Genomic DNA, 550,579 nt, shown 5'->3' with positions numbered 1-550,579 from the left:
GTCCATTCAACAGCCAACAACATAATTATGTCCCATAAATAAAAAGAAACAAAACAAACAAAGCACGTGTCTACGCCCATTCAACATTGCAACCTAATAAATCTCCAAAGGACCAAAAACTTGACATATGTTCCTCTCTCTCAAACTGCATACGGCCCTCTTGCTACATCATGATTATTGAACCCTCATGCCATGTGGGATTTAAAAAGGTCATGTCATTCCCTTTTAAAAATACAGAAGTGATAGATATCACAATAATCAATCATGTATTTTGATTGATGTAAATCAGATTTTGTGAGTCCTTACACTGACATCAATCAGTGACCAAGATTGATTATTGGGATAACTGAGAATCCATTTACTAGGATCCCTAACATTTTTGTTAAAAATATTTCATGACAATTGGATAAATTCACTGTCACATATGACTATAGCAGATTTAACGAATATCACATGAAGGGCTTATTATTTCCTAAATAAGTAGTTGAAGGACTTAAAGTTCCCATTTTATTGTAGAAGGGTTTAAAATTCACCAAAAATGTAGTAGAGTGGCTTCTTATTGCTCTATTCTTTTTGACTTTTTCAATAGCATTGATCCCTCTAACCTTCTTGACGGCAGGGAATGTTTGCTGCCAAGTGGGGGCGGCTATGAGAGCAGCGCAACGATGAGGCCAGCAATGAATCATTATCACATTCATGCGATTGTCTCGCATTGCATTCAACATCACCCTACCCATAAAGTAGTAAATATAGCTCAGGAACAATGCTACTTTCACGTCGGACAAATAGCACGCCAATAAAAACTGCTAAACCTAACCAATCATCTTTAGAATCTGGACTCCAAATTCCAGTCATTGGACCTCTTAGGAAGCTAAAAGGCCCAAAGATATGTCTGCGTATGTTTGGTCATAAGACCCACTAAATCATCCCAGTCTGGACGGATGATAACCAAAAGAGGTCACACACTACGTCACTACCACTAGCAATATATTTCCAATCTCCCAATGGTTTCTCCCATCAGTAAAACAAGTCAACATATGTATACGTTCATTTGTTTTTGATGGGTTAGTGATCCAAAACATCCTTCAAATTTTAGGTTTGCAACACAAGGTCACAGAGTTTAGTATTTCGTTCCGTATAAATGACGAAAGAGCTGTCAGCCTGTCATTGAAAGGCTGCATACTACAAGATTAGGAAAATTACAGAGCTTGGATTGGACCTCGCATCTATCTAGTACAAAACAAAGCTTAAAAAGGATAATACACAAAATTTTGTCAGGGCACAAATAAAATTAGAGAGTCTAACTCACCTCCACTTCTCTTGCAACTCTTTCCTCTCAGACAAAATCCATGTCACAAAGATTGCAGCAATAAGTGCAACAATCGTAATGAGCAACAAGGCATAGCTAAAATCCTCTGTGAGTGAGTCATAGGTCCTCGAGGGTGCAAGCCGTGTAAAAAAGAGATCGACTCCATAAGCAAAGACGAGAGTTGTTGACTCCAACTTAGCAGGCACTGTTACTATGCCCCGGAGATTTTCCACCCTAAGGGAATGCGTTACGTAGGACTGCAAAAAAAAATGGCATGTCAATATAAACAATCAAGAAGCACTATAAAGGTGTAGACCCATAAGAAAACCCTTAATGCACGCTAAAGGCACAAGGCCAATAATCTAACTCCAAGACAGGATTTCCTCAAGACACCAATACATAGTGCTCTCGTCTGTAGATACGACAGCGTGCAAAATCCTGATATTGTAAACAGGCACATCATAAAGGGCCTGGAAAATCTCACAGAAAAAACACAGGAACAGATCTCAAATTCACAAGAAACCCAACGTCCTCATATTCACCCATGGCTTTCAAATTTTCAAATGAAATAGCTCACTGTCAACTCCTATAAACATTAACTAGATGGTACATTAAAATTACAACAAAAAACAGCTAAAAGAAAACCAGGCAGACAATTTTCCTTTGATAGGCAGCAGCAATATATAGAACCAGATAAAAGAAGTACAAGAGGGCATCCATAACTTCTATCACATTCGAAACTGACAAAAATTTGTCATCAAAACCCCTCAACCCCAGTAACGAAAGTTGTCTCAAGCAAGCAAGATCACTGAAGCATGTTTTATCACCGGTTTCTTACAGCCTCCATGTAACTGACTTCCTTTTCTTTCCTCTTTGCCTCTTTATCTTTGGGGAACAAGATCGGACGTAGAGTTGTACAATGTTGGTTCATGGTCCATCATTTAGGTCCACATATATTTTTAAAAAGTTGGGCTTTTCTTACCCTTAACAGAAACAATTCTTAAATGAGCAAGTCGACAATCACATTGATGTGCCATTTCTCACCCTTTTTTTGGCTTACTGCTCACAAGCTCATGGAGGTTCTGAAGCTAAATTTTGAATGCTTTATAGAATATAGCCATGCAAGCAATAATGTAATGCTTTTTCAAAATTTTTGATGCTTATTCAAAAGGTATAATGTAATGAGCAAAGATGGAACAGAAGCAGAGGATACACGGCATCTGACCTGAGGAATAATAGGCAATGAATCAGCCAGAGGAATCAGTCCTTCTTCTTTCTCTGCTTCAGTGGGGTTAATTGATCTGCGGGGGTCTAGGAAACGCTTATCAAGTGCCAGAACCTGAAGAAGGTTTAGTTGCAGTCAGCGTATGTGCATAAAGTACAAGGAGAGACACTACAGACATGCCACAAACATTAAAGTTTAACAAATACAAGAAGAAACCAACCTGATCTCCAACTGTACCAATAAGAAGCTGCTTCGATGTTATACCCTTGGCAGTTGATGTCACTGATATTTCTTTCACAGAATGGGTGAAAAAGTAAGATTGTGATTTAGTTATCACTTCCGGTCGAGAATATGAGGACATGGGCGATGTCAGATTATGCTTTCCAAGAACAAGCTTCCAGACATCTTTGTTATCCTACAGAAATTTAATTACAAAATTTAAATTCATTTGGAGCAACAACACAGACAAACATCACATAAAATATTCAAGTTTGTAGGTCTACTACCGCTCGAGATTGATCATAAATTTCAATAACTGACATCTCATATCTGTGTGCCCTAAGATTAAAATAGTGATAGACAATCCAGTTCTCCCTGAAGACCTACAGACAATATCAGCTCGTAAGGCAACATAGTCATTTCAAAAACCAATAGCAATATTACATTGAAAAACTTACCGCACGGACAGGACCATGTGAACCATAGTGGGTCATGCGATGCAATATGCGACCAGTTACAGTATCAATAATGTATACAACCAACCATGACTCCTCCGGAGTTGCTGATCCAACATCACCACTGGCCTTTGGTGAAACAGTTGCCACAAAAAGTACATTATTCGATAAGTATTTATATAAAACATCTTGGTTCCCAATAACTTTTGTTTGTGTATGAACCACCTGAATAACACAGGTCACAACACTACAGTTAATAAAAACAGTCATAAAGCGTTGTTAACTCCCAAAAACATGATCAATTTAGAAGAAGGCAGAGACAATCAATTCAAACATAAATCATCCACGTGATTATCCATTAAGTCCAGTGATCATATTGACATGACAATAAAAGTAGTTGGACTCCAAGTAGTTTTCGGCCCGACTATTTAGTGGTTGAGCTTATTTGTGGTGTTGCCTAACGTTGGTTTAGCAATAAAAGCTTATTATTATAACTGTAAAAATAACTGAATAATGTTTCACCGAAACATGATGCCTCTTGGCTTATAAATAAATATATACATTCATTTTTTTTTAGCAGGAAAATAATGTTTATGAATAATGTTTGCATAGAATTATTAAATTGCATTTGTTGTACAGATATAAAACTGTCAAGAAACCATTTATTGGCCTAAACAATACACATTCAGTATGACCTAGCCGTGCATAAATCACACAAAGGAACCAAACTTGCATCAGTTAATCGCATATCAGCACAATAAAGAAAAAAAAGGAGCAATGCACCGACATATACTGCTTAAAGCATAAGCACAAAATCTTCAAGGATTATGATTACCTCGTTCAATTTTCTTGTCACAGCTGCAATGATCTTTTCTGACTCTGAAGGGAATACAACAGACCATATGTCCCTTGAGTCAAAGCAGTAACCATTGTCTAATTCACCTATGCAATTGCTTTTCAATACATGCCCTTTAATAATCCCATTATTAGCCTCAACTGAATACCAGTATATATTTGAAAACTCGCGTTCAAATATACCAAGAGCCTCTTGAGTTTTTGGATACAGATGCACATGGTTGTCAACATCTACGAGTAGATGAAGACGTTGCTCAGTCGAATCTGTAATTGGTAGCGGTATGACTTGCGTAACAGAGTGCGCAAGACTCATATAACTAAGCTCGTTTCCTGTATAAGTATCAACAAAAGAAACTACACCAGGTGCTTCAGCGCTGGGTCCACACCTGCCAACAACAAGAACAGACGGATTCTCATCCAGTGCATGATGATGCGGAACCTGCCACTGATATAGATTAAGCCCAGTCGGATGTTCGCACGCTTGTGATTTATGTAGCGACTGCAGTAACAGAGACCACACAACCCGTCCATCTCCTGTGTGCAACGCATAAAGTTTACCAGCTTTAGTGAGAACTATGAGCAGCTTCCGGAAACCATTGTGGTCTCGGGTCATTTTGCTCTTCGCAGAACTTTTAAGCCTAATCTCTTGTATGGCAGCCACATCTTCAGGGCTTGCGAGCATCAAGCTTCCCTTTAACTTCAGGATGTGTCCCTTCCAAGCAGAAAAAAAGATGTGTCAACTAAAAGTCAATTGAAGAAATCAGTTAGATGGTGAATCTGTGTATCTCAATCATGCAATGGCAAACCATATAACCTACCATCATTAAAGGCCACTCATGACTTCCCAATAAAGGGACAAAACTAAAAGTTCATAACAATTAACAATGGAATTGTTTTTTGACATGTAATTTATATGCAAAGGGAACTGTTTTTTGACATGTCATTTATATGCAAATGTTTTCACATAAGTGTAAGCTTGTGGAGACAAAAAGTGTCATCATCTGGTCAAAATTTTCAAAGAAGTTTGCAAGCAACATTATGACAAAGCACCACATATCAATTCATCCTGAAATTCTAAGAAATTTTCAAGTAGAGCACCCAATACGTTTTCAAAGGAGAAAACTTGCATCAAGGCAAGAGACCAATAGGAAAAGGTTAACCTATGTAATCTCCTCCAAAAGTATCACAACCCTTCGCCTCAAACTTCCCAAGAAAGGGGTGTATGTCATATTAGATATGAGAGATGAAGAAAATTGAACATTGAAGGACAAAAGTTGAATATAAACCACAAATATAACATATACAATGATAGGTTTTGCAGGAGAACTGCCAAAACAGAAATGTTATAACAGATAGAATCACCAAAACATTCACTTTTTCCTTGGAAATGTAAAGATTCACTTTAATTCAATAGTAGATAATGAAACATCAAATTATTTTGTATACAAGAAATCAACATGCAACCAAATAAACATACCTCTATGACATATTTTCCTTTCAAACCTTAGTCAAACTGAAAATAAAATATCAAATGATAAACTCTTAATGGAAGAAGAACTGAAGAAATCGCAAATATAACCAAGTTCTTCATTTTGTCCCGATGACGAACTGGCTCAACTTTTTTTCCTCAAAGCAGTTAAATAATTCATACCTTGAGCCATTCAAATAGGTTGTGCTCCACTTTTGCCACTGACACACCTTCCTTTTGAACAGGAAGCTCGGATGCCGTTACATCTATTATTGAGGCAAGGCCGTCCTCCCTACTCCAGACAACTTCCCCTTGCTGTAATAACAACAGTGAATGATCTTCCATAACAACCAAGGCTCTAAATCCTTGAGATTTGTCCATTCTGATATAATTGTTTATGAAAACCTTATGAACAAGCCCTCTATGGTGGTCCAACTTAATGCTCTCCCTAAGCAAATCATTATTCCAGTCATGAACAACCTTTACTGTGAGCTGAATCTCATCACCTCCATGCTGAACCAGTGCAAATGCTTGCTGGCCCTTCGAGAATGAAAGAGTATCACTAACAGCTGCTGCATGATTAACTTTGTCCACCACATCCAACTTCCTTTCATCTGTCACCCTCATAAATATTGTAAGTCCATCACTTTTCACAACCACCATCCCAGGAAGTACAGATGGTAGTATCATCACCATCCCCAAGGAACCCTCCACGAGATTTGAGATGTACGTCTGTTGAAAGCTAATTTCTCCGTCCAGAAAGTGTATAGTTACCAAAATTTTCCTACTGGCATCCAATGTAGCGAGGATGCCACTTGAAACTACTGAAACTTCCCCAGCAAAACCGCCAGGAGAGACTGCACTTTCATGCTTCAACAGCTCTCCACTCTTCAAACTTATTTGGTATGCATTAAACTGAGAAGAACCAGTAAATCCTACCACATGGATTATATCATTGTCAAGATGCTGAATAACCTGCTGAACCTGTACACTGTAAGCAGGATGATCACACAATTTATCAACAGTCCACAACATTATAAAGCAGTAAAAAGGCGTCTTGACAATAGTTTGGAATGGACAAACCTTTCAGCTGCAAAATCTCTCTTCCAAAGCACCTCACCATCTATACTTGAAATGCCGTGGAGACATCCTTTGCTAAAAACGAGGATCAAATTGTCCTTCTCAACTTTCAAATTGGACTGCAAAAAGGGCTCTAGTTAACTACCAAATCTTTAGAGAATGCTGGAATGGACAATGTTTCAAAGGTTCTACAAAACTAAAACTGTAACAGCCAACAATTCTTTACGGGTGTAATTTAGGATTAACAAAAAAAGCCGCAAACCAGCACACCTCAAGGAATAAAATTTTGTGTGATATTACATGTTAAATCCAATGGTTTTGTAATATACCAACATGCATTTGGAAGATTTGATGAGAATAAATGATGGATGCTAAGTAAGAAAAATAACTGCAACAGGAGAAAATGACTTCAGACTCATACACTACAAAACTGTGAACTAGGTTTGAACATGAAGATAAGTGGTGAAGAACCATAAAATATTTGAAGGGTTACACTTGATTTGATAATATACATTACTTACAGGCACCACTAATAATGACTTTGACTGCTGATTGCCCGGTAGATAAGTTTCCCACACCATCTGCCCATCAGTAAGTTTCCATGCCCTCAAGATAGTTCCCTCTGAGGAGAGTGTAATGACATCTGAAAGAATTGCATGACACATTCAAACAATTTAGTACAAAATCCAAATGATCATGCTATTAACAAGACCAAATATGGATAAGGATATAATTACATTTTCCCAGGGCAATCTCAATTCCATTGACAGCGTCCTTTGGTTCAAGAACATGTCTCCAAACTGCATTAAACCAAACAAGAATCATAATTCCATATCCTAAGATAGACGTCAGCATAAAACTAGAATACTATACCATTCAATGAATAACAAATACTGCTGAAAGGTAAAACGAGAACCACCAATATATCGAAACAGATAATTACATTGCTAATCTATCACAAAAGGGAGTATGGCACTTACAAATCTCTCCGTGGCGTAGATCAAGTGAGGCGATAACATTCTCCTCGGTGGATACCACAACACGCTTCCTCCCAGTGTTCTGAGTATGAAATACAGCTTGCTTCGTTTTCCCTATGTACTGTTGATGCCTATAATGAATAAATCATGAACAATAAATAACCACCATAATTGAGTTATAAGTGAAACAGGTGTTACATCCTCGAATGCATAATCAAAACATAATAAAATTGAAACAGTTCGGCTCAAGATTAACAGATATGAAAAAGAACCCCGAGGAATTGAACAAAGACAACCAAGAAGCAGATAGGTAAAGGAATTCGAAGACGCAACTATACATAGTCAACTGCGTTTGGATTCTGAGATTGTAAATTGAGCGAGTATCAAAGAGAAATCGGACCCTCATCATAGTTCTGGAAGACATTTAGAATTGCTAGGTAGCTCGAGTTCTAACTACAATTTCTAGAGAGACGAACAGAAGGGGAAGTTGCGAGAAACTATAACGTACCAGTCCATGAGGCCAACTTGATCTTCGTAAAGCGAAAATATAGGCGTTATGAAAGCCAAAAAGAGTAGAAGAAGAATCGGAACCCTAATCGCCATGTCCATGGCGAATAGCGGGTTTTCTTTGTATCTCGCTCAGTGACAGAGCTGGCAGATCTGAGAAGACGAAGAAGACAGTGTTTGTGTTTACTGTTTATTAATAAAAAAGCCGGCTTTTCTCATAAGAAAAGTAGAAAACACAGTTCCGCTTGAATGATCTGGGCCTATGATGGGCTTCTCGGATTTGAATGATGATTTGGATGGGCTCCATAAACAAAGCCCATTTTTCAGAGCCCAAGCCAGTCATGTAAACAGTGAACTTGATTATTAATAAATAAATAAAATAACCCAGTCAACTTGATTAATAAATAAAAATAAAATAAATTATGCATTTGTAAAAATACATATAGAGAGTGGAGAAACAAAGTCTCAAATCAATTAATAATTCGTGCCAAATAAATGTTAATGTTTTTGGTATTTGTATATATATAAAGCAAGTTCAATAGCTTAAATGATACCGTAATTTTCCAAATCACACTCCCCTCTCTAATATTAATGCATTAACACTAGGGGTGACAAAACTCTATCCGGTTAGGATGATCGAATTTGTCCGACTCAGATTAAATTAAGTTTAAACATGTTATATGTTCGAACACATAAATCTTATCCAATTTACTTATTCGAACCTTAACCCGATTAGGTTATTGTCCGGTTTATTTGTCCGAATTTAAACCAATATGAGTTTGATTAATTAAGTTTGTCTAAAATCCAATCTGGGTTAAGATTCAAACACATAATATTTTGTAAGCACCCTTTATTAACACCCCAATAATCACTGTTAAGATCGACAGTTATTAAGGGTGAGACCTAGAGCGGTCCCAATGATATAGATAGAGTGAAATCTTTTATGTAAATATTGAAGTTGCAAAACTAGATAGAATTGAACAAGGGAAACTGTTAAATGTGGAACCAACATCCCACAAACGCTACATGTGCTGCTATTTTGTATGCTAAAGTATTACAGAAGACACTGGATCGGATCAGGTCCACACACATTAGGTTAAGGTACATTGGCAAAACTACTTCTCAAAAGTGAAAACTAATAGCAGTTAATCCTCGAGGCATTTGCTATTCATATTTTGGCATCATGCAGCTTTAGAAGAGTCATGAGTCACTTTGCAGTTGTGATTTCAAGCTCTTCCGGAGGAAATCGGATAACTTGGCACTTGCGGCACGCCCTCTTTCTAGACAGTGAAGATAGTTGTCCACTGAAGTTCAAAAGAAAAGTAGAAGTTAGTATCAGCTATGTCATAGCCTCATAATTAAGCACATTTGTTTCATCACCTAATCTACCAGAAAGCAGAAGATGGTAGTAGCATCATCTTTGTGTTCATGCAGTATATTTACTGCCTAGAACTCATTGTTTAACCTTTGGAAATAGAAAAGAAAAGAAAAGAAAGGTAGACAACCCCCTGCACAAGGCCCCCCCGCAATGGACAAGGTCGGGGACAGACAGGATGAACGCAGACCTTATCCCCACACAATATGTGAAGAGACTGTTTCAGGAATTGAAACGGTGACCTCTAGGTTGCATCCTTGCAACTCTACCACTGGGTCACATGTTCACCTAGTTTAACCTTTGAAAATTAAAAGAGAAAAAGCATGCTACATTTTCAGTGACTGTAAATATCTACAAGAGCACAGGATTAACTACATTACGAAATGAGAAATAGACAAGAATCAATGTAAGGAATACCTAGCATGACACCATGTGTAACAGAGGTGATGATCCCATGTTCCATTGGTTCACCATCCACAAGCGATGCTTCTTCTGTACAAACTGAGGTGGTTGAATTTGGGAAGACCAAATATGCCAATGACTTCATATTCTGTATTGAATGATTAAACATATTTAATGATGGTGTTAAATATAAAACTGAAGCACCTATGTACTATTTTTCTAGGATGGGAGATGATTCCACAAGCTATTTAGCTCCATTTACATTGCAACCAGGATATCTTTCATCACAATCGCATTAGCCGCCGGAGAAGAGATTCAAAATATACATGGAAACAATCATAACCTGCTCTTCTAGCTTGGTTGGATCCAGTATAAGATATCCACTTTCTGCCAAACAACAACATATAGCAACTGCAAAAACCAAGATGACATGGTCATGATTTATTAAAATTAAAATGCTGAAAATTACTAAACATTTCAATCACACATTAACTTCCTCATAATATTGTAGAAGATACTAAATGTTTTAATTACCGGCAAGATGCTTCATAGGAATTCCAGCATCTACAAGGGCAGCACATGCTGCATTTACTGCACAAGGTAGAAGCTACACAGCATTTGGTTAAGAAATTTCCTATTTTAAGAAATGAGAAAATATTTTAAAAAATCAAGAAAGAGAGAGAACATGGAGAAAGAAAAAAATACACATGTAAGCACACTATTACACATCCCTGGTATAATCCACATCGTTTCATATAACCAAGAAGGAAATAAGCTTTGGTGATGTCAATGCATGCTGAGAAGCAAATAGTAAACCTGCTTCAAATGCTAAGGCAAGGCAAAAAAATAACACTAACTCAATGATGGCTAAATGTGCAGCTGTAGAATCTCTGCCCGACCCAACTGTGTCTCATCGTAAATTGAAGGCGAGCACTAAGAGAAGTCTTATTGAGGGTGAAAAAGAAGCTCCATGAATCAGTGGAAACCATCAGTATTATATAACATGGAAATGCCAAATTATAAAGGATACAGCACCATCATCATGAACAACCTGCAACATGAAAAGGGGGGCTCATTGTTTCAATGGATGTAAGTGGTCTAAAGGTTTTCTGATCGAGAATCAACCTCAGATTCAGCAGCCAGATATAAAAGACTACACAGTAAGATAGTTCAGAAAACATATCACAAGTTTGACAATCAATGCATATCGATACACACAAGCAGACAATAGTAAACAGAGTCGATATGACCAACATTACTAGTAATAAACCACCCTACCCAAGCATATCTTTTTTTCATTGTAATTTTGGAAACCAAAGATCCTGATTGCCTGTATCAGGATTTTCACTGACTAAAATTTATGAGCTGGGAGTATTCTAATTGTACATAAAATACAGTCAATTGCACCAACAGAATCAATATATACTTGCTTTTAAACGAGTACTTTTGATGAGATGTGATTAATGTGTAACAACTAACATATCAACATTAAGAATGCCAATTAAGCATCTATCACCTCATTGGACTGCACAATGCTCATGCACGATGATCACAAGACTCAAACTACTAACCTATCCCTTAATTTATTTAAACTCTTAATTAATCCAAAAAAATGAAATCAAGTGAATCCATAAATTTTGATTATGAGGTACTCCAACAACATCATAATGATAATGAAAATTCACACGCATCAGATTGCTGTAGACTGGTAACAATATAAAATGCAATGAAAACCACATAGAGAGATGTGAATATATTATGTGCCAAGAATCTCAAGATATAATGAAGGGACAATTTAGGCAACATTGTATAGACTCCCTAAAGGTGAATATCTTACACATGTACCAGACCACCTCACCTGAACGACAATCGAAGTTGTAGTATTTGGATTAACAGTCAAAATGCAAATGCTCTGCAAAGTCTTCTTCATTATCATTTCATACTCCTTTTCCAATTTCCCTAAACAATTGGATTATCAATCAAAAAGGTAGTCACATTTCCATACAACTCCACTGGGAACCAAAACCAAAATTATCAATTGCCAATAAATCATGACTTCAACAACAACACTTGTTATCAATAAAAAGAAAAAGGGAAAAAGAAAAAAAAACCCACCAATCTGGCCTGATTGAGGCTTCCAAATGACTTCAATACAAGCTTTCTCGGGGTTTTCATTCTTCTTCGTCCCAGCTTTGGGCCCATACACAGCAGCTAGTACTTCGGTGTCTCCTTAAACCAATTCACAACAATACCCACATAAGCATGAACCAAAAATCCAAACAATTAAGTAAATAAATAAATAAAAATTTCACCTTGACGCCATCTAGCAGAGCCATGAGCGCGGTTGAGGATGTTACGAGAGCAATTGAGTGGTCTCAACTGGTTCGCTGTTCTTCCATCTTCTCTAACCATCTCCCCCATTATGTTCAATAATCGAACACTCCTATATCACAGAATTCAAGAGAGCCAATAGCGTTGTAAAAACTAAAACTCAGAAGAAAACTGAAGTAGCAAATAGTGGACAAAGAAAACAAGAGAAGAACAATAGCTTCAAGGGTTTTAGGTTTAGGATTCCCCCGTTTTTCCTCTTCCCGATCTGGGCCGGATTTTGGACCCAGTAAAAGAGAACCCATAAGCCCAAACCGACGAATATCGGTGGGCTACTGGGCTTGGGCTGGGCTACATAAGTTTTCAACTCTTGACAAATACGATTCTCTGATAACCGATAATTCCTTGGCATGAGACTCCAAACATCATAGGGAAATCAACCTCTCTTGTAGACAGGAAGTCAAGATCCTTATTTAGAACTATGATGTTGTTTGATGTTTTTTTTTTTGTTCAGTTTATGTAATCCGTCATAATCCGATAGAGTATGTTGTCATTCGATGGTTGTTCGGTGTAATACAATGTTGTCCAGAAATGTCTGATGATAACTATTATTTATATTTTTTTAGTTCTCATTTAATTTATCTTTATGATAACTTGAGTCTTTCTATAATCTCAAATTCTCTTCTCTTTTCTTTTTTTGATAAATGAATACAATCCGTCATCAATTTTTTCAAAAGAAATTCCATAAAAATGAGCTTGAAGAATCTAAGTGACTTTAGTAATGGACCCACCGCTTAGAAGCTAGAGCAAAGACCCAAAACTATTGTAATTTGAATTATAATTAATATATTATTTGTTTGTGATGTCTATTTTTTTTTTTTTAAACTGAGTTTAACGAGAATAAGATTCGAATTCAAGATTTAATGAATACGTGATCCCTTACATACAATATAATTACCGTTGAACTAATGGCCTACTTGTTTGTTTGTGATGTCTGCCAACCGACGGAAGGACGAATAAAAGAAGGTGGCATAAAAGCCACAAAAGGTCGCATCAGCGTTTTGCATGTGTTCCAAGTCAGGGATATTGGTCATTACCAGTAATTAATTAACATTCACGCTCAACTCATGCGCGTGCATTGACTGCACTAGAGACCTATAGACACACCGTATTATAATGGACACCTCTGTAGGATAGTTTTTAATACCGAATCATTTATCGAACCATCAAAAGTGAAGTTTCGAGATTTTTTAGATTTAACAAATCTAATAAAAATTGAACTGTTGATTTATAATACATAATAAATTAATAAATATTTAATTATATAATATATATTGTCAATATAAATAACTCAAAAATCAAAATAACGAAATAGTTTCACAAGTCAACCTTTGTAATTCATTGTCCAGAGTTCACACTTCACTGTTAAATAATAACAAACTAAATAAAAAAGAGCTTGACATTTGATATCAAAACTACAAAAATATGAAATTCCTAATCAACAAACATGAAAATATAAGGATTGAACCTCCGCTTGATTGTGATTTAGGGGTTGAATCTCGATTTGATCGCGGTTTAAGGATTGAACCTCTTTTTGATTGTGGGTTAATTTCATGTGTGCTAATTTGTTACAAAAATACCGACGTAGTCTTTGGTTCATGATTCTCATGATAAAACCGACGGTATGATTCGATATTAAAAACTATGGTATGTAGTAGTACGTTTAAGTCCCCATGGATATGAGGGAGCCCATATATGTTTTTGGATACATGACCCATTAAAAAGACCCACGTTTAAGCTAGCATCCCGACCACGCGCTGAAGTGCGAATATGCTAAACTAATTGGACTACGTTAAAAAACAGTTTGCGTTGAAAGTGGCATTTTTATGTAAATATCTTAATAGAGAGCAGCCATTGTTGTCCGAACGAAAGGGCTGTCATCACTCATCACGGAGCCATTGAAAAGCAAATGAAATAATTCACATTTTCCTACTACTTCTTGGAATCTTGGGGATACAAAAGACCATAATTGCCACCCGACACGACAGCCCAATGAATCGTAAATGACTCACGCGAATCCCCAAATTCATCCCAGGTAGAAATCTTTGCTTCCGCCTCCATACATCCAACGAATTCAAGATTTGAGGAAGAAAACTATTGTTTGGTTGCTGAGAAAGAGAAAGTTCAACTGTTCAAGATAGAGAAGGAGATCCAAATTGGGAATCTTATTTATTCTACAACTGCTGGCACACTTTGACCGACACTTTTTGTGTTAATCATTCGGGTTAGTTGCGCCATTGTTTCTTTTATTATCAGCTCTTTGATTCTCTTTTTAATTTGTTTTCTTTTGTCGGTTTGTTAATGATTCGCCGAAGATTAAGTAATCATGAATTGCATGTGGGTTTAGTGGGAGCGTTCTGGTTTGTTAAGTTTTTGAACGACCTGAGGGTGTTTGATTTTTGTTCTCTGTGAATGAAAGATTGGTTCTTGTTCTGTTTGTGGTGTGGTTGCTGATCAGTCGTCATGTTTATCTGATGATCAATTGGAATTTTGAAGAAATAAGTTGCTCCATGCATGGACTGAGGTGTTGGTTCTCATTGGAGAAAGATCGAGGTTTCTCCTTTTTATTTGAAGATCATGCATTTTTCAATTTTCTATTGAAGGGATTACTTTAAGATCAGGACCATGGATGTTGCTAAATACTAGTATTTGATTGTTCATCGTGTTGGTTTTGTGACATTATATCTTTTGTGTAATGCTTAAGTTGGTTTTGCATGTAAATTTTGCTGCTTAATTGTTGTTTTATTAGCAATTTAGAAGCTTTGGGCTCATTTCAAGGATTGGGAACTTGTGCAGGAATAATTGTAAGTCTGGATAATCGATAGAGTAGTTTTTGCAATGGGTCATGATTTTCGATCTGTTTGTAAGATGAAAGAGAGTAGATGGCCGTGGCTCGTGGGAGTAGTGTTTGTTACGATAATAGCAATCCAATGTTTTGAGCTCCCATATGGTAATGTTGTCTTATCACTTTTTTCTGCTAGCAAGTTTCCAGTAGCAGGGGAAACTATCGTCCGGGCTGATGGTCCGGTGTCTAATTTTGGGGTTACTGGGAGAGCTAATGATTCTCATATTGGAGGAGATGATGATTCTGAAACCTCTGAAAAGAATAATGTAGTTGTAAACAAAAATGAGTCTCCTGGAATAGATGAGGGTGCTGACCCTGAGGAGGAGGAGGAGTCTGAGAAATGGGTAGAACAAAATATACAGTCCGGCGCCACAATGGAAAATGTAGTAAAGGAAAATGAATGGAGATTTCCGAAGGAAAATGCCACTTTCATATCAAAAGATGCGATGAACAGCTCCGATACTGGTTCTGTATCCCACTTATCTCCGCAATATTCACCATCGAACGTGACATTTCCGGAAACTGTAGATACAACTGTCCGAACTACAGATACATTTGTCTTTTCCTATCCATCATCGACTTCTAAAGATGTGGCGCCAACCACATTGGGCAATACTCCCTCAGCGACTGAAGAATCAGGGAAACGGCAAAGTGATCTCACCCCATTGGATGCAAATTCCCACTTGAATGATCTTTCTGAGAAGAAGAAGACCCCGAAGATTCTAACCTCAGCTGTGGTTTCAATATCCGAGATGAAAGATTTGCTGCTTCAAAGTCGTGCTTCACATAATTCAATGGTTTGTGTAAAGCTTTAGCTTTTAGTCATGTTCATTCTCGATTTTGTATATGCAGTTGCTTAGATCTTTGACTTTCTAATTGTCTGCAGAGACCACGATGGCCTTCAAAAGTTGATGACGAGCTACGACATGCAAAATCTCTGATTGAGAATGCTCCCATTATTAAGAATGATCCAGTACTTTATGCCCCTCTTTTTTGGAATATTTCAATGTTTAAAAGGTGAGCTTATTATTGACCATACTCTGATGCAAATCTGTGCGTCTGGGTGTTCTCCATGTTTGTACTACTCTGGAAGGGGTGGTGAGAAAAATTATACTCCAGAGACAGTTGTTAACAGCAGTCTCAAAGCTGAACGTTTTCTTATGGTGGGAATTTGCAGGAGCTATGAAATAATGGAAAGCATGCTCAAAGTGTACGTTTACAAGGAAGGAGAGAGACCCATTATACATCTGCCAATACTCAAAGGGATATATGCTTCCGAAGGATGGTTCATGAAGCAAATGGAAGGTAACAAAAGATTTATTACAAAAAAGCCAGGAAAAGCCCACCTCTTCTACTTGCCTTTTAGTTCTCGAATGTTAGAGGAAACCTTATACGTGCCTAATTCACACAACCATAAGAACCTCATCAAATATTTGGAGAACTACGTGGACATGATTGCGGCAAAATATCGTTTCTGGAACAGAACAGAAGGGGCAGATCATTTTCTTGTTGCTTGCCATGACTGGGTACATCATAACTATTTCATAGAAAGCTCAATTTTTTATTTATCCCATGTGTCTTCCCCCTAACATTCTTCTATCTTGTCAGGCTCCAGCTGAAACAAGGCACTATATGAGGAACTGCATTAGAGCTCTCTGCAATTCCGATGTCAAAGAGGGTTTCACCTTCGGGAAAGATGTTTCTCTTCCTGAAACATTCATTCGAATGCCGAAGAACCCTCTTAGAGATCTTGGAGGAAAGCCTGCTTCGAAGAGGTCAATCCTTGCTTTCTTTGCAGGCAATATGCATGGTTATCTACGACCGATTCTGTTACAGCACTGGGAAAACAAAGACCCAGACATGAAAATATACGGTAAAATGCCTAAATCCAAGAACAATAGGAACTACATCCAGCACATGAAGAGCAGCAAGTACTGTATTTGCGCAAAGGGATTCGAAGTAAATAGTCCACGAGTAGTCGAGGCCATTTTCTACGAATGTGTTCCGGTGATCATATCTGATAACTTTGTACCTCCGTTCTTGGAAACATTGAACTGGGAATCATTTGCAGTATTTGTCTTGGAGAAGGATATTCCAAATTTGAAGAACATACTTGTTTCGATATCGGATGCGAGGTATCGAGTAATGCAGACAAGGGTGAAAAGGGTACAACAGCATTTTCTCTGGCATCCTAAGCCTGTGAAGTATGATCTCTTTCATATGATTCTGCACTCCATTTGGTTCAACAGAGTCTTCCAAATGAATCCCAGATGATAAAGCAGTAAATATCCTGTGAAGATTGTAATTATGGAGGTTTCAAGAACTGGATTGAACAGAGTGTACTTTCAATGACTTTCAAGATTGTAATTATCTGTACACTATAAGATTCATTCTTTTATTGGATTCATCGTTGCCGTAAAATAATGAAGTGGTGGAAAAGATTGTCGAAGTGGGCGACACATCCATATATAAATAATCCTCCAAAGCATTCTGTTTCTGGTATATCATGTGACGGATATTCCAAATTTCAATCCCTCTCTCTTTTTCCGAGAACTTGATTATGATTATTTTCTTCCCTATTTTCCGGGAACCAGAATTTTCTGTCAAATCTAAACTGGCCCACCAAGAGGAAAGTCTCGCTACAAAACAATTTTCTGCTGAGATTTTTCTTCCTGGAGTGAATCTCGTTTGTGCAATACTCTGATGCTGCGGAAGTGCGAATCTCGTTCGGTAGAAGTCATAAACTTGATGGGTATTCCAGAGTCGCCGTCTTCTTTACTTTCTTCAAGCAAATTTGTGCTTGTCGGTCAGCATTTTCTCTGCTTCTGCACCGTCATCAATGTAAGTCTTCTGTCCCTTCACGTTGATTCATTTGTTGATTGTTATGTCGTACGAGAGACAAAAAAACTTCAGAAAAATCATGTTTGGTGAGGGTGGATCTGATGCGAAGCGATTGTTGTTTAAGGAAAGTTTGTTGAATAATGAATGCTACGATGTTAAATCGCATCTTTGTATCCCTGCTTCGCTGTGAAATTTCTATGACAGCAAAACCTGTCTTTCTGGAAATTATTCAGGGCTTCATTGATGTCTAATCCACTGAATGATTCGGGGGTTTCTCTGATTTGGATCATAAATTCTTCAAATATACCACATGGATCAAGAATTTCGACTTCTGGGTTCCTCAGGAACCAGGAGGCTACTGTTAATAATAGGAACTATACTTGCCTTAGTTGTGGTAGTTCAGTATTTTGAATTCCCTTATGGCATAGATGTATCATCTCTCTTTTCCGTTGGCAATGTTCGTGGCTTCTCATCAAGTTCTGAAGAACTAGGTAACAAGACTATCGACAATGTTGTCGAGGCCTCGAACACAAAGAAAGAAGCTACTCAAGGAGGTCAACTGCAAGAAAGTAAGCTAGATTATGCATCAAAAAGCAATAAAAACTTGAATAGCTCCTTTGTGTACAATGTTAGCGCAGTCCCGCAAGAGGATATAGAAGCTGAGAAAAACAAAACCTTGGGCATTGCAGCTAAAGATGACAATTCTTCCATAGGCAGTTTTGGGGTAGATGTTACTTCGACATTAGGGGGAAATGGAAGCTTGAACATTGGTCTAACTGATGTCCCTCCGATTGCATCACCGGCAAGGGATTCATCATCTGACAAAGGATTTACATCAGACACTATTTTAGGGAGTGCCGTGATTCCAAGAAGCTCGGACACATTGTCTGTGGGCAAAGATGCAGCAGACAAGCTCAACATGGGTGAAAAGCCCGAGTTATTTCTAAGCAACTATTCAACGTCTGGCAAGGTCTCTTCGATGACGGGAGTTCCTCTTGGACAGGAAAATAAGCCTAAGACTCTAAAAGGGGCAGGGCCACCATCTATAGTGTTCCCCATTTCTGAAATGAACCATATGTTGTTGCAGAGTCACGCTTCGTCCAAGTCAGTGGTATGTGGAAATTCTAAATCCAGTCTATAAGAGTAGGATTAATGTCGATTCTGAAGTTTTTTTTTAAACTTCTTTTTTAATTCCTATTGCATTTGTAGACATCACAATGGCCTTCAAAAGTTGACAAGGAAATCCTATCCGCAAGATCGCAGATTGAGAACGCACCACACAAAAAGAAAAGTGATGGAATTTATGCACCTGTTTATAGGAATGCTACCATGTTTAAAAGGTATTAAGTCTTTTATTTTAGAATGCAAGTGCAGTAGAGGTATTAACAGTTGAAAAAACATTGCAGTGGAATTCAACTGAAAAATGAATTCTGTGTTGGAGTAGACTGATTTGCTTATGAGCTGGAATGATTATGGGTTTTTCAAAACTGGAAGAAATCTTGTAAAGTTAGACTGGTTTGTGTTGGTTTTATGACATTACTCTGAAACTAATGCAAGGGACCTTTGTGCCATCGCTTCCGTTAAAGTTTCAATTTTGGTAGTTTGAAGATTTGCCACATTTTAGCATTCTTCCATGTGAAATGCTGTCCATACGTGAGATCTTTTATGATGATAGCCTTCATCTTTTCATATCGCAGAAGTTATGAATTGATGGAGAAGATGCTCAAAGTTTACATTTATGGTGATGGAGAGAAACCCATCTTCCACGATCCAATACTCAAGGGAATATACGCTTCTGAGGGATGGTTCATGATGTTAATGGAGGCAAACAAAAGATTTGTTACTAAAGAAACTGAAAAGGCTCATCTGTTCTACTTTCCATTTAGCTCAAGGAAACTAGAGTTGACACTCTATAACCGTAAGTCATATCGTCGCGACAAGCTTATTGAGTATATGAAAGTCTATGTGGACATGATTGCTGCTAAATACCCTTTCTGGAATAGAACGGGTGGAGCAGATCACTTTCTTGCCGCTTGCCACGATTGGGTATGTTTTCCCTCCAAGTATCTCTAACTACCTTCCTTTTCCTACGTAATTATTGAAGTTGTTTTGTGAATCATATCTAATGAATCTCCACCATTGTCTCAGGCACCGGCTGAAACAAGGGGACAATTACTGAATTGCATCAGAGTTCTCTGCAACTCTGATATTGAAGTTGGCTTCCGCATAGGCCAGGACGTTTCTCTTCCTGAAACGTACGTACGATGGGCTCAGAATCCTCTCAATCATCTAGGAGGAAACCCTCCATCCCAGAGGCCTATACTTGCTTTCTTCGCAGGGAACTTACACGGCTATGTCAGGCCGATTCTGTTGGAGTACTGGAAGAACGACACCGACATGAAAATATTCGGTCCAATGCCTCATGTCAAGGGCAACACAAACTACATTGAGCACATGAAGACCAGTAAGTACTGCATATGTGCTAGAGGTTATGAAGTCAATAGTCCTAGAGTCGTGGAGGCTATATTCTATGATTGTGTTCCGGTTATAATATCGGACAACTACGTCCCTCCTCTTTTCGAGGTCTTGAACTGGGAATCCTTTGCGGTTTTTGTATTGGAGAAGGATATCCCGAATCTGAAGAACGTACTACTCTCTATATCAGAAGAGATGTACCTGGAGATGCATAAGAGAGTCAAAAAGGTACAAAAACACTTTCTATGGCATGTTGAGCCTGTCAAGTATGATTTGTTTCACATGATTCTTCATTCAGTATGGTATAACAGAGTTTTCCGGATATGAATTGAATACCGTATAATCAACAAAGAAGATTCATCACTTCCCCTTCACTTTTCTTCTTCTTCTTCTTCTTTTGATCTATGAACATTATATTGTAGAGATATGTACAGGCGCTATATGATTATATCATAGCAGTTACTAGTTAGTGTTTTGGCTGTTACTTCTCATATGTCGTGCACTTACAACTCAACTACTTCATTGGTTTACATTGCAAGCTTGTGTTTCTGCTTTTGGGTTTTTTTTTCCTTCTATTTAGGTGGTTCACATTGCCTGCCATTGAAGCAAATCTCTAAAGATAGTTGTTAAGCAAATTGATGTTATGCTAACATCATGAGATTCTCTTCCACTATTTACATGATGATTTTCTTGAATGAGGTATTTGATGAACGGAAAAGGAAATCTTTATTGGTTCTACCTCTTTTTTTTTTCTTTTATAAAGATAACAAAAATGATACCCTTCCCAGCAAATTTGGTCCCAGTCTTCCCAGTGCCGAGCTGGCAGGTTGACATGGAAAAAAAAAAATTACAGTAAAAATAGGCTTATACAAATGGACTAAGTTGTACGGCCCAACAAATTACAGTAAAACCTGACCTTTTTTTTTTTTTTTCCCCTCTTCATTTTATCGGGTAATCTTGTTATTTCTTTTTTGTAATTTTAAGAAAGAAACGTCATGTTAATGGCTTGCTACTTTCCTCCCAACTGTTTGAAACAAAGGATTATTCTGTCATTGGAATTCTGATCTGTTTGAAACAAATGATGCAATTGTTTTCATTTACAGAAAACTTCATGGATGTTTAGGTTACTCGACCTTCTCTTCTTAAACCTTGTTGTTTTCCAATTACTGCCTTAGTCATCCTAGTTCTTGCGCATTTTAATTATGCTATCCTGTTAAGAATACGAAATTGTCTCACATTGGCTAGGTGAAAGCTAAGTGTGTAGTTTATAAGTTTAAGTCCAAGTTCTCTCAAATATAGAGGATCATTTTAAGAACAAAATTGTTCGGTTATTAGTTCCAAAATGAACAATATCTCTACTAATAGATTGGGTCAAACTTCTCTCTCATCTCTCTCGTTCTACTTCTCACCCCTCTCAATTTCTTCAACTTATCACAATATATCGGAGCATCGTCTCGATCCAAAAATGAACTTCACCCATTTGGGGCACCTATTGTTGGGTCTTCGGATGTCCTTATGAATAGATCGACCACTCACTAGGTGATGGTACCACATTGATTCTAACCTGTATAATCCACTTGTTTGGACTTCAATAATCGAGCCCACAAGTACGAGGGGAGTGTTAGAATGCAAAAGGTATCACATCGGTTAGGTGAGAACTAACTACGTGATTATAAGTTTAAGTTTAACTCCTCTCAAACGTAAAGGGTCCTTTACGGATAAAACCATGCGGACCATATATAGACTCAAAGTGGACAATACCTCTACAAGTGAATTGAGTCAAATCTTTCTCTATCCATCTCCCTTGTTCTACTTCTCAGTACCCCTCTCAATTTCTTCAAATTATCACATATACCTCTAGAGTGGACATGGAGAAAGGAGCTGGTTCGTATATGAAGGCCTAAAGATCTGAAGCAGTAATGCTTACTATTTTTTTTTTTTTTATCAATGGGGTTGTTATAACCTAAGGGCAGATTAATATTTTAGAAACTGAACTTTTCTTAATGCTTGTAATAGTAGCAATAACAAAGATTCTCTTTGATTTTCTCTTTGAACCTGCCATATGGATGTTTGACTTTATTGATCTTCTTATGAGGGAGAGGCAAGCAAGTGTGCTTCCAAAACAGGTGAAGATCCGCAGTTATTTTTTTATTTTTTGTGAGGATTTGATCGAAATTTGAAGCATTAGAGTCTTACCTTCTTCATTAGGGGGAGCTTTAGCCTTAATAGTCCAGATGATTAAAGTAAGCAATAGGCAACGTGAAGAGCACGTGGTGAGAAAGTGGGGAGGTTGCCGTTGATCAACTTGCTTGCGCCCTCATTCTCTCCCTTTTTTTTTTTGAAAATTGCCTCGTTCACAGAGCTTTTGTCTTCATGAAAACATTGCAATTGTCAATTGCATGTGCCTCCCTCTCTCTCTATCTAAATCTTCTCAGCATCTGATCTGCTTTCCATGATCACAAGTGCATGCCGTTGATCTTTCATGCTATATATATATACACACACACACACACGACGAGAAAATGTTGTTTGGCTTGCACTGGTTACCATGTTAGGGAAAATGAGGATATATATATATATAGTTGATAGTTTATCATAGAACAGGTGCTGCCAAGTCTTCGTGATCAGCACAACTGGAGAGTGGAGACAGGTCCTTTACAAATGAACATGATTATGTCCTCCCATGCATGGAAGCCCATCTATATTTATAGTATTTATTCGACAATTAACCAATAAATAGTACATGTCTATGGATTAGTGTTGCCTAGGATCGTGCATATGCTTAGCTTATTGTTTACTATTATATATGTTATATATAACCAAATGAAATTTATTACATTTTGTTTTGTCATAGCTAGTCCTCAATTGGTGCAACTTGTGCAACAACTATAAGCAGATACTAGTATATAAGTCTATATAACAATGGATTTGGCCTTCTTTTCTTATCTAACATTCTCTTTGATATGACCAACTCCAACCCCACCACCCTCTCACTGAAGTTCATGTATATATATGTGTGTGTGTATACATATATAGATATTAAAAGGTTATTTCCACGATAGAATAAATAATCAGTCATATTCTAAAAGTACTGACGTAACTAAAGCTAGCCATGCACCTCCCCTCCATGACAGGGCCATGTGATTTCTTGATGACCTTCAAGTTATTAATAATAATAATTACTGCTGCCATTAGTTTTGTAAAATTAAAGACTTGTTCCTGTCTAATTAGCTGCACTTCTGTCACAAGCAATATTAGTTTAATTAGTTTAGGGATATGAGATTGCAATTCTCGAAGTATACATTTCTCATATAATGATTTGAGAGGTTTGTCATATCATACTATTATAATACTTTTTGCATTTTCTCTATTAGATTTATTCTCCACCATTGAATGAGAATTACAAACTTGGAGGTCAATGGTTTGTTGTCTAAAAACTACCACGTCGATAGATATTGGACTAATAGTCCAACATATAATGGTGTTCCACTCCCTTAACTTACAACAATAGGTTTCCAAGTAAACCTTAGAGGCCGGCTGGGCCGGGCCTCCCTTACCTAATCTAGGAGGGACTAATTCGTGAGAGCTCCAGAACGGACAAACTATTGTGTGTAGATGTGAGACCAATTTATAATATGTTGCATTTACATTCAAAGAAACCTTGTATGATCATGTAATCGATCAATAATTGAATATGAACTAATTGAAATTCAATCTCATGCAATAAGGAAAATTTTAATTAACAAAAATAGGGTTTCTAGTAGTTTTCGTCAGAAAATTGAAAAAAAAAAAACATTTCTACGAAATTCAATGAAAGAAGTTAGAAAAGAAAAAACGCACCCTAACAAAATAGTAGGAAGAAAAAAAAACTTTTTTTTATGGTCCCACTGAATAATCTCTGCTACTCTAGAAACCACTAGATCATCTGCCGGTAACCAGGCCCCACATGTTGGTGAATCAAGTAATCTTCATCGTTGGATACATCGTACATCATGTTCTGATGGTGATGGAGAAACTGATGCCGTTGATGCTGCTGGGTCCTCATCATCTCCTTTTGACGCCTTAGCTCAATCACCTTACGGTGCGAATTCGAGTGTTTGGTTAGCACAAAAGTCGGGCTCGCAGCGGGTCGGTACTCCGGCACAAGTCGGCCCGACTTGTACCTCACGCCACAAGCATTGCATAGAGTTTTCGGACCCATCGGCCCAGTACGCCACTGCGGCGTCTTATCCGTAGCACAGTGAAGGCATTTCCGTCCATCTCCGATACCACCGACTTCGCCAGAATCCTTCTTCTTCGGTGTTATCGCCTTTACGGTTTTGTTGCCGGAGGTTGGGTGCGGAGCTGGGAAGAGAAGTTCAGGCGACGACTCGGACGACGAGCTCGTCGGAGAGAGGACAAGGAGGCGGGACGCCCAATTACATGGGGCAGCCCGGGACCGCTTGCTACGGGCCTTGGCTGGTACCGACATTTCCGGATCGAATATCGCACCGCCGTTGTTAGAATCGCTACTCACGATTAGTTGTCCGTCAGGTTCGAGTTGGAATGGTCGGGTCGTGAATGCTTCATTGGGTCGGGTATCCATGCCTGATATGAGCTGAAGCTTTTGCTGGTCCTCGCTGGAGAATGACTCCTCCACGAAATTCGACAGCCATTCGAGCTCAGCTAAATCGTCGTACTGTCAATAATTGCGATAAGGAATTAATGGCAAAATCAATTTGAATTCTAAATAATGCAAGTTACTTTCTAGCATGTCTATCGTCACGCACAGAGTCTCTGACCTTTTTGTTTGGTAGCCAAGAAAATTATGTAAAGAAAGGAAAAGAAAATTCGGAATCCAGTTTCTGTTTTAATAACATTTTCTCCAAGAAATTGAAAAGAAATGATATCAGAAGCTCTACCGGCACGCAAAGGTCGCCAGAGAATTGACCGTTAAAGCTGGGCTCGCAGCCTGAAAACGAGGAGGAATTGCAGGAATCAACGACAGTGAGAGTGGAGGAGTCGGTTGAGTTGGTTGTGACGGTGTCAAAGGCAGAAGTGGTGGCTCCGTCTGGTGCAACGGGATCATCATGATCATTGGAAAAGTCCAAAAGGTCCTCCACAATGAAGTGCTCACCACCACCATTGCTAGTCTTAGAATCAAGAGAATGGTGCTTCTCGGGCGTGAATTGCGAGCAATAGCTTCCATGAAAGAATTCTGGAGTTTCCATTATTTACTTGGCAAAGAATTTTAGTGTGTTAAGGTAGAGAGTATAGTAAGGAGAGAGAGAGAGGGGGGGGGGGTGGGGGGGGAGAGTTGTGAGAGAAGGTAGTTTTTGTGGAGAGAAGTGAGAGAGAGATGGGGTTATTTGCGTTTGAAGTGGAGAGGGGGACAGCTAAAATGAAGGATTTTGACTAAAGTGAAAAATATTGGGAATAAAGAAAATTAAAAATAAAGAGGTTTTGATTGGGTTAAACCGTTGAAGGCAAATCTAATGTCAAGTTACTTTTGAGCCCTTTTTCTTTTGAAGCCCTACATTTGGTTCATAAAGAGGTTAGTTTAATCAAAGATTGTATTTTGCTTAGTTTTAATTGGTTGTGGATGGTCACAATTAGTGTATTGGCTAATTCTAAGTTTAGATATTAAAAAATAGTGTAACCCAATCAAGTGACATATAAGTAAAGATTCATCTCCTCTCACACAACATATGTGTTTTTAAGTCTAAAAACTAGTGGTGACAATAGAGGCGAATATCTTCTAATGTGTTTGAGTTAGGATATTTCTAATATGATATCAGAGCTATTTGGACGTGTCATCTATCTGTCCACTTGTTGGGTCTAACACCACAATTGCAGGGGAGTGTCAAGAATAATATCTCGCATCGATTTGGCATAACCCAATCGAATAACTTATATGTAACAAAAATACTCATAAAGATCCCAATAATAATCATCCCAGAAGCATCCCACCAGTGTGTTACATGTATTCATTGGGTGTGGTTTTCAATGGGTCCCTTGTTATGATGTCAACATACCCAATGAATGCATGTCACACACTGCTAAGATGCTTTTGGGATGATTATTACTGGGATCCCAAGCATTGTTGTATATGCGAAGGTCAGACTCCTCTCACACACGCAGTGCATTGATTAGGTAGAAGGTCTAAAAGGTAATCTCATATGAAAAATATTAACTGATTTTGAGTAATATTACGTTGATCAACCATGAAACTAATGAAAAATCCACAAGGGAGGGTAAAACGTGCTTAGTTCAGCCTCCCCCTTGTGAACCGATCAAAACAGTTGAAAGCTCCAAATCAGCTGTGCTTACATCTCTATCTAAACGACACCGTTTGATCAAGACACTAAACTCAATTATAAGTTAATGGCCCCACAAAATTCTTAAGGAGCTAAATCAAGCGCACGTGGAGTTGATGATGACGGTGGTGATCAAGTGATCATCCAGTTGTACAACAATTATCCTACACGCATACCGTACACAATCATTCCATATTGCTTAGAATAGCAGGTTTAGTAATAAAGCGGCCCGTGTAGTAATACTTTAAAGATAAATGGATAAATAGATAATTAAGAAAGTAATTAAGCAGAGATTAAAGATGAATAGGTGTCCAAATTCAACCCCAAAGGAATCGATCTAGCAGGATTGTCGCTGAGAGTTGTGCATTAGCGTTAAGTTTACAGCTGATTCTTCTGCTTTTCATTTCCTAGGGAGTCGCCCTTCGTACATATATATATTTTTTTCTCCCTATGATATTATCCATTTTTAAATTATGGTTTAAAATAGTACCCATTTTTCTGTTAATTCGTTTACCATACTCAAATCCATCACTTGTAAACATCACGGTAATGATAGGGATCACAACAACTGACATTTCAATTATCTCGGCTACTTGAGTTATATGCACAGGATTTCATGTGCATCATGTACGTGTGACATATGGAGCCCACAAATTCACTTGAATCCTGAACGTCCAACTCAGCAGTTGTGATGATTGAGATACCAAAGTGTTGGGATCTTTATCATTTTTGTTCATGTTATTACCTTGCCACGTCGGATTGTGAACGACTATGTTGTTGCGCACATTGGACATGGTGACTATTCCCTCGGTAATCACATTTGTTTGGATCAGAAGAGTAATTAGTGGTATCAATATACCACGTCATATGTTAATGTGGTGCACAATAATCAATTGGATGGTATTGTTAATTCACAAGCAGTTTGATGCATTTTTAATTTTTAAATTTGAATTGTAAACTACCCATCTCCATTTTTAACTACTCACGCATTGTCAACAATCACTCGTTAATTGGTAATATCATATTAGCTCTAGTACACCACATCAGTATTTTTATGAGGACCATTGAATAATATGGGGCAATTACGGCTTGGATAACATGTAAGGAGGGGGTTTTGCACTTACATATAAACTACTCGATAGCACTATGTCTAACTGATGTGGTATTATTGTGTCTTAACAAATTATGCTATATATGCGCACTTAAAGTGCACATCTAAACCACCCGGTAGCACTATGTCGACGGAACATATAGTTTCTATTAAAAAAAAGTGCAAACTTAAAAATATATGTTTTCACTATTGATTTGGAATATGTGGGATACAAAGTAATGGACTCATTTGTCATTTAACACATCTACTCCTCTATCTATATATATGTGTGTATGTATATATTACTCTCTTTTTTTGTTACTTTACCGTTTGAAATAAAAGAAAACGTTAAAAAAGATAAGGTATTAGGTACCGGGGTCCGGGGTCCGGGGTCGTTGCTTGCCTTGGAGGTTTTCATTTATTTTTCCCTTAAATCATGATTATTGAAGTATTTCTGTATTTGTAGCCTGTAGGGGTCAGTTTGCACGTGACGGAGTTGGAGAGTGGTGTCAGCGACCCATGTGAGTGCTTCGCTCGTGTCAAAAACCATAACTGGCGGTGGTCAAAATTGCCACGTGGCAAGAATCCACGGCGCCTTTGCCTTACTTTGGGTTGATGCTTCAACCAAACGACGGTTACGATGGTCTTCTTGATGGATCGCGGGGGTACCGATGCAATATTGCACCTGCCTTTAACCAGTTCATGTTTATAGTCGTCCGATCATTTAAAGTAGATCTGATGGCTGTGAACATGTTAATAGTTTAATTGATTTTTATTTATTTTGATACTTCTAAAAATCTATGTAAGCGCCCCTTGTTTCAAGAGAGGCGGACGGGTTAGTTACATTTCATTTGATGGTCAGAGGTGAGTTGGAAGCTAAGTAGTAGTAATTCTAAAGATTCGAAAGATTCTCCAAGAGAAAAGTAGAGATGTCTCCTAAATTACTTGTAATATGTGAAAATATCGACTTAATTTCATAGTCATTCGGGTCATAAGCCAAATGAAAGAGCGGCTGGAAGACCTAGGACGTAGAAGATCATAACATGAGTGATTCGACATTTTTGGATTCCTATGTATCAACTCATGCGGTACTTCATTATACCTTGTTACATATAAATTCAACGTGCATATGCATTAACAAAGATGTCATAAGTTTTCGGCTTTTTTTAACGTAGATTTTGAAAATCCATAGCTTATTGTTTTTGATATACTAGTCATGTCGGCTGTTGTCCTACGTAGTACCTTTCATTGTTGCGGAACAAATACTAACTGGACCAGGCCCAATGAATTGCTAAGCCCGTTAAGCCGAGCCCATCAGGGGAAAGGAAATCAGGAAACCGGATTTACATGCGTCATATGAGCAATGACGTATCCGAGTCTTCGGGCCTCTGGGCAAACTTCAAATAAGTGGTCTTCTTAAAAACAAAAATTAAATGTCATACATTATTTAAATATGAAATTTTATAATATGTTTTGATACACAAAATCATATCACTAATTATGTTGATATAATCAAAAATTTTCTATCAAATCATTTTTAATAGACAATTTAATTTACTCATTTAATATTTTTGATGACTACGTATTATATTACTAATAATGTAGTATTTTTTAAAAATATGGGGTCCTGAACGAACGCCCATCTCACCAATCCTCGGGAACGCCCTCATATGTGTCATTGTCTTGATGACTTATGGAATAAATATAAAGAGTTTTAGGCAATTTAGGGGAAGGAGACCAATAATTTATTCTATTATGTCCATTAGAATAAAGCCACTTGTAAGAACCAAACAAAGAACAACAAGCCAAGCCGTTCTTCAAGCATCAGATGCAGACAATAAAGTCTGCTCCATTCGTTTAGCCATGAAATTAAGACAGAAATCCAAATAAGAAGCCAAACCTTCCTCCTCCATCCCTTCAACCGGATCTGCAACAAAAGACATCTCAATCTTGCTCCCTTCTTCGACTGGCAGAACTTTCATGGTGGCCCTGTATAACTTGAACCCCATGTTATTCTCAGTTACCTCGTAACTTAGACACCGTTCGATCCGATCAATCATCACCAACTTCTCTTTCACCCATTTGACTTCCGATTCATTGCTGCCGTCTGATTTGGATGCGCAGTACCTGACAAGGTCAGGCTTTCCTATGACTCCCTCTACTTGTGTACAAGTATCAAGGTTCGGAAACCATTGGTGGATGTTGCAGAAATCCTCCAAGAAAGGCCATATTTGGTCTGCTGTTGGGCCTTTCAGCTCCACACCCACCTTTCCTTTCCACCTGGTACTCTGTGCCTGGTCTTCCATTAGAGAGAGAGAGAGGACTGGCTCTGGTGTAAAACCTAGGAGGTATTTATGGATTTGGCATTTTATATGGTAAGTTAGTGCAAAATTAAAGGTTGGTGAGTTAATTTCTTTGCTTTTATGGAATGATGCGTTTGCCAAGAGAGTGCAAAGTTGACTGATATGAATATGTGGTTCCAGTTGTCTCAATGATATGCACACAGTTCTCCGAGAGAAAAGAATTGTCCATTGTACCCTTCACCCAAAGTGCCGTCACGTAGGGCGGCAAAACTCTGTTTGATCTGGATAATAGAATTTTTTCGACCCGGATTAAACCATTTTTGGACATAAATTATATGTCCGAAATTTGAGTCCAAACACAAAATTTTTGTCAGGTTTAAAATCAGGTTCGGCTCCAAACACAAAAAATTTATTTGATTTACTTGTTCGGACCTAACCCGAATTAGGTTATTCTCCGACTTGGTAAATTAAGTACGTCAGTAATTCAATTCGGGTTAAGATTCGAATATGTAAAATTTTCATAAATACATGATGTTGTCAGACCCAAAACCGACTCGAAATCCATGATTTTTTGTCACCCCTATATTTAGATATCAAATTCGAAAGCAACGATAACCACAATTCACAAATGATGTTAATAATGGAATTGAAATTGAACAACAATTACAAGGACAACTAACAAAAAGATTCTCCCATAAAAAAACCATAAAAAGAAAAGATTCCAAACGCAACACTACATTTTTTTTGATAACCCATAATATATTAAACCAAAGAAGACAAAAAAAAACAATAGGGCATCTTATGAGATGGCCTAGAACAAGGTTGGATGCAATGGGACAGGACCCAAGAACCAAGACAGTAACTACATAAAAACTATCTAAAACAAAGCAGGCAGAGGGCATAGAAACTAAAGACAACAAGTGCAAGGCATGCAAACGCAACACTACATACGGCTGGTTTAAAAGTTTTTAGTAATTGCAATTGATTCCTCCATTTTTTGGATAATTGACTGCAGCGCCAATTTATACATGTTCACTAAGTCTTCAAATTCACACCCTTCCACTGGATCAACGGTGAACAAGAACTCAATCACACACCCAACTTCATCCCCTTGAACAATCTTGACCGTCGCAACGTACGAATTGAAACCGATATTGCTTTCAATTATCTCATAACTTAAGGTGCGTTCTACATCATCAACAGCTATCAATCTCTCCTTAGCCCAGCTAATTGGTCGCTCGTTGAGGCCGACGTCGTCGGATGACAAAGAAATCGAGAAACTGTCACAATATCGGATGCAACCAGGCTCACCGTTACTACCGTGGATGCCATAGCAGGATGCGAGCTTGGGGAAATATTTGTGCAGATTGAAGAAGTCCTTGTAAAGAGACCATATTTGATCGGCCGTTGCTTCCGTTGACTTGGAGGAAACCTTGCCTTCCCACTTGCTCTGCGAACTTCGCTCCATTTCAAGGTTGGCAATAATAATAAGTCCAATAGAATGGTTAAAGGATACATATATGCACCGCTAAGAGAAATTGCTTACGAAACCAACGTCTGCCGTTCACAGACAAGGATATATATATATATATATATATACAACGTCTGCCGTTCACAGACAAGGATATATCTATATATATATATCCTTGTCTGTGAACGGCAGACGTTGGTTTCGTACGCAATTTATATATATATATCCAAACATATGGAACAATCCGCTAAAGGATTACTATGTCCTTTCATGAAATATAATATATAATTTAATATAAGGAAATAACCTAAGTGATCAATCAATCGAAATCAAAGCAATAAAATTATACTACTTCACTGTAATTAACTTAATATCGTTATTGTAGATGACAATATCATATATTTACATCCCAAAGATCAAGGCCCATTGTTGTGACCAAGGGTCATTTGTTGTTGAAATCAAATTAATGGATCAAAATTACCCGGTTCAGGCCATTGCTAGGTGGCTATTCCTGTCGATCAACTGGTGAGATGTGTATTGCTCTGACCAAGCAATCCTTGTGAACGGTGGCGACCTCACACCCAGGCCTTATTAAAAAACATACACCAATTAAGATCGATTTTATTGAAGAAGTGTTGAAGATGAAAGATAATGATTTCAGAAGGAGTATACGAATAAGTATCAGCATCAACAATTCGAGAAAAAAATTGCCTGACACCGAAAAGAATGATCATGACGTAGAGATAAGTTTTTTATGCTTAATATACTGTAGCCTCCGATTATTTGTATAGTAAATGGCAGAATATATTTGACATGATTAATGCTGCCAAACTAATTAAGCTTAACAATTAATCAATAATGCTGGCTGGATCCATGGGAAGCAGATGGCCAAAAAAGATTCCACAAGATCACGTGGACACCCTCAATTTGTGGTCGTCTGTGAAATAATTGCTATTAGCATAGTTTAATTAATTAATTAATCAACCAACAATTTCTTAATTTAGAGTGGAGCCATATAAAAATAAGACTTGTGAATTTATATTCATGTCCTTAAGCTTAACTACACCCTACGGTTCATGTAATTTTGCTGCAACTGCTGCTTTCTATGAAAATTACCACCATCAGACTTGAAAATATTGCTACCTCAGCATGATTGTAAGAAGCTAAGCTTCACCCAAGCTCAAAAAGTCTCAGACAGATGTTCGTTTCAAAGCTGATAGAAAACAGCAGATCGTACTTGAGAGTTGAGATTAACATGTAGAATAGATACACTAATCGATCTTCAGGAATAACTGAGCCCACGCTGTTTTGTACAAGAAATACTATACAACGCAGGTACTTCAAAATTCGTAGAAAGGGTTGCTGTCTGAATCTGAGTGCTGGCTTGCTTTCCTGTGTTTCCAGGAACCAATATATCGTTATCTGATGAAGGGTTAAGTTGATGATAGCGACTGTGGTTAAGCTACCACTGTTTCTACAACCATTTCCTTCTGGTTTATGGGATGTGGGGATCGGAGTTGCAGAAATTTATCACCTCGCTTTGTATAAGTCTTTAATTGATCTTGATCCAGATTACTTTTACAGCTTTGTCCGGCCTTAGACGAACTGATAAATTTCCTATTGATCCTTAAATCTGTGAATATTTTTCTTCTGTCGGAGTAAAACATATTCATTAATATATGTCATCTGCTAATATGTCTGACGGTAAGACAAGCAGAACTTGCTTAGGATGCTTGAAATAACGTCTAGCCCATCATTGTTTTGAATCAAAAAGTCGAAGAATTATGCAGAATTTACGTCTTAAAAGCCATGTATGATATGTGTGTGTGTGTGTGCAATCTGCATGCAATATATATCTAGAAAGCTGAATCTTCTTATCACTGAAATGGTGAAATGTAGGGTTTTTGAATCGACCCAGTTTCAATGGCAAGTTTGTAACACTTTTTAGTATATGATATGACTCACATTTGACCTCCGATTGTTTTCAGGCGGAGTGGAGGACTTGGGCCTTTAAGCCCATGATCCTTAGTGGGCTTTCAATAACATTTTTGGGCTGACTAACCGTATGGTCCTTATGTTCAGTTGAAAGTCGGGTCCACTTTGTAGCAAAATTGAAGGGATAAGGGGCTCCAATGTTAGTTCTAATTCTCCCCCAAAAATATGTTAAATCATGAATTAAAATGTGTTGTTGAGTATTTTAGTATTCATAATATTAGGATATATAGTTGATTTTGAAAAAAAAAATTTTAAATCCTAGATTCTAAACCCTAAATTCTACACGCTAAAATCTAAATTCTAAACATTAAATGTCAACTCCTAAAGTTTAATATTGTATTCTTTTAAAAAAAATTCATGATTTTTGAGAGAGAATTGAAACCCTATCCCAAAATTAAAAGCCAAGATCGATGGAGGAATTAAAGGACGTATTGTTTGGAGAATAAATGCAAGCAAAAAATCGATCGATAACTGAATTATCGGTTTTTTTAAAAATATTTTTTTAAACAACCGATCGCTAATTGAAATAATCAATGATAAACAATTGATCGATCGGTTAAATTTATGTCAAAAATTTGACCGTTTTAACCCCATGATACGAGAGTTGTGGGAGAATGAGGGTGACTGAGGGATTAGATGGCCAGTGAAGAGGCAGGAATGCAATCATGATAACAACAAACAACAAAGTAATGAAAAAGAGCAGAAAGCAAAAAACGAAAAAGTGAATTAGGCAGCGAATTCCATCATATCTATAATTCTATATCAGTGGAATGTAGGGGTCCGCCATTATTGGAGATGCTATCAAGTGCAAAAAAAGGTTCTGTTTTTATGCTTATTATCATGACCTAGCTTGACTTTCTTTTTTTCTTTTAATTTTTCCTTTTAATTTTTTTTTGAGTCCATGTACATTGTACTACCTACTTATCCCATTCATTTCTTCCTAAAATATTTTTAAATAAATAAATAAATATGAAAGCAATTTCAAAGTAAAAATGATTATCAACACATGCACAAACACACACACACACTAACACTAGTATTGCTTATTAAGGTTTAAAGAGGTCTCACTTACTACTACTACTACACAGTACACACCCATTACACACGGATTGCTAAAGCTAGCATGCGTGAAACATAATGTCAACCTTTTTATTATGCTCCAAAAGAATACCCTTTGCCATAATCCGACTCAATTATTCTTGCAGCAAATTGACTCACCAAACAACAATTTTGTGATCACCCGTCACCATCTTTATATTATCATATAAACTATCAAGCCCAACTTGTTATTATCATTTACTTTTTTAAACCAATAACAACTTGGTAGACGTGCTCTTTGGATAGTCCATTAAACCCAAACTTGATCCAAACTAGGTATATACAAACGGTCACCCGACAATTTAGTTGGGACAAGACATAACAAAAACTATTTGGAAATAGCTACGTCAGTTTAGAATTGATCTCCTAATCTCTCGGGCGAGATTCTTTACATTCCAAGTTAACTAGCTAGGAGATTGCAAAGTGGATGGTGTTTGTATTAACCGTTGTGTGTGGATCTGACGGTCTATGTTTGACCCATATCGAATGTCCAAAAAGTACATTTACATGATGTCATTCTCGGTTACCAGGAATAAAATGTGCGTATTAAAATAGTCAGTATGTTTGAGAGAAATTTGACATACATAAAAAGAGCTAGAGTGTTGACCAATTGAAATGCTTAGGTATGATCTTTAGCTATCAATTGTGTTATACCGAGTGGTGTTTACTTGGTAGTGGATGGAGCATTTAATAGACTTGGCAGCCATAGAGTGATATATATATCTATATATATATATAGCTACTGATTACTATTCGCGCTTGTTTGCTACTTCTCCAAGTCAAATGCATTTCATTGTCTAAAGAACAACAGTCAACTCAATTATCCTGATAATAAAGTCAAATTATATAACTTGTCCCCTTTGATGGGTTCGGGAGGTTTTAGGAGTTTGGGGAGCGTTTGAATTGAAAACCTTGATTGGGAACCAAAGAGAGGGGGTTTTAGGAGGTCAACTGAGAATTCAGGGCCAGTCAATGAATTTAATAGTAATTGTAATTGTATTTATATTATATGACGATGTTTGATTTAACTTAAATTTTATTGTATTTTTAGTAAATCACATTACCAACACCTAACATATATTATAAAATTTATAATCACAATTCCCGTCAAAACTTGGTATTCTGATTACACGTAAAAGGATTCTTATTACATTGCACTACATTTAAACCAAATGAGACCTTGCTTTCTAGGAATTTTTGTCCGAAAATGAGGATTACTTGTAATTGGATTGGCAATGAAACCAAATCAGTTATGATAGGGATCCCAATAATTGTTATCCTAACTGTTGAGTTGTACGCACATGAGTTTATGTGCGTCATGTGGAATGTGTGGAGCTCACTTGAATCCTATTCATCTAACTCGGATAACCGAGATCGCAACTGGTGGGATCTTTTATCATTTTCAAAACCAAATTAAACCTAATGAGAGGCGGCATAATTAGAAGAGAGTGCATTTTGAAGAGACAAAGAGTCATGCGGTCTAGTATGTGACCACAAACACAAACCACACTCTGTAAATAGCGTGTGCGAGGCTCCTATTTCCATTTATGGCGAGGTTTGTTGTGAGGGAATCAATCTCCTTGTAATCTCCTCCTGTTCATGGCCCTCCTCGCAATATAATTGAACCATTTTCCTCTTCAAAAGTCAATGAAACCAAACCCAATACCCATCCTTGTCATCATATACACACACTCTGTTTCTTGCCTAGGAAACTTGGGAGACTTGTCTATTCTTTTCTTTCCATTGATTTTCCTTCATTTTCTTGGCCGAGAAAAGAAATGGAGAAACATCCCAAGTTGTTTTATCAGCTGAAATCAGAGGACAAAAAGCTTGAGCTCAGGCTTGGTCCTCCTGGAGATCACAACACCATCAAAACAACAACGAATGGAGCCAAAGCTGTGGTACTTGGGGAGAAAACAGAGAGAAACAGTGCTGCTTATATTCAGTATCCATTGATGACCCAGATGGGGTCTTTTATTGGACTGGATTCTGCAAAATTATGTGACTCTGCAGTGGTGGAGTTGCAGTGCTCAGATAACAAGGCAGTTGCAGTGTCTGCTACTCCTACTACTGCTTCTTCACTCCCTGCAAATGGAGAGACTGTGGCTAGTGGTTCTCATAAAAGGTAAATTACTCTCTTTCTTACTTTTTCTTGTGAGAGAAAATGGTAGATATGATGATCATGATTCAGTCACTTGCTCTGTTACATGAATTTAAGTTGAAAAAAAAGATGGGTTCTGCTAATCATGCTGCCATAAAGAAATTTTGTGTTGAAAAAAGTCCTCCATTGTTTTTTATGATGATGAAAGTGTTATTTCTCTGCTCAAAAAAAGCAGAACTGCAGCTGTTCCTATTGTGGGTTGGCCGCCGGTTCGCTCATTCAGGAAGAAACTCACAGACAACTACGCGTCGAAACTGGAGTCCGAATCACCAAAGAAAATTGCGGAGAATATAAATGGGAAAGACGGTGGAACTGAGAAACAACACTTGTTTGTGAAGATCAATATGGAAGGTGTTCCAATTGGAAGAAAAGTGGATCTGAAAGCCTACGATAGCTATGAGAAGCTCTCAGTTGCCATTGATAAACTCTTCAGAGGTCTCCTTGCAGGTTCTCAAAACTTGTGGGGAATTTTTATTGTAGTTAATCACCTTATTTTTTTCTTTCTTTCTGGTTGTTTATGATAAGTGTTTTGGTATCCTTTTCTTAGCTCAAGGAGATTTATCTGCTGCTGGAAATGAAATCGATGCGGATGAATCGAAAGGAATTGCAGGTTCAGGGAGTGGAAGAAATGGAGAGTACACTTTAGTTTATGAAGATTATGAAGGTGACAGGATACTTGTTGGGGATGTACCATGGCAGTAAGAGCTTTTCTTCTCTTCTAGTTAATTTGTTATCAATTTATACATCAAGATTGGAAATTTGAAACCTTAACACAGTTGTAAAGTTGCTTAGATCCAAGCCCAAATACACTACAGATCTTGTCAGCTCCGGGTCACGGGCCACCCGAACGGATTTGTTTTTCATGAACCGTCATTATTGGTTGTTAGATTCAGAAAATGTGTCACTCGTCTTATATACCACTCGGTTGGATTATGTCAATCTGATATGAGAGATAGTCTTGATACTTAACACAGTTGTAAAGTTATTTAGTTACACTAAGATATCACAATTTGAATTCATAATTTTACTTTGTTTGCAGAATGTTTGTGTCAACAGCGAAGAGACTTCGTGTGTTGAAGAGTTCAGAACTTTCCACTCTTCGAAGTGAGTATTTAGTAATTTTATTTTTACGGTTACATTTGGTTCTCAAGTATTTACAATATAAATTAAAATACACATGAATCTTTGGAAACCCTAACTAAATTTGTAACTTATGTGGAGAATGTGCTGTCTTCAGATAACAAGGGAGAGCAAGAAAAGACATCACTTTGATTATGCAGTGGAGAATGTAAGATCAATCAACTATGTAAGAAATTGTGACCTGTGATTGTACTAGTGCTTGTTTTGCTGGAGGGGAATTTGTTGGTTTGTCAGCCTTGCCATTTGAAGTAACTTTTTTTTTTTTGATGGATACATTTGAAGTAACTGATATACAAGTACCATGTTATGTATATATTTCAAATTAGTTGACTTTTATCAGTGTCTTGTCATTTTAAGGAGATGAAACTTTAGCTTATGTGTTGAAACAAATTTCAAAATTTTGGTTTGTATATTTAGGGTTTAGCTCTCGATTCGAGTGACATTTCACCCTTCAACATCACTCGGTTTGGACTTTCCCTTCGTTTCACCCAAGCTTTATCCTAGTCATGGTTAGATCATCCATGCTTGGATCTATAAATAATGATAATTGTCTATGAAGACTCGCCTTGCCTACAGCTTCGATGAGTTCCCTTAACCAGTTCACTGTCTAGGTCATTTCTACCTATCCATCTGTGTCGGTTTTGGGTATAGGTACCCTTTCGTTAAAGTCGTTTGAGTTTTTCCTGAGAGTATGGTGTAGATTACTTCAGTGTCATAGTGCCTGAATCTCGAACATAGATTCAAGGTATTTTCTCTATCCCTTCTTTACTCCGAGAAAAGAGGGACACTTTATGTTCTTGAACCAATAACCATCTTTCAATATTCAACGTTTCGGTATGTATAGCAAATATTGAGTTTTTGAAGTGATTTTCTTGGTTTTGCTTGATCATTTGTATTGTTGTGATTCAAGTGTATTAACATCAAGTGCAATATTTGGCATGATGCGATTCACCTTCATCTTCATATAAGCACACATTGGTGCTCTTGGCTCAAATGGTCCACATTTGTGATTGAATTTGAATAATTGCTTCCGTGTTTAAGGTGAAAATTAAAAAGACATAAAAAATGATCACTGGATTTAATATTATGAAAAATACTATTCACCCCCTCTTTTATTGCCATTAAATCCAACATATATTTGGAAATTTTCTATCTGTTTTTGAAGGGTCAGATACCACAAATATATTAAATAACCCTAATTGGAGGCCAAAAGAACGGGAGGCAAAAACAGGCACTTGCACAACCAAACTGGTGGAGTAGTCTAGCTAACTATAGGATGAGTCGATAATGGAAACAAAATGTGGGTCAGTTGTTGATTGATTATCGGTTAGTCGATAATGGGTCAATTGACCGATAATGATCGATAAAACCGACTCATTCCAACCTTAGTTGTTGATTGATTATCAATTGATCGATAATGGGTCGATTGATTGATAATGATCGATAAAGCCAACTCATTCCAACCCTACTTCGCAATTGCCGTTTAAAGAATAGTCAAAGGGACATGCACGAAAAAGTGAAATAATGAAAAATTCAGGGGCCATTTTGCAAAAACATTGAAATACATCTCGCCCATAAAGCATCTGCGAGCAAAACCCTAGTCTCGCTTTTGTTCTTCTTTCAAGTTTGCGCTCTCCTTCCAGGTGTGTCTCTTCTTCTCTGAATCTGTTTCATTGATTACCCAGAAATCGAGGGATGTGATCTTTTATCATTTGCGTTTCCCCTTCTTTCGTGGCTACCAAACAGAGCATGTATCGATCTGATCTATCTCTTGATTTGATGATTTTGATGTATTTTAGGATTCTATTTCTCTTGAGAATTCCAGCTTCTATTGTTCTCTACTGGTTTTTGATTTTGTGTCGTAATTTCGATCCATCAGCTATAGAATTAGAATCACATGCACTGGGGATTATTCTCTTTGATATATTGATGATCTATTTTTTTGCTTTTATTTTGTATTTTTTTTTTTGCAAAAAATATTGAATTGGATGAATGATTATGTTCTTTTTAAAACGCAGTGAAGTTGATTATTTTGTTGGTTAGTTATATATAATGAGAAATCAACATATTGCGACAATTTTAAAACTGTTGGGAAGTTATATTTGAGACTAAAATATACTTCGTTTGTTCTTGGCCTCTGATGCTGTTTTTGTTTGAAATAAGATGATAGTGGTTCTTTAATAATTAGATAAATTGTGGAAGTTCTGAATAAGGCACCAATTTCGCATGACTAATTATGAAACATGGAGGCATAGAGTGGGGGGTGTGGCCAGGATCAGCTGAAAATACCCAAGTCCAAATTTTTATATTGTTGTGAAATAGATGATATGCATCATTTTTCTCTCCGCTTTTCAGGTGTCTGCATGGTTCCATTGGTTGGTTCTGTCAAAGAATTTGGTTTATTTCCATAGTTAACGAGATCTCAAAGATTTGAACTTCATATATCAAGTGCTAGATTCTTGATTTTTGAAACATGGGGACCCCCGAAACATCTAGAGAACCTTGCCCCGACCGTATTCTGGATGATGTTGGTGGTGCATTTGGAATGGGTGCTGTTGGAGGTTCTGCTTTTCACTTTATTAAGGCTATCTACAATTCCCCTCAAGGTGCACGTTTGAGCGGGGGCACTCAAGCGGTGCGCATGAATGCACCTCGTATAGGTGGCAGTTTTGCTGTGTGGGGTGGGCTATTTTCCACATTCGATTGTACAATGGTGTATGTCCGGCAAAAAGAAGATCCATGGAACTCAATAATAGCTGGTGCTGCCACTGGAGGGTTTCTCTCAATGCGCCAGGGACTTGCTGCTTCTTCCCGGTCAGCAGTATTTGGTGGGGTCTTACTTGCTATGATTGAAGGAATTGGTATCATGGTGAACAAGCTTTTGAGTGCACCTCAGAATTTGCCAATGATGGAAGAGCCAGCACCCGATATGGCTGGTTTACCTGGATATCCAATGGGACAGTTTCAAGGTCAGGCTCCGGTTAATGTTGAGATTTCAGGACAGGATTCGTCTTCTTCTTCATCTTCCTCGTGGTTTGGAGGACTTTTTGGTGGTGGAAAGAAGCAGGAATCTGGTTCAAGTAGTGGAAGTAAAACAGAGGTATTGGAGAGCTTTGATTCAACAAGTCCTCCCCCAGTCCCGTCGTTCGAGTACAAGTGAAACAACGTAAGAGCCATTGTAAGCCAGAGATTAAGTTCTTTTCTTGGATAATGGTGCTCTTTTACTCATCTATTTTATTGAACTATTCATTATCCTCTACAGATTTGTAATCAGATCACTGTGAACTGTTCTTTCCCATATATCTTAGCTCTTTATTACAGACCCACAGTGGTTACTATTTAATAAGGAGCTTTAGGTTCAATGACTGTCTGTGCGCATTGCTTTTCCTTAATCTCCTATAGTGTATTCTTTCCCAATTTATATATTGTGTTTTTTGGCGATTGCCTTTCAACTTTGCATGGCAGTGTCTGTTCAGCCCTACTTTCACCAAGAAAATGTGAGAATCACTGTTCTCTTCTTGTAAAGACGTTTTGAGAAATGGAAAACAGGTTATGTCACCAAACACAATTGCCAGTGAAGGCCTTCGTGCATTCACTGCCTGTCGATAGACCATGTGTATAGTGTGTGTATGTGTCAGCAGTATATGATGAGTTTCAGATAGAAACAAGAGCTTTTCTTGCAGGAGGCTTTGGTGGAAACCTGTTCATTGGTGATGAATTTTGATAGTAAGAAAGGTTGAGAGCTCATTTTGATACAGACTCTCAAGTATGTATGTAATTCACTCCAGAGCTTTGAAATTGACAGTCAAACCTCTTAATCTGAGTCCATCAAATTTGATTCGAAAATGATTTATATCCATAACATTTTCGTCCGTAACCGGTCATAACAGTATTACGGTATCTAATTACATTGAATTTCATTATTATGTTATCTAATTATGTTGACTTTTGTTATTACGTTATCTAATTACATATTATGATTGAATTTGTTAGGGATACGTAGCGCTCCCGAACTCCCGAATTTGATTTATGGTCCATCGGTGTCTTTAGTCTTTCCTGTGGATCTGGGAGTATAGCTGATCATGGGCCGGCTCAGGATGGGCTTGAAAGGTTTTTCTGACTCCATGAGCTTGGGCCAGGCCACTGAAATTATCGGACCAAAGTCTGGTCCAAATGAAAATTTCTACGAAGAGCACATTTGAACTTAAATTTAACCCATTTCTGGCCCACGTGCAAAAAATAATTTTCCAAGCACATTTTTCACTAACCTGCATCTGCACAGCACAGCACAGCGCAGCGCAGCGCAAATCCTAACCATTCTTGTCTGAGTTTGTCAAACGGAGCTGCAGTGATCCGGACAATTGAAGAAACAAAAAAATTATGTGGGACCCGCCTTAAAGAAAAAGTAGACCAAATTTGCTCAAAGGGTCAAAGCAGTGGGCAATTATTATTTCCACGATAGTTTTAGGTGAGAATTGGTCGGGTTTGGTGAGTTGTTTTCCTCTATATGAGGAGACAAAGCATAAAGGGGTACTGCAGGCTTCTGTAGTGCCGGATGCTGAGCTGAGAGTCGTGACTCGTGAGGCACTGGACATAGAGTGGTGCACCGGAAAATGTGCCTGGTGTCTAACATGGCGTCAAGGTGGAGCTCATGTATGGGTTATGAAGCTCATGATGGAGATGTTGGCGGGAGGTGATGCAATTGTTACCGAGTAGAGTTCTCAATGATGGAATTATCACTTGAAGAAACTCGTGTTTGTAGCTAGACAATATTTTTCATAATGAAATTTTCTTGAGATTGTGTTAATTCCCCATTTCAAATTCTCTTTGATTTATTATTTTTTATTCCGGATCACATGAAAGACTCTATAACCCCTAGATCAATTATGACTTAGGTTGAGACCCTATACAAAAAGATAACACATGATGATATTCACACACGTTAAATTTGAGTAAGAACCCATATTATAAATTGTGATAAATGAAAACACTCATGGAACTTTAATTTATGACATCCCACTTGCGTTAAGAATTAACGCGATCAAATTCATCATTTCATCCAAATGAGGATCATGGAGTAATTTAACAACTCTTTATTTCAATCTAAAGCAACATGATCACATAAGATTTATAGACTTCCTGTGACCACACAAGTTTAACTTCATGCAGAACATTCGTTTCAGCACTCCACTGCAGGAGGAAAAAAAAAACAAAAGAAGTAGCTAAAACATCTTCGCAAAGAACAAGGCATGTATTATTCGGTGAAGCTGGTGTGATGCATAGGCCCGGCGAGCGTTCAAGTTGTTTTATAATGGGTATTTCTTTTGGCGCCCTCCAAGATGGTTTTGTCAGCAGTGATGAAGAAGGAAGCTACCGTCACTGTTCACCAGTAAATAAAGAGCGATGAGTCATAAAATTTAAAAAACTTAGGCACCTTAAGGCTCTGGGTAAACTGGAAGCAGATGAAGATACATTTTATTGCTCGAAAAATTTCATCTCTCTTCGAATCTAACATACAAAACTTATCTACGCGGAACAAATTAATCTCATCTCAAGACTGGTTACAATCTTGAAGATGTTACATGTAAGCTCATTAAGAGAACAAGAACCAAAAATGTTCAACAAAGAAAGAGTCACAAATGCAATCCCAAATGGTTTTCCTTTTATTTCAATGGAAAAGGCAGTCCTCTGTGGTCAACCGTGTATGTGTATCTACGAAAACTAATAGATTTTGTACATTATATGGAAGTAATAAGTTCAGTGAAACCTGTAATTTCTGATCTTACCACTGGATATGATCAACGCCTGACCAGTGTGATTGAGACTCGCCTTTGCCCAAGGAATGTAACGGACTGCAGCCAACTTAGATATGAAAAGAGAAAAATAAAATTAATAATTGAGTTTCTCCTAAGCATCTGAAGACAATAGCATGTCCAGAAGAGAAACACATTAAATAAATGGAATTGCACAAATTCAGCAGGCAAGAACATATCAAACTAATCAACAAGTATTCTCTCAGTCTCTCGGTTGACAAGAGAACCTACAAGTTTTTTTTTTGATCTCTATGGCCTTCAAAGTATGAGTAAATAATATGCAGAGTTGCAGACACACTTTTTAACATGTTAGTTTTATTTATCTACATCATAAGATCCATAGCAGGTAGCTCAGATGGTAAAATCCAATAGTTTGCAGAGGCTGCTGCATTGTTGATTTCAGGATCAGAAAACAATGAACAACAAGATGATGGATGTCAGGATCTCCATTGAAAAGCCTACGTAATCAACATGTTTGAACGACTATAGTGAAAAAGAAAGGTTCACCAGCTAATTCTTACATGACACCAACCACTCTGTCAGACGAGAGATTCGTGATTTGGAAAAATCATGAACAAAAGCATGAGGAGGGAGAGGGGAAGATAATCGTAAAACGAAATCTGATAAACAAATTCACTCGACATTTTAGCCCATTAACCCTCCTCACAGCATACTGTTAATGAAGATGTTCAATACCAATAACAACAAGACAATATCCACTCAATGAAATAAAGATTAGAGAACACAATTCACTCAACAAATGAAAAACGTAAATCCAGGAAACTCTTGGCAGAATTCTAGCATGTTAATCCTAATCCATATGACAAACTAAATATCACCATAAAATAAATTTGGTTTCTTCCAATACCATCATGTCAAAAAACCCTATCCCTTGTCATCTAAAATACACGAAATTACCAGTAAAAGTACGCCGGTTATTGTGTGAGGGAGAAAAAACATTAAAAAAATTAAAATATAAACGTATTTAAACAGGGATGGCATACCACGGGCACGGCAGTGGCAATAGCTGTGACGAAAGCCGCCTTGGAACCGGCAATAAGACCTTCTGCAGGTTTATACAAACACCATACACATAATCAACCAACCATCCGCACAAGAAACATGGCATTAAATTGAAAATTTAACACATCGATATCGAAGCTTCATATAGTTCATTGAAAATGCGAGAAATTTCATTCAATTTACGATCCAATGCATAAATTAAAAGAATCTCAGTCTTCGTATCAAAAATTTCCTTAATTTTCTCGGAAGCCAATCAGTGCGTGAAAGGCGAGTCGAATCTTTCGCTACAAGATTCTCAAACAAACAAAAACGGATTGTTAAAATATTTAGGCATGAGTGAGAGAGAGAGAGAGTTACCTTGTGTGCTATTTCTCGATCGCTCCAGCTTTGCATCTTCAAAATCCCTCATTTCTGTCGGAATTCCCATGGTGTCCTCTAAAATCGGCGAAATTCAGATCGCGAGAGCGGAAGGAGGAGAGTCGTGTCGTAATGAAAATTTTCCGGCTGTAAATCCAACCCTTCTTGGCCAAAAATGGATACATGATTTTCTCCATTTCAACCTAAAAACCTATTTTAGATTCTTTCTATTATCTGATATTGCGTGAGATTGCTGCAACTCCAACCCTTAGCCCAAAATAGATATATGATTTTCTCTATTTTAACCCAAAAATTATTTTAGATTATTTCTATTCTAACACCACTATATAACTATATAAGCATATACCCTATTTCAAGATCATATCAAATATTTTCTAATATTATTTCAAAATTATTTAATATAAAAAAATTCAAAAGATTCATCTACCTCTCAAACATTCATCTACCATTCAATTTTATCTACCTATCAATAAACTCATTCATCATACCGCATCCATTCATTTTCAATTCTTCTTCTCAACTTCACTTATTTATACTCTGTTTTTCTTTCGAATTTGAACATTCTATATGGCTCACCGTACTCATTTGATTAATCCATTCATTTTCAATAATTCTTCTCATTTTCACTTCGTTTTTCTTGCAAACTTGAGCATTTTATATGGCTCATCGTAATCGTTTAGTGAATATATGTTACCCGAGGAGGATGATGAATTCAATGATGATTTACCTTGCTCGCGATTGTTATAGTGGATGATGAAAAAGAGCATCTAGTGCCACATCAAGGTTCTATGATAGGTCATTCTATCATCTGTCATGCTCGAGTTGAAGGTCATGAAATATTTTCGCTTGACTATTTTGTTGAAACGCTCATAATCATCCCAGCTAATTTTGAATGAATTGTTCACTATTTCTCTGAATTTTAACTATCCTCAAAGGTTTTTGATCATATTTTATACAAAAAAGAGATGCTCTTAAACGTGCTTGATTTGCCCCCCGTTTAGAGTGGGCCCCATATTTTTCAAAACTACTACTACCAATATAATAATTTGCCCAAATGACCACATTTAAAAATTAGCCCAATAACATTACATCCAACCCATAAAAACATAGGTAAGTATGTCTTTTTGGCCCTTCTTTCAAAACAGAACAATGAGCAGCAAATTACTCCAAAATAAAGATAATCAGGACAAGTTGAGCAGCTCCTGAGAATTGTGAATGTCATATAATGATTTATATATAACAAATGAATCAAATAAAAAAAATGTCAACGAATCAATGTATTATTCTACATCGCACTGAAGCAAAGGGCCATCACATTTTCATAAGATGATCTTCTTGTATTTGAACTTAGGGAACTTGGAGCTAACAGAATTGCAGTTTCATGAGAGATCGTACAAGTATCCTGTTTGATTATAATTTCACAACGAAGATCTTACCATAAGATTCCCCAACTGATCAGTTAAAAAACCCGCAATTATGGCTTCCAAGATCAGAAATGGCCAACAGTTACTGAGGTAAATAAACCCTTATAGATGCGAGGGATCAGCATTTTGGATGATCCATGGATGTTCAAGAACCTTATGTAATGGAAGGCGTTGTGAAGAATCCTTGACGAGCATCTGTCATCATAAAAGAAAATTTCAGAATACTAAGAATAAAACCTGGAATCCTTGTATGAAAATTTCTCATAGCTGCGCCAGCGGGTTTAAGGACAAAGAGAGTGAAACCTGACTAATAAGGTCCTTTGCAGCAGAGGATACAATTGGTTTAGGGGGAAACTTCAAGTCCACTTTCACTATCCTGAAGATATACAGTAGGCAAGTATCATAAGCAAATTCAAAGAGCTCAGCTCCAAAATATATATAAATATATAATATAATCTACATGGAGAATTGATAAACTTTCTGGAATTGATGATGCACCTTCTATAAGTGTCTGAGTGTTCTTTGGCCTCAAAAGGAGGGACCCCATAGAGAAATTCATAACATAAAATGCCAAGGCTCCGGATATATACAGTAGCATCGTGCTCCACGCTTTCCACTGCAAAAGCATCATAAGAACATAAAGCAAAAACAGTTCTAATATCTTGAAATGCACCCTAACCCTAAAGTATCAGCAGCAATCAATTTGTAAAAGTTGTAAAAGATAAACTGAACAGATCATAAAAGTTATGACAAGAAATTGAAAAACTCTTTTAAGTTCAGAAGTTAATGTACCCATCTCAGGTGGGAGGTAATCCAGTGTGCCACACATTGTTCGTCTGCGGTTGAATGTGTGCACTGACCACCCAAAATCTGCAATCTTGAGTTCACCCTGATAAGAAAAACAAACTGACACAATAAGCAAACTACAAAGTCATATTGATCAACAAAAAACTATGTTTTTCCTGGATTTTGGTTGTCACCTGTGCCCCAATCAACAGGTTCTCTGGTTTGATGTCTCTGTGTATTACATGCTTCCCCATGAGAATAAATCAGCGCGCGAGCTAAAGATGCTACATACTGTTATAATTTGACAAATGAAAAATGATAATCATTTCCAGCTACCAAAAACTATGCTATATCATACTGATGTGCACCTATCAGAACATATATAAAGTACAATATATGTACGCAGACCTTTACCCCACATAATATGTGGAGAGACTGTCACCAGCAACGGGCGGGAACGGTAAACAACTCTCATGCACAACGCTTTCGAAGTAAGTATGATTTATGTACTATTACCAAGATTATAAAGGGTGGTACCAAGATTATAAAAAAAGGTAAAAAAGATAAACAATTCCCGCACACAAAGGCTCCCGCATAGACAGACAAGATGTTTGCCCCAGGCTATTACGAGGAAAATTGAACATGTGACCTCTAGGTTGCACCCCCTGCAACTCTACCACTGGACCACATGTCCGCTTGTCAAGATACTTTTGGAAAAATTCAAGAACTTGGCTAGTGCACAAACAATGAGAATTAGGAGCATAAAATCAGGTTTCGGAAACCAAAAACCAAAGGTACTAATGACTCGGAATAAGTGGTCATATAAATTCAAATGGAGGAGATATGAAAAATGTTGCACAGAAACAACTCACAGTAGCAGCACGCCTTTCACTGTAGTGTTTACACTTCTGTAGTTCCTTGTATAGCTCTCCCTTTGCTGCATACTCCAAGATCAAATATACCCGTTTCTACCAAAATTGCATGTAGAAGAGTAGAGTAAATCAGTTATATTATTCCACCAAGCAACATTTTTTTTAATGAAAAACACGTAGAAGGGGCATAAAAGTTTCATACCTGGTCATAAAAGTATCCATAGAGGTGTAGTATATTGGGGTGTCGTAGATGACTTTGTATTTCAACTTCCCTCCGTAGCTGATGTTCCACTTGTGATTGTTGCAACTGACTTTTAAAGAGCACCTTTAGAGCCACAATATGATTGCTCTGTTCAAGAAGAAAAAAAGACCAAATTTTTGGCTCATTCATTTCCATTTTTTCCGGGTTCTGACTCCTGAAGTAAAAGAGAAAAAAGTATGTTTCACCATTGTCCACTATAGATACATATATGAACAGATATCCCATTTAATCAGTTAAACACTAACAATCTATGATTATTCTTTGTTTCAATTTGAATCAAAATGATTCTATGATTATTGCTCCCGATTTGACGGCCCATTATATGTCCTTTCGATATCGGCGACAACAGCCAATACTTTGAACCACCTCACAGCTGAGTGTGCATAAAAAGACTAAATTCCTCTAATTCACCATGGGGACTGAAAAGATTCCAGAGTTTTATTTGATAGGGTTACACCCAAATCCTAAGCAATAGAAAACCAGAGAAAAGCTGGAATATATAAGATAATCCATAGACATATTCTTTTGTTCAAAATTAGTGCAAGCCAAAAAAAATATTTGAGCAGTACAAACGTACAAAGAATTCATGGTAAAAAAAAACGCAGAACTAACCCTCTTTTCTCTTGCCAGGTAGACATGACCAAATTTTCCTCGTCCAAGTGGCTTGCCAATGTCGAAGTCACTAAGCGTCCACCTCCTTTTCTGTATTGCCGAGGTCTCTGAAGAAGCCTGTTCAAGAAAAAAAACTCTACTTGGAACCCAAAAATTATGTTCACAGAACAACCAACCACAATCAAGAGACAAAATCAAAAAAAGAGAGCCAAATAGCCAATAAAACCAGCACAAGCTACAATTACAAACTACAATGGATACCCCGACTCCATATCCCCAAAGTTTCAAATCCGCCAACAGTGCAATCCCTAAAATTAAAAAAAGCCTAAAAATCCAAGCCAGCGATTGAATAACACAGACTACAGAGTTAGGGAAAGATAAACCAATAAAAGGAGCACACATAATCAAAATGTTGAAAGAGCTGGTAATTATTGTGCCATTCTGCATTCGTTGCCAAGAACCAAACAGAACAAAGGACAAAGAAAAAAGTCACCCCGTATATTTAAAAAATAATCCACACCTTATAAATAAGAAAAGACAACAGTTAGGGAAAAATCAAACGAAAACCCTCGATTTCAAGACCTAGTGCGCCAAGAACCTTAATAGCCACCGTTGAAACCTAAACAATTCACAGTTTCCCAATCCCTTTTACCTTCCCTTGCGTTTGGGTCTCTGCAGCAATCGCCATGGGAGACACGGTGGAGACGATTTGATTTTTGGAGAGAGGAGAGGGAAGGACAGAGGGGGAGAGAGAATCGGTAGAGACGAGGAGGGACAAGGAGAATAAAGCACTTCGCAACGGTCGAATTTGAACAGACCGCAACGTGGGTCAACGCCTCTCAAGCCGGTTCTTTCAAATTTGAGGACTTCTTGATCGGGCTCATGATAGTTCGGCCCACTATCAATCGAACTGGGGAGTGTGGCTACAAGAAATTTGTGGGCCGCCTAGATTCTAATCCATTACTCTGACGGAACTGGGCCGACAAAGGAAGCTTGGTTTGTCACTTGTTCTTCTACCTTTGTCAGCAACGTGTCATATTCAAGGCCCACCCAAATTTGCAGATTCCCATTTTTGCAATTTAATCCATTTTTCTCTATTATAACAAACCTTTTCCCTACTCTTTTTTTAGATAACTTTTTCCTTACTTCACATTTTTTTACCGAGATAATCACATTATACAAATTTGTAACATTCGATATGAGTTTAAACTCGAATAGGTAGCCCATACGTACAGAGGTTAATTTCTCTTTGTACATTCAATATGGACCTAAACTCGGGTCAACAGCTTATGCGCACAGAAATTTCTCACCTAATGACGGGATAAATTGAGACAAAACCCAACACATAACCACAAAAATACTATTCTTAGTGGAAATCGAATTCAAAATCTTCCGAGCGTAATCTCAAGCATTCCCTACTTTACGTTTTTACGTTACATACGAGAGGCTTTTGTATGATATATATATATATATGAATACAAAACAAGGAAATGAATACACAACTCTATATATACACTCGCTATCTCAGCTCACAGAACTCGAGAAGAAGAAGAAAATCTCAAATACTGCCACATACCACATCTCCCTGTTCTTCTATATACATGTCAACCTCATTGTTCTACATATATATTATGAGCCGAAGCACCAGTCTTTCCTTGCTCTCAATTCAATAATGTCTGAGCAATCAAGACAAGGGAGGCAGACCGTCTATGGTGAACCAGCACCAACTTCACATAAAGCCGTCAAGGTCTTGACGGCAGCCACCATAGGTGCTGGACTCTCACTCCTGTCTGGGTTAACCTTGACTGGGACAGTGATGAGCCTAATCGTGGTAACTCCACTTCTAGTCCTGTGCAGTCCAGTTCTAGTCCCAGTTTCAATTGCATTGTTCCTGGCCTTCGCTGGATTCGTATTTCCCGGTGGGTGAGGGGCGGCGGGGATTGCGGTGTTGGCGTGGTTATATAAGTATGTGAGTGGAAAACACCCTCCAGGAGCAGGCAAAAGAAAAGTTGGCAACTAAGGCTAGGGAGATGAAGGAGAAGGCTAAGGACTAAGGAGTATAGGACGGCAGGCTACTACTCAAGGATCTTGAACGTAGATAGTTGTGATCACTGGTTTTATGGGTTTGTTTGTACATGCATGGATTATGTTGTTGGGTTTTGTGGCTTAATCTGGTGGTTCTACTAGTTAATAAATCCTTAGGTAACTTGTTCTCCTCCTCAAATGGTAACAAACCTTAATTCCTGCTAATTAAAGGAAGATGTAACACTGACCATACTTTTCTTTTACAACATCTTGATCAATGACTCATAAAAGAGAGGCAAAAATATATATATATATATATTGGGAATGCGATGCAGTGTGTCCTTTATCCTCCTACAGGGCTACTGGACTGGAACGAATCAAAAGCACAAAAGGGGTATTTGCTACTGAGTGGTAGTGCTACTTTCCATGCAAAAGCTCATGGGCCTAGCAATCAGCCCACAGAGAGCGTCCACCCAATTAATGAATTGAAATTGCAGCCAAAGCCCATTTAAAGCAGATAAGGCCCATAAATCAAATAGGGAGTTAAGGTCAGCCGGAGCGCTCTCTATCGGAATAACAAAGGAGAGAGAACAATGGCAAGCAGAGGTTTGCTCCTCTTCAAGGCTCCGTTGCCGAAGCAACTCTGCTTCTCTCCGAAATTCCCTCTCCATTGCAATATACTCAACGGATTTCGTAGCTGCTCAACAACTACAACAACCGTGTCCTCTCTTCCACCACCAGACGTCGCTCGTTTGGCTGAAACTGCCCGTATCACTCTCACTCCTCAAGAGGTAATCAACACTTGTTGGCCATTTCATGGGGCTTTTTTTTTTTCTGGGTTTGATTTTATTTTCATTCGTTTCTTTCCAGGTAGAAGAATTTGCGCCCAAAATTCGGCAAATGGTAGATTGGTATGGATTTGTGCCCTTTTTGCCTCTCCCTTAATGAGCAATTGTTCATTTTCTTCCTGATTATGTAATTCCTGTTAACGATTTCCAACAACCATGTGACGATAATTCGTAAAGGTTTATGTTATCTGAACTACTATTAACTGATGTACTGCTCTTTAAACACTATCACAGCAGTTATAGAGTCAAATTAAGCAAAATAGTGTATTAGAGGGCCTCCTACTGTCGGTGGGCATCTTTTCCTTGAGCCCTTCACGCTTAATTGCAAAAAAAGCTATGGTTTTGATTTCATATTGGTTGCAAAGCAAGCTTTTGGTCCTTTTTTTGGTGACCCCAGCATAGAAAGTGGGCGTAAACCTCAAGCCGCTAGAACAGCCCGCACCACCGCTTTTAGTCCTCCTAACTCCTGCACCTTATTGAGTATGACCATCAAGTTATTATGTGTTTTGTGCTTATATATGACTTTCTTTTAATTCCTTATGGCAGGTTTGGACAACTCCAAGCAGTTGATCTTAGTAGTGTTGAGCCTGCCCTTAGAGCAGGTACTGCAAATTTCTTAATACATATTCTGAATGGATTGCTTCGTAGTTGGTTCAGAATATAATTCATAGTTCCATGTTCAAGCTTCTTGATTGTTAGGATTGATGCTAGGATTATGTTTCGTCAAAACCATATTGTAAGACATTCTCATCTCTATTTTTTGGGAATTCTCTGAGTCTCCTTTCTCCAAATGATGGAATGGTGTTATCAATGCTATATACTGAACAAAGGCATCCAAAAAAATGCATAAAAAACTCAAAGCTTGTCATTCGTCGAAAAATTGCTGAAGCATAGAGCAAACCGTTCATATTTATGATAGAGCCCTGCTTGATTGAATGAGCTTTTTACTATAAGATTTGTTTGCTAGAACCAAGGCTGTTTTTGAGTTGTGAAGCTAGATATTTAGTTTCCGTTTATTCTTGCTAATCTCTCTTTTACTTTTGCAGGTACAGAAGTCGACAGCTTTCGGGATGATATTCCAGAATCATTTGAGAATAGGTGAGTGAGTTTTCTAACATCATCCCTAGCATTACAGCACTAGTAGCTTGAAGGCTGGTGGGCCATGCCTTCAGTGAGTTATATTTCTTAAGGTTGCTTGTTTTCCCCCAACAGGAATGCCATGATAAATGCTGTTCCAAGCTATGAAGAGCCATATATCAAAGTTCCCAAAGTTCTGAACAAGGAGTAACACTAATTTAGGTAACTTGTTTAACCTCATGAAAGTGCAATCATTCCATATTTTTGGTTTTCTCACAGCACTTAGAAGGCCTCCTCCAGTTCTTTGATAACAGCTAGTTTAACATTTTCTATTACAAACTGTTTATAAATGGTATTTATATTGTAAACCCTGTGCATCTGCAGGTGTCCTTTGGGAGGATGGGGTTTGTATTCAACTTCTGCAATGTATCATCTAGGTGATTTAACTCTTATATTTTGCATTTTTTGCTTTATTAATGGAATCATGAAATGAGATCTTCCCCTATGTGACGATTCGTGTGAAGAATCAAGTATTGTCCTTTTACTAGATCATCCAGTTTGATCTGTGTTAATAAGCTGCATATCTCTCATTGAAAAATGAATAGTATTGCTCAACTTTTCTTGCGAGTCTGGTAAGACACAGTTCATAATATTGGATTAGATTATGTTTGTTGCTCATGCAAATAATATAAATGCATAGGAATCTTCTCAAACCCTCATAATATTGGCAACCCTTGATATGCTACTTTCGTATTTTTGGCTGCTTAGCTGAGCTTTTTCTTATTATCCAAAATAAGAATGAATAATAAGGATCTTGTTATGAAATTTCTTATTATCCCAAAGAAGCAATGAGTTTTTGAGTTTGTGGAAAGCAAGTAAATAAGTTAACTTTTCTCTCTCCCTCTTCTCTAAAACCACCTGCCGCCTCCTCTTTCAAATTTGGAGAGGAATCAGTGCTCTCTTCCACCGACTCCTCTCCCCTAGTGTTTTTTTAATGTTCAATAATATGCGTGGATAGTAGAATTCTCTCTTGCATTTCTGTTTGGGAGATAGTTTGTGACGCAACGCGAAATGATCAATGGAAATACAAGCCTAAATTCGCAAGATCAATCTTGGAATTCACCAAGGAAAACTAGTTGTAAACCAAAGAGTTTATTGACTTCAATAATAATCCAAATAACAACCGATCAGCAGCTTAAATAGTCATTAGGAAACCCTAATTAAGTAAAAAGACTATCCAAGACATTAACTAAAACAAAACAAACTAAAACGAAAAGTTGATCAAATTAATAAAACTTTGACCACCCGTCAGTCTATCTTAAACAGATAATTGAAGCATGAGAACAATCTCAACCGGGCAAGCCCCGCTTGGGACGCCATGGAGGATGAAAATTAGTCTTCGGAAACATGTTATAATAGCAAATCTGCCAACCGAGTCAAAAGTTATGACTGTTTCTTCTCTGCAGCTCTTTTTCTCTGCAGCTCTTTTGAGTTTTACCATCTCAATTTCTTCTTGATTCTCATCAAATCCTTCATCAAACGCGAACACCACTCGTTCTACGTCAGTTTGATTTCAAGATTGATGTATTAACGGTGTAATAGCAAGAACCGAACCTAAACTCACTCTCAATAACACAATATAGGTGAAGAAGGGAACAAAGAGAACTACCACCATGAAGTGATTCTTATTCAACAAAACATAGACAGTACATACTAGAGGCTACATAAACCCTTGACAATCGTGGAGAACATTCTCCACCACACAACAACATGACAATATAAGAAATACACCATACAAATAAGAACATTACAAACATATATGTAACTTGTGCAAGCATGCAGCAGCAATGCACTATCCATACTAACAATAGCAAGAGCCTTACAATCCCTAACAGAATTATATGCCACAATAAGTTTTAATGTTGGAAACTTCAGGTACAATTGAACTAGGATCAAAATGTTCAGCCAAGAATTTGAGGTATTCGAAATGATCAAAAGGTTTAAATTGTAAAGGGTGTTCTTCGTCCACCAGCTCTTCTGGAACCGTCACCATGTAGCCTTGTTTTGGGACTGAAAACAACCCTGTTGTGTACCTTGTTATATTTCCTCTCATCATTACACGATGAATCGCATTGAACAGATTCCCATTTGTCCATGCCTATACAAGATTCAGACAAATTATTCACGTCCATGAAACAATAGTAAGAAAGGATTCATTATGATGTGCAGATAAGGTGTTTGATGAATTGCCGCTTTGAACAATACATGTATATATGTGTGTGTGTTTGTGTGGGAGATAAGTGTAGTCAGTTAGCTTACATAGAGAGCATCCCCAACCATGTAAAAAAGAGAATTAGCAGAAGATAGTTTGACGTTGATCCAGTCTCCTTGCTTTGTCTGTATCTCTAGACCATCCAAGTCCTTTCCAAACAATAGGGAGGTCGTTGTTTTATCAGTGTGAGAAAGTAACCCAGGATGGGACTCATCATGACCGTTTTGAGATGGTAAATATCTATTCACTGTAAGCACATAGTCGGTCGAGTTCATATGTTCCTCCCAGTATTTCTCAATACACAAGCTTTCCAAGACCATCCTTCTAACAACGCCATCAAACTCTGCTACCTGTCTAGAGAAAGACTGTATAGTTTTGCTGCATATATATATGCCAAATATGATCAGAAAAATCAATCAATAGCTTTAGCTTGAATTCTTGGAAAGAAGAAGAAAGAACCAAAGATTGTGACTAACAAATTAACCTTATATTGGCATTCCCTTGAGGCCACAATTTGTTGGTGAAGTTTTCTTCCACTTGTTGCAAGACGTTGGCACAGTCAACCTCCATGGTTTCGAACACGTCGGGGTAATGACCACGATAGCCATGAAAGGGTTTTTCATAAACATTTAGCTTTTTAACATCCGTAGGGAGATCGAAAAGCTCTTCCACGACACCAAAATGGGCCTTTCGGAGCTCCGGTGGAAGTTCGTCGTACACAGCCTCAAAACAACCATATTCTCCCAGTGCTTCCCTTACTTGAACTTTCACTGAATCCCATTCAGGACTCCCTTGATTTAGTGCACCAGGTGTTGTGAAGTCTATGACTGGTAGCTTAAGGGGTGTTTGAGATCCCATTTCTCAGAAACTTGGATTTCGATCTTAAGTTTAATTAGCTTCTGAGGATATGTGGGATACATACATACATATATATATATATGAAGATTGATAGATACTTGCAATGTCAGCTGTAAACTCACGTGGTGCCGACGCAAAAGTCGGTTTATTAACGTGGAGGTGCCATATTCTTTGAGGATGGCAGTCAAACAAAGCCGGCTTCACATGTCGAGAATTAAGACAAATCATGTTAGCATGGGTTGACATGCATGTAAGAAACTAGCCTGCTTTCTCTTATAAATTATGCATACCTTGTAAGAGATAGCAGAGGCGAACGATGAGCTGTAAGAGTGAGCAAAGTAGCAGAGTGAGCCTCAAACTAATCAAAAAACACAGTCTTCCATAAGATTATCTAAACTTTTGATGCATAGGGAACCACTGTAGCATTATGTAAGATTAAAATAATATTTCACTCTCCTATGTCTGACATCATCTCTTTCATCCATCTCACATCCTCTCTCCTCTTTCTCATCCTTCATCTCTCTTCTGCGAATCATGCTACAATTGAGACCAATGGAGTGACCCTGGTCTTGCTGGAGGCGGCCTCGTCCTTCATCATCGTCTTTGCGGGAGGCGGGTATGCACTACACTGATAATGTAATTTTTTTTTTCCTTCCTGCACTTCTCTCTCTCTCACGTACTTTAATTCTGGAACTGGTTCGACTCCGAGACCACTCTCTTCCTCACTCAGAAAGGGTTCTCTGATTATGGAACTGGTTCGACTCCGAGAGCTGGTATCCTCTCTCAAGCACGTTGAACTTGAAGGTCGTTTTGGGATGAAGGATTTGGATCTGAGAAGAAGGATTTTTATTATTTTAGATAATATGATATTAAATTATTATTTTACTATGAAATCGGGATAATAATGTGATATACTTTATTTTATCTGATGATAATAAAGGGATTATTTTATCACAATATTATTTTATCAGATTTTTTAAAAATAAAATTAATTTTTATTAATATAATAATAAATGAAAGAGAAAGAAGTGTTATTTTAATGAAATAGATAATATGATAAATAATCTTATGCATGATTGATTGGATAGAGAATATGTAAAATAGAGAAAAATGACATTTTGTCTGTATTTTAGGGAAACTCATATAGATGCTATAACTTTATAACTTTACTAATAGAATAATGTCTGAAACCCCAAAATATGACGTCATTTGACTCTATGTGAAGTGTCGGATGTTAAATGAGTCATACATTGTTTATAATCAGTGATTATTTCACATGTCACGTAGATTTGAAGGTAAAATAAGGATCATATTTTGAGATTTTGTAGCATTACTGTTACTAATATATACGGAAATTTATGGACTCCACCCGGTAGATGGTTTAACCACCAAGTGGTTCTGAAGGAATCGAAGCTTTCATGATAGGTGGCCGCAATTCACGACACAAAGGATGCGGTCCTTCCTCGCATGGCCACCACTCCTCCTCCCCTTTCACATGATTATTTTGTGGACACTTACCCAGAAAACGGGAAAAAAAATAAGAATGAATACCTTGATAAGGATCTTGTTATGAAATTTCTTATTATCCCAAAGAAGCAATGAGCTTTTGAGTTTAATTTGTGGAAGGCAAATAAATAAGTTAATAACTTTTCTCTCTCCCTCCTCTCTAAAATCATCCTTTGCATCCTCTTTCTAGTTTGGAGAGGAGGAATCGGTGCTCTCTTCCACCAACATTGATCGAGTGACGGATTTATCTAGAGAATTTGGATCCATATTGTGGGGGTAAAAGGGTATTTTTCATCCTTAACTATTGGTCAGATTTCATTTTCGTCCCTTAACTTTTTTTTCTCCCCTTTTTGCCCCAACTATGGGAAAGTTTCCTGTTTGTCCTTCGAATAAATTCGGCGGCGGAAAAATCCTACATGACATCCTATTATTCGTCAAATCATATTTCTCCGACGTGCCATATAACTGCCACGTAGGCATTTTTCGACTCCAATCTCACTTGAATGACGAAAATGGTATTTTTCAATAGTTGATGAACGAAAATGGAGGAAAAAAAATTTAGGGACAAAATTGAAACTCGTCCCATAGTTAAGTAACGAAAAATATATTTTAATATTGTTTTTGTTTGCCAATGATTGAAACAATAAATACTAAGATGGTTAGCTTCGAGGGTAACCAAACCTCCTAAGAACAAACATGAAACCGGTTTTTTTACTTGTTGCCTTCTTTATTCAACTCAACGAACATATATACATTGGACACACCACACTCCATCATAACACGCTTATGACTACAACATTACAAGATAACTACTAAACTACCCCCACAAAGTTTAAACGTAATACAACTGCACATTTAAACTAGCACTAGAAGGCATAATACTATAACTGGAAGATAGGCTGAGTTGGTACATGGACTTGTAACTGCACCCTAACAGTACATACTAGAGGCTACATAAACCCTTGACAATCGTGGAGACTATTCTCCATCACACAGCAACAAAACAATATAAGAAATACACCACACAAATAAGAACATTACAAACATATAACTTGTGCATGCATGCATGCAGTAGCAATGCACTATCCGTACTAAGATCTAGCTAGAGCCTATGCCACAATAAGCTTTAATGTTGGAAACTTCGGGGACAGTTGAAACAGGATTATACTGTTGAGTTAAGAAGAAGTTGAGGTATTTGAAAAAATCAAAAGGTTTGAATTGCAAAGGGTGTTCTTCGTCCACCAGCTCTTTTGGAACCTTCAACATGTAGCCTGCTCTTGGGACTGTAAACAGCCCTGTCGAGTACCTTGTTATATTTCCTCTCATCATTACACGATGAGCCGCATCGTGCAGATGCCCATTTGCCCATGCCTACAAAAGATTATTCAGACAAATTCATGTCCATGTTTGAAACAATAGTAACAATTCAATAAGCTGTGCAGGTAAGGCGTTTGATGTATTGCCGCTGTGAACAATACGTGTATGTTTTTGTGTGGGGAGAAAGGTATAGTCAGGTAGCTTACATAGAGAGCTTCCCCAACCATGAAAAGAACAGAATTCGAAGATAGTTTGACACTGATCCAGTCTCCTTGTTTTGTCTGTATCTCTAGACCACCCACTTCATTTTCAAACAATATGGAGGTCAATGTTTTATCAGTGTGAGAAAGTACCCCAAGATGGGACTCATCACCATTTTTAGATGGTAAATATCTATTCACCCTAAGCACATAGTCGCTCGAGTTGATATGTTCCTCCCAGTATTTCTCAATTCCCAAGCTTTCCAACAGCATCCTTCTAACAACACCATCTAACTCTGCTACCTGTCTAGAGAAAGAGTGTATAGTTTTGCTGCCAAATATATATGAGAAAATAAATCAATACCCACCCTGTTAAATTATCATTTCATTGAATTCTTGCAAAGAAGAAGATTGTAAAGAAAACCTTAAATTGGGATTCCCTTGAGGCCACAATGTGTTGGTGAAGTTTTCAACTTCTTGGAAGACGTTGGCACGGTCAACCCCCATGGTTTCGTACACCGTGGGGTCGTGACCACGGTAGCCATGAAAGGGTTTTTCATAAACATTAAGCTTTTTAACATCGGTAGGGAGATTGAAAAGCTCTTCCACGACACCGAAATGGGACTTTCGGAGCTCCGGCGGAAGTCCGTCGTACACAGCCTCAAAGCAACCATACTCTTTCAGTGCTTCCCTTACTTGAACTTTCAGTGAATCCCACTCAGGACTGCCTTGTTTTAGTGCACCAGGTGTGGTGAAGTCGATGACTGGTAGCTTAAGAGGTGTTTGGGATCCCATTTCTCAGAAAAACTTGGATATTTCTTGAGTTTTATTAGCTTCTGAGGATGTGGGATTTATATAGAGGCTTTCAACAATGTTCAGAGATTCCATTCCCTTCATCTTCTATGGAAAGAGAGATGCTCTCCATTGTCCTGTACGTGGAAGTCTCTGTCGTTTGATGTAAGAGCTGACACCAAAGATGAATAAAAGAAAAGGAGTATTGCATGAAGAGAGGAGATGAGGGACCTGCAGTTCTTGAAGAGCTCAAGAAATTAGTTTGGGAAGGGGCTAATTGAACTTTTGGTAATTAAAATATATCTAAGATTTCATTTTGGTCACTGATAGATCAAATGTTCTAAGCGAGTAATCCAAAAATTTTAGTTGTTCCATATTTGTCACTCGGATAGATTTCGGATATTTAGGACAGTCAACTGTCCGACGTGTCATTTTGACTTTAAATAAACAAAGAAACAGTTTAATTTAACAATCAATGTAGAACAAATAAAAATTTTGGGTTACTCAATTGGAACGTTTGATTTTTCAGCGACTAAAATGAAATTTTATGTATCTTTTAGTGACCAAAAGTTCAATTAACCCGTTTAGGGAGGGACTTAACTTTAGAGATTCCATCACCTTTATCTTCTAAGGAGAGAGATGCTCTGCATTGTCCTATTATATTACATAATTTTGGGTTTATTTTTAATTAGCTGGTTGTTAGTAGATGTGACTTGTGTATTTATTATGATATAATTTTTGTTTTCTCTAGTTTAATTAATTAACATTTATCATTTAAATTAATGAAATCTCTGATATATATATATCTTAGATAATATATATTATCTTTTGTGATCTACTGGTTTTGTGATTATTTTTTTTTATGGTCTGTATCAATGAACCCATTCCATCATGATGTCTAACCTTCGAGCATCCTGAAAGAGAAGAGACCGAGCCCTGGCCCAAGAGAATTGGATCATGATTAGGATCAAGTCCATTTTTATTCCAAGTCCAACTTTGTTTTCATTGAGTTTGGATGAGATTGTATTCATTTACTTAAAAGGTAAGCGAATTTTTGAATTTGAGACTCTATAATATTCGAGCCATCATAAATATCGATTATTGGAGAACTAAATAAAAATACAAACAAAGCATCACCGGACACTCCCGAACAACACCATATTATACAGGATATGGCTAAACGACATCATACTCCATCGGACTATGTCGGGTTTATAGATTGAACAAAAAAAAAAATCAAACAAATAACACCATGGTTCTAGATCAAGAATCTTGGTTTTCCCTTCAATAAAAGAGGTCGATCTTCCTCAGATCTATGGGTGTCATCAATATAAACCAAATATATATTGTCAGAACACACCAAAAACGTTGATGATCGAAACTACGCGTAGCGTATCTTACGGAGATTGAATGCGAGACGGGGAAATTAATGTCTTCTTATCCCTTGGGATTTTTTTTATTGTACTGTCTTCACTGCACCACTTGTAATCATGTGACTATGCATTAATACTTTATTAACTAATTAAAGTAATTTAATTAATCAAACTAGTGCATGTGAAAGTTTTGAGATTGAAACAAACATGATTATATGGTCAAACTTCGGTTATTTATATATATTAATTTCGCAGCCACAATTTTTTTATGACGGTAAACTCATCGAATTTGTACAATAATCACATATTACGTATGTCAGATAAATTCATTTTGAAATTTATTTTATGAACTGATGTCTCGAAAAAGTTGAACTTACTACCACACTAACATCATCATTAATATTTAGATAAAATAATATATTTACATTTATATTTTGTACGTGAATATACGACCAAATTAGTTAGATAATTCTCTTATCCTATTTGAATTTATTTATTTACTTTTAAATTGTATATAGATGTTGATTTATCACTTTGAACATTTAATCTTTCAGTAACCAAAAACTAAATCTTGAGTAAATTTCACTGAAAGTTCAATTAACCTGTTTAAAAAGTAACTGACTTTAGAGATTCCGTCACCTTTGTCTTCTAGGGAAAAAAGATGTTCTCCATTGTCCTATTATATTACCTAATTTTGTGTTTATATTTAATTAGCTAGTTGTTAGTAGATGTGACTTGTGTACTTATATGATATAACAATTGTTCTCTATAGTTTAATTAATTGACATTTATCATTTAAATTAATGAAATCAGATAATAATATATATTATCTTTAGTGATCTACTGGTCTTGTGATTTTTTTTAATGATACCAATGAGCCCACTCTATCATGATGTCTAACCTACGAGCATTCTAAAAGAGAGAATTGAAGTAAAAATTTATCCCGTTGTCGGGTCAGATTAGAAACTACTGCATATTTTGTTGAAAAAATTACCCCAAATCGTTCGTAGCTGAAATATCACACGACAATAGAGAAAATTGAAATAAAAAAGTATAATAATCTCAATACAAGAAAATATGTGGAAAACTTCAAAATCGAAGAAAAATAATGGGTGTTGTATAACTAACATGTCTTATGTTGTCGTTCTCGCTCGGGAAAAAAAAGGTAAGGAAAATTGAACGAAATTAGGAAATATTGACTGTATTATGCAATGAATATGTTAACATGAATTGATATGGGCCCTGGCATGTGTTTAGTGAATTTAGTCTGCGTGGTAGTTGAAGAGCAGGCCCACAGTATCTAAATCTGGGCCTGCCATATCAAATTGGCTATCCCAGCGACAAGCCCGCCTTGTGAGAGACCAACTCCTTTAACTAATATGTCAATCTCTAGTTCAATCACCGTATTTTTATGGACCCCTACACTTATATTAATCAAATAACAAGATGAATTATTAAAATAACTGGGATCCCTAAACTTAGATCAATCAAGTGCCAAAATCTCAACCGATCAATCCATGGGGATTGCAGAATCTTCCATGTGACTCGGGATTTGCATATCCACCCAACTTGATCTATAAACTAGGCCCCAAAGACCCTCATGCCTTCATTTGAACAAAAAGTCTTAGATTCAATCCATAAAACCAACATAATGTATGAATTTGGCAGTGTGTTGCAATTTTGTTCAGTTGCAACACATCTCACAGCATCACAGTTTTTTGTGACACGCCAAACAACTTTTGCGTTCTAACTCACCTCACAGCTTTTTACCTCACAGAACCTCACCACACCTCACAGCACTCCCAAACGCTTAAAATATATGTTGAATTGTCCTACGTAATCAAATTAAGTCAATTATTTTATTTTAGATTAATGTACAATATAAACCTTAAGTGATTTTATATTAATATTAATATTATTAGTCATCTAATATAACCGTAATTTAGATACGCCAAACGCACCTCACGGCACCGCATCACAATTTTAAAAGTGATGCGCCAAACAGTTTTTTACGTTCCAACTTACCTCACAGCACCACAGTTTTATAACTTACAACACCACATCACACTTCACAGCACCTCACAGCATTCCAAAACAAGCTCAATGATTTCTTCTAACTTTAAAGATAACTTTCAAATCTCAACTGCCAAGATATCTTTACTCTTTAGTCATTGTTTGTTCCCACTTTTATGGTTATTCGTTGAATACGAGAGACACCATACGAGGTAAAAAGTAGAACAAAAGATTTTGGGCCGTGGTGGGCCTCAATCATGGATATTAAAGGTGAAGTGACACTAGTGGAATTGGACCAAACCAGGCCTTCGGTATTATTTTACGATGCATGGCTTTTTACCTTATAATCCTCATTACGGGGCCTGTAACAAAATCAAACTCGTTAATAATGGGCCGGATTATGATCTGTCTCACTATTGGGCTTGATTCAGAGGCCCAAACTAATTTATTAATAATAAAAATGGAGTCATTAGGCATATGTAAGGATTATTAGTAACTACTAAGTACTAAGCAAGTTTTGATGGGCATGATTTTGGGCCTAAAATTCATGTTTCAGTCCAATTCAAATACACAATAATTTATATTAAATTAAAAAGACAATCATTCTATTTTATTTTATTTTAATTACACAGAGGAATGGAATGGAGAAACTCGAACTAGAAACCTCTATGAGATATTACACAATCCGCTTAATTGGGTAAACACCCATGATTTCTCGTCATTTAAAAAATAACTTAAGAAATAATAATTTCAAACCCGTGTTCGGATTGAATTCTAAAAAGGTCATAAAGGAGCCCAGTGAAGAGATTTTCAAAAAATGAGTTGAACCAAAAGTACGAAGAAAAAAAACAATAAAAAGGAGAGCCCTAGAGAAAGTACGTAATTTCAACAATGGCATACAAGTTCAACAAATATTTGTTCTAAACTCGAGTTGTCAACTGTATCCACATAGAAAATTTTCACCTCACAAAATTTTGGTCACGAGGAATTCACCTAACTGTCCACTAAACAACTGATTGATAAATCTCGAATTACATAAAAGATCCCGCAACCCTTATGGATCAGTTGATACTTAGGTCGAGACCCAGTGAGTAAGAACCCATATCGCAAATTGCAAAGATGGAAACACCTATGAGACTTGAACTCACGATATTTTGCTTGCATTAAGAATTATCGTGGTCAAATTTATCACCATCTCAACTAACGATCCGTTGTTTTTGGTGAATCTTATCCTCATGTGAGTTGGGGCAACATATGACAGTTTGATGTGCAGAGGATAAAGGTACATTTGATGTTGGTCTTTTTGGCTCAAAAATCTTTTTGTCAAAGTCGTAAAGATCATTCATTATTTGGTTATTCTAGTTGTCAAAGCCTTTCACTTTAAGGAAACCCAACTTCACGGTTATGCATTATTTTATCTCAAACACTATCATAGTGCTTTTTTTTTTCTTTTTGAAACTGGGATTTGGAGAGGGGCTACTAATCTATTATTCAAACTCACGACCTAATAGATGAGTGATTTCTTACATGTAATGTAATTACCGTTTAACTAACGACTCACTTGCCTATCATAGTGCATCTGGACTATGAATATAGTACTGTTCACACTTGTGACTAAAAAATAAGTAAATGTATAACTATTACTTTACTTTTCATAATTTTTTAAAGAAAATTTTATGTTTCTTTTTCATTGAATCCATTAAATAGAAAGCAATTATGTTATAATTTGGAGTATTAGTAGAAAAATATGTTAGTTTTATTGTGATTTTAAGCTAAAGTGATTCATGAGGTAATAGATGTACCCCTTCTTATGGTGTCATGTGTGATATGGTAAAAGAATAAAAATACCCAGTCTTCATGCTAATAAGGAATTTCCCATTTTGACCCACAGGGTTTGTTTGATTCGTGGAATATAACTTTACATGAATAAGTGTTTTTTTAAAAATAATTCTTATGCTTGGTTGGTGGAATACTTGCAATCAAGAATTTTAAGAAAATCTGAATTTCTCCCAAAGGAGGAATTCTCATTTTCTGTCAAAAAGAGAGGAACACTCTTTAAAAGAATTGAGAATACTCAATTATTTTTAATTAAATATCTATAATACCCTTTGGAAAAACACATAATTTCGATCATATCCCACAATCATAATCGACAATATCCCATAATTGTAATTTTTACTTTAGTTAGCCAAGAAAACCAATAATACTAAGAAAATTGTATAATAGTGTGATCCAAACATTTGGAAGGAATGACAACTATTTCAGAACATTCTCCGTCCATTTTCATCTCTAAATGCGTGAACCAAACGATCACTCGAGAAATAAAATTGAAGAATCAAAATAAGTATCAATTACTGAAATGGGGAAATTGAGAGTGCCAGTTTGTGCTTTGTGGGTGCCATCTTTTTCCTCATTTTCTGTTAAAAAAGAGAGTCAAAAACAGTAAAGTCTTTTAAGGTAAAACCAGACAGGAGTGGACAAAGAGTGACAAAAATTAGTAACATAAACAGCTGGGCTTGTGCGTTGCATTTTCTATATTTGCAATCCAAATTGGGCACAATATAGTAAACCAAAGAAATTGATCAAATGGGTCTCATTATTTGTTAAATTTAGGCCGTCTGATCTACATACTTTTATTATCAAGCAACTCTTGTGATTGTTGACTGGGTCCTGAAACAATTGTTTATATATATATTTTTAAATTGACCAAAAAAGAAGCAGTCAAGAAAGCCATCAAGTCCTTTACTTAAGCAGGAGAGCCCACTGGTTTCTTGCTTATTAATAGAGAAGTGTTTGAGAGTGTGAGTTTTTTCTTGTATTGTCAAGGGCTTGTTTGGCAAAGCTAGATAGATAGATACATAATAGATATATACAAAGGTAGCCATGGGAAGGGCACCATGTTGTGACAAAGCTAATGTGAAGAGAGGACCATGGTCTCCTGATGAAGATGCAACCCTCAAACGCTATGTTGAGACTCATGGCACTGTTGGTAACTGGATTGCTCTGCCCCAAAGAGCTGGTAATTTCACATCTTCCATGGGTTATGTCTTGTTTGTTTGATTTGGATCTGAATTCCGAGAAAGAATATATAGTTTTTCTTGTTATCCAAACAGGGTTGTTACAGTTCCAGTCCCAGTTTTTGTGAGTTTCTCTGTGAATGTTCCTTCTTTCTGCAATTCAAGCGCAGAGGTTACTGTTTTCTGTGTTTTGTTAGTCAAAGTTTTCGGTGCCCTGTTTTTCTCTGTTTTGAATTTTCATGACTTGTAAACAAAAACTTTCTGTCATTTTCTTTTAGTCTGTCACATGTTCAACACTTGGTGGCTCAATTTTTTTTTTTCAATTGATGTTGCTTAAACTTTGGAATTGCTTTTGTCTTCTTGTTTTGTTGAAATTACCGGCTGAAAATTGACCGCACAAATTTATTCTTCATGGACCGTTGTTAATGGTTATTGGAACCATTCAAATGCGTCTTCATGTAAGAGGAGCTGAATTTTGTTTATAAACGAGATTTTTAGTCTTGACACTGTTTCGAAGTATTTGAAACAAAACCCACTTCAATTTCTAATCATCTCTGACAACCCATTTGTAATTTATGCTTTTCTTCACTAAAAAACTATTGAATTTGATGCATTATTTTCCTTTATGAACCTAGAGATGGGTTTTGCTTATAAACTATTCGGCTGGAGGATATGCTAGACTGATGCGGCGATGTGGAATTTTTAGTCTTGGCACTGTTTCGAAGTATTTGAAACAAAACCCACTTCAATTTCAAATCATTTTTGGCAACCCATTTGTGATTTGTGCTTTTCTTCACTAAAAACTTATGAATTTTATGCATTATTTTCCATTAACAGGCCTCAGAAGGTGTGGGAAGAGTTGCCGTCTACGGTGGCTGAATTATCTGAGGCCAGACATCAAACATGGAGGCTTCACTGAAGAGGAAGACAACATTATATACAACCTCTATAGTCAAATGGGTAGCAGGCAAGTTTTGTTTAATTGTCCTAATTATTTTTTGCAAAAATCATTATTTAATTAATCTTATAATTAAAAAAATTCAATGTTTTAATTGCATTGACTAGATGGTCCTTGATTGCTTCTCATTTACCTGGAAGAACAGACAATGATGTGAAGAATTACTGGAACACAAGATTGAAGAAGAAGCTACTTGGTTCATCAGGAAAATCAAACCCAGTTGAGAACATTAATCCTAGTACACACAATTCTCTGCCTTGTCTCCCAATCAATCCAGATAATCAGGCCTATAATCTTGCGTTTTCGGATCCGTCGACGCAATTAACCCAGAACCCTACAATGCTGTCAAGCTTAACCAACATTAATGGTTATGGACTCACTGAAAGTTATAGCCTAGACCCAGTTCTTCAGCATTCAAGCATGATAATGTCTGAATTTGGTTCAAAAACCAGCAGCCACAGTGCAGAGAATTCAAGCAACATTTCAGACTCATCAGCAGCAGCAGCAGCAGCTTGTCTTGCTTCATTGCCTGGTGATGCAGATGCTGGGATTCTGATGGATTTTGGGCTTGGCTTCACTTATGATTGCTTTGCTTATGATCATGATGACATTAAACCAAAGGATTAGTCAACCTTAAGTGTTATTAGCCAGTATTAATGACCAAGTTAGACCCAGAAATAGGAACAGATTAGGTGGTTAATTTGACTAGCTAGGCAGTGCTAATTAACATGTTTGTTTTCATCAAGTTTGGTTATTAATCCGTGTCTAATCCAAAGTAGATTAAATTTCTGGTTTTAGCATATCATGCTTATATTGTATGTTGTTTGTACTATATACATATATATACTTAGGCCTATGCTTATATGTATATATATGTGTATATATATATGCCAAATTGAAGTAGTTTTATCTGGTGAAGCGAACGTGAGGGATGTCATCAGCATGTCTGCTTGTTTTATGCTAAGTCAGGGATCATGAAAGTTGCATGGGGATGTGACTATGTTCCATCTCATTTTAACCATAAAAGATTCTCTCTTCCTCTCCCACACTCAGCATATATGTAATGCTTTTCTTTGAATAGTATGATAAAAGTATGTCATTTTCAAAACTATATGACTATTATGAATGTGTGCATATATAAAACAATTTTTTTTGATAATCGAGAACAATATATGAGTCTAAACTCAGGCTGTCATATCCAAGCACACAAATTTTTTTTACCTGACGACAATGTAAGTTAGGTCAAAGTCCAGCGTATGATCACAAGATTATTATTCTCTATGGAGTCTTGTACTGAACCATAGGTTTGACTATTTATTTTATGTGTTCTAACTAAATTAATTTCCATTGTCTACATTTTTGTTTCCCCCATTGTTTGCATATTAGGCTTTTGAGGGTCCCATCTTTAATAACAATTGGTCTCTTCTTAAATATTCTTATCACTTCTTGTGTGTCATTACTTGCAAAGTGAATATTCCTTTCTCATCTCCAACGTGCGTTTAAGACAATAAAAATAGCATAAAAATTTAGGGATCCCAATAAAAAACATCTCAGTTATCCCATTAATGAATATTATCCCTTGATTGATGTAAGTGTAGGGGCCCACAAAACTATGTGATTGAATCAGATAGTGACACATTTACTATTGTGATAACTGAGATGCTTTTTATTGAGATTCCTATCACTTCTAATAAAAATATCAATAATGTCACCATATATGTTGTTTACCTTAAATGAGTGGCTTACATACGTACACTCTTATTTAATAGTGAATTGCCTTAAAACTGCAGTCACGATTAATCCCACATTTATTCGATATCGCATACTGTATATTCAAATTCAAGATTCATGTTGTAAATTCCAGAGTTTAGAGAGACAGAGATGGGGTCAAACTATATGGATTTGGAAGGTTTTGAGGTTATTCTTACTTAATATCATTCTGGTCATGCATTGAGATTTAGCCCAATGTACCCTGTCATGAAGTGAAAAACTTATGTGCACGCGGGCTGGACTACCCAAATTTTGATTCATCTCGGATATCCAAAGGACAAACTTATATTTGTCATTCTCGATTTTTTTTTTTTAAAAAAAGACGAAATGTTAGCTATTATAGCACTCCACGATAAAACAACTTGTTATTCTAATTAGCCATGTAGAAAAACTTCAATTTTATCTAGTAATTTAGTGATAGTCAAATCAATATAATAAAGTTGGTACAATAATGTTACTATCATAGTTAGAAAATTATTTCTACTGCACATATAAATATATAATTGATCAATTCCAAGTTTTTTTTTCTATCACTTTGTGTGTAAATTAAGCGATGACCTTCATATATAAATCCTTACTACATAGTGCAACGGGGGACAACTTGATATCTAGTGTGTCCTTCATAATATAGATAGCTCTTAGTCAATCGATGAATAATCAACATTATTTTTTTTAATGAAGAGCATGTTAGAAAGTTCAATCCAGACACTATAAACCAATATTATTCGTTTTGGGTCGAAAAGAAGTACAACTTTGTTCTTCCTGAGCAGTCGTCATTGATTTTTAGGCATATAAAACGCGTTGGTTGTATGAGAACGACTGAATTTTTGCTTATATGTCACTCAGTTGTGTTATGTCAATCCGATGTGAGATAAAATTTTAACAGAGCACGCAAATGTTTGATTTTAAAATACTGTTGTAGTTGATGAATCACAGACTTTATATGGGTATGGTCCCCATTTTGATAATTTTCAATCTCATTAACATATATTACGATTATTATTATAGGCATGGTTCACACTACATCAATACTTGGTGGTGTGTTATTGTCCTTGACCCCTTCAATACTTATTAATTAGTACATACAATTAGTATATACTATATGGTAATGACGTATGTTGTTGTTATTTCTTCTTGTTCCAGGTCAATGGGTTCCATGAATTTCTTCAAACTCATGCAGATGGTGTGAATTGTGAAATGTAGACAATCATGTTGATGAACAAATTAAAGACAGAGAGAGTGACGAATTTTGAATTTACTTGGTCTTTATTTGGAGAAGCAAATCGAGAATCTAAATTTTGTTTGCATATTTAAACCATATACCAAAGTTGATGCAGCAATGAAAGAACAAAAAATATTTTATTATGATTGAGTAAATCGTATGGATTCAAAAAATCGTGTGTTCGATTTCCATTGAAATCAATACCCTTTATGACCCAATTTACTCTATCGTCACGTGGAAAAAGAAGTGTGCGGGTCTCACGGCGCGAGTTTAAACCCATATTGAATGTTCGGAGAGCAAACTTGTGTAATATCATTCTCGATTTTCAAAAAAAAAATGCGATAACTTCCAAATTGAACAAAATATTCCAAAACTTAAAAAATTCACCGGCACAACGATCCCTTCATTGAATAACATTCAAAAAAAGAAGAAAGAAAACCTCTTTATTCATGGCTCCAAACGAACCCTAAGAGAGCCCAAAACGGAAAGGCCGTTCCAGGCCCTTTATAGACCCATCTCGCGTCAGCCCATGATGGATGTCCCAGTTACAGGCCCAAACATTCCTGAAACAAATTGCCCGTACTCACAAGTCATACTAGGCAGATCAGCCCAATATAAAAAGTCGGGATTATAAATTATTAGGGGGAAAAAAAAAAAAAGGAGCAGCAGTAGCAGAAACAATTCTGCCATGGTAGCGGATGTTGTTACTCATCAATGTCTAAGCTTCGTTGTCTCTTTTGAATCTCTCACTTAAAAACAACCACGAAATAGCACTCCATCACCTACTCGTCCCGAGATCTGAACACGTGATTTTCACAGCGATACTAGAAGGTGCTTCATTCGGTTATCCATTTAATCGATTCGTTTGAGATCTAACAAGTCGACCGCTTAACTCATGTTGTTCTTTTTTTTGTTTGTCACTTTGATTTTGGCAGATCGAGCATGGATTTCATGAAGGTCATCGATCAAACCGTCCGTGAAATGTGAGCTTCCATTTCTGTGAAATGCATCTTCTGCAATCAATCAATCTCGGATATCCGAAGATTTTTTTTTCATTATTTTCTGTTTATGTGATTGCAGTAAGAGAGAGGTGAATCTTAAGGTTTTGAAGGTTCCTGAGATTGAACAGAAGGTAAATGATCTATCTGTACCTATATAAGCATGTATTAATGTGTGTGACTCTCATGTTTTCAGTGTTGTGATTTGATTTAAATTAGCATTGTTCTTTGGTTTAAGAAGTGTCACTATGTATGATTGTCATTTCACTAAGAATTGGATTGCGAAATGGCTTACTGAAATATTTATCTTACCAATGCTTGTAATTTTGTAAGCAATCGTGGTTTATGGAACTCTTAAATATTCCAATCTACCATTCAATGTTGCCATCCTGCAAAAGAACCTGGAATCTGGATGCATGGCTCAATTTGTTTTATGTATTTTTGTTTTTCTTCCTTGTAGTTCAGCGGCTTGTTCTAAAACGAGTAGCTTTAATAAATAATATATTCATGAACTAAGATGTTTTTCCGCTATTAATATAGGTATTGGATGCAACCGATGATGAACCTTGGGGTCCTCATGGCACTGCATTGGCTGAAATAGCTCAGGCCACAAAAAAATTGTAATGTGCACCTTTTGTTCTTTCTTCTGCGTTTTGCTTTTAAATCTTGTTGCTAGTAGTGATTTTTCTCAAGGAAGCTGTTTTGGCTATTCTTTAATATCTGATTCATTTCACTATATAGCACCGAATGCCAGATGGTCATGAGTGTTCTATGGACTAGACTGGTTGAGACTGGCAAGGGTTGGCGTTTTGTCTACAAGGTAAAGCTCTCTCAAACTTGGTGCCAAAGGATACAAATTATAATATTCCAAACTTTTTTGCCTCATTTCCCTTATTCATTGTCATGCCTTTAATATCTATAATTACTTCTGCATCAGGCATTGTCCGTTATTGAGTATCTAGTGTCGCATGGATCCGAAAGAGCAGTTGATGATATAATTGAACATACTATGCAGATCTCAGTGAGGGCTTTCTCTAACATTCTATGATACTTGTCTGTGCATATGTTAATAACTACCAATGTTGATTTTTTTCTAAATTTCAATCGTCCCTTTCTTTGTGCATTGGTGAAGTCACTGACAGGTTTTGAATATGTTGAGCCAAATGGAAAGGACGTAGGACTGAATGTGAGAAAGAAGGCAGAGAATATCGTGTCTCTTTTGAATAATAGAGAAAAAATACAAGAAACTAGAAATAAAGCTGCTGCAAACCGTGACAAGTATGTTTTTAACAATTTTATCATCAGATTAACTCCCGTTGTTGCAATTGATTGAACTGTGTGCTTGAACCTTTTCAGGTACTTTGGTCTTTCATCTACTGGAATAACATACAAGTCAGGGTCAGCATCTCTGGGTGGTGGCAACTTTCGGAGTGGTGATCAATATGGAGGCTTTGGTGGTTCTAGAGAAGGTGATAACTTTAGAAGTAGCTACAAAGACCAGGATCGATACGGAGAAGAAAAGACTGATGATGATTCTCTTGGAAAGTCATGTCGAGGCATTACGAGTGAGAGTCAGGGGAATGGATTAAAAAAAGGATCTACATATTATGGAAGGTTTGACGTTCTTCCTATTCTCGATTGGTTGCAAATTTAAATTTATATTTCCTACAACATTATGTAACTTAAGAATTTGAAGTACTTGCAGCCTTGGATTTTCCATATGTGTTATTTCCATTTATGCCCTTTTTGATGTTATCATTTTTCAAAGAGATGTTATCATTTAATTTCAAAAAATTATATTGTGCGTGTGTAGAAAATATGATTGCCCCGAAATGTTAATTAAAAGTGGTTATTTTGCAGCAAGGATCAAAATAACAAGTCATCTAGTGCATCAAAGTCATCGGCAAAGTTTTATGAGTCTGACAAGTACAGTTCAACTCATTCCCAAATCTCAAGTGTACTTTCGAATAATAATGACGACGATTTTGATGACTTTGATCCTCGAGGAACTACAAGTAGTAAGTATTCTGAAGTACGTCTCACAGTGTGCAGAGTTAAGTCTTAGATCTAGAATCTACATATCTGCCAATGTTGTTCTGTATATATTTTGCAGTACCATGTAACTGTATCAAACCAATGCCATTATATGTTGTCTGAGGCATCTTTGATAACTGCTGGCTTCTTGGTTTTTTTTATGACTGTATAGGTGTGCCAAAAATGTCTTTTGTGCTAAAAATTTTATATCTTGGCTTGTTCAAAAAAAATAATTCATGTCTTGGTTCAGTAATGCTTTTCATGTAGATAATTCTCTTAGAAATACCGTCATTTTTTTGTCACGGTGTTTTCTTCTTTAGCATGATCAAAGGTTTTTTCAGCAGAATGACTTCTAATAATACTAACTACCAAACTAGAGCTCATTTCTCTTGAATGAGATACTTGATAGGATGTACCGATGCACTTTGTATCCAATCATAATTTGTCTTATTCTGCAGAGCCGGCTGCAGGGAGCCAAGGGTGGATTTAGGGGGGGACTACACTAGGCTGTAGTCCCCCCCAAATGTTTGGTAATTATATATATATATATATACTTACACATATATACACGCACATATATATATATGGATACATGCATACATACATATACATATACATACATACTTACATAATTATACATAAATAAATAAAAATACAATTATATACATGTTCATACCTAAATATACACTAAGCCACCTAAATAAAAACACACTTTGTATCTACTCTCTTTCGTTGGTGCAAGTGTGTAACCGTGTTTCTTCATAAGTTCGTCTTAAGAATCTCAACTAACAGTAAGCCTACATGCCTAATCAACTAATTTCAGTAACTTGTACTGCCAATTAAATAGGTATAATGTAAATAGCCTAAAAAAAATTTCCGAACAGTCCCCCCTAACATAAATTCCTGGTTCCGCCCTTGCAGGGGGCTCTAACCAAGTGGATCTGTTTGGACAAAGTTTTGTTGGTGATCTCTTAGATGTGACGACATCTGTTCCCTCAGAAACATCTGCTGTGAAAAGCAATCCACCAGAGGTTGATCTGTTTGCCGATGCCACTTTTGTATCAGCATCTTCCGAAATTGAAAAGGGGCCAAGCTCTCAGTCTCAGGTCTGATACTTTCCAATCTCAGTTTCAAGCACTGCAATAAATATGGGATAATCTTATTTCTGTGTTCTGTTTGAGGTTGGATAATAGTCATAATACTGTTATGTAGTTTTACATTTTTCAGTGAGAATATAGGTTTTTTTGATGCCGTTCCAATGGTGTTTGTGTTTTGATTAATTCAACCCTTGGAGTGCCTTAATTGGGTCCTAGTAGCTTGAACTTGGAATTCTTTGTGGTGTGATTACCTATGTATTATTGTATGTGTTCTATTCACTCTTGCTCCACAATTCTCAATGTCTGTAACAGAAGCTAACGAATTGCTCTTTCCATTTTGAGAAGCCATCTAGTATGTTCTCATTGATGTGAAATGAAACCATGGAACTCTCAACTTATTGTTTGTGTTCCTCTCAATCTTCTTGGATAATGACATTGATTCCAAGATATAGAAAGTTAAATGAAAAGTATTATGAGCATAAAGCTTTTAACTAGGTAGCATAGGGGCACTTGACTAATCTGGGGAGTTAAGGTATATTCTTTCTACATAGGTTGCCAAAGTGCATACTTATAAACTAACAGATTCAGGCATAACCATTTTGCAGACTGATGTGGATTTATTCGCTTCCCAACCAGCCATCTCTTCTTCAGCTCCTCCAACTGTTGACTTTTTTGCCACTCCAGATCCAGTTGTGCAACCAGAAATGAAGACCCCAGAAGTGGATACCAAGTCTGACCCAACAAATACTAACATTGTTGATCCATTTGCTTCAGTTCCAATGAACAATTTTGATGAATCTAATCTTTTCGGGGAGTTCAGTTCACATTCTGATTCAGCTACTACAAACAATCCACAAAGTCCTGCTCCTGACAGCAGCCTGAACAGTGTGGGTGGAAAAGCTTTAGAAGACTCTAAGCCTACACCAAAGAAGGATTCTTTCCAAGTGAAATCTGGAGTATGGGCTGATTCACTAAGCCGTGGACTCATTGATCTTAATATAACCGCTCGTAAGTATATATTTTTCGATGTCCATTTCCTCCTGAAGTATCATCACTATTTAAATATGCATGCTATCTATGCCACTAACATATTAGTTTTATCTATTTTGCTGTAATCATGAGTCTATGTTATTAAGACTAGATTTGTTTTCGCAGAAAACATACAAATCCTAACCATCAACTGACTGGTACATATTGTTCGATTATCCCCACCCTTGCCCCCTCTTTTGCTTTGTTTAAATATTATGGGCATGATGGAGACATCTCGACATTCTGCTGTTGGAGCTTGTGTTTTCATTATTTTTTTGAAGCTTTCACTGCCAAAGTAGTTGAACATGACTTGTACTGGATGTGTTTACATATCTCAAAGAATAATCCTAGTTGTTTAGTTAAAATGAAGGCATATTCAAGTTGATTATAAGCATGACCTCAAACATGTTCCTCTATGTCGTGCACTTTGGAGCAACTTTTTGGGAGAATAGTGTACTGAGAACACCAGTTGTAGACTTCCTTTATTAGCAAATCTCTTTTGTGGATGGATTATAGATATGCCAATTTTGGTACAATAATCAAATGCTAACGTCTCTTCATCTCTTGATCTGCTCGTGTCCCCAAATTTTGTTTGTTTTGAGGTGTACTAATTACTTAAAAAATCTCTAATAGATGTGCTAACTAAACTTACCTGCAGCCAAGAAGGTATCACTGGCAGATGTCGGAATTGTGGGACTGGATGATGGATTAGATGGAAGGGAGAAGGGACCTCCAGCTTCCAATTACATGGCGAGAGCAATGGGTATGGGGTCTGGTATGGGAATGTCAAGTTTTGCATCTTCACAGGCTCCCGGGAGCAGCGGCAGGAATGACTTTTTCTCAAGTCTTGGCAGCCAACAATATCAATTTGGTAACTTCAAGAAGTAAATTGAACTTCGTTCCGCCTTTTTGCCTGCATGTAAATTCTCATTATATTCTTTTGCCAATTCGCTTTAAGTTATATCGATGCGTCGAGCTCGAGCATGGCTTGCGCAAAGTGGTAGTTGCATCAAACAGTATGGTGATTGGATAAATGTATTCATCATGAGCGGTGATAATCTGCGGGTCGTTTATTTTGTCCAATTGATTGGAAATTATTGCATTTTTAAAGTATTTTTCTGGGTTGTGAGCTTCCTGTTTGATATTGTTCTTAGTTGTCCCGGTGATAGATGATCGGCACGGCGTCATATAAACTACCAGGGACTTATTTACACTGTCTCTCGCTGATAAGGGGGCATGCGTTATTGTCCAATATGATTTTGTATTCTGCGACTGCTGATGATTCCAGTTGGGTGATATTGAGGGGGCTACTGGGTATTCTTGTTCTTGCAGGCACAACCACTAGCAGCTCCATCATTTATATGGGCCGGACTTACCATTGAATTCACATGGGTTATGTTGAAAGCCTCGCTATAAGGCCCAAATCCAAGACAATGTGGACTTGTTCATATGGGCTGGATTTGACGTTTTTGACACCCAAGATCATTGTTAGATCTTTCTGAATTTTGCCCAAACACAAAGGAAACTTTCAAGAGAATTATATTAAGATTTCATTTGAAAAAGCTTGTTACCATGACAAAATTTTGATATATTATGTCTTAGATATGTTCTTGCAGACTCTAGAATGGGTGCATTTTATTAGAGAAACCAGGTCCCTGATGGGTAGTCTTGGTTTCTCTCAATGTCAACATATTAATGGTTCAGGCAATGTTGGAGCTCATTTCATTACGCGAATGGCTAAGTTTGTTCGATGAAAGTTTATCTGGTTAGATGGTTGTTTCTCTTATTAGGAGGGAGCAAGTTCAGACCTTGTAGTTTTTCTTGAAGGGTAATGAAGTTTCCTTTTGTCTAAAAAAATATATGTATGAAAACTCTAAAACATGGAAATGTTTTCTTCCCAGCATGAACTCTCCCCTCACAACAGACCTAACCAGAGACCCAAATGAAATTCCAAAAACAAATGCCAACTAGAAAGCCCAACTCTATCCAGACACCCAACTCCCACACAAAATAAAAACTCCCCAGACCTCATGAAATTGCTCAGAGAGAGAGAGACAGTGTCATTGTCACATACCCAACCCCATCCAATATGAACCTTTTATAATGAAAAAAATAAAAAAAAGGAGCCACAAAGAATCAAAAGCCAAACGGATCCTTTTTCTTTGAAAGTATATTTTTATGAAGAGTTTGATCCGAAATCTTCATCATTTGATGTTGTTCTTTGTAAATCAATTATTTTATAAAATTAAAAAACGCAGAATTATGATTCGTTGTCATCGAAGAATCGCACTAGAAAATGGCTTCTATCCAAACGGGTCCCATAATCTCGCACTTTTTGCCTGGCCTTTACCCTTTTGTAGATTTTAAGGCGATTGTCTCATGAGGAATCCCTAATGTAAGTGACAACCATTTGGCTCCGGACACATCTTCCTTTATTTCCCTTCTCGAATCTCTCTCTATTGCATTCGCTATATTGTCACTCAATCCTCACACAATTGTGTTCGTTTGTGTTGTTTGTGGATTTGATCAACTTTGGTGAAAATCAGGCTGTTTTCCCTACTGGGTCTGCGAGATCTCGAGCTTTTGCAATTCGGTTCTGATTTTGAAGGCTTGGTTCGGCCTGGGATGTGATTAATCTCTCCCTCAACGGTAAAGAACTGGATTTTACTTTCTGGGTGTTTTACTTAAGAGTATTTGTTTGTTCCTAGTGAGGCGAAGCTGTTAGTCTTCAATGGAAGGAGCGATTTTAGTGGTTTCTCTTGTGGGTTTGTAATGGGATCTTTTGATTGCTTTCCAGCCGAAGTAAATTTTTGTAGTTGGAGATTGTGTTCGTGTTGAATTTTGGTTTAGAGAGCGAAAAAAGGAGATGAAGAGAGGTAAAGATGATGAGAAGATTATGGGGCCTATGTTCCCAAGACTTCACGTGAATGATAAAGATAAAGGAGGACCCAGAGCACCTCCAAGGAACAAGATGGCACTCTATGAGCAGCTCAGTATTCCTTCTCAGAGGTTCAATCCGAGCATCTTGCCTCTTAACCCAAGTAACACGAGCAACTCAGTTCCTCCTGGGTCTTCTAGCCAGGTAGATTTCTGTTACATTCTGTAAATGAGTTTTCTGCTTATGAATTTATTATTTGGTAATGTATTGGATCCTTCAGTACGTCTTTATGCATGACAATTATTTGCAGCAAATTTATGTTTGGACGATGCAAGGTTATTTTTTTTTGCCTCTGAGTGATTGTATATCTAATCTGTTGCTGGTGTGGTTTAGAAGCTTGGTTGATAGGGAGCTGATGTACTTGGTTTTTCATTGTAGATGAAAGTTTCTTTGAAGAGGAGATGTTGTTAAATTTCAAGTTAGATTTTGACAGTTTTGTAATACTTTTCTTGGTTATTACTTACCGTTGATGTTTTGAGCAAATATGAAGACCTTTCATCTTTCTAGGACTCTATTCAATTTGTTGTGTTTGAATAACTAGGCAGTGTGATAATTCAACAACATTTTGAAGAAAATGTTATTCTATGCAAAATCCGGAAACACACATTTTTTTGCCAAGCTTGTACTGTGATAAAGATACGAAGAGGAGATTAATTACGTGTCTTTTGAGATGTTGAGATTGGTTAAGCATCATAACATTTTTGTTGAAATTTTAACTACTGTTTTGGAGTCTCTGCTCTCCTCCCTTTTCATGCATATCACAACTGGTATACATACTTCATGCTCATAGTTGAATATGATTTTTGGGCTTTGAGGATGGGGGATTGCAAGCTTTTAACTGGATTATACACAATTTCATTGGTGTTGGAGCCACCACACAAAAGTCCCACATTGAAAAAATGTGAGAACCATATGTGCTTTATAAGCAAATGGATTAGAACCCAGCTCAAGAGTATAAGCTTTTGAGTAAGGTGGGCCTCCAATCCATTTGAGGAAGATGCCATGTATAAGGCCCATTACAATGGGCTTCCCAAAAGATCTAAAATGTTAACACACACTATGGTCAATGGTAATTGTCAGTTGTCCTTTTTTGTTTGAACATTCATGTGTGTAAGCGTCCGTATGTGCTTTGACATCAGCATGATTGCATGAGGGAGTAGCTCTTGTATAATCGTTGGATGATGGTCGTACAATCTAATTCTATAAATGGTCTGTTTCTCCAGGGTGGTGGCCAGGAAAGAAATTTGCCTTTCCCATTTCATGTCCACCCATCGATGCCAAAGAATATGGCCGATAAGTTTCGGCCTTACCAGATTGATGGAGGCAATTTGAAAACTCCGACATCCCAACTTGGGCAAAAAAAGAGGGCTGGTGATGAAGATGATTTTAGGGTCCCTGTATATGTTAATTCCGGGATGGATCAATGCAATAATGAAACTCAGAACAGCTCTGATAGGGAAAGACCCACTCCCTTCACAACAAGTCATTCAGTGAAATTCCAAAATGTTTGTGTTAAGGATCCAAAAAGAGTTAACGTAGCATGTCCAAGTTTGAGACAAGAGGTTAAAAACCACAGCGATCAGAACCCTGAAGTGTGTGTCTCAAGTAGGGATCATTCAGTAAAATCTGCCACAAATTTACCGATTAGAAAAAAGGCTGATGGAAATGTGTATAAAGCAAATTTATCTCCAAATCAAGAGTATCCAGACCACCGTTTGGCTAACTTCGGCAGATATGTTGCTAATGGAGATTGTTTACAAGGAGAGTCTAGAGCTGTATTGCAGCGGCATGACAGTGGACATAGTGATGAGGTTATTGAGAGTGCAAGATACTTGGAGCGTGCTGATGTTTCCCAACCAAGAAGCAGATTTCATTCGAGGGAGGAATCTGGAAGTCCTAGTGAATCTCATGGAGACAGAGCACGTGGACTGCCACAACCGAGAAACGAAGATAAAAGTGATGATGCCTCTGAAACATCTATGGTGGATTCTATGTCAGGCTTGGATATCTCTCCTGATGATGTTGTGGGAATAATTGGTCAGAAACACTTCTGGAAAGCAAGAAGAGCAATTGTCAAGTAAGTCTCTTTTCTCATTGATAGCTACTAGATACTATGTGTTAAGGAAGGCAGTATTATATGGCATTCCTTCAGGTTTTCCTTTTTGTTGGTCAAGGATTGGTAGCTGAACACATTTGGTGAACAATATGTATGCACAAGCTCTGATTTTTCCACCCTTGTTCTTATGAAGATATAATCATCAAATTAATAACACCAAGTTAATGATGCTGCTGTCAGCAGGAAAAAAAAGAAGAAAAAGGAGGCCAAACATTAAATGATATTTCTTTTGATATCAAAGTTCTTAGTAGGTCTTGATACTGGTTCTGGTTTTTATCCAGTTATAAATTCTGTTATATGATAGGATTGCCTTTTTCCTGCTTTCATTTTTAAATTGCTACTGAGTATGTAATTAATGTCCATTTAAAAAAATGTTGTAAATGATCACAGTTGTTTCATGTACTGTCAGTTTCTCTGATCCAATTTTTTGTTCACTTCTGGTCTTAGGCTAGAGATAGCGTGTAGATGATGATAGTGAGCGATTTTAGGAACAAGGATTTGGATTTTTATCTTATCGGTATGATGTGATGTGATCATAAGCATCTTTGAAAATATGGACATCTTCGATTGGAGAAATTAAGTGGCAAAGTGGTTGTGGGAAGATGCTACATTTGTTTCTTTTTGATTGCTTTTATTGTTATATAGAGTGATATAAATTTGCATTAGATTTTTGAATGTATATAAATACTAACGCTAGGACTGTGGAATGGTTGTCCTGACTTGTCCATTCTGTACGGGAGAGTTGTGAATATGGCTTCTGGGGGAGGGAGGATTTAATTTATGGAGTGCATGGATGCGTTTCAAGGTGGCATGTTTGCCAGTTCAAAGTTCATCATGGATCGTAGAGCTGTTGTTGGGTGAATTCCTAAAGCTAAAAGAATAACATTGAAAATTCACTATGGGGAATCATTGGTGACCAAGGTTTGGAAGAGATTTTTGTCTTGGATAAAGTGTCTTGGTATCTTAAGTTGGTGGATTTTGTATCTGGAGCTCTCCCAAGCTTAGCTTGTAACTTTGCCAATGTATAATGTGCATACATTCTATGTACTTTTTGTTCAAATTATGTGTGTGGCAATAACTGTGTGAAAAAGAATGATACATAAATTCTTACATGTTGTAACTTGTAACTGTAAAAATATAATATACCTTTTGCTTTCTGTTTGATTTACGGTAAGGAGGATGTCTGGTGAAAAATTACTCGTGGCTTTTACAGTTATCTATTTGTTCATATTATTAGTTGTTCAATTAGATGCTTTATTTACACAGATTGTGTATATTTGTATTCAATTATTCATGTTTATATTTTAGATTATAAAGTGTTTATAGCATGGTGGAGGGAGTCTATTGCATTAATCCTTCCATCAGACTTTATTTTGCGGAACATAGTGAGTTGATAAATTGTCATGGGAATTTTCAAAGCTTCAATATGTCCTTTAATCACTTTGTCTTTGAAAGTTTTTCTCTATACCACCAGATGTTATCTTCTTGTCTTGAGTATAATGAATCGTATTTGCAATGCATTTAAGGTAATATCTTGTGACTACTTCTCTCCTTGCATACGTGTTCTTTCTTGCATGCGCACATGTCTCTCTCTCTCTCTCTCTCTCAAATGCTGCAGGTTTTATGTGAAATCTCTCGTTTACGTATGTAAATCAAGTTGATTTATTCATTCTATATGCACTGAGGATATGTGAGGGAAGTAAATTTCAAGTTGACCCAAATGAACCACTTAACAGGAAGGTTCCGAGTCTAAATTGTAGTAATCTAAAATTATACTCTCTCTTACCTGATTGGTCTCCCTGTCTTCCCCTTTCCCATCGATGAAAAATTGATTATTGATAGAATCTTCATTTCACTCTGGATTTTTTTTTCTTGATCTTGCTGTTGTTATTCTCTACAGTCAACAAAGGGTGTTCGCTGTTCAAGTGTTTGAGTTGCATAGACTGATAAAGGTGAGGTGATAATGAACACTGTTAAATAGCTTTAGTGTACATACATATATATATAAACATATGTGTGTATATATGTGTGTGTGTCTATATATAGATATATATATATATATATAATAAATCTGGTTTGATTTTAAATGGCTGAACTCTTTCAGTTTTGAGCAGGTTCAACGATTAATCGCTGCATCACCAGATTTTTTATCCGATGGAACTTATCTTGTGAAACCTTCTATGAAGTCCTATCCTGCAGCAAAAGTTCCGATAGAGTATGTTGTTACACCATCACCACATGTTCAGAGCAAGGATGATATCGAGAAGCCAAACCATAACATGGAACGCTCTGCGGAAACCGCAGTTGTAGAGACATCCATCTCTCCTGGGAAAATTGGGAGTCAACCTTTGAATTTTGGTCCACCACAGGTACCTGTAGCCACCGATACCAAAATGGCTCCTTGGTGTTTCCATTCATCTCCTGGGCATCAATGGTTAGTTCCTGTGATGTCGCCTTCAGAAGGACTGATCTACAAACCATATCCTGCACCTGGATTCGTGGGAAATGCTTGTGGTGGATATGGTCCTTTTGGTCCTACTCCTTTACCTGGTAACTTTTTGAATCCCTCATATAGTATTCCGACCTCTAATCATAACCATCAAGGGTTTGGGGTTCTGCCAGGCGTCCCTACAGTTGGTCAGAATTTCTTCCCTCCATATGGTATGCCATTCATGAATACAGCCATCTCTAGCTCAGCTGTCGAACAAACGAACTGGTTTGTAGGACCTGGTTCACATGGTCAAACTAGTCACTTGTCTGAAACCCCAGCTAGTTTCAACACAGAACATCAGAACTCTTGCAGTGTGCCGACCCAGAAGAGTGGAGCACTTCCACAAGTTACAAAGTTCCAGGCATCTAGAGAGTCTGAGGTACAAGGAAGTACACCAAATAGTCCCATTGAAAAAGGAGATGGAACTGCTCAAAGAAATGGTGCTCTTCCTCTTTTCCCTATAGCAGGGGCCTCTCAGCCTCATGGCACAGACCAGCCAAGAAGAGTAATAAAAGTTACACCTCACAATCGTATATCTGCCTCTGAATCAGTAGCTCGAATTTTTCAGTCTATGCAAGAAGAGAGAAAACAACATGAATCCACTTAAAGTTTCGATCGATCACTGGTATGTAAACTTGAACTTACATGGGATGATGTGCTTGGTCTTCCTCTGTATTTTATTGTGGTGTGATATTTTTGTAACGTTTTTTCGTTCTTTCCTCTTGTCGACATAGTTTACTCATATACATAGATATGTCTCTGGAAGGTAACAGGAAGTCAGTGTGACATGAAATGCTGTCTATGTTATAGATAATGGGTGAACTTGTCACTGCAGCAGACCTTGGTTTATAAGTTGTATGGCACTTGTTTTTGCATCAACTTCTTCTTTTCCGTTCTTTTTTTGTGAAATCAAGATAAAAGAGTGTTGCTTACTATTGAGAACTCTGTACTAAACAAGGGTTTGATGGGAGCCGACGAATGAAGGATGTGTGCCCTAGGTGTAACCACTTGGGTGATATCTAGTGGTGAATCTCTCTAGGATTAAACCGTATGACTTGGGAGGTTCGGAGTTCAATTCTCACATGGAGCAATACCAATCATGGTCACACGTTGGGCTTTGGTTCAAGTTATTCTGTCGTTGGATGAGAAGTTTCTGTGCGTGCGGACGTGATGATCTGAGTTTAGATTCATATCGAATGTCTAAAGGACAAATTTCTATCTGACTAAGTGTTATTTTTGACAAATTGTCACTTGGAAAATTTAGCTTGGGAAAACTTGCACCGATCTCTGTTTCTTAAGGTAGTTTTTTGTTGTTTCTTGAATCCGGGTGCTTCCTTTCATCGACTTCGGTTTGTAATTTTCTAGACTACTATCATAGCGTTGGGTAAAACTTTGTTATCATGGAGTAACTGTTGGGGCTTTTATATTCTCTTCAAAGTAATTTGTAGCATAGAAGTGGGCCAGACTGGGTTTGAAACATGGACGGTAAACAAGGTCCATAGATCTGCAAACGGGCTTGCCCACTATATCACCGGATGGCCCGTGGGCTGGTTTGCAACATGGACAGTAAACAAGGTCCAAGAATCTACGAACCAGCTTGCTCACGTGATTACAAAATGGGCCGTGGACCGACGATCTCTTGCGGATTATTGAAGTGGGCCTGACTGGGCTTGCAACATGGACGGTGAACGAAGTCCATATATATCTACAAACAGTTGCATAAAACGCTTCCGTTTTTGGTATTTTTTCAGCCGATATACGTACCTTACCTTCTCCATTGCCAGACCAGAGAAGATCGAAGAGATATTATGGAGGGAATCGAAGGACAGAGTTCGGGGTCTGCTCGGTACACGTTGAAGCCGGCGCGCATAAACAACGAGGACATACTGTTCTGCGTAGATGTGGACGCAGAATCGATGGTGGAAATGAAAGCCACAGGTCCTAATGGGAGGCCGCTGACCAGATTGGACACGATCAGGCAAGCTATCCTTCTCTTCATCAACTCCAAGCTCTCCATCAATCCTGAACAACGCTTTGGTTTCGCTGCTCTCTCTAAATCCGCTTCTTTGGTAGCCACCACTCTCTCTTTACCGTTTCATACAGTGCTTTATTTTCTGTCATTACCTTTATTGATATTGAGAATTTGAGAATCGACGAATACATAGATTTTTTTAGACTTTAGTTGAATCCAAGGTTGATATCAGACGATCAGTCAATGATTAAACTTGTGGAAGCAAAATCTGTCACTCTGAATTGGAGGCTAAGCCGGAAATTGCATTTATGAATTGTGAGGGATTGCGGTTTTTGCCACCGTGCTTTTTCTGTTCTTGCTACGTCAAGCTAAGTTAAGAGATGTTAATTGAGCTTCTTTTGAACTTGAAAATGATAAATATGTATAGTGAGACAGGTAAAGGTGTGGGGAGGAGGAAATTCATCAGAAGAACTTTAAGACGAAGTGCATCAAGAAAATAATTGAATCATGGTTAATTTGGACTGAAACCATCTCATTGTGACAGATTGATCTGGGTTGTGGAATAAAGGAGAGAGTTCCCATGTAATAAGGACTACAGGGTGGTTTATTTGATTTCTTTCCCCCTTACTTTAGAGGACTTTACAATTAATAGGAAATGTTCTGATGTTTTTTTTTTATACAATGTAGCTTCGGAAAGAGTTTAGCAGCGAAGTTGAGTTTGCGATAACTGTGCTTCGGGGCCTCTCAGCTACTCATCTTCTGGTCAAGCAGATCTCACCCATCTATTCAAGATAGCAGCTCATGAAGCAAAGAAATCCCGTGCGCAGAACCGGATATTCAGGGTGGTAAGTACATTAGATGTACTCTTATTTACACCAACCATAGTTATTTTATTAAGTGTGCAAAGTGTATAACATGTATATAATTTTTCTGCGCTTCTTTACAAACTCTCAATTCACATTTTCATCAGAATGCTTTTTACACCATGTGGAGTTTTCCTATGAATTCTTTACATTCCATGTTCTTATATCATCTTATGGAGATTGTTCATTCACTGACTAGATCTGGGAACACTATCTTCTCTGCTTGTTAAATTCTGAGAATTGATGATTTGAGTGTTTCTTTCTCTTATTGTGATTACTTTATTCTGGATCTTTGACATGTGTTTCAATCTCTTATGATGATTCATTGGTGACTAAATTTTGGCTTGCATGAAATTGTTTATGGCAGTCTTTCCTCCTTTGAGATGCCACTGGATAATGACATTTGTTGCTTCTAGATTCTTATCTACTGCAGGTCATCTGTACGACCACAAAATCAATGGCCTGCAAACCAGAAGCTCTTCACTTTAGATGTGTTATACCTTCATGACAAGCCTGGACCTGACAACTGCCCCCAGAAAGTCTATGATGCACTTGTTGACACCCTCGAACTCGTCAGCGAGTATGAGGGCTATATTTTTGAAAGCGGGCAGGGGCTAGCACGTGCTCTATTCCGACACATATGTGTGTTTTTATCACACCCTCAGCAGCGCTGCCCACAAGACGATCTTGACATGCCCAAGTCTCTTGTAAAGAAGTCTCCTGCAGCTGATCCCACTGATGGTGAAGAGAGTGTTACCGTATCTAGCCAATGAATGAACAAAGCCACTTTGTAAGTTCACTCATCTTCTGATTTGGTTTTCATTTGCTTGCTGTTTTAATATGTATATCGACATCCGCTTTTCTTCAACCAGTTGTAAATCCATTAAATAGGAACTTCAGAATGGATCATGACATCAAATGCTTTCTCTGTTAAATATATTCACAAAACCGTAGGCATATATGGAATACAACGATACACTTGTATGGGATATTGGGATTCAAACTACTCATTCCATTAAGAACTGGATAAGTCTACATTATTAGGAGTTACTTGACTAATTGAATGTCAATGAACAGTCTGAAGCTTCTGATAGTTGATAACAAAGCTGTGATATAGTTTCATATGGAATTGTGATTGTTGTCATCAGCCTGTTCAGGCTAACTAAGCCAAAACATGTTCTCAGTTTGGATAATCTCAATCATAGAAAACTGAAATGTCTATGAATTCTCCTTGAATGGTGTGGGTGTGCGTGTCAACCCTACTGAATTATATTAGGATGCTGATTATATTAGGATCCATTATTGGTGTATAGTTAATTGTTCCTTGAGATACAAAGAGCAGTGCAGTTTTGGCAAAGATTATCCGATTCTGCCAATTGAAATGGTCAGCCAGAAGCATATTTTAAGCAAAGTCTAAAAGCATGTCCATTGCTGACTTCTACTAGATTGTTGATGCCGCAGTAGCTTTCCCTCTTCAAAGGTAGATATACCAAACTTCTATATGCATCCTAAGTTAAGAACTTAAAAAAGAAAAAAAATGGAAAATGGAAAAAATTTCAACCTACACAAAAAGCAAATCATGAAGTGATTCATGTCTCATCTCAGACCACAGGATCTTAAGCAGCAAAATGGCTTCTGCAAGAAAAATCTGCAAGGGTAGGGAAACAATATATAGAGTATGAGACATCAAGAATGGAAGTACGGCTCTAAATATTGGATAAGCATTGTCACCCCAGGCTTGTCCAACATCAAGTAAAATCCATATTCTCACCTTTCCTTGAGAGACCAATCAAGCCTTACTAGACCATATATAGCCGAGCAGAAGGGTGGCTTTTTTTTCTACATGCCATATTATTAAGGCAGGATTTGGAAAGCATGTTAAAAGGTAAGGTCAGGATATTCCTGAAGGTGCCAGTAGGGCTAACAACAACTAATTCACATTTGTTAATAGATATAAACAGTAACTAGGACTACCAATGAACAAGGCTTTAGAAACCCCTGCAAATTCAACACACTCTTTTCTGCTCAACATATAACCAAGTAATCTAGACTGCTTTCATCTCATTTGTTCATAAAACATTTCTAACTTATAGTTGCGAGATAAAAGCAGGTATCTTGTAAAACATCTTGGGATCCTTAGCAAACCCAATAGTCTTGAATGCATTGTTAATTAAATTCATGTATAAACGAACCATACTGACAGTATCTAAAATGCACAAACGCTATAGAAAACAAAAATAGCCATCTTCCTAATCCTACCTATTTACATCTGTCACATTTGGCAAAGAGTGAAGGACCCCTCCTCTTTCTTATTCCTCTTCTTATTTTGCCCTTCGCCTATGGTTTTTACTCTCAGATCCTTGATTTACAGAACTGACATTTCCATCTATGCTTTGTCCTAAATCAGTACCCCTGAACCAATATGTGAGTCCTTGTCCACAAACTCTCCTTCTTATACCATCAATCATCTCAACATCTTCCCCATCTTCCAAATCATCACCTTCATAAATGGCTTCCAATATGCTCTCTCCTTCAATTCCCCCATGGAAAACCTTCGTGACGAACAAACACGCATTGTTAATTTGAGGGTTACAAGAAAACATAGATAGAGAGAACGCCCGGGAGCAATCAAGGAAGAGAGAGGACGAACGCCGGAGTAGTGAGAACTGTGACACAGATACTGATTGAGAGCAATAAGAGGGAACGCCAGAGAACGTCGGGTACTCGCGAGTCGGCAACGAAAGAGCTATTCTTTTGCTACTTTTCATATTGGGCTTGCCCTAGCAGGCCTTGCGCTTTTAAATGAAATGTCTAGTTTTTGTAGTAGAAAGTAGAAACTCAGCTTCTGATTGGGCGGGCTTCTCAGGTCACCGAGAGCCCATAACTTGTGGATCGTAAAGCCAGAATACTGGCCCTAATACTTGTAATTTCAATTTGTACAAGATGGGCTTGGTCCAAGTCCACATTTCTCTCCCAAATCCGGCCCACTATATACTCTTTCTTATTTTTTTTTCTTTTATCTAACAATAGAATCACGCACATGTGACCCACCGAGTAGAAATACACGAATGGAAACCAACTAGGTTGGCACCCAGCATGGTGTCCCACTATATACTTCTTAGTATATAGTTTGACTGACATCTTGCATAATGTCAATCATTATAAAAATAATGAAAAACTAAATCCGATATTTTTACTTTATGTAGCCATATCTATAAATAACAATATCTCAAAAATAAAGGAAAAAAAAGTAAAACAGAGATTTAACCAAAATTAAATTGTTAATAATCATATCTCAAAAATAATGAAATAGAATATTATACTGAAAGGCTTCTAAATAAAATTCACCCCTCCACAATTCCTTATTTCACCTATACTCCAACAATAATAAGAAACAAAAAAAAAAAAGATAAGTGAATAAATATAGACCTAAATAGTTTAAACAATTAAACATAAAAATATAAACATGAGAAATTCTCCTATGAGTTCCTAAAATGAGTTCTTAAAATGATGTCCTATATCTTATATTTTGAAAGGTTTTATGAATCACAGGTATATATATTTTTTGTCCAAAACAAAAATTAAATACAACCAAAAAAGTGTATGAAATGTTTTTTGTTTTATATCTAACTATCCAGAATTATTATGTACTTTTCATGTCAAATTTGATTTTTGTTTGGAAAAAAAAAAATTATTGGATTCATAAGACAGACAAAATACAAATGTACTTTTTCAATTTTTTTAAAAAATTTGAACCTAAAATTAACACCTCATTTCAAGACCTCATAAGAGAAATCTATAAACCATTTCAATAAAGAAAAAGAACATATAAAATTCACCTAAATTATTATTAAACCCTAAATTCAAAACCCGAAATCAGAACTAGTCAAACCAGAATAGTGAGTGTCCTTTGAACACGTCGGTTGTATTAGTTGAGCGTTCAACACGTTTTTTTATTTCGCTGACTTCCGCCCGCCTAACTCAACGAAGAAAAGAATCTCAACATTAAAACCCTAAAAGGCCCCAAATCCCATTCATTTCTTTTCTCTCTGTTCGATCCCCAAACAACATATCTCTGCTGTTGTTGTTGTTTCTGGATTGTTCTTCAGATGGCCGCGATGAATGCGGCTTCGATCTCAGGCGTTAAGATTTCTGTTTCCGATCGTAAATTCTTCAGGTTAGGTTTGTCTCTTGGATTTATCGATCATACCGTTGAATTTTCCTATTTCGTTGATATGATCTTTTGTAGAATTGATTTGATTACTATTCGGATTAACAACGCTGTCCTGATTTGTTTGGCTGATTGTGGGATCGTACATATTCTGATTAGAATTGCTTGAATTTTATCTGGTTTCTTCATTTTTTTGGCGTGAACGGTTTGAACTGAGAACTTGACTGAAATTACTGACTGAGCATGTATTTTGTTCATAGTGTGATTCCATTTTCTCGAAACTAATTTCTCTGAACACTGAGATTTGTGGCAATTTGGCTGTTTCAGTAATTGGCATTAAAACACTGATACACCCGTTTACATATAAATTATATTTGTTGAGAATGTAGTAAGTAAAATAACTATCATATCATGAAAGTGAGTTTCAATTAAGTTTTTTTTTGCTGACAGGTCATGCCCTCAAGTCAGACCTGTATTGTCCGTTTCTTGCCGCTCACTCAAGGGATTACAAGAATCTCAGGCTTTCATGGTTCCAGTTTCCGAGTCAATTGATAAAAGTTCCGTCTTATGCCGTGGATTACCACACAAAGTTAACAAGAGAAATAATACTGCGCTAACATTTTCGTCTGTTGGAGTAGGCACATATGATTTAAGTTTTGTAGAATCTCAATCACATGTCACAGAGGAAAAGGTTGGGGTGTTGCTTCTGAATCTTGGAGGGCCAGAAACACTTAATGATGTTCAGCCATTTTTATTTAATTTATTTGCAGATCCGGTATGTGGATGTGAATTTTCTCTTTTGCTTTTATTTCTTACTTTGTTTTTATTCAGATATTTTAGTCTCAAAGATGTGTTTAGGTTAATGGCTATGATATTCTGATACAGGATATTATACGTCTGCCGAGGCTGTTTCGGTTTCTTCAGCAACCATTGGCACAATTAATTTCTGTACTCCGGGCTCCCAAAAGTAAGGAAGGGTATTCATCCATAGGAGGTGGCTCACCTTTGCGGAAAATAACAGACGAGCAGGTTTAATGCATGTCCATTGAAATACTTACCTTCATTGTCATGTGATGATTCTTTTTTCATTGCATTTGTTCTGCTGGTCTTGTAGTAGTAAAACTTATTGTCTTATTTATTCGTGCTTTCTTTTTCCTTAAGATTTCTTTTTCTAGAGTTAACAATTTCTTCTAGTTTACTTGTTAGTGTGGTCATAACAGTTTAAGTCAAATCTATTTCAGGCACGAGATATTAAGTTAGCTTTAGAAGCAAGAAATATGGCAGCAAATGTCTACGTAGGAATGCGTTATTGGCACCCATTCACTGAGGACGCAATTGAGCAGGTGAATTTTAACTTCTCCATTACACATTTGCACATTTTATAGTAAAATTTTCCTAGATTTTTTACTTGTAAACTTATTAAGAGTAACTTTTGAATTATCGGCAGATCAAGAAGGACAAGGTGACAAAACTTGTTGTGCTGCCGCTTTATCCACAGTATTCTATCTCGACAACTGGATCAAGCATCAGTGTTATCCAAAGTATCTTTAGGTGCTAATGTGAAATCTCAATTTTTTTTGAAGCTCTAGCATGTGTGTGACAATTCTTTTGACCTTTGTCAATCTATCTGAACCATCTTTCAGGGAAGATGCATATCTATCTGGGCTGCCTGTTTCTATCATAAAGTCCTGGTATCAACGAGATGGTTATATCAAGTCTATGGCTGATCTGATTGAAAAAGAGCTTGTGAAGTTCTCTAATCCAGAGGAGGTGATTTTAATCGGTGCTTGAACTTATTTATATAGATAGTGCTGTTCTTTTGATTTCTGTTCTGAGAACTACATCTCATCTAAGTATATATATTTACTAAAATTTCAGGTCATGATATTCTTTAGTGCCCATGGGGTACCAGCCTTTTATGTAAAAGATGCGGGCGATCCATACAAAGACCAGATGGAGGATTGCATTGTCTTAATCATGCGAGAGTTGAAAGCTAGAGGAATCAACAATGAGCATACTCTTGCTTACCAGGTGTTTATAATTCTAGATTCATATGTTTTAGCTTCTATATCTGCACCCTGTTCACATATGAGGAGCCTTTTTGACTGATGCCTATTAACCCAAATGATGTTTGCTTTCCTATTCCTCAACCGTAGGTTGGTCCTATTAATATGTTTGTCCCTCGTGTTCTTTACTGCTAATTCTGCACTCCCTTTTCTTTTGTTGGTAATCCTCTGGCCAGAGCCGTGTTGGTCCTGTGCAATGGCTGAAGCCTTACACTGATGAAGTACTCGTTGAGCTTGGTCAGAAAGGGGTGAAGAGTCTTCTAGCTGTACCAGTGAGGTATGACATCGATGGTCAAATAGCATTCTTTGTCAGATGTTGTTAATAGTTATGCTCTTACGTGTGATGCTTGAGATACCGTTTTGAATTATCTTTGTTTGTTTATCACAATCATCGTTTATTTTTTAGAGATTGTTTTTGTTGAATTTGCTGCTAAGATTTCAAACCTCTTAAATGAATTTGTATTTTCAAGTTTTAAGTTGTTTTTAATGGATTAATGTAGTGCCTTCACTCAAAAAAAAAAAAGAAAAAGAAAAAGAAAAAGAGAGAGGATTATTATAGTGCAATACCTTTTTGATCCAGTACTGTAAGATTCTATGATGAATTAGAATGAAATAACATGATGGGTACCAGTGGCTGTATATTTTGGAATAATGTAATGTAATAAAAAATGTTAGCTAGGGCGCTAAACCTCAAATTCTTGCTGAATGGAACTGAAGTACGATTTGATTTTGTGAAGTGCCTACCTTTACCCACCACTGTTTTCTAAGTTGCAATATTTGAAGAACAGAGTGGAAGAGGAGTGAGAATCGAAATGAAGTTAATTTTTCTCCTTAGTGATCCAGTTATGATCCTGTTATATCACACTTCTTTAAGCATCTTCTTGTATTTACTTCTTGTATTCTTCCTTTCATTTCAATCTTTAATTTCTGTATTATACAAAAGCATAGAAATTCATATTAATTGTGTTTCAAATCCAGCTTTGTGAGTGAGCACATAGAGACTCTAGAAGAGATTGACATGGAATACAAGGAGCTGGCTCTTGAATCCGGAATTGAGAATTGGGGTCGTGTGCCTGCTCTGGGGTGTACCTCTTCTTTCATAGCAGATCTTGGAGATGCTGTAATAGAATCCTTACCATCAGCGAGAGCCATGTCTACGTCAAGAAGCATCTCTGAGGAAGATGACCATGATTTTCTGAAATATTTTATCAAAGTATTCTTCGGTTCCATCTTAGCATTTCTTTTGCTCTTATTTCCAAAGGTGATGACAGCATTCAAGAGCCATATCTTGTGAACGCGACTATGGTTTGAGACTACTGCAGATATCATACCAGTTGTGCATGCAGCTAATAAAAGTTCGAATATAATAAAATTGTCCGAAAGTTTTGAATATCCCACAGTTTTGCTGAAACGGTTCATGAAATCTGTTCTATTTTCTTTTTTGCCCTGAACACTGTAAAAGAGAATGGGATGAGTATATATATATATATATATATAAAAATTTCCAGTGGATTGGATATTTAGTAGCAACCTTTTGACTTTTGAGACTTGGAAACAGTTGGAATTGGCGAAGCTGTGTAAGTGAAAAGCGAAGTAGATTTCATTGACTACAAAGAATTGCAAATTAACTTCACAACTACTTTACAAGCGAAATTTTTAATTCACTCACAAATAGATTCAAAAGCCATTGTAGATCATAGCCTCCAGAGACCACAATATACCTAAACCGTGATAAAAGAATCTCATGATCCATGGGTCCATAATTAAACGTGAGCTAAACAATACAATATAAACTGTCTATCAACATACTCAATAATACACTGCCACCGTCAAGTGTCGGTCCGCTACTGATCTCCAATAAGCAAGCAATTCTCACCACAGCAAATGATAATTAGCCAAAAAAAATGTAATCAGAAGCAGCAGTTAATAGATAAAAGTAACAAGAGCAATCCTTTTAAATAATAGTTTAAGGTTCTCAAAGTAAGTATATAACCAAAGATCCAAAACAGTGCCTACCACTAAACCTAGCTAGACGCCTAGACCTAGCAGCATTAATACAATACTCAAAAGTGCACAAATATGAAAAATAGTTGAAAGTAGAAACCTCAGCAAAACAAATTAACTTTGCGGCGAAGCTTTTGCAACTCCACTCTGCTGAACAGTCTGTGAAGCTGGAGCTGCATCATATGACACGCGATTGTTCCCGTTGGCATTTCCATCAGTAGAATAAGCTGGAGGCTGTGTGGAACCACTACCATAAGAAGTGCTATAAGATGTTGGCCCCTGCTGCCCATAAGCTTGCTGGCTAATAGGTGGGGCACCATAGCCAGGCTGAGCAACTGTGGCACCATAGCCAGGTCCGACTGCACGCTGTGTACCTGGTTCAGGTTGTCCATATCCAGAAGGCTGGGCATACCCAGACTGAGCAGTACCTGGCTGGCCATAGCCTCCAGCGGTGCTAGGTGATTGTTGGGCCTGCCCGTAAACTGAAGGGTTGGCTGGCTTTTGTGCTTGAGGAGCTCCATAGTTGGGACCATATCCAGTCTGAGCAGGAGGTTGATTGCCGTAGCCTGTCTGTGAAGTAGGGGGCATTCCATATCCTGGCTGACTAGCAACTTTAGGTGGATAACTCGCAGGATTTGGACTAGGCTGTTGACCTGCAATGTAACCTTGTGGGCCCGTTGCGGAGGACTGGGGAGGAGGAGCTTGAGTAGAATCTCCTTGAGCTCCATATGAGGAAGTATGACCCTCTTGACTAGGATTAGTTACATTGCCATGGCTGCCCGCAGAATTATAAGCTTGCTGCTGATCATATGGTGCAACCTGGGAATAACCAGATTGCGGAGGTGCCTGGGAATAACCAGATTGGGGAGGTGCTTGATAGCCACCATAGCCATCTTGAGGATAGCCTTGTCCATGTTGTGTGTAGCCATAAGCCGGTGGCTGATTATAATTGTAACCAGTATTATCTGCGGAAGCAGAACCACCAGGAGTCTGCTGTTGCTGGGAAGAAGGTGGTTGACTGTAATAATCATAACCACCTCCCTGCGTCGCCTGCTGACTTGGAGGAGCAGTTGACTGGTCCCAATTGGAAGGATATCCCCCAGAAGTAGGGGCAGGAGGATAGCCTGGATAATGCGATTGAGGAATATTATACTGTGCTGATGGGCCAGGATAAGCTCCAGGCTGCACATAACCATAACCAGGTTGTTGCATTGAAGGAGCACCAGGTGTACCCCAGCTGGTAGGTGGTCGCGCCTGATAACCTTGCTGAGAATATCCTCCAGCCATAGATGGATTTCTAGCACGATTCTGCATAAAGGTGTTCTCAAATAACCAACAGGAACATTTACACAAAGGCATTCTATATAAAGGGCACATATAACAACGCACAGCATTACATGTACATAGAGACCTATAGAGAACAAAAATATTGCAGGCGCAATAAAAACACATAAATACAGCATAAAAAATTACCAACTATAAGCAGTTATCCATTAGGGATTACTGGATTTTATACTGCATTAGGAAAAAGTGTGAATGCCTACATACCGTACTTGGTTGAGGAATTATTGAGTTACTCCAGCAGAAGCCCATCCTTCCCCTACTTGAAGCGAATGGGCACGAAAAAAGAAAATACTATACAAAATTTTACATAATGGCAAAAGACATATTTAAGAACCATCGCCATAAGGTGGCGATAGTTTAACAGCATGAATGCCAGATAAAAAGATCAAAACAATAGTAAAGGACGTCCCACAAAAAAAATCTGACCAGTACATATGGAATCTAAGCTTTCACCGTTTAACCAGGATGAAAAATTCCAGGTTCAGCTGTTTAGGACAAATAAAACAAAAATTTACCATTTTTACTCCAGCAGAGAGTGTGAAAGTACATCAAAAGAGGCTTTCATGTTGATGAGCATCACCAACATTGGAGAACACACTTTGACAATACCACAAAAACCCAACTTTTCAACAGGTATGACCAAGTCAACATACCCCAGAAAACATATCACTACCCAACATGCAGACAAAGTCACAAACCATAAGGTTAAACATCAGAAGGTCAAAGAGGACCAATAATTGGTTTCATAAAGGGCGCATATTTCAATAAAAGCTCTAAAAGCTACCAAATAAAATCTATAAGATCTTGAACGCAAATGAAGGCAAAAATATGACTATTCATGCCCCAATGCAGAGATTTGAGAATATGATATCATAGTCTTTACTGGTCCTTAAATGAAATAATTGAACAAGATGAGAACAAAAAAGACAAGTACTAAATGAACTCGCAACTTCGAATGAAGGGCCACTTATGAAATGCGCAAGAAAGCCCATATGGGACGCATAACAAGCTCTGTATTAGCAGTGAGTAATGACTAATGGAGTGAAATAAGGAAAATTTATCCATAATATGTAGGCTCGAAGCAAAATAAATTCAAAATTATTGTTGACAATTTGGTGGTAACGAAGCAAGAAAATGGAAAGCTGATGCACATTCTAATATAAAATTATAAATCCCCATGTAGCTGTATGTCTGTCAAAAGTGGAATATCAAAAGTGGACTCACATCCTCTTCCGATAACATCATTACTGAATATCAGAAAAGGGATGTAGAACCATACCAGGGCAAAGCTGAGGGAACACCAACATAAAGGAATCCATGTTGGTGCACCAATATTCCAACACATACTAACCCTACAATAGTTCCCAACAACAATATCAGTAATATCATGGGTAATGAGTAGGCACATATGGCCGAAGAACATTATATAATCCTAGGAATTGTTAAACTAAATACAACACTATGAATGATTGTTATTCTAATTCTAAATGCATGATAGTAATCAGAGAAGCCTATAGGTGGCTAAGATAACCAAAACAGGGCAAATTAACCACCTTCACAATAGGATAGTCAATTAAACAACACTGAACCTGAAACACAGCTCAATGAGAAATATAACATCTGTCAAAATATATACTCTCTCCAGAAAACTACTAAAAGGCACACATCCAAATCCTCAATTAATATAATGAATCCAGAATCCATCTAAACTAAATACATATATAAGAAACCGAAACCTAAGTAGTTGACAAATAAAACGGATTGTCCAAATTTAAACTCTAGTGGTCAATGACAATGTCATCTAATAACATATCCTGCAGCCTATTGACTAGTGCAAATAACTAGAAAATCAACTCCTATATCAATGCTAAAATCAGTAAAATATCCATTCACAAACCAGGTATTCCTCCCCAATGCAGAATCCAAGCTTTTCAGAGGTTACTTTCACAGTTGGTTTTTTTCAACCAGCGTAGCTGTACACACCAATTAGATCAGCAACATAGGAATTCTAGAAGAAACTAGCTGCAGATATACACATCTGAGTAGCTGATAAGTAAAAAAGATAGTGCAGGTCAATTTCGATGCTAACAATATCATCTACAACAAATCCAGAACAATATTTAGTAATGCAGATGCCTAGACAATTATCTCCTTTGTCATTTACCAAGACCAGTAAAATATCATTGCACAAACCAGGTATGTCTCTCAACTGCAGAAGTCAAGCTCCATTTTCAGAGTCAGCTTCAAAATAGAACTGCCAACCAGCGTAGCTGTACATACAACGAGAACAGAAGCATGGGACATCTGCGATTTTCTGGATCTTGCGAAGTCCAATGAAAGGGGAAAAAACTGATTCTGATATTCAATACAATTACTAGAAAACCAAGACCCAGCTTGAGTACATGAACTACCAAAAAAGGTCTTGACAGTAATAATGGAGTATGTAAAAAGTACAAAAAATCATCAGACCTTAAAGAGTTTTCATGACGCAAGTACAAAAGATAATATTAAACAAAAGGAGGAGTTTACAAGACCCATTTGCTTTACAACACCATATACATCAGTTGTTATCCTTTGCGAAACTAAAGATAATTTGACTGCCAAACCAAAAGATATTATGATATGATATTGGCATTTGAAATTGAGACAGGAAGTGAACACTGAATTCTAATCTGCCAAATCGCAACATTTTTGACAGATTATCATAGCATAACCAGGAACGGAACATGTAACAAAAGTGAAAACCAATAAACACCTCATCAAAAAGCCTAAAAACATGGGGAGGAAACACAATTACATCCCAATCTTCCAGCAGAGGAGCCAATTGTACATTTTTAATCACGACAGCCACACAAAATCCAAAAACAGGAGTACTCATAAGATAACAATTAAGGGAAACCACTATAAGGGAGTTTTACTAAAGGCTGCTGACAGATATCCAGTGCAATATTTCAAGAATGAAAAACAAATCGACAAACAAGAATTTGCAACATAAGAAGCATATCAAATGTCATCAATCAAGGTAGCACAGATACATCACACCAAATAAAAAAAATCCAACCATATCAAGCTAAAAAATCTAAACGCACAGATAATTCAAACAGAGAAGTATAATCTTGGAGAAGAGATGCATTTAGAAGAAACCTCATCTATCTTCTAAAGGTAAATAATACTAATGGAGCCAAGAAAAGGCTGGCAAAACTCTGCAACCCAACATCAATATGAAGCATACCTCACTGGTGACCTCATCAACCAACTGTTTAGCAGCCTCAATCTGTTCGTTAGTTCCCTCTATATGTAATGTCCTTTCAGTTGATGTATCACCTGGGGGTAGATGCAGAGGTATCACCTGGAGTATAAGAGAAACTATTATTGCGACGTGATGTTCATACCATCTTAGAATCATGAAATTTAACAAATCGAGAATCAACAGACATTAACTCAAAACCAAGTATCGTTTACATTAGAAGAGGAATGCAATCACTGAGATGCAGAAGTCGAAAATTAATGATAAATCGCAAGGTTAGAAGATTAAACAAACCTGAATCCGAGCTCCAGTCCTAGTTTGCATGCCCTTAATCGTATCACCTCCTTTACCAATTACCAGACCAACCTGTCTAGCGGTGCAAATCAGAACTGCACTATACCAAACCAGCAAAACAATGTCAATAGATACCAGAGCCAATGTTACCTTGTTATTTGGGACTTTCATTACAAAGTGCTCAGATCCAGATTGTCCTGAAGGCCTTCGAGATATTATTCCAGAACCTCCTGCATCAGCCTGCCAGGACAAAAAACTTAGCTGTTAATAAAAATTATAAAGTAGAAACGGAAGAGACCAATGTACACAACAAAAGAAAGAAACGAATCCCCTCCAATCATTGCCATAAAGACATGCATCCATGACAATCGACAATGTTAGATTGGTATTAAGAAAAACTACAGATAGACACAGGAATTACTCTGGTGAAAAAGACGCCCTTCCAATATAACAAAAAAATAATCACATCATTAATATTTAATACTTGCTCTTCGCATAAATCATACTGAAGCTTTCACAAACAAAATCAACACTGTTGCATAACGCGTCCCACACAACAGAAGAGCATGGCAAAAGAAGAGGCGCCAAACCATACTAAAACATGCAAAATTAAGGCAGGTTTTAGTTTTTAATTTTCAAATGGACATATATACCTCTGCAAGAACATCATTTATCAACTGCTCGGCCTTTGCAATTTGCTCAGGAGTACCCATGAGGTCGACAGTCCTAGAGAGTGAGTTGGGATCTGCATCCATGTCACGGGTCACTTGGATCTTTGCACCAGACTGGAGCTGAAGATATTTGATTGTATCTCCAGCTTTACCAATAACGACACCGACCCTGCCACTCGGTATATCAATCTTTTTACTTGTACCCTGGAAACCACCATATGATACAGGTATTGTCGAAGGCGCTGAGTTTGACATCAGAGGCTTCCCATCTGAATGTAGTAAAACCATCATAACAAGCTTAAGAGACAGCGGTCCGCAACAATGAAGCAATAAACAAAATAAAGTAAACCAAACGATATCATAAGCTTAGAACAAGTCAAGCAAACTAGCCTTTCCAAAAAAACAAACAGCTCAACAAACCTACAAACAAAACCCTAATAAAAAAGGACGAAAATAACATCAACAGCTCCCGCAGTCACTCGGAAGATGGCAAGCGTGTGGAAGTATGGAATTACAAAAGCATAGGTATCCAAGTACGGACACAAACCAGAGAAACCGGAGCTAAGACCCCTGTCACCGGAATCGAAGGCGCCAGCGCCGTTCTCGACCCTAGGACGCTTGACATCGGCTGCGGCACCAGCGGTGGCGTTGTTGAAAAGGCGAGCGGCGATCTCCTGCACCTTCTGCTTGGCCATCTGGATCTCATCAGCCGGGGGCGGCACACTGTTATACGCGGGAGGCGGCGCATGAATAGGAATGGGAGATGAAAAGCCAGTGGGCCTTCGTGGAGCAGAGGACAGCGTCGATTGGTCCTCGTACTTACGCTTGTTGGAGGCGGGGATATCGTCGCCTGAGGAGTATTGGGGTTCGTCCGCCATCTCGAGGAAGTGAGTGAGATATGTGGAGAGCAGAAAACCTAAATGGACGATTAGGCGATTAGCAGCGGAGACTAGCTGCTGGGGCGTGAGATGTTGGTCTATAATAATCTACTTTTAATACAAGTGAAAAGTCGGTGCTGCCCTTTTTCCTTTTAAATTAAATAAATAAATTCAAAGCTATTTCCCTTCTCAATCAAATATTACAATAAAAAATGCGAAAGATCCATTGCCGCCCAACCAACCTAATAACAGCAGACCAATAATCAACCATCAATCAATCCGAAAAATGTCGATTGTCAACCGACATCCGACCCATAAAAGTCGCGCCAATGATGATTTTCACATTTGATCAAAATCGATTGGTCAGGTCGATTACATTATCGACCGATAAACAATCAACCCGACCCAATCCCAACCTAGTTATATCCCTGCACAAGATCCAAGTAAATCCGTAGACTTTACATGTCTCACATGATGCATATAAAATTAAACTCAATGATAATAATAGGAATACCGACATAACTTAGATACCGACTACTGAGATCCCTATCGTATCTGAATTACAATGAAGATTAGTAATAATAATTGATGATACTTCATGGGAATCAAACTTTAAACTATAACGAAAGTTGAACACAATTTGCAGCGATTACAAGAACTTCTGGTCACAAAAGGACTAACTTATGAAAGCAGCATAATTATAGGGAACAAACTTTAACAATAAACAGTCTTCTCGTTTCACACAGCATTTTACAATGCAAAATATAGTATGCTGGTTTTATTATTTTCAGTTTCTCACGTTTGTGCTGCCAAAAATGCCCACAAGTAACATGTTCATTTGGTCCACCAATGGAGGAAATCTTTGCGCCTGTTGATCTTCTTCTGCAGCTGGAGAACTCCATAGAGCAAGGCCTCGGCAGTTGGCGGGCAACCGGGAACATAGATGTCCACAGGGACAATCCTATCGCAACCCCGGACGACAGAGTAAGAATAGTGGTAGTATCCACCACCGTTTGCACAGCTTCCCATAGAGATGACCCACCTAGGCTCAGGCATTTGGTCATAAACCCTGCAAGTGATTTTCAGCATAATTGTTACTACTATCCACCCCTCAGTACAGTTAAGAGTGAATTGGGGGGAAAATATGAATGAAAATTGGAAGAAAATCTTTCTGACTGCAAAACTCAGACAACATAACCAATGTATTATTCCAACAAACAAAAGCAATAAACAATAGCAAAACACTAACGTATATAAAATAGCAAACAGACAACATACCATCCTAGACAACTTGTATCTATCTCTCATGTCACTCTCCACACATACCAAACCTCGAAAAAGATTTGATAAAGCCTCTTTAAAAAAATCTCATTGTAGACTCTTATACCAATCTACAGAATAGAACTCAAACAGTGATTACTCTGCAACTCTGTTAGAATCTATTGGAAAAAAACTTGCAAGAAAAATAATGGTTGACATTTATACAATAAGCAATCAAAAACCTTTAATTTTGGAACCTATCAAAGCATGCAAGAGCAACCCAAATGACTTTTTTCTTCTTCATTTAGGGTTAAGTGAGAAAGCCCTTGATGTGGCAGTTGCACAAACTGGTGGATCTCCCAAGTCCTAATCAACTCCACCCAGAAAATGTTAAAAAGGGACACATTTCTTCTATTCTGTATGCACTTCAACCAATTCAAGAGTGAGCTAAGTACTACAGTCCAAATAGAGAGTAGAGGAAAGCCACATTCTTAACCACAGTCAACGCATAGTCAAGGCAACAGGTGGACAAGTAACATTGACAGGTCACAATCCTCAAGCTTGAAAAAGTCGTTAACAATTATACTAGAATAAGATATTTTTAAAACTGATGCTCAGCTTGTGCACAATTAAAGGTAAACTAGCTGAGCTCTACAACTCCAGAAAAAACCAACCTCTAACTGATCATGGTACGACTAAACCCTCCCCCAGTTTAAAAATGTAGAATTGGTTGGCCTCATATCAATACAACTCACAAGTAAGAATCGTCATTTCTTTTCATTATTTTCCTCTTTTTTGTGCATTAGTATATTAGAGAGAACAGAGATCCAAAGTTCACATATTTTGAAACCGAAAAAGCATGCTATGTACATAGGGAAAACAAGAAAAACTGCTCATGATTATGAGCAGGCAGTAATGTACTGAGCAACTGCCATTGTCAATATGAATCACAATCAACTGTTGCAGTAATTAAAGAAAGAAGCAAACACCAAAGCTATAAAATATATCCACTGCAACAATATCATATGCATCCTGTCTTCTAGCTGCCCCATGTCAAATCCCCTTGCCGTCCTTTAATCCCACCAGTCATTAATTTAGACATGGTGCTGCCACAACCAGATAACTACAATATCTACGATATGCTCCTACTTTAAAATTTCGAACTCACCGACATTCCAATGACTCCATTTAGATAGAAACATTAACAAAACCAGTAAAGGAAGACTGAAACACCTCATCCAGCAGAAATAATTATAGTTAATCATCATTGCCCAGAATATTCCCATCATTAATGATAATTTACGAATTTCGACTGTAATCGAAAGCACAAAGCCCCAAACAACTAGCACGATTACAACAAATCCTGATCGAAGAGGAAAAAAATTCTACAATAAATAAACAAGAGGTTAGGGTTCATACTTGCGAAGAGCAGGAGCCATCTTATTGGTGAGGGTTCCGGCGACAATCATACAGTCGGATTGGCGAGGACTAGGCCTGAAAATGACACCGAAACGGTCAAAATCGTAGCGCGCGGCGCCAGTGTGCATCATCTCGACAGCGCAGCAGGCGAGACCAAAGGTCATAGGCCAGATTGAACCGCGCCGAGCCCAGTTCATGAGATCGTCCACCTTCGAGATCACGTACTCGGCTGTCTTTGAAAGCCCTCCAACGGGGCCAGAGGCGGACGGAGGCAGCGGGCGAGCATATGTGGTTGGCGCAGATGAGGAGGAGGTGGGGGAGAGAGAAGGTGTTGTGGTGTGCAGAGAAAGAGAGCGGTTTGCGGAGAGGAGGAGAGGGAGGCGTGAGGCGGTGTTCCTGGTGATCAGAGCCATGCTCGCGCAAAGATGACCGAGACGGACGATCCGAAATATTTGACCAGAGACTCCGTTAATCTGTGAGGACGCCTTAATCGCGTGGAAACATAGAGGGAGTACGTGGACAGGCAGCGAGCCAGCGCCTCACCTGAAAAATGGCGTTTAAGGGAAAGCGACGTCGTATAGGAACCCTGGTGCTTTAAATGTTTATGAATGCCTACTAGGTAAAGTATGTGGCTATGTGCTATTCAATTACACATAATTTTTCATAAATCTAAACCCTAAACCTAATTCAGAAAGAACAAAAAAAAAAGGCCTCTTGGTCGCAATTAAAATTGCAAGTGAGGAGAATTTGTCACTTGTTCAATGTTAATCGCTAATTTTATTTTTTGAACGGAGAAGGGGGATTTGAACCCTGATCATCAGGATAATACACATCATCCTTATCACTTCAACTAATGATTCAGGTGTATCACTAAAGATTTTAAATCTCAAATCAATTCATTTTTACATGTTCTTGAATGTCTCACAACTCTTAGTAATTTGTCATCCACAGCTAAATTTCATGGCAATCAAAATAGTAGGGAAATTTTGCTGAAAAACTGCCACGTATCTAATCACTCACTATATTACAGGTAGAAAAGTTGGCATAAACAAGATGAGGAAAAGAAAAAAGGACAGCAAATAGTACTATAAGAGTGTTCTTAATACTAGTACATAGAACAAGACTCAACACTAGTTTATTGATTCCACCCGAATACCGTAAAGCTTTGTTCTCAGGTTCAAATGTCCCCAGGAGGACTTCATTACAATGCTGACACTGACACCAAGGATTTAAGGTTTATTAACGACTAAATTACCTTCACAAGAGATCGTAGCAATTGCATGACAAGTACAACATCCCAGAAAATAAAAGAGACCACAACATCCAATTCCGTGGCAAAGACCAAAACTAATGGGAAAACTTTCCAAGAGAAGAATGGTTATAAATTTGAATTATACACTGTTGAAGCCCTAGGTATCAATGAGAATTTATGCATCAAAACAGCTCACCTCAAAAATCCAGGTCTTAGACCCCCACTTGTCCCAGGAGTAGCAGCTCAGCAGCACAGATTATAAACTTTTTTTCCCAATTGTTGGGGAGCTAAGACGGCCTCTTCTTTGACCTAAACAAAATAATACAAGGGCCGAATCACGTCTTCGTTGATGAAAGAATATAAATCAGTTAGGCACTGCCTGCTTGGTAGCAAATGCTAAGGTCTTCCTTCATAATTTAACAAGAGTAACATCGAACCCTGGTGTTAAAATGTGCTAGAATTCTAATGGTTCGCTGGGATTCTGATAATTGGCACAACTTTCATGTCACTTGTCGAGGAAGAAAGGCTAAGAAACCTTCACTGGAGGTAATGATTCGAGCATTGCCAAGCAAAAACCGAATTCCTTCTAGCATCATCTTAAGAATAGTACATGTAAAGGCTGTTTGAGGCAGCACATGCGAGTGCATTTTCAGTTGGATGCCATGCTAGATGTAGAAGCTTCGTTGAGAAATCATAGGCATTTCCGTTTGAATCACCTCCAGAGTTATCCACACCTTTAATAGTTTAAAGGGAAAAGAAACAACAATTAAGGTAATTCAATACTGTAACAGCGCACACAAAATATTCACATTATATCAGTGTTATAAACAATAAAACTTAATTTACTAACACCGCTGACGCTATCTGGCAGTAATCAGATGGAGTTATTAGACTTTGGACACCAGATATAAAGTCATATTGGAGCAAACACAAACCTCGTCTGAAACCACAAGATAGATTGCCCAGAGATCTAGCAGGCCTTGATGGTGTTTGGACTTGCCTCCTGGGAAAGCACATGACACATTGTCATCGCATGAAAAGGTTTCTAGCTCAATCAACATAGCAGTATTCAGTTTGGCAAATGCAGACATATCCATCTTATGTCATTGAACACATACACACACAGTCTCTTCATGACATTTTCTCTGACATACCTCATGGGATTTTTACTGGCTTCCAATGTCGTTGCTTCTGTGCTTCCTTCAGAACAACCAAACACGCGGAACAGATTGCTGCAACCACAGTATTGTACCATAAGTAAGACTTAGGCACATTCTAATTCTGATAATATTAAAAACACGGAATAAAGTCTAGCAACCTGTAGGAACCAGTTGCCACTCGATGTCCATCTCCACTAAGACAACACTCAAACTTGTCAAAGATAGAATCATTTTCATACACGTCACAGAGCTGCAGAAGATCAATTTTATTTGCATTAGATACATAAGGAATCAGCTCCATTAAGCATAACTAATCTCAACAAGAGCCAGTTGGAAGAATACATTACCTTAGGTCTCAAGTATTCATGAACCTGGAAAGTTGCAACCGGGCCAGAATCCATATTTATGTCCCACAACTGTCAACCATACAGGAAAAAAATTTGAGAGAAGTGGAGAACAAAAGCACCAATGGAAAGGAACATCAAATAAACTCCCTAGGGCAAAATCAAATATACTCTATGAGATTGCATTATCTAGTTTTATCATCTAAACACATAATCACACCTACCCCATAAACTAGGCTACCACTTTCGTGGAAAAAAAATCATAAAGCACTCAGTATTTTCGTACCTAAAATGAAGCAACTAGAGAATAAAAATAAAATATAATTTTCCAGTCTCTTTTGACAGATCAAACAGAATATCAAAACCATGTGTTGAACACTCAACCTTGAGAGTCATGTAGTCACGACTAAGTATATGCCTTCCATCCTTAGCAAACTTTAAATCCGAAACTGACGCAATTATTTCTGTGAAAAAGGACCTTGTGCCAGGCATCTCCAGCTGCTCAAACCTAAGCCATCAAAAGGTTTAATAAATTGGTTGTCGGAGTATATCGCCAATAAAAGTAGAAAAGAAAGTAACATATGACAAAGCTAGTGAATGGCATGTGTATTGAACAAAAGGCCGAGCAGGCTGCCAAAAAGAAAAACCATAAATCACCTACAATTTGCTATGACTGTCACACAGAGCCGACTGTCGCATATCAATCAGACTGATTGAGCCCTTCGAACTACTATATGCTAACATGTTACAGTGAGTAGGGTGAAATTCTGCTGAAGTTATCACCTCTGCAAGTATGAATTTAACCATGTCAATAAAGGTACATTGTTAATGGATATACAGGATAGCCTGCTAAAAAATTAAACAAGTTGAAACTAGAACAACTATCACATTTCAATCAGTCAGCATTATGCAAAGGAGACCGACCCAAAAACAAAAAACACTAAGAGAGGGACAACCAATAAGGAATATAGGACTCCAAATAGCCGCGCTACAAAGATCAATTCAATCAAGAAAGAAAAGGAGCACATGCAAATGAGAAATGACATTATACCAAGCAAACAGAGAAGTCGGGTGTAATACTGCTTAATCATTTTAATTGCAATCCTCGCTAATTTATAATCCTTAAGCAACAGCTAAATTTGAGGCATAACTCTATTCTAGCATTATAAATTCCATTCAGAGAGCTAGACTCGCACCAGTCAGATCCTCCATGTTTGCAGGCTTCACGTCAACAATATTAAAACTCTGACTGCTAATATCCAAGTTCCAAAGATTTATTCGTAAATCGTCAGCTGATATAAAAGTCTCCCCGTCACTATAAAACAAATAAACAATGAAGAAAAAAATAACAAGCTATCAGTGAATGCAATGAATATGATAGCACAAAGTTAAATTCATCATTGTTAACTTCTTCTTTTTTTGAATGGAAAATGAAAATTTATTTAAAAAACACCCATAAGATGCCAGGAAAAATACAAGTTTTTCACCGTTAATGCAGTAAATATGATAACTAAAAAGTAAAACCCTTAGAGAAAAAAAGATTACTAAAATTACCAGGCTAAAGCCTAGAACAAATACATAGTAATACCACTCAAATTTCATTGAAAAGAAATTCACAAAATAAACTTCCAGTACGAATACAAACCCAACACAAATATAAGCAAACAAATTAAAAGGCAACTTGCAGCAGAAAAAGGAAGTTAAACAAGAAAGGAACGAAATATAATGGCCTTAATACATGTACCTGTTATTAGAAATGGAATTAATGTGGTAGTCATGGGCATGGGAATATATTCTTCGACACCTCGCCACAAGGCTCATCTCATGACTAGTCACCTAAATTTTAAAAAAATTGAGCGATTAATAAAGCAGGGAATAACTAACTATTTCAGTTATCAGCTAATGAATACTCCAAGAATGTATGAACAAGAGGTTGGGTACAACTACAACTACCGTTGGCGAACGCAAAGAAGGGATACCCCCAGATGGAAACTCAAAATCACAGCTTGAATGACCAACGGATTTCTCCGTGTACTTTCCATTCGCAATACAAGGTTTCAAGCTGGTGGATGTGCTTGACCCAACAATAGGAACATTTCCCACAGCTTTCACAGGGTCCACATTCATGTCACATACTTTCTTAACCTTCTTCTCTTGAACCTTTCCAGCATCAAAAGTCAATGCATTAGAAACACAGCATTTTTAGGGCCACTCCTAAATTTTAAATTAAATGTAATGAAATAAAACAAGTGGTTGTAGTATTTTAGACTTATATTATTCCTTGAATTAATCTTACCACCTGTACCAACCTTCACGCCACAGCACTATAAGAATCTAAAAAAGGCCATGTTTTTTAATTAGATCACATAATGACATAAACATCCTGAGAGTTGGCTAAATTCAACACTACAGGTGGCCTCTCAATTCTAATTTGATTGACTAGGTGGTTATGCCCACAACTATCTTCACCCTAGGGAAAATATTCAAAAATGCTTTCTGAACTTCACGTAAAACACTCCAAGCTAAAACAAAAGGTGCTTTCACTCCAAACTCTCCTCATATTTTTAGCATGAAGGGCAATCCCCCTTTACCCCACCCCTTCACTGCTGAGCATATGTCAAGGTCACTACAGTCTAGAACTTCCCGAATCTAATTTTACCAAAAAGGCGTTTCTTTGACTTGGCTCATTCAACTCTAATTGAATGCTTTCTTTCTAGACCCTTTGTAAGAACATTCTGGCAATGATTGAAAATCTATTCAATGAAAACTAACCTCAAGCATCAATATTGCTATAAAGGGATGCAAAAAGTATGTAGAAGTGACTGCTTAATGTAAAGAACATATAAATCATTCCATAGCAACCCAAACAGCGAAACCAAAGACAAACTCTTAAGGTATCAAAACATGTGTTGCTTTATTACCAAAAGCATGTCTCATGACCTTAAAGAAGAGCAATAACATCATCATAGACACCATAATTAAACATTTACTCTCATAAGGACACAAAATGTTTTCCACCAGAAAACAATCTTAACAAGCCATCATTTTGCCACCCAGTTGTCCTCCACTGGAGCCCTGAAAAAGTGACCACTGAAAGCAATTGCCTTCCATGGCAGTAAATAAAAATTTGGAACAAGCAACATTGCATTCTAGGAATAAAATGACCTGACCAAGAAAGTTAAATGCCACAAATATCATATAGAATGTTAAGATTAGTTACTTTGCCGTTCTACCCAACAAGTTAACTTGTTGGGTTGGGGCATTTCACATTATTTATATAGGGCTACTCTCACACAAGGCCCTCAATTGGGGCAACAACAAACACGCACAACAGCCCACACTTGGGGTAACAACAAATGGGGGTTTAAATTACGGAAACTAAGGTTTGAACCCAATACCTCCCGCTCCAATATCATTCGAAAAATTGTCAGAGACATATCATAACATGAGCATCCAACTAGAAACTGATTGCTAATTCATTAAAAAAAAAGGCTCAACTACACTGCCTATACCTTCCAAAATTTGATGGTTTTGTCGTTAGATGAAAGAAGAAATAGGGCGCCACTGGCTGTCTGACACCATCTAATTTTATTGATTTTCTCCTCAATTTCCAAGCTCTTAAGATAATCAAACTGCATTAGAGATAAAAGGAAAAGATAGTCACTTAAAAAAACCCAAATCCAAAATTTAAAATTTAAAATCAACCCAGTAAGCTCATAAATTTTTGTAAAAAGGAAAATGAATGAAGAAAAATTACTTCAGGCTCATGGCTTTGAAACTCTGTTTTATAGCGGAACTCTGGATGCCTACTAATCGAGTAGTCCATCATCTCGAGATCTCTTCGACTTCCACCATGCTGCGGATTGTAAGTTCACATAATCAAGTATCAACTTGTATTATAGCACTATGGTATACAAAAACACCTAAAAGAGAGTGCTGACTAAAACGTACGTACAACCAAATAGTGACATAACATACATCTCTTATATCTGTTCTTTCAAATAAAACAACCCGACCTCCGCGATCTCCAGTTGCAAGGTGATCCCCAGTTCTATCAAATTCAATAGCAGAAATAATATCAACTGCCAACAGAACAGCAGTACACATTGTAAGCTGGGGAAAATGTAAAAGCTTTAAATTAGCCTCAACAAGTGAGACAATTCTCATCACATCAGCATACTAGTAAATTAAAAGAGCCTTCGCCAGTGATATATATCCAAAATTAATTTGTTTATTCAGTTCCTAACTTCCACATGGGGAGGAGAAAGGGAATGCAAAAACTGCTCCTTCCTGAATTAGAAACCACCAGCACACAATGTCAAACTGAAATATCATACTATAAGCAAACTAGTTCTTAAATCCAGCTACTTAATCATAAACTAGTGAGGAAAAAAATTGACTCAGAAATGCGACTGTTAGACTGGCGCAAGTCTCAGCCTGAATCATTTGATAATTGCGCAACTCCATGTGTCTTATTCCATTGTCCAACGAGTTGAGCTTTCAGTAACTCAGACTCAAAATACTGGAGAGCTAATTAGCAAATGAATGGTACAACCATCTGAAGCAGTAAGATGACCTCTTGATCAGTAAGAGGCTGATCTTTACCTGATAGCCACACCTACATGTACATGTCATGTGTTCTCGGACTGAATAGCAATTTCAGCCTTCTTTCCTTGTTAAACGATAGTACGAACACTTTAGTATATTCATTGGCGTTGTTATGGTTTCAATTTAAAATCACACAACTACACAAGCTGATCTCATTTGCACTCCATCAGTATTAAATAAGTAGACAGTCCTTCGCCAATGTTCCTATTCAGACATGAGTGTGCCTAATGGTGGCAGATCCTTATAATTTGTTTGCATGAGGTGCAAAGTTCGGTTCCCCCCTCCCTCGAAGAATTAATAATCTAACCCCACAACTAATAAAAAAAAACCTCTCATGGCAACAATAATAAGCATCCGATTGCTGTTCAAACCATCCTCTTTAATAGAATAATTAATGATAGAATACATTGAGGCTCACTTAGCAGTAAAGCGAACTTAAACTCATTCGGGGGGGGGGGGGGGGGTTGTTTGAAAAACACATTGCAGACAATTCATGCAATAAACTTCTTATCCATAGTAAATATCCACATCCATAATCGTGTATGAAAATTCTGATGTGTCCAAACTTCAGTTCTTACACGCAAAGAAGAAAATAAAACATGTGGCCCAGTGGTATAGTTGTAGGGGTGCAACCGAAAGGTCACAATTATGTGGGGATAAGGTATATGTACATTTTGTCTATCTCCAACCTCGCCCACTGCGGGATGGGTGTTGTTTACTTTTTACATATAAACCCTGAGGTAACTTCTTCCAAAGAAAACAACAAATACCTCATATATACAGCACCACCGAAAATAAATTAATTTTCAGCAGCAACCCCCTCCAAAATTTATTTTTTTAAAAAAATAAAAATATGCAGTGCATTACCTTGCATCATGCTCTTAAATCCAAAAGGTGAACATCTATGAAACTCTCAAAAACAAAGGAATTTCTATGATTATGGCACTATATCTCATACCAATTCAATATTCGCCACAGCCGAACCTATACTTGCGAGTTGCGGCAACATTTAAAATAATTGCAACGATTTGGTAACTAGCAAAGCAAAAGACGGAATACTAAAATAAATAAAGAAAAATGATATGGAAAGGTCGAAGATCGCACCTTCCTGCACTTCCTCCCCGGCACTTCGTTCGCCAAAAACCTGAGAGAATTTCCACTCCAGAGGCTCCAGCCCTCCAGCCGTACTCGCCACAGCTCCTTCGCCACCGTTCATTCTCGACAAATCTTGTTTGACCGAATTCACAATGAAAGTAACACACCGATCGATTTCTGATAGTCAGTTTCACAACGATAACATCACGGATTCGGCACAATCTCCTTAGTAAATGCAATCTCTTCACTATCATCTGTTATAACTAGAAACACACATAACGAGATTCCTCTTACACGCAGTCATACACACTCTCTCAATACTTTTCTATTCCTCCGGAGAAACACAAATCAACGAGATTTAACACAAAACAGATGACAATCTCAGATTCAAACTCCGATTAGATTTTCACACTCTCCCAGTTGATTTTCCTCTCCTTTTCCGAGGGATTGGAAGAAAAAGAAAATTCCTTTTTATGTTAATTTATTGAAAGTGACATGAATGTATTTGATATCTTGGGCGACTTTAAAGATGAGCTTAGTATGTTTTTGGTGTAGATTACAATGATTCGAAGCTGCTTCAATCCAAGATGGATTAAAGAGAAACTACCAAAAGAGCAAGACGAGAGTAGTTGAAAAAAGTTCCCATACGTTGCAACTTGCAAGCCCTGTATATTTTATTTCCAAATTTTTTTTTCACTACTCAGTTTAACTTTTTTTTATTACTTCAACAGCTAAGTTGGATATAAACTCGGACCAACAGCAAACTAACTTACTATTTCTGACAGCCAAATTGGGTATAAACTCGGAACCTGGATATAAACTCGGACCAACAGCAAACTAACTTACTATTTCTGACAGCCAAATTGGGTATAAACTCGGAACCTCCCGACATATAAGTTAGAGTACAGCCTCGTACGAAAATTATTCCACTGGGATCAAACCCCACCCCATAGGAACTACGAGATCACCCAAGGGTCGCGGACCGACCATAGAACCCTGTTCAATAAGTGGAACGCATTAGCTGTCCGCTCTCAGGATGGGCAGTAAGGGTCGGAGAAGGGCACTCACTCATTCTTAAAAGCAGCATTCTTAAGACCAAAGAGTGGGGCGGAAAAGGGGAGCAAGTTCTCCGTTCCGGGTTCTCTCTACAGGCACACACTTTTAACCAAAGCCAATAACCAGCTGAGCTATTTAACGGGAAAAAGGGAAAAAAACAAAAAAAAACAAAATAGCATCCAAAATTAAGATTGTTTAGCTACATTGCTCATAAAGAAAAGTATGTTAAGCTACATCAAAATTTAACAACATTTTGGCGACTAAGAGATGGTAGCAATAATTGAACTTTCAAGAGGAAAGATTAGGCATGACTAGTACAACATCTAACAGGAATCATTCCGTGGCAAAGACCAAAAAAACCCAAAATCTTTTGAAGAGGAGAAAGAATGGTTAGAATATAAGATAACAATAATCATGATAAAGCTTTCACAAGACTTTAATTCTAACTCCAAATTGTACACATTTGAAACTCCAAGTATCAATGAGAATTGATGCATCAAAACAGCTCCCCTCCCAGATTCAGGCTTTAGACCCCCCGCAGCAGCACAGCATCACTATTTAGAAGCTTTAGTTTCCAATTGTTGGAAAGCAGCTAAGATGGCATTTTCTTTGACCTAAACAAAATGATACAAAGGCAGAATTGCATCTTCCATAATGAAAGAAAATAGTCAGTAAGGCACTGCCAGCCTGGTAGCAAATACTAAGGCCTTCCTTGATAATTCAACAAGAGCAACATCAAACCACAGTGTTAAATCGAGCTAGAATTTTAATGGGTGTCTGATAATTGGCACAACTTCCATGTCACTTACTGAGGAAGTAGGGCAATGAAACCTTCAATGGAGGCAATGATTTAAGCTTTTCCAAGGCAAAAAACTCTCAAATCATCTCATGCGTAATACATGTAAAGGCTGTTTGAGGCAGCACACGCAAGTGAGTTTTCAGTTGGATGCCATGCCAGATGTAGCAACTTTGTTGAGAAATCATAAGCATTTCCATTTGAATCGACTCCAGAGTTGTCCGCACCTTAAACAGTTAAAAAGGGGAAAAGAAAAAGGAAAATTGTGGTAATCCAATATCATCACAGTGTTCACAAACTAAAGGATCCCCTATTAAAAAAGGATCTAGTGAAATGATGAAATCAATAATAATAGTGGCTCACTTGGTAAAATTAGAAGACAAAAACGAGTGAAACCCAATTGGCATTTGTTTGCTTTTTTTCCTTTGACGCGGAAAATAACTTAAAATGTTTTGATATAGAAGACAAAAATGAGGCAAAAAAATGAGTTAAACCCAATTGGCTTATTTTTGCTTTTTTTTCTTTGAAGCGGAAAATAACTCCAAACATTTTGAGGTAGTGGGTCTGTTGTACCAATAGATAAGATCACCACCACTATTCATCCTATACCAATATTATAAACAATAAAACATAATTTAATAGCACCACTGACACTATCTGCCTCAACTGGATGGAATTATTAGACTTTGAACACCGATATAAAGTCATATTGGATCAAACACAAACCTCGCCTGAAACCACGAGATAGACTGCCCAGAGATCTAGCAGGCCTCGATGGTGTTTGGACTTGTCTCCTGTGAATGCATTACACATTGTCATCACATCAAAGGATTTCACGGTCAATCAACATAGCAATATTCAGTTTGATGCAAAACAACATGCAGACAGATCCTTATTTAATTATTGAACGCATACACCTTCAGTCTCTTCGTATACATTCTCCGACATACCTCGTGGGATTTTTGCTGGCTTCCAATGTTGTAGCTTCTGAGCTTCCTTTGGAACAACCAAACACACGGAACAGATTGCTGGAATCACAGAAAAAAGTATAATACCATAAGTAAGACTTAGGCAGCTTCTAAGGATGATAATAGTAGAAATAAGTGATATGCTCAAGCAAACCTGTAGGAGCCAGTTGCAACTCGAAGTCCATCTCCACTAAGACAACACTCAAACTTGTCAAAGATAGAATCATTTTCATACAAATCACAGAGCTGCAACACCAATAAATAATTTACATTAGACAAATAATGCATTAGTTCCATTAACCATTGCCTAATCTTAACAAAAGGCAGATGGACATTACCTTAGGTCTCAAGTATTCATGAACCTGGAAAGTTGTAACAGGGCCAGAATCCATATTTATGTCCCACAACTGTCAACCATACATGCAAAACATTTGAGGAAAGAGAAGCAGCAACAGAAATGAAACTGCCGAGGGAAATCATTATACTCTACCAGATTGTCTCATGACTCTCATCTGATTTTATCATCTAAACAAATTATCATCACCATCCCCATAAACTACGCCTATTGTTTCCATTGGAAATTGGGGCAAAAATCTCAAGAGATCAGGTTTTCCTATAAGTTAGACGTGGCCATCCAATCACCAAACCAGATTATCAGAAAATCATAAAACACTCAGCATTTTTGAACCTAAAATGGAGCAGCTGAAGAGTAAAATATCAAATATGATATCTCCAATTTATCTTTTGACAGATCAAACACAATATTAAACCGTAGGTGAATAGGTTAAACAGCCAACCTTGAGAGTCATGTAGTCACGACTAAGTATATGCCTTCCATCTTTCGAAAACTTTATATCCGAGATTGAGGCAATTATTTCGGTGAAAAAGGACCTTGTGCCAGACACCTCCGGCTGCTCGAACCTAAGCCATCAAAAGGTTTAATAAACTGTTTGTTAGGGGATCTCCAAATGAAGCACCAAAGAAAGTATCATATGACAAATATAGTGAATGATATATGTGTGTTGAACAAAAGGCCTAGTAAGATGACAAAAAGAAAAACCATAAATCACCTACAATTTGCTATGACTATCACATAGAGCCGATTGTCGCATATCAATCAGTCGAATTGAGCCTTTCGAACTACTATATGCTAACGTGTTGCAATGGGTAGGGTGAAATTCTGCCGAAGTTATCACCTCTGCAAATACGAACTTAACTGTGTCAATAAAGGTACAATGCTATGAATATATCCGGGATGAACCATTCAAAAGCTAAAACTTAGTTGAAATTAGAGTAACTAATACTAACTAATTTAAAATCGAAAAGCAACAGCTAAATTTGAGGCATAAAAAAGTCCATTTAGCATTATAAACTCCATTCAGATGGCTAGAGTCTCACCAGTCAGATCCTCCATGTTTGCAGGCTTCACATCAACAATATTAAAACTCTGATTGCTAATTTCCAAGTTCCAAAGATTTATTCGCAAATCATCAGCCGATATAAAAGTCTCTCCATCACTACAAAAGAGCAAAGAAAAAAATTATCAGTGAATAAAATGAATGTGATAGGACGACGTTATGTTTTTCATAGTCAGAACTCAATGGCAGTTTCATACACAGTTTACACAAAAGTAAAGACTACTAAAATTACCAGCATAGTGCCAAGAACAATACATGATAATACCACTCAAACCTCATCCAGAAGGAATTCACAGAAAGAATTCCAGCAAGAATACAAATCCACATAAATATAAACAAACAAATCAAAAGACATTGTAGCCAAAACAAAAGTAAAACAAGAAAGGCACAAGTCATAATGGTCTAAAAAATGTACCTGTTATTAGAAATGGAATTGATGTGATAGTCATGGGCATGGGCATATATTCTTCGACATCTCGCCACAAGGCTCATCTCATGACTAGTTACCTAAATGTAAAAAATGTGCCATCAGAAAAAGTAATAAATAACTATTTACTGATATACTATTATGAATAGTCCAATAAAATATGCGTAAGAGATTCGATACAACTACCGTAGGCAAACGCAAAGATGGGATACCCCCAGATGGAAACTCAAAATCAGCACTTGAATGACCAACGGGGTTCTCTGTGCATTCTCCATTTGCAATACATGGCTTCGAGAGGGTTGACCTACTCGAACCAGCAATAGGACCATTTCCTGCAGCTTTCACAGGGTCCACGTTCATGTCGCATATTTTCTTAACCTTCTTCTCTTGAACCTTTCCAACATCAAAAGCCAATGCATTAAAAAAATAACATTTTTCAGAACCATTTATTCCTAAAGAAAAAATCATTAAATAAATCATTCCACCCATACTAACCGGCAACCGCCAAGCCATGGCATTAGAAGACTCACTAAAAAGCCTTTTTTAATTAGATGACGTCAACATCCCAAGAGTTGGTTAAGTTTGCTACTAAGGAAGCCTCAAAATTCTAATTTGATTGAAAAGGGGGTATAACCATGGCCAGAACTATCTACACTATTGGAAAAATGTTTAACGATGCTTTCAAACTGTACTGTGAAAAAATTCAAGGTAAAGAAAAATGAACTTTTATTTCAAAACTCTCAACTTTTTAGCATAAGGAGCCATCAAACTTTACAGTTTACCCCACCCCTTCACTGCTTAGCATACGCTGAGGCCACTACACAAAGGCCATTTTTTTTTACTTGCGTCATTCAAATGTTCTTGGCCGCTTTCTTAAAAGATCCTCCATAAGAACATTCTTGCAATGATTGAAAATATATTCAATGAAAACTAATCTTGTGCATCAATATCAATATAAAACAATGCAAAAAGTTGGTAGAACTAGAAGTAACTGCGTAACATAAAGAATACATAAGTCATTCCAGAAGAACCAAAGCAGTATTTCCAAAGCAAGTTTTAAGTTATCAGAACATGTATTCCTTATATTTCTAAAAGCTTGTCTAGCAGCCACAAAGAACAGCAATATCATCGTTATGAGTCCAAGAACATAAAATGTTTTCAAATTTGAAAAAAAATGCTTCAATCTCAACAAGGCACCACATTGCCACCAGTCGTCCTCCACTGGAGCCTCAAAAAGTGAACCAATGAAAGCAATTGCTTTCTGTGGCACTTGATCAAATTTTGAACATGCAAAACATTGCATTATAGGGGAAAAAATGACTTGTTCAAGAAATTTAAATGCCACAATTATCATACAACATACATAAAATGTTCTATTCAACTAAATATATCATCTATAAAATGTTCCATTCAACTAAACATACCATACAAAAAATGTCCCATACATATGATAACACGAAGGTCCAACTACTGATTCATTAAAAAAATTTGAACTACACGGCCTCGTACCTTCCAAAATTTGATGGTTTTGTCATTAGTTGAAAGAAGAAATAGGGCGCCATTGGCTGACTGACACCATCTAATTTTATTTATTTTCTCCTCAATTTCCAAGCTCTTGAGATAATCAAACTGCAGTAGAGATAAAGAAGCGCATTTTTTCTCAGTGATAGAAGGAAAAGAAAGCCACTTATCAAGTCCAAATTCTTGAGTAGTGTCAGCTCAGGAGAATTCAAAAGGTGCATGAAGAAAAGTTACCTCAGGCTCATGGCTTTGAAACTCTGTCTTATAGCGGAACTCAGGATGCCTACTGTTTGAGTAATCCATCATCTCTAGATCTCTCCGATTTCCACCATGCTGCACATCGTAAGTTCATGTCATCAATTTGTGTTGCAACAGCACAGTTTGCAAAAACACATAAAAGAAAATGCTTACTAAAATGAACTACCAAACAATGACATAAAACATACATCTTTTGTATCAGCTCTTTCAAATAAAACCACCCGACCTCCGCGATCTCCAGTGGCAAGGTGATCCCCGGTTCTATCAAATTCGATGGCAGAAATAATATCAACTGCAGACAGCACAGCCAGAACACAAAGTGAGCTGGAGAAAAAATGTAAAAGCCTTAAATTAGCTCCAACAAGAGAGACAACTCTCATTATTTTTAATTGAATAAAGAGACAATTCTGATTACATCAGAAAAATAGTAAATCATACGACACTTGGCCAGTAATATGTATCCAAAATTAAATTATGTTGATTTAATTCATCTGTTCCTCTTGGAGAGAAGACAGAGGAATGCAGAAACTGCTCATTCCTGAATTAGAAACCAGCAGCACACAACATCAAACTGAAATAACATCCTACAAGCAGTACTTGGTGTAGTTTCGGGTCTGCACCTTCCTAGTCCTCTCAATAAAAGTTTACATTCAAAAAATACTTTAAGCAAACTAGCTCTCAAATCCTGGTACTTAATCACCAACTAGCGAGGAAAAATATTGACTAAGTGATGCAACTGCTACACTGGCACAAGTTTCAGCTTGAACCATTTGATAATTATGCTGGAGTAAAATCATTGCCCAGATAGTTGAGCTTTCCATAACTCAGTCTCAACAAACTGGGGCCCCAAAATAATGGGACAACTAGTTGATCCAGTGAGTTGAACTCCCGATCATTATGATATTGATCTTTACCTGATAGCGACACTTACATGTTCCTATTATGCCTTGTTGGAATGACCTTCTTTCCATGTTAAAATGTTAATATGCATATTTTAGTATGTCAGTGATGTTTTTTCATAGTTTCATAATAAAAAAATCATTCAACTACGCAAGCTGATACCATTCGCACTCGAGCAGTATTAAGTTGTGCAATACCATGTCATGGCATCAATAATAAGCCCTCCAGTAGAAAATTCACTATTGAAACCAACTTCTTTACTAGAATAATTATTATTAGACTATTCTATTCTCAATATCATGAACATCGTCCAATCAATATGAAAAATATCCAAACTCAGTTAGCAGCAAACTAACTTAAAAGTTAAAACACAGTCACGTGTAAACAAAAACATTTCAAACACACATGAAACCTCACATCCACAGTGAGTATCTAAATCCATAATCGTCTATGATGCATGTAAAATCCATCTCTTAGATGTATGAAACAATTATATGCTTTTTTCTATCACAATATAAGACCTTGGAGTAATGAAAGTACTCCAAAGAAAACTAACAAATACATCATATATACAGCCCCAATATTGGTAAACCATATTTCAGCCCAAATTGATCAAACACATACACTACATTGCCTCTACATCACGCTCCTAAATCCATGTGGAGAACATCTAAGATATTTCTTGCCAATTCAACCTGAGGCTTACGATCCACTCAGTACACAAACTTTAGTTGAAAAAATTTGCCACCACCGAACTTATACTTGCAGACACATTTAAAATAATTTAAACAATTTGATTACCGACAGAAACAACAATAAACATACTTACATCCCCTAATAAAAATACGAAAATAAACATCAAAAGCTCGAAGATCGCACCTTCCTGCACCTCCTCCCCTGCAGTCCGTTCGCCAAAAACCTGAGAGAATTTCCACTCCAGCGGCTGAGGTGCTTCAGCGGAACCAGCCACAGCTTCTTCTACACCGTTCATTTCCAGCAAATCTTGTTTGACCGAATTCACAATTGAAATCCGCCAGAACTAACACACAGATCGATCTAATACTCCAGATTCACAACGATACCATCACGGATTCTATGCAATCTCTTCACTATCATCCATTACATCAAGAAATACACATGTTGAACAAGAGCGAGATTCCTCTTACACGAACACGTAAACTCTCTCTCTCTCTACTTTCTATTTATCCACAAAAAACACGAATCAACGAGATTTGACACGAACAGACGATCACCGATATTCAGATTGAGACGCCGATGAGATTTTCACACTCTCTCAGTTAATTTTCTCTCTCTTTCTCTCTCTGTGATATGAGAAGGAGAGAGAAAAAGAAAATTTGGAAGATAATGACGAAGTACGAGATGCACAGTAGCGTTTTGGCAGATTATTAATTTATATTATTAGCTCTCTCACCAACGATAATAATATACTAATAATATTATTGCTCATTATTTATTTTAAGGGAAAAAGAAATGACGGATAATTCTCGAACTCGAGATTTTTATTAGATATCACACACACCTAAGTAGTGGTGGATCTGGAATTTGAACTCATTGGCGGAGCACAATTGAATAGCGGGGGTCTGGAATGAACTGTAAATCTATCTTGAGACTATCTATCGGAAATTTTTTTTTGATTGGATGCCTGATAATTTTTCATTGGGGGCCTGATATATTTTTTGTTATATTTTTTGCTATGATTTCACTGGGAGTCATGTACCCAATGAAATCATAGTAGATTCTAGGGATGGCAAAAAAAACCGATCCGAGCAGTATCCGTAGGGTATCCAATCTGTTTAAAACCCGAAAACCGATCCTATAGGTTTTGGAAACGGTTTTGGTTTTGGTTTTCAAACCCGTCATGGTTTAGGGTAGAGTTTGGTTTTTGATGCCGGGTTTAGGGTACCCGAACCGTTTAATAAAAAAAATCCATTATAGTAATAATATTATAAATCATGTATAAAGGTATATTATTAGGATACTAAATTATAACATGATAAATCATATTAAAACGTATATATTTATAGAAGCATACTAATAAAACTATAAATTAGACTAATTTGAATTATAAAATCATAATTAATATTAATCATACTCAATATTAATTTATATTAATATAATCATCAAAGAAAAAAATAAAAATATTAAAAGTTAAATGGTAAATGGGTACCTGATAGTAAACGGTTATGGAACGGTTCCGGGTTTGGAAATTTAAATGGTTTTTTAAATGGTTTTATAACGGTTTTGGTATAGAGTATCTTAAATGGAAACGGTTTTGGTATTTCCTAATTGGAAAGGTACCCCACCCGTTGTCATCCCTAGTAAATTCGTGTTTGTACATGAGTGTCTTTTGAGTTAGTCGTGGATCTCTTATTTATTTTTATTTTTTTTTGTAAAAATGAAGATGGAAAATAATTATTTTTTGTTGAAAGTGACGTGAATATCGGAATATATTCAATCCTTGCCATCTTGTCGACTTTAGGGATGAGGTTAGGATGTGTTTGGCGTAGATTACAATGATGCCGAAGCTGATTTAACAACCCATAAAAAGGTTTAAAGAAACTACCAAAAGAAAAGAGAGTTGTTAAAAAAGAAACCATTATGTTTTTTAGCGTAAATGTCACAAGCACTTTAAATTCTCTCTTTTTTTTTTAAAGAAAAATACTACTCCCTCCGTCCCATTTTTATTGTCCTGTATTCCTTTTTTACATGTCCCAAAATGAATTACCCATTTCAATTAATTAAAACTAATTTCATCCATTTTTCTCATCTTACCCTTATTTATCCTTAAATTGAAAAGCTAGAAGAGCTCAATAAATGAGGGTATAAATGTCAAATTGAAGGGGGAGTAACGCACTTTCTTAAACTGTGTGTAAAATTGAAGGGGACAATTAAAATGGGACGGAGGAAGTATTAACTAGTTTGATGGTAAAACCCTAAAAGGAAAATAGCATTTTTTTTTACAGGGATGGTTAGGTATTGGAAGCTACTTTATTACCATTAGATTTTTAACAACATTTTGGTTAACATGTCTCTCAACAAATTTGTCTCAAAAAAAAAGTTAGGTCAATATATGAGGAATTCTCTTATATGAATCAAAAAGTGTGGATCAAAATCCAATGATTGTAATAAATAACAACATAAGTGGGGGTCACACATTTACTATGAGACCCACCACATCTATGATTGAAAAACATGTCCACAAAATTGATCTACACTTTTGGTCCACATAAGAGAATTTCTGATAGTAGGGTATATCATGGAAACATATTTAAGGAAATTATTTAGAGGTGGCCGAGTTGGCAAAAAATAAATCATTATAATTATGGAAATGATAAAGATTCTAGCGATTGATATCCCGTCTATCATAGTTGTTGAGTTGCACACACATTATCTAAATGAATTCGCGGGTTCCACATATCTCATATGAAATTATGTGCGTATAACTTAGCAGTTGGGATAATTGGGATGTCAGTTGTTAGGATCCCAAGTTCAACTCTAAACACTTACACCCCACGACTTATCAAAATATTTTAAGAGATTAGGGTGATCCAAGTATATGATATTAATATGAGTCCAAATTCATGATTTCTCGTTATAGATTTTAAAGAACAAGGGTAACATATGAGGTGTTGTGCAAGTAAGTTTGAATATAAACTTACTTTAATTCCTATCTAAAAAATGGATAACTTTGCCTCTAAACTGTGTAAAAGCGAGCATTGATTTATGAAAAAGGAGATGTTGTATAAGTATCTACAAGATCTAAATATCAAGAGGCTCAACAAATAAGTTGAAATTCGTCCAAGAGTCGCTCTATCGACTGGAACACTTAGATGAGCACTCGTGTCAATCACGTACATCCCTCTCATTAGACCATATGTAACACTCATAGCTACAACTCGAACTTGGTTATTTCCTAATAATTGTTGTACTTCAGAAATCGCATTAGTTATGTGACCAGACATGTGGGGCATGGCATGTTTTTGGTATCCCATGTCCCCATGTTATACGTGCTATAGATGCCAATGGTGAAAAGCTGAGGATTATCTTGCACTTTGGTATAAGAAGGGGGAAGGAGACATATTTGAGGGCATACCAAGTACCAATTATGTATTTTGTTGATTATGTTGAGTAGACTTTATGGATGATGTTTATGTTTTGGATACTATTATCAGTTTGTTGATGTTGTGGATGAATAGTATTAGTTTGCTGATGTTGCAAATTTGGTTTGTCATTAGTTCCTTTTGAAATGCCATTACAAGGGCTAATTCAACCCATTTACTAAAAGTACAAGAGTTTAAATAACTCATTACTTTAAATATATGGGCTTCGTCGCCGCAAAAATAGTAAGTTTCAAACCATTATCAAAACATATAAGAAAGGTATTCTTAAATGCATGATAAATTTTAGACATATGTTCTAATTTCAATGGACAAAACACGTGGTCGTCGAAGTCAGCAAATAACAAATTATTCAAAAAATTCAGCTCAATTGGTTAAATGCCACATCAACATCGTTATAACATAAATTACAATGAGGGGTTCACTTTAGCACCTTCTTCAAATTATAGGGGTTTTAATGACTCGAAAAAAGAAAGAAAGTGAGAAGGCTCAATCGATCGATTTTGCAAAGTAGATGGGCTTTTTTGGGACTTAATCTTGTTGTTAATTCAATTATCATGAATATAGTAATATGAATTAGAAAATAAATTAAGGCGCAAATTCAAAACATGTCCTGTTACCAAAATGCCCCAAAATTCCCTCCCCATCTCCACATGCTAAATAGTAAATAACCGCGAATTCCTAGGGTTTTTGCTCTAATCTCAAAATAGTAATACTACTCCAAAACCCCAATTCAGATTTCAGTTAATCATCTCAAAATGAACCAAATCTCCTATTTTCGGCCCCTGCTCAGAGAATCCATCGATCGGTTTTTATCCGAACGTCGAAACGGCGAGAGGAATTTCTGCAATTTTACCTCGATTTTCTGTCGTTTACTGCAAAGCTTACCCGATCCACCGCTTGAAATTGTGTGGTTTTACTCGGCTTTGACATTTCATTCTTTGGAGTTTAGTGATCAAGAGTATTCTAAGCCAGTCTTGGTTGTTAAAGAATTGTTTCAGTTGATAGTTTCTTGTTCTGATTCGTGTAATGTGAATCAAAAGATGGCTACACTTGCTCCGGTCATGTGCGAGTTGTACCGTTTGGTTGTGTTTGACAAAAAGGAGCTGAGGGGAGAGATTGAGGATTTATTGGAGGGGATTGTCGGTTATATTAGCATTTGTTGTGGTACCCATTTTGAGGAAGAAGGTGAGCTGGAAAGTTTGAGCTCATGTTTTGAGGATTTGGTGCGCGTGTGGATGGTTAAGAGAGTTGGAGAAAACTGCGACACGGGGAAGGTTATGAGGGCATTTTTCCCGCTTTTAGGGGATGGGGTTCTTGGAAGGGTTTGTGAGGGATGTGAGGTGGGTTACCTGGCTGGAACTATTATGACTGAGGCGTTTTTGTTGAGATTGTGCTTGAAATTTGGATCGTTTACTTTGAGAACTGAGATTGAGGAAGAACTGCGCAACAATGTGGTTCAAATGATCAATGGTTTTCGGAATGTTTACTTCTTTGGTAAGAATTCATGCTTACTTGGATTTAGATTCCTTTTCTGGCTTTTGGCGTGCCGAAAAAGAATTTGGGTGTGTTAACATGCTATTTACCAGTCATAACATTGTTGTTTTGAAATTTTTAGATTACAGCAAGATCTATGCAAATCTGGAATGCTTCAGACTACATGATTACTGTCTAAGAAGCTATATTGTTTTACAATGAGCTCTAATGTCAAAATTGATTTTATGAACAATTCTTTAGTGTTGGGGCTGTACAGTTGATACTTGATGGCATGTCTAAGGGCCGACCCTAAACTTCTGTCTTGTTACTGTTGGTCACAAAAATTTTTTTGCCCAACAATTTGAGTAGTATTTCAAGTACTTTTTTCTGTTTACGTTAAGTGGTGTTAAGTTAAATAAATATGAATTCGCTAAGTTTAACAAGTATAATTTGTGCCTGATTATCTTATACCCTGCTTCTATGTTTCATTCAAGTTAAAAAATTAGTTACTTTATAGCTTTACTATAGCAAATTGACCCTTCTGTTTTTCTTCTTAAATTTATCAATTTGTGATGTTTGTACTTTGTGATTTATTGTTTTCAAAAATCAGATACCATTCTGAGAATGCTGTTGGAGCCGATGTTGCCTGTCACCTCCCTACTGGTTAGCGTCTTACATTTCCTATTGGTTTACTGTGTTTATTTCTTAGTACTGAAAGCAATATAAGGCTAGAAGCATTTTATTTCATGGATTTACACAATCATGCAGAATGCACACACACAAGCGCTCGCACATACACACGTCTTTGAATGTCGAAACTTGAAACAATAAATCACACAAACCTCCTGATTCTGTTGTCAAAGCCTTTGAAGCTTTGCATAACCAAGTTTTGTTTTCTTGGTTGGGAAATTTGCCAAGCATGGTACCAAACTCGCACCATTATTAATTGATATAACATTCTTAGTTCTTTATTTGGTTCACTTTGCTACTGCTAAGGACTGACTGCTCCCAACCCAAAGTAGGTGGGTAAGGCTTCCACTTTACTTTTTTTTTTTTTTTTTGTGTAATCTGTAACATATTAGTGGGCTGTAAACTTCATTAAATGTGGGAATTTAAATTGCAGCCTTTCATAGTCTTAGCTGTTTAATGGATAGTTATATTAATGGAATATGTAGTGCTTATCTCTTTGAAGAAACTCATCAAGCTTTATTGGTTGCCCAAATGTTGTTATGGTTTGTCTCAGAGCATTGAGGATGAGGTTTTTTTGAGAGAGGTCTTATATGATGCTGTGATAATGGCTGAGTATTCATTCCTCGACCTTCAAGGGGGAGTTGAACTACCTAGCAAACACTTGAAAAGTCTTGCTGTGACATGGTTGTTAGTTGCTGACAATGCCATACGATTTGCCAGGTATGAGAGAATGAGATGGTTGTTGTTGCTGTTCTGATTTTTATTGTTAGTCCATTAAATCTCATGACAGGATTGGCTGTAGGGAAATTGGTGACCAGACCAAGGTCATTTCCTATATGGATGCGTTCTGTGAATCTCGCTTATCCTCACAGTTAAGCAAGTGGATCATTGGTCAGACTGGTATTTGTGGCCAATCAAGCAAACCAACTATTGGCACTCCTATAGCTCTCATTAGTGAGTTACTTCGCTATCTCTGTCATTTTCCTTATTTCTTGGGGATTTAGCACTTCTTGCATTGGCTTGTCTGGTTATTCTCAGCACACCAATTATGACATGGAGAAGCTTCTGTTCTGTCATATCAATTTTTGAAGTGGAGACTGGACATTACTTGACTGCATGTCTGGTGCATGCTGGCAGTGCTTGCTGTACTGCAATATTTTGCTGTCATTACTAAGTTGGCAAATTTGGTAGGAGCTAATTGGAAGAAGTCATCCACCCTTCAATTTTTTGTTTTCCTTTATTTGATGTTTCAGGAATTTGATTTTTATTTTCCACCTCAAAATTTTGATTTTAAGTTGTGGTTCCAGGGTGGATACTAAATGTTGAAAAGCAAGGTATTAAGGTGTTCGATTGTGACACCTACAAGATTTATGCAGAATCCATAATTCGTAAATCAAGAAAAGGTTATGAGCTTCCAGCAATTAGGTCAGATGGTGAGAACTTGAGAGAAGATTACTTCTTGTACTCTGAAAATGAGAGTGAAGAGGATGATAAACTTGATGACGATACAAACATGGTTGATTCAATGGATGTTGCATTATCCACAGCTTCTGGCTTGATATCATCAGGAGCAATTGACGATACAAGAAAACGTAAAGAAGAGAGAATGAATGACAGTGGTAGAGAGGTTAAGTTCACCAGGTATGAAATTCAGGAGTACTCGGTGAGGTAGATTATCCAGCCTCAGGTGAAGACAATACACTGTATGAATAGGTTTTGATAGACTCCATAATGTGCAATTTTCTTTTGGGATAACAATCTCTACAACCACAGAACAGCAGAGGCACTTTTTGTACTGCAGCCTGATTTACAGCAGTTGAATGCTTATCCTTCTTCCCTTGATAGTTGATAGAAGCTTAACAGATGGGAAGTTTTAGTAATTAGCTTGGCATTTATAGAAGATGTACCATTGAAGCTTGGATGGACAATGTTAAGTACTCAATTCTATCCTGTATGCTTTCCATTACTAACTGAACTCTTGTTCTCTTCTCAATGCTATCCTATCCTCTTTTTCATTAGCCTTGAATTTACTTTGCTATTCAACCCAATAAGTTAACTTGTTGGGTTGGGGCATTTCACATCATTTGTATATATTCTATTACTCTCATTCAAGTGCGGGATGGACAACCGACAACCCAACACATGCACAACAAACGAGGCCAGCCCTCATTTGGGGCAACATCAAACATTTACAATTGCATGAGAAAATTTGTTTACAGCTAAATGGACGGCCAGTGATTTTTGGATGCTTGTGACTGAGATAGCGTTGTTTTTCTGTTCAACTCCCTACATTCATACTCAAGATGATTGAATGCTTGTTAGAACTTAGAAGCTAAAAGGTTTGGTGCATTTGGAGCATTTTACAGTTGTTGGCGTAAACTTTTTGCCTTTTTGGATGTGGTAGTAGATTTATCTTCCTTTCCTGCATATTTTTTGTGCCATGTTCTTCTACTTCGTGTGATTGGGCATCAAGAAGTTTAGTTTTCAGTTAATTGGGCCTATCCAGTCTTATTCCATAGTACTAGCAGGAGAGCCCAATGTTTTTTGTAATATAATGGGTTAATAAAACATGTCATACCGAAAGATGAGTCATTTTCTATTTTCATCGCTCAATGTTTAAATGCTTCAAGTCGGTTATCTAAAGTTGAAATTTGTTCTATTTTGATAACTTGAACATATTTTCAAGTGTAATCGTACGTGCAGGTATAACAGCCAGTACAATGTTCAACCAATTGAATCAATTGATTCAATCCGATTGCTTTTTAACAATGAAGTGAGGAGTCAAATTAATACTTGTTAGAGATATTGGTAGAATTTTAAAATTCAGTATGAACAAGAAGTGAATTTTTTTTTATAAAATATTAGTACAATTTATTATAATATTAATTTCTTTTGAATGGGACCAACTGACCCCACTTAACTATGCTTGGGTCCGCCCTTGAGAATAAAAGTCATCCATCCCATGTTATTGACAAGAACCTTGAAGAAAGAAATTAACCATCAATGTATATATGGACCCTCCAATACATTACATGATATTATGCTAAATCACCATCAATCACCTCATGATTAATATGGGTATAAAAATAACCAATCATGAATAGTTTGAACTTGCAAGGTAAGTAATCTATACATATAGATTACATGATAATTGAAACTCATGATGTATTAAGCTTGGTTGTTCTTTTCCCAGTCAAAGGTTCTCCGTTTGGACAACACAAGAAAGTAGAGATGTCCACGATCGGTTTCGGTTTATTTTTTGGCATAAATTTAACTAATCAATCGGTTGATTATTGACAGTTTGATCAATTTTTTCGATTGATCCTCACTAATATATATTTGACAATAACCGATCAATCGGCCGATTTGGCGGTTGGTTATATTTGGCTAAGGTTTTGTGAACAGCCCTACAAGAAAGTTTCATCAAAAGAAAATTTAAGGAAAATTACTATTGATGATGCATGCTTTTCACTTTAATTAAACCAATACTCGACAGTGATTATGACAGAAAAATATGATCAGGTGGTCCTTTTTTTTTTTGATAAAGATCAGGTGGTCCTTTCTTGTGTGTTTTGATGGATTGACAAGCCTCCTTTTATCATTTTATGTTTTGGCTGCAAATAGTAATTTCAATAGCGAAGGTCAAATATGGGTGGGAATGGAATGACCAAAATATCACTGGTAGGATCCCTAATCTTCCTGATGACGTTCAAAACTAACTTTCGTCTCACTATTGTATCAGGTGATCGGATTGACGTCGAAAAATATCTCTTCAGGTTCGTTGAGGCAACCTGCACAATAGAACTTGTGAGCTATTGGGGTCCCGAAGGTGTTCTCAGAAGACCTCTCCAACACTCAAATCAGTTATTATCAGTGGGAGAGTGCTCGATATTCTCTCTCTCAAGTAGTAATGAAGGGCGGGATTCAGAATTCAATATACTTTACATGGAGCTGGAGATCCTCTTTGATAAGAATTAGAAAGTTCTAACAATTGTAGGAGTAGATCTCTTTTGATTCTTAGGTGAATTTACAGAAGGGTGAATCTCATCATGATTTCTTTTCTAAGTCGAGTTGATCTCCTTCAAAACTCTGGGTTCTTCTGAGTGCTCTATCACCAGAGATTTTCGAGGTGGTATGCTTGACTTTAGATTGATGGACATTTTGATCTTGTCGAGATGCTCTCTTCTCGACTATTGTGCCTCATGTGGGCTCGTCAGACAGCTTTTTTATTGAATTGGCACCTCTCCGCTCTGTCTTTGTCGGAGGTCGAGGTCGCTTCTCGATTGTTGTGCTTGTCAGCATCTTGTTCCATTGAATCCTCCATCCTTAAATCCTTTGTCAAGATTATATTCATCGGCACAAGCATTCCAATTCACTTCAGAAACCTCTCCACGATCGATCATGAAACATTCTTGTTTCTCGACTCCTCATATTTTACTTCTCCAGCTCTCTATAGTTTATTTTGTGTCGAATAATTGGAATTTGGATACCCAATATTGTCTCTATTTATAGGTTGCAAATTAGCTACTACATTGCTTGTGTTTTCCAATTCATCGATCGATTGATCAAATTTCAATTATCCAATTGTTTTGATTTGAATTATAAGAAGGATGTCTTATATGTATCAAAAAGATGGATAATCAACCCTATTTCTTGATTCCCAAATAACGATATATATATACGTAAAAATATAAATAAAAAAATATGTCCGATTATGCCTATTCCTAATCTTAAACGGAATGTAACGATATAAGAACACATATGTAAACATAGTATCTATTTAGATACGCTGGAATGATAATGTATCTTAATGGAATTTTATTTTTTAACCAAGTAATCACGTAGCTGTATGAATACATAATTCTCATGCATATGTTTCATTCTTCTCAAACAAAACTATATATGTATGTATATTTGTTTTTGGTAAATGCCAAGGACAAGTACCAACTCAAATGGAAAGTGGTAAGACTGTATGTGTTGCATGCATGCATGCATGGACATGATATCTCAACTAAACAATTCTGTGAGTGAAAGCAGACTCGGCATATATATATATATGATCGAGGCACAATCTCTGGCGGCGTATATGTTCGTATCACTTTCAGATGTAGTATAACAACAACTTGTCTTGTGTGATATATATATATGCTACCAAATGCCAAATGGCATATGGCAGAAACTGACTACTCTAGCTATACGGTTCGTTACATTGCATTAATTGTGATATAACCAAAATTATCCTCCTCTCGAATGGTGACATGTGGTGGAAGGATATGATGCGTATCCGACTAGCTGCCGATCAAAGAACTCCAGGCAAGATAATCGAGAGGAGAGCATTGCGGCAAGATTGAGATACCGCCTCGTGCGGGATGAAAGAGTAGAAGTCACCTCGGAAATCCTTGGTGACCAAACACCAATGAAAACTGAGAATCATGCGACGATTCACCATCGCGGGAAAATCAATCCTCCTGAAAATTCTCTAACAAGCTCTCTCACTCATCACATATAAAAGAGGATCTCTAACTCTAGGTAACGTTTCTGAATTCTGCACTCTTGAATACTAATCTTGAGAGAGTGAGCTTCGAGTACTGAGTACTCCCAATTAATAGTATCATTGACTTGAGCGTCCCCTGAGGATTGACCTCAGGGAACGACATAGCTCACGTTTTCTCCTGTGCATGTCACCTCAGTGAAACTAAGAAGACACTTTCTTACGTTAGTCCTACCACTTGATACGTCACCAAGATCGATACCATGTTCAAAATCTAAGCCCAAACACATCCAGGATATTGTCAATTCTGAACCCCGTGCCAGCATAGATTTGTTCTTTGCGACTGTCGCTATTAGTTCTTAGACCCATAAAACACATCTTGTGTGTGAGAGATGCTAGGACTTCTTATATATCATTTTCACTTGAAAGATATTAGTCTTATATGACCAGACTTAACACATGAAAGAGAAAAATGGATAGGATTTCGAACATGAAGGCATAAATCAAAGAAAATTTGCAAAACAGATTTTACCAAAAAATTTGTTGAAGTTAGGCTAATAAGATAATATCAAAATATTGTTCAAAAACTTCCACCATGATATTCTACTTAATAGAATAAAATGGTGGATCCGAGGTAGATCCAGTGTTTAAAAACACTAGACTCAACCGATACACCATTTTGGTGCATCAAAAATTTTTAAGAAATTTTAAGAAAATTATATATGTGTAGTATTCAGCATGTCGAATCCAATTATATATTTTTTGTTCGAAACAAAAATTAAATTCAATATGAAAAAGACGTGTAAATTATAGACCGTTGGATATAAACTCAAAAAGTTAGATTTCTGATCGCCGTGAATTTGATTTTTGTGTGAAAAAAAATATACCGTCGGATTCGTCATGCTGAATATTACACATTGATGATTTTTTTTCAAAATTTTTTGGTGCACCCACCCCCAATCCAACAATGATATGATCAACTTATCTATAATTTTTTTGGGAATCATCTGTTCCCTCTAATACTCTCACGTGCCAAAAATCCACTTTAAAAAACACATTTTTGACTGACATGGTAACAGATAAAACAAAAATAGAAAAAAAAAGATTATTTATATGGTAAATTTTCAAATTTTTGGAAAAAACCAAAAAAAACCAGACAGCCTAAATCTGCGCACGTCGGTCAATATCCTCATAAAAAAGGGCAAAGAAGTAATTGGAGAAAAACTGTCGGCCTTACGAATCAAGGTTAAAGTTAACCAGAGTCTGAGGTTGGGTCCTGCTAGTACGGACGGCTGGCGAGGTGAGTTCTTCGTATAATCGAGCGTCGGTGACTCGTTTGAGTTAACCACGGTTACAAGTTTTTAGAGAGAGAAAATATTATTAAGCCATGGAAGGAAAGTCCATCGTATTCTTCCCGAATTAAGAGAGAGAGAGGAGAGAGAGGGAGGGAAATGGCAGATTCAAGCGACTCGGTGTCCATTGATATCGAAACGATCTCTCTTGGTGGGAAGGTAATGCATTATTTGTATTTGTGTATGAATGCTTGTATTAGTCGTTCAATACGTATCTGCCGCTGGCTGCTGAGAAAATGTGGGAAAGGAAAAGTAAACGATGATGCTGTATTTTGTAGTTTTGTGTTTTTTGGGGCAAGAAATAACTGATTGCCTTTGGCTCTTCCTAATTGATTCTGACTTTCGGATTTAAGCCTGAAAACTTGATTAAATTTTGTTTTTGTCCTAGTTTCGTTCTATTTTGTTTTCTTAATTTTTCAGTTGAAATGTAGATAGATTTTTTGATATTCTTGCGATAAGGTTTACAGTTTTATGGGTCAGTTACTGATATTTATCAACTTTTCATTGTTTGTTTATATGGATAATTTCTTTGAAGGTCATTTCAATTAGCCTTTTGGCTTCTGAGTTGTGTTGTGTGACCGATGGTATGGTCATGGGAGCTAGTTCTTCTCCTGCACTAATATTTTTAACATTTATAGCTTATGGAATGTGTTTTTTTGTTATTTTGATTGTCAAGGTTTTCAGGTTAGTTTTAGGAAATTCTGTTTATGTGAGGAATATTTGTGCAGTTTGATGATTACTGGGCATTTGATCCACATGGCTGCAAGGTCTTAGAACTTTTAGGAGCAGTTTCTTTCTTTTGTTTTCTTCGGCTCGAGGAGCTTCTATTGGAAAACTATGTCATTTACCTATTTATATTTCTCAAATTCAGCCAATTCTAATATTAATATCTTCTAAACATTAGCCTGCCAATATTTAGTATTGGTCTTTAAATGTGTAATTCTGTTGGTAATGGTCGGTAATAAGAACCATTTGCCATGGGAAGTCCGTGGAAGGCGTTGCTGCACATGCAAATTCATATCCTCACGAATATACTTACATGATTTTGGCCTTTACCACTTTTATTTTGAATTGACCATTGATGACGAAAATGCTCAATATGATTTTCAGAACTGTTTTTTAATGTAATGTGAATGAATTATTGATTATGTATGTAGGAGCATCTTATAGAAACTCGCCACGGTTCTATTTCTGTTGCTGTATATGGAGATCAGGACAAACCTGCTCTTGTTACTTATCCTGATTTAGCTCTAAATTGTGAGTAAACTGGAATTTGAGGTTCATTTCGGTCATTTTATACTCTTTTATTAAGTTTTCATACAATTTACTAAGCATTTCCATTTTAATAGTCCGAATTTTTAAATTTTTTGGATAAATGGTTACTCTTTTCTGTAGCTGAATGGAGAGTGGGTTGATCTCTTTAGGGAATTTTGTGGGGCAACCATATGGTTTTATGCTCCTTGAAATGCTAATCTTGTGCTATAAATTATTTTCCCCCTCTCGTACAAGATAGACATGATGCAATTGAAGCATTTTTGCTCTTTTCAAGGATCTTAGGTTGATTGAATCTTAAGTTTGTTTAGTTGAGTTATTAAGGAATGAAGATAAGTGGGCATTTTTGCACTTTATTTCTTTCTTTATGGATGAAATTAGGGGTTTTTATGCCTGCCATTGAATCCTTTTATTCTGGCAATAGAAGTATAAACTATCAACATCTAACTTGATTTGTTTTGGATGGTTTGAGCAGACATGTCATGCTTTCAAGGACTATTCTTATGTCCAGAAGCATGTTCCTTGCTCCTCCCCAATTTCTGCATATATCATATCAGTCCTCCTGGGCATGAGGTTTGTAACTTGATAGCTTGATTGCACAACTTTTTTCTTCTCTTTTCTTCCATTCATAAAGATTTTCTTTTCGCTTTAGACTCTCAGCGTGCTGCAGATGTATGTTTTTTGAATGTGCAATTTACATCATTTCTTATCCAGCACTTTCTTCAAGAAACATTGCAGTTAGGAGCTGCCTCTATCAGCACAGAGGACCCTGTGCTTTCTGCTGATGACTTGGCAGATCAGATTGTGGAGGTTCTCAACTTCTTTAGGTAATTTTATGTGTTACTATATGGTCTGTTTGAGGTGTCAGTCTCGACAGAATATTGGTGGACAAATCTACCACATATTTTAAAGTTTCAAAGCTGTCATTTTCTTGCATCTAACCAGCTAAAGTCCCCCTTCATTATTTATTGTCATAGTTATCTATTAATTTAGGAATTTCGGAAGTAATCTCATTTCTGTCGTTTCCTTTTTATTTTTTCCAGACTTGATGCAGTGATGTGTATGGGGGTGACAGCTGGCGCTTACATTCTTACACTCTTTGCTGTATGTTTTCTTCCTTGGTAGCTTGCAGATACTTTGTTGTGAATGCTTTAAAAATTCTGTCTTGGAGTCCTGAAAGTTACTGCTGGGTTTCTGTCTGCTACAGATGAAATACAGACAACGGGTTCTTGGTTTGATACTTGTTTCTCCTCTTTGCAAAGCTCCCTCTTGGACAGAATGGTTGTATAATAAGGTTTCCCTTCTGCTTCTTTTGTCATTTGTTATGGGCTTAGAAATATCAATCCTAATCAAGGACTCTTAATTTATTTGCAGGTGCTATTGAATTTAGTATACTACTATGGCATGTGTGGAGTCGTGAAGGAGTTACTGCTGAAGCGGTATTTTTGCAAGGTACTTTTCTGCTTCAAGTTGATCCCCTTGATTTGCTTATGTGTATGGGATCAGTTGGATAATTGGACTCTAAATGATGTGGTAGGAGGTTCGTGGTTGTTCTCAAGTACCCGAATCAGATATAGTTCAGGCCTGCAGAAGAGTTAATCTTTCCTATCTCTTATGAAACCCTATTATGTTTTACAGGAGCTTAATGATTGTTGGTCAGGAACTAAGCACTCTTTTACGTTTTAACTTGTATTTCTATTTTCAGTTGTTGGATGAAAGGCAGAGCTTGAACGTGTGGAGGTTTCTTGAAGCAATGAATGGGTAACGCCTCTTGCTGAGGAAGTTTTCATTTCCATGAGTTTGCTCTCAATATTGTGATTACTGGTTACCAATCTTACACTCTTTCTTGCTGTTGCATTTACTGGTTCTGGAACATGGTGAAATGCATACATCACATGCCTGTACATTTTGATCTGGTATTTAAACTCTCTCGTGGTCGAACAGGAGGCCAGACATCACTGAAGGATTGAGAATGCTACAATGTCGTTCTCTAATTTTTGTCGGGGACAGTTCTCCGTTTCACTCTGATGCGGTTCTCATGACTTCGAAACTAGACAGAAGATACAGTGCTTTAGTTGAGGTACGTAGCAGGGGCCTATCTCATTGTGTAATATTTGGCTTGCTTGAATGTATGGAAGATGCACTTCTTTAAGTTTATCAACCAGTGTTGGTACCCGCAGGTTCAGTCATGTGGGTCAATGGTAACTGAGGAACAGCCTCATGCCATGTTGATCCCGTTGGAGTACTTTCTCATGGGATATGGTATGTACAGGCCACCTAAGTGTAGTGTCAGCCCAAGAAGTCCCTTGAGTCCGATTTGCATCTCACCAGAGCTTTTATCACCAGAAAGCATGGGTTTGAAGTTGAAACCAATAAAGACGCGAATGTCGTGATGGGTTTTGTGAAGAGGCTGGAAGGATTTCTTTTTGTAAACTATCTACAATGTAAGTTTAAAATTTCTTTCATTTGTCTTAATAGACATTTGTAGATAATATGAAAAGAGGAAATATAGGTGAATTAGAAATGTTAGGAAGAAAGCAAATATTGTCATTCATTCTTTTGTAAACATAAGTCTTCGTTCCAATCACCAACTTCTCTCTGAAATTCTCATGGTAAGCTCTTTTACCATGGAATGATAATGATATCAATAGAAAGGTTAGTTTGTTGAACTTGTATTTTTTTTCAGATTGAAGAGGTCATCCGGAGAATTTTCGGGTGATCCTCTGTTCAATGGTTTCCTATGTATTTTTCCAAAAAATCCAACATTCCTACCAAATCCCTGTATTTTTTTTGGGTTAAATAAGTCCATCAACTTTGTATTTTTTTGGGCTAAACAAGTCCATTAACTTTGCATGTTGGGCTAAACAAAACATTCGTTCTGAATTCCGTTATAACGGCAATAACGTGTCCATTAGATATATGACGTATTTTCATATTAGTGGCGTGAATGACACATTACAAAATCCGTTCATCTTTTTTTCTGGTACAAGTTAGTTTTGGGGGATGGTATTATATTAGGTTCGTTCTTTTGAAGCCAAGATAAAATAGGATTGAAATTGAAGATGAAGGCACACTTGCAAAACATCATGTAGAGCTTCTGATTGATCTTTTAAAACCTTAATTCATGCTAATACAAGTAATAATTGCTAGTGTAACTAGCACCCCCTGACCACCCAATTCGGCAGTATATGTACACTTACAAGTTTAGAACCATATTGTGGATGACTGGATGCGTTTTCCTTTCCTATTAAGTGATAAAAGAAACAAATGGTCCAGGTTTTCCAATGCATTTCTTTCTCAGCTTCAATTCACATTGAATTGTTGAATCCAAGAGCCTTTCTTCTGCTCATCTCTGAATACATTTCCTCTATCATTGGTTTCCATAGACGAACACGAGCATTTATAAACCAATTCGATACCTGATCATAAAAACGTATAAACGAATTTGATATCCAGCCATCAAGACACTTTTCAATGCCACAGAGATTCATGCAATTGAAGGTGTAAGTGCAGTGACTACCTGGCTTCTTGTCAATCCACTCTTCACTGCTAGTAAATGCTTCTCTGCATCTTTCGGGTACCTGGACAATCAGTATAAGATGTCATCAACATACAACACTGAGAACAACAAAAAGTTCTGGAAAAATGCGTGTAAGATGTTCGTTTTGTTTGAGGGCTTACGGGTGAAGAAAGTTTTGAAACATCCATGCCCGTAAAACTGAGACAGATCTTTCAGGCAAGCCCCTCTGGGGTCTCCATATTTGATCATCTTTTCTCTTCAGCTGTTGGAGAGCCCATTGCTTTTGGAAGAAAGAAGTTTCAAAAGATACTCCCTTTTCTACCATGGATTCACTATCAAAATGCGCTCCCATTGCAAGGATTTGGTTGCTGATCCTCTCTCTTAGGCTTTTATATAGAGATGAGATTGTTTGAAGGGCAAAACGAGCGTGCACTTGTGGATCTAGTTCAGTCGCAGCATGGAATGCAGATACGACTGTATGGATCTCGTCCAAACACTGATTGTATCGATCGTCAACCTGAGTTCATAGAAATGTCGAAGCCAAAAAGAATGGAACAAAAATCAAACAGCATGATCAAGCTACATAGCTTCCAAACTCCAACAGCAAGAAGCACTAAATGGGACATACCACTTGTAGTATACTCAGCAATTGGTTTTTCTTTACTTCGACTGCCAGTCTTCGGGCAGCTGGCTCCATTTCAATCTCAAGCATGCTGTTTGCATCAGGATATTCGTCATAACCCATAAAGGGCTTCCCTCCCTCGAATGAGAAACTTGAAGAGAATGGCGCACTTTCCCCTCCCCTGATTCCACCAGTAGAGAATCTCTTGTGCCCCAGATTTTGTAGCGAATAGCTCGCAATTTGAGCAAGTATTTCCTGAATTACATCAAGATATCTTGATCCAGATCTCACTTGGGAGAACTGAGTGGTACGGTTGGAACTGAAACTTAGAGAGAGCTCCTTACCGCAGCAGGAAGTCTGTTCTGAGCCCAACCTTGTTCTTTCCAAGCAACCACGTGTCATTTCAGAACATCTTACCACCGAGCAATGATCTGTGATGCTAGTTCCACTGATGATTGAAGGCTGGGAAGTGGCAAGACTCAAAGAACGCTCATTATTATATTTACATGAGCCATAAGGATTATCTACATCCACATTTACACCATTTGAAGGTATCCAGCCAATTAGATCCATGTTGCCTATAGATGAATATGATTCAAAGCCCGGGCTTAACAGTGTCTTACCGGTAACCTCTGAGGTGTTAGGAAACTTGTCCTGACCTTCACCATAACAATAGTACACATGGGTGTCCAATGTAGGATTTGCAGTATCAGAGCAATCATAATTTCTTAGCGCTTGTGGAGGAAACGTTGGAGGTGAATAAATTGACAAGTTGTTCAGATCTTCTTGAACATCACTTCTTAAAGCCAAAAGGGTGGCAAGTGAAGAGCCAGAAATTGGTGTTCCGCTCATGAATTGCTGCTGGAAGCCGGTGTTATTGGTGGGATTCAAACTGCAAGGGGAAGCTTGTCCCACAATATTCCTTCCAAGCAATGCAGGTAATGCATCTGAGTCAAAAACACCAGCTCTTTCTGTCATTTGAATATTTGCATGGAGATCATTGACAGACCCAGATTGCAAATCTGAGATCACCGGATGTCCAGATAATGCCTGGCTCTGGTTGTTACGATCGAACGAGCCAAATTCCATCAGTGAATTGGGGGTTGTTTGTGATGGGACCCCGGATACCACAAACAAATTACTGCTGGCCATATCTATTGGAACATAGTGATTCTCCATCATTACTGGACCAACCGATCACATAGCAATTGACGTAAATAGCTTCAAAATCACTTAGATGTTGCTATTATGCATGAATCATCGACCCAGTTATGTTTCAGCAGAGATCAGAGAAGGAAGAATGTGCTAATTTGGATGCTGGTGCCAGTAGTATCTATATTCTGACCATTCTCCTTACACTTTTCAAATAAAATTAACCTGAAAATGAAAAATGGAAGTTCAAACATAGAACTCAAGAAAAAAAAAAGGATTCTCTCACCCTCTATCCCATTTGGTCCTTTGGAAAACCAAAAGCTAGTAGGAACAAACAATCAAAGCATCAGTTCTATCAAACTCCAATCCTATCAGCATTACAGCTAAAGTGACAAGCTTATAATGCCAGGAAATCAGCAGCATAGGAAGATGATACATAAAGATGAATGACAAACCTACAGTGTTAAAGGGAAGAGATAGGCCTGGAAATGACTGTATCTTTACATTCTATTTTTACTTGATCTTTTAAAGATAACAATGCCATAATTAGTAAATACACATCTGCCATAGTTGGTAAAAGGTTCCCTTTCAAGCTCTTAATCTTGAGGATTATCATCATTCCTACTTGATTGCCCTCTTTTTAGCTTTGTGAGTTGCTACTCTAGTTATACAGTAACATTCAAGGAATAATACTCACTACCCAGAAAAAGGAAGTAAGAGAGGTCTTCAATTTATATCGAAAGATGCATGAATCATAAGCCAAAACATTCAACAATTACAGCACAGAAGTTCAAAAGTATGTTTAGAACAAATGGTCTACCACAGTCAAGATAACAACATGAGCAACGACCAACCTTGCATTCATTTCAGTCACGAGCCATTGAGAATTTGAATTTTCTCACCCAAAATATTGCAGAAAGCAAAACAGTAGAATTAAGAATTTTTATGCAGGTTCATGGGATTTCTCAAATCAGAAAAGAGAAATGAGTCCGAGAACCTAAAGAGAGAGTGATCCTATGTGTAGGTTCAGACAAAGAGCACAAGACAAGCCACAGCAACCCAAAATTCACATGAAATCATTGGTTTATCTTTATCCACAAAAGAAAAGACTAGTCAAAACCCATTAAAAAACTGTGGTACACAACTTTGTTTCTGTGTAAAAAGAAAAACAAGGACTCGTGCATTAATCATTATGCTTACCTTTCTTAAACCACACCCCCCAAAAAGAAAAGCCCCATACAGATTGCAGGTTCATTTTCTTTGCATGATCAGAAAAGTGGGATTTTCCCAGAAGAATCCAACCAAAAAGAAACTGAAATTCAGAGTTTCAGAGGCCAATAATTTTCATCATCTCTTTCCCTACCCACAAGTTTTATAGCTCAAACCACGTATGGGTTTTGGAAATAAAGGACACCCATTTCAGAGAATCAATAAAATAAAGGTAAAACTTGCCAAAAGCTTCTGCAGAGAAATGGGGATGAACGAATTGGACCCATAAATTCAGATAGAGAGAGAAAAGTCACAAAACAGAGCAATAAAAACAAAGAGAAAGAGAGAGGGAAACACACACATAACTCTTTTGTTGCCAGTACCACTCATTTCTGTTACAGGCTTTTGAGGGCCCATCCCCATCTCTCTACTGTTCTCTCTCTGGTCTCCTTTGTCCTCCTTGCCAACCCTTATCTTCCGCTTATCTGCAATCATCACAATCAAAATATCTGGATTTTCTCTGTTGAAACTTCTGTTCATGGTAAGTCTTCTCAGCCTCACCATTTTTTCAGAAGGAAAGTCTTTTGCTTTTTTAGCCAATTTTAGTTATGATAAGAAAGATGAGTAAATGAAGCAAGAAAGTCCCGAACTTTCTCTTTAGAATCCAACAACTGAGAGTTTTAACGCAATTTCACTGTTAAAAGAGAGAGCAAAACAATGTTTAAGCAACTTTGTACTTTTGGTGTACATGTATATACAGAGAGAGAGAGAGAGAGAGAGAGAGCTGCTTATGCAAGCAAACCCAAAATGTGATCTTTTTGACGAATTTATTGAAATGGCAGTACTGTTTAGGCAAACCACAGGCCAGGAGTCTATAGAGTACGCAATTTGGTCAGGGGAGTATCAAGTGCATTAGTATAGAGGAACCATCTATTATGATGAAACAGTGTTGTCAAGCAGAGGTGTACAGGTCGGTTTCGATAATTTTTTATCATTTTTTAACATAAATTTAATTTACTATTTGATTGGTTTATTGATGGTTTCGTTGAATTTTTTTTGGTTTTTCGATCCATTGTACGATCGATCCTCACTGATTTACCTTTACCTTTGACACTAACTAATTAAACGGTCAATCAGACAATCGATTCGATTTGACACTTTTTTTTTCACAGGCATTTGATAAATGTTTTTTGATCTCATATATATCCATATGGATGTGGGGTTTACAAACTTAATAGCAGAATTTTTCAGCCTAACTCCATTCTCGGATGCAATATTTACATTTTTCGGGTGTCAAAAGATTTAAAAATAATTAAAAGTTGCATAACTTGTCAAATATATGCTGTAGCACAATGGCAAATTCGAAACCTGAATTCCATGTTCAAATCCCGTCAATGGATTTACTTTTTTTATTAATGGTAAGTTTTACTTACACCCCAAAACTTATTAAGCATATGATGAGAATTTCACATCGAAAGATGGTGGATTCCCATCTCGTATAACGGGTATTCATCAGCATATCATGACTTTGCTTTGACTTTGTCTTTTTTAAATCCTATGCTCTTTACATCTCATCCCCTCACCATCTCTTTCTTATTTCTCACAAGCACCCACTACCGACCTTGATGTCGTCGCTGTCCCAGCACCAATCCAGTAACCACTATCACTAAATTGAAGCTTAAGCCACCACAAACTAAACCTGACCAACCCTGATGAGTTTCGTCCATCGTAACTGCCGAAATCACATTCGAAAGTCTATGTCCACAGCGAGAAAAGTTGTCTGATTCGGACAATCTGACCACCGTTGGAGGAAATCGACACCACCTTTGGACTTCTTGTGGCAAGGTGCTTCCATTCCACCCATTTTCCGGTCAAGATGCTGTCAGAAATTGATGACCCGAGTTTGATCCCAAACAAGGCATTTTTGGATTATTTGGTTTAGCTCTATATGGACATATTTGTGGATGATATCAAGGCACTCCTGCAATCCTTTGGAATGGTGGTTTTTCGGTTTGCTCGCAAGGAAGTCTTATCAAATTTTAGGAGCTTATGCTTTGGTTTGGGGAATGTCCCGATTTCCTTGGTTTGGAGAATGACCCCCTATATACGATGATATGGCCGACGATGACAGATCTAATTATGGAGTGCATTTGTAAAATGCCTTCGATATTATGTATTTTTGATGTATTTAAAAAAGTTTAGAGTTTTCATGGATTACAAAATGAACAAGGAAATCGGGACATTCCCCAAACCAAAGCATAAGCTCCTAAAATTTGATACACTTCCTTGCGAGCAAACCGAAAAACCACCATTCCAAAGGATTGCAGGAGTGCCTTGATATCATCCACAAATATGTCCATACAGAGCTAAAACATAATCATCTGTGACAAGAGCATCAATAATAATAGTTTTTGAATCAGATTCCACAATTACTTGACCAAACCAGCAGAAGAGGCGACCCAAATGCCCTTAAGAATAGCTATTTGCGGGCCATAAGACCCACTTAGTGATTAAGAGAAAGCAGCTTGAACATAGCCTTCGTAGTCTCGAATAACAGCACCCACAGCAATAGACTGTGCAATGTAATTAGTTAAACTTTTTATTACTTAGTAGAATTATTCATGTTCAGCAAACTCATCAATGAAGTGCATTATTTCCATCTTTCAGATTTGTTAAGATTTAAATTATTAAAAATCATTCACATAACAAAACATCCGCTGTAGCACAATGGCAAATTCAAAGCATGAATTCTGGGTTCAAATCCCAGCGGCGGAAAATATTTTTCATTAATTTTTTCTTTATGGGCCACTGTTGATTTTTTTTGCTATGGCCCAATAATCAGAAGGCCTATCCGTGAAATGGGCTATAACTCATATTTAGTTGGGGCCCATATTACTTCCCCTTGAAACTCCTGTTCGACTTGGGTTGGGAAATTGGACCACATAGATCATGAACTTGATTTGGCCCGGTTTTATCAGGCCCAATCCATCATAGTCACATGAACGCTAAGGTTGCTCACATGTCTCCAAAAAAAAAGTTCTCGTCTTTTTGTTGAAGTCCTTTTCTTTTGATTCAAGTTGACATTGAAGCCACACATTAAAAGGTGGCGCTACACAACTGTACCCCCAAACTGGTTGCCCACTAAATTAGGGGTGTAAATAGTTGGTTAGGATCGATTTTTTGACATGAATTTAATCGACCAATTAATCTGTTATTGATCAGTTCTGAGTAATTTTTTTAAAAATAATTGACCAATAGATTGATTTGATGGTAATTAGCTTAGTTTCTATGATTTTTAAGACCACTATACTAAAATTACGTCATTTTTCGTTTCCTATTTCCAAGTGATTTCAAATTTCTTGCGTTTTCTAAAATGAACAACCAAGCATGGGGCTGTTTTCTGTTTACCAAAAAATAAAAAATATATGAAAAACAAACATACCACAGAGAGAACCCTTCCAATACAATATTTTATTGAATAATGTCCTATGTGAATGCATTGCAAATTCTTCAAGATGAATATTATTTACATCCCATTTTTTATTAAGTACGCCTCACTCTAGTGTGCTTTTAAAGGATTAATGGGATGTATTTAGTAAAAAACGGAGTGCAAATAATGTTAATCATTCTTTAACCAATGTTTTTGATTAACAAAATTATTGAACAAGTATGCAAAAGTTGCACTATTATATTATAATATCGTGTTCAAACATTAGTTGAAGAATTCATTATTTGATGTGTGCGTCATCAATATATTTATTAAATCCAAAACCCATAACATTTGATCAATAACAAGATCATACAATATTGTATCAAATTCAACCAATATTCACAAACCAACCAATCCCAACTCTCTAACCCACTAGAAAATACCCAAAAAAGAAATGAAATTTAAATCCATACCCACCATACCATTCATTAATATTCAATCATTTCCATGGAGAGAAGCCATTGCCACAACACCAAGCTTTTGAAGATTCAAGTTGACAACAGTGTCCACAAACATCTTAGTATCCTCCTTAGTATTCCCTTCTGGTATATCAACAACATAGGACTCCAAAACAATGGTGTAAACCATCCCATCCTCCTTGTTAAATTCATTAACAGAAGTCACAGACTTATAATTGTTAAGCCTGTGTTCACCCCCAACAACTCTAAAGCTCAATATGTGCTTCTCATCATCCAAAATCTCCAGCCTTTCCGTGCTCTTCGAGGCCGGTAGCCCGGAAACCACGGTCACCTCTCTTATGCTGCCTACACCACCATCACCAGCCCTCATGTTGCAAGACTTGATGAAGTGCTTGTATTTGTGTGGATTCTCAAAGCTCCTAACGAGAGGCCAGACGGCTTTGGCCGGGGCGTCTATTCGATGTGTGATTAGGGATGTGCATGTGTTTGGTGATGGTTGGAATTTGTGGTATGTGTGAATGAGAGGGTTGAGGCCCTTGTACTCTTCTGGGGTTAGGCCTTTTGGGGGTGGTTCCATGGCTTAGTTTTAGCATGAAAGAAAGAAAGAAAGGAGGACAAAATGAGTACACGAGGGGGGGTTGGTATTTATGTTGGTGGGGTAGGATTGTGTTGTGTTAAGGACAAACATGTCACTTGGTGTTTGACAAAGTGTTTGTGTGTGTGAAATGCTAATGTAAGAGAATTAGGAGTGGAAAATGATGTAGTCGAACTAATTCACCCTTGAAAACAAATTTAAAATGGGAGAATTGTCCACCACATATAAAGCACATTATTTGCTCTCACCTATCCGATGTGGGATATGGGAACGATCAGCGCACTGCATCAATTCTCACCCTCCCTAAAGAACACTTGTCCCACATGTTGCACCCAATCCCGTGGATCCACATGCACCCACACCGTTAGTATGAGCCTGGGCTTTGATACCAAATGATGCAGTGGGCATAACTCACTCCTGAAAACCGGTTTACAGGGGGAGGATTGGCCACCACATATAAAGCACATTTCTTGCTCCCACCTATCCGATGTGGGATATGGGAACGACCAACGCACTGCATTAGTGGACATCGAAAGAAAGACATTGGGCATAACCAATCGAGTAGGGGGTGTTACAAAATCGTAGAAATCGAATGGATTGTTATACCGATCGGTTGATCGGATTATCTTCTAAAAATAAAATAAAACCAATCGAAATAACTGAAAAAATCAACCATAACCAATCGTTTACACCCTTACAATCAAGTGGTATGTAAGTAAAAGTCTTGCACATCTCACACAATAAAACATTTTTTTAGGTTTAAGAACCAATGATAACAACTCACGAAAAGACAAATTTGCGTTGGTCCGTAGTTAAGAGAGTATTTTGATTTTTCAATACAAGGGAAAGGAGGTAAGTGTAAAAAAGAAGAGAAGGGAGGGACAGAAAGATAATTTGCCATGAATGAAAATGAAGGGGAGGAATTGTCACGATCGTTGAAAATGGAAAGCGGGAGATTCGAGGATCACGTGACTTGTCTAACAAACTGCTCGCGTGACTTTTTAACTTCCAACTCTGCTTTCTTTTCTTTTCTTTTCCTTTTCTTTGTAGGCCCCTACACCTTACCTCACCTTTGACTCTCTGTTTTTTTTCAAGACCAATTAACTCTACGGTGCATCTATTTATATACTTCTATATTACTAAGTTAAGATCCATAATTTATGATCAACATTATTTATATTCAATTTTTTATTAAATATATTCTATTTTAGTGTATTTTTAAAGGGTTAATAGGATATATTTAATAAAAAACGGAATACAAATAATGTTCATCAATCCTATAGACTTTTCAAATTTCTTGATTCCAATTAATTTTATTCTTTTGATGTGACACTTGATAGTTTTTTTGTCAAATTAATTACAAACTTCTATGGGTTAAAGTTTATAATAATTTTATTTAAAATTAATTTAAACTAATATTCTAATTTCGTTAATACTTTAGTTATTTTCATTAATAAATCCAATAATTTATAATTAATTATTTTAAATTAGTTCTCGTGATCAAAGTTAAAGAGTAATAATTTGTACCATTTTATTAATCTGAATCTAAATTTATAACATATTGAGATACATTCGATATTATACATATTCGATTATAAAATTCAACGTTCATAACTTATGGTCCATTGTGCTGCACATTCATATCTATATATGTCTCATTGCATCATAATAGATGGCATTGGTGGATCTGAGACCAAGGATACCTCCACAAAGTGATTTTGATTGACAAATCCAATACATAGCACACTTTGTTTTTGTGAAAGTTGTGGTGGGAAAGAGCGCAAAGGAAAGAACGTAATGCACTACGCACTGCTAATTAAGATCAAACCAATGTTGTAGTATGATGCAATCAAGTGTCTCATGTCAGACATAGTCATTCAGTGATTCAATGATGCAGACCTCTCTCTCTCAAAAAATGTCAGTGCTTCTTTTATATCAAACACCCTTTCATAACTTCCATATATAGATGCATACTCATCGATGTATGTATTCAACTCTGTAAGCAAATCATACCTTACACGACCCCATGCATTTTGGCCTTCTTCCATCTGTAATGAGCTAGCAATGGCTCAAAAACCACAATTCCCGTCAGCTATGATATTTATCACACAAGTTATAAATTGATGCAAATGAGATGGAAACTGGTCGATATATCTCAGTGAGTCAGGTGTAACTGGAAAATCCTCAGCTACTACATATTCAAATGCAAATGGATTTCGACGAGTTGAGGTGTCAGCCTTTTTCTTAGAGACTGGTCGGCCACATGTCTTATTATTCACCTTTGACTCTACAAGTGAAGTCACTAAAGGGTTAATAATTTCACGTAATTTTCGTAACAACCCAAGCTTACCAGATCGAGACTTTCGTTTGAATTGTTCAGTAAATAATTCCAACTCAACAATGCAACCAAGATCATCATGTTGCATTCCTGTATTCGACATGAAGTCCAACTTTCTCCAGTATGAATCGACAGAAGAAGGAGGAATTGGATGAGCTTGTAGTACGTAATTAGATATTTCATGTGCATAAGATAAACCGTGAGTTAGTCTAATTTGACAGCCATATGTTTGGACATCAAATCCGACGACTTTAGAACGTTACACTTCCTTCATAATATGGTTTAACCATGCAGATGAAACAAACTCCTTTAGTTCATTGAATACCAAAATATTGAAATCATGCTGCACAAAATTTACATTTTTCTCCAACGATGCTTTGATGGCAGTATATTGTCCCTCCAAAAGGTTATGAAAAAATAGCCATACTGATCCAAAATTACCCATCGAATTTCCCATATGCCTTTTCAACTTGGGAGGATTATTAGTCGTTACATACTTTTTTAAAATTGAAGAATATTGGTTTTAATATTAGTTGTTTAATTAAATAAATAAATCGGCTACCAAGCATGGAATATTCTCTTTTTGGAACCCTTTTTTTGGGAGAATCTTGTGCACTAAATTTGGATAGAGACGAGGGCAGATGATATATTTTTGGAAGGACTACGCATTTGTGTCAGAGAGATATGACCAAAGCGGGGGGACTACCAAAAATCTCATGTTAATCCCTGACAGACAACACAGAACAGGTTTCTTGGACTGGACTTGTCCTGTCTACAACAAACACTACAAAAAAAATATGACACTGCCATACCTTTTAAAAGATATAAGGGCAAATGCAATGGTGAAGTGGTATTGGGCCAACAAAGATGTTGTCTTTTGCTGATGTGGCTGTATTGTAAAATGTGTTTTGCTTATGTGGCTGTATTGGGATAAGTGTTTTGCTGATGTGGATGTATTGATATTTGATGTTTTGGTGTAGTTTTGTTGTGGATAATATGGAGGAATGGAATGTTGTTGGGTTGGGTGGAAAGATAAAGTGTGTGGGAAGAAAAAGTGTATAGAAATTTGTGTTTTGCTGATGTGGCTGTATTAGAATACGTGTTTGACTTGACTTTTTGTGTAATAGAGGTGGGACCGGGCCAACAAAAATGTTGGCCCAGCAACCTAAATCCCATTGCATTTGCCCTAATTGGACATATATAACATCCCTGTTTAAATTTATGCCTCCGTTTGAACAGAGACAACATTGGGCTTGTTTGGGAATACTGTGAGGTGTGGTGTGGTGCTGTGAGTTATAAAACTGTGGTGCTATGAGGTGAGTTGGAACGCAAAAAGCTGTTTGGCGCATCACTTTTAAAACTGTGGTGCGGTGCGGTGTGGTGCTGTGAGGTGCGTTTGGCGTATCTAAATTACGGTTATATTAGATGACTAATAATATTAATATAAAATCACTTAATGTTTATATTGTACATTAATCTAAAATAAAATAATTGACCTAATTTGATTACGTAGAACAATTCAACATACATTGTAAGCGTTTGGGAGTGCTGTGAGGTGTGGTGAGGTATTGTGAGGTAAAAAGCTGTGGTGCTGTGAGGTGAGTTGGAACGCAATCACAAAAAACTGTGGTGCTGTGAGGTGTGTTGCAACTTAACGCAATGCAAACGCACTGCCAAACACCCACGTTGTGTTTTTAGCGAAATCGCTATTCAGAATCGCGACACACCCTTTGTTTTAATTTTTTCACATCAATACCGCTGCTGTAAATCAAAATTTTTTTTTTAATAAAGGCAACCATGGGTGAGCGAAAGATCCCTTTTTTTCCCGAACTTTTTGGTGGTGTATATATTTAGTTTAATGTCGCTATTCACAAAAACGACATTATTATGTATGTCGTTTTTTTTTTGTTTGATCTACATAGTCGTTGTTGTAAACAACGGTATTAGTGTACAATTAGAAACAAAGGCGTGCCGCTGTTCAGAACAGCCGCTTTGCTAAAAACAAACATTACCACTATTTTGAATAATGTGATGGTGCTAAACTTTAAAAAAAAAAAAAAAGTGAACGTGGACGTTAGATGCCTAATAAAAAGATACAAGAGTGTCATGCAAAAAAAAAAAAAAAAATCCTCCCCTACGACAAACTACCGATACGATATTCTTAAACCATCCGCATCAGCTATTATTAACCTAATCTCTATATTTACCGTAAAGATTCGCTTTCTACATATTAACTGTTCCACCAACACTTTCGATGAGTGGATGCTCCTGAACCCCACATTTATAGAACCCAACGTCTAAATGAGTGTGTGATTTCATTTATTCATTGTCCAAAGGAGAAACCCATTTGTCAATTATACAAAGCCTGTATTGATATCAACAATTGGAACCAATAAAACTTCAATAATATATCGCATCTTTCCTACTATACATACAAACATACTTGTATAGCAACTGAAAAATAACTGTACAACGGGAAAATATAGGATTCCCCGAATTTCACTAATAAAGTATTGACAGAGCTTATCCCAATCGCGTTTAGGGAATACCTGGTTCACCGCAGAATGCTTCTGGTTCAAATGATCTTGCAGAGTTATCATCGTAAACGCCCGCAATTGCTCTGCCCGCCAACTTCAGAAGCTGAGTAAGAATTCGTTTGGCTTCCATCTATGTTGATGAGGAGAAGAACACAAGCAAACAGTAGTGCACCAAGACTTACTAGAGTGTACTCTAATCTGCTTAGCACAGGCTTCACCTGTTGGAGGAATATGAATCTTATTAAGGAGATTTGTACCGTCTAATAAGTACCGTCAGATTAATATGGGATCTAAAAATTTTTTTTGGGGTTTACTGGGAAGTAACATCAAGGATCTAACATCCAATAAAGCATGCATTATGACAGAAATCAAGCATTTCTTCATAACATAATTGCCATGCACAATCGAAAAACGTAGACCAAGGCAAAGGAAGTAGGGTGCTCAATTTGTTGGAGAATCAAAAAACCTATGCCCCTGCGAAGCATGTATTTGAATCTGCAGCTATGTAGAAGATACAAAGTACACCCCTTGGTGGCTTTACATCTAAATTTCGCTTTTACCTTTCAAAAAAAAAAGATGATTTACCAGAAGAAAGTAAAAAAAACACAAAATCAGATAACCTAAGGAAGCAAGTACAACTGTAGAAGCATCATAAAAACATTTTGGAGCAGGAATGGGAGCACAGATTTTCCCTGTTAATTGTTTTGCCAGGGGATAGACATCAGAGGACCTAGTAATCCTCTAGGACCTCTACTGTAAAAATAAATAACTAAATAATTCCTGTGCACAATGCTCTTGAAGTGGGCGGGGTCGGAGACAGATAGGATATTCGCAGATTTTACCTCTACAAAAAATGTGAATATACTGTTTACAGGAATTGATCATGTGACATCTAGATTGTATCACTGCAATATACGTAGACCTACTAATCCTCTCTAAATAGCGTGAAAACAATTTGTAAGGAATCACTCTGTTAGTTAACAGTAGGCATGTTCTTCACCATCTGATGACCAATTTAAAAACAAAATGCTCCTTGAGAGAGAATTTGCTTACCATATATGAACCGAGAAGCTGATCTCATGCCAAAACTTCAGCAGTCTTCACCCATACCTGTTCAGGAAATTCATTTCAGCCTCCAAAATGACAATTTATCTATACAGCGAAGTAGGCATAATTCTTGAATGCTAAATAGTTTCATTTTTCGTTGGCCAATGGTGGGTTAGCAATTCAATGCTATACGTTCTCGTATTCCCACCAACACCTGAACTTGACAACAAATTTTTATGTTTCTATTTTAGAAGCAGATGATTCAACAAGCTTGATGTATTCATTGGAGGAGATGGCAAAAAACTAAGCCATCTTAAAGAATATTGGGTTGATGAGTCTACGGTTGATTTGAATGCCCATTTCGCATAAACGAGTTTGAGATCGGCATGGACAAACCTTAAGCATTCATAGGTTCATGGTGATAATTTATTAGGATAACCACCAAATATACTAGGAAAAAAATCAAGAACTTAACCCCCATGTATACCAACTTTCTTTACTAAATAGCTATATCTCAAACCAAAATGCAGTCTACTGATACCGGTTGCTTCATCAGGATTGAGTATCGATACGAACTTGAGCATCCATTGTTGACAATCCTTCGACTACTAGCCAACTTACATTAGTACAACTAGGTTTAATCACCAAAAATAAAATAAGAGAGTAAGGAACCCAGAAAAACATTTATGCAAGGAACAAGGATGCATCTAGCTGACTGTTGGAGACTCTACTCTAACCGATTGAATAACAAAATTCAGCAAATACTCTTGAATCTCATCGAACTTTCTAATTTCCTCAACTGAGCAGTAAGAAATAAACAGTAGTCCAATTTAAACAAGAAGAAGAGTAAAAGAGAAAGGTACCTGGCGATCGTACCATCCTGTCTCTTCGTCTGCAACAAGAGAGGGATCGAACCCTCTGTATTTTTTCAGCAACCAAAATTTTTAAATGAAAATGAGACAATAAGCAGAGAAATTACATTCAACTGTGACACTGAGCAACCGATTCCCCACATAAGCCCAACCCAAATACATCCTCACAACCACAAGATTCACACTCGACGCGGCTTCCAATACTCGTTTCAACGGCTCCGACACTGAATCGGCCCCCACCGCGCCGAACCAAGTCACTGGTAGCCCGATAAAGATTGCGAAAGAAGCCCCATTAACGAACAACCGAGAGCAGTACTCAACCATGTCGCCTGAGGCCCACGAGAAGGGAAAGGAGGTGGAGAGTTGGTACTCGTTTATCGGCTGCTGGTCGACTGGATCAGGGCACTCGGTTTCTGGAGGACTGTTGCTATCATTTTTGGATGTTGCCAAGGGTGTTTTAGGACTTACACGGTAGAGGTGGTGATGGAAGAGTCTGGTCGTTGAGGAAGAGAAGAGGAGCGATGATGGTGGTGGTTTGGGTAAGAGGTGAAGCAGGACATTAGCCATGGTGTTCCTGTTCTGCGCTTGATCACCCTTTCCAAATGAGAGATTTTCTCACCTTGTCTCTACTGGGATGTTCAACTTGTTCGTGATAACTTTTAGCGCAAATTTATTCACAATGACCCTTAGCGCAAAGAGTGAATTCAAATATCATAATTATTTTCATTTTTTTAATTTACGAAATAAATCCTTACTCAGGCCCAACCGCAAATGTTAAAGATTTACCAATCAATTATCCGATAAACAGTTGAGTTGGGTGACAGAATTCTACGTTACGGGGAAAAAAATATATAAAGAGTTTGGAAACACAATTTTGTTCTTTTCTGCTTCTTACTTTCACTTTTCCTTGGTTTTGTTTCACAATTAACTGCAGAGATCAGTTGTTTACAATTCCAGAGTTGAGGATTTCTCACCCAACAAGGCCTCTACAGAGCAATAACTCAAGGATTATTCTTTCTTTTCTTTTTCTTTTCTTTTGACTTTCTTACATGTAAGGTTTCACAATTACCCTATTTCATACAAAGTAAAACAATTTTCCAATGGTACCCTCCACTGCAGTTGTGCAGTTGTTTGATAGGAGGATCTCCACTCTGTTCTGTTCTGAATAGGTTGTGCTGAATTCCCACTTCGAATGAACCAACACAGCCATATCTGCACAAAGGTGAAAAAACTTCCAGCTGCTCTGGCTCTTCGAGCCCAGAAACAACTATTTTAACTACTATTACAAACAGGGGTGCTCCACTTGATCTGCAGAGTTTTTCCCATCAACCAGTAGATTTAGAAGACGACGAAGACGAGACATGAGCTGAGTGAAGGAAGGCCGTAAATGTGGCTCCCTACAGGCAGAACAAGTTAGCAAGTTTAAACATAAACAAGAATAATCTGCAAGATCAACTTGGAGTAGCCCATTTAAACAGGTTTTACGCTACTTTTCATTTGAGTGGCTCCTTTTTCACCCCCAATTTTTTAGCATAAAGTTTACTAGTCTGCCCGATTATCTTTTCAGTTGAAATTGGAAACAAATGTCAGATGCAAATATATACCAGCCTACAACTTACGTTTGCCAGCATTCACGCATTATCTGTCCAATTACTGGATGGACATCATCTGGAATTTCGAGACGCCTGTTCTGGAATCCAACAGCTCCAACAACCTGCATTGGGTTCAATCCTTCCCAAGGGATTCGACACGTAGCCAACTCCCACAATATTACACCAAAGCTGTAGACATCACATCTGCAAGGAGCGGAGTGTTCACACTTGCAAATGAACACAAGCACAAATGTATATGCACAATCAAAGTACACTTACTTCTCATTTGCTGGTTCATTCCTTAGAACTTCTGGTGCCATCCATTCAGGCTGCAACCCAGAAGCAATTCTCAGTGTTTGTTTTTCAAATCAAAATGGTACTTATTTTTGCAGTGACAACAGATATAATGGAGTAAAGTTGTAAGACGAAAGCCATAAAAAAACTTTAACAAGCTTACAGTTCCAGCAGCAGACTTTGAGGACAAAAAGGTATGGTGCTTCATACGTGACAACCCAAAATCACAGACCTGCAGGAGAAATAGAGAGTTAAACCAACTGATTTCCATGGCATAATAATGATGATGATGATCATATCCACAATCAGGGATGAATCAAGTGCCTGAAGTGGTTTGACCAGACCTTTACAACCCAATTTTTATCAACAAGGAGATTGGGCGACTTCAAATCTCGATGGACAATTGTAGGATGGCTTGTGTGCAAGTAATTCATTCCCTTAGCCTGGAGGCAAAAAAAAAAAAAAACTGAGCATATTACTTGATAGGAAAAGAAAAAAAAATATAGAAAGAACTAAATGAAACAATTGATTAAAAGGAGAAATTAACAATTTCCGGTCTGTACCACATCAACAGCCATACGCAATCGTCTTCTTTCATCAAGTTGAGAATTTGAACGATGGAGCAACCTATATAAACTTCCCCTGCAAATTACAAATGAAGAAGCAAGACCAAACAAATGAAGTTACTAATTTAATAATTCACTCGTTATTCCACATTCAAGACAGTTAAGAGTTAAGACAGATATTGGAGCAATGTATTAAGGCTTTCATAATTGCAACACGGGGAAACCAAAATAAACTCCATAAGTTCATCAGTTAACACCTTGCAGTTAGGGCACCATGTTATGCATATTGGTGCAAACATGGTGCACATGGTAAATCAAAATGATGATTCACTCCCCAAGGTACAGCAGATTCATGAACATTAATACAAAATGTTGTAGACGTGTATGATCCATTTCTTATTTGAAAAATAAAAGCAAGGAAAAAAATTAGTTATAGTTCATTTACAATTTTACATATCATTAGCAAAATTAACCTGGGAAGAAATTCTGTCAGTATTGAAAAATGTGGTGGACGAGTAACTGCTCCCATGAACAGAACAACATTTGGATGCCTTAGCCTTAACATGATTTCAACCTGCATAAAGCAGCCAGCAGGGATCTAATTTAAGTATTTAACTATTAACAAAAAGCAAATTCAGTGGAATTGTATCTGCCATTAATAGTCAACATCTGATTTAGAAATTCATACAAGTCTTGCTGCTTTGAGAAATTAAATTCAAATTTAGAAAACACAGAAAAAAATACAAGTTTGAAGTGACTGTAGATAAGATTGATCAGAATTAGTATTACTTACTTCAAAAAGATAACTGTTACTTACTTCACATTTAAATTGATCCAGTGCATCACCAGAGAAATCTTGATCTAAAAATTTCTTCACAGCAACTTCCTGCAAGGCATAACCAGTCATACGAAACAGACAAAATAGCAACAATATATACACACACACATAATCATCATCACCATCATCGAATCTTTTGTCTCTAACAGCTTGGGGTTGCCTACATGAATTCATAAGAGAAATAAGTCTAAGTCGTTACTTCACAGTCCTATTTAGAGGTGTATTGTCCAATAATTCTATAAAGCCCATATACTTTCTTATTCGCTTACATCCATTTCTTTTTGGTTTCTATGCTTCTATTATATGTATATTCCAAATCCAAATGCCATCACTAAATTTGATTAGTAATTATTCCATCGGAATTTTTACCAACAACCACCTTTCACAATGCTATCCAAAGGCAGCATACAGCACTAATATATAAGTACCAAAGGCAGCATGTATAATATAGTAAACCCACCAAAGTTACCATAACAAACATCTAGAATTGAGGCACCAATCAATGTCAGCACAGGCAACTTATGATTCCACACCATCCAACCCCAAAAGCCAAAAACCCTTGTAAAAGACATTAAAGAAAGAAGGGTCCTCTTTGTCCACCAAAGAATACGCATTAGAAAGAAGAAGATGAACAAATGATTAATCTAACATGTTAAAAGGTTAACTTACAGTGCCATTCCAATCTGCACAGTAAACCTCGCCATATGAACCTGCATGATAAGAAGTCCAGTAAAATCTTCAACACACCATATTTAAGTAAGCATCAGATTCTACAACTACATAGATCTAGTTTTCAACAAATTAAATAATAATAGTAATAGTAATAATACATAACAAGCGAACACATGACCCAATAGTAGAGTTGTAGAGCTGCAACCTAGAGGTCACATGTTCAATTTCTGGAAACAATCTCGCCACATATTATGTGGGGTAAGGTCTCCATATTTCTTGTATGTCCCCAACCCCACCCACTGCAGGAGTCTTGTGCACGGGAGTTGTTTACCTAATAATAATTCACAAGTCTCAAATTTAACTAAAGAAAAAGGCTTCAAATGAGATGGCAAATTTTCACATCTCTTTAACCAAAAAGAGAGACCATGATATAATAACTTAGCAAACTGATGAACATATTGAGGTTTGTCGTCATGTTCAATAGAAAGTTCCAGAAACTACAGTTGTAATCAAATAAACAGCTTTTGCCTACATGATTGTACAGACCACCAGGCTTGTCTGGGTGGACTATCAACTAGACAAATTGAACATATAGATGATCAAAAGCAAAGGAGTTCTAGCAGCACCACCAACCCTCCAAGAGGTCAAGCTTGAGCATAGATCAAAACTTCGCTAATATTACAGAGCAATGACCATTAATTTCCTTTACAGAACAAAAACCTAGGAAAACTTCTTTCAATATCTCCTGATGAAGTGTAAGCAGAAATGTCCAGTAAGCAATTATTGAAATAACTACAATAACTACATTGAGCAAATGACTAGTTGATAAATTACCCAGAAATCTTGACCCACGTACCATCTTTTCCTTTCCATTTAAGCTGCTCAAAAGCCTAGCAATGTCCTATGACCTATTGCCTTCCAATGTCCCATGACTTATTGCCATCCAATAAGCAGGACGAGAAATCATGATATATGGTCTTCAATAATTTTTTTATGTGGTCTTCAATAATTGGCGCCTAAATGACTTTTACTTTATCTTTTTAATGTCCGTAGTAGCTCTCATCAACTAGTAGTTAGTACTGTTCAGATCTGAACTCTCAGTAGTAATTCATCACAACTCTTTACTAGAGACCAAGAGATTATTAGCATCAACGCACCCACCGCCAAAGTCCTTTTACGAAAATCGCAAATATGAGCATTGTTCTAAGTTTCTAACATAAATATTACGAATATATATTACCAGCTTCATCCTAATTCAACCTTGCCATAGAACAAGTACTATGCGTCAAATTTAAAACCAAGCCACAGCCATGCAAAAAGACTGCTACCAGTTCATATTCATGACCTAAATATTTACAAATTCTGCTAGATGCTGAAATGGAATTACATCACAAATGTTAACAGTATACCAGGCAGTCTATAATTAAGCAGAATCAGAGCCAGATAAAAAGTTTGCTAAAGTACGTCATATTTTTGCTACTAGCTGCTCCTTAAATACCAAGATCAAGAACCAGGAGTGGGTCCACTAACTACCGCAGAAAAAACAAACAATGAAATTTGCACCAAATCTAAGTTTCAGGGTGTTCCTTGGAATTTCAATGTGAAGTCATGAATTTGTCCGTCCTGGTCTACATATTTTACCAGAAAAAATAGTTGTTTCAAGACATTATCTCATGTATCACATAGAATCATAGATTAGGAATAAGCAGATGCACATATAAAAGTACAAGCAGCAGGCATTATTCAAAAAGTTTAAGAATGCAACACAGGAAGTGAGAAAATTCAAGTACTCAGATCTTAGCACCACAATTGATAATATAGTGCAAATTACCAAAAGTACATTCAACTTCTACAAAACTGAATAGATTCAGAATGAAGAAACCATACCAATGCCAATTCGTTCACCAATCTGCAGATCTTCCCATGGGATTTCCCATTCCGCAACCTCCCCCAGCATTGGGTTTACCCGCTCATAGTAGCAATCACGAGCAATATTCATACAATTGTTTGATGTTCCTATCAATTTTGAAGCAGATTCGTTGCCCAATTCCATATCATTGTAAGTCTCTCCCATCTTCACTTGACATTGCTGTTTATCTTCAATGGCTAAGACATCCTCAAATTGTCTTTGGCAAGAGTCAATTGCAGAAGATAGAAGAGACTCAAAATTTTGTTTCTCACATAAATCCCTAGAAATCATTCCATGTGGATTAACAGGACCTGCATTTACGCACATAGCATCAATCGGCCTTTCTTCACTAGTTTCTTTTCTAACAATAACAAATCCTTCGCTTGTAGTATCAGAAAGAAAAGACATATTAGACCCAAGTGCATGTGTTTCCAACTGGTTTCGTATCCCATCAAAACGATCTGATGACTGATGCTTATAATCTAATCCAGCATTGTTCAAATGTGTCACTTGAGTTGACGATGCAAGAAATTGATCATTGAATGATGATAGATTGGCAGGATTACATTGAACCCCATCATCTACATGTCCAGGCAATTTCTGTTCAATCAACTCCAGAGGACTAATACCCGAAAATAGATCTGGAGGAGGTGATGCACCACTTTCTAACAAGACAGCATGGAGCTTTTGTGCAAATTCAGGATTCTTTGCAGCACTGATGACATATTTGGAAACACTCTTTGCCTTCATCTTTTGAGCAGATGATGGTTTCCTAGAGCTGCCTGATGGGCTTTCAAATGATTTAGAGACTGATAAAAGAGGCTCACTCAAGTCGTGCTCAAGTCTCTCATTTGTGCTTTTTTCAACTTTCCTGTCATCCTCATTTGTCCTATCGTCAACCAATAATGCCTCCTCCAGGCTCGAGCTGCCAACACCAGAGACTCTATCAGGTGTAGGTAAGACTTCTAGATTTCCAGTTCCTTCTTCATGCGACAAACAAGACACTCCTGATCTATCTGTAGGACTCATAAAGCCTCTTGTGTCCAAGCCAATATTTGTGAGAATACTGCTGGGTACCTCAGCCGGAATTAGAGTACCGGGAGCACCCATTAGATCGATAATGTACTCACTGCCCCAATTAACAGAAGATTACATTAGTTTTGAAGGGTCTTGATAATGATGCAAACAATAAAGTCTAGAAGAAGGCTCGTCTTACTATTCACAAGGGAACCCAAATACCAGTACTGCAGTTTTTAATGGTCTAGAATGTACCCATAGTATGCAAAATGAAAATACAACTTACATTGCTACAAAAATAAAATTTCAGAGCTGATGTCATTATTGAACAATAGGTAAAGATCATCACCTTCCATTAGCAATTCTAATCAAATTGACAGCTCCATCATCAGTGCCAGTATAGTAGCTGCCCTTGACCAGCATACATGGAAGATTAATTTTATCAGCTAGCACCTAGCATCAGAGGTAGGCATAAATTATTGTCAGCCATTAGTGCTCATCCCTAGAAGTAAAAAACAGTAAAACATAAGACGAAAAAAAAGGTAACAGACAATGGAAAATATTTAACAATTTAAACAACCTAAAGCACTTCCAACATCAATATTGTCTATACATTCTAATGGGACACTTTTGACTTCTGAAAGCAAGGAAAGGGAGTGAGAAACCTTAAAAAGCAAGGCCCTGTGCCGTGAAAGTCCGATATCAAGACATCCAAGGGGAAGAATAATTGTATTCAGTGCATTCCGCAACTCATAACTTCTGATAGTCCACCTTCGCAACATTTCATCTGCATCACCAACTGGACCACCCATTCTGTCAACAACAATATTGGCAATTTTCTGAATTAAGTTACTTAAAGCTTGCCCGTGCTCAGAAACCCTGCTGTCCATGTACATGATATACACTTTCCTCTCAAGCTCTCGTAGTTCAGGGTCAAGTGAACGGTTCACTAAAACGACTTCATAATCAACATTATCTCTAACCGATATAGCTTGAAGATCCACCAATATAGGCATCTGGCCTTGCATAACAGGGTTTGAGGCAATGCCATATACGTCATAAAAGCCGTTCATCACTTTTTCATCATAATTTACCACGTTGTAGCTCTACAATGTATATACAAAAATTAGTTGTAAATCATCTTTCTGATCACGAAAAGAAACAATAAAGTCTTCATGTGACAAATAAAAAAGTAACAAAAAAAATTAAGTTCCATCTCCTAAATTTGGAAGAGCAGAGCTACGATTCTAAATATGGAACTGCATCAGTGAAGCAAATAAGTTTTATACCCAAAGAAACTGCACAGGTAATATACTGCTTCAATGTAAGATGTACATACATTTCTTTTTAAGTGACATATATAAAGGCAGAGATATTCCATGATTAATTATAGAGATGAGGTCCTTCAATCAACATAGAATTGTGTTATCTGAGCTCCTAGAACAACTCAAAATACTTTCAGCTACTGCACAAGTAACCCAACCACGACAAAGGGACTGAACTAAAGAAGATGGATATTGAACATTCAGCAGCTGCAAATACCCTAATTCATGAATTGAATCAAACTCGATAGGCGAGTATGTGACTATAGATGACAATACAAGCTGTATTTAGACAATATTTCAAAACTACTTAAGTAATGCATTAATTACACAACTGAGAATCCCGCATTGATCAATACCATATTTAGAGGGAAGAAAATTAACTTTACAGTCACGGAGCAAACCAATACACTGTCATTCCTTCCCACAACATGCTATTGATACCGTCAAGAATAATCCAATTAATCTAACTACAAGATTACTCTACTAGTCCCCTTATCAAATGCCAATTAAAATTTGATTCGCCCAATAAGAGGCAATAAAACGAAACAAGATCGGAAAAGTCAAAAACCTAACCAGTACACCACGATGCATTGAAACGACAAGACAAACGACACGGGCACCTACCCAATACCGAAGCGACATAAACTCCACGAGGGCATCAGTGCCGGCAACTGAGGCAGTGCAGCCGAGACTTATGCGCTTGGCGGCGTCGATCTGGACCGAGTCCGGATCCTTCCCCGCATCGGGATCCGATGCGCTGATTGCCAGAGCCAACTGCACCTGAAACTCCTCCTCAAGAAAATTGAAATCAAGTCCTCCATCCCTGCCTGCGGTCCGATCCCCACTCCCCGATTCAACGGCATCGATTGTCCCCACCGATGAAGGAGAATACGAAGTTGTCGGCGACGCTGATGTGGACGACAAAGCGGATGGATTAATCGGGTTCGTACTGCGTCGGGGCTCGCCCAGTCGCTGATGCTCGTTGAGTCCTCCACCGATGTGAAGTTTTCTGAGTAGATGTTTCATTTTCGACATCGATCATCAACAATTACCTTTACCTTTCTCCTCGACAAAGTTTTTCTTCAGGTCGCCTCGCTCTCGCTGGTACTACTGGCTTAACCTACGCCCACTAGTAACAAAGGCAGATTCGCTTAACCTGCGCACTCTTCTTCGTCAAGCTACCACCACCTGAGATGCTTAAATAACCGTTCGCCCATTCCCTCCAATGTACTCTCTCTCGCTGTTTTTTATGTACAATTTTACTGTACAGCGTATTTACAACTCATTTCATCATGACCGTCCAAATTAATTTACTTGTGTTGATTGGTTGATGGAAGGCATCCAACGGTTGTGATCTTGTTATTTTTATACCGAATTTTCTTTTTGAAATACCGTTGAATAATATGTTTTTCGTTGGAATCGAACCTTTAGTACAGATATATCTAAATCAGTCGATTACCAAGCGAACCACCTCTCGTTGATCATTATTAAAATGTTGGAGCTCAAATAATTTCAAGTGCATGGATTATCATCTTAATCTAAACAAAATTATTTATACTTAAGCGATGTTTTTATGGTGACGAAAATCTATACACAAAACTAAGAAATAGAAAATCATTTATCGAGAATAAATTATTTCATTTCGAACATTTAAGTTCAATTATTCGTATTAACACCTTATAATTTGTCAAAATATTTAAAAAGAGTAGGATGATCCAAATATCGGAGTTTAAATTCAAAAGAAAAGAGTTGACATTGAGATTAGTAGAAAAACTATTTACTCCTATTTCTTCAAGAGGTGGGTTGATTAATGGCATTGATAATTTCATATAAACGAGTCAGGAACCACCGTGTAATACGCGAGAAAAGTGTGGAGAAAAATACGAATTTTAAGTTTTAACAAATATAATATATAAAATTAATTTTTTCAATATATATATATAATTATTATAATCAAGATAGTGTTACTATATATATTTAAATTACCATACAAAATACGTATATTTATATTTTTTATTTTCGTCCCATATGCAACTGAGCTCCGTTTGGAGTAAATGATAAGTATCCGTATAAAATAAAATTATCCTTTAAATGATGTTTATAAGGTGTTTGCATGAAATTTAAGAAACTCACACGTGAGTGATCCCTCACTTTATTTAAAATGAGAGATCCATCTAACACCATTCATTATATGTAAGTATGGTCCCTACACGTGAATGGTGTTAGATGGATCCCGCACTTTAAATAAAGTGTGAGATCCCGCATCTGAGAAACCTTATATATATATTCATTAGGTATTCTTATGACATGAGAACCACGAATAACTTAGATGACACTTGTGTGTGTAATATTCATAGAGATTTAGAGTTCGAGCCAAAAACAAAAATCTCGTTGGGTAATGATTGGACATGATATGATTAAGTACTTAGAAATATCCATCCCCAAACATCTGTTTTAAGACTTTTATGGATCAAACCACAAACAATCTTTCTTATGGATATTCATTGGATTAAGACTTTTATGTTCCTGAATTTCATGGAATTAGGCTGTGTCTACGTTCAAAGTTGCATAGAGATGCCATCCAATACAAGGCAAACGAGAGGCTTGTGACCTTTTTTACTTGATAATATTAAATTCTAAATTGAATGAATTGGTCTTTTGATACCTTCCTCTCATTTTGGTCATGCCAGGACAGTTAGGTCGTGATTCAAATCTCATTCACTCCCACTTAAAATCAATTAATTGAAGTCAGGGTCAAAAGAATCATATAGAATAGCCTACCTAATTAGGTTGCAAACCAATCGGAATGGGACACTCAGCAGTGAATATTAATTATTATTTTTTGATAACCGAGAACGATATCATATAATATTGTCATTTGGATATCTAATATAGGCCTAAACTTAAGTCGTCAGGTCCGCACGCACAGAAGTTTCTCGTCCGATGACATGATAATTTGAATTAAAGTTTAACGTGTGACCATAATAGAGTGAATTTTCCCACAAGTGGCATCTGGACAAAGACTATGGGATTGTGACTTGTGAATGACATAAAAGTCTTTATTTAGTCCCACTAAATGTATAGGATAAGATTTGCTGCAAATAGCAAAAGAAGGTTATTCCTTAATATGACCATAGGACTAGGGCGTGGCCACATGTAGAGAGGCTTTTATTTCCTTTTATGATTCAATATTAACGAAAGTGTTGTTTTTTTTTTTTTGTGAAAAGATCAAGATTATCCAAAAAAACTCGTTTATGGCGATTAAGACTTGGAGCTGCCAATTTAATATACTATAAATTTATGAGACAAAGTATGCAATACATAATATGCATTCGAGGGTTTAGGAGGCAAGGATGGAACAATGATTAGGGATATCAAAAATACTTGTATCCGACAGGTACTCGCATGACTCGCCCCAAATTAGATGGGTACGCCTCGTTAGTTAATGGGTCTGGGACGGATACGGGTATTTTTATGGGTAAAATAATCCATGCATTGCTTTTAATTTATTCATTTTTACACTTCTTGAAATTCCAATTATAGTTGACAATTTTTTTACAATTAATGGAGTTCTCAAAATTATAGTTGACGGAGATGGGAATTCTCCCACTGACGAATATGGAGATGGGTTGAAAATTTAAATACCCAAAGGGTACTTTGGCGGAAACGAGTAAAGATTTGTCTAACGGATACAGGGACGGGCAAAGAGGTCCCCGTCCTGTTGACATCCCCTCTAACAGTGACAGGTTGTAGGGGGAGATTGCTAGATTGGCAATGAATTGTTATGGACAATTTGTCAACTGGTATTTGTCATCATTATGATTTTTCTTTTTCAATTTTTTATGAGGACTAACGAGTTTCTTTTGGCATATATGCTTCTACTGTTCTATAGGTGTTTCCCATATAATCACATGCCCCGCGAAACGTGGATATGCAACTAGTGACATAAATGATGCAAGGTTTGTGTGGAAGTTAGAAGAATGTCAATTTATGGTTGGCTTTTCTTATGATTCTGAAGTATGACCTTAGAAAGAATAAGAAACTAGAGAGAAAGTAAAAGAAGGGATGATTAACTGAGTTGCAATTAGCAACTCCTGTTATTAGAGAAACAGATCATGAGTAAGTTACATATGAATGAGGATAATTCATGTACAGAAAGAGATGGGAGAAGATGGTTTCCACTTTGTTGTCTGCAAAGTAATGTTCAGGGGGACGAACCAGAAGATTATGCAGTAGCAGCTGCCTGTTCTTCAACAACCTGTGATGCTGGGAGAAGGGTGCATACAAGGTTGCGGTCACCGTACACGTTGTCGATACGTCCTGAGATACGAGTTTGCTCAAGTTAATAACAGAAAACAATCCGGAATTTATATAGTTTCCTAAATTTTAGCAGTGAGGGAATGGCACGCGGATTGAAGCAGTGGGCAGTAACATGAACATCCATACCTGTAGTAGGCCAGAACTTCGCTGTCCGGAGCCAGGAAGCAGGGAAGGCAGCGTATTCCCGAGAATATGGTTTCGTCCATGAATCTGCCATAAGCAATGATGGTGGATGAGGAGCTCCCTGCAGTAGCATATTTCAGATCATCACATAAGAAGTTTATATGCCATTACAATGCCTTTGCCAAAATGCATGAATAAATTTCCATTCCGATGATCAGGCTAGGAACGTGTTCATGTTTTTGTTATTAATATAAGCGACAAAGAAATCAATCACACCTTCAGGACATTGTTGAGGATATCAGCTTTTCCTTTCTCGATTTCTGCAATTTCCTCTCTGATGGAAATGAGAGCATCACAGAACCTGTCTAACTCAGCCTGTGAAGGATATGGAGTTTGCTCAGAACCGAAACTGGGTTATGAAAGAAGAAAGGTTAAACGAGGTGAGGAGATTAATGTACCTTGCTTTCACTTTCAGTGGGTTCAATCATCAGTGTGCCTGGAACAGGCCATGACATTGTCGGTCCATGAAATCCATAGTCCATAAGCCGTTTGGCAACATCTTCAGGTTCTATCCCAGCGGTATTCTACAAGAATGTATTGCCTCACAGTTAGTCATAGAGGAAGCATCAGGTCAAGAAGGAGAAATGGTCAAATAAAAAGGTGAAATAATCAGAGTACCTTAAATCCTCTCAAGTCAACAATAAATTCATGGGCAACAGTTCCATTGACACCACGGAAAAGAATTGGGTAGTGGTTCTGAAAATCCAAATAACAGATATCTTGGACTTCAAGAGAGAACTCAAAATCCTATGACATATTATAAAGAAAAGGAAACGGGGACTTGGTACCAGATCCAACACGGTTTGTTTTGCTACAACAAACACTTTGTATTTTTTTCATAAAAATTGACATGAAATATCAGCACATAGCAACTGTCAAATTCATCATCATCATTCGAGTCTTTTATCTCATTGGGTCGGCTATATGAGTCAACGAGAAAATCCATTACGTTTATTCGTTTCCACATCATTTCTTGCTACTTCAAGCCATGTTTTTTTAGGACTTCCTCTTCGCTTTCTAGTCTATACTAAAAATATTCTTTTGATTATCCTCACCGCCGCACCACTATTTCTACATTGTACAGCCGGCCCATACCATCCTAAACGGTTTGCTGCTCACAACTTATCTTCAATTGATGCCACTTCTACCTACCAAATTGATTATTAGAAATCAAAAGGCAAGAGATGGTTAAGGCAAGAACCTCCAAACGCTTGGCCATGTAGTTTGCATTCAAGATAGCTATTTTTGAAGCATCAGTAAGTCCCTTGGACCCCATCATGGCTATGTAAGTGTAAGAGATTGGCAAGATAAGAGCAGAGCCCCAAGGTGCAGCAGAGATGGTACCAAGTGGGTCAGCCTTTTCGGGAGCTGGTATACCGCCAGTACGTACCTGCATTGCCATGGCAAAACAATTAATAACCAAGAGAGACCGATATTGCAGCAGGAGTACACGAAGGTTATTTAAAGACGGTCACTATAAGCCACGACAAGTAATATGCCTTTTTCCAACGGAAAATGAAATATTATTAATGACCAAGGTTACATAAGGTACAAAATCATCTCTATCATATTATTCTCTCTCTTAACATCCCCCGTCAACTAAAAAAGTAAAATGTGAAGCCATAAATACTGAATCTTGTAACTGGTTATTCTTGAGATTTTACATTTTCAATTGTCAGTTGTGAGTCAAATTGTCAGTATGATTCTAAAGAAGGCACCATGGAAGGGGGGATTGTCCACTAGCATTCACGGGTCCAAAATATAAACAAAAAAATAAATAAATTTGACCATTGAGCTTACATGGTGCTTATACCAAGCCACACTGTATATGCATCATCATCAAAATAATCCAAAACAGACACTGAATATGTGCTTATATGTGAAAAACATACCACAGGATGAGAAGGCAGATATGGAGCCAAGTGCTTCTTCACACCAATAGGACCCATGCCAGGACCGCCACCTCCATGAGGAATGCAAAATGTTTTATGGAGATTGAGATGGCAAACATCAGCTCCAATATAGCCTGGGCTTGTTAGACCCACCTGCAACCGCCAAAAGTTTCCTCAGAACTGAACTTGAAGAATTTAACTGAAACATGCAGCAGAATAATTCTTGTGCAGCCAACAACCACCAAAAAAATTGATGTATACCCAGACATGACTTATGTTAGAATACATTGATGACATCATCAAATGAGGAATACCTGCGGAGATAACCAACCTCCCTCCAGAACACCAAGACCAATAAACGAAGGAAAAGATCTATAACATTCAACGTATGCCCACAAACGGTTTGCCTAGGAAACTATAAAAGTAATGCAATTTGGCACATCATTACGTAATATAATGTGTGCTTAATGCTTACATACAACTCAAAGATGCAAAATTTTATTTGGTGGAAGGATGGCAAGACAAACCTGTGCATTCATGTTAGCTCCATCCATGTATACCTGACCTCCATTGTCATGAATAATCTTACATATCTCATCAATGCCTTCTTCATAGACTCCATGAGTGGAAGGATATGTGACCTGAAATTTAATTAAAAGCAGTTAAGCAATTGATATTGAATTAGAACTCAAAATCCGTGTCAGGGGTTATAAATTCAAGTCCAGGATGCAGTGTGCAGATACCATAAGAGCAGCTAGGTTGTCCTTATTTCCTTCGGCAGCTTTTCTTAACTCTTCGATATTGATGTTCCCCTTGGCATCAGTTCCAACGGCAACAATTTTCATTCCACACATAGCAGCGCTGGCAGGATTTGTTCCATGTGCTGAAACGGGTATAATGCACACATTACGGTGATGATCTCCTTTTGCCTGCAATGTTCATTCAGCAACTACATCAGCATCAACAAATGAGGAAAGAGCCAAAACTTGGGATCAGTGTTAAGGAGGCCCGTGTAGCAAGTTTTCCAACATGAACATGCTGACAAACATTGGAAGATTGCTGCAATTGTGATTCATTTTCATTCATTTACATATTGATACAGTCATAAAAAATTAGGAAGATTTCAAAAGAAAAACAAGTGAGATGAATTTGACGAAAACACAGCCGCTGGCTACTCTGCACTGGATGTCACAGTCATCAAATTTATCCACTAAGACTGCACCTCACTAAGGTTAACATCAGGCATCAGCTCAGCTTCTAATTAAAGTTTCAAGCAGAAAGAATTAAATGCTTCTTGCGTTACTGATACAGGAAATGAGTAAATATTAGGAAAAGGGTAGCATCATGGTACCTTATGATATGCGCGGATAACCATCAGTCCAGCATACTCGCCAGCAGCACCAGCGTTTGGTTGCAATGAGAAAGAGTCAAATCCAGTGATGGTGCAGAGAAGTTCACCCAAGTCGTTGAAAAGTTCCTAAGAAAACCAGGATACTGTATCTCAGAAAAATAGGGACATATACACACAAAAACACACCCAACAAACGAGATTAATTTTTACTACCTGGTAACCCAGAGCCTGGTCAGCAGGAGCAAAAGGGTGAATGTCAGTGAAGTTAGGCCACGTGACAGGCATCATTTCAACTGTCGCATTTAGTTTCATTGTACAGGATCCTAAAGGAATCATACTGTGACACAAAGAAAGATCCTTTGACTGTAACCTATGCATATATCTGAGCAACTCATGCTCTGTATGGTACCTGACCAAAATTAAAACAAAGAAAAAGGAGTCAAGAGTGGGTTCCGGGCACTAAACTGTGAGAAGTTTAATATTTCAGGCAAGATTCATACGAGTTGAAGATTGAATGGGTCAGATATGGGCTGTCCCTAGTTAAACCAGGAGGGATGAATGGTTGAACCTCTGGTGCAAGAGATGCAGCCGTGAATGGAACCTGTTAAATGGAACCAAAGTGCTCTTAGTTTGATGGAGACAATTACAATTAGCTGCGAACATCATAGTACTTATTTTTTGAGGACATGGAACCTGTCCAACATTAGGCCTCATTGGACTCACATTGCAGAGTATTAGACACAAACAACCTAATGTTTATTATACTCACAGGTTTTCCAGATGCAAAAACTTTGAGGAGTTTATTGACATCTTCCAAGGTTTTCGTTTCATCAAAGGAGACAGTGATCTGAAAAAAAAAAAGAATTCCATTAATCTAATGACATGGAGTTGTAGTAAAAGAATATTGCATTTGACATATAAAGCTTACAGTGTTTTCGTCTACAATTCGCAAATTGATCTGACTTTTGTAAGCAGCATCAGCAATCGCATGTGCATCAGTACAATTAACCTTCACAGTGTCAAAGAAGGGAAGGCCCTGAACTTCCACTGTCCCAAGCTTTCTAAGTCCAAGTGCAAAAGCTCCAGCAAGACCATGGACCCGTTGAGCAATGGTTTTAAGGCCTTCAGGTCCATGATAAACAGCATACATGGCAGCCATGTTTGCAAGTAATGCCTGATAAAAGGATCAAATATATATTTTTTCAACCCAAAGTACCCATTCTCTTCATACATTTAATAAGGAAAAGGCTCCAATAATTCCATGTTGATGACATGGGAATTGAATCCTTGTACCGTTTAACCTTCATTTAAGCAGTGCCAACAAGCAAAACAAAAACTTTAAAGCGGAGACTCTCACCTGAGCAGTGCAGATATTGCTAGTGGCCTTGTCTCTGCGGATATGTTGCTCCCTAGTTTGCATTGCCATGCGCAGGGCAGGCTTTCCTGAAGAATCGACACTAACTCCAATAATTCTACCGGGCATCATCCTCTTATACTCCTGAGAGGTAGCCAAGAACGCTGCATGAGGACCCCCATACCCCATTGGAACACCAAACCTCTGAGCCGAACCAACCACAATATCGGCCCCAAGTTCACCAGGAGGCTTCAATACTGTCAATGCCAACAAATCTGTAGCCATAACAACCTTTACCCCATGAGCATGAGCGTTCTTGATAAACTCCCCATAGTCCAAAAGTTCACCTTCAGTCCCTGGATACTGAACCAAAACCCCACAAACATCTCCAGATTTGTAATCAATGTCCTTAAGATCCGCAGTGACAACTTTAAGATCAAAACCATCAGCTCTAGTCTTACAAATATCTATGGTTTGTGGGTGGCAGTTGTTAGCAATAACAAAAGTTTTCTTCTTCCCCTTCTGGATATTATTACACATTGACATTGCCTCAGCAGCAGCAGTTCCCTCGTCGAGCAATGAAGCATTTGACATGGGCAACCCAGTAAGATCCGTAATTATGGTCTGGTAATTCAGCAGAGACTCAAGTCTCCCCTGAGATATCTCAGCCTGGTACGGTGTGTACTGAGTGTACCAAGCCGGATTCTCCATTATATTCCTCAAAATCACAGGTGGAACATGCGTATTATAATAACCCATCCCAATAAACGACTTAAAAACCTTGTTATTAGCTGCTAATCTTTTCATATGTTCAATCATTTGGCTCTCTGTTAATCCTTCATCAAACTTAGAGAAATTCATTGAATCAATACGAATAGATTTCGGAACCGTGGCATTAATAAGCGAATCAAGATTATCAAATCCACATAACTCAGCCATTTTTGTTTGCTCCTCTGGCGTCGCCGAGTTATGACGGCGAGGGAAAGTGTCACTGGGTCGCAATGCCTCAACAGATATGGATCTCACTTGAGACCCAAAACCAACATTACCCACACCATTACTCCATCTAGGACTTTTAACAAACGGCGTAACCGACGACACATACCTCGAAGGAGCGTAAAAAACAGGAGATGTGGACTTCAACACCGACGATGCTGATTCATTGGTGCAACGGTTCTGCTTCGACTCTGCCACCAGGCGCTTCAGGATCGGGCGGTTCGCGAACCGCCTTGCACGTTCCATGAATGAATGTTAAAACACCAACAAGAGAGTGTCTGATGCTTGTTTTTCTTCGTGTGAAATACTGGAAGCAATACGAAATGGGGGGGTTGTTGCAATAGCGATTATTATTTTCCCATGAAAGCAAGTGGTGGTAGTGGGTGGATGGGTGATGTCTTTATATATAGACAAATCTCTCAATATATATATATAAATCCATATTATGTGTGTGTGTATCGATTGTATTTGATAATTATTATACGTATGAAAAAGGAATTTATGGCTTCAAGATCTGATGTTGGTGGAACAGGATGACTGAGCACCTTGACAAATGCTCTGTTTGTTTCAGGAAATCAACTTCGTGGAAATAAAGTTTTTATTTTCCAATGGAAAACATTAATAAATTTTCTTATCCAAACATTAAAAATTAGTTTTTTTCCATGATAAATTTTTCTTGAGATATATTTTCCGTAACATGTTGTTTTTCCTCCAAGCAAAAGAAAAGACTGGTTTTTTGAGGATCTCAAAAATCTTCACTACATTACAGTTTAAAATCAATGTATGGTTTAGAAGGAAGGAAAACAGATTGAGTTTCAATGGATCACAATTTTTCTTCATTTTGATTGAAACCCATATCATTTCCATTATCAAAAAATCATTCTTTTTTTGTTTGTTATTCTTTGGTGGCAGAATCTGTGTCACACTGGTGTTATCTCCATGTTATCAACAGTTCTAGGGTTAGGACTTCAACTTTGAAGTAGCGGTATTTGAGATCGGTTTTTTCGATTTTTTACATAAATTTATTAAACTGACCAAGTGGTCGGTTTTGTCGATTTTTCGATTCAGTTCAATTTTTAGTAGTGAAATGTGTAAACTTTTTAAGAAAAAACTGGTCAATCAATTCGGTTTTGGTAGGTTTTGATTTTGACTGTTTTAATGAACAACCATACTTTCAGTGACCAAATTTTTAATGAAGCAAACTTATCAATGGTATTTTTAAAAAGAAAACTTTTTAATTAAGTGTGTTGTGACACACAATAACAAGGGAACAATCAATTTCAGTCGTTGATTTTTGTGGGTTTGCTGGTTTTTGGTGGGACCCGGTAGAGATTGGGTGGAGGGTATAATTGGAAAATTTTGTGGCTGACATTTTACGTCATAGCAGCCAGGGACTTGAAAGAAAGTTTGTTAAGCACGACCGTAGGATTGGAGAGGAGTTGAAGAGTTAACGGTCAAGATCTATCGAGTATTTTGCTATTGTTAGAAGGTGGACTAAAGTAGTAGTAATGTTTGGTGCAAGCCTAATTATTATAGTTAATACTATGAAAGCCATAACAAGGAATTTTGGAGTAGAAAAGGGTCTATGAAAGGCATGAATATAAATGGAGATTTTGTATATATGGCAACAATGGTTTTTTTTTATCGATAACGATGTCATACAAATTTGCCTTTTAGATATCTTCTATGAACCTAAACTTGGATTGTTAGACTTCCGCACAAAAGTTTTTCAACTAACGATGAGATAAATTGGGTCAAAATTCAGCACATGTTCACAATAATATTACTCTAAATGAGAATCGAACTCAAGACCTTTATTATTGGAATTGTTTTCCAATAATATAAATTGATTTTGTAATATAGCATTTCTTTATTAAAGAAAGTTTCTTTAAAAGGTAGCAAGTTTGATCCTAATAAAAATGAAATTTTAAAAAAATTAAAATGTTATTTTGACAAGTGATTAAAATACTCATTAGTATTTTAAACAAATTGGAGATTTGTACTCTCTCACACTCTAAAATTAATAAATATTAAAATTAATACATGTTCATTAAAAAAATGATTGAGACAAGGTAGGTCTCACCTAACACTAGAAAGGGACATAGATTTAGACAAATTGGTAAACCCCCACATGGTTTTAAGAAAAAGTTTAAAATAATTAAATGAGGAGGTTATGGAGTATCTCCCAATTAAATATGATATTGTATCAACTTATTCTCTAAAATTAAATGTGCAAACTGTGGCATAAATCCTCGTCTTTGGAAAATTTTCGGATCCCACCGCTTATAAAAGGATGGGACAGATTTCACCCTAACGAATATCGTTGATTTTAAATTTGATGACATGTTGTGATGTCATCAAACTTAAAAATCTATGGTCATAAGTGGGGTGGGAATCGGAAAGACCCCAGGTCATGGGGTGCCCAAACTCTAAATTATATATATTGGGCTGCCCAACCCAATTGGATGAGCAGCTTGGGCCGAAGTTCAAACCCATAAATGGGCCTTACAATGTAATCTTTTGGGCCTCATTTGATCCCACTCCAAGGCCCCAACCAATAAATGGGCCACTAAGCCCATGTAAGAAGACCTGAGCGCTATAATGATGATTGGTGAAGACTGAAGAGTGTTATAATTTTTTGTACCTCTAAAATAATAAAGAAGAAAAAAAAAAGCATTCGAAAGTGGAAAGTAACTAAAAATAAATTAATTATTTAGTTATTTTAATTGAAATCTAATACTATAAGTGGGGGGAAAAATGCCTACGCTCCAAGACTTGAGAAGAGAATAGTAAAAATGTAAAAAATAAAAATAGGGTTAGGGCTTTCATAATTGCAACTTTAGGTGGATGATATCACATTTGTTGGTTGTATTGGTAACCACTACTGCTTCTTCCCATTTTGAGGATTTTTGACCCACATATGTTGTAACTTGTCATGACCCTAACCCTTTTCAATTTCAGGAAAAGTAAACAAGTGTAGCTGCTGGGGCTACTTGGATATTTTTGTTCATTTGAGATTCAATTTGCTTTGTTGGTATGGTAATCGAGAATAACATTATATAAGTTTATCGGTCATCAAATTCGTAGACTCCATACGCACATAAAATTTCCACTTGAGGATATACATAGGGGAAGCCTCTTGTAGCTAACACCCTTAAAAAATTTTAAATCAATCTAAGTATGTATATATTAAATTACATAAAATATTTATCTGAATTTTCAATTTAGACCCCCAATCATAAAAAATCATGCTCATAATTGAAATAAAAAAAATGACAATTATTATTTATCTTATTTTATAAAATTTTATTTTTAATATTATTTTTCATACTTTCAAAGGTATAAATTAATAGATAATTTAAAAAAAATTTCGAAAGTGTCACCTTGAACCCGTTTAACTTTATTCACCTTGACATAAAATCTTTTGCCCGCCCTAGCGACCTTCACATATTATGTCGAATAAGTTGGCCAAAATTCAGTGCTAGCAACAGAAGATATTGTTCAAAATGAGAATAAAATTTACAACCTTTCCGCTTCATACAATTTGCTTTCTTGATAAGTAATGATTCCTTAAAAAAAACAACTATTCCTTAAGAACCCCAAATTGCACATATTGTGGGTGTTTGGCAGTGCGTTTGCACTGCGTTCAGTTGTAACACACCTCACAGCACCACAGTTTTTTGTGACACGCCAAACAGCTTTTACGTTCCAACTCACCTCACAGCACCACAGCTTTTTACCTCACAGCATCTCACCACACCTCACAGCACTCCCAAACGCTTACAATATATGTTGAATTGTCCTACGTAATCAAATTAGGTCAATTATTTTATTTTAGATTAATGTACAACATAAACATTAAGTGATTTTATATTAATATTATTAGTCATCTAATATAACCATAATTTAGATATGCCAAACGCACCTCATAGCACTACACCACACCGCACCACAGTTTTAAAAGTGATGCGCCAAACAGCTTTTTGCGTTCCAATTCACCTCACTGCACCACAGTTTTATAACTCACAGTACCACACCACACCTCACAGCATTCCCAAACACGCTCAATTGAGGCGACCGCGTTTCAGGCCGTGGTTTTCAAAGTCAAAGAAGACACATCACTCACCAATTTCAATTTTCAACTGGCAAGGAGTAGTTGGCTTTTATGATATGGTGTTAATAATAGTGGTCACATCTTATTAGGTTAATAGAGACAGAGTTCTGTTCTGTGTATTGAGGGACTATGATCGTCACATATGATCCCCAATTTAATGATCTAAACTTTTTAAAGAAGATGAATATAACATCTTTCCGGCTCTGTTTGGAAGAAAAGAAAAGAAATTGAGAGAAAATACTGGAAACTCTCACAGACTGACAAACAACAAGCCAGCTACCAATGCAAAGGACCTAATCCTCCTCTCTACTCTTCTTATAGGGACCCCACAAGATCCACTATTTTCAGGTCCAGTCTTCCATCTCCAGTGGGCCCCAACTCAGCACCCTTGTTAGCCACTCATCACTAGTCTCCACTCCATCACAGCCCTCCATTTTCCCCTCCACAGACCCCAAACCCATGTCCCCTTCCTTCCACCCCGCGGGTCCCACAAACTCAAACCCTGCCATTATCGACGCCGTGCCCGACAATGAGGCCCCGCAGCTCTCGCTTTTCCCATTGTCGACCACGAGTTGGGCAGACGATGAGGGAATCAGATGTTTCTCCGTCGTCGACGTGATCGTCACTGGCGGCGATTTGGAGTGCGAAATCTCTTTGTACAGCTCTTGCATTAATTTCTCGATCATCTCCTCTCTGATGGAGACCTCTCCTTCGTCGTCAGAATCCGTCAGAAAATCCGACAAGTAAACGGATATTTCGTCTCCGAAGACATTCGCCGGCGATTCAGAAGTTTCTTCCATCTCTAGACAGAGAATGAAGAGAGAGAGACGGGCAGGAGGTACTACTGTCAAGCTTTAAGAGTAACTCCTATTTAAAGGAGTGGAAAGTTTGGGAGGGAGTGACACGCTGGCAGTGGACATGTGCCACGTAGGATGTTCGGTACAGATTCCTTGACGTGGCGACTCTGATAACAAGATGAGTCCCACAGTACAACCAAGACTCTGTCCGTAGTCAATTACCGGAAGCGCACAATATTTCACGTGTACTGATTCTGTTCCACACCGTCAGATCTTTATGGGATTTGTCTCCAATCTCAATCCCACGGCTATTCGTGAAGGAGTATGTTGATGTACGGCTTGGTATGTATTTTGTGCATTCTCTCTTTAAACCAAAATAACATGTAACCATCTGTTTGATAGTTCATAGAAGCCCAACATATTTATTTCATTGATTTAATCAATAGAATAGTTTTATTTATATTCTTTTATCTCATAATTTATTGTCCAAAAATAATATATATTCTATTGTTTTTTAAAACACAGTTTATAATTCATTGTTTTAGTTCTGATTCATTTGTTTTTTCAGAAATTCTATTGAAAAAAAAATAGAATTAAGATTTACCCGATAAAATTCATCGATAATGGATATTGTTAGAGAGATTTTTATGCGTTGATTCTGAATATGTAATTTTTTAAAAAATTTAACATATATTTTGAAAGTTAAAACATTTTAAAATTTCATTTAAAATATTTGGATTTCAGGAGTTATACTGTATGGATTGTCTAGTACTGGTCCTCTTTAAAAAACACAAAATTATCTTGATTCTTGGGATTCTCGCATAAATGCATTGACGAAAATAGCCCCAATGTGGTGGTTTCGCTTTCACATGCAAAGTGGCCAAGTGGGCCACGTAGGACTAAATTGAAAAGGAAAACAATAGTTTTATGGATTGTAGTGTTTTTTATCCTATTTATTCCAAATGTTGGGATGAATGAATCTGAGAGCTCTACAATTCGTTTAAAATTATAAAATCTATAATTTGAATCCATTGGTTTGGAAGGTGTGTTAAGAGGTAGCAAAACCCCGTCCGGTTCAAATGATCGAATTTATCCGACCCGTATTAAACTATGTTTGGATATAAGTTATACGTCCGAAATTTGGATCCAAACGTAATATTTTTTGTCTGGTTTAAACACGGAAATCTTGTCCAAACCCTAACCCGGATTATATTATTGTTTGATTTACTTGTCCGATTTAAACCAATCCGAGTATGGTCAATTAAGTACGTTCGAAATCTAATCTCGATTAAGGTCCGGATGTGTAAATATTTCATAAACACATGTTGTTGTCCGATCCGAAATCGACCCGAAACTTATTTTTTGCCACCCCTATGTGTCACATCTTACCAAATTTTTGTTTTTCAATTTTTAGACTTGTAAGACTTTTTCTGCACCATTAAATATGAATTGTACACTATAGGGAATTGTGGAGCCCCCAAATTTTGGATGGACACATATTGATCACGTGGGGCCCATGGGATCCACGATTTCATATGTATTATGTGAGACCCATGATTTTATATGTATCGTGTACGTTCATCTCAACATTTAAGATATCCACGAGAACAACACTAAAAGTCTTAACATTTTCAAAAAGAAAAAAGACAAAACAACTTGGGGAGTACGGAGTAGGCAGTAGTGCTAAACAGACCCCAATGGTACAACAACTTGGGGAGTACGGAGTGAGGAAGTAGTACTAAACAGACCCCAATGGGGGTTACATATGGTAACTGCAGACACGTTAGGTAAGAAGTATAACATTATTTCTATCTGGAATAACATATTCCTGAAAATTGGTTTATTAGACTTGCTTGTAATCTACGTCCTGCTTTCTTAAAGTCGAGAACTTGTGAGAGTTTGAATTGGGTTTTCCATTCTGAGTGTACGTTCCTCATCAGATGGGAGCATGGTGGGGAAAACATGAGAGACCAAATAGGCAAAGATTTGTACTATACAACATGTTAGTTGGAAGGTGGTGGGAAAGAACACTGGTAGTAGGTACAATGGAATTGTCTCACATTTAGGGGTGATAAAACTCTGTCCGGTTCGGATGACCAAATTTTTCTGATCCGAATTAAACCAAGTTTTGACATAAGTTATATGTTTGAAATCTGAGTACAAACACAAAAGATTTGTCCAATTTAAAATAGGGTTAGGGTCCAAACACAGAAATCTTGTTTGATTTAGTTGTCCGGACCTTAACATGGATTAGATTATTGTCCAATTTGATTGTCCAAATAAAAACTAATACGGGTTTGGTCAATTAAGTACGTCCAAATTCTAATCCGGGTTAGGGTTCGGACATGTAAATATTTCCTAAATAGGTGTTGTTGTCTGACCTATAACCGACCCATAAGCGAATTTTTGCCACCCCTACTCACATTGTACAACACAATAAGGCCCCTTCAATTCCCTGAAATTTGTAGAAAAATTGGTCATGAATTGTTCGATTAGTCCACTTTGAGAGGCCATGTGAATATTACTATAATTATATATGGTTGAGTGCAAAACAAGGAGTTTAATGGGGATGACTTTGCAAGTATTGCTCTAATTGGAACATATGTTGGTGTGAATTTGAAATGGCAACATATATGGTGTAGATATTTGGTCACTCAAACATGCCGTTTTTTGCAATTAGGTCATTGACGGAAAAATTGAGTCACTCAATATTACTATAATTATATCACACTGCCCATTATCTAGCGAGTTAAATGATGGAGACTTGACGATGAACACTGACTTATCCAACAAGTGATGACCTTTGACCTTTTTTTTTAAAAAAAAATACCATTTAGAGGTTTGTTTATCGTTGGAATCGAACATTGAACACACATATGTCTAACCCAATCGATTGTCAACTGCCATCACTCATTGGTTAAAATGTGTGATGACCTTTCTCGTTAATAACCGTAGTGACAAAAAAATCATCAAGGCCTTCTTGACCGCGTGCATACCTTTTGAGCAACTCATTTAGTTACCACATTGGGCCCTAAATGCCCACTATCCACATATCAAAACATGCACTATTGACTAAGCCCACGGCAGGGACCGGGACCGGGACGTCAACTCAAGATTCACCCAAATCATTCACTATCATCGTTTTCATTTAGTTATCACATTGGGCCTTTAGGGCCCACTATCCACATATCAAAACATGCACTATTGACTAGGCCCACGGCCGGCACAGCAAATCAACTCAAGACTCATCCAAATCTTCACTAGCAGTATATACACGTAAGCACAGTTTTCATTCAGTTCATATGTTAGACTGTTAGAGAACAAATTCATAGCAAAGTTTGCAAAGCATCTCACCATTACAATACTGAACAGTAAGCAGCTATACTGATGCAGGGTAGTGTGATGAAAAGATCACTTACTTAGACCTGTTGATTCAACCTACGAATACCAGTCTACTTAAATATGTTAATTCGACAAACGAATACAACAAGCTTTAGTTATGCTAAGCAAAAGATGACAAGCTGGTTCAAGCCTATGGGTTCAGAGCACCAACCAACCACCACTCCGCAGCTTGAGAATGTAAGAAACTAAACTAAATGCAAAGACATCTCTTTTCCACTGAAATTGTGGTATTCACTGCTTCTAGCTAGCTCAACAAAATACAATTTTACCTTTACAGATATATCTATACCACCAATTTAAGATGAGAACGTACGGTAGGACTACAACATCTACTTCTCTTCTATTTACCTCCTCCTCCTGTTTCAAGGAGTCAAAAGAATCAAGTGATGAGGTTTTGCATGAAACGAAACACCAGGCGATCGATCATCTAAAATTCAAGACCAGATTGCAAGCAATGCCATCAATCCAGCTCCAATAAAGAGCATAAAATACGACACCAATTGGAGCCTAAAGTTGCAGCTCATTCTCTTACTGAGGAAATCAGTGGCAATTAGGTCGACCAGAGCCATGTAGACAAGAATTCCGGCTGACAGCGAATCTAATATGCCTTCAGTAACCAATGCTCCTGGACTATATGGGTTATAAAATGAAGCAATGGCAGTCCCCGCGGCGATTCCTGTAGGGGTCGTTATGGCAAAAAAGCATGCCATCAATATAGCCGATGAGTTTTTGAATTGAGCTTGAGCGATGCAGCCTCCAAGCGCAAATCCTTCGAAGAACTGATGGAATGATAGTGCTACAATTAAGGGTCTTATGGTGCAAGGGCTCTGAGAAACGCCAAGCGATAACCCGATGATGATTGAATGTGATACTATTCCCAGTTCCAAAATCTGCAAACAAATGCATATGATATTGTTAGTCCTCAATAACAATACAAGTAAAAAACTTCTCACATCTCATTTTGTCGAAATACTTAGAAGAGTTCAATATATAGGCTAGCTAAGGCCCGAAAAAAAGAAAACTAAAGACCTAAATCATGTAAAATGCATTACTGATATAGATGACTGACTTTTGATCGATCAAAGATGCATCAATAGTCCGATGATGTAGAAGTCATCAAGAAATGAAGAACAAGCGAACCCCAATAGAGGGAGACCATCAATTCTTCCTCTCCCCACATAAATTCTTGCTCATCCTAAGAGGAACCACTTAAACCACTAAGTAGGACCCACTTAGCAACAAATAATATTTGAGTCATTGTTGCAGTGAAAATGACAAAAATCTCAATAGTTTGGTATCTCAGTTGTTGAATTGGACGCACATAATTCAAGTTTATTTGTGGACTTCAGAGTCTCACATGATGCACATAAAATTCTATGCATATATAACTGTGATAGATATCATCTGTTGGAATCTCTATCATAACTAGGGGAGACAAAAAATCCATTATAGGTAGGTTTTGACACATGTTTACAAAATATTTACATCTCCGGACCCCAATCAGATTGGATTTCGGACGTACTTAATTGGTCATACCCAGATTGGTTTAAATTCGGACAATAATCTAATCCGAGTTAAGATCCAGACAAGTAAATCAGACAAGATTTCCGTATTTGGACCCGAACTCGATCTTACACCTGACAAAATTTTTGTGTTTCGACCCAAATTTCAGACGTATAATTTATGTCAAAACTTGATTTAATCAAAATCGGACAACTTCAATCATCCGGACTGAACAGAGTTTTACCACCCCTAATCATAACTGTTAATCATAATTCCAAAAGTACAAATCCGAAGCTCCAAGACCACAACAAAGGCCACTAATTAACAACATAAAAAAAATAGACGTCATTTTCTTGAATTTTTGGCCTGAGAAAAAAAATAAATATTCACCTGGGATACGACGACATGCCGCGCACCACTTTCTACGTCACCCTCACCAAACCCATGTGAATGCCCATGCCCGTGCCCCCGTCCGTGCTCATGACCCGAAACAGTCACGTGCCCGTCACAAGCATCCTTCCCTTGTGCATGTCTATGTCTATGGTGCGCCGCGTGTGCATGCATCCCTACAATGTGCATGCCACCCCCTTCTTCCTCTCCAAACACCTTTCCATTGGGCCCAGTCTTAACCTCAACGACAGGTACAATACCCGAATCAGGATCCGATACTGTATCAACCGACCCGACCCGCCCCTGCTCTTCCCTTCCTGGATTCAACCCCTGTTTCCTCTCATAATACTGTGTGCCCATAAAATCCACTAGAAGGGTAGCCAGAGATGCCATCATAGCGAAGAAACCCGGAAATGGGAACTTGGACCACGGGTATTCCGGCAGGCAGGCACTCGACAGTGCTTCGGTCCCACCGGCAAGCATGTGGACGAAGCCGGTGGCGAGAATTACGCCGGCAGCGAAGGCCTTCGCGGCAATGAAGAGGTTTCCGTCGGTTTTAAGGAATCGGCAATGCCGGCCGACTAGGGGGATTGAGATGCCGGAGACGCCGGCTATGAGTATAGAGACGATTGCGATGAGTTTGAGGGTGAGTGCGGCTGAGTCGTCGCGGCAGAATTCTAAGCCGCTCGACGTGCAGTTGTTATTGGTATTCATTGAATGTGAGAATGACTGTAGAAATTCACCTAAAAGACGACAAAATTACTCAGAAATACAATTCGTAATGAAATAAACCAAAAACAAGAACTGGGTTTTGCAATTCAATCTCCAAAACTACTCGACAATCAAGAAAGAGGATTTTAAAATTACCGGAGATATCCCGAGTTCTTGATCCCAAATGATCCAAATACAGCAACTCCCACAGATCCTGCGAAATAACCCAGATGAATAAATTCAATTTCAATCGACTATCATCTAAACAGAACCCGAATTAGATTAGAGAGATCTTCAAAGGACAAACAAACCTCGAAGAAAAACATGGGATGAGGATTAGGATTAAGTGTGGTGGGTTCCGAAACTTGCGAAGGGGTTTTAAGGAGTAGTCGAAGAGTGCCGTGGGACTATTACGAGGATGTTGGTGACCGAAGCCGATTGAAAACGAAGAAAGAGGAGGTGACAGTGAATTGAGAGAGAGTGTCGACATAGTTTGACGAAAACAAGGGAGAAGAAGTATGTGGTGCCTTCGGTTGGTACTTTTTTCAGTGTTTGTAAGAAAATCAGCGCGATTGTGTCGACATTTTTTTTTGGTATATATTCATTTTGTTTATTTATGTATGAACCTTTCTTTTCGTGTTATTAATTATGATGATTAACACGAAAAGAAGAATACAATTGTCAATCAGAATCACGAGTAGTTAATATGATATGACATTCATGTATGTGATATGTTATAGAGATTTTGAATTCGAATCTCTCCCATCCCTTTTTCTATGTTATTCATCAATGATTCATTAATATTTATGATACAGGAAAATATAATAATCAAATATTTACCATTTAAAATAATAAATAACAAGTGTCAAATATGTAAAGAGTGTTCATACTTACCATAACCACAATGTGATGATTTTAAGTGGGCATGAAAGACTTTTATTGACTTTTTTAATAGGCACCCTAAATATAAGAACTCCAATGGTGCAATTTTATTGTCCCAAATTTAATGGTACAAAATAATGAGCCAATGGAGTGTCATACTCCATATTTACTTGTTTGCCGGGCTCCAGAACATACTCATATCTACATCAAAATAAATATTGAGCTCTATCTCTATTACACCAAAAAACAAATTAGCAAATTTATATCATTGTACTAATATATTTTGTTGGCCTAACACATAAGTAAAATATCTAATCACATTAGCAAAACACATCCCCAATATATTTTGTTGACCCCAATAAATTTACACGATTGGAATTGCTCTGATGTGAACTCGCGTTGTATTCTCTAAATTTTCATGTTAGGTTATAGTATTGGGTGCTGCTATTGACACCCCCATTTTTGCTATTTAAACCCTCTATTGAAAAGACAACTCTAAGCACCTAAACCCAATAAGTTTTTTGCCAATCACTTTCACGTGTGGAACCCATCCTCTATCTCTCTGTCACATGAAATAAAAAATAATTTGACTTTTTAATTAAAAAATTTCACTCTCGACTTTCTCTCTCCGCAACTTCAGTCTCTTTACTACTACATTATAATTATTTCTACCTCTCCTTTGATATTTGTCAGAGAATAAAAGTACGACACAAGACTGATTTGAATAACTTAATTAATATATGTTATATTTTATTAATTTTGTTAAAAATTAATACATTTTAATGTATTCAATTCACGTCAATGGTTAATTGAATGGGTTCAAAATACTTGGGATTTGTTATTGTTACCAAAGGATAAGAGATTGGTGGACTCGGGAGAAGACACAAATTATTGTTACAATGTGATCGCGGTGGCACCTACAAAAGCAAGGAAACCTCCACAAAGACAACTAGCACAAAAAACGAGATTCTTGATTCAGAGTGAAAGGGATGAAATTGAAGACAGATGATGATTAGATGGTAAGGGTGGTATGTGGAACGCATAACCATCTCGCAGCATTGTATATGGAATGTCATTCATACTTTGGTAGGCTATCTACTGCAGAAAATGATATATTGGTAGATATGTCTAAGAATTTAGTGAAGCTACGAAACATCTTGTTCACATTAAAGAATAGGGATCCGAATAACGTATCCACCATCAAAACTATATACAATGCACGTCAGAAGTTTCGGACTACAAAAAAAGCTGGTAAATCTCAAATGGAACAACTCATGTCATTCCTACATCATTATGGGTACATTTTCTTTCATCGAAGCAATGCTCATACCGGCGAGCTTGAAGAATTATTGTTTGCACATCTAGGCTTGTTAAAACTATTGTGTTCTATATTTCCTCCTGAAATCACGTTGTTGTAATTTACATAGTTTGTTTGAGTATTTAAATGTTATTTGTCTGTATTTTAGTTGAATATTTGGCAAAGAAAGCCAGCCTATAAGTGAAACAAATGAAAATCAGTGAGTGCATCAAAATGTATATATGTATAAAAAATATTATTGAAGCATAAAAATTGTTTGCAGTAATAAAAATAAAAATTAAATTAAAGAATGAAATGAAAATAAAAATAAAAATTTATGTGTACATTGAAACATTTTTATGTTTGTGGTAATAAAAATAAAATAAAAATCTTAATTAAATGGAATTACATATATATGTATATATGTGTATATATATGTTGACAGTAACGAAAATAAAAAAAATAAAAATAAAATAGAATCTTTTAATGGTCATATTATGACACAAAATAATAATGTGACATGATTATATATTTGATTTGATGGGGTGAAAGAAGCAAATTAGATGGGTGAAAATAGCAATACTGTTGTGTAGTATTGATTTATTGGTATTGATATTGATTGATTGATGATTGATGTTGATTGATCGAAGTATTGAAATCGATTTATTAATTTTTTTTAAAATATTGATATTGATTGATAATAATATTACATCACGATACATTATAATAAATATATTATATATATATGTGGTACCCTCAGTAGGCCAATAGTGCCTTATTTTGTGGGCCAATAGGCCAATAGTACAGTTTAAGTTTGAACTTTTGGATTAACTGGATTTGGGCCAAGTTTAAGGCCCAATTCACCTAGCCCAGAATCATGGACCTTTTACTCTTTTAGTCTCTTACCCGCAAGCCCAAAATAAAGACCCCTAAGAAGAGGACCCGACCCATAATCTCAATTCCTCGGGTTTCGTAAAAGCAGAATGGATTCTACGAAAACCAACATGCTTGGAGTTTAAGCCATAAACGCCCACTCTAGAAAGCTTCAATGGCGGACAAACCCCAACCGGTGCGGCTACTGTACTGCGCCGTATGTTCTCTTCCCGCAGAATACTGTGAGTTTGGCCCTGATTTCGAAAAGTGCAAGCCTTGGCTCATCAAGAACGCCCCCGAAATCTACCCGAATCTACTTCAAGGTACTAGCTTTTTTTTTGGACCTAATTCTATGTGATCCTTAACCCCAAATCTTCCACATGATTTTGGGGTTTTACACAAAAAATTGGACTCGGATCGGGATTGACATTCAGCTGTAATAAGATCGATTTGGGGATTGGGGTTGTAGTTTTGCTGTGCTTGGAAGTTTTTCTATTTGTCCTGTGAATACAATAATATATGCTGTAATCTACATTGGGTGATTTATGATTCACACAGAGGCTAATGAAAAAGAGGCTGAAAAGGTTTCTGAACGGCTCCAATCAGTTGGAATCTCTGCAGGGGGTGCTGATGAAGCAGCTCAGCCTTCTCAGCCAGGTAAACTATATGTATACTTATGTTGAGACGAAAGTCTTTAAATTTATCAGTAAAAATGGCAATGTCTTAGAAAAGTTAAAATTTTCATATTTTTATATTTTCAGGGGAAACCTCATCATCTAAGAAAGAGGAAGTGAAGCGTCTTCCTGGTGGAAAAATAAAGAAAAAAGTAAGAGTTCTTCTGTTTGGTTCTTGTAATCTTAGCTGATTATCACTTGTAGCTAGGTTCAGATGAATGAGTTCACTCTATATAATCATCATTATCAAAGCATTTAGCCTTTGTCTTTGTGCCAAATATTTTTCATCTTGCTTGTTTAGAATCAGGATTATATTGAAAACGACATCAAATTGTTCCTTAATTTTTTACCCTTATACTGCGTTACTATGAAACTGCGACAGTTCCATGGTGAGGAGCATCCTTTGGTCCAATATGGATCCAAAAGGTTATAGGGCTGATTCTGGTTGGACTCTGGGAATCAACATTTTGGCTGACCTGGAATCACTTGGTGATTGTATATTTTAAGTCATATTTTGTATTTTCGAAATAATTAGGAACCATGCTTCATCTTTACTGTAAAGTTGAACAAGTGCGTAAAATGTGTCAAATTGGTAGTCTTTTTGAAGATTTTGATTTCTAGGATTACAATTCTGCAGCTGTGTTTATCATGGCTGATTGGTGTTTTTATATAGAAAAAGTAAACAACACCCGTGCACAAGGATACCACATTAGACAGGTCTGGGACAAGCAAGATGTACGTAGATCTTAACTCCACATAATATGTGGAGAGATTATTTCCTAGAATTGAACCTGTTATCTCTTGGTTGCACCCCTGCAACTCTACCACTAGACCACATGTTCGCTTGTCTCATTGGTGTTTTTATAAGATAAATTATTGAATATTTGATGAATGTGGCCTTAATCCATGGTTACCACCATAATGGTACCACACCATTAGACCTCAGAAGTTTGTTACTTAGTAAGGAGTGCATTGCTCTAGGACTATTTAAAATTCTGTAGAAGCTGTAGTGAGCTAGAAAATACTGGATCTTAGGAAATTTGTCATTGTATCCAAATGGCACTCTCTCGTGCTGAATTGAGTGGAGTTCAGTTTTGTGTTATTGATACAGCTAGTTCATGGAAAGTCACTTTTTCTTTCCATATAACCCCTTGAAGTGTGCTGTGTGGTGTTCAGATATTTTTTTTAGTGTGCTTAATGTAAATGAACATGCATTGGTGTATGTCCTCAGGAAAAGATCAATTGAGTTAGTGATGAGCTAAGGCAATTTAAGAAAGCAAAAAAGTTTTAAGTTTGCAGAGTACGGTATATTTTAGTGATTCTCATATCTGAATTGAAATAAGCTCGTCCTCTTCACATGGTACTCCACTGAGTAAAACTGTTCCTTCATGTCCTTTAATTTCTAAAATGAATTGATGTTACACCCTAGCTTCGGGAGCATATGCCTATATGCCTCTGTACCTCAAGTAAAATTTTGTTCCGTATATTTCATGCTTGCATAATTTTTCTCCCTCTTGGAACCGTAAATGGTTCGGCAGTGATTGACTTTCTGAAGTGATCATTGTCATATTTTGAGATCTATAATGCCATGGAAATGTGGTAATTGCACTGCCCAATGTTACTTCAACTGCCTTCACTATGCTCCCCTCTCTTTATGAAGTGTTCTGGGAGGATTTTGACATAGAAGGATTAATATGATCAAGCTAATTAGGATTCAGGGGTTATGATGTGAACATGAGGTGTTCGCAGACGTGCCAGAAGCTGCCAGCATTGTGGGCAATCTGGAATAGGTTTATGTTTATTGTTGGCTGAAATTATTGCTCATTGGCCTTCAGCCTTCTAAATCTCAAGAGCTTTTTGTTGTGTGTGTGTTTCAATGCTTGGTAGAAAATAATGATGTGATGATACTTATGTGGTTACATTCTTCTTTTGGATTTCTTTCACAGGAGAAACTAGAAGTTGTTATTGAAAAGGTCGTACGCAACAGGCGTAAATGCATTACTGTTGTGAAGGGCTTGGAATTATTCGGTGAGCTACACGCTGATATGATTGAGTTCTACTCCTATATTTTTGTAATTCTTAATGCTGTATGTAGCTATTGAAGTTTTAACATAATTTTACGGATGATATGTTGTTTAGGTATCAAACTTACCGATGCTTCAAAAAAGCTTGGGAAAAAGTTTGCTACTGGAGCATCAGTTGTTAAGGTGAATAATTTTTTTTATCATTACTTAAATGTATAGTTGAAATTTTCTATTCCTCTATATTGTTCTTCTTCTTCTTACAACTTTTGAATCACTGATTTCCTTTTAGGGGCCAACTGAGAAGGATCAAATTGATGTTCAAGGGGACATAGCCTATGATGTTGTGGAATTTATAACTGAGACCTGGCCTGAAGTAATTGAATCTTCCTCTTCCTTGGTTTTGTTATCATACGCATCAATGCTGCATTTTCTATATTCTTTGGTCTTCTCATTCATTGCCCAGAGGACAATAAAATTTGGAATGACTTCCGTTTAAGCAGTACAAGCAAGCATGTAGCAAAGTGGTAGAATTGTAGGGGTGCAACCTAGAGATCGCAAGTTCAATTCTTGGAACATCCTCTCCACATATTATGTGGGGTAAGGCTGCATACATGATGCATGTCCCCGACCCTGACCATAGCCATATGCACAAGGGTTATTTTTCCATTAATCAGTATACTTTTACTGTTGAAAGAATCCGATAGACCAGAAGTGGGATAAGGAACCAGGTTTTGGTTAGTTTTATGTGGTGTAAATTGTTGTGAAAAAGCCTTTGAATTATCTACACAAGTTTTTGTGTAAATATGTATCAGAATGAAAATTTTGGTTTCTTTCTTTAGAAAATTAATTACCATGTATGGACTTATCAAATTTCTTCCATTTTCTAAATTCTGAATTTTATCCGTTCAATTAAAAATTCCAGGTACCGGAAACTGCCATTTACTTCATTGAAGACAGGAAAAAGGTTCCAGCAGGGTGATGCCTTGTTTTCCGAATGGAATTGATGCTGGTGTGTAAACTTACTACGGGTTTTTGATGAACCAGTTCCGATTTGACAGAATGGAGCATCCAGTTCTGCTCTGCTTTTTGGCCGATAATCCATAAATCTGCTATGTCTTTGGGGCAAAGAAGGGTGCTGTAAATTTTATAACCTACTCTTTGAGCATCTTCCTTTGCCGTAACGCTCATTGTCTTTTACCATAATATAGAGAGACCCCGGCCTATAAACTTCTACACAACAGATGGTGATGTTACCATATTTTGGTTTGCCAAAGTTGGCAAATGTATGTTTCAAACAAATTACTCTGGCCTTGTAGTTTTAAGAAAGTTCAGCTCCCAAAATTTGCCACAAAAAACAAATTTGTGCTCTCATAACAAAGAATACGTTTTATTATATCCTTGCCTTGAATGACAAGTTATGAATCCATGATCATGCAATCTGCCAAAAAAATAACTTTTTCCAGAAAATATAGCCTGTTTATGTGGATGTCTCTCAGTTCTTGCATAATCTACAAAACCATCACAATCGGGAACGAACTGAGCCATCTTTTCTAGAGTAGAACAATGAATGCTCATCTGCTCCACCCGCTGGAGGAATATCTAACCTTAGGAAATCAAGTACAATCTCAGCCAACTGATCTTGATGTGAAGTGTATTCATGATCAGCCCCTTCCACAATATGTAATTTGTGATTGCTTATGATCCTGTCGAACTCGAAAGCATCTTCCATTGGAACAATTCTATCCATCGATCCATGAACTGTCAGGACCCTGTAATCAATGCCACATTGTGTCAAAACTTTGTGCCACAAAATATAACCAAAAGATTAAGCAACATCCAAGGCAAATATCTATCCACTTTTTCAAGCCAAAGGGGAACACCTGTACATCAGGGAATGGTGGTGCCTTTTAACAATCAGTAATTTCACCGGACAGAAACCTGTTAATTCAGCACATCACACCCAGTGAAGGATGTCCGAGGCAAGAACACACTTTATGACCTTGAGAATGATTAGTTCAATTCAGAAAACTCTTGGAAATCGAAGAAAATTTTGAGTCTTATCATGTTGCTGCTGGGTGGAAGTATATGCACTGTGTTAGCTAACCATGAGACTGCAAGGTGTGAAATCCTTGTCTCTCATTTTTTAAGCAAAAATCATATTTTCCAGGTTATTTGTTGCTATGCATAAGTCAGATGATAAACCTGAAGATAAGCGGGGACTTGTTTAAAGGTAAACAAAGTTTTGAGGGCCAGACCAAATTCTTCAAAATTCTGGAAATTATGAAGTTTTCAAATATTGCCAAGGATCTTAGCGACTTGACTTGTTCGAGTTTAATAGAAATGCCAATAATATCGTGAATAATCACACTCATTCTAAGAGAGATGAGAAATATATATAGACGTATAACATGTAAGTAAAAAAATGTATAACGATTGTTCAGCATCAGAGACATTGCAAATGAAATTAATTACGAACCTGCAGTCTTGACGAATCAATGCACAAGCTGCAGGAGTATCAGTAGTTAGACGATCAGTCAAACTTTCTTCAGTTACGCGATACTTAAACTTCCCTAAACAAAGGTAAAGAAAGGCACTTTCTTGGTCAATTTAAAATGAAAACAACCTTGTACTTGCTAAGTTTGTGAAAAGAAAGTAGTAATCATTCAATTCAATAAACTAACCGCAACAGAGATGAAGACAATATTACACAATCAATCATGTAACCATATGAAGCAGAACTTAATGACGTCCACGGACAGAAAACAAGACCAATCCTACATGATACCTTACCCTTTCTATTCTTAACATCAATGAATCCATCACGTTTGATTCTTTCTAAAAAATCTTTTCCGAGACGCCCTTCAATTCCTCTCTCCAGATTAAACCGACCAGATATATTGACTACTGTTCGGACATCATTATACTTGGAGGCATACAAGAGCACTGCATTCCCTCCTACAAGAAAACCGTCTCAGTAGCAGAGAACTTTGAAGCTAAAATCTCAGCAATCAATAATTTTAGCAGAAATTAAGAACCAGCCAAAATATGATAAGGGTCATGTTAAAATTAGATCACAATCTAGCCATGGCACCGGTCTCATAAAATAGACCCTGATCCCTACCTTCACACCCAGTCAGGTAAGAATTCATTTCCAATCCATGCCCGCACCTCAAAGAAACAAGTCCATATTAACTCATAAAATCAGTCCTACTTGTGTTATTCAAGAACCTTCCTTCCAGTATGGTTCCATATAGAACCTTCTTTCCCTCCCACACTTAACTCCCTCATATCTTTCTTATTTTGTTAGTTAAATGACTATGATAAGCAAGGACTATTTACAAACGGACCTTTACTGTGCCCAATAATTGCAGATATCACGTATCCATCCCCACGAAAATGTTGGATGATAGCACGTAAATCATCAGCTTCCCTTCGGTAGTTGCCATACTGAAATGAGCCTTCGCTTTCCCTGGAAGGCAGAGGCTAGACACTATCTTATCTATGAATCAAGGCAACTGATAAACTTAATGAGAAATTCCTACAATAAAACAGTAATTGCATTTGAGGGGAGTCAAAATTCAGTAAAAACTTCTGCCTTTATCGTGTTCATAAAGTTTGGTAAAGTTTTACACCAACCTACCATAACCTTCCTCCTTTATTTGGGCTTAGGACTGCCTGGATCACCAAGCGGAGTTACTTCTGCCTTAATAGATTCAGCAAACATTTATAATAAATTCCAACATAAGATAAACCTGTTTTAAATCATGCCCAATGGGCAGCCATAAGCAGAAATTCTCCTTCAGCCTTTTTATGAATACACTCGGATATAACAGCCATCCAAGGAAGGGGATCGCCACTTGCTTCAGTGTTGAATCCCATCTCCACGACCAAGAGAGATCATAGGTTCAAGTTCCCCCTTACCCCTATATGCTTGCCTATGGAAAAAAAGAAGAAGCTAGCATCCAAGGGGCAAAAGACACACACAGAAACACATATTACTCTTGAAAGAGTGCTTCTTACTCCAGCACTGGAAGATGCAAATGTTGATAAGATTACAGACAACAAATCTAGTGAGAACAATAAGTTTTAGGGACATTGATTTCCACAAATACGGTAATCATTTCTGTGATTCCTACGATACGTAGGAAGCAGCCCTTCTCAGTTTATTTGAATCAGACCTTTGGGAAAAATCTGTGAGAGAGGACGAGCGCGAATCTGTTTTTTCTCTAAATTAAAGGCATTCTAGTCCAGACACCACTTGTAGGCTTACTTATATTTGAATCTGTATGCTCACTGAGTTTATTGCCACAGAGTGATATGATTACTTGCAGTGAAGGCAAGCATCTAACACAAATTTAACACCATAAAGGAGGAAAATGTCATGGAAATGGTCCATGACATATTATCTATGTTTCCACACTCTTTAAGTCTTAATTATGTACAGCTTACCCATTTCCAGCAAAGTCGAAACGATAAGCACTGACCCCTTCTTTTGCCAAAACAGTGGCAAGAGTCACCATTGGGATGCGATCCTAGAGATCCAAAAAATGAAACTAATGTGACAACACCCAAGAAAAAGAATAAAAATCATGGACTAAGACATATAGAATGGACATTTATGAGAGCGGACTAACCACCTGAAAAAGTTATACACCTCAAATAAGTAGCATCGAGGATGAGTTATGCCCATAATAGCAGAAATAGTTTCACACTTGTACACATTATTCTCTAAAATAAAATCTGCCTTATAATATTCCCCAAACTAAGAGATTGCAACATCCAGAAATAGTTTCACACTTGTACACATTATTCTCTAAAATAAAATCTGCCTTATAATATTCCCCAAACTAAGAGATTGCAACATCAATGATTTACAATAATGTTTGAGGGTGTTTTGCATTCGCTAAGAGGGATCTGAAATTTGTGCTCACGCATAGATATTGATGAATTAGATACAACACTACCTGCACGACGCCAAATGCGAAATTGGTGCCAGAGAGAACAATGAACTTTTCCCGAGCCAAATGACTGAGTTCTATATGCTTATCACAAAAAGACTTTGCATATTAAGTAAGAACCCTATTTTTTTTTCTAGCAATAAAAATTTCTCCCTAGAAACATGCATGGAACGATTAATCATGAAGAAAGCTATAATCGTCCAATTCTTGTAAAAAAAAAATAAAATTCATCAGAGCATTCGATGATATAAACTACAAATTGCAGTGATCGATCACCTTGGAAGACTCCAATCCATGGCACACTATGACAAGCTCCTTAGAACCAGTTTCATGTAGAATTCCCACAAGATTCTCCCCATGGTCATTCCGTATAATCACTTTCCGCACCTGAATCACTGCAAATTAAACAAGCACCAATTTTCAAAGCTATTACAAAAATATAGCTCAGCATATTTTGATCGAATTTTCTTGGGAAATAAAATGAAATAAAGAAACTGGGTAGGAACACGAAATCAATTACCAGGTTGCAGAACTCGTTCTTCACGCGAGCGATTCAGAGAAGTCATCGTGATTTTGAGACGCGCCAAGAGGAGATACAACGGCAACGGACCTGTCAACGGGTAATAGAGACAAAGTCCCCTTCAATACTTATCCGGCAAATTGCATCAGGAAACATAAATAATGGGCTGAGCAAGCCCAACACCTTGGGCCGGAGGATTATGGCCAATAGCAATACGAAACCCTTCTTGATCTCTGAATGCAGACCTTCTTGCCCGAATTAGCCCATTCGGCCAATTTTTGGGCCCAACATAGGCCTCAAAACTGAAGAAGGTCATTTAAGCCCAACAAACGGGATCCAGACAAGTATGGTCTAATGGGCCTACATGTTCCTAATGGGCTTCCCCATTCAATAATCAACGTGTTTAGAGTCCTTCGGCCTCAATTTGGGTTTCGAGCTGACCATGGTAACAAAACATACATTACAATGGAAAAAGGAGGAGCAAACTTGACAGGTTGGACCAAGGAAAAAAACGAAAATTTTCCAGTTATTGTAAATCCACAACCCCATACACATCAACAATATTGTTCGTTTTGGATTGTTCGATTTTCGTGAATACATCGAACCTACACGGTTTTATTTCTCCTTAGGCCCAAACAAGTGGATTAAGCCCAACGTTGTAACATGAGCCTTGAATAGTGATTAAGGGTTGACTTGGTCCTTATAAACGAGTTGTTCCCACATCTTACCGATGTGAGACTTAACACCAATTCGCTAAAAATAACATCAATACCTTGCGAGAACCACGAGTAGCTCAGATAATACTCATGTGTGTGTGGTATCTCATAAAGGTCTCGAGTTCGAATCTCCGTCATTCCCCATCGCCTGTATCATCAACACCCTGCACGGTTCCACTGCTGTCATGTAATTCACGGAGAGTGTTTTTGGCCAATTTAGAACTCATTGTTTACTGGCAGCAGTTAATTACAATCCGTTTAGAAAGATAGGATAGGCTTCCTAGATCAACAAACTACAAGCAAATAGGAGTTAAACCTACCACTTAATCAAGAGGTGTCACCAACCTTATTCACGCTAGGACCCAACAGGAGCAATGCCTGTGGATTTGGCTGCAGCAGCTACTGTTGCACCAGCTTGATTAGCAGTTGAGGGAGGCACCGGGTTCAACTGTGAACCGCTCTGAGCTGAAACTACTACCTGTTGATGCTGTGGTTGCTGTGAGTTAATTTGGGCAAGTAGATCCTTGATCTGACTTCCACTGAGTGTTTCATGCTCTAGCAAAGCATTAGCAAGTGCATGAAGCTCCTTGCTATGCGTGGTAAGAATGGTTTTTGCATTATTGTATGCCCTGTCTAGCAAACGTTGCACCTCTTTCTCGATAAGTCGCCTAGTCTCGGAGCTCATGCTCCTTCCATCGTCATTATAGTCGTGGGTGACAAGCCCAATTTCACCACTCATGCCAAACTTGGTAACCATGGCTCTCGCAAGATTAGTGGCCTGCTGGAGATCAGAACGCGGACCTGACGTAACTTCATTCTCACCGAAGATGAGCTCTTCAGCAACCCAACCCCCCATGCAAACATCAAGCCGGGCAAGCATTTGCTTCCGAGACATACTTGTCTGGTCCTTGTCAGGCAGTTGAGCAACCATGCCGAGGGACATTCCTCTGGGAACTATTGTTGCTTTGTGAACTGGGAGCGCCCCATCAGTGTGGATAGCCACAAGAGCATGACCACCCTCATGGAAAGCTGTGAGCCTGCGCGACTGTTCTGAGATGACAGCAGACTTTCGTTCACTTCCCATTATGATCTTGTCCCTTGAGTACTCTAGATGAGCCATTGTTACTGCTTTAGCACCATCCATTGCAGCCTTCAGAGCGCCTATGTTAACTAGATTCGCAAGATCAGCACCTGAGAACCCAGGAGTAACTCTGGCAATGATCATCAAATCAACATTATCCGCCTTCAATACCTGTAATCGTAGCGATAAGAACATTCATGCCTGTAGACTAAGCACATTGACACAAGTAAAATAAATCACATTAAATTAAATCAGTGAGGCCAGTCTGGGATGACCCAAGACCCAACCAGCGCATATTGCCAGCTTAACGTTGAATTTTCAAAAGACACCAAAATCTATCCAGCAGGGAAGGAAGTCATACCTTTGACATATGGGATTCCAGAATCTGCCTCCGCCCTTCTACGTCAGGATTAGGAACAACAATGTGGCGGTCAAATCGTCCAGGTCTCACCAGTGCTCTGTCCAATGATTGTGGAAAATTTGTAGCAGCTACGACAATGATGCCATCATTCGGCTTAAATCCATCCAGTTCCACAAGTAACTGGTTCAACGTCAACTTCATGAACCGCTGGTCCATGGGATTACGTTTTCCTCCTATGGCATCTATCTCATCAATAAATATTATGCAAGGTGATTGCTTCTTTGCAGCAGAGAAAAGATGTCTCACCCGCCGGGCTCCAACTCCAACAAACATCTCCTCAAACTCACTGCCACTGCACGAGAAGAAAGGAACCCCGGCCTCTCCAGCGATAGCTCTGGCTAACATAGTCTTCCCAGTGCCAGGTGGGCCTACAAGCAAGACACCTTTTGGGAGCTTGCCACCCAGACAAGTGAACCGCTGTAGCAAGGAAAAACATAACAATCAATCCAAGAGAGGAAAAGTTTACTCAAAGTCTTGAATAAGGTGAAGAAAAGACAACATCAGGTCAAAGAAGAATAGATGACATCCAATTCGTTTGTTTCAATAGCAATAATAACCAATAAAATTTAATGTCAATGACCAATTATAAGAGCCAGACGGGTATGTGTACAGTTCAGGTACACTAATTTAGCAACAGACATCTGAATAAGTATGCAAAATAAAAGTTCACATCGCAAGGCTAACCTCATTAAAATATAAGTATCAAAACAGAAGTCATAAAGCATAAGTCAAGCAAAGGATAGTGCATACAGAATTGCGTTATTCAATCCTTTCAAGATTTCAAATAAATTTGCATATGGAATTTCACGATATGCTAAAATAGATCAAATTTAACAGAGTCAACTAAAAAAATTGCACTCAAATAATAACTCTGAGAAGCTGAATGTTTTTAATATCTATTTTGAGAACAGCATCCAACTTCCTACATTGACTATGCATGTGCATGTAGGTTTTGCACCAAACAATAGTCAAATATCTCAGAGATCATAATTTGTAACATAACACATGCATGCACACAGATAGATGCAATTACCTTAGGATCTCGGAGATAGTGGACAATTTCTTCCAACTCAGCCTTTGCTTCATCAACACCCTTAACATCACTAAATTTTGTATTGGATTTCATGCTAGGTTGCACATCTTCATTCAAACCAAGTCCTGAAAAGAGGAACCAACATCAACATACCAATGCATTTGAACTGCAAAACACACGAGCATATAAGTCTCGTGATACCTTTACCAATCCCTCTATCCTCAATAAGTGCTCCTATACCAGATATCAATAGAAATGTCACTGCTATAGAGCGAACTGTACGCCACAGCTGCTTTATAAAATGACTTCCATCTGAATTGGGGCATCAGCAGTTCCAAGAATCCCACCCTTCTCGGATTTCCCCACTATCCTAAAAGCGGGAAGGCCTCCTACACTTTCTTCATTGGTTGCAACGTTGGCAATACCTATGAAAATTAAACAAAAATCAACTCTAGTCAAATAAGCGCACGCATTGCTCTGTCATTTTTTCCTGGCCTAATATGCAGCATGACACAGCAATCCAATATGCACAAAGGGACTAGGAAGGAAATATAATACAGGACAGTCTAAGCCGAAAAAAAAAGCATTTTCAACAAGCATAAGATTGGCATGATGGCATCTCATGCACAACACATTTAGGCCTACAAGTAAAAGGAAAAGGCAAACACAATTGACGTGGACAAAAAATGTAACTTCACCCTGATAAGCACCATAAGAATTCTTATTTCAGAAGACCAATCATAAACAGTAGCACATATCTTATTATTAACTAAAAACCGATTTGGTAAAGGGCCTTTCTTTTAGTAACAAAAAATAATCTTTGTTAATTGGCTTTGAAAAAATAGACCAATGTTACCTGACCAGCATTACAAGAAAACAAAGAACAACTCACTACATAGTAGGCAACAATAATAACAGCTAAGAGAAACAAAATAATCACCTCCCTGTAAGGTCTTCAGCAACGCACTGTCGTCTAGCCTGTTCACCCTTACCAAGGCTTTGACATATTCAGAAAGTGCTGAAGGGTTTGAATGCAGTGATTTCTGTCTTAAAAATAGTCGTATCACCTCTTCTGGGTCATTTTCATGGTTAAGTTCTTTAAGATGGGCAACTTCGCTAGCTTTATCTGCATCATGCACCCTGCTACCTAAACTGCCAACATAGCTTGACTGGAACCTCCGCTGGGCATTTAGAAGCCCATTCCCTGCACAAAAGTAAAGAATGTATAATCACACCGCTAAACAAGAAGAAAATATTGCTGCACTACTAATACTTGTCGAGAAGAAAACAAATAACCACACACACACACAAAAGACAAATGCAAGAGGCAAAGAAAAACAAAGTGAAATGCAACCCCACAGTCGTCATAAAGAAACAGCATAAAATTCATACCTTGAAGTCCAAACTTGCCAACAGGAGAAAAAGAGTTGACAAGCAAACTTTTAAATTGCCTCGGCTCTGGTTGATGCCTTGAGACCTGGGGTAACATAATGTAAGGGCTTGAATTAGAAGAGTGTAAGCAGGGAAAACAAACTTTTTAACACAATAATTCCTTTAAGAATATATAAATAATTTTTTCCTAAAATAATAGGAGTTACAGAAATAACAAAATGTGAATTGCATAATCTCCAAACAACAACTACTAAGCCAGCTTCAAAACTCGTCTGCTATAAACATGTCCATGTGCTGCCTACGCGATAGTGTGGATAAAAAAAAGGGAACAAGCGTATGTATGAAAACTAAGGGAGCAAGCATATGTATGAAAACTTATCCTATTTATATTGGGTGCCAAAGGCAGAGAAGCAGGATGCGACTAGGCCCATGGATTTGTTCATGACTTTTCTTTTATTCACATGCACACTCACATACATGCACATAACTAGCGGATTCCCCAAATGGGGCTTCCCCCTAGCCTTTCCAATTTTTACCTTCACTTCTCCTCCTCCTCATTTCATTAACATTCAAACTTCCAAGAAAGTGGGGGAGATTCTTCCAAATGCAAGAAGAAGAAAAAAGAATAATGCAAAAATACCAGCTTGCCCATTAGAGCAGTGAACAGATTCAATAAAGCATAGTTGCAAAACACAGCTACAAGCAATCAAATACATTGCCCAAAACTCAGTCTTATGGACAACTATGATGCAGTACCTCCTCTATTTTGTAGATGAAGTAGGGGACTGAAATGGAGCCAAAATTCAGAAGTAAAATCAATAAATTTGATTTTGACAGACAAAATACCCAAAACCTCAATATAATATCTAATCAAGGTTTATTGTAAATCCCATGATTTGCAAATAATATAAAACCGATAAGACAAAATGTATCTATAGAAATTATGGAAACTAGACAGGGGACATTCAATAAACCCTCAAAATAAATATATTTTTGAAATATCCACGTCTTAGAAGTTAGAACCAAAAGTAGGATCGATATGAAGTTCAAATAGCATTTCAATTAAATTAGTAATTGTTCTAAAACGGGTGTTGCGAAGTGCTAATACCTTCCCCCACACTCTATCGACCCCTTACCCTTTCACTAGATTCCGAGACAAACAAAAGTCCAATCTCCATCTCCGATTCGACAATATATAAAAGAATGAATTCCACCATCAAATAACAAAACCATACTACTCCGATCAAGCTCATCATCAACTATGTTTTTATGGTCACCATTAGCAGGAGAGAACAAAATAGAACCATAAATATACGGAATGGAGCAGTAAAGATAATGAACCTCACCTGAATGATTAGGCGAATCCAACCATGGCTTGTCACGAGCACCCAGAAAAAAAAAAGAAAAAAAGTTGTGATCTTTCCAATCGTAAGTCACGGCAAAAACCTTCTCCCTTCCCCTTCTCTCAAATGTAGGCGACTGGAGTCGGAGAGAGGAATGTTGGATTGGGAAGAAAATTGAAGCGTAAAGGAGGGAGAAGGTTGGAGCGTTCGAGATCACACTAATGTCTCCGGAACCAGAGGCAGGCGAGTCGCGTCTGTGATCCTTCATGTGTCTTGTGCCCCCTACTCCACTCCTAACTTGCGCAAGGAGTACTGCAACAAAAGGTCAGTTTTGCCCTCAGTTCCCTCTATATTTATGTTACTGGTCGAACAACTTTCATTGTAGAATTTCAAGATTTGCTGTTTACAGAAACATTGCAGTTCAGAGAATCAGAGGTATAGGCTGTCTAGCAGAGGCACGGGAACCCATTCGGAAGGATTCAGGGGCCGTCCGGTCAAATCCAACGGTTCACATGAACCTCTTCTCTCACCATTCTCTCTTGAAACTTTATTCTCTATTTTACTTATACAAGTCAATTATAAACTCATATTAGGTCCTACTAAAATATACGAAACCAGTTGCATGATAGATTAACTGGTGAATCTCTCGACGTCAAATCATATGAACTCGGGAAGTGTTGAGTTCGATTTTTACGGGGAGTAATACATATGTGACAACGCGTTGAGTTTTGATTTAATTTACCTTCGTCAGGTGGAAGACTTCTGTTCGCTTGAGTGTCGAAAAAAGAGAGTATAGCATATTGTCATATATGATAAAAAAATATATAATATAAAATGGCACATGCTACGGCAACATGACACGTCACTCGGCATTGGGAATAGAATCGTATTATTGCCTTCAGTAAGCATTGTGGGAATAGAATCGTATTATTGCCTTCAGTAAGCATCGTGCTAGGGATAATTAGGTGATAGATGATAAGTCTCAGCCTCCCAGGTATATCCCAACAAATCCCAAGCTAAAGTCAAAGACGTTCAAACTCAGGAGATTAATATCAGGGAGATTTGATCCTACCATGACACTTCATGAAGATAATATCAAATGCATTTATCTCCTCACTATGTCAACCCCTTATATAAAGGAGGCTAAGGGTTGAGCCAAGGTACGCTTCATTGTTTTCTTATTCACTTTTCACTTTCATTTTGATTCTCTTTGAGGAGCATTGACTTGAGGGTTAGAGTGTCCCTGGGCGGGCCACGAAGAGCTGTCTTCTCCCTTATTCTACTGCTTAGTCAGCAGATGACATGTGGATCGTCTGGTTCTTTGCATCCACATTATACAATACAATTAAATGATTAATGATAATGTACCTAAATTTTTATTAATGAATTTTTAAGGTTTAAACATTTTAAAAATATAGTACTAATTTTAAAAAGGTCAAACATTGAAAAGGGCACGAATTTCTCTAAGGTTAAAACAAGCATCAAAACTTAACCTTATATTTAATATTCTATAACTAGTACAACCTTTTTACAAAAGCTTATGGTTGTCCTTTTTTTTTTTAACAAAATTATGAACAAAAAAGTTTTTGGTTTGCAAGAACTACAAAAAAGAATTTTTGCCTAGAAGAAGGAGAAGCTGGAAGTCTAATGAGAGTACGAGAGAGATCATAGGGATACGTTGCTCTTCTTGGAAAAGAGAAGTGCTATCATTTTCTTCATTTTGGAGGTATAAAATAATTTTTAAAAATAAGAAAAATGTAGTAAGATTTTTTAGAGTCAATCATCATGTATTTATTTTTATATAAAAAAAAATGTTACACACTTTACATGTCGTGAAACGAGTTTCACTCGATCCTCAAGAAAAAATATGTTGGATTCAGATCGAGAGCTTCTTCAACAAGCATACCATCTCCAAGTAGAAAAACAGAAAAGACAATGTTAAAAGTTACAAATAGATCTAACCAAGGAGAGTAGTGGCGGCTCAAGGGTGGGCCGACGCCCAAGACCCTCAAATCTCTAAGTCTCCAAATTTTTTTTAAAAAAATAATAGTAATGTAGCCTAAAAATACTAATATTAGTGCAACCCAAAATTTAGAGCCCATTTAGATGAGGCTTCACGGCAGGTATAGACTATTAGACTCAGGCACGCCATTGAAAGAAAGAAATAGGAATCGCGGTAATAATCAAAATTTGGGTCTCTGGTTTTTCAAAGAGGATAAGAACGGAATAGAAAAGGGGGAAAACGAAAATCCCCAGTAGAATACCTGTAGATATGGAGTCCTAGGATTATACGGTTTCATGTGGAAATAGTAATCAAGCCCAGCCCATACTAGACCCGCTCATAGCGAGCCGAGGCCTAATTCTATCTTTTAGCCTGTAAGTCATGGGCCGAGCTTAGACGCTTAGTGGAGCCCATTTCAATCCGTGTCTTTTATTGTCGCAAAATTACTATCCGTTTGGTAGAGCATTTGGATTGATTTTCAACCCTCACTTAAAAGCTATTAAAAAAAATTGTATAATAAGTTATGAGGTGTTAAGCCAAGAAAGAAAGACTAAAAGAGAGGGGAGGCTGAAGACTCGAAAATGCTAAGTATCCGAATGTTTTTGCCCAGTTATGCCAAATATTGAGATGAATGAACATGTCTCACATAGTAATTCATATGAAATCGTGTGCGTTCATATCATCATTTAGGATAGGTAGGATAACAGACTGGATCTGTAAGACTTATGGGGAAGAATACTGAGAGCAACCACAATGACTCCATTTTAAGGGGGTGCATGGATGCATTTTGTTGTGTCTTTTGACGGAGCATGGGAATAAAATGCCTCCAATGGTGGCAATTGTTGTCACAATTTTATTGTGAACAACATGGGGAAAGGTATATGGGACGCCTCCATGTTGGCTCCAACACATAAGCTCACTTACAACACACTCACAACTACACCCAAAATCAATATTAAACCTCACCTCTATTTACATTTTGTCGACCCAACCACATCAGTAAAATATCCGACCATATCAACAAAACACATTTTTTAATACATTTTATTGGTCCCAATAAAATTACACTATTGCAATTGCTATGAGAGAGAGGTGATAGGGATCCTGGTACTAATACAAATTAAAAGCTTCAACCTCCTCGGGATTGAAGCCAAATACAAGCCCTTTTGAAGTGTTAAAAAACAGCATCTCCTTTACTGATCCGGTACAAGTAGCACATCCAGATCTATGCAAACGGTACATGATTGAATGAATCCTTTTTCTTTTTTTATTCTTCTTTTCAAGCATGCATCAATCATGCCATAGCATATTAGCCTGATCACATTACTAGCTAGAAATCAGGTATCCTACCGCACACTCTCATGTCTCCACTCCCAAATCCAATTTAAACTAAGATGGTAAGTTTAGACCGCTTAAACGCAAGTTCCATAAGTGTTTTCATTACTGTAATTTGTGAGATACTCATTCTTTCTTAAACATGCTCAGTAGAAAGGGTGAGGTTTGGTCTGGTGCAATTCATACTATCTGATCATTTACTCATATATCTTACAAAACATATCACATTGTGGAACTTCCCTTTTGTCCCCTAAACATAATCCATGAAGATATAATGGAACATAAAGTGAAAGGAGGAGGAACTGTTTGTGTATATATATATATACACACAGACATGCATCCATTCACAGATTTAATTATTGAACCCAATCAGAGTGTGTTGAATATTTAATATAACTAAATGAGGACAATATTCAGAACCCGAGGAACAGTGAAGAGCATGCACTATTTAACTTTGCATCCATACAACTTAAGAATGTAAGAAATTAAAAACTGTCTCTCTCTCTCTCTACAAAAGGAGTGCTAGCTCCAAACTGAACAAATGAAGGGAAATGGATCAGGAAGAAAGAAAATGTTTTTTTTTTCCACAAGAAGCTAATTAATGCTAAGGTGTTTGGTTCTGATTCTGCTGTTGTTCACGTGTGGAGGAAGAGTTTATGTGATCGAGATTAACCATATTGAGAAACTCACTGTGAGAAAATGCTTTTAGACCCAAGAAATCTCTCGTCAAACTATCATCACTTCTGCTTAGTTGAGATTGATCTGCTGATTTTGAAGGAGTAGTAGTAGTATTACTTTCCTGAAAGTGGGTATTCTTTGGTCTTTTTGGATTCAACATTCCAATGAAAGCCTGACCAAAAGATGGCGACCCATCAAACCCAGATGACAAAGAAGTCATCATATCATGGAGAAACGAAGAAGAAGGGGCTGCAGTGTTTGCAGTTGCTAGTTCCATGAAACCAGAGGCAGCAGCTTTATTTGGGACAAACCCACTTTCACATGAGGACAAACCCAGACCACCAGTAGTAGTACCAGCGTTTGCTTCAGACATGTGAACTTGGTGGGGCCTATGGACTGCTGGCTCAGGTGATGGGGAGGGTTTGTTGCTGCTGCTCATGGTCACACCCATTTGAGCTGCTTTTTGCAGCAATGCAGTAGCAGACATGGGTGGGAAAGTAGTTGGTGTTTGAAAGTGAGAGAGGGGAGGATTAGGGTTTGCTTGGTGTCCAAATGGCTGGGGAATATCTAAAGTGTTTGATGAAAACAATGGTGAAGAAAGACTAGTCTGTGAGGGGCTTGGGGCAGCAGCAGCAGCTTCTCCAGCTAACCATGGTGGGATATTGTTATGATGACCTGGTTTTTGATTGAAAAGAAGGTTGTATTCTGCTTCTCTTTTGACTGGAAGTTCTTGGAGGACATGACCACCATGGGTGTTTAGTTGTTGCAAACTGATTAATTGGGACCCTGATGTGCCTGGTTGTTGTATTTGGGTTGTGATTTCTCTTGCACTCTCTTCTGCTAAAGCATCACAGAAGGCTCTGTGAGTGATGAAACTGTCCCTCCTGAAAACATATATAATATAATATAAATAAAAGCACAATAAAAACAAATCAAAATGCAACAACTTTTTGTATTTTCTCTCTTCCCCAACTAACAGTCTAACAGTAGACAGTGCATGCAAGTAATAATCCATTAAATTAATTAAGTGTTTAATCAAGACAGCTGGTTACATACCCAGATGAGGGTTTTGTCAAAAGAGATGAATATGAATCCAAAGAAAGAGTCTAATCCTATTGAATGTATGGATCTTCTCCTGTTCTAAGGCATTCTGTTAACAATTAAACTATTGAACATGAAATGAAATTGGCTGAGAATGAAAGAAATCTGAACTCAGAATTGGATTGAACTGTGAATCTTAGTTTCTTACCTTGAGAAAAGGGTGCCACAATCACATCTGTACTCTCTGGTGCCACAAATCTTGGAGTGAGCTTTCCAATCTGATTGAACAGCGTATTTCTTTGAGCACTTTTCACACTTCCACTTCTTCTCACCATGCTTTCTGCAAAAGTGTTTCTTGATCCCAGTGAGGTCTCCCAGAGCCCTTGAAGGGTCATGGTGCACACATGATGTTTCTGGGCACACATAAACTTTCTTGCTGATCACCTCTTTGTTTGATCTTTGCTTTAGCTTCCATGGCAAGTTGTGTCCTCTTCTATGAAGCTGAAGGTTCTGGTCTCTCTGAAACCCTTTGTTACAGATCTCACACACATATCTGTTTGTTGCCAAGAGACTCTTTGGAGATAAAGCTATCACTTCTGAATCTGGGTCTGGTTCAATCAAAACCCAGCTCAAGTTAATAAAAACAAAAACTTTGAATCAATTAAAGTGAGAAAATTAGAGTTGGGTTTGAATATTTGAGACCTGGGTTTCCTGGTAAACTTCTTTTCTTCTTTGCTGGTGGTGCCTCTGCATACCCAGAACCAATTTCAATTCTTGCACCAGAAGAAGCACTTACTTCACCAGATGCAGAAGTCAAATTGGACATACTCTCATCCATCATAAAACTTGGGGATGATGACACAAACTGCAAGATTCATTGATACCATACATATTAGCATCTTTCACAGGGATCTTAGTGGAGAAACCCTAATTTAGAAAAAAAAAGTAGTAAAAGTGGAAAAATGATAAGACTAATAATGAAGCTGATTCAGGGTTCTCAAGAATTTGACATAAAGATCCATACTTTTGTTCAATTTTATGATCAGTACCCTAGACGATAAGTGAGGTAAAGAGACAGAAGAACTAGAAACAAAAGAAAGAAGAAAGTAATAATACAAATTCTTAAGTGGGTTTTAGCACCCCCATGATATACCTTAAAGCCATCAATCATCCTTCATGGATCCCAAAGGCAAACTTTGCTTGTGATGAGTTCATACCAACAAAGAAGATCCAACAAAAGCTAGCTAGATACAAAAGTGGGGTTGTATATATGTATGTATACAATTTAGTAAAAAAAAAACCAAGTGAAAGAGAGAGGTGAACGAGAAATGATTCCTTTGAACACACAGCCTCACACCCTTTCAAAAAAAATCATAAACCAGGCTTTGTACTGACTTGCACTTTCTGTCTTTTCCTTTGTTTTTTTTCTCTCTAGTCCTAGAAAATTTTGTAAATTAAATTATTGATTTTGCTTCTTTTTCTCAAATAATGGAATATATATTGACCTTACTTGACATCAAAAGTAGATAAAAAGCAACCAAGTGAGAAAAAGAAAGATTAAAGGCTTTTTGAAGCACTAAAAACCGATCGATCAACATAGAGATTAGAGAGAGATGCCATAATAAGTTGATTAAAAAAGCAAAATCCCTTTTCTTTTTCTTTTTTTTTACTCTCTATGTGCACTTATTACACTGGAAGGAATGATTGGTTCATTGATTGAATTATTCCAGCAGACATCATGGGTTAATTAATTACTTTGAATTTTTAGTTCCATTTGGAGAGGAACCCTAAACTTTAATTTAAATTAAAAAGCCAAATCTGACATTTTTTTCTCTCTTTATAATTTAGATAGTGGAGTGTAATTAAAATGAAGAGAGGGTTGGTCCCCGGCCAACACTGCCTATATATATATATATATATATCTCATCATGCTTTGAATTATTCTCAAAAATCAAAAAGATATGTGGAGGCACAACAAAAAGGACAGCTTGGTATGAAAAGAATTTTATAGGTTGACTGTGTAGTAAGATTTAGGTTTATATATGGGGCTTATATCTATAGTGAATGACCCAGTGAAACCTCTACCGCTCGTGGACGGAGACTTTATGCCGAATCACGTAAATATCTTGTCTCTTTACTTATTTGCTTTGATTTCTCTGTTTTACTAGTGTTAGGTGTTTGATTTAATCAACCTATTTGGTACTTTGCTTGTGGGTATATGAGTTTTAGTACAACAATACAATCTTACACGTTGAACATCCGATATGGAGATAAACTCAGTTTATCATGCTCACGTATGTAGAAATTTCCTACTTGAAGATAGGGTTTGTTGGATCGAAGTTCAATGCGTGAGCACAAGAGTATTGCTTCCAATGAGAATCGAACTCGGGACTTTTTGAATCTACACGGTTCGACTCCAGACACCAGTGCATGGTGCAAGAAGATAAAAGGTGACTCACAGGCGTCAGTATCACAAAACTGTGCAAGCCAGCTCTTCATTGTAGCCTAAATTATGTGCCTCTCATGCCCCTTGTTTTCTGGCTTTTTCACGTGAATTCATATAACTCATTCTCTCCTTTTTCTCCATGAAAATGATAATGTTGACGTATATACTGAAATCTGTGTATATCTGCATAACAAAGTTGCTCTCCTGCCCCTCCATGTTTATCTACAAATATAAAAAATAATCTTTTTATCACGCTGTGTGGTCACAAGTTGAGCTTTGGCGCAACTTACTTTCTCGTCATGTGAGAAATTGTTATGCTTAAACAAACAATAATCCACACAATAGCACCAATTAGGTTGATCAATCAAGTACCCAAACACCAAATAAGCAAGTAAATCAAGTAAAAAGTTAAGAGACGAAATTTACGTGGTTCGACAGAAAATCTACTCCACTAACGGTAGAGATCGATTGTTTGCACCATGTTGGAGAAGAGAAATCAAAGTGGAGAATTCATCAATACAACAAAATCAAGCTTTTAGAGCTATCTCACACACACAAATAGTGTTTTCTCTCACAAAAGGTGGCTCTCAAAGTGTGCGTGCGAATAAGGGTAAAAACCCTTACAATTTCAAATTTATACAACTGGTCCCGACATCAAAATCCGATCGATCGAGCTAGGTCTCGATTGATCAGGATTTGCCATTGTTATTAAAAACTAAAAGGGGTGCGAACTGTCCGAATAGTTGCTATTGTTGTCCGGACGGCACCTGGGCCCATCCGAACAGCAACCCCAGAATTGCAAAAAAAAAACAGCTTCTTCCTACAAGAACAAGCCAATAAAAAACCACATAAACTTCTGTAGGAAGAAGCCAATAAAAAACCACATAAACTTCTCTAAGTGCGGATTTAACGAACATAATTTAAGCTCATATCATATATCCAAAACATAAACTTATGTGTGATATCGTTCTCGGTTAAAAAAAAACAAATGAAAACATCTCTACGTGTGTCCATGTCCTCAGGGCTGAGTGGGTTGATGTGTCTTCCTTCACTTCACTTCACTGTGTCTTGAGAAGGGAAGCAAAAGTATTATTATTTAGTTTGTCTGTATTAGGACTTAGCATGCTTAATTTATCATTACTTTCATTATATCAACATTATGATCCCCAGCTCATCATTCCTTCATTTAATTTTTTTTTTATTTGAAAGCAACATCATGCCTAGATTTTAGACTTCGAAAAATGTGTTCTTTCTCTACATAAAATTATTGTAAAGTGGGCCTAAATAATTATTGTGGCAATAACACCCACATATATATATACACCTATATAACCCCTTTGTGATTCACCCTTTATGTTTGCCTTTTGAATTGTGAATGAACTATAGATTCACCCCCATAATGTTACCCTACCCTTTTTTTAAATTTTGTAAAGTTTAGGAGCTATTTATAGATTCACCATAATCATGATCCTCCTTTTTGATCCAACATCTGTGTGTATAGGCATGTGTGTTGGTAGTTTTTTTTTTAAATATCGTTCAGAAATTGGAATCGAATATTGGGTACACATATGTTTAACTCGGTCGATTGTCAATCGAACCTTGTGTGTCAAGCAATTAACACTCAAAAAATACGCGTATCAAATAGTTAAACACTCACAAAATACATATATCGAAATAATAGAGAGCTTGATACTGATAAAAGGTTATTATATGAAGTAAAATTACTTTAATAAATATGATAATTTAAGATAGTTATTATAGCATGGGTATAGTATCTTCTTTACAATACATATATTGAAATTAAGTTATATTAAAATTAAATTTCAATTATGTTATTGTAACTATTTTTAAGAATTAAATTTTAGATATTATAATTATTAATCAAAAAAATAAGATAAATAAGGTTAACAAATTTTGATAGCTTACCAACCAATCAACTGGGCTATTTTTGATCATGGGCCAAGTCCGATGCACTTGAAGGTGTTCAAGACTTTGAGTTTGGGCTTATTGCCGGGTCTTTATTGGGTATTGGGCCCATTAAGTGATGTAGTGACAGAAAAAAAGTGGGCCTTGTTTTCTGTTCTGATTGGCTTCTTTGAATAACAGTGGACTTCCGCTACTTGGCATCAAGTATGAGTCGGTTCCGGATTGGTTTTGAGTCAGACAACATCACGTATTTATAAATTCTTAGCTTTTGTAGCGTGTGATGGGGTTGTATTCATGACACCATGGAGCTTGGATTCTTGCTTGGAATATAAATGTGAATGGTTCTCATTAGTTTAGACTGCCGTTGAAGTGCCTTCCAAGTGTTTGATAATTTGCTTGCGAGAAATTACTGGTATCGGAAATGATTCGAAACGGAAGCTGGGTTCCCCGCATCACAATAATAGAAGTGGAGCCATGGACGTGCAGAGCGATCTTTATTAGAGAATAATGGCGCTAACATAGACATGTATAGAATAAGACTGGCGGTTACCTAAATTTGTTACAGGTACCAGTGGATACAATTAGGGGTGCGAAAAATTGGTTCCGGGTCGGATAACAGTACGTGTTTATGAAATATTTACATGTTCGGACCCTAACTCGGATTGGATTTTGGACGTACTTAGTTGATCAAACCCAGATTGATTTAAGTAAATCAAACAATAACTTAATTCAGGTTAGGATATGGATAAATAAATCAGATTTCTTTTCTTTTTCTTTTTTCCTTGATACAAGTAATAAAATTCACAATTTGATTACCACTTCATTTGAGGGAATTATTTTTTTAGTCTTCTAATCCATGAATCAAAATATACAAAAGGAATAGTAAGACTGTAAGACAGAGAGATTACTTATTACATTTACACGTGGGAACCGAAGAACCGAAGAAGTCGCGCTTATCCGTACATCCTTCCCATTGAGTGAATTCCCCTTCCCCGATCTTCATATCGCCCAAAAAAAAGGCTAAACTTTCTTTTTGGGTTCGTTTGTTGATCAAACTCGCTGAATATTGAACTCTGCAATCCATTTTCGGTGATCGAATTTTGATCTTTGTTAATCGTAAGCCAACGCCCATTGTCAAGAATTTGTTTATTGCGAGAGGGTTCCATTTATCTACTCGTTTTCCAGGGAGTTTAGCCGTTAGCGGGAAAGATTGATTCTTTTTTTTTTCTGGGTTTCTTGGGAGATCAAAGAATGAGCAAAGATGTTGATGGCACAGAAAAGAACATAGCGAGATATGTTTGGTTGAGTAACTTCCACAGGGATCTGTTGGCTGGGGCGTTCATGGGAGGAGTGGTGCATACGATTGTGGCACCGATTGAGAGGGCCAAGCTGCTTTTGCAAACCCAGGAGAGCAACCTCTCTATTGTGGAAGGAAGGAGCCGTAAATTCAAGGGTATGATCGATTGTATTGTTCGCACGGTCAGAGAGGAAGGCATTCTTTCGCTCTGGAGAGGCAATGGCAGTAGCGTCCTTCGTTATTACCCCTCCGTCGCCCTCAATTTCTCCCTCAAGGTATTCATAACCGTTTTCTTGATTTCAATGCGCGTATCAGACTTGTTGATTTCTTTTGAGCTCTAGGTGCTTGATAAAATGCCCGTGTGATTTAATTTTTCTTATTATGCGATTTCTTCAACTCAATGCTTGTATTGGACTTGTTCGCATATTTGGTGCACTAGGTGCTTGATAGAAACTTTAGAGGGTAATGGTATTGGAGATTTCGTGTAAAAAGATTGAACGTGTGAAAGAAAGTTAGTGTATAATCGTTGGGTCTCAAGATAGAGGAGAGAACCCCATGGGTTGGAAGTATAGAGAAAAATTGACCTGTTTGTTAGATTGATTCATTCATGATACCTTCACAATGCAAGAGGGTTGATAGCGGTATTGTTGTAGAAATACCTGGTGTGGTATGGAACCTTCTATTGCTGATCTTCCTGAGGCTTTATGAGATAGCAGGTGGGAGAAATAGGCTTTGCTGGGAGAGATCATTTTCAAAAGAAAGGAGTTTTTCCCATGGAGTGTGTGATTAGTAGAGATGCAATGGGTGGAAATTGGACACCGTTTGATGGATTCTTTTATGCAATTTACGAGATAAGCCCAAACATCAATCTTGAACGTTTAAAGTGGAGAGGGGGTAAACTTAGCATTAAGAACAGTCACTTCTCTCTACTTTATGTAAATGCTTGCAATGAAAGCTTTTCCTGGCATAATCTTTTCTTCTTCTTCTTCTTGTTTTTTTTTTGTTGTTGTTTTTGTTTTGGGAAATTTTTTTAAGGTGGTACTGCAAAGAAATTACGATTATAAAGGTACTGCAAAATTAGAGAGAAAAGGAAAGGACTATTTTCTTATTGTCTTCTTAGAACGAATTTCCTGGAGCAACTAAAATTCGAAGCAATCTGTTGACCTTCTGTTTTGTTACAACTAATAGAGGTTGTGGACTAAAAAACAGTTTTGGCGAAGTTTAACTTTTGAATTTGGTAGCAATAGAAGACTTGATATACAGGTCTGAGCAAGCAAATGAAATGAGAGCAAAGTAGCAAACTGCCCCAGTTGTGCCCTATACATGATCAATAGGCCAGAGATTCAACCCCACTGCCCCCAAACACCAAAAGCATGCATACCGATAAAAAAAAGGATAACAAACTGTGTTAGTAGAGCAAGCTGGTAGAACATCTGGTTTTGTTACCATTTTGTCAACAAATTGCAAAAGAGGGAGTGAACTAGCACAAGAGCTGCACTGGAAGTCTGGAAAAGCTAACATCCTCATGATTTTATGATGCACTGGAGGAGATGACATTGGAAATTGTGACACCGTGATATCGAAATTCAAAAGCTCTATGGCTCTATGCATCTTTTCCTCGCCTATTTGTGTTGGTTATATGGCTTCTACCCCACAAGTACACATTTTGAAGGGCTTATTAATGTCTTCGTATTGGACCATCGCAGTTGTAGGTTTCTTTAGTGAAGGTCTATTGGACTTGGTTTTGTTTCCTTAGTTGCGTGCATAAAACCTCATATATGGTTTGCCTCCAGTATGGGGAAATAAAGTTAGTGATAAACCATAGATTTTATAGTAAATAAGAAATATTCATATTTGGTTTAGTTGAGTTATATACTTTAACAAGAGCAAGAATGTAGCCTAATCAATTTTTCTTTGCAGGATCTTTATAGGAGTGCTTTAAGGAGTGGCAACCCTCTAGACTGTCAATTTCTGTCTGGTGCATCTGCCAACTTCGTTGCCGGTGCTGCTTCTGGTTGTACGACATTGATTCTAATCTACCCACTCGATATTGCACATACCCGCCTTGCTGCTGATATTGGAAGAACTGAAGTTCGTCAGTTTCGAGGTATCAGCCATTTCCTTTCCACCATTCGCAAAAAAGATGGGATTCGAGGAATTTACAGAGGGCTTCCTGCCTCTCTGCATGGGATGGTTGTCCATCGCGGATTATATTTTGGAGGTTTTGATACTATTAAGGAGGTTATGTCGGAAGATTCTAAACCAGTACCTCTGTGGAAGCGTTGGATTGTAGCTCAGGCAGTCACAACATCTGCTGGGTTGTTGTCATATCCATTGGATACAGTTCGAAGGCGGATGATGATGCAATCAGGCTTGGAAAAACCAATGTATCAAAGTACACGAGACTGCTGGAAGAAAATTTATAGAACAGAGGGGGTGCCTTCATTTTATCGCGGGGCAGTTTCAAACATGTTTAGAAGTACCGGTGCTGCTGCAATACTGGTTTTGTATGATGAAGTCAAGAAATTCATGGACTGGGGTGGGTTGTAGGCATTCTTAGCACTAACCAATCTTGTGGTTTTCCAGCCTAGCAAAATAATTAGAATAGGATTGCTTCGGGTTCCATGGCTGAAGAATCCTGTAGAGCTCAAATGAGCTTGCATACACACACTACATAACACATACCTACTTTTAGGCTGGTACCATTTTATATCTTGATTTTTTGTCATTGGATATTGAACTGAAGGTGATGGACTGATGGTTACGGGCGGTTGTTAACAGGCTGCTGCCAATTCTGTCTTTGTATTTTACTCAAAACAGATGTTGAAGCCTGAAGCCAATGTGGTTTGGTAGTTGGTACAGATTCTTGTTGGAGTTGAAATAGGTTGTGCTTCTGATTGAATCCAAATGGTGGGGGCTTGCTTGAGATTTGAAGAGTCACCCATATTTTTCATTACTTGGAGAACGTTCTCCACATGTTAAGGATCTAGATATTTTTTTGTCATAGTTATTTCAAAAATTAAGATGGACGCACATGATCCATGTGAAATCGTATGTCTTACATGATTCATATGAAATCGTTTGCGTCTATCTCAATATTTGAGATATTTTGAATAAAAAACATCTGTAAGATCGTAAGACTGATGCGGAAAGAAATTTTGTTTGTGTTAGTTCACAAAGTGACGTGAGGTTGACTCCATGCTAGAGCCATGTGATGTGACACTAAGCAACTTTTTAATATGCAGACAACATCTAGTGAAGGTATCAACTGAAAATGGAGGTTGGACCCTTAAAGAAGGGCTTAAACCAATTTTAAACTTTGGCAGGTATAATTTGGACAACAGATTGTGTACATTACTTAACTATTACTGATGAGAAGTGAGAAGCTGATATGAAGAATATGCCTTTAGACTAATAAAAAGCCTACCACTATGGAGCTTTTCAGTGGGGGCTTTTGGGTTTACCTTTTAGTAGGGATGATAACACTCTGTCCGGTCTGAATGATCGAATTTATTCAATCTGCATTAAATCAAGTTCAAACATAAATTGTATGTTCAAAATCTGAGTCCAAACATAAAATTTTTGTCTAGTTTAATACTGAGTACGGATCTAAACACATAAATCTTGTCCATTTTAATTGTTCAGACCTTAACCCGAATTCAAGTCCAATTTACTTATCTGAATTTAAATAAATCCGAGTGTGATCAATTAAGTACGTCCGAAATCCAATTCAGATTAGGGTTTGGACACGTAAATATTTTGTAAGTACGTGATATTATCCGACCCAAAATCCATTTTTCGCGACTCCAGACTTTTAGCCCAAATTCCATCTCTTTCCTTAAAATAAGCACACAAAAAAAAGGGACTTGTTTAGTAAAAAAAATTGTGTTTCAACTTTCAAGAATCAGAATGGGAGATTCTGCTTAGATTCTAGATGGGATGAATTGATGAGAGGTGGAGGATCAAACACCATTGCATGTCTACTACGTATGGTTCTTCAAAAGCAAAAGTGAAACCCCCCCACTCTTTTTTTTTCCAAAAGCAAAAGATGATTGTGGTTGTGGTTGAGGCAGCCTTGATGGCCCAACCTTTTTTTTTCCAAGCCCAAAGGAGATGGGGCCATTATCATCTTAAGTGGGTTTGGCCTTTATTTTTCGCCTTTCCTTAGATGGGAAAAGATGTGTAAAGATGGTGTAATGAGTACGTTGGAAGCACTAATTAGATTGATAAGGATAGTATGTATCACCTTAGTGACAAAGGTTCGAATCTCCCTCCCTGTTTAAAAAAAAAAAGAAATACGGTTAGAGGCTTGGACCATCCAAGGCAGCAAGCATCCTTTGGGATAACTCTGGCGGAGTAAACTCCTGGGATCAATATACCTCACCTTCGGGAGTTTCTCTACACGAGAACAGGGCACTTCATTGGGAGTATTTTACAAAATTAATGTAGATGTGGTAGTGCACGCGCTGATGAAGAGTGAGTGAAGCAGTAAAAGTCCAGCACTGTATAGTGGTGGTCAGGTAGTTGGCAACCCTGAACGCATCAACGAATACTGTCTCATCGCATGGAGACAAATTTGGGCTTTGTCTTTTGCCTTCAACATTGTTTGATCATCAACTAACCACTTTACCACTTTGTGTGCCAGATTCTATGTTTTTTATAAACCACACCCATATATATATATATATATATATATATATATGAATTCTTAAAATGAGCTCACGAACCCAACAATATATTTTTTGATCGAAACATAAATCAAATTCAACATGAAAAGTATATGATAATTCTGGATCGTTGAATATAAAACAAAAAATATTTCATACACTTTTTAGGTTGTGTTTGATTTCTTTTTCAAAAAAAAAAAAATATATCGTTGGGTTCGTAAAACCAATCAAAATACAAATATTTTTTTTTTCAATTTTTTTAAAAATATTTTGAAACCTAAAAAATAAGATCTCATAAGAGAATTCCAATATATATCACCCTTCCTTGACATCATACAAATTTTCTGTTTAATATTCGATATTATAAAAAAAATTCACATCACGATAAGGTAAGTAGGGATAAAACCTAACGCATGGCTACCAAAATATTACTCCCTTATCTTTACTCTCAATCTTCTTGTCCAATCCTAACATTCTTTAAATGCCTAGAATTCTAATATCTCTTGGGCACCCGATACCATTTGTAATAACCCGACCCATCATTTGGGAAATGACAATAGAAAGTTAATACAGCCAGAAGTTGCAATAATAGATAGAATTTTGTAAGTACACGTGGCAGTGCAACTCAACCCCTAAACCCCACATCCCATAAGAAAAATCACATCAATTCAACTCAAGGGGTTCGATTGCTCAATAATTGGGTAATGGGTCCCACTGCACTGATGGTTCTTACTGGATTTACTCCACAAAATCCACAAACCCAATTTGACATTCTGACCTCAAAATAGGGGTGGTAAAAATTCAGTTTTGGATCGATTTTAAGTCGGATAAATCACTTATTTACGAAGTATTTATGAAATATTTACATGTATGAATCCTAATCCGGATTAAATTTTGAACAAATAAATCGGACAACAAACTAATTCGAGTTAGGATCCGAACTTGGATCCGAAATTAGTTTTAAACTGGATAAATTTTTTTTTTGTTTGAACCCACATTTCAATTCAGATATATGACCTACGTCCAAATTGGGTTTAAATCGGGTCAGAAAAATTCGTTTATCCGGACCGACCAGACATAATCTTGCCACTCCTACTTCTCTCTCACACACACACAGACAAAATATTACTTCGACAGAAGATTAAAATTAAGATTAAGATTAATATATTATATGCACACTTACGTACTATGCAGATTTTTCTTCTTCTGCTACACCGATTTAATTTCTTGCCTAAATTTTTATGCTTACAAGAAATAAAAACAACAAACCCAAATCATCTAGAACTTAAAAAAAATCAAATCTTAATAATACTAGCTGCCTTCATTTTGATTTTTAATTGTTCTTCTAATTGAATATTAATTAATTAGAGCAAATTCTTTCATACCCATTAAAAGCACCAACTTCAACAAGTTTGGGGACGAGGTGGCCACTAAGATGGAGTGCGAAGAGAGAATCAAGGCCGCCGATGCAGGTCCCACCAATGAAGACGGCGGGGGCGGAGGGACCATCCTCGCCATCGGCAGGTCTAGGGAGCGCAGCGATCTCATGGTCGTCGAGTTCAATAACGGTTGGGTGGACCCCAATAGAGGCGAGAAGATTCCTCATGACGTGGCACATGCAGCACGCGGGTCGAGCGAATATTATGACCGGGTGCTCCGAAATCAGGCGCTGGATTCGGGTCTCGGTCGGTTCGGCTACGTCGAAGGAGAGGCTGTCGGTTTGATGTTGGCCTTGCATCGTCGCCGGAGGAGTGTGGTGGAGAGAATAGGGGGATTTGATGTCAACGGAGGTGGAAGAGTTTGTGTGTGGAGGGGAGAAAGCCTTTTTTTATTTATAAATGAGAGGTGAGGAGGAGGGGGGTGGTGGAAAGGAGATGGAGGAGGGTGTGTGTTTGCTTACATCACAATGTACTGTCTTTGCATAGTTTCATTAGGATCAAAAAAGCTCATTGGGAATTATAGATTCCTACTTTGTATGCCCCACGCGCTCTTCTTAGTTTGTTATCCACCACTCTTTTCTTTTTTTAAAAAAATAATGATGGATCATTGACTTTCCTCATGTGACACAGGATTCAAATAAATTTATGGACTTACCATAATATACGTAAAAATCTACCTACAACTCAATAGCTGAGGATACTAACTCTTGAAATTCCTATCAGTAGTGAAATTGTTTGGTGGTTGAGGAATGAATTAGTTTGAATGACAGTATTTAGTAGTAATAAAGATCGACTTCGACATCGCCATCGTCACACTATAGATATTGAAACGTGACATCACCTAAGTTATTATTGCTAATACAAAAAAGTTAATGGGTGTCCTAAGGGTACTTATTAAGAATTGACTATGACATATCACATTATGCCTTCTCGCTTTTTGATTTTGCCCAATTCTACCAATGAAGAAGTACCACGTAATTGTCACTATGTTGTGATGTGACTGGAGGCGACCTTTGCGGCGGGTATGTGATTCATTTGGTAGAACGGTTGGATTGATTTTTAATATTAATGAAAAAATTATTGAAAAAAAGGTGGGTGCTGTGAGATATTTGGCAAACTAAAAGTTAACGCTAACAAAAAATTTGTTAAATAAAAGTATTATCTTAAATTATATAATATCATATTTTACGATTTTTATAATTAAATTTAATCTAATAAATATAATTTTAAGTATAATATTATAAATATTTTTATATCCATAATACTATATTAATAATTAGCTTATAAATATTAATAATTAGCTTATAATATTATACTAATATTAATTATCTTTAATATAATGAATATGATTATCTTAAAAGTGAATAATAATATATTTTCTATTGCCCCACGTTTTTTGAAAAAAAAAAGATCAAATGCTCTGAAAGAATCTCCAAATTATAGTTTTTTTTATGCTGAGCGGATCTGCAGATATTTGAAGCTCGTTTGGTGAAGCGGAGCCGCAAATGCTACGGTCCCACCAAACAAGTCTTATATGGGTGTATGTCACATGTTGTAATATGAGTAACGTTTGCAATTATATCAGGTCATCATGGCATGGGCTCCACTTGGTTAAAACCCTAAAAGCTTGATTGGGTCAGGTGTGTTGAGAATTAGCACTTTGTGTTTTGCCATAATAGCATGAGAAACCAACCCACTGTTTTTAGATTCCATTTATGCATAAATACATGGGTGGGGGTGGGGGTGGGGGAGGGGGTGGGGGTGGGTTAGGGTTAAGTCGACCTTTTTGTTTGATTTGCTAATTTTCAAGCATCATGTCATATTGACTCTAACAAAAATCCTTGAGACTTTCAAGTTTTCTAGCTATTTGTCAAGGAATATTAATTAGGCATGCTAATATTGCAATATATGGATCATTGGTTGAGATTGATGTTGAAATAATTATTAGCTCAAACACACTGAGTATATTTTTCGCTCTCGGACATAGACCCGTGATGATTTGTTCTTTGTGGATTGACACCATTGATATTTAGACCCATGAAAAATGTTTCTTCAATTGAAAGGAGTTAAACTTTGCCTTTTAAAACACTCAGTTGGGTTATGCCAAAACCGATATGAGATTTCAATCTTGACACTCTCCCGTATTTGTGGGTTGAGTTATGCTGGATGCAACAAGTGGACATGAAGAGATCTGTCCAACTGGACCGAAACATTGCTTCGATACCATGTTGAAATATCCAACCCAAACACGTTGAAGATAGATATTGTCCGCTCTAGGCCATAGTCCCGCATGAATTTGTTTTTCATGGGCCATCGTCATTAGAATTTAGGCCATGAAAATACTTTTTCAATGTGGGAAGAGTTGGGCTTTGTTTATAAACCACTCGAATAAATTATGACAGACCAATATGGAATTTCATTCTTGACAATTGAAGGAACTAGATTGTTATTGTTGCAAGCATTAGTATAAAGAAGTTGAGTTGGCTCGGAGGAATCTTTAAGCTATTGGGAGTTTAATTTCTCAATCAATCAAACATATAAATAGTGAAAATGCATTCTGGACTAAATAGAAAATGTAGTTTGATTTGATGCAGAGATGGCAGCACCTAGAATCTTTGAGGACATGGATGGTAAAGGCTCACCCTCACACATTTGTATTTGACTTTAAAAGACCACAAAATTTGATTGGACGTCGTGATGGTGATGGTGTGAAGATTCAAATATCCAATGGAAAGTGCGATGGACCAAATATGTTTCATTAGTATTATGAAAGTGGAATCTACACTTCCTACAACATCAGCCGCCATGCATTATATACAAAGTGAAAGTGAGAGAGAACTTTAATTGTTCAAGGCGAGGAAATCTCTGGCTTTGCCTTTTTATTGTTGTCTCAAGTTTTCTTTACGAAAAAGTTATTTGTCCCAGCGATTGAGATCATAGTGATCTTAGTTGCTGAGGTGTGTAGAGGAGATTAAAAGTGTACGAGTAAACTGGGATCCTAATTGCTGGGATGAGTAGCAGGGTTGGATTTTATCAACAGTATGATATCAATCAGGTTAGACGCGTACCCATACAGGCATCCAGCAAGTCCATATCTTCCCCAATCACCCCACAGGCCCAATCGTTACCCATGCATGGATCGGTTGTAACCAACAAACCCAATGGACTACTATCCATAAAATATGTTGGCTGATTAAGAAAGGTATTTGCCCTCTTTACCAATAAATCACAACTCCCACATCTAAACTAAACGATGTGAGATGTTGGTATCACAGTATGACAAGATTATTAAATGTACAGCAGTATTAACTGGCAGACACTCTCTTTTCTCTGTCGTCTCAAGATAAAAATGTTTCTTAATTACCAATATTATTCCCATCAGACATATGAAATATCGATTAACTCTATGACCAATATTAATATTATTACCATTAGATATATGCTTGAGTAAGACAAATATCAATTGGGATTTGTATGAGTGATCAATCGTAGGTTTCGATTCTAGGCCGTCGTCATTGGTACTTAGGCTATGAAATATGTTTTCAATGTGAGAAGAGCTAGACTTTATTTATAAACCATTCGGATAGGTTATGATTGACCGATGTGAGATTTAAGTCTTTGACAGAAACTAGATTGTTGTTGCAAGCATTATAAAGAACTTGAGTTGGTTTGGAGGAATCTTTAAACAAAGAGGCCGAAAAACTATTGGGAGTTTAATTTCTCAATTAATCAAACATATAAATAGTGAAAATGCATTTTGGGCTAAATGGAAAATGTAGTTTGATTGGATGATGAGATGGCAGCACCTAGAATCTTTAAAGACATGGATGGTAAACCCTCACCCTCACCCTCACCCTCACACTTGTATTTGACTTTAAAATACCACAAAATGAAAAGAGATCCTATTTGATTGGACGTGATGATGTGAAGATTCAAATATACAATGGAATGCGATGAACCAAAATATGTTTCATGAGTATTATGAAAGTGGAATCTACACTTCGTACAACATCTTCAGCCATGCATTATATACAAAGTGAGAGTGAGAGGTAACTTTAATTGTTCAAGGAGGAAATCTCTGGCTTTGCCTTTTATTGTCATCTCAATTTTTCTTTATCAACAGTGCTGATATCTACCTGGCCAGGCGCGCGCCCATATACGTACTCAACATGTCCATATCTTTCCCAATAACCCCACAAGCTCAATCATTACCCACGCATTTATAGATTGTAACCAAGAGTCCTAATAGACTACTATCCATCAAACCTATTAGCTAATTAAGAAAGACATTTGTCCTCTTTATCAATACATCACAAGTCCCACATCAAAGCAATGTGAGATGTTTGTATCACAGGATGGTCAGATTATTGAATGTACAGCAGTATTAATTGGCAGGCACTCTCTTTTCTCTGTCGTCTGAAGATAAAAGGTTTCTTGATTACCAATATTATTACCATTAGATATATGATGAAATATCGATTCACTCTTTGAATCAGATCGAGCTGCATATATGTATAAGAACTTGAAGTAAGTAAGAGGTCGGATGGTCCCCAGTTCGAATCTCAGTCTATCCATCAAAATAAATCCGGCTTTTATTGAAGACCATCAAGAGGAGAAGACATGTCGCACATTGTATGCCGCCAGCGACAAGGACCTTGTGTTGAGTTGGGACAGCAGTATGGGATAGAGAGCGAATTGGACATGCTGAAGGGAGATAGGAACTTGTTAATGTCAGAGATTGTGAAGCTGAAGCAGCAACAACAGAATTCAAGGGACCAAGTAGCAGCAATGGAAGAGAGGTTTTTCAGTTTTGTGAGTAATACTTATTAATATTATGCAACACAAGCCATGAGTAGGTCTAATTTGCAAACAAGCTTCCAATGAACTATTTTTACAAAATGAATAAACTCTCAAGAACTCTCAAATCTCAATGCGCTGTTTTGGTACAGCTTCAGAATTACACAAGCATTCAAGTAAATAAAATACTGATAAATAATGGAGGACAACAAGCTGTTGAACTTCTAAGGGAACATTTTTAAGTTTATCTATACTTAATAGTGAAGTTCCTTTTCTCTCAGTTGTTTCATTGACCTCTTGTCCAATCGAGTTGGCAAGTAGAGTGGCTTTGAGAAATTGACTGAAGAAGGATCAGAACCAGCACTGCTTTTTGAATCTCCATTAGAGAATGCTCCAGACCTCTTGAGAAACTGAAACTCATCCATTGATTGCCTCTGAATCCTGTTAGATAAGTAACTGCCTGCTCTCTGTTTTGCCTTGGTTGATTCAGTCAGGTTCATGTAGCTAGGCCTACTACTACTATTGCCACTCTCCTCTGTTCTATCTGATGCAAACACAGTGTTTCCTGAGATGGGTGTTGTAGAAGTACAAAATGACGATGAAGCTGAGCTCACATCATATCGAAATTCAGAACTCGGGCTTGAAGAAGACCGAGTGGCTTGCCCGATTGGCAGCTTAGCTGAAATCCTAGTGGTAACATTGTTCTTTCTTACTTTCACAGAATAAGGTTCAGATGATTTTGATTGAGCTCCTACACGGTCCACACAAGCCTTTGGAGGTGGAGTGGTCGCTGAGGGGTCTGTGGGAGATTGTCCCATCAACCTAGTCTCCCATGGCTTGGCCGCCATCCAGCGTTCTAACCAACTCCAACCCCATGTGTTCTTGTCCAAGTCTTGAGCCTTGAAGGAGGATACTGAGCCGTTCATTCGGGCATTTGAACTGGGGTTCAATCTCCATTGCTGAAAACACAAAGTAATAAATCACTTTGTCTTCAAGACAATAAATCAGTTAATAGAAATTAAAGTTTGACATCTTACTACCTTCTGAGCAAGAGAGTATGCCATTGCTCTTTCTCTCCTGAGTACTCCTTCTTGCCTCATTTGTATCTTTGCTTTAACGTCCTCCACTGTTCCCTTGCTATCACACCACCCTTCCTGAAATTTCACATTCCAATTCCCTAACTTAGCTGATGCTTCTCACAATGCAAATGAATTGATGTCAAAAGATGCAGAAATCATAATTTGTATACCTCTGCTTGTTTCAAGAGTTCAGCCTCAGAGCGACGCGCATTGAGCATTTCTTGCACTGCCTGCCCCTCAATGGACATTCGAACGCGACGAGCTCTTACTCTTGCCTGAACTCGGACAAGAGCCTGCATACATCTCAATGTCACTGCAGCTTGTTTCCTCACCTGTCGACCTCGTACTAGAGCCTGAAGCCTCACAATACCTTTCAAGGCCCTCAAAGCTCTTCTGGCCTGCAAATGGGAAAAAAAAAATGTTCACATAAAGGGGGAGAAACTGTATCCATAACAGATCCACTACTGACTAGTATACCACAATACAACTAATTTATTACATTAACACTAAAAGTCTAGATCTTGTGGTATTGAAAGAGAGACACTAATCCTTCCATCAGTTACTGTTCTTCAGATCCATCTACTAAAAAAACTTATTTGCTTTGCAGAGAAATCTTTCTAAGCAGTAATAGTGCCAGAAATGGAGATAAAATACCAAGAAGCCACGAAAAGCAGTTTGAATCCTGATGGCAGCCCATTCCTGCCTCACAGCCCTGAAATCCTTAGGTGGAGCTCGGACTACCGTGGCTACTGCAGCCGAAAAAGCATCAGCCCTTGGGGAAGAATCAGAGCACTCTGAGGCTGCTCTGTGATTCCCTTTGAAACCCTTCCAAGAAGATCCCAGGTCCCCTGATGAACTCCTCCATAGCTTCCATTTTTTGCTCTTACCCCTAATCCTATCCTGCAAAAAACAGAACATACAAAAAAGAATGCCCTTGACTCAAATGAAGAGGAGGGAAAAAGAAAAAGTGGGGTTTTGATGGAGAGGATCATTATGGCTTACACTGTCTTCCTTTTCAGATTTCTTGAGACCTAGAAGAGACGTCACCCATTTTCCTGAACCACTCATTAGTAACAAGTTTCTGCTTGATCTAAGAAAACAAATAACAATACAATCCTTCAAGAGGTAATGTCAATTGGGCACAGAGTTGAAGTCTGAAAGGACCTCAAAGAAGTGAAAGATCACAACTTGACAAAAGTTTCCTAGCAAAGAGTGAGAAAAATGAAGTGGGTATCTCTCAAACAAAGCAACCAACAAGAGGATTGAGAGAGAGAAGGTAAGAGATGGGTTTGTTTAGTGGTTTAGTGGGTTGGTACGCTGTTTGAAATTCAAAAACGAACCAACGGACAAAAACCCGCTCGATTCCCAGAACCAGGAGAGAACCTCTACATTGGGAACGCATTACGAAAAAGAAGCGACAACGGTTTAGTAAAAGACAAGACACCATGAAAAGGCACGAGCCCTTTAGTCCGAAGACCCCAGTACATTAAAAAACATACGAAAAGGACAAAATATCTAATCCCAGTCGGTCGCATTGAAGATCCTTGTGCTTTAAACAACCGGATCATTAACAACTGTATTTATCCTCTAAATCCGACTGTACATATTCCTCCGTGAAATTGATAAAGATCCCAACAATTAAAATTTTAGTTGCTGAGTTGAATAACTGTGATACTAATAACTGAGATTTCTATCATAACTGATTCCTTGGCGAGAATGACTACATCTTTTACCATGACAATTCCGTCAATTCGAATTAGAGGGCAATGAGATGAGCACATCTTTTGTTTAAAAATTGGGAAAGCAGTACTTTGGCTTTCAAAGTTTCAAAAATCAAGCATCTTTTGCTTGATGTCGAGTTTTTTTTAACTTTTGTAAGTTTGAATTTCTTTTGCATGACTATTGACTATATAGTGTGTTCCCAAGAAGGATATTCACATTGGTCGGATTTCAAATTACTACCGACTTCCATTAGTCGAACTGTTTTTTTTTATCAAAGACTTGACTTAAGTTTAAGTATCCAACACCTTCCAATTACTGTATCCAATTAATTAATTACAGAGGTGAATTTGTGAGTTCCAAGAAAACACAGCTCAAAATGCTCAAGTAAATCAACTCAAAGGACAAGACAATATATATATCTAACCAACTTAACTAATTCCTCAGGAAAAAAATTCTAACCAACTCTTCAAGTGGAACTGTGAGTGAGTAAAAGCCTTTAATCAACAATACTACAAATGAAACCAAACACACCATTTAACATTAATTATGAATCACCAATGGTCCTAAACAACATAATGTTGGACTCCGCACAACAAACTAGTCCTATGTTATTGTGGGTAGCCGAGAAATGAGAACGGAGAAGATGAGAAACAGCCAAAAAGGTGGTGTAATGGAAGTGTACATGGTGCATTGTTAAGCAGCGGCTTGTTGTCGTGGCGGAATGCGAAGCCAAATCTTCATCATGTCATATGCAGTGAAACCAATTGCCACAGAAGGTACAATCTGACATTTGAAATTGTCCAACATTGTTAGTAATTGATTGAAAATCAAACTGAAAGAGCAAGTACAGAACAAAAAGTGACCTTGTAGTCTAAATAAGCTTTAGTTGAGAAGATGATTATCAGTTGGGGTATTGATTTAAGCAATATAGCAGATATTTTTACCTTGATATAATTAATGCTCAGCCCGGCAAACAACTGCCTCCATCCTTGGTTACGAGCAATCATAGAAAGCCCGTCCCATGTATTCCGGTATCTGGCAACACCTCGAAATGAAGGTTGCAGATTCTCAACCTGTAAAATAAAATTCCACAGTCAAAACAAAATTACCATAGAAGTCCCAAATTGATGCCATAACCACATTGCACAATTGTGTTTAGAGATCCCTGATCAGGGTCAGAAGGATAATATTGGCTGCACCCTACTTGCATAATGTTGATATTTACAACAATTAGAGCAGGATTTTGAAAATTCAAGTGCTAGACACTTTAAATAGAACGAGTTAATAAAATTTTGTCGTCTCGTGTTTGAGGGTTTTTGCCTTGAATATTTGACAATGATTGTGGTGATCTAAGCCTTCATAAACAAGTTTGTTTGATAACTTGCTTCTCTTTCCCTCTCTCGAAATCCCCATTTTGTTCAGGCAACAACATCTAGTGCCTTTGGGCCATAAAGAGCCTTCGGTGCTTTAGAAAACAATTTGCAGCTTTGCGCTTTTAGAGCCTGATTACATTAATTGCTCCTCCTCTTAAAATGATGACATCTTTCATCTTCAACAAACACTTTGGGTAAACAGCATGCAAAAAAAGAGGGTTGGAGGTTGGGAAGAACACAAACATACCTATACCTCGGTACAGGGCACGCGCACCACCTTCCTTGTAGACATTTGCCAGTACATCTTTTATGCCATTATATGCAGGTCGTGTATATATACTTCTAACGCCACCGCTGAAACTTCTCTTTATGTCTGTAACCTATAGAATCATTGAAAAGAAATTAAAGAGGGAAGAGCAAATATAACATAAAGTTGACTTTTTGAAAAACGGAAGAAACAAAATCACAAAAAGCCGTCAAAAAATTGACTGTCAGCAGAATAACACAGCTGAATATCCCCATCTCAATACTGAACCATCAGATGACCACCAGGATCTGACTTTGGTTACTTGTTATCTCTTTACCAATTATCGGATTAATTATTGGAAGATAACTGCTGAATCAATTCCCAATCATCAGGTCTCAGAGATATATTGTATTTCTTACTATAGTTTACATATTTGCTACATTATGGTATGAGCAATGCAATCTGAAACAGTGAAATAGAGAAAGGACACCAATTATACAATTATTCTGTATATACTTGAACAGTCCCCATAACAATGATCATACTCAAACCATAAAAAAAACACCAGCAGAGTCTATTCCATCATTTTAATATAACTGTAATGATAAATAGACAAATCAACTCACAGTAAACTGGGACAAACCAGTTACAGAAAACAGTAATCATCGACTCACACGGGAAGATGTGTCGAGGAATTTACAATAATCATATAGGACTGAGCCATTATCGCTCATTAAAAATCATAAAATATGAAATTCTATAGCTAATAAGCTAACCCCTAATAAAAGTGGCAAGTACTTTGAGCTACATCAAATTAAAGGCAAACTTCAACAAGAGATATACAAATTATTTACCTGATAAGCAAGTTTTGTACGTGCCAAATCTAAGGGATATGTGAACAAAACGGCAGTTCCTCCAGATAATGAACCAGCTAACAGGTCTACTACAGGCCCGGAACCTAATCCAGAATAGTTATTCAAGATCAAAAGACGATATTGTTCATATGTCATGAAATGTAAGGCAGCATAAGGGACAATTCGAAGAACACTAGCTCCATTTCCCCTGGTGAAAACATAAAATGAATCATGATAATTTGCCTATGAGGAAGATATAATAGTATAAAGGTCAACATTTTGTGCACTTACTTATAAAATCCATGAACTCCCTCATGCTTTAGTATTTTCTTCAAGGATTGAAGCACCCCAAGGGACTTGAACCCTTCAGTTCTTGTCTATCAAATTGTGAGGAGAGAGAGCAAGTTAAGAAGTGCATCAATAGTGTAAAATCATATGATAAGCTTAGCAAAGTAGTCATGACAGACAATAGCTGAATGTTAGAAAAGGATTTAAAATTGATCCAGGAAAGGAACAGAAATCAAGGGCTAGGAAAACCATTATTTCAATAGACAACTACCGATGACTGACAGTCACATATACATACATCTTAATCATATTGTATGTAAAACTTTTGGAGCTCAAGAAAAGATTAGGCTGCTGAATAAATTTTCAAATAGTCTTAATTAATGATTCCAAAAACATTTCTAGCAAAAATAGATGCACAGACATCGACAAAATGCATACAGGCATGACAAGTGAAATGTCAACAAATGTACATCAAATACTCTTGGAATGCTTATGCAAAAAAACCTTGAAAAATGTTGAGGTGCTTCACCTGCAACAGTATTTTAGTCCGTTCAAGAGGTGCGACAGCAGTCTTAGCAAATGCTCCAGCAGCACCTCCAGCTATTAGCTCCCTAACGTAAACGGGCACATTATCAATGAATGATACCTCTCTGCCCCCAGAAGAACCATCAACAAGCCCAGCGACATTGGTCGACAATGTAGATCCTTGTGAAGAATCCATCTCAAATTCACATGCTCCAAACCAATTCTACAACCAATCTTTGAGAATTTAACAAATTTAATTAACCTCCCTGCAGCTTAAAGAACTCCTTATCCCATCTATCTCTGGGGATACAGAATGTAAAGACCTTCCTTTCAAAGGGTATATTCAATAGCCTGAGAACACCCACAAAATAATTGTGCAAGTTCGCAAGCTGATCTTCCTTCTCCAGAATAACCAGAGTCATCAACAGATTTAGAGGAACCGATGAGTAGCTCAAATTATGAAAGCCCCTCCAATTATAAGAAAGTTGTGCCGAGTCTATCTCCAACCTAAAGAATATTGCTTTAACCAAAATCAAGAACCCAGATCGGGAATACCAGAGAAAACAACAATCCGTTCAATCTAGAACCAAGTTCATCCAAAATCTTACGATCCCAACTGACATAAATCAGGGTTTCAATCCAGAAAAAGTAACTGACCCAATAATCAAAGTTCAAAACCCAATCCACTCAAACAATTCCCACACAAACAAACGACAGAAGCATCAATTACCAACCGAGCTTAAGAAAATATATGGGAGAAAACATACCAGAAACCAATTAAATTAAATGGGGAACATGAGAACACGCGTGACTCATGCACCAGTTCTCCTTCCTTCGCCAAGTGATTAAGTGAAGGAGAGAACGGGAAGGTCTCCTTGAGGTCTTCCCAAGAAGGCTTTGTATTTTCTTCTTGTCCTTGTGTTTCTCTGTGAGTCTGTGTGGCGTGCGTTTCTTCTTTGAAGACGCTTCGTAGTGTCAATTTAAAAGCCGTGGTATTTGGAGTCGTGATTGGTGGTGCGGTTTAAGAACTTACGTGTTTGTTTTTGACGTGACATCCTCGGAACATGGACTCTCCAATTTCGTTTCGTTTGTAATAAGTCGTGAGCGATGTGCGGGTTATTTTATTAATTTTTATAATTTTTTTTAAAATAATGTTGAACAATTTTCATTAACGTGTTTTATATTAATATTTTCTCACAAAATTTTAAATAAATTCCACACATTCCTTTGAAATTGAATATAACATATTGATATTAATTGGTATTGACACATTTTTCAAAAAAGGAGAAATAGAGAATTATTATAAATCCACATGACAACTAATTTTACAAATAGATTATCAAGTGTCAAATAAATAGGGTAATTAATTAGTGGTGAGGTTCACCTAATACAATCGTCCACCTTTTAACCTAAGTTAAGACTATGTTTTCTGACTTAGGTGTAGGGTCCGCACGTTTAGGCCCCACTTTTGCGCCTTAAAAAGGCACACTTGTTGTTTTAAACAATACGGGTGTACGTATGGGAGCATCTCCAATTACTTAGAGCCTCTACTTTATATATAGATATGTATAGATAGATAGATAGATGGGGATTGAGGGGGGAACTGGTGCGATAATGCACCAGTTATTAACCTATTCAGCTTCTCCACCGTTAGATTAAAAGATTTATAACTAATGGTTATAACTTGTTACATAAAAAATTCATTCTTATCTCAATTATCTTCAATTTCTCACTTCTCTCTCTTCGGTTTGTATTCTCTCTGCATCTTCAATTTCATGACTTATCTCTAACTTCTCTCTCTTCGGTTGTATTGTATTCTCTTTCTAACAACTAGATCTTGACCTTGTATGTAGAGAAGAAAGAATAATCAGCTTCTGAATCAGAAATTTCTTTGCTTATTTTACATAGATCTTGGCTAATAATACAAGGGGGTCTTCTTCAATTAAAGAAAGAACTCGTTGAGACGTGATTCCTTGTTAGGAAAACCTATTATTCCCTCTCTCTTTCTGGTTTTTGTTTGGTTAGGGGGTGCTGAGGAGAAATTGATAAAAGCTCTTCAACATCTATGTGTTTGATTTTGGAGAGAGAGTACAACCAGAAGATAGAAACCTAAAAATACTCAAAATCAAAAGCTTCAGTGCTCTATGTGTTTGATTTTGGAGAGAGAGAGTACAACCATAATAGAGAAACTGAGAAACCTAAAAATACTCAGGACCAGTGTCGTGTTTGATTTGGAGAGAGTGTGTACAAACAGGTGGTCTTACGGGGAACCGTCAGATCTAAAGAGAAACATCTGACGGTTCACAAAGTGAACCGATTCTCCCTTCAATCCGATAGATGGAGGCTAGTTGAATATTGAGCGAATTGGCCAGGTTGGTTTTTAATATGAATTAATTTTTAGAACCACTAAGATTTTTCCATGCATTTTTTTAATTTAGCCTAAGCCCATTTTGAAATCTTAAAGCTTATGGGCTTCTTGGACAAGGCCTATGAAAATTGGAATGGGCTAAGTTACATCACACATAGAAATGTTTTAATTGTTATCTTCTTCTCTTAAAATTGACTTTTTTTAGGAAAATTTCAGACCAACACCACTTGTAAAACTTTTGGACACTTAAGTTTAGTCTAAAAAATTTTATCCCTCTAAGATACCACTAGTGTGCTAATTACTTTCTTACCCTCGTCTTCTTCCTCCAATAACATCTACCCTTCTAGTCTTTTTCTTTCTCCTCTCTCCTTACTATTGTTCGTTGGTATCTAACCTAAACTGAAACTCACATCACCACGAACATACTCCGACCTTCCACCATCACCGATGGACATCCATTTGGTAAGAAAATGATTAGAAAGCCACAACCAGCACAAGAAAAAAGTCTCAAATCCGGTCAATTTCGGCGATGATTCACTACACCACATTACCATTGAACTCCCCTCATTGAGACGCACAATATCCAGCCAGATACGATCCAAAATGGTCACTCGATATGGCCCTTTTAAAATAGTAAAGTTGGTCGCTCAATGTTACTATTTCAAAACAGTAACATTGGTCAATAATAAAGTTGGTCCCCCAATGTTACTGTTTCGAAACAGTAATATTGGTCGGCTAATGTTACTACTTGGAAAAATTTTCAGATCTGACCGATTTCGATGGCGGTTTCCCATACCACCATCACCGTTGGACCCCCCTCATTGAAGTACACAATGCCCAGCCATATGCAGTCCAAAACGGCCACCTGATATGTCTGTTTTAAAATAGTAGCATTGATCAGTTAATGTTACTATTTTAAAACAGTAACATTGTCAACAAACGTTACTGTTTTGAAAAAACTTCAAATCCGATCGATTTCAACATTTGTTCGCCACACCACCACCACCGTTGGACTCCTCTCACAGAGAAGCACAATGCCCAACCATATTTAGACCAAAATGACCACCAGAAAAAGAGATGAGAGAGAGAAAAATGTAGTAATAAGAGAGATATAATACAATAGGAGAGAGAAAGACACAATGATGAGAGAGAAGTTGTAGTAAGATAAGAAAGAGATGTAGCATAGAGAAAAAGTAACAAAAGAGAAACCATATTAGTTTAAAATCTCTTTGGAAAATGGGCAAAAAAAAAGAAATAGATAAAATTTAAATGATTTAAATAATTATAAAAAAAATAAAAATGGAATTACAAGGAATAAAGTTTGTTGGAATGCACCTAAATGTCTAACAGTTTTGAAAGTCATTTTCCACCTTTTTTTGTTGTCAATTTCTTTACCTTCCACTCCATTGTTTGACCTATCAAGCAGCGTAGCCTAGGTAGGACGACAAATTGTTTATATTTAATTCAATAAATTTGGTTAAAACTTGAAAGTAAAATTTCAGGAGCCGACATAGGTCTACATTGATTGGAAAGGAAATGAAGCACGTGGGTTCTCATGATTCCTTCTATAAAATCCATTAATATCCCCCCATTCCATTCCTCAAATTGCTTCATTCATTCGTCAATATCAATCCAGATTGTCTCTTAATCATTCTTTCATTGATCTTTTTCGAGAATTTTGAGTTAGTAATGAAATTGTAGTGTTATTTAGTAAAAAAAAATTGATCCTTTGTTTTTGATTCTTTTTGGGTGTTTTGATTGGCCGTTCTTTTATTGTGACGTCCCGGGATTAAGCGAGAGTTTTATAGAGAGATACTGTGAATGGAAGAAGGCAACGCGATGATCAAGTTCAAGAGAGTGTGTGTGTTCTGTGGTAGCAACTCTGGCCACAGACAAATCTTTAGTGATGCTGCTCTTGAATTGGGCGATGAACTGGTGTGTGTGTGTTCTTACAATCTCTTTATCTATTATCTTGATTCAGATATGGGTCTTGTTTCTTTCACCAGGTCATGGTCAAAGCATGAACCTTTTTGATGTTTTTGTATTGAACTTGACGGGTTTTGAAGTGGGTGTCTTATGTTATACCAGCAGGGATTTGTTTTCTGTAATGCTAGGAACGGTTCTTGTTATGGGTTTTGATGTTGGCAGGAGATTTATGATTTTGTTTTCTCCTGGTAGAGTGTAGACTTTTCAAATGACTGTTTGACTATATTGTATTGGAATTGTTCTGTTTCTCCTGGTAGAGTTTTCAAATGACTGTTTGACTTATTGTATTGGGATTGTTCTGTTTGCAATTTTGAGTTTCAAGTGGTGTGATTTGAAATTAATTTTTTTTTTATCAGTGGCACATGTGGTACTTTATAAAATTGCAACCGCAATTGTTCTTTGTTGGCAAACTATTTTCTAAGGAGAGGGGGTGGGGATGGTAATGATCTCACTTTACAATGGTGTATAGTAATGATTTCATCTTGCAATGTGTTGTTTGTAGGTGAAGAGAAAGATAGATTTGGTTTATGGTGGTGGAAGCGTGGGATTGATGGGCTTGATGTCCCAGAAAGTGTATGATGGAGGTTGCCATGTTCTTGGGTATTTAAAAAACTCTCCTTAAAAGAAACATATATAGTTTTGAACTGTTCTTAAATTGTCATGATCTAAGTTTTTAATGGTTGCTGTAAATGCAGGGTCATTCCAAAGGCTCTCATGCCTCTTGAGGTATCTGGTCATAATCATACAACTACTATTCCCTGATGATTATGCCTTAAGCTATTACGCTTCATTTTACATGCTTACTTTTGAAAACATTAGGATTGGCAGATTTCTTGTTTGATTTCGACTATGTTCTGACGCCTTTTCTTCTTCTTTTTTTTCCCTCTTGTTAATAGCATGAAAATTGCTTGGTGTTGCTTCTGGATGTCATTTGGTTGTAAAAAGGGGTAAAGGATCGGTTGATGATTTTTAGATTGTTATTGGTGATTTTGATAGATTTCCGGTGAAACTGTTGGAGAAGTAAGAACTGTTTTAGATATGCATGAGCGTAAAGCTGCAATGGCCCGAGAAGCTGATGCCTTTATTGCTCTTCCTGGTAATTGCCCTGCAAAACCCTATCATTGATCAAGCTGTACATGCATACATCTATTCAAGACATATACAAATGACATATATAGGCGTACACATGCACACATACATATATGTGCATAAATATATTCAAGATGTATACAAATGACAAATATAGGTGTACAGATGCACACATACATAATACAGCATACAAAGCTGATTTAGATACGTGTGAACATTAAGTTGCAATGGGTCAAGAACCTGATGTCTTTAGTGCTGTCCATCCCCATCAAAGATTGAGTTTGTGTCAATGTATAATGTAAATGCAATACACACACTTACATAGAATGCAAGTTTATTATTCTTTTGGTATTGAAGCTGTTTAATACGGGCATGAAATGAACATTGATTTCTTTGTTTAGGAGGATATGGAACCATGGAAGAACTACTGGAGATGATAACTTGGTCCCAACTTGGAATTCATAAGAAACCGGTAATGAGTCCATCTTCTTCATGCTTGAAGAAAGATAAGCGAACTACTGATTATATTGTAACTAGATGTCACTCTGTACAGGTTGGTCTGCTAAACGTTGATGGCTACTATGATTGTCTGCTTGCTTTATTTGACAATGGTGTGAAAGAGGGTTTCATAAAGCCTGGAGCTCGTCATATCATTATTTCTGCTTCCACAGCCAAAGAACTTCTGGAAAAGATGGAGGTATTATTCAATCTTGGCTATTTGTCTTCTTGTCAAATAAGTTGAACCGAAGTCGATCCAGGGCAGGAAAATTAAAAAAAAAAAAAAGTTCATGATCTACTTTTACCAACGCCTACTATGATTCTTAAGACATAGTTTTACTCAATTAAAGGAAAAAAAATCCCCCCTGGTTTATCATGAAAGATAGCTTCTTGCAATCGTATAGACAGTTTTTAAAAAAAAAAAAAAAAAACATATAGACAGTTATGTGAGCTTGTTTGAGGCCATTGATTAGAGCACAAATATCTGAAGGAAAAGCTGATTCAAGGTTGGCAAGGTATCGCATATTATGGTGATGTTTCACATACATTTGTTTCTCATGTGGGTACAAAAATGGATGAAACTTCTTTTTTGTTGTTCTTTTTCTACACTAGTACACTGCAATATTAAATGGGAGCTAGCATCCATCCTGCTTATTTACATTCTTGGAAGTTTATTTTCTTTCTTTTCCAATTTTTGTATGGGAACTGGCTAGATTACAGTAAAAGGAACCTAGTGTATGGAAAAAATTAACTCCTAATTTCCCTTTGCAGCTGTTCGCTCCCTCCCATGAACACGTTGCTTCTCATGAAAGCTGGCAAATGGAGCAACTTGGTGATTATCCAAGGAAACAAAATTCACAGTGAAATGTTGGTGGTGTAGTCTATCTTATACATTTGACTGTGATGTGATTCATCATCACTTGAGCTGCGAACAATTTCTGAAATGTGGCCACAGTTGGTCATATCAATCTGTCAATGTCATTGAGTTCTATTAGAATTATGCATTCTGTTTCACAATGTTGGTCTATGCCATGATCAATTGAGCCACTGTTCTATGGTCTATATGATTGTCACCTAATCAAAACGAATATATACTTTGAAATGAACCATAGATGGTGAGCAGTTAGAGCTGAATCTTTTATTATCGGTGAATCTCCCCATGCAGTGGTTTAAGAGGACCACAAATGGGTGAGCTGGAACCTTTTTTTCAATTTTGACTCATGCTAAACACTCCTTGGTTCTGACTGCACCGCTGTCCCTCTGTGCGGAACATACTTGTTATTATATATTTAGGAATTGGATTAGCGATAGATAATTACTTCCTGGCAAGGAAGCAGTAGGTAGCAGATACTGCTTCTGGCATTAGAAGAAGCTCACACAAGATTTTATGTCTAGCCACCCCTGCCCCAAATTGCTGCTAGGTAACTCAGTTCTTTATTTTCAATTAATGGTTGGCAAGTTCTCATGACAAAACATGGGGACTACCATGGAGACTAATATTAGGCAGATTCAACCACTGAAAGAGAGGTTGCATGGAACATTCCTTGTTAAGTGTTGGTGCTCTCAGAAGTTGAAAGGTAGCAGGGGACTACTGTATCTAAGGAGCCCAACTCATGTGGTAGTGTTGGATGATTGAATTCATAGAGCTGTTGCTTGCTTAGTTGTAAGCTTGTCTTGTTTTGAAGGTGCCAGCTGAACTCGCATGGATTTCTCCAAGGATGACAAACTGAATCTTTTGTTTCTTTAACTATTTTTTGCAGTTAATTAATATTTCTAGTGTGCAGATGAATAGAATATTTTCAGTTGAAACTGATACCATGGATTTCTCCTTTCATTCTGCAATGTGGCCCCCCCTTACTGGCTACTGGGTTTGTGAAATCGAGAATTCAATGATGCCATGGAGATTCTTAATAATGGGTCTTTGTTTTATGTCATGGATCTTTTCAGTAGCAGTAGTTCATGTCCTACCCATGGCGGACCTTGTTGTCTTGTTATATCATGAACAAGAGCTGATGGGTGGGAATGGCTATTGCTTTTTGTGGGGATCATTTCTTTTGCTCCCTTGTCGATTCTTAATGGGTAACCGAAAAGCTACAAACTTTTGGTGGAAGTACCATATTCATTACCAGGATGATGAAGTTTCGGTGAAATTAAGCGGAGATCTGAATCGACTTATGGTGAATAATCAGCGGATAAATTATGATTAGGGATGAAATGTCACTCGAACCCAGAGCTAGTTGTTGATATGAGCAGGTACATTCTTTGCTGGATTTATTACCCATGGAAGGGTATGATAACTCATATCCCTTAATCTGAATGCTAATGTCAATCCAAGTCCTGCCATTAACGTCCATGGACATAAATTTGAAGTCTGGCAATACACTGGTGTAGTGAACTGTCATAATACATTCATCAATTATGTAGGTAATAGATTGCCTAACTTGGATCATGAACCTATTTGGTGGAAACTATATGGAAAAGAGGAGGTAGAAATCTAACAACTTAACCGGAACTCGTACAGCCATCACGCACAGGCAACCCAGAAAATGGCTAGGGCACATTAAGCACATACAGTCTCAACGATTAAACAATTCAGAAAAGCCACCATAATCTGTGCATTTGTACATTAACTAACTTGGTGCATGATGCTACCAACTTTTTGCTACTGCTGCCTTTCAAGCTTTCTCCTTTGCTGAAGTTATCAAACTATGCAATGTGGTTGTGGGTATAACGGCACTTGGGTTTGATTCCTTTCCAAACGTGGACCCAGATCGTCTGGCATTGAAATTCTTATCTACGCCACCGTGTATAAAATGCCTCAACCGCCATGGGAGGTACCGCACAAGCCGAGATGAGCTCACAAGTAAAATAACACCTATCAAAATCAATAACCTGCAAAAGGAAATTTAAAAGAAAAAACAAGAGAATCAAAGTTTTATAACAACATACATTGGGATCCCTAAGCACCTAATCCTTGCGTGGGAGCTTTAGATGTGGAATATTAACCCAATAATCTGTGGATCTCATAAGAAACCATGATGATAAATGCATCAGTTCATTTCAGAAAGCAGCTTTCTGCGCTATCAGTTTTCACCAAAAATATACAAGTTAACTAAATACCAGGCAACATCTCTTAACCAGATGATATAAAATTATTCTAATGCAGTGTTTTTTTTTTTTTTTAAATTTTAAAAGAATTCCCTAAGTATGGGTTAAGCAACTATCCATGGCACTTAATCAAACTATTAAGTTTTTAGAAACATGCTCTACACATGAGCTCAGCTTCAAGATGCTTTCTTCTAAAAGAGTGCCAAACAAAAAGAACATAGGTTGAGCCCCAACTTACCACCCAAGCAGAAGTGAAAGCCGAGCAGATGGCGCTGAAGGCAATCTTTCTCCCAGAGCGAGCATTCCAGCAAGAACACCAGTTACAATTGATGCCACAGCTGCACAAGTGGACACCACAATGGCTCTTCCATGCTTTAGACCCTGAGTCTGGTTTTGTAGAAATGCCAGCAATGATAGTATTACATCGTTTGATGAATAAAAGATGAATATAGTAGAAGGAAACATTGCCAAACTCAAATGTGTTAGTTTTAAAACTTTTGGTACTCTTGTTACTTTTGGTTAATCCCTGAGTCTGGTTGATAATAGTAGCTCAAAGTGGATTCCAAGCAAGGTGACAATGATGATCTTCAAGAACATGCTACACTTGTTACTTTGACACTTAAAAACATGAGGTCGAGTTTTCGCCAACAAGGGGAGTTTCATCCCAAAGACTAATTTCTACAGCGCAAGGAAACTCGGGACGAGTTCTCGCAGTGGAGGGAACTGACCGAAGGACAGAAATTTAATAATTCTGATTCAATGAGGACTTTCTATTTCAATTAGGATTTAGTGTCCTTTTTTATTTTTCAATAGAATTTTAATTTATATTACGAATAGGATTTAGTTGTTTTGCTTTTATATAAATAGGGGTGTAGTCTCCATTAGAGGCATAACTTCATAACTTGAAACTTGATTCAATAAAATTTTAGAGATTTTTTCCTCTTTTCCTGCGGATTCCAGTTCTCCTGGACTTAAACGTTGATTTAGCCTTATTTAACTTTTTCCCTGCATCAGTAACTATGGACATGTTACATAGCCAAAAATGCTCTCCTTGTCAAGGTTAAACTAGGTTAGATACAGGGAAACTATTGTCTTCAAATGAGAACGAGTCAGTATATACCTGATAATAAAAACCTGTACCACTACAGCATATACTGATTGAGATACATACAGGAACCAGCATCCTGGGGAAACCCTGTTCTAGAAAGACAAATCCCATCTTCGATATCACAGAAGCCATCCTGCAATTAGGTTATTAAATACCACAGTGCTTGATAATAGCACCAAGAAACCAAGATACTTCCAAGTTTGCCACACAAGCACAACCGTGCCATAATTGAAAGAAAGAAACAGCATCAATGCAACATGATATTCAACGTTTTTCAAAAATAAATCTCCCTCCAGCCATCAGAAGATAAGGAAGCTCTATACAACAACAAATATCTTCAGCAAAAGTAAAGAACAATACCCGAATAGAATCCCAGATTCCAAGCCATATATAATTTCTTCAACAACTTCATATTCCATCTGCATTATAAAATAGTCAATAGAGGAGGGGAGTAGGGCTTAGAAAGAGACGCTTACATTGCCGAAGTACCAATTATCTTACACAACATTAACATGGGGAAAGAGATATTACCAACTCCTGTTCTCTTCGCTGACTTCTACAGAAACGAAGCCATCCATTAAGAAGTACCTGTTGCAAATTAACTTATCAAGGCTTGCAAATACTAAATACTTAAAAAAACTTACATGAGAGTATTAGCAGGATTAACTTCAATACATCCTCCTACTGTGAAGAGACGTATAATATAGAAAGCACAAACAAAACTCCTACACTGGACTAGGACAAAAATAGTTCTTTAACAGAGATATTTTCAGTCAGCATTTCCTCAATATTTAATTTTGACATGTCCAACACTGGACTCAGACAAATGATCACGAATTAAAATTTTACATATCATGAAAACACTCAAACAGTTGGTGCACAGGATCAGGTACCTACAAACAAGAGGGCAACAATGAATGCCAGCCATGGTAACTGAAAAAGAGATATCAAAGAAGCTTCTTGCTCCTCACCTCCGGCACCAACTCCTTCAGATTCAAAGTAAAATGAAATGAGAAGACCAACAAATAGGCCAAATTAATGAGAATGCTATTTCATAGAGTAGCAACAAGTTATGGAGCATTAAACCTTCAAAACCAGCTTACTATTTTATTCCAGTTTTGTATTTGTGTACCTTATGGAAAAACTTGCAAATTGTAACGGACAGAGAATAAATAAAAGAACTAAAATCCAAATTACACAATATTCATAGCTTGTATCATTAGAAATAGAACTCCCTTATGAAAGATGCATAAAATGAATCATATTAAACAAGGAAAACAAATCATGCTTTACTTTGATTTGAGAAAAAACGGCCATCTGAAATATATAGACTTAACTACATATTAAGTTTCTCTCACAATAATGAAAAGAGATCAATGGAAATTCGAATTACCTAAGGTGCCAATACCAGCTAAAGTAATCCCCGTCCAATCAATAGCATTCATAACCTCCTTTAAATAAAAGTGGGAAAAGACGCAAAGAATGGCGAGCCCGCAACCAGAAACTGGTTGAATTACTGATACCTGAAAGAACATGATTGGGATTATTGACACCAAGAATAAGCAAAATAAAAAAACAAGCACACCTTTATGACCGTGTTGGCTTAATATGTATCCACATGTTAACGTCTAAGGCACAAATCCAAATTGTCTAGTGGTAAAGAAGGAGGACACCACGAAACATTTCGGGTATGCTCAGGAGAAAATTTTGTTTGTATGATATGACTAGACTTAGAAATGCCAGTCCATGTTTCCCCCTTTCTTGTAACATTTAGCATGTGACCCTTCTCTGTAACAAGTGACATTGTTTTTTATTAAAGCAATGGGGATATATAATTCGACGAACAACCAGAAACAAATGTTAATCAAAATGAATAAGATAGGAATGATGAAGCTGAGTTAACTTACAGGAGCTTGAGATAACGCCCTCAGCATCAACAAGGCTCCACATATATCCATCAGAAAACCAATCACCCATGCTTTGTTAAAAGCATATGCTCTTATAACCTACAAAGACACGCAAAGTCTCTAAAGTTAAGAACACTCAAAATTCTCCATTATCTTTTTTTCTCGAGTACCCAAATTCTCTATTATCAAAAAGAATCAATGCCACATCCGGTATCCTCGAAATGGAGCTGGTAATATTCAGAATCTAATGCACACATTCATAATTCCACATAATTGCAATTCTGGTGAACTGAGTAAATCATGGGATCCAAAAATGTAGACTCTTATTACTAAACATTCAATGTTGCTCATCAAGATAGACTTGGATTAGATGGCCAGTCTTCTAATCGGATATCTAACAAAAACAATTTTCTCGCGTCAAAAGCACTTCCAATTTGCACCTAAATGAAATTTCTACATCAAACCCAATCAAAGATTGCCGAACCACATTGGCCTGGCATTCAATTCGAGAAAGGAAAAAGGACAGGAAGGCCCGCGAACAGATCAATGAGAAAAACGAAGAGAACAATTGATGACGGCTTGAAAAAAAAAAAAAAACAGATGCGATAGGAGCAAAGAGGAGGAATAATAAAGATAGTGACTCGCCTTGAGTTTGAAAGAGAGAGGAGGAAGAATGATAGTCCCCTTCTTCTGAAGCACCTTCCCGATGTTATTACCGGCGGTGGCCGCCAACGTTAAACAGATCGATTCCCACATCCTCTCCTCCTGTCCTTGTCTGAACGGGTAAAATCAAGAAAGATGAACCGATTCGGAGAGAGAGATTATATATAGTTTTTTTTTTTCTTAATGGGGAAGCAATCTCTGTGTCGGGTTTTTAATAATGGAGGCATTTGTTTTGTTTCTTACGTTAACACAGGCACAGCTGTTAACTTGCAAGGACAATACAAGAGAGTCTGGTTTGGCAACCAAATGACTTAATAAACAAAATTCTTCTCACTTCACTAACACGTTTTCTGATCTAGCCATCATTGTGAGACATCCCATAAAGAACAAAGCATTACAGACCCGATATATCTACAGTGATCCGGTAAACTCAAAAAGGATGTTTGGATTGAGAATTCCAATATGGTGTCGGAGCAAATTATTAGTTCATTTGGACGTGACCTCTACTCTATTTATTGGGTTTAATGTAAGTTATAACCTAACCTACAAGTGCGAGAATTGTCAAGACTATAATCCTACATTTGTTTAACATGACCCAACCAAGTGATTTATAAATAAAATCCATTCCTTCCCACTTCAACAACGCGTTTTCTAAACCGAAGTATTGTTGTGAAACGATTCATGAAGGACAAAGCAATGCAGACCCGATTTATCCACGGATAAATCCAAAGACGATAATATTAATTAGTGTATTTGAACAGAGAATTTCAACGAGCTGGGATGGCTTGATCTCGTTTACTTGTTTTCCTTAATTAAGTATAACTGTTTAGGATATTATTCAGAATCTTCCTTTGTGATTATTTGTCTGTATTTCAAGTGACAATGACCCAATTATATGAAGAATTTCTTGAGAGAACAGTTGCAGAAAACCAGAAAAACATGCCAGAAAGAGAAAATTCCAGAAAACATGCAACACAAACTTTAAAGGGCATTTTTCCCAGAACATAGAAATCTTGTATTCTTAACAGAGATATGCTGAAACACCAGAAAACTCGCACCATAGCAATTGGTCAATAGTGGATGAAGTTGGGGGGTTTGGAATTGGACTGCGTTTATGAGATCCAACTCACAAAAGCACCAACAAATATCCATTTGCTTGCAGACCCCCCTCTTAACAGAATCAGGTTCTGTCACAATGCAAAAGAGCCAACACAAATCCATATATATTATATAGTTCATCATCTTCTTCGGCCGTAGCATTAGTACATTGTGGTTAGCAAATAAGTCTAGTATATACAGAAAACACCAACCTCTTCTGGCTCAATACCAATGGACATACAACCTCAAACATAAATTAAGCATGGAAAAATACCTGAGCAGTTGGATGGATGAGGATACTGTGTGAAGATTTATCAGCAAAAGATCCCACAGGAACAAAAAGGCTGACAAGTGACAAATCCAATAATCAAACACCATAGTTGATTTGTACAACTGCTACTGCTTCTTTTTCTCCTTCAAATTATGCTCCTATTCTATACAATAGTTAAAGGAACCATGCCTATGCGCATGCCCACATTACAAATGCATGCATGTAAACATATATGCACAAACACACACACGCCAAGCCTTGAGCTGCATCTTACTGATCACTACCACAACTTTTAATACACAGTAATCAAACACTATTCTCACAGCAATATAAAAAAGCAACTTATAAAACAAAATTAAGGGCTATATGCAGTGTTGCCATCACTCCTCCAACATGAAGTCTTTCAAGTATGTTAAGGAATTACAAAGATACTTGCAGAACATCATAACACAACTACATTAAAAAAATAGCAGTTTCACCTCCTCCCACCACAGCAAAAATGAGTCCATAATAAAAAAGTTCATGCACAAGGCTCTCAGAGTGGGCGGGGGTTGGGGATAGACCTTGCTCCTACATAATATGTGAAGAGACTAGCAATGTTTATGCATGCCAATGCTCAAAAGCAATTAAAACCAATTTAATCAAATAAGCAGTTCAACTTTAACAAAAAGAAATTTGAAATAGTGACGTGTGTTAAGTGATATATTGTGCCCCCACAACCCACACTAGAAGCCAGGGACAAATACGTGGAAAGAAAATGATTAAAGTTGTGTTCCTCTTAAGTAGTATATAAGTTCTCTCTACCACACACTTTTTACTGTGATGTAATACTCACGGGTAGTGTGTGTGTAGGTTGTTCTTGCATCTGCTTAGGTTGTAGTTCGACAAAAAAGTAAGGCAAAGAGGGAAAAGAATCTAGGAAATCACACAGGAATATGGGAGGTAGGGAGGAGAAAAATTCTGGCCACCAAAACTAAATCTAGAAAGAAGTTTACCTTTTCCTACAGTATTGTAAAACTGGTGTCATATCTAATAATCAATCTGCAATCTCTAAACCCAATGAGAAACCATTTATATGCAGCTATAAGTACCAACAATGAAAGCATACCATGGTGCTCCACAAAATCTTTTTACATTCTATTATCTTCCGATTAGATGTAAAAAAAGGAGTTAAAATTCAACAAACACTTTTTTACCATGATAAGCCATTATTAAGCAAGTCTCTCTTCAGCAAATGGCTTTGCCTCTGTCCTTCCCCTGCCTACTAATGGGTTGCCCTACCTCTGGATTTACAGGTCGTATCTTATTCTGAATATCAGAAAGGAATTCAATAGAGAATGCTGAAGAAATAACAATATCAACTCAATAGAGTATGCTAAAGAAATAACAATATCTACCTGTTGTATAATTGTCTAAAGAAATTTGAACTGGGATAAGAACCTATAATTCAATATTAAATAAAAAGCATTGCTATTTGCTAGCCCATAAAGGAAGGGGCTTCGAACAATAAAAGATTAACAATTCCAGTGCACAACGCTCCCATTGAGAAGGCGGGGTAGGGAAAAGGTATGTATGCAGCCTTACCACTAGCCACTAGGTCAAAGTTCACACAATACAAGGGAAATCCTTACTTGCATATACTGCTCAAGGATGGAATGAATCCGCACATGAGACTGAGGACATAAGAGAAGGAACAAATTCATGCTGTGGATTGGAAGATATTTAGATATCTGTACTAGTATATTCAGATACTATCAAACTAATAATTGAGGACAACCTCATGTAAGATCCAGCACAAACATCAAATCAGACAGCTAGATAATAGCAGCTTACACAACACTTGATCCTTTGAATAGACGACAGATAATCAAAGTCTTTAAATAGAGATTAGACAATAACAGAATTTGGAAGATAAAAAAAACAAACTAGGAAAGTTCTCACAATCAGGCAAACCCATAATACAAGTCTTAATCGCATAATGCTTAAGAGTATTTAGGAGAATTTGATTGATGAATCAAAATACAAAAAGTATATCTGAACACCAAATATATTATATGACGAGCATGATTCTATGTAACTTCCGTGTTTTTCTGTGTCACCAGGACCTTACATACACGCACAAAATACAAGAAAGAGCAGAAGACGGAGAAAAGAGAAGAAGACCCACCAAATCACCACCACCCATAAACGGTCCGGGTGTACTTTTCCTTAAGCCACCTGAAGCTCTTCCTGAAAGACCCTTTAACCTTGCCCTCCGCACTATACATTTTATAGCTTGCGACCCTCTTCTTCCTCTGAAACTCAGGGTCAGTGAAGCTCCAGTTGGAAGAAGATGACCCAGAAGTGCTTTTCCCTTTCTTCAACTTCAACTCCCTGTTGTTATATCCGAAGTTATTGCTGTTGTTGCCCATCTGAGTCTGCGCATAGGAGGCACTGTAGCTCCTAAAATCATACGAAATGGGTTGTCTTGGTGGTGGACCATAGTAACTCTCCATCTGCATCATCCCTCCATTACCATACGAGCTCGATCTTCTGTTATAATCTTTTTCCATGGATTTCTTGCAGAGAAGAAATGAGAGGGAGAAGACCTGAGTTTCTCCGTTGAATCACTCGAGCTTGACAGACCACAGAAACAGAGCTCGTCGACAATCAATTTTTTATTTTGATTTTATAATATCTGACCGTGAAATTGTAAGTGGGCTTTGACCAGGCTTGGTCTGGAATTAATAACTCATAGTCAGGCTCAAGCCCAGTGCATTTGGCCCAGTTTTACGACCAAGCCCAAATTTAACGAATAACTGAATAAATGTTAAACAAGGCTTGTACTAACCACCGCTATAGACTTAGGTAAGGGTGTCAAACGGTTGGTTCGGTCAGTTTTTTTTTTTTTTTCTCGATTTTTTGACAAAAATTCAACCGACCATTTGGTCGGTTATTGAAGGTTTGATTAGTTTTTTCTGGTTTTCGATTGGTCCTCACTAACATATATTTTATAATAACTGACCAATCGATCTGTTTGGCTGTCGGTTTGGTTTGCGTGTTTTTTTTTGACAGCCCTAGACTTTGGGATCGTAGAAAACAATAGGGTGTTTATGACTCCATTTAGTAGAGTTTATAAACTATCAAAATAAGTTAATTTATAAGTCGTAAAAAAAAACTACTTATACATGTGAAGTAAGTTGTCATGTGTTTGATGAAACTTATAGCTTACGTTAACTTTTAAATTGTCGAGAGACGAAAAATCCACAAATCCGTCCGATTGACAAAAACATGTGGTCTATTTTAAGAGCAAGACTCTGAAATATTTTATTCCATTACAAAGAGTCAATTTTGGCAGCCGCCAGAGAAAGAGAAGGTTTGCAGAGAGGAGAGAAGTGTAGAGAGAAGAGAGAAGAGAGAAGAGAGAAGAGAATGTAGAATTTTCTTATGTAGGTCAACAGGATTTGGTGGAGGGACTGCACCTAAAGATAATAATTTAATTTTCATGGGCCAGCTTGAAGTCTTCACAATTGGCTCGGAATGCCGCTCAACAAAATACATGGAGAGAATGTTCCCAAGAATCGAACAAGAGTGTTTTCAAGAATCGAACATGTGACACCTACGTTACTACAACTCTACCACGGTGTTTTTAAGAATGGAACACGACATCTAAGTAGCTACAAGTCTACAACTCTACCACTCGATCACATAATAAAATATTTGTTTCGACCCTTCATAACAGCCCCAAACATGCTTAAAAACAAATCAAAATGGTTTCGACCGAAGCTACAACAACTCTGCATTCTTTCTCAAAGACAATGGGATACAGAAAGAAACCCTACCAATAAAATTTAGCCATCCCCAAGTTAAAAGGGAAGTTCAATCCAATCCTAACAAGACCATACATAAATAACATGACAAACATGGCGTCCAGCAAAATCATTCACCTGGTTGTGAACCAAAAACACATCAAAGAAGATCAGCAACATTGGCTGGCAATTCCTCAACAACTACATTGTAGAATTTTTGGATGTCAAACAGCATTCTCTCGTCGTCCACGGTCACAAAATTGATGGCAACACCCTTCCTCCCAAATCGTCCACTACGTCCGATACGATGAAGATAGTTCTCTGGCTGTGTTGGAAGATCATAATTGATCACAAGAGAGACCTGCTGAACATCAATACCACGAGCCAACAGATCAGTAGTGATGAGCACGCGAGAAGAACCAGAACGGAATTCTCGCATGATGATGTCTCTTGTGTTTTGGTCCATATCACCGTGGGTGGCAGAGACTGTGTGATCACGACTGCGCATCTTGTCTGTTAGCCAATCCACCTTACGCCTGGTGTTCACAAAGATGACACTTTGGGTAATTGCCAAAGTTTCGTAGAGATCACAAAGGGTCTCAAGCTTCCATTCCTCTTTGTCGACATTGACATGAAACTGCTTGATACCCTCAAGGGTAAGCTCGTCACGTTTTACTAGAATCCTCACGGGTTTGTTCATGAACTTCCTCGTAATCTCAAGAGCTTCGGGTGGCATTGTTGCAGAGAAAACCCCAACCTGAATCTTCGAAGGTAACAACTGGAAAATATCATAGATCTGAAACAGAAGGAAGATGTTTATTACTATGGAAAAATCACCAAACCAAAAACATGAGCATCATTCAGAAGCATATCTGAAAAACAGTAGACAATAATTCTATTTCAAGGCCCAGCACACAACTCCTGCGAAATTATATGAATGCTCTTAAAGCCCAAAATCATCACAGAACAGCTAGGATATCAAAAGCATGACAATTCCATAAATTCTGAGATGAGTACCGCAATTTTTCCAGATAGATGCATTAAAAAGGAAAAGTAACATATTCTACCAATCAATAAGAAAAATAACAGAGACAAAACGTGAATTAGAAGTAGGGACCTGATCCTTGAAACCTCGTGAGAGCATTTCATCAGCTTCATCCAGCACAAACATCTTGATATGATCAGGACGGAGTGATTGTCTCCGCAACATGTCAAACACACGACCAGGGGTACCAACAACAACATGGACTCCACTTTGAAGGATGCGTTGATCTTCACGGACACTTGTCCCCCCTACACAAGCATGGACCTTGACTCCAAGATAGTCACCAAGTGCACGCATGACCTTCTCAATCTGTTGTGCTAGCTCCCGAGTGGGTGCAAGAACTAATGCCTGGCATTCAACTAAGCCATAATCTAGCTGCTGCAGAATTCCAGAACAGAAAGTTGCTGTCTTCCCAGTTCCGGATTGTGCTTGTTGGATTACATCAAGTCCCTTGCAGAATGGTACGATCCCTCTTTGTTGAATAGCTGAGGGCTTCTCAAAACCTAAATAAATTTACACTTTAATTTCAGCCCCTAATTCCACTATACACACCAGATAGCCTCCAAAATTAACCCATAAAGGCATCAGTTCAAATGTTAGATAGCATAAGACTTAAAATAACAAGTTAAGATAATAAAAAAGTTGAAATCCTTAATGACATAAAGTGTTTAAAGTAAATCTTGGAGGCCACCAAAAATGGATAACAGAGATCACAATCCAAATAAACAAGATCTTAAGATTTATCTTCTCATCAGGAACATCCCTTTTTCCTTCTCAATAGAGCAAGATGAGACCTTTCAAATGCAAAATAAAAATAAAAATCAGCAGTCTCACGACATGCTTCATCATGAAAGACCGCTTCAGAAGATTATGCATTTGTATTCTTAGTACACATTTATACTGAGAAGGGAAGAGAGATGAGGTATGAATAACCGATACAGCGACTAACCGTATGCATAAATGCCCCTCAGAAGGTTCTCCTGCAGCCCCATAGCATCAAAACTGTCATAAACTTCATCATATGATGTGAAGAACTCTTGTCCGTCAGATCCAAGCCTACTCTCATTCAAGCAAGACAGGTTTAATTGCCAATATGTAGGAAACATATTAGTAATATATGAAATAAAAGACTACTTGTGAAGAAGACAATCACCAACAAGGCAAAGAAAATAAATGTACAGAACTAATGTTCAAGTAGAAAAGAGAGGAGTGATCAGAGGTTTTATGTGACCGAAGGATTCCTTTAAAGTGGAAGGAAAAATTCTATAAGTCAGCTATATAACCAACAATGATGTATGATTCTGAGTGTTTTGAGCTATTAAGAGACAACATATAAAAAAAACAGTCATTTAGCAGAAATGCAAAGAATACTTCATTGGATGTGTGGCCACACGAGGAAAGATAAGATAAAAAAAAAAGATTATCGGGTAGAACTAGCACCAATTGAAGATAAGTTGCGAGCAACATAGAGATAGTGGTGTGGCGGTGAGAAGAATCAATAGAATTTGTAAAGGAGCGAGTACGATCGACAAGGAAGACATAAAAAAAAGATATGGCTTGAAGTAATAAGAAATTATATGGATTCAATATTATTCGATGAAAGTATAATCTTAAATAGAAATGAATGGCGAAAACGAATACACCTAGTGGATTCCCGTCGATTTTCTCATACTCTCATGTAACCTACCCCAAACCCTTGGGATAAAAGCTCAAATGATTATGATGATGCACTGATGGTCAAGTAGAGAACTTACAATTCATTCATTTTAGCATCAAATTGGCGAGCATCGAATTGCGATCCTTCAGGTGCAGCAGCCATGACTACAAGAATTAAAAGCTAATCAATTTCCAAGCACCTGAGATGGAATTGTAATTGTTCACTTCAAGAACAAATGTATTGCTAATAACCAAATGTTGGACATCAATTTTAGGTTTTCCATCTTGTAATGTTTCTTCTACTTCTTGTATATTTGGGCTGCACTCCCTTTGTGCCAGCTTAGAACAATTTCTTTTGCATTTAAAAAATTATTAAAAAACATGCAAAACTATAATATAACTTTTCAGCATCAAACAAATGCCAAATTGCATGCAGTACTTGTATATACTCATATATAACTATTTCCTAAAGCAAGATCCAAGCCTCCACAAACCGTCCATTTAACATGAGCAGTCACTTACCAAAAGCTTAACATTGTGTAAATAAACTATAAAAGGAAAAACGAGGATAAAGACAATTCATAGGATAGCAAGCTTTTGAAAAATTTGTAAAAACAACAGTTCCAACAAGTCTAAGAAAAGTTTCATGACTTAAGTAGTAAACCATAAGAAATCCATTTATTAAGCAAGCGCAAACTCCAATTTCAATACGGTTCCATCCAACAGAGCACTGGATGAGCATGCGTAAAGCGTAAGACTTCAATAGCAACCCCAACAAGCAATTAATGAGCACAAAAAATGGATCACCTTTGTTACAGTCCTAAATACTTCTAATGAATCACCAAAGCTTCAAAACCCTCATAGGCTATAATTCTTATTAATTACCGATATAAAACCTACTGTTTTGACCTAGAATAACCAACATATATCTACTAGTAACAATTTGAAAACAATTCATAGCAAGTTAAGATATCTACTTCACCATGCCAAACTCCAAACTACTTAAATGAGTCCTTACACATCAGACCTGTCACACAGTAACGAACAAGACCAGCATATACATTAATCCTAATGACAAATAGTGCCCCGGACACACACATGAACAACCAAAGCTTAAACTACTGAAAAATCCACCACCACATTAAAACATAGATCAATCATTAACCAATCATCGATCCGGTTACAAACGCAAAAGAATATGAATTTATCAAACACCGAAAGATCCTGAATATAAAAACATGAGATATGGGAGCTACTGATTTAAAAAATCATGATCATCATCGCAGAGAGTGTAATGAAGGAGCAAAGTTACCTGGTAGATGACGATGATACCTCGAAAAAGTTAAGATTTCGCGATTTGTAGGGCTGGGTTTGTTTCCCCAAACTCCTCAGATCTCTGTAGCGAAAGTATACGAGGAGTTTAAGGAACAGCTTCGAAAGTAGATTGAGATGCTGCGGAGGAGGTGAAAGAGGGAAGATGTCAGTCGATGCGAGGGTTTTTGTTCCAGGAGCTCTTTTTAATTTCCCAAATTTGCCCCTAACTGTTCTACAGTATTACTATTTTTGTCCTCCCTGCGACGTCGTTTTGGAAGACGACACGACAACCTAATGCCCTAAATATATACTAGGCCACAGCCCATCAGTCTTAGTAGGCGACGGCCCAATTCCAACAATAGCAGTATAGCACACATTTTCTGGGCCTTGTAATTGAGACTGCTCTGGAAAACTTAAAACGGGCCTTTTGTCAATGTGACCCAGGTAAGTTGGGCTGAGGAGCGGCCCTTGCCTCATGCCATTTTACTTCTTTAACCTATTTTGCACGGAAGTTTTCAGTTCTAATGAGATCCGGGGCTCCACAATTCATTTATAATAAAAAAAATTACAATTTTAATCCAATAGTTTAAGAGGTGTGTCACATCATTGCACATTTTTATTTTTTCATTTTAAAATTTATCTTAAAATTTTTTTTTAATATCATTAGATGTAAATGATTGACAGTCGAGAATTGTGGAACCTCAAATCCATTCTAATTAACTTCCATTTTTTTTTCTACTGTGATTAATATGTTTTTTTGAATACCTATGTCTTTTGGAAAAGAACCTATTTTGTAGGCGTGTTTGCGGTCGTTCTTTTTCGGTTTCTTTGACATATCATCTTAAACGACTTTCTAACTTATCGTTAATTAGTGTTACTCCAACCTTAGATCTAATAATTTCATTTCTTATCATACCTTATCTCGTGTGGCCACACATTTAACGAAACATTCGCATTTCTGATACATGTATTTTTTAGATATGTTATCTCTTTAATAGCCAACACTCAGAACCATATATTATCGCAGGTTGTATAGTCGGCCTATAAATTTTCTACATTATGCAAAAGAAATATAAACTTTTGAGTGGAAAGCAACATATATGTGTAGGACCTATTTTGTAAAAGAATCTATTTTGTAGGCGTGTTCGTGGTCGGTTTCAGTAGTTCTTTTTCGGTTTCTTTGACATAAATATAACCGATGAAACGGCCGGTTTTTTCGGTTCACTTTTTAGTGGAGAATATATGTAATTTTTATTATAAAAAATCGACTAGTCGGTTTGGTTTTCAGTCGATTTTCATTTTGGCAATTTTTTTAACAACCCTACTATTTTGAACTCTTTTTTTTTTGAATACCGCAAAGAAATATGATTATGGTTGTAATCGAATTTTTGACACATATATACCTAACCCAGCTGATTATCAATTGAACCAACTGTCGATTATTTTGGACTCTTTTACTTTTTCCTCTGAATATTAGTAATTTAGTAAAAAGAAAAAGGGGAACCATTTTTTAATCATCTTTGGTCAGACCACTTGGATTGGTCCATAAATCTGAGTGGAGAGTGGAGAGTGGAGAGGGAAGTGCCACACCTCCTCACTGAACCAATTAGACTAATGTTGGTAGGATGTGAAACATGTGGTTAAAGCAGATGGTTCTGATTCGACCAGAATTGATATCACATGCATGCATAATGCATATATTGCTTTAAATCAGTTGGCAAAGCAAGCATTGATACAAGACCAAAAGTGGTGGGTCTTTACTCTCTCATAAGAGATAGGGATCCCAGAAGATGAGATCCCAATTAATCATCAATTATGTCTTGATGTGCATTAGATTTTATGGGTCCCTACACTTACATCAATCAATGATCAAGATTGCTTATTGGGATGACTAAGATCTCATTTACTGGGATCTCTATTCCCTAACATTTTTTTACTCTCTACTCTTTCAATTTAAAACAATAAATTAACTGTAGTGCTAGGTAACTCATATAGTGATAGCCCATGGGAGTCAAGTCTCTTAAACGAAATTTTAAAACATTTTAACTCTCAAAATACATGTTAGATTTTAAAAAAAATTACATATTTAGAATCAACACATAAAACTCTTTCTAACAAGATTCAATGAAATTTCAAAAACAAGTGAATTTAAAACTAAAACAATGAATTCTAGACTATGCTTTAAAAAACAATGGAATTTATATTAAAACAATACATTTTGGACAATGAAATATGGGATAAAAGATGTTCCATTGATTAAATCAATGGAATAAACATGTTGAGCTCTCATGGACTATCAAACTGATGGGTTACATGGCATTTTCAATAAATTAATGATTATTTTCTATTATTACAATGACTTGACCTAGCGTAATGCCTACCTTAATAATTAGTCGCAATGTTAGTCATACTGAAATAATTATTTTTTATTAATTACAATAATTTGACTTAAGCATGCCTTAATAATTAGTTGCAATCCTGTTCATACTTATGTGATATATATAAATGAAGTTAGCCTACTTTAATAATTAGTCGCAATCCTGTTCATACTGAAATAATTATTTTTTATTACAATAACTTGACCTAGCCGGCATAAGTAATTAGTTGCAATCCTTTTCATACCGTGTGATTTATGTGAATGTATATAGTTTCTGAAGAATAAAGGGTTTCCCTTTTTTTTTTGGAAAAATTAATTAATGAGAATAAGATAATGCAATTGCAAAGCGAATTAACAAATAAGGGGTGTAAGAAATTACTCAAACCGAACAGTCGGTTATTTTCAAAAATATTTAGTGAGAACCAAATGGTTAACCGACCGAATAATCGAAATAATTGTCAATAATCGATTGATTGATTGGTTAAATTACTGTAAAAAAAAATGATCGACACCAACCGTTTACACCCATAGAACAAAGGTGAGAGCCCAACATACCCTATTATCTTATATATTTTTCAAGTTGAATTGATTTTTGTTTCGAATAAAAAATATATCATCGGATTCATTATTCAGAATAATTTTTTTTTTTTTTATCTCAAAACGCTACAAGATCTGTAAGCCACTCAACAAAGATATGCTGCCCTTTAATTGATCCAACAAGCTAAGCTTGCCCTGCAATGCCACCTGTAGAATTTTGGTACATAGCCGTTTTTTCAGTTGCCGAAAGTGGTGTGCATGAGCTATCTATCTAGATAGGATCAGAACATGGTAGACCATACCAGAGAGACAGAGAGAGAGATGGTTACATGACAGAAGATGCATGCTTATCATTATTGTCTTTGCATGTTCTTGTCCTTTTTCCTTTATTTGATCACTTTGGACCCAAATTAGTCTCTCTCCTGATTTGTTGGGGGGAATCAATCAACACATATTGTGTTAGGGTAGTGTGTGGGTGTGTATGTAAGCACTTCCCTCATCTCCCACTCTCCCTTAAAATAGAAAGTCTCTAGAACATATTAAACAATTGTCCACTTCCATAACAGGAAACCTCTATTCATTTCAACAAGCTTTGACACTTGACAACCCCCCACCCACCACTTATCATCATTACAAGTACAAGAGTGTCACATAGGTGTTAGGTACCTATAATTCAACTCTCTTAAGCATGATTAAGCTTGGCGTGCATGCATTTGTTCTTTTGAGTAGGGGTGGCAAAACGGTTCTGATTGAATTTGTTCAATTTGAATTAAATTAAATTTAGACATAAGTTATATGTCTAAGATTTGAGTCCAAATATAAAATGTTTATCCGATTTAAAATTAGGTCAGGGTTCAAACATAGAAATCTCGTCTGGTTTACTTGTTGAGACCCTAACCCGGATTAGGTTATTGTCTGATTTACTGTCCAGATTTAGACCAATATGGGTTTGATCAATTAAGTGCGTTCGAAATCCAAACAGGGTTAGGGTTAGGGTTAGGGTTAGGGTTCTAACATGTATATATTTTGTAAGCACGTGATCTTGTCCGACCTGGATTCGATTTTTTGCCACCCCACTTTTGAGATCATGTGATTAGTTAATTTAATGATGGGGAAATTAATTATTTACTAGTATTTTATTGGGATAGGAGGATCTAATTCTTAGTTACAACTCTCCTTCAAAATTATGTTAAATCATATTTTAAAATGTGTTATTGAATATTTTGGTGGTCATAATGTTAGAATATAGTAGATTTTGAGAAAAAAAATACAATCCTAAACCCTAAATTTTATTGGTAATCGATGAACCACCCAACCCAACATTCCCCCTCTGGATAGCTGAGTGGATGTAAATCTTAGGCCTCCAGAACAACCTGCCGTACACTGGCGACATGTAAGATTGAGTCGCAACCCATGCAAGTGAAAATTGAGCTTCTAACCCCTCTCAAAAATGGGTCTAAAGCCTATAAGACCAAAAAAACCACATGGAAATATTCCCTATTAGTGTGAAATCCCAACCTTAGCAACCAAAGCCCAAAGATATATCCAACTAAGCTATTGTTATGTGGTTTCCTATATCCCAAACCCTAAACTCTAATATACCATTTAAAAAACATTATTTAACATGGTTTTTGGTGGGGGATTGCAGCCAAAATTGTAACTAAGAATTTGTGCCACTTCCATCTCTATTTAATTATGGTATTTTAGAAAGTATGTTATTTGTTAAACAAATAGTATTTATACGACTCAAGCAATTTTTTATTAGAAGTAGTTTTCTTTCTTTCCTTTTAAGTATTTGTTTCCTCGTTACGAATCATTTAAGGTTTGATTCTATTTAAAAATTGTAAGCTCTAGATTGGAGAATTTTCTGTTTTCCCTACTTATTCAATTCTTGATAGATTAAAATTACTCAAACTAGTAGAAAATCACTATCGTATTTCGAATTTTTCGTTTGTTTAACCACGCTTTGTATCAATAAACGAAATAAATCGTTAAGTTTAAGTTTAGGGTACTTTACGCAAGTATCAAATCTAATCACGATCGATTATATAAACTTAATACGGGGAATGAAGAAAATGCATGACAACATCCAACAAGCATTGGTCCCCCCAACATAATATTGTCAATGATTCGATGCATAATTATTGTTTAATTAGTGTAAAGCATATGCTTTAAGCGCCGTATTTGATCTTTGTGTGTGTTTGTGGTTATGAGGCTCTGTTGATCACTCATTGGCACATCAATTTATAAACAATATTTTTGTTCTTTGAATTTCTTTTTTGCTTTAATAATTTTCTCTCTTTTTGACAAAGTTAATTTAGAGACCAAACCCATTAATCATAGTCTCTAAGGTATGAACTGTAATAACTTAAAGAATGGGTAGAGAAGAAATGTTGACTCAACAAATACTTGAGGTATTGTCCCACATGGGCCTTTTCATATTGAGCCAAAGGCCCATGTGATTTTATCCTTAAAAGAGTCTTCAAGTGTTACGAGGTTGGGCACATCTTATTGGTGCTGTTTGGGAGTGCTCTCAACTGCTGTGAAGTGTTGTGCGGTGTTGTGAGTTATAAAACTGTGGTGTTGTGAGGTGAGTTGGAACGCAAAAGCTGTTTGGCGCATCACTTTTAAAACTGTGGTGCGGTGCTGTGAGGTGCGTTTGACGTATCTGAATTATGGTTATATTAGATGACTAATAATATTAATATAAAATCACTTAACGTTTATATTGTACATTAATCTAAAATAAAATAATTGACCTAATTTGATTACGTGGAACAATTCAACATATATTTTAAGCGTTTGGGAGTGCAGTGAGATGCTGTGAGGTAAAAAGTTGTGGTGTTATGAGATGAGTTCTGCTGTAAAAGCGTTTGGCGTGTCACAAAAAACTTTGGTGCTGTGAGGTGAGGTGCAACTGAACGCAGTAAAAAGTATTGCCAAACATATACATTAAGTGAATGGAACTTCCACATCTAATCGATGTGTGATTCCTAACATGAACTAATTAAACTTGTCGGTATTGATATTGAAGATGAGTGGAATGATAACAAACAAATTAAATGGGACCAATGTTATTGGACTTTCTTACTCAAATGGACATATGATTTTTTTTCCTAATAATTTTTGTGATAAACCATATCATTTCATGTGTGGATTTCCACTAGAAAAAGGAATTTGACTTCAGGGACTTATATTAGCATTTAGCGATATTTGATTATCTATCTCACTGCCCTAGCCGCCTTGATTTTCCTCCTTTTTTTTGCTAATCGAAAACGACATTATATAAATTTACCTTTTCGATATCCGATATGGGCCTAAACTCGGGTTATCAGGCTAGCGCACATAGAAATTTCTCACCCGGAGTCTGTGTAAGATTGGCCAAAACCCAACGGGTGGCCACAAGGATATCGGTCTAACAACCTTAATTAATTTGCGAGGTAAATGAAAAGTGATTAACTTACAATGTAGCAACAATTATTATCATATCTCCCTCCTCATCAAAGTCATAATTGCTCATATACTTGGATTTAAATTTCTTAATGAACTTCATTTGAAATGCATTATATATGTGCATTATTTTTCAGTAATTAATATTCAATCATGCTTAGAACTACAATAATAGCATCCACCTTTTCTCTTCTTTCCTATATTTTTAAACATAGGATCCCACAATTAACCATATATGTTTTATCAATTAAAACAATTTATTGAGATCCAACATGTCCCATATGAAAATTGGTGTTATATCTCCAGAGAAAATGAAAATATTTGATAACCTTTTGGAGTAACACGTCAAGAAAATGACCAGAATCACCGAATATTTTCTCATATATCTTGACAAAGTGGTAACACTCCAATATCCCTAATTAAATTGTAATACATACATTTTAAGTATAAAACTAGGCATCCTCGCTAAGGGTGTGTTTGGATTGAGGAATTTGGGGGAAGGGAAGGGAAGGGAAGGGAAGGTAGACTATTTTGTCTTTATCAAACAATAGATTAAAAAAATGAAAGAGTTTGTTATTTATCTTGTTTGGATAACCATCATAAAAGAAAAAAATGAAAGTAAATTGATTTAATTTACTAATTTATCCATATTTTTATGTTAAAGAATTATATACAAGGTTAAAATATATTTTCAACTTATTCAACATTCTTCCCTCCAAATGACTCTATTTTGGGAGGAAATATTTTGACAAAGATCTAATGAAATGTTCCCCCAATCATCTTCAAATCCCTCCCTTTATTTTTTAAGTTATCCAAACAAGAGAATTGCGAGGAAGTTGCTCATTTTTCATTCTCTTCGATCTCTCCTCTAAATCTCTCAATCCAAACACATTGTAAAAGTTTATAATAGTGTGTTTGGATTGAGGGATTTGGGGGGAAGGAAATATTCCATCTAATTCTCTCTAAATCCCTCATTTTAATGAAATCTTTATCTCAATCCTCTTGAAATCTCACTCCTTAATTTTTTTTTAAACTATCCAAACAAATAAATTAGAAGGAAACTTCATTTCCCTTCTCTTCCCTTCCCCCAAATCCCTCAATCCAAACACACTATGAATCTATATCATAATAGATAATGGGGAGTTTTGATGGGCTTGCAAGTTGCAATATATATATATATATGATCACTTTCAGTTGGATTACTACTAACAAATTTTGTTCACTCAATTTGGTCAACTTTGAAACATAATAGTAAAATTTAACATTGACTCATGGTTGGGTCCAAATTAAGGCACTGCATTAAATATATATATTAGGGTATTAGGTTATCCTCTATCTCTCTCTATGTGAGCAAACTCCCAAAAGAGTCAAAACATATTTGATAAGATAAAGCTGATGATTGAGATAAAGATAGGGATGAATGATGCAGTTGGGGGGGGTGATAAAGGTAGAAGAAAGAGGATTGGTGGATAGATTTAGAATTACAAGACGCATTGGTAACAGTAACTGAATAAATGTGTGTGGGGATATATGGAAAAAGCTAATGTCTTCTTCTTTTTTTCTTTAAAATAATTTAGGGTTATTCCACAAGTGATGCCAGAGCCACACATCTCTCTCTTTCCCCTTCTATATAAACCCCCAACACTCCAATTCCCTTCACACAACAACCCAGCAGTACTTACAAAATGAAAAACCTAGCTAGATAGATAGCTATATGTATATGCCCAAATGTTCCATCTTATGGAACAGTATCCATATATATAGATTATCTAGGGCTTATATATATGTATATATACAGGAGGTGTTTCTAATTAAGACGGTTGAAGATTCAGGGTCGGGTTAATTGATTTTGTGTGGGTAAGCTAGGGAGGTGACAGAAGAGAGTGAGCACACATGGTACTTTCTGCCATGATCCATCATGCTTGAAGCTATGCGTGCTCACTCTCTGTCTGTCACCCCGCCATCTCTCTCCTCTCTCTCTCTCTCTCTCTCTCTGTCTCTCTCTCTATCTATCTATATATATATATATATATATATATATATATATATATATATATATATATATATATATATATATATATATATATATATATATGAAATATAGGCATCATGACTAGTTCACTAATTCATATAATTGTCTAGGTATATCAGTATATGTATTAGGTAATTGTATTTTAGGTCAAGCTATATATATATATTAATTCTGTATTTGTGTTCATAATCAATAATTCTGTTTAATTTTTCCTAACTTTCTGAATCTGGGTCTTGTTTATAAATTGTTATGATATATGTATGTGAATCGTTGAGCAGGCCAGTCATCAGAAAAACATAACTACAGCATAGAAGGACTAAATTTTTGGATAATGAGTTCATATATAGATCCTTGCATTCAAAAAAGTTTTAGGGTTTCATATATGATCATTCATTACTCAGTTCTTGAGGCCTATTTTGGTTACGCTTTTTGTGCGGATCTAAATTTACCCGACAAAGAATTTTGCTACCTTAAGACCGTTATAATTACGGTCGCCGTTCACTGAGACTTCGGTCGCGAGCTCCCTTGTCATCATGCCACCAACTTTCTTGACCTCTTCTTTACCCAATTCTGTCAATATGATTTGGAGGCTGCCTGGGGTTGGTTTATATGTATGTTGAATTTCAAAGCACAGCACAAGAATCATGAGCTTAATTTCCTAACGTTTGATTTTCTTATATGTCCATTTGAAACTGGAACTTCTGTATAGTTTACGTGTTATATATATCATCATCATTCAAGTTAATGTGGAGCAGAAGATTGTTTATGAATCAAGGGGATATATCGGTTGCTTCTATTTTCAGCAGATTTGCAAGTAGAAATTCTACAAAAAAAAATGGTTCACTCTTCATTTTGGGCTATCCATCTTATGTAGCAAAAATGGCCGGATAACTAATATTGTAATTTTATTTATAAAGACAATTGTTTTTTTTTTTTACCGAGAACAACTCAACCAGCGGTGAACTCAACGGCGTCAGTTATAGTGATCCCGCTACTGTTAAAAAATATGCTAGACGTGCTCAATTGGGTGAAATCTTTGAATTAGATCGTGCTACTTTGAAATCCGATGGTGTTTTTCGTAGTAGTCCAAGGGGTTGGTTTCCCGTGTGAATCAACAATGACCACTTTGCAAGGCTAAATACTCTTGGGTGATCGATAGCGAAGTAGTACTGTGAATTAAGGAAGAGTGAAAAGAACCCCCATCGGAAAGTGAAATAGAAGATGAAACCGTAAACTCCCAAGCAGTGGGAGGAGGAGTCAGGGGCTCGATCTGACCGCGTGCCTATTGAAGAATGAACCGGCGACTCATAGGCAATGGCTTGGTTTTCGTTCCCGTTGGACAACCTACTAAGCCCACATCCATATACATGATTTTTAATCTCCTTGTTTCAAAAATCTTCTTAATTTTGGTTGTTTTTCTCAAAACAAAAAAGAGGGTGTAAGTTTATGAATGGTAGAAACTGTTGGGATTGAATTGTCTGGTCATGAGAAAAGGCTGTGATTTGTTCTATTGGTATGTTTGGTCGTTGACTAGTGTTGGGGTGGATAATAAACGCATACTTCTTCCATCACCAGTCACTATTTCATTCAAACATCTCAACATCACTGAAGTGATAGTGGAAGAACATTTTTCCTATGGTCAGATTTGTTCCAAGAGGTTGATGCATGCATCTCCCACTACACTACTCACTATATAAGTAAGGATATACATTCATTCTAGTCCAAAGGACTGACTACTACTTCTCTCTCCTAGTATATATATATATATGCATCCATTTATATATGTATGCATATATTCTCCATTTGCGAAAGTGGTCGAGGGTTCTAGATAATGTGGCATATTCCTGAATCATATCATGGTATAAAAAAATATATATATACAAATTACTTGGTGTTTGATGACTCAAATTACTTGGTAGGGTTAAGGGGGAAAAAAAACCCTTCTAGAGAGAGGACATACTCAAATTTGATTGTTGTTGTCAGAGAAATCAAACTCTCTTGTTGACTAGTTATCAGCATTATCAAGGATGCCTTTGCACAAAACAGTTGGGGGGACAAAGAATGAAGAATCCACTGGAAAAAAAAAAATTACAATGTGTTGTAAGCTGCTGTTCCAAGATCTAATTGGGCATAAACTTCGAGTTCATAACACGTTTAAACTGGGCCGAATCCCATGTGGGTATGGGTTCGAAAATTGAACAAGCCCACGAAACCAGAATTTCGTCAAAAAATATCCTAACCGGTTGATTCGAATGCCTAATCTCGTGCGACATACGCCCCAAGTCATAACCAATTAAATTATCGACAAGTGGTTTTATTATGCATTTTGTTATTGGCTATATTTTCTCTTACTTGAAGTGGCAGTAGAAATGCAACATATTCTTCTTGGATAGTTCCATACTGGAAAACACAAGTGCAAAGAAAAGAAATACATAAGAATGACAAATGTGTCACCGATTCATCTTACATCACAGTGATTCTGCCAGTATTATTTCATTCTGCAAAAACCCCTTTTCTCGATAAATATAATCAAAACTAATGAATGGAAACCCAAGGATGTCTTTCACTCCCTGTGAAAATACATGATACTCAATGCTGTATTTCCAATACTCTCCGTAGATAGATCCTCTGGAAACCAAGGGCTGGCAATACTACTACTTCCAGATTGATCAGTTAGTCTCGCCGGCCACTTATCAACAAGCCTAAAACCAAATTGCGATGCAGCTGAAAGTAAGGATGGTTCATCAACTCGTCGCCAGACATGACAAAGAACTAATGCAGGATGCAGATCAACATTGCTTCTGTTTGTTGAAAGTAATTCCTTGGCGGTGGCAAACAAGGGGGAAATGGCTTCAGGAACGTAAGTCACATCGGTGCCTATGATGACATCAAAACCCTCACTATTGATTTCCTTGATTGCTTCTATATGTTCTTTGTTTCCCCAATCAAGTACCTTTGTATACAGTCTAGAAAGTAGAGGTGCTCTAAGATTAGAATTTATGTTTTGGCTCAAAAGCTCAAGGGCTTTCGTATCTCCATCAGTAGCAACCATGAGGTTAGCTGATTTAACAGCAGCCATAGAGCAAATACCCCCACAGCCACACCCCAACTCCAAAACCTTTTTCCCCGCAACGGTAACTGGATTTTCTGCAAGGATAGAAGTCATCAAACGGGCCGACTCCCACAGCATCAAGCCAGTTGATTTACAAGTGTGTTGGTGCTCCTTGGAAAGCACTTCAATCTTCAAGTTCAACCCTTTGAGGTTGACCTCGATGATCTGCATCTGCACAATGACCAAAAGAGAAATAGATGCATGGACATTTCGGAAGGCAGTAAAATCCACATATTTTCGTTCAACTAGTGAAAGCGTACGAGGAAACAAAAAGAAACTGAACAGAAATCTAAGTTCTACCTCGTTATTGGAAGGTGAAATACCAAACATTTCAGCCCCCACACCCTCAGACATGTCCACTTCATTGTTGTTCGTAGAATCCTTCAGATTGTTCTCCTTGACCTCGGACTTCTTAATGTGTTGACCAATAACGCCTACCATGACTTCACCTTCTGTACTTGAAAAAGAATTTAAACCATCTGAAAATTGGAACACAGCTTGGAGCCAACGCCTATAATCACAAAGCAACACAATTGCACCAAAGATTATGTTAAAAGAGAAGTACCATCCAACGTACCTAATGGAAAGATAAAATTAAAGATTTGGACGCAGGAATAATAGTTTAGTGCAACATTGAACATTTTACCGATTCATCACCAACTCACGTGCCCGGTTCTCAACTTGTTTGCAGCATAAACCAAATTCTTTAACATCAAACCCATTTTCTTTAAACAAACTTGTCAAGAAGTCATTTGAGAAATAGAATGCACGCTGAATAAGAAGAAGAGAGTGTATGACACAATATGAGTATGCGATATATGAATCTAATTGTAACATCAAGAAACAAACATATTCCGATACTTACAGTGCCATCACCCCTGACATAAAAGTTCTCACTGATCTTTTGATCCTTGCAAGAGAATCTTTCCTGTCAATCATAAAGCATATCAAGGCCAGAAATGGCAAGTTTGGGGGAAGGGAATGTTAAAAAGGACTAAGAATCTAGCAAGGGGTTTCTTAAGTTAAAAATTTTCTCTTCACTCTAGCTCAGAAATAGCTCCTAGAAACAAAAAGATACTTGAATAGAAAAACACAGTAGAACAAAACTACCTCGACAGTCAACATTCACCTTTCAATATTTTGAGGCATAAAAACTAATTTGAAACCCTGGACACTTCAACATGCTTAGAAGTGGAAGAATTTATAACCATGGTCCATAATGCATAATCTCCCAGAATGTCATCTAATTTATTTTGAAAGAATAAATTGTATTTAGAGAAGCCAAATGTCCGAAGTTTGATATGATATTGTAAATGTTTTGTTTAATCGGGAATTCTAGAATTGTTGAAGTTTTTCAGAGGGAAAATCAGAAGTCTTTCATCTTTGTTCTGATTTTATATTGCTTACCATTTACAATTATTAGCATTATCTTATTGATCCAGCAGCTTGCATTGAGGGGATCCCATGTCCTGCAAGGATTTGGAGAGTTTGCAGCCTATACATATATATAGCGTCTTTCAGCTTCTTATAACATTCTTTCTACAAGTATGCATGAAAATGTGCTAGTTATCATGTTACAGCATGTGCATACCCATATTAGACAACCAACATGAGATTTTGTCAAATGATAATATATCAACTGAAGAAGAAAATCAACTTCAAGACGGCATTACAACATAAAAGGTAAAAAAATGGTAACCAACACCCGTGCACAAGGCTCACGCAGTGGGCGGGATCGAGAACAAACAAGATGTATGCAAACTTTACCCCACATAATATGTGGAGAGGTGGTTTCCAGGAGTTGAACTTGTAACCTCTAGGTTGTATCCCTGCAACTCTACCACATGTTGGCCAATCATTACGACATAAAAGCTTCCAAAAAAATTATTTAAAAAAATTTTAAAGAAGAGAAAAAGGCATTGGTGATCAACCTGAGCAAGATCACCTGTAGCATAGTCACGGAACAGCACATAACCATTTGGCTGGAGAAACACAAAAAAAAGGGTTGGAATTAATTCTCACTAAAGAGTTAATCTTTATGTGATGTGAACAATTTTATTGCACTTAATACTTACCTTGAGGACTTTTTTAATGTTACGCAATGCTAGAAACATCTTCTCTGGTGACACTGCAGATAACACAAATATCTGCTTAACAGGTCAGTTAACTAAAAGCAACTATTACCTGTACATCTCAAAGATGCAACAAGGTGCTCAACTAGAAATCAGTTCAGCCAGCATTTATCATACAATAATTACTTTTAATGAATTTTTAAAAACTTATAAACAATAAATTTTGGCATATACCATGGTTACAACATCTATTGAAGACGGAGAAATATGCCTGCTCAAATCATCAATAGTCAGATCGCACACAAAAGCATTAACACGGTTATCAGTGTAGTCTTTATGTATCTGCAACAAGCAAAGGAAGACCATTACCCATACGATTACAGTGAAAGTATTAATATAGTTTAACCAAAACGCCCAGGAAAGTATTAATATAGTGTAGTCTTTATGTATCTGCAACAAGCAAAGGAAGACCATTACCCATACAATTACAGTGAAAGTATTAATATAGTTTAACCATTACCCATACGATTACAGTGAAAGTATTAATATTTTCAATAACATGTGTTCATAAAGGAAACGTGCTGCCCAGGAAACCAAGCCCCATTTTAGATCTACCTGGTAAATTGGTTACTATAAACATAATAAAAATAAAATAATAAGAAGCCGGATGCTGGAAAAAGGATAATTCTGATAAAACTGACGGATTCCTAGCTTCATGCACTGTCCCCAAAAGCTCCCAGGCAAAGCCATTTGATAAATGAAACACCGCCAGGGGGGGGGGGAGGCTTCTCCAGTATATGTGGAGTGCAGGAAGGGAAAACATAGGCAACCTTACCATGCATTGTGTGGAGGCTGCTTCTGTGGCTCAAACCTATAATGCCTAGCTTATGGTGAAGCAACTTTCACCTCTATGCCAAGATTCCCCTAACCAATACAAGCCAAAAGCTATATCAACAACTTCCAGGTCAAAGGTCAATTTTTCCCCCAATTTTCAGACAATTGAGCAACTCCCATCCAAGCATATGACATAGGGAGTGAGATCTATTGTGTTTAATGGCACAGAGAACACTGGGGGCAAATTAGACAATCTTAAATTATTTGGTATCTATACCCCATTTTTAGTTGCAGAGAAATCATTAATAAAAGAATTTTCAATATATAAATACATATAAGATTGATTAACTTTGTTTTTACTTTATACTTTCAAGTTATCAACTAACTCTAACTTCACAATACTACAGCACAATAAACAACACCTGCATTCTCAATTGATAAAAACCGATGCATGGGACAGAGTTACAAACAAGAAAAGCCAACCTTCACTAAGTCAACAGCACGAGGTGAGAAATCACATGCATGGACAAAAATATCTGGGTACGTAGCAATCAGAGGAAAGATGGCGTTTCCAGCACCACAGCCAACCTGTAAAAAATTTCAGTAATCAATGAATGTAGGTATAACAAATTAACAGTAGTAGAATCAACAACTACAGTTTTTCAGTGACTTGATCCTGTGATATATAGGTTGTTATGCAATAATGTGCTGATCGGCACCATCTCGGTGGGTTTTCAATAAAGTGATCTTTTATTCAAAAAAACTCGCAATTCTTTCAATGATAAAATGTTTATTATAATTTTTGAAAAAGATAATCTGAATTTAAAAAAATGGAAAAGGGATTCTAGCAAAGATAGTGATTGATACTCCCAGTTCCTACAATGGGGAATCCCACATTCTCAATAACTACTTATTATGCAGTAGTTTTTAAATAGCTTTATGGTGTGGAAGGAAAACATGCACTATTGATGCATCAAAAAAGACTTGCATCATATGGCTTAATTAATTCTCAAAAGTATTGTTACGTTGATGCATAAAAAGATCATGAGGATAGCATTTCAGGCTCAATGAAAGGAGGAATATAGCAACTTACCTCCAAAAGGACTTTTCCTTGTGCTCCCTAAAGATTTCAAAGTTAATGGAAAACCCATAGTAAACAAAGTCAGAGACAAAGCATTGATAATACCAAAAAAAAAATTACGCACAAGGCTCCTGCAGTGGGTGGGGTCAGGAACATGCAGGATATACACATACCTTAACTCTACATAATATGTAGAGAGATTGTTTCGATTTGCATTGATAATACAAAGCGAAAATATAGACAAAATCACAAAAACCAGTCTTTTATGAACTTACAGAGAAATATTGGCCCCATTCCTTGTCCAAGTAGTGCCGATCTTTGAAAAACTGAAGAAAGGAAACAGAAGAAATCCAGACTCATTGCCAATACTACTTAAGAACCAGGATCAGCTACTTTTGTGGAAAAAAACTATTAAAAAGAAAATTGGATAAGCAGTCACTCCCCCAAGCAAAGTATTGGGGCTAAATTATTTTAACCAACTAATAGAACCCAATACTAGGATCACATATAACAAGAGGGGAAAAAAAAAGTCTCGTTAAGGAGAACCATTGGAAGAACTTACTCTGTCTTCATGTTGCCTGTAGAATCTATCCCAATACTTCATAGCATCTCTTTCATACTTATCTGCCAGCATATACAGAGTCATATTTAACATTATCAATCTACATATGAACCGGCACATACCCGAGAATAAACTAGAAACGGAGTCACCTCTCCAGAAGGGGGAAACCCCAGCGGTCAAGGTAGGATATATTTGTATCTTCTGTGGTTGAGGATGCTGATCCGCGGAATCTCGTGCGTCGGAGGCCATGGCCTAAACTTACATAATAATTACCATTGAAATAGAAATTCATGGTGAATTTGGTGTTATCTCTTCAGATCTCATACATTCTACAACAGTAAGAAATTTAAACTACAAAGCGAGAAAAACTAAACCAAACTGTTCAACAATACACATTACACAGTCTTAAAATCCATGAATAAGGCCCAAAAAAAGACAAGCATATTCATAGCTTCTTCAATTGATGGTTGAAAGAGCTTAAGTGAGAAACCACATGTACCTGCGTATTCTGCACGATCGATCGAGCGAGCTTTTGAAGCTGGTTCCTGGAACGTTAGGAGTGAGGGTTTTTTCTCAGCTCCAAAACGCAGGGCGTCAAAAGCTTCGTCAGTCGTCACCCAGGGGGAATTGCAAGAAATGCACTTTTCAGCTTTGCCTCTCTATTTAGTCTTTATTTATAACTGACCCCTCCCTCATTCCTGACCCGTGGCCCGTGGGCCTTGAACATATCCATGTGGACCGATCCGTTAAAGGTATGAATTGCATTGCCTAGTGCCTACAAGGGGCTCGTTTGATTTAAATTTTTTATTTTTTATTTTATTTTTTCCACTGTTTAATTCAACCATTGTAATTTTAATCTTAAAATGATAAGTTTAAAAAATCAAAAAATTAATGTCATAATTTAGCACCACATCAACGTAGTTATAACGAATCCGGTAAGAGGGGTGGTTTATCTAGATTTGGGGGCTCCACAATTCCCTAGAATCTACAATTCATATCAAACAGTGAAGAAAAAGTCATACAAATTCTAAAAATGAAAAAACAAAAATGTGGTATGATGTGGCACATCTCTCAAGCCATTAGATTCTAATTGTAAACTCTACAATTTGAAACTAATTGCAGAGCCTCATAATCCGATTTATCTAGCCCAAAATACAAAGTAGATGAGCTTATTTTGTCCGAAAAATTATTCAGGACTTGTTTTATACTTTTTCAATACTTATCCTATAATTTTAAACTAAATGTAAATGAGGTTGTTGGATGGCATTATCATCTCATAATCTCAATAACATATTAGTAATTAGTGTTAATGTTAAAAGCCAGAGTTAGACCAGAAGGGTAGAGGTCCGAAAATGGGACAAGTTTACAGAATTATGATTCTACAAGCAAATATCGCAGAGGAATGGTTTAAACTGTCGACCTCGGGCGTCATACACCCTAAGTTTTGAAGAGATAACTAACTAGGTTATTGTCGAGTGATTGGATATACGCTACTTGATAATAGGATGACATGTAGCTATTAGAACCAAGAACATTATCATCTCATAATTGTAATAAATACATTAGTAAGTAATATTAAAACCCAGAGTCAGACCAGAAGGGAAGAGCTATGTACAACAGAAACGAAAAATAACTTCTGTAAGCACAACCAGAATAGGAGAGGAGGTAGCAAGCAACAAATAATCTACCTCTTAATTACAACATCTAACCAACCATTTCACCTAAAATATATACAGAACATGAAACAACAACATTACAACAAAACTTGAAGTGTGAAAACAAAGATCAGAGGCCTTGGAGGCATAGAAATAGTAGTAAGGATAAGGGGAGTCGCGCGGTCCTGCTGTGGGTGGCGCGTGACCTGAAGTAGGAGGGCTGTTAGAACTAGAAGGAGGTGTGGGAACAACATTAATCCTTGGAATATTTGGTGAAGGCACTGGTGGTGGTGGTGGTGGAGAGTGGCAGTCAGATTGAGGAGGGGATTGATAGATTGGCGTCAGCAGTGGCGGTGGCGGTGGCGATGAATGTGGTGGGGGCGGTGTATGTGATTTTACTGGTGAAGGAGGTGGGGAACAAATGACTGGACATGTATCACAATCACTAATACACAATAAACCTGTTTGATCTTCGGAGTTTACGCTGGCAACCATGACAATGCCCAATATTGCTACCTTCACAAACAAACCAAGCCATTTTTTTCTTGAAGATTGTGGATTATTGACATAATAACAAGCCATCTGGACCAGTTGCAGAGACTTCAAAAGGACCAGATTCAATAAACTCCATTTTTACATGTTCTGTGCTTTTTATATGGACAGCCTAAAATGAGGCCTGGAAATAGGCTCATTGTTTCATGCTTGTTCATGGCTCTACAAAAAGAAATGATTAAGAAATTTTCTTGGTGATCAAGTGTGGTATATTGCTGCAAAGTGGAAAATTTACTTCCAAACTAATTTGTGTTAAAGGGTTTGATTTTATTATTTACCAATTATTGAAGCCATATCCAAATACCAGTTTCCATTGAAAGCCAAGTTTTGCCCTTTTTTTTTTGCTTGATTTGAGGACTCATTGCAGGGACAATACTGTTATTGCATAAGGACCTTGAATAGTGTTCAGCAGTCTTACGGGTTAGAGTGTTTTTTATCCCAGTTATCCCACATGTTGACATGGAAGTACACGATTTCATATGGATTATGTGGGTATGTAATGTTGCAAAACAGATTCTTCACAGACAATCACATATTATAGAACAATATAGAGAATCAATCGAAAAGAGAAAAAGAGAAGAAGAACATAGGATTTACGAGGTTCGACAACATCCCTATGTTCTTGGGCTTTGCAACTATTTTCAATATAGGAAATTCCTTAGTACATTAGGCTAGGGTTTTCAACCCTTATATACTATCTACCTAGGTAATCGAAAAATACAAATTTATCCCCCATACAAAAATAACCAACCCACATCTGTATTGGTACGCAACGCTCCCCTCTCGCACAACTTCTCATTTCCTCATGGGTTTTTGGTACTAGATAATACTTCTAATATGAGCCATTATTTAACATGTAGAGTCCACGATTTCACATGAATCATGTTGGGACACAAAATACTGAGATTCTTAACAGTTTCGTATATTGTTTCTGAATTGGCTGCCACTTGTACTATACTTAATATTTAATAGGACCTAAGAACCATAAATGACAAAGCTAAACACTACATAATTGCTTTATTATCTCTTTGGGTTGTGGAGCATGCAAGTGTTGTATTCTTTAATTTTTTTGGGGTAAGGAACCCTAAGAAAACTTATTTGACAATCTAATCTCATTCCCACCTTTTCTTATACTTTTCTCTAAACATAATCCACCTTTGAAGGCACCTAGTCACTCATCATACTCTCCCCCTTTATGCTTTCTTCTTTGTTTTGATATGCTTTTCTTCCATAGAGTGATATTCTGAGTTAAGAATATGATGAGTGATTATTATAAGTCATCATATTCTTTGTTTCGATGTGAAAGGGTATGCGTTTTGTTTATAAACCACTCGACTCGGTTATGTCAGAATGATGTGGGATTATAGTGTCGACAGATTCTTTTACAAACACACACTCCGACTCCACTACCTTGATATTGATCAGTATATTGTACCAAACATTTCTTAACTAGAATGATTGGCATACAAAATATCCTGATTCCACTTGACAAGGGGGAATGTGGCAAGGGGCTGCCACTGCAAGAACTGCTTATTTGTCCATGACTGCGACTATGGCCACTATTGCCATCTCCAGAGCTTTTGGGTATTGCCATTACTGCTGAGTGATACTCGGGGCAGGCTCCAAGGAGTAGTACCATGTTTGGATGTCTGATGATGCTGAGGATCTCAACCAATGGAGGATCATAACCTGTGAAGCACGGACACGGCACTGCACGGATATGTCTACACGGCAATTCTCATAATTCTGAGGACACGACAAATAAATATCGAATGAATATATTTATATTTAATTCATATAAATATCCAACTACAAATCAAAATATTATAAGTCTAATAAATATATATCCAACTACAAATCAAAATACTATAAGTCTATGGTATCATAACAATCAAAAGATTCAAAACTCAAACTTACATAACACTACAATTAGATAGCTAATATACTGTAAAATTTGGCTAATATATATTACCCAAACTTTTGTGTTTTTTGTTTACTCGTTTGATATTGTCGGCGTGCTTAAAAGTTAGAATCTTCAATTTATCGATTTTCAATAGGTTTAGGCATTGTCAACTTCTTTTGAAGTGTTTTGAAGTGTCGGATGCACATGCACTGCATGTCCGACATAATTTTCAAATTAAAAAAAATAAAAATCACATGACAGTATGACACGTGTCGGACACTTGCATTGGCTATCAATGCAAGTGTCTGCGCTTTCCCAGATCATAACATGGACGATCCTATGTCTCGCAATGAGGACCTGTGTTGTGCATGACCCTCTTTTGGAGAAGGGAAAAGAGAAATTCAACCGTATGCAAGCCAAGCAAAAAAGACGGTGTAGGTTTTGGAGTGCTAGTGTCCGGACACCATTCCACAGAGTCTGGAGAGGTAGCGTTTGGACGGGCGTGAACAGATGGAGCTCTCATGTGCAATTGCTGGACCGATTTGAGGCTACGCCCTCATGGATTTTTTTCATGGATTTCTATCCAAAAAGTCGTATACCAATGGAGATATTGTCTACATTTGTAAACCCATAATCTATCCCATGTCTATCAATGTGGGACTTTGGTGTGTACCTAACAGACGGGAACGGGAATGGGCTGGCAGATTCTTGGTCTGTACTCCGCAAACTTTGACCGAGTGCATGCTTGTTCTTACCACGAGCTTTCCTTTGTGCTAAAAGTGCAATTCTACAGCTGCTTCTCACTACCTCCTGGTGTTAATTATGCTTCTAAAACTGTTCATTAATGACGACTCTTTTCTGTTCTATTAATTTGTATTCCCATGTTTCTTGTAAATTAGATTAAGATGGAAATAGTCCAAGTGTCTTGTACATAGGGTGGTAAAAAATGCATCTGGGTAGATTATATAGAATCTCTCAACTGGGATGGCAAAACTCTATCAGGTTTGAATGATCATATTTGTTTGATCCGGATTAAACCAACTTCAAATATGGGTCCAAACACATAAATCTTGTCCAGTTTAGTTGTCTAGACCCTAATCCGAGTAATTTATTGTCCAATTTACTTATATGAATTTAAATCAATCCAAGTGTAATCAATTAAGTATGTTCGAAATCCACTGTGAATTAAGGTCCGGATATGTAAATATTTCATAAACCCGTAATATTATCCGACCCAAAATCTTTTTTTTTCCCACCTTTATTCTCAACTCTCAAATAAATTGCATGATGAAAGAATAAAGAATGAAGCACGTTTTTTTTTGGGGGGCCGGCGAGGAAGTGGAGGGCATTTGATTACGTTGTGAAGAAGCTTAGAATACAAGGTTACGCTTCATGCCTGGTCAAAAGTAGTGTATAATGTTGACTTTGTAACCTAAGAAGTAGCGCCCATCCCGGAATTAATGCATAATAAATACTACGCCGCGAGTCCTCGTTTGGTTATATCTCTGGACTTGATATTAAAGTCGAGAATTCGAATCAGTTTGGAGTATTATTTTTTTGAAATTTTCTTTGTTTCATGGGTCTATCCAACTTCTGGGGAGAGATTAGGAGCCTCATTTCTCTCGCATGGGTTTCAACTTAGTCTTGCATGTCATCAATATAGTGCAAGCTTTTTTGGTAGTTCGAGTTTTATATCCACTTAATTGTTTAAAGGACATATTGTACTGGGTGGTTCCTCGATCACAAAAAAAAGTCTATTCCAATTGTTTCCATGGACTTTCTTGAATTTAGCACACAATTTCTTCCATCTAAATACCCTATTACCTAGTTTCAAAGGAATGGCAATTGAAATCTCATAGAGGGATTGCCAACTCTTTACTTTGGAATAGTTTTTTTTCTCCAAGTCTCTACTAATCAATCCAATGTGAAAAAGTGGGAGAATTCAAATCACATAGTTTCCTTTATGATGATGGCATGTTCCAAATTTTCAACAAAATCCATTTTTCCCCTTTCACCAAATTAATCAAAATCTTCCACAAATTTTGCTTACCAAAACTCACCAATTCATTTTGAGGACGTCCAAGTCAGCATCCTGGCCCACCCAAATGGGCCCTACTATCAGCCTTTTCTAAAGTCTAACCCATCAACAAGTCCAAAGGTTTCCTAAAATCCCGACCCAAGTCTAAATCAATAACTCCAAAAGTCACCGTCCACCAACCGCCACCCGCCCTTCCATCTCTATAATAAAAAAATATATATATATATAATAAATAAACAAGAAAATATCCTAACTCCAAAGCCGCGTTCACACGTGCCCAAACACGTTTTCTTCATTCTTTATTTAGAGGTTTCGAAAATTATTGTATGCATTGCCACTCAATTATGAGTCATAACAGTAATTAAATACCTAATCAAGTTCCATTGAAAATCCAACATTTTAAGCTGGGAGGTGCTCCAATTTTTAGGTATAATTTCTTCCCAATAATCATGCTAAGTCATAATTGTTTTTTTTAAATGATTTAGTAGTTACTATTTAGTGTTAGGATATATTGTTTAGGATTTAAGATTTAGAAAACAAATAAGTTTTGATTGGAATGGTGAAATTGATTACGATAGTTCCTTATAAATGCAAGAGATCACAAATTTGTTGCGTTATGTAGTTTCGACATTATTTCCTTACCGGCTTTATGAAATAAACTATTTTTTATGGGATTCAGCCTCATTCGCACTGCACGGGTTCCATCCCGGTCTTACCTCTATCCCTTTTAAATCTCATCCAATTGGTCCATCTCGTTGAATGTTTAGGGTATCCTAGAAATTAAAAATGTGAGGGTGCTGTAGAATATACGGCCGCGCACAATACGGCGTCGTCAATTGCTGTGTTCACACGACATTTTTTTGGTTCAGATATTTATTCAAACATCTAAACTCCGAAAACAGCAGTTTACTGCCATTTTCGTATCTCTATATGAAACTCTCTCATTCTGCGAGAGCGAGAATACTTGCTTGTAGATATATCTATGCTTTCGCTTCAGTCCCCAATTGACCAGATGAACGAATCAACGAACGATAGTCACAGTGACGATGACGACGATCGAGATGCGGTTGACAACGGGGAAGATGATTGTAGCTCCTTTGAAGAAGATGGAGATAAAGGGAAGACGAGGAAGAAGAAGAAGAAGAAGAAGGAGTTGAAAGGTATAATTACGACTTTGCTTTTGCTGGAAGAGCAAGAGAAGCATGATCGGGAAGAAACTAACAAGGAATCAGCGGAGTTGAGGCTCTCGTTTGATGCGAATCTCAAGAAGAGAAGTAAGAGTACGGTCGATTATTACTCTAATTTACAAAGTTATTATACAGGTATTGAAGAGAGAGATGGCGTGAAGCGAAGGAAGTCGCGAGGAGTCATGGCTGGTGGCATCGCCGTTGCTGCTGCCGCTGCGGAATTCGATGAGACTAATCTGGACAAACGTGCCGGACATGGAATTAAGAATCAGGAAAAACAAAGGCGGTTGTGGGTGAAGGAACGATTGAATTCGTGGTGGGATGAATGCAATAGTCCGGATTTCCCAGAGGAGGATTTCAAGGCGGCGTTTAGGATGAGCAAGTCCACTTTCTGTATGATTTGCGAGGAATTAAATTCTGTCATTGCCAAGGAGGATACTACTCTGCGTACTGCAATCCCGGTCAGGCAAAGAGTGGCTGTTTGCATATGGAGATTGGCTACAGGGGAGCCTCTTAGGCTTGTATCAACTAAATTTGGTTTAGGTATATCTACTTGCCATAAATTGGTTCTTGAAGTTTGTTCTGCTATTAGAAATGTTTTGATGCCCAAGTTCTTGCAATGGCCTAATGAGGACAACTTGAGGAAGATTAAAGAAGAGTTTGAATCAAATTCTGGGATCCCTAATGTTGTGGGATCTATGTATACTACACATATACCAATTATAGCTCCTAAGATCAGTGTTTCTTCTTATTTCAATAAGAGGCATACAGAGAGGAATCAAAAGACATCGTATTCGATCACGGTGCAAGGTGTTGTTGATCCTCAAGGAGTGTTTAGTGATGTATGTATTGGTTGGCCGGGTTCAATGCCTGATGATCAGGTGTTGGAGAAGTCTGCCTTGCATCAGAGAGCTAATGCAGGGTCATTGAAGGGTTTTTGGATTGTTGGGGGTTCAGGGTACCCTCTAATGGATTGGGTGTTGGTGCCTTATAATCACCAGCATTTGACATGGACTCAGCATGCATTCAATGAGAAGATTGGGGAGATTCAAAAGGTTGCCAAGGATGCATTTACCAGGTTGAAAAGGAGGTGGTGCTGCTTGCAAAAACGAACCGAGGTGAAACTGCAGGACTTGCCGGTGGTTCTTGGTGCATGCTGTGTATTGCACAACATTTGTGAAATGAGGAATGAGGAAATGAATCCGGAGTTGAAGTATGAGCTTGTTGATGATGAGATGGTGCCTGAGGTTCATTTGAGATCAGTAAACTCAATGAAGGCCAGGGATGCAATTGCCCATAATCTTTTGCACCATGGGCTTGCTGGTACTTCTTTTCTATAGTTGAAAGAGAGCACTTTATAGATTTCTTGTAAGATTATGATTCTTTTGCCTATGGCTTGTTGCATTCAGTTTGTAGGACCGTGTTACATGAATTCATCCTCATTTGTTCTAGGGGATTTGTAAAAGACTTGTTTTCCTCTTCTACAAATAGATGATTGTAGATTATAACTATACATAACTGGAGTTACCTAAAGTTTTCAGAGGAATGTTTGGAAGCTGGGTTTCTTACATCTACTTCGAAATAAAAGAGGAATGCAATTATAATTTGCAATATTGTATTGTAGCTTTCTTTTTACACCCAATAAACTATGAGTCTAACATCATATTCCTGTAGCATTTCAATTCTCACACTTACAAAATCTGTTGTACTCATCAGCAATCTCCATTAACTCAGTAGACTCATAACAATACATTGCGATGCAGTCCGGACACTTTTCATTATCAAGGAAATCTAATCCGGGGCTCATCATGATCAGATGGCAAACGAAACGGAAAATGTGCAAACTGGATCCTCAAGGAAGGGGAATTGGCTTTCTTATCATCAACCTTGTAACCTGTAGAAAGTCGAAATTCAATGTCCTAATCAACTTAGGGATTAGCTTAACAGGAATTTTTCGAGTTCTACATTTTCAAATAGATGAACCATAATAGATCATTATACTGATGGAAACTATTTATACATATAAATCACTTAAAAGGTGACATTAATAACCATTGGTTGCCAAATAGTGACAGATTAGTTACCTTGAAGAGCTTCCATGGCAGTTAGTGCATACTTGGAGTCGGTGAACTCTACAAAGCACAAAACCATTGCCCTATCTTCACTCTGCAATATATATTTCAGTAAACATAAGATTAGCATCAAAACATAAACAGGAGGATAGCAGCATTGTGTAGAAGAAAATTATGGATATAAAAGAAGTGGGAGGAAACAGTTGCACGTTAGTGGCAAGCGGACAAGGAAGCTTGTGAGATTCAAAAGGGTAAGTCAGAGAACATGTTCAGGGGTTGGGAACTCCAAATTGCTGGAGTATAATTCAGTTAGGTTGATGCAAAACTCTATATTGTCAATTAAAAGCGAGCATTAATTAGAAATGACGTCATATTTATTGCACAGCCATTCAAGTCAAATAAATACCTCAAATTTCTAGGATCAGTACAACTGCAAACATTTTCCTTTCTTTTCTGGGTTAACAAGCAGACAGCCAAGATTCATGAAAACAATATATATATATAAATGGGAGGCTAGGCCACGAGGCCAAGACTTACTTCCCATAGATATATCCTTGTTTGAATGTAACCAAACTATCTGCTTCTCAGAATGCAAACATGCCAGTTATTATGCAGCAATTAAAAATCCAATTGGAATTTCCTTTTTCTCATGTGATGACACATCAATAAAAGAACTTCAATCTAAGTGATGATGGTCGTTTTCTCCTAAATACAGCCGACTGCCTCCTAATACACCTCATATAAGAAGACTTACACGTCTGGCCTCCTTGTGGATGACTTTGATATCTTTATATCCAATGAATGGACGGAAAAGATCTTTAGCATAAGTCAAGGATCGAAAATGATGATGTCAGGACTAAGGAGCATTCCAAATTCTTTCGCCAACGAAAGAGTTTAGAAGGCAGAAAGATGAGGAAATCTGCCACTTCAATGTTAGACTAGTATCTAATGTAATTACACTTTGATCTACAAGTAGCTGCCAGATGCCTATAAACAATGCATTGTTCACCCTCAAAACTAAGTAAAAATCATGTAAGAAAAACAAATGTAATTAAAAGGATACGGCCTACTTCCCTCCTCGTACAGTCTGTTGGGAGCCCACCAACAAAAATAATGTTAGACTCTTTCGCAGAGAGATCATCAGCATTTTTCAAAGAACTGGGCCTATCAGTTACTGCATCAGGAATGTCTGCACTGATGCCTGGTGTAGGATTCCGTCTTTGGCTCAGCAAATTTGAATCTCCTGAAGGCGACGGGTAGCCTTTTGCACTAGCTATACCAGTAACTCCACTTATTACAGGTTCTGGATGGACTCCAATACCTGAAGCGTTCGAGCCATATGCACCAGGCCTTTCATTTAGTGCATCAGGAATGCTTGCACCGATGCCTGGTGCAAGATTATGTCTTTGACTCACCAAATTTGAATCTCCTAGAGGCAATGGGTAGCCTTTTGCAGTAGCTATTCCTGTAACTCCACTTATTACAGGTTCTGGATGGACTCCAATACCTGAAAAGTTCGCGCCATATGCACCAGATCTTTCATTTAATGCATCAGGAAAGCTTGCACCAATGCCTGGTGCAAGATTATGTCTTTGACTCACCAAATTTGAATCTCCTAGAGGCAATGGGTAGCCTTTTGCAGTAGCTATTCCTGTAACTCCACTTATTACAGGTTCTGGATGGACTCCAATACCTGAAAAGTTCGAGCCATATGCGCCAGATCTTTCATTTAATGCATCAGGAATGCTTGCACCAATGCCTGGTGCAAGATTCTGTCTTTGACTCACCAAATTTGAATCTCCTAGGAAGCCATTTGCATTAGCTACTCCTGTTAATCCATTCATACGAGCTTCAGGACGGGCTCCAATATCTGAAACATCATTCAAGCCATATGCCCCTGGCTGCAATGTCTGTATCTGCAAAGAATATATTCTTTAAAAAAAAAATTATTGAGATACATTTGCAATTCCAATTGGAAATGTGCTCACGCGGGAAGTTTTTTACATCTCTTTGCAAAAAATCTGAAGAAGCCCCCTGTAAATCATAAGCGCCTAAAGCATGATGAGATGTCGACGGGGGTGCTTCAGATGAAAAGTAACCTGGAAATCTAGGCCTTGAAACACTTCCTGCACAGCAACGGCACCATCCATCAAGAGATCTACGTTAATATCCAACATAAATGAGAAAGAAGAAAAAGGGACAACCAAAAGATGAACTAGCTTATGATCATTGGTACTACATCTGGATTTCCAGTCACTAGAGGGTTTTTCTTTTATATTAACGACATGTAAACAACAATAAGATTCATTGCTTGTCCTCATTTCTTACAATTAAATCCAGCAAAATGATTTGGGAACATATAAAAATAGCAGTCTTTCCTATTCTTGTGATTTCAATGTTTCAAGCAATGTTCTCAAGCAACCTGTCCCTCAGTGCAGTTGTAATCCACCACGATGCATACTTGGCCAGAGGCCTTATAAAGTCATTAAATTAGCTCGGAGGACAGAGTCTAAACCCTAAACTGACTTCAGTAAAAAAAACCTATCAAAACGCAATGGTTCATCACTGAATATAAAAGGAGAAGTGGCAGTCCACAAAAGGACAGCTGCTAATATTATCTTGTGCAATGCTAGAAGCCTATATTAATTATCAATCATTTCAAGACCCACCAGCTACAAACTTAACCATATTGAAATAATCAGAAAAACTTCCTTTTTAATCCCCAATATGGCTCCAATAAGGATCTTTTTGCAACTTAGTAATTCACATTCAGATGACCCCTTGTACTTTCCTGCCCAGAAGAGCAATTCTACAAAGAAACCCCCTGGGTAACCCAGCAAACACAGCGGAGGTTTCTTGTGTTAGTTAACCACAATAAGCCATAAGATTCAAGGGGCAGGAAACCTATACAGTCCCATGCAATTGCCAAAACATAACTAAAATTTCATATAATTAGCATTCTCCATACTGATAACAACATAATCACAGTTGCGCTTAGTGCCTATCATTATAATTCATAACTGAACTTACTGCACCGTTTGAAGCAAAATTTGAATTGTGAGATAACCCAACTAAGTTCATGAAGCGAAATTCCCTATAAACAGACAATGCAATCACAATCTCGTAAAATATGGATTAATTTCTTAGGTTTCCCACACTTTCTTAGCGGCCAAACAGAATAAAAGGAATCAGAATTTCCCGTCTAGCTCGTTTTGATCAAACATGTCGTGAATATAACGGAAAATTTAGGGTTAATAGAAAGAAGTAAGTACCTCCATCAGCGGTCGCACCGTATCTATAATAGAGATCGTCCATTATATTTCCGTTTGCTTTTCCCCAGTACTGACTAGAAATCAAACCTACGATATATGGAACTATGGATACCAGAGCATAAACCCATGGAACTACACTGACTCACTGAGTTTCGTTTTGGGCCCGGCTTGTCAATACGCAGCCCAATTCCATGTGGGCTTCTACATTATATGGTATTATGGCTTTTGCATTTTTCAAATGCGCATATGCCGAGAAATCGGCCGTCAAGTTTGCTTATAGGGAAATCGAACCAGCGCGTGATCACAGAGATATTGTTCCCAATAAAAATCGAACTCATAACATCTCAAGTCTATATATTTTAACACCAAAGAGATTCATCAGCTAAGCTATCACTTGATTGAAAATTAAGTTCTTGTTATGATTCTTATTGAAAATGGATCCAATTGAAAATTCTGACCTAATTCAACCAGCATGGTCTTTCTAAAATGAAAGCTTAACTCAAACTTTTGTTTGGGTATGCATTACTTTAATTTACTCACCAACTCATATGTACATTATAACATAAAAAATTCTAACACCTTTATTACAAGCCTACTCTCCTTCCATACTATATATTATTATACAAATTTGTTTTTGTCTTTTCATGACAGATCTCAAAAATACACACCAAATCTAACACAGTTGGTAATAGATTATAGATTAGTCCCTCTTGTTGTACTTAGTTATAATAACTCTTTTTTTAAATACCATTGAGAAATTTGCTTCTTATTGAAATCGAACGTTAAACACATATGCCTAATTTAATCGATTGCCAACCGAGTCACCTCTCGTTCATTTAGTTGTAATAACTTTTAATTCGCAGTGCAATGTGGCCCATCAATTCAGTCAAAACCAGTAGATCTATTGTCATTCCATTGTCCAATGCGCCGTCGAGCTAGGGGCTTGCCACGTCGGCGAGTGTAACGAGAGTGTGAAGGAGATGAGGTGTAGAGGATCATTTTGGTCTTGTTATGGTACAGCGCAAAGACAACTTAGTTGCTGCAGTAGTTGCCGGTTCACAGTTAGATTTGGCTGTAATTCTGTAAATATTCCTTATTTTAAAAGCATTTGTTTGCTTTTAGTACACAATAAAACTGCCTACAAAATCCAGTGTCTAAAAAGGTATCTATCCAGATAGATATTTTAGTTTCATAAGCTCTAGCTTTTTAATATTTTTGATCAGAAAATGTTCATTCAAAAAACTACATGTTGGGGTGGAGGAAATACTTGAAGATAGATACGTACATGAGTTTATTTTCTCCGTATGAGTTAAAGGATAAGGAGTTCTATAGATCCGACTGCTTTGATTCAATTGCCAAGAAGGAGATAGTTCAAATAGTAGTTACTACTGCAAGAGGTTATCATGTTTCGAAGAAAACAATACAATTGCACCCAACCTCCATAACCGCATCAAGCCTTCTAACACTATAATACATGTATCGTTCCAATATTTGGGACATTGACAAACTACTTGAATAAAATATCATATCTCCGTGGACTAGACAAGTTGTCAAACCACGTATATTCTTGTGTTTATCTTATTTTATACGTTTTTTCTACATTACTTTTCCTTCGATGTAAAACCTGCATCGACAGCTAGCGTCTGAGTCTCATCAACTATAAACTTTTGGACATATCACGAATATCGCTAAGAAAGTTACTTTTTCATTGAGTTATGAGACTTTTAGTCATGTATCTCGTGAATGCAACAAAGTTACTCACATTCTCGTTGGGAATTCCAAAATTTTGGGAGCTTTCTATGTTTTGTTGGAAGTTTTTCTTTCATGTGTCATCTCTGCTATTGCTGAGGATTCTGTAACTTGTTTGGATCAATGAAATTCTTCCTAGCTTTTTTTTATTTAAAAAAAAAAACTGAGGAACTCTTCTGACTAAATTCGATACCCATAAATGAAATCCCTAAATCTTCTAGTGAGAGTATGAGCGACTCGATTGCAATTCCCTTATACACGGTCTCTAAAAGGAGCCTCAAGCTCTTTGATAGAATAAAAAATGTGTCCAAAGGTGCAAAAAAAATTAATTGATAAAACATTATAATACAATACCCATCAGATTTAATTAATTGATCATTAATTTTTGTAAATAAAAAATTTTATATTATAATATTTCATCAGTTTTGGTTTTATCTTCAAAAACAAAAATGTTGTCGTTTAGCACTGAAAATAAGGACAGAATGTGTGCGAGTGCATGACAAGCCAGACCAACCCACACTCCAAAGCAACCAATCACACTCCAGAGAATGAATCTGTCCACATCATATTAAAGCGAGTGGACAACACGCACCAATCAAATAATACGTCGTCGTTCTTCCGTGCTGATTTCGTGTTGAAATGTCGTAATTGAATGTGGTGCAGACACTTTTTCTCGAGTGGTACGAGCGCGTGAGTCGCTATCGACAACAATCTTTAAACTTGAAGGAGTGTTGAAGATCTTCTACACTCAAGAACTTAAGATCTCGTTGCAACCGCAAACGAGACATGACCACGTGTATTGACAAGTGTCTCGTCTGAAATGAAGAAGCCACATGTCATGTCGGAAGACGTTAAGGTCGAAATCGTATGTATATAGAGTGTGTACAGAATTAGGGGAGGCAAAACTCTCTTTACATCGGATCACCGAATTTATCTGATCCCGGATTAAACCAAAATGATATATCTCCATAATTTTTTCATCCATAAACTTATAAAATCTAAGTGGAAGCTAAATAGGTATGTCACATAGATTAAAAAAAAACAATTAAAGTTTATTAAAGAAACCGTATAGGCATGTCACACGTTTATATAAGTTTATAGATGCTTATTTTATGGATGTGCAGTGCTTCCGTGGATTAAAACAAACTTAGACGTAAGTTATATATTCAACATTTGGATTCAAAAACAAATTTTTTATCCATTTTAAAACTGGGTTCAAGTTCAAGTGCAAATACATAAATCTTGTTCGAAACATAATTTGAATTAATATATTATCCGATTTATTTATTCGAAATTAAATTAATGTTTGAACCTTAATTCGAATTAATATATTATTCAATTTATTTATCCGAATTTAAATTAATTCGAATTTGATAATTTAAATACCTCCGATATCTAATCCGATTAAACTCACACATGTCAATATTTCATAAAACCGTACTCTCGTGAGATCCCAAACCCACCAGCAACCAATTTTTTGCCTGCCACCCCAGAAATAAGAGGTGGATTCTGCGATTTGGGGTAGGCGCTGGCCAGAGGGGTGGTGTTGCCATAAATGAGAACTCAAAGATTGAGGGAATTTTAACAAACACTTGGCAGAGAGTGAAGTTTTGAGCAGATAAGCTCTTATACATAGACGTATAGGTTCAAATTCGGAGGTGAAATCGTGTGTAAAGGATGATGGGGATAGAGGAAGAGGAGGAGGAGGTGTTGGGTTCGAGCTTGACTATGGAGAAAGTTGCAGCAGCGAAGAAGATCATAGAGAATCACTACAGAGCTCAGACGAAGAACATTCAAGAGCGCAAAGAGAGGTATATATCTCTTAAATAGTATTGGTGTAGTTTTGTCTTTTAGTGATTGATAAGGGATTGATGCGGTTTTGACGTTGTTGTTCCTTGCCTGCAAACTGCTCGATGAAATGTGGCGGAGACAAGATGAATTAGCGTTTTTTAGTATATTGCATTGTGCAAAATCTAGCCGAAAATTGTATTAACTAGTTGTAAGAGCTGCTATGCTTAGTTGGTTCATTAGTCTCTTAGGCTATGAGAATGGAAGCTTGTTTAGATGTGGTCAAGTTTGCGTATGAATTTTCCTGTTCATCTGTTGATACTGGTAACACTTCGTTTGGTTGTTGAGACTTGAGAGAATGAGGGTAAAGAGAATAAATTTTTTTGATGTTGTGAACTAGGGGAAATCAAGCTGACTTGAGTCAGGGGAGTTAAGTACAGCTTATTTTCATGCAATGCAGTGACAGCTTAGTCTCATGCAATGCAGTACTGATGCTTGGGAGTAGGACAATGAAATCCAATCTACGCATTTTTGTAGATCAGTGTTCCTTGCATCTTATCTTTCTTTTACGTATTAGATCCTCCTAGATCCAACTATCATCTAAGATGACTAATATGTCCATCGATGGAGAAGATCACTTAGCCTCTCTCTCTAAATTAATTAGAACATATGATTTTATTAAACATGCACTCCCAAATACACGGGACTATGCAATTCAGTATTGATTCAGAATGAGGGAGATGGGCTTACCAGAACATTTGAGCAATTAGTGTTTGAAGATAAATTTCAGACAATAGAGCTTGTTTGACGAATATTATGAATTTTCCTTTGGCTTGTGCATAACTTATCTCAAAGATGCATTTTTGGACTCATTGACACATTTTGCTTTTGTGGCAGACGATGGGTATTGGAGAGAAAATTAGCTTCTTCAGATGTGCCAAAGGAGGAGCAGATCAACCTGATCAAAGACTTAGAACACAATGAGACCCAGTTTATGCGACTGAAGAGGAACAAAATATGTGTCGATGATTTTGAGCTGTTGACCATTATTGGGAGGGGAGCCTTTGGAGAGGTTAGAGATGCATCACAGAATATTTCTGTTATTAATTGAAGAAATCACCATTCAATTGGAATCTCTTATCCACTGAATATCAACTCTTTTTTTCGCAAAATGTTTTCATGGTACTTTTAGTATATACTCGTCATTTATTAGAAATTTGCAGCATGCTTGTCTCATACTTTCCAGCATTGCAGGTTCGATTATGTCGAGAGAAGAAATCTGGCACTATTTATGCCATGAAGAAGTTGAAGAAATCTGAAATGGTTATGAGAGGACAGGTCGGATGTTACAATTTGTGTACTTTTAACCTCTGATGTTTTCTTGTTTGAGTTTTACCATTTTCTTGCCCCATAGACCTTATTACTACTCACCTGTCTATTGCACGAGATTATCATTACTTGTATAAATTATAACCTCAAATGTGTGGAGTGGCTTCTGTGTTTTCTCTTTCAAGGTCTGCCAATTGTTGGCAACAATTACCATATAATCCTCATGTTTCTATTATATGGTGGGAATGTGGGATGATGGTTACGTGTACTTCTTATCTTTCAAGTGGTCGTTTATGATACACATTCCTCAAAGAACTATATTGCCAACTTTAATTTTTGTAGACAATTGGTTTACCTTTAATTTGCTTAGCTTTATGGCCATTGATCTTGGTATTATGCCCCAATGTTAGACAACAGCATTACTTTCCATGAAAAATGACCAAGAGATCTCCCATCAACTATCTTCTGTGTAATTCCTCTTGTGCATCTTCTTGGTGCCTAATAAATTTCTTCTCCATTAATAAAAAAATCTTTTGTGTACAACTGGCTGAAAAATGGACTGCCATGGACGATATTGAGCCAAATTGTGAAAAGATCATATGAGGAGTAAGGAGTTGGTTTTTGGGTGAAGATACTAGTTTCTAGTATGCTGGCTTCAAGCTATATCACCAATTTCGAAGATTGAGGGCTAAGGAGATGGCTAACTATTATAAGCTACCAATCAAGTTTCTAATAAATATTCTTGTTTGGTAATATGGCTGGCTTCTTCAGACTGGGTGGAAACTGTTTTTCCTTTAGGGTTGCGGCCTTTGTTTAGTAAAAGTTGTATTCAATGAAGTTCAACTGGTTGTCCAATTGATAACAGGAACTGGTTTTCATATCAAGGTCTTTCTTTGGAGTGAAATAGTTTCTTGATAACTTGAAGAAGTTCATCTCCGATCCATATTACTTGCTTAAAACTACATTTTGTTATTAACATTTTTGTGGGATGTACATGGTTTGTAATATTCTAGCAAATCTTCTTTCTGCTTCACAGGTAGAACATGTTAGAGCTGAAAGAAACTTGCTAGCAGAAGTAGCAAGTCACTACATTGTGAAACTCTACTACTCATTTCAAGATGCTGAGTATTTGTATTTGATTATGGAATATTTACCTGGTGGGGATATGATGACTCTTCTGATGAGGGAGGATACCTTAACTGAAAATGTTGCTAAATTTTACATTGCCCAGAGCGTCCTTGCCATTGAGTCTATTCACAAACATAACTACATTCACAGGTCGGAACTTCAGTGTCTCCTTGTACAATCAAGCCAGTACTTTGAATATTAGTGTCATAGAATTTAAGATCAAAATCTTTGGCATCTTCACTCCCTTATTGTATTTTTTTCTTCACTTTCTTTCCAGGGACATTAAACCTGACAACCTTTTGCTGGACAAACATGGTCATATGAAGTTATCAGATTTTGGACTTTGTAAGCCTCTTGATTGTACTACTTTATCTACTATCCATGAAAATAAAACCATTGGCGATGAAAATAAGATGGAACCAATGGATATTGATGGATGCTTCCCTGATGCGGATAACAACAAAAGATGGAGAAGCCCTGCTGAGCAACTGCAGCATTGGCAGATGAATAGGAGGACATTGGTATGGACTTATGTTCTGGAGATACATTCCTCAAAGTGCATGTTATTTTATATGGTTTCATTTCAAGTCTTGAATAGATTTTCTTTTTTATTTGTTCCTCTGCAATTCTTGGGGCTTCATTTATATATAGACCAGGGGTATTGCAACTGCAGAAGTTGGAATAAATCCTTGATGTAAATTTGACTATAATAGAGTCTGCTTCTTGCATATGGGTATGGTTGAATGTTTCCCTTTATCTCATTTGTTCCGCTGTGGTGCTCAAATTAGGTTATGATGAAATTTGTGTAGTTTCATGATGCCAGGCTTCCCATGCATGAAGCATGTTAATTGTCCTTTGACTGAGCATATTAATTTTTCTACTTTACCACTTTCTATGGAAGGCATTCTCAACTGTTGGAACACCTGACTATATTGCTCCTGAAGTGTTGCTGAAGAAAGGATATGGCATGGAATGTGACTGGTTAGCATGCTATTCTCTCTCCATTATAGTATGGTAATCTGTTATCGAGTCTGGAGTCCTTGTTGGGATATGAATACGTCTCAATTTTTGTGAAGTAATTATCAAGCTCGTCATTTGCTTTCTGTACTGAGAATTCATTTGTATACGCTTTTCAGTAACTGGAGGATATAACTTTAGAATGCTGTATCCACAACCATTTGTCGTTTCTTCCATTGTTATATAAAACCTTGCCCAGTATATTTATGTGTTCTTATCCACTTTTCTTGATATTATATCTCAAAATGCTTCATTGTCTCTTATTGTGAAAATTTCCTCAGGTGGTCACTAGGAGCGATTATGTATGAAATGCTAGTTGGATACCCACCATTTTACTCTGATGAACCTATAACCACCTGCAGAAAGGCATTATTTCAGCATCCCTCAACTCCTATTAGTCTTGTGCTACCATTTCCCAGTTTTTTTTCTGCATGTAAAAAAATTGCTTTTGTTTGAGGTTCATGCTACTTTTTTGAAAAAAAATTCTTCTCTTCTCTTCCAGTTTTTGTTGGGAGAAATCTGTGAACAAAGTACAGAATCAAGTACTTCTCGTTGCCTAATCAATACATGCAGAATTTCTTCTTGATGGTTTCGTCATTTGCTGTCAGATTGTTCATTGGAGAAATCAATTAAAATTTCCAGAGGATGCAAGGTTGTCACCAGAGGCTAAAGACCTGATTTGTCGGTTGCTGTGTGATGTTGAGCATAGACTTGGTACCGGAGGGGCACATCAAATTAAAGTAAGAATTTGAAATGAATTGAGTCTTATTACTTCCTTTCTCTGTTGGTCTTCATTATAGTAACCAATATGCGGTTTCAGGCTCATCCTTGGTTCAGAGGCGTTGAATGGCATAAACTCTATGAGATGGAGGCGGCATTTAAACCAGAAGTGAACGGGGAGCTGGACACCCAGAACTTTATGAAATTTGATGAAGTACTGACTAAAATCTCTCCTCTTGAATGATGTTGTTGCTTGAACAGTTATTACCTTTCTGCTGCCTATACGCATTTTCTTCTAAAATTAATTCTTTTATGAAAGAATTTAAAATATGTTTCAAGTCTTAAAGCTTGACGAATTCATGAATTGTTCAGTAAACATCAAGCCAATGCAGGCAGTGATTTAGACTAAGAAGATGCAACAATCTGTTACGTGAATTTTGATTAGCAGTTGGTAAAACCAAAGTTAATATATATCCCGGGGTTTTGTTGAGTAACTGTCACTATTAGTTTTTTTTGAGTCTTTTCGTCACTTCTTAATTCTACAAAACTATTATATGTTACAAAACCTGTTTTCCATGTCATATTGGCAAGACAGATGCCTATCTTTCAAAGTCTAGGCCATTTTATATATTTTGGAGTAAGATCATGCTAGATGGACACTGATGTGATCAGTAAATGCTTAGAAACTGCGCATGCTTTTGTCTTGTCAATTGTTCTGCCTTCATATACTCTCTATTTATGGTATGGATCTTTGGATTTCATCAGTTGGATTCTCCAACACCAGCAAGAGCGGGCTCAGGAACTTCGAGGAAGGTTTGCTACTCTTCTCGCTGTTGATGTACTTTTGTTCTGTGTTTCTTGCTGTAAATTGGCATTTGGCATCATTATTCCCCTTGTAAGACACTCAATCATATGGAACAAACAAGCTAATATTTGACTTCCCTAATCTTTCTTTGGGAATAATTCTAGTTGCAACTTCATAATAGGTAATGTGTAACGTACATGTAACCGTTAATCATATGGAACAAAAATGCTCAAGGTGCTTTGGCTATCTTTTATATTGCCTTTTTCCTGAAGCACTCAAACCCACCCTACCCCAAAAATATACACACAAACGCGCTCTTACACACACACATGAACTATCAGCTTTTTCTTTGTATAGATTCTTTTGTTCGAATTTGGGCTGGAGAGAGCATAGATCCCTCCATCTCACAAACTCTATTTGCTGGAAAATATTTAGTGTAAGCCAATCTCTTTAAGGCTGGGAAGTCATTCACTATTTCTGTCTTATTTTTCTGGTTTCTCTTGCTAATTAGTGTTCCTGAAAATCCTCAGCTGTCTAAAAACTAATGTACATTGACTTTTATACAGATGCTATTAACTTCTAAAGATTTAAGTTTTGTTGGCTATACATACAAGAACTTCGATGCCCTCAAAGGATTGCGCCGGTCTTTGGGTACGTAGTTCTTTCCAGGCGATCAAAATTATTATTTTCCCTCTTAACATTGTGGCATTTCCTATTTGGTTTTGAGGGTGTGTTTGGCTTTATGACTTTAAAATGCAAGACTTTCCGTTTGCTTTTATGCTTGTTTGAGTATTCCAAACATGAGTAGAAGATGAAGCTTGGCATGGTGTATGGTTGATGGAATTTTGAGCTCAGGACAAGCTATTGCAAAGCAGGGTGTTATATATATTCTATATCACTTTGTAATAATATGTTTTATGCAGCATCAGCAGGCAATAATTTTTATGTGAGAAGACCAATGCTGGATGATATGATACCACTGTAGATGTTGTCTATTCATTCAATACATTTCTTGGCTCTAGATTTGAGGAAGGGTGCAAGCAGGACTTGTATAGGTTGCAGAGCCACATGTGAAGACAGTAATCCTTAATACTATTCATTTCATAGAGAACACAATTTGTTTAACAAACCAGAGAATGAAAACTTTTGACTGCTATTCGATGGCTCGTGAGTGGTTGGATTGCTATGGATTCCAACTTATTTCTTCTCCTCATGTTCCTAGTTCTCTTTATTTTGCGGGGGGGGATATGTAGTCTTGCTTCCTTGTGCTTCTCCTAACACTTGTTGTACTCAAAGATTTTTCTTATTATGGTTCTTGTACTTTTAATTGGACGAAGCTTGATTTGTGATTTCTGCAGGTGATTCAGGTTCAGGTCATCCTCCCAGACAAACAGCAGAGGAAACAGAGGTGCAGATGCTTGCATCATCTGGGGATCCCATGCTACCCTAACACAACAAAATGGCTGAACTGCAGGTGAAACTCTGCAAATGCCCGCTTAATATGGAATTGGGTGTTCCTCAGAAAATCTACTTGTAGTTTATGGAGCACCATATAACTGTGGACTTGTGTACAGTAGTAATTGAGTTAAAGCCCGGTTGCGCGTGACTGTTGGGATAAGTTAGACTTGCAGATGCTAAGCCAGAGACTCTTTGAAAAAAATATGGCCTGGCTGCCCAGGTTGGCTTTGGTATTTAATCATGCCTTCTCTAGTGGCAGTTTCTGGTCAAGTTTGGATTCATCAAACTACCAAGAAACCCCAAGTAGCCAGCCATCTATTGCTGCCCATCATGCATTTGTCAATACTGAAATTTAGCTGTGATTTTGAAGAACAATATTTTATTGAAAGGTATTGTTTCCCAAGTTTGATTCTTAATGCATTACCTTGTGGGTCACCGAACCCAGGCCAATGTAAGTTAAGAGAGTACATTGCCCTAGAAAGGAATCGTTTGTTTGCTTGCAGTGTCCTAGAATAGAAGTTGATTGTTGTTCTCACGGGCCTGCCAAACGATCCGTTTAAAAGCGTGTCGTGTTTTTGAACTCATGCAATGCCGTTAGGCGAGTTTCAAAACTATGCTGAAATGACGTGAGTTGCGATGATAAAAAGTGTTTGGCGTATCAATAAAAAATAATGTATGTGATGAGGCGAGGGTAAAATTTGATATTAATTAATCTCTGATGAATTTATTTTTGTCAATGACGTAACATCGAGATTATTTCATGGTAAATATTGTATATGTTTGGTAGTGTGTTTGCACTGTGTTCAGTTGTACCGCATCTCACAGCATCATAGTTTTTTGCGACACACCAAACGCTTTTACAGCAGAACTCATCTCATAGCATCACAGCTTTTTACCTCACAGCACCTCACCTCATCGCACCGCACCGCACTCCCAAACGCTTACAATATATGTTGAATTGTTTCACGTAATCAAATTAAGTCAATTATTTTATTTTAAATTAATGTACAATGTAAACGTTAAGTGATTTTATATTAATATTATTAGTCATCTAATATAACCGTAATTTAGATACGCCAAACGCATCTCACAACATCACACCATAGTTTTAAAAGTGATGAGTCAAACAGCTTTTACGTTCCAACTCACCTCACAGCACCACAGTTTTATAACTCATAACACCGCACAACAGTTGACAGTACTCTCAAACTGACCCATTAATTTACCGTGATGCGGTGATGATGTAACGTAACTCACGACTCGACCAAATACTTTTTTATCCAAATGCGCCGTGTTCAATTGTGTGCCTGTCGAATGCACTGAATGTTGTGTACTGCTGATGGTGCCCTATGTGGGGTGATTGAAGTGACATCATAAGAAAACAAAAACAAAAACAAGACAGAAAAATTCGGTCATGCTTAAATTGCAAACTTAAATCTTAATTCGTTAAACTAACTCTTTCTAACCTTAATTTAATGTCTAAGCATTGGACTACTACTACTAAAAATAAATAATTTAGAGCTCTTAGTCACATCAAATGAAAAAGAAATAACAAAAAATGAAAAAACTTTAAAACTAGTGTTATAAATCCACACAAACAATATTGTCCGCTTTGAATTGTCCGGTTCTCAAGGATACATCGAGCTCGCACGGCTTCATTCCTCCTTAACCTAGCTATGAATGGGTGAAGCTCATGGTTCAAAGTCCAACTCACTGAGCTAAGAAAATGCCTCGTTGGTATAACGAGGGATAAGGTATGAGTTTGGGAGTGTGTTGCAACTGTGTTTAGTTGCAACACACCTCACAGCACCACAGTTTTTTGTGACACGCCAAACAGCTTTTGCGTTCCAACTCACCTTACAGCACCACAACTTTTTACCTCACCGCACCTCACCACACTCCCAAACACTTACATTATATGTTGACTTGTCCTACGTAATCAAATTAGGTCAATTATTTTATTTTAGATTAATGTACAAGGTAAATCTTAAGTGATTTTATATTAATATTATTAGTCATCTAATATAACCGTAATTTAGATACGCCAAACGCACCTCACAGTACCACACCGCACCACACCACAGTTTTAAAAATTATGCGCCAAACAGCTTTTTGCGTTTCAACTCACCTCACAACACCACAGTTTTATAACTCACAGCACCGCACCACACCTCACCTCACAGCACCTCACAGCATTCCCAAACAAGCCCAAGATGTAAGACTCTTATATGAGTGTCATCTTATCTGAACTATTTGTTCTCAAAAGTATATTATTATTATAAATAGAATAATAAAATATACTTGATAATATTTAAAAATGAAAAAATAATAGTGATTTATTATTAGAGCTACATCACTCTTAAATATTACACCAATATTTAATATGATTATGCTAGAGAGATAAGGGTAAATTAGGGTTGGAGTATGGAAAGGAAGAGAGACACAGATCAGACAGATCAGTGGATGTGGATGTGTGGAGAATTAGGAGATGCATTAATTTTTTACACTTGTCAACTTTCTCTCACTTACTCACTTTACAATCTCTCTCTTGTCTTTTTTTATTTATTTATTATTTTAATTATTTTTTTTATTTGCCCATGTCCTTTTTCTTTCTTCTCCACTGTATTTCTTGCTTGCTTGCTCTTCCAACTCCACAAACACCCACAAACATAGCTATTCCCATTTTTTTTTAAGGGAAAGAATCAGCAGAGCAAGAGCTAGTGATAAAATTGAAAAGCTGACCCTGTTTTGTTTTTCAATTTGTAAGTAAACCCATGCAATCAATCTTCTTTCTTCTGTGTGTTTTTTTTTGTTTCCAGTGAGAGTGAGAGTAGGAAGAGAGAATTGACAATGTTTTGGTTGTGACTTGTTGTTCTACTTCCTTCTTTTCTTTATTATGCTTATTAATTGTGACAATTATTTGAGAGAGCGAGCAAGCTAACAGACGAGAGGCTGTGATTGGTTACCTCAGATCCAGGGAACTGTCACTGTAATTTGTGAAAAAGGGTTCCTGTGATTCCTTTGGGACTTTAGCTTTCTGGGTGTTCTTTCTCATGACCTATGTATTTATATTTCTTTCTTGCGTTAGATAAGGAGTTGGTTTCAAATATTCATATTTGATTTGTATATGAATTTGGAAAATTTCTTGTCTTATATTTTGTGGATTTGAAGTTATTTTCTGGCTCACTGTCGTTGATGGAAGTAAGTAGTTTCCTCAAAAGGGAAGTTTGGATTCATTGTTGTCATCAGATCTGACTGTTCATATCCCTTTCACAACCTTTTCAGTCACCCATGCCTTGCATCTCACGATTCTGCTTCCTCTTCTGGTAAGATTGAGTTGTTTCCAAGCATGGGAATTAGTGGCGTTCACATTCTAAGATCATTCTTTATAAGAGAAGGGGTTCAGATAAAGTAGATTTTGATGGAGGAGGTGCCTCCTGCGGTCGCCGTGCCATTTAGAGTATGTAATTTAGTCTGTGATAATCCATCCTTAGCTAACTGTATGGATATCACAAGACTTAAGCTGATGGCAAACACGAGTGGCTTGTTATCTGGTTCTGTAATTGAGGTTTCTTCCGCTGGGGATGATGAACATAGTATTTGTGATTTAGATGATGGAGTTACTGATACTGTTGAGACTGTGTCAGAAGAGGAGATGGAAGGGGGAGCCCCTTTGTTGGATATGATCTCTGAAAAAAAAAGCAATTGGGTTGTTGGTGCAGATGTTACAACTCGGGAAAGCGAGGACGATGATTCCTTATCGTTGGAGGCTGATCAGATTTTTGATAGCTCTTGTTCCCTTTCGGTGGCAAGTGACACTAGTAGCTTATGTGGAGAGGATTTCTTGACATTTGATGCTAGCTCTGAGGTTGGAACACCTAATTCCATTGAAATTGAAAAGAGAATTTGCAGTGTTGATATAATCACAAAGGCCACTAGTGTGGCTGCATCAAATTGTGAGGCAGATATTGTGAGAGATTCCCTTTCTGTGGGAGCCAGCCTCGGAGAAGATGTTGGAGATGGGCCTGACCCAAAGCCATCTGCAGTTGTTCTTCAATTGTCTCTGGAGAGACAGGCGAGTGGAACAGTTGTACGCAGTGTTTTTGAAGTCGAGTATGTACCACTTTGGGGATTTACATCCATATGTGGAAGAAGATCTGAGATGGAAGATGCAGTTGCAACTGTGCGTCGGTTTATGAAAATTCCTTTCCAAATGCTAATTGGTGATCGTATAATTGACGGCATGAGTAAGTTCTTGACTCAGCAGAATGCTCATTTCTTTGGAGTCTATGATGGTCATGGTGGTTCTCAGGTATTCTACTACTTGTTTATAGTTTCACCTGCTGTTATATTATCACCCACTTGTACTTCATATTTTCCTGGAGGTGAAATCCTTGCATGAATTTGGTTTGTTTTAAAATTTGCCCACTTTTCCTTTTTAAGGTTGCAAATTATTGTCGTGATCGTGTCCATTCTGCCTTGGCTGAGGAGATAGAGTTTGTTAAGCAATCCCTAAATGATGGGAGCATCAAGGTTGGTTGCCAAGAGCAATGGAGAAAAGCATTCACCAATTGCTTTGTTAAGGTAGATGCTGAAGTGGGAGGAAAAGCCAATAATGAACCTGTTGCCCCAGAGACTGTGGGGTCTACTGCTGTTGTTGCGATCATTTGTTCATCTCATATAATTGTAGCAAACTGTGGAGATTCAAGAGCAGTTCTATGTCGTGGGAAAGAACCAATGGCATTGTCAGTGGATCATAAAGTAACAGCACTCAAATCACATTCTTGCATTTTTTTTCAGCTGTTACTAGTGAGAAATTATTTTCACAGTTAAATTTTGTTCATATATTCTTCCAGCCGAATCGAGAAGATGAATATGCCAGAATTGAAGCCGCCGGAGGCAAGGTTATACAGTGGAATGGGCATCGTGTTTTTGGTGTTCTCGCCATGTCAAGATCTATTGGTATGTCTTCATAATAACTTTTCCTTTTGAATGCTTTCAAGTAGTATTTGTGGTATGAGTATTATATCCAAAATAGGCTACTCTATCCTGGGTAGTCTACTTCGGTATTTCTTTTCAACAATGTGGCTATCCTCTATACGTTGACATCTACCACCTTCTGTAACAACTTTCTGGCAATCCATAAATGTAAATGCGGATCTATATTCTTATGATTGTTGATCTGCTGTCGAATCTCTATTAATTATATATAATATAATCATATGACATGTAGCAACCTATTCTCTACTTGCACATACTGTAGTCAGTTGCTTGCTTCTATACTTGTTATGAGTTTGGCATTGACTAAATTCACGATACTTCTAGTATTGCTGATGTCCTACTGTAAATTAAAATATGCATGAGGTATAATGTTATACCATTATTCGTGCATGTCTAAGCCCCAAATAAATGTTTCAAAATGTAACATAGAAAAAAAAGATTGAATATAAAGCTTTAAACGCAAAAGAAAACTTGTTAATATAAAAAATTGAAGATACCAAAACCAACGAGTAATGCCACCTTCAACACCTAGTTCAGAAAATTAAATGTGGAGTGAGCAATTTTCCTTTTCTTCTTAAGCTGTTCTTTTTTCTTCTTCCTATTGTTTTAGTCATATTTATTATTTTGGATAGAGGATTTAAAAGGTTATAGTATGATCGTTGTAAATGAAATCCTCAATATACTTACTGATGATCTGGTAGTAAAAGCTTGTGCGATTACCATGTCAAGAGATCAGTTTCAATTCGCGGAGGTCACTGTTTCAGGCTGTAAATAGTATTAGCTACATTTAGTGTGCAATCTGTAGATAATGTCACGATGAGAAATACCTACCTACATTTAACTGTTGTGATACTAATGTGACTGGAGTCTCACATGGGTTGGATGTGAGAATGTTAAAGTGTTAACATACATGAATAGACCCTGAACCTAGTCGTGTTACTCATGTATTATATTGACCTTCACCTTGCCCCTGCAAGTGGGTGTGTAGGCGTGTGTGGTCGACATTCAACTCCCTGGCCCCTGGGTTAGGTCTCCCAAACAATAACAGCACCATATAAAAGAACAAACTCATAACACTCTCTCTAAATAGGAAGTCTCTGATTTCATCGCTTAAGTCAATTTTTTATTTGTCTTTTTTCGTTATTTAGCATGGTATCATTGCAGAACCTTGGCAAGAGTTTTTCCTTAGATTAATTTTTAGTATTTGTGAAAATCGATCTATTGTAAGTTGTTTCTCTGAAGATACTGACTTCATAGGAAACGAACTATTTCAATGATATTTTAGGATCAGGAAATTTGTTTTTGTTTGAGGTCTGAACTTCATAAATACTTATATTTTCCCAATGGAGCCTTTAAGGTTTCAAAATTTTCAAAAACTGCATATCTTTGTTTAATTTAGTGATCCTGATGTAGGATTCGTGTGCATTTGATTTGTGTAAAGCGTGGCATTAGGTTTATTCTGATGTTTTCTATCACATAATTGGTTTGTTTCAAACAATAATTACTATTCAGTGGACATGATCATACTTCTCGAACGGGCTGGGAGGATACCACTTTCCTTGATTACTCATGGTATCATCCTGGTTGTTTCTCATGGTCTCAGTGTGTAGGATTTTTTTTTTCCTTTCCGTTACTGGCCAGGATAAACATCATTTAAGTTGATATCATAGTTAAGATTAGGAAAATGAATCTGCTTCTGCTTTGCAGGTGATAGATATTTGAAACCGTCGATTATTCCAGACCCAGAAGTCACATTTATTGCTCGGGCAAAAGAGGACGAGTGTCTCATCCTAGCCAGTGATGGTTTGTGGGATGTGATGACAAATGAAGAGGCATGTGACCTGGCTCGCAAACGAATACTAGTCTGGCACAAAAAGAACGGAGTTACACTTTCCCACGAACGGGGCGAAGGAATTGATCCTGCAGCTCAAGCAGCAGCAGAGTATCTGTCAAACCGTGCTCTTCAGAAAGGAAGCAAGGACAACATCACTGTGATTGTGGTGGATCTGAAAGCTCAGAGAAAATTCAAGACCAAAACATGAGAAATTTCTTCCTCCTTCCTTCAGCTGTTGGATTTGTTGACTTCATGTGATCCATATTTGGTTATGCCCATCTATTTTTCACCTGGGTTTGTTGGGTAAATGAAAATAGTAGTGTCTGTATTTACCATAGAGGCTAGAGCACTGCAGGGATCATTCTAGTACTTTTTTCTATGTCCATTTCTCTTGTTCTTATAAGCCATACTGTGTTCTGGCTTTGTAAATCTTCCCTGTTTGTTTTAGGGATAGGAGATCCTGACAAGTTATACGCATTTGGCGTACCTTCGATCGAAAAGGCCCCATGGGGTAGATACGTTATACTATCATTTCATGAACTTCTGTTTTATGAGCTCTCACGTTGGGGACTATTTGCACCCCATAGTTAACTAAGCATACCTCAAAATCGTAACAAAATTTGTATCTAGTAATACCTCCGCTGACCCTACCACATATTAGTTCCCTCCTTCCCTTGTTTCTCCTTCTTCCCTTTGCTCTCCATCTTCCCTTACAACGACAGACCCATCACTCTCCAAGACGTCAACGACAACGACAAACCCATCACTCTCCAAGTCGACGTCGCATGGACCACCATGGAGTGCTACTAACACCTCCATCACAACGACAACCATGAAGAAGAGGCACTAGAGAAAAGAATGGGACCCCTTCTAAGCGAGTCAATCCCAGTAGAGGAAGATCCGTCCTAGGGAATGGAATTTCTTTCCTTTTACTAGTTAGCACCACTTTGCCTCTTTGACTCTGAGCAGAGAAGGAAGCTCCTGCAAAATTTATTTTATTATGCTTCTATTTCTAGGTCGCCCAAGCAAGTGAAGCAACCAAACTGTCTTGACAAGCCCAAACAAGTGAGTTCTCTCTCTTGTCTTTTACCTTTCCTCTCTCTAAAATACCCATTTGAGAATTTAGGGTTTAGATGAAAAAGATGGATTGTGTAATTTTATTTTATTTTCTTTAATCTTAGTCGTTGGATGCCGTTTGTGAGATCTAACGGTTGAAATTATGGGGTGCAGATTGTTAAATTTGAAAAAAAAATTGAAATTGGAGTATACTCATAAATGTTACGTTTTTTGGCTGAAGTTTATTTAGAATAGGGTATAATTAGTTAAGTAAGGGATAATTATTTATTGTTAGGGATGATTATTGATTTATGAGTACCTGATAGAACTGGGTTAGTACCTATTATGTATTGTTAGGGACGATTATTTCTTTAGCTATCATCATTTGTGTGGCGAAAGTCCATTACAATTGGTAATCACACTTACCATTATGCCACTTGCTTCGTCTATCCAAATTGATAATACCAAAATTACCCCACCAATAAAACTAGGACACGTGACAACTGAAGTGTCAGCTGGGCCCGAATGAAGGGAGAGCCGAAAGGTACACTTCGGCCATAACCAAAGTACCCACTTCGGTTCCTCTAAAAATTATATACTGAAATCAATGAATCTGACCCGGCTTCTATCACACTGAAGTGTTGCCTTAGTAATGTCCCTACATGACTGAAGTAGGTATATACCAAGTCATACAATGAAGGGTCCCAATAGGACACCAACCCTCAACAGAGTCCAATTCCCTTTGGGAGAGTGATACGGATGGAATATACCCTTTAAGAAACCCTCTGGAAAGCCAATGAGAGAGAGTCTTACTCTTACTACAACTCAAACACTTCAAGCTCATATAAATGGGGAACCTCTACCCTCTGGTAAAGATCATAACTCCTGCACTCAAATTTACTTACTGAGCAAGAGGCAGAGCTCCAAATAGCGAGCCATCCTCCCAAGTTTAGTACCGTACTGACTTGAGCATCGGAGAGGTCCCCCGAGCACACCCTTGGGGCCCTACCAAAGCTTACGTTTGCTTATTGTGCAGAAAGGAAGGCAACCGATCAGGAAGGAAGAACTTGGTCTGACTAACTGATTCGTCTAGTAGGGTCAGGCCTATTTTTGACGTCATCACAAATTATGTTATAATATTTCATAAATCTTATTATAAGTCATACACGACGCGCGTAACTCAAATATGTATCTAGTTTGAAGTAATACATAAACGTGGCAAAAAAAATCCATTGCACATGAAATGTGGTTACTTCCATAAATTAATCAATTAATATTAATTTATTGATTAATTAGTACTTCGCTTAATTAGTAATTTTCTTGATAATTACTATGCTAATGTTTTATCGATATAAATATTCACTATCAACAAAAAAAAAATAGTGTACAAATATTGGGTTGGGTTGGGTTGGGCTGGGCTGGGCTGGGCTTAGGCTTTGATAAATTTAGGCTATACTAGGGTGTAGTCTGCATTAGAGCAAACGTTCGGATTTTTCTTTTTTTCCGCGGCCTCCTCTCTTGTACTGTGCAGGAGCAGACTGGGCAGTCATGGTACGCACCAACAAAAGTGTATCGAAGCCATTAGCAGCCGCCGAGAAATCCAAGGACCAGCGGCGGATGAGCGGTGCCGAGAGGTCGGCTTACTTCGCAAGAAGAGAGGCGGCGAAAGTATTGAGGAGCGTTCTCCAAGGCGACGCTCGGCGTCGAGCCGTCGGCTCTATTAAATCGCTCGTGTACAGCCCTTCTGTGAGGAACAAGAAGGCCACGTTCGCTCTAGTCTGCCAAACACTTAAATGTAAGTATCGAATTCAGTCGCTATGTTAGCTGAACTTAGCTGAAATTGCTTTATGTGCTCTTGGTTTTCGGAGGTATATGTGCAAAGGAAGATTGCAATCTGAACATTAAAAGAAATTAAATGGCTGATTGAATTCATAAATTTCGTTTATATACAGATCTTCCAATTATCAGAGATTTATTGAATGCTGCCAGCACATTGAATAGCAAGTGGAAGGTAAAAGCATTTATTACATGCTTGGAATTTATGACATTGCATTGCAAGAAGCTTTTAGTTCTTATGCATTTCTTCATTTTTTTTGGCTGGTGAGACATCTTTTTTGATTAATTTTGGCCAGATTAAGCTATCTATCCACTATTGTATGTTATATACTTATATGTCGTACATATGTCTAATATTTCTTGATTGAAACTTTGAATTGATGTGTTGTTTGCTCTTGGTATTGCAGAGGCAGCAGGAATTAATGTACATAATTACGTATGACATTCTATTTGGAAAGGTATTTTCTTCACACGTTAGTGCTAATTACATTTCCAGGAATTTAGGATTGTCCCTCATTGTCAGCAAAATTGGATTTCGTGATCCATTGCATATTTGCACAAAAAGACAGTGTAGAAATGCCCTTGCTTTCTTACAGTATTATCAGCTCTTATTCTGGCAATCAGTGAAATATGGTTAACGGACAAATCGTGCAAAAACACCTTTCAGTGTCCAAATTTATAGGAGTGATATTCATATTCCCTGTGGGCATGGTAGTAGCAAAATTTTTGATAATGAAAAGTTGTTTTAGGTGAGTGCATGGTTCCATATCTTATTTGTGCTATTTTTTGAGTTCTTAAATATCTAGGATGAGTTTTTATTATTTTTGTTTTTAACTTGAATTCTAATTTGCAGGAGAGTCTACTAGTTGGTGATGCAGAAAAGTTTTTAATGTGTCGCAAAGATGCTCTAGAATCTGCTCTAGCTCGATATTTAGTGAAGAAGAAAGTGAAGCACATTGAAGAATTGATAGCTCTTAACCACACTCCTGGTGTGCTGGCATAGTTACCGCAAACTGTTTTCTCTTCTATACTTGTGTTGGCTCTTTTAGAGTAAGATTTATATGTCTGGTGTATAAAAAGCCTAATTGTTGGTTTGGGTATTTCTTCTGTAGATAATCCTAAACCTCGTTACGTTCGAGTAAATACTCTGAAGTTGGATGTTGATTCTGCCTTGGTTGAGTTGAGTAAACACTTCATGGTATTGCCTTCTCCAGTTCTCCTTATAACAGATATTACTTGATAGATTTTTAAAAAGTTTTAAAGCATCTGGAGTAATCTTTTCATAAACATAATGCAGAATGGAATCGATTGGAGTAAGCCTCTGAAATTGAGTTTAGCTGCCTTTGACTAGGGCATGTTTCGTCACTATCTTTGTAATGCAGTAAGGCAAAGTGAATTTTGAAAGAAAAGCGAAGGCATATTTCTTAAGTCTTTTTGCTCTTATTGTTTTGGAACTCTCACCAACTTATTTAGGCTTTAATCTTTTTATATATATTAATGTTCTTTGAGATTAATGGCCTTCAGAATATGCCTTTTCATTGTAACTGACATGATTCATTCTTGAGTTGATTCTTTTTTTGTGTACTTTTTTCTTTAACCATTTCCATTTTGTGATAAAGTAGGTTCAAAAGGATGGAATGGTTCCTCACTTGTTGGTCCTCCCACCCGGCAGTGATGTGCATGATCATCATCTTGTAAAAAATGGAAGTGTCATTTTGCAAGTAAGAGTAATCTGCACTTATTGGTGTTATGATAAGGCACTAATTTGATTGGGTGATTAGTTCCTAACCTGGCTTTATTCACTTAAAGTTTATTGAAATCCTGTACTTTTAACAGGGAAAGGCAAGTTCTATGGTGGCAGCAGCCCTTGATCCCAAACCTGAATGGGATGTGAGTTATACTTTCAAGTTCAAATTGGAAGAAAGTTCAGCAGTTTTTAGTTGTCCATCATTCATTACTAGTTGGTTTCTAAAGTTTTTGTTGGGGCTCTAATTCATGTTATGAAGAGAGAAGTTGATAACGAATATAAAATATTATTATATTTATATTATTGTTTTTTATGAACAAAAAATACAAATTAAGTATTCTATATGATTTGCATCGGTTGCTCGTGAAATATGGTGAACTAAAATGTCTTGGAGACTAGAGTTGTGCAAAAATGTATCTTCTTTATATTGAAGATAGTACATGGAACTATGGAAGTATATTACAATATTATACTAATTGCAGCAGTAGGGTTCTACCTTTTTACAATTCTTCCAGACCTAGCAGTTGATTTTTTCACTTCCACATTTTTCATGTTCGATTTTATTTTATTTTTGTTGTTTTTCTTAATTTAGGTTCTTGATGCATGTTCGGCTCCAGGAAACAAAACTGTTCACCTTGCCGCGCTTATGAGAGGCAAGGGAAGGATTATAGCATGTGAGATGAATAAGGAAAGGGTTAAACGTTTGGAAGACACAGTCAGACTCTCTGGTGCCACCAGTATCCATTTAATAATTCCGTGATTTTTTCGATGCTATCATCATTAATAATTTTCATAGTTATTACTAGCTCTTCTGGTTTTCCACTTGCTTGAGGTTGCTCTCTAATATGATTCAAAGGGTTTTCAGATTGTGATATTCTCTGCACTATATGCATTTGCTTTTATGCCTAGTGCTCACCGTCCATGAACCGATTTGTTTAGAGACTTGTGTCTCATCAGCCATATCTCTTAGCTTTTTCGCTTGTTTGAATTATGTTTGTTATGCATGTTTTTTCACCTTAACCTAGTTCACAGACATAGAAGTTTTGTGTGGAGATTTCTTGAGCTTAGACCCAAAAGATCCTTCTTTCTGTGAGGTAAATTATGTTGTGGATGTGTTATGTCTTTGTTGTAGGTGTTTAAGCTTCACCCTGCTCTACCCTATTTTCATTGGTCATGTCCAACTAATTTCACTTTCATGGTTGAAGTTGTCCTTTCATGTAGAAAGCTTTTGCTAGTCTATAAGAATAATGTATATCCATTCACAAGTCAATCTTGGAGTCCTGACCATTCACTTAGTTGAAATCTATTATTTTTCTGAAGGTTTTATTTGGTTTCTCTGAGCTCTTGGTGCTATCTGTTAAGTCTATGAAACTTGTCATTTCAGCATATTTATATAGATTGGATCCCGATAATGAAAATTTTCTCCATCAAATGATGATTTGTTTGGCTTTGTTGATATTAGCTCTATATGAATAAACTAGTTGGTAGCTCTCTTTGTAAATTTGTCAGATGGCTCTACATGAATATCCTAGTTTGTAGCTCTCTTTCTAAATTTGTCAGCTCATCAGTTCCCTTAGCTGCTAAAGGAATTTTATTTGAAACCTCCTACTTTCAGTCTCTCTCCTATAATTATTGATTGATTTTTGTTTTAATAAAAAATGAACTTGTTTTCTCAGGTCCGTGCAATTGTTGTGGACCCTTCTTGCTCTGGATCTGGCACCACAGCTGAAAGATTAGACTATCTTCTCCCGTCCCATGCTGCAGGTAATTTGGTCTCTTTTATATATTCTTCTATGATATCAATTTGTAACTTATAAGAATTTCCTTTTTCTCGTGGGAATGATCTATTATAGTAATTTTACATCCTACAGGAAATTCGTTTTCTTGTTGAAAACTTGAAATGAAAAGTTTTTTCTGGTATTTTGGAAAGTTGTTGAATAAATATGTTACATTTATATTTCTATACTTGCCGGTAGCTCTCAACTCAATTAGGGACTCATTGTCTGGTAATTTTGCAATTTCTAATTTCATTTGTTTTGCGTAAATAGATGAAAGTGAATTGAAAAAGAATCCTCGATCTTGATGAGTTACGTCATTGTTTGCTTGGCTCTACATATATTTGTGATAGTGTCTCCCTCGCACATCCACCGAGCAAAGAGTGGTTCCTATGGTAGAAACACAATACCTAAAGAAATTGTGTTGGTCATGCTCCATTTCTGTAGTTACTTGTGCTCTGAATAGTAGTGGGCCAGCTTAGAAGAGGTGGAACTGCATGAAGTAGGTTGGACCAGAAAGGGGTTGAGATGACAATGTATTTTTTTTTTCTTCATGATTGTGAATAAGGAAGGATTGTTGTCTCCTTGCTCTCTGAGCCATGACCATGTTCAAAATCTTTTCATTCCGTGCAGATCATGCCCGTGATTTTGCAGAAATTGAAAGACTCGACAAGCTCGCTGCATTTCAGAGAAAAGCTCTAGCACATGCATTATCTTGTATGTTCCATGTTTTCTTTTATTTAGAATCCTTTGCAGAGAAACGCTCTAGCACATGCATTATCAGGGGTTCCCTCCCTGGCTTAATTTTCCATACCACTCGATTTATGTCGTAGTTTAGTGCTTTGAATTGATTAGACATTATTTTCTACTGCAGTTCCAGCGGTTGAGAGAGTCGTCTATAGTACATGTTCCGTTCACCAGACTGAAAATGAAGATGTTATCAACTCAATTCTTCCTCTCGCCATCTCCAATGGTTTTCAGCTGGCCACTCCCTTTCCTCAATGGCATCGCCGTGGACTTCCCGTTTTCGAAGGCTGTAAGTGTTGTTATTAAAAAAATCATAGATTCTCTGCAGGCCCCTATGTACATACCTATTTCCCTGTTAAGTGACAAACATGAGAAGACGTTTGGCGCACCGTCTTAGTAGTTATTTATTTCTTCCATGACAGCTGAACATTTGCTACGGACAGACCCAGTTGAAGACAAAGAAGGTTTTTTCATTGCTTTATTCGTCAATAATAAGCGGTCGGAAGAGCATTCAGAAGCACAGAGAGGCGCCCTCAGACATTTTGAAGACAATCGCATAACATGTAGAATTAAGAACAAGAGCAGATATCTTCTCGGACTCTCTACTAGGCTATCTAACATGTGGTTTCGTACTTCCTGTGTACGGAAAATGATCTAACAATGGCTCCAATGAAGAATGAATTCGTTTCATGGGTACAAAAGAATTTTGATATTGAAATTCAAGATTGGGAGAGTTCCAAATTTGGAGTTTTCAACTTTCGACCCCATTCAAGCAGCACCTGCCCAGCGGATCCAGGACGCACTGGACTGAATAGGCACTTTTGAGGTATGATTTCTTTTGTTAAGACATTCAGCTAACCTCATAGTACAAGAAATGTTGGTCCTTGGCCCTTCTTGTTTGTCACTTTTTGGATAAACTTGTATTAAGAAACAAGTTGAAGAAAAATGAAAGTCACTGGTGAAACTAGGGAAAATTGCATCAATTGTAGATATAATAGATTCATTGATATTATATATCACTGCATGGCACGAATTATTTCATATCCAAACGTTACTCACATCACATTATCCCCAAATTTAAGCTATCTTAACTTCGATAGTCTTGGGCTTCTTAGGCTCTGGCGGCGGCAGTTTCTGAACAGTGACAGTCAACACACCGTCCTGACAAGCAGCAGAAATGGCACCGGTGTTGGCATTCTCAGGCAGCACAAACTTCCTCATAAATTTGCCTACCCGCCTCTCCATTCTCACGTACTTGGCCCCTTCTTTCTCCTCCTCGCGCTTCCTTTCACCACTAATCAGTAGCACATTGTCGTCCTCCACCTGCACCTTGATGTCACCGGATTTCAGCCCCGGCATGTCGACAACAAAGACGTAGGATTTCGGGTACTCCTTCACATCCGCCGGAGTAGCAGCCATGGCCTTGGCGTCACGGACATAAGTGCGGGACGGGATGTTGAAGGACTTCTCGGCGTCTTCGCTGATATCCATCATTTGGTGGAGATTGTTGAAGATTGGAGAATCAAAACCCATGATTCTGAAGTCCATCTTTCGCTTCACAGTCGTCGGAGAAATCTTCGACTTCAAAGTGTTTGATGATTTGCTTCTTTTACTTTTTGTTTTCGGTTAAGTAATGGCGGGTTATTTATAGGGTGGGGTCTGGGGCTCACGAAGGACTGAGGTTCGAAGTTTCTGGAGATAAAATGAAGGAATCTGGAGTTTCCAGGAGGTTCGATTGACTTCTTCTACACGAGTCCAGAACTTTTATGCCTTGTATTTAAACCACGTTGTGTCTCCATGACGAAGACCTCGCGGTGTCTACAAGTCCAATCACATTAAAATATTATCCGTTCTGGGTTGAAAGAAGCCCTTATGAATTTATTCCTCCATGCCCAACGTTCTTGTTTAGGTCTAGAAAACTAGTCTTAATGTGTTAAGACCGTTCTTTTTTCTTCTATACTGAATTCTGTCTGTCCGTCATTGGTCCAACTAATCACCCACAATCTTTGCTAAAGTTTCTTTTCATGAGAACACCAATGATAAAGATTTTTTCCCTTCAGATAAATTGGGTTGAATTCTAGATAGATTTGCAACGTCACAAACCTAATCACATTAAGATATTGTCCACTCTAGGTTGAAGCTCTCACGGATTTGTTTCTCTAGCCCCAACATCCTCGTTTAAGTGCATAAAATCGGTCTTAATGTGTTAAGTTATGGGTTTTTCTTATTTATTGCCGCTCCTCTCTTAATTTTTTGAATGTGAGATCTTATCACTCCACCTGCACTTTAATCTCGCTCCCCTTTGAACTGGCCCAACTCTCCTCTACAACACAACCAACACGACAATTCTAGATATGATTGAGCCTACGTAGTTGAACAATTGCAGCCCATCGGACTTTTGTATGTTGGTCAGGGCCCATATGAAAGTAGATATATATATATTTTCTATTTTAATGATTGAAAGAAAGCTACATCACTACATCAGCATAGTTGGAGCCTAGATTCAGGGGTAGACGTTTTGTATAGGGGTGATAACATTTTGTCCAATTCGGATTATTGAATTGGTTCAATCCAGATTAAACTAATTTTGAACATAAGCTATATGTTCGAAATTTAGGCCTAAACAAAAAAATTGTCCAATTTAAAATCGGGTCTAGATCCAATTCCAAACACATCAGTATACTTGTCCGGGTCCTAACCCGGATTGGTTTAATGTCCAATTTACTTTGTCTGGATTTAAACCAATAAGAGTTTGGTTAATTAGGTACATTTGAAATCTAATTCGGATTAACGTCCGAACATGTAAATATTTCATAGACTCGTGATGTTGTACCACCTAGAACTATTTTTTTTGACGCTCCTAGTTTTGTAGCATCTGTATGTATGGAAAATTTGAGATGTACTTAATTCATTGGTGGTTGTTTGGAGTTACACAAAATTTTGGCTAAAGGAAGACAATTGGATAAACTTTTCACATGTATAAATTGTCTTGGAATAGACATCAATATTTGCACAAATTTATGATCGCCTACTGCAAAACTATGTCAGGACCATCTTTGTGCTATCTCACAGCCTGTAGTTTGATTGATTGAAATGAAAATGTCTGCCACTTTTTTCTTTCTCTGCAATTCCTTGTCACACCTCAATTTTTTCCTTAAATTATAATATAACATTTGGGGTTAAAGATTTAAATTTAGGATTTAAACCAACCAAAAAAAATAAAATAAAACAAAAAACAAAAAAGGGTTAGGCTAGTAATGATTTGAGTTAGTCCCATAATGTCATTTGAGTTAGTACTGATATTAACTTTGGGTGTAGATTCTTTCCTCCGACGAGAGTCCCTATAATAGAAGTCACTGCAGTGACCATCACAAATATTCAGTATGTTTACCAATTCAAAATTTTGTGTGGATTCCACACTAGTAAACTAAAGATTCTTTCCTTTGACAAAAGCTCCAATAGTAGAGGTCATTGTAGTAACCATCACGTATGTTCGATCTGTTTACTAATGGAATTACAGTGACTCTGATGTTAACTTTGGGTATAGATTCTTCCCCCAAACGAGAGTCTCTATAGTAGAAGTCTCTATAGTAGTGACCATCACAGATATTCAATTTGTTTACCAATTCAAAAATTTATGTGGATTCCATACTAGTAAATATAGATTCTTTCGTTGGACAGAAGCTTCAATAGTAAAAGTCACTACAGTGACCATCACAGATATTTAGTATGTTTACCAATTCAAAATTTGGTGTGGACTCCACATTAATAAACATACCGAATATCTGTGATTAAAATTGTGGAAAAATTACTTTACTCCTATTGTAGGGCCCTTTTTTCCTAATATTTCTATTATTAGGTAATTAATAGGTGTGGAATTAACTGGCAATTCTAAAATAAGAGTGTGTTCAACTTTCTTTCTGAGTCCAACTTACTTAAAATTTAATTTTTAAAAATATTTTTAAGTGCTATTAATCTCCTTCGGTAGGGGCTGCTGGAAAAAAATTACAGCACCGTCTCATCCAACATTGGAAGCCACAAGTGGACAACTATACCAAGCCCCAACTCAGTATAAGCCAACGTGTCCATCGCCCACAGGGAGAGAGACTCTGAGAAGAAGATAACGAAAAATCAGAGGGCACACACAGATAGACACACACAGTCATCAGCAATTCTGGTTCAGCAGCCTTAAATCGGCAAGAATCCCGAAGAGTTCCCGAAAGGATGACCGAAACGTGTCCATCTCTCTCGATCCGCAAAACCCTCGCTAAAATCCATGGTCTTGTTTTTTTCTTTCCGTTAAAGCTCTCCCTCTCTCGTACTCTCTGAACCCCTCATTTGGTCTTGTTTGGCCTTGATTTCTTTAACTATAGCTGTTTGATTCCTGTTACACCCACTAACCGTCTTTTCTTTCTAGATTTTTCTTCATCGTCTTCTTCTTCTTCTTCAGATCCGTTTTGCAGCTCCGGGGTATTTTCTGATCTCAGACACAGGTGTTAAAGATGATTGACACCATCGACTCTTCAGGTTCAAAGAAATGCTCGACCCACTTCTGCTGACCCACTTCAGGTCCCAAATCTGGTTACGGAAGAGAACAAAAACGAACACCCATTAAACCTTTATCTGAATTGACCCACAAAAGCTTTCCTTTCTTAAGTTGTGCAATTTCCGATAGGAGTAGGTGAAATAGAGGATTTTTTTTCTTTTTGAGTTGGGTTGTTACCGAATTTGGTTGACGTAGAAACTACTTTTGATTGGTTTCAAGCCTTTATTTCAGTAGAACTCTATCTGGTTCAGTGTAGACAAGCTGGATAAGATGAGTTTGGGTGCGGCAGAGGATGATTCCGCATCGGAGATACACATTCCGGCGGATATAGACTGGCACATGCTTGATAAATCCAAGTTCTTCATCCTCGGGGCCGCTTTATTTTCCGGTGTATCGACGGTTCTTTACCCTGCTGTGGTCTTGAAGACTCGGCAACAGGTCTCACCTATACCGATTTCCTCCCTCAAAATGTCTTTCTCCGTTATGCGTCATGAAGGTGTGAGAGGTTTCTACAGAGGTTTTGGTACCTCTTTAATGGGTACAATCCCAGCTCGTGCACTTTACTTGGGAGCACTAGAGGTAACCAAGAGTGGCGTTGGTTCAGCAACTATTAGGTTTGGTTTTTCAGATACTACAGCTGTGGCTATAGCCAACGCTGCAGCTGGGTTGAGCTCAGCAATGGCTGCCCAGTTAGTTTGGACCCCAATTGATGTTGTGAGCCAAAGACTGATGGTTCAAGGTTGCTGTAAGAATTTGCTTCCCAATGTGAATTGCAGATATAGCAATGGCATCGACGCCTTTCGAAAAATTCTGTATTCAGATGGTCCTAGAGGATTGTATAGGGGATTTGGGATTTCAATGGTGGCTCATGCACCATGTAATGCGGTCTGGTGGACATCTTATTCAATGGCGAATCGGTTCATTTCAGAGGGTATTGGATGCTACACGACCAAGAGAGATGAGGTTGGGGTTCTTCCTGGGTGCGGGGTTAGGCCTATTTCAATGTCCATGTTGGGAGTGCAAGGAGTCAGTGCAGCCATAGCTAGTGGCATTTCTGCGTTAGTAACGATGCCTCTCGACACAATTAAGACTAGATTGCAGGTTTTGGATGGTGAAGAGAATGGGAGAAGAAAGCCATTGACAATTATGCAAACAGTGAGGAATTTGGTGAAGGAAGGTGGATTCAGTGCTTGTTACAGGGGATTGGGGCCAAGGTGGGCTTCAATGTCTTTTTCTGCAACAACAATGGTGACTACTTATGAGTTTTTGAAACTAATTTCTGCTAAGAACCAAGAATGTTTGACATCATGACCGACTCCAGTGAGTCTTGCCAGTGGCATAAGAATACAGAGGGAAGGGAACTACTACTTGTACCAAAGCCTGAAATCCTCTTAATGTAAATTCTCACACTTTTTATTTTCTCTGTGTTAATCATGGTGTGATGATCATATCAAAATCAATGTAAATTGCAGAAGAAAAGCAAGGAAGGTTTTTTTGCTCCTTTCCTGCCATGGTTATGCTCACAATCTGGAGTGGTTACACAAGTCTTAGGCACTTCCATCTATATTTATTTTTATTTTGTAGATATCATAGTTTATTTGATAAGATCCATCACTTCTTGTATGGTATGGATGCTGGGGGCCATGAAAGGTTAGTTGCATAATTAAGGTAGTATATCTTGTGTAATTTGGTAGTTTCAATAATTGAGAATCCATACTTGGAATTGCAGGTGATAATGACAGAGGTTTACTGTTTGAATCCATATGCAGGTAGGTTAGGTAAGGTGAGGTGGGGTGAGCCCATACATTTTGTTCATACTCTGGAAACTAAATTAATGCCTGAATAATTTGTTAATAGTACTTCAATTAGTCTTTTTGTGGGATCTTCTGTCTTTTAATTATTAGATTTTCTTTAGTGATCTAAACAATGTAATTGATAAGATTGAGATTGAATATGGAGCTTTGGTTGCATCATCATCTTCCTCTCTCTTGGACTTGTTGAATTATGGTAGATCTAAAAAATGAGAAACGGTATTCCCACCTTAAAAATTAGTATTCTCACCCTCAATTATTGAATTATAATATTTTAATATTAATTTACATATGATTTGATATTTCATTCTTTTGATCTGCGTCACCCCGTAGAGAAAACAACTTGTAGCATACATCAAATGTATTCGCTAATCTGCATTGATGTGATGTAATAGTTTACTTTAATTAATTGATGGCTGTGAGAAAATTAATTTTTAGAATGTGAATAAGTGTCAAATCACACTCAAATCGAAAGAATAAAATATCAAATCAAATGTAAATTAATATTAAAATAATAAAATTCAATAATTGGGAGATGAGAATATTGTTTCTCTTGAAAAATAGGTCACCCTCTTCAAGGAGAAGACTCGGGCGGGATCCTACACTCTATTTAAAGTGCAAGATCCATCTAACACCATTCACGTATGGGGGGCTGCACTTACATCAAATGAATGGTGTTAGATAGATCTCAGCATCTCGCACTTTAAATAAGTGTAAGAATCCCACACTTGAGAATTTTCCCCCTCTTCAATATGAGAGATTAATTGGTGACTTATGTACTTGACATTAACAAGACAAAACATAGCTGTTGGAGTCAACACCTTAAGAAAATTTCACTCAATTAACCTAGAATTTTACACTATGACAATCAACCACTACGCACATCGCCAACAATCTAGTTTTTCACGAAAAAACCAAACACAGAGAACTGAACTTGCATTAATTAGAGAAAAAAAATTCAACAAAGAATGATCAAATTATCTTACCAATCCACAGATGAGATAATCCAAAAAATATTAAGCTTTTGAAGACCTGTTTTGTTAGGACGGCATCAAACCAGGGGCTGGTATCCAAAACCAGTTGCCAATCCAGATTGATATGGACCATGCCAAGAAATAGTGAGCCTGTCAGGCCCTTAGTGCCCGTCTCCTTCAGCCAAAACTGGACAATTCTGTGCTGTGTCTAAGAGAATGCAAGGGCCACCACTAGGTTACCTGATACAACATCACCACATTAGGAGGAATTTGTAGGAATGTATTACAGTTGCAGTGCAGTTATATGTAGATTACACAGTTGCAAACAAAACCTAAAAATACATCCTTGATGACAGAAAAGATGAATTCAAACAGAATAATCACTCGCAGATTGCTGCATAAAAAGGGTAGGTTCAGGACTCGGTAAAAGCAGGGTAATCATGAAACAAAGATAAAAAGATGAAACCAATTAACCTTGGTATAATGGGAAGACCTCTCCGAATCATTGCTAGGATGGCCTTTCAATTGCAGGCACACTTGTAATTGGAGAAAAATATAACGGCAACTAAGTACGATCAGACAGACGAAGCAATAAAAGGACATTCTTTCATCTCCATGTACAGCTAAATCTGGAAGGCAAGCATGCTAAAAATTTACTTAGGAAATGAACCAAGATTCCATATATCATGAGTAAACTCAGCAAACATAAAATTAATACGTTTCCTACCAATGGCAGAGAGGCAATAATTCCAAACCTGATTATCCTAAATTTACGACCATAACACATTGGACTGACAAACTTCCAAAGAGGGTATCCTAAAACCCATGACGAAGAAGAAACCTGACCTACTACACAGTTAGCACTTGGCAGTCCATTATGTCACAATACACAGATCATTTAACTCCCAACCCCACAATCAATCCTGTGATCTCTTGTTGCTGCAAGACGGGCATTGAATAACTTCATCTGCTAACCGGAGGTAACCAATTGCTCATCGAGCACCTTTCTGTAACTTCCCACATCAACTGCACAGCATCTGCTATTCATCTCCTTGAAGATCTTTTCAGCCACAGCCTCCTTGCCTTTTGAGCATAAATGCCTGACCAAAACTGAAAAGCTCTCCAAACTAACAACATATTTCTCATCAATTGCTTCATTGAATAAATTCACTGCCTTGTCATCATCCTCATTCTTGCAATACCCCATGATTAAGCAACTGTACATGGTGGCATCTCTGCGATGACCAACCCGAAGCATGTCGCTGAGAAGATCTTCAACTTCTTGCATCCTACCTTTAGCCATACAAAGTCCACAAATGACTGTGCTGTATGACATGAAATTGGGTGAACACCCCATTCGTGGCATCTGTTTTAGAGTTGAAATAGCTCTATCTAGCTCTGCAGTTCCCACGAGGACCCTTAGCAAGGCATTGAAACTTGAAACACTCGGTTTGACTCCTCTAGACTTCATTTCTTTCAAAAGGGATATTGCTTCTTCTGGTTTCTTGATTTTGCAATACTCAATGACAATAACATCGTATGTTTTTGCCTCCGGCTTCATTCCCTTTTTAATCATCTCCTTGAAATGTTTAACAGCTTCTTCAGACCTTCCCAAAACGCACAGACCCTTTAATATACTAGAATTAGTAGCAACATTATCCTTCAATCCATTTAGTCTCATTTTGGTCATCATTTTCTTCGCTTCATCAACCTTACCTCTCAAACACATACTATAAATGACTGCATTGTATGTCAACACACTCGGCTTGCAACCGGAAGCCATCATTTCCTTCATATACTTCATTGCTTCATCGAACTCGTCTTTCTTACAGTAGCCATCAATCAGAGTTGTGTATGTCACCGTATTAGGCACACAATTCTCAGTCCCCTTCATTCTTGTAAAAATCATCCTGGCGTTGTCCATATCACCCTTCTTACAAAAACCACTAATCATAGTGTTATAAGTGACCGAATTTGGCTTGCAAGCCATTTCATCGAACATCTTCCGTGCATCTTCAATCATGCCCATTTTACAGAAACCCCTTAGCATCGTTGTATAGGTTGAAACATCTGGTCTAACCACACCCTCATATACCATCTGATCAAAACAATTCTTAGCTACACTAATTTGATTCGCTTTAACATAAACACCCAATACAGCATTATATGAAAACAAGCACCGCCCATTTTCAGCATTTTTGGCTTTGTGGAACCAGGAAACTGCGCTTTTAACATCACCCATGTCCCCATATGCTTTGATAAACTTGGAATACATTAAATCAGAGAGTTTCTGGGAATTCTGAAGGAGGGAAGAGGCAGGGGAGAAGAGGAAGTGAGAGAGTAGGAGGTCGGTGATGGCCACATAGCATGGATGAGTATGGGAATAGTTATTGGGGTTAGGGTTTGGATTTGAGGCCCAGTTGAAGAAGAATAGAGCATGATAAGGATTGGGTTGCTTCTTGATAACATTGATGACAAGCTCCGGCTCAAGGAAGGGTGAGAATTGGTTTAAAGGAGCTGAGTTGAGGTTTGTGGGGTTTAGGGTTTGCAGAAGAGAGGTTATGGAAGAAGCAAGTGCAGAAATTTCACGGTTCTGAGGATTACTGTGTATTACGCTTCTGGAGAGCATAGCCATTTAGCTTCCAGCCTCTGTAAAATCAGGAGCAACGCGCATTATATTCATTTCATGATCCGTTTTAAAATAATTTTGGAATATTCTCAAAAAAGAATCCTTTTTTTCTTTTTTGGCACAAGAAAGAATGCTTACTGAAATCGGTTCCGAGTTGAACAACATTACGTGTTTACGAAATATTTACATGTCCGGATCTTAACTCGGATTGGATTTCATACTTACTTAATTTACCAAACCCTAATTAGTTTAAATCCGAACAAGTATACCAAACAATAATTTTATAAGGTTAGGGTCTGAACAAGTAAATCGGACAAAAATTTTGTGTTTGGATCCAGATTTCGGACGTGTAACTTATGTTCAAACTTAATTTAATCTGAGTAGGAGAAATCCGATCATTCAAACCGGAGAGAATTTTGTCATTCCTATAATTCAAGACAAGGAATAAGGCACAATCTCCTGCTTAAGTCAAGGGCAATTTAGGAAGCAACGGGAGTCAATTATTGCCACGTCAGCAAATGACAAGCTGGCATCCGCATGAACGAACGCCCTTTATAAAGGCGTCCCTCTTCTGTTCTGCTTCTCTTCAAATCAAGGCGTGCCTCACGGCTCTCATTACTTTCTCTCTCTCTAGAACCGCATCAATTACTCTTATTTGTTTTGCCTTCTCTGCAAATTTTCACGGAAAATATGTATATGTGGGAGAAAACCGGAATGGGAGATCGGTTCAAGCGTGAGAAGAAAAACCCATCTTTCTCTTCATCTCTCCTTGACGAGATTTACCGTTCAATTGACGAAGGAGATGATAAGCGTGAAGAGTTCTACAGAGAAACGATGTCGAAGAAACAGAGCAAAACCAGTATCTCCAAATGCAACAGAGTCTCAATCGAAGAAGAGGAGATTTCGACTCTTCGTCGGGTTTGTTTGATCGAAAAATGGATGGAAAAGAAAGTGATCAATAAGGCCAACACTCAAAGAAGACAATATTTGTCTGAATTTGAGAAGAAATCGCGTCGTGACAGTGATTATGATCCAGATGTTTTGTTTTGCAGCTCCAATTCCCGCTCTTCAGATTCAAGCTCTGGTGGGTTGTCATCATCCGACACAGATTCTATCCATGGCACCAGATCAATGGCCTCCTCGGGTTTCTCAATTCCAAAGCCAAAGCCTGTACGGACAAGTGTGGCTGCTTCTCGACCAGAGAAAACAGAGAAGAAAACAGCCAAGGCTCTGTTTCATAAACAGAGTGAGTTTCATAAGCTTGACGATTACAGTTACAGTTCTTCTACAGAGCACACTCCGAAGCTATCAATGGCCTTGAAGATTTACAGCAATTTGAAGAAGTTAAAGCAGCCAATTTCTCCTGGTGGTAAACTCGGAAATTTCATCAGCTCTATTTTCACTACAGGGAACAGAAAGAAATCCAAGAATTCTTCTTCATCTTCAGTTCCAATTTCGCACACCATGAAAGCTGATAAAAAACTTTATTCAGGCCAAGAATCAACATGTTCCTCGGCATCGTCGTTTTCGAGGTCTTGTTTGAGTAAGAATTCACCATCTACAAGGGATAGATTACGAAATGGGGTTAAGAGGAATGTTACATTTTACCCAGTAAGTGTGATCGTAGACGAAGATTGTAGGCCTTGTGGGCAGAAACGAGTATACGCAGAGCAAGAGACTGGGAGTCTAATGTCTGTTTCAGTCCCTACTGGTTGGAAAATCAGGAAATCGCAGACGACGAAAGGTGAAGAAGAGATCAAAGTACATGTGATGGAGAAGAGCAGGAGAATAGAAGAGATTGCTAGAGAGTTCTTGAAAGACTATCATCATCAAAATCACAGGAAGAATGACTCAATTATGAGAGACATTCAAAGTAATCGCAACGTTGATGATGATGAAGATGATGATGCTGCGAGTTATTCGAGCTCGGATTTGTTCGAGCTTGATCATCTATCAACAATTGGGAAAGGAAGGTACATGGAAGAGTTGCCCGTCTATGAAACTACTCATGTTAATACTAATCGCGCCATCGCTAATGGCTTGAAAATGTAGTTTTTTCTTCACATGGTGATGGTATAGAATCATAGTTTCACTAGTTTTGTTCAGTTCTTTTTTAATCATGGAAGGGGATGGGGCTCGAACTCAGGGTTCGAGATTGCATACGACCCAACTCACCAATTGAGCTACTCGAGACTCGTTATTGTTCAGTTTTGATAATACAAATCCATAATTTTAACATGCTCATTGACACAGAAGGAAATCAGTCACATTGTTCATTCTTCAATGTTGGTGCTTTATGGGTTTTTGGTCTTCGGATTACTGACTGGTTCTGATCAAATCTGTCACATCCCATGTTTGTGAGTGCCCAAAATTCAAAAGAAACCGTGAAGAAAGTGAAAGATTAGATTTTTTTTTTTAAACTCGGGATGAGTTTGATCGTGATGGGAACTGGAGAGGCAGTACTGACAGAACACAGACAATGTTGTTTTGATAGAAAGAAAGAAAAAGAAAGCCATGGAAAGAAAAAGAGTCGATGGAAAATGAAAGATTCGAGATCAAAATCACAAGCAAAATGAGAGAGAGAGAGAGAGAGGAGGATGTGATGGTAAAGACAAAGGCCGATCTTCTTCCATGGGAATGGAGAAAGTGAAAGTCTCTAATTTGCTTTCCTTTCTTTGTTTCTCTTTGAGACTGACTGTGTATTTGGCATTTGCATTGGCGGCATCCTACTTGGCTTGTTATATTTGATTTGGTAGCCACATTCCTCTCCCAACAACCAAGACAAGCAAAGCATACACTATATATATATACCCATTTCCCAAGCAAGGTATATGAGCTGAATAGTTAGGAGAGATACTATCCTTTGTGAACATTTTGAGTTGGATTCATATCAGTCCATTTATGAAATTATCATATATTTGTTTGACATGCATAGTTTACAGGATACTACACAAGGTGGTGTTGTGATAAAATCACAAATACCCACAACAATATCACCAAATAGGTTGACAAATCAAATGCTCGAATACTAAATAAGCAAATAAATCAAGTAAGAAGTAAAGAGACACGAGATTTACATGGTTAGGCATAAAGCCTATTTTCACGGGCGGTAGAAATCATTTGCACTATGTTGAAGAAAAAAACCAAATGGAGAAATTCCATAATACAACAATATCAAACTCTCTCTCACTCACAAAGGTGTATTTCTCTCACTAGGAGTTGCTCTCAAAGTTGGAATACAAAGTTAAGATAAAAATCCTTGCAAAAACCTATTTAAAACAGCCGAGTCATACAGATCTGCGATAGGTGTTCAGACAGCTCGAGTAACTGTCCGGACGGATGCCTTTGGAAGTGTTTTTGGAACAACTTGTCCAGACAACTCTTCGTCCTGTCCGGACAGTTGCTGTAGACAAACACCACCACCACCAACATCAGAAAAAGACTAGAAAACTGTAGAATTGAGTCAAAAAAATTACAAATCTTCACCTTGACGAATTTCAAACAAGTAACTATCTTCACCTAAACCGACACGTAATCAATGGTAGTGAAGTTAGTCAATGGTGATGGGCTAATATATAGATGTGAATGATGATGATAGGGTGTATATATATATATATATAGCTTAATTAGAAGCAATGACGCTTGAACTATATTATTATAAGCACTTCATTCCAATTCCCAAATATGGGTTCACCCATGCTAGAGCTAGAGTACAAACAATATTCTTAAAACACCATGAACAATTATAAAAGTGAACTCTATGAAGGTTCATTGTAGTAGAGACCCCAATCATGGCCTATATATATATGTATTGAAAAACTATATATATAACTAGTACGTGACGAGCATGCCACTTAAAATAATCCCACTTTGTACATATTAGTCAAAATTAAACACCACCCATATGATTGAAAACTTAGAAACAAAGCCAAAACTAACTATATTTAATTTAGTTCATAGTGGGTGGTCGGTTCATTAACTATATATATATATGAATTGTGGACTTAAAATATATGTCTAAAATACGGATCTATGTTTTTCACCGTTTTGGAACATGTGACTCAAAGCAATATGCTGCATTTGTCATTTTACTTATTCACACACTTATAAAATGGTCCGCATAGGATATATATATATATATCTCGTTTAATAAAGTTTTCTGTGATACAATTAATTAACAAGATGTGGTTGGAATTAAGTATGTAAGTTAGGATGATTCTTCTGTTCATATGTGTAGAGATTCCGTACATGAAATTAGGTGGAAGAGTTGCTAGCAATGATGGGAGGAATAATTATGTTCTTAGGAGTGAGGTGATTTAGTTGAATAGACAACCTAAGTCTAAATGCCTAAACACAGCCAATATACCTATAACTTCAATCACAATCACAATATTCATCTCTCTCCCTGATTTATCTCTCATGTTTGTATGAATTTTACTTAAATATGGTTTGCAATCATGTTCTACTCCCCACATAAATGGTGAGATTTGATAGGTTGTGTGGAGCCTGATCATGGACCTCGAGGATTTTCGGACGAAATTTTTGGTTTCCAAGCGATCATGGAGGGACAGTTTCGATATTGTGACATATCCCTGTTATCCTAAGGGCTATCATTTTGGAAAAACAATAGTGAAAATAACGACGACTCTCTTAGACGTAACCTATATTAATTGGGTGAACCACGTTAACTACAGTGATGATTCGAAGAGAAAGGATGATATATATCTACAAGAATAGGAGGGTTCAACCAATTATTGAAGGGAACTACTACTACTATGATTTCACTCTCCAAGTAAAATTGGTTCTGGAATGAACAAACAAGTAGAAATTGGCTTATAACAAGTTTATTCTACTCTTACAAGAGGGCATAGCCGCATCAAGTACCTGTGTACCTGACAACCATTTAAAGAAAAATGTCTCAACTACATATACAATACAGATGGATGAAAAGAGAAAGAGACCGAAAGGCCAAGCACGAATAGTTAACAGATCGTAAGTCACATTACGCGGGTAATAGGCTGCTGAAGATGCGCTTTAAACTTGGACATGCTGCGCGTAATCTTCCCATGCTTATCGAGCATATCTGTCGGTAGCCAACAATGAAATTTATATAACGATCAGTATAACTGGCCAAGCAATTTATGAACACAAAATGCGAAATTCGAAAATAAAAAATACAAACCCAACGAGCTTTAACATATAGGGATTATACATCTGAGATACGAGGTTACAACTCATTTTAATACTTGGTAGACAACAAAGTACATGATCGAGAGAGAACTTTGCTAACCTTTGGACAAAAGCGGATGTCAAGAGTTTCCAGCATGCTACAGTGTATTATGGCAGCTTCAACCGCTTCTTCATTGATGTTACACGACTAGCCCAATACAAAATACAAGGAAATGACATTAGAAAGCTTGTTAACGGTATAATTATATTGACTCCTTCCAGGAACTAATTATTTTGTAACAAAAACTTGGGCATGTTTCTTATGTCACTTTTTTTCTTTTATTTCCGCTGGGAGCTGGTGTCGTTATAGATCCTCATAAAGTAAGTTAAAATGTTAAATGCCAAATTAGTGAAGAAGTGAACCTCCCAGTCCGCCTTGATATCACAAATGGTGTGAAACCTGCTACGGATATGAATATGAAATAAATCCCACGCTGACACTAAGCTTTATACTACACATCTAGACAAAACTTAAGCATCTAGCTATAGCAAATAGAAAGGATCTTCTAAAATGAAACACCCAATATATTTTGCCAGAAATCAGAATTAAAGAAAATCAGGATCAAGTATTGACAAAATACCTGAAGAAAGAGACTGGTCAATCTTGGACACTGAAGCTTCAGAATCTCCAAAGAGCAACAATTGCTGAATAACACAAAATTTAAGATTCAAACAGATAAGGAATAAAATTGAAAAAATAACCTCAACCAGAAAGAGGCATACCTCAAGTTAAGAAAGCACAAAGTAAAACAAGCGACATCCACTTCCTTCAAATTGGCGGATAGAGAAAGGTTTAGCGATGACAAATGGGAACAGCGTGCCTCGGGTGGAATGATAACTTTTCTAATATTTGGACAACCAACGCAGTTTAAGTTCTGAAGTAAACGGTTGGGCTGGTCAACTGAATCATGCATATCATCCTGAGAAAACAAGGAAGAAGGGATATATGCACCAGGCAGGGTGGAAAGTTGACCCCTGTTGCAGCCCCAGTCAAGATCATGCATATTCACACAGCCGTTCAAGCTCACATGAGTGAGATGTGTACAGCAAGCGAGAAGATCCTCTATGGCAGACTGACCGAGAGTCCCATAAGATAAATCTAACTCCTGCAGAGCTGGTAGAGCACCTTCGTTGTATAGAGGCTCCAACGACGAATTCAGTAGATACTTGCATGCTTGTAATTTTAATACCTTGACGAAGAGAGGGTACAATCATAGGGAAACCATATAAAGGCGGTCTTAAAATAAATAATTGGAACGATTTTGAAAAACTAAAGCATAGTACAATGCAGTAAGCATTTTGCAAAGACATTACAATAAAATTTGCAAAGCATCTGTGCACTTATAATGGAATTAGCTCTTTCATTTAAACAATCAATTCAACAGATGGAGAATCTTCTAGACCCTTACCATAATGTGTTTCCCGTTACAATTTCTTCTTAACTTAGCATTCAGGAAGAGAAGAATGCATATTTTTCATTTAAACAATCAATTCAACAGATGGAGAATCTTCTAGACCCTTACCATAATGTATCCCGTTACAATTTCTTCTTAACTTAGCATTAAGGAAGAGAATAAAGAACGCGTATTTTTCCCTCTCCTTTCTGCCTTTACACTTGAAGAACCACATTAAAAATGATGAATGAACCAGCCACAAACACCCATACTCTTAATGTACTCCATAAACTAATACTGATGTTTGTATCTCTCTTCATGAGATAGATTAGACATGTCCAACATAAGAAATCAATGTCATTCCTAAAAGAAATTTCAAGTTTCTAAACAAGATGACAGTATGACACTATCACATTAAAAACTTCTATATATTAATGCTTCTCTCCAACCAAAACAAGGCCACAACAAACATTTGAAAATCACGCTGATAAAATAGCCAGCAATACAAAAAATCACAAGGAAATTGAAAATTCTCAAGTGGCTTGTCAACTTATATGCACAAAGTGTTACGTATTAACAGCATGCTACTTTCCCACAGAAGAAGCATGGATACATCTGGGAGTTCAAAAAATACCTTGAGAAGCAAGCAAGACTCAAAAACTGGCTGCAGACTCATCAAAAATGTATATGACAAATCAAGCATGGTCAAATGCGGAAGCAAACACAGAGAGTAGAGTCCATCAGAACCAACAGAAGGGCACGACATCAGTATTAATGACTCAATCAGTCGGCATGATGCAGCTGTTGCAGACAAGCAGTCATCCTTGAGTTGGCTGCATATAAAATTAACAAAAAATGTCAAAAATTGGCAGCACAAAAAAGGAACAACAGTGAGAGAAGAGTCAGTAAAGAGATGCGTAAAAACAACAAACCTGCAAAAGGAAGCGTCCAGAGATGTTAAGAGAGGACAATCAATAGATGCTTCAGTTAGAACACCACATCCTTTCAACTCAAGTAACACCATATCCGGAGCTTGAATACGGAGTTCATTTAATTTCGGACATATTCCCAGATTGAGTGACCGAAGAGCAACCTAAAAATTGAGAAAAAGTAGGTGTAGTGTTCATATTTGCATCTCAATTGCAAGAAAAATGAAACTAATTCTACGTAACAAGGAATAAGCAACAATGATATCAATCTCACTGACAGGACAAAATGATGCTCTTTCAAGATGATCACATCCATCCAAACACACTTTCTCAAGACTTGGACAAGTGAGTTCAAGAGCAGTAATGCCACGGCAACCAACTAATGAAAGACTGACAAGAGAAGTGCTGCAGAATTCCACTGTCGTCAAGCTCTGGACACAGTAAGATCCTCAGTCAGTAGGAACTTACAAGGATATACCCAGTATTAGAATAAAAAACAAGAAGCAATAGTAGAAATAACACCTACAGTAAACTTACCAGTATCTGAAATTACTCACAAATCTACGCATAAAACAGATGCCCAGAAGCATGACATCACACAGAGTTTCAGAAATTTTGAAAGGGCAGACAATGATCCAAGTTGTGGTAGACTACATAATTTTAACAAACCACAACTACTGCATCAGTGAAAGCAGACCACATAATTGCTACTCAAGTACAAATTCTGAAGCGAAATCCATTTTCTTAGACCTTCCTAATCCTCTATTTCCTTTAACATGGAGTAAATGCAATTTGACAACACCAAAAACAACAAATTGGCAACTTTCAACCACTTTCTCACGCCTGATTTTTATGGTATTTCATGCCCTAAGGAATGTCCACACATTTGATGACACTTGATAAAGGGCAAAAAAAAAGTATCATCAAAATTGTTGGCATTAACATACACTGCCGTCGCGCATGATAAATCAGCAATTTGAGGTCAAAACAGAAGACATAGATTGTGTCTGTTCCAAAAGTGCCAAAGGGAAGCTAAAGAGAGCACTAACGTCATCCAGCCAAAATACCAGAATGTTCAATTATAAGTTTCACAATTTTTTTAAAAAATGAAACACAACCACTTCACAAACCTCACAATTATCAAGAACCAGGGACTTCAGCAAGGGGCATCCACCACCATCACTCAAAACATCACAGATAGAATTTGTCAAAGATTCACAACCTGTGAGGTCCACTTCTTGCAGACATTGGCATTGCAATGCCAGTGTTGTTAGGTTCTCTTGCTTCTGCAATGCCAATTTCTGCAAGCCCATAAAACTACCCTTTCAGTACTCATACTCCAATACAAAATCAAGGAAATGATAGCGGAGAGATAACTTAGTTAAAGACATACCTCTAGAGAATTTGAAGTAATATTGATACGATTAAGTGACTGACAGTTGGAAACCATTATGGATGACAGCATGGTGGTTCGTAAATTCAAATCGGCAAATCTACATGGAATCATATTAAACATTATTGGGAGGGAAACAAGACAAATATTTGACAGTATTCCCACCGAAAGGAAGGCTTTGAAATGCCTTTCGGGTTAGTAACCCCAGCCGCGGGGCGGGAGGGGAGAGAGATGGAGAAGAAAAGCATACTTGCGACAATATACTAATCTTATGTTTCGCAAGAGGGGAAGATCCAGTGATACTGAAGTCAATAAGCTGCAATTATCCAGCTCCAAAACCTGCAACGATCATATGATCAAATTTGCATGGATGAAATACATAAACTTATAAAGGACTGCGCTGCCACACAGGCTCCTGATAAAAAAAGGTAGCCAAGAGTTCAAACCTCCAGCATATAACTATGAGATATCGCAGCCATAGAAGCCGAAGTGATGCCTTCACAGCTATGGAGCTTAAGAACAGTTAGCATTGGCAGTCTTACAGACTTCAAAGAAAACAGTAGGGCCCATGTCAAGTTAGAGGATGAGAAAGACCAACTGACCAACCAAAGACATTTTGAAAAGAACAACAAAATGGCCAGAATCTACAACAACTGACCTCAAGCGATATGTTTGGGCAGTATGATGCATCAAGAACATGAAGATTTGTACAAGTAACAGCTATTTCACGTAGTGTTTCATCACTAACACTTGAACAATTTGACATGTCTAGCAACTCTAATAAAGGACAAGATATCGCAGCAGAGCGGATTGCTGCATCTGAAAGCTTATGGCAAGAGCCTATATCCAGCAGATGCAATAGAGGGCAATTCAGCATAGCTTGAGCCATGTTACTCCTTTTCAAAGACAAAGTTTCAAGTTGTGGGCACCTGCAAAAAATAATATTTTAGCATAGAAATCATTGTTTAAAGGTTCTGGAAAAAGGGGCAATATGACTTCACCTGATGCTTATTCGCATCACGCGGCACTTTGTTAGTTCAAGATGACGCAACCTATCATGGTTTATATGTATTTCCTGAATACCAGTTCCGGGAGTAGCATCAATAACATTCAAACTCTTCAACATATTACACTCAGCCAACGCTTGGAAAAAAGTCTCCCCAAGTTGTCCTCTTCCCAAAGTCAAAGCCTCAAGATTTCTGAGAACCACGAGGAGAGTATTAGTGGCAGTAAAGCATCTTTCTTACAGTAAATAATACTAAGGGAGGGAAGGCACAGGTACCTCAATGAAGAAACTGCTTGCATAGCAAGAATTTGATTTGTAGGCGTACCAAACATATTCACTTCAGTGGCATTAGGGTAGCGTCGACACATGTCCTCAACTGCAAACCATAAGAAAAGAAAGAAATTTAATATCTTATAAGTAATTTTAGGGGCAAACCATAAGAAAAGAAAGAAATTAAATATCTTATAAGTAATTTAGGGGGGGATGACCAAAATATTGAAATGATTCCACAGATCTCAGATAGTTAATCAAATTTTCTCATTGCTACTAGGTATTTATCTTGACAGAAGATGGCAATGGCTCAATCATTTGAGTATTTATGCAAGAAGGGTAAACCACTGACCATCACAATAATGCTTCAGAGTCAAATTAAGAGGCTTCCTAATCACCTAGGCCCTAGCAGCTACAAGTTGCCATGAGTGTTAGAATCTCTGTTTCATTAAAATTAAACTAAGATCTAAGACTCCAGAAGAGAGGTAAATGAGAGTAGAAACAATAAATTTAAATAGAAAAAGATAGCATTGCTCCGCATGAAGATTGTTCTCAAGTTAGCAAAAGACACATAAGAAAAATGGAGGGGGCTAGTTGCACTCCACATTTTCCCATTTACACCCCATTACTAGAAAAACCCATTAAAAATTCACCTAATTCTGAATACACCCATTTTCATGTTTTTTCAAGAAAAAACCAAAGACACCCCATGGCATATGACTATGGCAGTATGAATCAAGGGGACTGAGGAAAGTTTTTTTAGTATAATTTGCACTGCCATGACATGCTTTTGCACTCCCAACTCCACTTACACACTCACTATGGAGAAGAGTAGAGTTTCTCCATTGAAGCCATGGAAGAAAGGTCCGGCACGAGCCAAAGGTGCCCCTCAGAATGCCTTTTGCGAGTATCAAGGTGTTCGGCAAAGAACTTGGGGCAAATGGGTTGCTGAGATCAACGAGCCTAAGAAGAGAACCATCCTTGAATCTGACGGGTGAAAGATCTGCTCTTTATGCTATGGTTGGGTTCTTTTGTTACTGGGTTGCCGAGATCAGAGAGCCTAAGAAGCTGCCATGGCTTACAACGAAGCTGCCAGAAGGCAGAGCAGCATGAGGCGGAGTAGCCGGCGTTAACTGTGGATGTTCTCGTCGGTGATCCTTCGTCAACGGTAATAGAGACAAAACAGAGAGGGAGAAGAAAGAAAAGGAGGAAGGAATGAAACAGAGAGGGAGACGAAACAGACTAGAGTTTTTAGGGTGTTTTGAGACTAGAGTTTTTGGGGTGCCAATGGGAAAATGTGGAGTGCAACTAGCCCCCACCAAGAAAAATAAGGTTAACATCCATTCAGGCCCACTGAAGTTTTATTTTGTTGCACAGACACCCTCCACAAGAGATAAAAATAATACATAAAAGAGGGGTCTTTATGTAAGTGTAACAAGACCAAACATCAGGCAGTCTTGTTGCATGTTTCCTGAAAATAATAACATAAAAAACGATTGCAATAATTTTCAAGGAAAAGCAAAAAAATATAATATGTAAACATGTCAGTTGTTCACTCTGGTTAACCTTCTGAAGCCAATGGTAGTGCTCACCAACTAATCAACAGTACATGTGCATCATAGACGCAGCCACACAATTCTTAAAATTTTGAGATACTCTACTAAGCAATTAAATTATCAAAAGAACGACCAAAAAGTGCAGTTCACCATCCCAACGTTTTACTAAGGTACGCAATAATCCTTCATACTGACTTTTCATACACATGCCAAGTTATCTATTGTACAACAGCACATTGTTTTAAAGTTCTCACATATCCAATTTTAATTTTTACACGGCATTTCAAGTGAAATTAGTTATTCATTTGGTGATATGACATTAAATACAAAACCAATTGAAGCCGACAAATGTGCCACTGACAATAAGGGATGAGAGAGCAGGAAGCTGGAGATGAGCAAAGAATCAAATGAAGGTCATCTCCAAATGTCACAAACAATACCATCGATCTCACAAATATGATATTTCGAGGTTAAAACAACCAAAAAAAATATTAAATAGAGAGGAAGAGGACGCCCTTTGCAAGATTGTATAAAACAAAACTCACATTGTTCCATAGATATGTTTCGATTCTCAAAATTCAAGCATCTCCAAAAATCTTCATGAGCACTAGCAGCACGCCACTGCCTACAAACCATGGAAGCTCGACAAAGATTAACGTGGTCCAAGAAGGAGAGAACCTGCAAAGTAGAAAGAAAATGAGAATAGATACTAATAAAAGTAAGTCGTGATGAATAGCTCCATGAGCAACCATAACGGACGCATATACCATATGCAGAAGGTCATCTGTAAGATCCATAGGAACTTCTGAATCTTCTGATTTAGAAGTCTCGCTCTCACTTCCATCATCTCTACCACCACTAGAGCCAAAGGAGTTGCCATCAACACCGTTGTTCAGCATGAAATTGTGATAAACAATCTCATTCGTATAAGTAACAGATGATTTACCGCCGCCACTGTAGTCTCCATGTCCTGATGAAAAGGAATTTCGAGCATCCAAAGCTATTGGAGTCGCATAAAGCCAATCACTACAAAAAATAAAAATAAGTAACAGTCGTCATTATTAGGGTTAAGTAATCAAAATAATACAGCACAACCAAATTCCATGTCATATGCAACAAATTTTTCTCATCGTTTCACCATCGCAAGTATTACTTAACCAGACATAAGGCGTGAATCAGCATTTTTCAAGATTACTCTAAAAGGAAACCAAACATTTAACACTTATTACACAAGCAAAACTATTCTTGAGTTCGTGCTGGCATTATCCTGTAAGGTGAAAGATTTTGTATACTAAAGACGAAAAGAAGACACAGTCAACCAGTAACAATATTCCAATTACAATTCTACCAGCTCAAGGCATAAATGAATACCGTGGAATGAATGCACTGCAAAATATTATGGGTTTGGTTCTAGTTGTAATTTGCATATTTCTAAAGGAGGGTCAATTGTAAATTCCTCATAAAAAATGGAGAGAATTAGGCATTTCAGCCCTAATTTTATTCTACAAAAAAAATAACTAACGAATACACCTGAAATTCTTTTGAGCATAGACCCCCGTCATTTTAAGGTTATAACAATGATTCTAACCATTGTAAATCAGCCAAAAAAAACAACCAAGCAATGTCCAACACCACTGAAACTCAACTCTGCCAAAATTAAACAAATGCCATGTTTAGAGAGTAAGAACTCACTGAGACCCATAGTGAACTTTGGCCCGCTTATGCTGAGAATCGCCTGCAGCCACAGCCGCGGAGCTGCTACTACTTTCCCCCTCTGCCCGTCGCGAGCAGGGGAAGGCCGTCACAGCCTCGTCTAAATTCGCACCACCGTGCATATTCGAAAGCTTATCCACACAAGTGACACGCACACCTAGTGAAAGCCCTAAACTTGGCGGGTCCTCATCGCTGCCGTTGCGGGAAACGCTTGCCGGACTGCTTAACGCTGAAGGGTTTTCATTCTCCTCGTCATTTCTAATATTATCCTCGGCTATTCCGTCAATTCCAAAAATGCCCTCATTCTCCTCCATTACTGCCACTACCTTGTCTTCACAATCTGCTTCCAACACCTCCTCTTCTTCTTCCCTGAAGCATAGGAGGCACCAAATCTTCATACAATTCCAGACAAATATTAGACCTTTCCGTAATCTTTATCTCCCGATCTCCTGCATTTCCGGCCAAAACACACAAAAGCCTAATTATTGAGCTAAATTGACGACAATAACTCAACTCCTGCGAAACCCCAGAATCGTAACCACCGATCGGCTTCAGAATTCCGGTTTATTTCACACAAATAGAAGAATCGATCTGCATAGCCACGAATATACAGATATTTCACAGAAAAAACAGGGGTTTTTATAGAGAGATGGGGGGCAAGTGGAATATTTGAACGAAGCGGATCGGATCTTGTTATTGAGGATGTTTGTTGCAGCTTCCAAATGAAGATCGGCGCTAAATATTGATGGTCATAAATTCCTAGAAATTCCTTCTTATATGGAAAGAAAGAAAGAACTTTCTCATTTTTCCTTTTTACGGAAATAAATTTACGGATCCATCAAAAACCAACTCGACACGACAGCGTTTAAAGAGTTTTCTTTAGCATCAGTTCATGTTATCCGGATAAACAGACGGTGGAAATTATTTGCACCTCACTTTTTCTCATCTACACCCCTAAAAACACAACAAATTTAGTAGCAACACACCCCAACCCCAACCCCAACCTTTAGTCTGCAAACACCCCAACGCACCTTTCCCCTTCTCATTCCCTCCTTCCCCCTTCCCCTTTTATTCCCTTGAAGCCATTGTCTGATAATGGGGTTGTTGTCACGATCTGTTATCATGGCGCCTGAGTTGCTGCTTGAAGCAAAGCACCACACAAAGTGTTGTTGATATGTGGACTATTCGTTGTATATTTGCTGAGCTTTTGACTTTGAAGCCACTATTCCAAGGGGCAGAAGCAAAAGTCAGGCCATTATTTCTAGCTTGACGAGATATTGAAGGTATTAGGTCATCCTACTCGTGAGAAATGGCCAATGCTTGCTAATCTTCCACATTGGCAACAAGATGTACCGCGTATCCGGGAATGGGTATGCGTGGGTACCATCCACAATAGAAATCAAGACTTATGTGACCATCTAACTTGTCGGAGCCGCTATTTGGAGGTAGAGTTGGGTCTTGTCGGAGTTCCTTTCCCACTTTTATTCCCTCTCCCTCTTTGTCTTGCGTCTCTACAACAAAGAAAGGATTTGGGGTGTACTAAGATATAGGTGACAAATCAAATAATACTGAATAATTGGGGTGTACTCAGATTCAAGTGAATTTAATAGGGTTTGTTAGTGATGAGGTTTGAATGGGAAAAACGAGTTTTGATATTCAAAAGATTATTCTACCCCTTATTAAAAAGTAATCACAACAATTAAATTAATCTATTCTATTCTTATTTTTATGTGCAAAGAATTAGGTAATATGAAAATTGTACAATTAAAATTATAACACTCGTGCTCAATCTTTATTTCGTACCAAACACGGTAATATTCATCTCACACTCGCCTCACGCTCACGCTCACTCTCACACTCATTGGATTAGAAACAAAATGTCTCGTTAGTGTTTTTATGATCTGGACCCAAATGATAAAATATTGTTGTGTTTGATTGCTAAAATTCAACCACAATTGCCACAATGAGGGGGGACATGAATTTAGCGTTGGTTCGGTCGTATGTATGTGTGTATAACTCAAAATCTATTATTTGATTTGCAATTGATTGCGCAAAAAGATGTCCATTTTTCAGCAAAGTAAAATTGGTTCATGTGATGTCCTTGTCCCTCTTACACACTACATTTTCTGTTTTAAATTTGCTTTTGTGCGGAATTTTCTTTCAATTTGATATCCTCTTTATAGATAGATAGATACTCATGTTATTAAAGTTCAAACCAAGGATTTAATTAAAGTTGGTAGAGATAAAATCCATCCAATTTTAGTATTTGGAAAGAAAAAAAAAAAACAAATTATAACAACCGTAAATAATGTCACATCACATCGTTTAGGGTTTATTTAAAATTAAAATTGTACATATAATCGTGCACCAATACCAATTTCAGTTCATATTAATTTGAGTTATAGAAAAATCAATTGTTACTAGTTTCGAAGTTTGACTTATTATTTTGTACTTCACATTGCCCAACACTATATAAACTTGACCCAACAGAGATTTGTGGTCCCGCCTCAAGTCGGGTGCTATAATACATAATTAACTTTGTGTAAATGCCATTTTACATGAGTCCAATTTGAAGATTTACAGATGTAAATAACTTGCTAAAAACATATGAATGTAAGAAAAGGGGGAGGAACTTTAGTGTTGTATAAAGTAATTTTTTTACACATATATTTTCAAATTCAAAAAATTTAAAATAAATCCCTCCTATAAGTCAAATTATTTAAATTTATGAATGAATGAGTTTGCTATAATTGAATCATTCAGATTGAGTGACTTAAGTTCGAGTAATTCAAACACCCAAAAGTTTATGGGTAACAAAAAACGTCCCATTATATAAAAAAATTTCAAATTTTTATTGCACTAAATGCAACGCTGTTAAAAATCGAATCGATCGGTCAGTTTTCATAAAAAAATACATGTTTCTTTAAAGAATTGACCCAAAAAAACCGATTGATAACCAAAAAACCGAAAGAATCAATTGATTGATTAAATTTATGTAAAAAAATCAGAAAAAAACCCGTAACCGATCGTTTTCACGCTCAACTAACTAAATTATTTCAATTTTCAAAGATTGTACAGCAGTACCAATTCTTGTGATTTACACACTTTTTTCTTTCAAATGAGGGGAAACCATTTTGTCTCCTTAATTACAGTACTGCGATAATTAAGAATGATTATAGTCACGGTCACCGGATTCACTATCAGGTGACAGGTGGGGCCTCCCCATTCTTCCAATCTACTGTATTGGAAAGACATGGAGAGATCCTGTGAGACATCAATGGCTTTCCAACATTTAATTGTAAATGAGGATCAATGGCCGACAGTTGACCACGTTTTTCCTCCCACGCAAATTTCCAAATACTTGGGTGGACTTAAAAGGAAGGAATCATTGTGGGCCTATCGCACTTGATTTAGGGCTGCATCCACTGAACTTTCAGGCCCATTAGTAGCCCATATTTCTCCAAGTTACAAGCCCAGAGACCCAATATATCCACTGGAATAATCTCTGGCCCTGCTACAAGGATATAACTGTAATTGAATTGTGCACCCACGAACAGGGCTTGAACCCGAACCGAGTACCCGGTTGGTGGCATGTCAGCAATTATTGACCAGATCGTAGACAGACTAGTAAATGAACCCAACTGAAGCAGACATACTACTGACTCGATTCCCTCTGAAATCTGAATCATCTCCGATTCAACTGAAATCTCTGTGTCTGTACAGACCAGCAACAATGGCAATGCTAAAGGCTTCGTGGTTCCTTGTAGTTCCTCTCCTCTTTCTCTCTGCTTCTGCCATTTCTCCAAGTAAGGCTTCTCCATCTTTTCACTTCATTTATGCATTCATTTTACTCAAAGTAGAAGTTCAATCATTCCATTGCTTGGATATATGATCCATGTTTGTTAAAGAATGTGAAATGTTACAGATTTGTAAATAACTATCTGTAGTTAGTAGATGCTTGATCTGCTTTACCAAATGTACTTAGTTTGATTCCATTTTTGTTTGACTGAAGTAGGCGACCGCGATTGTATGACATGATGGAGACTAGATCTCGGGATGTAATTCAAATTCTTGTGTCTGTTGATCTCTTTGATGATCTTCTTGCTGTTGACAAATTAGTGATCTGATCTTCTGTATTTTGTTTCTGTTTTCATTTTCTTCTGATTGTTGATACGGTTGTAGTGCTCATGCTTTGTTCAATTACTTCTTACTCAAAATGAAAGAGAGGGAGTTGGAAATTTTTTAGACTTTGCTTAAGGGAAGGGAGAATCATTTTGATGCATTAATATTTCCTTTCCTTTTTGTGAGTACCTGTTGGAGCAATAAATGTTTTGACAACTAACCAATTAAGTTCCATTTCAAAAATAGGATCCCATTTCTATTTATCTGTGTACTGTTGGTTTTGTAAATTGGGCATTGGTCATTTTTTGATGGTATAATATTTTTGACAGAAAGATGAACTTCTCTCTCTCGCCTAGAGCTAAGATTTTAGAAATAATTCATTGTGAACTGGGAATTATTTGATTTTATGCTAAAGAAGAGAAAATTATATCATACTAATTGGGGAATTTCTGTATTGATGTTCTGGATAAAATAATAAAAGGAAGAAGGTTATGTTGATTTCTCTTACCTACTACTGCTTAAGACGAACAAATTTCTTTTTTAGAAGAAAGAAAGGGGGTATGTATGCCAATCAGGAAAACTGGACCACATCATAGACTAAGAAAATATTTGTCTAACGAGTAGATGGATGGCCACTTCCTACATTTTCTGCCCCTTCCCAACGGGTTGATAGTCAAGACAGGGCTATATGGTTTCAAATTAGTCCTTGAAAATTGGTATTATCAGGTTTGTAAGAATCAGTTTGGGTGTTCATGTCCAGCTGACCATTCCCTTTTATGATGCACGGACTATAGTTCATTCTGAATCACTTAGCTTTCAATAGGAACTCAAATGGGCTAGCTAAAAAGGGGTTTAAGCGGACAAGATTCACAGGAAGCTTTCGATATGCTTTTGAGTCATATAGGCTCACTTCACTCTTATGTCACTGATATGTTCAACAAGTCACCCTTCCTCCTCAGATTCCAGTTGAATCATGGTTATACTGTCTGCGGCACGACAAACTCGTACATGATTTGTATTTCCACTTAACAGTAAAATCGTGGCACAGGAAGGGAGTATCTTATGAATAGTGCATTTCCAGAGTGGGAGAGTAGCTAACATCAAGTTCTTATGATTTTGGGTCCTCGTTGAAGACAAATTGGTTGCTTTTCTGTTGTTCTTCCTGATCTTTGGAAGTAACAGATTCATTAAGGTTGGGTGATAATAATAATAATGAATTTTACAGACAGTGCTTATGTCATACTCTTTGGCTTCCTGCTGCTGGCTCTCTGGAACATATATATCGTCATAAAGAAACTGTTACCAGAATATCCATGATATAGGATGTCAGCAGAGCCAAAATGTTGATATTCTACATTTATTTTATCTTTTCTGACTTGAATCTTGCATTGCTTCCTCGGTGATTCCATTGTAATAGGATGAAGGTATGAAACACTATTTTATGTTCTTAAGCATGCTTCATGTGCATACTGCTTTCTTACTTTGTCTTGCTTGACCTCTAATGAACACCTCTCTCCCCCTTTATTACCTATTGAATAGAAGCTGTGGTAAAAGTAACCAATAACCCTGCGGATCAATTGGTGGCTGCTCTTAATGACAACAGAACTGCACACAAATCATCATCCCTCTATGACAACCCAGGCCTGGCCTGTCTAGCTTTGCAATACATAAAAGCATATCAAGGTGATTGCGGTGCGGTGGAGGCCAAGAAGCCATCTGAATCTGAATTTGCTGAAACTTTTGCCCCAAACTGTGGTATTCTAGCTTCAAGTCTCTCTCCAATCACTGGTCGTTTGCTCGGCTGCCAGTCCAAATATGTTACTCCAGCTAATGCATTCTCTGATATCTTGATGGAAAACAACAAGGGCTTAGAAATTCTTTACGATAAGAATCACACTGAAGTAGGAGCTGCGGCGAGTGGTTCTGATGGTGGGGGTCCCTATTTCTGGTGCGTGTTATTCAGCAACGGCAAGCGTAACAGTAGCTTTGCTTTTGAGGGAGGTGTGGCTAAGATTTCAAGGCCCGGGTGCTTTAGTGGTGCCAACGATGAGTGCAGTGGTGCTAGTAATTGGCCTCAGCCATTTAGTCTATGGTCACTTGCTGCTACAGCATTGATGGCAGGGGTATATGCCTTTGGTTTATGATCATGTCTTCTGTGAAATTAAACTGTTTTTTTTTCTTGTATCACATCAATTCATTTGGTCATTGGTTGTTGTAATCTGATATTAAAATTGTTTTTATGCCATTCGGTTCATAATTGAATGAGTCTGAGCGAGAGGTGAACTGAGTGCAAGGTGAGTGTGATGGGGTGTGACAATGAGGATGAGATAAGTATTATTTTTTTCAATAAGAAATAAAAAGTGAGTATGAATATAAGAATTTTAATAATACAATTTTTATATTATAATTTTTTTGTACTTTTTTAAAAAGATAATTGTATTTTTCTATTGTTTGAAGTTTAATATAAGGTATGTCATTAATTTGCATATTAAATTTATTCTCCATAAAGAAAACCGATGGTAGATTAAGTTTGAGATTTCACATTCTCAAAATATAACCAAACAACCGAATTTACGATTCTCGTTCTCATTTCATCCTCTAACTACCAATCAAATGACCGTTAGAATTATATATTATATACGGAGTTCACAACCCTCCCGTTTGGATTGGGGTTTGATGTATTTTCAGGAGTTGGATTAAAAAACTTTCTTAATAATTTTCAGTTGTGAACATTAAAATAAAATGTAATAATAATAATAAATTTCAAACGGCGGGCGCGAGACATTGCACAAAAGTAGCTGGGTGAAGCGGGAAAAATATAAAGAGCGGCTGAAGCGTGAGCCCGGTACGACGAGTGTCAATCAGGATATTTCGAAGCAGGCTCCAAAAACGTGAACTCTCCAAACAAACTTTCTTCGACTGAGAAAGAATTGCAAGAACAGATGGAAACCGAAGATGACGCAGAGAACGCGAAGGCAATCGAAGAGAGTTCGACGAGCCATCGTCCTCGCTTACGGAATGATTGGATGGATCTTGATCTGAATGTGCTAGCTGAGGAGGCACGGAACGAAATCCAGTTTCAAGATCATCCCGAGAAACAAACAGAAAATGGCCAGTTAGGTCATAACATGGCGAATGATGGCTTTTTAAATCTGGATGTGCTAGCTGAGGACGCTTTACATGACATCGCGCTTCAAGACCATACCCGATTCAGTGGAAGGTTTCCCGAGAAACAAACAGAAAAGGACCTAACGATGAGATACACTAGTGAAGAGAAGGGCAAGGCCAAAATTGACGATGATCAGGTCTTGATTGAGACTAATGATGGCAAAACGATTATTGTTCTTGATTCGGATGATGGAGAAGACGAGATTAAAAACGAAGACACGGATAACTTGAACCTAAATCTTGGCCTCGGTCAGAATGTTGACTTCATGGAGCTTGATCTCGTTAATGATGGCGTAAGGGAAAATACTGAACCTGCGGAAGTTGAGCCGCCGGATGGGTTGGCTTGGTGGAGGGCTTGGCAAAAGGAGTTGAGACTTAAGGCAGCACGGAGACTTGCACTTCCTAAAAAGCCTAAAAAGCAGATTGACGGCAAACCACGGGAAAAGATACTACCACCAACGAAAGTAGATGACGAAACAAGCGATTCTCCATTTTCCATGGCAATGGAGGCAATCGAGAAGCGGAATTCAGTCAGAAAACCACAGTTCAAATGGGTGCCTAATAATAATAAGGGGTCTTCTAATATCAAGAGAGGCAGTATTCCTTCTCTTTTGGAACTTAGTTTGAATGCTCTTGCTGAGAATTCTGAGGCAATTGTGTCACTGAAATTTATCCCAGATGCACTGAGGCACAAACTTAGTCAGCGAGTATGTGATTCCAGGAAAATGGATGCTCAGTTCTTTGAACTTCTTACAAGGGAATCCCCAACTGAAATACGTGTAAAGAATTGTTCGCAGATAACAGAAGAGGAGCTCACCAGAATCTTTCTTAATTGTGACACTCAGAACTTGACTGTGAGTCACTTAACCATTTGACTTTCCATATTGCACCTATAAATAGAAATTGTAGACTCATTCTTGAAGATGACCATACTTCTATGACTTTGTAAGGATTTAGTAACATGGTGGAAGTTGGAACCAAATGAGAAAATTCAACCGTTAAATTGTTGTCAGGATTTTTCAACTCAAATCTCTCCAACGATAATAATAATATTGTCATAATGATAAGGTTGATTTTAGTGAAATGCTACTATTAACACTCTAATCAATTGATGTTACTCCTATCTATCTATCTATCTATCTATCTAGAAGACTGTTAATTCAATGTCATTATCTTCATCGGCATGAATCTCATTTGTTGTGAGCCAATTTCTATACGCTGCATTATAATGATTTAGTGCCATTAAAGTTTTTTGCATTTCTTAAGTTGTGACAACATTGGATTCTGTTTTCTGGATTTGGAGGCAGGTGCTACAACTTGACTTTTGTGGACAGTGTGTGCCTGATCACGTGCTAGAGAACTTCATAGCCCGGTCACAAGGCAGCCTTCCTTCCTTACTTACCATATCTCTAAGGGGTGCACTTCGTTTAACAGATGCTGGCCTACCTTCAATAGGTGTTTCTGCACCTGCGCTCCAATCCATAAATCTGAGCCAGTGCTCATTTCTCACCTTTCGTAGCATCAACCTTGTGAAATTTTATTTTGAATCTAGTTTGAGGGAGCTATATATAGATGATTGTATGAACATTGATGCAATGAGAATCTTACCTTCGCTGAAGAAACTCAAACATCTACAAGTGTTGTCAGTGGCAGGCATTGAGACTGTTTCTGATGATTTTGTTATTGGAATAGTTGAAGCAATTGGTCGAAACTTGAGGGAGCTTGTTTTTGCTAATTGTGTGTAAGTTTTTCTCTACTTTTCCTGTTGCACTTTGCAAATGAAAATAGATGCTTGACAGTTTCTATTCAGCTTTTGAATATCTTTTAGTGATAATGACACTTCTGATTTTATGCAGGGCATTGACTGATATATCAGTTAAATTCATTGGGGAAAACTGTTCCAAACTATATTCTCTTGATCTTTCATACTTGGATAAGTTGACTGATTCAGCAGTAAAATATCTTGCCAATGGTTGTTGTTCAATTGGCAGGCTCAACTTCTGCCGCAATGGTTTCAGGTTTTTTCCCCTCCCATTAATGTAGCTTTGTGATTTGCTTTGTTACTCACATAATCGACTCATGAATCAATTGTTTACAATATATTGTTCATTCATGCCAAAGGTGCTTCATTTCTTCTCACCTATATGATAGTTAGGCAGTATTGGTCATTTCTATCCAAAAAAAAGAAGAGAAGCTTTGGTCATTTTACACATGGCATTAGAAAGAAGGAGAATGCCTTGATTGCAATAAATAGTTGACTAGAAAAAAGCTTACAGCCATTGCATAGTCTATAATTGATTGTTAAGGAAAGTTAAGGAAATCCAAGCACTAGTTTGAGATTTGCTCTACCATCTAATGGTCTTCCTGTTCCTATTTTCTGGCTCTCGGTGAGTCAGCTTATTTATTTTTGAAAATCTTGCCAACCTGCATCCATTTATATATCCCATGTAACTATAGTAGGTTCTATATGTGACAGTGATGAAGCAATTGCTGCTTTTCTGGAAGTCTCTGGCCGATCTCTGCATGAACTTTCTCTGAATAATGTTAGAATGGTGAGACCTCGACATTCCTGCAGAAGTTTTAACTGTTGGCCTTCCTTTCCTTCTTTTTGTCTCATAATTTGCTTTCCCCTTTTTAGTGTCACAAAAGAGTTTAAATAGGCTAAAGAAAAGCTGCAAATACTCTTTGATCTCTCTCTCTCTCTCTCCCCCTTAAGATGATCATAGCTTTTGCTGGATAGAAATTCTCTAGCTTAATTAAGAGCAGAATAAAGATTATGAGTAAGAATCACTAAGAAACCAAGAATCTTGTAATATGGAACACAGCCTATGTATGATTTTTAATGATGAGAAATGATGCATTACAGGTCGGTATCAACACTGCCATATCAATTGTCAAATATTCTAAAAATCTGTGGACTTTGGATTTGTCGTGGTGCCGCAAACTATCTGATGAGGCGCTGGGATCTATTGTAGACAGCTGCGAATCACTGAGGCTACTCAAATTATTTGGGTGTTCGCAGGTGAGATATCCAATTCCAAGCCCGTTCCATTTAGCTTCGAAACTAAATTTGATACCAGTCAATATATGAGAGCCAGGTTCAAATCTGCAAACATGCTGATTCTGGAAAATTAAGTTACTTTGATTGCATAATGCCTGTTGAGAAGTGTACTCGTCGTATGTTTTATGGAAATCGTTATAGAAGTTGAATTTGGGTTGGTTTTTTGCTATATTATATATCCCCAAACCTGAGATGTTTTGCATTTTTCTCGTAGATTACAAATGCATTTCTAGAGGGCCATTCAAACTCTCTGGTGCAAATTGTTGGATTGCAAACAACACCGGCTCTGGCACATTTAGATTCAACTCAAATCCAGCAGACTCCGTTGCGGTATCCGCCCCTACCTGATCACCAGATTTTGGATCAACCAGATAGTTGACTTTATGGTTAACCTCCCTTTCCTGCTGTGGAGGAAAAGGTCTCTCCCACTTTTCTCTTCAGTGAGCAGCTGCTCTTTTACAATCAATACAAAAGAATGGAAATAAAAAACACTCATCACACTCTGATTACCAAATAGAAACTTTAGTTCTTTGGCCAATTGACTATGATGCCAAGAAAGTGGAACACACTAGGCATCGGAAATAATAGAATATGGATGAAAAGTTACCATCTGTGTCTATTGATGTTGGAGCTGCAGAAGTTGAAAATATTCTTCTAAATGCTTCAGCTACAGAATTCAAGTTTTATTTTGATTCCCTTTTGACCATTGAGAGGCTTTAGTTTGCAGGGAATTACCCAAGAATGGTTTGTTTATGTACTATCAGAAAAGACTCTCTACTGCCAGAAATGATTAATGATTTTTAGCTACCACGAGCAACTGAAAATACTGGCTTTCAACATAAACACTCACCGGGCGAGAAGTCGTTCGTGCTCTGAAATTTAATCAAGCTTCCCAGTTGTTCATTAAAGCTTTACACTTCAATATTAAGGCAAGGACTACAAGAATCGCAACGATACCAACAGAAGAACCACCAACTCTATGAATCCAGTAAAGATCAAACCTGATGAGGCTCTGGTCTAAGAGTAGCATCAAAGTGATGGCCAAGATCAACACCAACAGCAGCAAGGGAATCCAGTTGAAGGGTTCCTCGTCGATTTCCGCATCAATATCAGCTCTCCTGTCAATATACAGAGGTGAAAACACAGCTACAAGGGCCAAGCCTATGGCAACCAGTTTCCCATATGAATAAAACCTGCTACTCCTCCTGCATGTGGGCAGTCGCTCCATTCCGGAAAAGGATGCCCAGCTAGTACTTAATCACCCTTTAGCTTTGTCAATGTCACGTTTATATTTCCAAACCCAGATTTTACCGGATAGCAGAAAAAGGATAGTTAATCACACTGTATAGTGAAATCCATGAGATCAGATGGCTGCAATCATCTAACATTGTATATGAGATTCAATGCTTGGGATATGTTATGAGCACTCAAATTGCTAAGATTATCAGAATACTCTTAGTAACTGCTAAGAGTGGAAGTTTGTATTGCAGGTGGGAAAAAGTCTGAAGGAATGTTCTGATCCAACGGCTGAGATTGGGAGTGAAAAAACAAAGGCACTTTGATTGAAGGCATCCACCATTGGGAATATTTCCAGAAGCAACTTCTGTAGAAAATTTGGGAATGGAAACTTCTTCCTGAAGTTTTGTTTATGATGGAGAAGCTATAAACCTATAAAGTATTCTTCCCAAAATATAATTTTGCTATTGGCTGCACAATTGTTTGGGAATCTGATGCTGTCAGATTTTTGTGCTTGGACCTAGTCTTCGAAGTTCGAACATACAATTAATGTTTAAACTTGATTTAATCTGAATCGGACAATTAAATTGGACAAATTCAACCATCTGAACCTAGCTAAATTTTATCACCCCTATTTCATGTAACGGCCCATCCCGCAGGATCCAGCCGGGCCCATGGGCCGCTACCCCCAACCCATCCCCAAGTCCGTCGGCTTGGTTGGTAGCATAAGTCGCCTTGTGATAGGGTCTTATGTTAAAGGGTGAGGTCTTGTGTTCAAGTCTCACCAACAACCTCCCAGACAGACTTGGGGATGGGTTGGGGGTAGCGGCCCATGGGCCCGGCTGGATCCTGCGGGATGGGCCGTTACATAAAAACTGTTTTTTTATAAATTTCCCCGGTTGCGCATCTTCCGCATACCCAGGTACTCTCCAGGATCCATGGTCCAGACAGCCCAACCCCTCACCCCCTCGCAAGGCAGGTAGGTTGTTGGTGGGAATCGATCACCCGACCTCCCACCCTTTAACGGACTCGGGGATGGGTTGGGGGTAGCGGCCCATGGGCCCGGCTGGATCCTGCGGGATGGGCCGTTACATAAAAACTGCCTTTTTATAAATTTCCCCGGTTGCGCATCTTCCGCATACCCAGGTACTCTCCAGGATCCATGGTCCAGACAGCCCAACCCCTCACCCCCTCGCAAGGCAGGTAGGTTGTTGGTGGGAATCGATCACCCGACCTCCCACCCTTTAACATAGGTTCCTATACAGGGCAACCCATGCTACCAACTAAGCCAAGTTGCTACAAGTATAGTCTATAGTCTCTATAGTCTCTAAGCAATCAAAGCAATTCACAATGGTTGCTATTTGATGGGGCATGGGTTGCAAAAAGTGTATTTCTAATAGGTCATCAAAAATTTTCATGCTCCAACAATGTCAATATATTGGCTTCATTTTGTTACGGCAAAGATGTGAGCATGGAACTTCAAATGCCCATATATTTGTTCATGATTGGCCCCACAGCACACACAATACACATTTTACACTAAAATCAATACTGGGTCCCATATCTATTACACAAAAATCAAGTCATTAAATTTACACTATTGTATCAATATATCTTGTTGGCCCAGCCATATCAACAAAACACTCTTTCCAATACATTTTGATGTCCTCAACAAAAAATCATCAGTGTGATTGTTCATTTAGGGAGCATGATGGATTTTAGTGTCTTTTTTACTAGGCCATAAGAATTTATGAGCTACAATGGTGTCAATTTATTTACTTTATTTTAATGGGGCAAGCATGAGAGCATGGGGTTTGCTTGACCCTTATGCTTGCTTTGCTTTATACAAAAATGCAAAAGCACACTTCCCTACAATAAAAAAAGCAAGCTTAAAAGGGCACTTGCAATGGTATGCAATTACTGCACCAACAAAAATGTTGTATTTTACTGATTTGGTTGTATTATGAAACGTGTTTTGCTTATGTGGTTGTATTGGGAAAAATGTTTTGCTGATGTGGATATATTGATATTTTGTGTTTTGGTGTAATTTTGTTGTGGATAATATTGAGGAATGAAATGTTGTTGGCCTCCATATTGGGTGGAAAGAGAAAGTGTATAGAAATTTATGTTTTGTTGATGTGACTGTATTAAAATGCATGTTCGACTTGATTTTTATGTAATAGAGATGAGACCTATGATTAATTTTGTTAGGGACATTAGCATTTGCAGCATTGCAAATGCCCTTATACAAAAAAATCAAGCAAACAAAAATGCACCATTGTATGTGTATATACACATATCCTTCCTTGCCATGTCATCAAATTACAATTCTCAAAAATATAATTGACCAAATTCAATCATCCGAACCCGACAAAATTTTCTTTTATAAATTTATTTTTTATTCCATATGATACTATTTTTTTTTTTGGCACAGGTAAGAACAGATTATGAGCCACACCAATCCAAACCAAGATAATGATTTGAAGGATCATGACCATTGTCCAACCAATATTGAAACTCCGTAAGAAAATGACTGGGAGTGCTGTCATATGATACTACTTATCTTTGGGATAGGGGGTTGGAATTAGTCCAGCCAATTTTACCAAATCTCCACCATTCAATGCATGATTGTATTGGATTTGACAACACAACACTCCATCATTCAATGGTGTAGATTGAATTGTGTAGATTTGATGAAATTGGTGGAATAATTCCAGTGAATTCAATGGTGCATGATTGTATTTTTGCGTGTTTTTTGGACTGTTAATTGGTGACAGCGTGGCACTCCTTCTCCATTTTGAACCACAGATCAACGCACCAAAGTAATCTCCTACGAAGATAGGATAAACCGATAAAGTGCGCTGACGTGTCATATTTCAACTTCAACTTCACCCTCACCAACGGTCACAAATCACACTCTGGCTTCTCTCTCAAGCCATGCTAAATCTTGAAATCTCTCTACCGTTCTCTCTCCCTCTCTAAATTGGACAATGGCGACTGGTTTATTGCAGCTCCCTCTTCCTTCTAACCCTAATTCCTGCTTCAGTTACGTCACAAACACACGTTTTTTCTACTTCGACTTCAATCACCGCCTCCAAAAACGAAGCCGTCACTGTCTCTTCCCGGAACGACGGCGTTCCTATCTCCGAACTCGATTGACCCCCAACATCACCGTCTCGAACTCCCTCGAAACCAAGCCCCGACTAGATAACTCACCGTTTGAAAATTTAAGCCAGTCCAAGGACTCACCGATTCTTCTCGATGTTTCGGGAATGATGTGCGGCGGGTGCGCGTCCCGAGTCAAGTCGGTTCTCTCTTCCGACAACCGGGTGGACTCGGTTGTCGTCAATATGCTGACCGAGACTGCGGCTGTACGTTTGAAACCGGAGGCTCTGGAGAGCGAGGTTCCGGCCGACGTTGCGGAGAGATTGGCGAGGAGATTGACGGAATGTGGCTTTGAGACGAAAATGAGGGTTTCGGGAGTAGGAGTGGCGGAGAATGTGAAGAAGTGGAAGGAGACGATGAAGAAGAAAGAAGAGTTGCTGGTAAAGAGCAGGAATCGCGTTGCGTTTGCGTGGACTTTGGTGGCTCTTTGTTGTGGATCCCACGCCTCGCACATTTTGCACTCTTTGGGGATTCATATTGCTCACGGTAACTCTCGCTTATATTCGATTAGGGTAATATAGAAATATGTCAAGAGTACTCGATTATGGTGATAGTCTTGTTCTTGATGAAATACATACTACTACTAGTCTTTTCCTTAACAAAGATGTTGAGAATGAATAGTGACGGATTCAAAAACTGAGAAAATTAATCTTGACATTGAACTTGCGGGTTTACAGTAAGGATGATAACTCAACAGTCTGGTTTCAACTTGATTTACTGTGCTTGCCGTAGGTTCATTCTGGGAAGTGCTGCACAATTCCTATGTAAAAGGTGGTTTAGCTTTGGTAGCTCTGTTCGGACCAGGAAGAGGTTAGTTGGTACTATTATGGTTTAATTTTCTTCACCATTATGTGAAGCAGGCCAAATCTGATATAAGTATTCAGCAGTTCAGCGTGTTTTGTATTGTTTTATTAAATTTTTTTGGTGCTATATCAGAGTGCGTGGTCTTTCTCCTTGGATCCATAATATATCATTATATTCTGCAAAACCTTAGCGTTTTCATTCTTTAGTGACTTTGGAAGGTAATGTGCTGCATTAGCTGTTAAAATTTTTATTTCATTTTCCATAACTCGCTACTGAGGTTAACTTGTGGCTCTCTACTGTTAATGAGTAGAGGCCTTTGCTTTGGGCAGTTGCATATTTGGGACCAAGCACTCAGCATGCTTGGCATGAAAATTGCCTGAGTGAATCTGACTTATGCTTCTTTGCTCGGGCAGAATGCAGGACTGTCACTACTCACATCACCCTAGCCTTTTCAAACAGTCATTCTCACAGCTCAATTAAATCTGTGCTTTACTTTACTTATTAAGAAAGAAATGTTGTAAAAAAATGTTACAGACTTGCTATTTGATGGTATAAAGGCATTCAAGAAGGGCTCGCCAAATATGAACTCCCTTGTAGGATTTGGATCTGTTGCAGCATTTATCATAAGCGTGGTAAGAACCTTTGGAGATGCTGGGACTTGGCTTTTCATGTGTTGCTGCACAGTTTCAATTTACCAAAATGAACTGTTCTTTAATTCTTTGTTTTGTAGGTTTCACTTCTTAACCCTGGGCTTGACTGGGATGCATCATTTTTTGATGAACCGGTGACTTGCTTACTTTCAGTCATGCACTTTTTTCTTGTTCAAATTCAATGATTTTGCATGAATCATGACAAGGGTACTTAAAGATATCATTGTGGTTTTATAACTTATCACTCACTTTGGGTTCGTTTATTCGACCTAAAGGGAACCGTCCAATGTGCACCCGTCATTCTATGATGAACCCTTTTTTGTATCTTTGACTCTTTGTTTGTGGATATTTACTTGTGTTTTAAATATCAGATATAATTATATTATCTTTGGTTGATCATAGTTTTCTCACAGATGCCTCCTGTTTTTTAGAGTGCAGGTCATGCTTCTTGGTTTTGTGCTTCTTGGGCGTTCACTGGAAGAAAGGGCCAGAATCAGGGCATCAAGTGATATGAATGAACTTTTGGTGAGTAAATGTGAGTCTCATATCTATGATTTATACTTAACTTAGACAAAAAAATGGAGAAGCAAGGTTTGATAATAGTAAAACTTGATGATTTACTACGTTTTTGTTTCCTGGCGAATTTCAATATAATAGTCGTTACGGCGTTGGGATCCAGGAATAGCCAACTCCTAGTAACTTTAAGATTATGTAGGCAGGAAAAGGTTTGTCATCGGTTGAGGTATAAAAATCCAGAAAAAGGTTTTGGCCAATGCCGCAATTCTTTTGAGCTTAAATCAGTGTCAAAATATCTCTCACATGTTGAAATATTAAACTAAAGCACAGCATTGGTATTAATCTACTCCTAAAAACTTTGGTTATAGAAGTTGCAAAATCTTTGTCAACTGTTATCAATTTGAGAATTGATATACTATTTTTATATCTTTCTATATCAAAACATATGATTGCTGCAGCCAATATGAAGCCAGCGTCGAAATGAATTGCTTATCATGCAACCAAAAAACGCGGTTCATTGTTACTATCTTTAAACTGACGCTTTTGTAGAATATTACTTTTATTGGGAAATATGGCATCATGGTTTATTTTCTCCACGTTGAGTTGGGAAATATGTCATCATGGTTTATTTTCTCCACGTTGAGCACTTTCAATGCCTCTCTTTAGTTTATGTGACAAACAAATTTCAAAATATTGTCCATGATTATCAATAGGAGATGCATGATTTTGATTCTTGGCGTATGTAAAAAAGGGCATATGCACTCTGTTATTTCAGTTGTAATGTAATTTATATGGTTTATGCTGCAATGGTTTCATTAATGTTGAATTGGTCCTTTTTTGCAGTCACTCGTGTCCACTCTGTCAAGACTAGTGATTACTTCATCGGAAAGTGAATCTTCTGCTGATAGTGTACTTTGCTCTGATGCAATGTGCTTAGAGGTCCCAACTGATGATGTGCGAGTTGGAGATACTGTATTGGTTTTGCCTGGAGAAACTATCCCAGTAGATGTAAGTTTTCAGATCGCACATGGCATTTCTTACTGGTCAACTTAATCATGTGGAATTTTCTGCTGAATTTCTTTATTGTTTACATTTTAGATCAAGCCAGTAAATCTGTCTGATAGTGTACTTCTGCATATATTATAGAATTGTATATGGGTGCCTAAAAAGTCTATTCTGAGAATCTGAGGCAAATATGTGCATGTTACACTATGGCATGACGTAGGCCTTAATAGTTTATGTGGTATTCCTTTCAATAAGAAAAAGAGGATGAAAAAGTGATTGTTTCCTCTGAATCTTCATTATTTTTCAGTGACCATGCCACCTCTCCAATCTGTCACCAATGTGAATCAATTCAACAATTTTTAGCAGAATCAATTAAAATTTGTTGATGTAACTGCTAAACTTCTTAGGGGTTATTGTTGGATTTGTATGAGGTAAAGGGAAATGGTAGTCATATGGACATTATAGATGATAACATCTCAATCAATTGAATGCCACCTAATCAAAATTTATCGTGCAGGGTAGAGTTCTTGCGGGAAGAAGTGTAGTGGATGAATCCATGCTCACTGGGGAATCACTCCCTGTGTTTAAGGAGGAAGGCCTTGCAGTCTCTGCTGGAACAATAAACTGGGTATGACTTTATGATACTTGAGAGCCATATTTTTGATAGGATCTCAATATTGGGCCCTACTTGAAATGCTGATCTATGAGATTATTCAAATTACCACCAGGTGGTATGACATGAAAACATTTTATTAGCATCATATTCTTCAGCTCTCTACTTACTAGATTATATATCTACTGTTTTGTTAAGATAATCTAACTACACATATTATTAATCATCAAGAAGTTGGATACTCTGTGGCTGTGGCTCTTTTCCTTTGGTGGTTGGCTGGTTGTTTGTTTCACCATCTAATTGCGGGCAATTTTTAATTTCTGTTTCAGGATGGTCCTTTAAGGATCGAAGCTTTGTCCACTGGTTCTGATTCAACAATATCAAAGATTGTCCACATGGTTAGTAAGACATGATGTTTCTCATCCCCTCCCATATTTTGGGGAAGAGAGGGCTCAGTAAATTCTTGAAACTTAATATTATTATTGGAAATACATTTAAATTTCCAGGAAAAGGGATTTTCATAATTGTTTCTCATTGTTTGAATCGAGGTTTGTAACTATGGTTATTGAACTTGCACCTCTAGTGCATGTACTTCTCCATTTTATAGCTTTCGTATGCTCTACTAATAATGATTTCTAGCACCCTTTTAACCCATACTAATCTGCACATATGACACCTTTTTGTGCAACTATACAACTCATTTTTCCTTGGGTTTTAGCAATTACTTGAGCTATTTGCTATGTTTTACTAATGCTATAGTATTATTAATTGAAAACCAACATGGAAAAGAAACTTTAACGACTATTATTCTGTTAGGAACATATTAGTTTTTTTTTGGTAGGTAAGCGGGAGTGGAGACTTGAACTTGGGTATCACCCGATATGAGTATATGCCTTAACTACCTCGTCTGAAGGATTGTTGGCCAATATATTAGCTCTTTGATGGGGACAAATATCATTTTACCCGTTAGGAGCATATTAGATATTTGATCAGGAATAACAAGAATACCTCGGAAGCTCTATTCTCCTGAAAAATAGTCTGACCAACTAGCTTTTATTGTGTTTATGTGAAGTTAAAAGTATTTTATATTAGATCTTTTTCTGCAGTTGAAAATTTATTCACGTAAACAAATTATTTGTTTCATATCACTAACTAAAATAGAATACTAGTGGAGTGGGTTCATTGATTCATCAATCATCTCTCCAAAGGTAGGCACTCAGAGATCAGGAGAACTTTTTGAAATGACCTTTTTTGAAATGCTTAATTTTCATTTAGATGCTATCCTTCCTAGTTTTGATTTGGTTCTTGTAGTAAAATGGATATTTTCCTTGACGGTTTATAATTTGTTGAGAAATCTAGGTCTTAACTGGATATGGATGAACTTTACTATATAAAAAAAGTTATATTCTATAAATTTCAGGTTGAAGATGCTCAAGGCCGTGAAGCACCTATACAGAGGCTTGCAGATTCAATTGCTGGGCCATTCGTATATAGCGTGATGACTCTTTCGGCAGCGACTTTTGCATTTTGGTATGACTCTGTTCTTAGTTTCTGTCACCATTTGACGGAGTGGTGTTAGTTGAAGGGCTTAACAAAGTTTAATAGGGAAGATAGAATCTTTTTGAGTTTCAAAGTGGATTTATAAACCTTGTGAATGAAGGGAAAGTTAAGTCTTAAGCTGACAACCACTATTTGTTTTAGTGATGCTTGAAAGAGTTGGGATCCAGTAAGTATCAAACTCAATAATGAATTAGGATCACCATTTCTTCATAAATTAAGATTGAACTGTTCTCCATTTTGCTTCCTCAGTGTTAGGCTTTGACTCAAATTACTTTCTGACATGCCTACAGAGTGAGGTTTGATACGTATATTGAGCCCTATATTTCTTCTGTCTTCTAGTTACACCTAGTATTATACCTTTGCAGGTACTATATTGGGTCACACATTTTTCCTGATGTTTTACTCAATGATATTGCGGGGCCTGATGGAGATCCATTGCTCTTAAGCTTGAAACTTTCTATAGATGTCCTGGTGAGTTACAGTGCAGTGACCTGCCACTTGTCATATATGTCACTCCAAGTTAATGATTTGAAATCTGCACATCAAAATTTCATTTTATTCTCTTATCTTGTTCGAGTTGAACACTAAATGAAAGCGCTTGATATTGTTTAATGGTAATAACTGGATGGTTAAAGTCAAAGGCAGTTTAAGAGCATCGGGTTCTTCCTGCGCTCATGGCTTATTGTCTTTTTTGATTTTTTTTTGTGGTTAATGTTGAACTCTGTATGACTAGAGAGAGGTTAAACACATGCGCCGTCGTGCCTTTTCTGTTTAGTGCTGAAAAGTTTGTTTAATTTTGAATAGGATAGGAGAGTATTCTCTGCAGAAAGGTTGCTAAAATAGTAAAATGTCATATTAGAGCACATTTAAAAGCTGGAAACTGTGTACTGGTGTTGCATCTTACATATATCTATCATTCAAGTTATGCAGGATATACTGATTATTAATTTGTGCTGAAGTTTCTTTAAGAAGTATAACTTTGAACCGATGCTATTAGTTAATGATTTATCTCTCCATTGTCCCTGACTATCATAGGATCTAGTTTTCTTTTGTTTACTGGTTACCTGATCTAATATTTTGCAGAGGTACTTAAAAAAATGACTGACCTAAGGACTATGCATTTCTCTTTGTACTTATTGTATAACTCAATATATCATTTTCCAGGTAGTTTCCTGCCCATGTGCACTAGGCCTTGCCACACCTACTGCAATCCTAGTTGGGACCTCTGTTGGTATAGTATCGAACCTTTTGAGTTTGACTTTTATTAATTTAAGATAATAAGGACTTATATCACAATCTACTGGCCCTGTTATGTTTGGTGTAGGTCAGGTTCTTGCAGTTTCTATTTTATCTTGACTGGTCGGTTTATGTCCTGCAACCTAGACATTTCATCTTAATCAAGCTTTTGAATATGCTGCAAACTATGCAGTTAATCTTCGGTTTATCTGTCTCAAACTAATTATTGGATCTCTAATGATTGATGGTCAATTGTACAAGATGCTGGAGACAATTATACGACCAATATTGCCCCATTGGCTTATTGAAAGCCTTATTCTTTAGATTTCTGGGGTCAGCTATATACAAGCCTATAAAAAATATTAATTGGAGTCCACCATGTGCATTCTCGATTAACCTTCACTCTTTTTGAAATAGCTGTCTGATACAATTAATATGTTTTCAACCGTGTTCTTTAAACAACTTTCATGCGCAAGGCTCCCGTAATAGACAGAGTTAGAGAAGGTAAGATATAAACACTCTTGCTGGATAGCAAAGCAGCTGTTTCCAGAAATTGAACTGATGACCTTGGTTGATGTCAAACAACTTTGCCTACTAAGCCAACAGTGGCTTCCTAGAAAAAACATCCAAGCATAATATCTTGAATAACAAATGGTCTTTGGCTTTTCTTTTTTGTCAACAACAGAAGAGGGGGGATATCCAAAATACTGGTTTTGGGTTTAGGTTTTTAAGTGTTTGTTTTCCATATAAGGTTAATTGAACATCTATGTCGTAGCCCTTCGATTATGTTTTTGGTTAGAAGACGACTTGATAGACGTGACTTTGATACTTTGTGCTTATTCTATTTGTAGAGTGTCTCAGACTCTCTTTTACCTTCTTGCATTGACAATAATCAGGTGCAAAGAAAGGGCTTCTTATAAGAGGAGCAGATGTGCTGGAACGCTGTGCCAGCATTGACTATATTGCTTTAGACAAGGTAGTTATATCTTATATGTTTGTAGGATAATGCACTGTTTCTCTTTCTCCCCCTCTCCCACTTTATCCATATATAAAAGAGTACTGTCCACTCTTATGCACACAGATGTTCATGTACTCATTGAATTCTGTTGGTTTAGAATTTGACACTTCAAGCCTGCCCCATTTTTGAACCTTCAGACAGGAACACTCACAGAAGGAAAACCATCTGTCTCCTCCATGGCTTGTTTGGATTATGAAGAGACGGAAATTCTTCGAATTGCTGCTGCTGTGGAGAAAACAGCATCACATCCAATTGCAAAGGCTATTTTGAACAAAGCAGAATCTTTGAATTTGACTATCCCAGTCACCACTGGGCAGATAACACAACCAGGCTTTGGTACCATGGCAGAAGTAGATGGACATCTGGTTGCTGTTGGTAGTTTGGAATGGGTTCATGAACGATTCCAGAGAAGACAAATGTTGTCTGATATAAAAAAATTGGAACATGCTGTGTTGTATGAATCATCAGAAGAAATATTATCATCTAACTATTCAAAAACAGCTGTGTTCGTTGGGCGTGAAGGTGATGGCATCATTGGTGCTATTGGGATATCCGACAGTTTGAGGCATGATGCTAAATTTGCTGTAAGGAGGTACTATGCTCTTCCAAAATGATGCTCAAAGTTTTGGGTTGGGATATATTAATTGGAAGTTTTTTTTTTTTATTTAGTGATATGCACAGGATTGGAGTTTAATTGGCCTATGGATTAGTGGCTGACATGTCTTGCATGCCCTAGACCGTGGAGTATCGAAATTTAGATTGTTCACTACTTTGTGATGTTACAATACTTACACTGATGGTATCACTGTCAGAGAGGTTCCATGGCAGATACTGCTTGTTGAATCAGAGTCGAGTTTTAGATATGGACTTTGCTTTTATGGATTGGCTGTAACATTTAGGCTTTCATTCATTCTTACAAGGTCCAGATACCTTTAATGAATTTTAGTTTTCTGATGGTAGAATGATCTTGTCTAATTTTTATTGTTTGTGAGACCTTATTACAAAGTTCTTAAGCAGCTCATGCTACTTCAATTATTCTACTTCTTTTTTTTGTCAATGATTATTTTCCTTGTGCGCTGACACTGTGCCTTCGGGGGTAGGCTCCAGCAGAAGGGCATAAATACAGTTCTCCTATCAGGGGACAGGCAAGAGGCTGTCAATTCCGTGGCAAAGACAGTTGGAATAGGAAGTAATTCTATCTATGCATCCTTGACTCCTCAGCAGAAATCTGGGATTATATCACGTCTTCAAGCTGCAGGACATTGTGTTGCAATGGTAACCATTGTCAACTGGGCACTTAATTTAACTAGAGTTCGGCATGGCATTTTACGTGATCTTTTAACAGACCTTGTCAGATTTAATTGTCAGTGAGTTACAATAAATAGCCTGAATGCAACCAACATACTTCACACAAGACCTTATCTCTGACCATTCAGCCATTTCCTTGAATATAATGATCCTAGCGATGCCTCTTCATCTCAATAGCCATCACATTTAATGTACAGTGTTTTGGGAGATTTATTCACTTTAGATATTTGATATTTGAAGGTTGGTGATGGGATGAATGATGCGCCCTCTTTGGCTCTAGCTGATATCGGTATTGCTCTGCAGAATGATTCACGAGAAAATGCTGCATCTGATGCTGCATCCATTATTCTTCTTGGAAACAAACTCTCACAAGTATGTTTTGACTTTCTTTTTTCTGATAATCAAGGATGTTTTCTCCTGATATCAATTTTCCATTCCATTTTATATAACTCCTGCATCTAGGGGTGTTTTTTTATTAGATTGAAGATTATCAGATTTACTGACTTGCCATTTGATATAACTTTGCATCTTCTATGTTATATGGAAATTGTTTTCTACCATTGTTTGGTTTCCCACTGGGGACCCACCTTGTGAAGATTCATTATTTAGAAAGTACAAGATCATCATCATGCATTTCTGTGCAATTCCTTGCCCTCCATAGTGTTCAAGAGCTAAAATTCAACCATACAAAAGTCAGAATCTATAAATACCTTGTAAAGAAATAGTAAGATTTATACTTCTGTGATATTTGAAAGAGAGAGGAGACATTACTGTCATGCTGTGTACTTGAGTTCCACCTTGTAAAGAAATAGTAAGATTTATACTTCTGTGATATTTGAAAGAGAGAGGAGACATTACTGTCATGCTGTGTACTTGAGTTCAATTAGTAGGTTTATGAAGTCTTGGCAATATAGAAAATCTGTTGTTGGGAGAAGTTTGGGAAGGTGTTTTAAGGTCCGTCCAAATATGGAAAGTCAAGATAACTTTAATGAATTTCCCTGAAACTTCAAATACCACTTACAATTTCCTGTACTAGAAATAGTCCATGGTTAGATTCTTCATTCTTTCTACTTTCTGGATATTAACTGTACCCTCTTTGTATAGGGAATATCTGTTTATAAGTTTAATGGGAATCTCTAGTTTGTGGCAGTTCTAATTTTTATGTTGTTCATATAAACTTTTGATTAGATTGTTATTATTATTGATGAGTTATACTTCTCCATGTCATCATTCTCTTAACATATGTTCCCCGCAGGTTGTAGATGCTCTAGATCTTGCACAAGCCACAATGGCTAAAGTGTATCAGAATTTATCATGGGCAGTGGCATATAATGTTGTCACCATTCCCATTGCTGCTGGAGTACTTCTTCCCCAATATGATTTTGTAATGACTCCCTCAGTTTCAGGTGATAAAAAATTTAACCTTACTAGGTTGAAGTGTTGAACAAATCTTTCAATTTGAAAGAAAATGAATGCCATATCATGTTTATATGCATAAATCTACCCACGCCAAAAACAAAAATCTATCATTTTATATGCAGCAGTGACCTGGACTACTGTTATCTAACCTAGTATCTTATATGTTGGTGTTACTAGGTCTTATTTCCATGATGTAGAACAATGACTCCTTCAACACTGATGTTTGGTTTGACAGGTGGACTAATGGCTTTGAGCTCAATATTTGTGGTCACCAACTCATTGCTTCTACAACTCCATGGGTCTGAGAGGAGCAAAACATGCTAACTTCCCTTTCTCATGCCAGATGATCCCCACCCCTTCAAAGTCTGAAATTATGGGGGAGTTGGTTCCCCTTTTTGACTGCACTGTATATGCTGCCTATTAATCTTGGGTCATCGTCCTCTTTTCATCCTCTCTAGAGCTGTATGTAGGTGCATGGATCTTGTGTTGCGTTAACGGTTGTCTTCTTGACTTGATCAGATCATTCTGCATGATGCATATGATTCATGGCTTGTGTATTCAATTTACACGACTTGAAAGTATGTAGGCTGAATGATTAGTGGTAATGTGTTTTGCTTATGTTTTGTGTTCTTCGCATGCCAACACAAGCTAAAGTAGGCGAGCGGAGCAAGGCTCCAGCAGCTTGATGATTAAGAAGGAAGGTGATAATGGACTGTCATTGCACATGCTTGGCAATAAGACCAATTGGAGTGCACAAAGAGACGGCTAATCTCAGAAGACCAGCCTTGAGAGTTGAACTAGAATTGCCAACAATGATTGGAACTCTAGGGAAGACATCAATAGAAAGAAAAAGGAAAAGTTCAGGTTTTTCCCTGCACATAATAGCGCACTGCGCGTTGTTATTGAGGATGGAGTTGAAGCTCGATATTAGCTGGTCCGGCAATGTGAGACTCAGAAGACTAGTCAATATTTGATTTCTTAAGAGCTTCAACCTGATGGGCTGAACTTCTGGACTCGGACATTGAGCTTAATTAGGCCGTGGGCAATGTTATGCTTTTGGTTTGTGGACCTGTCAAAATGTTGCCTTGGTTGTGGACTTTATATGATGGTGTTTGAAGGGCCGTGAGCCTGTCGTGCTTCCTAGTCTTCTTACACTGTGGGCCTGCCCAAATGATCTCTAGGTCATAGGCCTGTAATGAAGGCCTTTGTCCCGGCCATGGGTCTGTGGGGCTACCTGGGTCTTCTTAGACCGTGGGCCTGCTTACTGATTTTAGCCCCCACAGGTATTAATGGGCAATTCCTTGCCTTATCGGACGAAACGTTCATGTCTCTTAGGCTTCTGATGATGATGTGGTTTATAGGGGGTTTCTCAAATGAGGGGGCGTTGAGCAAGAACAATAAGAATCTCACTACGAATTCATTTTTATTGAATGATGAGCTAAGGGCTAAGGTAATCTTGCTTTTGTCAAAGTCTTAGCACGAATTGTATCAATAATGGGATAACTACAACATTTTCCTTCGACAGGATTGGTCAAGAGCTTCATGGCAAGAAGCCTTGTGTAGTCTTTGTCAAATTCTTCGTCTCTTAAAGCGCATGCTTTATTAGACTAAATAAGTCCTGTTCTTGTTCTCTCTTATTTTGCTTTACCTAAACCAATCAATGTATATAATGTTGCTGCATAACATGTTGGATATGTTATTTCATTACACATTCCATTCCCAATCTTCACTGACAATATTGATATGGCAATTCCTGCAATAAATCCTTCAGATATTGAGCTTGCCAAATGCTTGTCTGAATATCCTTGTGCCCAGTTTTTAATTCCAAGTGAATGGTCTACCAGGCAACTTACTTGATTGGAGAAAGGAAGGAGAAAAATAGTAGCTGGGGAAACAGTTCTTAAGCGTCAAGTCTACCTTTTCGAGACAGGAAGTCCAATCATTAGATGTGGAAGACAAAGTTTCTCAAGACATCCATACAAATTTAAATGGCAATCCAAAAGTCATAGAAAGATGGGCTTCATTAAATTCTCATGTGGTAAGAGAGAATACCATTGCTGTTTTCATGGATGCCATACTTACCAGATACAAGACAATAACATCTTCGACTTCCAAAAACTATGCTCATATGCATTCTCGTTATGAAACAGCCTACCATTATTGTCGTTCGTCGCTGGCTGATGAAGAGCGATATGGATTTGTATTTGACATTGGAATGGGACCTTGTTGCAAGTCAGCCAACGAGTAGGACCGCCAAGGAGAGAACTTTTGTTGAGGAGGAGATGGCAATGGTGATGATGAAGCAGAGGCTGCTAAGTTATTATAAGATGCCCTGGAAAGTGGATGCAAAGGTGGAAGACTAGGAGGTGATCTTGAATATGAACTTGAATTCGAATCATCGCTTGTGTTACTGATGCTCTCTGAGCTGCTCAAAGCCATTGCGAGTGCCACAGTGCTCCGGCTGGTGCTGATTGGTCTCTTAGATATCCCACCTCCACCATTTCTGTGAGAGGAATTTCTGCTCTTGTCCCATAGAAGATTGAAGCTAAGTAAATTCCTGCGTCTCCTCGTATATGCATTCTCTGCTTTTGCAATGTCTTCGACAGAGTCAGAGGCAGCCATAGCCAGACTTGTAAAGGATTTCGATTTGCCCTTGTAGAAATTCGATATTCCCCTCCTGAGAAAATTTGAATAAACTCACCCTAAGAAAACAAAAATCGATAATGCAAAGCCAAATCCACTAAACAGATGAGCATCTCCTAACACAAGCTCTAACTAGAAAATAATAATCTAATTTTCCAAGAAAATGAAATTGGTCCGAGGAACAAAGAAAGCCTTGCTTGTGATAGTGAAGATGTCACAAGTTCAACTTCCCCGCCTCAGTTTCGACCCTCTTTCTCGGTCTTTCATGTTGCCAACGGGGAGCAGGCTGGGTTGGATTCGCATGTTGGGTTGGGTAATTCTCGGTTATCAAAGAAAATTGGTCCGAGGTAATGGCACGGATAACTCTCAGGTTTATATGGGATAAATTAAATAAAAAAATCCAGATTCAAGATCATTCTCAAATCAAAAAATGTTATAATCGGTGGCCTAAATCACAGATCAAAAAAATATGAACGGAATTCCAACATGGAATCCAGACCAACCATCTCCATTACAAAAAAACTAAAACAAATCTGTTTGTTGATGCCGAAGAAAAGATCGTCCGGAAAACAGAAATTGGAAAAGAAAAGGCCGTATAGTTTCTGTTGATTTCATTCCCTATAGAGCAAAAAAATCAGTAGTTAACACCAATAATTTAGCTGATCTCGAAATCTTCGTGTTAGCTAACTCTACCAGATCTATCAACTTCAAATTCCACACCAGCGAAATGATAATTCACAAGGAAAATTGAAATGGTTAGAGAGAAAGCCAAACCTAATAGGCAAAACCTCCTCGAGAGCCTCCATGGAATCAAGTGTCCCCTTATACTTGCTTTGAACCTCATTTTCCTCGTCTTCCGATCCTGACCTCCCACTCAGATCGCTATTCTGCCCGATCGACGAAGTCGAAGACGAACTACACACCTCCGCCTCTCCCTCCACCGCCGCGTTCACTTCTCTACGCTCATCCATAGAATCTAAGACTGCGGTCGCCGTCACTCCTCCACGCGCTAATCCAGACGCTTCAAACCTCCGATTACTATCCAACGCAATCGGCATGATCTCTTCACGCTTCCCTCAAAAACTCATCAACAACAACAACAACAACAACAACAACATACACCGAATACAAAAACAAGAGCAACGGAGGGAGAAAGAACACGGAGCAACTGAAGCAGTTTATATAGAGAGAGGAGTGCTTTAATGGCGGATGAGGATGAGATCTTCTTGTTCTTTGTCCTGAAGAGAGAGAAATTGGATTTTTTTTTTTTATAATTTAATTTTCATTTAAAAAAGGGAGGAAAAGCTGTGAGGATAAATATGAATATAAAAATAAGAGAGCGACGTGGTAGTCACTCTTTACCCTTATCCGCTGGGATGTAAAGAAAAAGAATATTCCCAAATCTGTTTATCTGAAACGGTGGTGCGGAGATATACATGTCATGGATGACGTGTCCTTTTTTCAACATCTCATTTTTAAGAAAACAAATTAAAAAAAAAAAACAATATCAAATATTTGAGTAGGAGTGGATGAATGGTATCATGTATGCTCCATGATAGAAACTAAATAGAGAAAACGAATACACGTGATGGATTCTCTTTGATGTTTATCCGATCTCAAATTTTCGGGATAAAGGTTTCTGATAATGATGAATATCCACATCAAATTATCTAAGTATGGTTATTTTCCTATTTTAGTGAACAAATATAGAGAGAATCAGTCAGTCAAAAATAGGTCTTGCATCAAATTACCTATTTTAAAAAACGTAAACAATCTATTATTCACTCCCCTAAACATAAAATAATTTTTTTTTTTACTCTCCTCTCTACTTTTTATTATTTACTGTATTTTCAAATGAAATTTATATTAATAGAATAATAAATAAAGAGAAAGAAATATTATTTTAAGAAAATAGAGAATATGATAAGTAATATGATATAGTGTTGATTGGATAGAGATTCTATAAAATAGGAAATAGTGACATTTTGTATATATTTCAAGTTTTCACTTGTTCAAGAAAAAAAAATTTAGTAATTATATTAAGTAATGTCAACAGCGGATGTTGGTAGAAATTGTGAATTTGATTGCGGTAACTTTTAGTGTAAACAAGAGGTCGCCTAGATCTCAACTAATCTATGAGGATGGGGGTTGTGGTGCCTTCAAGGTGGGTTTCACATTAAAAAAATAATAATGTCAATTAGGGTGTTAGAAAATGAAAATGAAAATTAAATTATAAGATGGAAATGTTTCAAATATATTTTACTATTTTTACATAATCTGTAATCACATAGACGTTAAATTACATGATTACTCTTACATAACAATTACATTATAAGAGAATGCATGCTCATTAAAAAAATTAATTAAAAATAATAATTCACAAGTCTAGTTGAAATTCTATCTATACTATTACAACATGGCATGGTACAAGTCTATCCACATCTTGATGGGTCCCATGTGTACCAAGAATATATCCTTTAAAATCTTCTGTTTTCCTCCCCTTAGCACTTGCAATGGTGTTATTTTGTCTGGGCCAACAAATATGTATGGGGTTTTGTGTTTTGTTGATGTGGCTGTATTGGGTTTTGTGTTTTGCTGATGTGGCTATATTGGGAGATGTGTTTTATATTGAAAGATTGTGTTTTGGTGTAGTTTTATTGGGGACAACATGAAGGGCATGGGAATTTGTTGGCCACCATGTTGGGTGGGGAGGAAAATGTATAGGAATATGTGTTTTGTTGGTGTGGTTATATTCCGGAGATGTGTTTTGTTGGTGTGATTGTATTGAGAGACGTGTTTGCCTTGACTTTTTATGTAATAGAAGTGGGACCCAATATAAATTTTTACTGGGCCAGCAAATTTACACCACTGAAGTTGCTAAGTATTGTACTATTATTTGGCGTTTGCTTGCTCAGCTTAATCTGAAAAAACTTAAATAACTTGCCAAAGCTACCAATACCCAAAAAAAATTTTAAATTCTTTATATCATATTTGTTTTGAGGTTTAAAATATAGTTTATATACGTTTATCATATTTAAATTGCAATATTTACTCCCCTTGATATTTGCTAATATACCAATGTAAGGTATAACTCCATTCCTAGAATTATATGCAACTTTAGAAAAATAAATATAACATATATTGTATATAGATATATGGTTTTCTATGATTTTTTTCTTTTTTATAGTTAATTACCAGTAAATCTCTCAAATAAGGACTTACTTAAAATATTATACCAACAAGTGCTTATATTGCTAACCATTACTATTGTTTTAATCAAGTACAAATTTACTTAAGCTTTTTTTCGGTCCCATTTTTGTGTCTCAACTATTGGAATGTACCCCTTTTATCCTTCAAGTGAGATTAAGGTCGGAAAATGCTTACGTAGCACATCGAAGAAATCTTATGTAGCAAACTATGAATAAATTCAACGATATGTTCCTAAACTATTTTAGTTTGACACTTCTCATCTCTAACGTTACATAAAAGTACTTGCATTATCCCAGTTAACTGTTCACACATTAAAGCATAACCTGCAACAATGCAATGCCATTCTGAAATGCAACTATCAAAGGCTTCAAACATGAATCCAACATCTCTCTTACAAATCAGAACAAGCTCCATTACAAACTTATATAACTGATCTTACAATATTTGGGAATGCAGCTCTTAGAGCCACAAGCCTCACTTCGTTATCATAGATCTCAGCTGCTGCAATATAAATTTTTTAGGAATGTAGATATATCGAGGTATAATTTGAAAAGATCGGGGGTGCAACTAAAACTTACTCGTTATATCACTCATTTGGGCTTACAAGGCAGTGACTTTTTTAAGGCCTTACAATTGGCCCATCCAATTCCAAGACCAAATATCCCCATATAACATTGTGGGTCCTCAAAGTGATCGACAACAACTCAATACCACTGAAATCTTATCACACACTCTTATGCATCATTTTCTTTTTCTATATGAAGAGAGCTTAACTACTTAAACAACAACTATGCATATGCTTCCTATTTATAAACCATGGCACCAATCAGCGGTAACTCAACAAAAAACCTCCACTTCCCCATTTTACATATATCTAGAAGAATTATCTCATGTGGACTTGATATAAGGACCTTTGTTTTCACTGTTGATTTGGAACATGCGGGACGCAAAGTAATGTGCTCCACTTGTCATTTCATTTATTCACACCCTCAAAAAGTGATTCACATTTTAGATCCTCACTTTACGTCCGCGTAGGAGAATTCATGTGTACACACACATATAGAGTGGTGCTCTAGTGCGAGAGTGCAGGATCGATTTAACACAATGCACGTCCGGATCCCATCACGTGTGAGCTCGCACTTACACCAGCGTGTATGGTGTGAGATCGAACTTGAGCACCAGCATGTATATATGTATGTATATAAGCCCAGCCCATCAGATAATAGGATAAGCACTTAAGCAGAGTTTGCACATTGCTGGGCTTAAAACTTGGGTTGGGCCAGCTAGTTTCTCAAGTCCACACAAAGGCCCAAAATAATTCATTCTAGTATCACCCATTAAATAATCCAAAAAAACTCAAAAGTGAAAAAAAAGAAGAAAAAGGCAAGGCCAACATAGATTTAAGTAAACTAGACAGGGCATGAAGATCCACACAGAAAACCTCTAACCATATTGTTGAAGGGTGATGGGTGTTCAAGTTGGGGTACATGTGATGCGGTTTTTATGACTTCCAACCTTGCTTTCTCTCCTAAAATCCTGCAAAATCACAAACCATAGAAAAAAAAGAGAGAGTAGAAAATAAAGTAAATTAAGTATAATGCATGATCTAATTCAATTGGGTTTAATTAGATTGATATGATACAACCGAGTCACTAGTTCAAGTGGTAAAAATTGCATGTATATCACTTTGATGACCAGGGGTTAGAAACTCTCCCCGTTTAAAAAAAAAAAAAAGAGTAGATGTGATGAGATACTTACTGTTTGAGTTCTTTACCCATCTCTAAGGGAAATATCTGGTCATGCTCCCCCCATATTAGTAACACATCCTTACAACAAAGCCACCAAATTAAATAAATATATATGTGTGTGTGTATATACTACCACTGCCCACTCATATTATCTATACAAAATTAGAACTAAAAAAGGATGATGATAATAATGTACCAAATAGCTTCTTTTTGCAACAATTAAAGTTGTATTATGATTGAGAGGGATCACCTGCTGAAGTGGGGAAATAGTAACTGTGTCATCCCTTCCAAGGGTTATCCCCTCTAGAAGTTCCTGCTTCTCCTTCCTCTTCTCTTTGTACAATTTCTGCATTTACATAACAAAACAAAACGACTTAAAACTATATATGAACTAAACATAATTTGATTTTAAAGGCTAGAGACCCGAGCTAGTAGTTGGAGTGGTAAAGATGATATATAGCATCTTGGTGATCAGGGTTTGAATCTTCTCCCCGTTTCAAAAAGGAAGGATGACTAATTAAGGAGTCCAACAAACATAGATGCTAGTATTTATGCACTGCTACCATCTAATTAACTAACCATGGTCCATGCTTCATGCTCCACATTGATAAGCAAATATCTAGAAACTGAAAGCTAATGGAAAATTAAAGAGAACCTAAAAGGCAACACGCATATAGAACATCCTAAAAAAAGTCAGACTTGTTCTCCCACCCACCCACCCACCGTAAAGTTAGTGGAAATAAAATATAATTTATTGTTAAAATAAAAACTTTATGAAATTTTATAATTTTTCGGTATTTATTTTATAGAGTTTTCAGTTACATATATTTTCATGATTTTATGTTAGAAGAATGTAGAACACATTCTCATAATCAAAATGTGGAACACATTCTTATAATCAATATTATTATAAAAAAAATGACGTGTAATTTCAAATAAAAATCTCGAATAATGTTTTTTTTTTGAAATACCACATAGAAATATGTTTGCGATTTGAATCGAACCTTAGACACATATACGCCTAACTTAATCGATTGACAATCAAATCATCTCTCGTTGGTTCGAATAATGTTTTTAAGAACGGGAGTGCTAGGTATCCCTTACAAATTAAGTCATAATAAGGCATAATATGTAATTAGACAACGTAATAACAAAATTCAATGTAATTAGGCAACGTAATAACAAAAGTCAATGTAAAAAGATAATGTAATAACGAAATTCAGTGTAATTAGATAACGTAGTAATATTGTTATGGTATGTTATGGAAGAAATTGTTAGGGATATAGAGTTTTCGTTTTAAGAATAAAGGAGGAGAAATAAATAAATAAATAATAACTTACATGCACAAAATCATTCAAGAGAAAATTTGGTATGACCAGGTTGGGTTTCCTGTACATAACGAGCCCCATCAAGGTCCTCAACTGAGACCCACTCTCCGGCAGCAACAATTCATCAATCCTCTCCAACTTGGCCCTCTCCGTCACCAGCTCCTCACAGTCTCTCCTCCGCATATTTACTCCCGAACTCGCTATTACCACCTTCTCCACCCTCTCCGGCCACTGCTTCGCCATGTGGTACGCCACGAACCCGCCGTAACTGGTCCCCACAACACTGTACTTCTTCACCCCCAAAGTCTCCATCAATTTGGCTACGCATGCCGCCTGGAATGTCTCCGATCTTTCCGGAGACTTCGTCGTGGATTTGCCGAAGAAGATTAGGTCCGGAACGTAGAGGTTGAAGAGAGAAGACAAGAATTGGATCTGTGGGCCCCACTGCCATAGACAGACTGGACCGAATCCGTGGAGGAGGACCAGTGACTGTTTGTTCTGGTTGTTTGTGGGGCCCCAGAAGTGGATGGTGGTCTCGTCGTCGTCTATGTTGATGGATTGGGATGTGAGGCCGTAGGTGGTGCAGCAGCGGCGGAGGTAGGCGGAGTAGAGGGAGACCGGGCTGAGAAATGATGGTATTTCCATTTGATTTTGGGAGTGATGGAGCGCTAGTGGGGATGGAAAGATATTGGTTTTCAAGAAAGACAAAAATATTATTGTTTTTTCGGTCTTTAATTTGTTTTATTTGGAATGGAGGAATCTTGGGGGATATGATCTACCTTTCTTTTGGTGACACTATTTATGGGCCGATTAGGTAGCTTACCTAAAAGAAGAATTATTTAAGGCTACGCAATTATACTTTTGTTTTTTTTTTTTTTAATTTTTAAAACTGATCTGATTCTTTTTCTTCACTATTAAATTTCAATTGTACACTCTAAAGAATTGTAAAACCCCAAATCCAAAGAAAAAAAAGTTGGTGGATGTGGATGTGGATGCCAACGAGAGATCTTATCATGGATGAAAACACACACACACATATATATAAAGGAATTTTCTTATAAGTATTCAAAGTAAGTAATTAAAATAAGTACAGCTTTTTGACCATTGATTTAAAACATGTGGGATCCAAAATAGTGGGTCTCACTAGTCATTTCATTTAAATCAATGGTCAAAAAGTTGTACTTATTTTAAGTCATTACTTTGAGTACTTATAGGATAATTCATGTATATATATAATACTAACCAGTTCTTAAGGGCTTAGACGAGTTAAATGACAATTAGGGCCTATTAGTTTTGGTCTCACATGTTTTCAAATCAATGGTGGAAACATAGATTTGCATTTTAAGTGCATATAGGAGAATTCGTTTGTGTGTGTATATATAGATACACATATATGGCATGCATAAAATAAAAGCTCCATTTTTCTTTTCTTTTTTAAGTTTGATATCCCAAATTAGGGGTTGGAACTTAGTGCGAGGATTCAGGGGTAGTGACCCCGGATTTTTTTTATAACTTATTAATCATAACTGAAAGATGCTAATTATTAATTTGTACACAAGCAAATACACCAAGTAACAATTTATAATTTTTTTTAGGAGGGACAAAATACTTAAGTTAAAACATTTATTTTTTTCTCAGTACCTTTACTACTAAATTTTTTTTAAGGGGACGACCGTCCACCCTTGATAAAAAATGATTACACCCTTGAGTATGATGTGATATGATATATTTATCAAATTATTAGATTAAAATTATTAATTCTAATAAATTTTAAATGAATTGCTAACCTCTTATATCTGTATAATATTCCAATTTGATCATGTCGTATCAATACAAAACACAATCCAACAAGTATCAGGCCGTAAGTGCCCAATCATTGAACTCTTCGTACTACTACTCCGTGACAGTATGCTCCTTCAGGTCATTTTCGTCGAACATGGTGAATTACCTATTTGACACGTGGTTCCACCCACCCGCTTAATTAGGTGTACAATTGCGTTACCAAATTGGGAGAGGGTATTCGTATACAGGGGTGCAAAAAATTCGATTCTGGATCGATTTCAAGTTGAACAAAACGTATTAACAAACGAAATATTTATATGTCTAAATCCTAACTTTGATTGGATTTTGGATGTGTTTAATTGACCAAACCCAGATTAATTTAAATTCGGACCACTAAATCAAACAATAACTTAATTTAGGTTAGGGTCTAAACAACTAAATCAGATAAGATTTATGTGTTTTGATCATAACCCTGTTTTAAACCGAACAAAAATTTTGTATTTAGACCTAGATTTTGGGCATATAACTACCCAAACTTAATTTAATTCGAATAGCACAAATTCAATTATCTTAACCGAACATAGTTTTGTCACCTCTATTGGCACCCACCCACGTTTTTAGTAATAGTACATCAGCTGATATATATATCCAAACTGTTTATGTTTGCTGGTTCACATTTTTTGCTTTTATCTAAAGGAAACACATGTAGTGTAGTCTCACTGATTATCAGCATATGGAAATTCCAAATCAGTTTTCGCATTAGAAGTGGCGCTTTAGATATACTTATTACTTAAAAAAAAGGCTTTGGTGGATAATTGGAGAAAATTTTTATGTTGCGTCTTGGTCGAGGGCAGGACAATTAAAGCACAGATATGGGACACGACTAGTCACTAGTCAGGAGCGATACAGAGCAATAACCAGTGCTTATTATAGGGATGCACTTGGAGCTCTACTAGTGTACGATGTGACAAAACCAACAACATTTGAAAATGTGAGTCGGTCGGTGGCTGCTGGAGCTGAGGAGGGACCATGCGGACTCCAATAGAGTGATCATGCTGATTGGAAGCAAGACTGATTTGAAACATCTTTGAGCAGTTGCCGCATCGTCCAACTGCTCAAAGAGGAAAACGGACAACGAAGCAAGGTTCTCTGTCTCGTTCTCTTGCTCTATTTTGTTGTCCATCATGTCTGTTAGGAAGCAATGGAACTGTCATCGTTCCAATAATTTACCCCAGTTACAGTTCAAATCACCATTATTGACAAGAGAGAAGGATTCCCTCTACTGTGAAGAAGAAACTAGAACAAGGAAAAAAAATTTTATCCCAGTTTCAGTTCAAATCACCATTATTGACAAGGGAGAGGGATTCCCCCTATAGTGAAAAAGAAATAAGAACAAGAAAAAAAAATATTTGTCTTTCCCTTATCCACTCGTATCACTGGATTCCCTCATATTCCAGACAACCTTGTTTGATTCCTACAACAAATTAAAGTAATATGAAATTCTGAGTGGCCAAACAGTAAACCAGTGCTACTAAACAGTCTCCCATTAACAATATGAGATACGGATTGAATCAAAATTAGTAGCGTTAGGAAGATGAATGGGGCTGGAGAGAAGGAGGAGGAGGAGAAGAGAATAAAGAGTTGGAGAGGATCTGCCCGGTGAAGGTGGATTCGGACCAGAGTACAGAGGATTTGTTGATGACAAGATTAGACATGGCTTGGAGACGCAATCAGTCGCGGTTAAGTCACTGAACTTGGATGGAATGCAGGGACACAGATTGGCTTGCTAAATGTTGATGTTCTGGTATTCAATTGCTTGCCTTTTATATGTAAACAGAGGAATAGACAAATGATCAACAACCCTTCAATTCAATTCCTATGAGAGAATCTTCAAACAATTGGAATTAATCGCACAATTCTGCAATGACCAGAAGTAGCAGTTTCTACTTTCTTTATGGTTTTAGCAGGAAAACAGATTTTACACATACAAATACAACAACAACCAGAGAGATGATTCACCCTAATAAGTAGTATCTTCTAAGCACAAGCACAAGCATTATCCTCAAGAACAATCGCCTCCTCATCGCCACTCCTAAACACCAAATACCCAATCGCCAACCCCAAACACACCGCCACTAATACCCCTCCGTTGAACGACATCACCGCCAGCATCAACATGTACCCGATCGCCGAATTCACACCAAATAACGCTGCTCCGGCAACCCTCGCCGCCGATAATTTCCCGGCGGCGACACTGGATCTGAGCAGCGGAACTTGGATCTGCAACGCATCCGCCGAGGACGACTTCTTGGAGGCGGATGCCGCGAGGAGCTTGAGCCGCACGCGGAGGTCCTCCAGGTACTGGTAGAAGATTCCGACGATTAGACAGGCGAGGAGCGAGAGGAAGTAACCGAGCCATGTACTGGTGCGCCACGAATCGATCAGAATAGTGACGTAGCGACTCCAGTAGAAGGTCATGTGCATCATCTTCGCTGAATCTGTAAAAATCAAAAACCGGATCGGAGTTTACAGAGACGACGGAGAACGATCAGCGTTCTTCGATCGTTCGTTCTTCTTTAAGACAGTTTGGACGGCAGTACAGTCGTCCGTTCTGGTGGCGTGTACGATTTCAAATCCAATGGAATCGCATTTTTACTCGTGTTACGTTATGTCCTTATGTGGATCTGGTACAATTGGTGATACTGTGATTATCAGGGGGGTATTTTCGGCAATTAGATTTATAAGAACATCCAACTTTGTGAATTGTGATTGGTTGGTGCATGGACTACATGATGAAAGGTTGCATTCAAGGGCCCATTTGTCATTAAATTTAGGGCTCTCAAGAGCCCATGGATACTTACAAAATTCTAAGGTTAAATTTAAATTTTCGTCCCACAGCTATACATGTGGTTTCATTTTCGTCTTCAAATTATTCTTTCCTCCTAATTTTATCCCTTAATTATGGGAAAACACCTCGTTTGTCCTTTAAAGAGTTCTGACGTCGAAAAAATCTTATGTGGCATCCCATTTGACATAATTTGTACACAGTGGACTGCACATGGAATACACGTTGGATAGATTCAAAACTTTTCGTCACTCAACTATACAAGTAGTTTTATTTTTGTCCATAGACTATTTTTTCTCAATTCAATTCCTCAAAGATTGATTTTTTTTTTTTCATTTTGGACAACAAAGGTTTGTTCATGGGAAAAATTTTCAATAGCAAAAAAATTGTCCATGTATTTTTTTGTACAAGAAGAGGAGTTGATAAATCAGAGTAAATGACAAATAAAGGAAAACATAATTAAAAAAGGACATCACTTTGAGTACATAATTGCCTCTGGTTTGATTTTGGTTTCTGCACTTTATGTCTTAATGTGATTTTAAGGCTAAAATAAATACTTTTTGCATAGTTGATGGATCAAAAATGCCACACTTTTATAGTTTAGCGACATAATGTTGAAATTTGTCAAAGTATGCCACATAAAAAAAATTTGATGCCACGAAGGATTTTTCGACCAATTTTTCACTTGAAGGATAAAATAGTACTTTTATATAATTGAAGGATGAAATTGAGAGCAAAAATAGTTTAAGCACAAAAATAGAATCACCTATATGGTTGAGGGACAAAAAATTATATTTAGCCAAAATTGTAATGGAATGAAATGAATTAGAGAACTAGGGAATTTGCCATCAACACACTTGTTAGCAACTCCAAAGAGAAATGTTAAAATGGGGTGCTAAAGTACAATAAAGTAGTGTTAAAATGCATTAGTTCCAATAGGAGCGGCTAAAATGAGGTGAAAAAGTGTTTTTTTTTTAAGCAAACCATTTTAAAATCTACATTCTCCACTCTTAATTAACTCTCTCCATTTTATACATTTCCTCGCATTATATCTTCAAAGAGGTCTAAATTGAGCACATCACAACCCAAAGTTTTATTTTGGCACCCCATTGAGTAATGATTTTTGAGTTTGAGGTGCTATTTTGGTAGTTAAAGCCGCCGTATAACACCCCATTTGACAATCCCTAGGAATTGCTCTTAGAAGGAAAGACAAGAGAAACATTCATGGTGCAGGTCAATTTCAGTACACCTCCAATGCATAAGCATAAAGAGAAAGAAAATGTTATTTTAAAATCAAAGAAGAAAAGGACCTAATTTGTATTGTAATGGAAAAGCATAGTAAAGATTCGGCACCAAAGGGAAAAAGTAGGTTTGGTTTGGTTGAACTGCTACTCTTAAAACTCATAAAAGTAATGCAAGTAGCTATCATATTGAGTAGTATTTTTTAAGTAACACAAGTCATGCCTAGATTTTGGGAATTATTTTAGATGAAGAAGGAATAAACTTTGCATGATGTGAACTGCCAACTTGACTTGGGCTATGGACCTACCGGACTTTAAATACATGCCCACCATTTTCAACCTCCATGTCATGGCAAAAATAATGCTCTAACAATGACAGCAGTCACAGCACCTCGTGAAGTTGGAACCAACCTTTCCAAGTCATGACCCACACTACCCAGATGGTGTATAGGGTCCTGTTGGAGTTTGGATCCTCTTTCAGTACTATCAAGAAGGCAGAAGCAGAGCAAAGTGAACAATGAAACTATATCAAACTTACCAATCTATGTTATTGGCAAAGAAACAAAAACCAACCTTAAGACGCGGAAGATTCGCCACATATTGGTGTGTTCGGGTTGAATACACTGTGATTGGGGAAAAAAATGTTTGACTTAACAGTGCATTATGATGTTACCATACCATGGTGAGTTCGATGGTGTCAAATTTTACCCTTACCCTTACTTCACCATAGTGTTTTTTGTGACGCGTCAAACACTTTTGTCACCTCAAACTCACCACAGTTTCAAAACTCACTTCATTTCCTTGTAGACATCAAAACACAACATACTCTCAAACGGACATAATGTGAATGAAAATTTTGTTCGATTTGAACCTTTTCAATACTAAAACAACGAGTTAATTGAATTTTTGACCACTGAAAGACGATGTTTGAACCTTTTGTTCGGTTTGAACCTTTTCAATACTAAAACAACGATATTTGTTCCAACTCAAGTCCCCCAATGTCAAAATGTTCCAACTCAATCACCCAGAGAAGGCAGTTGTAGCATTCACAAGAAATTAGATACTTACCTTCTCCAAGATGTGACCATATAAACACTCTTACCATTTTCATCTAAAAGAGTTGAATCTGAATCAGAGTGCGCAAATAGAAGGATTCCTTACTTACCAATACTCAAATCAACCACAAGAAAAAAAAGTTATTCAGAGAAGAAACTCATTGGATTCAGTCATATTGTCGGAAAGAGTACCATTACATTAAACCTGAACCAAGCTTGATAACCAGCAGGCATAACCATGTTAAACTTTAACCAAGCTTGAAAGCCCATTTTTGAGATCCCCCATTATACTCACTTTGATAAACTTGAAAAGCAACTTCGGGATCGAACAAAGGACGGTGACGGATACTGGAAAATGGATCCCTTCTTCTTCTTCGGAGAATCCAAAGTACGCCGAACCAGATGCGTCATAGCGGAGATCAGATCCTCAGTAGGATGAATTGGAGGACTTGAAGATCTGAATTGTTCACAGAATTTCATGTGCCGATTCAACGCTTCATCAGGACTGATACCTCTTTTTGATCTGGAGGCCTCATCTTTGACTGCCTCGGAACAGAGTCCACAAATCCAACGACCGTCAAATCTCTCGCGGATGCGAGCAATGTACGCCGGCGTGCACTCCTCCTTCAATCCGCAGCATTCGCACTTCACGAACTCGAGCTCAGGAGCTTGCGAGCTTCGCTTGATAGCCAGCGATGGCTGTGACTGCGAGTCCAGGCTTGCAATTGCCTTCGCGTCAGTCAATACAGTCGCAGCCATTGACAGCAACAGATCTGCACGGAATCATAAAAATATGTGAGTCGGTTATGAATATCAAAACCTAAAATAATGATCGAATTCGAATTTGAATTTCATACAAAAGAATTTACCGTTTCTCTCTGATTACTCCTCTTTCTACACTGGGAGAGAAACCGAACTGCTTGGATAAGAAAATTAAGGATTTGAGGGAATCTCTACCTCTCCTTCTCCCAATCGCCTTCTTCGACTTTATAGTCGTCAGTGAAACCAATCTGGAGCTTCAGCTGCATTGCAAATGCTTCGATTTACGAATCAATACGAAATCACGCGAATTCGTCGCTCATGGAACGAGTTCAGTGACAGGTCGTCTCTACTCGAGAGGTTTTTGTCTTTTTCTTTCGCATGAAACTGCAGGATCAGAGCAGTGAAGAAGGAAATTGTTTAGGGTTATTTATCATGGAAGACTAATGCACCAATAATTGGCGGTTTGGTGGCAATGTAAGGAGTGGAAAAAAAGAAGTTCCTAGTTGGTTTTCGATCGAATAACATTACATGTTTTCAAAATATTTACATGTCCGGATCTTAATCCGGATTAGATTTCTTACAACTTAATTGATCAGACCTGTATTGATTTAAATCCGAACAATAACTTAATCTAGATTAAGGTTCGGATAAGTAAATCGTACAAGATTTATGTGTCTGAACTCGAACAACCCGGTTTAGAACCGGACGAAAATTTTGTTTTTGAACCCGGACATCAGACATATAAATTATGTGCAAACTTTCTTTAACAAAGGTCGGACAAATTAGATGATCCGGATGGAACATAGTTTTGCCATCCTTAAATTAACGAAGGTCCATTCGGACCTTCAAATTATGGGCCCGTTTGGCTCTCCCTTCTCAGCAAAATTTTCTTGCCGCGTGAGCCTTGATCCCGATGCGTCATGTGAAAGTCCGTTTTGGTGGGGTCACACCACACCAAATGTCGGTCCAAGCGAAAGCTCGTAAGAGCTGCTTTCAAGGTGGAAGTAGTTCAGCCAAACTCGATTTCGGAAATAAACACTCACCGTTTACTACCTGCCTACCCTTAAAATTTTTATGTAATTCCAATTATGTCCTTATCCAAAACTAAACCTAATTTGCGTATGCAGGAACTTGACCTCAAAGCTCTCAAGCTTGCGCCGCTCTCTCTCGTGCTCCCATCTACTCGTCGCTTCTCTAATCTTTCACAATAATTCCCGAAACCTACGAGATGGTTTTAGTTGATGACAAATAACCAAATAATTATAAATTTTTGAATAATATTTTAATTCACATCACCGTTTTGTACATGTTAATTGTCTGTCAAACACTAAACTACATATCACCTCACCTAATCACAGTTTTTTTGTGACACGTCAAATGTTTTTTGTCAGTAAAATTCACCTCACAACACCATATCTTTTTATCTCACAACATCACACCTCACATCATCAAAATACAAAACACTCCCAAACGAAATTTAGACGTGGCATTGGATGAATCGGTCATTTTTCTACAACGTTGAAACGTCTTTCCTCACGCTAATCGCGTTTTATAGGCTTAGTGGGCACTCGACTATGACCTTAAATTGCGAAAAAAGACCGTGACAGCTGTCAGAATAAATTAATAATACCCTTTCGCGGGTCGTCTAAGCCAAACGCTCCAGAAGCTTCGCGTGCAGGAGAGTTATCTGCCGTTGCATGTTGTATTGTTGTTAGTGCATGTTGTTTTGTGTGGGACCCGTTTTAGAAAGTTATGGGGTCTAACAAATCACGTAAAGAGTGACATGCTCGTCAGTTTAGTACGTGTGAAACCTTTTGTCTTTATCTGAATCGACACTGTCCGTCACAGACAACCTGGAGATCGAATCCTTAAATGACAAATAAACCCTTGTGATCCTTTTTCATAAGGGGTGATAAAAAAAATGGGTTTCGAGTTGGATAATAACACATATTTATGAAATATTTACATTTCCGAATCCTAACCCAAGTTGAATTTCGGACATATTTAATTGATCAAACTCATATTGATTTAAATTCAAACAAATAAATCGAACAATAATTTAAACCGAGTTAGGATCCGAACAGAGTTTTGCCACTTTCACTTTTCATCACTACGTGATCCCTCAACCAAATTTGGTAGTATGGTTGAAATTGGGCCTGTTGGAAATCTGTGGGCTCGGCCCCTATATGGCTGCATGTTTTGTCTTTCTTGTTTGGTTTTGGACTGTCAAAGGAGAATTGGAGTTACCAAACTAAGAATGTTGAAACAATTGGAGAAAACAATTAACAATTAACAACTAACAAGTAAACCTTACAAAACCCTATGTATCCAATTCAAGATTTAGCCAAAATTAAATTGGATTTCATTTTGGATAATTCCTAAACCCAATTCAAGGTTAGAGTCATGATACTGAATCAACAATTGTTATAACGTTATTTTCCTGAACCTCATTCATGTCACTTTGGAACGATGTACATATGTTTTTTCTTTCACTATTATCAGCTTGCGTATAAAAATTGTTATAATGCCACAACAATTGCGCGTACACACGTGTCCGTGTCTTAAATTTGAAACAATTGGACTTAATTTAGTTAAATCGATATATATTACATTCCATGTCCACATGATTGTAGGTGTTCTTGTAGTCGTTAAATATTCTATTTGTTAACAGTTATCACTGCAATTCGATAGGTTGGAAATCAATGTAGGTGTGTTTCTTTTTTATAATTTTTATTTGTTGTTTCAATCTATCATAAATGACAGTTGTTATAATGTCACGTTTGTTCGAAATCTAAAAGAAAATAATATGTGATTTTAGATACCAATCATGGAAAGGGAAATGAGTGTGGAAAAACTACTTAAATTTTCATTAATTTGAGTGCTTATTAAGGAACATAACACACATAAAAACATAAAAAGAAAAAGAAAAAAAATAGCTTCTGTTTTTTTAATCTCAAATGACAAATTAGGAGGTGGCAAAACAATGTTCAATGTAGATGATCGAATTTATCCGACTCAAATTAAATCAAGTTTGGACATAAGTGATATGTCCGAAATCCAAGTTCAAATATTTTTTTTTTTGGTCAGATTTAAGACTGACTCAGGATCCAAGTATAAAAATCTTGTTCATTTTATTTGTCTGAACCTTAACCCAAATTAAGTTATTACCCAGATTTAAATTAATCCGAACGAATTTGATCAATTAAATACGTTCAAAATCCAATCCAAATTACAGTTTGGACATGTTAATATTTCATAAAAAGGGAATTGTCCGACTCGAAACGGACTCGGAAGTCGGAACTTATTCCTTTGCCACCATAGACAAATTCCCACGGCACATAAATAATAAATAATTATTTCAATTTATTTATTTTTTGCGATAAAACAAAGTGGAAGATAGACAGAGAAAGTAAGAGAGAGAAGTCAAATCGAGTGGCGAAGGGTTGGGTGTTTTGTTTGTATATTTTTGTGGTGGTGGTGTACGTATAGGTTGTAACCCAAAAGACTAAGAGGGTTTCGGAGAGAAAAAACAGGAAAATAGAGAGAGAAGCCTGATAAGCTCAAAGCTAAGATAGAATAGAACCAATAATTTACTGCGCAAACCAGAAACCCCAACGACGAAGCTCCAAATCCGAAGAACAAGAAAGTTGTTTCGCTCTTCTCTTTCTCACGATCTTGTCTTTAGTTCGGTTATGGATCCGTTCGATTTGGTTCGAAAAGGTATATCTGGACATCGATTCTCTGTCTTTCTTTGCAGATCTTCACTTTCTCCTCTTTTTCTGGCTGGTTTCGAGATATATCGTCGTCTGTTGTTCGTTTTTGTCCTTGTTTGAATTATTGAGATCTAGGAGCTTCGATTATACGGATGGTTTGACTCTGTGCTATGTTTGGATTGTAGTTTGTGTACAAACTCGATTTCATTTCAAAGCTTCTGTTTTTTTCTGTATATGCGCTAAATTATTAGTCGGTGAGACGCGCGAGGATTTTGTGTACTTTCGTATTTTAATTTTTTTTTTTGACATTAACATCTCATGTCAACGTATTTCACTTTTTGAGTAGTTGTGTTTTCATGTGAAATTTAGTCATTTTTACTGAATTTCCTTTTTTATTTCTCTCTTTTGTACACACGGTGTATGCAAATTTTCTGGAGTTGCAGTTTATATTGAATTGAGTATTTAAAATTTCACTCTTGTACTTTTCTTAGGATTTATGAAACTGTGTGCGAATGTATAAATGATTTCTGTTTGTTCCATGTGCATACTTGAAGGCTGAAATAGAACTCAAACAGTTGTTGAGGAAGAGGTTTGTCAAGAAATGGCAGTTTCAGAGGTTAATACCATTCAATTTGTGATCAATAATTTTGTCTGTGGCTTAGAATGGTCTATTTGCATGTGAATCAGCTATTTTGTGTAGAACATTTTTTTTTGTTTGCTTGACTGATTAGAATCATTAAATTTAAAGCATCTTTTGTTAGCTTGAGTGATGAGAATAATCAAATGTATCTTATTTCTCAGGTTTTGGGTGAAGCATACTGGAATTCAGATTATTCTCTGTCTTGAGCTTTTTTATGCATATAAAATCTTTCTACCACCATTTATTTAAAGAATGAGCTTATACACGAAAGGGACCGAAGCAATTGATACAAAGATAAGTGCGCCAAACAAGGCAACAACCTTGAATCCAAATGCTGTAGAGTTCGTTCCCTTTTCCCTTAGGTCGCCGACTGCTCCACCTAGAAGCACCAGCACCACGGATGCTGCTGCAGGGTTTGCGGCTACTGGAAGTACAGGAAAATCGGTGCTTGATAGATCAGGATCATCTGTTTCAAACAACTCTGATGAAGAGGCCCATCAATACTGGCGTTGCCAGCTCCCTGATGACATTACCCCCGATTTTAAAGTAACGAGTGAGGATGAATCTCAAGGTCTCGGGGGCCTTTCTTTGGCGGGCTTATCGTTGCATGATGGCAGTGAAGCATCAAGGTTTCCAACTCCTACAGGAAGTGGCTATGTGTTGAATGGGCCGACGGAATTGTCCCCACGTGTAAATGGCAACATTTTTGCTGAAAATATGGCATATTCAGCTCCATCCTGTGTGGAAGATCCAAGCTCGGCAAGCTTTTCGCAGTTGCCAGGTAAGCCTTGGGACAAGCAAATTGTGAACAACGATCAGCTTTTTCGAAATGGTAGAGATGGACATCCTTACAACGGGAATTCTAGACATGGGTTCATGAACGAAATGTTACCTGAGCATGGAATGGTAGATGACACTGACATGAATCCCTTGGAGTTCTTGGCTGTACAATTCCCTGGATTTGCTGCTGAAAGCCTTGCAGAAGTTTACGTTGCTAATGGCTGCGACTTCAACTCGACTGTTGAGATGCTTACTCAGCTTGAGGTACTATCTTTTGCATCCAATTAGTTTTCTGTTTTGAAGTGCAAATGATACAGGAGAAAAGTGTTTGAGAAGAAGTAATTATAAACCGCTCGAAAGGCCAAACTGATCAATTTTTGTGGCTAGGTGCCCTGGAGAATGAAGTAATAAATTTTTTGTGGCTAGGTGCTCCGGAGAATGAAGCAATAGGAATTACCTTTTGAGTTGTGAAATTTCTGGAATGTTGCTGTTTTATTGTATTCGCCATTTTTGCATTTGAAAGAAAAAAAATTGAACCTATGCTAAGGAATTTAAAGGATCTTTATTCTTTATTATTTTAAGCTGGCAATCAAAGCATGGGAATTGGGAACAATCATATTGCTAAGTATCCTAAAATTTTCCATAAATGCAATGGGTTATTGATTATTTGTTGAATTGGATGCTAATTTTGGAGAGCCTTCTCATGCCTTCTTTTGGCAGGGAAGAGCTGGTTCCCTTTAGAAGCTCTGTGGTGACTCAATGCGACTGGAGTCTTATGTTGCCTTGACTTCTAAAGTATGGTGGTGTGGTATTGGTGGTCAGTGATTTTACTTGGGATCTTTTTTCCTCTGTCATATCTGGATTGATTTTATTTTACTGTAATTTGTGGATTACATTGTTTTACTTGTGTATTTCATGATTTTAATGTAGTTTGACCAGTTTCCTTACACCAATAATTTTGTGTATTTATGAGGCAGCATGACTTATGGGCTCCTTTTGTATTTAGTTTGTAGATCTTATTTCACTTTCCTCTTTCCTTTTGTGACTATTGTCCCTATCCCAGGCATTTCATTCTTCGTTTTGTTTTCAATGTAGCTTCAAGTTGATGGTGGTTTCAGTCAGAATATTAACTCAAAGGCGTTGTCAGCACCCAATCTCAGTGCAATGGATTTTCCTGCGCTTACTCTTGATGCTCAGAATGGTCCTCCAAAGTATGCTGGAGATGATATTCAGCAAAACAGCAATCCATATCGATCTCCAGACAAGGAAAGCATACTTTCATTCAAGTCTAGCTCCTCTGTTCTGAGTAGGGGTGCAGTAGATTTTGCTTCTGCTGTCAGGAAATTGGCATCGCAAGATTCTATATGGAAATATGAAGGAAATGGTGCAGTTAATTCTACTGTTGGCTCAAGCAGAAGTTCTAATGTTTCCACAAGTGCTTACAGTGGTGGGCAGGGGAGAGGCATTTATGCTGATAGGTTGCAAATTCGTGGTTCAGCTCGAGTTCCTCCGGTGTGGCTTGAAACTGGGGACTCTGTGGGTAATATTCGTCCATCAATGAAGTCACTTTTATTTATATGCCTTTGTATTTTGGAAAAATGCCTTCTGCATGTATATGCTTTGACATTGTTGAGATGGCAGCAAATTTATATTCTGAACTGCGGGAAGAAGCTCGTGACCATGCACGTTTACGCAATGCATATTTTGAACAGGTTTGTACTATGAATGAATTGGTTATGATTTTGGTATAAATTTCCTCTTTTTTTGCTTTCCCATCTGATTTTCTGTTGATGTGAAACGCTTTTTTCGGTGTACTGCTACAAGAAATGGGTTTGGTCGTTCATTAAAATTTGCACCGCTTCCAAGTAAATCTTTAAGTGCACTGTGCTTTTGGATAGTTCTACAGTCTCAAGTAAAATCATTCTGAAAATGCCTTATGGAGTAGTTTTCTTTTTAAAATTATATTTAAGACCATCTTTTCCAATTAATAGTAATTTAATTGGAGATCCAGTGGTCTTTGGATTTTTTTTCTTTTCTTCGTACTGTGTAGTTTTGAAGTTATTTATATTATTGACTGCAGTATGTTGTACTATTCTTTGCTCAAATTTTTATCTGAATTATTTTTAAATTTACTCCATGTTTGTGGGTTCAAGAACTTTTACCATCCATGAGTTGATCAACAAAGTCATTGGGCTGGACTCTTCAGGAGGTTAAAATCTAAATTGAACAAATCTTGGAACAGACTCAGTGGTGTTTCACAAGCGTATTCTGATTATATCTATGGATCAAAACATGTTGGATGAGCATGTGTATCAGTGAGCTGTGGCCTTTTGAGATAAGGCCATTGTGCCACTGCAATGGACCTCATCTATACGATCATTTAGTAGAAGAATTTTTTTTTGAAGTTTGAATCTGTATTGACAAGCCTACCTGTGAATAAGCATGCTCCAGTCTTAGTATTTTCTTACTGTTTTTGAGACGTGATTGAGATTGTTTTTATGAGCTTCTCTATTTTAACTGAGTAGCATTTGCATCTATAAAATAGGCTCGGCAAGCGTACCTCATTGGCAACAAGGCTCTAGCAAAGGATCTGAGCGCAAAAGGACAGCTGCACAATGCGCATATGAAGGAAGCTCATGGAAAAGCTCAGGAATCAATTTATCGTCAGAGGTTCGTCACCTCCGCTTACTATCATGTGGTATTGGGCATGGCAAGCTGATACATCAGGCCTACTTGATTAAATGGTTCCTTATCCGTTTCCTCATAGTTTTCATCTTTGGGAGGGAGGAGACATTTGAGTGCTTTTTTGTTTCTGGAATGTCTTTGTCCGCCCCTGGTCTCTGCATCCGCTTATATAATCCTCTGTTTTGTTTTTGCTACAGTAGATTTTTCGTCGGTAATGACGGAATTACATAAGCTGGATAATGAATCCAACTCACTGCCATTGCCAATTCCTTTTCGCTGATTATTGCATTTGCTTTCTCGTGTACAAGGAATGAGATGAGGATGATGTGGTTAGGAGTTTACTTTGTGATATGGCTTATAATAATATAAATATGTGTCAATCTTAGATGCTTTGTCCTCCAACTTTCCTCATCTTTAGATGCAATTATCCTTTGTTATGTTTTAGCTGTGTTGAGTGTGTGGCTGGATATATTTTCTTCAGCCATGTCACATGTGTCGCTTGTACAAGGGATGAAATGACAATGCAGTGGTGGTGGTTTACTTATTTCCCATTTGGGCAGGTATACTTCATTTTGGTAAAGCTAATTGTTGAGTTTTTGAGCCCTTACCGTTCTTCAAATATTTCAGGAACCCTGCCGGCCCAGAGATGCAAGGTAATGGGAGAGGGCATGAGCAGATTATAGACCTGCATGGGCTGCATGTAAGTGAAGCCATACATGTCCTAAAGCATGAGCTGAGTGTGCTGCGGAGCACAGCTCGTGCAGCAGATAAGCGTTTACAGGTTTATATATGTGTTGGGACTGGCCACCACACTAGGGGTTCCCGCACACCAGCAAGACTTCCCATCGCTGTACAGCGTTATCTGCTTGTAGAAGAGCACCTTGACTATTCTGAACCACAGCCAGGGCTGCTTCGTGTTGTGATATATTAGAGGCAGAGGGAGGGAAGCGGTGAGAGGTATTGTCATCAAAATCATTCTTGTATCTGTGTACATGGAAGAGAGATGGAAGAGAAGTAGGTTTAAATCTAAATATTGGAAGAAAAAAACGGGGGGAAAGTAAAGGAAAGCAAAAAAAAAAGCAGAAGTGTAACTTTACAGTGTAACTGGGTGACAGCAGCATTACATTTTGATAGCCATCAGGGACTGTACATCAGCAATCTTTTGTACCTTAAATTTTCATTTCTTTGTTACATTCCCTTTTCTTTCATTCAGATGTAACTGATAGAATTGAATTACATGATAGTATAGTTTTAAGTTCAACTCTTGCATGAAAAAAATGCCTGGTGCACTTCACTCTACTTCATCTTGTGTTTCTGGAAGTCCTGGTATAGCAAGAATTCAGGTGGCAAACAGATGGCAGGTTCTGCAGATTAGTTCATTGTTTTTTGTTTGTTATTTAAACAATTTTTCATGGTGACATGGGATTCTAAGGGAGAAAGAAAGCAACGGGTGGGTTTGAAGGGGATTCTGCTCAAATTTAGTGCACAACAATTCAAGACTGTCTATGGTCTTAACTTGTGAAAGGTTGCAATGAAACAACTTTATATACCAATCATCTGTGCAGGGGAGCAATACATCCACTGATTCCAAACATGGCATTTGTGGGGAGTTTGAGGTTCAAATGACTTGCTACACTTGCAGATGACAAGTTCAAGTTGCATACAACAATGCAGGATATGCTTTCACAGATTAACAAATAAGTGCAAGTCATGATGAGAAGAATCACTAGGCATTTCCACTTTCAATATGAAGTTGTCAACCACAGTGACAAGATTTGTGAAGAGATGGGTTGGTCTTCTTGGAGGAAGACCAACTTCCTTTTAGAAGCTTTTTGCCCTTATAACAGCCAAGATATGAAGATAAGAAAAAAAAAATTACACAACTACAAGAATCAAAGATCAAATCCATGTTTATCAATACTGCTGACATAATAAACCTGCAGAGATTGTCATCACTTTGCATTTTGATCAAATCTTCAAAGCTTAAACTGCGTTGTCCTTTCCCACCGCATCTCTTCAGTACTATCCAATATCATTATCCATAAAGGACTCATTCATATCCATCCCAATCTGTAAATGACTGAAATTGCCAGATATTCACAAATACAGTAGCAGACACTTGTTTCATGACTGAAATTGCCATTAAAGCTAAAAGAACAAGCTCAGATGTTGAACTAGAAATACAGATGTTTCATTATCAAAAACTTATCTAGGAGGATATCAACTCCTGCCTCACATTATTTCCAACCATGGCCTGCCAAGCTAAAAACATCACTGCAAGCCTTATTAGATGTGCTTAACAAAAAAGTTCTAAAAAGACGTTAACAAAAATTGAATGAGAAAAAATAAAATGAGGGGGCCAAGGATGTGTTTAGCAAGAAATAATCCAATCCTTGACAATTCAAGCAAGCCAGTCCCCATCCATTCCGTCAATCTCTTCAATGTCCATGCTGCTCATCAAAAACAAAAATAAATCGATGAACTCATCAATCTTTCAACTACTTTTGTATGCATATGGAGTACATCCACCATACATGATATAACAACAGATAAAAGAAACACAAGCAACTCATATGGCAGAATAAAATAACAAAGACAAAGCCCATATCATCGCATCAAACATTCCCTTGTTTTGGCCTTTTCACCCAAATCAAAGAGTATGTATAGAGTGTTCTCTTCTTAGGTTCACATGCAGCAAACCATAATTTTCATTTTCCATGCGGCATGTGCTGCTGATTTCTCTAATGAATAAATCCCAAGTAGTCACTTATGGATAAGCAAAACTGAAAATAAAGGTACAAATATCTTCTTGTGTTGATCCATCGTATAGACGGCAAGGAACAAAACATTGAATAATTCTTTTTCTTTTCCAAAAAAAAGGAAGAAATATATGGATTCTTACCAAGGCAAAGCAGGATCTTGGAAGTACTCAGGTGAGCAGCCATCATCAAAATGTTGATGCAAGCAGCTCTCATTTGCATTTGACCAGGCTGGAAACTCCATGATTTCATCAAATGGATGGTATCCATCATCCTCCTCTGGCTTCACTTTTTCGGGCTCCAGCTCCATGGACGTCAAGAATTTGAACCACCATGCTGATGTGACCAAATTCATCCTATCATTCCATTCCATCTGATACTGCTCTCCTATTGATCTGAGCTCTGCCATCTCCTCTTCATCCATCACCGGATGTAAATGTCCTCCACCATAAGATTCAGATACTGGTGCAGGCCCTAAATTATGTGATATCGCAACCGAAGGAACTTCCTTAGTAGCATAGGAAATAGGAGGGGAGGATGATGAAGATGGAGATGAGGGAGAGTAGACAGAGAAGTTGTTGGTATTGTGGTAAAGATTGGTGTCCAAATTGTGAAAATCATGAAAATTGAGATTAAGGCCCAGGGGTTGGTTTGGAAGAGCTAAATTGAGGTTTTCAGCCACAGGTGGAGGAGGAATTGAGCAAACAGGCCAAGAGAAGTTTGGTGGAGGAGGATGAGAAAAGGCAGAGTAGGAAAAATTGTCTAAATAACTCGAGAAATTAGGAGTTTCTGAAGGGTATATACTAGACTTAATCTTTCCTTCTTGATCAGAAAATGGAGAAGGTGAAAGTTGCACTGGTTGTGAATTTTGTTGTTGCTGTTGTTGTTGCTTCTCATTGGCTTGTTTCATAGATGCTCTATGATACTTGAGTGCAGTAACAATCTCTCTCCTGGCCTCAGCCATATTAAGCAGCCTTTCCTGGTACGGTTTACTGGTATGGAGTCTCCTCCTAACCTGTTTTTTGTGTTGTTGTGGCTGTTGGGGTTGCTGAGGTTGAGAGGTTTCATTGATACCTTCTCTAACTTGGGTCAAATTTTGGCCAGGGACCCCATCCCCATCAACACATTCAGGGTCTTTGGGGTGCATGGAGCTTTTGCTTCTTGAAGAGGTTAGTTGTTTCACAAGGCTACGGATGTAAGCCCCAGAGAGCTGAGGTTCCTCTTTGAGCTTACACAGCTTGTCTGTTTCCATTATTTCTTTGATATTTTGCTTTGTGGATCGACCCCGCATCTCTCTCTCTCAAACATAGGAATATATAAAAAGTTAGGCCAGGAGAAACATAGGTTTTCTCTGTTTTCTGAGGAACAAAGTACACAATGCAGAGAGAAAGGCAGAGTGCCCTGGAAGGGGGTCATGAGAGTATATAAATACTAGCTGAGGACAGTCTAGGGTTTTTAAAATATTTTGAATTTTTCCCAAATTTGGCAAACAGCTTTGGTAATGGCTACCTTTTTATTACTGCCTTAACTAAGGCAGTTATGAGGTTTCCATTACCAAAGTACCCTCCCTTCTCAGATATAGTGGCAAAATTTTAACCTTTCTGAGGTTAAATGCTTCTTTTCCTCTCCAAATAGTGGCATAACCTTGGAAGTATGTACAACAACTAACATCAACCATTAGAACAAAACAATAATTTGAACAACCAGCACCACTCAATCCTTCAACAGTAGTATAAGTATCTCGTCACAATACACTCTCAAGAAGAGTTTATAATTACATCACTCCAAAAGTATGTAGCACAAGGATCATACTAGCACTTGCACCACAGGAGATTTTTTCATTACTTGAAATCATGCTGCTCAAGTTACAATGGAGCAACTTTACACAACAATTACACTCCCCCCTCAAAATAAAAAATTCATCTTCCTTGAAAATAAATGATAACCTAGGTAAGTAGATTATTACAATTTGAATATTTATTTGACTGGATTGTGATAAACTAATATACCATATCAGGGAATTCAATAAGTGTGGCCAGCAGTCCTCATCATGTAAAGGCAAACTACCAGTGATTCCTAGGTTTTGGAATGCTAAAAGAAAATGGATTCCTGCATAAAGGGAAGGAAGGGTTCTTTTGGAAATTGGACAAGTTCTTGGATCCCAGTTTCCTGACCTACAAGTGATTACTCCTTGCAAGTTGCAAGAGGGTATTTTAGGTATAGAATGATTGATGGTTATTCTGGTACATTGTCTGCAAGTACAATGGGACCAGGCTCCAAAAAACGTCAGCAAAAGCCTACAAACACTGACAGAAAAATCTCCATTACTGTTGTAACCTTCTCCTTTTTTCAATTCAATTTTTTAGAAAAAAAAAAAAGAAGAAGAAATTCTAATGTTTCTGTTTAAAACAATGTGTTCTACATTATTTGAGTCCATTCCTGAATCAGAGAACTTGGATCTCTTGTAAAGGCATTCCACAGCAAGTTAAAGACAGAAATGCTCCATACCATCCTCTCTCTTTCTTTGTCATCTTGTTTTCCTATGTAGCCACCTTTTTTTCACTCAACACTTCTTTACTTTCTTTTATCACTCAATGGAGGAGGCAGAGACAGAGGCACGGCTTCTGAGTCTATTAGCAGATAACAGACTGCAATAACAATGAAATAAAGCCTATAGACAAGATGTTACTACTGCAGTAGATAAATAACTCAGCTTTTAGATTTCCATCTCATAGTGAGGAAAACAGTCACAGTTACAGCTACAATCATTTTATATTTAAATTTGCAACTGACACTGTTCGTTGACAAGGGTAAACTGTAGTGTACAAAGGAAGCAAATGCAGAATTCTATCCCAAAAATAATAATAGTTCATCAGTCTACACAATAATACAAGCTCCTCCAAACTGCTAGATTCAAGCATATCCACATGTTATTTAACGCCAATAAGTATGCTCAGGGTATGAGGCAGAACAAGAAATGGATTGACCATGTCTACTGTACATACATATGCAAGTTCACAAGAAAACAGTGTAAGCAAATCACAGTAATTAACATAGTTCTAACCTTTAAAATTGAATGATTGTCTGCATGCCAATTAATCATAGTACCAAGTACTACATTTCTGCTACTTTACCCCACTACCACTTCTGCAGCAACCCCTTTTTCTATACATCTCACCTCCCAATCTATCCAACTACTCAAGTTAAAGTCCATTCCAACGGTCCTACAAAAAGGGGCCCACAAATAGAACAAGTGATAATATGATGATTAGGAGAGGTTGGGAAGACTGAAGAGTGGGTTAGGAGGGGTTGGGAAGAGTTTAGTTTAAGATTTGGAACACTTGTTTGAGAGATGTGAGTAGGGAGGTGTTCCATGTGTTTTTAGGTGTTGAACACTTCTAAACTCCATATAATGAGGATTTCGTAAAAAGAGTGTTTGGTGGGGTTCAGAGGTGGTCACAAACACAGTCCAACACCCCCTACAATCGATTGCCAAATTACTGTTAGTATCCAACCCCTCCAAACACTACCCCAACGCTCTTGAACCCTCCAACTCCAACCAAGCAAGGCCTCAAAAAAATTACAGGGTAAGCCTGAACAAACTTTCTTGAATTAGTTTGAATCCAGAACTCATGCCTCCTCTTCTATAAGAAAATCATATAGGATATATTGCTACCTATCTCCAGTGCTACTTATCAACTTACTGATTTCTGTTTTCATATTCTAATCAAATGACAAGTAGTAATCTTTAAATTAAGTTTTATAGAGAAACAATATGAGTTAAATATTCATGACTCAATTCTCTCTCTCTCTCTCTCTCTCTCTCTCTCTCTCTCTCTTCATTATTTTTTATTTTTCAAATACTAATTTCAAACCCTGTTACGTCAATAAGGTCCCATTTGACTGCCAGAAATAGAGAGGAAATGGGAATTCTTGTCTGGTAATGCCAATCTTACATGTGAACTGAGAGTGGCTTTTTCCCTCATATAAGAGCAAAACTGTAAAAGCTTAGAAACTTAATAAAAGTTCAGACTAAATTTCACAAAGCAAAGAAAAATCCCAATCTACAAATTATTAGGGTTTGAGAGAATGTGGAAAACTCTTCCCAACTAGTAGGAAGATTGAAGGACTTGAACACCTATCCCTATAAATAAATTCAGAACAAATTTCACTGCGATCTAGTAATTTAATTAAATCCCTGATTTTAATGCTAATTTGTTTGATCCAAATGTAAACACTAATTTCCTTAGCTTCCAAGTCCATACATGTGCCAAATTTTCCCCAGAAAAAAAAAAAAGAGACAAATTATTAATCCCAAATTCCAGCAGTTTTAGCTAAACCCTAAATCTCATGACACTAATGTCACATAGAACTCAAAAAATGACACAATACACCCAATCAGAACCAGAACAAGAATCCAACTTGCATCTGAACACACTCAAGACAAACAGGATAGGAATCCCAGAATACAATTATTAAATATAAAAAATAATACAACAAGAGATAGAGAGGGAGAGAGAAGGAAGAGAAATCATCTGCGGGAGTGAATAAAGATGCATATAATACTTTCCATTCTGAACCAGCTTCACCAATCGCCATTCACCACCACCACCATCACCACTGACAAATCCCTTTTCACCGAATCACATTGAGACTTGGGATTCCATTCACACGGTTGTGATTGTGGATCAGTCAATTACCTATTTATCCATTTTGTGCCAAATGGGAGGGACGATAAGATAGATACAACTTTAATTCCGCTAACGCTCAATATTTATGCACGTCTGTTTCTACAGAATCTGAAGCTGCACAGTACCAGGCCTACGGGTCTTCGCTCTCTATGAGACTCCTCAATCAAGCCCTCTCTGCTCCCAAAACCCTAATTAGATGTTAGTTTGGTCATTCTAATTTCCAAATACAAAAATTGCAGGTATTGCGTCACAAAACAGCAATAATGTTACTTTTGGTCACTAAAGTCACTTAAATCTCAAAATTGTAAACTTATAATTGATTTTACTAACTCGTTTCACGATTAAATTTGTTTCGGTCCATCAACACATTGACATGACATATTGACCAAATGAAAAACATGAAAAAAAATTACGGGTGCTGCTATTTACACCCTCATTTTTGTTATTTTAACCCCTATTGAAAAGACTGCCTTGGTAGAGTCTCGTAATTTGTGTTTTGTTTTTTCCATCTCTAGCCTATTCACAGTGTCAAATAAGGGTAAATTAGTCCAATGAAAAGTTATTCTTTCGGACTCAAAGATCGAAAATCTGAGAGAGAGACTGTGCAACACATTTGTTGTCTTCTTCTCCCTCCCCACCCCACTCTGCAAATTGCCTTTTTAGTGCTTCCTTGATTTGCCCTCTCTCTTTCTCCACTTATTGGAGGCTATTAGTAATAGAAGATGACGAAACCCGCAACCTAAATCCCTGCAATTTTCAAAACCAAACCTAGAAACTCCATGTTTGTCGTGCTCAAGTTTGTCATTTGAATGTGTTTTCTGTTTTTATTGGCTTAAGTAGCTTGCACTTCTAGCTGAGATTCAAAACCCTCAATCCCAAAAAAGAAAACAACAAATCTTCCACATTCTCTCCAGCGCAATAACAGCAGAGCCAGAGAAAGAGCTTCTGAAAGAGGAAGAGAAGCAAAGAAGGGAAACCCACATATTATTGTTTGTGTCAAAACTTCGTCTAACAGGCCTTATCTCTCTCTCAACAAAACCACAAATAAAATGTACTTCTATTTTCTTGGGAGAAGAGCCTCTTCCATGAACTTAAAACTTGGCTCGGTTCTCGGTGATTAATTATATTAAAATATGATGTCATTTCATAAGGGGGTGAACAAGTAAAAGAGGGGGGTGAGAAGAGTCCCGCCGAAAAATTACATGGCAAACAAAAATCTCATGTGTCTCAGTTACTTGTCAAATGTTTTATGACATGTGTATCAGGGCCACACATGATTGGCGCGCAAGGGAAACGAGAAAAAATCCTAGAGATGGAAGTGAACATTTTTTATGTAGTTCTAACCCTAAATTTCATTGTTTTTCCTGTTCTGCATAGCATAAAACCCAATGAGTTGGTCAATGATCTTTCATGTAATTTTGAATATGTTATGTATCTAAAAACATGTGATGGAAGAGCGTTGTTGTTTATACTTGTTTTGTTGGACTTGATAAATAGGTAGCAACATGTTTGCCCTTTTGAACATTGTCCTTGCAATGAAGTCTTCTAATGTAAATTATGTTTGAATTATAGTATGTTTTTTTTGGTCATTTTGATATACTATCAATTTTTTCAGTGACTATTTTGCTACAGTTTAGATAAGATCTCAAAATCAATTAGTTGTTCTTCACATGCAATGATCTTACTGTGCCATGTGTATTTTTTAAAAAAGAATTTGCCCAAAATTTTCACTTAGGCAACTATTAATTGAAACTCAACAAAACTTTACGATGCTAGGTCAGCACGTTGATTGATCGAAATTCAATAAAATCTGACCGTGGATGTGGATGTAAAAATTTGGCGATTCACTCGTCAATTGTTAAGACGGCTAACGCAATGACAAACCTTCATGAATTCTACAAGAGCAAAGAAATGTGTTTTGTTCCTTGCGTCAACCTCAGCTTTTGTATAGGGGTCAACAGGTGATGTGATTTCTTTCCTCGACTGTTGATATTATCGTTCTTGAGGTGTCGTGATTGAATCAAATGTCTTGATCCTAATTTTTTGACTTTCTTAGACGTTAGCTTGAGCGTGGTTGGGATATACTCTAGGAGCTGTGAGCTCCCAGCTCTTTATTACTAGGATAGCTTCCAGAAAGCTACAGTACGTAGCTTTGTCTACCCAGGACCACCTGTGATGCTGACTTACTCATTTTATTTTTTCACAATAGAAAAAACAAGTAATCTCTCAAAAATCAAAATGCCTAATTATTTACTACACATAAAAAGAAAAAAAGAGCATCCCTACTAGATTGAATTTTGAGTACCTAGTTGCTTGAGGGGGTGGGTGGGACCGCCTGGAAAGCCCACAGACGGACATGATGCGACGGGTCATATAATCAGACGGTTATTGTCCCATCGAGGGTAGGAATCCAATCAAAAAGTCCTGCCACGTGGGACTGAACAAATGGACAACAATGGCGGCGGCAGCACCCCCCTCCCCCACCCTCCACCGCCGAAAAAAGAAAGAATGCAACCTCAATCAATACCCAGATCCCCCACCCCACTCCCTCATTATTCTCACCTTCATTTCTGCTAAAAATTATTAAAAAAGAAAAAAAAAAAAACAACTGTGTGCGAGGCTACCACCATATTCATTGCTTGTGTATTGTATCTATCATAAATGCAGCAAATATGCAAAGATGAGGATGAAGCTTCACGAATAATATGACTAGTGGGGGGCTGATTCATTGTTGTGCATCCGTCAAGCCGTATATGTACAAAAACCAATAAAACCATAATTCAAAACTGTCTATGTATGTTATGGAAACCAACCTAATTAACTAAGAATGCAGTTGAGACATATCCGTCCTAGCTATTTCATTTCATGCATAATGGCTTAAATTTGAGAATTTTGATTCATCGGAAACAAGTGAATGGGCAGAGGTCTGTCCAATTAGACCAAGACATTGCTTTGAGATATCATATCATAAATCGCAACCCACTCACATTAACAATATTATTCGTTTTAAGTTTATCAATTCATTGTAGATACCTCGGGCCGACAAGACTTTGTTTTTATAGCTCGTTGTCTATGGTACTTGAGCTTAGAAAAAGTCTTGTCATATGAGAGACGCTTGAACTTTTCTTATAAACTAGATTGTTTGGTGCTCTTCAAACAAACGATGTGGGATTACAAAAGTTGAGTTAATGAAAGCTAATAAATCCCATGAGGTGGTACCACTTCGGGTTGGCTCGGTGGTATTCAAATTGACTTTGATAGCTCAGAGTCAGAGTCAGTCACGATTCCTAGCAAGAAAATCTGCTAGGAAAATCAATTTTCACATCGGATGAGACTCATGTCTAGCATCACAAATTTGAGTCTAATTCTCTATTGAAAATTCAGGTTGACAATAAGAGATTTATCATCCCTTATAAGCTAGACTTCAAATCCATCATCTTCCGATGAGTGTGGGATTCTCATTACTTATTAACAACTTGTTGTGGCAGTGGTAAATCAATCAACACAAAGGGGGTCCTCACACGATCTTATTTCGTCTCTTAAATTGAAAGGTCACTTTCTGCGCTATTAGTGGGAGAGTGGCGGTGGGACCATTTATCTCCTCATTTTTTACACAAAAAAAAAAAAAACTATAGAAAAGATAGTCGTAGACCCCTTAACTTTGGTTATGGCATTGAATGACATGTTGTGACCAATACAAACCCACGAAAACCAATCCCTAATATGTGCCACAAAGTTATTTTGCCTTACTTTACTGATCATCTCTATGGATAACTCCACAAGGATCAGATACAGTCCATCTCTTTCATTTATCAATAAATTCTACCAAATTGGTTTGTAATGTGGGGGGATAGGGTTCGATATATGAAAGGTGACAATTCAGTATTGCATGAAGAAGAACAACAGAGGGCAGAGGTTGCATGCATTCAATTGCATGCCTAACAAAGACGTCAGTGAGATCCAAGGGTTTTCTTTTTCCCAATTTGAATTCAATTGTAAAGTTCACCAAGGGCACAATAGCTTGACTCTGGCATATTAGAAATTCTTAATTGAGGATGTAAACAGTCAGTTACGGCCATTTTTTTTTCCCGATTTTTGACATGAATTTTATCTGACCAACGATCGGAATTGATGGTTATTTTGATTATCGGTTAGTTCTATTAAATCAATATGTAATTTTTAAAAAAAAAAATAACCGACCAATTGATTAGGTTATTGCTAAGTTCAATTATATATGGCCCTTAGTAACCGTACCCAGCTGAAACATTGGGCTTAAATTTGGATTCAATAACGCTAGCCCAATCCAACTGCCAATGTCCTCATTTGGGCTCACTCCAGGCTTTGGGCTTTAGCCCATCTACACTATAACATACTTAAGGGCTCAGTTTTTCACTCTTTTGTTCTCTTATACTCTAGACTGTTGAGACTCACAGTTCCCCAATCTAACATCAAAATCACCAACAAGACTTCCAATGGTCGCCCCTAGATGCCCTTGCCTTCATCACCAAGCCTGGCTAACCTTCGATTAATTTTATGGCAGGAAGTTTTTTTAATCTCCCAACAATGTGGTTTGGGGACAATTTTGCAGGCAAAAGATGACAGATTATTTGGGAGCAGCCGCCCAAAACAAAATCATCACATTGGAATTCTCAGCTGCACATCTGTTTTGCAGGCAGTTTCCTCTATATATTCACATTGATAGAACATGTAGTCTCACTCAATTCATTTCCTATAAACTAGCAAACTCTCCAAACATTTTTCTGTGAATTGCTTATATGGCTTCCTTCGTTTCGACCCCTGCATGTCCATTGGCTACCCTTCCCACATCAAGGGTTAGAGTCCCTGGTAGTCATATCAAGAGTTTCTCAGCCAATGTAAGTATCATTCCCATAATTTACCTGTACTAGGGTCCTGCAAATATATTTGCAGAGAAGCTGTTTATGCAATTTGAACCGTAACTGGTTGCAGGTTCAGCCTCTGTTCTCCGGTTTGAAGCAACTCCCAGGAATCCAACTTGAGGCAGCAGCTGCATCCTATCCAATCCGCTCTAGATGCTCTAGGACTCCAATTTCATGCTCTGTAAGATAATTCAGTTCTAAACTTGAAACATAATAGGAGTCATCCAATATATGAAATTTTTTTACATGTATGCATTGTTGTATGTATAGGCTCAGGCTGAGACTTTGCAAACCGTCCAAGGCACCATTGCCAAGCAACTTTCAGTGGAGGTTAGCTCCGTGGCTCCTGAAACCAAATTTGCTGACTTGGGGGCTGATTCCCTCGACACGGTAATCCTTCATACACAAAAAACTTTTTCTACATCAGCTTCTAAGCTATATTACATCTCCAACTATAAAACACTCATAAAACCTGTTCAGAAGAACAAAAAAAGCCATATATCCAAAAACATTTACTGAGAAACGGGATGATGTTCAGGTGGAAATTATGATGGCTTTGGAAGAACAATTCGGAGTGTCAATTGGTGAAAGTGGAGCTGAGAACATTGCCTCCGTTCAGGATGCGGCAGACCTCATTGAGAAACTGAAGGCAGAAGCTGCCTAGAACAGAATCCCCATCGGGAATACGAGTTCCAACGTCCATTCTCTCATAATCGCCACCAGAAAATTTCATTGGAAATTAGAAGGTGGATGTTTTGTTTCAAGTTGCACCAGACTGCACCATAGTGAATTCTTCACTTTATGTTCTCTCCCAATTTTGCAATTAAGAAAAATAAAGTCTGAAAAAATATGTTTACCTATTTTTCTTTGTCGAAAGTTGAATTGCACATCTTTATCAGATACAAACTTGACCAACATTTGGCATATACTAAATTTGACCGTCCAAATAATGCAAATTACGCTAAGTACTTCATTTTCTGTCGTAAATTCTCAAACCTGGAGAAATTTTCACTGCATTTCTTGTATTTCAATCTTCAAAACGTCTGAACCAATCACTGATTGTTCTGGAGAGGACTCTGGTCTCATTCAGTGAGAGGGTTTTAAGCCCTTGAGCAATAGCATCTGCCGGGGTGTACACGGAACCTACTTGCCATTTTGGGTCCTGATCATGAAGAATGGACTGAATTTAGTTACCAAATACATAAGGCAAGGATTACCAAGAAAATCATTCTAGTAAAGTGACAGTTAACAGAAGCAGACACAGCAATACGTTTCCTAAAGGGGGCTCTTTTGTGTTAGAACATGCTTAATACACATAATACCTGTATGCACGGTGTGATATGGCTGCCGTTTAATTGGACCTTTTCCACTGTTCCACCTATGGCTTCCACACGAGGCTTCAGTGTCTCTTCAAGAAGATCTGTCTCATCAATTGCATCAGAATTGAACTTGACCTATGAATCAATAAAATATGAAAAAGCATAAATAGCTAAACCCACTGAGTTTAGCCAAATCCTGAAAACGATACATCATTGAATGTACCAATAGAGTGTGTTTAACATTGTATGAATTTCTACAACAATCACGATTTTCAGAGGGTGTTGGCTTGAACTCTGAGATTCCTCCTGTAACCTAAAGAAATAATATCAATTTTACAATATGAATAATATATATTATCCATTTAACGAGTCTGCCTTACACCCATTGTCATTTCAACTTACCTGATTCAGTACGGAGGGCAACTGATCGACAAATTTATTCAATGAAATTAGGCCTTCCTGATCGTTGTCTGGCATCATTGATCCAGCCATATCAAGTAGGTACTTCCATGCATCTCCTGTAGAATCGTTTCCATGAAAAAGGAACATTTGGAGACGTATATATTATTTACCAGAGGATTTGCAACCTGGAACTGATGGGAGAAAATTCTTTGATGCTAACAAGTTCGTCAATATGCAGGAATTTAAAGATTTAAGGGTAACTTTTAAAATATACTATTTGATAGCAGATATTATTTTGTCCTACATCAATCCTCCTTTTAAAAAGTTGTGATGGCAATTTGTAAAGAGTGGAACCATTTGTCCTGAGCTCTTGCCCCAAGTCATTCATGAAATTTTGTGGAAAAGGGAATGAATAAATGGCCATGTCTTGAAATATTCGCAAGAACTGCTTAGACATGAAAAGTAGAAGAATTGAACATGTGAAACTAAATTAGAACCAAAAGGCATAGTCTAGATATGGTTTACCTGATGCAGTCCTAGCCATTGTGTATATTGGAGATGCTTCAACAACTGGCATCATTTGATTAATAAGAGGACCCAACTGTGAAGTAGTATTGCAAAAATTATAGTGGACATTAACCAAACAAAAATTAACTTTGCATTAAAGAATTGCTCGCCCAAGCAATTGATTTCTAGACACACATGCACACAAGGGGAGTAGCCATGGCAACATTGAATATTTATGAGAGAGATAACAAGAACTGATGTAATTTGTCTCAACACAGAAAGCATAAACTATGTAAAACATCTAGCATTCATAATAAACAATTTCCTTCCTTCCTATCTAGGACAGAATCATCTTTTAGGAATTTGATATTTTTTCCTTTCAAAGCCAAAAATATACAGATTTTAAACAATGACAATACTGATAGTAATTACATGCAATCCTCCCATGAAAAATATGCCAGTAAATTAATGCAACTATGAGGCAGCTAGATGACAAAGCGGTGAATATCATGAAAAAAAAAATGATGAAACAAACACATTTACCTGCTCAAAATAAGGTACTGCCTCAGTTGCTGGCCTGTTGTTGAATGAGATTATGGCATTAGCCTTCCACAAGAGATAATATTCTTTGTCACACGCCATGAAGTGCTTGAATTATCATAAGGAAACTAAAAATAAACTAATTCCCACAATGAACTCCTTAGATAATCTCATTTTGCATTTAGAACATTATACTTATACTAGCAAGCTTAAAGATGTGGACATGTACATGAAGTCAAACCTTTGGTATCTTCTCTTCGAAGAAACTGCTGGTGAGTACTTGGAGAAGTGCACCATTGCTACAATCACAACAAAAAAATGACAATAAAGTGTTAAACAGGTGATCTCCTGGAAAAGAAGGGTCTAATTGAACCTGTGACAGTCTTTTTTAGAAACAAAAGAATTCGCCACATTTATCACTCCTGGAACTCCTCTATGACATCATTATACCTAAACGAGCAGCAAAAATAATATAGAATACACAGTATGCATATCCCAATTAAGTAACAGCCAATGAAGATTATCCAAGCATAGGCATTACTGCGTTAATTTCATAGGAAAATAACAACTAAAATCAAGTCTGAGAAACAATCAAACATGGCAAGGAACTCACCTATGGCCAACAGAAAAAATTGGAAGGTCAATAAGATCAGAAGGAGTTAGGTCCGAATCAGGCAACCCAGAAGAAAGTAGTGAGTCCAAGCAGGCATTGAACCTCTCATACACCTCCCGTGTAGCAAGGGCATGGTCAAATGTCACATTGTAAGGCACTGAAATTATTAGAAACCCTTCCTTCGCCAAAAGCTCTTTAAAATAACTGCAAAATTACAGAAAACAAGCACCAACACCTATCAGTCTTCTTTCTTTCTTCTTCTTCTTCTTCAGAAAATAAAAGAAGAGAGTACCTGTAGCTGACTTCAGGGACGGCTCCAATGAAGGCGCCGCCCAAGAACTTGATTATCGCGCGAGGCTTCTCGCCGTGCAATGGAGGTATCACTAAGCAAGGATCCATTCTTCTGTACATCCTCTTAGTACTATTACTCCTGGTTTTATTCGCTCTGAAGCTGAACCCCCCTCCTCCGCCGACGTAACCATCCGCCACCATCTTCGTTGATGAAATCACCGAAATTACTGCCACTCGTTTACGAGATTGTGACAATAACGGAGAGTGGGGCCTGAAGGATGTGCCCAAGGTTGAGCAGGAGACCGCTTCCATACTATAACTAGTAACCTATCTCTATGAAACAAGAATTATACTTAGCAGTGCTGCAATGGGGGTTTCTGCAACTGCTGCCAGTACCAAATCGAGCAGGCGCGACAAAATTGTGAAGATTTGAAATTTGGAGAAATGTGAATCTTTGAATAAACCTATGTTTATTGTTCCGCCACGATGAATTCTCATCGTTCATGTTTGTTCCCGTCTCGTGGGCCGGTGTGGATGGAGTACATGCACATCCCAGTTGGTAAGCCCATATTGAGAGACTAGGCTAGGGTCCACGTAAAAAAAAGGGCTAAAGCCTAAAATGGACGTTATGGATCCAAATCCAACCCAATTTTTTTTACTGTGAATAGAGAAGGCCCATCATGGTTAAGGGCCTTGCAATAGAAGTCATTGCACTTTTAATCATATACCTTAGTCTATTCTCTTTATGAGTATGTGGTCCACAAATTTTTTTGAATTTGGTGCACTTCTGTGATGGCTACTGCAGTGACTTCTAATACAAGGAATCTCATATGGGTCAACCACTAATTCAAGAGTAGCATAGTTCAAATTATGAGTCCGTTTGATGGTGTGTTGTATTTTGACCTACTACGGTGAGATAAACTGAGTTCGAAAACTATGTTGAGGTGAGCTGCGTTGCGCCGACAAAAAATATTTGGCGTATCACGTAAAAAATGTGGTGAGGTGAGTAAATATGTAGTTTAGTGTTACACGAACAAAACTGCGGTGAGGTGAACTTTGAGCTTCGTGGCCTCTTTGGGTGATAAGCGGCTGCAGATACCACCTGTTTAGGCATAGTTTTCCTGTTATCTTTGAGCTTGGATTGGTAAAACAGAAGTCATTCAAGGGTCTTTTCATCTGACATTTGATTGAAAATTGCTCAGTAAAAATGTGAGATTTAGGGGCTCGATAGACCATCAAATGTTCTCTGTCGTCTCAGCGGCCTCCTTATCATTTGTATCATAAAGCCCTGTATGCAAATATGCGAAACATCAACTTATCAGCATATGGAACTTCTCATAAGACTGATCTCTGCCAGCCCCCTTCAATTAGTTGCATGCTTGCTCAAAATGTTTCATCTGATACCATAATTGAAAGCTTCATGTGAATCAAAATCCAGACAACGAAAAACGACATTTCACCGAATGCAGTAGCTGAGAACAGGTGAAGTTGAGCATGCTGCCAGACCGGATTGTGATAGTTATGACTGAACACTGTGATATCAGTATATTATGATCAAATCTGACAAATTTCTATGGAAAACTTCATCTCAACTTCCACCGGCCCGGTGGCTCATATGCTCAAAGAATATAATCACAGTAAAATCCAATACAATAGACTACAACATATAAAAATGGAAAAGAAAACTAAAAGAATAAAGTGAAAATGGCATCACAAATCTTAATACATCTATACTTTTCAATTTTCATATCTTTATATAGGTTGTCACACAGAAGCTTCTATCCTAGGCTCCAAGGAGAAGGCGGACATAAACTCCATGGCTTCACCATTGATTGTGCATTTTGGCAATTCAATCCATTTGTTCGTATCCAAATCACAGAGAACGTAACTGAAAAATTCAGCAGAGTTGAGGCAGATAAATATCTGGTTACCGGCACCAACACAGTTTACGTCGACCTTCTTCCCATAGAATTCATGAGACATTGATGGAGGCATTGCTGCAATCTGAATCCAACAGCGCATGCCGTCATCAAACTTCCACACTCTAAGGCTGGCACTTCCGAAAACTTCAGACAACAGAACTACAAACATTTCTCCTCTACATTCCACCACGTCAATGGAGTACTCTGAAAAGGGTGGCAATAGCCTTGGATACTCAGAGAAGCATTTGCGAGTCAGGTTGCAAGCCACAACCGTCCCCGTGGAGTTAAGGAAATAGACAATCTCTTCACCATCTTTGAGAGTGAAGACCGAAGAGAATTGCTTAGATGGGCTTCTCTGCATATCAGTTGCGACTACATTGCCAGCTTTACTAAGGAAATACACAGCATCATCACCATTTGAATCGAACTCCAGAGTTTCATCAACCTTTCTTTTAAGTGAAACCTCCTCCTCCCAAAGATTGAGGCTCGAGTTGTAGACTTTGAACGAGAGCTTTGGTAGCTCACCAGAGACTAATATAAGCTTGTAGGAGTGCTGATTTGTATTCATTGCAATGGCATGAAGACACTGATTTTTTGGACCTGGATCCACTGGAGGGAGATCGTGACAGGACCCAGTCACGGGATTGCATACAATGAAGTTTCCAGCATCACTGCGGAAACAAACTAAGCCTCCAGATGCTGATATAGGCATGGAGTTACTATTAGCGTTCTGTGCAAAGTAAGGTGGATGATTTAGTCTTTTCCAGCCTCTTTCAGCAGAGTCAAATATGATCGATTGGTTGAGGCGGTGATCGACCATGAAAAACCATGGTTCCCTCGAAGGAATCTGAGAACAAGCAAGCTTGAAACTAGCAGAATCTGCAACTGATTTCCATCTCTTGCACACCAAGCTTAGACGAAAGAATGTGGATGTTGGTAGCCATGAAAGGACATTTTCAAGAAGATCTTGATTGAGTTCATCCATGGAGAAGAAGCTCAATGCACATTCATCTTGCTCTTGCAACTTCCTCTTCCTAGTTTGTCTTGAAGCACCACAATCCATGTTCTCCATTTACTTGAGATTCACAACTGGAAAAACATTAGGAGACATTAGATTCTATGCAGATTATACTGAATCAGAGAAAACAAAAGGGGCTCTTTGGCTTCAAATTCTTGTCAGTACTGTGATCTAGACAGCAATTCTGGAAAAGAATTTCCCTAACCATAGATATGCAGAAACAATCTAAGTTCATATTCTTCATGCCCCAGAAATTGGTTAGTTCCAGATTTTAATTCCACTCTTGCACTGTTGCACATACAAGCATCAGAATCAACAAATTCTCCATTCACATACCGGGAAATTAAAAGTAATGAGAAAAAAATGCGAATTGATTCTCTCAAGAAGTTGGAAAGAAAATGCCAAACAGAAAGAAAAGCACTAAAAAAGGAGCAAGAAATGAGCTTTTTCAAATACGATAAGATAGAGATAGGGAAAAGAAGGGGAGGGGAAGAGATAGAAAACATTCCATCTTCAATAAATGAGGGAATTAGCACCAGATTGAGATTCTTTTTCTTTAACTTTCAATGCAAAGAAGGTATTTTTAGCACAAAAATAACCCAAAGTTTCACCGATAAACAGCAAAATGAAAGCTTCTCACATAGAACAGACCAGAACACTACTTATTCACCCAACAAAAACAAGACCGACCCAGTGTCCCAGATTGAAATTATAACCAAAAACCACAAAAATCACAAACCCAGATTGCCACATGACAGTAATAAGAGACAAGATCAGTAGAGAAGGAAATGTACCAGATGCTGCTTCAACCTTGAAAGTGGGAGAGTGAGGTTGGGGGATAGTTTAGTCAGTGGATGTGCTTATAAAAGAAGGGACTAATCAAACAAAAAGAGAAAGCCAAACTGCCAAAGCTAGCTGGTGGAAGGGAGGTAGGAAGTTTCCTCGAGAAGCTCCTTTTTTTGGTGTCGCTGCCGACTGGCGTTGACACTAATGACTAAACAGTAGAATTGATAACTAGAAGTCTCACAGACAAACAAACAAACAAACAAACACAAGGGGGAGTAAATAAAAAAACAAACAAACAGTCAATGTAGTTGACTCTGCTAAACTGGCATTGGATTCGTGTTTCCTCTAGATCCAAACAAACCCTAAAGGGGAGCAAGGCGTGTGCACATGTGGGCACTTTAATCATGAAAAAAAAAAAAAAGCAAACTCACACACACGTAACAATGGATGCTGATTTTCAGTAAAAAAGAGAAGAATAAAGAAAGAAGGCTACTGGGTTTAACATTTTCCATGTCAAAGGGTAGGGTTTGGTTTGTGTTTATACGTGTGTGTCTTGGGGGAACAACTTATTAGAGCATTAGCATACTGGTTACATCGTCCGGGTTTATTGGTGAAAAATCTTTCAAGTCGGATTTGTTAGTCGGTGGGACATAATTTTGGGGTTTTGTGGGCCGAGGGTCGATGGCACGGAGAAGGGATTAAAAGTCCTATTTTGAGCTTCAATCCAGTTTTACTTCGCATTGAGTGACCATCCTAAATTTATAACTGGACCGAGATCACAAAGGGACTGTTGAGATGAAAAAAAAAAAAAGAAAAAGCATGGGGTTTTGGGGGGGGGGGCTCCAAAAGGCAGGGGTTCTCTGCTCCTTTTCTGGCCCTCCACCTCGTTTGAGAATCTCTACAATGGCAATTGGCTTCTTGCATCCGAAAGTCAGCTCTCTGAATTCTTTAACAAACTACATATATATTTTATATTTAAAAATAATAAATTAAGAAAACAAAAGGCCGTTAATCACGACCTTTATTTTCTGGTTTGTCGGATGCTCAATGAGCATCCAGCTTTCATGTTGGACATGGGCCTTAAGTGTCTTAGTTGGGCTTCTTTTGGGGTATTCTTGAAAGTTCAAATCGTAACTTAAGTGGGCCTTCAGATGGCCCAGGAAATATTTTTGAAGCGGACCGTATAGCGTCGTGAAGCCCATGCTAAACCTATCGGTCGATTTTAAGATGTAGGACTTGTGACCGATTTTAAGATGTAGGACTTGACCACAAGTAAACTTTCTTCCGAAAGTCTAGAGCCTAATGGATAAATGTAATAGCAAATGTTATCATTATGACAATTGTTGGACACATAACATAAGTACTTATTTGGTTATTTTTCACATATATGTCTCTTTTAAAAAATTAATAATATCATATTTGTCATTTCTTCTCTAATAAGCATATATCTAAGAATACCTAAATCTTAGTAACCTCCCCTTTACTTTCACCACCATCACCGTCCGCCTCCAGCTCCACAACTACCACCGTACGCCTCCACCACCGCCATTGTCCGCCTCCATCTCCACCTTTGTTCCTCCACCACCGTCACATCTCCACCATCATCTTCTTCGTTTCATTATTATTATTATTATTCTTATTTTTATTCTTATTTGTCTTCATATTCTTAGATTTGAGATGTAATATGAGATTTGAGTTCGTAACCTAAGATGTATTGAGTTCAGATCTGAGATCATACATATATGAGATCGTACAGTTATAATTACTGTTTTGAAAATGTAATATTATACAATCAAATGATTTGACTTATTTTCTTAATCATCTATGTTTTCAAATTGTAAATTATACAATCAAAATATTATCATTATATGATGTAGATGGACTATTTAATGTCTATGTTATTGTTTGAAACAGTGACATCATCATGTTACTATTTCAAACAGTAATATTACGCGAGTAAAATGGACCAACTTCGGGTTTGCCTTTCTAGTAGTCGTTTTGGATGGAATCTGACTGAGCATTGTGCTTCTCAGGGAGGGGAGTCTAACGGCGATGGTAATGTAGCGAACCGTCACTGAAATCGTATGGATTTGAGACTTTTTCTTTGATATATAGCGGGGTAGTTATGTAATTGACATTTTCATAGGTAAATGTGTTTGTGTTTTTTGAGTGAACCTAGATGTCCAAAAGTATCCTTAAAGGTATTAGCCTGAAATTTTTCCTAAATGCAAATTTGCAACTAGAAAGCCCAAACCTGGTCAAGAAAATATTTTGAGGGTTTATTTTATATTAGGCCAGGTTAAAGCCCACGATCGACATGAGCACAGGCAGAAGAGATCCAAGCCCTAGTTTAGGGATGGCAATGAGTAGGGTATCCTTCCAAATTTCCAATTAAGAAAATACCAAAACCGTTTTCATTTAAAGTACCCTATACCAAGGTTTTTAAAACCGGACCGGTCATTAAACCGAAAAAGTCTTCGGTTCACGGTTTAAAGGTTCAACCGGGGTTCAAATCGGGTTCGAACCGGTTTTAATGTAATGAATTATTTATATATATATTTATATTATATGCATATAATATATAAGAAAACTTCATAAAAATACAATATATTCAAATAAAATATCATTTTAAACAAAGAAAATCTCATAGCCTAATGGTTAAAGCATTTTTTAATGAACAAAATGTCATGAGTTCAAACCCTACAAATAACAAAATTTCAAAAATATTTTATTAACTTTAATAAATGGCCGAACCGGTCAAAATCGGCCCGATTCTGACCGGTTCAACCGAAAATATCCCGGTTCATCAATTACCGGTTCTGCCACCTCAACCGGACCAGACATGTGGCCGGTCACCGATTGGACCGGTCCGGTCCGGCTTTCAAAACCTTGCCCTATACCAAGACCGTTTCCATTTTAAGATTTATTCTACAATGGGCTAGGCAGAAGTGATCCAAGCCCTATTTGGAGGTTTTGATGGTATCAATATCATCAAACTTGATCCATTTTGGACAGACCTTTGTTGGATTCTAACCCAAGCTTAGGCCTTATCCTTTTAAAAACCTTCAAGGCGAGAGAATTCTAAGAACCAGATTTTAGACATAACAAAGTCAAGAACAAGAAAGAAAGATACTTTTTATGAAACTTTCTAGACTAGACAAAGGTATGACTTGGAAAAGGTTCATAGCTTCTTTATGGGTTTTCCTGTCCAAGAGATACAAGCACCAACCGTTTTAAATAACACAAAAAAAAAAAAAAAAAAAATGATCTCCAACAATTCACTCAATTCCTTTCTTCATATATCTTGCTGATTCAAAAGGGTTTCTCCTTGGTATCCAGTTCTTTGTTGAATCTTCATGTCATTCCTTCCCATGCAACCATAAAAGGACTGCAAATTTCTCAGCAATGGAGCTCACATATTAAAACCAAGAAAGCACCAAACAAGGAAAAACAACATGGGTTTTAGGTTCTTGTTATGTTTCTTCTTCTTTTGTATACTTGTTGGAGGTTTTGGTAAGGGAGCTCTGGGTCTATCCTGCAACTGGGGAACACGTTCATCACACCCACTCCCACCAAACATAGTGGTGAAGCTCATGAAAGAAAATGGATTCACTAAGGTGAAGCTATTCGAAGCCGATGCTCCGGCCCTGGAGGCTCTTGGGAAGTCTAATATTGAGGTCATGGTTGGCATACCAAATGACCTCTTGGCACCACTGGCAAGCAATGTCCAAGCTGCTGTCAACTGGGTGTCACAGAATGTTTCTTACTACATTTCCAAATATGGGACTAATATAAGGTAAAATAACCTCTTAGGCCTTCCATATAGGCTTCTGCCACTATTTCTCATCCTAATATTGTTTTGTTTTTTTGTACTTCTGTATTTCAAGACATGTAGCAGTGGGCAATGAACCTTTCTTGAAGGACTACAAGGATCGATTTGTCAATACTACATTTCCAGCTCTCCAGAACATTCAGGCAGCGCTGATAAAAGCCGGCCTCGGCAGAGATGTGAAGGTAACAGTCCCACTAAATGCTGATGTATACGAAAGTGACAATGATCTACCATCAAATGGAAATTTTAGGCCTGATCTCCATGACTTAATGATGTCCATCATCAAATTCCTTAGTGACAATGGTGGTCCTCTCACTGTCAACATCTACCCATTCCTTAGCCTTTATGCTGACGCCAATTTCCCCTCAGAATTTGCCTTCTTCAATGGGAACGCTGCCCCGGTTGTAGATGGTTCGATCTCCTATACCAACGTCTTCGACGCAAACTTTGATACCCTCATTTCAGCTCTTGAAAAGAATGGTTTTGGATCAATGCCTGTCATTGTTGGGGAGGTTGGATGGCCAACGGATGGCGATCCTAACGCGAACTTACAGTACGCGCAAAGGTTCAATCAAGGGTTACTCAAACGTATACTTCAAAACCAAGGCACCCCAAAACGCAAAAACGCTCCAGAGGTTTACTTCTTTGCACTGATTGATGAGGACATGAAGAGCGTAGAGCCTGGGAAATTTGAGAGGCATTGGGGTATTTTCAACTATGATGGGACTATCAAGTACAACCTGAATGTAGGAAATGGACGAAATCTAGTAGCAGCGAAAGGCGTCAGGTATTTAGCGAGGCAATGGTGTGTAATGTCACCTGCAGCAAGCATTACAGACCCCCAATTGTCACAGAACATCGATTCTGCTTGCACGTATGCGGACTGCACAAGTCTTGGATATGGTTCCTCTTGTGGCATGCTTGATGCCAAGAGCAATGTATCTTATGCTTTTAATGCCTACTACCAGACACTGGACCAGCGAAAAGATGCATGTTCGTTCAATAATATGTCAGTCCTTACAACCTTGAATCCATCTCAAGGTACTTGCCTATTCAAGATCATGATTGATCTTGGAAAGCATGAGAAGAAGGTTTCATCAGCTGGAAGGGAGCAGAACTTGGTTATGGCTGTGACTCTCATTTTCGGGTTGATACTGATGCTTTGTGGTTTCTACTGAACGGTGACAGAAAACGATTTTCGAATATATTTAAGTGATAATATTAATTTTTCAAACAGTTATTTATTTCTTCCTAGTCTTGGAGCTACATAAATGAAAGGAGAGAGTATCAAACTAGAATGAAAGATGAGTTACATGGTGAAGATCCAATTCTGACATATAGAGATCTCTGGCTCATTGATCATTATCCAGCAAGTATGGCATCTCCTTCAGTTGTAAACCATGTACTTGGGTGTTGCACTAAACTTCTGGTAGCCCTTAATGACCTTGTTTACTGCATCAAGAAAGTCTTTTTCTGTAACTGTCTTCCTGCGTGCTCTAATGGCAAACATCCCAGCCTCGGTGCATACACTCCTAATATCAGCTCCTGTACAGAATAAACAATTTAAAATGAAAGAGATGAAATCAATATGCATACACAAGTTCAATACAAATCATGAGATTTGCTTCATTGTATCATTTCCTTGATCACAACAAAATAGCATGAATTGTTTTCACAAATAAGTATATATACCAGTGGAATTAGGACAAAAACGTGCGAGAAGCTCAAACCGAATGTCCCTTTCGCAGTTCATTGTTCGAGTATGGATCTTGAAAATCTGTGTTCTGCTCTCCAAATCAGGCAGCCCAAACTCAACCTTGCGATCTAGCCTCCCTGGACGTAGTAGTGCGGGGTCCAGTGTATCAGGTCTGCAAATAATGACATGTCAGAATTACTATCCTAATATAGGTTGGATATTAAAAAACTTACTTGGAAAACTGCAGCGAAGACAGATTAAAAACTTTAGAAATGTAGAGAAAAAAAGGCTAAAATCTCCAGAGCCATAAATGTGCTCAACCTTAGAAGTTGGGGTGGGGCGGGACACTTTCTTCGTTCTGTTTCTTAGGTAGCAGCGACAAATGGACACAAATGTAAATACTTAGAAAAATTTACCTGTTTGTTGCCATTAAAACTTTGATGTTTCCTCGAGCATCGAATCCATCAAGCTGATTCACAATTTCAAGCATGGTGCGTTGAACCTCATTATCTCCACCCACACCATCATCAAAACGTGCACCGCCTATGGCATCAACTTCATCGAAGAACACAATACAAGCTTTTTTTGAGCGTGCCATCTGCAATTAACCCAAATGATGGTTGATAAGAGTAACAAACATGGATATATGTAAATTACAAAATTTCCAAACATCATGGCTCTCAAAGACCTGGAAAAGCTCTCGAACCATGCGGGCCCCTTCACCAACATATTTCTGAACTAGTTCACTACCAATAACACGGATAAAGCATGCATCAGTTCTGTTGGCTACTGCTCTGGCTAAAAGTGTTTTGCCTGTTCCAGGAGGACCATAGCATAGTACACCCTTCGGAGGATCAATACCAAGCTTCACAAATTTCTCTGGATGCAGCATGGGAAGCTCAACAACCTATAACAGAAAGTATACCAACTATCAGACTAAAAAGAAATATGAAGATATTTCCCTTTATATCTAAGTGTGATAATTGATAAACCATCAAAAGTTATATACGCACTTCTCGCATTCTTTCAATCTGCTCTTTACATCCACCAACATCATTATATGTTACATCCGGCTTTTCTTCTACAGTCATCATTGTCACACTTGGATCAATTTTCGGAGGCAAAGGGATTTGAATCTGATATTTACTTCGATCGACCCTGCAATGGTAGATTGGTAGCAACACGCCAACAACTCTTTGGTAAAACAATGGAACTTTAGTATGTACACAGAAAAATGAAGTTTGATATGGAAAGCCTCGATAAGTAACGCTTGTCAGGTTTAGGTAAGGCACAAACAAATAACAACAGGTGTGCCATAGGTTTTCCTGGTGCAACATAATTCGAAAGGGCATCACAACACATCCATTCACCTTTGCTGGACAGCGCAAAATACACTCCATATTGTAGATGTTACTGTATTGGCGGCTTAGATTCAAAAATAAAATTACGGTGTCCACCATAAAACCATTATGTCCTTCCATTTTCTTAAGAATTAAAACCTCATCAATTGATTTGAACAATTCATTATATTAAACTTATTTGACTCAGCAGCACAAATGACATTCTTAGACAATAGTCGAACATAATTGACTCTTATAGAGAATTTGCTCCTGAGTTTTCAGATGTTTGTTACATTGAAGACATAGATGTGGATCCATATCAATAATTCCTATGCAACATTCATGCATTACTTCTATATCCAAGAATAAAACAAAAAAGATGTCTGATTACATGGATTGCTCATTCAAGGTGATAATGTACAGCACAAAATGCCATAGAACAAAAATGGAGGGAAGAGAAAGTCTACCCAACACGCATGCCTTCTTCTATATCTGTAGGAGAAACTTTGTCGCCCAGCCCAACCACAAACTATGATCACAATCAAAAGCAAAGAAAATGTTAGACTAGCTTATCCGAAAAGAGCTCATGAAGGGTTGATGTACATAAAGGATGTGTGATAAGCCTAGACTCACATTGACAGGATGGATAAATATCGATATAAATCTTCAAAACGACTAAACAAAGACATTCATTATCATTTATCAATCAATAAATTCCTGCTTCATACCTATTATCTTAAAAACAACAGAGGCAAGACATGCTTATGCTCTATGATTTCATAACTATTTCTGAAAGCATTAGAAAAGACATACCTTCGCAATTTGCTTAACATTAATGACATGCTTGGCATCCTCAGTATTTGGGTTGATTATCTTTGTGCATCTTGCAACCTATTGTAGCACATAATTTTTCAACTTAACCCTAGGAGTTCTCAAAACAAATCCCTTCACACACACACACAACTCAAAAGTTGTAAGTCAAACCTGAAGTGGTTGTTCCTCTTGCATCATTTGCTTATCAGAAACGAGATCCCACTGGCTCGGTACAGCTAGACCAGTATCAGATTCCTTGATCCCTGTTGAACCAAACAAAGGCCAACAATGTGCATTCATAAGGGACCATTACACAACCAAATGAGATCTTGTGGCTTAATTCTTAAAACAAGAACGCATGAGATACTGCGAACAAGATACAAATATTTTCGTTAAAGAAAAGCAATACAATTCTAAAAGTAATAAAAAAATTATAGGATCTCAAAAGAAAATTCATATTAACCTAGTAGCGAATATACTTGTAATAAAACTCGACGACTAGTACTAGCCGCTAACATTAGAACAAGGAAAACATACCGCAAAGGTCGTTGATTTTCTTCGCGTATTCCTTGATTTCCTTCTCCTCCTTTTTAATGCTATTAGAGTATGGCCATAAACCCTACATTTCGAATTGAAACCCATTTTATCAAGTAGCAAGACCAATTGAACTAGCTTCTGATAATTAAAGTAGAGAAGACGCCATTGTGAATCGCAAGAAGAGAAGATGAAAAAAAAATTAAGATAATGTACATAGGTTTTCAGTTGTGCTATGTCGTCTTCGTCGAGAGGACGAGGGTTCTTCTCGTCTTCCGCCATGAGCGCAATCGTCGACCGATTGGTTCCGAGATTACTGTTCTTTTAAGCAGAATGCTACAGCGTGAAAGTGTTTTCAGATGATTTTATTGGGACTGTTGTCCCCTTCAGCAAGAAAGCATTTGCCTTCTTTTTATTGGCTACAATATAAATTGGGCCTGATTTTTATTGGAAAGCTGGCCCAAGTTGACTGAAATGGGCTTGATGTTCTAGCCGGGTGATGAAGACTGAGATTCTCATATATTTCACCGAGATTGATATCTCCTAGTATTATTGAATTTGCTATTACCATTATAGTAGGAGGATATTTAGTTTTAATTCTTTCCGTTGTAAGGCTGATTTTTAGGAGTAAATTCTATTTAATTACTATAATTATTAGGAATAGTTCACCACAGCTATTAGAATTAGTTTTGGTTGGTTGGCTATAAAAGCCACGTTGTAGACAAAATAGAAATATCAATAAAATTAAACAAAAATCGAAACTTGTTATCAAAATCGAGAGTTTTCTCTCAATCTAACATTGTTCTTAATTCTCTTAAGATCAAGGTATTCATCATTGGTGCTTTAATTGAGAGGTTCCTTTGAATGACAATAGATGAGGAACGGCTCGATTCATTGGAGAACAAGTTGCAGGCTTTACGCCTCCAGCTTCAAACCGGAACTTAAGATTTTCATCAACAGTTGGCATGCTTTGAAAAGGTGATCGCTGCTAGCTGTAAGGGATGGCATCGACGTACCCGTCGTCACTCCCATGCCAGTTATTCTGGGTCATCCACTGATTCGCAAGCTCACTCTTCATCTAAGAAAGAAGAGTTAAACGTTGATGCTGCAACACATCTTTTCATTGAAGAAAAAGAGGAAGAATTGAGCTGGAAATATGTTGATTTAGAGATTAATGAACTCGCAGCCCCGATATTCGGTGACTATCCTGAGGAAGAAGATCTGCAAGAGATCATGAAAGAAATAATGGAGGAGAACTCATCCCCGGATAATGGAGCATTTGCCTTCTTTTTATTGGCTTTTATTTCCTTGAGTTGTACAATGGGCCTAATTGTTATTGGAAAGCTGACCCAAGTTGACTGGAATGGGCTTGATTTACAAGAAAGCTGGCCGGAACTGATTGCATTGTGTTAGGCCCCATTTCGTGCAGCTTCACTAGAGGCTGTAAACTGTAAAGTGAGCCAGCAGGGCCCACTCTAAACGGGCTATAAGCAGCCCATAAGATTAGTAAAAAAATCGCATAATTCATCAAAATCGTAACTCTTTTTTTTACTAAGTGTGCAAATTATTTGCAAATCTCGTTATTTGAGAAGTTTTCAAGACAGCGCACCTCAATGTCATAATTGTTACTTCAAGGTTGTTGTCTGCATCCAAAAAAAAGTCATATCTCATTACTCACACTATTGTTTTGGCATTGTCATTGTGTTCGATTCTGGATTTTATTTTCTTGTACTGTTTTTGGTGTTGAATCCTCCTGACGTAATTGTCCTCTGGTTATTATTTTAATATAAGTGTACTTATTCTTAAAAAAAATTAATTTAAAATACATTAAGATAGAAAATTAATTAATTAATTATTGATTATGAGTATGCCCCCTCTGGGGATAATTAATGCTGGGCTTTGCCCCGAGTGTGAGAGTACTTGATACTTGATTGTGAGTTTGTGACGTGTTAAAATGACAGGGCAATTAATAGTGTCATGTGGGGGAGTGAGGTTTGTGTTTGTGTCCCAGTACGTGCCTTAATGACAAAGATTGTGAATTATTATTATCAAAGAAGATTTAGAGTGGTCACTGCTGAGAGACCGGCTAATTAGTAGTTTTGATTGGTACTGGCCTTTCCTTTTCGGCTTTCAAGCGAATATATAGAAGACTAAGGAGAGCTTGATAGTGAAGAAATGAATCTTGTGTGTCAATTAAAGAAAGACGCTTGACATTATAATTGATTCAAAGTAGGCAGATAAGGTGTTCGACGATTTTACTGAATAGGCAGGCAGGCGGGTAGGCCGTAGGCAGGCATATGCTCCCAACGCAGATATATAAGACCACGATATGTCTTGATTCAAAGCAAGTCCAATGTGCAAGCTGTACAAACGCGCTTTAAAAATGTCTCTCCATCTCTTTAGCCTTTATTGCTTTTGAAAAAGTGCTATTGATTGTTCATTTGTTCTACACATGCTAACTCTCTAGACATTATTAGTAACTTCTCCTTCTAATCAAGGTCAATATCAATATGTGCAAAAAGTTGCAACCATCCGGAATGGGCGGGGCTCTAATTCCGATTTTTTTATGAAAATGACATATTAGAGTTTATGAGTTAGACATTAGTGTTTATAGTTTGAGTTGAGGGTTTATGGATTAATTTTTAGTGTTTAGGGTTTAAAATTAAGTATTTAGAAAAAATTTTCCCAAAATATATTATATTATAACATTATGAATACTAAAATACTCAATAAAATATTAGAGTTTAGGAATTAGACATTAGTGTTTATGGTTTAGAGTTAAGGGTTTAGGGCTTAATTTTTAGTGTTTAGGTTTTAAAATTAATTATTTAGAATTTTTTTCCTAAAATATATTATACTATAACATTATGAACATCCTCAATAACATATTTTAATTCATGATTTAACATAATTTTGAAGGAGAATTGGAACCCTATCCCTAAAAACACTATCCCATACGAATGGAGTGCCAGTGCCGGCAAACAGTGGAATCAATGACCGTCAGATATTCTTTTTGAAATAAAAATCAATGTAGGTCTCACACTTAAAAACATATCTGACGGTTGCAATGGAAACTGTTGGGTGCCCTTAATTCTATCCCATATTGTTTAGAGTCTAGAATTTTGCCCACCTTAACTGGCAGTCTCGTCATTTTCTTCATTAACATTTTGAGCTTTACTGCCTATTTGAAATGGCAGAGATCGTCTGCAATTCATTTGTATGCAGTGCAAGACTTGAAGAGTCTGTGCTCTTTTAAGTGCGTTATGGGTGTCCGAATACTTAAAAAGTCTCATTTTGAAAAAATGGATGATGACTTTGTAATAAAAAATCTTTTGATGCTAAAAATGAACGACTCATACCTTTCGATGATGAAAAATATAATTAATCCTATTGAAATTACAATAACAAAATCAGCAAATATCCTTCTCCTATTTCAATGTGCACTCTTAAACTTTCCATTCAATTTGAGAGATTACATCAACCACCTCTTTATGATATGAATAATTACATTAATTATTTTATTTTCAATATTATTAAAAATACACCGACACTATATATATATATATATGCTTTCTTTTATTAGTATTATTTTTTTATGACCACGCTTTATGGACATTATATAGTGACAATTAATTACCATTCCGGAAAGAAGCAAAAGAAAAGCAGATTCCGAAACTCTAGTGCGATAAAATATGCCAAAGTTTTGAAAGTGACAAATAAAAATTTAGAATCACGTGGTACACCTTTCAAACCGTTAATGAAATCTTGTAGAATTTATGATGTTAAATATATCTTCCTGATGAATCTATTGAGTGTTTCGATTTAAATTTTCAGTAGTACTAGGTAGCTCATATAGTGATAGTTCATGGGAGTCCAAATCTTTTAAATGAAATTTTAACATGTTTTAACTCTCAAAATATATGTTAGATTTTTAAAAAATTACATATTTAAAATCAGCGTATAAAGCTATTTCTAATTAGATTTATTGTCGATTAGTTTCATAAAGTAAATTTTAATTCTTTTGTTTTTTTCAATGAAATTTCTTAATTCCATTGTTTTTTTCAATAGAATTTTCAAAAAGATAATGCTAGAGACCCCTAAAAGTCCTTCAAATCTATGTGGTATTAGAACCATTGATTAAAAACAAACATGTAGGGCTCACTTCACATCCAACACTCCACATTAAATGAGGGTCTTTTGGATCACTTTTTGAGGGTCTCAAGTATTATCATTTTCAAAAACAACGAATTCAAAACAAAAATAATGAATTCTAGATTGTATTTTAAAAAACAATAGAATCTATATTAAAATAATAAATTTTGGACAATAAATTCTGGGATAAAAGAGTAAAAATAAAACCATTTCATTTATTAAATCAATGGAATAAACATGTTGGACTCTCATGGACTATCAAACTGATGAACTACATGTTATTTTGGTTAAATTCCACACTCTAGACAATTACATAGTCCCCAGATCCCCCTACCAGGCACAGCATACCCCACTTGGACACACCAGTCACCACACCCTCTTAAAAACCTTCAACTGCCATCTAATCCCTGTCTTCAATACACACACATCTCTTTCTCTTTATTACAACCCACCCAATTCCAAACCCATGTTGAGTTCTGTGACCATTTCTTCAAATCCATAATGGTAATGGTCTCAACAAAAATGTCCAAATTCAGTTCCTCTCTTTCATTCTTCTTGCTCCTACTAACAATTCTTTCATTTTCCACTCCAAAATCAAATGCTATTTCCAGTATCGACTCATTGCAGAGTGAGTGCTTAACTGTGCCTGCATCAGAGTTTGTAGGCTCATTGAGGGATACTATTGACACTATCCAAAAAGTGACCTCTGTTGTCTCCAATGTTGGCAATTTTCTTGGTAACTTCAGGCTCACTAATGCAATAAACGACTGTCTCGATCTGCTTGATTTCTCTGCTGATGTTTTGGACTGGTCTCTCTCTGCTTCCAAACCTAACACAAAAGGTACTAATTACCAGTCTTTTTCAGCTTAATATGCTTACCGGACAGCTGGGTCAGCTAACTAGGGCTTCCAACGCAGTCCGTTCCACATTGACGATAGGTAATATCGGGTCGTACGGGAAATAAGATCAAAACTTCTGGGCGTGAAGGTTGAACTTACAACCTCCCGCATTTGTAACAAGTTACCACAATCAACTTCACCATTCCGACCAAAGCTTCTTTGTTTACTAATTACTTCTCCCTTACTTTCTTTTAGTGGAACCTGATCTTGCACAATTTGAATCTTTTGCAGGCAAAGATAACAGCACAGGCGATTTGGGTTCTGATCTAAAGACCTGGATAAGTGCTGCACTGGCAAACCAAGAGACATGCATTGATGGGTTTGAAGGTACAAACAGCAATGTCAAGACTCTGGTTGCAGGTAGTTTGGGTCAAATTACTTCACTGGTTCAAGACCTACTAACAATGGTCCATACACCTCCCAAACCCAACTCCATTGGCAGAGCCAAAACAGAGCACAAGTTCCCTTCATGGTTCAAATATCAAGACCAGAAACTGTTGCAAGTGAAAGGCAACATAACAGCTGATGCAATAGTAGCTAAAGATGGTACTGGAAATTACACTAAAATAGAGGACGCCATAGCAGCTGCTCCAGACAACAGCTTGAGAAGATTTGTGATATATGTTAAGAGGGGTGTGTATAAAGAATATGTGGAGATCAAGAAGAATAAGTGGAATGTTGTGATGATTGGAGATGGCATGGATGTTACAGTCATAACCGGCAACCGTAGCGTTATTGATAATTACACAACATTTCGTTCAGCAACATTTGGTAAGTAATATATTTCTCAGTGGTATTTTTTTTATAAAAAAAAAGATCATTTGGTAAGTGGTAGTAATTTGAATCTCTCATGAAAAAAATTTGAAGTAAAATTTGGTTTCAATGCACTTGAATTTCACAATAAATTGTTGCTTGCTGGAGTTCTTCTTGGACCACAGTGATAGGTATTGATATGGCTACTTCTATTTCAATGAATATAGGTTTTAGTTCTTTATGAACATTGTCATTGATATAGTATGGTACGGTGGTACCTATTCATTTAGTCTTTATTGTTCATTGTGTGCTATAATGCTAACATCTTGGTTTTTGTTATAAAAAATGCTAAGAATCGCAATATTTTTTGTCACAGTTATCCCAAATATTTAGATGGTATGATCCATGTGAAATCATGCGTTCCACATGATTCATATGAAATCATTTACATTCATATCAGTATTTGAGATAGTTGTAGGCAAAAAAAATATTGGGATCCGTAAGATCCATTATATAGTGAATGAAATCCCAATCCAATTGGGTTTTCTCTTGGATCATTGGTTTCTTGGTGTATTGGGCTTATACTCAATTATAGATAGACCCAGCACATGAGAAACTTAATAACTTGTGCACTCCATTTTTTAAGTGTTTTCAAAAGTGTAATGGCAAGTGAGGTCCACTGTTTTGGGTTCCACATGTGTCAAATCAATTGTGAGATTGAGACGCGTAAATTAATATAACTCGCGGGTATCCGCATAAGAGAATTTTTTTTATATATATATATATATATATATAGTAGTGTTTCAACATTTTTGCATAAAATGGCATTACAGAAGCTGCTTATACGTCAAGCAAGTGTTTTCACCAAAAATTTCATTTTGGTATTTGCAGCTGTGAGCGGGAGAGGATTTATAGCACGAGACATTACATTCGAGAACACTGCAGGACCCCAAAAGCACCAAGCCGTGGCGCTCCGATCAGACTCCGATCTCTCCGTCTTCTATAGATGTGCAATTAAGGGCTATCAAGACACTCTCTATACACACACAATGCGGCAATTTTACAGAGAATGTCGCATATTTGGCACGGTCGACTTCATCTTTGGCGATGCCACTGCTGTTTTCCAGAACTGCCAAATACTGGCCAAAACAGGCTTGCCTAACCAAAAAAATACCATCACAGCCCATGGACGCAAAGACCCGAATGAGCCCACTGGGTTCTCCTTTCAGTTTTGTAACTTCACTGGTGATTCGGACCTCTTACCTTTCAAGAACTCGACAGAGACTTATCTGGGTAGGCCATGGAAGTTGTATTCAAGGACTGTTATATTACAGTCTTACATGAGTGATGTTATAAGGCCGAGAGGGTGGCTTGAGTGGAATGAGACCTTTGCCTTGGACACTTTGTACTACGGTGAGTTCGGGAATTATGGGCCTGGATCTGGGCCTGGTAGACGGGTCAATTGGCCGGGCTACCATGCGTTTAATGACTCGGCCCAGGCTAGTAACTATACAGTGACCCAGTTTATTAAGGGGAACTTATGGTTGCCCTCAACAGGGGTTACATACACAGCGGGATTGACAGTGTAAGCATAAGATGAAAATTCTCATACTACTTTTCTTAGTTGCGGAAGCCAATGTGGTGGGGTTTTTTTTGAGTTACTAGTTCTTTTTTTTAAATATAAATACTTAAATTTGTTGATTATTCAATTTTTTGTTTTAAAAAAAATTGTTTAATGATCAAAGTGAGTATTATTATTAGGCCTGTATATGGTGGATAAATAAATTGATTGGTAGTCATAATTACAAAATGACTTATGAAATCTCAAAAGTCAGAGAGAAGGATATTTATGTGCCATTGAATCAAAGTATTTCTAGTCGCCTCCTATTTGTCTAAAGTTTATCTCATAGTACAAATCCGAGGAGGAGGATGAGGAGGAGGAGCAACCTTTTATATTATGTCCTTTTAGTTTTTTTGTTGGTTTGTAGATCTAGTCTACAATCTAGTTCTATTCAATAAGAAATACGCAAGGTTTCTTTACCATACGATTTTACATGGAGATGAAATTTGGTTCTTTTCATCCATTCATATGTTGTGGATTCTTCACAACACCAGTTCTATTGGTGTGTTCCAGTGACACATATTTGATGCACAATGATGGAGCTTTTAGATCTGGTGGAGATAAATATTTCTCGATGAAGGGAAAACCAAGAATCTTGATCCAATCCATGTGTGTACTTTTTGCTTTATGTTTTTGTTTAGTTTATCCAGGTTTTTCATGGGATAGGGTTATTCGGGTATATCTTAATTGATGCAGTCGCGGACTAGTTTTATGTGGACTGGGATAAAAAACAAGGGTCTTTGACCCATGTTTACTAAAAGGGTCATATCTTTCAGCATAAGTGTTTGTTTTAGGCCCACAACATATCAAATCGAAGCTATTTTTGCAACCGTTGATGTGGTCTTAATCGATTTACCATTAAGGAAGATTTCGGACCCCACTTTAAGGCCTTTTCATGTAGTTTCGGGCACTTTTGTGATTTCGCCCATATTTATGCGTTTTTCCTTAAGTATGTGATTTCTTTTCATTTTTACTTACTTTCTTTGAGACAATTAGGGTTTCTTGTGACTACTTGAGGTTGTAAAATCTCATTACCATTGAATTATTGAATGAAATAATAGAGAGGTTTCTCTTATTCCCTACATTTTTTCAATTCTATGTGAGTTGAATTGTAGAAGCTGTTTCAACATTAGTTCTTTATTGTCGATCACATTCCGCATCATTGGTGTTTTCTGATGTTAATCTGGCGTTTGTTCTTCAGCTTTGTAATTCCTTTGCTAGGGTTTGTAAATTCCTAGGTTGTTAACGTGACTTTTTTGATAAGCAACAGGATGAAATATATATAAAAAGAAGGCAGAAATAGTACAACAAGGCATCTATTTGGGTGACCTGAAAAAGTAGGAGAATAAGAATACTAATTGGAGAAAATAAAGTTAGAACCATAATAGAAAATCAGAGCTTCTCTTGATACCTTCTTTTGTTAACAGGTCTGCTAAATCATTCCTTCCCCTTAGAGTGTGCTGCAAGGAGATGCTTTTTACTTTATGTTTTAGTAGGATAATTGAGTTTGCTATTTGGCCAAGTTTCCATTGAGGATCACATTCTTCAGCTGCCCACTGACTGCATTAAGGGAGTCAGACTCAATAATGACACTCAGTGGCAGACCCACAACAGAGTCACTGGGGGCACGGGCCCCCAGTCAGTTAAAATTTTTTTCACTAAATATACCCTACATTCTTAACAATTTACCACTAAGGCCCCCAATAAAAAAATAAAAGGGCCCCATTACACACACTTAACCCACTAACTAAGACCCAACCCAACTCTCACTCACACACTTAGCCCATTAACTAAGACCCAACCCAATTAACTAAGACCCAACCCAACTCTCACTTACACACTTAGCCCATTAACTAAGACCCAACCCAATCCAACTCTCATTTATATTTATTGTTTATATTTATAAGTCGATTACATAAAGAACCCAAAAAAAAATTCCGGGGGCGCTGCCCCAGGACCCCCGCATCATTTTTGTGCCCCCGGTAACTTCAATTCCTGGGTCCGCCACTGATGACACTCCTCCCAGTTAGCGAAGGACTTGAGGCTGTTAATTCCAGTGCTCTGTAGATTGCCCTCAACTTCGCTTCATTTGATTAGTACACCCCAATACTACATGAGAATAAGCAAGCCATTGAACCCAAAGAGTCCCTCAGAACTCCTCTTATTCCATCCCTGCTTGGTTTTCCAAGTGTTGACCCATCAACATTCCATTTCATTATGTCACCATGAGGGAGAATCCAGTGTATTTGGGGTTGATATCTTATAGGTCTTTGATTACCCCAATTCCGGACACATTCAACATTGTGTTGAAGTTGTAGGCTAGTGTATGTGAAATGTGGATCTAAAGATATTGCCCACCTTTGCAGCCTGACAAAGAGCATAGGTAGCAACGAGACCCAATCCACCACCTTTCCTCTGAAGATTGCATCGTTTCGTTCTTTCCATATCGACCAGACCACAACGTAGAACAATAATACCCATAGTCTTGTCTGCAAAGCACCTTTGTCTACCATGCTACACCACTGTTCGTTAGGTATAACATTTGCTATTATGGAATGAAACGCTGTGTTTAAACTCTTTTCAAAAAAAATTTAAATATCAAAGCCTTCCTATGATTGCAAATTACCTTTTTTTTTAAACTTAAATCTCTTTCTTAGGATATCTTTTTTTTTATCAATCCTTTGTGCCTGTGGTAATATTATACATTTATATTTTGTATTAAAATTAAATCCCTTACAAATTACCTTAGTCCCTTCGTCTTTAAAATACATTTTGAATGAAATCCCGCGCAAGCATGGGCCAAAACACTAGTTGAAGAAAATAATGTATTGTGGCGTAGGGTAATGCAACTAACCGAGTCTTTTTGAAGAAATATAATTAGTTAAGGTTCGAATAATCACGTCTGTTCCATTACTCCTATCCAGCAAAAACAAAGCTGTATAGCCATACTTTCAATACTTACATATAATAACATGAATATAAATAACGTAGGCATAATAATGAAAGAATCAAACTAACATTTGATAAAAATTAAAAACACTACAATCCACCAGAAATTTACGAGAAAACTCTCTAGGTTTTTGATATACTCGATAGAATGATAGATAATGTCCACTAGGGCCGGTTACAATCCTAGTATAAACCAAAACGTAAAATACAAAGTTACAAAAATACCCTTAAAACAGAAAATGACTTGTTTGAGACCCGAAACGATGAAATTTGACAAAACGAGGGTGGGGCTAGCGGCCAAGCCCTGGTTCAATTTAGATTTTCGTTTCGCTTCAGCCAATCAAATTTCATAAAAATCCAATAACGTTGCAAAATTTTCTAGTTGGGCAAAACCACGTTCAAAATTAATTTCTACTAGTTGATAAAAATTGTAATTAACTGCAGTTTTCTGCTTTGCTTATTTCAGCCCTCTATCAATAAATTAAATGAGAAAAATATTAATTTATAGTGGTATTGGTATCTGATGTTAATTATCGATATGGTGTATCAGAACCAATAAAATTAAGAAAATTTATAGATTATGATGCCAAATCATGGATAGTCTACATTTTAAAGTCCAACCAAATATAATAAAATTTGTGAATTATGCATTAGGAAGTCAAAATCAAATACACAAAAACAAGTGGCTATAAATAATCAACTTTGAAGGATCACAAACATGTGAAATTTTGGCAGTTGCACAAACAAGTTTAGAATGAAACTTTTGACTTAATTTGTCTCGTCTATTTTCACAAGATAAAATGTCAAGTTGCACAAGTCGATTGTCTCAAAGGGGGAAAAAAAAATCTTATTCTCAAAAAAATAATAATCTCGAAATGTAATTTTTTAAGTGGATGTTTGGCAAATAATTGAGACCGACAAAATTTGCAGGGCCTTAATATATATATATTGAAATTCTCACATGCAAACGACCTATATGGACTTCCGCATCCAACAACTATAAAAATGGATTGAAACAGTGAGTTTGGTCTTGTATTAAAATGGTAGCTCTTGATTTATGTGAAAAAGCGGGGTCCATGAACAATAATATTTAGTTTACCAAAAAAAAAAAAACAATAATATTTGCCGACGTCCACATGTGATTAATATATATATATGGGCGTGAAACAATTCACTAGCAACTTTAATATACGAGAATGATAGATAGCCTGGTTGGTCAGGTTATCTGCCCAGGACCTTGAGGTCCAGAGTTCTATTTTTACCAGGGGGTTTGAGATTTGGGTAGTTTTCTATGGTGGCCTTCATGCCCCTCGGGCATGACTTAACGTGTGTGTGACCTGTGAGTCTTTCAAAAAAAGCAACTTTAATATACATGTGTGTCTTAAATTTGTTGTCACTTTCGTCTACCATTTTTGACTTTATTAATGATGAATCAGTGACATTTCTAGAACTAAAGGCTTCCTATGTAGGGTTTTGTGCGTGTGCAAAGTAACAGACCAAACTAGGGTTTACTTGCATATTTTACCCTTGTGAGATTCAATGTATCACCCAAGAAATTAGTACAGATATTGACTTATGACACAAGGTAATATATATATATATATATATATATATATAGAGGAAAATAGTATTAGAGAGATTCTCTTGAAGATCATTCAGGATACGGTTGAAGATTCGTCAGCTAATTAGTTTGTGTATAATTAGGTGGTTATACATACTTCCATTGTATGTATAGATAACTGTGTTAGTTTATATAAAGCATAGTTAAAAAAAGAAGAAGAAGAAGGAAGCCTACTATTATTATTATTATTATTATTATTAAAAATAAAAACTAAAAGAACTCTTTTTTTTTTCTTTAAAAAAGAAATCCAAACTGGGAATTTAGACCCATCCTTGACACAGATAAATCAACACGACAATAGAGAAATTGAAACTGAGAAAAACAACGATCCAACACACAAGATTTACGTGGAAAACCTCCAAGCACGGAGGAAAAACCACTGTCGTTGTCAAAAGACAACCAAGAGAAAATTCACTATGGAGAAAATTTATACAACCACATACCGACAATTTTCTTTCACCAAGAAACCCAAGAGATTACGTAAGCCTCAATCTAGCCTATATCTCTAACACCCTACATCCTGAATCTCTTACCGACAAAAATCTAGGCTAAACCCGAGAGATACACCATAAAGTTATCACCCTTTGCTCTCTCTCAACACAAACCTTTGATTTCTCTCTACCACAAACTCCGCTTCAGCACCATACCCGGCAATAGCACAACCTTCCCATGGCAGCACAGCCTCCTGCTGCGCTGCCCTCACGGCTCTGCTCAGCTCTCTCGGCACTTCAACGAAGCAGCACACACTTTACAAACAACTCTCCCCTTTTATGGTAAAGCATCTTGCCGTGTACCACAAGCAAAGGGAAATCAAAAACCAATTAAAACTCCTCTTTAATTCATTCACAAATTCAATACCAATTTGTTTCATAATTTATTTCCTTCACGTGGTCCCACACATGTCTAACAAAGTCATGCCAAAATAAACATTAATTTTTTAATCAATTTCAACATAAACACCCTCTAATTCTTGTTTAACATTTATATATTAAATGTGAGTAAGTGATCTTGTGTCACTGTTTGGGTGATGTGAAATAAGAAAAAGAAAATTACCGAAAAGGTCCTAGCCCAATGGTTACTCTGTGGTCCCTCGACTAAGTTTTTTTTTTGGAAGGGATCCCTGGGCTAATTTTAAACCCGGATTTGATTGCTACGGCTTGCACCATGACGACATGCACTTTAGTCTGGGTTGAAGTTCGTTCGGATAAATAGGCCGAAACCCATGAGAAGTAGGCTGCACGGTTCACGGAACCAGGGAACCCATGAGAAATGTCTCAGCTAGTTTCGAATTCTCGACTTCAACCACCTTTAATCCTCAAGTCTGGAGAGATAATCAGTTCGGCTACCTCCCAATTGTTGTGAAATAAGAACTAATTTTGCAAAAAAAAAAAAAAAATCTTTACTATCACTTTCCCCATATCTTCATGTGGCTCCCTGTGACTGATATAAAAAAAAAATGTGGTTTCCCTGTGAAGTGGGGAAAAAGAAGATTTTTATGCAGACACAATGTAATTGATCCTTTTTGTTTTTTTCTTCTACATTTCAAAGTAAAGCCCACCACCAGGCCACCACCGTCACTAAATCCAACACTACTTCCCTTTGATTAATTTAGACTTCCAAATCAATATTATCCATCAAACTTTTTACATTCCCAGCAAAATTACACTATTTAACCACACCCAAACCAATCCTGCCCTGCATCAACTCTCTCATGGCTTCTTCTTCTTCTTCTTCCCTTCTAAAATTCTTCCTAATCCTCTCTTCAATCTTCATTTCTTCCACATTTGCTGCTCACAACAAATCCTCCACAACCCCTCTAGATCTTCTCCATATAACCTCTTTTTGCAAAACCACACCATACCCAGAATCCTGTTTGGAATCCCTGAAGCTTTCAATCAACATAAACATTAGTCCCAACATCCTCAATTTGCTCCTACAAACCCTCCAAACCGCCATCTCCGAGGCCGGAAAGCTAACCCATTTGTTCTCCAACGCAGGGAACTCAAACAACATTGTTGAGGAACAGAGAGGCACAATCCAAGATTGCCAAGAATTGCACCAAATCACTCTCTCTTCATTGCGGAAATCAGAATCAAAGATCAAAGCAGGCGGTTCGAAGAGCCTAGCCGACGCAAGAACATATCTTAGCGCAGCACTCACTAACAAGAACACATGTTGGGAAGGCTTGGACTCTGCTTCAGGACCAATGAAGCCAGTCCTATTAAATTCAATGACCAATACTTACAAGCATGTAAGCAACTCACTCTCTATGTTGCCAGAATCCGGCACCAAAAAAGGCCATAACAACCGACGACGACTACTCGGATTTCCTTCATGGGTTTCGAGGAAAGATCGCCGGAGTTTGCAAACGTCGGCAGATGAGTATGATCCGAGTGAGGTGATTACAGTTGCTGCAGATGGAACTGGAAACTTTACTACTATCTCTGATGCCATTAATTTTGCTCCTAATAATAGTGAAGGTAGAGTAATTATCTATGTGAGTCAAGGAGTTTATGAGGAGAATGTGGTGATTCCAAGCAATAAGCTTAATATCGTCCTGCTTGGAGATGGAAGTGATGTGACTTCCATTACTGGGAACAGGAGTGTTGGTGATGGCTGGACTACATTCAGATCTGCAACTCTTGGTAAGTTTTCTTAATTTGGACCCTCCAATACAAACAAATTAAATCAGGGAAAAAAAAAGTCTTCTTCAGGATGCTGCGTTATACTGCATACTTTTTGTTATTGTTGGTAATATACATGTGATTGGAGTCTCATATATCAGTTAAGTTGAGCAGTTCAACGTATAAGGTTGAACTTAAAGAACTTTTTTTTTTTTCCGTGGTTGTGAGTTCGATTTTTAAATGAGCCCTCGTAGCTAATGATGTATGCCCGAAAGGTCATGAGTTCATAATTGCATGAAATTTGATTGAGAGACTCGATTCGATGTGGTTTTAAAGGGCAAAAAAAAATATACATTTGATCCTTCAACTATAGACTTGATTTCATTTTCATTCTTAAACTTTTTTTACTCTTAAAATCATCTCTCAACTATTCAAAAGTACCCCAGAAAAATCATACATGACATCTTAGTTAACGTAATTTTTACATATGTCATCCCACTCGGCTTAAATTTTATACCTGTCATCTCACAAAATCCTCAAAATACCTAATTCTCAAACTATTTTGTTGTATAGTTTAAGCACTAAAAAGTGCAGATATTAATAGTTTAGGAATAATATTGTTCACGTTTGTCAAAATTTTCCAACTAAGATTACTCCGCTATGTCAAATAGATGTCACGTTGGATTTTTTTGGCTACTCTCTCACTTGAAGGATGAAATAGATACCTTTCAATAGTTGAAGGACGAAAGTGAAACTCGAGATATAGTTAAGGGACTAAATGTTATATTTTGCCGGTTTTAAAGGCTGGTTGCTTGCTACTAGTCCCACTCTATTTTGCTCAAATTCCACTATCTAGGGCCTGAAATGGACATTTTAGTGTTTTTTTGGACATTTTCGTAATTTCGAGTTTTATGTGCTTTTTTTAGGGTTGCACTTGCTTAGGGTGATTGTTGCCTTGAAGAAATTAATCAAAATTGAGAGTATTTTCTCTCTGTCTAGTGAATTTCAGTGTAGTGTTGGTATTCTAGGTTAAACATTGGTTTAGTCTTAATGCCTTAATTACTAGTTTCCGACTGCGTCATGTTTTGAAGGTAATTAATTTATAGTAACAATTTCTTTACTATTCTATAGCGGTGTCCGGCGAGGGGTTTCTGGCACGAGACGTAGCAATCGAGAACAGTGCAGGACCAGAGAAGCACCAAGCAGTTGCGTTGCGCATAAATGCAGACCTAGCGGCGCTTTATTGGTGCACCATCAATGGCTACCAAGACACATTATACACACACTCCTTTCGACAATTCTATCGCGAATGTGATATTTATGGGACCATTGATTATATATTTGGCAACGCAGCCGTAGTCTTCCAGGCATGTAACATTGTATCCAGGATGCCAATGCCAGGTCAATTCACAGTAATTACAGCACAATCACGCGAAACACCAGATGAGGACACCGGATTTTCTATACAAAATTGCTCAATTCTCGCCACGGACGAATTGTACAACAACTCAAATAGCGTCAAAAGCTATTTGGGAAGGCCGTGGAGAGTGTACTCTACGACAGTCTATTTAGAGTCATATATCGACGACTTCATTGACCCCACCGGATGGACCAAGTGGGATGGTGAAAAAGGCTTGGACACTTTGTATTACGGAGAGTACGAGAATTACGGGCCGGGTTCGGGGACGGAGAATCGGGTTACTTGGCCAGGCTACCATGTAATGGAGTACGCCGATGCGTATAATTTTACGGTCTCGGAGTTTATTGCTGGTGATGCCTGGTTGGACTCCACTTCATTTCCTTATGATGAAGGGATTTGAAATCAAGATAACAAAGGCAGGCTGGCAGGCAGGCCAAATGACAACAGTACTATATACATGTAAGTGGAGACATTAAAACTTTTTCTGGGTTGACAACTTGTGCGTTGGAGTTATTAAGATGAGAATGTGCAAGAGGGAACAAGTAGCCTCACCTACCATGTGATGGTCTTTGTGTTTTAATCTAACATATTGGAAATTGCGTCATATGTTTTTGTCTTTAGGCATGGGAGCTCAGTATGGACCAACATATTTGTTATTTGTTACTGATCAACTCCAGTCTTTTTCTTTTGTCCTGATAAGATTTGTATCCCACGTTGGTTAGGTGTAAACCACCGATGTAATTCATCTCAATCGAGGGAGCACTTCTAAGTCCAAACACATTAAGGATATGGTCCGTTCTGGATCACGAGTTTGCATGGATTTGTTCTTCGTGAGCCTTTGCGGTTGGTTCTGAAGCCCAAAAAACATGTCCTAATAATCAAAATGACGCAGCGGGCACACTAGGCCCACACAAGGATAATGTCCTATTTGGCCCAATATATGACCCGACTTCTCGACGAGTACCCAATATATGGTCTCAAACACATCAAGGGTATTATCCGCATTGGCCACGAATCCACACGTATGTGTTCTTCGTGAGTCGTTGCCATTGGTTCTTAGGTCAAAAAACACATCCTAGGAAATTAGAGTGGCGCAGTAGACGCACTAGGCCCACACAAGGACGTTGTCCTCTTTGGTCCAACATATAGCTCAACTTCTCAACGAGTGCCCAATATGTGGCGGTCTCAAGACTTTATTTACATGCATTCTTGTGTGAGAAATGCTAAGACTTTGCTTATATACCATTCGATTTTAATTGGATCATGTCAATCCAATGTGAAATATTAACCTTGATAGTAGTGTTTCTACTTTGTGCACATAGTTTTGTTTGGGGGTAAAATAGTAATTTTGAAAATTCAAGAGCACTTAGAAAACAAAGATTCGCGGGAATGACGGTTGGAAAGGACAAAACCTCTATCACCCATTTCACAAATCCACCAACTAACTTTTGAATAGAACACCTTGAAAGCCTCCTGTCCAGGCCTCTTTTGTCACCTCCAAAACAATTAAAACTGAAATCCTAAAAAAAATTAAGATGAAGGAGAGGAAGAGAAGGAACAAAAGAAAAAACTCCCACGTCTTTAGATCTCTCTGCCTTAGCTTCTTTCTAATGCAGAGAGATAGACCTCTGCCTCAAACCTCCACCATTTAATCAAAAATGGTATTCCAAGATTTTGACCTTTTATCGGAACGCCGGAGAGCCGAGAGGCAACAGAAATTCCGAAAAAGGGTTGCCATTGCCGTTGTTTCATCACTAGTCCTTCTCCTTCTTGTCGCTGCTGGTGTTTTCGCTATTGTCTATAACAATAAATCAAACCATAGCTCGGAAAAGGCGGCACCTCAAGCTCAAGCTCAAAAACAACCACCTACCAAAGAAATATCGCATGTTGAGAAGGTAATTAAGGCAGTGTGCAATGGCACTAGTTATAAGGATATATGTCATAGTACCCTTGAAAAGGCCGCTACCAAGAACCCATCTTTGGCTCAACCTAAAGAGATTCTCAAATCCATAATCGCGGCCACTGATGATGAGGTCGAGAACGCGTTTAGTAAGGCCTCCGCGTTTAAATTCGATAAGCCCGAAGAAAAAGCAGCTTTTGAAGATTGTAAGAAACTGATTGATGATGCTAACGAAGAACTCAAGAGCTCATTGGCACATGCTGATGGTGATATAAAGAAGCTAAACACGAAAGCACCCGACTTGAAGAATTGGCTCAGCGCAGTGATGTCGTATCAGCAGACTTGCATTGATGGTTTCCCTGAAGGCAAAATGAAGTCTGATATGCAGCAGGCCTTCAATGCTACTAAGAAGCTCACTAGCAATTCCCTTGCTATGGTTACGGAATTTTCTTCCGTACTTTCATCGTTCCTTGAAGGAACAACGCGTCATCTTTTGGAAGACGAATCAAGCACACCCTCCATTGCAGTTGATGGTCTCCCGAAGTGGATGAGTAACGAGGATCGTAGGGTATTGAAAGGCGCGGACACTGAAAAGCCTACGCCAAATGTGACCGTGGCGAAAGATGGTAGTGGAAATTTCCCAACTATTTCTGCAGCATTGGCAGCTATGCCAGCAAAATATACAGGACGGTGAGCATCCTAAGTAATTAGTATGTGCTGATAAATCAATTCTATTTTCCGAATTAACATGACTTCTTCTGATAGTTCTTTTTTTCTCTCTTCAATGACAATGCAGATATGTCATCTATGTTAAACAAGGAGTCTATGATGAAACCGTTACAGTGGACAAGAAGAAGGAAAATGTTACCATGTATGGCGATGGATCACAAAAGACAATCGTCACCGGAAGCAAGAATTTTGTAGATGGAGTTAGGACATTCCAAACTGCAACTTTTGGTATGTTTTAGCAAAAAAAAAGACTAATTGATGATGATTTTTTGAGACATTATTAAGTGTTTTTTTTTTCAATGTTTTGCAGTGGCTCTAGGAGAAGGGTTTTTGGCCAAAGCAATGGGATTTAGGAACACTGCTGGTCCAGAGAAGCACCAAGCAGTCGCGGTAAGAGTCCAAGCAGATCGCTCGATTTTCCTCAACTGTCGCTTTGAGGGCTACCAAGACACCTTATACGTGCAAACTCATCGACAATTCTACCGAAGCTGTGTCATTTCAGGCACGGTTGATTTCATATTTGGTGACGCTGCTGCTATCTTCCAGAACTGCTTGATTATTGTCAGGAAGCCCTTGGAAAACCAGAAAAACATCGTTACAGCGCAAGGAAGGATCGACAAATTTGAAAGCACAGGAATTGTGCTTCAGAACTGTAAAATCCAACCTGATGACGCACTTGTACCTGCCAAGACAACTATTAAGAGTTACCTTGGAAGGCCATGGAAGGAGTATTCAAGAACAATCATAATGGAATCGACAATCGATGATTTGATCCATCCCGATGGATTCTTACCATGGGAAGGTGATTTCGCGCTAAAAACACTCTATTATGCAGAATTTAACAATAAAGGACTAGGCGCGAAGACCACTGCCAGAGTAAAGTGGCCTGGTTACAAGGTCATTGATAAGCAAGAAGCCTTGAAGTATACAGTAGGAACTTTCTTGCAAGGGGACTGGATCAGCGCAACCGGCTCTCCGGTTAAAGTTGGTCTGTTTACTTAATTCAGTTGCTTTTTGCACCAGTTTGTTAACCTGAAGGAACAGAATTTACACCATGTTTGCAAGATTTCATATTTACAATGTCGTTGTTATTGCTGTTGTTTTTCCTATTTTCTCTTTTATTTGCTTTCTGCCATGCTCGTCTTTTTATTAAGCTCTCATTTTTTCCTCATTACTGTTGTTCAGTGTTTTACACAGTAGACAGTCAAATTACTGGTTCTGCATGTATATATATCTGGTATCTGGTATATGATCTTACGGTGAAAATAGAGAAAAACATTATCTTCCACGAAACCGAACTCTTCGAAGAGTCTGTTTAAGCCTTAAAACTTGTTTTGATACCTCTGTTATGCTGCATTGGCTTTACATGAAAGAAAAACATTATGTAAAGTGAAAGCATAACTTGTGATGGGTGAAATATTATTGAACTTCAACCAGGAGATGCCGGCCGGCCGGCCAGTCATAGCATGAAAAGATCATTGAATCTTCAAATGATAAGAAGAGACCTTCAAACATATGGCATGCATGGAAGACAATGACCAATTTAAACCGTTGATTTATTGATGTTGTTTCTTGCTCTGATGTATTCATATCCTGTTTTTAACTCTTCTGAAGGATAAGGGAATGAAGTGTTATAATATGTATAAATGACGTGAGCAATAAGTTAATTTATTGGGTTGAATAACAAAGTAAATAATCTTGACATGGTCTGCTTGTCTTATGAATCCGTTGGTTGTTTGACTAGGAAAATTTCTTCGATCTACTCGAGAAGTCTTGAGTTCAAATTTTAACTTCCGCGTTTATATTGGAATAGACTTCTTTACAAAAAGAATAAGGGATAAATATGGATTTAGCCCCTATACTTTGTATTTTGAATCGATTAAGCTATTGAACTTTTTTTGGGTTAAACAAGTCAAAAAATACTTTGGGCCAGAAATGAGCCCATCTTCATTTCTTTTCGAACCCGTACGTCTGGGCCAGAAACCATGGGCCTCGGCCAGTTCTACTATACATCACGAGCCCATGACGAGCACAGCAAAACTTTCACGGTAAAGCTTCTCCACAAAATACTTTGGCGCCCACAAAAACCCTTTCAAAACAACACTTCCCTCATTCGATTCATCCTCAGTGACCTTTTTCTGTGAACTCGCTCTCTTCCGGGCTCAAGAAATCCATGGCAATGGAGCAGCAAAGAAACCAGAAGGTGGTTCCACAACAGGAGGAAACAGAAGAGATGCAACATGGTCCGTTCCCGGTTGAACAGCTTCAGGTAACCAAGATCTTATTTCTTGCTCTCATCAAGATTATGATATGCAAGTGGGCTCTCTCGATCTTGGTGGGTTCTTTAATTAGTGTTGAAAAATTAGGGTTCTGTGCGAATGGGTTTATTCTCAATTAATTGAAAGATGCTTTCTTTATCTTTTTGTGGTCGGGTTTGGTATACTCTCGATGTGCATTGAAATGGGTCGATCTCCTCCGGTTCTTGTCAATCGGAGATACCCAATGTTGATTAGGTTCAATCTTTGAAATGAGTTCTGGAATGTGTCGATCTCCTCCGGTTCTTGTCAATTGTATAGAAACTACGAGGTGATGTCGCTCAAGCATGGAATTCTTTTTTCTAGGGCTGTATTTACATAATGTAGACGAAATTAGGGTTTTAAAAATGGGTTAATGAACATTCAATCGTGCTGGCTAATAATCAAATTACATACAGAAGAAGATCCCCAAAATTTTTTTTCTAATATTGTTGTTTTTCTTTTCCTAGATTGGCTGAGGTCTAAGTGGGTTTCTTCTGAACCCAGTCTTTTCAATATGCTCCATAAAAGGGCTTTTTACCAGCTTTCTTGAATACTGTGTTCTTATTTAAGAATTGGTGTTCATGTTTTTGAGGTTCTTTACCCTTTGTTATAAGACAATGCATAATATACCAGTATTTTCTCAATCGAGATTCCTATTCTTGATAGTGTTGTCTATCATATTCAATGGTGCCTACATTCTCAATCATTCCATTAACTAATCATGATATATTTAGTTGCATTATTCTTTTTTTACACTATGGACCTATGGTTGTGTGCTTTATCAATTTATTCCCAATATTGGTTTCAATTCAAGGCATCTGGCATTGCTTCCGTCGATATAAAGAAACTTAAAGACGCGGGTCTATGCACTGTTGAATCTGTTGCTTACTCCCCTAGGAAAGATCTTCTTCAAATCAAAGGAATCAGTGAAGCAAAAGTTGACAAGATCATAGAAGCAGGCAATTCTAAGATTCCTTACTGTTTCCTTTGATTTTTATCCATGTATTACCATCAGTAGAAAAAGGAACTTAGAGTTAGATAATGATATTTTTTCATGACAGCGTCCAAACTGGTGCCTTTGGGTTTTACTAGTGCTACCCAACTCCATGCGCAGAGGCTTGAGATTATTCAGATAACATCTGGATCAAAAGAACTTGACAAAATCTTGGAAGGTAAGCCTAGTTGGATAGTTCACAACAAACTCTGGTTAAGTTTACAAACTAATCATGCTTTGTATGTTTACAATCTCACATTATTAGCTTCTGTCAGGGGGAATTGAAACAGGATCTATTACAGAGATATATGGCGAGTTTCGCTCTGGAAAAACTCAGCTGTGTCACACACTCTGTGTCACTTGCCAAGTAATGCTCTTCTTTTTCATTGTGCCAGCCATTTGGAGCCTGCATTGAAATAAATAGTAGCTTCTCTATATACATGGGGCATGAAATAATGAACTATTGTTTACTTGATGTTGTGAACAAGAAGCTGTGCATGCTAAATGGGTGAACAACGATCCTTTCTCTCCCCAGTCACTTTTAAACTTGCTTATCAGACTGTCGGCATTTCATTTTCTAACTGCAATCATCCCCCGTGGCCATTCAGATATTTTAAACATATTCAATGAACAAAATATTTCAGCTTCCACTGGATCAAGGAGGGGGTGAGGGGAAAGCAATGTACATTGATGCTGAGGGCACGTTCAGGCCACAAAGACTCCTACAGATAGCAGATAGGTATTAATATAGCTACTTTGCAACTAGATGCTGTTGTTTTCTTTGAGGTATCAATAGACAATAGTTGATAGCATCAAATATGGCAGGTTTGGACTGAATGGTGCTGATGTGTTGGAGAATGTGGCCTATGCTCGAGCATATAATACTGATCATCAGTCGAGGCTTTTGCTTGAAGCAGCTTCAATGATGGTGGAAACGAGGTACGGTTAGTCTTCCATGTCCAACGATTCCAGATATCAATATCATTGTTTAGTGTAAAATTTCTTTTATTTATTTTTCTCCTTACTCGTTATGAGTGGATCAGTGGATAAAATGTAGAGAAATTTTTCTCATTCTGTTTTCTTATCATTCTTGCTAATATTTGCAAAGTATCATCTTTCATAAGATAATTAGAATGAAAAAGTGTTCATTTAGTATATAAGATACTCGGCAGTGATAATTTTGACATATTTCAAATCCTGTCATCCCCACAACACCCACTAGTTTTAGGCATTGTAGCTTTTCTATATTGAGCATTGGTTGGAAGTAAGACAACAAACTAACAATTTTCATGGAATGTGGTAGGTTTGCTCTTATGATTGTAGACAGTGCGACTGCTCTGTACAGAACAGATTTTAGTGGAAGGGGAGAACTGTCAGCCAGGCAAATGCATCTTGCAAAGTTCCTTAGGAGTCTTCAGAGGATAGCAGATGAGGTACCTTCTTACCTATGAGTAGTAGTTTTATTTTCTCTGTTATGCCAACTTAGTAACATATTGTTTCTACCAAATGCATACCTATTTTATGGTTGTAGTTTGGCGTGGCTGTTGTCATTACGAACCAAGTTGTTGCACAAGTGGATGGTTCAGCCATGTTTGCTGGACCTCAAATCAAGCCTATTGGCGGTAACATTATGGCTCATGCCTCCACAACAAGGTCTGTTGCAGTTCTTTTTTTAATAATTAATCTTGATACTTTTTCCTTCTTAAAGGAAAAGGAAAAGGAGGTTAAAAATGAAAGAAGAAACTTGATTTTTTGTTTTGTTTTATACTTGTGATATAGGCTTGCTCTTCGGAAGGGCAGAGGAGAGGAGCGCATCTGTAAAGTGATAAGTTCTCCTTGTTTGGCTGAAGCCGACGCACGGTTTCAGATATCTGCCGAAGGTGTATCTGATGTCAAGGATTGATCCCCCTCGTTTCAGTCATCATCCCTTATGCTTTTCTTTTTTTTTGTAAGGTCCTGCTCATCAGTGTGTTTTGTATCCGGCAATTTATTACAAGCAAAGCATAGGCATTAGGCACCATCATTTTTGTAGAATGAGGACGCCAAGTTCTTTTTAATGGAAATTTTGTGGTGTTTGCTGTTTTGTAATAACTATCTGCTTTTCTATTACCTTGGCTAAATTTCTATTTTTTTTTTCTTTTAAAGTGGTAAAAGGTTGTCTCACAACATAATTTTAAATTCTGCATATTTAAGTACATCTTCTCTTCAATACCCAAAATTATAAAAAAAAAAGAAAAAAAAAAGAATGTCTTTAGTACGAAAATGAAAACACAATACAAAACAAATAGATGAAAATAATAAATTTGCATATGCATAATTAGATGATTCAGTTTGAAACTACATTTAAGATAAGTTTGGTAATTTGAGGCAGTATCAAAGAAGATCTGAAAATAGAAGCAGATCCGGGTATGATCATAAAAGATCGATCATCATCATCTTCTTCTTCTTCATTATCGCATTGCTGTGGTCAATTGACAAATTGACAAGTAGAAAACACAGAGAATTCAAATTGTTCGACAAGTATACTGAAGCTGTCACACTAGAAGGATAGAAAACAAATGGGAGAGTTTTAGAAAAGTTAAGAGGTGGAATGTGTTGTTTCCATGATAAGTTGTTTTTTTCATTATCTTTCAATAATTGCATAATTTAATTTTTAGCGCAGACTCTACTACTATGTGAATTAGGATTATATTTTGTGGGGATTAAAAAGTTATATCTAAAAAAGAGAAAAAAGAAAAAGAAAAAGAAAAGGTAAAAGAGTAACGGTTAGAAAATAAAAACTAAAAAGGAAACAGGATGTGAGGGCATAACCGTAAACGTAACCGAAAAAATCATAACCGTAAAATTATACAGACATTTATTAAAATCATAACCATATTCGAAACCATAACCAAAAAATCATATTTCAAAATATAATAATCATGGTTGTGAATCCATTACTCAGTTGCGGATCGATGGTGGACACCTGGATTACGAGCATTCCTCCTAAATCCTAATTTCTTTAAGAAATAGCCACCGTCAAATATAATGCCGTGGTGCCTGACGAGAAGCTAGAACTGCGTCTCTGCCAAACAGCGATGGCGACCAAAGCAAGTGCTCACACTCTTCCCCAATCAGAAGCCGCTTCGAAAAGCTACTTCTTAGCTTCTAAATGGGAACCGGTTCGCCCTCTATTTCTTTGTCGTTCTCCACCACTTTCAATATTTGATACGAGTGATCGGATTCTAGATCCGACTTACATAGTCTCAGCTACTCAATTCTGGATTTTGTTCGCAACTGAGTTTGAATCGCGATTTCGTATATATTTTGCTCAGTAACGATTGGATCTGTGCGTTTTAGTATTTGTTTGTGTCGTTATGTTGTACTGATTGATTTGTTCGGTTATACAACGCAGAATGCTCCGTTGACGGAGCAGCAACAAGCGGCTATTGTCGCACTGTCTCATGCTGTCGCGGAGCGACCATTTCCTGCCAATTTGGTAATATTTATGCTTGTTTATTTAATATTACGGATGGCTTAGAGCTTTGTGCTGTACACAATTATGAATGGCGTTCTCTGTTTTTAGGCACAAGAGCATATTTCAGGGCAGGAGAATGGCTTATCAGTTTCTGCAAAGGAAAATGGTTTTGCAGAATCTGAGGCGATAGAAGCCGTTTTAGTCAATACCAATGAGGTAAGGCTCTTTTGGCCTGAACAGCACCCGTCGATTCCATGGCTTTGTTGAACTATTGCATCAAAGTGTACTATTATTATTATTTGATTTTCTAGTGAGTTTTCATTTGAAGGTTTAGAATGAATAGACTCTGAGTTTTATTTGTTTATTTGTAATTGATTTATATTGCTCATTGAAATTTGAGACATGCCTCTGTTTGGATTACTGCCCACTCTGTTCTGTTCTGAGAAATTGAGATTGTTCCTTCTCATATTTGATTAAAGCAGTAGATATTTCACCTTTGTGTTGTTGCTGCGCTTCCTTGAAGCAATTAAAAACAACGTGAAAAGCATACTGGACGTGATTTAAAGATGGATCTCAATATGAAATAGAGAACCATAGGGACTTGAGATTTGTGCATCCAACATCTTGACAAGGCTTGAGTCTACGGCATTGTTACTATATATTTTTCTCCCTCTATATTCTATGTCTCTCCTTCCATTCTTCCTGTGAATTTTATGGGTTTGACCAGCAAAATGTCATAGTGGTTATACAGTTTAAGGTCAACTCGATGAAATTTAGATTGCAGTAGTTTTGATCTGATAGGTCTTTTGTCATTTAGTAGATCTTATGAAACATTTTTCAGTAAATAACGGAAATAATAATTGTCTTTTCTCTTTACTGCCTAAAAAGTGATTAAACATTTCTTTAAGATTAAATTAAATAAGTGATCTATTTCTGAAGATTCTTTGTATTTGCATGTGGTGCAGTTTTACAAATGGTTTACAGATCTTGAATCTGCTATGAAGTCAGAGGTTTGTGGTTATTTCTTACAGTATTGTAACTTGATCATCGTTTATTTATCAATTTTTAAGTGCTTGTATTTGTTCGCTTTCACTAGACAGAGGAGAAATATCAGCACTATGTTAACAGTTTAACGGAGCGCATAGAGACGTGTGATAATATACTTTCTCAGGTCTGTCTATGACATTCTTCATATCTCTGCATTTCTGATTTTTCATTTTATCTTTTAAGTCACAATTATACGGTTGGTGAGCTTTTTTCAATCCAGGTTGATGAAACCCTGGACCTGTTCAATGAACTACAGCTGCAACACCAAGCAGTAGCTATAAAGACTAAAACTCTTCATGATGCCTGTGATAGACTGGTGTGATTTCTTTCTTTACTCGACAGAACTAACTATTTGACTTCTAGCTTATTGGCTGTGATAATCCTTTTGTATCAACCCAAATTACACATTCTTTTTCCTCAGTTTTGAAAATATTTCGATTGTATCTTGTTCTTTGTAGTGATAGTTCATTAAAATGAAAATAGTAGATATTTTGTGCATTCAAGTTTACAAAAACAAGTGAAAGGAACAAGATCTCTTGGGTATTGGTCAAGACTGGGTATGAGCTTGAGAAGTGCAGCCACCTCCGCTCCGGCAAAGTGGTAATTGGTAAACCACCCTTGGGCCGCTTGTTGCATATCCAAATATCCATCCAATCCCCCCCCCCCCAACACCACCCATTCACTTAGAAGCCTATAAAAAAGAAGGATGTGAGAAGTGCTAAACTGTGGACGGCTGCATCAATAAAAAATGAATTTTGTGATCATAAATCAAGTCAAAAATCGAAATGAATTGTCTAGTTGGCATAATGATACTTGTAATATGGATGACATTTTATTTTTCGAAGTAGTTGATTTGTTGTCTTGCAGATGACGTACATTTCTGGAAACCCCTTGTTACCTTACCTTTATTTTAATAATATATATCTTGGGTTTTTGCTGCTCCAAGTAAATTCAAGTACTGAAAAGCGAGTTTATTTTAACATGCTAGTTCATGATGATGAGTGAATTGTGTGATTGACAGTTGTTGAATTGCGGCTATGTCTCTTGCAATTCATGGAATAGCATAAGCAGCATCTCTAGATGATATTTTATACAGTTGTATATGACTGTTGTTGTGATATTGGTTTTTAGATTTATTCTTTTCAAAAATGAAAATTTTAAACTCGTAGATAATAACTAATTCAGACAATCAGATTTAGCTTGGGTGGTTTCTTATGCTGTCTTGTCTGTTGTTCTTATTTTAGGTATTAGAGAAGCAGAGACTGATTGAATTTGCTGATGCGCTTCGCAGTAAACTCAAATACTTTGATGAATTGGAGAATGTAAGGTTTGAATGCTGTTTGGCTTTAGATTTCATTGAAATTGAGTTTTATTTTTCTGATAAACTAGCCAGTCTCTTTAGGGGTTGTTAGACAGTTGTATTTGACAGCACAATGGTTGCACTGGTATATTAGGAAAATGACACGAGGAAGTTTCTCAAAAGTTGTTGGTAAAGTCCAATAGAAGTGATGTGGTGAAATTGGGATTGTGGGCCTTGAATGTTGTTAGTTAGCTGGTATATTATTTCTTTAATAGTGGCTGATAAATTGCTATGAGTCAACAAAGTTATACGAAGTAGGTATGGCCTTTATGCAATTGTTTTGTTTGCTTAATAGATGTATAGTTTGATATTCTCTTGTATATCATCATAATGCCATTTGTTTAAGTGTCACGGTTAATTATATCCTCTTATGATGTTAAATTCTTATCTGTCAATTCCATGCTGTTCATCTGCATGTGTTAAATTGTCATCTGTTTGTTCCATGATCAAAGAATTAAAGGTAATTTAAGCACTTTGATCTTTTGTAGGAAGCATTGGGGCATTTTTTATTGCTGTTTTCATGCATTACAAGTTCATATCATAACCTACCACTTTGTTTTGTGATGATGTGCTGAAAGCCTGAAAGTTAGTTCCCTGATATTGTCTGTATGATTCGTTTTGATATTTGTGGATGCCTAATTGCAAATTGCATTGCAGATTGCTCCAAATTTTTACTCCCCAAGCATGAATGTTGGAAATTCAAACTTTCTCCCGCTTCTGAAACGGCTTGATGACTGCATATCGTAAGTGAAAAGATTTTATTTAATATTTTTTTATAATTTGGGGCTTCCGACAATTTTTAGTTAATACTGGGTATGCAGAAACTCATTATTTTTCTTCCTGAAAGCAGCCATTATGTTGATTTGTGAATTTTCCTTTTCATTTTTGACTGCACATTAGGTATGTCGAAAGCAATCCACAATATGAAGAATCTAGCATTTATTTGCTCAAATTTCGGCAACTCCAGGTATACAAATGAGCTTAAGAATTTCATAAACTGATTCATTCTGTGATTGACATGTTGCACCCTATAACATTTATTTTGTTCCTAAAACTTTAGTTTACATGTGTTGACAGTCTCGAGCACTGGGTATGATCCGTTCTCATGTTCTATCGGTTCTCAAAAGCGCATCTTTTCAGGTAAGGTTATGAGTTGGGTATACATAGTTATGTGTTTCATATATATCATAATTATGTTCTGAGTTAGGTTATTGCTTTGATCAGGTTGAGGCAGCAATTCGTAGCAGTGGTGGCAGCAAGACATCTGTTTCTGAGGGTGTTGAGGCATCTGCCATCTATGTCCGCTTCAAGGCAGCAGCAAGTGAGGTTTGTCAAGAAGTTCTCTTTCATGGGGAAAAACGAAATCTGTGCTGCAATTTGATTTCTTCTTATTAAGGTTACTAAAATTCCATATGGTTCCAGCTTAAGCCAGTTCTGGAGGAAATTGAGAGCCGATCGTCAAGGAAAGAGTACCTTCAGATCCTTGGAGAATGCCACAAACTGTATTGTGAACGGAGACTTTCCTTGGTGAGTGGATACTCAGTTTTTCTCTAGGCATTCTATCATCCCATTGTAGTTAGCCAGCTGATTTTATTTAAGTAGTTTGTTTGTTGTATGTATTTTAGGTAAAAGGTATAGTGCAGCAGCGTATATCTGAGTTTTCGAGGAAAGAAGCCTTGCCATCATTGACTAGATCAGGATGTGCATATTTGATGCAGGTAAATTTTACTTAAGTTGTGACTTGTGACTAATGAAAGGATTCAGGTGTTTGATTTTGTTGGTAATATACAAGCCTCTATAGTTGTATACTTATTGTGACAAATTCTTGAAGATTCTAGACTTTGAATGGTCAAATTTCTTTCCTGGACAAGTTTTAGCAAAGATACTCTGGTACTGTAATTCTGTTATTCTATTTATATTGAATGCTTTTTATCTATTTAGTATCAAGTTTATTTAATATTATACTATGAACATATGATTTTCAATGAATATTTGATGATAATATGTGCACCATATTATCAGTCATTCCTAATTAGTTCAGGATTAGATCATGTTGGAGTTGAGTCAAAAAATTTCCTTTTTTCAGGGGGGAATCTCCTTGCACCGGTAATCATGGTATATACCTGATTGTCTGGGTGCTGCTAGTGCTAGGGAGTAAAGAATGTATATGTTATACCATGAAAGGATATTACATTGCAAACTAGTAAAATTTGGTCGATTCCACTTCTCTGTTGATGCAGTTTTTGCATGCATCTGTTAGGTGTTCTATTGCTGAACCATTGAGTTAGATATTCTACTTCCATACTAAGTTTGTAAGGGGCTGGTGATCATGTCACAATGATCATACCACCCATAAGTGCTTGCAAAATAGAAAGTTCTACGGTAACTGCAGGATAGATTACTTTGAGATTTTCCTTAGGTATACATGCTTCAGGTTGTGAGATATGAATGTTAGAAGATTTGGCTGAAGCCGCTGAACATAACATGACAGTGTGGTTTCTATTTGAATTCCTTTTTTTCTCACTGAAGACAAAACTGGTTGTGCCGCAAAGGGGGTTATTGTACTTATTTTAATTTTATTGAGGGCTATGCCCTTAATTTTGTTTCAACCTTCAAACATAGGGTGTGTGAAAATTCCAGGCTGGGGTGAAGACAAGATTCATGATTCTCGTCAATTATACCTGAACATTTCCCCTTTATCTCCTCTTATGTTTGGATATTGCATCACTTCCATTTTCTTCGTTGCTTATCTTTGACTATGTTCTTTAGAAGAGGTTAAATTTATATGAAACATAGAATTGAGCCAACTTATGATGTCGATTTTTAATGCAGGTCTGTCAACTTGAGCACCAACTATTTGATCACTTTTTCCCGTCATCTTCTGAGGATGTTTCAAGTTTGGCTCCGTTACTAGATCCTTTGTAAGTTGTTGACTGGCTGGCTATGCTAGACCTTTTGCTCTTTTATTTTCCTCCTTCCTTATTTCCGTGCCCTTTAGGATGAGTTAAGTTGTTTTGCTTGCTTTAAATTTATATTTTTATTGACACGATAGAACTTGTTTTTCAGGTCAACCTACTTGTATGATACCTTACGCCCAAAACTTATACATGAAACAAATGTTGATCTTCTTTGTGAACTTGTTGATATACTTAAGATTGAAGTCTTGGGGGAACAGCTAAGTAGACGGAGCGAGTCATTAGCTGGACTACGTCCTACATTACAAAGAATTCTAGCTGATGTTCATGAACGATTGACTTTTCGTGCTCGGACACACATTCGTGATGAGGTCTGTACCCTGTTTCAGAAGTCACTATTTTTTATTGTTCGAAATTTAGGCAAGGATCCTGCTGGTTTCTTTTTCTTTTTTTTTTTGTTCATGGTAGTTTTACTTGGGTGAGCCTGAAAAGTCCACTACTTCCATATCTTATCTTTTTTAAGAAGAACGATAATTAGGATGACAAAATTTTTACAAAGAGGTCTATGTTAATTATTTTCTCAACTCAGACAGATATGTTCTACTTACATGTACTGTGTCTTATTTATAATTTTCTAAATAATTTTGTAAAGAAGAATATTTTTCCTTAATGTGGTATTTGAGCCCTTCACTTTCTTATAAAGTTAAAATGTAAATTTTGAGTTTTCCCTATATGAATGAAGTTCATAGAAGCGTATGACAAAATATTATATTTCATAACATCTTTCTAAGTACACTTATCGTGACTTGAATCTTGGATATTGATGATTTACTTCGGGGAGCAGTTATGCAAACATCAAATATTGAAAGTTATGTAACACATTTAAATTGCATCTTTTTTTACTCTGAAATTTCCTTTCATTTCTTGGCAGATTGCAAATTATATTCCTACTAATGAAGACTTGGATTACCCTGCAATTTTGGAGCGATCTGCTGAGATGAAATCAGAATCTACTTCCGTAAAGTGTTTTACGCTTACTTTAATACGTATCAATATCATATACAAAGATGATGTTGTGGGATGAAAAATGATTATGTTTGTGAAAAAAAATTTTCTTTTTAAAACTGGAGTTAGTGTTTCTGATCTTTCTTTATTTTAATTTTGCTTGTAAATAGTTGGATTTTTTTTTTATTTCTGAGAGTTGTGCAAGTCCTCTTTAGCTGCCGGTCACTTGTCCTATTCCCCAACATTAAAACATAATAAGGTGTAGCATGCGAGGGTGATGTTTCGCTTTTTACCCAACCCTTCAATGTTGAATTATCCATCTTCATAGGAAGCGCAACTTGAGCAGCACTATGGTTAGAGTGGTTGATACCTCACCACCCCGCCCTTAATACATGGGTTTGAATCCCTCCAACCCAAAAAAAGAAAAAGAAGAAGAAGAGCAATTTGAGAGTATTCTTTTGTGCTTGGAATATATTCATCTAATTTCTTGTTCAACTTGTCTCTTCGGTAAGGAGCCAATCAGTGAATGTGTCAGACATGCATCCTGTACCATTATGTTATGTTTGTGAATGGCGTGAGTGTGGTGTTTCATCGAGTGAATTCCATACTGGTGCATGGGTTTGAGCATAACTAACTGGGATAGTGCCACTCATCGTATTCATGATGTCTAAGTGGCGTGATTAATAACATTTTTATTTTTCTAGCATTTTGAAGTATAAAACATCTTAACTGGCACTGATGTCTGGCTGTCTTGTTGCTTCTCTTAATTTGCAGTCTGATGAAAACTCAGATGTATTTAAAACTTGGTACCCACCCCTGGAAAAAACTCTATCGTGTCTTTCAAAGCTGTACCGTTGTTTAGAACCAGCTGTCTTCACTGGTCTGGCACAGGTGCGTTTTGATTCTTTGGCAGCCTCTCTAATTTTTTTCTTCCCCTTAAATACATAATCAGCATTTTCATTGCCACTGTCAGAGTCCTGTGCTGAAGTGTTGAATTACCTTTGGCATAATAAATATTTCCAAACTTTTAACAATTGATTTCTTGTTATTTTTTTTACTAGGAAGCGGTAGAAGTTTGCTCTATATCAATCCAGGTGAGTAAACTTAATGGCAGATCAGTTCAGTGGTATGCTATAACTTAAAGTTGTTTGTTCATTAATGGCATACTAGACGGCATGCTCCTATGATTCAAAGATGATATGACTATACAAAATCGTGGATTTTATCATTTTAATAGCCTGATGCTGTCCTTCTTGTGGCTATTTACCTTGTAGCTTGTTGTCAAAATCATTCATGACATGCAATATTGGGTATGTGTTGATACTGCATAATTGGTTTACTTTTTTCTTCATGTTTAATTGATCTATTTCAGAAAGCTAGCAAACTAATTGCAAAGAGGTCAGCAGCAATGGACGGGCAGCTCTTCCTTATCAAAGACCTTTTAATTTTACGAGAGCAGGTTATCTGATTTATTCTGCTTTTTTTTTTGTGGGGTTGGTTTCACTTAATTTTTTCATTTTGAATAGCTTATAACTCTTTTGAGTTTTGGGCTTGCAGATTGCGCCATTCGACATAGAGTTTTCAGTCACATATAAGGAACTTGATTTCTCTCATTTACTGGTTAGTTTTATTGAAGTTAAACACCTAGATTTATAACTACAGTATTGATAACATATATTTGTGCATTTGTAAATCATCATCAGATGTGTTTAGTATTTTGGTTTTGATGTTTTGGCACTTGAAGAAGGAATGGTGGTTTTGTACATCTACATATTCATTATGATGACATAATTATGCTATTTCTTACGCATTTCTACACTAGATGGACTTTTTAAATCATTATTTCTCTTGTGCTTTTTTCATTTTTACTCGTTTTATTGGAGAAATGGAGATACTATTTGAGTAGCATAATCTTTCCTTTTACATGAAAGTGTCATCTTACTTGATTAATTTCGATTGCTAGGAGCACCTAAGACGGATCCTAAGAGGTCAAGCCTCGCTATTTGATTGGTCAAGATCAACTTCATTGGCAAGGACCTTGTCTCCTAGAGTTTTGGAAAGTCAAATAGATGCCAAGAAGGTTTGTGACAGTCCCTTCCAGCCTTTCTTTGGTTGAGTGCAGCAACATTGTCTCCTGTTACCTTTTGGCCCCTGGAATTCGACAGTTGTTGAAAGCAAACTAAAAGATGAGGGGATACTGCCTCTGTTTTTGTCATCCTGGACGGTAGCTTAAAGGAGTTATTATCCTCAGTGTATCTCTGGATTGTACTACATGATTCCAGATTTTCTTTTCTTCTTTTCCTCTCCTTTTCTATTATTTCTCTGTATGTGGAGTTGCTTCACGACGACATTGAGGTTGTGAGTTTAATTCCTAGAAACAGCCTCTCTGCTATGCATGGTAAGACTGTATGTTTGTCCTCCTAATGCTGCCTCCACTATGGAAGTCTCGTGCACTAGAGTTGGCCTATGGTAAATGTGTTTGGAGTCAAGGGCAAAAGTTTCTTTTTCATGAATTCTGTGAAGAAACAATATATGCCGTGTATTTATGTATGTATGTGTGTACAAATATATGTATGTATAAGAATCCTGTATATACGTCTATATATATGTATGCAATTACGAGTCCTGAACATGTCAAAAAGCTTAGTCTACCAATACAACTAGCAAATGTATTTGAGTGGCCAAGTTGAGATGACTTCTTGAAGCAGATTTGATCTGCAGCAGCATTTCTTGTGTAGCTGACTTAATTTATTTATTGATTACTTTCCATGCTTTTTGAAATAATCTATTATGAGATCAGGAGGCAATGTTATTTTATACATTGTCTCTATAACTAATCGGTGATTTTCTGTGCTGCAGTATCTAACCTAATATTTGACGTCCAAGTTATGTGACCTTATTTTGGTTGATTGGTTTATATTACTTAATTTCTCTTCAGGAATTGGAGAAAAGCCTAAAGGCCACTTGCGAGGAATTCATTATGTCAGTCACGAAGTTAGTTGTGGACCCAATGCTTTCGTTTGTAACCAAGGTTTATCCCTCTCTCTCTCTCTTCCTCTTATTATTAGAGTACTTGTTACTCTGAAAGTTGCTAAATTCGTAGTAGCTATTAAGATGATAAACTGGACTCCTGGATCAAGCATGAGGACTATCTTTGGATATTTTTTTTATCATCATCAAACTACAATAAATTATGTGGGGGGTAAGGTCACCGGTTCAATTCATGGAAACAGTCTCTCCACATATTATGTGGGGTAAAGTCTGTGTACATCTTTGCCTATCCTTGACCCCGCCACTACGGGAGCCTTGTGCACAGGAGTGGTTTTAAAAAACACAAATTTACTAATGATTGGTATAGGATGTTAGCCTGACTTTTTAGACCAAGAAACTTGCAAATACATTTTTTTCCCTCAAAATTATAGAGCTAAATTTCATAATTTAGAAAATATTTCCTTTGGAATATGAATTAAAAACTACTTTACGATTGGGTTGTATTTATATTCTTAAAGGTGACTGCTGTGAAAGTGGCCTTGTCATCTGGTAATCAAAGTCAAAAGGCAGACTCAGTTTTGGCCAAGCCGCTTAAGGATCAAGCTTTTGCCACTCCTGATAAGGTGGCTGAACTTGTTCAGAAGGTATGCCTCTACAACAAATTTTGTTTGCTGAACTATCTTTGAAATTTTGGCTTCTTCTTGACCATTCAATGGCTATATGCTACTGGTTTGATTTCTAAGAGAGTCAATTACATTTTTTAGAGTTTATTGCAATAAAATTACTTGTTGCAAATGACAAAGAAAGAAGATTAAGTTAAAAGGGAAAAAAATCTTGAGGCATAAATATGACAATGGAGAACAGAAGAAGAAAATAAAACAAGGTGAGTACAAGCAAGCTATGTAGCACGGACACGGACACGCGACACGACACGACACGGACAGGTGGACACGTGATTTTTCCAAAAAGTAGGATACGGACACGTTGGCGACACGTTGATTAATTTTTTTTATATTTTTTATATATATACATATATTTCATTTCAATCAATATGGTCCAAAACAACAATACATTAAAACATAATATAATTCAATTAAGATAGATCAAAAAATCAAATATCTTATAACAAATTAAAAAATCCTTTAAGTATTTAAAAAATCAAACATAATATAAGACTCATTAAAGTATTTAAAAAATCAAATATCTTATAACAAATTAAAAAATCCTTTAGTAAATTAAAAATAAAAGACAAAAACGTGTCCCCAACGTGTCGAAAACTTGTCCAATATTAAAAAAAAAATAAAAAAATCGGATACTCAAATTCACGTGTCCCAGACGTATTTTGAGCGTGTCGGGACGTGTCCGTGTCCGACACGTGTCGGACACCGACACTCTGACCAAAACAGAGTGTCCGTGCTACATAGCAAGCAAGCGAGGTCAATCGGGAGTGTGCTTGAAGCAACTTTTGAAAGAAGCAGTTTGTACGTGCATCAAGATGCCTATTCACCGAGATTGTCATTTGTGAATTTGAGGATCCTGAGTTCTTGCTGAGATTCCATTTTGAATTTCAGGCAGTAAGGGAGCATCAATTATGATTTAGGCAGTATGAATTGAGCATTGTTTATGTTTTCTTCAAGAATTAGTAATCCTCTTGCAAGATGATCTATCGATTCATACAAGCATTTTGTGCCCACGCTTTAAGAATGACTGCCTGGCAAAGCTTAAATCTGCAGAGATCTGGCATAATATGCTAAGCAATACAGCTTTCATATCATGGTGTAGTGCGGTTGTGCCCACAGTTGATGCTTTCTGATGGGTTAACGAATTCTATAGCATGACATAGTCAGGGGAAAGTTTTTTTGTTTTTCAAATGGGGACAACATTCTGTCAGGTTCTATATCAGAGACTTCCACAAATATGATGTTATTTTATCGATCTTGTTTGAAATAGTAACCGTTGATCTTGATGTTGGAGACTGAAAGTTGTTAATATTTGTCGCGGCTTATCTGAAGCTGGTATAAAATCCTATATTTCTAAAACAGGTAAATACAGCTATTCAGGAAGAGTTGCCGCAGGTGATGTCAAAGATGAAGCTTTATCTGCAGAATCCTTCAACCCGAATAATACTTTTTAAGCCAATAAAGTAAGTCGTGATTTTACATTTACTGTGTGCTATTCTATGGTCATTGATTGTTTTTGGACTTGATCAAGTGTGTGCGTGCGTGCATATGTATGGGTGAGCTTTGTTTTAAGCTGTTCGAAGCTCTCAGACTTCTGTGTTACCGATCTGTACAATGATATTTGCTTTTGTTGTGATTAAAAATAATGCCATTGCTGCTCAAAGGTCTGTGAAAGAACCAAAATTTCCAAATTTCAAGCCCCTCGAGTTTAGGGTTCTCTTTACTGTGGATCTACCAAGTTCGTGATCAGAACTTTTTTGTTTTTTTTATGAATAATATGATTTTATTATTAGTCGCTTTTTAGCATGTGGAGGTTTCGATTCTTTGAACCATTTCGAAATATTAAAGAGTGACTATGACTAGGCCCAAGAGCTCCTTTTGTGATGGTCTTATTGATTCATAAAAGAGATTTATATTAATTTTTTAAAATTAAACTTGGCCCTATTTTTTAATGTGTATTCATAGACTATATGGATGAATTTGTATAAAATGTATATATTCCTAATCATTTTTTTTTTTTTTTGGTTTTGATTGTTATTTTTATTCCTCTAAGTATGCATGTGACCGCCATGCTGAACTACATATCAGTCCTTGTTTTTTCAGATAACAAACTCAATGGATTTTATCCAACTATTAAAATGATCCATATAATTGTGCAGGACAAATATTGTGGAAGCTCATATCCAAGTGCAATCCCTGCTAAAAGCAGAGTATTCCCTCGAAGATCAAAGAACCATAAACATGGTATCTATCCAGGATCTGCAAACACAACTTGATAGTCTTCTGTAGATCCCTCTATTCAGTTGCCCCGTCATCATTCATCACCATCCCTTCTCTCAAATTATACTGACTACACGAGAAAATTTACATTCTTTAATGTAATAGTGGTTTTGAAAATTTCTGTGGATTTTAAACTTTTCAAAAATCATAACTCATTTTTGCCCGTGGTGTCTACATGGGAAAGTAATGTCAGCGCAAGTAACGTGCAGAGGAAGATATCTTCTATGATGATTTGTTATTTATTTGTTAAAAATGAATTCATATTGTTTGTGCAAGGGGAAGTTACGAAGTTACTATACATTGTTGCTGATGTATTCCGGTTTCTATAAGTCTGTTCGGATTTGTCCTTTTTATAGTGTAGGGCATTACGAGGGCATTTTAAGTGATCCCTATCCGCTGCACTCTATTATCCTGTGTCCAGAAGATGGATACTTGGGAATACTGGAAGTTCGCTCTGGCCGGCAGGTAACCCCCTACCCAGATTGAAATATAACCTGTTGCCTTGACATCCATGGCCAGGAGTACGAGTTGCAGAGTAAAGACCGTGGGACTGATGAGAAATTGCAGCCAACATTAAAGCTTGGTGTAAAGAAAAGGAATATATGATTGTCGGAGTTGAAGTTTTAATGAGAGTGAAATATGCCACAAAAGCAGTTAGTTTTCCAGGTAGACATGGCGTACATGCGCAATTTTATCATGCTCAGGGCTTTGATATCCTTTATCCCATCTATGAACTCCTTTGCGATTTTTGATAATTTGAGCACGAAAGAGCTCATAGACAAAAATGAACAAAAAAAAAATATATATATATATAGAAAAAAATCTAGAGGGGGATGAAATTGGTAAGTCAAATGCAAAGATTAGCATTATAAAGATCCTTTTCCGGCTCCTTATATGAAGGCAGAATAAAACTGACGTCAAGAGAATATGAGGTAGCCATCAAAGTTGCAATAGGAAGAAAAGGAAGAGCCGGAAATAATAATTAAAAACAGTGGTCTTTAAATTTCATCGACATATACACAACTTATTTTCACATAATGACACCCGAGTTATTAGTTGGAGTGGTGAAAATTGTCTCTCTTATCACTGTGATAAAAACCTTTCGCCTTAGGATAAGTTGGATTGGACTCTGGATAAAATCGCAGCACCCACAAACCCAAACATATTAAGATATTGTTCGCTTTAATCCTAAACCCTTCACGAATTTGTTCCTCCAAGCTCAACGTACTTGTTTAGGTCCAAAAAGCCGATCATAATGTGTTGTGTTGTAAGTTCTCCTTATCTATTATGACTCCTACCTCTTATTTTCTCCAATTATGTTATGTTGTGAGTTCTTTTCATCTATTACGACTCCTACCTCTTATTTTCTCCAATTGTGAATTCTTCTTTATCTAGTACGACTCGACTCCTATTGTAGGATCTTATCACACTGACCCGGCACAGCCACCTGCGGTCAAAATGCCTAGCTACAAGATCACCAAGAAACCTTATGGCCCAAGTCTTCCTCCCTCGATCCAAAATCCCATATCCCAGGCCCAAAATCTGTAAGCACTAATATTATAAATATCAGTTAGTCAAAATCAGGACCGCCTTCGACGGGCAAAATAGCCCACCCTACCAACGAGCCCATAATGTCAAATATTGAACTCATAATTGGAGGGGTGCGCCAGGCCCAAACTGTAGTGTAACGCTTGGGCGACACTCGAGAGCCCCAGCAGCAAGCTACTGTGATGGGCCTCCCCCTTAAAAAATTAATTTAATATCATGTGGACCGATGGCCCACGTATCAGATATTAAACTGATAAGAACAGATACTACACTTGATCTTAGCCAAAAGGCCGAGAAAGGTATGATTTGAAACTGGGCTTCTTTGCGATTTTAAAGCAGGTTTCCTTGTGCTTCCATCCCTATCTTTTCCATGTGGGATTTTGAAACAAAACAAGACTTTCCTTCGCTATTGCATGTAATACCAAACCTCAAGTACTCTTTGATTCCTGTCCTGTGTCCACCCGATCTAAAGTCTAAACTGGACAGAGTTTATGTTAATTGATGCTGGACGACTATGCTAAAACAGATGGACAGGAATATATATAACACTGCAGCATCTCAAATTTCAACAAGAAATCTCAGAAAACTACAAATGGATTCTACCGTACGTCTCCCTTCAAAATCTCACTTTCTAATCATTTATTACTATCAATGTGCAAGATAAGATATGTATTAGGAATGTAATTATTGTATTATATATATTCCATAGTTGTCTACATATATATATATATATAGAGAGAGAGTAGGAAAGAAGGCCCTTCATGCAAGTAATTCTTCCCAATGACGTCTATGCATGAGAAGAAGTATCAGACATATTGGATGACATCTGAGACTCAGCACCGGGTGGACTTGTTGGTGCTATTGCTGCTGCTGTTAATCTGAAGAAGCCCGTTTCCATCCCCAGAATTCCTCCTTTCTTTAAAGAAAGATTGTGCCATCGATGTTCTTTTGCTGGATATGGCATGGCAGTCGCAAGAGCAACTGGCATGAGGCAAAGTCCTTTGCCTTGAAGATATTGCATAGCCATGGTCAGTATTTTAGCTCCTACCCTTGAATTTTTGGTCGTTTTCCTTTTCTTTTCTTTTCTTTTCTTTCAGCCTCTCACTTTGAAAGAACATCAATATTCCGTCTGTAACCGACCAAACCATTTCTAAATCATAACAATATCAAAAGAACATGTAAAGGGCCACGAGGCGGGTAAGGGAAAGTCTGTGTTAAGGGCATTGTTTACTGAGAAGAGGCCAAACGACAAATCGAAACTCAACTTTTTTGCTTACCCATACCCATATTAACCCATATAATATGCAGAGAAACTGTTTTCAAAAATTGAACTTGTAAATTGTAACCTCTCAATTGCATCCCTACAATTCTGCCATTGAGCCAGATGTTCACCTACTAGGAAACTAAAAGAATTCAATATCTGGGAAATTCCTATATACAAATACCGAACCAACGGGTATTTACATAAATCTTGGCGGGTTCAACACAGGAAGGGGCACCATTAATATTAATGCCAATGGAAAAAAAATAAATTAAGTACAATGTGTGCTATGTCTCTTGCTTTAACTGAAATATGACTTTCATGAACTAGTATGTACAGTTGAATGCGAATAATTCATTGCAAGATTTGACAAATCTTTCATGGAGACCAAGCAGTCATGGAGATGCTAGCTTCACATTTGGAACGACAATGCTGATGGGAAACAAAAGAAGGCGCTGACTTTAACTCCGTAGACTGTGGTACAGATCGTTGAGGCTAGCATACAAAGACTCAGCAGCCTTCGGTCTATCAACTGTTCCAAGTAGAATGTCATTTGTGCTCAGATAAGGATCACCATAGAACTGTAAATTTGTGTCCATCCTTGTTGCAACAATGTTCCCCTCCAGCGACACGCCCACAAATGCCCCTGTTAATTTTTTAGTTAAATATGGTCTCACAAAATATCCATTTAAGAAATTTCAAACTGTTGCTCAAATGTAACAAGAAATCTCACAAAATATCCATTCAAGACTTGAACCATTTCACTGTCCAGCAACAAAATGCAATATGGCTATCAATTGATCAAACCAATTTCCTTAATCTATAGGGCCAAATGGTAGTATGCAACAACCAAGACAAAGTTGCAAGCAAGTACACTCCCAATAATATCACCCCAACAAGTTACAAGTTCTCTATTACGCCTCAATTTTCATAAATAGTTTCCAGTAAAATTAATGCAAGTCGGGGAAAAAATAAACAAAGATGGACAAAAGCCCAGGTCATAATTAAAAGAATCTCCAAAACACGGATCACAAAGCTGGAATTTCAAATGAGTTCTACATCTTTAAAGTTGTGAAAACAATCGACAACCTGCTACCAAGAGTGCTTTTGTACAGGCCTCCATAGACCTACATAATTTATAGGTTTACTCCTAAATTAACAGCACCATTAAAACATATATGCACCTTGCAAGAGCAATTTCTATAATTCTAGCAATCCACAAAAATAGAAAGTTGAGAAACCAAGAAAACCTAATTTACAGTCACCATACCTTTGCTACAGCTATAAGTGTAGCATATGCCAGAACCTCGGTCGCCAGCACGAAGATCTGCTTCCAGCACCCTCCCAATAGGCCCTGCTGCAGCACTGCAACCAGCTCCAAGAGAAAAGTGCAATCGACTGCAAAATGTCTTCACGGCTTTTGAATTATGGAGCACTATTATTAAGTCCATGAGCTCACCCCCGATCTAAAAACAAGATGTAAAATACATATATCATAAACTGGAACAGACTTCATTCAGTTAAAAGAAAAAAAGTTCGCTAATTTAAATTTCTTAATAAAATGAAATGCTAGTAGATCCTTCTCCTCCAGCTTTCCAAGACATGAGCAACAACAGATTATTTTCCTATTTTCTTTTCCATAATGGATCAAAAATATTAACTACATACAGCAGAACAAGTAACTCAAACTGATTAAAATATGGTAAGTCCAACTAGAAACCTATAAATAAATAAATAAATAATTTGACCAAAATGTATGTTCACCTGAGCACCCCAACCTAACCCAACAGAGAATATGGCTGACGGTGCAGACCATGATCCATCAGATCTTCGAGCGATGACCAAACCAGTGCCAAGTTTATAAGACACTAGTGCACCAGCTTTAGCAACAGTTAAAATTGCCAGACCTCTGGCACCCATCAAAACTGCCATGGGTATGGACCTTTCTGGATCCAATCTACCAACCTGTCAAATTTCAAATACATCATAAAAGTCAGAAAGAGAATCTTTGCATTGTATTTGTACAGTGGTTCATCCGGCATTATATTAAATAATCTTTTCCACAAAAGCTCCATCTATTTGACAAACTATTCTTAAATAACTACAAGTACAAGAAAAGATATTGGCAAGAAATATCATGCCTGTGCCTGGATTCTAGGACGAAGACTTGAAATATCTAACTAGTAGTTATTATTTCAACAATTACCTTATGAAAGATCAAGACAGGTAAACGGCAATAAACTTGAAAAAAAATTGGATCCACACCTGGGCGTAGCTTCTCAATGTATTGGATGCCTTGTAGATCTCATGTTCCATGGACAAACCAACAGGTAGGTTCAGCCATCCTCTTGTACAGGTCCAATCCATCACATCATGCTTTGTCACTTGTGCAGCATTGCTAATGGTATTGACAAGGATACCCTGTAAAGGATCAAGCCTATCATAGCAGGTATCACAAACCCGCTGTGGATTTCTCTCCCTAAACTTAACAGGTAAAAGACACCTGCCCTTTGTACATGTTCTACAAAAAATTCCTCCACAGAATCTACAATGGTGTCTGCCTCGGGTGAGTGCTGTAAAGGGAGCACTGCACTGCATGCACAACGTAGAAGAACTATCAGGAAGCCACTCTGGAGGCTCTGCTTCCAATACCTGTTTGTATGCACTATAATTGATCCCAGTGGGCTCCAAAAGGGGTGGAGCACTAGGTATATAAACCGAGGAGTTCAAGTAAGTATCCCCATTCTTTCCAGACCCAAGAAAAGATACATTTGAACTGCTGATCTGCTGATTTGAAGAAACACCAGGAACTTTGTTCTGCCCGGTCAAAATTGCAACAATCCCACCCAATACATTTTTCAAGTTCACCTCCGGAGGCCTATTAATTTGCAAAGAATTACATTTCTCATCACTGGAATCATACTCTTCATCGATAAAATCATCAGATTCAAATGGGAATTGGTATCCAAAATCTTGCTTTGAGGGTTTTGAGCCTAATGGACAACCACTGCCTTCTGGTGCATCCCATACAGGATTAGCATAGTCATCCTCAAAGGGGTACTTGATCTTCTCCTTTTCTACTTCCGAAAGTGAAGAATACGAAGCTTTTCTATCAAAGCTTTCCATGTACTGCACCATGTACAATATATGATCCCAAACAATTATAATTGGCACCGCAACCTGGAACATAAACCCTTATCAATAGTTGCAAAGTTGAACATAAAAGACAGAACAGTTGGGTAAACTCACACACCTCCAGAATTCAGAAAAACAATACAACAAAAAACAATCAAGACTCCATGAAAAAATGAGAGATCCCAAATTGCGAAACCTAAATTTTTTGGAGATTAGACCAACCAACAACGGAAAATATGTGAAGGGTTTAGAATAATTTCATATTAAAGTTCAAAATTAATCTAAATTAGAAGCAAGCTCATGCATATTAGATGTATCTATGTTGGAACTACCCATATCATCTCACTTCCGATCGAAACTAATTCGATATTCCAGAGGACGAGATGGCTACAGCCAATCGATAAGAGATCATAGGGAACTGAAAATCGAATTAATAAAATTAGAAATTGTATCTATTCACAAAACAGAACCCACAACTACCTTGAAATTGCTTCCAATCGGGGGTGACTACGCGTTGTCTTTCCTTCAAGGAAACCTTCTTATCTCGAATAACGAAAAAAAATATCGAGATAATTCACAAATCTCTCTTGTAAAGAAACAAGGGACGAAGATAATACAATACCTTCCTTTTTCACAGGTTCGATATTACGGAGAGCTTGTTCAATGAATCGTCAATGAAGGAAGAAACAGATGAGTCCAACCAAGATAACAACAAGAGCTTGCGGTAGAATCCAGGTGCAGACTTGATTATATCAAATTAAATTACAATATTTTATTTCAGCCGAATAGCGTATAAATAACCCCTCGGTCTGAGTTTCGTACACGTAATACGCAATTTAACGGCAAAAGAGCCCAAGCCTCATAAACGCATAACATTCCACCGAAGCACAGTGGCCCAAGGCCCATACGGTTAAAACCTTTGGCCCAAGTTTTCATTTTGTAACTATTTGATCCTCCAACGTTAAATTGTGCAATTGTGCAACCAATCTATTAAACCAGCAACTTGGAGAACTGAGATATGATGCCACAATGTGAACAAATTTTGTGTTTTTCTTTTTAAATCGATAACGACAACATATAAATTTACCTTTGAACATTCGATATTGACTTAAACTCGAACATTAAGCCCACGCAACATAGAAATTTCTTATTTGACGACAAGATAATTTAAACCAAACTTGAGATATTTTGAGTTCATACGATTTGATCCAGAGAGATTCACCACTAGACTATTTCTAAACTCACGACCCTAAGCCTCTTCATTCCATACAATTAGATAAATGAAGAGGACAAAAATTGGGAGGGGGAGTTTCCGTTCATAAATAAAAATACAATGGCACATACGCATATATGCCAACATAATCACAGCCAGCGAGGGCCAATTAACTCCTAATATTCATATTCGAAGCTTCTTCCCAGGTTGGACATCATCATCGTAATGGCCGCCTTCAGCTGATTCCTCGTCCATTTTCTTCCTTGTAAGTATCTTCTGGATTTTGTGCAGCTCATTATTGAGTTTATGGTCCCTGTTTTGCTTTCGTGTCTTCCGACCATCTTGCATCTTAACACCAAACTGGAATGCGGCCTTAGGCATTGCTTCCTTCTGCTCGTTATACTTTGCCCATTCTTCTTCTGTCTCAAAGTCCCACCGATGAAGACGGCCTTTCGCCTGTTGGCAAATATTTCAGAAATATTATTAGCACCAAATCAACTTCCTAGAGGACTGCTTTGAACTAACATTGTGAGCATTTTTAATTAAACAATATGAAGTTTGTTTTCCTACAGAAGTAGAAATGCTAGACAAAAGCTTCTGCAGTCCCCAAATGAGTGAAATAAGCAGAGAGAGACATTGTACCGGTTTCCTTGCTCTCTTTTTCTTTTCTTTTTTTGCTATGAAACAAATAATTAAATAGATACTTTCTTCCTTCAGGAAAGATCACTTACCCGTCCACCCATATCCATTTTCGACAAGTCACCTTCATCATCACTATCCACAATCTCACGATTATACTCTTGATACCCAGGGTAACATTCGGAATAACTTTCTGAAATAAAATTGGGATCTTTTTCTCTAGCATCTTTCTCCCTCAACTGTTGAAGCCTCTGATCATCCCGCTTGAATACAGAACCTAGTCCTCGATCCTTCTCTTCTTGAGTCATGAACTCTGAATCCTGCGTAAGGTTTACATCTCCTTGCACAACATAACCCTGCATTGTTTGCTGGAGATACTGGTCAGGATAAGCCAATTGGTCGGCATATTGGTAGTCCTGCCACTCTGCCTGGTAATCACCTGCGAGCACTTGAGGTTGCAATGCATTGTATCCATTCTGAGACAAAAACAGTTGATACAGAAGAGAGAAGACTCCATAAGCAAAGAGAGGCAAAATTTAAAGTGAAAATCATAATAAGAGCATCTTGTAAGCTATACTCCCCAAGCTTGATATGCATCACAAGACATTCATAATCTCACCTTTGCAGGCCAACTAATAAAGTCAGTATCGCAAATGAATAAACATTAAAATCAACTGACCATTTCCTGCCATTCCTGAGGAGGACCAGATGGCGGAATTGGACCATAAGCAGGTTCACTGAAATAAGAGAACTTCTCCTTATTTCGAGGAGACTCTTCCATGTCCTCTGAAATAGGGCTTTGGCTCATGTCCTTCCCAGGGATGGTGTAGTCAACACCATCCCCCACAAATATGTCATCCTCTTCATGTCTAGCAGCAGCTGGGGCCTGTTGCTCTTTCAAATCAGGCTGATTTTTCTTGGAAGGTGGTGGTGGTGGTGGTGGTGGTGGTGGTGGTGGAGGCAAAATCTCCCTTTCAGTGTAATTATTTGACATGATGCCATTTGGCTTTGATGGCTTATCCTCTTCATTAATGTCTTTGCCAACAGAAGAAATCTTCCCTGTATGTAGAAGCAAGACAACAATAAAGGATGAACTTGGGTATCATTTAATTACCATTGCATGAGCTATTTTCCCACATAAAAAGTAATGCCGTCACCCCCAACATATAGACAAAAAAAATAATAAACATACAAGTAACCACTGTGTAGCACCAACAAGATGTTAGCACCATGTTACACATGCTTTATATCTCCCGAAGATCCAACTCAGAAAGGAATGACAGTATAATAACCATAGATTATGTCCTTCATGAAGGAGCATCTCACTCCACAAGACTCAAAAGAAGCAGATGAGTGAAACTAAGATGTTCTCATGGTTTAAACCCATGTGCCCAGGTCACAAAAGTGTGACCTCAACCCTACCCAAGGCATGTCCACGAAGGTGATGCACTTACTATTATAAAGAAACCGGACAATACTCTGCATGGTGTTTAACAAATGATAAACTGCCAGACTAAGGGATCACCTTTTGCATCTTTTTCCTTCTTTTTCTTCTTGAGAACCTTTCCCGATGATCCAAGGCGAAGATATGACATAATTTTTGCAATCCGATCTAGCACAGAACCATCAACACTGACAGTGACCATTTCCTAAAGGAAAGGGAGAATCAAAAATAAAATACCGCTATCCATTTTTTCTAACGCACAAAAATCATTCAAGGGATCCAGAAAATATAAACCTCTGGCACTGGACAGTCAGCTTTACTCCTGAGTAAGGTTGTTGGAATATTGTGATGGTACCCACCCTCCTAAAAGTGCAAGACAAAAACTAAAGTCAGGATATTAGCCTAATAGGCTCACAACAAAAAACAATCAATGATCGTATGCAGATAAATAGGTATGAACATAAAATCTAAAGCCAGGATATTAGCCTAATAGGCTCACAAACAAGAAACAATCAATGATCGTATGCAGATAAATAGGTATGAACATAAAAGCTAAAGTCAGGATATTAGCCTAATAGGCTCACAAACAAGAAACAATCAATGACTGTATGCAGATAAATAGGTATGAACATATACAAATAAATGCTTCCGTTTAGTCACTTGTAGAGTGTTACAATTTCCTAGCACAATTGCCGTTATTCTCAAGAGTCCCTTCACAAATTAACAAATCAATGACCTTTTGCAACTTTCTCCTTCTGAATGGTCAAAGCATTATTCAATCATTCTTGTGCTTTCTACTCCTTTTTTTTTTTTTGCATTGGTTGCTAAAACTTTTCATAGAAACAGGGTCACCACTCGCCAGATGATGCATTTACCAATTCAGAAAGCAGATGCAACACCATTACATTTTCAAAACTTAGTTCAGACCTATCCTTAGCCAACTCCAACATAGTTGAGATAAAGGCTATGATGATGATGACAAGATAATTCCTAACCTAGTCTTGGCAGGCATTGACTATGCAGTTTAGCAAAATATACTTTATACATAATCCATAACATTTGGCTCTAATTTCCTCAAGTGCAGGCTAGTTTGTTAAACTGTAGACTGACATGCACATTCAAGTAAGTTTCAAGGAAGTTCCTACAAAAAATCGCTCCCCAAACAAAATGGGCTACCATCCTGCCACACATACATGTCCATGGCAACCAAAACAACTGGAATGATAAGTATTCAAGAGTGGAATCTGAGGCTTTGAAACCAAAGCAACAAAAAGTATCAACATGAAGAACAGCCAAAAAATGCAATCAACCAACAAGCGCAGAAAACAATTAAGTTTCTTACCATGTTGAAAATAAATGACATTCTGCCAGGAAGGAACATCTCATTTGTCTTGATAATAGATTGAGGCTTGACAATCGCCTGATAGACAGACTGACAAGAGGAAAATAATGTCAATACTTACAGCTTAAGAAAGGTAGAAACTGCCCCAGATTACAAGCTAACTTAAAAATGCAACTCCATATCTATCTAGAAACTTTAATATCGGGATTCACCTTTGCAGTTGCAGTACGAAACGACAATTGCTGATCTTCTTTTGATGTTCTGGTAAAAAGTAAGAAGTACATGTCAACTCCAGCAGTAATTTAACAGTTAAATGTATGTATTCAACAGTATGGTACTTAGAAAACAAGGCCAGCCATTGTCCAATACTAGAAACATTATTTCCTAGTAGACCCTGATTAAAGACTTTTATTCTAACTTTGGAGTTCTTGTATGGGACTTATTTCCTCCCCAACATCCCCATGCTAGTTATCCTTGTTTTACTAGCGTTGCACGCCTTCTCTTGAGCCGAAGTTTAAGGAAGAATAGCTAGACCCCGTATTCTAGTTTTGAAGCTTTAAGCATTACAAAATTCAATGTTTTTATCTTCAGATGTCCAACACACAAGTAAAACTCATGTTCCATTTGGAGAAACAAGCATAAAACAAACAATAAGGATTAACACAGTCACGGAAAATCCAATACCTGGATTTTCCTTCAGCATCATCTCCAGCATCGGGTATCTTGTCAATCTCACTTCTTACTTTGTTAAGTAATGCATAATCCAGCCCCTTCACCAAGTGAGTGTGCTCCACATCACCTGATCACCATTTATCCAGCCATTCAACAAACATCACATGCAAAAAATCTTTCAATTGGGAATGTATGAAATTTGATTTATCTAAGTTTGAGACAGATTACAAGACTATAAAGTTCACTGGAAAAAAAGAGCACAACCCCTACTAAAGGTCAATCTGAATACAAATACAACACAACAAAAATCAATCAAGCATAGACCAGCCTACAATGTTAAATAATTAATGAATTAAAGAGGAAAAAGAATATGATACCTCCGAGGTACTTGCTCTTCTCGATTGAAATCTTATTCGCGTCAGCTGAACGGATATCAACTGTACCCGGAGGAGCGACGGCATGAAAGGAGCCCAACTCTGTGGCTTCATAATCGGGATTTTGATCCTCTCTTCGCTCCTTCGCACGGTCCCTATATTTTGCTTGCTCTGATTCTTCTGCTTTCTCTTCTCTGCAAAATTTACACTCTTACAAAAATTCACAATCACATCGAGACCTCAATAGTCCAATTATTTCGCAATTATACTAATAAAGGAAATATCGAAAATCAATGGAAGAAATTATTCGTTACTTACTTGCGACGCGCAATTTTCTCCTTGTAATATCGCTTCGCGGACGTCATCCTTCGTGAAATCCGAAAGAAATGCTTCTGATGACAATCGAAGTTCGTTCAGGATTTTGCGTTAGGGTTCGTAGTGTTCTACAACTGAGAGGTCATTGATGGAGAGCGATCGAGCGTAGGGATAGATTGGGATAGGGAGATGGAGAAGGTGTGCAAAACGACGCAGTAGCTCTCGTGCGGACCTAAAATTAAAATCTCGCCTTGTTTTTGCTTGAGCCTTGAGGTCGGTATCGGACCATCGATTTAGTTTAGGGCTGAAAATATTCGGTCCAATGTGAGATTAGGCCCACAATAGCCCAATATGATTTTCTGTATCTGTTGTTTGGTGCCGCCAAGAGCGGGTCCACTGTGATATTAGGCCCACACCAGCCCAATATGAATTTCCTCCGCGGCTCCAAACGCTTGAATTCTCAATTTTTAGTAACGCTGTCAAAAAAAAATGTGTCAAATCGAATCGATCATCAAATCGACCGTTTATTCGGTTATTATCAAATGTATGTTAATGAAAATCGATCGAAAAAACTGATCAAATTATCAATAATCGATCGAGTGATCGGTTAAATTTATGTCAAAAAACCGATCATGAACACCCCTAATTTTTAGTCATGAACCATGCAATGACTACAATCTAATGTTTGAACTTTAAAGGGTTTGATTACTCAGGTACTATAACAACTCCAAATGATGCCTCTAAAAAAAGAAGTGTCAAACTGAATCGATTATCAAACCGACCGTTTAATCGGTTATCATCAAATGTATGTTAGTGAGAATCGATTGAAAAAACCGATTAAACTGTCAATAACCGATCGAGTGGTCGGTTAAATTTACGTCAAAAAACCGACCATGAACATCCCTAATTTTTAGTCATGAACCACGCAATGACTACAATGTAGTGTTTGAACTTTAAAAGGTTTGATTACTCAGGTACTATAACAACTCCAAATGATGCCTCTAGCTTCACATATCATCTGGCACCATTGGATTGGAAGTGAGAAATGTTTTTATATAATGTTTGGATCAAGTCTGGAATTTGGACATATATATATATAATATAGCCGAGTAGATTTCTATTATTGACATCTTAGCATAATAATTCAGCTCATGAACAGACATCATATGGTGATGATACTGAAAATTCTCACTAATTTTTTTTTTTTTTTTTTTGGCCATTGTTGCTTTCATCGCCAACTATCAGAAAGTATTGTCTGGTAGTGGTAGTATATACTATATACAGTATACTTAGCTTCAACAACCTAAAGAACACATCTGCAGCACTATGCTCCTCAACAATAATGGCAAAGGTCAATGCTCATATGCACTGCTTAAGAGTCTATGCAATTTTATTACTGTGCATTGCTTTCGGGTCATCTGCAGGTAGTCCATTAGAGAGGAGAACTATAGTGCCTTTATCCATCTTAGGAGACTCCAGTCCACAATCCATCCTGGCAACAACAATCACATCAAAACCATCCTTGAAAACCCATGTCCCTTGCTATCACAATATGAGACCCTTTCTTGGGTGTAAGTATTCATTAAGTGAGACAGTTCAAGAAAAATAAAGTCATGCGAACCCGATGTATCCACGGAATCGGTAAACTCAAAGCGTACAACATCATTGATGTGAGTAGGGTTGAGTTTTTTAACATGATATCGAAGCAGTTATCTGTCCACTTGTTGACTCTGCATAACTAAGTTCACAAGTGCAAGGGAGTGAAATCCTTATAAGAAAAATACCAAATCCCTATCACTTAACGAGGCCTTTTTTCTCGGGTCTAAGTATCATTGAGTGAGACGAATGCATGTCGATATATCTAACATGTTTGTAAGAGTAAATTGTCAATTCATATATTATGCTGGTCTTTTGGGTTTGAATATATGGGCCGGGCCACTGCAGTTGCGTTGGGCTTTTGTAGCCTGAGCTGAACCATTAACAAGTGGACCAAGAAATGGACTACCCAAGACACATCCGATATCCCGACTCCCACTGTTTTATGTCCTTTGTGAACGTATTGTAACAATAAGAAATCACGCACGGGAGTCACTAATTGGAGTGACAATGATGTTTCTCATCCTAATAATCAAGATTTTAATTTATCTTGTTAACAATATTCTCACATCGGTTGGTAATGTCAATCAGGGATGGTTTATAAACCTAAGTCCTTCCTTAACCACTAACAGGGTATTTTCCTAGACTTGAGTGAGTTGAGTCTAACATTCTTACTTGAGCCTAAGGAGAAACAAAGTCGTGAAACCATACAGAAGCGAAATCGACCTCAAGACAACAACAACTCGTGATCGATTTCGCATCTTATTCCCACTTGCGACTTTTGAATTTCGATTAACGCTCAAGCGAATCAAGCCAAAAGTAACATCTGCAGGAAATACTCACCTGGAGGAGTGAATCGTGGGTATGGAAGAGAGAGGGAGTGAACGATGGAAGAGAATACAGAGGCGTACGAATGGGATATACATCTCTCGCCATTCGAGGTCCATGAATCAATTTCGACGGCCAGGATCAAAGGTCAGTATCTGTAATCGAACGGTCTGTAATAACACCAAAACACCCGCAAGATGCAAAATTACCAAACTCATTGGATGGCCGATGTTGTGGCTAAAGTACACATATATTAAGTACCCCTTTACATCCATTTCCTTGTCATTTTGAGTGAGTTGAGGATTGATATTGTCTAAATATTTCATTTGTGCACATTTCAGGGGTTCAAGGCATGCATTGAAGAAACGAAGTAAAATCGAGTCAGAATCAGTCATTTTTAGAGACATAGAAAAATCTCGATCGAACGAGATTGGAGCTCGATGGATCGCACCGTGTAAAAATCAATTTCCAGATTGTATTTTTAATCGATCGGAGTTACTATTCACAATACGATCAGTTCGCGAAAAAGTTCTGAATTCACTCATTATTGAGTCAAAACAACCACAACTTGTTAAGGAAACGACATAAGAGTTTGGGAAAGTATAAAAGGAGATAAAATAGGGTTTTGGGGTATTCTTGGAGCTGGGGATTCATTCTCTACCTTGGAGGTTACCATTGGAACTTAGAGAAGAAGAGGGGTCACCAATGGGTTTCTTCTCTCCTCTTTTATCTTTGCTTTTATGGTTGATATTCATTACTTGATGATGTATCTGGATTCCATGAGTGGCTAGATTCTCTTGCAAGGGTCTTAATGTAACCTAACTTTGATGATTCAATAAACTTGGTTTCCTTATTTCTTAATTTCTATCCCTTATTGATTGTCTATGGGTATGCTTAATGTTTTTGGATGTTTAGTCATGATATAATTGATTTGTTACCTAGATTGAGACCAGAAGAAGATATTTAGAATTTGCTTCTCACCATAGACATCATAGGTTGCATGGACCATAGGAATATAGGGGCATGACCTGTGCAATCGCTACACGGTTAATCCACAAATCTTAATGGATCTTTGTCTCTTGAACCCGAATATTAGGAATAACAAAGGTTAGAGATAGAGACACTTTCGATGTAATCAGGAATGAAGCATTGGAAAGGATAGAGAGATCGATTGTCAATTACGAGTTGGTAAATAAGAAACCAAACGAGTTGAATCAGACAAACGAATGTGAAATTAAGTACCCTACTGATTTTCATACTTAATCTAAACTTGTGTTTGGGTTGTGCTTGTTTTAATTGTTTTAATTAATCACTTTTATTTTATTTGCTTTAGTTTAAAACAAACCAAATGCAAATCAATTCACTTCTTTGTAGTTATAGATTTAATCAAAATTGAATAGAATTGTCTATATATTTTTTATGAGACGATACTTTATTCAATACACTTTATTATTTGTGCGATTGGTGTGTTTGAAAATATTTCACACCAGTCGACAATGAACCTGTGCAATTAAAAAACGCGCGAGTACCAAAATGAGAACATAATAATATATAATATATGTATCGATCCCATTTTCTTCTTAGCTGAAAATAATAACTGGTAGGCAGTAGCAGCAATAGTCCCCTCTATCGTCCGCTTATCGCACGATAAACAAATTACATCCATCGCACTTGGGCGTTCTCTCTGTATATATATCTGGCTTGACCGATGAATAACTCGATCTTAAGAAATTATAGAACCCACCCCCAAATCCATAGGTAAGCGTTGTCTCTTTATACATAGCAAAGGACAGGGTTCCGTGAATTTAACTAAGCTTTTGCTCGCTTGAATCTCCTTGCAGGCCCAGCCCAGTGTGGTGTATAGCTTGACAAACCATCATGAATTTCAGCGAGGGTTCCGACGAGTGGTTGGAAGCGATTATCAACTCTCCTGATGGTAAGGACATTAAGGAATTGTAATTATATATGGATGAGTTGGGTCTATGTTTATAATTATGTCAGATCTCCTAAAACTATACTGTTATGTTGACTCTTTATGTTATGGTCAAGTTACTGGCAATTCCTTATATTGTAGTAGATCTAGATCGGAGCAGAATTCATATACATATATATTGCAGCGAATTTATTGAATTTCAGGTTTTTTGTTTTTCTTGTATGTTTTATTACAAGCAAATTAGGCTGAATTTTTGGATATTGTCCTCCTTCCATATATGTATAATCAGAGACATGAAAAAGGGTGGGTGTCATTTATGTTGTAATTAATAGAAGCTTTGATTTATGTTTGTTGTGGACTAGGAAGCACGGACACTTCTAAAATGACGAAGTGTCCGTGTCGGACACTGCTAGGACACCGACACGCCACCGACACGTGTCTTGACCGTGTCTTATTTTTTTCAATTTTTTAGAGAGTGGACACGGTGAGGACACTCCTGGACACTTTTTTGAGGGAGTACCTATCTAAATCCTCAACTAGAAAACAAGGACAAAAGGGGTAAATTTCTTAGGCTCTTTTATGGTGGGTCAATAGGTGTTCTTAACCTAGGTTCCATTCATGAATGCTCGTGCAAGGAAAAATATGTCATTTATTTTTTACTTTTTTATAATTTTGAAAAAAATACCTAGAAATATATTTAATAAAATCAAGCATTATGCAATTCAAAAATATTTGTTTATCTTAATTTTTATATAGGATATATTATATATATATAGATATATAGATATATATATATATATATACACGTATGCGTGTCCTTGCCGTGTCCGTGTCCTGCAAAATTTGAAATTCCCGTGTCGGAGTGTCCGTGTTGTGTCGTGTCCCGTGTCCTTGTCGGTGCTTCCTAGCAAGCAACTAATCATGATCAAGCTGTTGCAGTGACATCGATTATCAATCAGGCTGGTACTGAAGTAACGGAACATCCTATTAGCCAACATCAAGCAACTGATCATGATCAAGCTACCGTAGTCACATTGATTATCAATCAGGCTGGTATTGGAGAAACCGAACATCCTATTAGCCAACATCGAGCAACTGATCATGATCAAGCTATTGCAGTGACATCGATTATCAATCAGACTGGTACTGGAGAAACGGAACATCCTATTAGCCAACATCAAGCAACTCGTGATGAAGCTGCTGCAGCTGAACCATCAAGAAAAAAAAGCGTAAGAACCCCTCTAAATGATGAACAAAAAAAAATAAACAGAAGAAATGCCGATCAAAGACACCGAGAGAAAGAAAAGGTTATATATATTCCTCTCTTCTGCTTAGTTAATTAAATTTTTTTACTCTTTGCATTTTCTTAGTCAATTATAGTTTATATTTGACATGGTAGAAATGTATGTTAACTAGTTGGCTTGGCGACTAGAACTACACACTACAAATACATTTTTTTTGGATTGATGGTGCAGGCAGACATTCAGAAAACGAGAGAGGATTTGGAAACCGCCAAAAGAAAGTTGGAAGACGCCGAGAGAGAAGTGAAAGAGCTTCGACATGCAAATGAGTCATTGAAGCTGGAAAAGAGAAAAGTGGAGCAACTTCAAAGGGCTAATGACTTATTGACTGAGGAAAAAAAATCAATGGGTCAAGAGTTGCAGAATGCAAACACTCTGAAAGGGCAGCTTCAATCTGAAATTAAAAGATTGCATAAGGTTAGCTAATACTTAAATTAGTTAACTCCCTCCATGACTTGAATCTGCTTTGATAGTATACACGACTATATTGTCTTCACGGGTCAAAAGCCATCTTTGACATATGTATGTACGTATTACAGGACCATGACGAGAAAATGAAAGAGGAGTTGCGAGTTCGCAAGACACAGAATTACAAACGTGAGCATCTTCAATCTGAATTTAAAAGATGGAAAGAGGAGTTGCTAGCTCGCAAGACAGGAAATTACAAACGTAATATGCACAAACGGATTAAGGTTAACTCCCTCAATGAATTGAATCTGCTTTGATAGTATACATGACTACAGTGTCTTCACAGGTCAAAAGGCATCTTTGACATATGGTATGTACATATTGCAGGTCTCTATCAAGAGACAGAGAGAGGAGATGCAAGATATCGGCAGAGAACAGGACCGTATCAGATTCAGAATAAATTTACGGAGTGCAATTGTTAGAGCTATTAGTCTAGTTCACTTGTTTCTCCACTTGCTAGCATTGGCTTGTCTGGACCGTCTGCTCCACCTTTTCTTATCTTCAAGCTTGTAAATACGCATGCAGGACTTGTCTGTGGATGCGTATTTTTGCATCGCATTGTCAATCATGGGGCAATAAGTAATAACTTATTTTTACAGTAGGCATAAGTTTTGCGTCAATTTATCAAAATTTCAGTACTTGTGTTTGCCTTTTAGAGCAAAGGGCAACTAAATACAAGTCATATATATAGGACCAAAATTTACAAGTAAGAAAAAATGTGGCTGGAACAGTACTGCTTTCAATTTCTGTTTTTTGTGCCATGACCACAAGTTCTAATACTGATCTACAAAGAAGATTGTACAGGAAACCACAGCAGCGCTAGTGGCTGATTAATGATTGTGATTGATCAAAAGCAAATCCCAGTAACATCAAATCTTTACTGAATGATTGAGAAATACATTTAACACTCCAGTGTTAGAATCACAAGTGTATCCAAATTGAACACTTTCAGATGAGTTCTGCATTTGATGTCAGAATGACTGTATCCTAACAGGCTACAATTTCTTCTGCTAAGTACTCCTAAAAAGGTTTACAAAAAGAGGAAAATAAGAAAATGAGCCAAAAAAATATAAGTTAATGCTCCTTCTCCAGACCTCTCTCTTCACAATTAAAGAATGGCTTTCCTTCTAATTCAATTTCTTGCAAAGAATACAACCTTCTTTTTTATATGACATCATGCAATGTAAGAAATGAGACCAGGAATCCTTGCTGTTTAAATGAATTATGCAGTATCCATACATGGATCCATCCACCAAACGATTCCAGCAGTAAACACAGGTCAATGCAGACTACAGTTGATCTAAAATGCCATTCGACCGGCAAGCCTGCTTTCTGATATCCTTCTATCTATGGCTGCATCAACCGAGCTCATCTGAAACATTCAACAACAGTGGTGATGATCAGCTGGGAACCATAACTACCAATCACTTGGACATACCATATATTTTAAAGCTTCATCCAACAATGGAGATATACCAAACTTTACGAAAGAAGCTGACCTGGGCCAAAAGTCTTTCACTGTTCGACCGTAAAAATAAATTGCAAGGATGCTACAAATAGCAAAATTCTGTTGGGAATCATCTTGTTCCACTCATACCCCGCAGCTTCCAGTTTAAGCACAGGGTGAGTGAATTACGAAAATTAAAATCCAGATTTCAAGAAGAGCAGATACATACACACTGTTCTTAACTGAGAACAACGCTAGGATGAAGAATCCTCGAGTCCTTCCCAGCAAGCTTGTCAAAATAGTAATAACTAAACTACCAGCATAAAAATATGCATATACCTACTTGAATCTTTTGTCGTCCACACTGTAGGTGGCAATGGCATGCAAACCGGAGCATCCCAGTAAAAAACAAATATCATGCCCATCACTCGATAGCAATGGAAGTCAAAAGTAATCCGATTAATAGACACATACATCACCTCTCACTAACTACTATATCTTATTGAACTAGGGCAAAAATTGGAAATCATACAGAAAAAATACCTCTTTCAAATAGGTAACAATGCTTAAACAACGGCATCTGAAAACATGAAACATAAACCTACCCATCTCGTTAGATGCGCAAGCCAACTCCAAAGGTTAAAGAGGTAGTTTTAACTTACTTGGCTAGTTACATCATGAACCTGATACTTCGCTGACAACATTCTTCTCTCCTCCTAAATGAAGTAACCAAATTATTATAACGGATAAATATTAATAACACTGAGTTCAGACTAACATTGGTGGAAAACTTCATACAAACAACACACCATGGACATCGCCTCATCGTCCCAAACTAAATAGACCTCATTCACAGCTGGCTGGTTTGCAGGAGCTTTGTTTGCTATTACAGGGGGAGGTCCAATGGAAGGTCCACTGGTGTTTGGACCAGATGCATAAGAATGTGAATTGACCACTGTCCCGCCTACAGCAAATATTGTCAAATTAGACAGCAGTTACAACAACTATCCGTAAAACATTCACATGCACCATGAAGCAACCGGTTTGAAAAACAATGAAGTCGCCACCAATTGATTTTTAGGATGCAATTGGACATCCGTTCTGGTCTACGAGAAAAATGGGCAAGGGGGTCTATTGAGCATGGGGAAGGTGTTAGGCACCCCACAACTCCCGAAAACGGTTACCTTTGAATGTTTTCCCATTTGGCTTTGATTTGTTTTTGAAAATCCCATTTTGATGGGTCTTATTGGAAGGTAATGAAAAAAAACCCACTTGGAGTGGTTTGGACAACAAGGTGCACGGGATCATTGGGGCCATTCCCGGCTTGGCCAAGGATTGGAGAAAACACCACTTGGAGTGGGTTTGGATATTTGGGAAGAAGGGACTCTTGAGGACTTGGTTGATGTACCAAAAGGGCCCACAATCAAGGAATATTCAATTTAAGTCTTACTTACAATTATGTTCTTCATGAGAAAAGAAAGAATCTATTTATGGCTCATTGAATGGGTCAAATATCTTTAAACCCACCGTTGAGTCCGTAAATAAATTCTCCTAATCCCTAAAAACACATTTGCTTTCAGGATTCACGAAATCCAAATGTTTTCAATGAATGCCAATGGAACCCCAATATCTTGAAGGCTCTTTGGTATTTAAAGAAAACATAAGGATTCCATAATTTAATCTTGATGTGTTTTATTAATGTTAGACGGCTTGGATTAATCCAATGACTAACGCATTGCATTTATTTTTATGGCATTCAAACAATCCTAACATGCATCTAAGACATGGCATAATGTGAGAAATCAAATGACTAACGCATTGCATTTATTTTCATGACATTCAAACAATCCTAACATGCATCTAAGACATGGCATAATGTGAGAAATCAAAGTCCTAAGCATGCATTCTAATTCAATCATCATTCACAAAATCATCTCCTAATATCTATATGCCTCTAACACCCTAACATATTTATGTATGCATTTCTATTTTTACATCCACTATTTTTTATCCTATTACAAGGCTCACTCTTTACAATTATGTACACAAGAAAAATATAAAATATTATACAACAATTGGGATGTTGCCCACGAGACCCATTGCTCAAATCCGGCCCAAATCCTCTAAGTTGCCCTTCGGCCCATGCGGTCACAAGCCCGATCCAAGCCCAACAAACACAAACACAAGAATGGAGGGTTAAATGGTGCTCAATAATCATAAAAACTCAAATCAAATTAATTCTATATATATATTATAGACATGCATACACAAACACATATATACAAACACAAATAAAATATATATGTACACACCCTGTATATATACACACACACACCACACACATATATATATACACCACACACACATATATATATATATACGCACCTACAGATATATATATACACCATCTGCACACAAATATACACACACCTATTGTACGCACATACCCACACACACACAACATATATATATACACTGTAGACCAAACACATAGATATATACCATAGTATATATACACGTACTGTACGCATATACACACAAATACACATGCCATATATATATATATACACACCTGCACTATATATATACACACACCGTATATACATATATAAACACATATGAACACATATATATAAGCACATATGAACCGGTATATATACAAACACATACATATAGATATCAAAAACCCAGCATATATACATATACATACACACACACACACACATATATATATATATATATATATATATATATATATATATATATATATATATATAAACTTGTATATATACCCAATACATCACAACATTCAAAGAACATATGTTACAGCCGGACCAACATAAGTGAGTAAAAACCTTATTTCAATAGTGAGCAAACAAGGACATAAACCTTCAACAATCAAATCCAAAGAAAGAAAGCCAGATCCAAGGAATCAGAAATAAAGAGATGCAAAGTAGAACTACAGGAACATAAATAGTGAAATGGAACAAGAAGTGTCAAATATGAGTGGATCTATTACCTTCCCGGAAGAACAAAACCGAAAAGAATCAAACTCCTTCTTCTCTTCATTTTCTTCTCTTTCCTTTGGCCTCCCCTTCCCCTCGGCCACCTTCCTCCTTCCCTCTTTTTATTTCTTTTCCTCCTTAAATCCTGCCACTTCTTCTCTCCTCTTCTTTCTTTTTATTTTTTTTCCTCTTTTTTCTCCACTCTCTCACGCCACCTCTCTCTAATTTATTTTTTTCTCTTTCTTTTCTCCTACTCTGCCCCACGTCTCCCCTTTTTTCTTCTTTCTCCCCCTTTTCTTCTTTTCCACCGATTTCACTCCCCTTTTTCTCTTCTTTTCTTTTTTTCCACCACCTTATCATTTTGTTTTATTGTTTTTTTTGTTTCTTCTTTTTTTTGTTTTTTTCTATTTTTTATTTTTGTATTTTGTTTTTGGCCGGACGAAAACCGGTTACTACAGCTGCCCCCCTTTGTATGTCTTTTATGAAGTAAAAGGCGGACAAAGGTGTAGTTAACCGAATTTCGTACGGAAAGGATAAGGAAAGATGCTCGGGATCACTGTAGCCATTCCCGGCTTGGCTGAAAAAGTGCTCAGGATCATTTGTGCACGGGATCATAGGGCCATCCCCGGCTTGGCCAATGCTTGAATGAAATCCCACTTGGAGTGGGTTTTGTAAATTGAAAAAGACAATGTGCACGGGATCATAGGGCCATCCCCGGCTTGGCCAATGCTTGAATGAAATCCCACTTGGAGTGGGTTTTGTAAATTGAAAAAGACAATGTGCACGGGATCATAGGGCCATCCCCGGCTTGGCCAATGCTTGAATGAAATCCCACTTGGAGTGTGTTTTTGTAAATTGAAAAAGACAATGTGCACGGGATCATAGGGCCATCCCCGGCTTGGCCAATGCTTGAATGAAATCCCACTTGGAGTGGGTTTTTGTGAATTGAAAAAGACAATGTGCACGGGATCATAGGGCCATCCCCGGCTTGGCCAATGCTTGAATGAAATCCCACTTGGAGCGGGCTTTGTAAATTGAAAAAGACAATGTGCACGGGATCATAGGGCCATCCCCGGCTTGGCCAATGCTTTTTTGTTTGAGAAAAATTGCTCGGGATCACTGGAGCCATTCCCGACTTGGCTGAAAAAGGATTTTTTGCTTTTGTTTGTTCTTTTTGTTTTTTATTTTTTGTTTTTTTTTTTTTTTTTGAGAAAGGTATTCGGGAGTTTTTGTAATCTCACCTTGGCAGAAAGATGTTTCAAGCAGATGATATGCTTTGATTTGAGGAGGATGACTACGTCCAAGCTGTATCTTCTGCATAAACCTGCCATAATACAAAAAGGACAAACCATATGCAAAAATGATGCATGTAATGACCTACTTTGCTCAAATATGAATGTCTCATTAATGAGTGAATGCATGCTCTCTTAAGGTTGTGCCCTCCTCAGTCACGCGTACAGTTGCGAATTGCTAGAACAAATCTGCTTCTTTGTAGGGTTTGACCTTCTGATTCTGGATTTTCGATGCATCTTCTCTATACTGATTAGCAAAAGCCTTCGCTCATTCCCAAACCCAACTCTTCAGCTATCTTTCTTCCTTCTCTTTGCTTATTTGCACGTGTGCCCACTTTTGAGTTCAATGCTGCCATTTCATCTGGGTTTATTTTTTCATTTGGTTGTGCGTGTCATATGATTATGATCTTCCCTTTCCTGCTAATGCTTACCTCGGCTTCAAGTCTTTTATTCAAATCCTTTCCAGATTAGGATGCCAAAATCTAATCAAATTCCTGTCAAAAGTAATGTCCTAATGCATTCTTCATATTTTCTGTCAAAACTTTGTCAGTGATAAATTCAATAGTATAGCCATGCATGTCAATTACTGAATGCAAATGATAAACCTTTTGGAATATGGATTGAGAATGGAATTGGGTATGGAAAAAGATGTCACAAGTGACCAGGCTACAGAAATGAGTTTCTTCACCATTTTTATTGAAAAGGATGGGTGCCAATTGACAAAGATATGTACAAGAATGTAGTGAAATCAAAGGAAGATAGGACAAACCATGTAAATGCCAAGATGAAATATGTAATAATTCAAAGATTCCACCAAAACTGCCCCAGTTTTGGTGTGCACCCAATTAACAATGATCAAATCTGACTCGTCTGAGATTGTCTCTGAGTCCTCCTTTTCTGCCAACAAACTTCTCACTCTGTTTAATGAACAAACCAATGATAGCATAAAGAGCATCCCAAAAACTGCCCCAGTTTTGGGTGCGTGCTCAAATAACTGTCATCTGATCAGGCAACTACGAAGCCGATTTTGTACTCCGCACCAATGTCCATGCAAGACAAGTTAACAACCAACAGACTCATGTCTCAACCTCCTTTCTTCAAACAATCTTCAACCGAAATTTGCAGCCATAATTAAAGTACCCGTAAGGGTTTTCACTTCAATAAAATTTCTTATTGTCCCTAATTTTTGCCTAGAGCGCCCTTTCAGGTTTTCACTCTAGCGGGATTTTTTTTTTGCCTAGAGCGCCCTTTTCGGGTTTTCACTCTAGCGGTTTTTTTTTTTTTTTTTTTTTTTGTCCCTAATTTTTGCCTAGAGCGCCTTTTCGGGTTTTCACTCTAGCGGGATTTTTTTTTTACGCATAATACCGCCTGAGAACATCGACATTTACTGGGTGAGGCAAATCATCTCCGTCCATCTTTGTCAAAATTTTGCTCCACCAGAGAATGCTTTCTTCACCACATATGGTCCCTCGTAGGTAGGAGTCCATTTCCCACGGTGATCTTTTTGAGGTGGCTGAATCATCTTTAGCACTAAATCCCCTTCTCTGAAACAACGAGGACGCACCTTCCTGCGATGTGCTCTTATCATTCGTCTTTGATAAAGTTGTCCTCTACAAAGTGCCCCTAATCTGGCGATATCTCAAATTCATCTTCAGTGTCGGAATCAGATTCAACATTGTTAATGGGTGCCCCAAAATCTGGTTCATTCGGTTCATCTTTTTTATTATCATCAATTTCAGTCCTGTTAAAATGGAATGTGTGAGATTTGGATTTTTTAGAAGTGATGTGTGAAATGAAATGAATAGATGTGAGAATTATGAGCAACGATTTTTGTGTATGATAAGCATATCAGAATCATCAGGAACATGAGAACATGCAAAGGCCTTACTATGCGAATTCATCAAAAGATAAAGTAAAGACATGCTCATTACAAAAACCCAATCAGTGGCCATGAGCTGGGTCACAGATCATAGTGCACATGGATATTACTCTTGAAGGCTGTTGATAGAGACTGGCAATTCAAAACTGGTCCAGTTGTTGAGCTTAAAACCTGAAGGACATGGCAAGGCTTAACAGCAAAGTTTTGATCATTCCCCATAATAGCAACATGGAATTCCTCAAACTGCTCACATAACTCCCCAAAATTTCTGACTGTTGGATTGCTATGTTTTCACTTCCGTATCATATCCATGACTGCTACCAACATGTGCTCCAGCCTGTGCTGTCCATCTTCTAGTGTTTGTAGCCCCATCTCTAGCCGGGCTATCGCTGCACGCATGCGATCTGATTGTGGAGATGCTGCAATTACTGATGAGGAATCACCAGGTGGTGATGCTGAGGGACACTCTTGGGTCTGCTTCTTTCCAGCAGAAGTTGTTTTCAAATGGTTGATGCTCTGAAGCCATGTCCTTCTTTCTAGCATGGTGACCTGATATCCCAAAGATGCTTGAGGCCGAGGAGGTCGAATGCTTTTGAACAAAAGCAATCTTGTGATAAGCCGTGGGAAAAATAACTTCCCTGCCTTTGTTGGCTTCCTCTCGACAAAATCCTTGGCTTTGAAGATAATGGCCAGATAGATCTTCCCAATATCAAACCACTGCCCTTTATACATAGAGTATAAGACTGACAAGAATGTTCCTCGTCGTTCTTGCTCATGGCTAATAGGGCACAGATTTTTCCTGACAGCATCATCCAGCAACCACATCTTTGAAGGCAAGTAAGCACGACGTGTAGCGTTGTTGTGCCTATTCTTTTTTCCTCCACACATATCATCAACAATTTTCTGCTTTGACGCACAGATCGGTTGTCGAGATCCAGTGGGCTTATCATCTACTGGTGGATATCCCAAGCAGCAACACAGATCTGCTGTCGTGAATTGAACTTTTATACCACCTAGAATGACCTGATAAACCAATTGATTCCTAGTCCGCTCACTTCGTGGTAGCTCGATGAGAGTGTGATAGAAGGAGCGAACGATCTGAGGATACACCAGTAAGTCATTTTCTGGATCTGGGTCTACTAGAAACAGCAAGGAATGCTCCCTCAAGTAGCGCATCGCCCATTTGTTGAGTGCTTCTCGCTGTACCGTTTCGTCGATTCTACATTCAGGAATAATTTCAGCTTTGTTGAACAACGCAAGCCTGGACTGTAATCTTGAGGCGATGGTGCGCGTGCGTCTCGGCATAGCTCTTGATCTTTGTGAGAGAACACACTTTTGTCAGGAATGATTGAGATGAAGATGGAGATGGAGATGGTGATGAAGATAGCTCAGAGAGAAAACACGCTTTTGCAATTGAGATGGAGATGAAGACGGAAATGGCTCTGCATATACGAAGACATTTGCGGTGCCTGTCACATCAGTACTTACTTTACTGTCACCATCCACTGTTATTTTCCCGCTTGAGGACAACTCTTTTCTTCCTTCTTTTTTTCAACTAGATGATAATAAAAAACAAAACTATCACACTCAACTATTCATTTCCCGCTTGAGGACAAACTTTTTTTTTTTTTTTTTTTCTTCAAATAGATAATAATAAAAACAAAACTGTCACACTCAACTATTCATTTCCCGACAAACTTTTTCTTTCTTTTTTTTTTTTTTTTTTTTTTTCAAATAGATAATAATAAAAACAAAACTGTCACACTCAACTATTCATTTCCCGACAAACTTTTTTTTTTTTTTTTTTTCTCTTTTCTTTTTTTTTTTCAACTCAAATAAAAATAAAATAGAATAATAAAAAAAACTTTCGCACTCCCCGAGAAATTATGAATATTTGCACAATGAGACAGGGTACATAACGGACGGTCAAGACCTAATCCAAGTGGGATCTTTTAAACCGTCTGATAGGAGATTTCAACAGTGGTAGAGAACACGGCTCTAATGGTGATGATGGTAGTGACGGAGAATCTGACAGCTATGGGGGCGGAGAGCTGAGAGTAGAAGATGACAGTGATGATGAACATAGATCACAAGTCTCTGGAAGCTCTCTCTTGTTGTTGATGCATCCCTCTTGGTTTCCGTCTTTGGTCATGTAATCTTTCAAGCGCTTCATATCTGACAACTTCACTGGCTTTACAATAGATTCCTCTGCTCCTCCTCCCAAGCATCTGTCAATTCGAGCCACTACGGTCTCAGATGACATGATTACTCTCAAATGACATGATTAACACCGGAATCTCTCTCAAGGCAAACGATCCCTTGATTTTCTTCAACAACTCATATCTTGTCACTCCAGGCATACAGTAGTTGGTGATGATCAGATCCACCTTCAAACTATCAAACCCAACAGAACAATTATTCTCCTCGTTTAAACCCAGAAACTGAAGTACTCTTATTCCACTATCCACCGCAGTCACTTTACAGGAAGTAATCTTGAGCAAACTATTCTATCAACAAGGCTGTCATCGATAGCCAAAACATGAATCTCTTCAGAATCAGACAAAGAATGATCCATTCCAACCCCATCAACAAGAAAATTAAGAGTCAATTTCCTCAAAAACTGCACCAGTATTTTTTTGCTGTTCATTTTTCATTGTTTGAGCAATGCACAACTGTAATCTTGTGTAATAAGGATGGCAATGACATGAGTGAAATGGTTTCTTTTTTTTTTCTTTTTTTTTTTTTTCATGCATGACTATGAACTTATTAGTTTGTCAAAATGCAAAAAATGTGTGTAGTGAATGCATGGTAGTATTAAAAGAACGAGTGTAAGATGTGTATAAACATGTATGAGTGATAAACAATCATGCAAGTATATATGGACATGTATGGATGATTAACAGATGTACAAGTACATATGGACAAGTATGGATAATTAGCAGATGTACAAGTATATATGGGCATATATGAGTATTCAAGTATATATGGACATGTATGGGCCATTATGTTTGTGCGTGATCATAACCTAGGCTAACATATATGACAAATGTATAAAGGATGTACATGTATGGTTTGATGAATATATACATACAGGTATGTATCAAATACATATAAACATGTAAATGAGGAATAAAGGTACATGGTATTTAAATGTACAGGAAATAAATAGAGTTAAGGATAGGAGAATCCCCCATTGTTCCTAACAAAATCAGGTTCCTACCAATTTCTGAAGGTCTCGAACCGGATCTAGGGTTATGTAATGTGCATTTGGGTGGCATATCTAACTATAACGCGGCTACGCGAGAGGCCACTGGATCAGGTTAGTTCACACCCCATATCTGGAAGTGGAACCCATCCCCCAATATCTTGAAGGGACGTCAATCCAGGAGGATGTCTTTCCTTGCTTACGTGAGGACAAAATCCATCAAAAGCAAAGATCAACCCTCACTAATCACTAGTAGGACCCAGTTTTTATGGGCCATTTGTGTGCATGTGAATAGTGATGTGTGTGCGGGGGAATCATACCATATCCTCAATAAACACTCAAATTTCATGAAAACAAAAACCTGTCATTTTATCTACAATCATGAACAAACACATTAGATTCCTCAAAATGTTGGAAAAAATATGTTCAACAAAATAAACAAATCAACCAAATAGGAAAACACCGAGACAACAAGGCCCGACCCCTTTGGTACAATAACCATGTCCCCAGTGAAGTCGCCAGCTGAAGCAACCGGTTTGAAAAACAATGAAGTCGCCACCAATTGATTTTTAGGATGCAATTGGACATCCGTTCTGGTCTACGAGAAAAATGGGCAAGGGGGTCTATTGAGCATGGGGAAGGTGTTAGGCACCCCACAACTCCCGAAAACGGTTACCTTTGAATGTTTTCCCATTTGGCTTTGATTTGTTTTTGAAAATCCCATTTTGATGGGTCTTATTGGAAGGTAATGAAAAAAAACCCACTTGGAGTGGTTTGGACAACAAGGTGCACGGGATCATTGGGGCCATTCCCGGCTTGGCCAAGGATTGGAGAAAACACCACTTGGAGTGGGTTTGGATATTTGGGAAGAAGGGACTCTTGAGGACTTGGTTGATGTACCAAAAGGGCCCACAATCAAGGAATATTCAATTTAAGTCTTACTTACAATTATGTTCTTCATGAGAAAAGAAAGAATCTATTTATGGCTCATTGAATGGGTCAAATATCTTTAAACCCACCGTTGAGTCCGTAAATAAATTCTCCTAATCCCTAAAAACACATTTGCTTTCAGGATTCACGAAATCCAAATGTTTTCAATGAATGCCAATGGAACCCCAATATCTTGAAGGCTCTTTGGTATTTAAAGAAAACATAAGGATTCCATAATTTAATCTTGATGTGTTTTATTAATGTTAGACGGCTTGGATTAATCCAATGACTAACGCATTGCATTTATTTTTATGGCATTCAAACAATCCTAACATGCATCTAAGACATGGCATAATGTGAGAAATCAAATGACTAACGCATTGCATTTATTTTCATGACATTCAAACAATCCTAACATGCATCTAAGACATGGCATAATGTGAGAAATCAAAGTCCTAAGCATGCATTCTAATTCAATCATCATTCACAAAATCATCTCCTAATATCTATATGCCTCTAACACCCTAACATATTTATGTATGCATTTCTATTTTTACATCCACTATTTTTTATCCTATTACAAGGCTCACTCTTTACAATTATGTACACAAGAAAAATATAAAATATTATACAACAATTGGGATGTTGCCCACGAGACCCATTGCTCAAATCCGGCCCAAATCCTCTAAGTTGCCCTTCGGCCCATGCGGTCACAAGCCCGATCCAAGCCCAACAAACACAAACACAAGAATGGAGGGTTAAATGGTGCTCAATAATCATAAAAACTCAAATCAAATTAATTCTATATATATATTATAGACATGCATACACAAACACATATATACAAACACAAATAAAATATATATGTACACACCCTGTATATATACACACACACACCACACACATATATATATACACCACACACACATATATATATATATACGCACCTACAGATATATATATACACCATCTGCACACAAATATACACACACCTATTGTACGCACATACCCACACACACACAACATATATATATACACTGTAGACCAAACACATAGATATATACCATAGTATATATACACGTACTGTACGCATATACACACAAATACACATGTCATATATATATATATACACACCTGCACTATATATATACACACACCGTATATACATATATAAACACATATGAACACATATATATAAGCACATATGAACCGGTATATATACAAACACATACATATAGATATCAAAAACCCAGCATATATACATATACATACACACACACACACACATATATATAAACTTGTATATATACCCAATACATCACAACATTCAAAGAACATATGTTACAGCCGGACCAACATAAGTGAGTAAAAACCTTATTTCAATAGTGAGCAAACAAGGACATAAACCTTCAACAATCAAATCCAAAGAAAGAAAGCCAGATCCAAGGAATCAGAAATAAAGAGATGCAAAGTAGAACTACAGGAACATAAATAGTGAAATGGAACAAGAAGTGTCAAATATGAGTGGATCTATTACCTTCCCGGAAGAACAAAACCGAAAAGAATCAAACTCCTTCTTCTCTTCCTTTTCTTCTCTTTCCTTTGGCCTCCCCTTCCCCTCGGCCACCTTCCTCCTTCCCTCTTTTTATTTCTTTTCCTCCTTAAATCCTGCCACTTCTTCTCTCCTCTTCTTTCTTTTTATTTTTTTTCCTCTTTTTTCTCCACTCTCTCACGCCACCTCTCTCTAATTTATTTTTTTCTCTTTCTTTTCTCCTACTCTGCCCCACGTCTCCCCTTTTTTCTTCTTTCTCCCCCTTTTCTTCTTTTCCACCGATTTCACTCCCCTTTTTCTCTTCTTTTCTTTTTTTCCACCACCTTATCATTTTGTTTTATTGTTTTTTTTGTTTCTTCTTTTTTTTGTTTTTTTCTATTTTTTATTTTTGTATTTTGTTTTTGGCCGGACGAAAACCGGTTACTACACACCACAAAAATGAAAATAATGAATTATCAACAAACTCATGGATTCGCAATCACCGCTAGGCAAAATGATTGTAACTGCAAAGATTATCCCCATTAAAGGCAAATGCCCCCTTCCCTGCTCGATTCCCCAAGAACCCAAAAACAAAACAGAATGAAAAAGAAGAACTTAAGCACGGCATAACTAAGACATGGATAGCCCCTGCGATTAGTCTCGCATGCGCATGCTAAAGTCGAATGCCCCCGCCCGCAGGCAAAGCCAGATTTCCCAAAAAACGCTAGGGAAAGAATCACTTGAGCAAGGGAGAACTAACAAATGACAATGCACAAAGTCTCTAGCCAACAGATGGATACAATATAGAGAGAGTAGATTATTCTAATCAGAGCACTCCCACAGCAGATGTAACCATATTTCAGCGCCAAATGCAACTCCAAAACATACTTAAAAAAGAATTCCAACCCAATTTTTGAAGCTAATTTTTTTAGTAAATTTCAAATTTTAAAACAATTAAAAGTAAAATCTTAAAATATCCTTCTCTTGTGTAATCAAACATTATAAAAATTTCAGCAAAATACATTAGGAAAAATCACTTCATCACAGTAAAGTGCAATCAAACCTGAAAAGCTTGGACCATTGATGCTGCTTGTCATCTGGGAGTTTGCTCCAGCATGTGCATTAGTTGACGGATTAACTTCTGTTGCAGCAATTGGTGAAGTATTTGTTGAAGCCAAAGAAGCAGGAAAAGGTAGACTTTGCGTCGCTAAATTGCTACTAACAACCGGGAACAAAGGTTGCGATACAGGAACAGGTGGCATGGAAACTGGCAGTCCAGGGGGGGCTACTTGTGAAGGTTGCAGAGAAGGTGATAAAGATGTAGGAAGAGGAGGCCTCACGTTTCGCACAGGAAACAATGGCTGCTGAGCATATCCCAGTGGGGCAACTGAAAGTGCTGGATATTGTGGGAACCAAGTCTGTGGACGAGGAGGAACTGGCCAACCAGTAGGAGGCATGGGTACTGCACCGTTGTAACTGTGACCAAGCAATAAAAATGCAATGAGCCCTTGTGAATGATTAAAAAAGAAATTATCAAGGAGGGAGACTAAGGGGGTAACACTCTTTTACAGAAAAGAATATGATAGAGAATCTATAACATTCAACATTATATTATTTATAATTACCTTACCAGTATGCCAGAAACAAAACACAGACAACCGTATATAAACGTGATAACAAAAAGGAAATGGAAGAAACAAACTAGAGTTCCTATTCCCAAACACCTAACAGCACCACGTGTGAAAAAGAACATAATTTGACAGAAACTTACACTGGCGGTATCACCCTTACATTTGGTGCACGGGGATATGCACCACCTAATTGTCCAGGAACTACACCCCCAACATGCTGAGTTGTTGGAACCTCCGTTTTCGCTGCTTTTGCTGGACCTTCTTCTTCTGCAAAGATTTACAATTGTAGGGAAATAAATATGACTACCAATGCAGCAAGTCCCAAGATAAACCATACACCAAATTACATCACAAACAACACAATTCTTCTTGAGAGGGTTTCAAGTTCAAGACAGTAATTCAAAAACAAGTGTTCAAGTTAAGAACTACACAAATCATAAGGTTACAAAAAACCTGGTTTGTCGCATTCGTGAGAATTAGATACTCTCACTCGAAAAGATCTCTAGATAGAAAATAAATGAATCTAACCACAGCACACAAAAAAATCCACAATCGATCCAGACAATATAGAAAGTAACTGATTAGTTGATAAATTTCCAACCCACCTTCTTCTCCATAGTGAGCAGCCAAGACATCTTGAGGAATTCCTTGCATTCCATATATATCAATTTCAGTTGATTCTCTGCCAGGTTTTGCATTTGGAACCCTGATAAAAAAGATCCGTAATGCAAACCAGCACATCATGTCTGATGCCATACATTAGCAAAAATTTAGACATTACAGTTCTGCTCATTCATAACTATCACTGAAAATAAAAAAGCCAATAAGCCAAAGAACAGGTAAAACAGAAGGCTTCAGATATTCTTATACTTCTTCATCCTTCAACTTTCATAAAATCAACCCCATCGTCGACTAAATTTCCTCACTGAACCGTGTAATTACCCCATGGAATGATCATGTAGTGAACCATCCCTAGGATTTAACAGCCCGTGTTACACACCTTTCAATAAAACCACTCACCAATCAATATAGTATCTACACTAAATAGCTAATCTTTGTAAATTTAAAGTTAATACAATTCCCGTTTGCAATTTACCTCAAATAGCCATGCCCATAAGCCAACGAAGACTAAATCAAGCACAAAAAACGATGTAGAATTAAATATAGACAATTATGTATGCGAAAGCACAGCAAAGATTATGGTTTTAGAGAGAACAGAAAGGAAACTTCAGAGATGAGATAAGACGACTCGAGAATGAAGATAGTAGCTCTATTTGGGCTATAGTTTTGGGCGGGCCTAGCCTATCATCTTAAACCATTACAAAACTGGGCTCTAAATGAGCAAGCTAATGGGCTTAGTATCGTCGCGTGGAACTTCAATGAACAAATGGGCTTAGTTTGACTTCAACTTTTACAGATTGGGCCTTAGTGAAGCAGCCCATTTTTCAGCCCACCCATACCCTCAATCAAAGCCCGCTTATGACAAAATTGGCGAGACTACTGAGGCCTACCAGTACCAGCCTCGGATGCATCAGCAAAACTATGCAAATTGAGATTTAATTTTCAAAAACGTGTTAATCCCTTCCTATCAATCATTTTCCAAGGTCATCTTCTCAATAGTTGATGGAAGAGGAAGAGATGTTGAAAGAAAACATGGCGAAAAATCATCCTCTACTTATTATGATAGTAGGATTGGCTAGTCTGATAACTATTCATGTTTATGGAGAGAATTCTCAAGAGGGTCTGTCTCTTGATGGTCATTACAGTGAACAAATGCAAAAAATGCTAGCTTTAAAGGCCTCTTTCATGCGTCCCTCAATCTCTCTTTCCCCAAACTTCGCTCCACCATCATTACAGGTTATTAATCCTGCTCCTCATTTCTTGACTTTTCTTCAAGTATGTTAGATGTTTTTGATAGTTTTGTAATGATCAGGGTTGTGATGATGATGATGATGAAGGCTCCAAGTAGTCCGCGTTTATATCGCGTCACATCATATAGAGCAGATCCTACAGGGAAAACAGACAACACTGAAGCACTTATGAAAGCAATAGCAGCCGCGTTTGGCGGTCCAAGGGAAGGGTTCTTGATGGAAGGGATCAATAATCTTGGAGGTGCACATATCAATCTTGAAGGTGGAAATTACATGATCACAAGCCCCTCCGAATGCCAAAGATCGGAGTTGGAAACTTTGTTGTATGTATGATCACAATTGAATTGCTCAAGATGAACTTTACACATTTATTTTCTTAAAAGCAGAGAAGGTCTCAAGTCTCAACAACCTTCTTCTTTCAGATTTCATGCTGGTTTCTTCTCATTTTTGTTCTTGATCTTTATGAACAGATATATGGAGGGACAATAAGCGCATCGGATGATTTTCCCAAAAATGGGTATCTGATTGATTTATCAGCTTCATCAGCTGGCCAAAATGAAGAAACCAAAGCCAGCAATGACACTGATGAAAACCTTTCCTCTTTCCAATCACCCTATCACTATGAGTATGTAACCTTCAGAGACCTAATGTTGGATTGTAACCACAGAAGTGGAGGCATTAGTGTCATAAAATCACTTAGAACTAGCATAGAGAACTGTTACATTGTCCATTTCAGTTCCGATGGAATTTTAGTCCAAGGAGGTCATGAAACCTCCATTAGAAACTCCTTCATCGGCCAACACATCACCGTTGGTAAAGATCCTGGCGAAAAACACTTCTCTGGCACCGGGATTAACTTAATGGGAAACGACAATGGAGTCACAGATGTGGTGATATTTTCTGCTGATATTGGTATACAGATTCCTGGGCAGGCTAACTCACTGTCTGGTGTGCATTGCTACAATAAGGCAACAGGGTTTGGTGGTACTGGTATTTATCTGAAGGTGCCTCGTGTGACACAAACCCGGATTGTAGATTGTTATATGGACTACACTGGTATTGTCGTGGAAGATCCGGTTCAACTCCATATCTCTAGCAGCTTTTTTCTTGGGAATGCATTCATTAAGCTGAAATCAACAAAAGGTGTCGCAAGTGGTGTCAATATTGTCCACAACATGTTTTCTGGCGACAATGGAGGGACTGATATCGTTCAATTAGATGAATCGATAGCAACCTTGGAGCACATTGATCAAGTTGTGGTTGATAGGAATAATGTGAGGGAGATGAAAATGAAATCAACTCTTGCTAGAGGTTCACTACATGCGAATGGGAATTCATGGACCATTGATTTTAGTCCAGTTCTGTTATTTCCTAACCTTATTAAGCATGTTCAGTACACATTTAGCACAACTGGCAGCGGCTTGTTCCCTAATCATGCCTTGCGGAGTGTGTCTAAAAATCGCGTTGTGATTGAGTCAGATGTGAAGGTACCTGCAACTGTTTTTGTTACTGTTGACCAGGTGTGTGGCAAGTAGATGATTAGCTTGAGTGATAGATACTTTGACAATTACAGAGCTGAATCTGGGATTGTGTATAGAGTTGATTCTTAGACCTGTGGTCTTTTACTGAAACATTCAGTCCACCAACGTAGTAAACATTTTCAGCACTCATATCTGATACAAGGGACTCCTCTTGGTTCTGCTGTTCTTGTAGCAACTAGTGCTGTATAGCATGATAAGAGAGTAAAAAAGAACTTGGATTCTTCTGCTGCACAATAGATCTTTTGTTTGCAATGAAATGAAAGGATCGATACACAATTAATGGTTTAATACATGGGCATGTTAACCATTAGATGTACCAATCACCAGTAGTTCGATGTATCAACGGAAACCAGACAATTCAAAACGAACAATATTGTTGGTGTGTATAGGGGTGCGGATTTACAACATATCCTACCCCTTTTTAAGAAGTTTATTTTTTTTAAGAAGTTTATTTCAATGGCAGCCGCGTGACAGTCGTGCATAAACAAATTTGATTCCCAATTCAACAAAGGTTGGCAAAAGCAAGCTGACTGGATCAACATCATATGCGAAACAATCAAACCACCCGGAGAAAGTTCTGGTTATCATCACCAACATATACATATGTGTGTCTATATATATATATGTCGTTTTCGTTGACTCCTCCCAACCAACAGTAATTCCGCACGTGCAAAAAATGAGGACCCTAATGTATACATTACTTTATTAGATACATATGTGATATCATCGCAATATTTATTTATTAATTTTAATGGTCAATAATTGAGTTGATGGTATATCCTACGGCTTCAAACACCCCCACTTGGTATATGCTAGGCTATCGGGCCCCACACCAAGTCCTGCAAGCACGAAGTTTGGTACAAAAGAAAGAAGGGCATTCTCGTGTTTGGAAGAACGTGTATTGATTTATGAAAGTTTTGAATTCTTAAATGGATGACATTTATTTAAACAAAAGTAAAAGCTAATTCCGTGTTTATCTTTAACCCTTCTCGTGACCTCTTTCGTCTTCTCTTGTCCTTTTAATTATCTATAATAATATCAGATAAGTTTGTCATAAATTCCGATCGTCATAGTCACGTATACAAAAGTTTTCTATCTAAAGAAAAGATAAATTAGGTCAAAATTCAATACGTTATCACAATAATTTACTCCCAATAAAAAATTGAACTTGGAGTCTTTTGAAACCATACATATATTGTAATAATTCTGAGTTTTCATTGTCTCCCCCTAAAAGGCCTTATTAGGGGGAGGAGAGGCTTGCACTTATATACTGATCTTTATCAGTCAATCCAAATGATGTGGGATAGCACAGAAGTCACAACATCCCCCGCACGTGTGAGGGGACATACCGTTCACTCTACACGTGGAGGTAAGTGCGCCCCATCTAGACTCTAGATTCGCTCCGATACCATATAATAATTATGGACCCCCATTATCTCTCCCCTAAAAGGCTTTATAAGGGGGAGGAGAGGCTTGTACTTATATACTGGCCTTTGCCAATCAATCCAAACGATATGGGATAACACAGAAGTCACAACACATATAAAAGGTGAATAATTAATAAAATAACAAAATATTGTGACTTTATAAAGAGGGACTACGAAATCTTGATATGACAAATTGATGTATTTGTGTTGACCTAATTAGATACTATATGATCAAAATCGTGATCAGATACATCAATCTATTCCAAATCGTGATCACTTACATCACCAAGTTAAAAAAAACAAATGGGATATAAGTTAATAAACTTGATTGCCCATCACATTGCACTTTTTTCCCCATTATTAGCATAATCCTATGCCGACTTTTAAAAGTCATTGCTTGTATATCGATTTTAATTTTGAGTAACGCTATAAACCTCAAAATATGGCCGCTATTTTACTATAAATTCTATTTGGTGTGTGAAATGGTTATTGATTATAAACACACATGTCGATCCATTTAACATCATGTGATGTGACATAACAATCCCTTGAGTCCTGCCTGACAAGGGGGATTAACATTCAATTATTCCACTATAAAAAGAGGAGAGACACTCTAGGTAAATTTTTAAGCACTACTTTGTAATTATTTAGTTGGTGATGATAATCTTGGACTCACCTCAATGTTGGAGTGTCTGTGGTCGAACCACGGCCGTCAGGCCCATTGACCATCTTTATTTTAAGGGTTGAGATAGTCGGATCACGAAGAGACTTTTCGTCGAACATCCCAAGAACGTACTCAAGATTGTTTGGCTAAGGTGTCGTTTTTTGTTCACTATAATTACAAATCAATATTGTCCCGCTTTGGGCCAAATGCCTGCAAAACTTTGTTATTCTCGAGTTATTGTCATTGGTTCTTAAGCTCAAAAAAACGAGTTGAATGTGTGAGGGAGACTTGAACCTTTATTTATATGTCACTTAGTTGAGTTATCTCAATCCGCCGTGGAATAAACTCTTCCTAATGTGAATGGCAATCAACAATCATGCTTGCCATTGCCAAGTTAGTTTCGCATATGATCGTGCGTACAAATTAACAGTGTCAGCAAAATCTGGACGGTTTGATTTCATGACTGCACATCAACAAACATACATGAAATAAATTTAATTTCAACGTGATTCACTCATATATATTGATTTTAGGTAGGCTGTATCACCGCGAGTCCGATGAGTCACCCACCAGCCCGAGTCGCCAAAAGGATTTGGTTGTATTATTATTACCTACTTTGGCCAATAGCAGCCTGATTACCGTGACTCGGACAATGCCAAGTTACTTTAATAAAATACGGTTTTTATGTAATTAAATCAATCTATTATTCTAACGTGACTTATGTAGTGCGGGGGTATAATTTTTGTTCGAAACAAAAAATCAAATTCACCGAGATCAAGACATCGAATGTTTTGAGTTTATATCTCATGATCTAAAATCGTCATCTGAACACGTTTGAGATATTGTTGTTTTGGGTCACGCTTCATGAGCCCATTTGAACTTTTTTTTCATAGGTACGTAGGCCAATCAAAAAGCGCTTATAATGTAAGAAGAGTTGGATTTTACCTTTAAATTACGCGATTGAATTATATAAGACAGGTGTGGAATTTAGGATTAGGGTCTTTACATTACATATCAACGAATTTCAATTTAGATCGTAGAACTTAATGATGGTCAAAATGGCGTAATTGTCACATTCTAAAGTCTAAACTAGTAAGGTTAATAATTTGGGGTTGGGTAATAATGACACGTTTCTTACATGTATATGGTCGGCCAAATACATTACCAAATCAAGCTCAAACCAGAGACAGAAATGGAGGCATTATTATAATGTGATGATTACATGACATTTTTTAAATGATTTAATTACATGTATGACAGAGTGTAATAATTATATGTAGGTAGGCAGTAGGGATGACAAAGTTTTGTCGGGTTCGGGTTCGGGTTCGGGTTCGGGTTCGGATGATTGAATTTGTTCAACTTAAATTAAGTTAAGTTTGAACTTAAGTTATATGTACAAAATCTAGATCCAAACACAAAAAATATTGTTTGTTTTACTTATGAGATTCTAATGAGATTATATTATTATTTAGTTTATTTGTTCGAATTTAAATTAATTTGAGTTTGATTAATTAATTATGTCTGAAATTCAAATCTTATTAGAATTCAGACATATAAATATTTCGTAAATATCGAACTGAAATTGATTTTTTTATAAAAATTGAAAAAGTTGTGGTTTTCATTTGTTTCTTCTCGGATCTGAAAGGGAGCTTCTTCACGTTTCTCTTCCATATCTTTAAACAAGAACAACAGCAATAACAATAGTCTCTGTCTCTCTCGGTCTGATTTCGGAAGCCTTTTTTTCTCGAACCTCCCAAAATTCCTTTATTTTCTCTGCTACTCGATCTCCGCCTCCTCATCGTATCTTTTCGTTTCTATATAAAGCTTCCATTGTCAACACCTCCCTCTGTCTCTCTCTCCGTAGTTCAATAATTTGATATCCGTAATTCGATCACAGAGTCTTCAAGCAGACGCAGAACGGAGGTTTGTGGTGTTGGTGTGTGTTTGGCTGTGAATGGAAGGAGAGAAGCAGCTGGAATAAAATTGGAAGGCCAGTGGAGGGGTTGTGAAGGAGGATGTTGTATCTGAAGCAACCGAGTGTATGCATGGAAAATGGTGATTTTGGTGTAATTGTTGTTGGTTGAATCTGAATTCTCTACTCGGAAATCAAGAATTTGAACAAGTACGGTGCATGCGCTTCTGATACTATCCCTGAGCCGGGGGCTCGGGGAGGGGGAGATCTAGGAACTCTCTAGGATAATTGATAGTGTGACAGAGTTATGGCGTCGACTGCCGAGAATGGTATTGAGGGATCGTCCAACTCTCCTCGTAATGATAGTATCTCTGATGAGCCGCCCCATCCCGAGCAGGCTTGTATGCAGAAGTTCAGGCTCTACGCAACTCGATCGGTACTCCATTTGCTCTGATCCTATCAAGATCTCTTAAATTTCATCTTAATTATTGTTGGGAGTTTGAATTACTATTTTTTACGTGGACTGCTGTTGATCAAATCAGCTTATAACTCGAGGTTGTTGAATTGTTGGGGTTTAGACTACAACATTAGTTTGCTTGTTTTGTGATTTTGTCAGTGAAAGGGATTATTTTGAATTCAATTGAACTCCTATTCTGGATGTCGATTTGGTATTTCCTTCATTAAATTCGGTTAAATTTGGTGACTGATTGCTATACAGGCTTTAACTATTAACTCTGATGCTTTAATGCTGCGAGTTCATCGAGGAAACTAGATGCTCAAGACAATTTAGTACTCAAATTTGAATGACATTTTCAAGTATTTATTGCTGAAATTAGCTTTTGTTGTGCGGGATGCCACATCTCTTCTTTAAGCCTGTTACATGTGGTTGTGGTACTTAAACTATAACAAATATTTTGCTTGTTTGACAATTCACATAATTTTTTGTGAGGTTAATTGTGCCTCATAGGAATTACCTTGTGTGTACAACATCTTATGTACTTGGTTGTATATGATGTGCTACAGAAATTTTACATGATAGGGAGAGACAAGAGTAGAACGTATTGGAGAGTGCTAAAGATTGACAGGCTGGATCCATTGGAGCTTGATATTAGTGAAGATTCTACCACGTATTCAGAACGTGAATGTTCTGACCTGTTGAGGCGGATACATGAAGGAAACAAAGCAACTGGTGGACTGAAATTTGTCACTGCTTGTTATGGAATTGTTGGTATGTCGATCTAAGTTTTATGTAAGCTTATAGGACTACCATTATCATGGAAATACCTATGGTGATTTCTATTTTTCTAGGGTTTATTAAATTTCTGGGACCATACTACATGCTGCTTATTACGAAAAGAAGGCAGATTGGTGCAATATGTGGTCATAATGTTTATGCAGTCTCCAAGAGTGAGATGATTCCGCTTCCGAATTCTAGTGTTTGTGCCAGTCTCACTAATTCTAAGAACGAGAACAGGTATCTTGTCTTGTCCATTCCGCATATAAATGTTTTTGTCAATGTTGCTTGTGAAGGAAACAATATATATTACTCAGATTTTCTGTTGTGTTTATTTTGTGTAATTTCTTCTAATGTAATTATTTCTTTCCATGTTTCCTTTTGATATTCTTTTTGGAAAAATTGTTTGACAATGGGCATCTTGCCCTTCGACTCGATAACTCTTCTGCAATTCCCTCCAACAACTTCTAAAATGATTTATTTGTACGAGGTCAAAATATGTTGCTGCATTGTTAGATTAATGACATAAATCCTGCATTATTGGAATTCTCTTCCCATGTTCCTGATAATATTGTATTAGGTACTGAAAGTTTGTACAAGTAGATTGTGAAACCCATTTATTGGCACTGATTTTGGTTTATGCTTGTTTCTTAAGGGTGAGTTCTGCTGTTTTTTCGTGGAATCTTCATTGTCTTGGAAAGTCTTATTTATAATTATTTTCTGGTCTAAAATTACATCACAAGGGTTTCTTTCTCCCCCATTTTTGTGTAACCAGACCATTTGGATATCTTCCTGTGCTCTTTCTTCTGTTTTCCTTTTTCCGCTCCCATCGTTTTTGTTCTTAATCTTGTGAGTGCAGTCTTGTTGATATGATATTCTTTGTTTCATCTGTCAAGGTACAAGAAGCTTCTCTGCACAGTGGATCTCACAAAAGACTTCTTTTTCAGCTACTCATATCATATTATGCGCAGTCTCCAAAAAAACTTGTGTGGAAATGAGTCAGGACATGTCCTCTACGAAACAATGTTTGTCTGGAATGAGTTTTTAACCGGAGGAATCAGGAATCACCTCCAGAATACTCTGTGGACAGTTGCGCTAGTGTATGGCTTCTTTAAACAGGTGAGGGTAAAAGTGTTAGCTAATTGGCCGGTCCAAAATAGATGAATGAACAACTTTTCGTAAAAGATTTGAGTGTCATCTTTGCATTACTATATTGGAAGTTTCTTAATTTAGTTATGTCATTTCGAATAATTTTTTTTTGTGTCTCTAGTTGTAACATCCATTTTTTGTTAAACATTTGTTCTCTCAGATGTTTCAATTTATTATGCTATTCTCATCCTGTTTTATTATCAAATTTACGCTCTTATTGTTTGCTGATGGGGCGTGCTGTTATTTTGTTCTGTGCCATACTGCATGGTTACTGTATTTCATGACATGTATTATGGCTTCATAGTGGGGTTGTGTACAAGTTTATTTCATAGATATATTGCTTGGGGTGTGCAGTTATGACTAAAATATGTGTCAATCAATTATTATTAAATGAGCAACATTGCATGCTCCTTTTTTTTGCACTTTCAATTTTGCAAGGTTCATATTTTCTATTTCCCTGATGGCTTAAACTATATAAATCCAGGCAACGCTTTCTGTATCTGGACGGGAGTTCAAAATTGCCCTCATCGCAAGACGGTCGCGCCATTATGCCGGCACCAGGTGGGAATACAAAGTTACTCATTTTTCTTTGAACCATGTGCTTAGAATGGGCATGCAGGTGCATGAATATATATGATATAATGTTTGTTTGTGATCTTCTGTCAATTTCTGTAGCCAATTCCTATCACTGCATAATTTAAAAAAAAGCACAACCCATTATTTTTCAGTGTTTAATGGAGTATCATGTAGATTTTGAACTCTGAAACACCTGAATAGTTTAAATCTCTCTTTGGATTGTGCAGTTCTTAGGCTTCTCTAAGTTTATGATCACTTCGGGATCTGGGTGTGACATGGTTGACCGTTGACCTGGACGTAATTGGATGCTGGTTCACATGTTGTTATATGGTTGCACAAGTCGGAGGGTTTTATAGTCGGTGTGCGTTTGTTTTGGGTGAAAAATATGGTGTTAAAAATAATTTAATTACATTTACAGGAGTAAAAGTTAAGTGGTAACCCATTTATGTTAATTGTGTTTGGGTAAAAAGTGTAATCGTTAACTTGTAATAGGGTAATTGTGGTTGGTTTGAAAATAGCTAATAATCTCTATGAATTAACTATGTTTGGCATGAGAAAATATTTATATTATTTAAAAGTTGGGTGACATTTATAATTTCAATTATATCAATAATTCATGTAGTGTTATATGTTTGTCTTAAGTATGAGGTTAAGGGGGTAAAAGGTAAAAAAAATGTAAATAGCTCCCGTGCCCAGGGGCCCCACACCCACAGTGGGCAGGGTCCTGCCTCCCCTGCCATCTAGACATCATGAAAGGGAGGAAAGGCTCTAGGATTGACGGTTAACCAAACTTAACCTCAACATAAACGCTTCATTTATCAAGGTTGGGCAGCATAATGTACTTGTACATGAGTTTTGACTTTTTTATGTGTCTAACGTATAGCTCTTTTTGTTTTTAGGTACTTGAAACGAGGTGTAAATGAAAAAGGCAGAGTGGCTAATGATGTTGAAACGGAGCAGATTGTTTTTGAGGATGTTCCTGAAGGTTTCCCAGTGCAAATAAGTTCCGTTGTCCAGAACCGTGGCTCAATCCCACTTTTTTGGTCGCAGGAAACATCACGTTTGAATATAAAACCTGATATAATATGTATGTGCTGCACTTGTCTTATTATTACATGTGATGCTTGATATTACAAGATTTAACACTGCCACTTGACTCCTTTCTTGTTGCAGTGTCAAAGAAGGACCACAATTATGAAGCCACCCGCCTTCATTTTGAAAATCTTGTCAAGAGATACGGGACCCCTATAATTATCTTGAATTTAATTAAGGCAAGTAATGAGTAAGCAATTTTTAATTTGTTAACTTTCATTGAAATCATCTTGAAATTTCTCCTTTTTTCCCCAATATCTTTTTTGTGGACTGAGTGAATGATATTCAGATGTTCTGTTACAACCAAAGAAGAAAGGTGTTTTGTCTCTAGTTGATATCCATTTTATTTTCTGAATTCATTTTCATGGAATTGCTTTTTTGGCAAGCAGACTCGGGAGAAGAAGCCTCGAGAGTCTATTCTTCGTGCGGAGTTTGCAAATGCAATTGATTTTATTAATAAAGATTTGTCAGAGGAGAACCGTTTGAGGTTCCTTCACTGGGATCTGCACAAGCATGTGCGAAAGTATGTCATATAAAACTGGTTTCCAGCCACTCAATTATCTAGTAACATCTCTGAAACTAGATTTTTGTCTGCAAGATAATTGCTTCTTACAATTTCTATTTCTGGGCCCTCTGCAGCAAAGCAACAAATGTTCTTCTCCTCCTTGGGAAAGTGGCTTCATATGCTTTGACGCTGACAGGTTTCTTTTATTGTCAAATGACACCAGCCTTGATATCTGAGGGGTGCTTCGACTTGGCTTCTGCTGAGTAAGTTCAGTCATGACATTTTAGACACTTTCGCTGTATCGTGTTAGCTTTGTTGACATTAATATCTCTTTCTTTCATAATGGGAAAATGCGTCCTTTTTTTTTTTATCTGTCGGATCACTTGCGGTCCTAAGTAAGAGGCTAGGTGTCTTGAAGGGTTACAGTTGACTCTTAGCATAGGAACTCTTGAATCTAGAAATTCAAGCTTCTTTCTCTTGTTTATTGCTTTAACGAGCAATGGAACTTCCTAGTATGTCAAAATAATTTGAAAGGTCTAGAGGCTACATATTATATTTTGCACTGCTTTCTTGCAAATTTTTGTTTGCAATGAATTTTTTGAAATTTATGTTGAAACAATTACTTTGGCTCTTATCCATTCTCTGCATTTTTGTTCAGTAGGCTAATCTTTCTGTCTTCTGAAATGCCAAGATTTCGAAACTGCATCAGTATGGTCACTTGCACTGAAACTGTGGTGGATATCATCATTTGATGTCCAACATAGATTAATTCAGGCCTTGTACAGAATTTTTTTTCCTCTTTTTTTTTGTGTACAGAATCTTTATCTTTTTAGTGATGAGGTCGTTGACACTTGAATAAATGATACAGGAATGTTGACAGTGACAACTTGTCTCCCGAGAATCATTACAATAATGATAATGAAGGTGCTTATGACTTAGAGAGGAAAATTACTGGAGGTACTAATGTTGTCAATGGGAATCATCCTATCAAGCAACCAATGTCCCAAAGGGGCGTGCTCAGGACCAATTGTATAGACTGTCTGGATCGCACGAATGTAGCCCAGTATGCATATGGGTTGGCTGCTCTTGGACACCAGCTTCATGCTTTGGGAGTTATAGATACTCCGAAGATAGACCTTGATGCTCCGTTGGCTGATGATCTGATGGGCTTTTATGAGAGAATGGGTGACACACTTGCACATCAGTACGGTGGCTCAGCTGCTCATAATAAGGTAATTTGTCTTGCGATGTTGATTTCACAAAGTATTTAATTTGAAAATCCAGATATAGTGGTCTGAAGCAGATTTTGAATTGCATGTAGCATATCTTTCTATTTTTCTTATGATTTTGAAGTAGCCTTGTTATTAGTGTTTCATTGTCTTAGCCACTATTGCTCATAAGAGGAGTGTATTTGCTAATTATTTCAGATAAGAGAAGTGCACCTGAATTGTTATTTCATTGATTGATATTATATAAGCTTGATTCATCTCAGGTGTCAGCATACGCTGTTATATTGTTATCCATTTGTAATCTTTCGTACTTTTGATGCTACATAGATATTCTCTGAGAGAAGGGGTCAGTGGAGAGCAGCAACCCAGTCCCAGGAGTTCTTCAGAACCCTTCAACGATATTACAGCAATGCATATATGGATGCCGAGAAGCAAGACGCAATTAATGTGTAAGTCTGTTTTCGTTTGACGGTTGTCTCGTTTTGATGTTATCTGTGGTGATATACAATGGCGGTCACAGTTAAGACATTGTACAATTTGGGAGTGGGATCCAGCCTCCGTCCCACAGCCCTTGTTGTGGTTGGATATAGCTGTGAGTTTGTCTCTTTCATGGCAATACTCTCACTAGGAGGCCTACATGGCTACGTGCTCAATAATGACATTTTTGTTGTCTAAAATGATATATAAAGTATTCTTCGTTTTCTTGCTATAGTATTGGATTAATGTTGGACTTCATTTTTTTGAATGGTATCATAATGATTTTTCTGCCTTTTTCCCTGAAATGGTGAGCAGATTCCTGGGGCATTTCCAGCCTCAAGTGGGTAAACCTGCACTTTGGGAGCTGGATTCAGACCGGCATTACAGTGTAGGGAAAAATGGACAGATGAACACAGATCAAGATCGAAGGTACTTGACTGGCTAACCAAACATAAAAGTTGATAATTTATGGTGCACCTACTTTTGTCTCTCCATCTATATCTTTTACCCTCACGTTTGAACGCTAGAAAATTTTAAGGATTAATTATGTAATTTTATTTGATGATTTGATCTACCATCATTTGCATATAGCCATATATGAAGATGTGAATTAAACAATGATGAATGATGTGGCATCCCCTATACACCCATTCCAAAAAAGAAACAATCATGTGAAGATATTATTTTTCAGCATATTGATCATATTTATTAAGTTAGGGAAGCTCAAGTCAGAAGGGTCCTGGAGTGCAAAATTTTCAGAACATAATATTTCTGAATTAATTTTTATCTTAAAGTGCCATTCTTTACAAACAAGACTCTTATTGTGAAACTTACAGGAATGTGTATGATTTGAAGCTCTGCTGATATTTAACTTCTCCATTGAGTGTTCTTGTGTTACTTGGGCAGTTACATTCTCTGTGGCTGGCACCTGTGCTGGATATGTGGTATATGGTGCCTGATACGTCAATCATTCCCCGAATAATATAGGATTCTTTCTGACTGAATAATCTATACATTGCATTAAAAAAAAGTTGTTTTCTTCTTCTTTTTTCTTGCTTTATAATCCATACATTTGTCTCTTCGTGCAAATGTTTATTGATTAAAGTTTGTTGTCCCAGCTCATTGATCATTGATTTTTATATTTTCAGGGCAGTTTTTAAAAGATGCTTTTCAGATGGAAGCATCCTTCGCGAAAACAGCTCTCCTATGTCTGCCACAAACTTGAATCAGAAAAAGTTCTCCAGTTCCGTTTTGCCAAATCAATTGCAAGGGGAAAACCACATGCTTTCAGAGTCATCACCTGAAATATCAACTTCAGAAAGTGATGTGGCATTTTCAAGGTTTGCTTTCTTCACTAAGTTAATGTGGGACATTTGGGATCCTTGTTGAGGCAGTATGTCTATCCTTTTCTTTGATGTTTTCCTGGACCACTTTTGTTGGTACGTCATTGACGGAAAAAAGACGAAATTTGCCCCTTGTCATGTGCAGTTGTAGTAGTACAAAACTGAGATTTGAACCTCTCTTGCTTGTGCATTCAGTCATTTCGTGTTCTTCGATAGTTCTATAAACCTGGTTGTCATAATGTCTTGCTCAAGGATGAAATCAGTATCAATGCTATTGGCTTGGATATGATTTGTTGAATTTTGTATGTAGGTATACTCCCTCTATGCCTCGGAGACAGCTATTCGGAGATGTACAAACAGAGCGATGCCTTGAAAGTGACGATATTCACTACTCTGAGCATGGGGACATGTTTAATTGCTCAAACTTTGTTGATCTAGAATGGCTATCTTCCTCTGGGAATTCATGTGATGAAGAGCTATATGAAAGGTGATTTTTTTGAGTTCTATATTGTATGTCTGTCCAGTGAGAGAAACAATTAAATTCACGTGAGCATAGAAAATACTTTGTACCACCAATCATAGTGTTCATGTCTATCATCTTAGTCATGTATGGAGTACGCTCTCTCAATAAAATTTTGATGAGATGACTAATACATGATTGCTTCCCTTAATGATTCCGGCTGATAGCCATCTACCCCTATAATTTTTTGCACCATACCTTTTCTTGTCCTAAAAAAATGGCTACTTAATGTGGTGCATCATGCATAGTGTTCCTGCTAAGCATGGTTTTCCAACTAATCTATGCAAACCATTCATTGCAGTTCCTCAGTGTCGCATTTGTTATTCCTGTTCCGACTTTTTTTAACTACTAAATATTATTCATCTTATTATTATTGCATTTGTTGCTCTATAGGAGATTTTAGTTCCACCCTGGTTGGAACGGAGTTGATCCAAAACCCAAATTTCCATTAAGTTGAACTCAGTTTCAACTTACTCGAGCCTTTATTTCAGCTCAACCTCACCTTGGTCATTCCTTGCCCCCCAGGCCTCTGAAGGAGATTTGTTAACACAATGGTGGCTAATGAATTAATTTGGTAGACTTGCTTCTACTTGTAATGATAGGAGGATAATAGCCATTACAATGAAAAAAGATAAGTAACAACCATGTTTTTCTCAGTGAGTTTCAATATGGCCATGTTGACATGAAACCTTCCACATCCACCTGCCTTATAGCGGGGAGAAGTGAGGGGGTACTCTCTTAATGATAAATAGTTGTCTCTTCCTTCTGCTAAGCAATAAGCATTCCTGTCTACATACCATTTTCCTTGCAATAAAAAGGAAAGGAAAAGCACTCTGGGAACCTTACCTTTTTCTACATTTGAGAACAAATGAAACAAAGTTAATGCATGTTAAGTGGTATAGAGTTGCATGAGTACCTTGGGCTCAAGTGACGCGTCATTTCCGGCTCATTAGCAGTTAGCTTAATTGGAGCCCTGCATCTAAGAGTATACTTAGGCTATCAGACAATCTTCTGGTCAGCTTAGCCTTAATTCTATAATTGGACTGGAAGCTTCATAACAGGCACTGATACAACTTGTGAACCTATCATTCTGAGGACACATTTCCCTGTCTTAATATTTATACAAGTAGTTTACCTGTGATAGCTCATTGTCAAGCCAATTATAATCAGAAAATCACAGTTTCCTTTGTTTTTGATATATTTACAGGTCATCAGTGCTTATAAACTCCTCAGTTGCAGGGCTGTCGTCAGAAAATGTTGTCAATGGAATCATGGAAGAGACAATGTCATCCACTAGTGAATATGGTTCAACCATGAAGGTTAGTTCCCCACGTCTTGCCGGCAGCATTTTATTATGAGGTCCCCTATTCCATAGAACAATAATTTGAATCTCTCAAATGGGAAATTTTTGTTTATAGATGAGTTCTGTTGATGACAAGACGCCCGTGCCTTTTATATAGGCATACAAACCTATTTCTTCTGTACTAGGAAACAATTAAAAATTATATAAGAGAAAAATTTTGCTTGCTGTACGTCAATATATAAGTCCTAATAATTGAAGAACAACATCCTAGTAACCCAAGAAATCTCTTAAATTTTCTTACATCACTGAAATACCTCGATTCCAGTGCCTTAAAATGTGCACATATTGATAATATGTATGTCATTTGATTTCTCCGTGTATATGGTGGGATATACTCTTCCCTTAGGTTCCGTTACACTAGCAATTTAATTTATGTACCTGTTATTCCCTTTTCATTTTGATGATTAGTTGGCTGGCAATTGTAATTTATTCATATGATGGCATTTTTGTTCTATGTAAAGCTTGTTGATTAGAGTGGTAGAAAACTCTGAATATGCTAGTATCGTATTTTCCAAATAGTTAATATGTCTGGAACTTCCATAGGGCACATATTTTGTGAATTTTGACTTTTTTGACATTCATATAATAGTTTTAAACATTCAGTTGAAATTTGTGCTCCACTTTGGTTGGTCCAAATGTGATCGGTGGTTTTGTTGCAGTTAGATAGCTATTGATAAAAGAAAGTACAAATAACCTACTTGTTAAAATGGTTTATTTCTTGTTCTATGTAGGGAAGAGAGCACACAGGAATAGAGCTATCCTTTGGTAATGTACAGAAACCTAATGTTGTTGATGAATATCCAGATAGCTTTGTGCAGTGGGTGAATTATGGAGAGACGCACTGCCATTGAAGTTGGGCATGGTTTCTCCCTGAATTTGTATTCCTTCCATTTGACTCAAACTGCCCTAAAGATGCAGTGTGTTGATTTAGAGATCATAAAGTGCAGCGGGAATGAAGGAAGAACGAAAAACAATCATTAGGCATTCTTTTGTCAGACAATTCAAAGCAGCTTCGTCGCATCGTCGTAGCCCTCATCCTCGTGGATGACTTGCAGCATTGATTCTATGGTTACCTGAACCTGATACCGAAGTAAAAAGAGTAAATAGCTGACAGTAAAAATTCGTTTGGACCCCCTTTGCTTATGGACTGTGTAGGTCTCAATCTTGTAAATATGTTCTCTGCTCTGTAAGCTCCAGTTTTAGAGTTTCTTGTGATTTATTCTTTGTGGCTGTTAATATCTGGTCAGCTGTGAGTCTGTGACACTAAAGCGTTGGTGAAGCTTTGAGGTAAGGCTTAAGATTACAGACCAATATTTTCTCATAGGCTGTCAAAAGGATTCAGAGCCTCTAGTTACTAAATGTCCTAGAGTGAGAACTGGGGTGTGTTCTGTCCTTGATGTAATTGTGGTCGTTTTTCGTGTCCTCTCTCTCTCCCTGACAGACTTGCCAACATGAGTTTTGTATAGAGAAACTAAACCCTAGAAGAGGTAATTGCTTGGCTTTCGGATTCTTCGGAATAAGTTGCAGAGGACAAAATTTGTAGCCCAAGGAAGTTAAAATTGCATCAGTTGCGGTTGTTGTAATGAATATAAACATCTTTAATATTCTGTTTTCCCAGCAGTTTACTATGTCATACAAGTGTTGAGCAATTCAGAATATAAAATTTGTTTCCTGTCATTATGGGCTTCATGGATTAAAAGCGCTACATTTCAAGGCCTCAGTTTTTTTTGTTGGGCCTTATTTTGCCTCTTGTTAAAATTGGGTAGCTTTAGTCACACCCCGATTTTTTTTAAAAACACCCTAATCTAAGTTGATCATCCCTTGTAAAATTCAGTTGACGGGGTGTCTTTAGAAAAAACCGAAGTGTGATTAAAGTTACCCATTAAAATTCATCTGGCCCACGCTACTTTAAAAATATGTTCATATACAGACTAGGCTTGGATACCTTGGCCCAAATCATTGGGCCGAGCTCGGGAATAGAGATGTGGATTTTGTAAAAACAACAAATCTGCATGACTGAATGACATGGACTGGGCTTCGGCAAAGAGTAGGGCCCAAATGAAAGAACCTGGCTCGGTGTGCAAATGTGGAAAAGGTCTGATCCAACAAAATATGGGAAACAATTATCATGCCTCGTTGACCATGAAAAATTACAAGACAAAGATGCAAAGGCTCATTTCAAACAATTAGCGTGCACGTAGCTTGGTAGGGGGTGCAGTCGGGACAAGTAATAAAGATTCATTTCCTCAGCAAGCACAGTTCTTGGGGGACCTTTTGATAAGTCAAGGAAATAACATGAATAACATATATATTCTTAAGAGTTTATACAATTTGTGGTCATTGAAAGATTGAACCGTGTTCTAATTTGGCCCCTAATTGTCAAATTGTGTAAATTTGATCGTCGAAACTTTAAAGTTGCTATTCATATTGTTGCTGAATTATATGATGATATCAAAGGAACCTTGAATACTTTTTCAACCAAAATATAAGAAATACAAAAACATTATTAGAGTCAGAAGGGCTTTTTTTTGTGATTATTTTCCTTGATTAAATTGAAAGTCATAACTTTGTGACTTTCGTTTAATTATAAAATTGGAGGTTTGTAGAGCTAAGTTCATCTCCCTATGGCATGCAATTTTTTTAATAATTCCATAATCAAAAGTCGGTGCTTCTAGTTCTAGATGGGGCTTTAATAAAATGCACAACTGGCTCATTAGACTTACAAATCAATTAACTTTATTACTATAAGTCAATATATATATATATATATATATATATATATATATATATATATATATTAGGTCCACATTGAAGACCTCGCGGTTCTCGTAACCGCGGTAACTTTTGACATAAGTGGGAAGTTATAAGTTTAAGTTTTATTGGTGTTTCTATTATCATAATTTGCAAGATGAGTCATTGCTCAGCCCAGTGTTTACAAATATCATCTTGTTTTATCTTCCCATATTAGGTGTCGGCTCAGGTCTCAACAAGTTCATGTCGATTGCGAGGTCTTCAATGTGATCTAAAATTTAACAATCAATAATCTTTTGGCAGCTGAGCGACTTCCACGTTACTAAAAAAATCTAGCAAAGGCTAAATTTGCATGTGATGTAGATTGGAAAGGGAAGCCCCATTTTTTATTTTTTTTTTGGTGTTTGGGATTGGACACAAAAAACATGACCTATAAAACGAGGAAACATATGGGCATGTGAAATGTAAACAAATGATGGAAATCATGACACTTTTTCTTTTTTTTCTTTTCTTTCTAGAGCGATGTATGGTCCAACAGAGTGGTTGCATGTGTAAGAGAGGGAGTTCTAATAACAGCCACAAATGAGGCATATAGTTTGGATAATGATCACCTCTTTCCAACTTACTCTATTATTACTCAATGATTTAGTTGATGCTTGAGGAGGTGAGGAAGAACTCTTTGTAATAAATCATTGATGGCTTGAGAGAGAAGCAGCAACGCAATGACAAGAGAACCTATTCATGTTACCACATCTTTCTCACATGCATGGAATCAGTCGTATCATATCCCTCACATGCATGGAATCAGTCGTATCATATTGATAAATACCCGTCACACGGGATGGGGGCTCAAGTCTAACATCACAAGTTTGGGTCTAAGTCTCTATTGAAAAACTAGATTGATAATAGGAGATTTGTCCTCCCTTATAAACTAGACTCCAAACTCACCATCTTCCGATATGAGATTCTCATTTCGGCATACGGCTCACTTACCGCCCCAAACCTTGCGAGTCAGGGTCACATAGTCTTGCTAAGTCCAATGGATCTATGGTTTTCCCAGTTAATTTTTTAAGAGCCTTTTTTTTTCTCTCTTTTTTTTATGTCATTTTTTCACTTTTCCAACCCACCCACAATGGATTTGACTCATTGTTAGCTAATCCAACTCAACAAGGGATGTGTTCTGCGGTAGGCCCGCCTATTCTCAATGAAAGCACCAATGATGAATACCCACCACAAGGGATGGGGCTCAAGTCTAGCATCACAAGTTTGGATCTAACTCTCTATTAAAAACTCAGGTTGACAATAGGAGGTTTGTCCTCCCTTATAAGCTAGACTCCAAACTCACCATCTTCCGATGTGAGATTCTCATCACATATCTATCACATGCATGGGAATCAGTTGTTATCAGCAAAATCATCTTATTATAATATCTGAGATTATAAACGATATTGAATGAATAAACTTATAATTATATTCCCAAAACTGAAAGACTGGGTCATCCAATGAACCAATGAATGTGAAAACTACACCATTTGTGAATCCAATTCCAGACTGTAAACCCATATTTATTTCCACTAACTTCCTGTCAAAGAATAAGCAAAATTTGCGAGCCAGTAACATCAGTGAGAGGAGAAGTACACTACATACCTTACCATATCTTAAGCATTGTTGGGTAGACAACTCCGGTGACAAGACTCCGCAATAACACTAATCAGAGAAGGAAGATGAGGACACAACTGAAACAAAAGGCTGATGGCAGATATTAATAATAATGGATGCTCAGAATCTTCTGTTGGAAACACTATCAAGTTCATTTAACAATCAGATGCTGATCAAGCTTCCAATTAGAGGAAGGCAATGTCAAATTTTACAACACCCAACAACAAATTCAGCAAACACATAAGAAAATTTTCTAAATAGAGTATCCTATCTTAGTGGTTGAAAATTGAAAACATATCTGCATACAAAGGAGATATTGCTTTACATATGGAAATCAGCCCTAAAATCTCGAACACTATGATCCGTTCGTTATTCTTCTGTGCCTAATGAATCTTCAACTGCAAATAACAACATAATGCTTCAGTGAGAATGACGACAATGACAAAGAGAAGCAATCTGATGAACCAAAAATAATGTATATTGTTGGTTGGATATAAAATGTAAGATTGTTTTTTCTTCATGATGTAACTAGATTGCTATTAAATTTGACTATTTAAAGCGCTCTTAGAAAGAAAAACAGTATCAGGAAATGTATAGTTTGCAGGCGTTCAACTACAACTGAAGGCTCTGCAATTTCATGGCTCAAGTGGAAAATGGAATACAGGCTATAACATGAATTTAAGCCCAATTAAGTTTATGAAAAATCTAAAGAAAACCTACCTGAGACATCATGGTGATCCGTTTGGTGGTTCTCCATGCACTTCAGGAGAATCTTAAAGGTCTCAATCTCGCATGGGATAGTCAGCCCGCCGCAGTGATCAAACCCAAACTCCTCTTCAGCCTTTTCCAGCAATACCTTGAATAAAGAGTGGCTAAGATATCTAGTGGGAATGATAAACCTCCGAAGCTCCGGCCCAACATAAACCGCCAAATATCCTTTGGGGACATCAGGCGGTGGTTCAGGGCTCTGGCAGCTCTCCTCATCCGAATCACAACATTTGACTTCTGCTATCCTCTTACTAATTGCGGGTGAAATGCCCCCATGAGTTTGACTAGAACATTGACCGTCTACCTTTGAGCCAAGCGCGTTCGATTGCCACTTCTGGAGTATTTCCTTTAGCCTAACAATATGCCAGATACCAGTCAACTTGTTGCTTCCATGGTCTTCCATTGTGAATGTTCACCACAGCAGTAAAAAGATCCACAGGATTGAGGTCAGAGTGTTTGTTCCAAGACTTTCACGTCTCATCAGATCTTCTTCCACTGATTTTATGTGATAAAGAAACCAATGAAATGGTATCATCAAACAAGAAACAATATCCCTATTTATCCGATCAATAAGTTCACGAACTGCAATCTGTCAATTACTGTGCAATGAAATCTTACAACAAGCCATTTCTATCAACAGAACTCAACTACATTTTGATCAGTTGTCACATAGAATCAAGATTTTCATCAACTAATTACAAAGCAGAGCCCAATTTTTCCAAAATTATCAAACAACTAAAGTATCCAAGAAAATAAAAATCTCTAACATCACGACCTTTTACAAAAAATGAGTCTCTTAATCTAAACAATATGTAGGGGAAAGGGAGAAATACGTTACCAAAATCACCAAAATAATTCTTCTGCTACTCCTAACAACCACTCATATTGAATATTCAAACCATGCAACAATTTTCTTCTCATTTGCATCAAATTAACATTTGAAAACGAGGATTAATGCTTTTAATCTTAATACATTTCTCATCTTCCGATTCAAATGAACACTGATCATCCAGATCTATCAGCCTCCATCTAATTTATACATAAATACAAAAAATTCATGGATCTAAAATGTAAAATCATACCACAAACACAGAACATCGGTATCTACATGGATCTAAATCAAAAAACACGTCGAAGACAACAAACGACAACATAGAATGTATGTATATTGTACGTACGCATATTTTATATACCTACCTGACAGAGGAGAAGACGGAAGAGCAGTCACTCGCGAACCGGATTAAGGAATGCCATGGGAGCTTCGGAGGGCGGAAATGCAGAGCAAGCAGCAGCAGAGAGATTTATGATATAGGAAACCTTTCTATCAATTCAAATCCCAAACCTGAATTTCGAGAACGTTTTTATAATATGGGGGAATGATTGTCTCGAAGGAATTTTGAAAATTAAAATTATGAATTTTCTTGGGTGCAGAGACGGAGTCGGAGAATCCGGTTTTTTCCTAAGAAGGGAAGGAATGATTACAATGGATTGGGAAGCCGAAACAAATTTGTGAACTCGGTGAATAATACGAACAGGTGAGAAGGAGAAGGAGAAGGAGAAGGGAAAGCGTATTTGTAACGCTGGATTAGCTCAACTTTAACACGTGCATGCATCCATGGCGGCGATTGGCGACAGTTTGGAGCTGATAATGGGTTCAGGTGAGCTTTTGATTTTGTTTCGGGACAAAGATCCACTTTCTGTTGGGCCCATTTGAGTTCTTTAAGTCCATATGTAGGCCACCCACTGACCCAAGTTTCCGTTTGAATTTGTACTCTTTTTTAGTGGTTTTTTTTTTTTTTTTTGCATATTTGAAATTGAATTGATTACTATTTTGTAGTTGAAACAAGGCTAAAAGGCACCATAACCCCCCCGACTATTTTAGGGTTTGGGGACAAGCCAACGGGATAAGGGGAGCTCCAATTCGCACCCAATATTATGTTAAATTATATTTTAAAATGTGTTATTGAGTATTTTAGTGTTCATAATCAGTAGCGTACCTGAGTCTACGGGGATCCCAGACGAACTCTACAAAACAAGTCCATGTTTTCTTGTTAATTTATTTTAAAAATTTATTTTAATTGCTTTTTTAGTTGAAATATGTTGGGAATTATTGATTTTTTAATTGGTTTTTTTTTTGTGTTTGAACTACAATAAAATTAATATTTTTAAAAAAAATTTGGGGCCTGGGGATTTGGGGGGCCGGGGCGATTGCCAGTGTTGTCCCACCTCAAGGCCACCATTGTTCATAATGTTATAATATAGTAAATTTTGAAAAAGAAAATCCTACACCGTAAACTTTGAACAATTTCTTAACTCCTAAATTCTAATATGTCATTTAAAAAAATCATAATTTAACATGATTTTTGAGAAAAAATAGTAACTAAGAATTGAAGTTCATCCCAACTACAAGCAAATAAGTGATCAAATCATTGGATCTAAATTTCGAACTCTTAAACTATTGGGTTGTTTGAAAGACACCCCTCACAAATAAATTTAAATGTTTCAATAATTTTTATTTTTTGTGTTTCCTAGATAGAAATTCAAGTAATTCAATAATTCTTAGTTAATTGAATAATTGGTATATGCTATGAACTTTTGTGTAAATAAATAATAATTGAATAATGTTTGAGACCCTAAAATATGACTATCATTTTCCACCAAATTAATGTGAGATTTTTTTTGCAATTGGGGTTTTGGAAGGGGGTAGGATTCGAACTCACACCCTAATGGGTGGGTGATCCCTTACATGTAATGTGATTGCCGTTCAACCAACAGCTCACTTGCATTAATGTGAGATGTTGGATATTCAGTTGATTCTACATGTTTATGATCAATGATTATTTCACACGTCATATAAATTTGGGGATAAGCTCATAATAATTTTATCAACTTTCCTAGGTATATATATATATATATTGGGGAAAATTAGTGATAAGTCCCTTTATTAAAAATTTTGTTCCAATAAGTTTTGTTCCATAAGGTCCATTAAGTTTAAAAAATATTTCATAAAGGACAAAAAGTTATAAATATTTATTTTATTAACAGCAATACCCTCATATTCTCTTCTTCCTCATTTGACACCCAAATTGAATCTTCCTTTTTCGACGACTATTCCGACCAACCAATGGGCAGGGATGGTGCGTCTAGGTATGGGTTACACTCCCGTGGTGGTTGCTGGAGGCGACAAAGTCTCCGATGGCTGGATCGGACACTTTTCTTCATGATTGGCCGCGATTTCAATGTCAAAATCCAATGGAATCAGCAATTGATGGCAGCGAATGATGGCTAGGGATTGGTCATGGTGTTCTGGCGCTTCGTTTTGGTGGGTCGGCGACCTTGATCGATGGGCGAACGACGGTGGTCCACCATTCCCACGAATCTGGTAATTTGTTATCTGTTTCGACCTGCACCTATTGATATGTTATATGTTTCTAATATATAATATATGTTTCTAGTAGATATCTTATTTTTATAGTGGAGAAGGAAAATTATGTGTATTAGATGTGAGAAGTTAGGAAACCACAATAGAAAGACATGTAATACTATCATCTTATTTTTTGTGTTTTTTTTTGGATTTTATGATTGTATTCATGAACATATTATGATAGATAATGAAATTCTAGATTGTTGAATATATATGTTATCTATACATTTTAGGTAGGTGAAACTAATTTGGTTTAATTTTGTTATGTTTTTTAGACAGATTTCATTTGAAAATTTATGACAGATAAAACATATAATATTTTGGAGAAACAGATAATATTTTGGAGAAACAGATAAAATTTCAACATATCCAAAATTGATAATATATAAACACATCCATCATAACCATAACCAGAATTAGAAGGAAAAAAATACAAAAAAGGAAGAAAGATGATACGCCTTATCATATGTAATTTCAACATATGCAAAACAGATATAATATTAACAGCTCCAAAACAGATAAAATATCAGATCTAGTGATGACAATCGAATGACGGTTTTTTCATTTTCGTTCTCTATTTCTCTCTTTAGATCAAGAGCTCTGCTTTGCAGATTTGTCTTTGTCCCAAGTGAAGGAAGAAGAAGAAACCTCAATTTTAGTTGCAAGAAAGAAGAAGAATAAACACCGATCTATGTTGCAAGCAAAGGAAAAGGAGAGAAGAAGCAGTGAATGAAGAAGAGAGGAGACACTAGGGCTGTTATTGGTATGGTAAATTATCCATTGGTATACCATTACCGACGTATTGGTTACCGAAAATAGCAGAAGATTGGTATACCGTTACCAATTGTTCGGTACGGTAAATTTACCGATGACTTCGGTAACGGTAACGGTAACGGTAAGTAAAGTTCAAAACCGGTAAATTTCCCGATTACCTACATATATAGTAAATATATATTAATATTATATTTAGTTTTAGTTTTAGTTTTAGTTTTAGTTTTAGTTTTAGTTTTAGTTTTATTTAATTATGACCATTAGATTGATCTAATTTAATCTAGACCATTGATTATTTTTAGGGATATCACTCGTAGCAATTTCATTAACTTTAAAGCAGTGTTTGTTACATAACAAAATTCTTTGTTGGTATTGATTATTGGCTTTTCTTCTCCGTTTCCATTATGGTCTTTTATCTTTTATTTATCTTGTTTCTTCTAGCTTTCCCGCTGTGGAGTTTAAAACACTTCGGATACTAAAAATATTATAAATTAATGAAATGAAAGATTTTTCGTTATAGATTGCTGGAATAATGTTATGTGAATTATCATTTCTTTTTTTCTCTGATTGATAGATCTTTTCTCTGATTCACATGTACCACAATAATCCTTCTCATTAATCTATCAATTTTATTATTGATATTGTAGGCAAGATAAAAGTGTTGTAGTCTCATACAATGACTATTAAGCACAATGCTATTTGATGCATTTTTTTTCTTCTCTTTTTTAAGTAGGTTTTAAGAATTGGTAAATTTACCAATTACCGACTTATCATTACCGATCAATCGGTATACCGACCATCGGTATACCAACTCTTCCGGTAACGGTAACGGTAACATTTTTTGAGTTACCGAAAGAATCGGTATGGTAACGGTATTCGGTGTTTGGTAACGGTAACCGTACCAATAACAGCCCTAGGAGACACCGATCAAGGAAGAAGAAAGTGGAAGGAAGAAGAAGAGTATTTGTTGTAGAAAAGAAAAAAGCGGAAGGAAGAAGAATAAGAAAGGAGAATTAATGTATATGTAGGGACATTTAAGTCACTTAATATCATTTGTCCTCTTTTCTAAACTTTTCCCCGGTTTGTCCTTATTGGAGTACAAATATTGTATTTTGTCCTTCTATCTAATTTCCCCTATTTTTTGTTCTAAAAACACTTTCATCTTCAATTAACTGTTTTCGCATTTTTTCAGATTCACAGATTTGGGGCGAGAAACGGTCCAAGGCAAAAGGCCAATCCATCTACGTCCAATTGGCAATTGCCACCCCTCATTGAAGGATGATACCACCTTCGTGTCGCTCAAAACAACTCATCTGCTTAGATAAATCAGAAAAAAAGAAGAGCCTCAAACGATAAGGAAGGAAGGATACTTGCCTTCGCTTGTCCTGCAAAAACTCTCAATTCTCAAATGGCTTCTCTTTCTCTCCCTAACAACTCTCTTCCAACTCTACTCCCTACGCAATCTCCGAAAAACCCACTTCCCAAAGCCCTTCCCATTGTGTCCGGATCCTCACAATCTCAGTTTCATGGCCTCAAATTCTCGCATTCCCCATCTCTGTCGAACCCAAATTCTTATTCTTCAGTGAAAACTGCTATTTTCGCTAAGGTATGTTGGCTTCACTTATTAATGAATATTTGTGCTTTTGTGGTGATGGGTTTGTAAAATTCATGTCATTGTGTATTTTCTGCAGGTGAACAAAGGCCAGGCTCCACCTTCATTTACATTGAAAGATCAGGATGGGAAGAGTGTGAGTCTCTCCAAATTCAAAGGCAAGCCTGTTGTTGTCTACTTCTACCCTGCTGATGAGACCCCAGGCTGTACCAAGCAGGTGATTTTCTATCTATTGAGTTGCCTCAAAATTTTTGTTTTGGAGTTGCATGGTCTAGCCAATGTAGGCAAGATAAGAGGAAAACTGTGTATAATCTGCTAGCCTCTGCAATATTCAGGTATAATTCCTTTTAATCATCCAAGTAAATCAGCACTCCAAGCAATATGTTGTTTAAAATGTGTTGTTCCTTTATTATAGTTCACTTTTCTAATAAAATTATGATTGGGATTGCGAATTTGAATGAATTTGACTAGTCATGAATGGTTTCCCACCTAACAAAGAGGTACTTTTTCAGGCTTGTGCTTTCAGAGATTCTTATGAGAAATTTAAGAAAGCAGGGGCAGAGGTTGTTGGAATTAGTGGTGATGATCCTTCATCACACAAGGTAATGTAACAATATTATGACTTGAAATGAATTATATGCTTAAGGATTTTATTTTTCCGTCTAAGGATTGATTTTACGTTTTGATTACTAAATGACCCAAAATGCTTGTAAACCAATTTAGTTGGCATTAGTATTTGACATTCCCTTAAAGTCAGTATCAATCTCATTTTGAGCCATAATTTATGTGAATGCCCCAAAAAATTCTTGATTCCAAAGACAATCTCAATCTCCATTCATTGCTGCCAAAAGGGTTCAATTCCTTGTATAGAAGAATGCATCTGATTGCCACTTATCCTCTGCGGTGGAACAATTTCTTCATGGGGTTGTTTTACTTTCAGTCCAAGCTCCATTTGCATCTACTTATGCCAAAGCCCTACATTACATACATGCACGTTCGTTTATTTTCATGATAGTTTGAGTGATGAATGATGGCCATCGGGGTATACAGCTTTTCGGTAAAGTGATTGGCCTTTTTTGTTCAGTTGAATCACTCTAAACAATCTGTTCACCAAGGTTGTATTTTTGCCGATCAGCATATGATAAATATAAATACCATATTTAGAACTCATTGATTCTGATGTCTTTTATCCATTGCCATTGGTGCTAGAAGTTAATGATTTTTTACTGGATGTATGTAGGCTTTTGCAAAGAAGTATAGACTTCCATTTACATTGCTGGCGGATGAGGGTAACAAGATTAGAAAAGATTGGGGAGTCCCATCTGATCTTTTTGGAACTTTACCTGGGAGACAGACTTATGTTCTTGACAGGAATGGTGTTGTTCAACTAATCTATAATAACCAGTTCCAACCTGAAAAGCATATCGATGAAACCTTGAAACTACTTCAAAGCCTCTGAACCGGTGGGGTAAGACTGCCTTGTATTCTTCTCCCATGACTATTGTGTTTGTTTTGTTGGTGTTAGACAGTGTTCCTATATTATTTGCAGCCCTACCTAAGATCCTGTGGCTTTTGCCGTGAAGCCTTGTAGCGATGTTAAAGCGAGATTTTTGCTATTGGAAATTTCAAATTCAATTGCTAATTTTTTTCTTTCACATATCATAGTTCCTGAACAACTGTCAGCATTGAATATATAGTATACGTTTTTGGTTGCGTCGGACAATTTGGTCCTCTTTTAGGGTAGTACATGCTTTATTTTGATTTACTAGATCTATCTCTTGCAGTAGATCTGAGATGCATAAGAAATTAACCTTTCTAATGCAAGAATTGAAGCAAACATTTCTTTTTCTTTTCCTACATTTCATGTTCTTCGTAGTCCTGACTACCATAAGCGCTAAAAGCTTCCGCTAGCCAGGTTTTCTTCCTCCAGGAGTTCCATCCCATTTCTTGACAAATCTCATCACTGTGGTTTATACTAAATGTAGAGATGCAATGCCTCTTGTAGAACCTGGTAGTCTTTTTCATGACTTCTATCTCTTTAGATACTTGTTCAAGCATTTTCTCTACACTGGGGAGTTTGAATTTGTCACCAACTAGTCTAGCCAGCCACATGCTTCTCAGCTCTGCTGTGTGTAGATTTGAAACACTCTCAATGTATCCCACAAATGCCATGTTTGGTATCAGCGGATGAATCGTTCCCCTGCCACGAAATAATCGTACTGTTAAAATACCGTCTCAACTCAGTAAGTTAACTTGTTGTGTGTCGGGGTCTTACCTGTATAAGGGCATGACACCAGAAGTGTATTCAAGCAAACTCTGGAAAGGTTCTGGCAAGATGGTTTTGAGCTTTTTCTTCCCATCGTAACCTGTTGCCAAAATCACAACATCAGCAGCTAATTTCGTGTTATCTTCGAATTCGAGCCCTTCCCTCCCGAACCACCATTTTGATGCTCTTTTGAACACAATCTTTCCCTTATTAGCCTCATCAAAGAAATTCTCTGGCATGATAGCCATCTGACAAGAAGCATAGTCTTCCAAAAATGGGTGTTCTGGTTTCAATCCATACTTTATCAGAGGAAGTTTCCATAGCAAGTAGGACTCGATGAATTTCGAAACTGCTTGCCTCTGTTAATTAGCCAAATGAAGCATAAGGTAACATAGTAATCCACTTTTTTTCTGAAAAAATTTAGTTAATTGAGTTTGGGATTGTATTGCTACCATTGGAGAAAGGAAAAGGCAGAGGAGGGTCCTGAGGAAGGTCTGGTTTGGTGTTTGATGGATGAACTGTGAAGACCTTGTTGAGAAGAACATAAAGAAAGGCAGACCCCAGACCCAGTAATGAGGGACAGTCCAATGTAATGTCCTTACCACCATTGTACATGGTTCTCCTTCTGGACCTTCAACACAATAATATTTATGTATACAACATCAATATTAAGTTACAAGTACTAATTAAACAAACAAACAAAAAATGCTAAGAATCTCAGTGTTTTTTTGTCTCTTGATGAGGTGATCATGGGCCCCACATGCATCAGATGATTTATATGAAATTATGTGCGCTTATATCAGTATTTGAGATAGCTAAGATGTTAAAAAAAAAAAAAGCTGGGATCTATGAGACTGCTCTTAGAAGTTAAATCAATGCTTGTTGAAGGTCCAACATTAGGCCCATCAATATCTCTGTTTTTCTTTTCTATGAAAAAGAATCAAAACCCAGCATGAAAAAGTATTAATTGAATAGTCTAATTAAGGAATGGGTGATCAATTTTCAACTTTGTAAAAAATATTCTAAATCTGGAACAGAAAGAGGAGTTGTCTGCTTGTCTGTTTGTGCATATTATTGAATTTCTAAATATAGACATGTCTCAATCTGCGAAAAGTCATATATAATATGCGTCATCATTATGAATCGTCAAAACTAGGATATGTGGAAGTCAAAAATCATGTGATTTGGAATCAATGGAAACGTGCGTAGGTAGTCAACATTTTCTATGAAATTTTCTTTTGAATTTCCTCCTTTAATTTCTCTATTTGACTTGTGTGAACATCAAACCATGTTGCATGGAAATTCGAAACAAACCATCTTTGTAGTGTGTGTATATATATATATATAAAAGGAATTCTCCAATGTACACATAAAATGAGCACCTATATTTTCACATTGATTTGAAATATGTGGGACTTAAAATAGTGGGTTTCATTTGTCTTTTCACTCATTCACACCCTAAAAAAAGTGGTGCATATTTTAAGTGCGAATAAGAGTATTTATGTGTTTATATATATATATTTCTAAGAAAATTCTCAGGTGAGGGATCCATTTGACACCATTTATTTGGTGTAAGTGCGGCACTCACACGTGAATGGTGTTAAATGGATAATGAAGATAGAAATTAAGCAGGAGGGTTCATATATATGAACGTGATTCTGCATAAGTTTAATATTTTGTTACCTGTCCGTGAATATATTAAAGTTAACTTCAATCATCAAAGTTATAATTAGGCGTTTCAATTAATTAATTAGATGTCTGGTGTGTGTATATAATTAAGACTGATTAATTAAATTAATTACCTTGGTTAGCTTGAGCAGACTCCATGGCAAGATCAATTGCAGATTTTTTGAATCCAACGACGACAACTTTCTTTCCTTTAAGTAGTTTAGAAGAAGCTTCAGGGTTGAGTTTGCAGTAATCAATGGAGTGCAAGACCTGGCCTTTAAATACTTCAGGCCCTTTGTTGTGTGGAAAAGCTGGAATTTTAGGTATATCGCCATATTTTCCAATGCAAACTGCCACAAATTCGAACGCATACCACTGCAGCAATAAAATCAACCAAATAAAGAGCATCAGCATTGTCCTTCATTAATGTTTAGCACATATAGAGTTACACACAAAACCTGGCTACAAAGATATCTATAATGTAACACCCGGTTCGAGTGAGCGGGGCCACAAGCCTCTACAGTGCAAGGTGGTGTTGGGCGAGCTATCGAATAATAAATGGGTTAAGTATATTGTCTCACATCGTCCAAGAGAATATAGGAAGTACAATATATAATAGGTCAAACTTCGTAACTAACTAGTAAAAAACGATTTTTCTACCCTCAAACTAGTACGAGTTAGTGTTGGACTTGGAAAGACAAAACTGTGCGGACTAGTATGAGATTGTCCAGAGCATCCAAAATGTTATTTGTGTGGAGGTGCAGGCTCTTACGTATAAAGCTAGAAAAAAAAGAACCTGCAAAAGTGGGAATAATGCATGATCTTTGGAAACTAATACAAGAAGCCAAATGAAAGATGTGGACTGTCACCAGTCCTGGTTTTCTTTCTCGTGTAATTGAGATGGATTGTCTCCCCTATTCGTCTTAATGAAAGTTTCTTCTTTCCGGAAAAAAAAAATACAAGAAGCCAAATGGGTTTTTAATTATCAAAAAAAAAATTAAAATTCGTATTTTACAACAAATTTGATAGGAAAAAGAAGCTTAGAGTGTTCTAAAAATAGTTAAATGTTTTTACTTGAAACATATTATATATTTTTTGAAGGAAGAAAAACAAAATCAAGGAAAGACCTGAATGGATTCGTTGTGTTGAACGGCCACCTCCCAAACAGGCTGACCAGGCAATAGACTCCCATACTCTCCGGGACCGGTCCCGGCCCGATCTCCGACGAACTTAAGTTCGACCACCTTTGAGTTGAAGTTGATATGTTTTGACAAATCGAAATGTTTGACATAAGAATCCAAGTAATCCAGAATCTCAAGATGAGAAGGGAAACTTGGATCATCTCTATTAGGCCATGGAAAATCAGTGAACTCGTAATCGGAGCGGGAGGACTGGAGTTTGGTTGAATTGTAAGAACAGCTTCCCCAAACACCTCCAATGGAGTCAGAGGCCTCAAAGAGGATAGGATTGTGGTGAGCAAGCTGCTTCAGAGCAGCTAAACCACTAACCCCACCTCCTATAATTGCAACTCTTGAGACCATAGGAGGAGAGTTGCTGTTATAATCTTGATGTGCAGTAGGCATAACTGGGTATTCTTAGTTAGAATTGGGTGGGCTTCAATGAAGGGGTTTAAGGTTTTTTTTTCCTCCTTTCGTTGTTGGAGTGATCGATGGGCGATGGCTATGCATGGTTTGTAGAAAAAATGTGTGTATTTATAGCGCAATTGTGGGTCATGCGTGAAGCACGTGAAGTTGACTTTTTGGACGGGGATAGATAAATGAAGGAACTAACGACCATTTTCAATTATTGTAATTATTGGTGTTCACAGTCGTTTTTTTTAAGGTTTTTGACACAAATTTAATCGATCAATCGATCATTTTTTTATTTGATCGGTTCTCACTAACGTATGTTTAACAATAACCGACCAATCAATTGATTTGACGGTCAATTCGGTTTGACGTGATATTTTTGGTCAACCCTAGTTGTAATAAAATTATTATTAATTATATGTAGTAGTGTTTGTGAAATTGTTTCATCATGGTTGGGAAATTTCATTCATGATTCTTTGGATCCTTGCGGAACAAGTTTCTCGATCTGTAACTTTCAAACGCCAACACACATATGTATGCATGTGTACATATCATTAGGACAATACATTTCTAGGAAACTCCAAAAGAAGACTTCCCACATACATTTAGTTCCAATTTGTAATAAACTAACATGCATAATCCGCATTAATAAACAATTTGTAAAACGCGGGATTAGTTATATACATATATATAGATGAATTCTCCTATAAGTACTCAAAGGAAGAACTTAAAATAAATACGCATATTTTTACCATTGATTTAAAACATGTGAGACCTAAAATAATGGGTTCTCACTAGTCATTTCACTTAAATCAATGATCAAAAAATTATAATTATTTTAAATCCTTATTTTAAATATTTATAGGAGAATTCTTCTCCTGTACACACCCATTAACCACTAACCACTTTATATGAGTAGGGGCCCGAAACACTGGGCCCCGTAGCTGTTGACTTTTTCTTACACACTGTAAATAAAGCGAATATCCGTTCGCACTTGAGAATACTCATATATATATATATATAATTATGAATATGTATAAATACACAAATTACGTGCGTTTATCAGTCTCTATCATGGCGGCAGTAGTAGTGGAGTCATTTTGTTGTTGATATTTGGACAATTACCTAAAATTATGAATATTCATCCCCTTAATTTCCAAAGTCTTCTTGCTTTAATTCTTACTTTAAGAGTGTGTTAACATATGTGTGTATATATGTATATATATAAAAATTATCATATGCCCACTAACTTTACGCATTCCAAACGATGACTATAATAAATCACAATAAAAGTGGGGACCACACATTTGTTGTGGGACCCGCTATAATGTATGATTGAAAAATAAGTGTGTAAAATTGATATATATAATTGGTGCATATGTGAGAATTCTTCAATATATATATGAAATATGTTTGTAACAGTGGTCCCTTTCAGATTATTCAAATTATGCAGACTTTTTCTTTCAAATTTTTTTTTTTTCCCTTTTCATATTTCTTTCTTTATGAATATCAACAGAAGAACAATGTGCATGAATCTATGTAAAACAGTGGTCAATTTAGGGGAATTTTTCATGGAATGCAAACGGAAATTTCCATGAACAAATCACAAATGTACGAACCAATACAAATTATTTTATCAAAATAAGTGTCTACACGTCTCTTGAAAGAAAATCAAAGTCCAATTAAGCACCACCAAATATGAATAAAATCTACTCATATATACATACATACATACATACATATATATATATATATATGTAGGTATGTTCTTGGAGATTTTCTTTGTTCCATGGTAATTAATTAATAAAGAGAGTCAGTATGTGTTGATTCAAATATTTCCATTCAACCTTCTGTCGTTCGTTTTCTTTGCGATCACATGCATTGATGTTTCTTTGGACTTTGAATAATAAAGAAGAACAACTCTATTTTTTCTTTTCTTTTTTAAAAATCCCACTTCCCTTTAACTTCCTAACATATTTAATTTACTACTTAATCTACATATCTAATTAGCTAATGGTACGTGTATTGTGTTTTCATTTTTTTTGGAGTCAGATGTTCTACTCGGTGTAGTGTCTCCGGTGTCCGTTCATACCAGTAGGTTTTATTTTTTTTTCATTTGTTGATAGCTAGGTCTTGTCTTGATGAGTTTCGTCTGTTCATTGGGTAGAGAAAATTACTGCTCGATGTGTTACTCTGTATCGATTTTTATTAATACAATCAAGTCTTTCGACCTTCCGCTAATTAGTTAATGGTTGAGTTTTGAACTTAATTTGTGTTTAATTAATTAAGATTCAAGTAAATTAAAGTTGACGTACGTGCATTTTCATGATTCAAACGAATTCGACACATGTTCTAACATTTTCTTGGCTAGATCTCCAGTCTAAAGACAAAACTACCTAGCTAGGCAACCCTTATTCAAATTAGGTAGAAATGCAATAATTAAACGTGGAAGAAAAATTAGGACCGTCCGGTGGCTTCCACTTACCAAAACACATTTCTAGATGTTAAGTACAATCGACCATATTTGTAATTTGTATGAAATATAAACTACCTACGACTTTTCAAACTTGTAGGTCTAGAGAGAACTAAAATATATTTATGACGGCTTACGTTACACCCTTATGTGAAAATTCCTCTCTATATATATATATATATACATCATTTATATTAATACAAGGTATGCCATAATATCAAAGTGGCCCAAAGGTCAAAGCCCTAACTTAAGCCAAGAGATATCTTGTATCTCTATAGATCTATTGCAAGTGCATGATCGGAATCAATGGATTCAAAATATCATGTGTGAAGTATGGTGGGTATGCTTTTCTTGTGAATACATTGTCTTTATGCATCTAATGATACTTTCGTTTTTCACTTTGATTTTGTTATAATCTAATTTTTCATTATATGGTTCTAAAAAAATTTTCTAAGGCACTGTCCCTGAATCTCCGTCAACCTTTAGGCCCCATTTATATGAATTCTTGACTCTGCCCTTGGTGTCACATAATATTACACTTTTATGAATTCGTTAAATTGTTGTATATGGAACAATTCTGTAACAATTTTAGGAGCATTTCACTCTTCTTACCAGAGTACACTCATCCTTTTCATTAATTCTCGGAAATACCATTGTAAGAAATTATTAATCTTAAAATAAATTCATATATGAAATTATTAGTCTTAAACTACCTCACCCTTTGCTAGCATAAACATAAGCACCGGTTATAATTATTTTTACAAATAATTTGTTATTTATATTTATTTGCTTCTGTAACAACTTAAATGCATGCATAATACCCCTACACATAATTTGCTATGATATTTAAAACAGTTTATATGCTATCAGTAAAAATACAATCAAACATTATCTACATTTTAGGTCCAATATCTGCTATAATTTTTTATCAGCATATATACTACCACAATATGCGAGCATATATGCTACTGTCAAAATTGTTTACCAAACAGACCTTTATTCTCTACCATTGAATGTGAATTGTAAACTCTGTAAAGGACCAGAGTTCTCTCATCTAAGCTAAATAGCTATAAATTAAAATCTTGACCCTTCTCTCTGATCTGGAAATTGGAATCCACATTATTGCATGCAAACACACACCTGTTGTGTTCCACACTTGTACTCTCTGTGATTTCGACCATTGACGTTGAAATTTATCACCTTGTTTTTTCAACAATGATCATTATTTCAAAATAATTATTTCAAAAGTATATGGATTTGAGTGATAATTATTTCAAAAAGTATCTCAAAATTGTGTGACATTCGTTCATTTTTGTTTTTTTTTTTTAAAGAAATGAATAATATTTGGACGAAAATTAAATTCTCAGTCAGAGTTACGTTACAGCTGGGTCTAAGTTGCACTTCCACGACCAATGAAACTTCTAACTACGACCCGCTAATCATTCATTTGTTTTATATATTCTAGAACTTATAAATTCACAAAATTTGGAAGAAATTTGTTTTTTTTTATTTTTCTACAAAGAAGTCAAAGAAATGTGATAAATAAGAATATGATAGGAGAATAAATTTTCTGGCCAATTAACACTCTAGAGGTTTTAGATGACACTCATGTGTATAATATCTTATAAATGTCTCGTGTTCGAGTCTCTTGTTAAAACTACCACATCGGGTAGTTCTGGAAAAATGATCCATATATAAGGAGGCCCACACACGTAAACACATAACAATCAGTTTTCCAAGTAAAGCAAGGCCTCCCTGGCCAAAACTCAGGGATCACAAATTCGTGAGGGCCCAGTGAATTCAGAGCGGATAAACTGTTGTGTTTGGGTAAGAGCCCAAATTATAAAATCTTCCCATCTCATTCCCCTGTATTTAAAAAAAACAGACAATTGACACTAAGAGCACTTTGGACAACTTAATTGTAAAAATGTCATGGACATTTTTAAAATTGTAAAAAAGTGCAATTTAAGAGTAATTTGGTCATCTGACTTAAGACATTTTTTGGTTTATACCTACAATACCCTTCTTCTTCTTCTTCTTCTTCTTCTTCTCCCTCCAACTATCCAACTCTAGTGTGTCACCTCTTTCTCTCCTTTTTCTCTACTAAAAGCTATCTCCTTCTTTCTCTCCGTCTTCTTCTTCTTCTTCTTCTGGTTCTCGATCTGAATTGTTCTTCGTTGCCTTCTTCTCCGTTTTTGGCCGAGCTTCTCCTCTCTTCATCGCCTTCTTCTTCGTTGCTCAATCTGGACTACGTCGAGTTGCTATTGTCTTCGTTTTTGACAGATCCGAATTATGATTCGTTGCTCAATCTTGGTTGTGCTTTGTTTTTGACAGATCTGGACTATGTTTCATTTTTGCAGAGATGCATCACTATAGTATCACCAACACCAAAAAATCATTAAAATGATACAATTGAACCAGTATGCATACTTCCCCTTCCTAATTACATTTCCTTTCTTGATTTTCTTTTCTTGGTTACATCTCTTGCTCGTTCTGGAAAAACATTTAAAGATGCAGAGATGTATCACTATAGTATCACCAACACCAAAAATCCACTAAAATGATACAATTGAACCAGTATGCATACTTCCTCTTCCTAATTACTTTTCCTTTCTTGGTTTGTACATCTCTTGCTCGTTCTGGAAAAACATTTACAGCTGCAGAGATGTATCACATAGTATCACCAACACAAAAAATTCACTAAAATGATACAATTGAACCAGAAAAGACATGTAATGCAATCAAATTTACATTCCAACATTTGTATCATCATTTTATGAGAAAACGATATAAATTGAACACTAAATATGATCTTCTGTTTAAAAGTATCACTATTGTATCACAGTTCGTGGAGAGAGAAAATCAAATTTGAGGTTATTTTAGTAAAAACTGGTAGCCAATGTACTTTTTAAAAATGATGTTTTAGTGGTTGTACTTTTTTATAGTTAAGTATAATATAGTGTATCGGACTCCAAAAATCAAAAAAAAAGAAAAAACCTCTAGTTTCCAACTTTCCATTGAAAAGTCAGCTTCAACGAGAAACTTTCTTCCAGCCTTTTCTATTTATTAAGTGTTAAATTTTGATTCTCTTAACTTTTATTTTATTTTATTGTAATTAAACTATTGAAATCCAGTCTTTTCTTATAACTTTCCAGTACAGAATTTATAGTTTTTGGAAGACAACGTTAGCCATGAAAGAAAAAATAAATTAAAGTGTATGAGAGGTTGACCGATGACAGGCACAGGTAGGTAAAATGACCCATGAAAGTGGGTCCATTAAAGAGGGTAATTGTCCATAAATTAAACCAAACCCAATCATTTTACTTTTGGGCCTTACTACCCATTCGGCCTATTGGGCCTTGCCTTAACACCTAACGACAAGAGACGTAAAGTGGTGGGCCTCGAAGAGCCCAATTCTAAAAACGGCTCTGATGTTTTAATGTGGGTTTCATCATTTCATGTCTGATTTTGTGTTCCTTCTCTCGAAATGTTGGCTAGAAGTAGCTGGCCCGGCCCTGGCTTTTGGGCCCGACCTGACTTTTGACTATATAATATTTATATATGTATTTTTTTTGAGGAAAATATATTATATATATGTCTATGTACTATGTATATGTATATGTATATACACATACATTGCAAATTTAATAATATATGTATACATATATATGTATATGTAATATATGTAATGTATATATATAGGAATTCTCTTATGTGGATCAAAAAGTGTGGACCAACTTTGTGAACCAAAATCTAATGGTTGTAATAAAGCACAACAGAAAGTGGGGGCCACACATTTATTATGAGACCCACCACATTTATGGTTGAAAAACAAGTTCACAAACTTGGTCCACATTTTTGATCCATATAGGAGAATTTTTGTATATATATACACAGGAATTCTCTTATGTGGACCAAAAAGTGTGGACCAAGTTTGTGGACCAAAATCCAATGGTTGTAATCAATCACAACATAAGTGGGGGCCACACATTTATTATGGGACCCACCACATCTATGATTGAAAAACAAGTCCACAAACTTGGTCCACACTTTTGATCCACATAGGAGAATTTCTATTACATCATTATTTTACACCCTTACCTTAAACCTCATGTGAGAATTCCTCTATATATATATATATATATATATATGTATACATATATATATATATATATATATAGAGGAATTCTCACATGAGGTTTAAGGTAAGGGTGTAAAATAATGGTGTATGTTTACATCATTGATTTGAAACATGTGGGACCCAAAATAGTGGACCCCATTTGTTATCTCATTCATCCACACTATTAAAAAGTAACCCTTATGTGAGAATTACTCTATATTATATATATATATATGTATACTATATATATATATATATAAATAATATATGTTGTCTAGTCGGTTTTGGGTTGAGAATGGGAGGTAGCCTGGTTGGTCAGGTTGTCTATCCAGGACTTTGAGGTCCAAGGTTCCATTCTCACTAGGGGTTGAGATTTGGGTAGTTTCCATCCACGTCTTAACATGTGTGTGACCTATGGGTTTTTCAAAAAAAAAAAGTCAGGCTTGGGTTGGGCCAAAATTAGCCGAGATGTCGGGCAAGGCCTTAAAAATGGAGTTGAGGCTGGGTATAATTTTGGGTTGGGCCTAAGCCCACTGGTCAAATGGTGACCCTAACTAGAAGCATAAAATCATTATCATTTTTGGGGTATATATACAAATATACATACATGCATACCAAATGTAGGAATAAATGTTATTTGTGACATGTACGTAATTAGAGGTAAGTTATGGCTATTGGACATCTGGCAGTTTCCACCACCACCACACGATTACATGAAATTCTACCCCAAGAACATCACATGAATGTGGGGACCAAATCATATCCAACTCCACTCAACATGGGGGAATCCAACACCACGCCGCCAAAAGAAACAAAGAAAACGTGACCAAATGGTGAGAATCAACATGAATTAGGCATATTCCCTTCCAAAGAAAGAATAAAAAGAATATCCAACTCCAACCTCCGTATACAATCTGAATACCATAAAAATAAAAAACTAATTGATGATATTAAAATGATGTGCACTAAGATATGCCACGTTTCTTAACACCCGACACAAAATGGCGAGTATCCCAAGGCGAACATTATAGAAGGGCGAGAAAGAGAGCTCTTCAGCATAATTGGAGAAGCCACCCTTGATACCCCGTCAATCATACATGCTTGGTCTAATGAAGATGACCTGCCTCGATAATAATGGCTCACAAGAGGGTCAGTTACAAGGGGGAGTAAACCGTGGAACCACTCACCCACATTCTCACCTAGAGTTAATAAGAGACCCACGATCTCCCAATAATCTTCACTTCCTATCTCATATTAAAGGGGACCCTCCACCACAGGTAAAAGATTCCAACTTCCATACTCTTGCATACTTAATAGCAACTTGAGAGGAGAGCTCCGAACACTAAATACTCTTTCTTTTTGACTATATACTTCCTTGAGCGTCGGAGAGGTCCCCTCGAACACACCCTCGAGCCTGCCACAACTCACGTGCTTCCTTGTGCATGACAACCTTCGGCATAACAAAATTCTTCTTGACTTCGGCTCTACCACTTGTGACGTCATTGGAACAAGAGATACTTTTGAATGCCATCACTAATAATACAAAAAACTGATAAAATTCTCAACCCAAACACTTTGAAGATATTGTATGTTATGGGTCAAGAGCTTGCACGAATTTATTATTCATATGTCGTCCTCATTGACACTTGAGCAAATGAATATCGTCTCCAAAGTGAAAGGAGTAGTTGAGCTTTTCTTATAAAACACTCAACTGGATTATGTCAGACTGATGTGGGATTTTAGTCACACACCCTCTACACACAAATCAAAAAATAAAATCATTTTCGTTAATATTTTATTTATTTTAACAAAGAGAGACGTACGCTAAAGCTTCAAAGTCTCAACCAATGGCACCCAGTCGGGTCCTTCCTAATCTGCCAAACATGCGTTTGTCATGAGCAACCAAATTAACATGTCTTTAGGCCCATAAACGACGTCGTGTAATACCTTTATGTACACCTATCCTTTCCAGGGTCCTTTTTGTCTTTTACTCCACGTTGTCTTGTAGTGATTAACTGATTACTGATTAGCGTCAGCAAAATGCTACTAAGACGAATTCCCAATCATGACCTTACACGTGTCATTACTATTTTAAGGTATAAAATTTTAGATCTACCTCATCAATTAGCATCTTACGTCTCGATTCTCGGCATCTCCAATCAGATCCCACCCCCAACTTGTCCGATCCAACGGCTCACATTCTCTCTGCCTCTCTTTCACCTCCTCCATAAATTAGTTCTCCAAGCATTGTATTGTCCACCCGTTAGCCACAAACACGAACACTCACTCTCTCACAAAATCGAAAAGTTCGAAATCTTCTGTGGAAGCTCCGATCGATCGTCACTATGAATATGTTGGAATCTCCTATTGACGCTCTAGCTTTCGGCTATGTGAACTATGGGATTCTCAATATAGTCAATAACCTCTGGACCTGGGTAGCCTTTGTAACGGCGGCAGTCAGTTTCTGGCGAATCCGAACAGCCGGAGCCGCATCTGTTTCCGTGAAATGTCTCCCACCGGTTTCTCAGAAGGTTCGCGAGGTACCTCAACCCGACAGACCGGTTGAGAATCCGCGACTTCAAACTCCAGCTCCGGCTGCGGCTTCGAGTGAGGCGGTCAGCGATTTCGAATTTAACGGAGTGACGAGAGGGAAATATACGGTGTATTACGAGGATGATGGAGAAAGTGACGGCGGGTTAACGGGGGTTAGAGAGTGGGAGTATAAGGAGAGTGGCGTGCTGTGCGGGGAGTGGCGGGAGAGTTGGGAGAGCGTGTTGAGGACGAGAAGCGGAGAAATGAGTTGGTACGGTTACCAGGACTTGACGGTGATTAACGGTAACGTCGTCAGGTTATGGGATGGTGGTGATTGGAAGGAAAAGTAGAGAGGCACAAGCAGTGGTGTTTGGTAGGGTGGGTTAAGTTTATCCGGGGCAAAATGCAATTTTTAATAATATAGGTTGGTTGTTTAATTAGGAATCAATGATGGAAGATGTATATATGTAATTTTTGTTGGGTGGAACCACCCTATGAAACCAGACAATGAACTTAATTGTTGTTTTAGCCTAAATAGTAGATTAATTATCATTCTTTGCTACTACTACATGAACCTTTTCTTCTCAGTTAGTTTCTATGACCTCTAATTAACTGATACAATGCGCATGTATGAACTGCTAGAAGGCCCAATGATCACGGCCTAATCACTAAATACCTAACAGTTTATTTCACAGTTTATAACTTATAAATATAGATGGTGGTCGCAAAAAGAAAAAAAAATCATTTGATGATTTCATAATACGTGATATCAACCTTCCAGGCATGCTATATATATATATATATATATCTTGAATTGTGTGCGTCTAACTCAATAATTGAGATAAATAAGATATCAGGTTGAGATCTTTATTATTTTCGATTTAATAATGTACAAAGCTTTTCTTAATCATTTTTTTTCCGGTTCACGTAAACTACTAAAAGTATCAACAACACTAAGGAAATATTGGGATGGAAAAATGTCTGGTCATTTAGTTTTTTACTACGTTTGGTAAGTCGGATAAGTAAGAAAGTTGGATTATATTGGACCAAAATATATAGTCCAATCTATAATTCAAAGATGAGATACAATTAGTCCTTAACAATATCCTCTTATCCTATTTTAACATAAAAATAATCTCTCTTTTTTGTTTGTTTTTTTCTTCTCGATTTTTTGACATAAATTGATCGGTTATTGACGGTTTAGTTGGTTTTTTTGAGAGTTTCGATCGATCGATTCTTACTAACATATCTTTGACAATAACCAACCAATCAATTTGGGTTATCAGTGGTTTGATCCCGTTAATTTGGACAGACCTATATCTATATGGTCTCACTTCCCACCATTTTTTGGCTTTATAATTAATTAAATTTTTTGTTTTGTGAAGTAAGAGAAAAAAACTACATTTTATGATCGTGTGTATCGAGTATTGAACATCAATCATTTTCGTTTAATTTTGGCCCACATATTATCGATAAGCTAAGTCAGCAGAGCCACCAAACCATCCAATCAATACTTGGCCACATATAATATTCGTGTGCGTGATGGAGAGGTATATGAAACATCAATGCATTGTATATGCATGTAATATTCCTATCAAAACTTGATTTCTTGCACCAAAGATAAGGATAGGTAGATACATACATACATGTATGTATATATATATAGAGGAATTATCATATAAGGGTTCAATGTAATGATGTAAAATAATGGTATATATTTATATCATTGATTTGAAACATGTGGGACCCAAAACAATAGATCCTACTTGTCATCTCATTCATCCACAGCTTAACGAGTATCTTTATTTTACACATTTACATTAGACCCTTATATGAGAATTCTTATTAATATATATATGAGGTCATTCAAGAATACTGTCAATTATTTGAGTACCCCACAACATATGGTCTAAGCACCCACATGTAGTATATTCCTTTTGCAAACGCATATGCCACCAGCCACTTTAATTTTTTTTTTCTTCCAATTATAAGGGAAGGGGATAAGAGAGGTTCGAACTCGAGATTTCTATGAAATATCACACACTGACACACATGAGTGTCATCTGAGTTACTCATGGTTCTCCACCAGACACTTAATTGGTCATACATGCACGCGTCCCATGAACTTTGTTCATATATATTGAATAAGAAGATTGAGGATTGCGTGTGTTTGTATATATATGTAGTTGAAACTAATTAGAGGACTTACAGTGCAGTGTGTATATATATACCCAGTTTTCACTCATGCATAAATCTCGTACCTAATTAAGTACTAAAATTTCTATAGTAAATCTTATCAAAACTCTATTACTGTAAATATTATTTTATATTTACAAGCCCTCTACAATTTTTCGGACTAAACAAGCTCCTCTATTTTGTATTTTGGGCCAAACAAGTTCCTCTTACTGAATTTCATTATAACGAGACTAATATATATGGTCATTAATTTTATTAAACTTATCATTTTAAGATAAAAAAATTCCCTGTACTTCAGACAAAAGTTTAATTTAAGTTCAGCTTCGCCCAGATCATTTGGGCTTGGAATACAAAGGAGATTTTGATATGAGTCGCAATATTTAAGATATGAGGCCCATTGGATTTTATCTTTGTCCACTACTTTGGGCTTGAACTGCTGTCAAAGTTTGGTATGGCCCAAAACAGTCATAAATTAAAGGCCCAATAGCGTCATAAAAATAGTCTCAAAAAACTTTATTCCGCCTCTATAGTCTAAACCCTAGCAATCTTCTTCAAGAACTGTCCAGTGAGCGTCTCTGCAACTCCAAATTTCTACGGCCATGGAAGGTATTGAAGCAGAGGGAGTAACTGCAATGCCAGCTCTCTCTCCAGACGATGATTTTTGCGACTCGATACTTTCACGATTCTCCTCTTCCGATCAAGAGGCCCACCAGCATCTCTGCGCCGTGGTTGGTTCCATGTCTCAGACGTTCAAGGACGAGAACCTCCCCACGACTCCAGTCGCATACTTTGGGGCAGCATGTTCTTCCATGGACCGCCTCTCTTCCCAGCCTGATACGTCCCCTCTCGTGATCGAGGCTCACATGACCATTATATCCCTTGTTCTTCCTAGATTGTCGTCTGCTATTCTCAGAAAACATTGGGATTTCACATCCGCGATCGTACTACGGGTTCTTCGCTCCAATTCAGTAACTGCGGGTGCTGCCATGGCGGGAGTCAAATGCGTGGCGCAGTTGTTGATCATCAGAGACACTGTAAACTGGTCCGACGTTTCTCAGTTGTACGGGTTATTATTGGGGTTTGCAACAGATATGAACGTTAAGGTAAGCTATGCGTAGTTTGTTTTTGCTCATTGCATTTTTGATTTGAGGTCAATATATTTTCTCGTCAATAGACAGTAGTTAGAATATTGAGTATTGCAGCAGGGTTGGGTTTTTGACATCACATGTTATTCACTACTTTGTCTGTGCATCCATCTTCCTATACCACCATTGAAGAAATATGGCCTGTTAATTTGACTCTCGGATTCAGTTTTGGTAATAGCAGAATTAAAAAGGATCATCGAGATATGGTTTACTGTTAAATTATGTTTATAATATTATCATAACGATATCTTGAGAACATTAACTAAAGTGCCCCGTAATTTGTTTGTTCAGGTTGCATATCCTTGGTGCTCTTAATAAATTTCTTTTGCATTGAAAAAAAAATCTTGACCATTTTATACCAAAGTAGATTATCATTTCTATATGAAATTCTTAATATTCATCAAATTGATGTTATGGACCCTGGTGATTTTCACTTGACATGAAATATGAGAAATTAAATCATTGAAGCTGTTGGTTTACATGTTATCTTTTTTCATTAGAAAAATTAAACGATGGCTTATTTCTTTTGTGGCTGAAAGGGATCTAGATTATAGTATGTATCATGTGCATCCTAGTTTGTTGTTAGGATTTCATCTGGCTGATGATGGATGCTTCCCAAACATTTGTTGCTTCTCGATTCCATCCGTGCTGGGTTGGGAAAGGAGGAGGGGATGGGAATTGGTTTGGCAGGGGATAGTGTTTGTAGATGCTAATGCTACATTTTGAACAGGTTCGAAGGCAGTCACATTTGTGTATCAGTGAGGTCTTGCAAAGTTTTCAGCGAACATCACTGCTGGGACCTGCAAGTGAAGGTATTACAAACATATTTGAAAAGTTTCTTCTGCTTGCTGGTGGTTCAAACACAGATTCTGCTGAAGGGCACCAAGGAGCTCAAAAGGTCCTCCATGTTCTGGATGCCCTTAAAGAATGTCTTCCTCTTATGACAGTGAAGTATACCACTAGCATTCTTATGCGCTTCAAATCTCTCCTCGAATTGGGTCAACCCATTGTTTCAAGGCACATAACCAATTGCTTAAACAAAATCTGTCTCCATCCAACGTTAGAGGTTTCAGCTGAAGTGCTGCTTGACCTGTTATGCTCACTAGCTCTTTCTCTCTCCACGCATGAGACATCTGTTGATAGTATGACATTCACTGCACGCCTGCTGGATGTGGGAATTAGAAAAATTTATTCACTTAATCGACAAATTTGCATTGTGAAGCTCCCTGTTGTATTTAATGCACTCAAAGGTATTATTAGCTTTCAAGATCGTTGCCTTTTTACTGTGGGAAAACATCTGCATAGATATTTAAGGAGTTTCTCATTTTGGTTTTGGCAGATGTATTGGCATCTGAACATGAGGAAGCAATATATGCCACCACAGAGGCCTTGAAGAATTTGATAAATGACTGTGTTGATGATAGCTTGATCAACCAGGGTGCGGATCAGATGATGATGAATGCAAATACGGATACAAGAAAGTCTGGGCCACCGATAATCGAAAAGCTGTGTGTAACTATTGAGAGCTTGCTCGATTATCACTACAGTGCAGTCTGGGACATGGCATTTCGAGTGATTTCGACAATGTTTGACAAATTAGGTATTTTCCTTGCCGCTTCTGAGAATCTGAGTTGTTCTCTTCTTCTTCTTGAATTCGTATATACAGCTAGTTATTAATGGGAAGCTGAAATAATGGTCCTGTGTCAGTGCTATATTTCTTTCCAAATTTGGGGTTTGGGGCATTTGGACAGCTGGTAATGTATGAAGTGTACTCGAAAAGCTGGTTTCTGACTGCTTTTGGTTCTTCTTGCTGTCATTTCACGTTGTATATACTTGACAGTCAATCAATGCTATATTTCAGGGTATTATTCCTCATATCTGATGAGGGGGACTCTTAAAAACCTGGCTGACATGCAAAACTTGCCCGATGAAGATTTTCCATACCGAAAACAGGTATTGATAAGCTTCTATGTGAAAGTTCTTTCTAGTGTATTTTATCTGATGATATATTTGGACCAGTTTGGGGCATGGCTAGGATGATGATGACGGATCACCTTTTCTACGCCAAAACCTCTATTATTTGGAATGTCAGCATTAAACTGTGCAATAAACTTAAATAATCAAAGTCTTAGGGTCAACACTATGATGAGAATCATGTGGAATGATTTGAACACTATTTTCATACTTGGTGTGTGACTTTTTTTCAGCCTATTAATTTTTTTATGTAACTTCAATTATATGACAAATGTAGATGCTTTTTTTTGTTTCAGAGCTGTTGTTATAGTTCATATTGCGTTTTTGTGTAATTGGAGCAGAAGAGATATTGTGTGGATAAACACAAACTGTGTGTCTCGATGTCCTGATATTGCCATATCTGGAAGTATTTTTCTTATTTAAATGTCTGATTTATATTTGTGTCCTGTTTGTGTAATCTACTTCAGCTTTATCGCAAAATTCCAAATAGATTTTCTTTTTGGATTTAATATGATGTAAGATGTATATTACTTTGCTGGTAATTGCAGACATCTGGGTTTTGTGCAACAATATATTGTGTGACAGGTTATCTCACCGACTTTTTCGTGATTGTTAAGAAAACTTTTTGCATTTTACATAAAGATTTTGTGATAGCATTTACAATACATGCTCTGCTGTTATCTGAATTTTCAATTTTCTTTTTGGTTGTAATTGTTGTCTGGTTTGTGCAGCTGCATGAATGTGTTGGATCTGCACTTGGTGCAATGGGGCCTGAAACATTTTTAAGCCTTATACCACTTAAGTTGGAGGCTGATAACCTAGCTGAAGTCAATGTGTGGCTCTTTCCAATATTGAAACAGTACATAATTGGTGCAAATTTAAATTTCTATGCAGAAACAATTTTTGGTTTGGTTGGACAGTTAAGGCAGAGATCACGAAAGGTAGACACCACTGCGTGGTTGGATGATATGCTTTCACTTTCCTTTAGCACATATTAATTAATCATTACTTCTGGCAGCTTGAGCTTGAAGGACGAATTATGGCATCAAGGAGTACAGATGCACTTGTGTACTCTTTGTGGTCTTTGTTGCCTTCATTTTGCAACTACCCACTTGATACTGCTGAGAGTTTCAAGGGCATGCAGAAAGCTTTATGCAGTGCCCTTCGTGAGGAACCCGATGTTCGTGGAATAATATGCTCCAGTTTACAGGCTCTTGTTCAGCAGAATAAGAAAATCCTTGAAGAAAACACTGGTATTGTGGGTAATGAAGTTTCTGCCGCCGGCCAACGAGCAATGGCTCATTATACTCCTGAGGTTGCAGCAAGTAATTTGAATGTGCTTAAGTCATCTGCTCGTGACATTCTCTCTGTTTTGTCAAGGGTCTTACTGGAATCTACAAGAGATGATGGTGGTTGTTTACAGGTACTTTTGATTACTTGATTAACAAATATCTGCTCTTTGTTATGCGTGTTATATTTGTTTTATATGATATCGTGGCGTACACATCTTCCACTATTGTTGAAAGAGGCATTCCTCAGTCATATAAAGTGAAAAGCACCTGAAGGCCTGAAGTGAAATTCATAAAAAAATTATAGCTTTTGCATGAAATGAAATATTTTAAAAAATTCTTTATTGCATAAAAATTGACAAAAACATGTATAACATTATTCAAAATGAATATTATATAAATATTTTTTCCATTCAAAAAAACTTTATAAATATGGTTTATATTGATTTATGCGAATGTAATGTATGTATCAAGAAAAAAAATCAATGTCATTTCATAAATTTATTTCATTTTTGTTTGCTCTGTTATTTTAGGTAAGGGGGAAGAATCGAAATGGCCCCTGAACTTTGATGACTCAGTCGAGTCAGCCCCTGAACTTCATTTCGGGTCAAACAAACCCATGAACTTTGATGAATACCCTCCGTTACATGTTTATGGCACCCTCCAGCCCAACACACTCAGGGGCTTATTTGACCCAAAATAAAGTTTAGGGGCTGACTCGACTGAGTCATCAAAGTTGAGGGGCCTTTCGATTCTTCTCCCTTTTAGGCTATGTTCAATTTATTGAAGCTCTGTCTTTGTGAAAAGGGAAAAAATTGAAATTGAAAGATGCAATCCAGATAAATGCAACAGTTGCTTATGGTATATTATTTTGATCACAAGGAATCTTCGAATTTGGTTTGAGAACTTGATAGGTATATCTTAAGAATGGTGGACTTGATTTTATCATGGATATTTTTTTAGACATGTGTCCTACAACTTTCTTTTACTGACGAATATCAAAAGTGACATTCCAGCTCCAGATTTAGGTTTGAGTTATCCAGTTATTTTAAACAGTTGAATAATCCATTCTCTGGGTTGCACCCTCTTGGTGCTTTAATAAACTTTTAGCTATTCGAAAAATAAAAATAAAAGTTGAATAATCAATTGAAACTGTGTTTCAGACATTTCTAGTAGCTCATACGTTTTTTTAACGTGTTTCCTGGCCACCATCTTCAGTCCACAATCAGTGAGTTTGCCTCAGTCTCAGATAAAGAAGTAATCTCAAGGTTGTTCCAAAAGACAATGAAGAGATATTTGGAGGTCATTCAAGAGGCTAGCAAAGCAGAAAGTTCAAAAAATTATGTTTCAATGGAGATTGATGGCTCTTCAAATGATAGATCACTATTACTTTTGAGGTGGTTTTCAGTTCCCTTTTTTGTTGAATTGTCGTTTCTTTTCTTGACAGAAGTTGACATATTAAGTATGATTTTAAGGTTATGAAGTCACAAATAATTTTGTTTCAGTTATTCAATGATGTTATCATACCCACTTGACGTCTGACCTCACACTTCTTCTTTGAAGGGCTCGTCTATTTGACTTGGCAGTTTCACTTTTGCCTGGATTGAATGCTGAGGAAATTGAGCTTTTATTTAAGGCAATTAATCCTGCTTTACAGGTCCGTTAAATCTCTATATAATGTGGCTATTTGTCTTGGTTGGGGAAGAAGAAAATAACTTAAAGTTATGCGCTTGAAAAGGTGAAACTTATGGTACTGACATGTTCAGTATTCTTGAACTGCAGGATGTGGAAGGTTTAGTGCAGAAGAAGGCTTACAAAGTTCTTTCAATTATTCTTAAGGTATTTTTATATCCTTTAAATTGCTCTTGGTTTGTGTAAAACTAGTGTCACAGTTGAGTAGGATCGCCTGAGTTTGGCAAGCTGGTTTGATCTGTTGAGTTGTGTGAATTATTGTAATTCTGGTTTTAGAGGTAGTTGACAGCAGATGCACACCTTTCGGTTTTGTAGAAGAAGTGCCTTGTTTTCTTTAGATTAATAAAATAATAATTGTAGAAGACGGCTGCATTCAGCCGTCTTTTTAGCCACAGCTTCCACATATGATTTACAGAGTAGAATCTGATAAACATAACTATTTTTTTTATCTCTTTTCCCTTTCTTCTTCTGGTCAGGAATGTGATGTATTTTTGTCATCAAAGCTTGAGGAATTGCTAAGACTTATGATTGATGTGCTGCCAATGTGCCATTTTTCTGCCAAGCGTCACAGGCTGGACTGTTTGTACTTTCTTATAGTTCACGTCTCCAAGGTATTTAATATATTTGCGACTCTTTCCACCTCACACGGCCACACACCTAACGCCAAGCAACATAAGTATTTCCTCCTCACTTGCTCTGTTACACCTAATTCTGTTTCCTCATACTTTGACGGACCTTGCTTATACAGGACAACTCAGAGCAGAAGAGGCGAGACATACTAAGTTCATTCCTGACTGAAATAATACTTGCTCTAAAAGAGGTATACTATGTTATCTTCAGCACGCGGTATTTTTTAGTAACGATGTTTTTTTATTTTCCTTTTGAGCTGGTGAGTGATTATTTGTTGACTGTTCTAAACATTAAATTACCTTCTGAATTAAATACTAGACTGATGTGGGTTGATCTTGAATGAAGATTCTTCTCTATAAAATATTAGAAGTTTTCTTCTAAAGAAAAGGAAGTTGCTTTGTTTGCTGATAGACTTTTGTTTGTTTGTAGGCTAATAAAAAAACAAGGAATCGAGCTTATGATGTGCTTGTACAAATTGGTCATGCATGTGGAGATGAAGAGAATGGCGGGAACAAAGAATACTTATACCAATTTTTTAGCATGGTACTATTTTTTTATTGTTTTCAGTTTAGTTTAATATATCTTTCATTACGTCAATCATAAGTTTCCTTGCTGTATTATTGGAATGTAGCTTCTATGGCCATTTCCCCCTTCCATTTCTAACCGGGTTGATAAATTTCATCTTGAAAGTACTATATTCAGCGTGTATTTTGTTAGTTAACTATGTCAGTGCTATGATCATTTAAAAAATTTATTCATGGTTCATGCTCACAGGTAGCTGGGGGATTGGCTGGAGAGACACCGCATATGATTAGTGCTGCCATGAAAGGCTTAGCTCGCTTGGCTTATGAATTTTCTGACCTTCTTGTTACTTCTTACAAGTTGCTTCCATCTACATTTCTCCTCCTTAAGAGGAAAAACAAGGAGATTATTAAGGTTTGCCCATTGTATTTTCGTTATCTCCATCTTATTTTTTTATGCTTACCATCACTTTTCGTTTTGCCACATCTGAAGTTAATTGCTTCCTATTGTAGGCAAATTTAGGACTCTTGAAGGTTTTGGTTGCAAAATCACAGGCTGACGGTTTACAAATGCATTTGAGGAGCATGGTTGAAGGCTTGCTACAATGGCAAGATGTCTCAAAAAACCATTTCAAAGCTAAGGTTAGTTTTAAGTTTTAATGATTATGTTTTGCATCTGAACATGGATTTTTTTGTAAGTTATCTATGTTGTGCAATACTTAGCACCAGTTTACTTTGGCATTGTCTTGTATGATTACATTCCTGTTTTCTGTTTAAAGTTTGTGGAAGTTTGAGTTGATTATTCTTGTTGTTGTTACCTCGTTATATGCTGTTTCCAGTCATATTTTCGCTCAAGATTTGAGAATATGTCTTACTTTCTTTGGCCGGCATAGCACTTGAATTATATCCAAGAATTTGTGGTTTATCTTGCTCAGATATTTATTGTAGTATATTTCCTGTATCGAGGCATTGTTAATTTGAATAACTTCTGGGTTTCCATTGGAGGTTGAGAAAGTATGCTTGAGACTTATTTTTCTTTTCTCTTAATTTCATTATCTTTTCAGGTTAAGCTTCTATTGGAAATGCTTGTTCGAAAATGTGGTCTTGAAGCAGTTAGGGCTGTGATGCCTGAAGAACACATGAAGCTCCTTACTAACATAAGAAAGGTTTGATAAAGTAGAATCTTGATTAAATGCAATTCCATAACCACAAGTTTTTCTTTCCTTTCATATGGTTGTCCTCTTTTGTCAAATACAGATCAAGGAGCGGAAAGAGAAGAAACGTTCGGCTCAATCTGTGGAAACGAAGTCTCATCTATCAAAAGCAACCACATCCAGGTTTCTTTTATCTGGCTGTAACCTTGATGCCATAGCAGTATATGCGTCACTAGATACATATCCTGGCTGTTATGTGCTCATTTTTGTATTTGCTAGTAAATGAATGTTAAATTCATGCTAATCATGAATGTAAAATATTGCTATTTTCTTTTTATAAAAATGAACATGCATATTCTTGTGTCAGAGCCATTGTCTTTTTTTGACCCCCCCAACATGGTGCATCGCTTACCAGCACGTGCTTTTGGAGATACAATGTTAATGTAGTCGACATGTCACAATGAAAGTATTTGCCATTGTTATGGCTCAAATTTTTGGTCGGGCGACATTTTTTTCAAGGCTATGAGAAACCAGCCACCTTGGGGACTAAATTATACCTGTGTTGGTGGTTTACTTTTCCCGTCAATTTGATCACATTGATGATGTATGAAAACTTGCATTTGTAAGGATTCTTAGGAAGTACAGTCTGGAAGTTCTCCAAGTCATTAGTTTTTTTATTTCATGCAAATTTGGATGCTTTGTCATTTTTCATTTTGAAGAGTAAAGGCACCTCTTAATCTGTGGAGATTCTTTTTTCTTCTCCTAGGCAAAGCAAATGGAATCATACAAAGATCTTCTCTGATATTGATGATGAAGATCTCGATGACAGTGATGCAGAATATATGGATGCAGAGACTGTTTCTGGTCGACAGAGCAAAGCTTCTGCTAGACTCAAATCAAAAGCATCTTCGTTACGGTAAGTAAACCCCTTAATGCATTGAATTTTTGTGTGAGTTCGTAATTGCTGGCTTAATTGTACAAGTTTTTTTTGTCCCCGAAGTGCAAACATAAAAAAGCACACAGAAATAACTGAAAATGAACAACTTTCAACTTTTTTTTTATGTCGAAGGCTTATCATTTATGTAGATCAAAATGTCTTTTTGCAGATCTAACCATTGCATGTGCAAATTAGAGTAACTCAAACTTTTATTTTGATTTAAAATTGCTACCATTTAGGTCCAAGAGAACACGGAAAGCAGATATGAGTTTGCCTGAGGACATGTATGACCATTTGGATGGTGAACCACTTGACTTGCTTGATCGTCATAAAACAAGGTTAGCTCTTCGATCTTCTGAGAATCGCAAACGGAAAGTGGAATCTGATGATGAGCTGGAGATAGACTCTGAAGGACGTCTAATAATTCGCGAGGGAGAGAAACAGCAGAAGAAGGAAGAGCGTTCAGACCCTCATTCAGACGCTAGAAGTCACTTATCTGGCACCTCTTCTAGAAAAATGCAGAAACAGAAACGTAGGAAAACGTTAGAATCTGGGAAGGCTTACATTGGGAGTGAGTATGCTAGCAAGAAAGCACGCGGGGATGTGCGAAGGAAGGGTAAACTTGAGCCGTATGCATATTGGCCCCTTGATCGCAAGATGATGAGCCGTAGGCCAGAGCACCGAGCTGCTGCCAGGAAAGGTATGTCAACAGTCGTAAAGATGACAAAGAAGCTTGAGGGTCAAAGCGTCGCGAGTGCACTTTCCATGAAATCACGAGGCAAGTAGATGGTAATGTTGTTGTTTTCAGGATCTGAGTTGCAAGATTGTTCCCCCTTTTCTTCAGTATTGGCCTTCAATTTTTTGAATTATTTATAAGGTTTTAGACTTTAATCTATGTATGTATTCGTCCGGTAATGTATGGAAGAGCTACAGTTGAGGGAAAATTAGCTATGTGATAAAAATGAAGCAGTTTATGTAAGAAAGACGTAGCTGTTTTTCAAGTTTATTGTTGTAATCTAATTTATATTTCCCCTTTTTACTAATCTAATATTACCAATAGGATTGTGAAAGTATCCCAAGGTGGCTTCTATTTTTGGCATTTGATTTAACTAGTCAAACAGAAAATACAAATTTTATATAAAATTAATTTTTAATACATATACATATATATATATATATGTATAAGTATATATGTAGGAATAAAATTGTAATATGTTAGTATCAGTGTATTACTTACTATATATATAAAATATTATGCTTAATGCACTGAGGCTTCCATCAAAGGTGAAATTTGTGGATTTTGATAGATTCTTCTTTAGTTGAAATTTGTGAATTCATAATGTGTTGGAATGATACGACTCCAAGGTGAAATTCAATTTTTGAATTATATTGAAGTGCCTAAGTAATCTCTCAATGATTATGTTTGCCTTGGTGATAACATGTATGCTAGTTATGTTTTCTCACCAGGGTTCAATCCTCTATTCCTCTATAAAGACATGAGCTCACACATGGATTTCTATGAGTTGCCTAACATGTGTAATTTGTGGGATAATAGCAGACCCGATAGGTTTATGCATTGTGCACTCAAAGGATAGTGGTTGCGGATCCTACCGTAAAAAGAAAAAATTGCCCAAATAATCCAGCAAAATCTCACTAAGGAAATTAGGCATATATGAATATGAAGATCGAGGATCGTATGAGACTATATATGTAGTTGGAACTAATTAGAGGACTTGCAGTACCATGCATATATTTGTTCCATTATATATACACAAGTTTAACTCATGCACAAAGTCGAATCGACACTAGCTTAAAGCAGTCTTAGTTAAGGTTTTGGGCATCAGGTCGGCCCATGGGCCTAGGGTCACCATATTTCTTTAATTTTTTTTATTACTCAACCTATTAATCCAGCCCAAAATCTACACTATACTACAATCCAACCAAAAATAAGTCTCAATTTCCCTCCTCCCTCTCCTCTCCCTAATCACGCACGACATTGAGGAGGAGAAGAAGGAACTATACACAGATAAAATAGCCACCAAACACCAGGTTCAGGTTCAGGTTCGACCTTCTATAAATACACCCCTTTGTTCTTTTTCTTTCTTCTTAATCTTTTTTTGGAAACGAAAAAGAAATTTTGTTAGTTTTCACTGTTTGTAATCCCAATGTATGTTGTTGGGTTTAATTTCTCACTTTGTGAAAAAAATTATTGTAATAGGGCATTACTTTCTCGCGCTACTTTGGACATCAAAATGATTAACGCCGGTCGTGCAAAAAAATCATATATACCTAATTAATTAGTACTAATATTTCGATAGAATGTTCCATCCAACATACAATTGCACTGATTCTGTCAAGTGCAATATTATTATTATAGAGTGCAACACTCTAGCACTTTTAGTATCTATCACACACTTCCCAAACACAGATAGATACATACATACATATATACATACATCATTATCTTATACTGATTCTGACTGATTAACATTCAAGCCTTCTGAAAAATAACTTTATATGGTTTGGTGGTCAGAGCCAGATGTCGCATCCCATTCTTAACATAAAGCCCAACATCTCCACATGTAACTTTGCAGCTATCACACACAGTTGGGCAGTAAACAAGCTTATAGTCACCTCCAAACTTATCAATCTTGAACCAGTTTCCAACAGTATTGGGACCAGGGTTCCCTTCAGCTGCACCAGTTTTAATGAGCCAAGGCCCTATATCATCAGCATAGTTTTGAATCTGCCAAACTGTGGATTGTTCACAGTTCTCAACATGAGACAACTTGATGTTGAGATCAGTTGATGTGATGACAACACCATTAGAGCTGCTGACTGCAGGTGAAAACTTTAACGTTAATCCATATGATTCATCTTGCTCCTCTTGGACTACATCAACTGGGCAGCTCTCATTTGTGGAGCTCTTTAGATTGAGGCCTCCACCACTCCTATGGAAACCTGGCAAGATGTAGTATTCAACGCCAGCTTTGACCTCCTCAAAGAACAAGTCAAGTACTGGATCAGCAGCTGATGCAGCCAACACAGAGGTGGAAACAAGGGAAAACAGGAGGAGCAATGTGGATCCCATTGTTGATATCTATATTTTGTAATAGATTCTGATGTTTAGAAATGAATGCAGAATTTAAGAGCTTGTGAGTTTATATAGACCAGTTGGTATATATCAGGGGCAGAGTCGGGATGCAACAATGGGGAGAGCTACTGCATATTGATTTGTTTGAAAAAAATTTAACGAGGGTTTGGGAGTAGCACCCCCGAAATTTTTTTAGGGTTATTTATAACAATACAATTTATTAAAATGATGTTATCAATGAACCTTCATCTTGATGTTTGGTCTCATAAAGTAATATAAATGATATTAAAATATATGAAAACTAACTAAAGATCATATATAAATATATATTTACAACACATAAGTATGTTATTTAATATTAACAATAATAGAATGGATAATCTTAAGATTACTATTGTTATCTATTTTTCATTACTATTAGGTCATAAGTAGAAGGAAATTGTTCAAAATCATAGTCTAAATATACAAACATATATATACTTATTAAGAAATATATATAAAAGATACATATGTATAAGTAGCAAATTTTTTTAAAATTTTGGGGGCTACACTAGGGTGAACGGATGACATCATGAACAAGCATAATTAGAAGATATTAGTTTAAGGAGAAAGATCTTGTTTCATGGTGTAACCATAATGAAGATATGATTTGTTAGCATTGATTAGAATTTTGGTATTGGGCCGGATATATCGTGTGTGGAGTCGAAGTCTGTTGCGATGTAGTGTTTTTTGGACAAACTGTCCGGACGAGTGCTTAGACGTCCGGACGGTAGGGTATGTGAGGTGGCAAATGAGACTTACTAGAGATCTTTCCTCGAGGAAACCTAGACAAACCTTCTGGACGGTTAATGTTGGATGTAGGTCTGACGCAAGGTTAAAGGACTGGGCGTCCAGATGGCTTGAGTAAGCGTCCAGACGGTTGTCAGGGGCTGTACTATTCTTCTATAAATAGGAGACTTGTTTCTAGGTTTTAACCCTCATTTCAATTGTAAGTTTCTCTGGGTTTAGAGAGGCGGCTAAGAGAGAGTGAGTGAGTGAGAGAGAGACTAAGGTTGGGAAAACTTTGTGGTTTATCTCTTAGGTTTAATTGGGTTCAAGGTGAGAGAAAATTGAATTTATAGTTGTATAAATTTTCTACATAGTGAATTTTTTCTCTAGTTGTCTTCTGGCAAGTGCAATTCGACTATGTTTGGCCAAGAATATTCTGGCGAATGTGTAAGGAATTTCAATGGCCAAGGCTCTTTGGGAAAAGCTTGAAGAGTTGTACCAGTCGAAGGGGATTTCAAGTTGAGTGTATCTGAATGAGTAGTTTCACACACTACGGATGGTTGAAGGTACGTCAATCTCATATCACTTGAGTGTTCTCAACTGGATTGTGTCTGAATTTAAGTCTATTGGGGTGAAGATGGATGATGAAGATATAACATCGAGGTTGATTTGGTATCTTCCATCTTCCTATGAGCAAATGAAACCAATTTTGATTCATGGGAAGGAGAAAATTGTGTTTTTTGAAGTTATAGGGAAGCTATTTTCTAAGGAAAAATGACTGAGTGGTGGAGCTAAAGGTTGACCGGATACCATAGTGTTGGTGGTCAAAAACTGGAAGAAGAAGGATTCAGTGAAGACAAAATTGGAGTGTTGGAGGTGCAGTAAAAAAGGGCATCTCAAGAGGGATTGTCGACAAGCAGCTTAGGTGAAGGTAATAGTGCATTTTCAATAGAAGACGCAAATGATGCCCTCTAAAAGGGGGCATGGATATCCTCATGGTATACTACTAATGCCATGGAAAAGGATGTGTTATCAATAAAAGGGTCAATGAGTTTGCACACGAACATTGGCTTGACGGTTCAGGATGTGGTGGAAAGGATGTCAAGGGTTGAAGAACTCCCAAAAAGTCAAGCTTGGGGGTTGCTCCATAAATTTCAACAGGTTTTTCGATTGTGCCAAAAGGAAAAATTTTGAAGTGGTATACTCTTTTATGATGGAGTATGGGGAAATACAATGCATAGCGAAGGCTATGGAGGATGATTCTCGGTGTAGAGAGTTATGACTATCGGTGAAGACGGTGGTTATAGCGAGGATTAAAGGATGGTTAATGTTGGATGCAGGTTTGACGCAGTGTTAAGGGACTAGGCTTCCAGATGGCTTAAGTAAGCGTCCGGACGGTTGTTGGGGGCTGCATTATTTTTCTATAAATGAGAGTTTCAATTGTAAGTTTCTTTGGGTTTATAGAGGCGGCTGAGTAAAGATTATTCCATGCACCTCACCTGGGTTTATAGTGGCGGCTGAGTAAAGATCATTCTATGCACCCCACCTAGCTAGTGGTAAAACAAAGGTTAGATTGTTATTGTTGTTGTTGTATAGGGTAGGCTAGCAATATCAACATGATAATGTAAAGAACTCAGCATACTTGACTAAGAATATGAGCTTCTTCACATTCAGCATAAATATGATTCACTGAGACTGAGCTTTCCATTCCTAATAATTAGGTTGTAAACTATAGTATGGTATGGATTTCCATGTCCTAAAACCACCCATTATCTCTTCTTTTGAGCACAATGTTATAATTCCCTTGTATGATGGGGGAGATGAAAAATATTTTAGCTAGTGACCAATTTTTTTTTCCGATTAAGATTGTTATCTATGTGCGGTAGGCTAGCAATATCATCAATGCTTAAATGTAAGGAATTTTGACATATATAATTGAATAAAAATATGAGCTTTCATGGATTCTTAATCTAGTCGATCCCACGAAAAGATTTAGATTGTTGTTTAGATATTAATGGATACAAGGTAGGCTAGCAATATCAACAACACGATAATGTAAAAAATTCAGTGCATGTTGTAAATTCCCAGCCTACTCATATCAAGTATCAACAATATTGTCCGGTTCCCGTGGATACATCGAGCTTGCACGGTTTTGTTCTTCCTTTGGGCTTTCTCACTTAAGTGTACTTGGCTTCAAAAAAATAAGGTATTGTTTGTGGAATAGAGGGTTTGTTCTTTATAAACTATATTGAGTACCCACATCTTTTCGATGTGGGACTCTAATAGTGTAAATGACTAAGATTATTAGCTAATAATGTCTTATTGGATGAATTTTTAAGGAATCCATAAACTTGTCCTTTAGCATATACTCTTATTAATGGCTGAGGAAAGAAACCATATTAGCTTGAGGATTTCCAAGTCAAGAAACCCACTATTCTTTGCTCATAATATAATAATTCCCTTCCAAGAAAGAAGAGATGCAAATATTTTATTCAACAATTTTGCCATTCAGGTAGGCTAGCAATTTCAATGCCTTAAAAGTAAAGAATTCAGCATAATTAACTAATGAGGTTGGATTCTTTAATGGTGATCTACCTAGCTACCACACCAATAGATTAGGATTTGTTACTTTGCTATTTAATTTAATAAGATAACTTGTTGGGTTAGGACATTTTACATCATTTATATGTATTCTAACACTCCACCTCACGTGTGGACAGGACATTCCGAAGGCCCAACACATGCACAATAAACGAGACCCAACACAAGGCTCTAACGAAGGCCTACACTTGGGGCAACAACAAACACACATAAAGACCCACACTTAAGGCAACAATAAATGAGGTTTAAATTGCGCTCCAAGAGCATGTTAAGATTTGTTACTTTGTCATTCAACCCAACAAATAACTGAGATTTCGTTTTAACAGTCCCTTTCTTATTAGGTGGAGGTCAGTGTTCTGACGCAGAGCGTGGTTGAACAAAGTGATTTTGATAACAGTGACAGGGTTCTACTTGTTCAATTTACCAAAAATTGAACAAAATAGGGTTTAGAGAAACATCTCTAGTTTTTATTTCAATTCGACAAAAGCACCCTGTCTAGTGAGAGTTTACAACCTTAAATATTAGAGCAAAAACGAAAACCTAAGGAAACCCTAGTTAAATTAAAAGGAAACTCTAATTAAATAAAGAGAACAAAAAAAATTCCAAAAAACTGTTGGCCTTCCTAAAGACATGTGTCCGACCAATATCTCCTTCAACCCTCGACTTCAATTATCAAGGAAATCAAAGAATTCTTTACATTGTTAAACCAGTTTGGAATAACAAAATCAACGAATGCAACAGACACCATAGCATGGTCTTGAATAATATCAAATTTCTCCTCCATTATTTCTTCATTGATTTTTACTTGCATCAACAAATCTCCTTCATCTGGATAAACATCGAATATTGGCAACACCAGTTCCTTACCTTGTTCATCCGCGAAACAAGCTACTCCTTGTTCCTCTTCATAAAAGATTGGCATTGATGGTACATCCAATCTTTCCTTGATCTCAAGATAACTACCATAGATTGGTAATCCTTTCTCCCACTGCCTTGGACCAGGATTCGTAATGTGACCCCTTCCCCTTCCCCTTACACCTTCTACACCAAAAGGATTGTCAGAGTCATCATCAAACTCAACCTCATCTGCCTTCGACAGAATCGATGGTAGATTTTGATGAAGATGCAGCCCAGCCTCAAGCCATTGCGCGAACAACTCCGACGGCCTTATAATGGAGTTAAACTGTTAGTGTGAGTCAGTACTGAAGTTAACCTAGTAGCTGACTTGTGCATCGTACAGAAAAGTGATCGAGGGAGGAATGTAGTTAAAAAGACAGATATGGCAAAAGAGCTTACCTTGCTAATGTCAGGCCATATTTAGTCTATACAAAAGGCAGATGGAATCAAGATGAGGAAGAGAAACCAGAGCTAGAAGAACAATTCCAAACTTTAAACTGCATGCTGTAATATTGATAGATGTTCAGTCCAACATACAAATTGCACTGATTTTTTTGTCAGAGTGCAATATTATTAAAGAGTGCAGCATTCTAGCACTTATCTTACATATATTATGTATTCTATCTTACAATACATTACTTGGAGATTATTACTCCGATTAGTAAACATTCAAGCCCTCCTAAATATAAACTTAACAGGTCTCCTGCTTAGCGCCAGACGGCGTATCCCATTGTTCTTATACATGCCGAAGCTTCTGCATGGAATGTTGCAGCTGGAATTACAAACATTTGGACAGAAAACCAGTTTGTAGTCATCATTAAACTTCTCAATCTTGAACCAGTTGGCCACGGTATCAGGACCTGGATTTTTTTCAACCCCACCAACTGATACAAAATATGGTCCTTCTGATGCATTATAGCGGTCAACCTTCCACACTGGCGAGGAGACGCAGGCTGTCTTCACGCGGGAGAATTTGATGTTCAGATCAGCGGATATATATACAACCCCATTGTCGCTGTTCACTGTCGAAAATCTCACTGGATAACCAGATAACGCATCATCACGCTCTTGGATAACGTCAAGTGGACAGCTAGTATTTTCGATGCTAGCCAGCGTAAAACCTCCACCCAATTTAGGGTCCTTTGGCAAGATGTAGTAATCAAGACCAGCTTTTACCTGCTCAGAGTCCTTGTCAAGCACTGGTTCAGGATCATCCGCTGCTGCTGGTAATGGTTTTATAACAAAGGCGATGACAAGGAAAAAGAGTATTAGAAATGTAGCTTTCATTGTTTATCGTAGTAGCTTCTGATGTTTAGAAATGAATGCACAAGAGCTTGAATTTATATTGCATGTGTCAGTGGAATGCATGATGCCTAATCAGAGCTTTCGATGAGTGGTCGAGTACGTAAACAAGCATTAGAGGTTTACTTTACCTAACTAAGATCCTCAGCTCAACAAAAAGTCTCTCAGTTCATCAATTATGAAGCATTATATCCCAACTGATTTCCAAGTCAAGAAACCATCAAACCATAATAGTCTTTGTAAATCATGTTGTAATCTAAAAGCAGAGATGAAATATTTTAATGAACAACTTTCCAATTAGATCTTAATGTATATGGGATAGGCTAGCCAGCACTTTCAGCACGATAATGTAAAGAATCCAGCATAATTGACTAAGAATATGAGCTTGGCATTCAGCATAATTAACTAAGAACATGAGCTTTCCATTCCAAACAATTTCTTTCGTAAGTGCTTTAGAATATTCTCTCATAAATCGCTGAAGAAAGAAAGCGTATAAGCTTGCAGCAATCAGCCTACATATTAGCCATGACTGGTTCAGAGATAGGAGGATGAGTACCTTCTATATGTTGAATGGAAGGTGAAGAACCAAAATTCTCGTATAAACCAAAAGCCTTCGAGTTGATTAAGGTCGTCGACTATGGCATGAATTTCGAAAGTCAAGAAACTCATTGCTCTTCTTTGCGCATAATCTTGTAATTCCCTTGTATGACAATAGATAAAAAAATATGTTTTAGGGAACAACTTTCCCTTGTTTTGGTAAGTAGTGAACAAATTTCCATTAAACCCTAAACCCATTAAGGTAAGCTAGCAATTTCAGAATTTTAATGTAGAGAATTCACCGTACTTGACTAAGAATATAAGCTTGGATTCTGATGTAGATGGCAGTGACGATTTTTCTCGTGAAGAAGGAAGAGTAAGTGACAAGCCTAAGGAAGTAACCTGCATGTTAATATTGAAACAACAGAGCATTTTACTTGTAAGTTGTAACGTACCTTGAGATAAAATTATTGCAGTTCCAAACAAAAGACTTCAGCATCCAACTTCAAATTCTCAGCAATGCCCTTTAGAGCCAAGTGAAGATTTTCACAACCATGATGCATTTTACTTTCAGCAAGAAATTCTTCAACGACGCCATTGATTTGAACCCAACTACACCCAGGCTGTTTATTAACTTTTCTACCTCTCATCAGCATCCGTTTGCGCAGAGCAGCTCCCTGCCTATTTGCAGCATCTGGGTTGATGGGCATGTTTTCAATGAACTCTTTTGCTTCCTCTAAAAGGCCTGCTCGGCCAAGAAGATCTACCATGCTTCCATAACGCTTGGTTTTGGGCTCAAAACCTTAGGATTTGAAAATTTTCTTGAACAATCTCTGCCCCTAAACAAACAATCCTGCATTGCTACGAGCCATTAGAACCGACAAAAACGTCACTTCATATGAATAACTTCACCATGATCAATGGCCCCAATATCAGCACAAGCCGAGAGGACGGAAACTACTGTGATTGCTGATGACTCTACTATACCTTCAGCTTTCATTTTCTTAAAAAGCTTTTAAGTTCCTGAATCGGATTCTTGCCATGGACACAGCCACTTATCATTGCATTCCAAGCAATCAAGTCCCTCTTTGGCATTTCATCAAACATATGACGAGCCTAATACAAATCATTGCACAAACACAAACCCATTAACTAAACTCGTCCATGAAGCAATATCCTTGCTCCCCCATTTCCTTAAACACCCTCTCAGCCATTCCCACATCAACATTCCAGCTATACATATCAATCAACGCATTACCCACAAACGTGTTCACACTCAACTCCAAGCTAACAAAGCACCAACTGCAGAATGGCCATCAGGACTCGGCCCACAACGACCCAACTGTGAGAACACCAACAAAGCCTTGCCAGGAATCTTAGCCTCGAGGCAGAGATTAATGAGGCAAGGGAAGGAGACAATATCTGGATTCTGGCCATGAATGTGATGATAAAAGAGGTGGTGGTCATCTCGAAAGTGGCCAAGTTTAGTGTAGGCGTTGAGTATCTTGCATGCCAAGCCCCCCTGGTTGCTGTTGTTAAGTAAGCCTAAAGATATTGCTCAGTAAAATTTGCAAGCTCTTGCTTTTCATCACCAAGCTAAAACTATATAATGTATTTATGAGAAACTCAAATGATCTCCATTTTGCTTACAAAGGACATTGTCCATTAAAGCATCCATAACTTGTAGCCTACAAGATTGTTGGATGATAATTCCTTACAATTCTTTAAGAACAGTTATCGCTACTCGGCTATCAAATTCTACAAGGAAAATTTAATTACGCAAATTGCTTGTAGGAGGCAATTCAACTTCAATTTCCCAACTAAAGTAGATGAAGCCCCACCTAGCAACCTAAGAAAACAGGAAAAAAAAGGAAACATAGAAGAGTAATTCATACAACCGTGAGGCGAACTCTCGACATTCTCCATTCCCAGCAAGGGATTCTTCAGTAATCCTCCCATTGGATTAGCAGTCCAACTCGATTGCTTACATGCCCTTACCGGCACAAGGTACAACAGAATTTTGCAAATAACTCTGCAATACAGACGGGAAGGTCGGAATAGCCCACCATATCAATTCTACTTGTATGGAGCAAGAATGATTGATGAATTATGGCCGCCAAAACCAAAGGAATTAGACAATGCAGCCTTGATCTCCAATTTCTCTTTCTTTGGCCCCACCAGAAAACGTGTATCCTGAAATAATTATCCATGAATATGATGAAGACATTAACAAAGCATAAAGCATTACATGTAAAAAAAATTTAGAAGGGTTATAATATAAGGGCATACCACGCCGTCATCTGGATTTTCCAGGTTGATATTTGGATGGATCCATCCTGTTCTTATTGCCTAAAAGATAACCATAATATGAAGTCAACAACTTAGAAAACAGGGACGAAACAAATGAGAGAGCGCAAAACCGAGCTGCAATGTTTTGCATCTTTTCTGAAGTTGACAGAAACCAATGCACTAAGCCCACACAAAACTAGGTATCTAAAATAAAACAACTAAGTCTATACCTTCTTAATATTCGTAATCATAAAGACTTCTACAGAGCACACAAGTTTGGCATTCACCTCAAACTGCAACAGTATGTTATGGTTCCTTTAGCCTTCAAAGACAGAACAGTATATTATTTACCTGTATAGCTGCAACAGCTTCAACACCACCAGCCGCTCCTAGTAGATGACCAATCATTGATTTTGTGGAGTTCACTCTTAACTGCATATATAGAAGATGTCATCAAGCACTGCAATATTGTATAAAAGATACAAGTGGCGTACTTACAAAGAACACGAATCTAGCTTACCTCAGGATTCTGACCAAAGCAATGAAGTAGGGCTTGGTACTCTTTGAGGTCTCCAGCCGGGGTGGAAGTGGCATGTGCATTTATGTAATTTACATCTTCTCTAGCTATTCCAGCCTGAGCTAAGGCCTTTTCTATGCAGAGTATGACACCAACCCCTGTTTTTATAGGGATAAAGAGGCTTCAGTTAAAGCATAAGAGTGTATAGTTTGTAACACTACAAGACAGTCAAAAAAACATGCAGCGGAAAGCAAGAACTAAGAAAAGGAACCTGATAAAGAAATCATTGGTGATTAAAAAATATGATAGAAAGTGAACACATAATTATATATCAAATTCATGACTTCATATCAAATATAATTAACTACACATTTCAAGAAATTATCACAATATTAATGCAACATTTGAAAGCAGGACTGAATGTTTGGAATTCAAAATAATAACCACCTTTTGGACTCCACATATACACCAAACTGAGGTCATCTATAGGCACTTGTTTTTCGAGATCCTGCTATAAGTTCTATCCATATACGTTCTGACCGATAACTCATACTAGATACAGTTGTATTTTATTGGAATTGGGAGAATAACCCAAATTACTTTGACTTTACTTTTTGAATTTCTGAAGTAACTCTCATCAACTAGTACTATTCGGAAGTGAACCCTTAGGAAGTATAGCAGAAGATTAGCACACAACAAGCTAACTTACAAAGTAGCCAAACAGGAACAAATATTTGCAATGAAGCAATGCAGATTAATAGAAATAATCAAGAGAACAATTGAAAATAACTGCATGGAGAACATTACCATCAGGGTGAGGCTCGGTCATGTGATAAGCATCACAAGTGAAGCTGCCACCAAGAAATTCTGCATAGATGTTAGCACCTCGTTTCTGCAAAAAATCATACCAACACATTAAATTAATATGAGACATACAAGTAGGTTCCTGTGAGTACACATAGAAATACAATTTAAGGATTGACTACATAACTCAGGTTGTATGAAAGAATAATATAACAAAGTTTTAAAGATCATATTGAGCATACTTTAGCATGTTCTAATTCTTCTAAAAGTAGAACACCAGCTCCTTCACCCATAACAAACCCATCACGATTCTGCATACCAATAAAAACATGTCAAGTGAAGTAACACACAAGTAAACCAAGACAGTAAAGAACTAAGGCTCCAGTTAACTGCCCACAATCAACACAACATATCTATAGAAATCATGCACTAACTAGGTTGGAGGTTTTATAAATTCTAACAGTTCAGATTTACATGACCATAATCACGACTTCTTTTTCTGCAGGCACCATATAATAACATGATTTTCAACAAGGCGATCATTGCATCGACTTGCAAAAAAGAAAAAAAATTCAAGTAAAGTAACAATAAATTAGACCAGAAATTCATCGAGTAGGGTGGTAATCCAAATCAGAGTAACTCCTAGCAATTCTAACACTTCCAGAAATGATGCAGTGACTTAATTGTAATTGCATTAAGTTCTTTCAGTTCTGAAACTGAGTTTAAGAACTCCATTGTTTCTGCAGCAGTATGCATTAGAAAAACTTGAAGTCCTCTATTCTGTACCAATACTTAACAACGAAATTTTAAATATAGATAATTCTAACAACCAGTTTGATTGGCTGCAGGGACAAAACTAACAACCTTTCATTAAAAGCCAGCACATTGACACAAGATGGACTGTTTGTTGATTGGCTACTGGGACAAAACTAACAACCTTTGATTAAAAGCCAGTACACTGACACGGGATTGACTGTTTGTCGAATGATTCTTACATTCATTATTTACTTATACAAAGGATTATAAATGAGATTACCATATCCCAAGGGCGGGAAGCTTTGGAGGGATCACCATTCCTTTGTGAAAGTGCTCTGCATGCTACAAAACCTCCCAAGCCTGTATCAATTACCATCAAATAAATTAGAAATCTGAAAAAGAAAGTCAATGAATATCTAGAGATGAGTAACGAAGCAAAAAATGAGAAATCAGATACCAATTGGTATAATTGCAGCATCTGAGCCACCACAAAGCATCACATCCTGCAAGTTCTTAAAAACTTCAGAAAATAGTGTGATGCATTTTACACTCATGAATTTCACCATTTATTAAGGAAAAAGGTTTTGCTTTATCACAATAGATTAACAGAAAAACAAAACATTTCAAATGAGGAAGACAAAAAGAATTGAGGATGAGACCCACAGCTTCGCCTCTAATGATATGGTTTGCAGCGTTCAATATACAGAAGTTGCTTGTAGCACAAGCTGTAGAAATGGAGTAGTTGGGGCCCATCCAACCCTGCAATTTAATGAATAAATTGGCAGTTATTCAAATAGTCTGGTATAATTCAAAATATTTAAGTACGATTTGTAAACATGAAACTGACCAGATCCATTGCAAGCATTGCAGAACCCATATTTGTGGTGGCAAAAGGTACACAAAAAGGATTCATTTTCTTATAAGAGATCCTTAAAGCTTCAATTGCATCATTGAACACCTGTTCAATAGAGATTACCAAGAAAACAAAAATACTGTCAATGTCAAGTGGCATTGCGAAATGAATCTACTTCCTATTCTAATTTGCTAGTCAGAACTTGGAGAGCATGCAGGTAAGGCACCACAGTCTAGGCCCGAATTTCCATCATGATCCTTGGTGTAATTAAGGCGTGAGAGGCACCGAACCACTTTTTTACAGGAGAAAATGATTTATCACGATTTTACAGGTGTTTATGATAAGAAAAGCAAGAACCGCTCCTGTCATAGCAGATGCAAGCACAATCAGTGCTCTTTGATTGGATATCCCAAAGGAGTCACAAACTATTTACAGATTACATGTTGCCTTCCACTGATAAGTCGGACTAAGGCATATTCAACACCATTCTCCCTTTTCATATAAAAAAATTACCTTCATTCCACCCATTGCTGAGCCAATTAGAACACCGCACTTCGCTTTATCTAGTTCATTCATTACATCTTCAGTAATTCCACCATCTGCCAAGGCTTTCTTGCCAGCAATAAGCATGTAAAGCATGAATTTATCCATCCTCTTGGAGAGTTTTGGAGCAACCCATCCATCTGTTGAGAAAGACTTGATCTCTCCTGCTATTCTCTAGGAAATAAACCAAATCATTGAGACAACTTAGAACAGAATGCAGAGCAACCCTACAGATAAGAAAAGGTGGAGAAGGGCAAGGTATGCAGAAGAATTACCGTAGGGAACTGGGCACAGTCAAAAGTCTCTATCTCACTTATGCCACTGGCACCTTCAAGTAAATTATTGTAGAATACTTCTGGTTCATGACCAAGCGGGGTTACAACACCCATCCCAGTCACCACCACTCTTCTTTGCTTTGTAAGTGGTTTTTTCTTTGTTTCAACTTCCTTTGCAGGTTGCACAGCTACAGCCAAGACTTCCCCTGATATAAAAAATGCCAGTACGTATATAGCTTGTAAGTGGTTGCATTTAGGCAAATTTCTTCCATATCATAATTTTGGAAGCTAGAAACGATGACCCAACAAGATTCATCTATCATGAACATTGAATGCCACAGAAATGAGTCATCAAAAGACTTGGAACAAACTGAAATTTATAAGACATTTGAAGCCAAGTAGACACTGAAAACCAATAAATTAGGTCAATTTTGTACGGTAAGTCAGCCCAAAAAGCAAAGAACATACATTATTGTTTAGACTGGAATGCACAAGCATGCTGCATGATTCTGCCGCTGAATGTTTACTAATTTACTCTTTAGCAGCCATCAAAACTCAAAAGGGCGATAACATCAAGAATGCATGATCTTGGGAATTGAAGAAATAAAAAGTGTCCCACAAAGTCTACACGTGTGTGTAGAAACACAGAACTCAATTTAACCAACCAAATTGGTCAATCAGGACGCTTGATTCCAAAAGTTCTTAGATTCAAATATTTGATTAATTAACGAAAGCAAAATTCAACAACAGAATGAAGGGCAAACAATAGGCAGAATTAACTTTCTTGAAGCAACGAAAGGAGGATGAACAAGAACCAGACTAATTATTTCAATAACAGAGTTACAACAGAGCACGACATATTCACAACCAGCCCAGCTTCAAACACATCAAAAGCTCCGAAAGCATAATCCAAAAAACAAAAACACCAAAAACAAATAATAAATAAAGGAAAACCTAACGAAGAGGTATGACCAAATTGTGGGAAGTACCCGAATGGGAGGCCCGACTGAACCTTCTCTGTCTGCGATTCATAGGAACACTTTTCGATCCAAACAGTGAGGAGAACCCGTTACCAAGCGAGGAAAACCCATTAGAGCTATAGTACTCGCTGCAGGGCTCAAAAGCCAAACAAGAGCTCATCAATTCATGAAGGCTCGATCCCAAAGAAGAGCAGGATTTCAATTCACTGCCACATCTAGCAAGCAAACGCCTCTTGCGAGCCCACCGGCCGACCCTGCTGGACGATGAATGGAAAGCCTGTGGGTTGACGGAGTAGTCCTTGCCGCCGCACGAAGCGGACATGCAAGCCGCCACGAGCCACGTGCACAGCGGAGACGAGAATGAAGCAGAGAACACCATTGAAGACAGACAGACCCACAAACTCAAATCAAAAACCCAGATTGAAAAAGACGCTGATTTTTAAACCACGATTCGAAACAGCAATGCAAGGAAAAGCCAATCTAGGCATTGACTGAGATTAGTCTGAAAGAGATATGACGCCGAGCGGATGATGAGGGATTGAGAGTGAAGAAGACGAAGAGAGGAAAGAAACGGAAAACAAAGGAAAAAAAGTGGGTCGCATTCGATCTCCTCAGTCTCTCTGTCTATGGCGTATTGCGCTTGTGGAGCCGATTCAAGGAAAAAAAAACCAGGTTTTGTGCAAACAGAGTCCTGACTCTCGAACTGGATTTTGTATATTATTTATTCAAATTCAACAGTTTTTGAGAGGTGTTTTGTGTCGGTGAAAAATCAAAGGTGGCAAATGACCATCTTCTCTCATCATGTCCAAAAGACACATTTGCCCTTGCCTTTTTTCCCCTTAATTTAATTTAATTTAATTTCTACATTCTAATCATTCTAGAAGTGACTTATCAAGATATCGAGATATTTGTGATTGAAGTAGACTCCACAAATATAATGTGTCGTATCGGTGTCACGCAATGTCAATATGTACTTTGTTATGGTAATTTTGTAGCTCGTACTCTTGCGCGAATGGTTAAGCATTTTAATGGAAGGTCTATACGGTTGGATGGATGTCCAACGGAAATTGATTCTCTTGTTAGTAGGGAACGAGGTGGGTCAATGTAGTCTTATTGTTGATTAATGAATCATTTTTCTCAAAAAAAACAATTTATCTCAATTTTTTCTTGAAAAAAGGTATTTATTGCGATATGTTTTTCATTGTAATCAAACAATAAACGCATATGCCTAATCTAATTCTAACCGATTATCAATCGAGACACATCTTGTTGGTAAGCATTAAATATCATTGTTTGGCTGCCATCACTTTCATTTGCATTTGTCCCCCCCTAAAATACATAAAACTTATATGAAATCCGGATAGAATCTCCGAATATGCACCTTAAAACTATACATGTTTTGTACTTTTGTTACGATAACATCTAGGAAGGGCAAAATAGGAAGGGAAATAATTAGTTTGGGGGTAGATTGGTAATTCTCGTCCGAAGTTCCCAATATTACGTAGTTTTGATAGGCAATATGGACCCAATTTAATATACACACATATTTTTATACAAAAATCAATATTAGGTCTTGTCTCTATTACATAAAAATCAAGTCAATAAATTTACATCTTTATACTAATATATTTTATTGGCTCATCCACATCAACAAAACACATCTCCATATGAGAGAGGGATCTCTATAATTTTAGTTTTATATTTGAAATTAATTTTTTAGAAATGGCTTTTAATTCATTCTGTGTGTTTTTGGATTATTATAAAAAGGAACACGTGATTTGTGATAATTGTAACAAAAAGATACAGGAAAAATTAGACAAATGCGTGGTGTGTGCAGACACAAAGTCAATGGCTGAGGAAGAGACGTATTTGGGAAGATGTTTAGGGCTTCTTTTATTGATTAATTATAAATTAATATATTGATCGCTAAAAAGTGATGAGCTCGTTTTGGATTCGGGAGCTCTACAATTTCCCTCGAATTTTAGAATGTTAAATTCTCGTCTCATTGCTCTTATGATATCAAGTCATCCCTTTTTTTTTAATAAAAATAATGAATATGTAATATGATATTTAGTTTGACGATTAATTATAAAATGGGAGACTTCATAATTATTGAGGGATTGTAGAACCTCCCAAACCATTTCTTTAACTCACTAGTTGAGTCACCTGAATTCAACTCTTCATATTAACAATTTTGCAGCTTTTGACTGTTAAATACCGATGTTGGATTGCTTACAGTTTATACGGACGTGCCCTCCCTCATTACATAAACAATGCATTTTCCTATCCCAAATGAGTTGGACTTTGGCCTGTAATAGTTGAGCTAAAGAGGAACAAAGTCGTGCGGACCCGATGTACCTTCGAAAATCGAATAACCCAAAACAGACAATATTATTGATGTGTATGGGGGTGTGGATTTACATCACTTGACTTAATTAATGTGAGTTGTGTATGTTGCTTTGAAATGTGGGGAAAACAAAAACTACGTAAAAGAAAACCAAATTAAGTTAATACCACTTTCTCAATTCAATGGAGTTGAGCAAGACAATTAATTGTAGGTCCATCTACTACATCTAATTCCATCAAACATTCACACAAAGAAAATAAAAAACAATTGAGATATTCCCAACTAGAGAGAGAGGAATGGGGAGAGAGAAGCTTTTAAAAACAGATTTGAGTTGTAGCAGTTGGGAGTTGGAATGTCACAATATATATATCTGCCTCTGGGAAGTGGGAAACATGTCATGTCATAGAATTGTACAAAGTACATATATGTTAGCATAACATAGGCGCACTTTTGCCCACACTCCAAACACATCAATTCCAATACACCAATAATAAACACACCTGAGCCAACACTCCATACTTATTTTCTCCCTCTTCTCTCTCTTCTTTTCCATCATCTCTCTCTTACTTTTATCACATCTCTCTTACTTTTCATGAACCAAGAAGCACTCCAAATATAGAGTAGCTATAAATTTTTCATATGTTTTGGAGTGTCAAAATGTGTCCATTGTAAACATATAACACTAAATTTATCAAGAAAATATGATTTCAAGCACTCTTAAGAGCACCCATTGTGGATGCTCTATAGTGTGGGTCTGGGGAGTGACCAACCTTTGAATATTATTGGCTGTTAATTATTTCCCCGATCATTCGCATTTTTTTTGAAACAAGAATTTGGAGAGGGGGTAGGTTTAGAATCCACGACCTAATGAGTGAGTGATCTTTTACATGCAATGTGATTACCGTTCAACCAATGACTCACTTGCGATCATTCGCGTTTATTATGAATTAAAAGAAGCCTCTCTCCTGACAAGGTACTTGCTGTAGATATTAGAACAATCACAATGAGTTATTTTTAATGACCCAACAAAAATTAATACTGTGTCACATCTCTATTACACAAAAAGTCAAGCTAAACATGTATCTCAATACAACCAAATCAACAAAATATGTCTCTCAATACAACCAAATCAGCAAAACACGTCTCTCAATACAACCACATCATCAAAACACAAATTCATATACATTATTCATTTCCACTCAACATAGAGGCTAACAATATTCAATGTTTCCATATTGTCCACAACAAAACTACGCTAAAACACGTCTTCCAATACAATCACATCAGCAAAACACGTTTTCCAATACAACAAAATCAACAAAACATAAAATCTCATACATTTTTGTTGGTCCAACAAAAAACACTCATTGCATTTGCTCTTACTATGCGTTTTCTGTCGTTTCAATCAACGTGGTTCAGTCTGTTGACCCTATTAAAGCCTAAACCCCACACTAGTAAACACAATGGACGCCCCTAATTGAAACTGCAGTGACTTCCACTGTACGCATGAGAATTGTGGAGGAACGGAATTGGACAAGAGTTCAATTATTTAATTATAATTTGGGTAACTGTTTATAAGGAACAAAACATGAAGAAAGCGTTGGCCCATCATCAAGGTGATAACCCGACATTGGTAATCTTCACAACCAACTTCCTGAATTCCTCTTCACACAAACAGCACTCCCATTAGCGACACAAACAGTCAAATTAAAAGATGGTGGAGTGGACAATGACAAGCAACAACCCATCCCTAATCTCCCACGTTGTCTGTCCATTAATTTTAAATTTGCTTGGATTTATCATTTATTGGAGAAAGATATTTTCTCATTCTGTCTGTTAAGAGTCAATTGTTCCACATGGGTTGGCACAAAGCCAACTGTGGATGCGTATTTTAGCATTCAAGGTATTGTCCGCTCCGTGGTATGATGCGAATTTTGATGGTAAGATGTGTGTTGACTTTCCATAACTAAATAGGTTATGAGTTTTAGTTTTGAGAGAGGCGAGAAAATAATAATACTTTTTAGATAAAACCGTGAGAGGAGGGTAAGAAAACCCGTATCGTATCCCGAAAGCGGACAATATCTTGGATGCTAAAATACGCCTCCCACACCAACCAAGTGATTTATATGGACAAAATCCGCCCTTACATGTCAATTAGATATTTTTCCAAGCTTAAGTGAGTTAGGTCTTGACCCACTTGCTCAACTTGGGAGGAGCAAACCCATTAGGGTAATCCGATGTATCCACATGAATCGACACACCAAAGCGGATAATATAGTTGACATGTATTGAGGTGTGGATTTTTGATATTGTCTCCATAGCATACCATTGGAAATTCAAGCGCAAACACATCAAAGATATTGTCTGCTCTTAACCACAGGATAACACGAATTTATTCTTCATGGATCATCGCTATTGGATATTATGCCCAGAAAACATATAACATGTGTGAAAAATGTTAGAACTTTACTTATATACCATTTAATCACATTTGACACATACACGTACACATACAATTGAAGGGGGAATTGTCACTCCATTATCTTCTGTTTAGAGGCCCGAGGAAAGGTTCTTAAAGGCCCATGGGCTTTCTGCTTTCTAGGGGGTGGTCCTGAGGCCTGAAATAAGGCCCGTCCAATCGCCCACGCGCCCTAGGGCCTATACTATACAGACCAATATGCTTCTGTTCAAACTTAATGGGCTTAATTCTGATAGAGAGCTTTTGAGAGAGATTAAGAAATAAGCAATAATTTCTTGTGGAGCATGTGTCCTTAATCAACCTTTTTGTTCAATAACTCATCGACAAGAACCATTTTTGCATGCTTTTGAAAGTTTTGGTGGACACTTATGATTATCACCAATGACCATGAATAAACACAATCCTCAATTGAACATAATTGGGATGGGATGGACTCCAATTCCTACTCCAATTTTCCTCTAAAAATCATGTTAAATCATGATTTTTTTTTTAAAAATGACATATTAGAGTTTAGGAGTTAGAAATTAGTATTTCGGATTTATTGTTTAAGGCTTAATTTTTAGTATTTAAGGTTTAAAGTTTAGGATTTAGAATTTTTTTTTTCCAAAATATACTATATTTTAACATTATGAACGCTAAAATACTTAATTACACATTTTAATTTATGATTTAACATAGTTTTGGGTGGAGAATTAGAGCCTCCAATCCCAACATAATTAATGTGGACTTGAGTCGATTAACGATTAATATAGTTGTCATCCACAAGGAATTTTCTCTTAATTAATTAGGATGGTAATTGAGATTACGACATCGATAATTAAAGTTTAAACACAATATGTTGGCTGTCATGAAATCATGAATGAACTAATAAGTACCTCGATATGCATAGTGATTTTTTGTTGTCTATTCAAAGTTTCTACCTATTTTTTTTTTTTTAAACAGGGATTTGGGAGGGGTAGAATTCGAACCCACGACCTAATGAGTGAGTGATCCTTTACATGCAATGTAACTATCGTTCAACCAATGACTCACTTACCAAAGTTTCTACCTATTATTTGTGGTTTATATTGCATGAGCCAAAATCTGCACTAACATGAAGCAACACACAATATAGACCTCCTAGAGGCTAGAAGATGCCCAAAAGGATCACGGCCTGAACAGAAAAATACATCGGCCCACAGAGTTTTCTCGACTGACACGACATTAACATCAAATTTTTATTCGACAATCTATTTGATGATCTTTGTAGGTTGCTTGTGACCTCAAATGACAAAATTTTGATTGTAGAATCCCATGTCAATATATATATATGTATATGTATATATAAATATAATAAGATATTTACCCATTCAAGCATTGTATTAGGAAATTGACCAAACTTTAAGGTATACACATATCTTGCAATCGTGTCTGTCAGCGTACTATTGCACTAATTGGCAATGGGACAGCGTTTTAATTTCCTTAAATTCAAATTATGAATTGTAGCTTTCAAATATTTAATTTTCTTGTTAGGTCAAAATCGATAAAGCTATTCATGGGTTGGATTCAACGAAAAAGAATCATCCACGTACATTGCCATCATTGAGACCATCATGCCACCCTGATGAAAATGATTTGATTCCTAATTACAAGCCATTTAATCTCATTTAATTGTATATACAACTTTTTAAAGCAAAATAAATGAATATTTTTCATTATAAATATTTATCAAAAAAAATAATTTATAACAATATGGTATAAGCCCCTTAATTGTTAGAAAGTCAATTGATTGAACCCCACATTCTCCATTGTGTATTAAAAATGTCTAATCCCAAAAGGGTCCTAAAAATAAGAAAAATCAGTGGGTAAACACACTGATGAGATCCTACATGCAGAAGGAGCCACTAATAGATAAGAAATTTTCACAATCTAACACAGTAGGAGTTTCCTATTTTCTTTCACATCTCTCTCATATCAGAAATCCACACCGTTATACATATAAAAAATATTGTCTGTTTTTGGTTGTTCGGTTCCTATAAATAGGCCGGGAGCAATTCTATCTCATTGGACATAGTCTATACTCCATTTATTGGGTTTGACATAACCTAACTCACAAGTGTGAGAGAGTGTTATGACTCAAGTCCCACATCAGTTGAGACAAAGCCAACCAAGTGGTTATATGGGCAAAGCCCACCCTTAACATACAATAAGACCTTTTTTCCAAGCTTAATGAATTGAGTTTTGACCCATTAGTTTGTGGCTTCGGCCTATAGTAGGTGGATTTCGGAGGAACAAAGTCGTACAGTTTCGATGTATTCATGGGAATCGAACAACCCAAACGATCTCTTCGAATTATAACATAAACACAATACAACATAACTAGATTGTCACACTATTGATTAAAACCATTCCAAGAATACAATAACTCATAAAGCTAATGTATCCCCACCGTGCCAGGGCTTGGCTTTTGTGTGTAGGGACCATGACTCGTGTGGGTGTCATGTCGTTGTCTCTAGATATACTAACGATCTCTCACACACATACTAACCACCTCCCAAAAGAAAGAAAAAATTTAAATTCTCCGTACAATGAAATAATTAGTGTCGTGATTAACTTAATTAATATTAAACCCTAAAACCCCATGTGAATTGTATACCTAACCCTTGCGTTAAGGCATGCAATTAGGAATCGTTGTTCAATTTTGGTTCCAGGTCCTAGCTCCAGTTTTCTAATGTTAGACCATCCGCATCAGCTCTTTTGAACACTTTCTATAGATTCATAGTTTGCCTAACAATACCACAATTACCAGATACTCGAAATCATTTAAATATTTATTTCTATAATCATTCTTTATTGATTTAAACTCAATTCATTTTACAACTATCATAACATAAAATCGTACCAGATTAAAATAATAAATAAATTGACATTTATATTTCCCTAAACCTATATATATCTTATAAATAATCATAATAATTATTTTATTCAATATTTTTTTCTTTTTCCTTTTTTTTTTGTGTAATGTAATATTTATATTTTTACCGTGAATATTCAATATGTAATGTGATGATATTGGTGGCATCTGAAGATCTCTTGTAGTTTGTCACTGATGATTGCATGTGGGGTGATCACTTCATGAAATATGTAAATGGCAGACACTTTTGTGGATGCGACTTTTATTTCAGTCCATTTCTTTCCAATCCATTCCATTTCAACATTGTCCAATCCGACATATCAAACAAAGTCTTAGAATTTCATAGAACCATTATCAAAGTTAATTGTAAGGTTTGGACTCTTTCTTCATAAGTTTGGACTTTAACAAGCTAATGTTTAATTATATGTAAACAATGAAATTATTGTGTTGTAAATCCACACCTCCGTCCACACCAATAATATTAGTCGATTTGGGTTATCGGGTTCTCGATAATACATTAGGTCCCCACGGCTTTGTTCCTCCTAAGCCCAACAAGTGAGCTAAGTCCAACTCATTTAAGCCTAAGAAAATGACTTGTTATTGTGTTATGGGTGAGTTTGTCCTTATAAATGATATTATCCTCCCTCCATCTACCGATGTGGGATTCTAACATATTGTATGTAGTTTATAATAAAAATGACAACTCCCGTGTATAAGACTTCTGTAGTGGATGGAATCGGGGACAAACAAGATGTATGTAAATTTTTTCCTCATATAATATGTGGAGATATTGTTTCCAAAAATTGAACCTGTGACTTCTTGGTTGTACCTCTGCCAAAGTAGTATATATACGAGAGTAGATATAAAGTAAGTAGGATAAAATATTGTATAGATCCTCAAAATCATGATCTACTAAAGCTTTCTTTTCTTTGGACACCATTGAAAATAAGTTTATCTTTAATTGTTTAAAAATTCGGACAATAATTTAATTATCTACAAATTATGCAAAAAAATAAAAAATAACAAAACCCTTAAAAGTTAAACTTTTAATTGGAGTATCATGATGTCCGAAT

The 550,579-nt window shown here is 37.2% G+C and overlaps 83 protein-coding genes, 1 non-coding gene and 7 pseudogenes across 128 annotated transcripts; 39 read left to right on the top strand and 52 right to left on the bottom strand.

Moving 5' to 3' along the window:
- Positions 1-1,065: 1,065 nt before the first annotated feature.
- LOC119993067 (ER membrane protein complex subunit 1-like) lies at positions 1,066-8,297 on the bottom strand. The gene is made up of 12 exons (XM_038839977.1): positions 8,097-8,297; positions 7,592-7,719; positions 7,349-7,411; positions 7,133-7,254; positions 6,615-6,730; positions 5,715-6,522; positions 4,044-4,775; positions 3,212-3,433; positions 3,041-3,136; positions 2,755-2,949; positions 2,535-2,648; positions 1,066-1,566 (listed from the first exon to the last, which is right to left on the bottom strand). Exons 1-12 carry the CDS (start codon positions 8,195-8,197, stop codon positions 1,306-1,308), a joined length of 2,958 nt encoding a protein of 985 aa, XP_038695905.1. The 5' UTR covers positions 8,198-8,297; the 3' UTR covers positions 1,066-1,305.
- Positions 8,298-9,018: 721 nt separating this feature from the next.
- Positions 9,019-12,433, bottom strand: LOC119993068 (exosome complex exonuclease RRP46 homolog). Its single transcript, XM_038839978.1, has 8 exons — positions 12,185-12,433; positions 11,988-12,101; positions 11,731-11,831; positions 10,903-10,923; positions 10,407-10,479; positions 10,216-10,283; positions 9,888-10,020; positions 9,019-9,399 (listed from the first exon to the last, which is right to left on the bottom strand). The coding sequence occupies exons 1-8, from the start codon at positions 12,291-12,293 to the stop codon at positions 9,296-9,298; spliced, it is 723 nt and encodes a 240-aa protein (XP_038695906.1). The 5' UTR covers positions 12,294-12,433; the 3' UTR covers positions 9,019-9,295.
- Positions 12,434-14,132: 1,699 nt separating this feature from the next.
- LOC119993516 (probable glycosyltransferase At5g03795) lies at positions 14,133-17,526 on the top strand. Its single transcript, XM_038840676.1, has 5 exons — positions 14,133-14,484; positions 15,057-15,902; positions 15,992-16,122; positions 16,283-16,631; positions 16,714-17,526. The coding sequence occupies exons 2-5, from the start codon at positions 15,099-15,101 to the stop codon at positions 17,377-17,379; spliced, it is 1,950 nt and encodes a 649-aa protein (XP_038696604.1). The 5' UTR covers positions 14,133-14,484; positions 15,057-15,098; the 3' UTR covers positions 17,380-17,526.
- A 130-nt stretch (positions 17,527-17,656) lies between these two features.
- LOC119993517 (probable glycosyltransferase At5g03795) lies at positions 17,657-20,748 on the top strand. Its single transcript, XM_038840677.1, has 5 exons — positions 17,657-17,946; positions 18,180-19,057; positions 19,156-19,286; positions 19,644-19,992; positions 20,095-20,748. Exons 2-5 carry the CDS (start codon positions 18,257-18,259, stop codon positions 20,746-20,748), a joined length of 1,935 nt encoding a protein of 644 aa, XP_038696605.1. The 5' UTR covers positions 17,657-17,946; positions 18,180-18,256.
- Positions 20,749-24,155: 3,407 nt separating this feature from the next.
- LOC119993690 (GATA transcription factor 12-like) lies at positions 24,156-25,688 on the bottom strand. Its single transcript, XM_038840902.1, has 2 exons — positions 25,323-25,688; positions 24,156-25,099 (listed from the first exon to the last, which is right to left on the bottom strand). Exons 1-2 carry the CDS (start codon positions 25,629-25,631, stop codon positions 24,338-24,340), a joined length of 1,071 nt encoding a protein of 356 aa, XP_038696830.1. The 5' UTR covers positions 25,632-25,688; the 3' UTR covers positions 24,156-24,337.
- A 3,841-nt stretch (positions 25,689-29,529) lies between these two features.
- LOC119992603 (lachrymatory-factor synthase) lies at positions 29,530-30,286 on the bottom strand. The gene has a single exon (XM_038839379.1). It carries the CDS (start codon positions 30,111-30,113, stop codon positions 29,625-29,627), a length of 489 nt encoding a protein of 162 aa, XP_038695307.1. The 5' UTR covers positions 30,114-30,286; the 3' UTR covers positions 29,530-29,624.
- Positions 30,287-30,780: 494 nt separating this feature from the next.
- Positions 30,781-31,626, bottom strand: LOC119992602 (lachrymatory-factor synthase-like). Its single transcript, XM_038839377.1, has one exon. It carries the CDS (start codon positions 31,576-31,578, stop codon positions 31,069-31,071), a length of 510 nt encoding a protein of 169 aa, XP_038695305.1. The 5' UTR covers positions 31,579-31,626; the 3' UTR covers positions 30,781-31,068.
- A 4,534-nt stretch (positions 31,627-36,160) lies between these two features.
- Positions 36,161-38,325, top strand: LOC119993738 (auxin-responsive protein IAA2-like). 2 transcript variants are annotated; one of them, XM_038840959.1, is made up of 5 exons: positions 36,161-36,799; positions 37,011-37,282; positions 37,383-37,533; positions 37,875-37,939; positions 38,073-38,325. In XM_038840959.1, the coding sequence occupies exons 1-5, from the start codon at positions 36,453-36,455 to the stop codon at positions 38,105-38,107; spliced, it is 870 nt and encodes a 289-aa protein (XP_038696887.1). In that variant the 5' UTR covers positions 36,161-36,452; the 3' UTR covers positions 38,108-38,325. The 2 variants fall into 2 exon arrangements, with proteins under 2 accessions (XP_038696887.1, XP_038696886.1); XM_038840958.1 differs by having other exon boundaries at positions 37,008-37,282.
- Positions 38,326-39,526: 1,201 nt separating this feature from the next.
- LOC119993683 (mitochondrial import inner membrane translocase subunit TIM17-2-like) lies at positions 39,527-41,432 on the top strand. 2 transcript variants are annotated; one of them, XM_038840892.1, is made up of 3 exons: positions 39,527-39,618; positions 40,331-41,171; positions 41,206-41,432. In XM_038840892.1, exon 2 carries the CDS (start codon positions 40,449-40,451, stop codon positions 41,133-41,135), a length of 687 nt encoding a protein of 228 aa, XP_038696820.1. In that variant the 5' UTR covers positions 39,527-39,618; positions 40,331-40,448; the 3' UTR covers positions 41,136-41,171; positions 41,206-41,432. The 2 variants fall into 2 exon arrangements, with proteins under 2 accessions (XP_038696820.1, XP_038696819.1); XM_038840891.1 differs by having other exon boundaries at positions 40,331-41,432.
- A 1,616-nt stretch (positions 41,433-43,048) lies between these two features.
- On the bottom strand, positions 43,049-45,435 carry LOC119992966 (early nodulin-93-like). The gene is made up of 4 exons (XM_038839818.1): positions 45,169-45,435; positions 44,793-44,854; positions 43,762-43,837; positions 43,049-43,354 (listed from the first exon to the last, which is right to left on the bottom strand). The coding sequence occupies exons 1-4, from the start codon at positions 45,236-45,238 to the stop codon at positions 43,272-43,274; spliced, it is 291 nt and encodes a 96-aa protein (XP_038695746.1). The 5' UTR covers positions 45,239-45,435; the 3' UTR covers positions 43,049-43,271.
- Positions 45,436-46,399: 964 nt separating this feature from the next.
- Positions 46,400-49,933, bottom strand: LOC119993631 (annotated as a pseudogene).
- An 884-nt stretch (positions 49,934-50,817) lies between these two features.
- LOC119992811 lies at positions 50,818-51,199 on the top strand (annotated as a pseudogene).
- A 507-nt stretch (positions 51,200-51,706) lies between these two features.
- Positions 51,707-53,731, top strand: LOC119993583 (glutamyl-tRNA(Gln) amidotransferase subunit C, chloroplastic/mitochondrial). Of its 2 annotated transcripts, XM_038840771.1 has the most exons (6): positions 51,711-51,961; positions 52,041-52,081; positions 52,565-52,620; positions 53,065-53,116; positions 53,231-53,317; positions 53,480-53,719. In XM_038840771.1, the coding sequence occupies exons 1-5, from the start codon at positions 51,764-51,766 to the stop codon at positions 53,304-53,306; spliced, it is 423 nt and encodes a 140-aa protein (XP_038696699.1). In that variant the 5' UTR covers positions 51,711-51,763; the 3' UTR covers positions 53,307-53,317; positions 53,480-53,719. The 2 variants fall into 2 exon arrangements, with proteins under 2 accessions (XP_038696698.1, XP_038696699.1); XM_038840770.1 differs by lacking the exon at positions 53,231-53,317 and having other exon boundaries at positions 51,707-51,961; positions 53,480-53,731.
- A 1,028-nt stretch (positions 53,732-54,759) lies between these two features.
- Positions 54,760-56,247, bottom strand: LOC119993807 (probable 2-oxoglutarate-dependent dioxygenase AOP1). The gene is made up of 3 exons (XM_038841079.1): positions 55,852-56,247; positions 55,415-55,745; positions 54,760-55,253 (listed from the first exon to the last, which is right to left on the bottom strand). Exons 1-3 carry the CDS (start codon positions 56,223-56,225, stop codon positions 54,993-54,995), a joined length of 966 nt encoding a protein of 321 aa, XP_038697007.1. The 5' UTR covers positions 56,226-56,247; the 3' UTR covers positions 54,760-54,992.
- Positions 56,248-58,485: 2,238 nt separating this feature from the next.
- On the bottom strand, positions 58,486-60,043 carry LOC119992810 (probable 2-oxoglutarate-dependent dioxygenase AOP1). The gene is made up of 3 exons (XM_038839594.1): positions 59,673-60,043; positions 59,255-59,579; positions 58,486-59,102 (listed from the first exon to the last, which is right to left on the bottom strand). The coding sequence occupies exons 1-3, from the start codon at positions 60,041-60,043 to the stop codon at positions 58,830-58,832; spliced, it is 969 nt and encodes a 322-aa protein (XP_038695522.1). The 3' UTR covers positions 58,486-58,829.
- A 6,137-nt stretch (positions 60,044-66,180) lies between these two features.
- LOC119993579 (transcription factor MYB36-like) lies at positions 66,181-68,201 on the top strand. The gene is made up of 3 exons (XM_038840764.1): positions 66,181-66,445; positions 67,281-67,410; positions 67,509-68,201. Exons 1-3 carry the CDS (start codon positions 66,310-66,312, stop codon positions 68,026-68,028), a joined length of 786 nt encoding a protein of 261 aa, XP_038696692.1. The 5' UTR covers positions 66,181-66,309; the 3' UTR covers positions 68,029-68,201.
- A 2,942-nt stretch (positions 68,202-71,143) lies between these two features.
- On the top strand, positions 71,144-76,687 carry LOC119992561 (clathrin interactor EPSIN 1-like). Of its 2 annotated transcripts, XM_038839318.1 has the most exons (14): positions 71,144-71,224; positions 71,329-71,376; positions 71,474-71,525; positions 71,932-72,011; positions 72,133-72,211; positions 72,329-72,412; positions 72,524-72,669; positions 72,748-73,005; positions 73,252-73,409; positions 73,884-73,898; positions 74,350-74,531; positions 75,128-75,530; positions 75,678-75,709; positions 76,210-76,347. In XM_038839318.1, exons 2-13 carry the CDS (start codon positions 71,336-71,338, stop codon positions 75,704-75,706), a joined length of 1,527 nt encoding a protein of 508 aa, XP_038695246.1. In that variant the 5' UTR covers positions 71,144-71,224; positions 71,329-71,335; the 3' UTR covers positions 75,707-75,709; positions 76,210-76,347. The 2 variants fall into 2 exon arrangements, with proteins under 2 accessions (XP_038695246.1, XP_038695245.1); XM_038839317.1 differs by lacking the exon at positions 75,678-75,709 and having other exon boundaries at positions 71,145-71,224; positions 73,884-73,900; positions 74,352-74,531; positions 76,210-76,687.
- A 989-nt stretch (positions 76,688-77,676) lies between these two features.
- On the top strand, positions 77,677-83,993 carry LOC119993151 (protein EARLY FLOWERING 3-like). Of its 4 annotated transcripts, XM_038840108.1 has the most exons (6): positions 77,677-77,946; positions 78,098-78,200; positions 78,349-78,633; positions 79,713-80,566; positions 82,506-82,557; positions 82,720-83,993. In XM_038840108.1, exons 3-6 carry the CDS (start codon positions 78,418-78,420, stop codon positions 83,701-83,703), a joined length of 2,106 nt encoding a protein of 701 aa, XP_038696036.1. In that variant the 5' UTR covers positions 77,677-77,946; positions 78,098-78,200; positions 78,349-78,417; the 3' UTR covers positions 83,704-83,993. The 4 variants fall into 4 exon arrangements, with proteins under 4 accessions (XP_038696036.1, XP_038696034.1, XP_038696035.1 ...); XM_038840106.1 differs by having other exon boundaries at positions 78,098-78,633; XM_038840107.1 differs by having other exon boundaries at positions 77,677-78,200.
- Positions 83,994-84,827: 834 nt separating this feature from the next.
- Positions 84,828-87,019, top strand: LOC119993150 (annotated as a pseudogene).
- Positions 87,020-89,919: 2,900 nt separating this feature from the next.
- On the top strand, positions 89,920-93,687 carry LOC119993101 (ferrochelatase-2, chloroplastic-like). The gene is made up of 9 exons (XM_038840029.1): positions 89,920-90,108; positions 90,553-90,877; positions 90,988-91,131; positions 91,344-91,445; positions 91,550-91,653; positions 91,746-91,872; positions 91,981-92,133; positions 92,345-92,445; positions 93,147-93,687. Exons 1-9 carry the CDS (start codon positions 90,041-90,043, stop codon positions 93,460-93,462), a joined length of 1,440 nt encoding a protein of 479 aa, XP_038695957.1. The 5' UTR covers positions 89,920-90,040; the 3' UTR covers positions 93,463-93,687.
- Positions 93,688-94,095: 408 nt separating this feature from the next.
- Positions 94,096-100,692, bottom strand: LOC119993100 (far upstream element-binding protein 1-like). The gene is made up of 6 exons (XM_038840028.1): positions 100,276-100,692; positions 99,711-99,997; positions 99,208-99,297; positions 99,058-99,129; positions 98,749-98,865; positions 94,096-95,480 (listed from the first exon to the last, which is right to left on the bottom strand). Exons 1-6 carry the CDS (start codon positions 100,604-100,606, stop codon positions 94,287-94,289), a joined length of 2,091 nt encoding a protein of 696 aa, XP_038695956.1. The 5' UTR covers positions 100,607-100,692; the 3' UTR covers positions 94,096-94,286.
- Positions 100,693-101,178: 486 nt separating this feature from the next.
- LOC119993102 (NADH dehydrogenase [ubiquinone] iron-sulfur protein 7, mitochondrial) lies at positions 101,179-103,811 on the bottom strand. The gene is made up of 2 exons (XM_038840030.1): positions 103,286-103,811; positions 101,179-101,675 (listed from the first exon to the last, which is right to left on the bottom strand). The coding sequence occupies exons 1-2, from the start codon at positions 103,696-103,698 to the stop codon at positions 101,441-101,443; spliced, it is 648 nt and encodes a 215-aa protein (XP_038695958.1). The 5' UTR covers positions 103,699-103,811; the 3' UTR covers positions 101,179-101,440.
- Positions 103,812-104,341: 530 nt separating this feature from the next.
- On the bottom strand, positions 104,342-112,382 carry LOC119992977 (serine/threonine protein phosphatase 2A 55 kDa regulatory subunit B beta isoform-like). 6 transcript variants are annotated; one of them, XR_005466466.1, is made up of 15 exons: positions 111,754-112,381; positions 110,020-110,092; positions 109,799-109,897; positions 109,554-109,673; positions 107,986-108,201; positions 107,786-107,877; positions 107,238-107,356; positions 106,703-106,826; positions 106,426-106,549; positions 106,045-106,113; positions 105,856-105,947; positions 105,692-105,769; positions 105,473-105,540; positions 104,734-105,271; positions 104,342-104,500 (listed from the first exon to the last, which is right to left on the bottom strand). XR_005466466.1 is itself a non-coding variant. In XM_038839832.1 (14 exons), the coding sequence occupies exons 1-14, from the start codon at positions 111,996-111,998 to the stop codon at positions 105,135-105,137; spliced, it is 1,647 nt and encodes a 548-aa protein (XP_038695760.1). In that variant the 5' UTR covers positions 111,999-112,382; the 3' UTR covers positions 104,349-105,134. The 6 variants fall into 6 exon arrangements, 5 of the variants coding, with proteins under 5 accessions (XP_038695760.1, XP_038695758.1, XP_038695761.1 ...); XM_038839832.1 differs by having other exon boundaries at positions 104,349-105,271; positions 107,995-108,201; positions 111,754-112,382; XM_038839830.1 differs by having other exon boundaries at positions 104,349-105,271.
- Positions 112,383-112,973: 591 nt separating this feature from the next.
- On the bottom strand, positions 112,974-120,471 carry LOC119992978 (serine/threonine protein phosphatase 2A 55 kDa regulatory subunit B beta isoform-like). 2 transcript variants are annotated; one of them, XM_038839836.1, is made up of 14 exons: positions 119,968-120,471; positions 118,377-118,480; positions 118,165-118,263; positions 117,919-118,038; positions 116,593-116,802; positions 116,398-116,489; positions 115,963-116,081; positions 115,639-115,762; positions 115,362-115,485; positions 114,903-114,971; positions 114,719-114,810; positions 114,547-114,624; positions 114,323-114,390; positions 112,974-113,823 (listed from the first exon to the last, which is right to left on the bottom strand). In XM_038839836.1, exons 1-14 carry the CDS (start codon positions 120,077-120,079, stop codon positions 113,687-113,689), a joined length of 1,548 nt encoding a protein of 515 aa, XP_038695764.1. In that variant the 5' UTR covers positions 120,080-120,471; the 3' UTR covers positions 112,974-113,686. The 2 variants fall into 2 exon arrangements, with proteins under 2 accessions (XP_038695764.1, XP_038695765.1); XM_038839837.1 differs by having other exon boundaries at positions 116,596-116,802.
- Positions 120,472-123,893: 3,422 nt separating this feature from the next.
- Positions 123,894-127,418, top strand: LOC119992996. Of its 3 annotated transcripts, XR_005466474.1 has the most exons (6): positions 123,894-124,724; positions 125,314-125,366; positions 125,947-126,113; positions 126,184-126,347; positions 126,432-126,580; positions 126,701-126,842. XR_005466474.1 is itself a non-coding variant. In XM_038839857.1 (5 exons), exons 1-5 carry the CDS (start codon positions 123,986-123,988, stop codon positions 127,063-127,065), a joined length of 1,488 nt encoding a protein of 495 aa, XP_038695785.1. In that variant the 5' UTR covers positions 123,898-123,985; the 3' UTR covers positions 127,066-127,418. The 3 variants fall into 3 exon arrangements, 2 of the variants coding, with proteins under 2 accessions (XP_038695785.1, XP_038695786.1); XM_038839857.1 differs by lacking the exon at positions 126,432-126,580 and having other exon boundaries at positions 123,898-124,724; positions 126,701-127,418; XM_038839858.1 differs by lacking the exon at positions 126,432-126,580 and having other exon boundaries at positions 123,903-124,724; positions 126,196-126,347; positions 126,701-127,418.
- Positions 127,419-132,265: 4,847 nt separating this feature from the next.
- Positions 132,266-136,179, top strand: LOC119992616 (protein NDL2-like). 4 transcript variants are annotated; one of them, XM_038839399.1, is made up of 11 exons: positions 132,266-132,395; positions 133,394-133,493; positions 133,984-134,081; positions 134,223-134,335; positions 134,552-134,612; positions 134,716-134,802; positions 134,883-134,960; positions 135,046-135,102; positions 135,214-135,269; positions 135,453-135,588; positions 135,689-136,179. In XM_038839399.1, exons 1-11 carry the CDS (start codon positions 132,336-132,338, stop codon positions 135,899-135,901), a joined length of 1,059 nt encoding a protein of 352 aa, XP_038695327.1. In that variant the 5' UTR covers positions 132,266-132,335; the 3' UTR covers positions 135,902-136,179. The 4 variants fall into 4 exon arrangements, with proteins under 4 accessions (XP_038695327.1, XP_038695328.1, XP_038695331.1 ...); XM_038839400.1 differs by having other exon boundaries at positions 134,247-134,335; positions 135,689-135,901; XM_038839403.1 differs by lacking the exon at positions 133,394-133,493 and having other exon boundaries at positions 132,278-132,395; positions 134,247-134,335; positions 135,689-135,901.
- Positions 136,180-136,582: 403 nt separating this feature from the next.
- On the bottom strand, positions 136,583-140,706 carry LOC119993007 (homeobox protein ATH1-like). 3 transcript variants are annotated; one of them, XM_038839877.1, is made up of 5 exons: positions 139,657-140,706; positions 137,657-139,027; positions 137,190-137,545; positions 137,029-137,089; positions 136,583-136,927 (listed from the first exon to the last, which is right to left on the bottom strand). In XM_038839877.1, the coding sequence occupies exons 2-5, from the start codon at positions 138,830-138,832 to the stop codon at positions 136,817-136,819; spliced, it is 1,704 nt and encodes a 567-aa protein (XP_038695805.1). In that variant the 5' UTR covers positions 138,833-139,027; positions 139,657-140,706; the 3' UTR covers positions 136,583-136,816. The 3 variants fall into 3 exon arrangements, with proteins under 3 accessions (XP_038695805.1, XP_038695806.1, XP_038695807.1); XM_038839878.1 differs by having other exon boundaries at positions 140,373-140,706; XM_038839879.1 differs by having other exon boundaries at positions 140,378-140,706.
- Positions 140,707-143,760: 3,054 nt separating this feature from the next.
- Positions 143,761-144,559, bottom strand: LOC119993752 (abscisic acid receptor PYL2-like). The gene has a single exon (XM_038840974.1). The coding sequence runs from the start codon at positions 144,495-144,497 to the stop codon at positions 143,937-143,939; it is 561 nt and encodes a 186-aa protein (XP_038696902.1). The 5' UTR covers positions 144,498-144,559; the 3' UTR covers positions 143,761-143,936.
- Positions 144,560-149,187: 4,628 nt separating this feature from the next.
- Positions 149,188-152,038, bottom strand: LOC119993126 (annotated as a pseudogene).
- A 258-nt stretch (positions 152,039-152,296) lies between these two features.
- On the bottom strand, positions 152,297-160,747 carry LOC119993125 (serine/threonine-protein kinase EDR1-like). Of its 2 annotated transcripts, none has more exons than XM_038840071.1 (13): positions 160,147-160,747; positions 158,863-159,303; positions 158,547-158,650; positions 157,159-158,309; positions 155,269-155,309; positions 154,555-154,647; positions 154,235-154,335; positions 153,759-153,837; positions 153,540-153,638; positions 153,359-153,427; positions 153,181-153,230; positions 152,929-153,105; positions 152,297-152,706 (listed from the first exon to the last, which is right to left on the bottom strand). In XM_038840071.1, the coding sequence occupies exons 1-13, from the start codon at positions 160,555-160,557 to the stop codon at positions 152,592-152,594; spliced, it is 2,931 nt and encodes a 976-aa protein (XP_038695999.1). In that variant the 5' UTR covers positions 160,558-160,747; the 3' UTR covers positions 152,297-152,591. The 2 variants fall into 2 exon arrangements, with proteins under 2 accessions (XP_038695999.1, XP_038696000.1); XM_038840072.1 differs by having other exon boundaries at positions 154,579-154,647.
- Positions 160,748-163,588: 2,841 nt separating this feature from the next.
- LOC119993568 (glycine dehydrogenase (decarboxylating), mitochondrial-like) lies at positions 163,589-170,070 on the bottom strand. Its single transcript, XM_038840752.1, has 15 exons — positions 168,626-170,070; positions 168,197-168,442; positions 168,038-168,115; positions 167,769-167,869; positions 167,482-167,677; positions 167,269-167,394; positions 166,661-166,846; positions 166,445-166,558; positions 165,918-166,070; positions 165,227-165,415; positions 164,644-164,721; positions 164,424-164,549; positions 164,242-164,340; positions 163,969-164,086; positions 163,589-163,842 (listed from the first exon to the last, which is right to left on the bottom strand). Exons 1-15 carry the CDS (start codon positions 169,862-169,864, stop codon positions 163,748-163,750), a joined length of 3,144 nt encoding a protein of 1,047 aa, XP_038696680.1. The 5' UTR covers positions 169,865-170,070; the 3' UTR covers positions 163,589-163,747.
- Positions 170,071-177,877: 7,807 nt separating this feature from the next.
- LOC119992976 (zinc transporter 4, chloroplastic-like) lies at positions 177,878-181,067 on the bottom strand. The gene is made up of 4 exons (XM_038839829.1): positions 180,847-181,067; positions 180,692-180,749; positions 179,825-180,567; positions 177,878-178,821 (listed from the first exon to the last, which is right to left on the bottom strand). The coding sequence occupies exons 1-4, from the start codon at positions 180,859-180,861 to the stop codon at positions 178,366-178,368; spliced, it is 1,272 nt and encodes a 423-aa protein (XP_038695757.1). The 5' UTR covers positions 180,862-181,067; the 3' UTR covers positions 177,878-178,365.
- Positions 181,068-183,694: 2,627 nt separating this feature from the next.
- LOC119993591 (translation machinery-associated protein 22-like) lies at positions 183,695-187,620 on the top strand. Its single transcript, XM_038840781.1, has 7 exons — positions 183,695-183,910; positions 184,146-184,244; positions 184,349-184,413; positions 186,208-186,289; positions 186,401-186,468; positions 186,575-186,658; positions 187,208-187,620. The coding sequence occupies exons 1-7, from the start codon at positions 183,763-183,765 to the stop codon at positions 187,262-187,264; spliced, it is 603 nt and encodes a 200-aa protein (XP_038696709.1). The 5' UTR covers positions 183,695-183,762; the 3' UTR covers positions 187,265-187,620.
- LOC119993590 lies at positions 187,619-191,864 on the bottom strand. 3 transcript variants are annotated; one of them, XM_038840778.1, is made up of 7 exons: positions 191,764-191,864; positions 191,520-191,638; positions 190,735-190,817; positions 189,633-189,754; positions 189,076-189,240; positions 188,762-188,855; positions 187,619-188,054 (listed from the first exon to the last, which is right to left on the bottom strand). In XM_038840778.1, exons 1-7 carry the CDS (start codon positions 191,807-191,809, stop codon positions 187,805-187,807), a joined length of 879 nt encoding a protein of 292 aa, XP_038696706.1. In that variant the 5' UTR covers positions 191,810-191,864; the 3' UTR covers positions 187,619-187,804. The 3 variants fall into 3 exon arrangements, with proteins under 3 accessions (XP_038696706.1, XP_038696708.1, XP_038696707.1); XM_038840780.1 differs by having other exon boundaries at positions 188,762-188,789; XM_038840779.1 differs by having other exon boundaries at positions 189,076-189,228.
- A 685-nt stretch (positions 191,865-192,549) lies between these two features.
- On the bottom strand, positions 192,550-200,993 carry LOC119992808 (annotated as a pseudogene).
- Positions 200,994-201,461: 468 nt separating this feature from the next.
- Positions 201,462-204,164, bottom strand: LOC119992967 (protein indeterminate-domain 7-like). Its single transcript, XM_038839819.1, has 4 exons — positions 203,959-204,164; positions 203,508-203,670; positions 203,014-203,413; positions 201,462-202,648 (listed from the first exon to the last, which is right to left on the bottom strand). Exons 1-4 carry the CDS (start codon positions 203,974-203,976, stop codon positions 201,691-201,693), a joined length of 1,539 nt encoding a protein of 512 aa, XP_038695747.1. The 5' UTR covers positions 203,977-204,164; the 3' UTR covers positions 201,462-201,690.
- A 3,945-nt stretch (positions 204,165-208,109) lies between these two features.
- Positions 208,110-211,400, top strand: LOC119992849 (probable ADP,ATP carrier protein At5g56450). Its single transcript, XM_038839636.1, has 2 exons — positions 208,110-208,749; positions 210,395-211,400. Exons 1-2 carry the CDS (start codon positions 208,429-208,431, stop codon positions 211,022-211,024), a joined length of 951 nt encoding a protein of 316 aa, XP_038695564.1. The 5' UTR covers positions 208,110-208,428; the 3' UTR covers positions 211,025-211,400.
- A 2,894-nt stretch (positions 211,401-214,294) lies between these two features.
- LOC119993825 (glutaredoxin-C6-like) lies at positions 214,295-215,008 on the bottom strand. Its single transcript, XM_038841103.1, has one exon. It carries the CDS (start codon positions 214,877-214,879, stop codon positions 214,502-214,504), a length of 378 nt encoding a protein of 125 aa, XP_038697031.1. The 5' UTR covers positions 214,880-215,008; the 3' UTR covers positions 214,295-214,501.
- Positions 215,009-219,442: 4,434 nt separating this feature from the next.
- Positions 219,443-221,843, bottom strand: LOC119992940 (protein IQ-DOMAIN 1-like). Its single transcript, XM_038839783.1, has 5 exons — positions 221,459-221,843; positions 221,111-221,356; positions 220,627-220,854; positions 220,418-220,531; positions 219,443-220,336 (listed from the first exon to the last, which is right to left on the bottom strand). Exons 1-5 carry the CDS (start codon positions 221,522-221,524, stop codon positions 219,632-219,634), a joined length of 1,359 nt encoding a protein of 452 aa, XP_038695711.1. The 5' UTR covers positions 221,525-221,843; the 3' UTR covers positions 219,443-219,631.
- A 720-nt stretch (positions 221,844-222,563) lies between these two features.
- On the bottom strand, positions 222,564-226,484 carry LOC119993109 (mitochondrial carrier protein CoAc1-like). Of its 2 annotated transcripts, XM_038840042.1 has the most exons (6): positions 226,233-226,484; positions 225,470-225,972; positions 224,944-225,029; positions 224,653-224,860; positions 223,123-223,931; positions 222,564-222,961 (listed from the first exon to the last, which is right to left on the bottom strand). In XM_038840042.1, the coding sequence occupies exons 2-5, from the start codon at positions 225,659-225,661 to the stop codon at positions 223,674-223,676; spliced, it is 744 nt and encodes a 247-aa protein (XP_038695970.1). In that variant the 5' UTR covers positions 225,662-225,972; positions 226,233-226,484; the 3' UTR covers positions 222,564-222,961; positions 223,123-223,673. The 2 variants fall into 2 exon arrangements, with proteins under 2 accessions (XP_038695970.1, XP_038695969.1); XM_038840041.1 differs by having other exon boundaries at positions 225,470-226,484.
- A 2,898-nt stretch (positions 226,485-229,382) lies between these two features.
- LOC119993110 (cytokinin riboside 5'-monophosphate phosphoribohydrolase LOG8-like) lies at positions 229,383-232,532 on the top strand. The gene is made up of 7 exons (XM_038840043.1): positions 229,383-229,768; positions 230,322-230,419; positions 230,515-230,545; positions 230,816-230,915; positions 231,310-231,380; positions 231,462-231,605; positions 232,178-232,532. Exons 1-7 carry the CDS (start codon positions 229,655-229,657, stop codon positions 232,268-232,270), a joined length of 651 nt encoding a protein of 216 aa, XP_038695971.1. The 5' UTR covers positions 229,383-229,654; the 3' UTR covers positions 232,271-232,532.
- Positions 232,533-233,695: 1,163 nt separating this feature from the next.
- Positions 233,696-238,408, bottom strand: LOC119993108 (probable magnesium transporter NIPA9). The gene is made up of 9 exons (XM_038840040.1): positions 238,175-238,408; positions 237,530-237,628; positions 237,016-237,145; positions 236,520-236,608; positions 236,154-236,210; positions 235,983-236,041; positions 235,635-235,755; positions 234,753-234,901; positions 233,696-234,298 (listed from the first exon to the last, which is right to left on the bottom strand). Exons 1-9 carry the CDS (start codon positions 238,283-238,285, stop codon positions 234,082-234,084), a joined length of 1,032 nt encoding a protein of 343 aa, XP_038695968.1. The 5' UTR covers positions 238,286-238,408; the 3' UTR covers positions 233,696-234,081.
- Positions 238,409-239,401: 993 nt separating this feature from the next.
- On the bottom strand, positions 239,402-242,213 carry LOC119992796. Of its 2 annotated transcripts, none has more exons than XM_038839586.1 (2): positions 241,729-242,213; positions 239,402-239,634 (listed from the first exon to the last, which is right to left on the bottom strand). In XM_038839586.1, the coding sequence occupies exon 1, from the start codon at positions 242,111-242,113 to the stop codon at positions 241,733-241,735; it is 381 nt and encodes a 126-aa protein (XP_038695514.1). In that variant the 5' UTR covers positions 242,114-242,213; the 3' UTR covers positions 239,402-239,634; positions 241,729-241,732. The 2 variants fall into 2 exon arrangements, with proteins under 2 accessions (XP_038695514.1, XP_038695513.1); XM_038839585.1 differs by lacking the exon at positions 239,402-239,634 and adding an exon at positions 240,943-241,234.
- Positions 242,214-243,272: 1,059 nt separating this feature from the next.
- Positions 243,273-247,531, bottom strand: LOC119993299 (eukaryotic initiation factor 4A-2-like). Of its 2 annotated transcripts, none has more exons than XM_038840357.1 (5): positions 247,363-247,531; positions 246,149-246,250; positions 245,344-245,450; positions 244,467-244,897; positions 243,273-244,145 (listed from the first exon to the last, which is right to left on the bottom strand). In XM_038840357.1, the coding sequence occupies exons 2-5, from the start codon at positions 246,211-246,213 to the stop codon at positions 243,510-243,512; spliced, it is 1,239 nt and encodes a 412-aa protein (XP_038696285.1). In that variant the 5' UTR covers positions 246,214-246,250; positions 247,363-247,531; the 3' UTR covers positions 243,273-243,509. The 2 variants fall into 2 exon arrangements, with proteins under 2 accessions (XP_038696285.1, XP_038696284.1); XM_038840356.1 differs by having other exon boundaries at positions 246,149-246,215.
- A 10,643-nt stretch (positions 247,532-258,174) lies between these two features.
- LOC119993786 lies at positions 258,175-264,063 on the bottom strand. The gene is made up of 13 exons (XM_038841021.1): positions 263,921-264,063; positions 263,571-263,673; positions 263,422-263,483; positions 263,135-263,185; positions 262,872-262,898; positions 262,262-262,366; positions 261,179-261,286; positions 260,948-261,019; positions 260,804-260,854; positions 259,738-259,800; positions 259,519-259,643; positions 259,173-259,383; positions 258,175-259,043 (listed from the first exon to the last, which is right to left on the bottom strand). The coding sequence occupies exons 2-13, from the start codon at positions 263,668-263,670 to the stop codon at positions 258,324-258,326; spliced, it is 1,695 nt and encodes a 564-aa protein (XP_038696949.1). The 5' UTR covers positions 263,671-263,673; positions 263,921-264,063; the 3' UTR covers positions 258,175-258,323.
- An 881-nt stretch (positions 264,064-264,944) lies between these two features.
- LOC119993766 (leucine-rich repeat extensin-like protein 3) lies at positions 264,945-265,863 on the bottom strand. Its single transcript, XM_038840991.1, has one exon. The coding sequence runs from the start codon at positions 265,656-265,658 to the stop codon at positions 265,143-265,145; it is 516 nt and encodes a 171-aa protein (XP_038696919.1). The 5' UTR covers positions 265,659-265,863; the 3' UTR covers positions 264,945-265,142.
- Positions 265,864-270,373: 4,510 nt separating this feature from the next.
- Positions 270,374-272,354, top strand: LOC119992487 (protein ANTAGONIST OF LIKE HETEROCHROMATIN PROTEIN 1-like). Its single transcript, XM_038839205.1, has one exon. It carries the CDS (start codon positions 270,552-270,554, stop codon positions 272,094-272,096), a length of 1,545 nt encoding a protein of 514 aa, XP_038695133.1. The 5' UTR covers positions 270,374-270,551; the 3' UTR covers positions 272,097-272,354.
- LOC119992489 lies at positions 272,339-276,247 on the bottom strand. 4 transcript variants are annotated; one of them, XM_038839207.1, is made up of 6 exons: positions 276,101-276,247; positions 274,833-274,954; positions 273,892-274,744; positions 273,583-273,644; positions 272,841-272,922; positions 272,339-272,650 (listed from the first exon to the last, which is right to left on the bottom strand). In XM_038839207.1, exons 1-6 carry the CDS (start codon positions 276,141-276,143, stop codon positions 272,538-272,540), a joined length of 1,275 nt encoding a protein of 424 aa, XP_038695135.1. In that variant the 5' UTR covers positions 276,144-276,247; the 3' UTR covers positions 272,339-272,537. The 4 variants fall into 4 exon arrangements, with proteins under 4 accessions (XP_038695135.1, XP_038695136.1, XP_038695139.1 ...); XM_038839208.1 differs by having other exon boundaries at positions 273,892-274,738; XM_038839211.1 differs by having other exon boundaries at positions 273,892-274,738; positions 274,817-274,986; positions 276,101-276,227.
- A 3,032-nt stretch (positions 276,248-279,279) lies between these two features.
- Positions 279,280-286,596, top strand: LOC119992488 (serine/threonine-protein kinase tricornered-like). The gene is made up of 12 exons (XM_038839206.1): positions 279,280-279,660; positions 280,535-280,709; positions 280,892-280,975; positions 282,003-282,244; positions 282,372-282,615; positions 282,996-283,075; positions 283,393-283,477; positions 283,720-283,851; positions 283,932-284,045; positions 284,597-284,644; positions 285,203-285,287; positions 285,995-286,596. The coding sequence occupies exons 1-12, from the start codon at positions 279,527-279,529 to the stop codon at positions 286,084-286,086; spliced, it is 1,515 nt and encodes a 504-aa protein (XP_038695134.1). The 5' UTR covers positions 279,280-279,526; the 3' UTR covers positions 286,087-286,596.
- Positions 286,597-288,703: 2,107 nt separating this feature from the next.
- LOC119993314 (protein phosphatase 2C 53-like) lies at positions 288,704-293,480 on the top strand. Of its 2 annotated transcripts, XM_038840383.1 has the most exons (5): positions 288,704-288,856; positions 289,380-290,406; positions 290,538-290,855; positions 290,951-291,056; positions 292,803-293,480. In XM_038840383.1, the coding sequence occupies exons 2-5, from the start codon at positions 289,516-289,518 to the stop codon at positions 293,135-293,137; spliced, it is 1,650 nt and encodes a 549-aa protein (XP_038696311.1). In that variant the 5' UTR covers positions 288,704-288,856; positions 289,380-289,515; the 3' UTR covers positions 293,138-293,480. The 2 variants fall into 2 exon arrangements, with proteins under 2 accessions (XP_038696311.1, XP_038696312.1); XM_038840384.1 differs by having other exon boundaries at positions 288,719-290,406.
- A 1,966-nt stretch (positions 293,481-295,446) lies between these two features.
- On the top strand, positions 295,447-301,073 carry LOC119993621 (28S rRNA (cytosine-C(5))-methyltransferase). 2 transcript variants are annotated; one of them, XM_038840823.1, is made up of 13 exons: positions 295,447-295,780; positions 295,938-295,996; positions 296,229-296,279; positions 296,675-296,810; positions 296,934-297,019; positions 297,444-297,542; positions 297,658-297,711; positions 298,161-298,305; positions 298,601-298,662; positions 299,245-299,332; positions 299,977-300,060; positions 300,218-300,379; positions 300,513-301,073. In XM_038840823.1, the coding sequence occupies exons 1-13, from the start codon at positions 295,534-295,536 to the stop codon at positions 300,746-300,748; spliced, it is 1,509 nt and encodes a 502-aa protein (XP_038696751.1). In that variant the 5' UTR covers positions 295,447-295,533; the 3' UTR covers positions 300,749-301,073. The 2 variants fall into 2 exon arrangements, with proteins under 2 accessions (XP_038696751.1, XP_038696750.1); XM_038840822.1 differs by having other exon boundaries at positions 296,931-297,019.
- On the bottom strand, positions 301,055-301,722 carry LOC119993623 (17.3 kDa class II heat shock protein-like). Its single transcript, XM_038840824.1, has one exon. It carries the CDS (start codon positions 301,636-301,638, stop codon positions 301,168-301,170), a length of 471 nt encoding a protein of 156 aa, XP_038696752.1. The 5' UTR covers positions 301,639-301,722; the 3' UTR covers positions 301,055-301,167.
- Positions 301,723-304,113: 2,391 nt separating this feature from the next.
- Positions 304,114-306,495, top strand: LOC119993609 (solute carrier family 25 member 44-like). Its single transcript, XM_038840804.1, has one exon. The coding sequence runs from the start codon at positions 304,907-304,909 to the stop codon at positions 305,945-305,947; it is 1,041 nt and encodes a 346-aa protein (XP_038696732.1). The 5' UTR covers positions 304,114-304,906; the 3' UTR covers positions 305,948-306,495.
- A 647-nt stretch (positions 306,496-307,142) lies between these two features.
- Positions 307,143-310,061, bottom strand: LOC119992906 (pentatricopeptide repeat-containing protein At1g05670, mitochondrial-like). 2 transcript variants are annotated; one of them, XR_005466455.1, is made up of 2 exons: positions 308,268-310,061; positions 307,143-307,661 (listed from the first exon to the last, which is right to left on the bottom strand). XR_005466455.1 is itself a non-coding variant. In XM_038839738.1 (1 exon), exon 1 carries the CDS (start codon positions 310,054-310,056, stop codon positions 308,392-308,394), a length of 1,665 nt encoding a protein of 554 aa, XP_038695666.1. In that variant the 5' UTR covers positions 310,057-310,061; the 3' UTR covers positions 308,079-308,391. The 2 variants fall into 2 exon arrangements, 1 of the variants encoding a protein (XP_038695666.1); XM_038839738.1 differs by lacking the exon at positions 307,143-307,661 and having other exon boundaries at positions 308,079-310,061.
- A 591-nt stretch (positions 310,062-310,652) lies between these two features.
- On the top strand, positions 310,653-312,145 carry LOC119993000 (protein BIG GRAIN 1-like A). Its single transcript, XM_038839862.1, has one exon. It carries the CDS (start codon positions 310,741-310,743, stop codon positions 312,100-312,102), a length of 1,362 nt encoding a protein of 453 aa, XP_038695790.1. The 5' UTR covers positions 310,653-310,740; the 3' UTR covers positions 312,103-312,145.
- Positions 312,146-314,801: 2,656 nt separating this feature from the next.
- LOC119993367 (F-box/LRR-repeat protein 15-like) lies at positions 314,802-324,470 on the bottom strand. Of its 2 annotated transcripts, XM_038840486.1 has the most exons (17): positions 323,520-324,466; positions 322,595-322,853; positions 322,373-322,505; positions 320,278-320,377; positions 319,997-320,194; positions 319,654-319,924; positions 319,442-319,540; positions 319,246-319,334; positions 318,996-319,095; positions 318,733-318,903; positions 317,881-318,033; positions 317,606-317,766; positions 317,308-317,506; positions 316,003-316,469; positions 315,861-315,924; positions 315,341-315,427; positions 314,802-315,133 (listed from the first exon to the last, which is right to left on the bottom strand). In XM_038840486.1, exons 1-17 carry the CDS (start codon positions 323,936-323,938, stop codon positions 315,053-315,055), a joined length of 3,051 nt encoding a protein of 1,016 aa, XP_038696414.1. In that variant the 5' UTR covers positions 323,939-324,466; the 3' UTR covers positions 314,802-315,052. The 2 variants fall into 2 exon arrangements, with proteins under 2 accessions (XP_038696414.1, XP_038696416.1); XM_038840488.1 differs by lacking the exons at positions 314,802-315,133; positions 315,341-315,427 and adding an exon at positions 315,439-315,679 and having other exon boundaries at positions 323,520-324,470.
- A 2,686-nt stretch (positions 324,471-327,156) lies between these two features.
- Positions 327,157-329,924, top strand: LOC119992914. Its single transcript, XM_038839747.1, has 2 exons — positions 327,157-327,346; positions 329,202-329,924. The coding sequence occupies exons 1-2, from the start codon at positions 327,172-327,174 to the stop codon at positions 329,804-329,806; spliced, it is 780 nt and encodes a 259-aa protein (XP_038695675.1). The 5' UTR covers positions 327,157-327,171; the 3' UTR covers positions 329,807-329,924.
- Positions 329,925-330,552: 628 nt separating this feature from the next.
- Positions 330,553-334,622, top strand: LOC119993058 (DNA repair protein RAD7-like). Its single transcript, XM_038839967.1, has 6 exons — positions 330,553-331,684; positions 332,138-332,571; positions 332,687-332,848; positions 333,307-333,382; positions 333,697-333,852; positions 334,106-334,622. Exons 1-6 carry the CDS (start codon positions 330,605-330,607, stop codon positions 334,268-334,270), a joined length of 2,073 nt encoding a protein of 690 aa, XP_038695895.1. The 5' UTR covers positions 330,553-330,604; the 3' UTR covers positions 334,271-334,622.
- A 3,369-nt stretch (positions 334,623-337,991) lies between these two features.
- On the top strand, positions 337,992-349,537 carry LOC119993123 (copper-transporting ATPase PAA2, chloroplastic). Of its 2 annotated transcripts, XM_038840069.1 has the most exons (17): positions 338,006-338,778; positions 339,025-339,102; positions 339,631-339,728; positions 339,827-339,880; positions 340,185-340,271; positions 341,106-341,270; positions 341,785-341,895; positions 342,210-342,278; positions 343,301-343,410; positions 343,806-343,911; positions 344,605-344,671; positions 345,573-345,652; positions 345,832-346,286; positions 346,795-346,969; positions 347,243-347,374; positions 348,258-348,408; positions 348,657-349,537. In XM_038840069.1, the coding sequence occupies exons 1-17, from the start codon at positions 338,118-338,120 to the stop codon at positions 348,743-348,745; spliced, it is 2,688 nt and encodes an 895-aa protein (XP_038695997.1). In that variant the 5' UTR covers positions 338,006-338,117; the 3' UTR covers positions 348,746-349,537. The 2 variants fall into 2 exon arrangements, 1 of the variants encoding a protein (XP_038695997.1); XR_005466510.1 differs by lacking the exons at positions 347,243-347,374; positions 348,258-348,408; positions 348,657-349,537 and adding an exon at positions 346,364-346,614 and having other exon boundaries at positions 337,992-338,778; positions 346,795-346,923.
- A 766-nt stretch (positions 349,538-350,303) lies between these two features.
- Positions 350,304-352,308, bottom strand: LOC119993124. Its single transcript, XM_038840070.1, has 2 exons — positions 351,839-352,308; positions 350,304-351,098 (listed from the first exon to the last, which is right to left on the bottom strand). Exons 1-2 carry the CDS (start codon positions 352,120-352,122, stop codon positions 350,579-350,581), a joined length of 804 nt encoding a protein of 267 aa, XP_038695998.1. The 5' UTR covers positions 352,123-352,308; the 3' UTR covers positions 350,304-350,578.
- A 3,304-nt stretch (positions 352,309-355,612) lies between these two features.
- LOC119993530 (2-hydroxy-6-oxononadienedioate/2-hydroxy-6-oxononatrienedioate hydrolase) lies at positions 355,613-358,133 on the bottom strand. The gene is made up of 4 exons (XM_038840699.1): positions 357,363-358,133; positions 356,273-356,368; positions 356,033-356,100; positions 355,613-355,810 (listed from the first exon to the last, which is right to left on the bottom strand). The coding sequence occupies exons 1-4, from the start codon at positions 357,993-357,995 to the stop codon at positions 355,684-355,686; spliced, it is 924 nt and encodes a 307-aa protein (XP_038696627.1). The 5' UTR covers positions 357,996-358,133; the 3' UTR covers positions 355,613-355,683.
- A 2,841-nt stretch (positions 358,134-360,974) lies between these two features.
- On the bottom strand, positions 360,975-361,780 carry LOC119992627 (copper transporter 5.1-like). Its single transcript, XM_038839417.1, has one exon. It carries the CDS (start codon positions 361,617-361,619, stop codon positions 361,170-361,172), a length of 450 nt encoding a protein of 149 aa, XP_038695345.1. The 5' UTR covers positions 361,620-361,780; the 3' UTR covers positions 360,975-361,169.
- Positions 361,781-364,352: 2,572 nt separating this feature from the next.
- LOC119993523 lies at positions 364,353-365,439 on the bottom strand. The gene is made up of 2 exons (XM_038840692.1): positions 365,143-365,439; positions 364,353-365,046 (listed from the first exon to the last, which is right to left on the bottom strand). The coding sequence occupies exon 2, from the start codon at positions 365,030-365,032 to the stop codon at positions 364,565-364,567; it is 468 nt and encodes a 155-aa protein (XP_038696620.1). The 5' UTR covers positions 365,033-365,046; positions 365,143-365,439; the 3' UTR covers positions 364,353-364,564.
- A 3,064-nt stretch (positions 365,440-368,503) lies between these two features.
- Positions 368,504-374,114, top strand: LOC119992552 (polyadenylate-binding protein-interacting protein 7-like). Its single transcript, XM_038839296.1, has 6 exons — positions 368,504-368,755; positions 369,550-370,432; positions 371,264-371,708; positions 371,810-371,880; positions 372,714-372,838; positions 373,481-374,114. Exons 2-6 carry the CDS (start codon positions 369,641-369,643, stop codon positions 373,782-373,784), a joined length of 1,737 nt encoding a protein of 578 aa, XP_038695224.1. The 5' UTR covers positions 368,504-368,755; positions 369,550-369,640; the 3' UTR covers positions 373,785-374,114.
- A 143-nt stretch (positions 374,115-374,257) lies between these two features.
- Positions 374,258-379,434, bottom strand: LOC119992553. Its single transcript, XM_038839297.1, has 2 exons — positions 375,756-379,434; positions 374,258-375,303 (listed from the first exon to the last, which is right to left on the bottom strand). Exons 1-2 carry the CDS (start codon positions 376,901-376,903, stop codon positions 375,255-375,257), a joined length of 1,197 nt encoding a protein of 398 aa, XP_038695225.1. The 5' UTR covers positions 376,904-379,434; the 3' UTR covers positions 374,258-375,254.
- A 5,271-nt stretch (positions 379,435-384,705) lies between these two features.
- LOC119992807 (acyl carrier protein-like) lies at positions 384,706-385,865 on the top strand. Its single transcript, XM_038839593.1, has 4 exons — positions 384,706-385,177; positions 385,272-385,382; positions 385,472-385,591; positions 385,740-385,865. The coding sequence occupies exons 1-4, from the start codon at positions 385,079-385,081 to the stop codon at positions 385,863-385,865; spliced, it is 456 nt and encodes a 151-aa protein (XP_038695521.1). The 5' UTR covers positions 384,706-385,078.
- Positions 385,371-389,364, bottom strand: LOC119992962. 2 transcript variants are annotated; one of them, XM_038839811.1, is made up of 10 exons: positions 388,875-389,364; positions 388,583-388,786; positions 388,211-388,268; positions 387,973-388,035; positions 387,448-387,523; positions 386,923-387,038; positions 386,744-386,833; positions 386,524-386,655; positions 386,198-386,363; positions 385,371-385,597 (listed from the first exon to the last, which is right to left on the bottom strand). In XM_038839811.1, exons 1-9 carry the CDS (start codon positions 389,183-389,185, stop codon positions 386,229-386,231), a joined length of 1,185 nt encoding a protein of 394 aa, XP_038695739.1. In that variant the 5' UTR covers positions 389,186-389,364; the 3' UTR covers positions 385,371-385,597; positions 386,198-386,228. The 2 variants fall into 2 exon arrangements, with proteins under 2 accessions (XP_038695739.1, XP_038695738.1); XM_038839810.1 differs by lacking the exon at positions 385,371-385,597 and having other exon boundaries at positions 386,042-386,363; positions 388,875-389,363.
- A 1,022-nt stretch (positions 389,365-390,386) lies between these two features.
- LOC119992959 (F-box only protein 13-like) lies at positions 390,387-392,813 on the bottom strand. The gene is made up of 2 exons (XM_038839806.1): positions 392,608-392,813; positions 390,387-391,884 (listed from the first exon to the last, which is right to left on the bottom strand). The coding sequence occupies exon 2, from the start codon at positions 391,865-391,867 to the stop codon at positions 390,638-390,640; it is 1,230 nt and encodes a 409-aa protein (XP_038695734.1). The 5' UTR covers positions 391,868-391,884; positions 392,608-392,813; the 3' UTR covers positions 390,387-390,637.
- A 3,161-nt stretch (positions 392,814-395,974) lies between these two features.
- On the top strand, positions 395,975-397,665 carry LOC119993613 (glucan endo-1,3-beta-glucosidase 5). The gene is made up of 2 exons (XM_038840808.1): positions 395,975-396,395; positions 396,487-397,665. Exons 1-2 carry the CDS (start codon positions 396,055-396,057, stop codon positions 397,607-397,609), a joined length of 1,464 nt encoding a protein of 487 aa, XP_038696736.1. The 5' UTR covers positions 395,975-396,054; the 3' UTR covers positions 397,610-397,665.
- On the bottom strand, positions 397,657-401,194 carry LOC119993614 (26S proteasome regulatory subunit 7-like). Its single transcript, XM_038840809.1, has 10 exons — positions 401,031-401,194; positions 400,818-400,899; positions 400,452-400,543; positions 400,281-400,358; positions 399,935-399,996; positions 399,141-399,285; positions 398,816-399,034; positions 398,544-398,725; positions 398,124-398,299; positions 397,657-397,976 (listed from the first exon to the last, which is right to left on the bottom strand). Exons 1-10 carry the CDS (start codon positions 401,094-401,096, stop codon positions 397,819-397,821), a joined length of 1,260 nt encoding a protein of 419 aa, XP_038696737.1. The 5' UTR covers positions 401,097-401,194; the 3' UTR covers positions 397,657-397,818.
- Positions 401,195-405,324: 4,130 nt separating this feature from the next.
- Positions 405,325-408,379, top strand: LOC119993612 (pectinesterase/pectinesterase inhibitor PPE8B-like). Its single transcript, XM_038840807.1, has 3 exons — positions 405,325-405,807; positions 406,097-406,636; positions 407,510-408,379. The coding sequence occupies exons 1-3, from the start codon at positions 405,468-405,470 to the stop codon at positions 408,205-408,207; spliced, it is 1,578 nt and encodes a 525-aa protein (XP_038696735.1). The 5' UTR covers positions 405,325-405,467; the 3' UTR covers positions 408,208-408,379.
- A 6,093-nt stretch (positions 408,380-414,472) lies between these two features.
- Positions 414,473-417,472, top strand: LOC119993469 (probable pectinesterase/pectinesterase inhibitor 12). Its single transcript, XM_038840622.1, has 2 exons — positions 414,473-415,454; positions 416,565-417,472. The coding sequence occupies exons 1-2, from the start codon at positions 414,521-414,523 to the stop codon at positions 417,251-417,253; spliced, it is 1,623 nt and encodes a 540-aa protein (XP_038696550.1). The 5' UTR covers positions 414,473-414,520; the 3' UTR covers positions 417,254-417,472.
- A 149-nt stretch (positions 417,473-417,621) lies between these two features.
- LOC119993468 (putative pectinesterase/pectinesterase inhibitor 45) lies at positions 417,622-420,577 on the top strand. The gene is made up of 3 exons (XM_038840621.1): positions 417,622-419,443; positions 419,550-419,710; positions 419,793-420,577. Exons 1-3 carry the CDS (start codon positions 418,512-418,514, stop codon positions 420,482-420,484), a joined length of 1,785 nt encoding a protein of 594 aa, XP_038696549.1. The 5' UTR covers positions 417,622-418,511; the 3' UTR covers positions 420,485-420,577.
- Positions 420,578-421,496: 919 nt separating this feature from the next.
- Positions 421,497-424,861, top strand: LOC119993470 (DNA repair protein RAD51 homolog). The gene is made up of 9 exons (XM_038840623.1): positions 421,497-421,751; positions 422,594-422,738; positions 422,841-422,951; positions 423,049-423,140; positions 423,418-423,512; positions 423,599-423,712; positions 424,077-424,206; positions 424,305-424,426; positions 424,553-424,861. Exons 1-9 carry the CDS (start codon positions 421,656-421,658, stop codon positions 424,674-424,676), a joined length of 1,029 nt encoding a protein of 342 aa, XP_038696551.1. The 5' UTR covers positions 421,497-421,655; the 3' UTR covers positions 424,677-424,861.
- Positions 424,862-425,773: 912 nt separating this feature from the next.
- LOC119993402 (conserved oligomeric Golgi complex subunit 3) lies at positions 425,774-438,806 on the top strand. The gene is made up of 25 exons (XM_038840544.1): positions 425,774-425,934; positions 426,168-426,251; positions 426,339-426,446; positions 427,196-427,240; positions 427,327-427,401; positions 427,498-427,593; positions 428,522-428,599; positions 429,295-429,380; positions 429,538-429,604; positions 429,715-429,777; positions 429,862-429,963; positions 430,060-430,164; positions 430,263-430,355; positions 431,470-431,558; positions 431,704-431,923; positions 432,484-432,570; positions 433,332-433,448; positions 433,619-433,651; positions 433,930-434,016; positions 434,115-434,177; positions 434,521-434,637; positions 435,496-435,588; positions 436,067-436,192; positions 437,591-437,691; positions 438,388-438,806. The coding sequence occupies exons 1-25, from the start codon at positions 425,851-425,853 to the stop codon at positions 438,515-438,517; spliced, it is 2,349 nt and encodes a 782-aa protein (XP_038696472.1). The 5' UTR covers positions 425,774-425,850; the 3' UTR covers positions 438,518-438,806.
- Positions 438,807-440,164: 1,358 nt separating this feature from the next.
- LOC119993914 lies at positions 440,165-440,359 on the bottom strand. Its single transcript, XR_005466608.1, has one exon. It is a non-coding gene; the product is annotated as a U2 spliceosomal RNA (small nuclear RNA).
- Positions 440,360-441,490: 1,131 nt separating this feature from the next.
- LOC119993593 lies at positions 441,491-445,219 on the bottom strand. 3 transcript variants are annotated; one of them, XM_038840784.1, is made up of 6 exons: positions 445,075-445,181; positions 444,933-444,990; positions 443,583-444,497; positions 443,082-443,282; positions 442,588-442,783; positions 441,491-441,963 (listed from the first exon to the last, which is right to left on the bottom strand). In XM_038840784.1, the coding sequence occupies exons 3-6, from the start codon at positions 444,453-444,455 to the stop codon at positions 441,779-441,781; spliced, it is 1,455 nt and encodes a 484-aa protein (XP_038696712.1). In that variant the 5' UTR covers positions 444,456-444,497; positions 444,933-444,990; positions 445,075-445,181; the 3' UTR covers positions 441,491-441,778. The 3 variants fall into 3 exon arrangements, with proteins under 3 accessions (XP_038696712.1, XP_038696713.1, XP_038696711.1); XM_038840785.1 differs by having other exon boundaries at positions 444,933-444,987; positions 445,075-445,180; XM_038840783.1 differs by lacking the exon at positions 444,933-444,990 and having other exon boundaries at positions 445,075-445,219.
- A 354-nt stretch (positions 445,220-445,573) lies between these two features.
- Positions 445,574-450,676, bottom strand: LOC119993875 (suppressor of mec-8 and unc-52 protein homolog 2-like). The gene is made up of 10 exons (XM_038841176.1): positions 450,455-450,676; positions 450,140-450,330; positions 449,775-449,889; positions 449,303-449,351; positions 449,091-449,180; positions 448,043-448,111; positions 447,830-447,953; positions 446,984-447,363; positions 446,397-446,780; positions 445,574-446,121 (listed from the first exon to the last, which is right to left on the bottom strand). The coding sequence occupies exons 1-10, from the start codon at positions 450,499-450,501 to the stop codon at positions 445,849-445,851; spliced, it is 1,722 nt and encodes a 573-aa protein (XP_038697104.1). The 5' UTR covers positions 450,502-450,676; the 3' UTR covers positions 445,574-445,848.
- A 3,767-nt stretch (positions 450,677-454,443) lies between these two features.
- LOC119993326 (chromatin assembly factor 1 subunit A-like) lies at positions 454,444-457,338 on the top strand. 3 transcript variants are annotated; one of them, XM_038840405.1, is made up of 7 exons: positions 454,444-454,633; positions 454,717-454,811; positions 455,748-456,115; positions 456,284-456,526; positions 456,649-456,801; positions 456,905-457,123; positions 457,177-457,338. In XM_038840405.1, exons 2-6 carry the CDS (start codon positions 454,754-454,756, stop codon positions 457,088-457,090), a joined length of 1,008 nt encoding a protein of 335 aa, XP_038696333.1. In that variant the 5' UTR covers positions 454,444-454,633; positions 454,717-454,753; the 3' UTR covers positions 457,091-457,123; positions 457,177-457,338. The 3 variants fall into 3 exon arrangements, with proteins under 3 accessions (XP_038696333.1, XP_038696334.1, XP_038696332.1); XM_038840406.1 differs by having other exon boundaries at positions 455,748-456,037; positions 456,905-457,307; XM_038840404.1 differs by having other exon boundaries at positions 456,905-457,307.
- Positions 457,339-457,548: 210 nt separating this feature from the next.
- On the bottom strand, positions 457,549-472,747 carry LOC119993327 (protein SUPPRESSOR OF FRI 4-like). Of its 6 annotated transcripts, none has more exons than XM_038840409.1 (7): positions 472,368-472,747; positions 472,103-472,203; positions 471,638-471,764; positions 470,930-471,342; positions 458,834-458,988; positions 458,687-458,740; positions 457,549-457,949 (listed from the first exon to the last, which is right to left on the bottom strand). In XM_038840409.1, exons 1-7 carry the CDS (start codon positions 472,373-472,375, stop codon positions 457,878-457,880), a joined length of 930 nt encoding a protein of 309 aa, XP_038696337.1. In that variant the 5' UTR covers positions 472,376-472,747; the 3' UTR covers positions 457,549-457,877. The 6 variants fall into 6 exon arrangements, with proteins under 6 accessions (XP_038696337.1, XP_038696336.1, XP_038696338.1 ...); XM_038840408.1 differs by having other exon boundaries at positions 472,103-472,469; positions 472,594-472,744; XM_038840410.1 differs by having other exon boundaries at positions 472,594-472,743.
- LOC119993328 lies at positions 466,017-466,778 on the bottom strand (annotated as a pseudogene).
- Positions 472,748-473,120: 373 nt separating the features above from the next.
- LOC119992806 lies at positions 473,121-475,147 on the top strand (annotated as a pseudogene).
- A 3,481-nt stretch (positions 475,148-478,628) lies between these two features.
- On the top strand, positions 478,629-490,033 carry LOC119993153 (phosphoinositide phosphatase SAC3-like). The gene is made up of 16 exons (XM_038840109.1): positions 478,629-479,348; positions 479,936-480,140; positions 480,221-480,386; positions 481,043-481,265; positions 481,780-481,856; positions 482,771-482,958; positions 483,045-483,142; positions 483,353-483,486; positions 483,603-483,731; positions 484,337-484,700; positions 485,025-485,146; positions 485,490-485,603; positions 486,323-486,514; positions 486,828-487,004; positions 488,245-488,356; positions 489,132-490,033. Exons 1-16 carry the CDS (start codon positions 479,220-479,222, stop codon positions 489,249-489,251), a joined length of 2,550 nt encoding a protein of 849 aa, XP_038696037.1. The 5' UTR covers positions 478,629-479,219; the 3' UTR covers positions 489,252-490,033.
- A 2,896-nt stretch (positions 490,034-492,929) lies between these two features.
- LOC119993682 lies at positions 492,930-495,214 on the bottom strand. The gene is made up of 3 exons (XM_038840890.1): positions 494,776-495,214; positions 493,531-494,073; positions 492,930-493,208 (listed from the first exon to the last, which is right to left on the bottom strand). The coding sequence occupies exons 2-3, from the start codon at positions 493,979-493,981 to the stop codon at positions 493,180-493,182; spliced, it is 480 nt and encodes a 159-aa protein (XP_038696818.1). The 5' UTR covers positions 493,982-494,073; positions 494,776-495,214; the 3' UTR covers positions 492,930-493,179.
- Positions 495,215-498,935: 3,721 nt separating this feature from the next.
- LOC119992911 (peroxiredoxin Q, chloroplastic) lies at positions 498,936-501,096 on the top strand. Its single transcript, XM_038839744.1, has 4 exons — positions 498,936-499,379; positions 499,465-499,602; positions 499,898-499,987; positions 500,626-501,096. Exons 1-4 carry the CDS (start codon positions 499,182-499,184, stop codon positions 500,842-500,844), a joined length of 645 nt encoding a protein of 214 aa, XP_038695672.1. The 5' UTR covers positions 498,936-499,181; the 3' UTR covers positions 500,845-501,096.
- On the bottom strand, positions 501,052-504,981 carry LOC119992909 (probable flavin-containing monooxygenase 1). Its single transcript, XM_038839743.1, has 5 exons — positions 504,447-504,981; positions 503,454-503,694; positions 502,104-502,282; positions 501,661-502,010; positions 501,052-501,585 (listed from the first exon to the last, which is right to left on the bottom strand). Exons 1-5 carry the CDS (start codon positions 504,900-504,902, stop codon positions 501,240-501,242), a joined length of 1,572 nt encoding a protein of 523 aa, XP_038695671.1. The 5' UTR covers positions 504,903-504,981; the 3' UTR covers positions 501,052-501,239.
- Positions 504,982-513,752: 8,771 nt separating this feature from the next.
- On the top strand, positions 513,753-514,595 carry LOC119993534. Its single transcript, XM_038840703.1, has one exon. The coding sequence runs from the start codon at positions 513,847-513,849 to the stop codon at positions 514,381-514,383; it is 537 nt and encodes a 178-aa protein (XP_038696631.1). The 5' UTR covers positions 513,753-513,846; the 3' UTR covers positions 514,384-514,595.
- Positions 514,596-516,741: 2,146 nt separating this feature from the next.
- Positions 516,742-526,641, top strand: LOC119993241 (RRP12-like protein). Its single transcript, XM_038840268.1, has 18 exons — positions 516,742-517,332; positions 518,105-518,624; positions 518,714-518,974; positions 519,236-519,327; positions 520,080-520,289; positions 520,367-520,771; positions 521,856-522,034; positions 522,201-522,294; positions 522,420-522,476; positions 522,806-522,940; positions 523,078-523,149; positions 523,389-523,502; positions 523,734-523,895; positions 523,994-524,122; positions 524,545-524,646; positions 524,738-524,817; positions 525,401-525,550; positions 525,811-526,641. The coding sequence occupies exons 1-18, from the start codon at positions 516,829-516,831 to the stop codon at positions 526,355-526,357; spliced, it is 3,813 nt and encodes a 1,270-aa protein (XP_038696196.1). The 5' UTR covers positions 516,742-516,828; the 3' UTR covers positions 526,358-526,641.
- Positions 526,642-527,857: 1,216 nt separating this feature from the next.
- Positions 527,858-528,701, bottom strand: LOC119993801 (kunitz trypsin inhibitor 5-like). The gene has a single exon (XM_038841068.1). It carries the CDS (start codon positions 528,660-528,662, stop codon positions 528,063-528,065), a length of 600 nt encoding a protein of 199 aa, XP_038696996.1. The 5' UTR covers positions 528,663-528,701; the 3' UTR covers positions 527,858-528,062.
- Positions 528,702-533,414: 4,713 nt separating this feature from the next.
- On the bottom strand, positions 533,415-534,317 carry LOC119993382 (kunitz trypsin inhibitor 5-like). Its single transcript, XM_038840517.1, has one exon. It carries the CDS (start codon positions 534,216-534,218, stop codon positions 533,601-533,603), a length of 618 nt encoding a protein of 205 aa, XP_038696445.1. The 5' UTR covers positions 534,219-534,317; the 3' UTR covers positions 533,415-533,600.
- Positions 534,318-536,352: 2,035 nt separating this feature from the next.
- LOC119993381 (3-oxoacyl-[acyl-carrier-protein] synthase II, chloroplastic-like) lies at positions 536,353-542,499 on the bottom strand. Its single transcript, XM_038840516.1, has 13 exons — positions 541,797-542,499; positions 540,808-541,013; positions 540,503-540,706; positions 539,984-540,094; positions 539,800-539,895; positions 539,594-539,639; positions 539,417-539,496; positions 538,623-538,691; positions 538,384-538,468; positions 537,580-537,734; positions 537,411-537,491; positions 537,060-537,119; positions 536,353-536,963 (listed from the first exon to the last, which is right to left on the bottom strand). Exons 1-13 carry the CDS (start codon positions 542,164-542,166, stop codon positions 536,847-536,849), a joined length of 1,680 nt encoding a protein of 559 aa, XP_038696444.1. The 5' UTR covers positions 542,167-542,499; the 3' UTR covers positions 536,353-536,846.
- Between the last annotated feature and the right edge of the window lie 8,080 nt (positions 542,500-550,579).

The sequence above is a fragment of the Tripterygium wilfordii genome, chromosome 23, assembly GCF_013401445.1.
Source record: "Tripterygium wilfordii isolate XIE 37 chromosome 23, ASM1340144v1, whole genome shotgun sequence".
NCBI lineage: Eukaryota > Viridiplantae > Streptophyta > Magnoliopsida > Celastrales > Celastraceae > Tripterygium > Tripterygium wilfordii.
Note: the sequence above shows the minus strand (reverse complement) of the source record. Positions and strands in the feature narration are given on the sequence as shown.

What these genes read in the sequence shown, in the direction of transcription:
- LOC119993382 (XM_038840517.1), bottom strand. Translation starts at nt 534,218, where the DNA reads ATGAAAGCTACATTTCTAATACTCTTTTTCCTTGTCATCGCCTTTGTT.
- LOC119993299 (XM_038840357.1), bottom strand. Translation starts at nt 246,213, where the DNA reads ATGGCTGCTGCACCTGAAGGATCGCAATTCGATGCTCGCCAATTTGAT. An exon ending in GATGCTAAAATGAATGAATT is followed by an intron (nt 245,451 to 246,148) that starts GTAAGTTCTCTA and finishes GAATGAGAGTAG; the next exon opens with GCTTGGATCTGACGGACAAG. An exon ending in GAGGGGCATTTATGCATACG is followed by an intron (nt 244,898 to 245,343) that starts GTTAGTCGCTGT and finishes AAATTTATTTAG; the next exon opens with GTTTTGAGAAGCCCTCAGCT.
- LOC119992914 (XM_038839747.1), top strand. Translation starts at nt 327,172, where the DNA reads ATGAACCCAACTGAAGCAGACATACTACTGACTCGATTCCCTCTGAAA. An exon ending in TGCTTCTGCCATTTCTCCAA is followed by an intron (nt 327,347 to 329,201) that starts GTAAGGCTTCTC and finishes CCTATTGAATAG; the next exon opens with AAGCTGTGGTAAAAGTAACC.
- LOC119992796 (XM_038839586.1), bottom strand. Translation starts at nt 242,113, where the DNA reads ATGGAAAAAGATTATAACAGAAGATCGAGCTCGTATGGTAATGGAGGG.
- LOC119992967 (XM_038839819.1), bottom strand. An exon ending in AAGTTTACCAGGAAACCCAG is followed by an intron (nt 203,414 to 203,507) that starts GTCTCAAATATT and finishes TGATTGAACCAG; the next exon opens with ACCCAGATTCAGAAGTGATA. An exon ending in TGTGGCACCCTTTTCTCAAG is followed by an intron (nt 202,649 to 203,013) that starts GTAAGAAACTAA and finishes ATATGTTTTCAG; the next exon opens with GAGGGACAGTTTCATCACTC.
- LOC119993007 (XM_038839877.1), bottom strand. Translation starts at nt 138,832, where the DNA reads ATGATGGAGAATCACTATGTTCCAATAGATATGGCCAGCAGTAATTTG. An exon ending in TGCTGAGTATACTACAAGTG is followed by an intron (nt 137,546 to 137,656) that starts GTATGTCCCATT and finishes CTATGAACTCAG; the next exon opens with GTTGACGATCGATACAATCA. An exon ending in TTTCAAAACTTTCTTCACCC is followed by an intron (nt 137,090 to 137,189) that starts GTAAGCCCTCAA and finishes CTGATTGTCCAG; the next exon opens with GTACCCGAAAGATGCAGAGA.
- LOC119992488 (XM_038839206.1), top strand. Translation starts at nt 279,527, where the DNA reads ATGATGGGGATAGAGGAAGAGGAGGAGGAGGTGTTGGGTTCGAGCTTG. An exon ending in AAATGGTTATGAGAGGACAG is followed by an intron (nt 280,976 to 282,002) that starts GTCGGATGTTAC and finishes TCTGCTTCACAG; the next exon opens with GTAGAACATGTTAGAGCTGA. An exon ending in AGGATTGCGCCGGTCTTTGG is followed by an intron (nt 285,288 to 285,994) that starts GTACGTAGTTCT and finishes TGATTTCTGCAG; the next exon opens with GTGATTCAGGTTCAGGTCAT.
- LOC119992906 (XM_038839738.1), bottom strand. Translation starts at nt 310,056, where the DNA reads ATGGCTATGCTCTCCAGAAGCGTAATACACAGTAATCCTCAGAACCGT.
- LOC119992959 (XM_038839806.1), bottom strand. Translation starts at nt 391,867, where the DNA reads ATGGAGAACATGGATTGTGGTGCTTCAAGACAAACTAGGAAGAGGAAG.
- LOC119992489 (XM_038839207.1), bottom strand. Translation starts at nt 276,143, where the DNA reads ATGGACGATCTCTATTATAGATACGGTGCGACCGCTGATGGAG. An exon ending in CAGATTTTTTGCAAAGAGAT is followed by an intron (nt 274,745 to 274,832) that starts GTAAAAAACTTC and finishes TATTCTTTGCAG; the next exon opens with ATACAGACATTGCAGCCAGG. An exon ending in TCCACAAGGAGGCCAGACGT is followed by an intron (nt 272,923 to 273,582) that starts GTAAGTCTTCTT and finishes TATATATTGCAG; the next exon opens with AGTGAAGATAGGGCAATGGT.
- LOC119993110 (XM_038840043.1), top strand. Translation starts at nt 229,655, where the DNA reads ATGGAAGAAGGCAACGCGATGATCAAGTTCAAGAGAGTGTGTGTGTTC. An exon ending in GGAGGTTGCCATGTTCTTGG is followed by an intron (nt 230,420 to 230,514) that starts GTATTTAAAAAA and finishes CTGTAAATGCAG; the next exon opens with GGTCATTCCAAAGGCTCTCA. An exon ending in AGGCTCTCATGCCTCTTGAG is followed by an intron (nt 230,546 to 230,815) that starts GTATCTGGTCAT and finishes TGATTTTGATAG; the next exon opens with ATTTCCGGTGAAACTGTTGG.
- LOC119993683 (XM_038840892.1), top strand. Translation starts at nt 40,449, where the DNA reads ATGGGGACCCCCGAAACATCTAGAGAACCTTGCCCCGACCGTATTCTG.
- LOC119993738 (XM_038840958.1), top strand. Translation starts at nt 36,453, where the DNA reads ATGGAGAAACATCCCAAGTTGTTTTATCAGCTGAAATCAGAGGACAAA. An exon ending in GCTAGTGGTTCTCATAAAAG is followed by an intron (nt 36,800 to 37,007) that starts GTAAATTACTCT and finishes GCTCAAAAAAAG; the next exon opens with CAGAACTGCAGCTGTTCCTA. An exon ending in GTTGGGGATGTACCATGGCA is followed by an intron (nt 37,534 to 37,874) that starts GTAAGAGCTTTT and finishes CTTTGTTTGCAG; the next exon opens with AATGTTTGTGTCAACAGCGA.
- LOC119993579 (XM_038840764.1), top strand. Translation starts at nt 66,310, where the DNA reads ATGGGAAGGGCACCATGTTGTGACAAAGCTAATGTGAAGAGAGGACCA. An exon ending in TGCTCTGCCCCAAAGAGCTG is followed by an intron (nt 66,446 to 67,280) that starts GTAATTTCACAT and finishes TTCCATTAACAG; the next exon opens with GCCTCAGAAGGTGTGGGAAG. An exon ending in TATAGTCAAATGGGTAGCAG is followed by an intron (nt 67,411 to 67,508) that starts GCAAGTTTTGTT and finishes TGCATTGACTAG; the next exon opens with ATGGTCCTTGATTGCTTCTC.
- LOC119993151 (XM_038840108.1), top strand. Translation starts at nt 78,418, where the DNA reads ATGAAGAGAGGTAAAGATGATGAGAAGATTATGGGGCCTATGTTCCCA. An exon ending in CTCCTGGGTCTTCTAGCCAG is followed by an intron (nt 78,634 to 79,712) that starts GTAGATTTCTGT and finishes CTGTTTCTCCAG; the next exon opens with GGTGGTGGCCAGGAAAGAAA. An exon ending in GCAAGAAGAGCAATTGTCAA is followed by an intron (nt 80,567 to 82,505) that starts GTAAGTCTCTTT and finishes TATTCTCTACAG; the next exon opens with TCAACAAAGGGTGTTCGCTG.
- LOC119993593 (XM_038840783.1), bottom strand. Translation starts at nt 444,455, where the DNA reads ATGGTGCAGTACATGGAAAGCTTTGATAGAAAAGCTTCGTATTCTTCA. An exon ending in CATTGAGAAGCTACGCCCAG is followed by an intron (nt 443,283 to 443,582) that starts GTGTGGATCCAA and finishes GAAATTTGACAG; the next exon opens with GTTGGTAGATTGGATCCAGA. An exon ending in CACTTATAGCTGTAGCAAAG is followed by an intron (nt 441,964 to 442,587) that starts GTATGGTGACTG and finishes AAAAATTAACAG; the next exon opens with GGGCATTTGTGGGCGTGTCG.
- LOC119993101 (XM_038840029.1), top strand. Translation starts at nt 90,041, where the DNA reads ATGGCCGCGATGAATGCGGCTTCGATCTCAGGCGTTAAGATTTCTGTT. An exon ending in GGAAAATAACAGACGAGCAG is followed by an intron (nt 91,132 to 91,343) that starts GTTTAATGCATG and finishes AATCTATTTCAG; the next exon opens with GCACGAGATATTAAGTTAGC. An exon ending in GTTATCCAAAGTATCTTTAG is followed by an intron (nt 91,654 to 91,745) that starts GTGCTAATGTGA and finishes ACCATCTTTCAG; the next exon opens with GGAAGATGCATATCTATCTG.
- LOC119993568 (XM_038840752.1), bottom strand. Translation starts at nt 169,864, where the DNA reads ATGGAACGTGCAAGGCGGTTCGCGAACCGCCCGATCCTGAAGCGCCTG. An exon ending in ACATGGCCAAGCGTTTGGAG is followed by an intron (nt 164,722 to 165,226) that starts GTTCTTGCCTTA and finishes TTGGATTTTCAG; the next exon opens with AACCACTACCCAATTCTTTT. An exon ending in GAAGTTCTGGCCTACTACAG is followed by an intron (nt 163,843 to 163,968) that starts GTATGGATGTTC and finishes CTCGTATCTCAG; the next exon opens with GACGTATCGACAACGTGTAC.
- LOC119993367 (XM_038840486.1), bottom strand. Translation starts at nt 323,938, where the DNA reads ATGAAGATTTGGTGCCTCCTATGCTTCAGGGAAGAAGAAGAGGAGGTG. An exon ending in AAAGAGCATCATTTTGTCCT is followed by an intron (nt 317,767 to 317,880) that starts GTCAGTGAGATT and finishes CTCAATTTTTAG; the next exon opens with GTTGCTCTTCGGTCACTCAA. An exon ending in TGACCAGTCTCTTTCTTCAG is followed by an intron (nt 315,428 to 315,860) that starts GTATTTTGTCAA and finishes GTATTGGGCTAG; the next exon opens with TCGTGTAACATCAATGAAGA.
- LOC119993801 (XM_038841068.1), bottom strand. Translation starts at nt 528,662, where the DNA reads ATGGGATCCACATTGCTCCTCCTGTTTTCCCTTGTTTCCACCTCTGTG.
- LOC119992561 (XM_038839317.1), top strand. Translation starts at nt 71,336, where the DNA reads ATGGATTTCATGAAGGTCATCGATCAAACCGTCCGTGAAAT. An exon ending in GGATCTACATATTATGGAAG is followed by an intron (nt 73,006 to 73,251) that starts GTTTGACGTTCT and finishes GTTATTTTGCAG; the next exon opens with CAAGGATCAAAATAACAAGT. An exon ending in TGATCTTAATATAACCGCTC is followed by an intron (nt 75,531 to 76,209) that starts GTAAGTATATAT and finishes ACTTACCTGCAG; the next exon opens with CCAAGAAGGTATCACTGGCA.
- LOC119993124 (XM_038840070.1), bottom strand. Translation starts at nt 352,122, where the DNA reads ATGCCGATTGCGTTGGATAGTAATCGGAGGTTTGAAGCGTCTGGATTA. An exon ending in GAGGAGGTTTTGCCTATTAG is followed by an intron (nt 351,099 to 351,838) that starts GTTTGGCTTTCT and finishes AAATTTTCTCAG; the next exon opens with GAGGGGAATATCGAATTTCT.
- LOC119993100 (XM_038840028.1), bottom strand. Translation starts at nt 100,606, where the DNA reads ATGGCGGACGAACCCCAATACTCCTCAGGCGACGATATCCCCGCCTCC. An exon ending in TCTTAGCTCCGGTTTCTCTG is followed by an intron (nt 99,998 to 100,275) that starts GTTTGTGTCCGT and finishes TACTACATTCAG; the next exon opens with ATGGGAAGCCTCTGATGTCA. An exon ending in TTGATGAGGTCACCAGTGAG is followed by an intron (nt 95,481 to 98,748) that starts GTATGCTTCATA and finishes ACCTTTATGCAG; the next exon opens with AATCGTGCTAGAAATCCATC.
- LOC119993766 (XM_038840991.1), bottom strand. Translation starts at nt 265,658, where the DNA reads ATGGCTTGTTATTATGTCAATAATCCACAATCTTCAAGAAAAAAATGG.
- LOC119993613 (XM_038840808.1), top strand. Translation starts at nt 396,055, where the DNA reads ATGGGTTTTAGGTTCTTGTTATGTTTCTTCTTCTTTTGTATACTTGTT. An exon ending in AAATATGGGACTAATATAAG is followed by an intron (nt 396,396 to 396,486) that starts GTAAAATAACCT and finishes CTGTATTTCAAG; the next exon opens with ACATGTAGCAGTGGGCAATG.
- LOC119993786 (XM_038841021.1), bottom strand. Translation starts at nt 263,670, where the DNA reads ATGGCCTCCGACGCACGAGATTCCGCGGATCAGCATCCTCAACCACAG. An exon ending in AAGGAAAAGTCCTTTTGGAG is followed by an intron (nt 262,367 to 262,871) that starts GTAAGTTGCTAT and finishes AATTTTTTACAG; the next exon opens with GTTGGCTGTGGTGCTGGAAA. An exon ending in CAATAGATGTTGTAACCATG is followed by an intron (nt 261,020 to 261,178) that starts GTATATGCCAAA and finishes CCTGTTAAGCAG; the next exon opens with ATATTTGTGTTATCTGCAGT.
- LOC119993612 (XM_038840807.1), top strand. Translation starts at nt 405,468, where the DNA reads ATGGTAATGGTCTCAACAAAAATGTCCAAATTCAGTTCCTCTCTTTCA. An exon ending in TTCCAAACCTAACACAAAAG is followed by an intron (nt 405,808 to 406,096) that starts GTACTAATTACC and finishes AATCTTTTGCAG; the next exon opens with GCAAAGATAACAGCACAGGC. An exon ending in ATTTCGTTCAGCAACATTTG is followed by an intron (nt 406,637 to 407,509) that starts GTAAGTAATATA and finishes TGGTATTTGCAG; the next exon opens with CTGTGAGCGGGAGAGGATTT.
- LOC119993807 (XM_038841079.1), bottom strand. Translation starts at nt 56,225, where the DNA reads ATGGGATCTCAAACACCCCTTAAGCTACCAGTCATAGACTTCACAACA. An exon ending in CAAGGGAATGCCAATATAAG is followed by an intron (nt 55,746 to 55,851) that starts GTTAATTTGTTA and finishes ATATATATGCAG; the next exon opens with CAAAACTATACAGTCTTTCT. An exon ending in TGGTTGGGGATGCTCTCTAT is followed by an intron (nt 55,254 to 55,414) that starts GTAAGCTAACTG and finishes AATCTTGTATAG; the next exon opens with GCATGGACAAATGGGAATCT.
- LOC119993241 (XM_038840268.1), top strand. Translation starts at nt 516,829, where the DNA reads ATGGAAGGTATTGAAGCAGAGGGAGTAACTGCAATGCCAGCTCTCTCT. An exon ending in CAATTAATCCTGCTTTACAG is followed by an intron (nt 522,295 to 522,419) that starts GTCCGTTAAATC and finishes CTTGAACTGCAG; the next exon opens with GATGTGGAAGGTTTAGTGCA. An exon ending in TTATAGTTCACGTCTCCAAG is followed by an intron (nt 522,941 to 523,077) that starts GTATTTAATATA and finishes TTGCTTATACAG; the next exon opens with GACAACTCAGAGCAGAAGAG.
- LOC119993516 (XM_038840676.1), top strand. Translation starts at nt 15,099, where the DNA reads ATGGGTCATGATTTTCGATCTGTTTGTAAGATGAAAGAGAGTAGATGG. An exon ending in GTGCTTCACATAATTCAATG is followed by an intron (nt 15,903 to 15,991) that starts GTTTGTGTAAAG and finishes AATTGTCTGCAG; the next exon opens with AGACCACGATGGCCTTCAAA. An exon ending in AATATTTCAATGTTTAAAAG is followed by an intron (nt 16,123 to 16,282) that starts GTGAGCTTATTA and finishes GGGAATTTGCAG; the next exon opens with GAGCTATGAAATAATGGAAA.
- LOC119993752 (XM_038840974.1), bottom strand. Translation starts at nt 144,497, where the DNA reads ATGGAACCACCCCCAAAAGGCCTAACCCCAGAAGAGTACAAGGGCCTC.
- LOC119992976 (XM_038839829.1), bottom strand. An exon ending in AAGAACTCGGGATATCTCCG is followed by an intron (nt 180,568 to 180,691) that starts GTAATTTTAAAA and finishes GTCGTCTTTTAG; the next exon opens with GTGAATTTCTACAGTCATTC. An exon ending in GGCATGTCGTCGTATCCCAG is followed by an intron (nt 178,822 to 179,824) that starts GTGAATATTTAT and finishes ATTTGTTTGCAG; the next exon opens with ATTTTGGAACTGGGAATAGT.
- LOC119993682 (XM_038840890.1), bottom strand. Translation starts at nt 493,981, where the DNA reads ATGGAAGACCATGGAAGCAACAAGTTGACTGGTATCTGGCATATTGTT. An exon ending in GGATCACCATGATGTCTCAG is followed by an intron (nt 493,209 to 493,530) that starts GTAGGTTTTCTT and finishes TGTTATTTGCAG; the next exon opens with TTGAAGATTCATTAGGCACA.
- LOC119993314 (XM_038840383.1), top strand. Translation starts at nt 289,516, where the DNA reads ATGGAGGAGGTGCCTCCTGCGGTCGCCGTGCCATTTAGAGTATGTAAT. An exon ending in ATGGTCATGGTGGTTCTCAG is followed by an intron (nt 290,407 to 290,537) that starts GTATTCTACTAC and finishes TTCCTTTTTAAG; the next exon opens with GTTGCAAATTATTGTCGTGA. An exon ending in CATTGTCAGTGGATCATAAA is followed by an intron (nt 290,856 to 290,950) that starts GTAACAGCACTC and finishes ATATTCTTCCAG; the next exon opens with CCGAATCGAGAAGATGAATA.
- LOC119993381 (XM_038840516.1), bottom strand. Translation starts at nt 542,166, where the DNA reads ATGGTGTTCTCTGCTTCATTCTCGTCTCCGCTGTGCACGTGGCTCGTG. An exon ending in ACTGTGCCCAGTTCCCTACG is followed by an intron (nt 540,707 to 540,807) that starts GTAATTCTTCTG and finishes TTTATTTCCTAG; the next exon opens with AGAATAGCAGGAGAGATCAA. An exon ending in AAGCTGTTGCAGCTATACAG is followed by an intron (nt 537,120 to 537,410) that starts GTAAATAATATA and finishes GTTATCTTTTAG; the next exon opens with GCAATAAGAACAGGATGGAT.
- LOC119993470 (XM_038840623.1), top strand. Translation starts at nt 421,656, where the DNA reads ATGGCAATGGAGCAGCAAAGAAACCAGAAGGTGGTTCCACAACAGGAG. An exon ending in CTCCTACAGATAGCAGATAG is followed by an intron (nt 423,513 to 423,598) that starts GTATTAATATAG and finishes CAAATATGGCAG; the next exon opens with GTTTGGACTGAATGGTGCTG. An exon ending in TTCAGAGGATAGCAGATGAG is followed by an intron (nt 424,207 to 424,304) that starts GTACCTTCTTAC and finishes TTATGGTTGTAG; the next exon opens with TTTGGCGTGGCTGTTGTCAT.
- LOC119993468 (XM_038840621.1), top strand. Translation starts at nt 418,512, where the DNA reads ATGGTATTCCAAGATTTTGACCTTTTATCGGAACGCCGGAGAGCCGAG. An exon ending in CCAGCAAAATATACAGGACG is followed by an intron (nt 419,444 to 419,549) that starts GTGAGCATCCTA and finishes ATGACAATGCAG; the next exon opens with ATATGTCATCTATGTTAAAC. An exon ending in ATTCCAAACTGCAACTTTTG is followed by an intron (nt 419,711 to 419,792) that starts GTATGTTTTAGC and finishes AATGTTTTGCAG; the next exon opens with TGGCTCTAGGAGAAGGGTTT.
- LOC119992487 (XM_038839205.1), top strand. Translation starts at nt 270,552, where the DNA reads ATGCTTTCGCTTCAGTCCCCAATTGACCAGATGAACGAATCAACGAAC.
- LOC119992552 (XM_038839296.1), top strand. Translation starts at nt 369,641, where the DNA reads ATGAGCTTATACACGAAAGGGACCGAAGCAATTGATACAAAGATAAGT. An exon ending in GCAATGCATATTTTGAACAG is followed by an intron (nt 371,881 to 372,713) that starts GTTTGTACTATG and finishes TCTATAAAATAG; the next exon opens with GCTCGGCAAGCGTACCTCAT. An exon ending in GAATCAATTTATCGTCAGAG is followed by an intron (nt 372,839 to 373,480) that starts GTTCGTCACCTC and finishes CAAATATTTCAG; the next exon opens with GAACCCTGCCGGCCCAGAGA.
- LOC119993690 (XM_038840902.1), bottom strand. Translation starts at nt 25,631, where the DNA reads ATGGAAACTCCAGAATTCTTTCATGGAAGCTATTGCTCGCAATTCACG. An exon ending in CTGGCGACCTTTGCGTGCCG is followed by an intron (nt 25,100 to 25,322) that starts GTAGAGCTTCTG and finishes AATTATTGACAG; the next exon opens with TACGACGATTTAGCTGAGCT.
- LOC119993621 (XM_038840822.1), top strand. Translation starts at nt 295,534, where the DNA reads ATGGTACGCACCAACAAAAGTGTATCGAAGCCATTAGCAGCCGCCGAG. An exon ending in AGTCTGCCAAACACTTAAAT is followed by an intron (nt 295,781 to 295,937) that starts GTAAGTATCGAA and finishes GTTTATATACAG; the next exon opens with ATCTTCCAATTATCAGAGAT. An exon ending in AAGATCCTTCTTTCTGTGAG is followed by an intron (nt 298,663 to 299,244) that starts GTAAATTATGTT and finishes TTGTTTTCTCAG; the next exon opens with GTCCGTGCAATTGTTGTGGA.
- LOC119993530 (XM_038840699.1), bottom strand. Translation starts at nt 357,995, where the DNA reads ATGGAAATACCATCATTTCTCAGCCCGGTCTCCCTCTACTCCGCCTAC. An exon ending in CTATTTCCCCACTTCAGCAG is followed by an intron (nt 356,101 to 356,272) that starts GTGATCCCTCTC and finishes CTTTGTTGTAAG; the next exon opens with GATGTGTTACTAATATGGGG. An exon ending in ATGGGTAAAGAACTCAAACA is followed by an intron (nt 355,811 to 356,032) that starts GTAAGTATCTCA and finishes GTGATTTTGCAG; the next exon opens with GATTTTAGGAGAGAAAGCAA.
- LOC119993609 (XM_038840804.1), top strand. Translation starts at nt 304,907, where the DNA reads ATGAGTTTGGGTGCGGCAGAGGATGATTCCGCATCGGAGATACACATT.
- LOC119992940 (XM_038839783.1), bottom strand. Translation starts at nt 221,524, where the DNA reads ATGAGTGGTTCAGGAAAATGGGTGACGTCTCTTCTAGGTCTCAAGAAA. An exon ending in AATCTGAAAAGGAAGACAGT is followed by an intron (nt 221,357 to 221,458) that starts GTAAGCCATAAT and finishes TGTTTTTTGCAG; the next exon opens with GATAGGATTAGGGGTAAGAG. An exon ending in AACTCTTGAAACAAGCAGAG is followed by an intron (nt 220,532 to 220,626) that starts GTATACAAATTA and finishes GTGAAATTTCAG; the next exon opens with GAAGGGTGGTGTGATAGCAA.
- LOC119993326 (XM_038840405.1), top strand. Translation starts at nt 454,754, where the DNA reads ATGAATTTCAGCGAGGGTTCCGACGAGTGGTTGGAAGCGATTATCAAC. An exon ending in GATTATCAACTCTCCTGATG is followed by an intron (nt 454,812 to 455,747) that starts GTAAGGACATTA and finishes AAGCTGTTGCAG; the next exon opens with TGACATCGATTATCAATCAG. An exon ending in AAATTAAAAGATTGCATAAG is followed by an intron (nt 456,527 to 456,648) that starts GTTAGCTAATAC and finishes TACGTATTACAG; the next exon opens with GACCATGACGAGAAAATGAA.
- LOC119992978 (XM_038839836.1), bottom strand. Translation starts at nt 120,079, where the DNA reads ATGAACGGTGTAGAAGAAGCTGTGGCTGGTTCCGCTGAAGCACCTCAG. An exon ending in AAAGAGCTGATACAAAAGAT is followed by an intron (nt 118,264 to 118,376) that starts GTATGTTTTATG and finishes TACGATGTGCAG; the next exon opens with CATGGTGGAAATCGGAGAGA. An exon ending in GTGACTACATGACTCTCAAG is followed by an intron (nt 114,972 to 115,361) that starts GTTGGCTGTTTA and finishes TATGGTTGACAG; the next exon opens with TTGTGGGACATAAATATGGA.
- LOC119993825 (XM_038841103.1), bottom strand. Translation starts at nt 214,879, where the DNA reads ATGCAAGGCCAACATCAAACCGACAGCCTCTCCTTCGACGTAGCCGAA.
- LOC119993402 (XM_038840544.1), top strand. Translation starts at nt 425,851, where the DNA reads ATGGCGACCAAAGCAAGTGCTCACACTCTTCCCCAATCAGAAGCCGCT. An exon ending in GATGTGCATATTTGATGCAG is followed by an intron (nt 430,356 to 431,469) that starts GTAAATTTTACT and finishes TTTTTAATGCAG; the next exon opens with GTCTGTCAACTTGAGCACCA. An exon ending in TGCTTTCGTTTGTAACCAAG is followed by an intron (nt 435,589 to 436,066) that starts GTTTATCCCTCT and finishes ATATTCTTAAAG; the next exon opens with GTGACTGCTGTGAAAGTGGC.
- LOC119992810 (XM_038839594.1), bottom strand. Translation starts at nt 60,043, where the DNA reads ATGGGATCCCAAACACCTCTTAAGCTACCAGTCATCGACTTCACCACA. An exon ending in CAAGGGAATCCCAATTTAAG is followed by an intron (nt 59,580 to 59,672) that starts GTTTTCTTTACA and finishes TATATTTGGCAG; the next exon opens with CAAAACTATACACTCTTTCT. An exon ending in TGGTTGGGGAAGCTCTCTAT is followed by an intron (nt 59,103 to 59,254) that starts GTAAGCTACCTG and finishes AATCTTTTGTAG; the next exon opens with GCATGGGCAAATGGGCATCT.
- LOC119993591 (XM_038840781.1), top strand. Translation starts at nt 183,763, where the DNA reads ATGGCGGACAAACCCCAACCGGTGCGGCTACTGTACTGCGCCGTATGT. An exon ending in CTACCCGAATCTACTTCAAG is followed by an intron (nt 183,911 to 184,145) that starts GTACTAGCTTTT and finishes TGATTCACACAG; the next exon opens with AGGCTAATGAAAAAGAGGCT. An exon ending in TAACTGAGACCTGGCCTGAA is followed by an intron (nt 186,659 to 187,207) that starts GTAATTGAATCT and finishes TAAAAATTCCAG; the next exon opens with GTACCGGAAACTGCCATTTA.
- LOC119992911 (XM_038839744.1), top strand. Translation starts at nt 499,182, where the DNA reads ATGGCTTCTCTTTCTCTCCCTAACAACTCTCTTCCAACTCTACTCCCT. An exon ending in AAACTGCTATTTTCGCTAAG is followed by an intron (nt 499,380 to 499,464) that starts GTATGTTGGCTT and finishes TATTTTCTGCAG; the next exon opens with GTGAACAAAGGCCAGGCTCC. An exon ending in ATGATCCTTCATCACACAAG is followed by an intron (nt 499,988 to 500,625) that starts GTAATGTAACAA and finishes GGATGTATGTAG; the next exon opens with GCTTTTGCAAAGAAGTATAG.
- LOC119992627 (XM_038839417.1), bottom strand. Translation starts at nt 361,619, where the DNA reads ATGATGCACATGACCTTCTACTGGAGTCGCTACGTCACTATTCTGATC.
- LOC119993102 (XM_038840030.1), bottom strand. Translation starts at nt 103,698, where the DNA reads ATGGCTCTGATCACCAGGAACACCGCCTCACGCCTCCCTCTCCTCCTC. An exon ending in ATGGCTCCTGCTCTTCGCAA is followed by an intron (nt 101,676 to 103,285) that starts GTATGAACCCTA and finishes AATCACTTGCAG; the next exon opens with GGTTTATGACCAAATGCCTG.
- LOC119993067 (XM_038839977.1), bottom strand. Translation starts at nt 8,197, where the DNA reads ATGGACATGGCGATTAGGGTTCCGATTCTTCTTCTACTCTTTTTGGCT. An exon ending in TGACAAGAAAATTGAACGAG is followed by an intron (nt 3,434 to 4,043) that starts GTAATCATAATC and finishes TGTGTTATTCAG; the next exon opens with GTGGTTCATACACAAACAAA. An exon ending in TTGGTACAGTTGGAGATCAG is followed by an intron (nt 2,649 to 2,754) that starts GTTGGTTTCTTC and finishes AACCTTCTTCAG; the next exon opens with GTTCTGGCACTTGATAAGCG.
- LOC119992602 (XM_038839377.1), bottom strand. Translation starts at nt 31,578, where the DNA reads ATGGAGCGAAGTTCGCAGAGCAAGTGGGAAGGCAAGGTTTCCTCCAAG.
- LOC119993590 (XM_038840778.1), bottom strand. Translation starts at nt 191,809, where the DNA reads ATGACTTCTCTGAATCGCTCGCGTGAAGAACGAGTTCTGCAACCTG. An exon ending in TGATGTTAAGAATAGAAAGG is followed by an intron (nt 188,856 to 189,075) that starts GTAAGGTATCAT and finishes ACCTTTGTTTAG; the next exon opens with GGAAGTTTAAGTATCGCGTA. An exon ending in TTGATTCGTCAAGACTGCAG is followed by an intron (nt 188,055 to 188,761) that starts GTTCGTAATTAA and finishes CATTGATTACAG; the next exon opens with GGTCCTGACAGTTCATGGAT.
- LOC119993000 (XM_038839862.1), top strand. Translation starts at nt 310,741, where the DNA reads ATGTATATGTGGGAGAAAACCGGAATGGGAGATCGGTTCAAGCGTGAG.
- LOC119993153 (XM_038840109.1), top strand. Translation starts at nt 479,220, where the DNA reads ATGGCGTCGACTGCCGAGAATGGTATTGAGGGATCGTCCAACTCTCCT. An exon ending in CGCCATTATGCCGGCACCAG is followed by an intron (nt 481,857 to 482,770) that starts GTGGGAATACAA and finishes TTTTGTTTTTAG; the next exon opens with GTACTTGAAACGAGGTGTAA. An exon ending in GCTCAGCTGCTCATAATAAG is followed by an intron (nt 484,701 to 485,024) that starts GTAATTTGTCTT and finishes GATGCTACATAG; the next exon opens with ATATTCTCTGAGAGAAGGGG.
- LOC119993875 (XM_038841176.1), bottom strand. Translation starts at nt 450,501, where the DNA reads ATGACGTCCGCGAAGCGATATTACAAGGAGAAAATTGCGCGTCGCAA. An exon ending in GAAGAGCAAGTACCTCGGAG is followed by an intron (nt 449,890 to 450,139) that starts GTATCATATTCT and finishes AATGGTGATCAG; the next exon opens with GTGATGTGGAGCACACTCAC. An exon ending in GATGCTGAAGGAAAATCCAG is followed by an intron (nt 449,352 to 449,774) that starts GTATTGGATTTT and finishes ACTTTTTACCAG; the next exon opens with AACATCAAAAGAAGATCAGC.
- LOC119993327 (XM_038840407.1), bottom strand. Translation starts at nt 472,253, where the DNA reads ATGGCATCAGACATGATGTGCTGGTTTGCATTACGGATCTTTTTTATC. An exon ending in ACGATGAGGCGATGTCCATG is followed by an intron (nt 458,741 to 458,833) that starts GTGTGTTGTTTG and finishes TACTTCATTTAG; the next exon opens with GAGGAGAGAAGAATGTTGTC. An exon ending in TTCATGATGTAACTAGCCAA is followed by an intron (nt 457,950 to 458,686) that starts GTAAGTTAAAAC and finishes TGAATGTTTCAG; the next exon opens with ATGAGCTCGGTTGATGCAGC.
- LOC119993517 (XM_038840677.1), top strand. Translation starts at nt 18,257, where the DNA reads ATGGATCAAGAATTTCGACTTCTGGGTTCCTCAGGAACCAGGAGGCTA. An exon ending in AATGCTACCATGTTTAAAAG is followed by an intron (nt 19,287 to 19,643) that starts GTATTAAGTCTT and finishes TTCATATCGCAG; the next exon opens with AAGTTATGAATTGATGGAGA. An exon ending in TTGCCGCTTGCCACGATTGG is followed by an intron (nt 19,993 to 20,094) that starts GTATGTTTTCCC and finishes CCATTGTCTCAG; the next exon opens with GCACCGGCTGAAACAAGGGG.
- LOC119993469 (XM_038840622.1), top strand. Translation starts at nt 414,521, where the DNA reads ATGGCTTCTTCTTCTTCTTCTTCCCTTCTAAAATTCTTCCTAATCCTC. An exon ending in ATTCAGATCTGCAACTCTTG is followed by an intron (nt 415,455 to 416,564) that starts GTAAGTTTTCTT and finishes ACTATTCTATAG; the next exon opens with CGGTGTCCGGCGAGGGGTTT.
- LOC119993523 (XM_038840692.1), bottom strand. Translation starts at nt 365,032, where the DNA reads ATGGCTGCGACTGTATTGACTGACGCGAAGGCAATTGCAAGCCTGGAC.
- LOC119993623 (XM_038840824.1), bottom strand. Translation starts at nt 301,638, where the DNA reads ATGGACTTCAGAATCATGGGTTTTGATTCTCCAATCTTCAACAATCTC.
- LOC119992909 (XM_038839743.1), bottom strand. Translation starts at nt 504,902, where the DNA reads ATGCCTACTGCACATCAAGATTATAACAGCAACTCTCCTCCTATGGTC. An exon ending in AACACAACGAATCCATTCAG is followed by an intron (nt 503,695 to 504,446) that starts GTCTTTCCTTGA and finishes TTATTGCTGCAG; the next exon opens with TGGTATGCGTTCGAATTTGT. An exon ending in GTCTGCTCAAGCTAACCAAG is followed by an intron (nt 502,283 to 503,453) that starts GTAATTAATTTA and finishes ATTGTGTTGAAG; the next exon opens with GTCCAGAAGGAGAACCATGT.
- LOC119992603 (XM_038839379.1), bottom strand. Translation starts at nt 30,113, where the DNA reads ATGGAAGACCAGGCACAGAGTACCAGGTGGAAAGGAAAGGTGGGTGTG.
- LOC119992977 (XM_038839830.1), bottom strand. Translation starts at nt 111,998, where the DNA reads ATGATAGTGAAGAGATTGCATTTACTAAGGAGATTGTGCCGAATCCGT. An exon ending in AAAGAACAGATATAAGAGAT is followed by an intron (nt 109,898 to 110,019) that starts GTATGTTATGTC and finishes TACAATCCGCAG; the next exon opens with CATGGTGGAAGTCGAAGAGA. An exon ending in TGTGACAGTCATAGCAAATT is followed by an intron (nt 106,550 to 106,702) that starts GTAGGTGATTTA and finishes TTGATGGCTTAG; the next exon opens with GTTTGAGCAGCTGGAGATGC.
- LOC119993583 (XM_038840770.1), top strand. Translation starts at nt 51,764, where the DNA reads ATGGCAAGCAGAGGTTTGCTCCTCTTCAAGGCTCCGTTGCCGAAGCAA. An exon ending in TCACTCTCACTCCTCAAGAG is followed by an intron (nt 51,962 to 52,040) that starts GTAATCAACACT and finishes GTTTCTTTCCAG; the next exon opens with GTAGAAGAATTTGCGCCCAA. An exon ending in ATTCGGCAAATGGTAGATTG is followed by an intron (nt 52,082 to 52,564) that starts GTATGGATTTGT and finishes TCCTTATGGCAG; the next exon opens with GTTTGGACAACTCCAAGCAG.
- LOC119993058 (XM_038839967.1), top strand. Translation starts at nt 330,605, where the DNA reads ATGGAAACCGAAGATGACGCAGAGAACGCGAAGGCAATCGAAGAGAGT. An exon ending in CTTGTTTTTGCTAATTGTGT is followed by an intron (nt 332,572 to 332,686) that starts GTAAGTTTTTCT and finishes GATTTTATGCAG; the next exon opens with GGCATTGACTGATATATCAG. An exon ending in AATTATTTGGGTGTTCGCAG is followed by an intron (nt 333,853 to 334,105) that starts GTGAGATATCCA and finishes TTTTTCTCGTAG; the next exon opens with ATTACAAATGCATTTCTAGA.
- LOC119992553 (XM_038839297.1), bottom strand. Translation starts at nt 376,903, where the DNA reads ATGCGGGGTCGATCCACAAAGCAAAATATCAAAGAAATAATGGAAACA. An exon ending in CAAGATCCTGCTTTGCCTTG is followed by an intron (nt 375,304 to 375,755) that starts GTAAGAATCCAT and finishes TTTGATGAGCAG; the next exon opens with CATGGACATTGAAGAGATTG.
- LOC119992996 (XM_038839857.1), top strand. Translation starts at nt 123,986, where the DNA reads ATGAACCAAATCTCCTATTTTCGGCCCCTGCTCAGAGAATCCATCGAT. An exon ending in TCGGAATGTTTACTTCTTTG is followed by an intron (nt 124,725 to 125,313) that starts GTAAGAATTCAT and finishes TTCAAAAATCAG; the next exon opens with ATACCATTCTGAGAATGCTG. An exon ending in TGCCTGTCACCTCCCTACTG is followed by an intron (nt 125,367 to 125,946) that starts GTTAGCGTCTTA and finishes GGTTTGTCTCAG; the next exon opens with AGCATTGAGGATGAGGTTTT.
- LOC119993068 (XM_038839978.1), bottom strand. Translation starts at nt 12,293, where the DNA reads ATGGGGGAGATGGTTAGAGAAGATGGAAGAACAGCGAACCAGTTGAGA. An exon ending in GCCTCAATCAGGCCAGATTG is followed by an intron (nt 11,832 to 11,987) that starts GTGGGTTTTTTT and finishes CCAATTGTTTAG; the next exon opens with GGAAATTGGAAAAGGAGTAT. An exon ending in CAACTTCGATTGTCGTTCAG is followed by an intron (nt 10,924 to 11,730) that starts GTGAGGTGGTCT and finishes TTCATGTTGCAG; the next exon opens with GTTGTTCATGATGATGGTGC.
- LOC119993614 (XM_038840809.1), bottom strand. Translation starts at nt 401,096, where the DNA reads ATGGCGGAAGACGAGAAGAACCCTCGTCCTCTCGACGAAGACGACATA. An exon ending in TAGCACAACTGAAAACCTAT is followed by an intron (nt 400,900 to 401,030) that starts GTACATTATCTT and finishes TTCGAAATGTAG; the next exon opens with GGTTTATGGCCATACTCTAA. An exon ending in GAAAATCAACGACCTTTGCG is followed by an intron (nt 400,544 to 400,817) that starts GTATGTTTTCCT and finishes TTGGTTCAACAG; the next exon opens with GGATCAAGGAATCTGATACT.
- LOC119992962 (XM_038839811.1), bottom strand. Translation starts at nt 389,185, where the DNA reads ATGGAAGCGGTCTCCTGCTCAACCTTGGGCACATCCTTCAGGCCCCAC. An exon ending in CAGTACCTTATTTTGAGCAG is followed by an intron (nt 387,524 to 387,972) that starts GTAAATGTGTTT and finishes ACTACTTCACAG; the next exon opens with TTGGGTCCTCTTATTAATCA. An exon ending in ATGTTAAACACACTCTATTG is followed by an intron (nt 386,656 to 386,743) that starts GTACATTCAATG and finishes ATTGATTCATAG; the next exon opens with GTCAAGTTCAATTCTGATGC.
- LOC119993108 (XM_038840040.1), bottom strand. Translation starts at nt 238,285, where the DNA reads ATGTGGGAATCGATCTGTTTAACGTTGGCGGCCACCGCCGGTAATAAC. An exon ending in CTCTCTCTTTCAAACTCAAG is followed by an intron (nt 237,629 to 238,174) that starts GCGAGTCACTAT and finishes GTGTCTTTGTAG; the next exon opens with GTTATAAGAGCATATGCTTT. An exon ending in GTACAGGTTTTTATTATCAG is followed by an intron (nt 234,902 to 235,634) that starts GTATATACTGAC and finishes CTACAAAACCAG; the next exon opens with ACTCAGGGTCTAAAGCATGG.
- LOC119992966 (XM_038839818.1), bottom strand. Translation starts at nt 45,238, where the DNA reads ATGGGAATTCCGACAGAAATGAGGGATTTTGAAGATGCAAAGCTGGAG. An exon ending in ATCGAGAAATAGCACACAAG is followed by an intron (nt 44,855 to 45,168) that starts GTAACTCTCTCT and finishes ATAAACCTGCAG; the next exon opens with AAGGTCTTATTGCCGGTTCC. An exon ending in TTGCCACTGCCGTGCCCGTG is followed by an intron (nt 43,838 to 44,792) that starts GTATGCCATCCC and finishes TTCATATCTAAG; the next exon opens with TTGGCTGCAGTCCGTTACAT.
- LOC119992849 (XM_038839636.1), top strand. Translation starts at nt 208,429, where the DNA reads ATGAGCAAAGATGTTGATGGCACAGAAAAGAACATAGCGAGATATGTT. An exon ending in CCCTCAATTTCTCCCTCAAG is followed by an intron (nt 208,750 to 210,394) that starts GTATTCATAACC and finishes TTTTCTTTGCAG; the next exon opens with GATCTTTATAGGAGTGCTTT.
- LOC119993123 (XM_038840069.1), top strand. Translation starts at nt 338,118, where the DNA reads ATGGCGACTGGTTTATTGCAGCTCCCTCTTCCTTCTAACCCTAATTCC. An exon ending in AACTTTCTATAGATGTCCTG is followed by an intron (nt 343,912 to 344,604) that starts GTGAGTTACAGT and finishes ATCATTTTCCAG; the next exon opens with GTAGTTTCCTGCCCATGTGC. An exon ending in CCTAGTTGGGACCTCTGTTG is followed by an intron (nt 344,672 to 345,572) that starts GTATAGTATCGA and finishes GACAATAATCAG; the next exon opens with GTGCAAAGAAAGGGCTTCTT.
- LOC119992807 (XM_038839593.1), top strand. Translation starts at nt 385,079, where the DNA reads ATGGCTTCCTTCGTTTCGACCCCTGCATGTCCATTGGCTACCCTTCCC. An exon ending in TCAAGAGTTTCTCAGCCAAT is followed by an intron (nt 385,178 to 385,271) that starts GTAAGTATCATT and finishes AACTGGTTGCAG; the next exon opens with GTTCAGCCTCTGTTCTCCGG. An exon ending in GGGCTGATTCCCTCGACACG is followed by an intron (nt 385,592 to 385,739) that starts GTAATCCTTCAT and finishes GATGATGTTCAG; the next exon opens with GTGGAAATTATGATGGCTTT.
- LOC119993534 (XM_038840703.1), top strand. Translation starts at nt 513,847, where the DNA reads ATGAATATGTTGGAATCTCCTATTGACGCTCTAGCTTTCGGCTATGTG.
- LOC119993125 (XM_038840071.1), bottom strand. Translation starts at nt 160,557, where the DNA reads ATGTCGAAAATGAAACATCTACTCAGAAAACTTCACATCGGTGGAGGA. An exon ending in GTAACAGTTATCTTTTTGAA is followed by an intron (nt 154,336 to 154,554) that starts GTAAGTAATACT and finishes TGCTTTATGCAG; the next exon opens with GTTGAAATCATGTTAAGGCT. An exon ending in AATGAACCAGCAAATGAGAA is followed by an intron (nt 153,106 to 153,180) that starts GTAAGTGTACTT and finishes CGCTCCTTGCAG; the next exon opens with ATGTGATGTCTACAGCTTTG.
- LOC119993109 (XM_038840041.1), bottom strand. Translation starts at nt 225,661, where the DNA reads ATGGATTCTTCACAAGGATCTACATTGTCGACCAATGTCGCTGGGCTT. An exon ending in GGAGTTCATGGATTTTATAA is followed by an intron (nt 224,861 to 224,943) that starts GTAAGTGCACAA and finishes TGTTTTCACCAG; the next exon opens with GGGAAATGGAGCTAGTGTTC. An exon ending in GTACAAAACTTGCTTATCAG is followed by an intron (nt 223,932 to 224,652) that starts GTAAATAATTTG and finishes ATGATTCTATAG; the next exon opens with GTTACAGACATAAAGAGAAG.
- LOC119992616 (XM_038839399.1), top strand. Translation starts at nt 132,336, where the DNA reads ATGGCAGATTCAAGCGACTCGGTGTCCATTGATATCGAAACGATCTCT. An exon ending in TCAGTCCTCCTGGGCATGAG is followed by an intron (nt 134,082 to 134,222) that starts GTTTGTAACTTG and finishes TTTCTTATCCAG; the next exon opens with CACTTTCTTCAAGAAACATT. An exon ending in TTTCTTGAAGCAATGAATGG is followed by an intron (nt 135,270 to 135,452) that starts GTAACGCCTCTT and finishes GTGGTCGAACAG; the next exon opens with GAGGCCAGACATCACTGAAG.